At 40.0% G+C, this 474,930-nt stretch overlaps 5 protein-coding genes and 2 pseudogenes across 18 annotated transcripts; 5 read left to right on the top strand and 2 right to left on the bottom strand.

Moving 5' to 3' along the window:
- The first annotated feature begins 9,184 nt into the window (after nt 1–9,184).
- Nucleotides 9,185–189,964, top strand: LOC128596999 (SIN3-HDAC complex-associated factor-like; annotated as a pseudogene).
- Nucleotides 171,480–171,628, top strand: LOC128580315 (uncharacterized; annotated as a pseudogene).
- Nucleotides 189,965–192,952: 2,988 nt separating the features above from the next.
- Nucleotides 192,953–280,677, top strand: SLC1A1 (solute carrier family 1 member 1). Of its 2 annotated transcripts, XM_053573733.1 has the most exons (12): nt 192,954–193,260; nt 232,271–232,411; nt 259,006–259,098; nt 260,723–260,837; nt 262,049–262,091; nt 263,426–263,524; nt 266,258–266,442; nt 267,597–267,704; nt 269,929–270,051; nt 270,418–270,612; nt 276,907–277,041; nt 278,727–280,677. In XM_053573733.1, the coding sequence occupies exons 1-12, from the start codon at nt 193,170–193,172 to the stop codon at nt 278,971–278,973; spliced, it is 1,575 nt and encodes a 524-aa protein (XP_053429708.1). In that variant the 5' UTR covers nt 192,954–193,169; the 3' UTR covers nt 278,974–280,677. The 2 variants fall into 2 exon arrangements, with proteins under 2 accessions (XP_053429709.1, XP_053429708.1); XM_053573734.1 differs by lacking the exon at nt 232,271–232,411 and having other exon boundaries at nt 192,953–193,260.
- A 6,774-nt stretch (nt 280,678–287,451) lies between these two features.
- On the top strand, nt 287,452–289,081 carry LOC128573488 (tubulin beta chain-like). Its single transcript, XM_053573735.1, has one exon. The coding sequence runs from the start codon at nt 287,574–287,576 to the stop codon at nt 288,906–288,908; it is 1,335 nt and encodes a 444-aa protein (XP_053429710.1). The 5' UTR covers nt 287,452–287,573; the 3' UTR covers nt 288,909–289,081.
- Nucleotides 289,082–311,191: 22,110 nt separating this feature from the next.
- Nucleotides 311,192–377,309, bottom strand: SPATA6L (spermatogenesis associated 6 like). 13 transcript variants are annotated; one of them, XM_053573682.1, is made up of 16 exons: nt 377,257–377,281; nt 367,496–367,627; nt 361,014–365,447; nt 360,653–360,790; nt 356,283–356,331; nt 349,246–349,287; nt 337,858–337,982; nt 331,348–331,425; nt 328,049–328,285; nt 325,757–325,789; nt 325,201–325,303; nt 322,454–322,488; nt 321,538–321,725; nt 316,855–316,945; nt 315,346–315,452; nt 311,192–311,403 (listed from the first exon to the last, which is right to left on the bottom strand). In XM_053573682.1, the coding sequence occupies exons 3-15, from the start codon at nt 361,584–361,586 to the stop codon at nt 315,363–315,365; spliced, it is 1,782 nt and encodes a 593-aa protein (XP_053429657.1). In that variant the 5' UTR covers nt 361,587–365,447; nt 367,496–367,627; nt 377,257–377,281; the 3' UTR covers nt 311,192–311,403; nt 315,346–315,362. The 13 variants fall into 13 exon arrangements, 11 of the variants coding, with proteins under 11 accessions (XP_053429657.1, XP_053429648.1, XP_053429674.1 ...); XM_053573673.1 differs by lacking the exon at nt 367,496–367,627 and having other exon boundaries at nt 377,257–377,309; XM_053573699.1 differs by lacking the exons at nt 367,496–367,627; nt 377,257–377,281 and adding an exon at nt 366,064–366,276 and having other exon boundaries at nt 361,014–362,593.
- A 119-nt stretch (nt 377,310–377,428) lies between these two features.
- On the top strand, nt 377,429–408,215 carry CDC37L1 (cell division cycle 37 like 1, HSP90 cochaperone). Its single transcript, XM_053573655.1, has 7 exons — nt 377,429–377,733; nt 381,468–381,749; nt 385,229–385,322; nt 391,572–391,687; nt 392,212–392,334; nt 404,625–404,789; nt 407,627–408,215. Exons 1-7 carry the CDS (start codon nt 377,602–377,604, stop codon nt 407,726–407,728), a joined length of 1,014 nt encoding a protein of 337 aa, XP_053429630.1. The 5' UTR covers nt 377,429–377,601; the 3' UTR covers nt 407,729–408,215.
- Nucleotides 408,216–412,985: 4,770 nt separating this feature from the next.
- AK3 (adenylate kinase 3) lies at nt 412,986–437,472 on the bottom strand. Its single transcript, XM_053573641.1, has 5 exons — nt 437,089–437,472; nt 424,354–424,473; nt 420,708–420,880; nt 419,828–419,946; nt 412,986–415,035 (listed from the first exon to the last, which is right to left on the bottom strand). Exons 1-5 carry the CDS (start codon nt 437,237–437,239, stop codon nt 414,915–414,917), a joined length of 684 nt encoding a protein of 227 aa, XP_053429616.1. The 5' UTR covers nt 437,240–437,472; the 3' UTR covers nt 412,986–414,914.
- Nucleotides 437,473–474,930: the final 37,458 nt, after the last annotated feature.

Below are 474,930 nucleotides of genomic sequence, written 5' to 3'. Positions count from 1 at the left end.
TTGCCCATTGATATATGGGATTGTTGGCTTTTTTCATGTGGATTAATTTGAGTTCTCTATAGATCCTAGTTATCAAGCTTTTGTCTGATTGAAAATATACAAATATACTTTCCCATTGTGTAGGTTGTCTCTTTCCTTTGATTGTTGTCTCCTTAACTTCTTTACAGAAGCTTTTCAGTTTAATGAAGTCCCATTTGTTTATTTTTGTTGTAGTTGCAATTGCAATGGCAGTCTTCTTCATGAAGTCTTTCCCCAGGCCAATATCTTCCAGTGTTTTTCCTATGCTTTCTTGGAGGATTTTTATTGTTTCATGCCTTAAATTTAAGTCCTGTATCCATCTTGAATCAATTTTTGTGAGTGGGGAAAGGTGTGGGTCGAGTTTCAGTCTTTTACATGTAGACATCCAGTTCTCCCAACCCCATTTATTGAATAGGGAGTCTTTCCCCCCAGGTATGTTCTTGTTTGGTTTATCAAAGATTAGGTGGTTGTAAGATGTTAGTTTCATTTCTTGGTTTTCAATTCGATTCCAAGTGTCTATGTCTCTGTTTTTGTGCCAGTACCATGCTGTCTTGAGCACTGTGGCTTTGTAGTACAGACTAAAATCTGGTATGCTGATGACCCCAGCTTTATTTTTGTTGCAGAGAACTGCCTTAGCTATACAGGGTTTTTTCCGGTTCCATACAAAATGCAGAATCATTTTTTCCAAATCTTGAAAGTACGATGTTGGTATTTGGATAGGAATGGCATTGAATAGGTAGATTGCTTTGGGAAGTATAGACATTTTAACAATGTTGATTCTTCCCATCCATGAGCATGGTATGTTCTTCCATTTGTTAATATCCTCTGCTATTTCCTTTCTGAGAATTTCATAGTTTTCTTTATAGAGGTCCTTCACCTCCTTCGTTAGGTATATTCCTAGGTATTTCATTTTCTTTGAAACTATGGTGAAGGGAGTTGTGTCCTTAATTAGCTTCTCATCTTGACTGTTATTGGTGTACACAAAGGCTACTGACTTGTGGACATTGATTTTATATCCTGAAACATTACTGTATTTTTTGATGACTTGTATGAGTCTTTGGGGTTCTCTAAGTATAAGATCATGTCGTCAGCAAAGAGGGAGAGTTTGACCTCCTCTGCTCCCATTTGGATTCCCTTTATTTCCTTGTCTTGCCTAATTGTATTGGCTAGAACTTCCAGCACCATGTTGAATAGTAAAGGTGACAGAAGACAACCTTGTCTGGTTCCAGTTCTAAGAGGAAAAGCTTTCAGTTTTACTCCATTCAGTAAAATATTAGCTGTGGGTTTGTCATAGGTAGCTTCAATCAGTTTTAGAAATGTGCCACCTATGCCTATACTCTTCAGTGTTCTAATTAGGAAAGGATGCTAGATTTGATCAAATGCTTTTTCTGCATCTATTGAGAGGATCATGTGATCTTTATTTCTGCCTCTGTTAATATGGTGGATAACGTTTATGGACTTGCGTATGTTAAACCAGCCTTGCAACCCTGGGATGAAGCCTAATTGATCATGATAAATGACTTTTTTGATGATAAGCTATAATCTATTGGCTATGATTTTGTTGAGAATTTTTGCATCTATGTTCATGAGTGAGATTGGTCTGAAATTCTCCTTTTTGTTTGGGTCTTTTCCTGGTTTTGGTATCAGGGTGATGTTTGCTTCATAGAATGTGTTGGGGAAGATTCCTTCTTCCTCAATTTTTTGGAATAATTTCTGCAGTACAGGAATAAGCTCTTCCTTGAAGGTTTCTCTCTTCCAGAATTTGATAGAATTCTGGAGTGAAGCCATCTGGACCAGGGCATTTTTTTGGTTGGAAGATTTTTTATTGTTTCTTTGATCTCAGTGCTTGAAATTGGTCTGTTCAGGAGCTCTATTTCTTCCTGGCTGAATCTAGGGAGAGGGTGTGATTCCAAATATTGATCCATTTCTTTCACATTGTCAAATTTCTGGGCATAGAGTTTCTGGTAGTATTCAGAGATGATCTCTTGTATCTCTGTGGGATCAGTTGTTATTTCCCCTTTATCATTTCTGATTGAGGTTACTAGAGATTTTACTTTTCTATTCCTCGTTAGTCTGGCCAATGGTTTATCTATTTTATTTATTTTTTCAAAAAACCAACTCCTTGTTTCATTAATTTTCTGAATGATTCTTTTGTTTTCAATTTCATTGATCTCTGATTTGATTTTGGATATTTCTTTTCTTCTACTGAGTTTAGGCTTAAATTGTTCTTCTTTTTCCAATTCCATAAGATCTCTTGTGAGATTGTTGATGTGCTCTCTTTCTGTTTTTCGAATGTAGGCATCTAAAGCGATGAATTTTCCTCTCAAAACTGCTTTTGCAGTGTCCCACAGGTTTTGGTAGCTTGTGTCTTCATTGTTGTTATGCTCAAGGAAGTTAATGATTTCCTGTTTTATTTCTTCCTTCACCCATCTGTTATTCAACAGAAGATTGTTTAATTTCCATGCCTTTGGGTGGGGTCGAGCATTTTTGTTAGAGTTGAGTTCCACCTTTAGTGCCTTATGGTCTGAGAAGATACAAGGTAAAATTTCAATTCTTTTGATTCTGTTGATATTTGTTTTGTGTCCCAGGATATGATCAATTTTGGAGAATGTTCCATGGGGTGATGAGAAGAATGTATATTCTTTATCTTTGGGATGGAGTGTTCTATATGCATCTATCAAGCACAGTTGTTCTAGGGTCTCATTTAAATCTCTTATGTCCTTGTTTAATTTCTGTTTAGAGGATCTGTCCAGCTCTGTAAGAGGAGTGTTAAGGTCCCCTGTTATTATGGTATTAGCAGATATCATATTGCTCAGACTGAGTAAGGTCTGTTTCAAGAATCTGGGAGCATTTAAATTGGGTGCACAAATATTTAGAATTGAAATGTCTTCTTGTTGTATTTTTCCCTTGACCAATATAAAGTGACCATCTTTGTCTTTTTTGACTTTAGTTGCTTTAAATCCACATGTATCTGAAAATAAGATTGCAACTCCTCGTTTCTCCTGAATTCCATTTGCCTGAAAAATTGTCTTCCAACCCTTGACTCGGAGCTTGAATTTGTCTTTTGAAGCCAGGTGTGTTTCTTGCAGACAGCAAATGGATGGCTTGTGTTTTTTAATCCAGTCAGCCAATCTATGTCTCTTCAGTGGGGAATTCAAGCCATTAACAGTTATTGAGATAATTGATAAGTGTGGTAGTATTCTATTTGTCTTATTTGGTGAGAGTCCATTGTTTAGTTTTATCTTTTGCATCAGTGTGGAGGTTAGGTTCTGTCCTTTAATTTCTGAGTTCTTACTTTGCTGCTGATCCATTGTGGTGGTCAGTGTGCAGAACAGGTTGAAGTATTTCCTGTAGAGCTGGTCTTGTTGTGGCGAATTTCCACAATGTTTGTATATCCGTAAATGATTTGATTTCTCCGTCAATTTTGAAGCTTAGCTTAGCAGGGTACAGAATTCTGGGCTGAAAATCGTTCTGTTTAAGTAGATTAAAGGTAGATGACCATTGTCTTCTTGCTTGGAAAGTTTCATTAGAGAAGTCTGCCGTCACTCTGATGGATTTACCCCTGTAGGTCAACTGGCGCTTACTCCTGGCAGCTTGCAGAATCTTTTCTTTTGTCTTGACTTTGGACAGGTTTATCACAATGTGTCTTGGAGAAGTGCGGTTAGAGTTGAGGCGTCCTGGGTTCCGATAGCCCTCTGAAAGCAGTGTGTCAGAATCTTTGGTGATATTTGGGAAATTTTCTTTTATAATATTCTCTAGTATGGCTTCCATTCCTCTGGGGCATTCTTCTTCCCCTTCTGGAATTCCTATAACTTGTATGTTGGAACGCTTCATAAAGTCCCATAATTCTGACAGTGAACGTTCTGCTTTCTCTCTCTTCTTTTCTGCCTCTTTTACTATCTGAGTTATCTCAAGAACTTTGTCTTCTACCTCTGAAATTCTTTCTTGTGCATGGTCTAACCTGTTGCTGATACTTTCCATTGCATCTTTAAGTTCCCTAATTGACTGTTTCAGTTCCTTCAGCTCTGCTATATCCTTTTCATATTCTTCATATTGTTCATCTCTTATTTGATTCTGTTTTTGAATTTCCTTTTGGTTATTTTCCACTTTATTAGCAGTTTCCTTCATTGTTTCCATCATTTCTTTCATTGTTTTCAACATGTGTATTCTAAATTCCCTTTCTGTCATTCCTAACATGTCTTTATAGGTGGAATCCTCTGCAGTAGCTACCTCACGGTCCCTTGGCGGGGTTGTTCTGGACTGGTTCTTCAGGTTGCCTGGAGTTTTCTGCTGATTCTTCCTCATAAGTGATTTCTTTTATCTATTTCCTTGCCCTAATTTTCTTTCACTTCCTCTTGCTCTTTAAGTTCTCATGTCTGTGGACTAAGGGTTACAGGACCAGAAGGGTGAGAAGGTTGAAGAGCAAAAAAGGGATGAAAGAAAGGAGGACCGAGTGTTAAGAAAAAAAAAAGAAAAATAGAGAAAGGAGAGGGGGTGGGTAAAAGTAATATTGACAAAAAGAAGAGAGGCACAGAAGGAGGGAGACAGAGCAATATAGGTGTACAGTAGGCTACTTTGATACAACCTTAAAAAAAAACCACCGTCTTGGGGTGCCCAGTTGGGTGGTTCCCTTGAGGTCAGCAGCTCTTTGCTAACCTGATCAGACACAGTACCCCACCTCCACCAAGTAGAGAAGAAAGACAAAAATGCTATAAATCAAACCAAAACAAGCAAACAGAAAACTTTACAGGATAAAATTGGGTGGAAAACCAAATAATAGCGGTAGAAACACTAATAAAAATGAAGTTCTGATTATTGAAATAGGCAGCAATGGGAAATTATAATTAAACTAGAAAAATTGAGAAAGAAAAAGGATCTGTATGGAAAAGGTTGAACTTAAAAACAAAACAACGTAAACAACGTCAACAACATCAAAATAAACAAAAAAAAAACAACCAAACCAAAAAAAAAAAAAACAAAAAAACACAACCCAAAACAAAGCAGTATGTATATGTTATTGAATATTGTCTGGGCAACACGTGGTCTTCTGGGGTATGAGATGTTAATCACAGTTCTGATACGACTGGAGGCTGCTAGTTTCTCAAACCCCAGCAGGTAGACACCCTAAATCTCTCTTCAGCCCACTTAAAAGGCACTTTGAACTTGTTCACTTGCTGAGCAGAAGCTTTCCCAGGGAAGTGCTTGTCGCTGGAATCACTGCTGAAGTGGCTATCCACTTACCCTGTGTGCCAAAACTGGTCTCCCTCTGCCTTCGAGGGTTAGGGCTGCAAGGCGGCTCAGACCCCACCCTTAGGCTACTTGGTCGCTGGGTTACCAGCTCCCACCCAATTCTAGCTCTGCGACCCTGAGGGCGGAGCTTGCTGGGGCAGATCGCTCACAATGGCTGCCTGTGACCCAGAGCCAAACACTATTAGCTCCGTCTGGCTCAGCGGCTCAGACTGGGGCCCTAGACAAAGGCCAAAGTTCTCCACACTCCCGCTCAGGCTCTCCCCAAGGCAGTTCAGCTGAATGCCAAGTCCAAAGACACCAAAACAGTTCACAGGTAAGGCCTTTCTGGTTTGCAGTCTCACTGCTACTGAACTTACAGTTGCGGGCGGGTTTAGACGGATTGAACACACGCGATCACTTGCCGGTTTTGCACTGTTTTAGTCCTCCTCTTGGGGTCCAGAAGTCTCTCGCTGACTCCCTGTATCCTCTCAGGGGTGATGATAGGCAGATCCCACCAGCCAGAGATGCCTGGAGTCCTATCTCCCCAGACTCACGGTGCCCAGATGCAAGGAAGCTGTTACTCGGCTGCCATCTTGCTCCACCTCTGTTTGTATGTTCTTAGTAAATGACAAATTCTCTTGGAAACCACTTTAAAGGGTGGAAGACCCCTAATATGGTGACTTGAACTCTAAGAAATGTGCTAGAGCAAAACATTGGGGGAAACATGAAAGACACTAAAGGCTTAAGGAACAGCATTAAGTTCATCATTAAATCAACACTTGTGATGGACTTTCAGAGCCTACTAAAAATCTGTCCTGGCTACTTGAGAGGCTGAGGCAAGGGAATCACTTAAGTTTGAGGTTGCTGTGAGCTGTGACACCACAGCACTTTACCGATGGCAACATAATAAGACTCTGTCTCAAAAATAAATAAATAAATAAAATAAAAATTTCCCTAAGCCCACCTCCCTCAAAACCTATTTCTACTTAACCTTCTAATTGATCCCCATTCTCCTGAGGTTCTTCCTTTTCCTGAAAAAATCTATGTTTCTGCTAATCACCTCTAAGATGCCTCCTCTACTTTCTTTAACCCTCACCACTGCAGGAACCAGACAATAGCACACCTAAGATTCATTTTGACCCAGATTTTGAGCCAGAATCAGCTCCTTTTCTTTTTTGCTAAAATAAATACCATGTTTTGCTTTTATGTGTTTCAAGTATAGAAGTAATCTTGTTCATACTGTGAAGCCCAGGCACAAGGGCTGTATCTCAGTTATCTCTGTCCACAGAGTCTAGCGTAGAACCCAGCTCTTGCAGGGGCTCTGTAAGTGTTAATGAGGAGTAAATTTGTTATAGACCTACAGGAACTCATTGCTAATGTTCTCCATTGCTGCTATGTTTCCAGAGATCAGGGAGTTTCCCACTGGTCAAAACAGTGAACACTTGGGGGGAGGGGGGTGAGCAAATGGGGAAAGGGGAGGAGGAAGGGGAAGGGGGTTAAGGGATATGGCACAACTCTTGAGGGCAGGACACAAGTATAAGAGGGACTTTATCTAACAAATGCAATCAGTGTAAACTAATTCTTTGTCCCCTTGATGAATCCCAAACAATAAAATCAAAACAAAACAGTGAACACTTGCAGAATACAAGACACTAAGTAGATGCAATGAGAAGAGTCCAGGCTCACAGTGGGCCTTCAGCACATGTTTGTTGAATGCTAGTTGGGGGGCAGACTACACCGTGCACATCCTAATCCCTGGAACCTGTGGAATGTATCACCTTATGGTGAAAGGGATTTTGCAGATGTGACTAAATTAAGGATATTAACAGTGGAAGATTATCCTAGATTATCCAGAGTGGGCCTGATGTAATCACAGTCCTTACAGAAGGGAGGCAGGCAGGAGAGGTCACGTTCAGAGGTGAAGGCAATGAGATGATGCAAGCAGCAATTGTAAGATGCACATTGAAGATAGAGGAAGGGGCTGCAAGCCAAGGAATGCAGGAGGCCACTAGAAGCTGGAAAAGACAAGGAAACAAGGTTCTCCCCTAAACCTCCAGAAGGAACAAGCCTTGTTGACACCTTGACTTTATCCCCATGAAACCGATTTTAGACACCTGGCCTCTAGAACTACAAGAATAAATTTGTGTTTTATGTCACTAAGCTTGTATTAATTGTTACAGCAGTAATAGGAAACTAATTCACTTTCTTTGTCACCCAGGTCCACATTGATTTCCCCTTCTCCAAATTCTTTTTTTCTTTGTTCTTTTGTTTTCCTTTTTTTTTTTTTTTTATTGTTTCAGGTTCCTTGAGGGTACAAAGAATTAAGTTATACTGATTGCATTTATTAGATAAAGTCCCTCTTATAATTGTGTCCTGCCCCCAAGAGGTGTGTCATACACCGTGAGCCCCAATCCCCTCCCCCCACCCCTGTCCCTGCTCCCTCATTCCCCTGCACCCTTCTTTAAATTCTGATTATGTTTGAAGATACAATATAGCATGCAAACTCCATAGAATCTGTTCCCTCATCCAAGTATGAACCTCTTTAGTGTGTGGACAATTATTTTAATTTCTCAGAGGGGAAAATGTCTAATTTAAGGCCAGCTAGATAAATAGGTTTTTAGCAGATATTTGATGGGAAGAAATAAATACTTGGTTTAAAACTTGATTATAAATCAGCTCGGTGTCTGTATCACAGTGTTCAGGATGCCAGCCACATACACCAAGGCTGGTGAGTTCAAACCTGGCCCGGGCCAGCTAAACAACAATGACAACTGCAACAAAAAAATAGCCGGGCATTGAGTAGTCTCAACTACTTGGGAGGCTGAGGCAAGAAAATTGCTCAAGCCAAAAGTTTGAGGTTGCTGTGAGCTGTGAGCCATGACACACTACAGAGGGCAATGTAGTGAGACTCTGTCTCAAAAAAAAAAAAAAAAAAAAAGACTCGGTTATAAAGAAGAGAAAAATAGCCTTTCATCTCATCATTACTGCATGTCATTAAAAAGTCTGTCAAACAAATTATTTGTGCATCCATGCTAATAGCAACGTTATTCACAATAGTTAAAAGATGGAAACAACTCAAATGCCCACTGATGAATGAACAGATGAACAAAGTGTGGTGTATACATACAATGGAACAATATTCAGTCTTTAAAAAAGGAGGAAATTCTGACCCATGTTTCACTTTGGATGAACCCTGAAGATATTGAGTGAAACAATAGATTCACAAAAAGATACTTTATGATACTACTTACATAAAGTATCTAAAGTAACATAATTGAAAGAGATAGAAAGCAGAATAGTGGTGACTAGGGAGGAGGAGGAATGGGGAGTAATTATTTAACAGGTACAGAATTCCAGTTTGAGGTGCTAAAAAATGCTGGAGATGGATGGTGGTAATGCTACACAACAACGTGAATGGACTTAATGCTGCTGGACTATACATTCATCATTTTATACATTTAAAAATGGATAAAATGAGAAATTTTATGGTATGTATATTTTACCAAAATTAAAAATATAGAATCTATACCAACAGTGAGGACAAAGAACCAAAAGATCTGTAAATGTGCCCAGGCTGGAAGCGACAGCAACTGAGGGAGAGTTGAGGCCTGGTGTGGAGGGACACGTAGGCAAGGGCTGGCACTATTGTGAGCACATGTGCTACCGGCTGGCCTGTCCTCTGGTGGCAGCAAGGCTTCCCTTCTCCCAACCAAGGGAGAGCGAGTCCTTTAATAACAATTATTTATTGAGTTCCCTATGCAGACACTGAGGGCACAGCATGGAGCAAGAGATACGGCTTAGAGTCACCTGGGGAAACTCTAGGAGGCTAAACAACTTAGCTCATAAATGGAGGTGACCGGGTGACTTGAGTCAAAGGGGTCAGATGAGAAAGGGATGCAGGAACTGAAAGCAAGAAGGAGTAAAAGTTAATGCTGTGATGAGGGAGGGAGGAGGCGAGAAGGAAGAGCATCCAGTGTCCAAGGCAGAGGGAGCAGCAGCATCCGAGGACCTGAACGCAGCCCACATCAGTGAGAGGAGAGAGCGAAGGGGGCCAGGTGAGTCCAGGAGGGCAGCAGAGGACAGGTTCAAACCTGTGGCCTTTCTCTACAGAGTAAAGAGGCATCATTAGAGTGCTGTTTGCAGGGTAATTGGTGGGTAGAAGGAAAGAAGGAAGGGAGGATGTTGTGTTTTGGAAGGAAGTCTCAAAAGAGATGTGGGGAGAGCAGTCAGGAAGCTGCTGCAGCAGTGGAGGAGAGGGCGAGTGAAGGGCTCAGGAAGGAGGAGAGCAGGCAGAGTCAAGCGGATTGAGGAGGGAAAAGGATGACTTGAGATGAGTTGGACAAGAAGAGAAGAAGAGGGCTCACAAAACCACCCAGCTTTCTGCCATGTGGGACTGCCCGGTGGGGGCTCTACAGCTCACGGATACCACAGCTTCAGGGGGTGCCATCCACTCCGCAGTCAGCGGGAACAGTGCCCCGAGAGGTGTGCACAAGCAGGAGCTGTCCCCCTGACCGGGGCCTACTGTCCTCCACCGTGTCACTCTCCTGGAGTTGTACGTAAGGGTGCCTGGAACCGAGTAGAATCAAGCATTTCCCCTGGAGCTGTTCAAGCTGGTTCCGCTGAAACTGCACCGTGAACGAACCTGGGCCCCGGAGGCTCCTGGGCACAGGCAGGTGGGCAGACCGAAGCCTCAGCAAGCAGCGACCGTGTTGGAGGCACATCCCGGGGTTTGCCTTCTCTCCACTGACCACTTTCACCAGTGCGTGCAGAGCCCTGTGCACGTGGGCGTCCGGCCATGTGTTCCACCCATAGGAAAGCCTCAGATGCTGCTTCTCCAGGGACCCAGAGCCAGTAAGTCCTGCCCCATTACAGTCTGCCCCAAGACCTGAGGCTGGCTCGCCCCTTACTGCTTAAAAGGGGCAGAAGAAAGAGAACAAGGAGCTGTCCAGGCCTCCCCCACGGACTCCAAAGCAGCCTGGATGATCCTGGGGCCGCTCCGCCAGGAGGTCCAGCTTCAATAAAACCAGAGCCCGCTCTACACTAACCAGCAGCAGGTACAGATGCTGGCATCACAGCAGAACAGGGAACGGGGGGAACTAATGGATTCTCAGTCGCCACTTTGCCTCCCACCTTCTCACTCACGCAGACAGATAAACTGTGGCTCTGTCTCAACTACTGTGCTCTGACAGATCAGCCCCCATAAAAGGGGATCCTAGAGATGCTAAGCCCTGGGTCCCGAGAAGTTCCCGGGTCCTGAACCCAAGAATGATCAAATATATTAAGGTGTTCACAGGCACCTGGGTTATTGTCCTGACCTGCCTGTTTATGGCTTATAACCTTGGATGAGTTTCTTAAGCTTTCTGTGCCTCAGTTTTCTCCCTATAAAGTGGGGATAATAATAATCATCTCTACCACACAGAGTGCTGGGAGGGTTGAGAGTGTTAAGGCCCTTGATCAGTGCCTGGCACATGGTAAGCAGCCAGGGAAGGTTCACTGTCATTCCTCAGTTACAAAGGGGTCTAACACTCACAGCTCCCAGGCCAAGACAGAGGCTGACAGGCTGCAGTTCCCTGCCTGCTCCTGGTAAGCTCTAACAACTGCAGCTTGTGAGGTGTCAGGGGACACGAGCAAGGCACTGACAGCATTTGTCACAAGAGGCTTATGAAGATGAATAAGATTTTTTCAAACCTCACTTGCTTGCCAGCTAGAGTTTTAACACTTAAGGAAATAGCCTGAACCCAATATACTGCGCACACCTTGTGTATATGCTTGAACTCTTGTTTCCAGGTCCTTCATCTCTAACTCTGCAGGGTCCTATCACCAAGAATGACAGCATCCCAGGGTGGGAGAGGCCTTTAAAATTCGTGGGGTCTGACCAGCCCTCTGATACGGGGACTCCTTCCACAGTATCCCTGCCAGTAGCAGCTTGCCTGTGCTTCTAGTGATGGGCAACTCACAATCTTTATAATTGAATACTTTAGTTTCTCCAGTAAGTGACCAGGCCTGCATCTGGTGCTAGTAATACAATGGAGAATCCAAAATAATTCCTGCCCTCGGGGGTCCTCAAACTGCGGCCCCAGGGCCACATGAGGTGGTGTGATTGTATTTGTTCCCATTTTGGTTTTTTACTTCAAAATGAGATATGTGCAGTGTGCATAGGAATTTGTTCATAGTTGTTGTTTTTTTTTTTCTATAGTCCGGCCCTCCAGTGGTCTGAGGGACAATGAACTGGCCCCCTGTTTAAAAAGTTTGAGGACCCCTGACTCAGAGATACAGTTAAGTGAATGCAGCAAGACATTGTATTTATTTGAACGTATCAATTAATTTCAATTAATCTTTGCGCTGGTTTGTACACATCCTTGATAAAAATTTAAAAATTAAGTTCTTTTCCCAGCAGAAATGCAATGTACTTTTGTGCTATCCAACCTACATCAGAAATAATGATTTTGAGAGCCAAATCCTTTTTGATTTGTGATATCTTAACTTTGCCAAAAGAACTAAAGAAAAACCAAGAAGCAAGGCCCTTGAGACAGCAAGGTGTAGAACAAATGGTCCTCAAACTTCTGTGCACATTAGAATCTACTGGGGCACGTGGCAAAATGCAGATTGCTGGTCCCCAACCGGTTTCTAATCCAGCAGGTCTGGCACAGGCCTGAGGCACTGTGAAAACTTTCCCAGGCATTGCTGATACTGTTGGTCCAGGGACCACACTTTGAAAACTCATTGTATAGTTGAGGCCTTGACCATTGAGGGGAAAGAGAAAGAGCAGGTTCACTGAATGCCTTCACCTGGGCTGGTAAGTGAGGTGAGGATGAAGTGGGAGGCAGTATCCGGGAGGAGGTAGAGCTTGTGGAGGAGAGGGGCTGGACTCGGGGCATAACCTGGAAAAAGTGGGATCGCTGCTGAGAGACTTTTCAGAATCAGCCACCATGAGCACCAGGGCACCCAGGAGGAAGCTAAGCTGATGTCTGCAGGTTCCCTGTTGCCATTTGAGCAAGCATTGCGTGTCACTCATGCTGAGGGGTCATGTCAGCAGTTCCTCCCACTTCTGTGTGGTTAGGACTGTCTAGTGGTGGGCTACCTGCCTGCCACCCAGAGACTGCCTGGTAGCAAACAGCCCCACCTTACCTTGGGCCAGCTGTACTAGTTTCCTAGGGCTACTGTGTGTAACAAATGAGCATAAACTGAGAGACTTAAACAATAGAAATTCATTCTGTTACCATTTTGGAAGCTCTAAGTCTGAAATCAAGGTGTCAGCAGAGCCATGATCCCTCTAAACGCTTTGTCCTTCCAGCTTCTGGAGACCACAGTCATTCCCTGGCTTGTGCAGCATCATTCTAACCTGTGTGTCTCCATCCTCACGGGGCTTTCTTTTCTGTGTCTGTGTGTGTCTCTCTGTGTCCTCTCCTTATAAAGACATCAATCTTATAATGCTCACCTTTATCCAGTATGACCCATCTTAACTATACATCTACAAAGTCCATATTCCAAATAATATCACATTCTAAAGTTCCAGGTGCACATGAATTTTGGAGGATATCATTCAACCCACTATACAATCCAAAAAGTACCATCACTGAACTTCTCTTTCCCTTTCTAAGAGCTCAGGACATGTGTTAGTCCCTGAAACAGAGGGCAGGGTTCTTGACAACCGGAGAAATGATGGAGGTGCAGGGAAATCTACGGAAACTGTACCTGGGTGAGAGTGGTCAGCATCACTCCCTCCCTGTGGCGTAATTGTGATAGATTGTGATGCTTTATGGTGAGAAAATGTGGAGTGCCACGGGAATGTGGAAGACAGGTGCTGATCACAGACTTGGGTGTCAGGAAGTTTCCCAAAGTTTAGAACATCTAAGGTAAGACATGAAGGGCAAGCAGGAAATGGGCAGAGGAAGAGCGGGGTGGGGAGAGAGACTGGAGTGTTCCAAACACAGGAGCACATGGACAAAGGCCCGAGGTGAGAGGAAATGTGATTCATTACAGGAGCAAGTGAAATTCAGGATGGCTGGGCTGCCACGTGTGCAGGGGCGAGGGTGAGAGGGCGTCTGGAGCATGAGCCCCTGTCCTTGTCTACTGAAGCCACACAGAATAATCCCGGCCCTTCTTCAACTGGAGAATCCTATGTACTTAAAGACAAAGACCTTGTTATCCCTAAGTCTTCTCGTTTCTAGGTTATATAGTCTTAATGCCTCCCAGGATCTCTCATGCGCTTTGGATTCCCATCCCATCGCCTACTCTCTGGTTGGCGTGTCCTGCAAGCCCACTCCAGCTTATCTAAATCTCTTGAAGTAGGAGCTCCAAAATGAAGACAGTGCCTCAACCCAATGCTGTATCAACACTCTACCCTAATGGTCAATACTCAGTGACCGCATCTTTCCTTCCTGGCCCAGGTGGAGAACTGGGCCAGGTTTCTGAGGCAGAGGCTGTTAACTATCCCTCATTATCCACTATCGCCTTCTTTCTCTTTATGATATATAAGCCCCCTGAGTTTCAGCTGAGCACATAGCTGCCCAGCTAGAGACAAACATACCTTGGAGCTGAGCATGTCATACGACCAAGCTCTGGTTTACAGAATCTTTTGGGGTTTTTTGTTTTGTTTTTAGAGACTGAGTCTCACTCTGTTGCTCTGAATAGAGGGTCATCCGTTAGAGCTCACAGCAACCTCAAACTCGAGGCTTGAGCAATCCTCCTGCCTCAGCCTCCTGAGTAGCTGGACGATAGCACCCACCACTATTACCAGCTAATTTTTCTCACTCTTGCTCAGGCTGGTCTTAAATTCCTGAGCTCAAGCAATCCACCCACCTTAGCCTCCCAGAGTGCTAGGATTACAGGCGTGAGCCATAATGCCAAGTCTCACAGAATCTTTTTTTTTTGGCCAGGGCTGGGTTTGAACCCACCACCTCCGGCATATGGGGCCGGCACTCTACTACTTTGAGCCACAGGTGCCGCCCACCTCACAGAATCTTTTTAACAAAGCCATTCACTCTTGTCTTCTTTCTCCTCTTATCCTGCTGTAGAGAAACAGTGACAACTGTAACAGCCTTGCACCCAGAGATGGAAGCCCCAGGATGAGGACAGCAAGGCAGACCTGCCCACCAGGGTCTCTGGATAACCTCTTGGGGTAAGCAGCAGCATGACCTCTCTAGGCTATGACCCACCTCTGGACAGTTAAATGAGATGGAAAAAAGTTCTGTAACCTTTGAGCCATTGTAGCTAATGCGGAGTCAGCCTCATGTGCTCCATTCACATCAGTGAATTTGGTACAAATGTAGACTTAGGGGTTCATCTACCTGTAAAACCATCCAGTAAATTTTTCAAAATGCCTACTAGGTGCCAGACTATATACATGCTGAACCTTGCACATGGGGGTATCAATGTTTTTGAGATAGGCAGTATATTATATTTGTTTTTAATCTTTATCACTGTGACTGTCAGGAGACCCTTGGTTCAATGTTAATGATTTCGGCTCCTTAATTTTTTAAATATTGAGTGATGAGACTGCTTTACCGAAGCCGTCTTCTTCAATCTTCAGAACAACATTATGAGACAAGTATTATTATTCTTATCTTATAAATTAAAAAACTAAGCCTCAGCTGGGTTCTACAGTGTGCACTTGTGGTCCCTCCTCTTTGGAGGCTGGGGGGGAGGGTCGCTTTAGCCAAAGAGTTAGAGACTAGCCGGGGCAATACAGCTAGATCCCATAACTGGAAAAATAAATAAATAAAAAGAAACTAAGCCTTTAAAAAAAATTGACTTTAGGCTAGGCACAGTGGCTCACACCTGTAATCCTAGCACTCTGGGAAGACGAGGTGGGTGGATAGCTTGAGCTCACCTTTTCAAGACCAGTCTGAGCCAGAGCGAGACCTTGTCTCTAAAAACAGTTAGGTGTTGTGGCGGGTGCCTGTAGTCCCAGCTACTTGGTAGGCTGAGACAAGAAAATTGCTTGAGCCCAAGAGTTTGAGGTTGCTGCGAGCTGTGAGGCCACAACACTCTATTGAGGGAAACAGAGTGAGACTCTGTCTCAAAAAAAAAAAAAAAAAAAAATTATTTTTTTACTTTAATTTGCTTAAAAATTAGCAAATATCTTAAAAGATAAAGAGCGAGTTCTAGTCTTCTGAGCAAGAATGACATAAGATCTTTCTTGCCTTTTAACATGTTTCCGAAATTTGATCCATTGACTAACAGTCCAGAAGACAGACCTATTCAACTTGATTTAGCCTAATGTTTCCCTAACGTACCTGCCTATAAGCCCCTTTTTTCAAATAATGCTGTTAACTTCCCACTGAGAAGGGCTGCTCTAGACATAATGGCAAAGCATTGAGATGAGAGACCCTCCTGTGTCATGTGTTCATTCCTCATCACTTCCAGGTGTTACACCTGATTGAAAATATTCCTCCAAGAGAAATTATATTCTTAGAAACCTCCAAATAATGATTTTCAACAAGGCCAGGGAAAACCAGTTTCTTAGGGAATTTCTGGGATCCCTCAAATCCTACCTGAAATGTTGCCACCACATCTGCTCTGATGACATCGCCAGGGAAAGAACAGGACTAAGGTTCCAATTAAGCACTTTGAAACAAAAGTGACCTCTTCATAAGACAGACAATATCCTAGTCTCATAATTCAGGGTGTTTATAAGTATGACTGGGCAATGTGATCTCATATAAATCCACCCAAATTTGGGAAATAGAAATTGATTAATTTACAGGTGAAGAAACTGAGTCAAGGGGACAATGACAGATTATCTGATGGGGTAGTTCCAGGCAGGTTCTAAATATGCCTACCAAGGACCTTTCTGGATAGAAATTCAGTCCTTCTATAATTAAAAAGCACAGAACCTCTCAAAACAAGCAACAGTAAAAGCTAGTAACTCCAGGCTGTGTGGGTAGACAGAAAAGGCGGGTTATCAAGGAGCTGGTCGGCTGGAGGGCTGGGAAGCTGATGAGTGCCCTCTGTCCCCTCCAGCCTTCCTGAAATAATTGCAGTACGAATGCATGCTCAGTAAGCAGCCGGCCCACTCTAGGGCAGACTTTTCTGGCCCCATTTGCAATGCCAGGGACCTTGATCTGGTGTTGTCATGGGGAAGTTATTGTTGTCCTCTTGACAACAGGTTTCCTAGGTGAACACCAAGCAGCCTGACCCTGCCCAGTGAGCAATGGGCCTGGGCAGCTGCTGTCCCCACACTGCCTTGCCCGCCCTCTCCTTTTACTCTCACTTGCTCAATCCACACCATGGCCTTAACGAGAGGCAGCATTCATTCTTACACACAAAGGCACTACAGAAGGCAGCTTGCAAGAGGGGTGTTGTCCATGGCCCTTTTCTACTTTGACCTTCAAAAGCGTAGTCAGCCATGAGCAGCCATGCCCACTCCATTCAACCCATGACCAAAATGAGAACAGCTCTCAGAAGAGAAACCTTTTCTGTCCATTTTCACAGAGCATCTTAGTGCCATAACTAAAACAAATGAGAAGCATAAGAAATCCTCCAGTGATGATCAAAGTCTGTACCACAAAGTGAAATAAAGCCCTCAGCCAATTAACCTGTGAAATTGATCAGTTAATTGTAGAAAGCTAAACCAAACAGTTCAGTTAAAGGAAATCCTCAGTTGTTTGTAGGGTTTCCAGGTTTAGCAAATCGAAATATCCAGCAATGCTACTCAGAATGGGTTTCTGCTCAAATCTGAAATGTCACCTCTGCACTGGGTGCTTTCCTGTGTACACAAAGCCTTCAAGTGTGGAAAACAGGCAATTTGCTGGTTCTGCTGCTCATTGCCACCACAGCAGCCTGGGGTGAGGGTGATGTTAAACTAACTTACAACTAGCATCTCACCTGCAGGAACCCAGATAGCCCTGTGTTAAACACAGGCACTTTCAACATCACTTAGGGTTTCAGTTTAAGCCCAAAACATCAGGAACTATTCAGACCTGTCTTAGAGGGATCCAACTCTTCTAAGATGCTCAGAACCCACTGGGTCTTCCCTGGGCCCCTTGTTCTTCTCCAGAGTGTCCTAGGATCCCCTCCTTAACTGAACCAGATTTAAGAAGACAAGGTGATCCTTCCCTCATACCAGCCTTAGAGTTTGTATCCAGTTCCAGAAATTTGTGTAGTTAGTACAGATCTATGACCACCCAAGGCAAAAATTTGCTGACTTGGAGAAACTTACTTGGTAATGGGCAATAAAGAAGAAAGAGCAGGGAGCAAAGAGTCAGGAGACCTGAGCCCGGAGGGGATGGACTGGCCATCCTAAGTTTTGCACCTCTCTGAGCCTCCATTTCCCCAGCTGTGAACTATAAGCTGCATTGCAGGATGTTAAAGTGGGGTCACATCATAGCAGAAAGCAGGATTTCTCTGGCTCTAGCCCACTGCAGAACTTCTCTGTGCCTGAGTCTCCAAAGAGTATCTCATGTGGGTTCCAAATAAGTCCTTTCCATTGTCACGTAGGATCCATGGCTTTGCTCCTTTTTGACTAATACATCTGGAGCCTTTCAGATATCTCCATGGCCAAGACCTCTGCTATCACATAATTTGGGGGAGGTTATATTTAAATCTCAAGATTTAAACCCACAGTGCCAGACCACACCACCAGTACTGCGGGTGCCAGTTCTGGGCTGGGACCTTCAATACTTTAGTATCTCGTTATAGCTTCTGGTGCCTGACCCAAAGGGCAGGGATACATATAAGTTTAAGCCCATTTCTTGGAAGCCTCACACACTCACTCACTGCAAATTAGATATATAATTTTCATTTTATGGAAAAGGAAAATAAGTTTCTGAATTATTAAATAATGGATCTTTGTCACAAGATCGGTAAGTGACAAAACCAGGATTTTAATGCAGGTTCTACTAACTCTAAAATCTGCCATTATATCACTGCACCACTGTGGGAAAATGGGGTGTCAGCTCTGAGGAGCTAATGTCCCCAGTCCTACACAGTTTGTGTACTATTTTTTCTAAGTGAGAAAGCCTTTATGCTAATAGACATCTGCAAACCAATTGCATTCATACATTGGCTAAAGTATCTAGGAAGAGAGGTCTACAAAATTATCTGTCAATTGTGTGTGAATACTCGTATAATCTGAAAAGGAAGACACTAAATCACTAAATTCCAAGAGAAAAATAAGACAAGTAAATGGACAATTCCCAGGGGACAAAATATAAATAACTAATAACTACATAAAAATCAAATGTTATTAGTAAATGCTTTTGAATTCATTAAGATGAGATGCTACATTTTACCTATGAAATTAGAAAAATAAAATAGTCAGTAGTCTCATTGGCTTCTAGTGCTTAAACTGGTACAACTTTTGCAAAAGGTAATTTGGTAACATATAGCAAGAATCTTTAAAAGTACAAATTATTTAACCCCAAAATTCTCATCATGGAACACAATACTAAAGAAACAATGAGAAACTCAGAAAAAAGATTTATTTACAAAGACAGTCATCAAAGTACTAATTATGGTAACAAAGCTAAAAGTAATAAAAATGTCTAATAATAGCAAATAGCAATTAAATACAGCCTTGTGATTGAATATTAAGCTGTTATTAAAGGGAAATGGTCAAAAAGCAAATGACACAGGAAAGTGCCCCTAACAAGTGCCCCTATATGTCTATATGCTTTATTTGAAAATAAAGATACAAAACTATTTGGACAGTATTATCATACGTTGACTTAGCAGACCGAAGGTGATATTTTCCAGTGAACATTTCTAGTACTCTCTACAACAATGTGTATTTACAATCAGAAAAATATATCTAACAAAGAAACCTCAGCCTCCTGCAGGTCTTTTTTCCTGGCATGCTGAGTTGGCTGAGGGCCTCCAGCATCACTAAGCTAAAAGAATATTGTGGATCCCTTTGGGCCATCATTTTTTCTTTTTACAATATCACAAAAACGAGGCAAATTCTCATTCACGTAAGTGATAATCCTAATAGGAGAAATGGTAGCAACCAGCTTTGTTTACTCAGTTCCAGGTTCTACTGTTGATCCTTCCTATATGTTGTATCATTTAATGCTCACAAAACCCTAGGAGACAAGCCTCACCACATTTGAAACATAAAGAAACTGGGGTTCAGAGAGACAGAAATCTTTCCCCCAAACCATATAGCTATAATGTGTGGCCCAGCACAGGCCAGAACCCAGATCTGACATTCCAGGATGCTCTGCTCTTTCTTTACTGTCTGACAGGTAAGACTAGCAAGAAAAATCACTGGCTATGTGGTCTTTTTAAATTTTGAAATGCAAAATTTGTATTTGTCCACAGAATGATGTCTTTGCATAGCAGTCGGGACACCTGATTCTAATTCTATCCCTCCTGACTCACCTGGTTTCCTTGAACAAGTCACATTCCCTGGATGTTCTGTTGCTGCCACATGTTGGGCTAGATCAGTTTCCCCGCAAGTTTAGCCACCTTGTCTCGTGAAAATATAGTATACAGGTCTGTCTCAAGACCTACTGAATGGGAATTTCTGGGTTTGAGTACAAAATTTTCTTGCAAAACTCCTTGGGATATTCTTATTCAGGATAAGAATTTCCCGGGACTGGTATTTGGGGACCACTATACTGGACAACTTGGGAGGTGCTTACTGTTCATATTCCCCAGTCATTTACTGTGTAGGGTCCCAAACCTGAGGGCAAGATGCGGCCACCACTGGATTTTAGATGGGTATGAACAGAATCTTGAGGGGAAGTGACTTGTTCACAGGGTCAGTCTGCATAAACGTTGGGGGCAGACCCAAGGAGAAGGAGGCACTGGGGGAAAGCATTATGAGTACTGAAGAGTAGGCACTGTCCAGCCCCAGAGGACAGCTGCAGTAGAAAGTAAAGGAACTGACCTGTGCAGTGGTTCACACCTCTAATCCTAACACTCTGAAAGTCCAAGGTGGGAAAGTTGCTTCAGCTCAGGAATTCAAGGCCAGCCAAGAACAAGACTCAGTCTCTATTAAAAATAGAAAAGTTCACTGGGTGTCCTGGCTTGCACCTATAGTCCCAGCTATTTGGGAGGCTGAGGCAAGAGGATCACTGGAGCCCTGGTGTTGGAGGTTGCAGTGAGCTATGATGACACCACTGCACTCAGAGTGACAGAGGGAGACTGTCTCAAAAGAGAGAGAGAGAGAGAGAGACAGTACCAAAAAGACGGCCTCATATTATATCTCCTAAGGAGCTTAAAAAAAAATACCATTGTCTGTGTCCCACCAGAGATCCGTGCTTAATTGAGCCTTGGGATTTTTTTAAAGCTTCCCACTTGATTCCATTTTGAAGCTAGGATTGAGATTCTGCTTAGCAGACAGGGACAGAAAGCCCTCGTGTACATACCCTTAAAACTGTTGAAAATCGGTATTTAAAGACGCTACTGGTGAGTTCACGATGAAAAACAATTACGTTTACAACAATTGGATTCTCAATACAAAACTTCCTCAGTACGATTGGGGGATAAATTCAATACCTCAGTCGTGGTTTAGTGGCTTGCCTCATGTGGTTGGTGGCATAGAAAGAATTCCGTCTCCAGGTGTGAGTCACACGAAGCCTGTCCTCACTGATTGGATTTTTCTTCTTCACTGAAGTGAGTGAATTGATCTGTTGTTTTGTCACTGCGCAGCTAAAGCCAGTGAGATGGTGCCAGCTACCACTTAGAGAAAAGTTATCATTTTGAAGTACTAAAGACAGCGGATGAATTGTGTTCATGAAATAGATGCTTCACTCTACTTTTTAATTTGCTCCTGTTTGAGTTAACTGAGAGTTTCTTCTTTATCTTTAAAGAATAGCATTTATGCAGCCACTCGAACTGCCAATCCATTACGTAAACAGCGTTGTTTTCCAAAGGACTGGCGCCGCCTAGAGGCCAATATGTGCAGCGTTTTGAATTTTTAGGGTCCGGTGAAGCAAGGGAGACTTCACACAGCAAAGATTCCGAAGCATGGGTGAGGATGCCAGAGTGGTATTTCAAAGGCAGACAGCAATACAATGAAGCAACTTAGGGAAGCCTGGCACAAAAGAAGCTTCTCACTGTCATTAAAACTATGACTTGGAAGCAGACAGTGGAGGAAGAGGTTGGCCAGTGCCTTTTCATACCTGACCTGAGTTTGCTGTCTGTGCACTGGAAGAGGAGCCCAGAGGGTCTGAAAGCTGAAACGTGGCTGAAACCTGAAGGGCTTGCAAATTTTTCTCACAAAGCCTTGAGAAAAAAGCGTGTACACCAGTGGTTTTCAGAGTTTGGTTTATACACCATTTACTTTGCATGCCACACTCAGAGAACCTGAATCTGTTGGCATGAGGCTGGGGAAGATGCAGCTTACTAGGCCACAATCATGGCCAAACTTTAGTTCTCACCAAAGCCCTGGAACAGCTGCCAAAAGCCCTTGGTTGTCCTGAATGGAGGATGGATCAGGTTCTCTTTTTATAGAGCACAAGGTTCAACTGAGGAAGAGCCATGGTGTTCAGGGCAGAGATTACAGCTCTTCATTTGCCACACACACCCTGAGGCTGACCTCTGAACAAGTAGCATCATTCTGGGCACCCCTGATCCAGGAATGTGTCCTGCTAGCTGTCTCAACCCAAATTAACTGGGCTGACTCCCTTAACTCAAAGTGGTAACCAGCTAATCTGATCCATTTATCCCTGCTAACCAATTAATGTTAATTAGCAAGGTCCAGGCTCCTGGTTCTCAAAGCTTAGCGCACACTGGAATCACCTGGGGCCCTTGTTGAGCCACATTGGTGGGCTCCACCCCCAGAGTTTCTGATTCAGCAGGTCTGGCAGAAGCCTGAAAATGTGCACTTCTACAAGTTCTCAGAAGATAATGCTGATACCACCAGTTGAGCTCTCTCTGCTTCTCAAGCTTTGTTGGGTAGTAGAGAGCTTTTAAAAACATTGATGAGCAAGCCCACCTCACCCCGATTCATTTAGGATATCTGGAGGTGAGATCAGGTTACCAGAACTTTTATCCCAGTGCTTCCGATGTACAGCCAAGTTTGAGAATTGTTGGTCTAAAACTGTGGTTCTCAAAGCTTATTGTGCACATGAACCTGTGGACTTTACTAGAATGCAGATTCCTGGGTTTCTACCTAAAGAAGTCTGATTCAGAATGATATCAGCTGGGCCTGGGAATTGGCATTTTTGACAAGAACCTCAGATGATGATACAAACCAAAGAGTAGAACCTTTATGGCATCTTAGAATCCCATGGGAAGTTTTTTGAAGAGCAGCGTACCCATTCAGACATTCTAGTCCAGTTGGTCCGCAATGTGACCTTGTCCTCTGCAATTTTTGTAAGCTCCCCAGTTATTTTAATATTTAAATATGCAACCAGACTTAGAGCCAGCGGTTTGCACATCAGTATTACTGTGGAACTGATGCCCACGCCCTACCTCAAAGTTAGTGAATCAGAACACCTAGGACTGAGACCAGAATATATATTTTTAGTAAGTCTCATAAGATATTCTGATGCATAACCATATTTGAAAATCACTGGTCTGAATTACATTTCCCTTTTCAACCATGGACTTCTGAGAAAATCTTTGAAAAAATATAGTATAAACAATTGTTATTCTCATTTCTGTTAAAAGGAGCAAGCATTTCTTGAGCACTTAGTATAAGCCTGCTGTTTTTAGTACATTCTTTTTTAACAGAAACTTGGCAGGATTTCCTTTGGGGAGGAAAGTAGAGGTCATAGTATGAGTGCATGTCATAGTATGAGGGTAATAATCCCTACTTGAGGGTACTTGGGGGTGAGACTTAGAGGTGTTTAGGTCATGGGGGAAGAGCCCTCATAAATGGGATTAGTGCTCTTACAAGGTAGGACCTAGAGAGTCTTTGCCCCTTCTACCATGAGAGGACAAAGCAAGAAAGTGACTTCTATGAACTAGAAAGTGAGCCTTTACCAGACACCTTATCTGCTGTACCTTGGTCTGGACTTCCTAGCCTTTAGAACTGTAAAAAATAAATTTCTGTTGTTGTTGTGTCACCCTGTCTTGATATTTTGTTATCACAGACTGAATGGACTAAGACATCAGGAATAACAGCAAGTCTGTTCAAATCCATATGCAACCTTCATGAAACAGCTCCAGTTGTAAGGTAGCTCCTGGTTAAAATGGAGATGTGACTCAAGATTGTTCCAGAGGACCCACTTTCCGAAATGAAGCTTCCTTTTTTTACCATTGGTTTACTGGGTGAACACACAACTTTGAACTCTGCACAGAGTCCTTGGAAAAGCTCCTTTGCCTTCATTTCTCCTCCATTCTTGAGTATATGTGTTTCCCCTGAGTTTTGGTGGTCTTTGGCTTGGATTGAGTAAAGGCAAAATCTTCAAACCTTGATCTTGAGTGGCACCATCAACTCACAGGACACCACACATTCAGGACATGGTGCCATCTAGGATGCAGCCCAACACCTAATGAGTAGAGTAGTAGTGGTGGCATCACAATGCACCCTGGGGTCGTAGTATAAAACTAGAAATCTCCCTAATGCATGCGATACAAAAAAAACCATGGCGATTTTCATTAAGAAAGAAAAAAAAGGAAAGGGAAGGGAAGGGAATGGGAGGAGAAGGGATGAGAGGGGAGGAAAGGGAAGGGAAGGGGAAAAGAAAAGAAAAAGAAAGCATGTTTTTGGTGTCTACTTTTTCTCGAGTTAAGAGCAGATGTTCTTGTGCTGACATCAATGGAGACATAGAGACTGGGGAACAGGTAACATTTAATACCATTGTGACAAGTGGATTTTCTTCTTGCTCATCTGTAAATGTGTGACCTAGAATGAGATTGGTATTTCCTCAGAATGTCTGGATCTTTTCCCTTTTTCTACAGAGTTCATACTTGTAATATTTTCTTTTATGGCCAACATATAATTAACACGGAGAAATAAGAGTGATAATATGTCTGTTCTAAATTTCTGAACAATCTAAAATTTCCATACCCAGATAGAAGATTATGAATTACAAATCAAATAAGAAAAAAATGTCACTTTCCTTTATTTACCATGACTGATGTCATCTGACTTTTGAGCTGGGTAGAAACGAGCATGATAGGGGAAAGCTTCAACTTATATTCAATTAAAAGATAATTCAGTTAACTCCAGTATGAAACATTATTTTATTTTGTCTCACCCCAATGTCTTTGGGGTCAATTCCCCATCTTTCAGGATACATCCTCCTTCCCTGTTTTTTTTTCCCCGATGGCTCCTGAGTCTCAAGGTAAACTTCTGTGTACTTGTGGTGGCAGGACAGCAGGGGAAGAGGATGGTCCAGCTGCTGATATCCAAGTCCTTGCTATTGACCATGATGGACACCTGAACCTGGAAATCATTGCGGGGGGGGGGGGGGGGCGGGGCCCTCATTCCACCTCATTCTGGTGGAAACTGTGCCAACACCCACAGCTGGCATTTGTTATCCTTGAGGTAGGCTCTGGTTGCAAGTCTTCTCTCTAACCCAGATGATTGCTTATCTCCTCTGGCCCATTGGTTTCCTTAGCATTTCTGTGTTTCCCTTGAGAGTGTAGACTTTCCTCGTTGCCTTCTCTCACCTACAGGCATGTGCAACATTCTAGGAGACAAAGACTGTTCTCTGCCAACGACCTCCACCCTTCTTCAGCCATTTCCAACTGTCACTCTGGCAGCACTGAAGCATAAAGTTTCCCAAGGTAGTGAGGGATACACCCCATTACTCCAGGATTAGAAACTCATAGTTGTCTGGCAACATCTAGCCCTATTCAAATAGAACTCTCTATCTATTGCAGGTCAACATGTGCACAGCTCAGAATGGCTGGAGAAAAACTCACCATTGTGAAGATTGGTCTCATTTTATATTCAAGGTCATGATCTCAAGTCGGCCCTAATGCTGCCCTAGATCATTCTTCCCCCACTTTCTTATTTCCCTCCTTCTCTTCTCTCCTCCAACCCCTACCACTTCCTCACTCATACTTTTGTTCAGTTCATACAAAGCACTCAATGGAAGCTCAAGTCACTCATTGAGAATATGGACACCGACAATAAAGCTCCTCCAGGCTTGTCCCTCCCTCTACCCAGCAGCACTTATATTTGGGCCCACGTAGTCTGCCTTCCCTCCTGTTACTATGGACAAGCAACTCATTCTCCTAACTCCACCTCAGCAGTAGATCCCATTGCCAGCAACTCTCTCCGCCTGCATCATCATCTTTTTTTTTGTTTGTTTGTTTATTTGTTTGCAGAATCAATCCCACAGATTTAAACATACTGCAATTTTGTGTCCTACCTTGAACCTACATGCTCTTCCATCCCCTTCCATCATCACCCTGCTTTTCCGCTCCCCTTGTCACCAAAGCTCCAGACAAAGTTTGTTTGTGCTCAACCATTTCAATTTCCTCCTGGCTTCCCCTTCTTCCCTCCTGCCTCTGCCTTCATGCCACGGAAACTGGTCTTTTCTGAAGCTACCAGTGCTAAATCCTGTAGTCAATTCTCAGTCCTTGTCCTGTTTAATGTATCAGTAGCATCTGCCCAAGTTGGGTTTTCTCCTTGAAAGGCTTTTTTACTTGTCCTCCTGGACATCTGGTTCTCTTATGACTTCATGGTCGACTCCTGACTCCTCCTTAGACATCTAGGTGCAGAGTGACCCAGAGCTCAGGTCTTAGGACTCTTCTCCTCTTTTGTACTCACCCCTTGGGTGTTCTCATCCCCTCTCCTGGCTTTAATGCCATCTGCTTATAACTCCAAAAGTTCATTTTTAGTCTAAAGCTTTTAAGTGAACTCTGGATTCAAATATCCAACTATCTAGTCCACAGTTTCATTTGGGTGACCAAAAGGCATCTCAAACATGACATGCCTACAAGTGAATTTATACCCCTGTACTAGGTTCCTTCCACAATCTTCCCCACTGCAGGAAGTAGCAATCTTTCCAGTTCCTCCAGCCAAAATTCCTTGCCTGCTCTCTTCTTCTCAGATTGCCAAGGCCCATCCATCAGCAAATTGTATTGGCTCTGCTTTCAAAATACATCCAGAATTCACACTTCCCCTATCTTCACTGCTGCCTTGGTCCAGCTCATACTTATCATTCGCTTGAATTATGACATTAATTACCTGGCCTCCAGCTTCCACCTTTGTCAGCCTTCAGTTTATTCTTAATACAATGGCCAAAGTGATGCCTTTAAACTGAAGTTAAGTCAGGTCACTCCTCTGTTCATATGTCTCCAGAAGTTTCCATCCCAGAGAAAAAGCCAAAGTGTTTTCAAGACCCTACACATTATGACTCTCACCCCTTCTTGCCACTGGGCCCTGTGGTTCCCTTCCTGACCTCACTTCCTGCCTCTGCCCTCCCTTCATTCTGCTCTTCTTGAACACACTTAGCTGGTTCTTTCACCTACTTCATATTTCACTCCAATGTTGCCTGTTCAGTCAGGCCTTCTATATTGACCCTACTTAAAATTACAAGCCTTTTCCCAACCCCACCTTATCCACCTCCTTGCTTTGTTTATTTTCTCCATATCATTTTTTTATTTTTGCAAATTAAAACATGTATGTTCATTTGTTCATTGTCTGACTCTTCCATTAGAATATAGGCTCATGAGGGCATTTTCACTGGAATGGTAGGTGCTCATGAAATATTTTTAAATGTACCTTATATCAGGCACAATGGCTCAAGTGATTGTGTTTGGGTGGCTGAGGCAGGAGGATCTCTTAAGTCCAGGAGCTCAAGACCAGACTAGACAACACAGTGAGATGTTATCTCTACAAAAAAAAATTTAAAATATTAGCTTATCAGCCAGCTATGGTGGTGCCTGTAATCTCAGCTACTGGGGAGGCTGAGGCAGGAGGATTGCTTAAGCCAGGAAGTTTGAGGTGCAGGGAGCTATAATTAGATCACTAACTCCAGCCTAGGAGACAGAATAAGACTTTCTCTTTAGAGAGAGAGAGAGAAACATATCTTATAGTTTCTACTCATCACTCTCCAAGTAAGGTTTTGTCCTAGACAGGAGGAACCAGGGTTTGCAAATCTTACATCTTGCACTTTTTTCTCACTCATTAAAGACTTCAAATGTGGCAGATTGAATATAGCTATTTATCTCCATTTCTCCTCAAACTCATTTTCCAAATTAATAGATAATATTTAAAATTTAAAAACCAATGTTTCATGTAATTTTGAAATATGTAGGTAACCACAAGAAGATAAATCAAAAAGAGTTGAAAGTGGTTGCTTCTGGGGATTGAAAATTTGGGGAAGAGGAGGAATAAGGCAAGGGAATTTGTGGCTTTTTTTCTTGTTGTTTTAAGCATTAGAGTATAATTCGACTGCAAAAGAATATCACTTTGATAAAAATGAAACAAATTCAAAAAGAATATTCAACATTCAAAAAGAATGAATAAAATACCATTAGAGTGGGAGATTCTTTTTTTTTTTTTTTTTTTTGTAGAGACAGAGTCTCACTTTATGGCCCTCGGTAGAGTGCCGTGGCCTCACACAGCTCACAGCAACCTCCAACTCCAGGGCTTAAGCGATTCTCTTGCCTCAGCCTCCCGAGTAGCTGGGACTACAGGCGCCCGCCACAACGCCCGGCTATTTTTTGGTTGCAGTTTGGCTGGGGCCGGGTTTGAACCCGTCACCCTCAGTATATGGGGCCGGTGCCTTACCGACTGAGCCACAGGCGCCGCCCAGAGTGGGAGATTCTAATGCAATTCTTTCAAAGCAATGAGATCTAGGAGGCAAAAAATAAATACGGACACAGAGGAACTAAACATGATCAACTCACTTGTTTTAATAGTTAAAGGACTTGACACCCATTGAAGGAAATACATTACAAAAATCGATCATGAACTTGGCTGTTAAGAAAACCTCAAGAAAATATGAAAAGTAGAGATTTGCAGACCTCATTCTCTATTAAGAATCCAATAAGATTAGAAATAAATGATACATAAAGGGAGCTTTGGAAATTTAGAAATTCTTTTTCTTGCTTGACACAGGCTAGCTTTCAACAACACTTTCTCCCTGGGGATACGATACATAAAAAGCTTCATTTGACAGTCAAAGCTGAGAGATGACTTTGGTGTCTAGCCAGTGACTGCCCTGCCCCTGAAGCATTGAAACTCATTGATTAAAAGGATGGGGAGCCATATGGCATCTCAATTTAAGGGGAATAAAAAATACATTAAATAATTTTGAAAATATCATATCCATTATTCATAAGTATGGCCATTACTTTATATCCAGAGCCACAAATTGTCAATCAACTGATGGAAAAGAGTAAAACTGCCAATCTCAGTTGTACTTCTATGCCCGTTCTTGGTCAACTTCTCTGTTAAGAACTAATAAGCAGCGAGGCAACAAGATTTACTAGTGGATGGAATTTCAGGCACTAGCTGCGTCGCAGTGGTCCTCAAACTGCAGCCCGCGGGCCACATGAGGTGGTGTGATTGTATTTGTTCCCATTTTGTTTTTTTACTTCAAAATAAGATTATGTGCAGTGGGCATAGGAATTTGTTCATAGTTTTTTTTTTAAACTATAGTCCAGCCCTCCAATGGTCTGAGGGACAGTGAAATGGCCCCCCATTTGAGGGGGGGTGTGAATACGTATCCTCAAAAAGTTTGAGGACCCCTACAAAGAATACCTAGGGCTGGATAATTTATAAAGAAAAAAGTACTATTTGGCTCAAGGTTCTGCAGACTGTATAAGAAGCATGGTGCTGGCATTTGCTTGGCTCCTGGTGAGGGCCTCAGACTTTCCACTCATGGCAGAAGGCAAAGGGGAGCCAGTTTGTGCAGAAGTCAAAGAGAGAGAGACAAAAAGAAGGTGTCAGGCTCCTGGTTTTAACAACCAGCTCTCACAGGAATTAATAGCACAAGAACTCACTTCCCCCAAACAGGGAGGGCATTATTCCATTCAAGACCCAAACACCGTCTTTTTAGGTCCCCCTCTACAACTCTGAGATAAAATTTCAACATAAATTTTGGGGGACATACAAAAGTATTTAAAGTATCTGGATCAGTGCTTCTCAAGGTGGTGTGCCTGTTGAAACGCATATTCTTAGGGCCCTCTCCAGACCATTGAATCAGAATCTACATTTTCCCATAGGCGTTAGATGGACTTTTTTTTTTTTTTCTTAAGTCATAGTTGTGTACATTAATGCGATCATGGGGCACCATACACTGGTTTTATAGACCATTTGACATGTTTTCATCACTCTGGTTAACATAGCCTTCCTGGCATTTTCTTAGTTATTGTGTTAAGACATTTATATTCTACATTTACTAAGTTTTTAAGTGTGCTAAAATTTGAAAACTACTGATTCACCTAACTCCCTAACAATAACCATCTCTTAACCCAGAGTGAACTATCAGTAAAACCAAGGAAGGAAATGGACCCTACGTGGTAGCTTTTGGTTTTATTTCATTTTAGGATTTTATTTTTTTGTCTATTACTTTACAATTTAATTCAAATGAAAATCTTAAGAGTAACTACATGATGGGCCTGAAACACAACTATTTTATTGGGTTATTTTTCATCATTTTGACTGTGCTTCCTCAGCCAATCTAGTTAAGGGAACAGTGGAGTTTTAGCCACACATTGAAGATACATATTCACACCTCATTTGTTCATTGTCCAGGAGGATTCCCCACTAAGAATGCCTTCTCTAATTAGGCAGGTTATTAAAAAAAAAAAAAAAATTAAAAGTTTACAAATCTTTTAATTGATATTTCAACTTCTAGAAATACATATATCCTAAAAGTCTCAGACAAATGTGCAGATAGGTTTAAACAAGTATGTTAATTGCAGCATAGTTTTTAATAGCAAACAACTGGAATCAGCCTAAGTATCTGTATCAGTTAGAACTGGGTTTCTCTGCATGTAAGGGAACATTGAAACAAGATAGAAACATATTTCTTTCTCATGCAGCAGACATAGGCCATCCAGGGCTAACCTGATATCTGAGAGATTTAGGGATAGAGTCCTGCCAGAGTCTGCAAGGAGAGGCGGCCAGTCCAGGAATTAAGGATAGGTTTTATTTTAAAGGACCAAAAGTCAGCGCAGCTCACACAGTTTCAAGGCACTTTTATTAGTGTAGTTGGAATGTGGGAGGGGGTCATGAAAGGTGAGGGAAGTCATCTTCCCTGCAGAGCGACAAGTGCTGTATCCAAGACTGATTTCTGAATTACTGCCTTCCACAAAAGGCGTTAATCTTGCATGAAGCCCTTATCTCTAGTGCCAACCAGGATCAGGATAGGAGATCCTGATGCTTCCCAGGAACACCAGCCTTAAAACATTTCAGGAGAGGAGGGTGGGGGTTGCTGTGACCGTGCCATTTGGTGTCTGACCTGCTTTCTATCACTAGCTGTTCTTGCAGGATGGCTATACCCTTGTCAGGGTCATGAAGATTTACAGGAGTATGGAAAGGGGGTTGCTGTAATCATGCAATCTGGTTTCTGGCCTGTTTTCTTTTCTTTACCTGTCTCCCAAATAGCTATGCTTTTGTCAGAGTCCTGAGAATTTCTTCCCCACAGTAACTTCACAGTGTCATCAAGGACCAAGATTTCTGTCAGTTCAACATCCTCAAGAAGCAGCTTCCATTCTTCAAGGTCATCTCATGATCCAAGATGCCTGCTGGGTCTCCAGCTATCACCTCCTTCTTCCATGCAGTGGGAAGCTGATAGGAGGCAAAAGCAAAGGGGAACCACTCTCAACTGAATCAGCCCCCTTTGAAGAGTTTTCCTTCAAATTGCTAATAACTGTTCCATTACATCTTTTGGCCAAAACTTAGTCAGTGGCCACACCAGAATGGGAGGTATAACCTTTAACTGGACATAATATATTCCTAAATGAAATCAGCGTTCTCTTATTAGAAAGACAGTGAAAATGAATCTTGAGCATTCAAACACCTGATTTTCCTCCAGTAACTCATGATATGATATTGGTTAATCAAATATGCACACATGATACATATTATGCAGTCATTAAAAGTCATGATTTAGAGAAATCTTCTTTGAAAAGGAAAATGCTTATGAAAATAAGTGGGAAAAGACAGATTAAATAGTATATAAGTTCAATATGATTTCAACTTTTATTCTTATAAAACACAAATATGCATAGAAAAGACTGACATTATAGAGTCAAAATGCTATCTGTTGACTCTGTAAAGTAAAAATGTAAATAAAATAAAGTAAAATGGTACTGTTTCTTCTTCCTGTTTTCTACAGTAAGCGTGTATTACATCTGAAATCAGAAAATATCCAATAAACATTATTTCTAATTGGAAAATAAGCTGAAAAAGGAAAATACCCATGATATTCAGTACTAAAATAATATGAGAATGCAACACTCCTCCTTTACTAAGCTTTCTAAAGTCCAATTTATCCCTAAACTTTCAACACAAGACAAGCCTTTTCCATAAGTGCTTTACTAAACACCCCAGTCAACAGTAATCTCTTCTTTTCCAAATAGTTTATGACCAGTGGTTTTAGTGGCACTGGTATAGAACTCGCTAAACTGAAGACTTGCAATGTTATTTAAATGTTGCATGCAACCTTACTTCTCCAAGTAAATTATAGGATTCCTAAAGACAAGGCATTGGCCTCTTCTGGATGCTTTCTAGTAGTAAATGCTCCAAAAGTTACTTATTATACTTAGTGATTAACAGGAATAATTTTATTTGTATCGTAGTATGCACGTAGTATAATAGCCTCTGAGAGAATCTAATTGCTGTTGAGGATTTATATTGATACATAAATGAGGACAATGGAAAATGTCATTGCATTAAAAAAAAGTTCTTATATTCTAGATAACAAAAAAAAAGACAAACTGCACACCAAAACTTTTTTATTTCAGATTGTGCTTACTTAGAGTATAAATTGAAGTACTTACCCCAGAAAAGATGGTTTTAAAGGATATTACTAGCAAAAATAAGATTTTAAGACTTCCAGACAAGATGGCAGATTGAACATCTTTCTAAGCACATAGAAATGTTGAAGTAAATAAATAAAAAATTATTTCAAGCAGGGCTTGATAGCAAAAAAAAGAGGAATCTCCTGATGCCAGACATGAAGAAGGAACCTAAACTCACAGTGGCGGAGGAAATGTAGGCATGGAGCCTTCTTGGGGTCCTGAATTTGTCCAGATAAATTGAGTTTATCTGGAATGCACTTGGGCTGGGAGTCAGTGGGCCTTCCACTGAGCCTGTCCTAATAAGAATAAGACAATCTACTGTAGGGGCTGTGGGTGGACAATGCAGGCCAGACGGCTTAGAGAATGTGGAAGAGCCTCTCCCAGGATCATGATTACTAGAGCAAAACCAACTTTGATCAGACTGACAGAGTAAGATGGCAGTTTACACCAGCTTCAGAGATGTGCAGCTGATAGTGAGCAGGAGCCAGGCAAAGGAGGAATTCTGCCTGGTTCCTGCTTACTATCATCTGCGCATCTCTAAAGAAGAATTTCTGGGGACCAGGCACAGTGGCTCATGCCTGTAGTCCCAGCACTTTGGGAGGCCCAAGGCAGGTGGATTCCCTGAGCTCACAAGTTCAAGACCAGTCAGAGCCAGTGTGAGATCCCCATCTCTAAAAAATAGCCGGCATTGTGGTGCATGCCTGTAGTCCAGGCTACTTGGGAGGCTGAGACAAGAAGATCACTTAAGCCAAAGAGTGTGAAGTTCCTGTGAGCTATGACATCACAGTACTCTACAGAGACTGTCTCAAGAAAAAAAAGTTCTGTTGCTATAGAGGTGAGCAAAGACTCAAAGCCTACGCAGGGACCGGTAGAAATAGTACACTCCTTGCTTCCACCACCATATGACCATGTTTGCTACATCCATTCACCACCTCAGAGAGCAAACAGGGTACAGGTGGAAATCTGAGGAGCTGGACATGTTTAAATCAAAAGATTGAAAATTAAACTTAAAGGTACTATTTCATTGGACCACATTTACTGGATTTGAATTAAAATTTAGATTTTTTTTCCCCTACTATTTCTTTTTTTTTTTTTTTTAATTTTTTTATTAAATCATAACTGTATACAATGATATGATTATGGGGCATCATACACTCACTTCATAAACCATTTGACACATTTTTATCACAGTGGTTAACATAGCCTTTCCGGCGTTATCTCAGTTACTGTGCCAAAACATTTACATTCTACATTTACCAAGTTTCGCAAATACCCCTGTAATATGCACCACAGGTGTGATCCCACCGATTCCCCTCCCTCTACCCACCCCCCCCTTTCCCACTTCCCCCTATTGTTAAGTTGTAGCTGGGTTATAGCTTTCATGTGAGAGTCCCAAATTAGTTTCATAGTAGGGCTGTGTACATTGGGTATTTTTTCTTCCATTCTTGGGATACTTTACTAAGAAGAATATGTTCCAGCTCCATCCATGTAAACATGAAAGAGGTAAAGTCTCCATCTTTCTTTAAGGCTGCATAGTATTCCATGGTATACATATACCACAATTTATTAATCCATTCGTGGATCGATGGGCACTTGGGCTTTTTCCATGACTTAGCTATTATGAATTGGGCTGCAATAAACATTCTGGTACAAATATCTTTGTTATGTTGTGATTTTTGGTCTTCTGGGTATATGCCCAGCAGAGGAATTACAGGATTGAATGGCAGATCTATTTTTAGATCTCTGAGTGTTCTCCATATATCTTTCCAAAAGGAATGTATTAATTTGCATTCCCACCAGCAGTGCAGAAGTGTTCCCTTTTCTCCGCATCCACGCCAACATCTCTGGTCTTGAGATTTTGTGATATAGGCTAGTCTCATTGGAGTTAGATGATATCTCAAAGTAGTTTTGATTTGCATTTCTCTGATGATTAAAGATGATGAGCATTTTTTCATATGTCTGAAGGCCGTGCGCCTGTCTTCTGCAGAGAAGTTTCTCTTCAAATCCCTTGCCCAGCCTGCGATGGGATCCCTTGTTTTTTTCTTGCTGATGCGTTTGAGTTCTCTGTGGATTCTGGTTATTAAACCTTTGTCAGAGTTATACCCTGCAAATATCTTCTCCCATTCTGAGGGCTGTCTGCTTGCTCTGCTTACTGTGTTCTTAGCTGTGCAGAAGCTTTTTAGTTTGATCAAGTCCCAGTAGTGTATTTTTGAAGCTGCTTCAATTGCCCGGGGGGTTCTCCTCATGAAATACTCACCCAGACCAATTTCTTCAAGGGTTTTCCCTGCATTCTCCTCTAGTATTTTTATAGTTTCATGTCTTAAGTTTAAATCTTTAATCCAATGAGAGTCTATCTTAGTTAATGGTGAAAGGTGTGGGTCCAATTTCAGTCTTCTGCAGGTTGCCAGCCAGTTCACCCAGCACCATTTGTTAAATAGGGAATCTTTTCTCCACTGAATGTTTTTAATTGGCTTGTCAAAAATCAAATAGCGGTAAGTAGCTGGATTCATCTCTTGGTTCTCTATTCTATTCCAGATATCTACTTCTCTGTTTTTGTGCCAATACCATGCTGTTTTGATCACTATCGATTTGTAGTAAAGTCTGAGGTCTGGTAGTGTGATTCCTCCTGTTTTGTTTTTATTTCTGAGTAATATCTTGGCTATTCGAGGTTTTTTCTGATTCCATATAAAACGAAGTAATGTTTTTTCAAGATCTTTAAAATATGACAGTGGAGCTTTAATAGGGAGTGCGTTGAAATTATATATTGCTTTGGGTAGTATGGACATTTTGATAATGTTGATTCTTCCTAGCCATGAGCATGGTATGTTTTTCCATTTGTTAACATTTTCAGCTATTTCTTTTCTTAGAGTTTCATAGTTCTCTTTATAGAGATCTTTCACGTCTTTTGTTAGGTAAATTCCCAAATATTTCATCTTCTTTGGCACTACTGTGAATGGGATAGAGTCCTTAACTGCTTTTTTAATTTGACTGTTGTTGGTGTATATAAAGGCTACCGATTTATGAATGTTGATTTTGTAACCTGAGACGCTGCTGTATTCCTTGATCACTTCTAGGAGTTTTGTAGTAGAGTCCCTAGTGTTTTCCAGATACACAATCATATCATCTGCGAAGAGCGAGAGTTTGATCTCTTCTGACCCTATATGGATACCCTTGATCGCCTTTTCTTCCCTAATTGCGGTGGCTAAAACTTCCATTACAATGTTGAAAAGCAGTGGAGACAATGGGCAGCCTTGTCTGGTTCCTAATCTGAGTGGAAATGATTCCAATTTAACTCCATTCAATATGATATTGGCTGTGGGTTTGCTGTAGATAGCCTCTATCAGTTTAAGAAAAGTCCCTTCTAGACCAATTTTCTTGAGTGTTCTGATCATGAAGGGATGCTGGATATTATCAAAAGCTTTTTCTGCATCAATTGAGAGAATCATATGGTCTTTGTTTTTTAATTTGTTTATGTGCTGAATTACATTTATAGATTTACGTATATTGAACCAGCCTTGAGACCCTGGGATAAAACCAACTTGGTCATGATGTATAATTTGTTTGATGTGTTGTTGGATTCTGTTTGTTAGGATCTTGTTGAATATTTTTGCATCTATATTCATTAGTGATATTGGTCTATAATTTTCTTTTCTTGTTGGGTCTTTTCCTGGTTTGGGGATCAGGGTGATATTTGCTTCATAGAACGTGTTGGGTAGTCTTCCTTCTTTTTCTACCTTTTGGAACAGGTTGAGTAATATAGGTACTAATTCCTCTTTAAAGGTTTGGTAGAATTCTGACGTGAAACCATCTGGTCCCGGGCTTTTCTTTTTAGGGAGGTTTTGTATAGTTGATGCTATTTCTGAACTTGATATGGGTCTGTTCAACATTTCCACTTGATTCTGGTTAAGTCTTGGAAGGTGGCGTGCTTCCAAGTATCGGTCTATTTCCTTCAGATTTTCATATTTCTGAGAATAAAGTTTCTTGTAATATTCATTAAGGATTTTTTGGATTTCTGATGAGTCTGTGGTTATTTCGTCTTTGTTGTTTCTGATTGATGATATTAGAGATTTTACTCTTTTTTTCCTGATTAGGTTGGCCAGAGGTTTATCTATTTTATTGACCTTTTCAAAAAACCAGCTTTTTGATTTATTGATCTGTTGTATTATTCTTTTGTTTTCAATTTCATTTAATTCTGCTCTAATTTTGGTTATTTCTTTTCTTCTACTGGGTTTGGGGTTGGAATGTTCTTCCTTTTCCAGTTGCGTGAGATGTCCCATTAAGTTGTTAACTTCCTCTCTTTCCGTTCTCTTGAGGAAGGCTTGCAGTGCTATAAATTTCCCTCTTAGAACTGCCTTTGCAGTGTCCCAGAGGTTCTGATAGCTTGTGTCTTCATTGTCATTTTGTTCCAAAAAATTGGTGATTTCTTTCTTAATCTCATCTCTGACCCAGCTATCATTCAGCATAAGGTTATTTAACTTCCATGTTTTTGTATGGGTATGCAGATTCCTGTTGTTACTCAATTCAAGTTTTATTCCATGATGGTCCGAGAAGATGCATGGAATAATTTCTATTCCTTTAAATTTACTGAGGTTAGACTTGTGACCTAAAATGTGATCAATTTTGGAGTAAGTTCCGTGGGCTGATGAGAAGTATGTGTATTCAGTTTTGTTGGGATGAAATGTTCTGTAGATGTCTGCTAAATCTAAATATTGGATGGTTAGGTTTAAATCTAAGATTTCTTTGCTCAGCTTCTTTCTGGAGGATCGATCCAACACTGCCAAGGGAGTGTTGAAATCTCCAACGATTATGGAGCTGGAGGAAATCAAGTTACTCATGTCTGTTAGAGTTTCTTTTATAAATTGAGGTGCATTCTGGTTGGGTGCATAGATATTAATAATTGAGATCTCGTCATATTGAGTATTACCCTTAACAAATATGAAGTGACCATTCTTGTCCTTCCTTACTTTTGATGGTTTAAAGCCTACTGTATCTGCAAATAAAATTGCAACACCTGCTTTTTTCTGATTACCATTTGCCTGAAATATGGATGACCATCCTTTCACCCTGAGTCTGTATTTGTCTTTTAAGTTGAGATGTGACTCTTGTATGCAACAAATATCTGGCTTGAGTTTTTGTATCCAGTCAGCTAACCTATGCCTCTTTAGAGGACAGTTTAAGCCATTCACATTGATGGAGAGTATTGATAAGTCTGGTGGAATTTTGGGTATCGAGTTTTTCAAAAGTCCAGTGGACATTTTTAATCCTTTCGCCAGTGTGGAAGTTGGAGTTTGATCCGAAGTTTCTGAGTGAGTTTACTTTTGTGGTATAGGATTGGGTTGGTCATTGTGGAGGATAGGTCTGAGAACATCCTGAAGAGCTGGTTTACTTATGGCAAATTTTTTCAACATATGAATGTCATTGAAGTATTTAATTTCTCCATCATAGATGAAACTCAGTTTAGCTGGATACAAGATCCTGGGTTGAAAGTTTTTTTGCTTTAGGAGATTAAAAGTTGATGACCAGCCTCTTCTTGCTTGAAAAGTTTCAGCAGAGAGATCTGCAGTTATTCTAATCCCCTACTATTTCTTTATGTATATTCAGAACTGTTGTTTGAAAATGAGTTAAATAGAAAATTCTCTTAAATGGCATTTTCTCTATTCACCTGAGCACAATGTAAGTAAATTTATAACCCTACCCTCTTTAAATTTCAAAAACGTTTTTGTTTTAAAGTTCCTTTCAGATGGCTTTATTGTTTTGTTTTTCAGGTGGTATGGGGTGGAGATTGAATTCTCCTCCAAAATCCAAAATGTTAAATGGGACAAAAGGAACCCCTCCTTTGGTGTTTCTCTCAAATTAAGTAATACCCTCCTTCCTGGGCTGAGAAAATGCTGGAATCCATGTGCCGCTCTGACTTTTATGCCTCTTCTACCCCCAATTCCCTGGAGCCAGAAAGGTCAGTTTTTCTTTACTTCCTCTTCCTGTCTCCTTAGAACTTCCCCTACTAACTTTCCCCTGCATAATTTTCAGGGCCAAATGCAAAATGATCAAGGGATCTTTGTTCAAAATTATTAGGCATTTCAGGATAGTACTATAATAGCAGCAGATCATTAAAACCAGTGTGGGGCCCTTCTAAGTGTGGGGCCCTGTGTAACTGGGCAAGTTACATCCCCATGAAGCTGGTCCCACTTATCTGCAAGGCCTTGAAGTGATGGGCTTAGAGCTTCACTTTCCTACCTCTTTCTTTCTGATTCTACCTTCTTGGTTATACCTTAAAATGGTTGGGGTGGCTTCTCTACACTTACAGGAACCTGGACTTCAAGCCTATTTTCTTATCGTGTGGTCAAACAGAATCTACCTTGACGATAAAAAGAGATCAAGGCTGGGCACGGAGGCTCACACCTGTAATCTTAGCACTCTGGGAGGCTAAAGCAGGTGGATTGCCCGAAATCATAGGTTCAAGACCAGCCTGAGCCAGAGAGAGACCTCATCTCTAAAAATAGCCAGGCATTGTGGCACCTGCAGTCCCACCTACTCAGGAGGCTGAGGCAAGAGAATCGCTTGAGCCCAAGAGTTTGAGGTTGCTGTGAATTATGACGCCATAGCACTCTATCCAGGTCGACAAAGTGAGACTCCGTCTAAAAAAAAAAAAAAAAAAGGCAGATATAACTTAAAAAAAAACTAATAGATGTTTCCCACCTCTTTCTAGAATTCCTCCAGTCACACTGTAATGTGGGGATTCTGGATAGGGAAACAATATATCCAAAGGTATTTTTAAAACAGGATCCTAGTAACAAAGGAACAGAACCCAAATCCTAATCTAAGATTAGGACATTCTGAAATAAAAACAATTAGATTTGAAAAAGACCTGAGTAGAAATCCAAGAAATGAAAATATACTTACTGAAACAAGAAAAAATTGAAAAGAAAATTAATGAAACTGAAAATTAATGAACTGAAAGCTGAAAAATGACAACAAACATAGCACAGAAAAAATAAGAAAATTAAAGATAGGAGCAAGATGAGAGCCATGAGGACCATTCAGTATATTTCTAGTAGAAATTCTGGAAGAATAGGGCACCTGTGGCTCAAAGGAGTAAGGTGCTGGCCCCATATGCCGGAGGTGGTGGGTTCAAATCCAGCCCCAGCCAAAAACCACAAAGAAAAAAAAAATTCTAGAAGAATAGAATAGAGATATGAATGAGAATTTCTGAAAAGCAAAGAAATACTTAAGACTTAAAATAAATAAATACAAATCACATTGAGTCATGAGCAGGATCAAGAAAAAATTCCAACCACAGACACATTATAGTGAAACTACAGAATATTACAGAAAAAATCTTAAAAGTAATCAGAAAGAGAAGGCAAGCCATCTCCTAATGAAAAATCACATATCCAGAAAGACAACAAACCTTTCTTTGGAAGCAAAAAGTGCCAGAAGAGAATGAATTCTATCTTCAAAGTGTTCAGGGAGTCAGTTTTCCTCTCTGACTCTCTGATAGAATTCTATCCCCCGATAAGGGATCATTCAAGAGTGAAAGCAGTATATAATTTTTATACATCCAAAGCCTAGGAGAGTTAATTGATGCTCACCAAAAGAACTGCTGAAAGAGATTTTCACAAGAAAGAACAAGAAGCCAAATTGAAAGATGGAATTCAAAAACAATGGCAGGGAAGGGGAAAATACTTTAACTAATAATGATAACCAATCTTTAAAAACCAAGTAGAAATAAAACAAACAATAGTAATATGGGACTGAAGAGAATTGTGCGGAGTGAAATTCAAATGTGCTAAATTTCTCGCTTATTTAGGAGAATATAAATTAAATTTGATTTTTATTTTAAAATGGTGTGAATTGTGTATAACAAAGTTTTGAAGGTACCTGGTAAAGAACTAGAAATAGAATGTATAACTTTAAAACTAGAAGAGGAAATAAAGAAAAACAGACCAATTCAATAGAAGATAAGAAGAAAAGAAACAAGCAAAGAAAACCAACCAAACCAAAATGGTGTAAGTCATTTAAAATGTGTCAGATACTATAAATAATACCAATAAGACTCATCCACTAAAAGACATATTCATGATCAAATCAATTTGAATAAGAAAGGGACATCTGAGATAATATGTACATAAAAGTATGTAAATTGCCCTGTATATTTAAAACAGGTATACAAACATCTATTGTTTTTTGATATATAACAATGCATACAAAAAGTACTCAAAAATATTTTAAGAATACACCTCAAATTTGTAACATTAACTGCCTCTGGAAAGAGGATGAGACAGAATGGGGAAGAAAGAAGGCTTTAATCTGTAATGTTTTGGTTTTTTAATTAATCTTTTTAAGAGGCTGGGTCTTACTCTGTTGCCCAGGCTGGAGGGGTGGTATGATTACAGCTCACTGCAACCTTGAACTCCAGGGCTCAAGGAATCCCCCTGCCTCAGTCTCCTAAGTAACTGGGATTACAGATGCACACCACCACAAGTGGCTAGTTTTTCTTTTCTATTTTTTTTTTTTTTTTTTTTTTTTTTTAGAGATGGGGTCTCAGTATGTTGTCCTGGCCTCAAGCAATTCTCCTGCCTTCGCTTCCCAAACTGCTGGGATTATAGTATGAGCCACTGTGACCCAGCTCTTTTTTAATTTAAAAAGACTAAAAGCAAATATAATAAAATGTTAATGAATTGTGGGCTTATAGGCTGTTTTCGTTCTTTATATTGTTCTGTATTTTTTCAGTGTCTAAAATTAAAAAAAAATTTTTTTTAAAATCAAGATTTTGGAGGATAAGGACAAATCCTTTATGTATCTCACAAATGGTGAGTGCCTGAGCTTGTTACAAATACTTTTTTAAATAAATACTTTAAAAATACTTAAAAAAAATACCTTTCTCTAGGAGTTCTTTATTGCTCAGATTTCACATTAATTGAAAATGAATTTTTCATTTAATTGCTCAGAATTAGTGAAATTTTCATGAGTGAAAAGAAAAAAGTGTATACTTTAGATCGCCTAATGATGAACATCAAAAGACAAGGAAAGATTTCATTTTGAGAAAAAAGATCTGTTTCCTTGAACTAGGGGGCATAAAATGATACCCAAAGGACACTCTGTTACTTATGATGAGTCTTAGATTTTTTAAAATTAGTTTCTGAGCCTCTTCAAAGAATCCAATTTTATCTATAAACTAGAAAACTAGAGCACAAAGAAGTCATTTTCAGAGAAAATGAATGCACAGTTTTAAAAAAAAGTCATACAGGATTCTGAATCTGGAGGGAAAAAAACCCAACAAACTAGAATTGCTTCTATTTGAGTTGCATTTTGGATCTAAAGAGTTTGATTTAACCCCTAGAGGGTTAATAGCTGTTCTTGGTTTAAAGGTAAATAAGCAAGATCATTTTCTCAAATCTCTTCCTTTTCTTGAAATAAGTGTCAGCATAAACCTGTGCTATGTGTTCATGAAGTTTGACTCAAACTGGGATGGAAAAGGAGATTTTTGCCATTATAGAGGAAACTTGTTTCATTCCACTCTATTTCTCCTTTACTTAAAAAAAATATATGGTCATTATAATCAAGCTTTGCCAGCATCAGTAAAACTCAGGCAACACCCAGTGCCCTCCTTGGGTGGCTGATTTTCTCAAGGTCATGCAGGAATGTGGCTCAGGAACAAGGGGGGAGGTAGGTCTATGATTACCAAAATTACACTGGGCTCTTTGTGTAAAGTTCCTCAATCATCCATCTCCAAATTAAAAGACCTCACAATTCACCTCAGTTCCTTTCAGCCTGTGAGGACATAGGAAGATGGAAGATTAAGGTATTGTGGGACATCTTTTGCGTATAAACAAGAACTTTTCCTGATCCCCAGTGTTAGCTCAGAATGGAAATCAAACAGCCATGTCTCTTACAGAGGGCCCTTGAAGTGAACTCTGCTTTGGGTTAGGTGTCCTCTGTGTAGGGAGGTTTCTTCCTTTGGCCACCATGGGCTTTTGTTGGCGTAGAGCAGGCTACCAGAGAGATGATCCAGGATCAAAGCAGGTCTGAGAGACTAGGTGTGATGACGGGCAGTTCAGCTGGCCCTTAATCCCTGGTGTGCCACTGGCTCTAGGAAACAATACTGTGATGGAGAGATCAAAATACTGACTGGTCATAAGTGAATATTCTTAGACATTGATCGACAATGAATATTCTTAGGTGAATCATGGAAAGATTTTTGTGAACTTTAAAATAAAAATACATCCTATAGTGCAAAGAAAAGGTCCAGTTTTCAACACATTTAACAGGTATAAGCAGCCACTCTTTAGACTGAGATATGGGGTCATCTTCATCTTTTCAGAGAGCCCCCTAGTGGTTTTTGGCTCATTGGTTTGGTTAGGAGGTCAGTTAGCTTTGGAAAGTTAATTCAGCCTGGGGTATGGTGGCCACCTCCCAAGACTCAGCTTTGTCTTTTATTCTTTTTATTTAATTTTTTTTTTATTAAATCATACCTGTGTACATTAATGCGATCATGGGGCACCATACACTGGTTTTATAGACCGTTTGACGCATTTTCCTCACACTGGTTAACATAGCCTTCCTGGCATTTTCTTAGTTATTGTGTTAAGACATTTGCATTCTACATTTACTAAATTGCACATATACCCTTGTAAGATGCACCGCAGGTGTAATCCCACCAATCACCCTCCCTCCGCTCACTTTCCCCCTTTCCCCTATTCTTAGGTTATAACTGGGTTATAGCTTTCATGTGAAAGCCATAAATTAGTTTCATTCCAGCTCCATCCATGTAAACATGAAAGAGGTAAAGTCTCCATCTTTCTTTAAGGCTGCATAATATTCCATGGTGTACATATAACACAGTTTATTAATCCATTTGTGGATGGATGGGCACTTGGGCTTTTTCCATGACTTAGCAATTATGAATTGGGCTGCAATAAACATTCTGGTACAAATATCTTTGTTATAATGTGATTTTTGGTCCTCTAGGTGTATACCTAGTAGAGGAATTATAGGATTGAATGGCAGATCTATTTTTAGATCTCTAAGTGTTCTCCAAACATCTTTCCAAAAGGAATGTATTAATTTGCATTCCCACCAGCAGTGAAGAAGTGTTCCCTTTTCTCCACATCCACACCAACATCTCTGGTTTTGGAATTTTACGTTATGGGCTAATCTTACTGGAGTTAGATGATATCTCAAAGTAGTTTTGGTTTGCGTTTCTCTGATGATTAAAGATGATGAGCATTTTTTCATATGTCTGTAGGCCATGCACCTGTCTTCTTCAGAGAAGTTTCTCTTCAAGTCCCTTGCCCAGCCTGTGATGGGATCACTTGCTCTTTTCTTGCTTATATGTTTGAGCTCTCTGTTAGCTTGACTATTGTTGGTATATATAAAGGCTACCGATTTATGAATGTTGATTTTGTAACCTGAGATGCTGCTGTATTCCTTGATCACTTCTAAGAGTTTTGTAGTAAAATCCCTGGTGTTTTCCAGATATTCAATCATATCGTCTGTGAAGAGCGAAAGTTTGATCTCTTCTGATCCTATATGGATACCCTTGATCACCTTTTCTTCCCTAATTGCGGTGGCTAAAACTTCCATTACAATGTTAAAGAGCAGTGGAGACAATGGGCAGCCTTGTCTGGTTACTGATCTGAGTGGATCAGCTTTGTCTTTTAATCCCTGAGTGAACAACACAACTTAACCCAACATCTCTGTTTCTCTCAGTCTCTGAGAAACTCCCTCTCTTGATGTCCTGTGCCATTATAGGCTAAAACTGTGATGCAAAGGTGACTAGACCTCTGTGCCCCAGCAGCCAAGTGAAACCACAGGCCAGGAGTTCAATAGCAGCAAAACTAATCTCTATTGAGCCTCAGGATTTCCAAAGTTCAGGGAACAGGGTTTGTCTCTGGACTCAGCCTAGCTTTGAAGTGACTAAGGCATTTCCAGAACTGCCTCTGGGCACTGGGAGATGTAACAGAGTCTTGCCAACAAAACTAAGGACTACAGTCCAATTCCTCGCATAAGAGAACCTCTCCGCAGGTCTGGAGTCAAGAAAGTATCAGAAAATGGCCTTAATCTGGCATAGCCTCCAGTCTATGATCCTCTTGAGACATACCCAGACCCTTCCTGGAAACCACACTGCAGAATGTTCTCAGCTGTTTCTCCTGGGGCCTGCTCAGCCCCTGCACAGAGAAGTGTGTTCTGATTTATATGTGTGATACTTGATCTGGTGCCTGTATCTGGGGGTTGCTTTTGTTTCTCACAACCTCCTCCGTACCACTTCAGGGAAGCTGGTAATAGACAAGGAGACTTTTTATTTATCTATTTATTCGTTTTTGAGATGAAGTTTCACTACGTCTCCCTGGGTAGAGTGCCGTGGTGTCAACGTAGCTCACAACAACCTCAAACTCCTGGGCTTGAGCAATCCTTTTGCCTCACCCTCCTGACTACCTGGGGCTACAGGTACCTGCCACAATGCCTGGCTACTTTTTCTATTTTTAGTAGAGGCAAGGGTCTCGCTCTTGCTCTGGGCTCAACTCCTGAGTTCAACCCATCTAGCCTCTGCCTCCCAGAGTGCTAAGATGACTGGAATGAGCCACCAAGGCCTGCCCAGCCAGCGGGCTTTCTAAAAAAAGAGTTATGCTACAATTAAAAGTCAGAAAGACAATGGCAAGTATATAAAATCAGACATCCCAGCTGAATCTCTGAGAACCTTTTCAGGCCAAACTTCCTAAGGACATTTTTGTGAGTAAGATTTAGCTCACACTCTTAAAACAGGTCACCTTTCTTCATGCTTCCCTTTAGCAGGCCTGGGGTCTCTAGCAAAAGTCACTTCCTTGAGTGTGTGGGTGATGATTTCTTTCCTATTGCTATAACTAACCAAGATTTACATACTCCAGCCCAGAATCTTTCTGGAGGCCACATTGCCTATTATAACCACTTACCCACCAGAATCCATCTGCCTCATCTTATTCAGGTCAGAACCCCAGTGCACGGATTGTCCCAGACACAGTTCAGCACAGCCACGCTCATGTGAAACACCGCCCCAGGAGAGCAAACCCATTGGGGTCACTGGGGTGATGCAAAGTGTCTGTGAGCTCCCCGATCAGGTATATGTCTCCCTCTGGACAGACATGCTACATCAAATCCTTTGGGTTAAGCCACTGTCATAGGAGTTCCCCGAGACAGAGCGGCAGTGTTGAAAAGTGTCCTGGCTTTGGAGCTGAGCAGATCTGGCTCCCAGTGCAAACTCTGCCCCTTATCAGCTGGGTGACCACATGCAAACCATTTAAAATCCCTGAGCCTCAGACTGGCATTTTGTGAAACATAGCAAATTTACAGGGCTCCTATAGTCAGGATTTGTTTAGGCAATGTATATATGAAACTAAACACACGCCTGATACCTTGTAGGTACCCAGCAAACTATAGGTGTCACTTCAATTATTAAATACAAGCACTCGAGGAACAGTTATTACTACCCTGAAATGAAATGGACCACTCAGTTCACTTTGTGATAGTACCTAGCTAGCTCAAAACCAGGTGAAAAATGATGGAGGCATTAGATAGTCCCACAGACTTCGCAGCCCAGGAGCTGTAAGAAGGAACTTAGAAAAGAGGGGTAGGAGGAACCAAAGACAACTTTTCTCACCTTTGCAATCTGCCCCCTCACCCATACTCCATCCCATGACAGCTCGAGGCCCTAACTCAGCAAAACTACTTGCCTAATGTCATATAATTGAGCAAGAATTGGAATGGGAACCTATACAGACTATTTCCAGCCTTATACTCTTTTCATCAAATGTTGAATGTACTCATACGCTGGCGAAAGTGTCAGTGGTGGCAAAACCCTAGATCAGGAATCAAAGCCCTGATGTGTGAAATTCCTCTGGGCAATGAAATGTTCTATATCTTGATTGGCATGTGTTGGTTACAGTTACATAAATATAGACATTTATCAACATGTACCAACTGGTGCATAAGGTCTGTACATTCTCTGGTACACAAATTATACTTCAGTAAAATTAATCAAAAAATATGCTTTCTAGCCCCAGCTCTGAAATTCATGAGCTGGGTGGTCTTGGCCAACTCAATCCAACTCAAGTCTCTGGATTTCAATTTTCTTGTCCTTATAGTAAGGGTTTGACATAGTTTGACAACGTTCCTTCCCAGATTTGGTAAACAGAGGAGCCTCTTTCTTTCATGCCAACCTCTATTTTATACCCACTGCATCCAGCAGCAGGGTCAGAGATACTGGCACACAATTTAGGGGAGTGAGCAGTGACTTACTGGCATGTGCAAGGGATCCCATGCCTTTCTATTGCATTACTAACTTTGCAGACACACTTTAAAGAACATGACTGGCTTTCCACAGGGATCCAGCGATGCAATACAATTGAACTGTGGCATGAGAATCATCTGGTGTCAGGAAAGTTGTATCTGCCACCAGAGATAACAATTTTCACATGGAGAGCAGAGAAAATGTTTCCTGGACAATGGGAATGACTGACAGATATTAGATGGAAGGAAATTGATGGCTCTGCCAAGTTTCATGATAAAATGCTATTTCTCACGGTAAGGTCAAGCTGTCTCTATTGCCGCTATTGCTTTTAAAATACAAAGAGAACACAGCACATTCTACAGAATGCATTAGACTTTGCAAAGAGTATGTGATCAAAGGCCACTTGTTTCATTTATAAATGAAATTGGATGACTGTTAGAGCAATGAAAGTCATCAAGGATGAATTTGGAATTTGCTGATGAAACAAAAGCTGAAAAACATCAGTAAGGAAGTCTCTATAGGTTTGATCCCAAAGCCCTTTGGATGTAAAATGCTCACCAATGTTTGCAAGATTACACATTTAAAAGGAAGGTTAAATTGGACTTTCAGAGGAGGGCATCATGCCGAGAGCTGGGGTTGACATTATTATAATATATTAATGAGTATTTTAAAGGGGGAATATCTTCATTGGCACTGAACCTTATTCAATGGCTAAGAATCTAAAGTGAACCTAACACATACAAATCATTGAAAATTACTGAATTTACTTATGCAGAGAGGACTAAAAAAAGTCCTATTTTAGTTTTGAGTTGCATTAAAAAATAAGTGGAATTTGTTCTCCTTTAAAATTGTTAGTGGGGTGGCGAGGCACAATGGCTCCCAGCTATAATCCTAGCAATCTGGGAAACTGAGGCAGGTGGATCGCTTGAGCTCAGGAGTTGGAGATCATCCTGAGCAAGAGTGACGCTCCCCTATCTACTAAAAATAGAAAAATTGGCCAGACATTGGGGTATGTACCTATAGCCTCAGCTATTCAGGAGGCTAAGGCAAGAGGATCTCTTGAGCCCAAGAGTTTGAGGTTGCTGTGAGCTACTATCATGCTACGGCACTCTACCCAGGATAACAGAGTGAGAATCCATCTTAAAAAAAAAAATTCTTTAGGGAATAACCCTGTAATGGCTAATTTTGTGTCAACTTCACTGTGTTACAAGGTGCCCAGATGTTTGGTTATACATTACTCTGGGTGTGTCTGTGAACACGTTCTTGGATGAAATTAACATTTAATCAGTAGATTAAATAAAGCAGATTGCCCTCCCCAATGAAGGTGGCCTCATCCATTCCCTTGGAGGCCTTAAAACAACACAAGTGTGAGTATGGAAGAAGTCCCTCTCTCTGGCTGACTGTCACGCTGGCACTTTGATCTTCTCCTGCCTTCAGACTCAGACTCACATTTGGACTAGATTTTACATCAGGGCTTCTCAGGCCACTGGCCTCAGACTGGAACTATACCATAAGCTATTCTGGGTCTCCTGGTTGCTGACTGCAGGTCTTGGGACTTCCTAGCCTCCACAATCACATGAGCTAATTCCTTATTTTACATATATATGTATTTGAGTATATATATTATATGTACTTACAGTTCTTTCTCTAGAGAACCCCTCAAATAACTCATCACTCCATTCATGTTACCATCATTCAACTTTTGGAGGATTAGGTATCAAGATTTACATTGCACATAGCCTTTGTTGTTTCAGCAACTGGCCTTCTAGGAATTTATCCTGCAGAAATACTTGGACATAGTTGAAGAGCTAAGCGTAGGGATCAGGGCCATTGCATTGTGTGTCAGAGGCACTATCTCCTTTGAGTCTGTGTTTAATTGTTTCTCTGAGGTATGAAAAAGATGTTCACAATTAAACAGTTTGAAATGGCAAATGACTCAGAACAGTGCAAATTTTCACCATTGGAGGATGGTTAAATAAGTTATGTTATATCTAATTGATAGGATGCCTTAGTTTAAAAAAAAAAAAAATGAGATACAGGGTATCCCAAAGGTCACACCTAAAGTCACCATACAAGGGAAAATGAGAAATTGTAGGTAAATGTACCTTTACTTATAAAATATTAAAATATTTACAGGATATCCTCTACCTACTTTGGTAGGTATTTGTATATTTTGTAACAGAGCTCAGTGTGAACTAGCTGCTGTGCTGCTGCCTCCACTGCTCTGCCCCAAACCTTTCAGGGTGGCTGTGGTTCCAGAAGTGGCTGGGTCCTTAAATCCTTAACACTCTGACATTCCCAAGTGGTAAGAGCACAGCAGCTTGTAGAGACATAGGCTCGAACTATCACTCATGGGAAGTGACAAGAACCCCATTCTGGTGTGTTGTCTCAGTTTACAACTCTCCCAGGGTCGAAAGTGGCTCCTTTCAGTTAAATCAGAGGCTGTAGTTGTTCCAGTGTGTACCAAACCCCACATGGCCAGGAAGTCCACGACCGCACACATGGAGATGCACAGGTGTGGCTCTCCGGATACCTCCTGCTTCTCACCCCTCTCACTCCCCTGCATGAGGGGCTGGAACTGGCACAAGGCTCACCAGACCTTTTCTCTTTCCTTCACTCAAACTTTTAGAACCATTGGCCTTAGAAAGTCAGAAGCAGACACTTAACCTTCCTTCATGGCAAAGAGCAGGACAGGTATCTAATTAATATTTCTAATGTAATGCCACCCTGTCCTACATTCTTTCTGCTGACTCCTTTGAGTAGCTACTGCTCATTAACCTGCCTTGTAAGGATCCCCTCCCATCTGCAGAGGAAGAATAGCTCCTGACTGTTGACAAGAGCCACAGACCTGATAAATGATTTATTTAACATTTTGTAGAAAGAACTCGGGAATACACAGTACCCCTGAGACCCAAGACCCAGATTTTAATTTAATTTTAAAACTAAATTGTATTTAAAATGGTAGAGTTGCAGGCATTGGCTCTTGGGAGTACAGTAAGCAGACATTGATTTCCGCTGAAGTTAACATCAAGAATTATTGAACTGAGAGGTACACACTGCCCTGATCTCCACTTTAGTCAATATTTACCTTGAAAAATAATTAATCTTGATGTTAAATAAAAGCAGGCACCAATGTGTGAGTTCTTCCTTGTTCCATGCTGAGATGAATATTGAATATATATACATGCAATTTTATTTTTATATGTTTATATATAAATTTATTTTATGTATAATACATATGTTTATGTATATTTTACACATCTTAGTGCAATGTCAGGATATGTAAAATGCCTAAATTGCACACATCAAAGCCCACCAATAGGATTCCCCATCTCATAATGAAGTCATCATTTCCATCTGCTGTCTTTACTCAACAAGGGAACTTGCCTAATGCAAATGGTGCTATTTGCTACCAACACTGCAGCAGGCTGAGAACAATTGGAATCATCACCTAATCACTTGACCCACCTCTGGCTTTTTACTCCATTTAACATCAAAGCACTCTGTGGCTCACCATGTCCTCTGTGTGTGAAGAAGACCCACAAAAGGGCGTATGGCTGAGTCTGGTTGTTATGAGAGAAATATGATACATCTCAGAGATGGCCACACTCTGAGCCAAAGTCCATTTACACCCTGCACCCAGAAAATCATACCCACCGGCTAAGACAGATGTAGCTCATGGCTAATAATGCTAATACAAATATTATTAGTAATACTAAGTTACTGTCATTTGAATAGTAACTGCTATCATACATTAATCTCTTTGCATTTACCATGCCAGCTTTGGCCTTTTACAAGGCTTATCTCACTTATTCTTCATCTTAACCCTCTGAGGTCAAATTATTGTCCCCATTTTATAAAGGGGCTAAGAGATATGAAGTCTTTGCTTATGGCCAAAGTGTCAGAGTTGGCATTTGAATCGATGCTGTTTGATCCCAAAGCTGATGTTCTTAAAATCAGCTTGTTCTGCTTTTTTCTGATACAGCAAGAGCTGTGATAAGGTGCAGACCCCTTGAAGGGTGTTGTGAAAGGAGTAGTAACTCCTCACCGGCATCTACTCGTCCCCATGCTTCTGGGCAGGGGGGCTGGCCAGCTGCTAAGACAGGAGCCTCTGGGGGCTGTTTCCCCCATAGCTGTCTCCAGTTGCCTTGACCTTATTCCCAGTTGTTCAATGACTTAATCCTAGTCTTGACATGTCAAGAGGCTCCACTTTGCAACATAAATCAAAAGTCCATGTGAAACTCCAGGCAGGTGTCATTGAACGCTGTGGGACACCTTTGGTCCCTCTCTTAGGGCTCTTTCCCAGCAGTCCCTCTTCAGGAATCTATGCTAAAGGATGCAGTTTTGTCCTTTCTTCTGGGTAGCCTTCACAGGACAGTGGATGCAGTTAAATACTACCCTGTTTCCCCGAAAATAAGATATCGTCCGAAAATAAGACCTACTTACAGGAAAGATAAGATATCCCCTGAAAATAAGACCTAGCATATCTTTGGGAGCACACTTTAAAATAAGACACTGTCTTATTTTTGGGCAAACAGGGTAAAGACTGACACCTTTGTCTCCATAAGGGACTCCTCTGATGAGTCATTCCAGTTCCAAAGTTCCTGGTGGGATCCCTCAACTGCCTAAAGCCCCTGACTTACACCATGTCACTGTTCTTCTCCTTCTTCTTCACCCTGTTTCCCTCACTTCCTTAAAGTTATTGTCCCCTTTCCTAAGGAACCTAATCTAAGATAATAATTTTTATAAATAAATTGATTTTAGGGTTGGTCCCTTTCCCTTCCACTCCCTAGTATCAGTAGGTTCTGCCTGCAAGGAGATTTAGATTTACTAGGCTGTGGTGCGTGAACCACTCCTTCCTTGCTGACTCACCTCAGGTGCCAAGATCAATCCTGGGATACAACCTAAGTAGAAGCCCAACTTCCTGCTCCCCATGTTTCTACCTTAGCCACTGCATAAGCAGTCCTGATTTGACCTAGCTCTGACCTTGAGAACACAATGGGAAGATTTGGCATCAAAAGTTAGTGAAAGCTCTAAACATATTCTTGACCTTGGTGTAGCAGGATGGCTTCATTACATTTTAAAACCCTAAATCTGGTTGCAGATCTGTAGAAAATCTGCAGCCTAGTTTGAAGCTCCTTCCTTGATGGTGAAGGGAAAGCTCCTCTAATCTTTGAAGTTTTTGTTTTGTTTTTGCAAATTTGGAATGTTATTTCTCAGCTTCCTATCCAAAAAAAATAAAATGTGTGAGCTGTTTAATGAGAAAAATCTAACTGAAATTCCAATAATCAGTTGCTACCCTCTTTCTAGCATATAAAGCAGAAGTAAGAGATAAATGGCCAGTTAAGAAGGCTACATTTACTTATACCATATGGAATTACTAAGGGTGTTTTTATCAATCCCCTCCTAATAGCTGTCCAAGCCTGAAGAAACAACTGCCAAGACAAAACCTTAGACAGCCCATTGTGGGTCCAGCCAGTCTCATTCCCCTGAAACCCATGGTAGGGCATTGGGGAGTGGAGGGTGGGTGGGGTGTTCAATGTGTTTTAGCTTTGGATTTTTTTCCTTCCTTCTTTCCTTTTATCTTTTCCCCCCCTTACTTTTAAAAGAAGCTAGAGGGGAAAGGAAACTCTCATTTTTCTGCTGACTGGCTTGTGCACAACTGGAAATTATAAAAGAAATTGCTGTATCATTGATGTAGTAAGAAAACAGGAAGACAATTTTCATCCCCAAATGAGCCCTCTCAGCTGAAGCTCCCTTTGTACTTGATGACCACACACTTTCCATCTCGGCATGGGGCCAGTTTTATTAAAATCCTATAGCAACAGCTTATTTTTCAAATAGCATTCAAAAACAGGCATTTTAGGATGAATTTTTCTCAAAGTAGCTCATGGTCATGTGCTTGCCACCTTTAAGGGAAAGGAATGGGAGAGGTATTTTTCCTCATGAGGCAATGCCTGGATAGCATTATTGAGATCAAAAACATGTGCAGGTCCTCAGGTAACAATTAGAGGAGGATGGGCACAAAGGCACAGAGGGACCATGTTGCCAGTTGGTCACTTTATTCAACAGACAACAGAGAAGATGCTCAAGGACCTAGTGAGCTTGCTGGAAATCCCAGCTCTCTCCCGCTGGAGAATGATGGGGAAGCATTAAAAAAGATGCCCAACTTCAAGGCAACTAGATTAGAAAGAAGTAGTATTGGAGGAGTTAGAGGAAGGAAGGAAGGAAGGAAGGAGAGAGGTGGAAAAGGTGGCAAAGGAGAAGCACTGGTAAAGCACTGGCAAAGAGGAGATGGAGAGACAAACAAGAGAGAAAAGGGGAAGAGAGGAGAGAGGCGGACACTGTTCCATTGTTCCCTCTATAAATTGGAGAGCAGTTCCACTAGTCTCAAGACAGACCTGATCTAGGAAACCACCAAGAATAGACGTGATCTATGTCAATAATCAATAATAACCAAAGATGGTTATAAATCACTTGGTTGTTTTAACAACAAGACACTGAGAAATGTTAGGGCACAAATGATCAAAATTAGCTTTTTAATTTTTTTTAAAAAAGCACTTAAATTTCTTCAATTATATATGAAGTATTTATAAGTTAAACAGAAATTTTAGAGTAGAAATTCTATGTGTTGCAGCAGCAAGAGTCCTGTCCAAGATCTGTTTGCTAGAATCTGTGTGGTTAGCATTGGAAAGGACTTCAGTGATTTTTTTTTTTATTCCAGAACTGGATTCTCCCCACTTCTATCACATCCTCAACAAATAGGCACTCAGCAACATTTCTAAGGACTCCGGTTTTCCATTCATATCTTTTCTCTATTCATGAAATTTCTTCTGCCCTGAAAACACACACATACAAATATGTAACTATCGTTGATCAATCCTTAGTACCAGCTAAAATAATCCCACAAGAGCTGGATGGTTAGTACCAGCTAAAATGACCCCACAAGAGTTGAGGTCAATAGATTGGGTTATAACCTCTTGAGGCAATTCTTCATATTAGTCTCCAATAGTGTTTGCACTTATGAGGAAGCAGAGCAGGACTCAAGTGATTAACCTGCCTTTGGTAACCTTGGTTCAATAGTAGGCTGCATATAATACCTATAGAGACTTACCTATTAAGTATTAAAAATCATTAACACAAAATGAGTGGTCAAGTTATAAAATCTGCCCTTCCATGTTAAATCTCAACTGAAAATTGAAACATTCAAGAGTCTCATTCTAAGCTGTAAACACTTGGTAATTCTCATTTGATCTTCAGAGATCCCTGAGTCTACTCAAGAACTAACAAGAGACAGAAAAATTAATCCTTCCCTAAATTTCTATAACCCTTTGTGGTCCTCTCTTTTGAGTTAATTCTGAAAATATGGATAGAACCAAGGTATTTTTAGCTTACATTAAAAAATTTCTTCTTCAGAGAGCTGCGCCGGAACCCAGATCGGCACCCTCCAAGACCTCCGGAAGAGCTGCCTGGGACCAGGATCCACACCCTCCCACTTCCAGAAGAGCTGCTATGGGACCTGTGATCGGCACCCTCCCACCTCCAGAAGAGCTGCACCGGGACCCATGATCGGCACCCTCCCGGACCTCCAGAAAAGCTGTGCTGGGACCTGTGATTGGCACCCTCCCGGACCCCAGTAAGAGCTGCACGGGGACCCTCCAGGACCTCTGGAAGAGCTGTGCTGGGACACTCCCAGACTTCTGGAAGAGCTACGCCTGGACTCATGATCAGCACCTTTCAGGACCTCCATAAGAGCTGCCCCGCCCGGACCCTGGTAACAGCTGCACCAGGACCGCTACCCTGCCTGCCGGGCCTCCCCATTCTGTGACCAGGAACTCTGGGAGCCGGAAACCCTGCATCCTCCCTCCTGTACCCTCCCTGCCTCCATACCGCCCGCTCATCTGGCCAGGGACTCTGGTAGCCGTGTGCCCTCCGGAGCCCTCCCTGCCTCTGCGCAGAGCCCTTCTCTTGACCACAGACTGCAGGAGCCTTGGGCCCTCTGTGCCAAAGTCACTGGGCACCAGGAATTCCCAGAACCGTGTGCACCACCCCACGCCCTGTTGTTGGATCCGGAGCTGCTCCCACAACCAGAACTCCCTGGCTGGGGCAGCCCCAGAAGAGCTATACAGGGTCACTCCATACAAAGATCCAGCAACAATAGAGTGATCCCCCCAGGGTCTAATCTTGAAGAGACAACACCCCAACTCTGAGGATGGCCAGAGGCAATGGTGAAAAACAATCATGAGAGGAAATCAAAGGAAAAACTCTGGCAATATGAATAATCAGAGTAGATCAACTCCCCCAAGGAACAATGGGGCAGACACAGCACAAGATCTCATGCACAAACAAATAGCTGAGATGTCAGAAATCGAATTAAGAATCTGGATAGCAAATAAGATTGAATGAGAATTCCAAGCACTAACTCAAAAGATATCTCAAGAATTCAACAAATTCAAAGACCAAATGCCCAGAGATTTTGACAAATTGAGACAAGAAGTTGCAGCCCTCAAAGATCTGAGAAACACAGTAGAATCCCTCAGTAACAGAATGGACCAAGCAGAAGAAAGGATTTCTGACATTGAAGACAAAGCTTTTGAACGCTCTCAAACTCTCAAAGAGGAAGAGAAATGGAGGGCAAAAACAGGTCTCTCAGAGAGCTCTGGGATAATTCTAAGAAAACTAATATTCGTCTTATAGGGATCCCTGAAAGCGATGAAGTGGCTTCACAAGGCACAGAGTCTCTTCTCCATGAGATTATGAAAGAGAACTTTCCAGACATGACAAGAGATTCTGAATTTCAGCTGACAGTTTCAGAACTCCAGCACGACTCAACTCGAATAAGACATCCCCCAGACACATCATAATCAATTTCACTAAAGTTAATATGAAGGAGAAAATTCTGAAAGCAGCCAGATGAAAGAAAACCGTCACCTACAAGGGGAAGAATATTAGAATAACTGCAGATCTCTCTGCTGAAACCTTTCAACCTAGAAGAGGATGGTCATCGACTTTTAATCTCCTAAAATAAAATAACTTTCAACCCAGGATCCTGTACCCAGCTAAACTGAGTTTCATTTATGATGGAGAAATTAAATACATTAATGACATTCACATGTTGAAGAAATTTGTCACAACTAAACCAGCTCTCCAGGATATTCTCAGACCTATCCTCCATAAAGACCAGCATAATCCTCCACTGCAAAAGTAAACCCACCCAGAAAATTTTGATCAAATTCCAACTTCCGCAGTTGCAAAAGGATTAAAAATGTCCAGCAGACTCTCGAAAGGCTTATCAATGTTCTCAATTAATGTGAATGGTTTAAATTGTCCTCTAAAGAGGCACAGGTTGGCTGACTGGATACAAAAACTCAAGCCAGATATCTGCTGCATCCAAGAATCGCCTCTTACATTAAAAGACAAATATAGACTCAAGGTGAAGGGATGGTCATCTATACTCTAGGCAAATGGAAAGCAGAAAAAAGCAGGCATTGCAATCCTATTTGCAGCCACAATAGGCTTTAAATCAACCAAAATAAGAAAGGATAAGGATGGAGACTTCATATTTGTTAAAGGTAATACTCAATATGAAGAGATTTCAATTATTAATATTTATGCACCCAACCAGAATGCACCTCAATTTATAAGAGAAACTCTAACAGACATGAGCAACTTGATTTCCTCCAGTTCCATAGTAGTTAGAGATTTTAATACCCCTTTAGCAGTGCTGGATAGATCCTCCAAAAAGAAGCTAAGCAAAGAAATCTTAGATTCAAACTTAATCATTCAACATCTGGACATAACAGACATCTGCAGAATATTTCATCCCAACAAAACTGAATACACATTCTTCTCATCAGCCCACGGAACATACCCCAAAAGTGACCACATCCTGGGCCACAAATCTAACCTCAGCAAATTTAAAAAAAAATAAAAATTATTCCTTGCATCTTCTCAGACCATCATGGAATAAAAGTTGAACTCAATAACAACAGGAATCTGCATACCCATACAAGAACGTGGAAGCTAAATAACCTTATTCTGAAAGATAGATGGGTTATAGACGAGATTAAGAAGGAAATCACCAAATTTTTGGAACAAAACAACAACCAAGAAACGAATTATCAGAACCTCTGGGATACTGCAAAGGCAGTCCTAAGAGGGAAATTTATAGCACTGCAAGCCTTCCTCAAAAAAATTGAAAGAGAGGAAGTTAATAACTTAATGGGACATCTCAAGCAACTGGAGAAGGAAGAACATTCCAACCCCAAACACAGCAGAAGAAAAGAAATAACCAAAATCAGAGCAGAATTAAATGAAATTGAAAACAAAAGAATTATGCAACAGATCAATAAATCCAAACGTTGTTTTTCTGAAAAGATCAATAAAATAGATAAACCTTTGGCCAACCTAACCAGGAAAAAAAGGAGTAAAATCTCTAATTTCATCAATCAGAAATGGTAAAGATGAAACAACAACAGACCCCTCAGAAATTCAAAAAATCCTTAATGAATATTGCAAGTAACTTTACTCTCAGAAATATGAAAATCTGAAAGAAATCGACCAATACTTGGAAGTATGCCACCTACTGCAACTTAGCCAGAACAAAGTGCAAATATTGAACAGGCCTATATCAAGTTCTGAAATAGCATCAACTATACAAAATCTCCCCAAAAAGAAAAGCCCAGGACCAGATGGCTTTACGTCAGAATTCTACCAAACCTTTAAAGAAGAACTAGTACCTATATTACTAAACCTCTTCAAAAATATAGAAAAAGAAGGAATACTACCCAGCACAGTCTATGAAGCAAACATCACCTTGATCCCTAAACCAGGGAAAGACCCAACAAGAAAAGAAAATTATAGACCAATATCACTAATGAATATTAATGCAAAAATATTCAATAACATCATTTCCACTTAGATCAGGAACCAGGCAAGGTTGCCCATTGTCTCCATTGCTCTTTAACATTGTAATGAAAGTTTTAGCCATTGCAATTAGGGAAGAAAAGGCAATCAAGGGTATCCACATAGGGTCAGAAGAGATCAAACTTTCACTCTTTGCAGATGACATGATCGTATATCTGGAAAACACTAGGGATTGTACTACAAAACTTTTAGAAGTGATCAAGGAATACAGCAATGTCTCAGGCTATAAAATCAACACCCGTAAGTCTGTAGCCTTTATATATACGAACAATAGCCAAGCTGAAAAAACAGTCAAGGACTCTATTCCTTTCACAGTAGTGCCAAAGAAAATGAAATATTTGGGAGTTTATCTAACAAATGACTTGAAAGATCTCTATAAAGAGAACTATGAAACTTTAAGAAAAGAAATAGCTGAAGATGTCAACAAATGGAAAAACATACCATGCTCATCACTGGGAAGAATCAACATCATTAAAATGTCTATACTACCCAAAGCAATATATAATTTTAATGCAACTGCTATAAAAGCTCCATTGTCATATTTTAAAGATCTTGAAAAAATAATACTTCATTTTATATGGAATCAGAAAAAACCTCGAATAGCCAAAACATTATTCAGAAATAAAAACAAAGCAGGAGGAATCATGCTACCAGACCTCAGACTGTACTATAAATCGATAGTGATCAAAACAGCATGGTACTGGCACAAAAACAGAGAAGTAGATTTCTGGAACAGAATAGAGAACCAAGAGATGAATCCAGCTACTTACTGTTATTTGATCTTTGACAAGCCAATTAAAAACATTTAGTGGGGAAAAGATTCCCTATTTTACAAATGGTGCTGGGTGAACTGGCTGACAACCTATACGAGATTGAAACTGGACCCACACCTTTCACCATTAACTAAGATAGACTCTCACTGGATAAAAGATTTACACTTAAGACATGAAACTATAAAAATACTTGAAGAAAGTGCAGGGAAAACTCTTGAAGGAATCGGCCTGGGTGAATATTTTATGAGGAGGACTCCTCAGGCAATTGAAGCAGTATCAAAAATACACTACTGGGACCGTAGTGATCAAACTAAAAAGCTTCTGCACAGCCAAGAATATAGTAAGTATAGCAAGGAGACAGCCCTCAGAATGGGAGAAAATATTTGCAGGTTATACCTCCAATAAAGTTTTAATAACCAGAATCCACAGAGAACTCAAACGTATTAGCAAGAAAAGAAGTGATCCCATCTCAGGGTGGGCAAAGGACTTGAAGAGAAACTTCTCTAAAGAAGACAGACACATGATCTACAGACACATGAAAAAAAGCTCATCATCCTTAATCATCAGTGAAATGCAAATCAAAACTACTTTGAGATATCACCTAACCCCAGTAAGAGTAGCCCACATAACAAAATCCCAAAACCAGAGATGTTGGCATGGATGCGGAGAAAAGGGCACACTTCTACACTGCTGGTGGGAATGCACACTAATACATTCCTTTTGGAAGGATGTTTGGAGAATACTTAGAGACCTAAAAATAGACCTGCCATTTGATCCTATAATTCCTTTACTAGGTTTAAACCCAAAAGACCAAAAATCACAATATAACAAAGATATCTGTACCAGAATGTTTATTGCAGCCCAATTCATAATTGCTAAGTCATGGAAGAAGCCCAAGTGCCCATCGACCCACAAATGGACTAGCAAATTGTGGTACATGCATACCATGGAATATTATCCAGCCTTAAAGAAAGATGGAGACTTTACCACTTTCATGCTTACATGGATGGAGCTGGAACATATTCTTCTTAGCAAAGTATCTCAAGAATGGAAGAAAAAGTGTCCAATGTACTCAGCCCTACTATGAAGCTAAATTCTGGCTTTCACATGAAGGCTATAACCCAACTATAGCACAAGACTATGAGGAAAGGGCCAAGGAAGGGGAAGAGAGGGGGGAAGACAGGGTGAAGGGAGGGTAATAGGTGGGGCCACACCTACGGTGCATCTTAGAATGGGTACAGGTGAAACCTACTAAATGCAGAATACAAATGTCTACATACAATAACTAAGAAAATGCCATGAAGGTTACATTGAACAGTTTGATGAGAATATTTCAGATTGTATATGAAACCAGCACATTGTACCCCTTGATTGCACAAATGTACACAGCTATGATTTAACAATAAAAAAATAAAATTAAAATGGAATAATAAAAAAATAAAGATCATCACATCAGTATGAACCATTAAAAAATTCTTTTCTTCTTCGAAAATAGTGAGTGGTATACCTTGGGCAAGAGTAAGTCTTAAGGTATGGTATTTGGCCGTTCTTTAGTGTGAACTGTTCCATTAGTAGGGACTTGGTTAAATTGATCAAAGGAATTGTAGGCTACCAATTAAACTGATGACGTAAGTGATGCTACCAATAGTAATTAAATGAACAAAAGCAGCTTACAGAATAATATCCATAATACACATATAATATTGCTTATGTTCAAAATATGTAGATATGCACAGCAAACTATCCAAATGTCATGTTCTAAAATATTAATATTTTAACAGTGATTATTATCTAAAGATGGGATCATGTTTATCATTTTATTTTCTGCTTTATATTTTATTACATTTCATATATATTTTATGTCTTTATGCTGTCATCATCTATTGCTTTTCGTTTCAGAGACGGGGTGTCATTCCATCGTCCTGGCTGGAATGCAGTGGCCATTCACAGGTGTGGTCCTTGCCGATTACAGGTCTCCTGGGCTCAAGTGATTATCCTGCCTTAGCCTTGGAGGAGCTCAGACTACCAGAGTGTGCCACTGTACCCAGCATGGATTGCTTTTAAAATAATAAAAATATACAATGATTTCTATTTTGGAGTGAAGAGAAATAATGCTCTTTGAAGATGATTTCTTTATAAGAGAGGAATTTCCCCCTTTAGAGAATCCTGTCTTGTATAGGGCTTTCAAGATACTAACATCAAACAGTAGTTGCAGTTTCCATGGACATGCTGCTCTGGGTTATGTATGGGGAGAGGAATGCAGTCAGAATAGAGATGGCTTAAATATATGAGAAAGATCATATGCAAATTCAAAAGATCAAATCAAATGTAATAACAAACTTGTGTGCCAGGCACAGTGGTATGCACCTGTAATCCTAGCTATTCGGGGGGCTGAGGCCGAAGGATCACTGAGTCCAGAAGTTTAAGAACAGCCTGAGCAATAGTGACCATCTCCCATCAAAATAAAAACAAAAACCCAAATAAAAATCTGAATTACATCTTATCACCCTGACGTTTTCACATAGGTGGAGAAAAGTTGAGACTTTGCAAATACACCTTAACTACCTACTTACAGTGCTGAGAAGCAGTGCTTCAACTCACTCTGCTCCGCTGACCACCAAAGCATATTTTTACATAATACAGGGGGGAAATCACTTTATACTTCACATCTAAATGTCACCGCAAAGTCTTCATTTCGAGCATCAAAATCTTTTTTTAAAATGGAATGCCCTCTACCTTAAAGGTCAAAGAGCTAGAGAGAGTGTAATGAGTATTCTTGTATTCACATGTCAGAGTCCATCAAACTTCTTTGTTCCATACTCAGATCCTAAAGTTTCATGCAAAGGTATAAGAGAAAGAGCTGTCAGGGGAGGAAAGGTCATTAGAAATGCTTAGATGAGGAGGTGAGGTCTGATTTGTGGCATATGGGTATTGAGTGCCCAAAAGACAGCAAGAAAGGGGTCCAATGAGATAGCAAAGAGCATCAAAAAGGCAATAAGGATGGTTAAAAACCAACTCCACAGTTTTCCAAGGGTCTATCCTATCATTGTACTTGTCTTTAAACCAGCCAAAGCAAATCGGGCCACCTGAATCTTTTAACTGGATTTTTCTTTGATTATATACTCAGCCAAAATCATTGTCTTCAAATAATTTAAAATGGAAAAGAGAAATACTGAATTTCTTCAGCTGATTGCCTAAGCCTGTGAATCCAAGGCAACTAGTTAAAAACTGAAAAGAATGTACAACCTTTTCTTGAGATGGGAGAAAATGGGGGTCTATCTATGCCATGCCAAATAATTGGTTTGACTAGATTTTTCCTGCCTGAGATGACCCACAGCTTGGGTGTCATGAAGACACAGCCTCTCATTCTTTCCTGTACTCAGAGAAGGAACGTTCCATTCCACGCAGTTCATGAATTTTAAAAACCATGAACCTTCCTTCACATTCTAGAGGAACACAAGCGTTTTCCTGTAAGAGAGCTGTTTTGAGCATAAATGCTCGAGTGATTGCGATGGTGACAGGGAGAGGTCTTTTCAGACTAAGTCTTTGTTCTGAGCTGGCTGAAGGCTCTGGGCCTAGGACTGCCAGTAGGGTCTGGACATATGGTTGGGCACAGAGAGCAGGGACTGAATTTACCAACCACCAACTGCTATAACAGCCTTCTGGCTGGAAAATGGCCAAACTGTTGAACCAACTGCTACCGCCACCATGTTGGCAGTAGACAGTGGGTCAAAAGAAAATTATATGACCGTGGAAGACCACTGGCTCCCTCTTGTGGTGGAGCACACATGGCTAATTTTCTACCACTTTCTAGCAGAAAGACATCCCTGAATTCCATGAACAAAGGATTAATGCACTACCTAAAATAATCCCATTGGCCAATTGTAATAGCGACCTTTATCTATACTTTTCCAAAGAGATAATATTTATTCTACTTTCAATGGCAAAAATCATGTCACTCATCCTCATACAGCTCTCCAGTGATTCTCCATTGCCCTAAAAATTAACTTCCAAAATCATCCTCATGGCTTATAAACTGCTGATGGCATCATATCTTCAGCCTCCCTCTCTAGCTGCATCAATCAGCACTCTCCCTCCAACTCTGCATTTCTGGAACTCTCTCCCTTCAGCATTTTCACACTTGCTTGCCACCTCTGTTCAGGATGATTGTGACTTCCCTTCCCCACCTTCACCCTATTTAATCTGGCTAAGTCTTACCTTAGCACCATTACCTTCTGGAGTCCTTCCTTCAGCCCCTAGACTAGGGAATTTTCTTAACCTAAGCTCTCAGAACTCAGTCATAACTGTTTATTTAATGCTCATCTTCCCAGTTAAAAAATGTTCTCTATGAGAGCAGATACTGGGTCTCTATGAGCCTGTCATTCACTTCTTTATCCTCTGCACCTAACACAAGACCTATAGATACTTACTGGGGGAATACATTTGAAGAGGAGCAAATTTTAGAAGTGAAAAAAAGAAGTGACATTTATTGTGTGCCGATTATGGACCAGGTATGAGGGTAGGTTCTCTCACATCTATTATTTCATTTTATACAACTAGGAAAAATGTTATCATCTTCAATTTATAGTGAGAAAAGTGAAGTTCATAGAGGTTTGTGTAGCTTGGCCAAAACTACAAGAAAGAATATATCAAAGCTCAAATTCATAACCAAATGCAATTCCAAAGCCATGGACTTCCTATTGCATGATGTTTCCTCTTAGGTAGCCTGAGTTAATGACAGTCAAATCATGTTTCTTTTTCAATGAACACATTATACAGTGTGAGTATTCTTAAACAGCAAATAATCCTAAAATCATTCATATCAGGTTTTAAGTGATATTTTTGTTCTTATATTTTAAAGGGGATTTCTTTTGATGTTCTCAGGATCTCCAAAGGAAATAACTCAGTCACCCTGGGAAGGCCTTACTAGTGAGTTTTCTCAGCCAAAAGGCGACAGCACATCACGAGGCGGAGAACGGAAAGAACACTGGGTAGGAAGCCACGAAACCCCTATTTTTAAGCCACACACTGGCCCAAGCCTGATGTGTGACTCTGACTAAGCCACTTCATGTCTCAGAGGAAGGGAGCAGAGTGGATTTTAAAGGACCCTGTTGCTCTCAAATTCTATCACTCTAATTCAAAGTAGACCTGCTTTCCACAACCTTCCTGGTTTATACTTGAAACAAGGTGGTAATTTTGTTTGGTGTTGAAAGACCTCTTCAAAGCTCTTCAATGAGAATAGTCAAAAATCTTGATTTTTTTAGCTGGGAAGATAAGCATTAAAGAAGAAATTATGACTGTTATTAGTGCTCAGGTTAGGGAAATTCCAGTGGCTCTAAGGAGGATCAAGAAGGGCTCCAGAAGGTAATGGTGTTTAAGTTAAATCCTAAAATATACAAAAAGAATTTTCCTGAAAATCCTCTCCATTTCTCTAATTCTAAATGTAGAGAACTAGACTCAGAACTCTAATCAGATTCCATGCTTACATGCTTTCTTGTTATACATCTCTTTGGAAATCAGCTTCCTCTTGCATTTTTGCACTTCATTAAAAGACTCTCTAGTTTTTCACCAATCAGATCTTGAAGTCCATCCTTTTTAGTTATCCCTGATGGATTATCCAGCCTTCCTTCTAGGACTTCTAAAGAAGTAGTCCCCCCAGAATTTTTTAAGAATCCCAGAAAGGGCAGATAGCTTTCCTATGTAATTATTCTCTGGATATGTAGCACCCCATTTGCTCTCTGACTTGGAATAAAAAAATTTCCTTATCCTCTCATCTGTCAAATGAAAACAATAATACCAACTCCAGTGCTATTAGAAAAATTGACTACAAAAATGTTTGCTCAAAGGGCAAGTTTCTGTTATATTGTTTCTAGGACATTTACCTGTGAATTCTGCTATAAGTTCCAGATTGTCTTGAGAGAATATGGTGCTATGGTAAGAATATTAGTCTGATAATCAAAAGAGCCAGATGTTGTCCTGGCTCTGATAGACCCTGGCTGTAAGGCCTTGGGCAAGTAGTCATTCATCTTAGGCCCCCATTTCTTAACCTGTACGAGGAGAATCATGACGGAATAATGGCATGCTGATCAAATGTGCATATAACTGGGAGACTTGGCTTAGAGGCTCACTGACAAAATCAGAATCCTAAAGGAGCTTAGTAAGTTGGAATCATGAACCAGATCTAAAGAGAGTTTATCAAATAGTGATAAAGTCCTATGTTCCTAGCCAAAAAGCAGATGACGACTAAAAAGGAAATATGCAATCGCAGGAGAACACAAATGAAGAGACAGTGAGAAGAACTGGGGAATCACCAAAGGTCACGTTGTCAGGGCCTTCTGGATCGGTGGGGAGCCTCCTGTCCACATGACAGTCTCCGGATGAGGCTGCAGCCTCACTTCTTCAGACTCCCCCACAAGGAGCAGCGCTGTTCTCCCAGACTTCCCGTGAGCCGGGGTTTGTCACCTCGTCACCACACCAGTGTTTGAAACTTCTTCCATGGTTCTCATTACTTTTTTAGCTGTAAATATAGGACTTCATCTTTCTTACTGAAATCTTTTTAGATTTGGTTCATTCGGTTCATTATTCCAAATCATCAAGACCTCTAGGGATTTTGATTTAGTCACAGTCATTTTTCCCCTGGATCATGATGGATCTGATGGGAGCTCCTATGGAAGAACAGAGGAATAGGAGCTGATAATGTCAAGATTGTTAAATAATAAATATGCTGCATATAACATGTATTTAATATATAGAATAAAATGTTATATTTGATTATTTGACTATCATATATAAAGAAAATATATTTTTTTAATTAATGTATATTACTAAATTTAGTGTATTATTACATCATCTCTTTCTTTCTTTCTTTTTTTTTTTTTTTTTGCCGTTTTTGGCCAGGGCCAGGTTTGAACCCACCACCTCCAGTATATGGGGCCAGCACCCTACTCCTTTGAGCCACAGGTGCCACCCTACATCATCTCTTTCTTTCAACCAAGGTATGAAGTTCAACCACACTCCAAGTGCATTATTTCCTGAGGTAACTAGTCCTCTGGTCAACAAGGCTTATCACTTCATGATACTTTGGAGAGAGAATTACCATGCTCTGGGGAAGTCAAAAGAAAACAGACCTGGTCCTGCTTCCAAGGAGAGGGACTCCAGGTAAACACATATGAATATATAAGAACCACAAAATAGTGAAACCTCAAAAGGTCAACAATACCATAACTCCTCCAAACTAACATAAAAGACTGTGTGTTTGTAAATTAAAGGGAAAAATTACAAAGATAAAATACTGAGGGTGCATGCCTGCCAAACATTAGCAATGACCCAGGATGAGTAGAATTTTATTTTGGATTTTTCATTTAACTCACGTTGTCCAAAATTATGATTCTTTGTGTGTAATTGAAAAAAATAGAAACTTTTGGTTGAAAAGATGCATACATGAGCCTTTGGGTCAGGTCTGGTTCCCAGGCTTGACAGTGCCTCTGTTCCTCACAAAAGGAAATGATTTCCACATGCTGACATAGTGCAGCTTGGGGACAAACCCTGACTGACCAGGACAGGAGGCATTTAAGTGCCATGGTGCACAGCCTGGAATCTTTTATAGGCTGTCCCTGCGGCCCCACCCACTTCTACCAGTTACCCCCTCAGGCCTAAGCCCCAGGCTCCTCCGGCCCCTGTGTGCTCATTCTTTCCCTCAAGCTTCAGTGTATGGCCTGTGTTGCTCTGGACATACCCCCAGCTAAGGGATGAAGAGTCACCTTGCAACTGCCCTCTGCTTCTTGCCTTGTCTTTCTCACCACCCACTACTCCACTGTGGCCAGAGTCATCTTTCTGAAACATAGAAATCACGCCATGTTACCTCTCTTAGGCTTTCCAGTGGTTTCTCATTTCCTACAAAACGAATTTGAAGTCCATGGCCTGGCTCAAGTCCACGGGAAGAACATCTTAATCATTCTGTACGTCATGCAACAAATGTGTGGAGAAGTGAACTAGGTTCCCTCCCACCCACGAGCACTCCTGTGGAGGCTCAGCCTTGCCTGTCTGCTTACACCTTCTCCTGCCATCATGGCCCAGGGTCTTTTTCAGCCCCTTTCTGGGTCAGGCTCCAGGAGTAGGTTTGCTGCTGGGTCTTGCCCCCTCGTCTCCTATGGAGTGCCTTTATTTTGAAGATATGACTGCATCCCTTCTATTCAACCAACTCTGTGTACTCCGTGAGAGCAGCTGGAGTGTCCTGAGGCAGAAGGAATTTGTCTAGAAAGAATTCAAAAAGAAGAGCCAGTGCCAGCTGCATGTGTACCCCCTATTGCAGAGGTGTTTGGTTTCCTACTCTGAATGGGTTTTTATTTTCTGTATTTTATAGTGCTTTGACTTCTTGGGGCCTTGTGGACCTGGGGCAGGACTGTCCCTCCCGTGGTTAGCAAGAACAAACAACTTGCCCGTGAGCATGCTTTTGGCATGCAAACCCTCCACCCCAGACTCAATATTCTAAATCACCCTTCCAATCCAGCTTTTACAATCCAGGGTGCAGCATTCCTCTGCCCTATCAACCCAGCACTAGACCTCTATAACTAGGGGGCACCCCTCTAACCCTGATCCCATCACAGTTACGAAAACTAAATAATCTTCATCATACTCAGCTGCTTCCCCTGCCTCGCCCATTCCTCTCACAACAGACAAAGTAAAGGCCGAGGGCCATGTATTTTCCTCGCCCCTTTTGCCTCCTGATCAGCCTGGTGCTCCCCACATCCCTGCACAGTGCACCATGTCTCCCGTTTCTAGGAAACCATGTTAAAGTTCTTCCTTCATGACAGTCATGTCCATGTTTACGTGTCTTACCATATGTGATTAAAACACATCCCAAGAATGTGCTAAACCTAAGTGAAGCTTGACAGGGCAGTGAAGTGTGAATGTGAGCAAAGGAGAGGCACACAGCGTGCGTGTCTGCTCCGTTTCCTGCAGCCCAATTCCCATAGAGCACGTGCAGTGTGCCCTGAGCAGAATCCTGGTGAGCCTGCATGCACGGGGGTTCGGCAAGACTCAACTCGAGTGCAAGGGGAGCGTGTTGCACCCCAACTGAGTACGCTGACAGACAAGAGAGACCACTCTTCTCATTTGAAATCCCGAGTTTGCTTTGAATGCCATGGCAAAGAAGGCAGTGGCACTCTTAAAAACATCAGGACCGAGGGCCTTACATATTCTTTCGTATTCATGCTATTTTCCTGTATTATACAACAACTGCTTTTGCTAAAAATGATGACACAGAAGGAAATGGAAAGATAGGGCAACTCATAGTTCCTTTTCCTTCAAGTTCTTCTTTACTCATCAATAAGTTGAAGGTAAAGAGTGTTGGTGGTAGCACTTCCATTGCTGTGGTAAGAGTGAAACACGTGTGTATGTAGGAGCTACAAAGTACAAATTATATAATTACACTGATTTCACATATAAGTCAAATGCTTTTAAAACTTTTTTTGATTTAAAACTTTTCTTTTTTTGATGTAGAGGCTTACTTTGTCACCTTTACATTGCACAATGTAAAAAAGAATGGTAAAATTCATTCTAATAATTTTAAAGGTTAATTTTTATTACCCAGATGGTATTAAAGAGCAAACTTTAAACACCATGACAGAGAGAAAGAGACTATGGAAGAAAGGAAAATACTTTATAGTTTAATATCTTTAATGGAACTTTTTTGGTGCTTTTTGAACAAAGGTCTCTGCAGTTTTATTTTCCAACACACCTACCAAATACATGCTAACTCGAGGGAAAGAATACCACTTACCCAGGATGATTAAGACTCAGAGCCAGGTGGCGCCTGTAGCTCAGTGGGTAAGGTGCCAGCCCCATATACCAAGGGTGGTGAGTTCAAACCCAGCCCCGGCCAAATTGCAACAACAAAAAAAATAGCTGGGCGTCATGGTGGGTGCCTGTAATCCCAGCTACACGGGAGGCTGAGGCAAGAGAATCACCTAAGCCCAAGGATTTGGAGGTCTCTGTGAGCTGTGACAGACACCACGGCACTCTACCGAAGGTTAATAAGTGAAACTCTGTCTCAAAAAATAAAAAGTAAAAAAAAATAATAAGACTCAGACCCAAGGTATACTTACCATGGTGGATGTGAGGGAGGGGAGTCTTACTGAGTGCCTACGATGTGACCTGTTCTGGTTAATGGTGTTAAGAACAGGATCTAGGGCCAGGAGTGGTGTCTCACACCTGTAATCTTAGCACTTTAGGAGGCCAAGGCATGTGGATTGCCTGAGCTCGGGAGTTCAAGACCAGCCTGAGCAAGAGTGAGACCCAGTCTCTAAAAAAAACAACAGCGAGGCATTGTGGCAGGCGCCTGTAGTCCCAGCTATGCAGGAGGCTGAGGCAAGGGGATCTCTCCAGCCCAGGAGTTTTGGGTTGCTGTAAGCTATGACGCAACGGCACTCTACCAAAGGCGACAAAGTGAGGCTCCGCATTAAAAAAAAAAAAAAAAAAAGAACAGGATCTGATTAGAAAAGAAACAGCAAGCGTACCAAAGGCTTCCAGGAGGCACTTCACCACCTGCAAGAGCCAGTGAACTTGCCTTACTATGGCGGGCTGCCTCAGAGAGAGGCCAAAGGCCCCATAAGGAAGCTAATGGAGAGAAGCCAGGCTCTCGTGGGCTAGGCCACCTCATGCAGCAACCCTCCAGGAAAAAGTAACACAGCATTTGCACCAAAATTCGAACTATTACACTTACGGAAGTTACTTCAAATTTAAGACTTCCTAGATTCGACAATTTGGGGAACTGATGACCAAAAGGAGAAAATCTTGTTGCTTGGAAGGATTCAGATCTGTTCAAGTATATGATTTTCCTAATGACTCCAAAAAATGGTATCAGGAAGTGGGAAAGAGGTAACAGTTATAATAATTCATCTAACCCTTGAAGGAATCATGAGTGACTGCTCTTGTTTCACCCATGCTCTCCACACTTTCTACCGCTTTGGCAGGTGTCACCCCATGTAGTAGTGGTGGGAACTTCACTATCCTTGCCCTGCCTCTAATTGACAATGACTTCTCAGGGCCAGGGAGGATGGCTGATATTTCTACCCACCTCAATGCCCAGGGCAGTGGCTGGTACCAGTAGACACTACATAAATGCTTAAAAAAGGCAAAATGTGCCAGAAGAAAAAACGCAAGTTAGAATATCAAATGCCCACACCTCAGAATTAGACATCACCCCCAGGAAAGTGGCTTTCCAGTTTCCTAAGTTCCAAGCATATGAAAATATGGGGTTCTCTGAGTGACACATCTTTAGATGATGCTTACATAAAGCTAGACTTTCCTAGCACAGTGATGGGACCTGGGGAAGGCAGGATGTCTTTCCAGACGTCACTGATCCCATACTGCACTAGACACAGAGTATGAGCAGGGACAGCCCCCCGGACACTGCCTTCAGCAGTGTCTAGTCCTGACTGTCAAAGTCACCTGGGGAAGTTGGGGAGCCTCGGTACCCCCTTAAGAACTACTAATTCAGAATCTGAGAGTGCTGTGGGGGATTTTTGAAAAAATTTTCCACTTGATTCTGATATAGTTGATTCACAACTAACATTTGGGAACAACTTCTCTGGGATGACAAACTGTTGAAGACATATATATTTCTGGGACCACTCAATTTACAACAACAATCAATTTGAATTATATAAATGTTATGCAAAACTCCTGGCTAAATTCTCCTTTGGGGACCAAAGACTCAGTGTAAAATTAATTACTTTTTGTTGTCTGGGGGAAAACCATGAAATTTTCAAACTGTGACTACTGAAAAATTTACACCATATATGTACACCTTTTTGACAGATACAAGTATATTTCATACCTCGTAATGAGCAGAATGTGATGATTTCAGGTAATATAAGAAATCACTAGGGAGGCCTCATAGCACAACAGTGGTGCATGTGAGTATTCAAATCATGTCAAAGTCACTAGAAATGTCCATTATATGTATCCAAATAGGTTTATAGTGACAGTTTTGGAAAAAGAAAAAAAAAAGAAATCTCTGTCCACATGCATACCTCTGCTATTTAAGAATGCTACTGAAATACAGAGAAGAACTTGCCTCCTGAAATACAGAGAAGAACTTGCCTGTTGAAACTGCCTCCGCGATGTTGCCTTCTAATTGGATGTCACTGCCATCACGGCCAGGTGTTTCTGCTCCAAGGGAAGTTACAAAATGAGTTAGAGCAACTCCCGCTCTCTGAAGCCATGACTGTCATAGGCAAAGCCCTCTATGTTCCACTCCTTGGTCTACTCACCTCTGCCAAGCAAAAAGATGGAAAGGCTTGGTGGTCAATTTTGCTTGTTCTCTGGGTTTCTCGCTTACCTCATCGCCTATTTCAAAAGAACTAATTTTATTTTTTAATTTTTAGAAACAGAGTCTCCCTCTGTTGCCAGGGCTAACATGCGGTGGCATGACCACAATTCACTGAAACCTCAATCTCCTGGGCCCAAGCAATCCTCCTGCCTCAGCATCCCAAGTGGCTGGGACTACAGATGTGCTCCACCATGCCAGCTAATGTATTTATCTATTTATTTAGTTATCGTAGAGATGTGGGGGGGAGGGCGTCTTGCTATTGCCCAGGCTGATCTCGAACTCCTAGCCTTAATCAATCCTCTCACCTTAACTTCCCAAAGTGCTAAAATTACAGGTGTAAGCTACTTGCACTCAGCTAAAAGAACCAATTATTGGCCAGTCCCTAAACAAGCATCTCACATAGGCCCAACCTGAGGCTCTTAAGACCACTAGGCCTATTCAGGTAAAGCTCACACATGGCTGCTATTTCCCTTGCATTCCTTTCTTGGGTGATTTTTCTGATGAGGCTGTAAATCAAAGCATTTCATCTTCCCCACCAAAAAAGCATTAGCAGCAAAATCCTCTCATTTCCTAAATGAGTGATCAAATACACAAATCAGGGTTATAAAGATGTATATAACCCTCACAGTTCTAAGAAAGTAAATTAGCTAATCAGAGAGAATCGCTGTTACTCAGAATCACTGTTACAAACGCTCACACAACTGAGTAGTGGGTTGCAATCCATTTGTTTTCCAAGTTAACAATCCATCTTATCATTGTCCCACATAGTGAAATATTTTTCTGCTACTTGACATTTAGTATCTGCCAAGTATGCCCCCTCCTGTTGGACATTGGCGCTGTTTCTAACTTTTCACTGCTGTGAATGGTCCTCTGATTCCTCTGGATGCTTGATCTTAAAGGCAAATCCTGTCTTCTCCAGGCACAACACACTGTCCTTAGTCACTTACCATTTTGCAAAGCTGAATTTCAAATTCTTTCTGGAGAGCTGACCCGCTATAGTCAGCCCTGACCCAAAAGAGAAGGAACACTCCCAGGGTTGAAGGGAAAAGGGAGTTTCAATCAAGCCTAACCAACTCCCAACCTTAGAGTAAGAAATTTCTCCTCCAGTAGAAGTGAAGGAGATCATAGTATCCTGTAGAACAAACAGAAACTTGAAGTTTTTTAGGAGTGTGCTGTAGAGAAAGAGGGTAGATCACAAATTTCTGTTACCCCTTTAATGGAGAATGGAAACAATTCTTGGCTGTTTGATAATATACAGGGAAGATTTCTTCTGTGTTAGTGGTGCTACAGTTGGGATTAATCTCCTGTCTGCTGAGCTCTCTGCTGACTGGTGCTCCCTCTAGACTGTGCAATGGTACCATCTTGTGGCTGACACAAAAGATAATCAGAAGACACATGGCTTCCCAGTGTGCGAGGATGTGAAAAATACCAGCTTAAGGACAACTGCGAGGCCCTCTCGAAGAGAATGTTTGCTTCTACAGTAATAGAACGTGCTAATTATTGGTTTCTTTAAAAAATGTGTGCACACAGAACAAATGCTCAGAGTGTTTCCTGTTCCCAACTGATAATGATCCAAAGTGAGTGGAAGTTTTAGAACCTTCCAAAACATGGGTAGTTGACAGGAAAGGTGATCGTGTGAGCATTTACCTCTCCTGCCGTGACAGTAAGTCATTCCTAAGAAACTTCAGAATAGTGAAGTTAGCTGCCAGTGGCAGCTACGGGTTTCAATGGGTCCCTTCACGTCTCGATCTCTGATTGTGCATCTGTAAAAGGAAGAGAGCTCTTGAGCTGTGGGCTTTGCGGGGATGTGAGGTCACGTACTGGACATGTACTGAAGTCTGTTACAACACCAGACAAAATATAAAGACTTTTTATTATTGTTCATAACGGTTATATCATAAACAATCTGGATTTAAAAAAATATTTTAGTATATGTTTCTTAAATGTTCTCAGACATGACCCTAGTGGATGAAGAGATTGTCCCTGCAGGAGGAGCAAAGAGTTTATCCCATGGGAAGTGTTAGGAAGGAAATGGGGTGGTGGGGAAAGGTTCATTCAGGTGTCAAGCATGTAAGGTATTAGGAAAATCTGAGGAGAGCTTTCAGGGATGAAGACTGTTTTTCTAGGTAGAGCCTTTGAAAAAGCTATGGAGGGCAGTACCTAGCTTACAAAGCAGAACGTATATGCTCCCTTTCTAGAAGCAGGAGCAATGAAAGAAATCACAAAAGACTGACATATTTCTCTGTATTTACATTTAAACTCCACAAACCAAAGGTTCAAATACGAAACTAAAAGATAAGTAAACTTGACTCTTGCAAACCATTTACATACAAGAAATGAACACAGAAGTCATGTAGTTAATTTCTTTATTGCAAAGGGGACTGATGTAAATATATGCCTCATAAAAGAAGAAATACAATTTTAAGCCACATAAAAAAGAAAGTTCAACATATTGTTATCAAATAAAAACACCTTAAAAATTATTACCTACTACTTTTTACCTATCAAATATGGGGGTGAGGGGGAGTTGTCATGAGAATACCCAATACTGGAAAAACTACACTGAGACGCTCATGTGTTGTAGGAGCAACCTTTCCAAAAGTGATTTGGCAATAAGTATCAAGGCACATGTCCTTCGAGCCATCGGTTCCACTGCTGGCAGCTGAAGAGTGCAATGACAAAGAATGCAGACTCTGAGACAGATCACCTGACGTTGCCTCCCAGCTCCACCACTTACTAGCCAAATAACTGGGCAGGAAATTGCCTAACCTCTTTATGCCTCAGTGTCCTCATCTGTAAAATGGAGTAATAATGCATTCTATATCACCAAATAGTGCAAGGATTATATTAGTCAATATAGACAACCTAGAATGTGCCTGATACATCAGAAGACTGATGTACACTAACATTATGGTGATTATTTTCTTATTAAAAGACGCTGGCATAATTTAAAAGTTGTATTTGTTGGCTGAGTGTGGCAGTGACTCACAGCTACCATGCCGGTGCCTTAAGAAGCTGAGGCAGGAGGATGGCTTGAGGCCAGGAGTTTGACATCAGCCACAGCAATATAGAGAGATTCCTATCTTTACAAAAGATTAAATAAATAAATCATTTTAAAAATTAAATAAAAGTTGCATTTGTTTAGGCAATATTTATTAAACAATATTTTTAGTTGGGCAATGGAGAACAACACAGTCTTGATTTCTGACTTAAATGCTTATAAATTAGTTGTAAAACAAATTATGCTCATAGATGGTCATCTAAAAATATTTATACATGTAGTAGCAATCAATATTAAGCCAATATTCAAAAATTCAAGTCTGTAAAGTAAAAGATTGTAAAGTATGCTCTGAATTACTCTACAGTCAGTAAAGTATATGTGTACGAGGCTTAATTTCTTCATCTGGTAAATGGAGATACCACAGAATCATTAAGGGGATCAGAATAATCATGTATATGAGAGTGTTTTGAAAATATTAAAGTAGTGTACAAATGCTAATTATTACTATTTCTCAAGAGTCTGTAGAAGCTCAATTATGAAAATAATTGAACATTTACTATGTGGCAGATACTGTACACATATTACCTCATTTAATCCTCAGTCTAAATTGCCAGATTTAAAAAACAAAATTACAAAATTCCAGTTAAATCTGTCAAATGGTTTATGAAGCGAGTGTATGATGCCCCATGATCATATCAATGTATACAGTTACGATTTAATAAAAAAAACAAAACAAAATTCCAGTTAAATTTTAATTTCAGATAAACAATGAATAATTTTTACTGTAAATATATCTCAGATGCAATTATTCTATGCTTTTAAAAAATATTTGGAACATACTCATGCTAAAAATTTACTCATCGCTTATCTGAAACAATTGAAACATACCCAAAACTTATTTGTCATTCATCTGAAGTTAAAATTAAACTGAACATTCTGTATTTTATCTAACAACCTTGCATGAATCCTGTGAAATAGGGACAAAAATTATATAGGCATCATGGGGGATTCAATTTTGGCTGGTGCAATGTGAAATATCACCCACTATTTCTATAATCTATAGACTAGAGTATGTAAAAGAGGATCTCTCTCTCTCTTTTTTAAGAGACAGGGTCTCACTCGGTCACCCAGGCTGAAGTGCAGTGGTGTGATCAGAGCTCAACCTTGAACTCATGGGCTCAAGTGGTCCTCCTGGCACAGCCTTCTGAGTAGCTGAGACTGCAGGTCTCAGCTCACTGTGCTTGGCTAATTAAAAAAATTTCTTTCTAGAAATGGGGTGTTTCTGTGGTGCTCAAGCTAGTTTCCCACTCCTTGCCTCAAGTAATCTACCTGCCTCAGCCTCCCAAAATACTGGGATTACAGGTGTGAGCTAATGTGTCTGGTGAAGAGGAAATCATAAATCCAGAGATAGAATAAGAAAGCCAGATATGATTTCCTAGTTCTTACTACTGTTATTGTTATTTCAGATATTATAATTCCTCAAAATACATTAATCCCAAATTAAAATATTAAACATAAAAACACATTGCAAAACCAAATCTAAACGACTTTGGAATTTTCAGCCATGTTGACAGATTGGCAACATTAGTCCCTTCTTTTAGTGCAAATTTTCTAGAGACCAGAGAGTAAATGTGTAAATGCTTATAAGCTGTCTTGAGCTGATGAGATTTCAGGGTCTGGGAGCTAAACTAAGTTGCTTCATTTCCATGGATGGTGGCAGCTGACTTGTTTTCTGCTGTTTCAGTGGACCTTGAAATTATCATGACTATTTGCTTCACTTCAGCGTACTCTATCCTTGGCCACTTGCAATCAGCACCACTTAGGGAATAAAACTTATCAGCTCACAGTAGCCCTGGCCCTGGTGATGACAGAGGCATTTTCAAATAGCTTTTTGCCATTGGAGACAAAATGTCACTTTACTTTCATAAAAGGCACCTGCAAAAAAGAGATAAATACTATATTACAAAGGATCTGTGTGTGTGTGTTTTAGCACAGACACCAAATCAAATTAAAAGGTTTGAATTGGAGGCCCACAAAGTGAAAGTTCCCCAGAAGGACTGGGGTCCAATCTTGACTTTGCAATTATCTATTTGTGTGACCTTCCACAAGTCCCCTATGCTTTCTGAGCCTCATTTTCACCATCGGTAGCGCATCAATATCTGCTCTACTGCACTGGAATGTTTGGGGACAAAGTTTTAAACATGGAAGCCATCTTGGCTATACACTACTACAAGAAGAAAGAAAGACTATAATTGGTTCGTTGTTGTTGACTCTTTCTTAAAAAGTTCTAATGGAATAAATTTTGCCTTTTAGTTAAATAATTAGAAATTGTTTAACTGTTTCTTTTTTAATGACTCTCTGCTGCTGTTCGAAGATTTCTGCTATTGTATATAATAAACACTTCTGTTACACACACAAAGCACCAAAAGAGGTAAGGGATGAGATCTCACTCTGTCATTCAGACTGGATGTACAGTGGCACTATCACAGCTCACTGCAACCTCCAACTCCTGGGCTTAGGTGCTCCTCCTGGCTCAGCCTCCCAAGTAGCTGGGGCTATAGATACAAACCACCATGCCAAGCTACATTTAAAAGAATTATTTTTTAGAGATGGAGTCTTGCTATGCTTCCCAGGCTAGTCTCAAACTTTTGGCCTTGAGCAATTCTCCTGCCTTGGTCTCCCAAAGTATTGGTCCTACAGGTGTGAGCCACTGTGCCCAAGCTTGATTCATTTTACTTGGTATACCAGCTTTTTGTCCTTCAGCTCCACATCCACCACCTTCTTCCATCTATTCTGTTTTGCTATTCTGTACTTCCCAGACTCCCCTACAAGCTTGCTTTCTGTTAAGCTCTGGCAAGAGGAAAAGCCATTATTTCTTTCTCATACTCTTAATTCTGCTGTTGTTTCTGGAAGTAACTGTGTCTCTTCAGCCATCCAAGTTTCTGCTTTTGGTCCAAGAGCTTGCTGGGGAGACCATTCTTTGCAGTCCTAGCCCTAGCTGGGCTGGATCCCCAGAAGCCTGTTCCTAGGCTTTGATAGGAACAATTCCTCTTCCCTTTTGTCTCCCCAATTCCTAAGTCTGGTAGCTGCTTCCTACAGATACTAATCTCTTGGTGTCACCCTTTCCCCCTTTTGCTTCTCAAACTCCCTGCCCCCATCTCCTATCTGTTCCAATACCCCAAAGACCAAGATCTGTATTACAATCCCTTTGAAACTTCTAGAGTTGTTTCTGTTCTTCTGACTAAACTCTGAATGATACACTCAGCAAAACCAGGGTGAATATGACCACACAAGGTATTAAAAGCACAGGTTACAGAATATTTCATTTGTTCCAGAAGACTCCAGAATAAAAGTGAAATTAAATTAGAGAATTAGATCTTGGCACATAGGCCTTCCTCCATTCTGGAATATTTCTCTGCTTATATTACCTAATTAGCATCACTAATTTATTTAACCTCTCTGCTTTTTCACACAGATCTATGAGAATCTCTTCCTCATGGAAGCCCTTCTGATTACCCCACTCAACTTGATCTCGCTTATTCTGAATTCCTATGGTTCTTTGGTTCTCTGATTTCTTGAGTATTTCTTCAAGTATTTTACCATCCAGGGTCTTCCCCTGCATCATTCTAAGTGATCGTTAGAATTCTCAGAAAAATACCAGGACCTCTCACGACCTCTCCTAACATCCTGAATTAAAATTTCTAGAATGAGAAGTGGGTAGCATGGGGTAGAGAAGAAATATCTATGTTTTTTATTTTCTTCAGAGGATAAACCATTGAGGATCAGGGCCTTTTCATTTCTTATGTCACTTTCACTGTGCCTAACACAGTTTAAGCAGCCAACAAAATTCTGTCCGTTTTCCCTAGTGAAACGAATGGGGGAAGATTCTCAGGAAGACCAGGTGGGGTCACTACTGCCTAATTAATATTTCGGTCCCAGTTGAAAAGCACCTCAGAGAGCATAATTTGACCTTCCCTGGACTCATCGATTCTATATTTGAATCTACCTTCCCATCTGTCTTCTTTCTTAGGAGGGAACTGCATGAACTTCGCCAAGAAAATAGAGAGCAAAACCTAACCTGTGCAAACAACTTGGATTTTCTAAGAGGAAATGATGGCATGCCCTGAGGCTGCTAGGCCTCCTGTGCGAAAGCAGCAACTGAACTGCAGCACAGTTCCGTTGGCCTGAAATTCCGTTGCACTGGGTTCTTGCCATTAGCTTTCCAAAGAACACGCTACAGGAACACACTCTTAACAGACTTGCAAACAAAACTAAATGCCAGCCAGATTGCGTTTTTATTCACCTTTTGTAATTAGTTCTCAATAACATTTGGAGCTGTTGATTGGAAGTTTAATTTTCCTTTTATGTCTACTACTTTCTCTTTGTTGACTTAAATTATTCCTGATTCTTAGATGAGCAAACTAATGAGTTATTTATTATGTTACAATACACCTAAGGCGACACAGAACCCTTCACTTCTGCAGAAACTGTTTAATAATTACTTGTAATTACAAACAGGTTAAGAACAGCATGTGTTCCAAAAGCAGTTTCCATACAAGCCCAGGCCTGGCTATATTTTAATATCTCTGAGTTATAATTCTCTGGATGCATTAAAAATCTATCAAGATGATTGAAAGGAAATGAAATCTAGATTTATGGGTCCAAAACAGCCCTTCAAATATCTCCTATAACCTGTCTTAAATCTTTTCTATTTGAGCACCTGCTTCCAGAAAAATAGACTTCCTAGAAAATCAGCCCTTTCTTTGTGTTGATTGACCACAAAATTATTCTGTGTTCAGAGGTTTACATTTTAATTAAAAGGGAGGGAGGGGAGACAAGATGGCGGACTGAAGCCAGCTTTCAACAAAGGCTCCCGTCCAGAAGGAGAGTTAAGGGACAGGAATTTAGTAAGTATCCTGGTGGACTTGAGCCTCACCAAGAGAGAAGGCTGAAGAACGCACATCAACACCGCTGAGGCAAGTTGTGATCACAAGGACGCAAACAAAAGGTACAAAATCCACCACCAAGCGGACGGGAGTCCCCCTCCCCCATGAGACCGGCTCTGGAGCCCCACAATTGAACAAGCGGGCAGAAATTAAAGCCCCTCCCACTACACTCCACGGGAGAGACCTTCTAAAAACTGGACCTACCTCCCCTACTGGGGTGCCGTGGCGTTCTCCTGCCGGACATAGGGCTGAATAAAACTTTGGGAATCCTTTGCCGGCAACCCTGAATCCCCGGCGCTCCCCTCCCGCCCACTGAGGTCTGGAGTCCCCCAGGACTTCGGATCCTTGGGTGATTTCTCAAGGGGAGTGGACAGTCCCCGAGTTGCGACTGGTCAGCATTGACTCTGAGGCGCACCGAGTGAGGAGAGGGCACCGGGCTGAGGGGGAGTCACGCCTCGGCACTTCCCTGCGGTGCAGTGCAGCAACCCTCCCTGGGCACAAGACTGAATAAGACTCTAGCCTCCCCGCTGAGAGCTGAGAGCCCCTACTCTCACTCGGGGTCTGAGGGCCTATCCCCCAGGAGTTCAGCTCCTTGGGTGATTTCTCAAGGGGAGTGGACAGTCCCCGAGTTGCGACTGCTCAGCATTGACTCTGAGGCGCGCCGAGTGAGGAGAGGGCACCGGGCTGAGGGGGAGTCACGCCTCGCGGCACTTCCCTGCGGTGCAGTGCACAAACCTTCCCCAGGCATAGGGGGCCCAAGACTGAATCAGACTCTGGCCTCCCCGCTGAGAGCTGAGAACCCCTACTCTCACTCGGGGTCTGAGGGCCTATCCCCCAGGAGTTCGGCTCCTTGGGTGATTTCTCGAGGGGAGTGCACAGTGCCTGAGCTGCGTCAGGTCAGCGCTGACTCTGGGACACGTGAGCGAGGAGAGGGCACTCTGCTGAGGGGAAATCAAGCCTTGGCGGCACTTCCCTGCGGTGCAGTGCAGGAGCCCTCCCCGGACCGTAGTATTGCGTGAAACTGAATGAAACTCTAGCTTCCCCCCGCCCCACTCCCAATCCGGGTCTGGGGGCCCATCCCCCAAGAGTTCTGATTCTTGGGGGATCTCTTAAGGGGTGTGGACCCAGCACAAACTGCGGCCACTCAGTGCTGACTCTGGGGCGCGGGACAGAGGAGAAAAGGGTCGCCTGAGTGCCCACACCAGAGCAGCAGTTCCCTGGAGGTAGATCAACAGCCGTTTTTTCTTTAACGGCAGAACGCTCACTTCTGGATATTCTGAGGCCACACCCCCTGTCTCCCTGGGCAACCAGAGGAAGCCACCGGTGACACGGCTCACAAACCCAGAAGCCTCCAGGGCGGGGCCGACCCAGAGAGGTGTTCAGACGCAATTCTCCAGCAGCAAAGACGTTTGAACTCAAAACAGCCCGTCTTCTGTAGGCGACGACAGGAACAGAGACAGAACCTCACAAAGTTGTCTGTTCTGTTCTGTTCTGTTAGCAGCATCCATCAGGGACGGGGCTAAGCCTGAGTGAACACCTCCTTCCCATCACCTGCATCAAACACTCAAAGATGTCAGGCCCCATCTCCTCCTGCTAGATAGCGGCAGTCTGCGGGGGCCTGGCAGACTTCCTCGCGATTCAGGCAGGTGCAAACCCCTGGAGTGTCTGTTCACTGCAGGCAACTGGGTTAGCCATCTGCAGAGATACCAGTGACTGGGTCCAACGGAGGGGCAAAGTGGGGAAGGAGACGTCAACCTTCCCAGACTGCTCTGTTTGCAGGGTGGCTCCTCCTGACTCCATGCTGCACTGGGGTGAGCTGTCTCAGAGGAGTCACCAGGCCCCTGTGATCCAGTTCCCAGAGACCTCTTGAACCCTTCCACCTGAGACAAGTGCCGATTGAGACAGTTGATTTGGACCTTTTGAACTGGGCTAATAGACTGAGGACTTTTCAGGTGGTGCCCTGGGTGTGCGATTGTAGGAAGGTTTGATTCTCCTTTTCCAACTGGGGCCAGAGGTGGGCAGGCGGGGTGACTTAATTGCTGATTTTTCCACACAGCTGAGACTTCAAGCCAGAGTAGAAGTTGCAATAGGATCGAACAGAAACCAGCTGAAAACAAGACAGAACCACTTTGCTCCACCACACCAGACAGGGCCCCAGTTTCTCAGGCCACAACACTGTACGGGCCCTCGATAAAACCCCAGGGGAAAAACCAAAGGGAGTAAACCATGGGGCGGAATCAGCGGAAAAACTCTGGTAACAGGAATAACCAGAATAGATCAACCCCCCCAAGAAAAGATACGGCAGATGTGATTGAAGATCCCATTCATAAACAACTGGCTGAGATGTCAGAAGTCGAATTCAGAATTTGGTTTGCAGACAAGATTAATAAAATGGAATTAGGAATTCGAGGAGAAATTCAAAAACTGTCTCAAGAATTTAACGAATTTAAAGACAAAACCACCAAAGACTTAGACACACTGAAACAAGAACTTACAGCCCTCAAAGATATGAAAAATACAGTAGAATCCCTCAGTAACAGAATGGAGCAAGCAGAAGAAAGGATTTCTGACATTGAAGATAAAGTCTTCGAATGCTCCCAATCTCTCAAAGAGGAAGAGAAATGGAGAGCAAAAACGGATCACTCACTCAGAGAGCTCTCAGATAATTCGAAAAAAAATAACATAAGAGTTATAGGAATTTCGGAGACTGATGAAGTGGCAGCCAAGGGCACAGAGGCCCTTCTACATGAAATTATGAAAGAAAATTTTCCAGACATGCCTAGAGAATCTGAAATTCAGATAGCAGACAGCTTCAGAACCCCAGCACGATTCAACCCCAATAAGCCATCTCCCAGACATATCATAATTAGCTTCACTAAAGTTAACATGAAAGAGAAGATTCTCAAAGCAGCCCGGCGAAAGAAAACTATAACCTACAAAGGTAAGAATATTAGAATAACTGCAGATCTCTCTGCTGAAACTTTTCAAGCAAGAAGAGGCTGGTCATCAACTTTTAATCTCCTAAAGCAAAAAAACTTTCAACCCAGGATCTTGTATCCAGCTAAACTGAGTTTCATCTATGATGGAGAAATTAAATACTTCAATGACATTCATATGTTGAAAAAATTTGCCATAAGTAAACCAGCTCTTCAGGATGTTCTCAGACCTATCCTCCACAATGACCAACCCAATCCTATACCACAAAAGTAAACTCACTCAGAAACTTCGGATCAAACTCCAACTTCCACACTGGCGAAAGGATTAAAAATGTCCACTGGACCTTTGAAAAACTCGATACCCAAAATTCCACCAGACTTATCCTTACTCTCCATCAATGTGAATGGCTTAAACTGTCCTCTAAAGAGGCATAGGTTAGCTGACTGGATACAAAAACTTAAGCCAGATATTTGTTGCATACAAGAGTCACATCTCAACTTAAAAGACAAATACAGACTCAGGGTGAAAGGATGGTCATCCATATTTCAGGCAAATGGTAATCAGAAAAAAGCAGGTGTTGCAATTTTATTTGCAGATACAGTAGGCTTTAAACCATCAAAAGTAAGGAAGGACAAGAATGGTCACTTCATATTTGTTAAGGGTAATACTCAATATGACGAGATCTCAATTATTAATATCTATGCACCCAACCAGAATGCACCTCAATTTATAAGAGAAACTCTAACAGACATGAGTAACTTGATTTCCTCCAGCTCCATAATCGTTGGAGATTTCAACACTCCCTTGGCAGTGTTGGATCGATCCTCCAGAAAGAAGCTGAGCAAAGAAATCTTAGATTTAAACCTAACCATCCAATATTTAGATTTAGCAGACATCTACAGAACATTTCATCCCAACAAAACTGAATACACATACTTCTCATCAGCCCACGGAACTTACTCCAAAATTGATCACATTTTAGGTCACAAGTCTAACCTCAGTAAATTTAAAGGAATAGAAATTATTCCATGCATCTTCTCGGACCATCATGGAATAAAACTTGAATTGAGTAACAACAGGAATCTGCATACCAATACAAAAACATGGAAGTTAAATAACCTTATGCTGAATGATAGCTGGGTCAGAGATGAGATTAAGAAAGAAATCACCAATTTTTGGGAACAAAATGACAATGAAGACACAAGCTATCAGAACCTCTGGGACACTGCAAAGGCAGTTCTAAGAGGGAAATTTATAGCACTGCAAGCCTTCCTCAAGAGAACGGAAAGAGAGGAAGTTAACAACTTAATGGGACATCTCACGCAACTGGAAAAGGAAGAACATTCCAACCCCAAACCCAGTAGAAGAAAAGAAATAACCAAAATTAGAGCAGAATTAAATGAAATTGAAAACAAAAGAATAATACAACAGATCAATAAATCAAAAAGCTGGTTTTTTGAAAAGGTCAATAAAATAGATAAACCTCTGGCCAACCTAATCAGGAAAAAAAGAGTAAAATCTCTAATATCATCAATCAGAAACAACAAAGACAAAATAACCACAGACTCATCAGAAATCCAAAAAATCCTTAATGAATATTACAAGAAACTTTATTCTCAGAAATATGAAAATCTGAAGGAAATAGACCGATACTTGGAAGCACGCCACCTTCCAAGACTTAACCAGAATCAAGTGGAAATGTTGAACAGACCCATATCAAGTTCAGAAATAGCATCAACTATACAAAACCTCCCTAAAAAGAAAAGCCCGGGACCAGATGGTTTCATGTCAGAATTCTACCAAACCTTTAAAGAGGAATTAGTACCTATATTACTCAACCTGTTCCAAAATGTAGAAAAAGAAGGAAGACTACCCAACACGTTCTATGAAGCAACTATCACCCTGATCCCCAAACCAGGAAAAGACCCAACAAGAAAAGAAAATTATAGACCAATATCACTAATGAATATAGATGCAAAAATATTCAACAAGATCCTAACAAACAGAATCCAGCAACACATCAAACAAATTATACATCATGACCAAGTTGGTTTTATCCCAGGGTCTCAAGGCTGGTTCAATATACGTAAATCTATAAATGTAATTCAGCACATAAACAAATTAAAAAACAAAGACCATATGATTCTCTCAATTGATGCAGAAAAAGCTTTTGATAATATCCAGCATCCCTTCATGATCAGAACACTCAAGAAAATTGGTCTAGAAGGGACTTTTCTTAAACTGATAGAGGCTATCTACAGCAAACCCACAGCCAATATCATATTGAATGGAGTTAAATTGGAATCATTTCCACTCAGATCAGGAACCAGACAAGGCTGCCCATTGTCTCCATTGCTTTTCAACATTGTAATGGAAGTTTTAGCCACCGCAATTAGGGAAGAAAAGGCGATCAAGGGTATCCATATAGGGTCAGAAGAGATCAAACTCTCGCTCTTCGCAGATGATATGATTGTGTATCTGGAAAACACTAGGGACTCTACTACAAAACTCCTAGAAGTGATCAAGGAATACAGCAGCGTCTCAGGTTACAAAATCAACATTCATAAATCGGTAGCCTTTATATACACCAACAACAGTCAAATTGAAAAAGCAGTTAAGGACTCTATCCCATTCACAGTAGTGCCAAAGAAGATGAAATATTTGGGAATTTACCTAACAAAAGACGTGAAAGATCTCTATAAAGAGAACTATGAAACTCTAAGAAAAGAAATAGCCGAAAATGTTAACAAATGGAAAAACATACCATGCTCATGGCTAGGAAGAATCAACATTATCAAAATGTCCATACTACCCAAAGCAATATATAATTTCAACGCACTCCCTATTAAAGCTCCACTGTCATATTTTAAAGATCTTGAAAAAACATTACTTCGTTTTATATGGAATCAGAAAAAACCTCGAATAGCCAAGACATTACTCAGAAATAAAAACAAAACAGGAGGAATCACACTACCAGACCTCAGACTTTACTACAAATCGATAGTGATCAAAACAGCATGGTATTGGCACAAAAACAGAGAAGTAGATATCTGGAATAGAATAGAGAACCAAGAGATGAATCCAGCTACTTACCGCTATTTGATTTTTGACAAGCCAATTAAAAACATTCAGTGGGGAAAAGATTCCCTATTTAACAAATGGTGCTGGGTGAACTGGCTGGCAACCTGCAGAAGACTGAAATTGGACCCACACCTTTCACCATTAACTAAGATAGACTCTCATTGGATTAAAGATTTAAACTTAAGACATGAAACTATAAAAATACTAGAGGAGAATGCAGGGAAAACCCTTGAAGAAATTGGTCTGGGTGAGTATTTCATGAGGAGAACCCCCCGGGCAATTGAAGCAGCTTCAAAAATACACTACTGGGACTTGATCAAACTAAAAAGCTTCTGCACAGCTAAGAACACAGTAAGCAGAGCAAGCAGACAGCCCTCAGAATGGGAGAAGATATTTGCAGGGTATAACTCTGACAAAGGTTTAATAACCAGAATCCACAGAGAACTCAAACGCATCAGCAAGAAAAAAACAAGGGATCCCATCGCAGGCTGGGCAAGGGATTTGAAGAGAAACTTCTCTGCAGAAGACAGGCGCACGGCCTTCAGACATATGAAAAAATGCTCATCATCTTTAATCATCAGAGAAATGCAAATCAAAACTACTTTGAGATATCATCTAACTCCAATGAGACTAGCCTATATCACAAAATCTCTAGACCAGAGATGTTGGCGTGGATGCGGAGAAAAGGGAACACTTCTGCACTGCTGGTGGGAATGCAAATTAATACATTCCTTTTGGAAAGATATATGGAGAACACTCAGAGATCTAAAAATAGATCTGCCATTCAATCCTGTAATTCCTCTGCTGGGCATATACCCAGAAGACCAAAAATCACAACATAACAAAGATATTTGTACCAGAATGTTTATTGCAGCCCAATTCATAATTGCTAAGTCATGGAAAAAGCCGAAGTGCCCATCGATCCACGAATGGATTAATAAATTGTGGTATATGTATACCATGGAATACTATGCAGCCTTAAAGAAAGATGGAGACTTTACCTCTTTCATGTTTACATGGATGGAGCTGGAACATATTCTTCTTAGTAAAGTATCCCAAGAATGGAAGAAAAAATACCCAATGTACACAGCCCTACTATGAAACTAATTTGGGACTCTCACATGAAAGCTATAACCCAGCTACAACTTAACAACAGGGGGAAGTGGGAAAGGGGGGGGTGGGTAGAGGGAGGGGAATCGGTGGGATCACACCTGTGGTGCATATTACAGGGGTATTTGCGAAACTTGGTAAATGTAGAATATAAATGTTTTGGCACAGTAACTGAGATAACGCCGGAAAGGCTATGTTAACCACTGTGATAAAAAAGTGTCAAATGGTTTATGAAGTGAGTGTATGATGCCCCATAATCATATCATTGTATACAGTTATGATTTAATAAAAAAATTAAAAAAAAAATAAAATAAAAAAATAAAAGGGAGGTACTGAATGGCAAATGGATCTCCAGTAGTAGACATGGGCTCCTGCCTTGTCTAAAGGCCTCATTAGTTGGGTGGTACTAGAGAGAACTTTAATCCCTAGTTACCCGGAGATTCCCCTCTTTTAAGACTTACACTCCTACATATCCATTGAAGTGCCATCACATTCTAATAATTTGCTGGGGGCTGGGGTAGTTGTGTATCTTTGCTACACGTTGGTAATCTCACCCACAGGGCAGATGGATGGGATGAGTCTCCCCTGTCTCCCACTTGGTACTGAAGAGGTTATGACCTTTGGAGGTTGCCGTCCAAAACTGTTCAAAGACTATGCCGATTGCCAACGATGCTTATAAACTTTCCTCCTGCTCACTCTGTGGAGCCCATACTTGCAGTGAACCCAGGTTGCTGAACGTTGGTTATGTGGGTATTCATCATGGAGGGATCTTTTGAAACAATGCAATGCTGGGGGTGCAGAGAGAAATAAAATGGAGGCTACTTTTCAGATAAAACTCTTCATTTATTCAAGACTCACCGTCATTGAAAAAGAATTTTCTGGAAATTCTAAATGAAGATAAGGTTCATTTTGTAAGTTGTCAATGTTAACTCTGTACTCTTTAATAAGGACAGCAAATCATGGTCAAGTGTCTGCCAATTAAAATTTTCTCTCTCTCTCTTCTTTCTTTGTCTAAAAAAAAAAAAAAGACATTATCTCATTTCTTCCCTGAATAGCAAGATGCCACCCACTGCCTTATCCCTGGACCTAAATCACAGTCCCCCAGCTTATTTGAAGTTCTTGGGCTAGGAAATAAATTATCTTTGCTTTTGCAACATTTCTGACATCTAGTTAATATCCACAGAGTGGTGTGACTTCCTCTTACCACTCCCCCTTGTCCCCACTCCCACTCCAGCACCCTGAACACAGGATATCCAAACATACTGGATAAAAAGCTTTCCATCCCTTGAGATCTGAACTAGGATCCTGGCATCCCAGTCCAGATGCTTTTGCACAATATTGGTTTTATAACTATCATTGTCACTATTTCAACTCACCTGTCAACATTCAGCTACTCCAGCTTCATCGTGTTGCCCTGCAGAGGACCAGAAACCACGGACAGATGCTTCTCAGCCTTTTAGAAATTGCTTGTAAAACGATGATGGAAAAAGAGTGGTCAAAGGGTGTTTTGAATTTCTAAACAAAAGAACATCTATCTCCCGATGCACATCAAGAACAATTTGCTCTAGCTGGTGAACTGACCGCAGCAAGCATATCACTTGCTACAATCTGACTGCAGGACTGTTTCTACAATCCCTCATATTCCCACACCCACTTTCTCCATAGCTTCCCCTTTGCAAATAAAAATGTCAAGGATTTCCCCAACCCCAAAGATAGGAGTTGCTACTTGATACCTAATGGCTGTGTTTCCAAGCCACATAGATGTAGACTTCTTCATAGACCTCAGACCTAGCTTGAAATCTAGAAAACACAGTTCTTTTTCCTGGTCCACAAGGTTCACCCCATCCCTGAGCCCATCCAGAGATTCCTCTTATCTCCTGTAGCACTTACCATCTGTACCATCCAAGTGACACTTAGTATAAAATGTTTTAGGAACAAAGACACACCTTAAGATTATTCATCCCTGTCCCCAACTAATAGTGGCATATTCTCTGCTCACCACTTGTAGCCAAATAGTAATAACCCCACCCTGGGGATAAGGAACTGACTCTCTCTTTACATGCTTTGTTTTGATTATTCTCTTTATTATAATAACACATAAAAATTTAAAAGAGAAAAAAACAGAATTAAAAATAAAACTTCCTAGGCTCTGCATAGTGGCTCACATCTATAATCCCAGCACTTGGGAGGCCGAGGCAGGTGGATTGCCTGAGCTCACAAGTTCAAGACCAGCCTGAGCCAGAGCGAGACCCCGTCTCTAAAAAATAGCCAGGCATTGTGGTGGGTGCCTGTAGCCTCCGCTACTTGGGAAGCTGAGGCAAGAGGATGGCTTAAGCCCAAGAGTTTGAGGTGGCTGTGAACTAAGACTCCACGGCACTCTACCAAGGGTGACCAAGTAAGACTCTATCTCAAAACAATAAATAAATAAAAAATAAATAAAGCTTCCTCTAATTACCCATCTCAGTAACTTTCGTAACTAAGCTGCATTGCCATGTTATCTCATTATAATAATAAAAATTGTATGTATAAATATATCTTAATAATATAGGACTACAACAAACATTTTCATGGCCAAATCTTTGTGTGTATCCAGGAATATTTAAAAAAATAAATTGTTAGAACTGAGGGATCAGATTTGTAGTCTGTCTAACAGTAGTCATCACAACAACATGTACAAATGACAAGCAGCTGGTATTCATTGAGTACTCTGTGCACCAAGTACTCAGGTACTCTGTCAAGTACTTTATATTTACAACAATTCTAGGTGGGGGATATCATGGGGGTATCTTCATTTTAAAAATGAAGGAACTGAGGCTTGGAAACTTTCCTAAATTCTCTCAGGAAGTGTGCTAGAAAATTATAGATCAGAGTTCAAACCCAGGTCTGTTCCTAATAACCATGCTCTTTTCATCACACCCAAGAAGGAGGATTCCCTCACTGTGCTACAGGGAATACTGGACTAGTGTTTTTGCTAAAGGAACTTAAGTTCAATGGACCAAATGATGTCATATTTGGAGGAGCCACAGAAGTCCTTAAGTTTAAACTTCATCTGATATGTGACTCATCCTCTCAAAGTTCCCCACAAGGGTTATTTAACCTTTATTTAGTTACTGATAACAAACTCTTTCTCTCCCCCACCCTGGACATCTCACCTAAAATTTTTATTTCCATTTATTTTTTATTTTAGAGATGAGGTCTTGCTTTGTCACCCAAGCTGGACTTGAACTTGTGGGTTCAAGCCATCCTTCTACCTCACCTTCCCAAGTAGATGGCACTACTGGTAGGCATCACCATGTCTGGCTTACATTTCATCTTTGGACCATTCTACCAATTAGAAAATTCAATTTATTTTTAAGTAAAAAACATTTCCTTTTAGCCTCTGTCCGTAAGTGCTGAGTCTAGGGCACAGGGACACATCCCTCCTTCCTGTGATGCCACAGCTCTCCGGATGTGCAGTCCATCCCCCACTCCCTCCCTTCTCAGGTCTTTCTCAAAACCCCACACTTTTTTAACTATTCTTTCTGTCATGGATCATGGAATGTCCTCATCACTGGGGACACCTCTGACCATACTCTAGGCTGTCTCTTTTGACAAAGTTGGGAAGCAGGCGAAATACCCACATGACTATGCTGTGATAACAAGGAGCATGACCCAGACCCAGGCTTACTCGGGACCCACCCCAACAACATCCACAGCAAAGCCTGGCAAGGTCCTCAGAGAAGACAGAGTTTAGAAGCCCAGTCCTGCCAAGTTAGAGGGGCTTGGGAAATACCTTGAGCTCGCATAGATCTTCCCTGACAGAGCATAAGGCCAATGCGAAATGAAGAACACATCAGAAAGACTTAACAATCACATCAAGTGAAGCCAGAAAGCCCTGCCATAGAGATGCCTGTATTTGAGGACAGGCACAGACTGTCTGATGCCCAGTGCAGCAAATAAGCAGATGTCCAAGAGTGAACAAAGGCTGAAATCAATTCAACAAGATTTTATTGAGCATCTGCTATACCTCAGGCATGCTTCTGTTTATCCTGCCAGGCAATAGCGCCAGCCCCCTAGAATCTGTCAGCAGCAGAGATAGAAGATGCAACACTGTGACAAGTGGAATGAAAGACACATAGGAAAGGCTCTAAGAGAGCGGAGGAGGAGGTTATTAACTTGGCAGGAGAAGGAGGGAGTCATTCCCTTATTCGTTCATTCATTCCATACTCACTTCCTGAATAAATAATATGTGCTACTGGGGGCTAAAACTCAGACAAATAAAAAATTTCCAGCAGAGAAGAAAAGAAACATTCTAGGTGGAGGGAACCACAGTCATGAGTATGCCTGAGCAATCATGGTGTGTTGGAGGAACCCTAAGACATTCCAAATTGCTGAAGTATGCAGTCATTTGACAGTGTATCCAACACAGTGATCCCGTTGTGTGCAAGGAACAGTACAATCCCAGGTATTGTTTGTATAGCATCAGGTGCTTGATAAAAGTCTTAAACTGCCGGTAGGGTATGTTTGTTTATATCCACTGGAGTGCCAGACCTTTCTGTCCTCAGTCAGATATCTCCAGGGCCCCTCTAGAGAGGGTGAGATGGGCATCAGGGGAGTTAGGGAATCACCTTAGTCTCCCTCAGCCTGGAGGGTCTGCAGTCAGTGGTGGTTGGTTCCTCCTGACCCCATTGTCCACTATGGGACAGGACAAAGGCCCATCAGATACAACGTGGCTGCCTCTCCTTGGAATAACTTCTTACCTCCCTTGGACTCTATTAAGAGATGTTTAGGCTGTTCTCTTCCTGAAAGACTTAATTCCAATCCAAAACAGTGAAGAGTTGGAAGGAGAAACAGGCATTGTGCCCTTTAAAAAAAATTTAATTTTCTTCCTTGTACTTCAGAAGGAGAATAAGGTCTTTGAGATGTTATCTCCATAAATGCTTACTTGCTACCTACCTATTTCTCCCTCTCCTTGTCTTCCTATCTTCCTCCCCGCTGTTTGGGGACCACCTCTTTCTGTGTATCCGCCCCCTCCCTGGCTGTCACTCCCGGGGCCCAGGATGGAGACGCTGGGGCCCAATTACTTCTCGAGTCTGGAATATTCTGCTGCCTCTGGTTTCAGCTGGATGTCAGTGGATGCTTCCTCTGAGTCCCCTTCCATAGATGTACTCGTATCTCATGGACAGGACAGCTGGGGAAAGGGGAACACTTCATCTCCCAAAGAGTCATGTCTCAAGTTTGCTTTCAAAAGTTGCTTTAAGACAAACATCATGAGAACAGCAATTCTTTCCAAGATTGCCTAGACTAGTATACATAAGGGGTATGTTCTCTTGTTAATATAGCTTTAGCCCTACTCCTTTTCAATTAATAGCACTTCACCTCTTTCCTGACCCTGTTTTCTTTAAGGTTTTTCAAAATTACTGAAAAATTGCTCTGCCTGGGTCACCTGGCACCTGGCTCAAGTAGTTTCTTCTTCATTGTGGGTTTCTTCCATGCTAAGATGTGTGTGTGCATTTGTGTGTGTGTGTGTGTGTGTTGGGCATGGGTAAGGTGAGGTGTTCAATTTATTCTTTACATATTCTACCAGATATGTAAAGATTTCTTTGAAATTGAAAGACTACATTTTCCCATTTCCATTGTAGACAGGGAATCCAGAAGGAGGCTTGTACTCTCAAAAGGAATTTTCGAAAGCACTTAATACAATGAGACACACATCCAGCACCTGGAGACAGGTCTGATTCTTACAAATGTCATCTCCCTGGGGGGGTCTGTGGATGCACGGGTCTGTGTAGGACCTATCTCCTCCCCACCTGGCTGCTGTCTGTATCCCCTTCTAGGGAAGGCTGAAGTCAATTACGTCACGGTAGGGTCCCAGCCCTTAGATTCTACTGGGGGACAAAGTTCCACCTTTTCTTTCTAATCTGCTGCAGGACTTCAGTATGTTTTCTTCTCCCTGCCTGATCATCCTGCAAATGCGAGCTCCTTTAAGGGTTTGAAACCAAGGGAGGAAAGACACACTGCTCACGACATCTTGTTTCCTGAGAAGTGAATCATTTGCTTCTGTCGTCACTCGAGGGAGCACCTCAAAGTGCCCCTTCTCTGAATCAATCCTACAGATAAGTGCAAACACACAAGAACACTCATGGAAGCCACGGGCCAGAATGAAACGGCTGGGAAAAGTCCAGAACTACCTCTTGACGTCAGTGTTCTTCCTGAATCACTGCTTCTGATGTATAGGAGCTTAATTTGCTTTTTAAGGTATGGGAATTGTACCTGGTCCAGCAAATCCATGTTGGAAGATTTGAGAGAGAAAAAAAATCACTTTAGCAAAGCGGTGTGTATAGATATTGTGTATTGTCATCAGTAAACGATGGCCTTTTATGTTATAACTTAATTTTTTATTCTTCAATAACAGTACAGGGAGCTCCTTATACCCTTTACACAGATTTAGCCACTGCTGACATTTTCCACTTTTCTCCATGTGTTAGACATGCATGGCTGCTTCTCTCTCTCCACACACATTTCTGTTTCTATTTCTGGCTCTACCTATGACTTTTTCCTCTTCGGTCATTTCAAAGTAAGTTTGGAGGCACAATGCCACTTTACTAAGTAATTCAGTGGGTATTTCACAAGAAAAAGGAAATTCTCTTACATAACCACACTGCGATTTCCAAAACCAGGAAATTAAACATCGATACAATGTCGTCTAAACTACATTCTATATCTATTTTTCATCAATTGCCTCCTAATTAGTTTTCCTAATCATTTGGTTTTTCCCAGTCCAGGCTCCAATCCTGCCTTGCCTTACCTGTCATGTTTCATTAGTCTTCTTTATCCTGGAAGAGTCTCTCAATCTTTCTTTCTGTCTTTGGCCTTGATATTTGTAAAGACCACAAGCCAGTTATTTTGTAAAAATGTCCTCGAGGTTGGGTTTCTTTCTGATTAGAGTCAAATTATGCATTTTTGGAAGGAAAACTAAAGAAGTAATGCAGTGTCCTTTTCCGTAGATCCTATCAAGAGGCGCATGATGTTAGTTTGTCCATTTTTAGTGATTTTATCTTTGATCACTTAGTTAAGAGGAGGTGTTTTTGTTTGTTTTTACTGTTGTTGTTGAACAGGTAAGAGGGGCTCTATTTTAATCTGATTCTCTTTCTGATGTCAATAATATCATTACCTTTCCTGTGACCTTTATGGCTCAATGAGCCTGAATTTGAATTTTTCACCCAGAGCTGCCAAAATGGAAACAGAAACTGGTCCTTCTGTGTGAGCCAGTGTGGGGTAGAACATGGACTTGCTGGATCTAGTTCCAGTAAAGGCCCAATCCCAGGAAAATAGCATTCTAATATTTTAAAAAAGTTCACTCTGGCAGTGCCTGTGGCTCAATGAGTAGGGTGCTAGCCATATACCGAGGGTGGCAGGTTCGAACCCGGCCCCGGCCAAACTGCAACAACAACAACAACAAAAATAGCCGGGCGTTGTGGCAGACACCTGTAGTTCCAGCTATTTGGGAGGCTAAGGCAAGAGAATTGCCTAAGCCCAAGAGCTGGAGGTTGCTGTGAGCTTTGAAGCCACGGCACTCTATCGAGGATGACAAAGTGAGACTCTGTCTCTAACAACAACAAAAAAAGGTTCATGCTCTGAATTTATTTTTGACTGAATTTATTCCTGAAAAATTTATTCCATTTCCTCTTGGCTGCCAACACTGAGGACTCAGGATTCAGCTCAAGGAATGTATAAGGCACAGAATAAGTTGAGATCAAATTTGGGGCTTCCATATCTTTTTTCAGGAGACCATGATCCAATTAAAAACTCAATTTTTATCATTTCAGAGCCCCTAACTCAAGGACTAAAGGACTCATCTGGTCTGTTCTGAGCTTTCATTCTCTCAGTAAACATGGTGCCAGGCTTTGGGATCTGTGCATCAAACATGGAAGAATTCTTTATGGTTGCAGTTCTTGAACAACAAGCAAAGGAAAACCATAAACTTCCATCTTTAATTTGGTGGTGCTATGTATTGTTGAGTGGGTGGAAGGATGACTTAACCCTTAATTTAGAAGTGAAATGTGTCTGAGAGACAATTCATAAATGTTTTACAAGAAAGCAAGCTTCATAACTTATACCAAAGTTTTTCAGAAAAGGCAGCCCCCTGCATTCATTTGATTTTTCTATAGAAAACCTGATCTTGCACATTTGCCTCCACATTTGTTTTTACCAAGTACAGACTTATGCAAGCACACTTTTCATTCCTTTCACCACTAATGAGCAAGATTATAACCTCATATAGCTCTCCCTGTATTACACCAATAGCAAAACGCTGCCAAATATAGCCATGTCTAACTATTATGAATATTTGCAAGCTTGGAGACCATAGCTGCAATAGCTAGCACTATAATTAGCTACTTAATCAGACTGTCTTGGGAACATACACCGTGAGTGCTATTCTTGCACTAAACATCCAGTAGATGACTAATTGCTGATTTAAAAATTTGGAACCATGACTGTAGAATGTCTATAGCTGTGTAAAATACTTCCTAATTATTTATTAAGAATAAAATTGGCATTTATTGTGTCTCTCCAACATACTAAAGGTTAATGTTGAGGGTTTGATGCACACCATGTTCACAAATTTACCAACTGTGCCTATGAATTTTAAATCTTAGTAATTCAGCTTATTAAACTTCAGTCACATCTTCTCTCTTAAAAGGCACTATTTTACAAGTCGAATATAAATGTATTCATTGATTTGTAATTACTTATGTGACCTCCAAAGCAAGGTGAGCCTCACAGGTAGTCTGATTATTTTGTTGAGTTGCTGACATGATTTTCTATTTGCCCTTTCTCACTTACTACAATATTTGAGTGTGAATATGTGATTTTTCCAGAGACTGCAAGTCAGCTCCCTTATTATTCCAAAAGGCAGCTTGAGCTGTATGGTTGTGTCTGCTACCCAAGCCCAGCTCTGATGCTCTAGTCTAGTCAAAGGAAAAGAATCTCCCATAACCCCTGAGTCACTTTTGTACTGGTGCCTGGGAAGATGATAACTGGTTCTTGGAGGGGCTTATAGGAGGCTAACTTATCAAGGATTGCTGCTACTTCTTGGCAGGCTCTAGATGCCAGCCTGGCTAAATTCCAGACCAGGCTATTGTCTTCACATGTCCATTTCCCTACAATTTTAATTTAATAAAATATGATATATTCTTCCTATTGAGAAAGGAATTTGCCTCTAGCAGCAGCTATATTAGTGCAGATAATTTTATTAGGAAAATCTATAGAGAAATATTTGTTTATTCTGCAAACACTTATTAAGTGCCTACTGCATACTAGCAACTGTGAGGACATGAGGTTGAGCAAGCGCTAATCTTTTCTCCAGTCAGCTTCACCTCTGCAGATCGCATCCTCACCTCAGCAGAAAACTATGGTGTTTTGTGGGATAAGAATGAGGTTCTTAATGAGCAAACTCTGCATGGAAGGAAATTTTACAGTCCCTAGAATGCCTATTTCAGTTATTTGCACTCCTCACAGCCAAAACATTTTCACTTATTCTAACTCAGGGTTTCTCAGCTGCAGCACTATCAGCATTTTGGGCTGGAAAATTCAGTGTTGTAGGGGGACTGTCCAGTGCATTTGTATGATATTTAGCACCCTCCAAGGCCTCCATCACACAATGCCAGAAGTGCTATCAAAATTGCAAGGTCAAGTAATCAATCCAGGGAGAGGATTACAGAAATCATATAGGAGCTGAGATTTGTTCATGGAGCCCAGTTACAAGTGGGCTCTTTCTTTTTGATTCATTCCTCAATCTTGGGGACTCAAGATATGATCTGTCTGGCTGCTTCCTGCTGAAATACAGTGTAGTTGGGGTCTGAGGAAGAACTAAAATGTTGAACCTATAACTGAAACTTTTTAGTGCATGTTATTGAGTTGACACCCTCTCCCCACCAGGGTAGCAAAGTATATCAAAAGAAGTACCCATCACCCTCTGGCAACCATCCTGGAACATATTGGCCCTGTATCCTCCACAGGGAATTTTCTATCCAAAGTTCCCCTGGTCATTCATGAAAACAATTTTATGGAGGATTTCTGACAACCAAGTGTCTGCCATTGTCTACCTGTTTAGACAATGGTAGACCCAAGGAATTTTTTTCCATTGACCCCACAGGGGAAAATATACTCAGAGGGCATATTTGCTCCTGTTTACCTGTCCTTCTAGGAGCTGATGTGTTATCAGTTTCCCTAGACCTTGGGGAAACATCCTTTGCTGATGTACTATTGTACAAATAGGCCTCTCGTGACTATCCAGTTGGTGGGAGGGGATTAAGCCCAATTGATTGGATATTGTTGGATTGCTCAATTGTTGAGCCCTTCAGTCTACTATATACAGTTCTCTAATATCCCCAGAAGTGCATGATGGCTACCTCCCTGGGCAGTAAAACAGCTTTTAGTAACTCAAGAATTTCTGGTCCACATTTAGTTTTCTTATTTTCAAAGATAAAATGCCATTGTTTCTTCCAAATAATTTTATGAGCATGTATCACCATAAAGGCATAGTTAGAATCAGTCTAGTATGTGCAGTTAATTTATTCTTCTAGGCCGATGTCCTGGGAAGTAGGGCTTGTTGCTGAATTACTTACTGACTGGTAACCACAGCACTCCCAGCTTTGCATTGTTGTTGTTCCATGAGACTGCTTCTGTCCATAAAGAGCTCCTCATCTGGGTCTAACAGGGGCTGCTCAGTCAACTCCAGCAGACTAGAATACGCTTAGTCAGTAATCTGAATGTAATCATAGAATGGGGAACAAAAGTCTGTCAGCAGCAAAGTGGCTGGATTTACCATGAACATTGCATTCAGAGTTTCATTAGGATTAACTAACGGAGTATCCTGGTGTTTTATTTACACATCTGGCCACTGGCCCTTAACCAAAAGCCTCCCTTTTGTTCTAGTAGGGGTACTACACATAATTTGTGGTGTGAACAGTCACCAGGTGCCCAATGGTATACTTGTCAGCTCCCTATAAATTATCATGGGGAGTAGTCACCACTCTAAGACTCATTCAGTGCAAGTGTCCTTGTATGCAAGTTCCTAAACTCTGAATTTTCATAGTTAAACAGTAATGCCCAAAGTTGAAAACCCAAAAGAATCTTTGCATTTCTGCTTTAAGAAAGAACCACAGTTCTTTAAGATGAGAGTCTATCATCTTCCTCACTTACTAGAAAATTAATAAACTTCTCTTTCCTTTTCCTTAACTATTTGTCTTCATTCTTCATTCAGCCTCAGAAACAAAAAACAAACTTTCAGTAACATTTTCACAGACAATAAAGTCAATGGAGGAAAACTGCATCTGCATCTAGGATTAAGAAACCAACTCCAAATAATCTTCATAAACTTTTGACCATGAGTTTCTGGTTTTGTACTATCATTTACTTAAAGTTTTATTTATTCTAATATTAACACTTACTTTTGGTTTAGAAATGCCTACTTTTTGCTTAAGCAAGAACCTTAAAATTAAACACACAGGTGTTCCTTTGCTGTTTTTATTATTCTTAAAATATTAATCTAACTTCTTCAAAATCACAAAAACACAGATCATTTCATTTTGGCTCCGTTTATACTTTTGTAACTTTTGTCTCAAACTCTGACACCTTCAAGTATGAAAATAACCAGTAAACCTAGGCAAAAATGTATGCTGACAACTTAACATTTATATTTTTATTTTACCTACAATTTAAAAAAAAACAACAACTTACTTAGCAAAGATTACTAAATTCACAAGAACTTGAACAGCCTTTGGGATTGTTTACTTAATTTAGAAGAGCTTCTTTTAGTTATAACCCAATATTGGTACTATGTAGACATAACATATAATACATACATATATAAACAAAACACATCTACACACATACACACACACACTAAGTTTCAATAGCATTCATTTCAGAACTCTAACCATGAGATCTTTGAAGGGCCACATAAACCTGTATACAATATGCTTCTATTCCTCTCCTTCCCTTTCCAATAGCAGGCATTCCTGCATTTTGGCCAGGTTGCCTCCATGGACAGAAATGTCTTTCAGTTTTTGAGATCTTAGGACAGATACATTTTCTAATCTCCCAGACCTTAGGATGGAGGAGTTTTTTAACCTCTTAAACCTTAGAGCCTGTGGTAAGAAGAATAACCAAAGGGGAATTCTTTCAACCTCCCAGACATACAACTATGCTTGAAATACCATTAACAGAAAATTTGGAGTAGGCAGAAAAAATAATAAAGGAAGCTTAACAGACTCCATTTACATGCAACACACCAATATAAGTAAACACTCAATATAAAGAGAATTGAAGACATTCTACACAAACAAACTGCAGTTCAACTATTAAGCCTGGGGAGTGCCAAATCAAACCACGTAGGTCAATTCCACTGTCACAAATGGTTGAGGACTGATCCAACCCAAAACAAATGGGAATTCCCTCAAAATTTCCCAGATTGACAGGGGCATCCCCTGCTGTATAGTACTGTCAAACAGTCCTCAATTATCTGGAAACAAATGCCAAAATCCAGAGGTCTTTTCTTCTGAGGCAATTGGGGGCAATCATGAATGAAGTGGTGACAGCAGAGCTGGTGGGAGAGTCCAAAACTGGTCTGTAGCAAATATGGCCAGGCAGTTCCTAAGGGAGGTTTTTGGGGTCTCCCCATTCTACAACCATTGAATCATGAACCACGCTATTCCAGATGAACTTCTATAATTGTTATTGAAACCGCAAGGGGGCTTTAGCCTAGGTTTAGGTGCTCATTGCACAAAGATCCAATTATAGAGACAACAAAAATTACCAAAAAGGAAAGGAATTTTTGAACACTAAACACCATCTTCTCGGGAGAACAGGAGAAGCTTCCCCAACTAATCAGAGACCAGAGACCTTGGAGCAGGTCAAGGGGAAAGGTGAATCTTGGTGTCAGAAAGTCTTCCCTGGGCCCTTCAGAATCTCAACTCCTTTGTCTTGCAGAAAATCTATCATTTCTGGGAAACAATTCAAAATGTCAAGTAGTTAAAGGAGATAATTATAGAAATCACATAAGGGTTTTGTGGGGCCTAACACAGCCACAAACGAACTCTTTCCCCTCCTCCTCTTCCTCTTCTCCTCCTAAGACAAAGACAGAAAGGATCTGGCTATCACCACCCCCCTAAGAAGTTTGGACCAAAAGACCCTAACTTTCCACCCAAGCCCAACCCATATGGCCCCATATAAAAGGAGTCTGTAACTGCCTCTAGGGGCAGATGCCACCTTTGCACTGCCCAAGTGGGTCACTCTCCCCTTTCAATAAACCTGGCCTGAACATCTCCCTGGGGCCTTGTCCCTGTGTGCCACTGTTTACACCTTTCAGAAGTCACTGAAATTTGTTCATGGAACTGGTTACAGTAACATCAGGGAGTCAGTGACAATGAAAAATATCTCTGCCAAAAGCTCTCTAGGAGGCAAAACTATTGATCTAACTTGAGTTTGTTCTTTTACATTCCCGTGTGAAGTTTCTATTGCTATTTACTATGGACATTGAGAATAATTGGCCATGGTTTTCTTTTTATAATATCAAGGGAGACTATTTTTACTTTTCTAAATGGATATAAAAATTTCAACTTTCTCTGACCGACTTCACTACTTTTAAATGAATGGCAATATAACTCCGGGTTGGTTATTTTGACTTCTTTTTGGTGAACTTTATAGTTTCTTTTCCACTTTTTTTTTATTTTCATAGGCAAGATTATCAAAGACAGAGTTCTAGCTAGCTATCATTTTGAGGTCAGTGATTATTAAACATTTCTCCATCACCATCTGATGTTTGATTCAGTAAGAGCTAAATGGCCTCTTCCCCTAAAGCTTTGCATATGCACATATGTATAGATGTCACATATATTAGGAGATTCAATGATACCACCTCTTTTGCCCTTTTGTGAACCCCATATTAAAATTGCTTAAAACCAATGACAGTTCCTCGAGTTATAGTTTTGTGAGGTTATGAAATAAAGCCAGCCTAAATTCAGCTGGGGAAGTTTGACTTCAGAAGGTTTCTGGGGACTTCTTTTCTAGGTAACACCCCAGGCACTGGGGTGTCCATGGGGGTGTTTACCTAGAAAAGCCTTTTCACAAGCAACCTATTCTCTAATCTCTCTTGCCATCATGTTTCAGTTGTGTTTTTTCCAACCCATTGTTGATCTTTGCTTTAATTACTGATTTTAACAGCAGTAGAGTCACATGACTCAGAGGTGGATGGTATCCCACCCTCCCCTCCTGCCCACGCAGCCCTCTATCCAGTGCTTCAACTCATTCCCTCCTGAAAAGAAATGAAGACTGAAATCACATGTTCAAAAGAATTGGATTCCTTGAGAGGGATGAAGGAAAAATATGGTCAAGCAAATGTTAGCAAACCAAACTGGGTCCACTCACTGGGCTCAATAAAGCCAGACACCGACATGGAGAGCTGCAGTGGCAGAGAGAGGCTTCATTTGCAGGGTGCCAAGCAGCAGCCCAGGCAGCTGATGCTGAAAATCTGAACTCCCTGATGGCTTCCCCACAAGATATGTTCTTTTTTTTTTTTTTTAAATGTTTAATTTTTTTATTTCTAAGTTTAATTCTTAGTAATTGTGTGACATTCAGTATGATTGCTTCTTCTTTTTTTTTTTTTTTGGTGGTTTTTGGCCGGGGCTAGGTTTGAACCCGCCACTTCCGGCATATGGGACCAGTGCCCTACTCCTTGAGCCACAGGAGCTGCCCCCCCACAGGATATGTTAAGTCAAGGGTACACATTTCAGGCAGGCCTAGTCCCAAAAGGCAGGATATCCTGAAGTGGGGGTGGGGAAAAGCAGGTGGATTCAGAGATTCTTGGATTAGCAGAAAGGAATGTTAAAATGAGTGTGACAGGCCCCTCGGGGAAATTTAGAACAAAGAATGGCAGAAAGAATTCAATTCCTCAATTCCCCCCATCTGCATTCAGGTTTAGGTTTCTGAAAAATAACTGGTAGGCCTCTAACTAGGCGTGTACCGGGGGGTCACTGCTCATTCTCACAAATAACTTCCAAATATCTATACAGACATTTCTCCATAAGGGGTCCCTATTTTTCTAACTCCCCACTCAACTTCTGTTCGGAGCCATTCTGCTATGTCCTTAAACCAGAGGTCCTACCCTGACTGATAGTAAGTCAATGATACGCCCTCTGGGAAAGCAATTTAAAGCCATCACTTACTACTTCAGCAGGCTTTAGTGAGTCAACCTATCCCCACCTTAACCCCAATTATCAGAGTATTTTTTCCAAACAGATAGAGCATTCTTCCCAAAGGAATCCTCACACAGTTGCCACCTAAGAGGCTAATGGTTTTTCCATAACATTATATCAGTAAGAGGTAACCTATGTGGTTACTTTCTCTGTCCTTGCTACTCAAAGTATGCTCCCTGAGTCAGCAGCAATAGCATGACCTGGGAGCTTGTTTGAAATGCAAAATCTCTGGCTCCACCCCAGATCTACTGAATCAGAACCTGCGTTTTTTGACAATATTCCCAGGTGATTTGAGCGCACACTCAAGTGCCCTCCTCCACCATCCTCACTTACCACTCAGCTGGTGTTGCCTTGGGGGTCTGGAGAGCACCCTGAGTTCCAGCCTGCAGAGTGGTTCAGGTGAAGGGCTAGGTCAGTGGTGCTCCCATTAGCTAAAAGTGCCCCTTGCCCACCCACTACCCCACACCCATTACTGTCCTTGGGATCTTAAAGCTGTTGTTCAAGCTCTTTGATTTCTTTGATTATCTTTTGTTCCTCTTTCATATATTTCACACTTAGTGAGGGCAAAGGAAGGATCAGAATATTCTACAATAATAATCACCCCTTGTGAGTATTCTGATATGTGGCAAGCATTGTGCTAAATTCTTTAATAGGTATCATTTCATTGAACCTCTTATACCAGCCCTGAAGGTAGTTTTATCCCCATTTACAGATGAGGAAATCTAGGCTCAGGGAGATTAAAGAATTTGTCCAAGTTCTTGTAGTTGGTCAGGAGGAAGAGGCAAGACCACGCCTTGGTCTGCTATTTGGCCATTACCACGCTGCCTTTCTTTTGTCATCATGGTGCTCAGGATCCACATAGTTTACATCTATATTTGTGTCTATATCTATGTATCAAAGAGGGTATTTTTTCCCCTCAACACCTTGTCCCTGTCCTCAAGCAGTCCACATCTGGAGGCTGCTTCTGACCAGTAAAGTATGACAGGTGCTCCAGTAAGCACCACAGGAGACCATCTAACACAGCGCTGGGCATGACATTAAGTTCACTTTGAGGTGTGATGCTCTAGCTGACCACCAGGGAAGGAAGAGAAGAAGAATTTTTGAGCAGAGGAAACACAGTGTGAAAAGCAGAGATGAGAGACTAGTATGTTCAAAAAAACAGAGAGCAATACAGCAGGGCTGGAGCACAAGTGGGAGGCAGCATTGTGGGCAATGGGATGAGAGATGGCCCTGAGGTAAGCAGGAACCTTAGAAGCCACAGTTTGCTCCCACTCCTGAGGATCAGGAATATCACTGAAGTTTTCAATGTGTTTTACAAAGATCACTCTCACATGAAGAATGGATCGACAGGAGGGCCTGAAAAGAATGGTAGAGAAGAATTAGAAGGCAGTTGAGGTAATATGGACAAGAAATGATGGTGGCCTGAACTGGGATAATAGCAGGGAGGACAGAGAAGCAGAGGCCAGTGAGAATTCAATTCAACAGAGCTGTTTAGGGGGAGACCTTCATAGGGTTTGACTGATGATATGTGATAGGGAGCAATGGGGACATCAGAGTAGTGTTCTCCATTTTTGGCTTAGGCAAGGGCATGGATATCAATACCAAATATTTGAGTATGCTATCAAAAATATTTCTACCAATTATATCCAAATTAAGATATGAATCCTACTCTACTAATATACTTATGACTCAATTTGCTTTTGTCATGATTATAAAAAGTGTCCTAAGTCATTTCTTACCAGGTGAACACACTTATTTACATAATGACTATTATGGGACATACACAGTGATAATTATTGTCACAGTGTGATATCATAAAGAAGGATAATTTGACAGAGAAAATGTTGAAGATTCTAGTAATTTCAACCAAATTAAGCTTCTAGCTGAAAACAGCTATTTGGATGGGGGATTATTAAATATAGATTGAAGAAGCAATGAGAAATGACACACTATCAGTGTGAAAAAAGATCGGTCCCAGGAAAAACAAAGCTGGAAGGCTACTATAAAAACTTGCTTAATTATAACTGAAGATGTGGCTACTGGAAACACCCCTATCCCCAAAAGCTAATAAATGATTTTTATTATCTTTTTTGACAGTACACATAAACACGGAATAATTTCTTGAAAATCCCATGTATTTTAAATCTGAAAAACTAGAATCTATGTTAGGGTTCCAAACTGAGAAGAAGTTAGAATGATAGAGGAAAGTGCTTGTTTTTCCTCTTTAGATAGAGATATTAAGAAAATTTATCCTTATTTCTTCAGTTACAATTGTGGGCCAAAAAGGAAAAATAAACTATGAAAATGAAATATCAGGATTCTAAGTATGTATAAAGAATTTATGCATCTATTGAAGCTATGATAGAAAAAATTCATAAGGATTGCACATGAGTGAGTTATAATTTCATTCAATTTATTAAAAACTAAGAAAGGTTAGATAGTTACACATTTTCTTTGATTCACCATAAATTCATTTTAATTGCCATGTATCCTCCATTATCCTGTATCAAAGGATGCTATAGAAATAGTTGTGTTAAACTCAGTTTTAGTGATCATGGGATATTGTGAGGACAATGAACATTGCATTCATCAGCATCACTTTGATAGGTGCTTACTCCCTGGCAAAATTTAGCTCATATTTAACTGCTAGCCAAAATTCTCATCCTGAGCAAATGGGATATTTTAAGAATATAGAGCAGATAAATGTCTAGCTGATCAAATTTCTCTTTTAGTTTTAGCCGCCATTAAAGTTAATGCAGATTTTTGCACCCCAACTGTAGTCATTGTGTGTGACATAATTCCCACAGATCCTTGGGTTTTCCTCAAAATGCATATGAGTCTCAAAAGAGTTTTAATTCCTTATGTATACAGCCTTTGTATAATTGTAAGAGGGCCAGGAGCAAGGGTTCACACCTATAATCCCAGCACTTTGGGAGGCAAGGTGGGAGGATCACTTGAGGCTAGGAATTCAAGACCTAGTCAACACAGCAAGACTCCTTTCTCTATAAACAACACCACCACCAGCCAATCAGCCAGATAAGCTAGCTACTCAGGAGGCTGACACAGGAGGGTTGCTTGAGCCCAGGGGTTTGAGGCTGCAATGAGCTATGTTTGCTCCATTGTACTCTAGCCTGACAGAGTGAGATTCTGTCTCAAAATAATAATAATAATAATAATAATTAATAAAATTTTTAAAAATTACTAAGGACCAAAACAAGTACACAAAACTTAATGCAAACAGAATGATCCAACTAGTCCCATTCATTTTCCTAGATTCAGTAATCATGACAGATGAAGACACATTGTCAAAACTGATCACTATTCAAGGTGTCCTCTTAAATCTGCACCCAACCTTTACCGTGTGTGGAGTGATGACACACTTCTCATACCTTTTGTCCATTTAAATTGCTGTGAAAAATTCACTCATACAATGTGTTGTCATAACTTTTGTTCTTCGTTTGGCACAAACATTCCCTTTTGATTTAGATCTATACTTTTTTCATTAGTTTATACAACCACCTGACTGTGAACATAAACACAATCCCCAGAGACGAAAATTTCATTGCCGTTATCAGAGGGTCCTACAGATGACTCATGATGTTCTTATATCATTTGTTTTAATTGCCATGAAAATCAACATGGAAAGGAATTAAATATAGAAAATTAACATTGCCCGAGAAGTTATCTATATATTCCAGTTTGGGAACCACGGAATAGGGGTTAGTGACATCAGTTTTTTGCTTTGATCCTATCTTCCCATTCCACTGTTATTTTCCACTCAACCTTATTTTTAGAAAATCCATATTTTGGTTTGTGATACTGTGTGCTCTATGGTAAACTACCGTAATACTCCTTCTGAAACAGAGTAGTATAAAAACCCATAGCTAATGCTCCCAAAGAAATAACCTCTGGGAAATCGAGTTTAACAACAATTCACCACATTCTTATACTGAAATTTCTGCTTTTTTATCTGAAACTCTCCTCTCCCACAAGCTTTTGATATGTAGTCTCAATGGAAAGAGATAATCAAATAATTGATTAGAGACAGAAAGCTAATCAAATAAATTTTAAAGATATGCTCTGTTAAAAATGCCATTTAACATCTTGGGTCATGTATGGTCCTGACTAGTTTAGATAAAATAACTTAGCTTAATTCCAGATGAGCTTTAAACACAGAAAAATATTTATTTTAAGAGACAGCACACAGTCTTAATATGGGTTTCAAGAAAGAAGGTTGTCAAATTATCTGACAAAATTGTCCAAGTCTTTAAACAACACCCCTGTCCTCAGTGACTTTCTGAGAACATCTTGCTCATTCTACTACCTACCCAGCCACAAAAGCCAGCCACACCTCCAGGCCTATCAAGGGGATGTATTACCCCACTGCAATAGCTTAATATTATAATCTGAAAGCAATTCCTGGGAGGAGAACAATGTGAGTTTTATGTTGCATGGGGTAACTACAAATGGATTTCTTTAAGCAAAGTTTTTTTTTATTGGAGTAAAATCTACCCTACACTGGTGTGTAAGTTCTGATCTGTAGCAGACAATTTTAGGGCTCTAAAGGGGCTAAATCATTAATTCTGAACTACAGCATATCTCATTACATATAAATGTGACAAAAGAGACAAATGGCTTACAACAGTTCTCTATGTAAGACTCTGTCTGTATCACTCTTGTCTGTGTACCTCTGTCTGTCTATTCCCTTACTAGACTTGAAGACGTGGCTTCAGGCTTATTCATTTGTATATCCCCAGAACCTGAGGTGGTATCTAGCACATAGTGAGTGGCAACATTTATTTTTATTTTTATTTATTTATTTTTTGAGAAAGAGTCTCGCTCTTGTCCCCCTCGGTAGATTGCCATGTCATAGCTCACATCAACCTCCAACTCTTGGGTTGAAGCAATTCACCTGCCTCAGCCTCCCTAGTAGCTGGGACTAGGCACTGCCACAATGTCCAGCTAGTTTTGTTGCAGTTGCCACTGCTGTTTCAGCTGGCTGGGGCCAGGTTCAAACCCACCACCCTCAGTATATGGGGCCAGAGCCCTACCTACTGAGCCACAGCCACCACTCACAACATTTGTTTATTATACTTAAATTCTGGTAACTATGGAAAAACATAAACATGGTAGAGACCGGCTGTACCAAACCCTTCTTCCTTTCCTCCTGGGCCCATAACTAGTCTGCATTTCCTAGACTCCCTTGCAGTTAAGCATAACCATATGACTAAATCTGACCAGCAGGTCATGGGAAAAGAGGAATGTGCAATTTCTAGGTGTGGCCCATAAAAACTTATCTTACGACCAGCCTGTTTTCTCCCATATGCCTCCAGATTTTGGCATCCAGAGTGACTCTGGAAGCTGGTGTGGAAGATGGCAGAGCCTATGTCAGCTTGGATCCCTGAGTGGCTGTGTGGATGGAGCACAGCCTCCTTTGCCAGCCCCCTTTATAAATTAGACTTAATTTGAGTAAAATATAAACTTCTATCTCATTAAACTGCTGTAATTTAGAGTTTGCCTGCTCCAACAACCAGCATTCCCCTAATACAATGCATTAAATAACTGATATTGTATTGGCATTATTAAAGACAAGGTATCTCAATGCTAAGTTCACTGAGCTTGAGTTCAATGACTCAGTTACTTTGGATGTACATTTAACATCATGATCCCCAATCAGGGTTGTTGAGACAAGTAAATGAAATCACATACGGCTATATGACGTAGCATAGTGGCTTGGTCATTAAATCACACCATTAATGTGATAGCTATGGCTGTAAGAAGCACAATCTTCTATTACTCACAATTGGACTCTTCCAATCTCAAAGTCTCACTCTTTTTTCTGATCAAAAAAGATATTTCTGGGTGGTGCCTGTGGCTTAAAGGAGTAGGGCACCGGTCCCATATGCTGGAGGTGGCGGGTTCAAACCCAGCCCTGGCCAAAAACTGCAAAAAAAAAAAAAAAAAAAAGACATTTCTGTCAACTTACATCTTGGAGTTGGACTTACCTTCTAAACATGCACATTTTGAACTCTGATTATTTTTCATCTACATAGTATCCTAAAGTCTGTGCAAGCTCCACTTTCCACCTCTAAAGAATCATCCTCTTCACTATATCCTGTTTATAGGCAATCACGGAATTGCCAAACTCTTCAATGCTCTGACAAGAAAAGTTCTATAAAGGGCCCAGACCTGACTCCATTATTTAGGAAAGAACCTCAGTAGCATCCTGAACATTGCTATTTAGACCCCATATGACATTAAAAGTGGGATCTGGTTAAGACCCATGTACCCTGAGTCTTATACCTGGTGGGGAATGTCTTCCATGGCCCATCTTAACCACTAGTGGAAATATCCCCAAAAGATCAGTGCTTCTTCTTGACTGGTAAATTTAAAAAAAGAAAGAAAGAAAGAGGAAAGGAATGGAAGAGAAGGGAAAAGAAGGAAAAGGAGAGGAAGGAAAGAAGAGAAAAGAAAAGAAAAAGAAAAAAAAATCAGTGCTTCTTTCTAGTTAGGAAAAAAAAGGACAAAAACAAACAAAAAAAAATCCAAAAGAACACAATTTCATTTTCCAAATGATTAACCAAGACTATATAAAATTTAACCCAAATGAACACTTGGATTTTGCTAAATGAGCTATCCAAATATGGTTCAACCTTGCCAAATTATGGAATTTAACTCTACCCAATGTCATCATTATTTGCCTTTATAGATCTATAGTCTGATGTAAGTCAGATGTTTTTTATTTGCAGACAGAGAAGCCATGGCCAAGTCAATAAAAGCCAAAACCATGCTGTACTTCAATCAGAAACATGTAAAGCACATGTACACTTTCTCTGAACTCAGAGGAATGCGAAATTGTTAAAAGCAAAATGATCCCCAACCACAGAGGCCATGTGACAGAAATACATAAAGGAGAGAATCCGGGGGCAAAAGTCTCGAATGCTCACAAAGGCAAGCACCAGGTCAGCATGGTCCAGAACAATGTAGCAAGGCTGGGCACATTTCAAATTAGATCATCTGGAAATAGCAAAGTTTCTGGCAAATGGACTACACAGCCAAACATGTATACTCCAGAGGTGTTTCCAAGCCTTCAGGAGACGGGAGAGTTTAGGAATTCACCTTCAAGTCCCTGCCTACCACTTACCACCTCTGAGAGTGGGCAATTTACTTAGCTGCCTTGAAACTCTTTGCACCAAAGTTGTCTCAGTGATATTAGGATGATAAAACAATTACAGGATTTTTTAAGGGTTAAATAAGATGATGCATACATGATACCAATTGATGGTTTTTATCCTATACGCTTCAGGATTACCGAGTCACTCTTGGCCACTCACGAGTCCTTTAAGAACTTTTTCTGGTGATAAAGATTCCTTGTTTGACCCATCTTTAATAAGGCTCCTGGCCCTCCCCCTAGGCCTATCTGTGCACTTCCTTGAAAAATCTGATTTTAGCAAGAACACTGCTAAACTGATTCAGCCAGAATCCCCCTTCCTTCAAAACTGACCATCTTCAATATTTAATCAGGTTCCTCATTCTCCACCATCCCCCAGGTGGTGTCTGACCAACCTACCTTGGCCTATCTTCAGTAATAATCCTGTTGGGTCAGTTTAGCCAGAACCACTATTACTCCTGATACTTCCTTTTAGTAATTTTCCATCCACCTACCCTCATCCTGCTCCTTGGCTATAAATCCCCACTTGTTCTTGTTGTATTTGGAATTGAGCCCCATTCTATTCTGAGGTCTTTTTTCTCCTATTGAAATAATTTTGGATAAGATCTCTCTGTACTGTTTCAAACAACTGTCAGACTCTGGTTTTCTTTGACACTGATTAGAATAAACTTACATCTTCTGAAGGACCCCTTCATCTACCCAGAAAGCCCATGTTAGAAGGTAGAAGCCTACTGTCTAAGTGGACCTACTGTTAGAATCTTTCCACCCTGTAAACTCCCTCAAGCCAGATCCTGGTTGCCCATCCTACAACAGTGGTTAAATCCTGGCAGAGTAAATATACCAAAAACTTCAACATTATTTCTCCAAAAGCTCCTCACCATGTATCTGGCATTTTGTTTGCCAGCCATTAAACTTTCATCAAAGTATGCACAAGGTCATACTCGGCTTCAACTCTGCTCCCTTCTACACAGATGCATGTTAGTCACCAGACACTGAGGAGAAATTTTGTTTAGGGCATCTGTTTGCAAATTACATTTGAACATCACCATCAGCTGGCGTTGTTCTCAGGCTAATTCTCCCACAGATAAATGAAATCAACAACTCAGATCATATTCGTACCCAAAGAAATTGCATATTTTACAATCTTTCTGCTTGGGAACAATGTGAATGTGACAGTAATGGATTTTAACCTTTTTGGTGTCATGAATTCTTTTGAAATTCTTAATGAAAGCTTTGGATTTTATCCCCAGAAAAATAAAACACAATCATATACACAAAGATTGTCTTTATTAACTTATCTTCTTATTTTTTATTGACTAGGATTTATATTGAGAAGCAATGTATACTAAAGGAAAAAAGTCAAACTGTTCAGAAAGGTATAGAATGAAAACAAAATTTTCCCTTATCTTCACTCTCCCTCAGTCCCACTTCTCAGAAGTAACCACTATCAATAATTCCTTGAACATATACTGCCATTTAAAAATACCTATATAGGCTGGGCTCAGTGCCTCATTCCTGTAACCTCAGCAATTTAAGGGGCTGAGAGGGGAGGATTACTTGAGCTCAGGAGTTTGAGACCAGTCTGGACAATATAGTGAGTCTCTGAGTTTACAAAAACAAAAATAAAAATGAAATAGCAGGTCTGAGAGCACATGCCTGTAGTTCCAACTACTCCAGAGGCTGAGGCAAGAGGATCACCTGGGCCCAGGACTTAAGGCTACAGTTAGCTAGCATCCCAACAATGCACTCCAACCTGGATGATAAATGTAAACTTGTCTCAAAAACAAACAAACATATATACATGTATACAATATATTTGCATTTTATATGTACACTCAGTCCTCACTTTGTTCAGTAGATGGGACCAAATGAATACAAACTGAAATTGTGCAAAGTGATCTTAATATTAATGGGAAAATTTTTAACTGTTCTATCACCCTTACAGATATTCTGTCAAGGCTGAACACAGTGGTTGATGCTTGTATTCCTAGCACTTTGGGAGACAGAATTGAGGCCTGAGTTTGAGACAAGCCTGAGCAACATAGAAAGACCTTGTCTCTACAAAAAATATAAAAAATTAGCTGAGTGTGGTGGCCTCTGGAGACTGAAGCAGAAGGATCACTTGAGCCCAGGAGTTTGAGGTTGCTCTGAACTATGATGATATCACTGCATTGCTCTGAACTATGATGATGGCACTGTATTCCAGCCCTGGAGACAAAGTGAGACCTTATCTCAAAAAAAGAAAAGAAATCTTTTTTTTTTTTTTTTTTGTCAAAACACTAAAATTGGGCGGCACCTGTGGCTCAGTCGGTAGGGCGCCAGCCCCATATACCGAGGGTGGTGGGTTCAAACCTGGCCCCGGCCAAACTGCAACCAAAAAATAGCCGGGCGTTGTGGCGGGCGCCTGTAGTCCCAGCTACTCGGGAGGCTGAGGCAAGAGAATCGCTTAAGTCCAGGAGTTGGAGGTTGCTGTGAGCTGGGTGAGGCCACGGCACTCTACCAAGGGCCATAAAGTGAGACTCTGTCTCTACGAAAAAAAAAAAAAAAAAAAAAACACTAAAATTTCTCTTACTGTTGATTGTAAGTGTAGAGAAAAACAAAAAGTAGTTGACATTGTAATTTAATACACTGTTATTTAAAATATTAGAAACATTGAAAATTAAAAGTCTCTTGTAGAAACTTTACCAAGATTAATTTGAATAGTGCTTGCTTTCTTTTTTTCTCTCTTTTTTTAATTAATATTAAATCATAGCTGTGTACATTAATGCGATCATGGGGCACCATATATTGGTTTTATAAAAAATTTGACACATTTTTATCACACTGGTTAATATAGACTTCCTGGCATTTTCTTAGTTATTGTGTTAAGACAATTATATTCTACATTTACTAAGTTTCACATGTACCCTTGTAAGATGCACCACAGGTGTAATCCCACCTATCACCCTCCCTGCGTCCATCCTTACCCCTCTCTCCCCTCCCTCTCCCCATTCCCCATATTCTTAGGTTATAACTGGGTTATAGCTTTCATATGAAAGCCAAAAACTAGTTTCATAGTAGGGCTGAGTACATTGGATACTTTTTCTTCCATTCCTGAGATACTTTACTAAGAAGAATATGTTCCAGCTCCATCCATGTAAACATGAAAGAGGTGAAGTCTCCATCTTTCTTTAAGGCTGCATAATATTCCATGGTGTACATATACCACAGTTTATTAATCCATTCGTGGATCAATGGGCACTTGGGCTTTTTCCATGACTTGGCAATTGTGAATTGGGCTGCAATAAACATTCTGGTTCAAATATCTTTGTTGTAATGTGATTTTTGGTCTTCTGGGTATATAGCTAGTAGAAGAATTATAGGATTGAATGGTAGGTCTATTTTTAGATCTCTGAGTGTTCTCCAAACATCTTTCCAGAAGGAATGTATTAATTTGCATTCCCACCAGCAGTGTAGAAGTGTTCCCTTTTCTCCACATCCACGCCAACATCTCTGGTGTTGGGATTTTGTGATATGGGCTAATCTTATTTGCATTTCTCTGATGATTAAAGATGATGAGCATTTTTTCATATGTTTGTAGGCCGTGCACCTGTCTTCTTCAGAGAAGTTTCTCTTCAAGTCCCTTGCCCAGCCTGCGATGGGATCACTTGTTCTTCTCTTGCTTATACATTTGAGTTCTTTGTGGATTCTGGTTATTAAACCTTTGTCGGAGACATAACCTGCAAATATCTTCTTCCATTCTGAGGGCTGTCTGCTTGCTTTACTTACTGTGTTCTTGGCTGTGCAGAAGCTTTTTAGTTTGATCAGGTCCCAGTAGTGTATTTTTGAAGCTGCTTCAATTGTCCGGGTTAATTTATGAAGCTGCTTCATAAAATACTCGCCCAGACTGATTTCTTCAAGGGTTTTCCCTGCACTCTCTTCTAGTATTTTTATAGTTTCATGTCTTAAGTTTAAATCTTTAATCCAGTGAGAGTCTACCTTAGTTAATGGTGAAAGGTGTGGGTCCACTTTCAGTCTTCTACAGGTTGCCAGCCAGTTCACCCAGCACCATTTGTTAAATAGAAAATCTTTTCCCCACTGAATGTTTTTAATTGGCTTGTCGAAGATCAGATAATGGTAAGTAACTGGATTCATCTCTTGGTTCTCTATTCTGTTCCAGACATCTACTTCTCTGTTTTTGTGCCAGTACCCTGGATTTTTGATCACTATCAATTTATAATATGGTCTGAGGTCTGGTAGTGTAATTCCTCCTGCTTTGTTTTTATTTCTGAGTAATGTCTTGGCTATTCGAAGTTTTTTTTTATTCCATATAAAACTAAGTATTATTTTTTCAAGATCTTTAAAGTATGACAGTGGGGCTTTAATAGGGATTGCATTAAAATTGTATATTGCTTTGGATAGTATGGACATTTTAACAATGTTGATTCTTCCCAGCCATGAGCATGGTATGTTTTTTCATTTGTTAACATTTTCAGCTATTTCTTCTCTTAGAGTTTCATAGTTCTCTTTATAGAGATCTTTCACGTCCTTTGTTAGATAAACTCCCAAATATTTCATCTTCTTTGGCACTACTGTAAATGGAATAGAGTCCTTTACTGTTTTTTCAACTTGACTATTGTTGGTATATATAAAGGCTACCGATTTATGAATGTTGATTTTGTTACCTGAGATGCTGCTGTATTCCTTGGTCACTTCTAAAAGTTTTGTAGTAGAATCCCTGGTGTTTTCCAGATATACAATCATTACATACGCGAAGAGCAAAAGTCTGATCTCTTCTGGCCCTGTATGGATACCCTTGATCGCCTTTTCTTCCCTAACTACAATGGCTAAAACTTCCATTACAATGTTAAAGAGCAATGGAGACAATGGGCAGCCTTGTCTAGTTCCTGATCTGAGTGCAAATGATTTCAGGTTAACTCCATTCAATATGATATTGGCTGTGGGTTTGCTGTAGATGGCCTCTATTAGTTTAAGAAATGTCCCTTCTATACCTTCTGTCCCTTCTGTCTTCTTAATTTTCTTAAGTGTTCTGATCATGAAGGGATGCTGGATATTATCAAAAGCTTTTTCTGCATCAATTGAGAGAATCATATGGTCTTTGTTTTTTAATTTGCTTATGTGCTGAATTATTCTTATGGATTTACGTATATTAAACCAGCGTTGAGACCCTGGGATAAAAACAACTTGGTCATGATGTATAATTTGTTTGATATGTTGCTGAATTCTGTTTGTTAGGATCTTGTTGAATATTTTTGCATCTATATTCATTAGTGATATTGGTCTATAATTTTCCTTTCTTGTTGGGTTTTTTTTAGAAAATTAGAAAATTTTCTTTTCTAATCTTCTTTTCCTGGTTTGGAGATCAGGGTGATGTTTGCTTCATAGAATGTCTTGGGTAGTCTTCCTTCTTTTTCTGCGTTTTGGAACAGTTTGAGTAATATAGGTCATAGTTGCTCTTTAAAGGTTTGGTAGAATTCTGACGTGAAGCCATCTGGTCCCAGGTTTTTCTTTTTAGGGAGATCTCGTATGGTTGATGCTATTTCAGAACTTGATATAGGCCTGTTCAACATTTCCACTTGATTCTGGCTAAGTCTTAGAAGGTGACGTGCTTCCAAGTATTGGTCAATTTCCTTCAGATTTTCATATTTCTGAGAATAAAGTTTCTTGTAATGTTCATTAAGGGTTTTTTGAATTTCTGAGGGGTCTGTTGTTATTTCGTCTTTGTTGTTTCTGATTGATGAAATTAGAGATTTTACTCTTTTATTCCTGGTTAGGTTATCTATTTTATTGACCTTTTCAAAAACCCAACCTTTTGATTTATTGATCTGTTGTATAATTCTTTTGTTTTCAATTTCATTTAATTCTGCTCTAATTTTCGTTATGTCTTTTCTTCTACTGGGTTTGGGGTTGGAATGTTCTTCCTTTTCCAGTTGCTTGAGATGTCCCATTAAGTTGTTAACTTCCTCTCTTTCCGTTCTCTTGAGGAAGGCTTGCAGTGCTATAAATTTCCCTCTTAGAACTGCCTTTGTGGTATCCCAGAGGTTCTGATAATTTGTGTCTTCATTGTCATTTTGTTCCAAAAATTTGGTGATTTTCTTCTTAATCTCATCTCTGACCCAGCTATCATTCAGTATAAGGTTATTTGACGTCCATGTTCTTGCATGAGTATGCAGATTCCTGTTGTTACTGAGTTCAACTTTTATTCCATGGTGGTCTGAGAAGATGCAAGGAATAATTTCTATTCCTTTAAATTTACTGAGGTTAGACTTGGACCTAAGATGTGGTGGATTTTGGAGTATGTTCCCTGGGCTGAGGAGAAGTACGTGTATTCAGTTTTTTTGGATGAAATGTCCTGTAGATGTCTGCTAAATCCAAATGTTGGATGGTTAGGTTTAAATCTAAAATTTCTTTGCTCAGCTTCTTTTTGGAGGATCTATCCAACACAGCCAAAGGAGTGTTGAAATCTCCGACTATTATGGAGCTAGAGGAAATCAAGTTGCTCATGTCTGTTAGAGTTTCTCTTATAAATTGAGGTGCATTCTGGTTGGGTGCATAAATATTCACAATTGAAATCTCATCATATTGAGTATTACCCTTAACAAATATGTAGTGACTATTCTTATCTTTCTTTACTTTTGTTGGTTTAAAGCCTATTGTGTCAGCAAATAGAATTGCAACACCTGCTTTTTTCTGATTACCATTTGCCTGAAATATGGATGACCATCCTTTCACCCTGAGTCTATATTTATCTTTTAAGGTAAGATGTCACTCTTGTATGCAGAAAATATCTGGCCTGAGTTTTTGTATCCAGTGAGCTAACCTGTGCCTCTTTAGAGGACAGTTTAAGCCATTCACATTAATGGAGAATATTGATAGTTCTAGTAAAATTTTGGGTATCAAGTTTTTCGAAAGTCCAGTGGACAATTTTAATCCTTTCACCATTGTGGAAGTTGGAGTTTGATCAAAAGTTTCTGAGTGAGTTTATTTTTGTGGTAGAGGATTGGGGTGGTCATTATGGAGGATAGGTCTGAGAATATCCTGGAGAACTGGTTTGGTTATGGCAAATTTCTTCAACATATGAATGTCATTAAAGTATTTAATTTCTCCATCATAAATGAAACTCAGTTTAGCTGGATACAGGATCCAGGTTTGAAAGTTATTTTGCTTTAGGAGATTTAAAGTCAATGACCACCCTCTTCTGGCTTGAAAAGTTTCAGCAGAGAGATCTGCAGTCATTCAAATATTCTTCCCTTTGTAGGTAATGGCTTTCTTATGTCTGGCTGCTTTGAGAATTTTCTCCTTCATATTAACTTTAGTGAAGTTAATTATGATATGCCTGGGGGATGTCTTATTCGGATTGAGTCATGCTGGGATTCTGAAACTGTCTGCTATCTGGATTTCAGAATCTTTTGACATATCTGGAAAATTTTCTTTCATAATTTCATGGAGAAGGGCCTCTGTGCCTTGCGAGGCCACTTCACCACCTTCAGGGATTCCAATGAGGTGTATATTAGCCTTCTTCGAATTATCCCAGAGCTCTCAGAGAGAATGATCCATTTTTGCTCTCCATTTCTCTTCTTCTTTGAGAGTTTGGGAGCATTCAAATGCCTTGTCTTCAATGTCAGAAATCCTTTCTTCTGCCTGCTCTACTCTGTTACTGAGGGATTCTACTGTGTTTTTCAGATCTTTGAGGGCTGCAAATTCTTGCTTCAGTGCATCAAAATCTTTGGTGGTTTTGTCTTTAAATTCATTAAATTCTTGAGACAATTTTTGAATTTCTCCTCCAATTTCTAATTCTGACTTTTGAATTGCTCTTCGGATTTCTAATTCCAAATTTTCCTCCATTCTGTTAATCTTGTTTGCAATCCAAATTCTGAATTCAATTTCTGACATCTTGGCCAGCTGTTTATGAATGGGATCTTCAGTTACATCTGCCATATCTTTCCCTGGGGGGGTTGATCTATTCTGGTTATTCATGTTACCAGAGTTTTTCTGCCAATTGTGCCCCATGAATACTTACACCATTTGATTTTTCCCCTGGAGCCTTGTTGAGAACCTGTGCAGTGCTACGGCCTGAGATGTTGGGGACCTGTTTGATGTGGTGGGGCTAAGTGGTTTTGTTGTTTTCAGCTGGTCTATGGTCGCCCCTAGTGAAATAGTTACTCTGGGTTGAAGTATCAGGGTGCCTGTGTTTCAGTCCCAGATCTGTTCCAGGGTAGTTGCCATCTGAGAAGATGCCTGGCCTCCTCTGGTTGCCCAGGGAGATAGGGGGAGTGGCTTCAGTATATCCAGAGGTTGGCCTTGTTATTGCTAAAGATGGCTGCTGCTCTGCACCTCAGGGCACTGCTGCTTCGGCGTGATTCCCTCTCAGCTGACTGTCGTCTCCTCACTCCCATGCTGAAGAATCAGCACTGTCCAGCTAGAGTCCAGGTCCTGTCTACACCTCTCGAGAAATCACCCAAGAATCTGGACTCCTGGGGGATAGGCCTCCAGACCTCAAAGTGAGAGTGGAGGGGAGTGCTGGGAGCTCAGAATTGCAGGTTGTAACACCAAGCTCATTGAGACCAAATGAGCAAATAAACAGATACAAAAGCTACCAGACACACGAGCCCATAGACACACAAACAGACGGAGACACTGTTTATAGACATACAGACAATACCCATGACAACAACAAAAAACAACTACAATAAAAATAGTGATAATCTTGAATAATTGAAAAAAAAAGAAAAAAGTGGGGTTCATAAAAAAAGTTAAAAAAGAGGAAAGGAGAGATTAAAAATAGAAAAAATAGAAATAAAAAATATATCTATAAAAAAATAATACAAATTAACAATAGCTCCTCCAAGAAAATTGTGAGGAAAAAACAGAACAAAAAAAGAGAAAAGAAAAAAAGGCACCAACCACAAAAATATTATTCTTGTATATATGTAGAAATATACATCTATATGTATGATGTAGGGATCAACTTTCGTAGGAATATATTTATAATACAATATTTCTGGACACCAGGTGGTGCTGTGAGTGGTTCCCAGGCTTATACCTGATTCACAGTTTATACTGTTACCACGGTAACCACCCTACCTGGCCGATGGCCATTTTGGAGTTTCTGTAAAAGTTTGTCACCTAACTATTTTGCAACCTCAGCTGCTCTGTTCCAGACGGCACTCCTATCAGACCTCCCCACTCAGTGCAGGAGTCCACACTTCACAAATCTTTCCACTCTGCTCCCACGTTCTCCTGTAGACTGGTGACTGCAATCGGCTGTGGGGGAGGGTGTTGCTGCCAGCTCCCATGGCTGCTGAAGTGTCCCGCGGCTGCAGCCAGTTCCTGCGGCTGGAGCGCTCGGGGAACCTTATTCTCAGTTTTCTCATTCAGAGTTTCCCTTTTGAATCAGGACCCTCCAGTTCGCCACACAGCCTGAACTGCCAGCCCCCTCCAACATTCCACACCAGGAATGCTAGGGTCTATTTAATCACTCCTGTTGTTCTGGGAGAAGGCATCTGCCATTTCGGATAGTTCAAAATGTCTGATCCCTTCCCTTCAATTTTTCATCAGGTTGCCCAGCTCCCCATGGTTTTGAGTGGCTCTCCTTTCGGGTGCCACCCTTAGCTCAGGAATAAATTTTCATCAACTGGGTTTTGCCAGTATTGGCATGCTGCTGTCCTCTGTAAGGGAGGGGCCTGCCAGCCAGCATGGCCAAGCAGGGAAAAATCTCTACAACAGAGTCTGTGGTTTTAAATTACCCCTCATATACAGCAATCTGCTAATTAGCTGAGTGTCTCCAGCTGTCCGTCCACACCAATAATCCATGAGCGGGAAAGGTCCAGACCCCTCTTCCTCTCACCTGATGACTTGGGAAATGTGGGTTACACCTCCGACCTGTCTGGCATCATGCTCCACCTCCCTTGCTTTCTTTTTGTCATATAACTTAATAACATGAATGACCTTTGTATGCCTTAATAAATTGTCATATTTCTTTCTAAATTTGGTTCACCTTCTAAGATTTGGTTCTTTACACTTTCAATGTCATGCAATAACTCCAAGAGTTCTTTTAATGTGAAATCTTTTGCTGGCATCTTCATGGGACATCTTCATCCTTTTTATCACAACCACTTTCTTCATTTATGCTGACAGGTTCACCTCCAAGAAGTTCCTCTGATTGCATATGTGGAGTCTCTCAAATGGCAACAGGGTCCACATTCCCATAGACAGCTATTTCTTCTATAATTCCATTTATGTTCAATTTAAATTTATCTTCCAGTGTTATTGGTTGTCTTTTCTTTGCTGGGATTAATTCCCTCTTTTAATTATTCATTTTAATGTCACATGGGTTTATCACGGATGTCAGTGAAGCAACACAACTACACACTTTACTGTCTGCTTGTGTATTGAATAATAAATCCTCAGTGGCCAATCAGTCACAGACTTTGAAGATCATCTGTTATTTATGTAGTGATTTGTGGTCAGAAGAGCTAGCAGTAAAGTTTGTGATTTACAATTAGAGTTAATACACTATAGTAATTGAATTTGAACTCTGCTATTGGGGACTGATGTAATTTAGCTAAACCACAGTAACTGAAATTTGTTCATATCAGAACCATGCAAAGCAAGGACAGATTGTATATACACGTACATTCATGTACTTTGAAGATAAATGGATCGCATTATGTATACTATGTTTCACTTTTTCCTACTTACTTTATCTTGGTACTCTTTTCTCATGTTCCCATACCATTGTATAAATGTACCAACATTGGGGCGGCGCCTGTGGCTCAAGGAGTAGGGCGCCAGTCCCATATGCTGGAGGTGGTGGGTTCAAGCCCAGCCCCGGCCAAAAACCACAAAAAAAAAAAAAAAAGTACCAACATTGATTTAACCATTTTCCTATTGATGGATATACAGGTTGTTTTCACTTCTTGTGATGCCAATCCATGCTGTAATGAACATTCCTGCACATGCAACCTTGAGCCTTGGTGTAAATACATCTCTAAGATAAATGTCTGCCATTGAAATTGCTAGGCCAAAATGAACACACCTTTTAAATGTTGATAAGTATCATTGTCCTCAAAAAAGTTACATCACATTACATTCTTACTTATATAAGGTGAGAATTCCTGTTTCACCAGCTAGGTAACATCAAACTTTGTAATCTTTGCCTATCTGATAACATGCCAGGAGATTTTGCTTAGATTTTTTTAAATTATTATTATTTTTTTTTTTTTTTTTTGAGACAGAGCCTCAAGCTGTCACCCTGGGTAGACTGCTGTGGCATCACAGCTCACAGCAACCTCCAACTCTTGGGCTTAAGCGATTCTCTCACCTCAGCCTCCCAAGTAGCTTGGACTACAGGCATCCGCCACAATGCCCAGCTACTTTTTGGTTGCAGCCGTCATTGTTGTTTGGCAGGCCCGGGTGGTATTTGAACCCGCCAGCTCAAGTGTATGTGGCTGGCACCTTAGCTGCTTGAGCCACAGGCGCCAAGCCAATTTTTAAAATTATTTGTTGATTTATATGCTACTTAGTTCTTTATACAAGGTGGCCATAAAGTTCATGTGTGGAGAGGCACCCATAGCTCAGTTGGCAGGGCACCAGCTACATACACCGAGGGTGGTGAGTTCAAACCCAGCCCAGGCCTGCTAAACAATGACAACTGCAACCAAAATGTCACCTGTAGTCCCAGCTACTTGGGAGGCTGAGGCAAGAGAATTGCTTAAGCCCAAGAGTTTGAGGGTGCTGTGAGCTATGATGCCATTGCACTCTATCCAGGGCTACAGCTTGAGAGCCTGTCCCAATAAATAAATAAATAAGAAAAGTTCATGTGCAATTTAAGTAGTTACAACTATTTATTGTGGTATTTATTATTTTATTTTATTTTTATTCTTTTTATTGAGACAGAGTCTCACTTTGTCTCCCTCTATAGAGTAAGTGGCGTCATAGCTCACAGCAACTCAAACTCTTGGGCTCAAGTGATTCTCTTACCTCAGCCTCCCTAGTAGATGGAACTATGGGCACCCGCCACAATGCCCACTTTTTTTTTTTAAGCAGGCCCAAGATGGGTTCTAACCCACCAGCACCAGTGCATGTGGCCGGCGTCCTAACCATTGAGCTACAGGCGCCCAGCCTACTGTGGTATTTCTTGAGGAGACTGTTTCTGAAACAATGGACTCCCACTGTTTTACATGGTATTTCATTCTAAGTTTACCTGATGGCAACCTCAAGGAGCTTTTATGCAGAGAAGAAAGGAGTTCTCTTGTTTGTTCAGTAGTCTTATACTTTTTAGAATGGTCAAGAGAACTAAAGACTGGCCTTAAAGATTCTTGCTTAACATTTTAAAGTGAATTTTAGATGCCTCCTCCTTTTTCTTCATGGCAAGTTTTAAAAAAACATATTTACATATTTTGTGATACGGATTGATTAGAATCTGCCACGATGGGTGGAGAACATAGGTATTTTGAATGGGAAACTCTTTGTAAGGAGGCACATTGCAAAATACCTAGCATGCTTGGCTCATGCACACCAAATGCCAGTAACACCTCCAGTCTTTGTGATAACCGAAAACGTTCCACACACATCCATCTTAGGATCGGACCATCTCCTTGAGAGTCACTATGTTAAATTTCTCAATCTTCTTACCAACATTTAACAGCCATCCTGAACAAATGTACTGGATATAACCAGCTGTCGTCTGACGAAGCTACCCTGAAAGTTAAATTGTGCTAGAGACTACTGAGGCAATTTTTGGTTTTAAATTCCACAAATATTTATTGCAATAGAGAAACTGGACTTTAACTAGTGATGTTATTCATTGCCTTCGGGTGGGAAAGATAGACATGCAGATGGTAACCTTGTGCAAGTCACAGGTTACTGGGTTTGCTGTATCTGTAAAACCTTCCAAACTAAGTATTGGAAGTGAATATATAAGAATTTACAAAGACTAGAATAGAAATACAAAATGCTATAAACAGGACAGAGAAAGATGCTGATTCAGGGATCAGAGGGAGAAAGCCCTTCATGGGAAAAGTAGTATTAAGTTGAGTCTTTTAGGACAAGTAAGATTTCAAAGGGTGGAGATGAGGAGAAATGCATTACATGCAGGAGGTGCAGTGTGAGCAAGGATAGGAATGCTTGACCTCCTTCAGGGCACGGGTTGCTTCCCAGAGTTGGTAGAAATGCAGAGTGTGGAGCATAGTCAAGTCAAGATAAGGCTAGAGAGAAAGGTGGAGACCAAATTGCTGAATCATTTGGAAATATGACATAGACCTTGCAATCTACCATTAAGTAATTAGACTATCATGCAATAAATTACAAAATAACCTCATCAGTCTGAGCACTAGAATTTAAAATCTCTTAGAAGGGATTAATCCATGAGCATTGCTTTCCCACCTCAAATATGAGACTTAGGCTCCCTTTCTGATTACATCAGGGAGAAAGACTCCAGGAGGCACTTAGCTGGTTTGAACAGCTACTAATTTCTTTTAAAGGAGGAGTAAAGGCCCCAGGCTAGGAGCCATTTATAGAGATCTGAACAGAAAAAAGTCATCCGAGAGTAGTTGGTAGGATTTAGAACTGTGGTCCTGAATCCTGGCTGCTCAATGCAAAAACCTGGGAAGCATTTATAAACTCCAGGGCTGAAGTCCAGGCATGTGTAATTAAAAAAAAAAAAAAAAATCACTCCCAGGTGATTCTAATGAGTAATCAGGATGGAAAATCATAGATTCCCAAAGAATAGAAGGCCCCTGACTTCATGTGGAGAGAAGAAGCAGTTTGGGAATCCACAAGTCTGCTGAGTACCACATTTGTGAAAAGGCCAGAAGTTTTATGGAGTTCAAGAAGAGAGGGACATCATTTTCTTCCATCACTTAATCCGTATACTACTACCTTGAATATCTGTCTGAGAAAGTGCATACCCCACAAATCTAAAAAGAAGAAGGATAATTAGATAATTATATAACCAGACAAGCTTTCCTAGCCCCAAACCATTACTTGTAGGGTGTTGTGACCTGGGGAAGGTATAATTAGTCATCACTTAAGCAAGCCAGTCAACTTGGGGATAGGGTGGTGGGGCAGAGCGTGTTTCCTCTCTGATCTGCATGATATCATAGAAAGATGGATTCCACTGTGCAATTACAAAAAGGCAGGTCCACGAGTAACATCTGATTTTTACAGCTAACTTAAATTGCTGTTTATTTCCCCTATCAAAAAATAGAGTCTTCATTTTTATACCATTTGCATGAGTATTTATTTATCCTTGACTGTCTCAGAAAGCATTCCAGAAGCATGTCAGGAGTTGCATATCCACTTCTGCACTGTCAATATGTAAGGAAGTTTTTTGAAGTATTGAATAGTGAATTTTGTGTCTCCACTAACATTGAATTTTCATGTAGGTTCTCCGTGTGACTACTGACCTGTAAGTTACCAGGAGAGCAATAAGCCACATAGCACTGATCTTTCCAGTTGGTATTCATGAGCATCTGAAGTAATCTCAGTCAGATGACAGGGCCAGAGTCCTAGTAAGCCTGCTGTTCCACCAGGCCATCTCTGCCCACAGGACAGGAAAAGGGGTCCACCCAAGACTGATATAAGGTAGTAAAGGCAAAGCTGATTCCAACGGAGAGACGCTGTCAAGTAAAGGGCAGTGGCTGACAAAAGCTGCTGATCCTGCAGATGGGAAAGAGAACTCAAGGAAAAAGCTGATTGTTCTGAGGGAAGTCTCAGAACACTCATCCATCATTCCTGATGGATTACAGCTGGGTTTGTCTCTTTCGGCTAAAGAGGCATTCCATCATTCAAATACTTGTAAGCTATGACTGAGGTGTTCAACAGGTTCACCTAGAATACAAAGGATCTCACCCAAGATACAATCATTATTGGAAATGGTGGGGGAAGGACACATTCTTAGTTACTACTGACTAGTTTCTGCCCTGACTGCAGAATTCACTCATTCCTTCTGTAAACCTGTAGTGAGAACAGTATCAGTCACAGAAAATTTTCTCTTTCCTTCCTTCCTCCATTCCTTTTCTCCAAAAATATGGAAGAAGTGCCTACTATGTCTCAGGTTAAGATGGTGAACCAAAACTAAGTGAAATATTCTTGTGCAGGAATACTGAACCTGTGATCCGAGGACACCCCTAGAAATGCATAGGATTCACATGGATGGGGGAAAATTATAAATTTAGATTTTTAACCAAAATTTCATTCAGTTATGAATCTAGGCAATAAACCACAGTTAGTTAAAGGTGCCCAGCCCTGGCCAGGTACAGTGGCTCACTCTGGGAGGCTAAGGCAGGCGGATTGCTTGAGCTCAGGAGTTCAAGACCAGCCTGAGCAAGTATGAGACACTGTCTCTCCTAAAAATAGAAAAAAAAAACAAAAAACTTTCGTGGTGGCAGGCACCTGTAGCCCTAAATACCTGGGAGGGTGAGCCTAGAGGATTGCTTAAGCCCAAGAGTTTGAGGTAGCTGTGAGCTATGATGTCACAGCACTCTACCCAGGGAGACAGAATGAGACTCCATCTCAAAAAAAAAAAGTACCTGGTCCTCTGTCACCAAAGGAAATCACAGACATTTTCATATCAATTAATAGTTTTTACAGATATTTCAAAAATGATTGTAGGTTTAAATCCTCCACCAGAATTTATTTGTTAATGCATTGATGAAGAAGCACATATCACAAATTTGTATTTTAACATTTTGATTATTTTATTTCAACATAATTGGTTTCCTTTATAATCCTACATGTTTTATTTTATGCATTTAAAAACATTGTTCTGAGAAGGAATCCATAGCTTCTCCAGACACCAAAGGAAACCTTGACAGAATTGTTATGGATCCTCTTCCTATTAAGAGTGATAGGCCTGGAGGCGGAGCAAGATGGCGGCCAAGTAACAGCTTCCTTGCATCTGGGCACCGTGAGTCTGGGGAGATAGGACTCCAGGCATCTCTGGCTGGTGGGATCTGCCTATCATCACCCCTGTGAGGATACAGGGAGTCAGCAAGAGACTTCTGGACCCCAAGAGGAGGATTAAAACAGTGGAAAAACAGCAAGTGGTCGCGTGTGTTTAATCCGTCTAAACCCGCCCGCAACTGTAAGTTCAGTAGCAGCGCGACTACAAACCAGAAAGGCCTTACCTGTGAACTGTTTTGGTGTCTTTGGACTTGGCACTCAGTTGAACTGCCTTGGGGAGAGCCTGAGCAGGAGTGTGGAGAACTTTGGCCATTGTCTAGAGCCCCAGTCTGAGCCGCTGAGCCAGACGGAGCTAATAGTGTTTGGCTGTGGGTCACAGGGAGCCATTGTGAGCGATCTGCCCCAGCAAGCTCCGACCTCAGGGTTGCAGAGCTAGAATGGGGTGGGAGCTGGTAACCCAGCGACCAAGTAGCCTAAGGGTGGGGTCTGAGCTGCCTTGCAGCCCTAACCCACAGGGGCAGAGTGAGACCGGTTTTGGCACACTGGGTAAGTGGATAGCCACTTCAGCAGTGATTCCAGCGACAAGCACTTTCCTGGGAAAGCTTCCGCTCAGCAAGTTTACAAGTTCAAAGTGCCTTTTAAGTGGGCTGAAGAGAGATTTAGGGTGTCTACCTGCTGGGGTTTGAGAAATCAGCAGCCTCCAGTCGTATCAAAACTGTGATTAACATCTCATACCCCAGGAGACCATGTGTTGCCAAGACAATATTCAATAACATATACATACTGCTTTGTTTTTTTTTTTATTTTTTTTATTGGTTTGGTTGGGGTTTTTTTTGCTTATTTTGATGTTGTTTTGCTTTTCAATTTCAACCTTTTCCATACAGATCCTTTTTCTTTCTCAATTTTTCTAGTTTAATTATAATTTCCCATTGCTGCCTTTTTCAATAAATAGAACTTCATTTTTGCTAGTGTTTCTACTGCTATTATTTAGTTTTTCACCCAATTTTACCCCATAAAGTTTTCTGTTTGCATGTTTTGGTTTGATTTATAGCATTTTTGTCTTTCCTCTCTACTTGGTGGAGGCGGGATACTGTGTCTGATCAGGTTAGCAAAGAGCTGCTGACCTCAAGGGAACCACCCAACTGGGCACCCCCAGAAGGTGGGGTTTTCTTTAAGATTGTGTCAAAGTACCCTACTGTACACCTATATTGCTCTGTCTCCCTCTTTCTGTGCCTCACTTCTTTTTGTCAATATTCCTTTTACCCACCCCTCTCCTTTCTCTATTTTTCTTTTTTTTTCTTATCACTCGGTCCTCCTTTCTTTCATCCCTTTTTTGCTCTTCATCCTTTTCACCCTTCTGGTCCTGTAACCCTTAGTCCACAGGCACGAGAACTTAAGGAGCAAGAGGAAGTGAAAGGAAAATTAGGGCAAGGAAATAGATAAAAGAAATCACTCATGAGGAAGAATCAGCAGAAAACTCCAGGTAACATGAAGAACCAGTCCAGAACAACCCCATCAAGGAACCATGAGGTAGCTACTGCAGATGATTCCACCTATAAAGAAATGTTAGGAATGACAGAAAGGGAATTTAGAATATACATGTTGAAAACAATGAAGGAAACTGATAATAAGGTGGAAAATAACCAAATGGAAATCCAAAAACAGAATCAAATAAGAGACAAACAATATGAAGAATATAAAAAGGATATAGCAGAGCTGAAGGAACTGAAACAGTCAATTAGGGAACTTAAAGATGCAATGGAAAGTATCAGCAACAGGTTAGACCATGCAGAAGAAAGAATTTCAGAGGTAGAAGACAAAGTTTTTGAGATAACTCAGATAGTAAAAGAGGCAGAAAAGAAGAGAGAGAAAGCAGAACGTTCACTGTCAGAATTATGGAACTTTATGAAACGTTCCAACATACGAGTTATAGGAATCCCAGAAGGGGAAGAAGAATGCCCCAGAGGAAAGGAAGCCATACTAGAGAATATTATAAAAGAAAATTTCCCAAATATCACCAAAGATTCTGACACACTGCTTTCAGAGGGCTATAGGACCCCAGGTCGCCTCAACTCTAACCGAGCTTCTCCAAGACACATTGTGATGAACCTGTCCAAAGTCAAGACAAAAGAAAAGATTCTGCAAGCTGCCAGGAGTAAGCGCCAGTTGACCTACAAGGGCAAATCCATCAGAGTGACCGCAGACTTCTCTAATGAAACTTTCCAAGCAAGAAGACAATGGTCATCTACCTTTAATCTACTTAAACAGAACGATTTCCAGCCTAGGATTCTGTACCCTGCTAAGCTAAGCTTAAAAATTGACAAAGAAATCAAATCATTTATGGATATACAAACATTGAGGAAATTCGCCACAACAAGACCAGCTCTACAGGAAATAATTCAACCTGTTCTGCACACTGACCACCACAATGGATCAGCAGCAAAGTAAGAACTCAGAAATTAAAGGACAGAACCTAACCTCCACACTGATGCAAAAGATAAAACTAAGCAATGGACTCTCACAAAATAAGACGAATAGAATACTACCACATTATCAATTATCTCAATAAATGTTAATGGCTTGAATTCCCCACTGAAGAGACACAGATTGGCTGACTGGATTAAAAAACACAAGCCATCCATTTGCTGTCTGCAAGAAACACCTGGCTTCAAAAGACAAATTCAAGCTCCAAGTCAAGGGTTGGAAGACAATTTTTCAGGCAAATGGAATTCAGAAGAAAAGAGGAGTTGCAATCTTATTTTCAGATACATGTGAATTTAAAGCAACTGAAGTCAAAAAAGACAAAGATGGTCACTTTATATTGGTCAAGGGAAAAATACAAGAAGACATTTCAATTCTAAATATTTATGCACCCAATTTAAATGCTCCCAGATTCTTGAAACAGACCTTACTCAGTCTGAGCAAATGATATCTGCTAATATCATAATAACAGGGGACTTTAACACTCCTCTTACAGAGCTGGACAGATCCTCTAAACAGAAATTAAACAAAGATATAAGAGATTTAAATGAGACCTTAGAACAACTGTGCTTGATAGACGTATATAGAACACTCCACCCCAAAGATAAAGAATATACATTCTTCTCATCACCCCATGGAACATTCTCCAAAATTGATCATATCCTGGGACGCAAAACAAATATCAACAGAATCAAAAGAATTGAAATTTTACCTTGTATCTTCTCAGACCATAAGGCACGAAAGGTGGAACTCAACTCTAACAAAAATGCTCGACCTCACCCAAAGGCATGGAAATTAAACAATTTTCTGTTGAATAACAGATGGGTGAAGGAAGAAATAAAACAGGAAATCATTAACTTCCTTGAGCATAACAACAATGAAGACACAAGCTACCAAAACCTGTGGGATACTGCAAAAGCAGTTTTGAGAGGAAAATTCATCGCTTTAGATGCCTACATTCAAAAAACAGAAAGAGAGCACATCAACAATCTCACAAGAGATCTTATGGAATTGGAAAAAGAAGAACAATCTAAGCTTAAACTCAGTAGAAGAAAAGAAATATCCAAAATCAAATCAGAGATCAATGAAATTGAAAACAAAACAATCATTCAGAAAATTAATGAAACAAGGAGTTGGTTTTTTGAAAAAATAAATAAAATAGATAAACCATTGGCCAGACTAACGAGAATCAGAAAAGTAAAATCTCTAGTAACCTCAATCAGAAATGATAAAGGGAAAATAACAACTGATCCCACAGAGATACAAGAGATCATCTCTGAATACTACCAGAAACTCTATGCCCAGAAATTTGACAATGCCTGCTAATCTAGTTGGGGAAGTTCCAGCAACCCATACACAAAGAAATACAAAACCAAGCTAATACCAGGTAGAGATCAGAGTCCTGAAGAATGTGAACCAGGGTAGACAGAGACTGAGCAGATGCCAGGGGAGCTGTGGTCATCATTAGTTGGAAGAGGACTGGAAAGGTCTCTTGTGAGATCCAGAGGGAGAGATTTGAAGGGTGAATTTAATACCCAGTACAGGGACCTTGAGATGAAAACAGTAAGCTCTTGGTCCCCTTGAATTCTAGGAAATCAGACCTCTCAAATCATAGGAATTGTTGCCCTGCCATGACCTGCTTTTGGAGAAAGGAACAAATCATAGGAGTCAGAAGAAGAAACTGGGGCTGGTCTAAGGGTCTGTGAACATAAGAGATCAGAAGATCAGAAGTAGCACCAGGATGTGACTAAGGTCCCCGAGTCCACACCATGTTGGACCCTCCATAGGCAGGCCTTGAGGAAGGTTGAGAGGCACACCTCCCTACCTCTGGGCACCCTTGATCTTGCCTAGTCCAGTTTATCACTATCTGACTTTCAAACTACAAGTTCCTATTATCAGCGGGCCCCTTCAATTTCTTGGAAGTGACCCACAAATATTTACCACCTAACATCACAAAAACCAAGACCCCTGATTCTCAGGGAGCTAAAGCAGTTGAATAACCTCTCTACTATAAAAAAAGACAGCTATTTACCTCCAAGTGCATTTCAGGATTAACCTTCCAAGGCCTCAACCCATCTCTTCCCAGGTGGGTTCAAGGAAAGCTACTCATTTGTCCCCTTCCTTTGGTCTTTAGGAAAACCACTCTCACCTAATGAAAAAAGATGCCAAAGCTCCCATCTGACAGCTATCCATAAGATTCCACTTATAGCTTATCAAAATCTGCAAACATCCTACCCAGCAGCTATTAAACAAACTCAAATAAGGGATTTATTTTAAAAAAAACCAATAATTTCTGGGGTGGCTCCTGTGGCTCAAAGGAGAAGGGCGCTGGGCCCATATGCTGGAGGTGGCGGGTTCAAACCCAGCCCTGGCCAAAAACTGCAAAAAAAAAAAAACACACCAATAATTTCTAGGGGCTCCTCACAGAACATTCAGCCCTATGATAAATGTTGGCTAAGTTACAGCACAAATACCATAAGGGGTATGCAGAATCATTTTTATTAAAAAATGGGCCTGTCTTTCCTTCTATTTCTAAACTTTCAATTGGCTTACTCTTGTTTATAACATCCACACACATACTTCTAATGTCAGAAGAAAATCAGTGAAGGTTTTGCACCTCTTATTAAAACATTGCTAATCTTTTTCCTACACAGTCTGTGTATCTCCACTTAGTCCACAAAGAAATGTGAAATGTGAGTTTCTGGTCAAACAATACACCTTACATCCTGTAAGACAGTACAAAGTTAAAGGGGAAAAAAACCACCTATTGAACTCTACTTGAATGAAGACAGAAAGGTGAATTAGCAATGTTAGTCATACTTACTAAAACAATAGTTGAGGCAATAGAACTTTGGGCAGAAAGTTCAGTTATAAGAAAATTTCCAATATCCTTAAAAGTTTTAGTGAACCATCAGTGTAAAAGTATTATTTTCCTAAGTGATATTTACAAAGAAGCCTGGGTAGCAGGAAGACCTTTGAAATTGAAGTCAGTAGATGTATGTTCCAGATCTCCCTCTGCCACTGATATGAGTCTCTCTGGGTCTCTTGTTTTCCTTATCTATAAAATTATGAGCTCAGAAGTGGTGACTTTTAAGACCTCTTGCAGCTCTAAAATTCTATGAATCTCTGCCTCACTAATTGGAATAAGCCTGTAAGTATCAGGCATCAGATTCTAATCTACATTCCTGAGAGGAACATGATGCTAGAGAATAATCTCCAAACTTCCAATGGTCTATTAAGAGAGGCTTCGTCACTGCCACATTCATTGGCAAATTTCAGCAGTTGGTGAATATTTTTTTTAATCAGAGATTTACTGATTAAAAGGACATGTCAGGCTTTATATCTGTGGCCACTGTGTTCTGGACAATGGAATGTAAATGGAATTGTTGCTTGAGACTTCTAGGGAAGTATTCTTTAAAAGGAAAGGAGTTCTCATCTTCCTCTCTCCCTTCTTCCTCCAGGCTGCTATGAGAACATAGTGACTGGAAGATGAGGAGCCCTCTGGAACCATGAAATACTTCCCTAACTTTGGTAGAAGAGCAAACTAGATAGAGCCTGAGTCCCTGCTAATCATGGAGTTGCCAAACCAGTCCCAACTGCTCAACTTCAAGTTTGATTTATATGAGAGAGAGATGAATTTATATCATCTTTAAGCCATCATTTTCTTGAGTTTTCTGTCACATACGGATAAGCTTAATCCTAACTAACACAATAATCCTAACTAAACAAGACTCGGTTTCCTTTATCAAAGAGTATCCTTATGCAAAACATGCCACTAATGACCAAGCCAGCCTCTTCTACAACTATTTCCATGCATCAGAGGATTTGACTGGAAACCTTGTTTTCATCACTGGCATTTCTGCCTTCATCACCTCATCTAGTGTCAGGGATGGCAGGCCAGGCCAGGCCAGGAAAGTTTTGAAAGGCCATGACATGACAGGGAGGAGGAAATGAAAGATATTCTCATAGGCTTTGCTGCCTAGTTCTCAAGACTGTTTTAATGCTGAGTGATTCCAGTTGGGTTAAAAGTGCAATGAGTAGACATCCTTCCAGAGCACTGTCATCTACCTGGAAATTTCAACTTCCTATTACCCTTGTAAACCTCCTGGGACAGAAGCTCAAAGTGACCCAGTTCCTACTGATATTCCCACAATGAGATCGGCCTTTGCCTCATACCCACTCAGTTGGGAGTGCTAAACAAGCTAGCTTGCAATCCTGGGGTGGAGGCAACACAAGTCAGGTCTCTGCAGATGCACAGTGGTGATATTTCTGTGGAAAGTTTATACCTGGAACTTCAACTCTCAGTTTTGACTTCTGTAAAATCTAGAAGCTTCAGGATATTAAAGGATAGTTGGTTCCAAGGAAGACCTTTGGCTCCAAGGAAGGCCTCAGTGAGATGGTTCCTGACTCTTTCTCTCCTTATAACAGTGGTTTGCAATATTTATTGGGAGAAACCATTAAAGAAAGTGATGAATCTTATGGACCACTTCCTTAGACCAGAAGCACTTATATTCGTGAAACACAAGATTCTAAAGTTCCAAGCCCCCTGATGCCCATCCATGAGTCCAGAGCCCCCAAGTCAAGGAATCTTGACTTTGAACCCCAGAACACACTTCAAAACTTCTAAAGCCACCTAATTTCCTCCTTGATACAAATTCCCCACTACTGTTCCTGAACAAAGACTATACTAAGTTGATTTGAAAGGCTTCAACTGTTCACAACCTTTAATTACTGTTACTTATGAACAACAGTGAGATAAATGCCCTATGCCTCTTCCCCACTTCCTGCTCCAAAGTTCTTTACCCAAAATTTAAGTCCCTACTAACTTTCCTTTCCCACCTTACCTCACACAAACAACCCACACTCTGCCATGATGGACTCTTTATTTGCAGTTTCCCAAACATGTCATGTGTCCTCTCAGGCCTTCTGTTTTTGCTTAAGTAATTTTCTGCTCCATGGACATCTCTTTGCCCATCACCATCTGCAGAAAGGTTGCTCATTCTTTAAGACCCTGGAAAAATAGATTTCTCTGGAAAACTTTTCCTGAACAAAGGTACTTTGTGATCCTTTGTGTACTCAGCCTCACCTTGGACATATCACTTTCTATTATGGATTATTCGGGCAACCCGATCGCAGAAAATTTGAACCCTTGAGGTCTGGAATCAGTCCAGGCTCTGTTCCTCCTGCTGAGTGACCTTGCGTACGTTTCTTAACTGTTCTGTGTTTTGATTTTCTCATCAATGAAGTAGTGATAATAACACTCCACTTCATAGGGTTGTGTAAGAATTAAATGTAAAATTTAATCCATGTATGGGTGGCGCCTGTGGCTCAAAGGGATAGGGCGCCAGTTCCATGTGGTGGAGGTGGTGGGTTCAAACCCAGCCTCGGCCAAAAACCACAAAAAAAAGAAAAATTTAATCCATGTAAAATTTTTCACAAAGTTCCTGGCACATTGAAAGAATTTAATAAAGAATAGTTACTTTGGTTAATTGTATACTTTTGCTCACATCCACTACCATTAAAATATAAGGGAGTTGAGGGTAAGAGGGCAGAGGCTGGGCCTTAGTCATCCTTTTGGACCCAGCAAAAACAATTTTGCATATGGTAAATAATCAGAATATGATTTTTAAATAAAAGTGTAACAACCATGAACATTCTGAGAACTTTAGACAGAACTGTTGTCATTTATGTCGTATCAGTGATTGAGAGGCCACAAAGTAGTTAAGCTTCATGTTGTTTTGAGACCACAAATAATTCTGGATCTTGAAAAAAATCCTGATTGCCACTCTCTGTTCCGATCCCAGAATTTTTGTTCCAAAAATCACAAGCCAAGAATTCCCATATTTTCCAATTATAATTTTTTAATTTGGTGTCAGACACTGTGATAAAGGGTGAAAATCAGAGATGTCCTTCATGGGTTCTTGTAAACTAGCTGCCATCTGACATCAGACTTCAAGTTCAGGATCTACGATGTGCAAGGGCTGTCTGGAAAATCTCTAGCCATGTAATATGAAAAATAGAGACATACATGGCTGGACACTTTCCACACAGCTCCTGTATACACTTTCATATTTCATAAGTTTGATGCTGACACCAGGTCACAGCTGGTCTGTGTGATTTCCCTCCCTGAGACAAGAGGTGAATAATTCTGTCAAATGGCAAAATAATATGTCATCTTTCATTATAAAATAATTGTGCTGATAAATGTAGAAAATCTACTAGACCACCTTTGACTACCCAACTCAGTGAGCTGATTCAGATTGGGCCCTTGCCACATGGAAATGCCAAATGAAAGGTAAGAAAAATATTTCCTACACAACCAAGTTTGATCAGAAAAAAAGAAATTGTCAGTTTCCAAAAATAGTGTGGCATTAAATCAGAGCTGATGCCAGTACAGACGAGGCTATCAGAGTTTCAGATAGGGATATGGACCCGGGAGGATAAGGGGGCTAGGTTTCTAACACCTACCAAAAAACTCAAAAAATGTGAGTTTAGGCCTAAAGGATGGAAAGAATGGAATTGAGCTCCTTACATCAACAAGCCATTGCCTGGGGGTTTGGAGGAGTAAAAAAAAAAAAAGCCAAATCACCCATGAAAATCAAACTCTGGGTCTATACTATACACAGATTTGAAGCCTTGACTTCAGAAACTTGCATGGTGTAGAACCTTGAACTGATAATTTACCAGTACAAGATCATTCAAACCCCCGGGAATACAGTTAAAGCAGAGGCAAAGTATTTGTGTAGAGACATTGCATAGGCTATCTCTTCTTGGTTGTTGCAAAGACACTTTGAATTCAACTGGAAATCATCCCTGCTTACCAAACCTGGTCATTAGCCCATATAACCTACTCATGAATGACATCACTCCTCATTAAGGCACACAAATCTAGGCAGTATCTTGACATGTCATCATTAAGGGTCATTGATTTTTATCTTCTAAATATCTATCAAATACATCCATTTCCAATACCTCATCTCAGTCCAAACCCCTTTTCTCTTTTCCCAGTCTTCTAACTGGTCTACCCTGAATCCACTCTATCACATGGTACCATAAAAATTGCCATCATGTAGGTCAAAAACAGTCTGGGGGAGGCAATTTCATAAGGTTCAACCACTATTTCTTGCCATCTGATTTCCACATTGCACACAGAATTAGATGGTGTTCAACATGTTTTTGAATAAATTAAACATTTAAATCTATAGAATGGAGGACTGGAGAGACTAGATGCAGGGAGAGCAGGGTAGAAGCTGGTGAAGGAGAAAGCAAAGGCCTGAATCTAAGGCAGGTTTTTCATGCATTACTTTGGCCAATCTTCTGAACATTCTATCTTTTGCTTTCGGCATTTTATACACAAGGAAACTAGAGATACCAAATAATTTGTGCCAAGGGTCAAACAATGGTAGATCTAAGATGACAAACCACAACATCTAATCCAAATTCTGTCCTCTTTCTATTTGAAAAAAAATTATTTTTGAGATAAGGAAAGGAGACGGCAAGGAGCCCAGAAATGGAAGCCAGGCACTCTAACATCTACTGATGCCAGAAAGATAATGCAGAGACCGAGACAGGCAAAGGCAAGCTGGAAGGGGCATGCCCATCTAATTCTAGCTCTAACTTATTGTTGATGCATGGGAATGAGGGCTCAGTATTTTTAGATTGCCCTATTTTTTGAGAGCATTTCAACCCTGGATTTTTGGATGAAATCATTCTGATTTAAAACACCATTTGGAACACAGAGAACGTATCTACAGGGTGGAATGTGGGTCATGGGTGCCAATACAGAGCCCCATCTGTCTGAATGGGGAGTCAGCAGTAAAGATACACTGCTGTCAGTACCTACCTATGCTTGTATCTTGCATGGAAAATATTTGGGTGGAGCCCCCATAAATAACATTGCAAAAGTTATCCAACTTGAACTTTGATGACTCTATGGAACTGAGAAGATAGAATCAGTTAATCTATAACTGGCTTCATGATTCGAAGATCAGTATGTTCTGTTAAAGCAAATAAACAACAACTCACAGGAAGATAAGCATCTTCATTCCATGAAACCCAAGAAGGGAAGGAGGCTCACCGGCCACATTGGGGAATGTGTAGATTGCTGACCACACCTATTCTCCTTTCAAAGGACATACGATCTGAAGATAAACTGATAACAGCCTTTATTTTAATTTAAACTCCCATTAGGACATACATCACAGTCACTTTCAATATACCAGAGATCACAGGAAAGTTCATTTTTATCTCTGGGTTTCTTTCCCCAGCATTTCTCACTGAAGAAATAAGAGAAGATCACTAACTGCTCTTTCAAGACAGAAGCTGTAATAAAATGAAATCTGCTTTTCAGTTGCAGTTCCTCTGTGGAGGAACTTGGCCTGCCGAAGAGCTTCACACATTTTCTCAATTTGTCCTTCTTCACTTGAAATCTAACCAACTACACGTATCAGAAATTGTTGCAGTCTTTCTCCCCATGGTGTTTATTTGAGTGGAACTAAATCAGTTAAATCACTAGCAACTAAATCACTATGGCTTTTATGAAAATTATGTAGCATTTTGGGGAGCACATCCCTGATCTGAGGTCTTAGAATTTCTCCTATACTCATCAGTAATATTTTTTAGAGATAGTATCTTGCTCTGTCACTCAGGCTGGAGGACAGTGACATGACCATACTTCACTGCAGCCTCAAACTCCTGGGCTCAAGCAATCTTCTTGCCTCAGCCTCTTCAGTAACTGGGACTATAGGTGAGCACCACTATGCTCAGTTAATTTTTCAAAAATTTCTTTGTAGAGACAGGGTCTGGTTAAATTGCCCAGGCTGGTCTCAAACTCCTGGCCTCAAGGAATCCTCCTGACTCAGCCTACCAAACTACAGGAATTATAGTATAGGTGAGAGTCACTGCTCTTGGCCCTCATCTATAATTTAAAAAGGCATCATAAGGGGCGGTGTCTGTGGCTCAAAGGAGTAGGGCGCCAGCCCCACTTGCCGGAAGTGGCAGGTTCAAACCCAGCCCTGGCCAAGAACTGCAAAAAAAAAAAAAAAAAAAGGCATCATAAGCAAATAGAATTCAGCAATAACCTCACATATTCCTGGATGATGGAAAGAGGAATCATTTGATTGCTGTCCTAAATAGTTAGCATACTTAGATCAATTTTGTATTACTGAATTTAGGGTAATTAGTAAAACAAATAACTGGGTAGTTTTATGTATTAATAGTACACAAAGTTGTTACTTCTATTTCAGTTCAATGCAGATTGCTAGGATGAGAGGATGAGGTGTTCTGCTCCACTCAGAGACAGAGGAGTCAGTCAGAGACTCAAGATCCGCCCATCCTGTGGTTCCACCACCCTGTTAGTCGAGATGTCAGCAAACATTCTCCGTAAAGAGCCTTACAGTAAATATTTGAGGCTTTGTGAGCATATGATCTCTGTCACAACTGTTTAACTCTGCCAGGATAGCAGAGCAGCTGTAGATAATATGTAAATGAAGGCACATGGCTGTGTTTCAATAAAATTTTATTTACAAAAACAGGCAACAGGTAGGATTTGGCCTGTCGACCATATTTTGCCAACTTCTGTTCTTGGACTTTATCTTCCTCTGCATTTAGCCGGTGGATAAAGAGAGAAAACCAAGGAGGAGGCACAGGTAAAATTAATGCCTATCCCCATCCCCATCCCCAGGAAATTATTAAACGATGTTTGTAAATTGCTCCATGTGAAGGTCAATATGTAGCTCAGTAAATGACATCTGTCATCATTTTAAAATAATAAAATACCTTTGATATACAGGAGGAAGTAGACATGTTTTATTAAGGGGTTATCAGGAAAGAGTACAAATGATTCTCAATGCTAGGATAGGATTTTAGCAAACAGAAATGGGTGGACATCATAAAGAAATGTGTAGGAAAACACAGTAGGTTGAGTACATGCATGCTGCTCAGTTTGGCTGTAATACTGGGCTATGTGGAGGGCTCTGGAAGACAGGCCTGAAAATATAAGAAGACCTCAAATATCACGTTTAAAGTTGGGATGTTCAGCAACTATAGGGAGCCATTTAAAGTTGTTGAGAAGTATATACACCAGTTCTGTCTCTCAAAATTTTGTTTGTAAATTCATTGATTGAAACACAGACTGCGTAACACAGCGTAAGCGATGAGAGTTAGAATCCCAGGCTGGTCCACATCAGCCTGGTTTCAGGTGTTTATAACCCGTAAGTATATGCAAAGGAGAATTGCTTTACTCAACCAATATTTCAAACAACATGCCCAGAAAATTATTCAGCTTTATAATTACATAAATGCTACTCTGATTATCACTGTTTTCATCTGAAATGAGATTTCAGAGGACAAGTTTCTCAGTTAACACGTACAAAGATTTATTGCCAACTATTAAAATTCCTGGAAGGGTGTGCCGGGATAAAATATAGACTCAGTTTTTTGCCAACGTATCTGGATACTGAGAAGTGCTTTGCATAAGGTGGAACTATGACGTCAGAAGCATGTTTAGATAGGCCTGCATTTCTAGATCCCTAAAAAGAACTACTCATCTCTAACTGATGCAAACCTGCCGGGCTTCTTTGTCAGAGCCCATCTGTGTTGAAAGCTAGAAACACCCCCTTCCACCACCTGCTGGAGAAATCTCTTCTAATGTTCAAGAGTGGTCTACCTAAATTGCCATTGTGTGGAAAGCCTCAAAATTGGGGGGACCCAACGCCAGTGCCTCATGCTAACATTTAATGTGTATGGTCATTTAGTCACTCACTTATTCCACATATATATTCTGAAAACCTGTGCTGGTGCTAGAGGTAGTAAAAGCAGTCCAGGAGAGTCAGATGTGACCTAAGTTTTAATGCGGCAATATTATAATGTATTTCATGGGGGTACATCCATGTCAAAGTAGTATATAGGAAAAGAAGAATTTTTTTTTGTTGTTGTTGTTGCAGTTTGGCCAGAACTGGGTTTGAACCCACCACCCTCGGCATATGGGGCCGGCGCCCTACTCACTGAGCCACAGGCGCCGCCCAGGAAAAGAGGAATTTAAAACTGTCTATGGAGTTGGAAAAAACTTTTCCTAAGATATAGTATCTGAGCTGAGATACCAAAAGTAAATAGATGCTTTAGAGAGAATGAGGGGACAGCATCTGGAGCAAAGAAACCAGCAAATACCAAAAGCATGTGATTTACGGAGTGTTGTGTCTATTCAGTGAACGGTTGCTGAGGAGATGAATGGTAGGTGGAAGGAAGAATGGATGAAAAGATGTGAGGAAACCTACTTTTGAAGTTGTGCATTGTCCAACGTTCCCTTCTACCCAAAAATAAGCCAGCAGCTCCTTCCTCACAGATCTCTGACGTAGCTTAAAGTTTGGCTTAATTTAGCTTTTCTTACTCCATGAAGTTGAAAGTTAGAAGTCCTGACATTGAGGCGTTTTCATTCTAATGCCCATTTTAAGCAAATGGGTTGCTGACCGTAACCCATGTGAGCCCAGGGCTGGGCTGAGTGTCGGAGAGAGATTTCAAAAGAGACACGATCTGGGCCACTGATAAATTATCCTCTCATTGGAGAATCAACAGTTACACTCAAGAAATAAATCAGAACAAAGATAGCCGGCACTAAATTGCAGGATTTGGATTCAAAGTTATACGACAATTTGGGTTGTTCACAACCATCAATACGACGGAAGCTTCAAAGTTCTGTCGCTTCTCATAGATAATTCTCTGCAATGCTTTGTGAAGATAAGATTCTCTGCAATGCTTTGTGAAGATAAGATTCCTGGAGCTCACAAGGTTTGGATATGACCATCCTGAAGAACTCCAGGTTCCTCCTTCCCTGACTGCATGCTTGTTCTGGCAGACACTTTCTTTCTTTCTTTTTTTTTTTTTTTTTGCAGTTTTTGGCCGGGGTGGGTTTGAACCCACCACCTCCGGTATATGGGGCTGGCACCCTACTCCTTTGAGCCACAGGTGCTGCCCCTGGCGGACACTTTCTTTGCTTGCTTTTTTCCTTCTCCTTACCCCACCCCCATTACTCTTCCCTCTTCCCTCTCCCCGTTGCCCTTACATACCCAGAGTTAAAGCTGATAGTGTAAATTGAACCACACTATGAAACTCAGTAGTAAGAGACAGACACAAGGGAGGCTGGCTAAAACCCCAGAATGACAAGTCAGGAGGCAGAGTTCCCAGGAGTGGCGCAGACCCTCAGTTCTTCATGTGGGGTCGGGCCATATTCCTTGCTCTGCCACAAAATTTACCCTTTGTTTTTTCTGCATCTCTAACTCTTGTCACAGGATTATCAAAAGGCATCCTCTTACAAAGGTCCCTTGATATTCATCTGCCTTGTATTTAAAGACAGATTTACCACTCCACTGAAAAGACTCATCTTTAAATCTCTGCAGAGATAGCTAAGATAGTATCCTCTAACAAGATTCTTCCTCTCAATTATCTGTGGATTTCTAGCTAACTAAAGGATATTAGGTGTAGATATGAATGCTTGAAAAAGCTCATTTTTGACACACAATACTGGTACTGAAAAATTTTTACTATTTAAAAAAACCTTAAATATTTGGTATAAACTTGAACCCAACAAGGCTTCTGATAAGAATACAAGTATGAACATAGATATAGCTATGAGGGTGCTCATTAAGGCTTTGTGGATAGCAATAAAAAATTGGAAACAACCATAGGGAAATATTTAATTCATATTATGGGATACAATGCAAAGAAAATGGTGTTCTAGAAAAATATTATAGACAAGGGAAATATTCATAATGTATTAAGTTTAAAAAGTTGGTTTTAAATTAATATAAACAGTATGAGTTCATGTTACGAGGGAACAGGATTGAAAATTATAACATTGCAACATTAGCATTCTCCACTCTCCCTCCAAAGTGAATTTAATATGCCTGCTTTGGTTCTTCATGCTACTGCCACCAGGACCCCAAGCTGCTTTTACCGTCCCCATCAATGACATCTTTAAGGGAAGCTAAGAATTCACCTGTTTTTCTTCAGAAAAATGCTTTGAGTTTTGTGATGTGTCCTCAGAATAATGTATAGAGAGCTCAAACTAAAGAGGGAGAAAAAAGAAGGGCTTCCATCTAAAAGGCAGCTACGTCTACGTGTTGCAATACACAAAGGAGCTGTCTTTTTTTTTTTTTTTTTGGAGACAGAGTCTCACTTTGTGACCCTCAGTAGAGTTCTATGGCATCATAGCTCATAGCAGCTTCAAATTCTTGGACTCAAGTGATCCTCTCCTCTCAGCCTCCTGAGCAGCTGGGACTCCAGGTCCCACCAAAATGCCCCAAACTCCTGAGCTCAAGCCATCCACCCACTTCTGACTCCCAGAGTACAAGGATTACAGGCATCAGCCACCACTCTGGCTGGCAAAAGGAGGTTGTCTTGAGCTAGAGAAGAGGAAGTGTTTTGAAGGGGGTGTGGAAGAGCCTCAGGATGTGAGGAAACTATATAAAGAAGGAAGAGAGTCATGAAACCTTATTATGGAAATGTATGCAAATCTTTTCATGGTCTGGGAGAATTGGCAATCACGTATTTGAGTACTTTAATAATTAATTTTGGTTCAGGACCCCAAACGGCATAAGGGTCTTCAATTTATATCAGACTTATATGCACAACCACAACAAAAACTAAGGACAGCAGATTTAGGTCAGGCTTGGTGGCTCATATCTGTAATACCAGCACTCTGGGAGGCTGAGGCAGGTGGATAACCTGAGCTTAGGAGTTCGAGACCAACCTGAGCAAGAGTGAGGACCCCCCACCCCCCATCTCTAAAAAATAGCCAGGCATTGTGTCAGGCATCTGTAGTCCCAGCTACTTGGGAAGCTGAGACAAGAGGATCACTTGAGCCCAAGAGTTTGAGGTTACTGTGAACTATGACACCACGGCACTCTACCGAGGGCAACTGAGTGAGACTCTGTCTTAAAAAAAAAAAAAAAAGAAAGAAAAGAAAGACAAGATAGCAGATTTATTCACCAAGGTATTCATGTGGATAGGATGAAATTGTTTTATTCTTTTTACACATCTATATTTCCTAAATTTTCTATCTGTGGGTCTGTATGTATATGTATATATGTAATTTTTTTCTTTCAATTCTCAAGTAACTCCAAGAAGTGTGCACGGTGATGATGGCAATTTTACATACTAGGACACTGAGGCAGCAAAAGGGAGGTTTGGTAACTCGCCCAAAGTCACAGAAGATAGTACATTTGAGAAAAACCAGTAAATAAATAAATAAATAAATAAAACAAAAATAAGATAGTACATGTGGCACTTGGACAACATACATTTGAACTGTGTAGGTGCACTTACATGTAGATTTTTTCAATAAAATCTGCACATAAAAGTGCGTCTGCATCTCCTGCCTCCCCTTCCACATTCTCTACCCCTTCTGCCTCTGCCACCCCTGAACAGCAAGACCAGTCCCTCCACCTCCTCAGCCTACTCAAGGTGCAGACAATGACAGTGAAGACCTTCATGATGATCCCCTTCCACTTAATGAATAGTAAATATATTTTCTCTTTTTTATGATTTTTGTAACACCATTTTCTTTTGTATAGCTCTATAATTGTAAGGATACAGCATATAATGCATATGACATATAAATATGTGTTAATCATTTACGTAATCAGTAAGGCTTCTGGTTAATAGTCGGCTTTCAGTAAAGTTTTTGAGGCTTCAGAAGTCATACATGCACAGATTTTTTTACCATGTGTAAGATTGCCATCCAGATCCCTGCATTGTATGAAGGTCAACTGTAATTGAAGCATTAGGAAGTGACCCCAGCGACTTAAGTCCAAAACAAGTGCTCCAGCCACTTATGCTAAATACACAGCTTCTTATTCTTTATTTAGCACATTTATTTTCAAATGAAATGTTTCCATTCTACAAAGAAGTATAATAATAAGACTAAAATGATGAATGTTCAGGTACCGATGGCAGCATGCTATCCTAATAAATATTAATATATAAAGAAAAAAGTGCAGATATAGCTAAAATGTTTTAGTAATGAAGATTGTATTCATTAAAAGCAATGAAAGGTGAAATAACAAATAGACTACAGTTGTTCATGTCCCAGTGAAGCCTGCCCACCTGGTAATCATTTTCACAAGGAGGGTGGAAGGAGCCAGAGAGATTATAAGATGGCAGCAATGTGAAGTTGTTGTTTTTTTTACTGACCCCCACCCCCTGCCAAATTTCAGAAGAAACAGCTTCTCCTGAATTTGGTAATTATCATTTCCTTGAGTGTTTTGTATAATCCTACTACATATATAGATTTTCTTTAAATACAGCATTGCTTTGCCTGCTTTATGGATTATATGCATAGAATCATAACTACCATCAAAATGTGATGGTCAGTGTCAATCCCTGGCAACTTAATCTACTGTGTCTTCAACTTGCTTTAACATTTTTATCCCTTTGTCTTTCTGTGCTGGATTCTGAGTGAATTTTTCAGTACTGCCTGCCAATTCATTAATTATCCCTCTAAGCATGAAACTTTGTATTTCAAAAGCTATTCTTTTTCTATTTTCCAGGATTTCATCTTTCAACCGTTTTATTGAAATATAATTCACGTATCATACGATTCACTATTTAAAATGCACAATTTAGTTGTCTTTGCCATGTTCAAAGAACTGTGCAACCATCACTACCATCAATTTTAGAACATTTTCATCATCCAGTGGAGAAACCACCAGCCTTTGTAGTCCGTCCCCATTTCTCTCCTCCTACCTCCACCACTTTCCATCCTTTCCCCATACCCCCTGGCCACAGGCAGTCACTAGCATAGTTTCTGTTTCTCTAAGTTTGCCTACTCTGACTGTTACTGTTACTCCTCCCATATGACTGTGATTGTATAACCATGACCTCTCCATCTCCCCTCCTTACTTAATCACCCACACCTCTGCTAACCATCATTCTACTCTCTTCTTCTATGAGATCAGCTTTTTAGATTCCACACATGAATGAGATCATATGAGATTTGTCTTTCTGTGCCTGGTTTATTTCACTTACTTCCAGCTTTATCCAAATTGTCACAAATGACAGAGTTTTATTCTTTTTATGGTTGAATAGTATTCCATTTGTAATAGTAAGAGTCGCCATCTTAACGCTAGCTAATAACTCTTTCTTTTACACTGCTTAATTGTATGCTCACTTAAGAGTCCCCAGGAACTGGCCTTGAACAGCTAACCCTGAAACCAAGATTGCAGGACTCCTCCCTTGGAGGAAAATGCTGAACAATTAACTTTCAACTCTGTTGTGGTCTAGATGACGCAGGCCAGACTGTCAGATGGCCACTGCTGAAGATAACTGTCACAACAAGATATACTGACCTGTGTTAACCAGGTCCTGCATCTGTGTTCCCAGAACTCCTTTCCCTTTAAAATCCATAATGCAGACTAAGGAATTTGAGATGGTCTTTTTGACAGTAGTTCACCATCTCCTCAGGGTACCAGCTCTTAAATAAACCTGCTTTTCCTATCACCAACACTGGTTTCTCAAGTCTGGCGTCTTGAGCAGTGGGCAGCTGGTCTACCACTCAGTTACACACTGTGTCTATGTATGACATTTTCTTTGTTCTTTCATCCATTCATAGACACTTCGTTTGATTCCATGTCTCAGCTATGGTAAATAGTGCTACAGTAAATGTAAGAGTACAGATGTCTTTTTAACCCACTGAATTCAGGTCCTTAGGATATATACCCAGTAGTGGAATTACTGAATCCAATAGTAGTTCTATTTTTAATATTTTGAGAGTTTCCATACTGCTTTCCATAGTTCTTGCACTAATTTATATTTCCACCAACAGTGTGGAAAGGTTCCCTTTTTCCCATATCCCCACCAACCATTTTTATCTTTGTGCTTTTGATAATAGCCATTCTAACAGCTGTGGACCGATAAATCTCATTATTGTTTTGATTTGTATTTCTCTATTAGTGATTTTAAGCATTTTTTCATATAACTGTTGACCATTTATATGTCTTCTTTTTAGAAATGTCTATTCAGATCTCTTGCCCATTTTTCAATAGGGCTATTTGTTTTCTTGCTATCAAGTTGTTTGAATTCCTTACATATTTTACATACTAACCTCTTGTCAGATACATAGCTTGAAAATATTTTCTTCCATTCAGTAGGTTGTCTCTTCTTCTAATTGTTTCTTCTGCCACACAGAAGCTTTTCTAATTCCATTTGCCCAATTTTGTTTTTGTTGCCTTGCTTTTGAGGTCTTATCCAAAAAGGCTTTGCCCATACCCATGTCATGAAGCATTTCCCCTATGATTTCTTATAGTAGTTTCATAATACAGGGTTTTACATTTAAGTCTTTCAGTCTTCGATCCATTTTGAGTTCATTTTTGTACATGGTGAGAGATAGGGGACTAATCTCATTCTTCTGCATGTGGGTATTCAGTTTTTCCAGCAAAATTTATTGAAGAGGCTGTCCTTCCCTAACTTGTGTACTTGGCACCTTTGCCAAATATCAATTGCTATCAATACTTGGATTTATTTCTGGGCTCTCTATTCTGTCCCATTGGTTGTCTGTTTTTATACCAGTACTATGTAGTTTGATTATTTTAGCTTTATGGTATATTTTGAAGTCAGGTAGTACAATGCCTGTTCTTTTTGCTTAAGATTGTTTTAGCTATTCAGGGTCCTTATGGTTCCACATAAATTCTAAGATTGTTCCTATCTATGGGAATATTGTCATTAATGGAGATGTCACTGAATCTGTGGATTGCTTTGAGTACCATGGACATTTTAACAACACTAATTCTTCCACTCCATGCATACAGGATATCTTCCCATTTATCTGTGTCTTTTTCAATTTCCTTCATCAGTGCTTTATAGTTTTCATTGTAAAGATCTTTCACCTCCTTGGTTACATTTATTCCTGGGTATTTTTTTGTACCTATTGTGAATGGAATTGTTTTCTTAATTTCTTGTCAGATAGTTCACTATTCACATATAGAAATACTCTTAATTTTTGTGTGTTGATTTTGTACCCTGCAACTTTACTGAATTCGTTTATTCTAACAATTTTTTTGGGTAATCTTTAGAGTTTTCTCTATATAATACCATGTAGTCTGGAAACAGAAATAATTTAACTTCCTCCTTTCCAATGTAACTGTATTTCGTTTATTTCTCTTGCCTTGGTTAATTGCTCTGGCAAGGACTTTCAGTACATGTTGAATAGAAGTGATAAAAGTGGGCAACTTTGTCTTATTCCAGGTCTTGGAGTAAAAGCTTTCACCCTTTTCCCCATGCAGTATGATATTGGCTGTGGGTCTGTCATATATAGCAGTGGTTCTCAACCTGGGGGTCATGACTCCTTTTGTAACAATGAAAATACATCGCCGCGTTAGGAAGGTTGAGAACCACTGATATATAGGCTTTATTATGTTGAGGTACATTTCTTCCATACCTAATTTTTTAATGTTTTTTTTTTATCATGAAAGCATATTGACTTTTTTCAAGTGCTTTTTCTATATCTATTGAAATGATCAATTGTTTTTGTTCCTAATTTGTTGATGTGATATATTACATTTATTGATTTGTGTATGTTGAACCATCCTCGCATCCCTGGGAAGAAGAATTCTTGATCCCACTTGATCATGGCAATTGATCTTTTTAATGGGCTGCTGAATTTGACTTTGCATCTATGTTCATCAGAGATACTGGTGTAGTTTTCTTTTCTTCTTGTCCATGTTAGGTTTTGGTATCAGGATAATGCTGGTCCTGTAGAAGGAATTTAGAAAAATTCCCTCCTCTTCAGTTTTTCAGAACAGTTTGAGAAGAACTAGTATTAGCTCTTCTTCAAATATTTGGTAGAATTCAGCAGTCAAGCCACTGGGTCACAGGCTTTTCTTTCATGGGAAACTTTTTAATGTTGACTCAATCTCCTTTCTCATTATTAAAGTATTCAGACTTTCTATTTTTTTTTAATTTATTCTTGATAGGTTGGGTATGTTCTGGAATCTATCCATTTCTTAAAGATTTTCCAATTTGTACATAATATTTTCTTATGATCCTTTGTCTTTCTGCATTATCAATTGTAATGTCTCCTTTTTCATCTCTAATTTTATACATTGGGTCTTCTTTTTCTTTTTAGTCTAGCTGAAGGTTTATCAGTTTTGTTTATCTTCTCAAAAGTTCTCCGGTTCACCTCCCCACCCACAGAATTTTGACTAGTGACCATCCAGGGGCAGGTTTACCACCCTGCATGCACCAGAACTTCAGTGTGAAGCTGTGATGTCTCCGTGGAGCACAAAGCCAACAAAAACCTCCACCAGATTGTAAGGGAAACAATGCTCTATTTTCCAGGATTTCTAGCTAATTCCTTTTCATTTCAGATTTCATTTTTGTTATTTTATGTTTGATTACTTCTTATTTTTGATAAATTTTGTAAATTCCTTTTTGTGTTTAAATACATTAAGCATACATTAATAAATTTGTAAGTTAATCTTATCTGTAATTAATCTCTTTTTTACCATTAGATTCCTTTATATATTTCCAGTTATTAAAATGAACCCTTATTTTAAATTAAATAAATTTTGTTGTCATTTTCTTCCCTCCTCTTTGCTTTCCATCACTCTAGGAGTTTGGAAGTTGCTGTTATCTGGACTCCCAGACACCAGTCCAGAATAAAACCTCATAAACACAGTTTAGAGATGACCTAGTGTTGTAAGTAAAATGATGCAAATCAAATCACTGAGTTAAACAGGCAGCTTGATTCAGATATTGCTCAAATTCTTGAGTTTATGTCCTCTTGCCTCCCAAATCATGCATTTACCAGAAAGTAGGGGCTCCAAACATAGGTTGGTGGCAGCTTTTTTCCCTCTAGCCTTTCTTTATAAGACATTGATTCTTATTCCAGCATCTGGGACACAGGTTTGTTACTTGTTTGAGTGTCTCCAACTCTCATGAACATTCTGGAGTCTCTGTTTCCAGTAACAAGCTACTGTCTGGTTTGACACCTAGGACCCAACAAAACTATATATAATCCCAGCCCCACTCACTACTTACATTGTTCATTCACTTCTGGACATGTTGCTAACTTTTTCAGCCTGCTTGTATTTTAAGGTAACCCCTGTAAAATGTCTAAAATTTGACAGTTTTAACCTATGAAAACTGTTATTGCCAAAAGTTCAATTTAATACTTTTTGCTTCCTTTTTTCACATTTTATCTGTTATATCTGCATTTTAGAACAGACAGACTGTGTCAAAATATGAATTTTCTTTTCCAAGTTGACCAGGAATCTATTCTTACCCTTAAAAGAGATTCTCATTCATAATGAATTAGAAATTGGTTGGCAGAAAAAATAAATAACAAAGAGGCAGAGTTCTTAAATTCAAAGAGAAGGATCAAGGGAAAGAAGTGTCACCCAGCCAAGGAGACTAAATTAGGAGGGAGAAATGATGGAGAAGAAAATAACAAGAGTTGAAAAAGAGAGCAGGATGGGAGTAAGGATCCAAGACCATAGGGCTGGAGAAATCACTGTTTCCAGAGGCCAGTCCAAGATGTGGAAGGGGAACCAGGAGCTGACATGTCAAATGATCACTAAAAAACAAACCACCACCAACAATAAAACCCAACTTTTACCTAAATTCCAGATTGCCCCAGGAACTCAGAAAGGTCCTCAATTTTTCCAACTACAAAAGGAAATAGCTTAGCAGGCCTGAAAAAAGGTCAAAATGATGTTAAACAGTCTCAGGTTAATACTGTATATAATTCTGCTGTGTGTGACCCTATCCACTGTCTGATTGTAAAGAAATTATATCACAAGCTTTTCTACAACAGTCAAGGAGACCTGACTCCTTAGAGCTGGGTGATATTGGTGATTCACTAGAGGAGCACCACAAAGGATTAAAGGATGGGACCACAGTAAAAAAAAAAAATCTCTTGCTCTGTCAGGCGAACACTGGAGAGATGACAAGGAGAAAGTGATGGGAGCTATCTGTCTGAAATGTGATCCAAGTTTTCATTCAGTTCAGTGCCCCCTTCTACTAATCAGGATCTCAGATATAAAAAGGCTCTTCTACAAAATATCTTAATTCACAAGAACATCATAATAATTATGCTGCTTCTTGTACATAATAATAAAGATACCTAAGCAATGCCCTTCTGTCCCCACCTCAGACATATATATATAATATATAATCACATGCTAAACTTGCTTGTTGTCTAGCCTTTTCATCTGGGTTAGTTAGCATCATTATCTCAATTATCTTTCAGTTCACACACTTTTCCTGAATGAACAAAATGTGGAGCTCTGAGTTCTGGTCGGCATGTCACATGCGAATCTTTAAACCAGACTCTTGGTAATTCATTGCATATCCTGAACTCCTTTGCAGTCCAACAACTTCCTACTCACCTGTACATGAAGGAAAACATCTGGTTGCTGAACATGACTTTGCAGGTCTGGTATTCTGATTGCTTTGTTGTTTATCATGAAGAAAGCAAGCCATTCCACCACTAATTAGAAGTCTGGCTTCCCCTGACTTCAGATAAACCCACAAGAAGAGCTGAGGGCCCTGGGGTGTATGGAAATCAAGGCATTTACATTCCCTATCGACATTCTCTAACTACTCACTGCATCTCTACTTACTGCATCTGGGAATTGAACATTTGTTTTCAGTCTTGATTACAAAATTGCTTCAAAGATTTCATGCTTGGATAAATTATCTGAAAAGAGGTAAGTGAAAAACCTTCTAATAGGCTCAATTTAGCTCTTTCTTGCCCAGGATGCTAAAACGTCTTACAAGAAGCATGAGGGTTAAAAATATACATAAGACTATTTTTTTGTATTTCACATAGAATTTCCCCTGTTGCCTTGGAGTTACAGCTCATACCTTTTATCTCATACATGCTAGTTGGTTACATTTCATTATTCTAATCATTATGCATCAACCGTGGCAAATATTAGAAAGAGGAAAATTTGAGCACAGCATAGTGGTGCAGTGAGGTGTAGGAGAGAGGTGCAGGATTTGTTTCCTAGCTTCACTGGACCTAGGTTTATTCATCTGTTTGATCAGAAACATATTACTTATCTCACAGAGGCTGTAAGAAATGTATATAAAACCTTTGAAAACTGCAAAGTGCTATAGCATTTTTCATCAGAATTTTCACCATAATAGAATCATAGAGAGATGGAGCAGGAAGTGATATTAGAAATAAACCAGCCTGGATTTCAGAGATGAGGAAACTGAGGACCAGAAGGATCAAACCACCTACTCATGGACAGATCTCAGGTTGGGGGCAACTCACCCCAATTTCAAGGCAGGTGTCTGAGTCCTTCCCAGGTACTCTCTCTCCCATAAGGGCTGCACAGATAAGAGAGAAGCGGGCTGCCAGTGGGAATTAGTGGAGCATGGTGGGGACTGTGAGGAACTGGAAATGCACCTGTCCTACCCGGAGAGGACATCTAGTATTTGTCTCCAGGTAATTTTCACCAGAGTATAGGCCTAGGATGTCAGATCAGATCTCCTTTTATCTAGAAAGACCAGAAATCTAGCCTTTTTTGATATGTAAAAATATCCCTATTTTAAATGATATTTTAGTTTTTAAAACAGGTTGCCACACAAAATATCCAAGAGTCTAAATCAGCCCCTGGTTTACCAGTTCATGACCTCTGATCTATAGGTGCCCAGTCTGATTGTGTTCCTCCGAAGTTGAGGTGGAAACCTAATCTCTATTGTGGTGGTATTAAGAGCTGGGATCTCACAGGAAGTGACAAAGTCATGAATGGGATTGTTTCTCCTTTCAGAGGGGTTAAGGGGCGTGCCCATGCCCCTTCCACCACGTGAGGATACAGCCAGAGACAACAGTGCTGAAGCAGAAAGCAGACTGGTTCTTCTGATGCCTTGATCTTGTACTTCTCAGCCTCCAGAATTGTGAGGAATAAATTTCTATTATTTATAAATTACCCAGTGTAAGGCTGTTTGTTTTAGCATCCTGTTCACATTAAGACAACAGGGAAAAAATCCAAACTCTCTCATGGTGTCAAAGACCTCCTTCTGCTTCCTTGGCTCACTCCTAGCTCTCTTTGCCTATACTCAGGTTCCAACTGCACCGAATAGCTTGTGGTTCAACAAACACACCCCAACACTTGCAAACATGCCCAGTTCTTACGCTGCTCCCCTTGTTCCTTGTCCATAATGTACCTTATGCCTGCAGTGAACCTCTGTGCCATAACTCATTTTCTTTTATGATAGTTCAGATCTTCATTCGACCAGGGGACAGTCCCTGAATAGTATCTCCACCACAACACCACTACTTGACATGTTCATCCTATTCTCACAATATCTTGCACATCTTATTTCATTTACCTCATGGTACTGCAGGTACTTGGTTTATGCCTATTGTCTTAACTAGAATTTCAGCTAATGTTGCATTGAAATTAAGCTATTCATTCTTGCTCAGAAGTGACCACTGATCTCTTTTCCTAAACCTCAGTCTGTTTCTACAGTGTTCTTACTGTAAATTAAGTATTGCTGATATAAAAGTTCCATGGAGAACACTTTCCCCAGGGACTCAGGTAACTCTCTCTCTTCTTTTGACATGAGGTTATGGGAGCAGTCAGCTTCTGGAGCTGACCCCTCTGCTCAGCACCTAAACCCAGGCTGTTCCATGTTCTGGTTCCTCTTTTCCTAGCTCCTTTCCACATTACTTTCCACTGACTGCTTCTGTCCTATTTGTGCTTCAGTGGAGCGAGGCTTTCCCTGACTGTTGTTAATCACTAAAACCATCTCCTTAGAGCTCTCAATATGATTTCTGATTTCCTGTTCCAACCTAAGACTGATTGTCTTCCAAGACAATCTATTCAGCTTTGGATGTAATCTGATTCCCATGTAAGACCCCAAGCCCATTTGTCTATCCCTTGATCAGAGATCTTTTCATGTAGTGTGTGCCTAGGACTTGAGAATTCAGGGGCAAATCTATTCCTAATAAACACACATGAGAGCTTCCAACCTAGCTACACAGGAAGCCAAAACTCAACACCATGCCTGTGAACAGAGGCTGAAAGTGTCTCATCAGCTCCATCAGCTCCTGATGTCAGAGAAGTTGAGCCACTTCTCAAAGCTGAGCCAGTTACCAAACATAACGTATAGGCCATAACGTATAGTCTTTATGTGCCTGTCTTTAGAGACATTTACAGGTATTTCTAGTGTCTTCTGTGCATGTGGTGGGATGCATGTCCCCTCCTGCTACAATAAACTATGAGTCAAAGTAACGTAGATCACTTCTGGGCAGAAACTCTAAGAGCCTGTATAAGAATTATCACATCCTTTTGATTCCTGCCTCAACAATCATAGCATCACTCAAGCAACAAGCACTGAACTGAAGTCTCCAACAACCTGGATCCCTGAATGACCATGATAAATTTTACCAACCTTCTTTGGTTATATAGCTTGAAGTAGAAATAACCTTTTGTTATATAAAGACACAAATATTTTGGAATTGTTTGTTACTGCAGCCTAGCCCATCCTGATTATACACATGAAAGTGTTGATTATGAAATTATATAGCTTCTGTATAGGATCTCTCTGCAAAAGTTATTTTCCACATTCATTGAAGAATTATTTGGAAGACTGTTGTTTTTATTGTATTTTTAAAATCCCAAGTGGTTAGATTTTAAAATATTCTTTCTATTATTATATTTGTAATTTAATGAATGCAGCCTAAAGTTTTCTACATTTGAGTTTTTATTTATTTTATTTTATTTTATTTTATTTTATTTTTATAAGAGGAAGGGCTTTATTCACCAGCCAGGAGCTTACAGCATACAATAATTCCAAATGGCCATGCACCCCAACTGGCTTGGTCTTTCCCTTTTTATTGACAGTCAAAAAGTTCCACCCCACAGGTATCCTTCTCATTGGCCTGTTTGAATCAAGCAGGAGATGCTATTCCAGCCCCTACAAAACTATAGGATTTCACGAACTTGGACATTTCCAAGTTCCAGGAAGCTAAGTTTACAAATTCCCAAGAGCTGAGTCACCATGGACAGGACCCTGCAGGTGTATCCTTGTGGTCTCCTTGAGAAGACCTGTTCTTCTAGAGCTCACCTTTCTCGGGTATCTCCTATTATTCCCCCCTTTTGAGACTCCAAGATATTTTAAATTGGGGTCTCAATATCAGCTTGTTTCTGCAGGTGCTGTTATTAATTACTTTTTGGTACTGAGGTTTTAGGGACTGTGACTCTTCTTGGGTTCTCTACTCAGGCTTTAATAGTACCATGGTGGTGGGCCAATATACATGTGAGTTTTTACTTTTACCTGTGACATTTTCCCCAACTTTTCCCAAAGTCCACAGTCCAATTAAAACAATTCCCTCGAGGAGTTTCCTCAGGCTTCAGCCATGCGTTGACCAGCCAGCTCCCAGTGTGTGGCAGGAGCAGGGCATGTTGACTGTCTTAAAAGTTACCTTTACTTTCCAAGGAGCAGTGAAGCCCCATTCACCCAGCTGTGATGACTCCAGGTGAGGATTCCTTTCACCTTCACTGCTGAGCTTGTGGTCAGGATGATGGTGTAAAGTCCTTTCTACCGTGGTTTCAGGGGGACCAGGTTCTGATTCTGGACCTAGACTTGGTCCCCTTGATCCTCCAGAGAGAAAGGATGTACAGACACAAAAGACTAAACAGAACATGGTTAATTACTCCAATGGAGATTTTCCTTGTTACTTTTTATAGGGTTTTTGTCTATTCAGTTCAGTCTTTCCCAGTTCTTTTAGGAGTTCCTGCTAAATTGCAGTGGATTGACAGAGGCCTCTTTGAACAACACCAGTGGCAAGGCCTGTATCCAATTAAGCTTTGCTTCCTGGCAGAGTTCGCCAATTTCTGCTCTTACGGTCCTGTTCATGAACTTTACCCTGTCTAAGCTTTGAGGCCTATAAGTTATTCAAGGCTTCAGCTTATTATTTGCACTAGTTCTGTTATGAAGGCTAGCCCATTGTTAAATTTAAACCAGTCATGGGACAATTTCTCTCAGCAATACTTTTACTACTTCAGGAGTCCTTTTTATCCCAGTGGGGAAGACTTTTACCTATTTCAAGTCTGATAGACCATCACCAGCAAGTACTTGTTCCCTCTAAACATGGGCATTTCAGTAAAGTCTACCTGGAAGTCCTCGAAGGGCGTTGCTCCATATGACTGGATTCCTGGGGGTACTGTCAGTCCTTGGCATGTGTTGAACTGGCTGTAGGTGACACACGGTAGACTGACAGTTTTGGCCAGGGCTGCCAGGTGGGAGATATAGAGGTACTGGCCCAGCAACTTCATCAAATACTCCTGTCACCACGGTGGCTCCTAGAACCTGGGGGACTGCTACTTGTCCCTCTGACATCTTTATCCATTCTCCCTCCATTTCCTGGCTCCTCTCCACTGCCAACTGTTCCTTCTCTTCCTGGGAGTAGGTGGAGTGAGCTCCAGAACCCACAGGATGAGGGGAGCCACTTGCAACACCTGGTACAGTTTGGATGCATTACTTTTGCCTCAGTACCAACCCTAGTGTTCCCTTTAGTGATGGTGGAAGCATCTCCTTGATCCACAACAGTGTATCACTGCCACCTTCCAGGGTTTCCATACTGCCTCTAGCAACTGAAGTATATCCTGCTGATACTTAACCTCCTTTTCCCCAGAATTTAATAGTCCCTTCTCCTTGTACAATGCCCCCCATACTTGGAGAGTCAGAAAAGCATTCACATTTTTCCCTTGACTTAGTTCTAAGGCTTGAGTCAAGGCAATTAACTCAGCCTTCTGAGTCAATGTTCCTTGGGGTAGGGGCTTAGCCTCTACAGTCTTTGTTAAGGCAACCACTGCATACCCAGCCTGCCACTCACCTCATGCCATTATGTAACTGCTTCAGTCTATATACAAGTCCCAGCTTGCAAATGTCCAAGGCTGGTCATGCAAGTCAGGTCTGCTAGAATACACATTATCTATAACGACTGTACAGTCATGCTTAGTCTCTCTTCCACTGACTAGAAGGAGCGTGGCTGGGTTCAGGGTGTTCTTACATTAGAGACCCAAAAATGTCCCTTAGTGTCCATTAAAGTGACCACAGAGTTGGGTACTTTCACTCTGAGATCCTGCCCTAGAGTCAGCTTATCAGCTTCTTGCACAAAGAGAGCAGTAGTGGCTAGAGCCCATAAGCATGGTGGCCATCTTTTTGCCACTCCATCCAACTGCTTAGAGAGGTAAGCTACAGGCCTTGGCCAGGACCCAACAAGCTGGGTTAACACACCTATAGACATCTTTCCTCTCTCTGAGAAATACAGAGTGAAGGGCTTGGCCAAGTCTGGTAGCCCCAATGCAGGTCCATTTATCAGCCTTATCTGTAGCAGGAGAAGGCATGTTCCTGTTCTCTTCCCCATTCTAAGGTCTCTCCTTCCTCTCCTTTTGTTGCCTCATACAAGGGCTTGCCAAGACGGCAAAGTTGGGGATCCAAAGGCAACAAAAGCCGACCGTGACTAAGAATTCCCGAACCTGCTTTAGGCTCGTGGGGGTGGGGAGGCAATTAATGACCTGCCTCCATTACGTACCTAGATACCTCTACCCCTGCTGGATAGTAAATCCTAGATAACCTACTTGCCGCTGGCATATCTGGATCTTTGGCTTAACACTTTATAGCCACATACCTCTAGATGTCATAAAAGACAGTCCATGCCTCGGGCACAACCCTCCTGGGTAGGGTGTCCTAAAAGGAGGTCATCAACATATTGGAGGAATACACATTCTAATTCCTCAGCCAGGAATTTCTGGAGGTCACAAGCCAGTGCTTCTCCAAAAATCATGGGTGTTTTGGACTACTGTGGCAACCTGGTCCATGTGTACTGGAATGCAGTTTCCATGTCTGGTCTCTCCCCCTGGAAAGAAAACAGCCTCTGGCTTCCTGGAGCCAGCCTTATACCTAAAAGGCATCTTTTAAGATGCATCTTTTAAGTCCAGGCAAGTGGACCTCTTGGCTTCTGTTGGCAGCAGACTCAGCAGAATATACAGATTAGGCACGGTAGTATGCAGTGTTACAGTTACAACATTTACTGGGAAGTTCTCATTTTAAGTTTTAATTTTTCCTGAGGTATCTATATAGACACAGTAGATAACATTGAATACTGTGCAAAATTTTCCAGGGTAGCCAACAGTTGACTTTTGTTGAGTCTTAAGGCTTCAGAGCAAATATAACTACCATATATAATTCTATACTCTTTGGCCATTTTCTTAGTCCCATTTAACAGATCGGTTTAGTAAAACAGTTATGTTTCACCCTTTCCAACACACATCTCCTCTTATTTTGGTCAATGCATCTTCAGTTCTGTTTTGAAGAGCTACCTTTCTCCTACTGTGGGGAATATATTTTGCTCTCTTCTGGTTTGTGAGTGTTATGTGTTTCAGTTTGGGTTATGTTTTCTCTCTACAAGTTCAAAATTTATTGGGTTGCTTAAGAAAAGACATGCAGTTGAATACAATGCATGCTTTACTGGCACTCTTTACTAAAAATTTTGATGTCATATAACCCAGGATTTTACACACACACACATAGCATGCATGCATACTTATATATACACACACAAAATGCCTTTGTAAATTCTATATTTTCTTATTTTATTTTCCTTAATTTTTATTTTTAACTCATCCTTATTTCTTATTCTTATAACATTCACCTTCCAAAAACTATCAGGAATTAAGAAGTTCATAGTGTTTTTCCACTTCACTAAGTAATTTATACCTCTTTCCAGTGTCCTGGGCAGATGGGGCAAAATAGAGTTCAGCTCCAAAATAATAATCAATTTTTCATTATAAAATTGATATATAAAAAAGACTACTCATGATGTGCTTTAAACCTGCCTTTGTGGCATATTCTAAAGTTATTATTCTTTCACCCGAGTGAGCCCATAAATTGCTGAGTTTGGATTGATTTATATTTAATTCACAGCTAGTGTGGATTGCCTGCCACTCTCTGGTCTTTAGTTACTTAGCGTCTATTTAAAATGTGCCATCACCCTTTTTTGTAGACAACTAAATAGCATTTCCCACAAGTTATTGATGGAGAGATTACTAATGGATTTTATGTGGCTGCAACCTCAGAGAACAGGACAGGAGTAAAAGGATAAAAAAGAAAATAAAGAAATAGGCACCTTGCATAGTAAAAAGAGTCCCTATTAAGGGTCAAATTGACTTGGAATCTTCAGATTCTAGTTCTAGCATTGTCACAAAACAAGTTCTCCTGGATGGAGCATGTAATTTGTCTAGGTAGATGAAGCTTCCTCTGACATCCTTTCCAAGCCTACATTGTAGACTTTCTCTGGTCATTTATGAAATTAGTTTTAAAAACCTTTATTCTTAACATTTTGATGAAGTAATTAATAATGGGCCACTCAGAGATAATGTGTTGGTTGTTTCTTTCCAGATCCTGAAAGGCAAACCTCAGAAAAACCGTGGTTTCAGTTCCAGGCCACCACAATAAAGTAAATATGGCAATAAAGAAAGTTACACAAAATTTTTCATTTCCCAGTATGTATAAAAGTTATGTTTAAACTGGACTATAGTTTATTCAGTGTACAACAGCATTATATCCTTTAAAATGTATACTCACCTTAATTTTAAAATATCTCTTAAAAATTTTTAAAATTAATTTTTAATTAAAATCATAACTATATACATTTGTGGGATACAATGTGCTGATTTGATTTACACTTTAAAATATTTTATTGCTAAAAACTGCTAATGATTATCTGAGCCTAGAAAGTCTTGCATCAGTGTAAATGGCTGCTGGCTGATGAGGGTGGTAGTTGCTGAAGGGTGTGGTGGCTGTGGCAGTCACTTAAAATAAGACAATAACAATGCCTACTGCATCCATTGACTCCTTCTTTCACAAAAGATTTCTTTGTAGCATGTGATGCTGTTTTTAAGGGGTTTTTTTTTTTTCAAAGTACTAGGAAGGTACAAATGTTGTTTGTGTTACACAGATACCTTGTATAATGCTTAAGTATAGAGTTTTAATGTGCTCACCACCAGAACAACATTCATTGTATGTTAAGTTTTTACCACCACCCTCTCCTACCTTACCCTTCTTTGGTTTCCGATGTCCTTTACACTCTTGGTGCCTTTGTGTGCCTGTCATTTAGCTCCTAATTATTAGAGAGTACATGTGATGTTTGTTTTCTCATTCCTGAGTTACTTTACTTCAGATAATGACCACCAGTCCCAATCCAAGTTGCTGCAAAAGACATTTCATGCCTTTTTCTGGCTGAGTAGTACCCTATTTGACATATATACCACATTTTCTTTATCCACTCATGAGTTGAGGAGCACTTAGTTGATTCTACATCTTTACAACTTGGAATTGTGCTGCAATAAACATTCAAATACAAATGTCTTTTTGATGAAATGACTTCTTTCCTTTGAGGAGATATGCAGTAGACAGATTGCTATATCAAATAGTTGGGCTACATTTATTTCTTTGAAGAATCTCCATACTGTTTTCCATAGAGGTTGTACTAATTTGCAGTCCCACCAATGTATAAGCATTCCTTTTTTCTATATATGTGCCATCATCTACTGGTTTTTGTCTTTTTAACAATAGCCATTCTGACATGGGCAAGGTGAAATCTCATTGTGGTCTGAAAACTAGAAGAAATAATGCTATGCTTCATTTGGAACCAAAAAAGTCCAAATAGCCAAAGAAATCTCAAGCAAAAAGAACAAATCTGGAGCCATCACATTACCTTACTACAAGATCATAATAACCAAAATAGCATGGTGCTGGTATAAAAGTAGAGACATAGACCAGTAGAACAGAATAGAGAAACCAGAAATAAAACCATCTACTTACAATCAGTGGATCTTTGACAGACAACAACATACACTGGGGACAAGAAGCTCTATTCAACATATTAGGGAGGTACAAATGTTTGTGCTACGTGGTACCTTGTATAATGGTGGTGGGGAAACTACATAACCATATGCAGAAGAATGAAGTAGGACCCCTACCCTCACCATATACAGAAATTAATCCAAGATGAATAAGAGACTTAAATGTAAGGCATGAAAACATAAACATTCTAGAAGCAAATGTAGGAAAAACACTTTTAAACATCAGCCTAGGCAAAGAGTTTGTGACTAAGACCCTTATTGCTTCTTGGCCTTTTAGCTAAGACCAAGTGTAGTATGACTAAGACCCCAAAGGCAAATTGAGCAGTTACAAAAACAAATAAATGGGACTTAATTAAAAAGCTCTGAAATAATCAGCAGAATAAACAAACAACCTACAGGATGGGGGGAAATATTCACAGACTATACATCCAACAAAGGTCTAATATGGATAGTCTACAAAGAATTCAGACAAATAAGCAAGAAAAAAATTAAACAACCCCATTAAAAAATGATCAAAAGACAGGAACAAAGTTTTTCAAAAGAAGATAGACAAAATGGCCAGCAAACACATGAAAAAAATGCTCAACATCACTAATCATCAGGAAACGCAAATTAAATTCATAAAGCAAAATTGTCTGATAGTATTTTACCTACGGTACAACTTCTTTCAAAATTGGAGTCAATCCTCTCAAACTCTCCCACTGTGTTGTCAACTAAATGTATATAATATTCTATACGCTTTTTTGTCATTTCAGTGACATTCACTGCATCTTCACCAGGTATATATTCCATCTCAAAAAAAAAAAAAACACTTTGTCTCCCCTCCCCCTCCTCTTTCCCCTTCATCTTGGGCTGTAGTTGGGTTATAGCATTCATTTAAAAAACAAAACAAAACAAAACAACTTTCTTTATCCATCCATAAGAAGCATTTAGAATGTCCTAATTTTTCCAACTTTTCTTATTTCGAGACAGAGTCTCACTTTGTCATCCTTAGTAGAGTGCCATGGCATGATAGCTTACAACAACCTCAGTTTCTTGGGCTCAAGCAATCCTCTTGCCTCAGCCTCCCAAGTAGTTGGGACCACAGGCTCCTGCCACAATGCCCCGCTACTTTTAAAATTTTTTTTAGAGACTGGTTCTCACTGTTGACTCGGGCTGGTCTGAAACTCCTGAGTTCAGGCAATCCACCCACCTCAGCCTTCCAGAGTGCTAGGGTTACATGTATGAGCCACCATGCCTGGCCTAATTTGTCCAACTTTTATCATGATTTTGCAGTATTTGGCCAGGTCTTCAGGCTCCACTTATAATTCTAGGTCTTTTTATTTCCATCATATCTTCAATAGTTTCCTTCATTTAACTCCTCAGAGTCATCCATGAAGGTTGGAATGAACTTTCCTCAAATTCCTGTTAATGTTGATATTTTTACCTCCTTCCATGAATCACAAATGTTCTCAATGGCATCTAGAATGGTGAATCCTTTCCAGAAGGTTTTCAATTTACTTTGTCCAGGTCCATTAGAGGAATCACTATTTATGCCAGCTATAGCCTTATGAGATGTATTCTTAAACAATAAGATTTGAAAGTTAAAATTACTCTTTGATTCCTGGGCTGTAGAATGGATGTTATGATACCAGGCATGAAAATAATATAAATGTCCTTGTATATCTCCATCAGAGGTCTTGGGTGACCAGGTTCATTGTCAATTAGCAGTAATATTTTGAAAGGAATCTTTCTTTTCTGAGCAGTAAATCTCAACCTTAGGATTAAAATATCCAGTAAACAAGGTATAAACAGATGTGCTGTAATCCAGGCTTTGTTGTTCCATTTATAGAGCACAGGCAGAGGATATTTAGCATAATTCTTGAGAGCCTTAAGATTTTCAGAACAATAAATAAGCCCTGGCTTTAACTTAAAGTCATTAACTGTATTAGCCCCTAACAAGAAAGTCAGCTTATCCTTTGAAGCTTTGAAACCAGGCATTTCCCCCTCTAGCTCTGAAAGACCTAGATGGCTCCTCCTGTCATGCCAGCTTTGTGTTCTGTCATTGCAGAGTGGTTTCTCTACTTAGAAGAAAACATGACCTCCCCCAGCTCTAGATATTACATTTACTTATTCATTCAATTAGCTATTACTTATGAGCCATCTGCAAGGCAGGCACCGTTCTAGGCATTACGGACATAGTAGTGACAAGGAATAAGTCTGCTTTCAGGGAGTTCATGTTCTAGTGGAAGGGAGAGACTCATACAATAAAAAAGTGAACAAATAACGTGCCAGGTAATGGTAACTGCTATGGGGAAAAATAATCAACATAAAGAGCAAGGAAGCGCCACATGGAGGTGGTAAAGGCTGCAGAGCTATTGTGTATTGTTTTATAAAAAGTGGCCAGAGAGGGGAGGTGCCTGTGGCTCAAAGGAGTAGAGCACTGGCCCCATATGCCAGAGTTGGCGGGTTCAAACACAGCCCTGGCCAAAAACTGCAAAAAAAAAAAAAAAAAAAAAGAGAGAGAGAGAGAGAGAGATGGAGAAGGAATAGCCAGCTAGGTAAAGGGCAAACTAAAATGTCCTAGAAGCTGCCTGCAGAAGGTGGAGGAGGAAGAAGGGATCAACTGTGCTAAATGCTTCTGAATGAACTGTGTCGAAAACTGAGGCCTGAGAATTTATTATTGGATATAATCACAATATAATGTGATATAATCACAAAACTCCATAGGTGACCTTGACAAGAGCTAGTTCAGTAGAATTATAAAAACAAAACTCTAAAAGCTTATGCCACCAAAGTGGGGCTGAATTCTCCCTTCCACTTCAAAAAATCCTGAAGATAGACACTAATTAACCTGGTCAAGGTCAGGTACCCACCTATGCGACCGAGCAACTATGACCATTGGGAAGTGCAATTTAGTAGCTATTAGTAGTAGACCAGTCAATAGTGAGGGATCCCAGGCTGTCATGTAAAGTCATGGGCATTCCCGAGATATATTCAAGTGGAGAAAAGAAGCAGCTCCTAGGAAGAGGATGACAAGGTCTTCATGGATCTCCCCTACATTGGGTTTACCAGTTTTTATTTATTTTGAACTCCCCTACTTTGGGTTTATTTTATTTATTTATTTATTTATTTATTTATTTATTTATTTATTGAGACATGGTCTCTCTCTGTTACCCAGGTTAAAGTGTGCTGGCACAATCATAGCTCATTGTAGCCTTGAACTACCAGACTCAGATGACCCTCCCACCTCAGCCTCCCAAACAGCTAGGACTACAGGTGCATACCACTATGCTTAGCTATTTTTAAAAATTCTTTTGTAGAGACATGTCTCCCTATATTTCCCAGGCTGCTCTTGAACTCTAGGCCTCAAGCAATCCTCCTGCCTTGGCTGCCCAAAGTTCTGGGATTACAGATGTGAGCCACTATACCAAATCACTTAATCTTTAATAATAAATTGGGGTTGAAAGTTCTATTTTCCCAGAGCTAGTACCAAAGCCAGATCAAACAAGAGCGCATAGTGGGTTACCATGATGTTGCCACAAAGGAGGTCCACACCCATGTGGCCCTTCTCCAGCCACACAACGCCCTGGCTGCACTGTGTCCCAAGAAGCAGCCATGGATCTATATATTAATACTACAATAAGTGTAGGTGGATCTTCTGCTAGTGCTGGAGCACAACTTTCTTCCCTGAGTTTAAATACTGAGAGTTCTTAGAAAAACACACTGTTAACATTTCATTTTTTAAAAAAGTAGAAAAAGCCATTCCAGGAGGAGCTCAAAAGAATAACAATATCAGGATCAAGAGAAAAAATAAGAAATTGCTGGGAAGGAGGGAAAAGGAAAAAAAGGTAAATAAAGAAGTTTTCTTTCCTTTTTTTCTTCTACTTGTCTGCATGTGGTGGGGATTTGTCCTTGTTCTTTCTTTCTAGTTCTGACAAAGCATTTCAAATCTTAAGTGTTTTTAAAACAAAAAGAAATCTTGAAGCACTCTACCCCAAATGGGGCCAATTACTCCTTGGCTGTACGTTAGGTACTTAAGGAGGCTTATTAGTTCTTTGATACCAAAATAACCCCTATTTGAAGAAAGGTGTGAGGGAATTTTGTTCCCATCCTCAGAGAATTAAGAATTTTTAAGGACTACTAAGACCAGTTTGACTTCTCTGGGAGTTAGAGATGTCCTATCTTATTTTAGCAAATAAGGAATTCTCTGACAAATCTCAGAGCATGAATATATTACTCTTTTTCTAGGATAACCTCACCTTCTAAATGAGCCATGCAAATTGAGATAAAAGACATTAAAGTTTGAAACTTCAGGCACAAGTTGAGTTAGTATCAGATTGGTCTTCATTCTCACTTGTGTTGACTTTATAATCATGCTTATTTGTATGTCAACCTTACATACTCCAGAGAGATAGATAAATTCTCATAATGTTTCTCTTTTTAACATAAATCATCTGTAATTCTTACACAGAGAATACATTTTCCATTTATGACACTTAATCAATTCATCTCTCACAGAGCCTTAAAAACAGAGTAAAATGTTCTCAAATTGGTATTGAAATTAGTAAAAGTAATTTTATCTTTCTTGGTAATGAAATAGATTCCCTACATTTTCAAATGCCTCTCTATTCTTTTTGCATTTCTCACCCAAATGTGTACAATGAGAGTGCTCCCTGTCACTAGTGGTTGAATTCTTTGCTGCCCTCTCTCAGGCTCCTCCCTTAATAGGCTACATGTACCTGCCTCCTTAACTTTAGGCTTGGTCATGTGACTTGCTGTGGCCAATGAGACAGGAGGGAAAACAATAGCATGTGCATTTAGGGGCAGGCTTTAACAGTTACTTAGCTACCATCTTCTCCTTTCCCTCAGTGCAATACTAGCAGTGTCCCAACTAGGACTACTCTCTCACATGGGTCCTAAATAAAGACAACGTGGAGCTGAGCAGACCTGACCCCAATGAATATACAGCACGAATAAGAAATAAGTATTCGTTGTTGTAAAGCTGAGGTTCCAGGGGTCATTTGTTACTGCAGCGTAACTTACCCTGACAGTGAGAAAGTGCTTTGAAGATTCTTTCACATTTACATTTACGTAATATAATATAAACACGATAATTATTGATAACAACTATAAGATCTCCGCATTTTCTGGTACAATTCACAAAAATGAGAATAGCAGCAAGAGTAGCTAAGTGAGGAGGCAAATTGATGCTACAGATCAGTAATTCGCAGAAAATTTCTGACCGTGGACCAAAATTAAACCTAAGATTACATTAAACCTAAGCCAATAAAAAGAGTCCCCATGGTTATGAGGGTCTTGTCCTTTCTTAAGAGGAACACTCACAGCACACTTACTAGACCAATCTATTCAAAGTATGATCTACAAACTTGTTTCCACCAGTCTGCAATAAGGTAATCCGAGAAATTAGGAGTAAGGGTTCAGATACTTTTATAGACATTTGACATTTGCACAACATCTAAGCTCAAGATTGGTGGAATTGACTTGCCAACTGAGGTAAGAGATCAATTTGGGTATCGTCAGCCTGGGAGTGACATGTGGCACAAACTGCATCCTAGGATTCTACCATAGAGTAGAGATTGAAAGAAAAACAAATAGAACAAACCTGGTCCTTCACCAAAGATAGTTTAAAAAACACAGGCCTAGAAGCTGCTTGAAAGTCATTAGTAGAACTATTGTACTTGATGGGAAACCTAACATAGAACCTAAGGGGCACGGGGACACATTGTTTGAAGTTGAACCATTTTCTTGGGGAAATATATTTCGGTACTAACTATTTTCTTGGCATTTTTCTGTCTTACCAGAGATTTAGAAAGGCAGGGGGACAAAATAGCATTTCTTTTTTTTTTTTTTTATTGTTGGGGATTCATTGAGGGTACAATAAGCCAGTTACACTGATTGCAATTGTTAGGTAAAGTCCCTCTTGCAATCATGTCTTGCCCCCATAAAGTGTGACACACACCAAGGCCCCACCCCCCTCCCTCCATCCCTCTTTCTGCTTTCTGCCCCCCATAACCTTAATTGTCTTTAATTGTCCTCATATCAAAATTGAGTACATAGGATTCATGCTTCTCCATTCTTGTGATGCTTTACTAAGAATAATGTCTTCCACTTCCATCCAGGTTAATACAAAGAATGTAAAGTCTCCATTTTTTTTTAATGGCTCAATAGTATTCCATGGTATACATATACCACAGCTTGTTAATCCGTTCCTGGGTTGGTGGGCATTTAAGCTGTTTCCACATTTTGGCGATTGTAAATTGAGCTGCAATAAACAGTCTAGTACAAGTGTGCTTATGATAAAAGGATTTTTTTCCTTCTGGGTAGATGCCCAGTAATGGGATTGCAGGATCAAATGGGAGGTCTAGCTTGAGTGCTTTGAGGTTTCTCCATACTTCCTTCCAGAAAGGTTGTACTAGTTTGCAGTCCCACCAGCAGTGTAAAAGTGTTCCCTTCTCTCCACATCCACGCCAGCATCTGCAGTTTTGAAATTTTGTGATGTGGGCCATTCTCACTGGGGTTAGATGATATCTCAGGGTTGTTTTGATTTGCATTTCCCGAATATATAGAGATGATGAACATTTTTTTCATGTGTTTGTTAGCCATTTGTCTGTCATCTTTCAGAGAAAGTTCTATTCATGTCTCTTGCCCATTGATATATGGGATTGTTGGCTTTTTTCATGTGGATTAATTTGAGTTCTCTGTAGATCCTAGTTATCAAGCTTTTGTCTGATTGAAAATATGCAAATATCCTTTCCCATTCTGTAGGTTGTCTCTTTGCTTTGGTTATTGTCTCCTTAGCTGTACAGAAGCTTTTCAGTTTAATGAAGTCCCATTTGTTTATTTTTGTTGTTGTTGCAATTGCCATGGCAGTCTTCTTCGTGAAGTCTTTCCCGAGGCCAATATCTTCCAGTGTTTTTCCTATGCTTTCTTGGAGGATTTTTATTGTTTCATGCCTTAAATTTAAGTCCTTTATCCATCTTGAATCAATTTTTGTGAGTGGGGAAAGGTGTGGGTCCAGTTTCAGTCTTTTACGTGTAGACATCCAGTTCTCCCAACCCCATTTATTGAATAGGGAGTCTTTCCCCTAAGGTATGTTCTTGTTTGGTTTATCGAAGATTAGGTGGTTGTAAGATGTTAGTTTCATTTCTTGGTTTTCAATTCGATTCCAAGTGTCTATGTCTCTGTTTTTGTGCCAGTACCATGCTGTCTTGAGCACTATGGCTTTGTAGTACAGACTAAAATCTGGTATGCTGATGCCCCCTGCTTTACTTTTGTTACAGAGAACTGCCTTAGCTATACGGGTTTTTTTCCGGTTCCATACAAAACACAGAATCATTTTTTCCAAATCTTGAAAGTACGATGTTGGTACTTTGATAGGCATGGCGTTGAACTGGTAGATTGCTTTGGGAAGTATAGACATTTTAACAATGTTGATTCTTCCCATCCATGAGCATGGTATGTTCTTCCATTTGCTAATATCCTCTGCTATTTCCTTTCTGAGGATTTCATAGTTTTCTTTATAGAGGTCCTTCACCTCCTTCGTTAGGTATATTCCTAGGTATTTCATTTTCTTTGAAACTATGGTGAAGGGAGTTGTGTCCTTCATTAGCTTCTCATCTTGACTGTTATTGGTGTATACAAAGGCTACTGACTTGTGGACATTGATTTTATATCCTGAAACATTACTGTATTTTTTGATGACTTCTAGGAGTCTTGTTGTTGAGTCTTTGGGGTTCTCTAAGTATAAGATCATGTTGTCAGCAAAGAGGGAGAGTTTGACCTCCTCTGCTCCCATTTGGATTCCCTTTATTTCCTTGTCTTGCCTAATTGTATTGGCTAGAACTTCCAGCACTATGTTGAATAGTAAAGATGACAGAGGACAACCTTGTCTGGTTCCAGTTCTAAGAGGAAAAGCTTTCAGTTTTACTCCATTCAATAAAATATTGGCTGTGGGTTTGTCATAGATAGCTTCCATCAGTTTTAGAAATGTGCCACCTATGCCTATACTCTTCAGTGTTCTAATTAGAAAAGGATGCTGGATTTTATCATAATGCTTTTTCTGCATCTATTGAGAGGATCATGTGATCTTTATTTTTGCCTCTGTTAATATGGTGGATAACGTTTATGGACTTGCGTATGTTAAACCAGCCTTGCATCCCTGGGATGAAGCCTACTTGATCATGATGAATGACTTTTTTGATGATAAGCTGTAATCTATTGGCTAGGATTTTGTTGAGAATTTTTCCATCTATATTCTTGAGTGAGATTGGTCTGAAATTCTCCTTTTTGGTTGGGTCTTTTCCTGGTTTTCGTATCATGGTGATGTTTGCTTCATAGAATGTGTTGGGGAAGATTCCTTCTTCCTCAATTTTTTGGAATAATTTCTGCAGTACAGCAATAAGCTCTTCCTCGAAGGTTTGATAGAATTCTGGAGTGAAGCCATCTGGACCAGGGCGTTTTTTGGTTGGAAGATTTTTCATTGTTTCTTTGATCTCAGTACATGAAATTGGTCTGTTCAGGAGCTCTATTTCTTCCTGGCTGAGTCTAGGGAGAGGGTATGATTCCAAATATTTATCCATTTCCTTCACATTGTCAAATTTCTGGGCATAGAGTTTCTGGTAGTATTCAGAGATGATCTCTTGAATCTCTGTGAGATCAGTTGTTATTTCCCCTTTATCATTTCTGATTGAGGTTACTAGAGATTTTACTTTTCTATTCCTCATTAGTCTGGCCAATGGTTTATCTATTTTAATTATTTTTTCAAAAAACCAACTCCTTGTTTCATTAATTTTCTGAATGATTGTTTTGTTTTCAATTTCATTGATCTCTGATTTGATTTTGGATATTTCTTTTCTTCTACTGAGTTTAGGCTTAGATTGTTCTTCTTTTTCCAATTCCATAAGATCTCTTGTGAGATTGTTGATGCGCTCTCTTTCTGTTTTTCGTATGTAGGCATCTAAAGTGATGAATTTTCCTCTCAAAACTGCTTTTGCAGTATCCCACAGGTTTTGGTAGCTTGTGTCTTCATTGTTGTTATGCTCAAGGAAGTTAATGATTTCCTGTTTTATTTCTTCCTGCACCCATCTGTTATTCAACAGAAGATTGTTTAATTTCCATGCCTTTGGGTGGGGTCGAGCATTTTTGTTAGAGTTGAGTTCCACCTTTAGTGCCTTATGGTCTGAGAAGATACAAGGTAAAAGTTCAATTCTTTTGATTCTGTTGATATTTGTTTTGTGTCCCAGGATATGATCAATTTTGGAGAATGTTCCATGGGGTGAAGAGAAGAATGTATATTCTTTATCTTTGGGGTGGAGTGTTCTATATATGTCTATCAAGCACAGTTGTTCCAGGGTCTCATTTAAATCTCTTATATCTTTGTTTTATTTCTGTTTAGAGGATCTGTCCAGCTCTGTAAGAGGAGTGTTAAAGTCCCCTGTTATGATGGTATTATCAGATATCATATTGCTCAGACTGAGTAAGGTCTGTTTCAAGAATCTGGGATCATTTAAATTGGGTGCATAAATATTTAGAATTGAAATGTCTTCTTGTTGTATTTTTCCCTTGACCAATATAAAGTGACCATCTTTGTCTTTTTTGACTTTAGTTGCTTTAAATCCACATGTATCTGAAAATAAGATTGCAACTCCTCTTTTCTTCTGAATTCCATTTGCCTGAAAAATTGTCTTCCAACCCTTGACTCAGAGTTTTAATTTGTCTTTTGAAGCCAGGTGTGTTTCTTGCAGACAGCAAATGAATGGCTTGCGTTTTTTAATCCAGTCAGCCAATCTATGTCTCTTCAATGGGGAATTCAAGCCATTAACATTTATTGAGATAATTGATAAGTGTGGTAGTATTCTATTCATCTTATTTTGTGAGAGTCCATTGCTTAGTTTTATCTTTCGCATCAGTGTGGAGGTTTGGTTCTGTCCTTTAATTTCTGAGTTCTTACTTTGCTGCTGATCCATTGTGGTGGTCAGTGTGCAGAACAGGTTGAAGTATTTCCTGTAGAGCTGGTCTTGTTGTGGCGAATTTTCTCAATGTTTGTATATCCGTAAATGATTTGATTTCTCCATCAATTTTGAAGCTTAGCTTAGCAAGGTACAGAATTCTGGGCTGGAAATTGTCCTGTTTAAGTAGATTAAAGGTAGATGACCATTGTCTTCTTGCTTGGAATGTTTCATTAGAGAAGTCTGCGGTTACTCTGATGGATTTGCCCCTGTAGGTCAACTGGCGCTTATTCCTGGCAGCTTGCAGAATCTTTTCTTTTGTCTTGACTTTGGACAGGTTCATCACAATGTGTCTTGGAGAAGCTCAGTTAGAGTTGAGGCAACCTGGGGTCCGATATCCCTCTGAAAGCAGTGTGTCAGAATCTTTGGTGATATTTGGGAAATTTTCTTTTATAATATTCTCTAGATGCCTTCCATTCCTCTGGGGCATTCTTCTTCCCCTTCTGGAATTCCTATAACTCGTATGTTGGAACGCTTCATAAAGTCCCATAATTCTGACAGGGAACATTCTGCTTTCTCTCTTTTCTTTTCTGCCTCTTTTACTATCTGAGTTATCTCAAGAACTTTGTCTTCTACCTCTGAAATTCTTTCTTCTGCATGGTCTAACCTGTTGCTGATACTTTTCATTGCATCTTTAAGTTCCCTAATTGACTGTTTCAGTTCCTTCAGTTCTGCTATATCCTTTTTATATTCTTCATATCATTCATCTCTTATTTAATTCTGTTTTTGGATTTCCTTTTGGTTATTTTCCACTTTATTAGCAGTTTCCTTCATTGTTTCCATCATTTCTTTCATTGTTTTCAACATGTGTATTCTAAATTCCCTTTCTGTCATTCCTAACATTTCTGTATAGGTGGAATCCTCTGCAGTAGCTACCTCATGGTCCCTTGGCGGGGTTGTTCTGGACTGGTTCTTCATGTTGCCTGGAGTTTTCTGCTGATTCTTCCTCATGTGTGATTTCTTTTATCGATTTCCTTGCCCTAATTTTCCTTTCACTTCCTCTTGCTCTTTAAGTTCTCATGCCTGTGGACTAAGGGTTACAGCACCAGAAGGGTGAGAAGGTTGAAGAGCAAGAAAGGAATGAAAGAAAGGAGGACCGAGTGATAAGAAAAAAGAAAGAAAAATAGAGAAAGGAGGGGGGTGGGTAAAAGGAATATTGACAAAAAGAAGAGAGGCACAGAAAGAGGGAGACAGAGCAATATAGGTGTATAGTAGGGTACTTTGACACAACCTTAAAAAAACCCCACGTTCTGGGGGTGCCCAGTTGGGTGGTTCCCTTGAGGTCAGCAGCTCTTTGCTAATCTGATCAGACACAGTATCCCGCCTCCACCAAGTAGAGAGGAAAGACAAAAATGCTATAAATCAAACCAAAACAAGCAAACAGAAAACTTTATGGGGTAAAATTGGGTGAAAAACCAAATAATAGCAGTAGAAACACTAGCAAAAATGAAGTTCTATTTATTGAAAAAGGCAGCAATGGGAAATTATAATTAAACTAGAAAAATTGAGAAAGAAAAAGGATACTTATGGAAAAGGTTGAAATTAAAAAACAAAACAACATCAAAATAAACAAAAAAACAACCAACCCCCCCCCCAAAAAAAAAAAACACAACCAAAAACAAAGCAGTATGTATATGTTATTGAATATTGTCTGGGCAACACGTGGTCTTCTGGGGTATGAGATGTTAATCACAGTTCTGATACGACTGGAGGCTGCTGATTTCTCAAACCCCAGCAGGTAGACACCCTAAATCTCTCTTCAGCCCACTTAAAAGGCACTTTGAACTTGTAAAGTTGCTGAGCATAAGCTTTCCCAGGAAAGTGCTTATCGCTGGAATCACTGCTGACATGACTATCCACTTACCCAGTGTGCCAAAACCAGTCTCACTCTGCCCCTGAGGGTTAGGGATGCAAGGTGGCTCAGACCCCACCCTTAGGCTACTTGGTCGCTGGTTTCTCAGCTCCCACCCGATTCTAGCTCTGTGACCCTGAGGGCGGAGCTTGCTGGGGCAGATGGTTCACAATGGCTCCCTGTCACCCACAGCCAAACACTATTAGCTCCGTCTGGCTCAGTGGCTCAGACTGGGGCCCTAGACAACGGCCAAAGTTCTCTGCACTCCCGCTCAGGCTCTCCCCAAGGCAGTTCAACTGAGTGCCAAGTCCAAAGACACCAAAACAATTCACAGGTAAGGCCTTTCTGGTTTGCAGTCTCGCTGCTACTGAACTTACAGTTGCGGGCGGGTTTAGATGGATTGAACACACGCAACCACTTGCCGTTTTTCCACTGTTTTAGTCCTCCTCTTTGGGTCCAGAAGTCTCTCGCTGACTCCCTGTATCCTCACGGGGGTGATGATAGGCAGATCCCACCAGCCAGAGATGCCTGGATTCCTATCTCCCCAGACTCATGGTGCCCAGATGCAAGGAAGCTGTTACTTGTCCGCCATCTTGCTCCACCTCCCCAATATGTTGTTTTCTTAAAAGACATTTTAGTAATGGTGGAGAGAGTCCTAGCCTATAAAATTTGAACTAATCTAAAAATCAGAGGAACTGTATCATTTTCTGTACTAACCTGACATCTAGATCTCTAGAACAGGAATTAAGGTAATAGAATAAGAAGGAAGGGAAAGAAAAAATGTTAAACAATGTTAAATTTTTCTTTGGAACTCTCTCACCTTTCCACATTATTTCTCCTCTACTTCTCTATGACCTCCCAACCAACCGTCTCTCCTCTTATGTCCCCCAGTCCCCCCAAAATATACAACTCATCAAAATTATCTACTTTCCATTCTTTTTTTTTTTTTTTTTTTGCATTTATGAGACATTTTCTTTCTTTTTTTTTTTTAATTTATTGTTGGGGATTCCTTGAGGGTACAAGAAAACAGATTACACTGATTCCATTTGTTAGGTAAAGTCCCTCTTACAATTGTGTCATGCTCCCAAAAGGTGTAGCACACACCAAGACTCCACATCCCTCCCTCTTTCCCTCTCTCTGTTCTTCCTTTCCCCAACCTTCCCATTCTTTTAATACAGGCAATCTCAGGTATCAAAGAAATAGACAACCTGATTAAACTAATTTATACCTAAGGCATGAATAGTTGATGGTCACTTAATCCTCCTAGAGATATCTGCCCTTTTCAGGAAAATATACCTATTTTAACCCAAATAAACCTCAAAATAAACCCAAATTAACCCAAAATAAACCTTTTCACATCCTTGTACAATGACGTAAAAAGAAAATGGGATGAAAATGTTCTAGGTCAAGAATTCAGCATGCCTTTTGTCTGACTCACTGTACCCCAATCACTTTCTACTATTCATAATTTTCTCCATTTTTCTATTTCTTGCATACAATTCCCAAGTTTTTTCATAGAAAAGTTCAGCACTAAGAGTAGAGGTGCTCACTGGTAGAAAGGAGCTATTTGTGTATGAGATGTAAGTCCAGGACAGTTTGCATGAGAACTGAGGGAGGAAATACAAAAACACTTGGAAGGAAAAATATTTGTAACATCATAGACTCTGCAAGTTTAAAGAGGCCTTGGAGATGATCCAACCCAATGTGTCCTAAATTGTGGTGTATGAGATGCCTTCAGGTGATATGCTGGCAAATCATTAAATAAAATGGAATCATAATAATGAATTAATCACTCCCTTTTTTTTTCTCTTTCAGGTTTTTAAAATTGTATGCAGGATAATAGCTCATCTTATGTTGATTTTTAAATCTTCTCTAACTGTTGCTTATTTAACAAAGAGAGCAGACCTTCAACAGGCAATGGTCTTTTTGTAACATGTAATAGAATTACTTTATTTTCACTGTTTTTTTTTTTTTTTTGAGACAAAGCCTCAAGCTGTCACCCTGGGTAGAGTGCTGTGGCATCACAGCTCACAGCAACCTCCAACTCCTGTGCTTAAGCGATTCTCTTGCCTCAACCTCCCAAGTAGCTGGGATTACAGGCACGTGCCACAACACCTGACTATTTTTTTGGTTGCAGTTGTCATTGTTGTTTGCTGGGCCCAGGCTGGATTCAAACCCAGCAGCTCTGGTGTATGTGGCTGGCACCTTAGCCGCTTGAGCTATAAGCGTCGGACCCTATTTTCACTGTTTTTATTTTTACTATGGTTTTGACAAGTTGTAGTGATTTTCAATTAGTCATAGCGATGTTAGGTTTCTTTTAAAATGCACTCATTTTATGATTGCAAGAGGGACTTTGCCTAACAATTGCAATCAGTGTAACCTGGCTTATTGTACCCTCAATGAATCCCCAACAATAAAAAAAAAAAATAATAATAAAATAAAATAAAATGCACTCATTTGAAAAAAAGAAAATGAACTTAAAGAAAATCTTAGGTTAAAAGGGCTTCTGTTATAAGTGGCACACATAGGGCAATTCAATTGCTCTTTGTGCAAAATAGACATCAAGAGATTTTGGAAACTAATTTTTTTTGGTAGTTGAGGTTATGGTAGCTGGTGGTTATGGGTCTTGACATACATATTCATTGTCCAAATAAAAGAATGATGTTCTATGTCCCTTACAATGGGAATAGATCATCAAATGATTACACACAAGCCTAGATGCTATGTATAGTCTACAGCTCCCAGGCTGCAGACCTGTACAGCATGTTACTGTAATGGATGCTATGGGCAGCTGTGGCACAATGGTGCATAGGTGGGCATCTAAACATGGAAAAGGTGTAGTAAAAACAAAAAAGAAACTTTGTAAGTAATATTAATATGAATGGTAGATAGACATGGAAAAGAATTATGAAGGTTGTATATAGAATATTGAAGCCAGGAAAAACTGATCTATCCTGAAGGAACTGCACACCTGAGTTAAAACCTGATGCATGACATAAGTACAAATGTAGGAAGAAAACTCTCCAAATGGTCAGATAAAACACAAGTATGTTACTGGTAGCTAGTGTAGTTAGTTCTTCTGGACACATATATTTTCATAAGCTATAAAGGGGTATAGCCACAGGGTTAGAGATAATAAATTTCAGTGACATATCTCTTAGGAAACTGACTATATTTGTACATTCAGCCTATAGCATTACCAGAATCAGGGCATTTCCCCCTCTTTTCCTCCTATGAAATAGTCCTTGGGGATAGCCTACCAATCATAGATGTTTCCGTACATTTTTCTGTTCATGACCAAAAAGAGGATAGTCCTACAAGAATGCAGAAAATTTACACATAATAGTGTATGCATTTTGTCTAAATAATGGTAATAAATAATAATTCAGTATGATCCTGATTACTTTAGATGTTGTCAATAACTTGGGCATAAAATATATATTTACTATAGAGTCAGTATGTAAAAACTATAACCATTAATGCATAATAGCTTTGGTTGAGTTCAAGAAACACTTATTAAACACCAAAATATGTTCTCAGAACTATGCTAGGTGTTGTGGTATCAAAGATCAAAAAGACACAGTCCTTGCCTTTGAGGCATTGACAGTTGTAGAAATTAAATATAAGCCATGTTATATTTATAAAATTCATTGCAGTTCATAAAAAATTCACTTTGAATTACTTTACTTAATTCTTATATAAACCTTGTGATGTAAGATACTATTATTATCCTCATTTCACAGCAGAGGAAACTAAACCTTAGTCAAGTTATATGACTTGCCCAAGGTTATTAATAGCAATACTAGTAAGCAACAGAGAAAAAGTCTTAAACCCAGGAATCCGGCAATACCAGACACCCAAATTATACCTCTCAGATTTCTACTTCTGGCTCTAATAAAGTAACACATGGAAGATCAGTGTTCCTGTTGAGAACAATTTAAAAAGCCTGAAAACATACAATAATAAAACCTGTTTGAAGGCAGTTAAGTCTCTTTGAAGTTGATAGAAAATTGCCAGGATTTGAGAATACAAAATCACAGAGAAGAGGTAACTTCAAAAACAGAAAAACAATATAAAAAAAAAAAAATCAACGAACCCTGAAGCTAGTTCTTTGGAGGAGACAAATGATAAAATTCACAAACTCCGACCCAAACTGATCAAGAGAAAAATGAAGAAAAGATACAAAATACCAATATCAGGAGTGACGCAGACCTAAGAGACATTAAAGATATAAGGGTACATTATGAACAACTTTATGCCAATGTATTTGACAACTTAGATGAAATGGACAAATACATTGAGAGACACAAATGATCAAAACTGACCTGAAAAGAAATAAATAATTTAAACAGACAAATATCAGTTAAAGAAACTGAATTCATAGTTAACAACTTCCCACAAAGAACACCAGGCCCAGATGGCATCACTAGTGAATTTCACCCAACATTTAAGAAAATACCACAAGCCAAGGCAATTCCTAGTAATAAGAACAAAGCTGGAGGCATGCATCATCCTTCCAGACTTTAGGTCAGTGGTTCTCAACCTGTGGGTCGAGATCCCTTTTTAACAATGAAAATATATTGCAGCATTAGGAAGGTTGAGAACCACTGCTTTAGACTATATTATAAGTCCACAGTGATCAAAACAGCATGGTATTGACACAAAAATAGAGACATAGACATTTAGAACTGAATAGAAAACTAAGAGATAGAACCAATCTCTTGTAGCCATCAGTGTTTGATAAACCAAACAAAAGCATAAATTGGAAAAAGAATCCCTATTTAATAAATGGTACTGGAAGAACTGGATAACCACATGTAAAAGACTGAAACTGGACCTGCACCTTTTACCACTTATAAAAATTGATTCAAGACGGATAAAATATTTAAATATAAGTCATAAAATGATAAAATTCCTGGAAGATAGTGTGAGAGAAATTCTTGAAGATACTGGCCTAGGAAAAGATTTTATGAAGAAGGCTTCCATGGCAATTGCAACAATAACAAAAATTAACAAACAGCAGTTAATTAAATAGGAGTTAATTGAGTAATGAAAAGTATTCAATTCTAATATGAAGGCAGTAGATGATCTAATGCAAGATGCAGGTGTAGGGGAATGAGGGAGTAGGGAGAAGAGAGGAGGGAGAGGGATGGGGGTCACAGTGTATGGCATACCTCTTGGGGAAAGGACACAATTATAAGAGGGATGTTACCTAACATATGCAATTGATGTAACCTAATTCTTTTTACCCTCAGTGAATTCCAAACAATAAAAAAAGCTGAAAAGCTTCTGCACAACTCTAATACAAAAATCAAAGCAAATAGCCTTCAAAATGGGAAAAGATATATTCACATTATAAACCTGACAAAGGCTTAAATTAATAACTATGATCTACAGAGAACTCAAATTAATCAACAAAAAAGGAGCTAACAATCCTCCCATTTATCACTGGGCAAGAGACATGAACATGAACAGAACCTTCTCTGAGGCAGACAGATGAATGGCTAGTAAACATGAAAAAATGTTCATGGTTCCTAATCACCAGAGAAATGCAAATCAAACCCACCCTGAGATATCACCTAACCTGGGTAAGATTAGCCCACATCACAAAATCCCAAAGTTGCAGATGCTGGTGCAGATGTGGAGATACTGTTGGTAGGATTGCAAACTAATATAACCTCTTTAGAAAGAAGTATGGATAATCCTCAAAGAACTCAAATTAGATCTTCTATTTGACCCCATAATCCCACTACTAGGCATCTACCCAGAAGGAAAAAAAACATTTTTTTCTAGATTGTCTATTGCACCTCAATTTACAATCACCAAGATGTGGAAACAACCCAAATCCCCATCAACTCAGGAATGGATTAACAAACTGTGGTTTATGTATACTATGGAATATTATTCAGCCATAAAAGATGGTGACTTCACATCTTTTGTATTAACCTGGATGGAGTTGAAACACATTCTTCTCAGTAAAGTTCCATGAGAATGGAAAAGCAAATATCTAATGTACTCATTACTAATATGAAGCCAGTAGATGATCTACTTCATGCCCATATCAGAGAAAAACTCATTTCAATTCAAGTTGAGGGGAGGGGAAGCGAAGGAGAGGGAGGGGAGCTTGGGGTGTTCCAAGTGAATGGGCACAATGTTGGGGTGTGTGGCACACCTTTTGGATGCAGGACATAACTACAAGAGGAACTCTACTTAACAAATTCAAATATTGTAACTTAGTTGTTTGTACCCTCACATTAACCTGAAATTAAAAAAGAAAAGAAAATACTACCAATCCTATATGTACTTTTTCAGAAAATAGAGAAAGAGGAAACACCACATCATGTCACGAGGCCATTATTATCCTTATTCCAAAACCAGGTGAAGCCATTATAAGAAAATAGAATTACAAAAAATTATCTTTCATGACATAGATGTATATTTGTTCTAAAGTTAGAAAATTTAATCCAACAATATATATAAAGGATAATATATCGAGACCAATGGGATTTATCCTGGGAATGCAGGTTAGGATATTAGTCAGGATCCAATCGATAAAGAGAAATCACAAATTAATTTAAACAGGAAAAGTTTGACATAAATAATTGCTAATTCAAATAGGGAAGTAACCATAAAGTTATAAAGAGAAAGCTAAAGAATACACTAGCCCTGAGCAGAATACCCAAGGATGGATGAACTTAGAAGGGGGCTTTCTCCCCAATTTTGGGGCTCAGACCTAATTGGAGAAAATATGGTCATAACACACTGGATGATGAAAAAATTCACTGGGGTGCATAGCCAAGAATTGGTTCATAGTTAGCAGGCAAGCAAGAAATACCCCTCTGAGGTTCCGGTGGGCTGTAGCTGGTAGGTGGGCATGCAGAGTAAGTTAGCCATCAGGAATTAGGAGCCCCAGTCACTAAGGGTCAGGACAAAGCCTGAAGCCTGAACTGTTTTCTCTGGACCAGACCAGGGTCAAAGAGAGAGCAAAAGTGTTCTTCAAAAGTGGAGGTAAAACAAATATATTTCTGGACAAGGAAAGACAGAGGAAATTCATTGGCAGGAGACCTGTGCTACAAGAACTATTAAAGAGGATTCCTCAGGAAAAAAATAAAGTGATCCCAGGCAGAAATAAGGAATGTAGGAAGGAGTTAAGAGCACCATAAAAGACAAATATATGTGAAAATACTACTACTAATTCTGTCTTTTTTTAATTTTATTTTTTTAAGTCATATATACATAGGTCATGAATACATTAATGCCTTTGTGGGATTCAATGTGTTGATTATTTGTAAAAATTGGAGTGTTTACATCCTACTAATTAACATAGCTTTCACCTCATTTACTTAATCACAATGTTAAGACGTTTGTGTTCTATACTTGATAAATTTGACTTGTACCCTTGCAATATGTTCCATAGGTGTGGTCCCACCATTAACCCTCCCTCTATTGAACTACCCTCTCCCCTTCCCTCCTTCATCTTGGGCTATAGTTGTGATTCATCTTTCATATGAAAGTGTTAAGTGATTATCAATTGGTTTCATAGTAGTACTGAGTACATGGGATTTTTTTTTTCCATTCCTGAGATACTTTACTAAGAAGAATATTTCCAGCTCCATCCTTGTAAACATAAAAGAGGTAAAGTCTCCATATTTTTTATGCTGCATAGTATTCCATGGTATACATAGAACATAATTTATTAATCCATTCATGTAGCGATGGGCACTTGGGCTTCTTCCATGACTTGGCAATTATGAATTGAGCTGCAGTGAACAATCTGGTGCAAATATCTTTGTTGCCAAGTGAACTAATTCTGTCTTGTAGAGCATTGGAGTTGTGAGGTCTAACAATTAAGCTAAATTGCTCACTTTGGCAGCACTGTACAAACAACTCAGTAAGGTTTCATAACTTTGGTATGTCAGTATCTCACAGCTGTGTTCCTCTTGATGTGTGACTACATCTTGCTGAGCACCATTCATTATTGATGTAGAGTGTTTTTGTGTGTGTAACAAGAATGTTGGAGGTTGAATTAGAGCAACAAACAAACATTAAATTTCTTGTTAAACTTTGCAAGAGTGGAAGTGAAATCAGGAACATGAAAGTCTAAGTTTATGGGGATGATGCCAAAGAAAATGGCAGTGTACAAATGGATTAAATGTTTTTCTGAGGGGAGAGAAAGCATCACTAATGATGAGAGGTCAGGGTGGTCAATAATAAGCAGAACTGATGAAAACATTGCAAAAATTAATTGAATCGTACATCAAAATTGTAGAAAATTGTAAGTTGACTATAAGATGCATAGCAGACCAACATAGAGAAATAGTTAGGAAAATCTTAACTGAAAATTTTGGTATAAAAAAGGTGTGTACAAAAATGGTCTTGAAGGAGCTCACCAATGAACACTATCTATGAGGGAGTTTTTAGCCAATAAACAAATAATCATATTGTAACATCCCCCTTGCTCACTTGATCTGGCCCCCAATGACTTTTTTCTTTACCTAAAGATAAGGGAAATGTTGAAAGGAAGACATTTTGATGACATTCAGGGCATCAAGAGTAATGTGATGGTAGATCTGAAGGCCATTCAAGAAAAAGAATTCCAGCCAGGCGAGGTGGCTCACACCTGTAATACTAGCACACTGGGATGCTGATGTGGGTGGATTGTCTGCGCTCATGAGTTTGAGACCAGCCTGAGCAAAAGTGAGACTTTGTCTCTAAAAAAATAGCTGAGCATTGTGGTGGGTGCCTGTGGTCCCAGCTACTTGGGAGGCTGAGGCAAGAGTTTGAGGTTGCTGTAAGCTATGATGCCATGGCACTCTATGAAGGGTGACAAAGTGAGAGTCTATCTCAAAAAAATTGCAAAGTTGCTATGAAGGGTGGACTAAGTGCTGGCATCATTGCAATAGCTTCCCAAGGGGAGTACTTCAAAGGAGATAGTAGTGATATTTAGCAATAAGATATATAGTACCTTTTCTAGGATGAGTTTATAAACTTAATTGTCAGACCTTATATGTAAAATTTAAATGGTTGACAACATAAACACCAAAGATAAGTGGAATGCATATGTTCTAAGGTTCTATCACTATGTTAAATACTAGCTTATATTAGACATTAATAACTCAAAAATAAATATAATAATCTCAAGTGGATACACTAAAATTGTTAAGAAGTAAATAACCAATAAGTTATTTGGAATAATTATAATATACTTAATTAATCCAAAAGGATGAAAATGACAAAAAGGAGGAAAAGAAGCATAAAACAGGTAGAACAAATATTAAGTTGATGTAAACCCAAATATATTAGTAATTTCGTTAAACAGAAATGCGTTAAATACTCTAATGCAAAAACTACAATTTTCAGCATAAAAATAAAATCAAAAGCCAATTGTTTATCCTTTTTGAGACACACACTTTAAATAATGACATGGAAGTTTTTATTAAAAGTATGGAACATGATATATCTTGCAAACATGAATTAAAATAAAGATAGTATAACTATATTAATAGTAGACAAAGAAGGTTTTCAGATAGGCAGCATTACTAAAGATTGAGTGATATTTCATAAAGAGAAATAGGTCAATATATCACAAGATTATAACTATTCTAAAGTTGTATGCATTTAACAATACAGATTTGAAGTATATAAAGCAAATTTGACAGCACTAAAAAAGAGACAGACATTTCCAAACTACAATAGATTGTTAACATACATCTCTCAGTAACTTGAAGAAGAAGCTTGGAAAATCAGTAAAGAAATAGATCTGAAGGACCTGATTGACAAACTTGACATAATTATATAAAACACAACCAAACAATGAAAGAATATTCTTTTAAGGCCATAGGGAACATTTATTAAAACGAACTATATAGTGGACCATAAAATAAGTATCAATAGTTCAAATGTTATGATCATTTAGAATACGTTTTATGAATCTAGGGGAAATGAGTTAGAAAATAGTAACAGAACAGATTATCTAGTGAATTCTTCCAAGTATTTAAAGGAGGGGAAAACAAATCGTACACAAACTCTTCCAGAAGGCGGGGGGGAAAGCGTGTATACTTCTTAGCCCAGTGGTTCTCAACCTTCCTAGTGCCACAACCCTTTAATACAGTTCCTCATGTTGTGGTGACCCCCAGCCATAAAATTATTTTCATTGCTACTTTATAATTTTGCTACTGTTATGAATCATAATGTAAATATCTGATATGCAGGATGGTCTTAGGCAACCCCTGTGAAAAGGGTCATTCGACCGCCAAAGGGTCATGACCCACAGGTTGAGAACTGCTGTCTTAGCCTATTTTATGACACTTACACAACCTTTACATCAAAATCTAACAAAGGACTTCAAAAGAGTAACACAAGGCTGAACCTGGTGGCTTACACCTGTAAACCTAGCATTTTGGAGGTCAAGGTGGAAAGATTGCTTGAGACCAGCAGTTTGAGACCAGCCTGAGCATTATACTGAGACCACATCTCTACACGAAACAAACACAAAAGAAAATATATGATATTGCATATAAAACTATCATTGGAGAATAAATACTGTAGTTTAGAGATGAGGGTGTGGTCAGATGTAGCTTTATAAAAGGAGTGGCTTAGAAGATTTTAATTTGACAGTGGGTTATATTATGCTAAGCAGTTGCCTACCCAGTATTCATTTTCCATTTCTTACTAAGATAAAACAAACCAAAAAAATTCTGATTTTATCTGGGACAGAAATCTGCATAGTTGACTCCACTTCCCAGTCCCGCGTTACAGCTAGCTGTGTGATCAGGTAGCTAACTGCTGTCTAACAAGTTAAAAACAGAAATGCTCTATGGACTCTTCAAAAAACAGCCTAAAAGGTAGGAGACTCACCTGAGCAATGTAACTACTTTGCTTTTTCTCACTTCTTCTTGCCAGCTCTCTGACTTCTGGACATTTTTCCTGGTGCTGCATCAGCCACTTTGGACCATGAGGCTTCTTGCTAAGATGGCAGAGAAGAGATGAAGGAGGACGTGAGACATTGATGGTCATGGGGAGCTTCCACACAGATCCTAAGTGCATACCTTTGGATTTCTTTTCCTAAGAGAAGTCCTTATGCATATCATAATATGCATATGATCCTAGTGCTGGCTAGTTTAGGCAGACAGCAGAACTTTCTTTTCAGGCATTAAAACAAGATATAAATGTATTGATGTGTTGGCTCAAACCATCTCACAAGAGCCAACTATCGCATTTTCAGGAATTTCTGAAATGTTAGTTATTAAACACTTTTTATTAAAAAAATAAAATAAAATTATAAGATGGGCATGTTGGTTTGTGCCTATGGTCTCAGCTACTCTGGAGGCTGAGTAGCCTCCCTTGAGTTTAAGGCACGAACATCCTTTGAGTTTAAGGCAGGCTAGGCAACGCAAGGAGACCCTTGTTCCATAAAAAATATTATATAAATATAAAACTAAATAAGTTACATTTAAATCAAAGGTAATATACTCAGGGGACTAAGGTAGGAGGTTTTCTTGAGACCAGGAGTTCCAGACTAGCCTGGGCAACACAGCAAGACCCCATCTCAAAAAAAAAAAAAATAATGCAAACCACGATGAGATTAAACAAAGGTAATAAATAATCAAAACTCACAACTTTGTGATTATTTTCAGTATCTTTTATGGCCTTGAGATTATTTGCATTTTTCTGTCTGGTAGAAACATTACATAATAGTGTGTCACTATACATATCTTTCTAACTTCACAATTCAGTGAATTGATAATTTGAAATTGGCCACGGTGGGAGTATTTCACTATGGAATTTGTCACAAGTTACATATCAGAGTTGTGATTTGTATGTGTTTCCATAGAGTTTTTTGGTAAACATTTATCAGAGCATTGTTGTGTGAGGTCAATATTATTTCTTGTTGTATTGTTTATAATAGCAAAATACTGGAAATAAACCAGAAGTAGTCATGAGTGAGCTTGTTAAATAAACGGTGTATATAGCCATACAGTGTAGTGTTCTGTAGAAGAGCAAAGGAATAAGGAAGCTTTCTTTATAATAACACCTACCAGAGAAGTATTAAATAGAAAAAGGAATGAGGAAGATTTCTTTATAATAACATCTACACAGAGGAGTATTAAGTAGAAAAGGGAATGAGGAAGATTTCTATATTGAGTAAGCACCAGGATGTATTGTTCAATGAAAAAGGGAGGCACAGGACAGGGCTTGTAAACTGTCACTCTGTGTCCAAAGGAGGGGAATGTAGATATAAATATTTGTTTATGTTTTCTAAAATAAGCAATAGCAGGATATTTGAAACACTAATAATTGCTTAAATAATTATTACCTACAGTGGGAGGAAGGGTAGTAAAAGAGAGGGGATTGGGATGAAAGTAAGAATTCTCTATGCTTCTGTTTGAGAGTTTTGACTGAGCTATGGGTTTTACATAACTTAAAAATTGTTAAATTTAAGTTCTGAAATTTGAAAACAAATAGACAAATACAATACTAACAGTATATCAAATTGATGGAATAACCAACAGAGAAAATAATTATTTCAAGTGACTTAAACACAGTAATTTGATTTTATATGACTAGCAGTGTATATCCTATCCTACAAAAGAACCACAAAGAAATATAAAACTTCATTGAGTAATCTTATTATTGGAAGTAATATAGGTCTTGTATTTTTAGTTATTATATGTATATTATAGGATTAGGATATAAGCACTTAATGTCTTTAAGAATAAAGATTTTCAAGGTAAAGACAAGAGAAACAGAAGAATAAAATGGTAGAAGTTCATCTAAAATCCTGTTCATTCAAATTTTAAACTTGATTTGGTTCATCCCCCATTAGAACTGCTGTTATTTAAAAAAAAAAAAAAGTTTTAAAAACCAGAAAATAACAGGTATTGGTGAGTATGTAAAGAAATTGGAACTTCTGTGTGTTGCTCGTGGGAATGTCAAATTTCTGCTGCTGTGGAAAACAGCATAGTGGTTCCTCAAAAAATTAAATATGGAATTATCATATGCTCTAGTAATTAACTTCTTGGTATATGCCCAAAATAATTTAAAAGCAGGAATTAAAACAGATATTTTTATGCCATGTTCTCAGCATCATTATTCACAATAGCCACAGGTGGAAGTAACCTTAGTGTCCATCAACCAATGAATGGAGAAACAAAATGTGAAAAGTATATACAATGGAATATTATGCAGCCTTAAAAAGGAAGAAAATTCTGACACACAATTCAATGTGGATGAACCTAAAGGCATCATGCTAAGTGAAATAAGCCAGTAACAAAAAAATAAATATTCATATTTACAGAAAGTAAGATGGTGTCTGCTTAGAGTTGGAGTGATGGGTAGGAGGTGGGAAATAGAGAGTTAATGTTTAGGTACAGAGTTTTGGTCTAAGAAGATAAAAACATTCTGGGGATGAATGGTCTTATTGCGAAACAATATGCATGTACTCAGTGTCACTAAACTATATACCTAAAAATAGTTATAATAGCACAATTTATTATGCATATAATAGCACAATAAAAATTGGATTGGAAATAACAGTATAAAAACTTATTATTTATTTGTCTCTTAGTATTAAGTACATATTTCTGAGCTCAGTCCACTGAAAAGGCCTAGAAACAATGGCAACCTCTTAATGAAGAGCCCTCATCACCAAGATTATAGTTTCTAAATATTATTCCCCATGGGAGGAAAGACTATTCCCCTTTGGAAAATGGCTAATTCCAAATCCAGGGCAAGAAATACACAAGATGGTCTTGGGACATCATGTTGAGCCAGAAAACAAAGGTTCTATTGAAGACAAATGGTTGTCAAAAAAAAGCACAGGAGCCAAAATGAAAAGGTTCCGATTGGCCAAAGATGGGACAATTTAAACATGGAAAAGAATCGTGTCTGTCATGATTAGAACACATAAATATATCCACAACACATATAAATTCATGGTGTTCATAATACCTTTATGGAAAATGAAAACAAAATGAAACCCTGAGCAATCACCATGGGCAGTTGCTAGTGTACTAATTCATTATTGAGAAGACAAACGGAAAAAATTAAACATTCATCTAGCCTTTTCTGTATAAAATCTATTTCAGGATAACCAAAAGTTTGATTCCAGAAAATGTACTCAGAAGGAATGATAAAATTAGAAGATTTAAATACAATGATCTCAAACAACCATCACCAATAGATGCATAAACCATCTGAAAGTCTGACAATTAAGTTCACAAACTTGCCAACATGTGCTTACATTGGCAACACTGTACAAACAACTCGGTAAGGTTTCATAACCTTGGTATACTGTCTCACAGTTGTGTTCACATTGATACATGGCAGTATCTTCCTGAGTAACATTCATTATTTTTGCATGTTTTTGTGTGCAAGAATATTGGAGCTTGAATTATAGCAACAAACAAACATTAAATTTATTGTCAAACTTAGCAAGAGTGGAAGTGAAATCAGAGACATGTTAGTCAAAATTTATGGGAATAAGGCCATGAAGAAAACAGCAGTGTACAAATGGATTAAATGTTTTTCTGAGGGGAAAGAAAGCATCACTGATGAAGAGAGGTTAGGGCTGCGAGTAATGAGAAGAACTGATGTTTCTTTAAGGCTGCATAATATTCCATGATGTACATATACCACAATTAATTTATCCATTCATGGATCCATGGGCACTTGGGCTTTTTCCATGATTTAGCAACTATGAATAGGGCTGCAATAAACATTCTGGTACAAATATCTTTGTTATGATGTGATTTTTAGTCTTCTGGATATATGCCTAGTAGAGGAATTATTGGATTGAATGGCAGATCTATTTTTAGATCTCTAAGTGTTCTCCATGTATCTTTCCAAAAGGAATGTATTAATTTGCATTCCCACCAGCAGTGTAGAAGTGTTCCCTTTTCTCCACATCCACAACTCTTTCATGTTTATGTGGATGGAGCTAGAACATATTCTTCTTAGTAAACTATATCAAGAATGGAAGAAAAAGTATCCAATGTACTCACTCCTACTATGATACGAATTTAGGACCTTCACATGAAAGCTATAACCCAGTTACAACCTAAGAATAGGGGAAAGGGGAAAAGGGAGGGGAGGGAGGGGGGAGGTTGGCAGAGGGAGGGGGATTGGTGGGATTACACCTGCGGTGCATCTTACAAGGGTACATGTGAAACTTAGTAAATGTGGAATATAAATGTCTTAGCACAATAACTAAGAAAATGCCAGGAAGGCTATGTTAACCAGTGTGATGAAAATGTGTCAAATGGTCTATAAAATCAGTGTATGGTGCCCCATGATCACATCAATGTACACAGCTATGATTTAATAAAAAAAAAAAAAGAAGAAGAACTGATGAAAACATTACAAAATTTTATTGAATTGTGCATCACGGTCATCAGCTGACTATGAGAAGCATAGCAGACCAAGTAAACACCAAAAGAGATGCAGGAAAATCTTAACTAAAAATCTTGGCCAACGACTCATGGTTCTTCTATCACGACAATGCACCAGTTCACACACCTCTTTGTCTGTAAGGGAGTTTTTATCCAGGAAACAAATAACTGTACTGGAATGTCCTCCCTACTCACCTTATCTGGCCTCCAATGCCTTTTTACTTTACCCAAAGATAAAGGAAATATTGAAAGGAAGATGTTTTGATGATATTCAGTACATCAAGGGTAATACAACAGCTCTGATGGCCATTCCAGAAAAAGAGTTCCAAAATTGCTTTGAAGGGTGGCTTGGAGGCTGGCATTGATGCCTAGCTCCCCAAGGGCAGTACTTCAAATGTGACCATAGTGATATTCAGTAATGAGGTATGTAGCACTTTTTCTAGGATGAGTTCATGAACTCACTCGTCACTTTTATATGTGAAAGGTCCATGGTGAATATTCCCATGGTTGAATCAAGCTAACAACATCAGAATCCACTCTTTCTAGCATTAGCAAATATCAAACCAATGCAAACCTGCCACATTTGCATTGATGTGATTGCACCCCAGGTTAGTAAGTGGCAGCCTAGGTGGTAATCTCCCATATGAGGCATGGGGACAGAGCTGCCACCTTTTTTTATACATATATATCCTTTTTTAAATATACACCCCCTTCCTGGACAAAGCCTAGAGAGAGAAAGCAGGACCACAGTCTCTTCTCCTTTCTCCCTTTTTTCTCTCCACCATTCTCTTAACTAGTGGTGTTTTTCTTCTTCTTCCCTAGTCTTAACATCCTGCTATGGCAGAGTGATGGTTGTTATAGGTGGAGAGCTGTATTTCTTATACTACAGAAGAACTATGTAAGATGGGTCTTCCAGCCTGGGCTTTTGATCCTCTAATGGGGAAATGAAGGAAGATAGACTATTCTTTCTTGATAATAGTCTGTCCTGCTACATAATCCTATATATCAAGCAGAATGGAATGTTACCACATTCTTAAAATTCCTTCTTGTACCAAAGGCTAATCTCCCAAGCAAGTGAACACCTTTGCCTAGTAGGGCAAAGAGCATGAGCTCAGAAGAGCAATGGAAAAAAGCACATTGATGATTTTCATGTTACTACTCTTACACACACACACACACACACACACACACACACACACACACACACACACACACACACACACACACACACACACACATTTAATTGAAATTATAGAATGCTTATTTTATAGCCGGGCGATGTGGCAGGCGCCTGTAATCCCAGCTGCTCAGGAGGCTGAGGCAGGAGAATCACGGAAGCCCAAGAGCTAGAGGTTGCTGTGAGTCCTGTGACATCATGGCACTCTACTGAAGGCGGTAAAGTGAGACTCTATCTCTACAAAAAAAAAAAAAACAAGAATGCTTATTTTATGTTTTATATTTTCAAGTATACAAACAAAAAATTACTACATCCTCACTGTAAAAAAAACAAACAAACACCTACTGTTTTATAATTTTACTTTTGCAAAACATAGTTGTGTGTGTGTCTACCGTTTCCCAGTGTAATTCAGTTTCTCATGTAATTCCGTGTAAATCAGTTGAAAGCTAAAATATGCTTTTAATCCCTAAATGGTGTGTTCCATTGTCCAGTGTACTTTTACACATTTAATCTTTAGAAAATTCACCTGATTAGACAGTTAAGTTGCTTCCAATGAAGCTGAGATAAACAGCCATTGCACACATCTTTGGATATTTCTTTGTTATAAATTTCTAGAGGTAAAATGGTTGAATTAAAGAATACAAGCACTTTTAATGATGTTACTAATTGCCTAATTGTCCTCAGAAAAGTCATAGCATTTTCTAGGTCCGCCAGCAGTGTGTGACATTGCCCATTTCTCCAAACCTCCTCTAAATTAACAATTTATGTGGAAAGTATAAATTTTATAATTGTGGAATTTTAAATATTTCATATTAAAATATCTTTACCCAGCTAGTAAACAAATACCAGTTTAAACTTGTATTTCCTTTAGTTCTGATGAGATTGGATTTTTTTCATATGTTTCAAATATGTATTAACCATTTGCATTTATTACTGTAAACAGTGTCTTCAGATGAGAAAACTTTTCAGAGAGGCTAAATGACTTGCTTGAGGACACACAGCTTGTGTGATGCAGGTAGAGAATTTTTTTTCATATTCTAAAATAAAGTGGAATTGTTCTTCAGTTTGTCAGTGAGCACTAAAGCCCATGAGGCAAAGTTCAGTTGAAGCCAAGAGTTCAAGGACATCTGACTGATAGATAAGTTTCTTCTGGCCCAATCATTTTTATAAGATATTGCTTGGAGAATTATTGTGACCATTTAATAAGTTACAATTTTTTCCTCTTGGATTTGCAATTCCAAGGTAAGTTAGTTCCAGATCACAACTGGAAAATAAAGAAGAGATTTAAAAGAAGGTGTCTTGGAACATATCCTACTTAGTAAAGTATCTCAAGAATGGAAGAAAAAATATCCAATGTACTTAGTACTATTATGAAACCAATTTACAATCAATCACACTTTCATATGAAGAATAGATCATAACTATGGCCCAGGATGAAGGGGGGGTGAGAGGAAAGTGGGGAGGTCAGATCGAGGGAGGGTGAATGGTGGGATCACACCTATGGTGTTTATTGCAAGGGTACATGTCGGATCTACTAAGTATAGAGTATAAATGTCTTAACACAATAATTAAGTAAACGAGATGAGGTATATATTAACAAGTGCGATATAAGCATTCCTAATTCTATATGAAATTAGCACATTGTATCCCATCAATGCATTAATACATACGTGATCTATGTGTTTATGGTTTAATAAAAAAAAAATTTAAAAATTTAAAAAAATAAAAGAAGGGTGTCTGGATGTACCGACAGTGTCCTTCTCCCTAGCCATCAGTTGTGAAAGGCTGCACCGAGATGCTGAAGGAGTCCCTGGCATCCCATCTACTCATCTACTGCCACAGTGTGAGAACAAAGCAAACTATTGCTAGTAATGCTTAGGAGCTGATGCCTTACTTTTTATTTCTAAATGCCTTTTCCATTTATATCCCAATTGATATATAAATAGCCAGGCTGTCACCTGCTGGTTTAACCTTGTGTGGCAAAGTCAAAGTCCCCTTTCTTTAATAACTAACAGGAAAGTCCATGAGACAACATATTTTTTTTAAAAAGGAAACAGTAACAATAAAGGAAATAAAAAAGTTACATAAACGTAAAAGAAAGCAGCACACTAGCAAAATAAAATTAATAAAAATTAGCCTGTGAGTGGGGCACCGGACCCATATGCCGAGGGTGGCGGGTTCAAGCCCAGCCCCAGCCAACCAGCAAAAAAAAATAGCTGGGTGTTGTGGTGGGTGCTTGTAGTCCCTGCTGTTTGGGAGGCTGAGGCAAGAGAATCGCATAAGCCCAGAAGTTGGAGGTTGCTGTGAGCCCTGTGACCTCATGGTACTCTACCTGAGGGTGGTACAGTGAGACTCTGTCTCTACAAAAAAAAAAAAAAATTAGCCCGAGGCTTATTTGGATGAAGGAATTTAGAAAAGAAGAGAGATGCTAACATTTACTGCAGGAAAAAAAAAAAATCCTAACAATTCTTCCTACCTGACTTGGAGAATGAATTCTTTCTTCTAGGAACTGAGCATTCAAGTTCTCTGTAGGTAGACTTACAAGGCAAATGCCTCTTACCTCTTGTCCAATTGGAGATCATTTATGTCCATAACTGTCACAGGCAAAGGAAGTAAAATAGAACAGAAGTACTAGGGGTCTCCAGCCTCTCCTCTCCCCAGAGTGATTCTTCATATACCATTTCTTATCTTAGACAGAGATATCCCAGAGAATTAGATGCCAGAAGCTATGAACACAGAATTCAGGAGTTCAACAATTGCCCCATAAAATGTATCATGTCCTCTTGAGCAGTAAGACACCAAAGTGTCTGCTGGACTCTTACATACAGTAAAACATGTAACCTGAGTCATTTTCCCATAACATTTTCTACATATTCTTTTATAGGAGATATTGGTTAAGGGCACAAACTCCAGAGCCAGACCATCTAGTTCAACCCTTGATCCATCTCTTACCAACAGAGGGAGTTTAGACAAGTAGCTTACCCTGTTTGTGTATCAGTTTCCTCAGCTGTGAGACAAGGATAATAAGACAATACCTCATTTGATTCTTCCAACAGCCCTGTGAGGTAACGACAGTTCTACCTCACTGAGCTGCTGAGAGGACCAAATGAATTCATATTTGTAAAGTGCTTAGCACTGTGCCTGATACATAAGTGCTTTGGAAGTGTCACTGATTCTTTTTTGATTACCAGCTAAAATGGAACTGCCACATAATGACAGCACAGTTGACAATTCATTTGGCCCACCAGCTTTGAACTTTAAAGATTCTTCACTTTTTTTTTTTAATCTGGGAGATTTTTATTATTTCAAAATGTGTGTATATATGCAGACTTCACTAATCTTCCATATTTCACTATTTTAAACTTGCATAATTTAAATGAGCATCAAAATGAGTAAGCACTATATAAGCTTTAGGTATGACAGTGCAATGGGCAATAAAGGGCTCTTGTATTAATACAGGCAGGCTCAAGAGAGAGGGAGATAGAAGATGCCTGGCCAGGTAGACTCTATAAACTAGTGATAATATTTGTTGTATGCCATGTCCTGCTTTAAGCCTTTCACACAATATTATTATATTCAATTCTCTTTTTGATAGATAAGTCAGTTGAGGAAGAAAGAGTGCTTAGGGTGGGGTTGGGGGGTTGGCCTGGCCTACACTCCGCACCTTGGGGACACTATTACACAAAGAATAGCTGCTTTTGGAAGATTATTGCCCAGAAGAAAAGAATTTTGGTTTTCACAAGCCCAAAAAGTACAGAAGTATCGCGGGCTGCTGTATTTGCAGAGGCTAAGTCCTCTAGTTCTCAAATCACACTGACAGTAAATGCTACGAAAAGGACTTCAGAGCTGTTTGGGGTTGCATGAAACTTGCTCAGGAGACATCTGCAATGCCTGTGCCCTGCTTACGAAAAGGTAGAAGTTGCCAGCAGGATAAAAAAAAACAAAACAAACAAACAAACAAACAAACAAAAACCCTGGAATCATGTGATAGAGGCAACAGCAGGACCCAGCCTAAAGATGACATTGATACCAAAAAAAGAGAAAACTCAGTCTCAAAACAGGATAAAATGCAACCAGATCACACCAGCAGAAGGCATTTAAATGCCAGAATTCTGATCCTCACAGTACCACCTCAAGTACCTCCCCAGCTCAATCTCCAGAAATCAGATGGGGGCTCCAATACAGAGATGGCTTCTGCTTCTAACAGAACACCAGGTTTTTTCCTTGATCTCATATATTGGAAAAGACAGAAGATATGTTGTGGGATTATCTATAAAGGCTGTCTGGAGGACATCCTCATCAGCACACATCTATGCAAGCCTTGCTGCAGCAACAAGAAAGTGGGCAATGAGAAGCTGGAGGAGCAGGAGAAGCAGGGCCATGGCCTCTACCCATCTCCACTCAAGGGTGGTGACTGAGCTTTTTTGTAGAAAGGGAACCAAAAATGATTTAAATTTTGAAAAGACCACAAAGCAACAAACCAACCCTCCTATTTTTAACTTGGATACATGCTGTTCTGCCAAAAGACAACTTCTAGAATACTTCTGAATGGGTTCTTCCCCTCTCCAGTTCCACAAACTCTGAAGCCAGCATCTAGCTTATGAAAAAAAGAATTGTACATAATATTTAAGATGCTGAGTATTTCAGAGGAAAGCTGAATGCTGCTGTAAGCACTCTTCAAGTTTTCTTTTTTTTATTCTAATCCCCTCCTAATGAATAAAACTAAGAGGAATTTCAGGGGACATTGTTGGGATTTGTCATATGATAAACAGTATGTAGTTTTAGTCTTTCTGTATTGAGAAGCAGTGGTTGGGCATTTTTTAAGATGACTGGCTACACTTGTTTTCCCCCACGATAATAAATTTGTCTTAAATCCGTAACATGGACTTGCCCCTAGAGGTTATTGTTAATAATTTTCAGATATTAAGGTCATGCCAAAGTTCTGATGAAACAAACCTGTATTACTGATTTTTAAGCAGGACAGACTGAGCTTTCTGTTACAAATACCTTGAAGGAAAAAGTAATTATATTTTGCCTCCTGTGCTACCTCTCTTCATATTAACATTTAATAAAGATTTTAATTTATGTGAAATTTCTAAAGCAGAATGAAAGCTCCTCTTGGGGAAATGGAAAGTTTTAGGATAAGTAAGACCTGATATTGAGTACCAAAGCATTACCCCCTGGCAGACAGCACACTCCATGAAAAGGTTAAACTACCTGAAAAATAAAATATTCAAGCCTTCAGGATGACACAAAATAAAGGTTAATGCTTTGGGGGGCATATTTCTTACAGGGCTTTCCCAGTATATAAATAATTGACTTTTGTTTGTGTTACATGACTGGTCATGAAAAATCTGCATAATTCCGTTTTAGCTCTGTATTACTTCAGCTAACCTTTGTGAAAGTTTTATCTGTGTAGAATGGATGTTTGATTTGTTTCAACCTATTAGTTGTTTTTTTTTTCACTCTGTATTTAATATAAAATTTGCTAACAGAAAAAAAGTGTGTGTTAATGCTAAGTGGGTTGGTTTGGCTTTGGCTTCTTCTAGTCAGGCTTTCTGAACATTGGGATAGCCTGAACTTGGAGTTCTTCCATTTTTTTTTTTTTTTTTTTGGCTGGGGCCGGGTTTGAACCCACCACCACCACCTCCAGTATATGCGGCTGGCACCCTACTCCTTGAGCCGCAGGTGCCGCCCAAGTTCTTCCATTCTTAAAAGCCTCTCAGTTGAACCCAAACTAAAAAAACTCCTATTGCCTCTTTCCTAAAAGTTCAGGAGAAAAATATCACCAGCTCAGAGTGCTAGGATTACAGGAGTGAGCCACCCTACCCAGACTCTACTCATTTTTCTAAGCATGTGGTTTTATTTTATAGGTTAATTTTATATACATCTGATCAATTTCTATACACAATTTTGGTTTTTCTTTTTCCTTTCATAATACATGTGCTAGCCCAAGTTATTAAAAACTTCGTGAACTTCCTTTATATAGGCTGCATAATGTACTGTTGCATGGCAGTTCCATGATACACTTATCATTCCTCTCATGCTGTACATTTAAGATTTCCCAGCTTTTTTATTGTGGGATGAATCTATCTTTTCCTTCTTGATAGTTTCCCCACTGCGACTTTTCTCCATGTCTTCCTCACACACCCACTGACCTTTCTATCCTTCCATCTCTCAAAGTTTACTTTCTGGAAGGGAGCTGATAAACTCATTCATACTAAAATGTACATGGCTGATAAAGCTTAATCTTAATTAACTCTTCAAGGATACTTGTATCAATTTAAACCAAAGGAATGAAGCGCTAATTGCAGGGTTTGAGTTATCAGAAAATCTAGTTGAGGAAATTCTCCCTACCCCCAAATCAGAGAGTAGATGCCACGGTAGCAAAAAAGACAAAAACCATGCAGGGCTCACTTAATTTTAGGAAAGCTGATGAGAAGCCAGCTTAGAGCTGCCGGGGTGTTGATGAGATAGAAGGAAGAAGGAAAGAGTTTGTATAAGTAGGGGTGGGGAAACTGGGTAGAAGAAAGTTAGAAAGTTAGAAAATTCACTTAGCAACGCAGAGTCTACTTAGCACCACTAACCTAGTTTCTCCTGTGTGTGCCTTTCCCACGTGTCAGGTTCTCACTCCTAATTACTTTACAGAGTCTCATAGCTTTGGGGCCTGTGGTGGCCACACAGCTAGTCATAAGGAGAGGAGTGAAACTCTGAGAAGGATCATCATCTCCAAATGTAGGGAACATTCCAAGCCCAAAGTCCCACAAACAAGTCACCTCCCGAGACGTGGAGAGGAGAGTTAATCTCCGTGGGGAGACTAGAGGCTCTGTGTGAAACTTCCCTAAGTCCGGTCCTGTCTCCAGTACTCTTTCCTCTCTCCTCCCAGAGGTTTCAAGCTTTTGATCTTTGGGCAAATCTCAGCCTGCACAAGGGACCAAAAGGGATCCAAGGCAGATCCAGTTTTTTCCAACTCCAAAGGATACTGCGTTCTGAGGGTGCTGGCGCTGGGAATGGCTGGTGTGGACACAGAGGGATTGCTGCAGGATGAAGTCCACGCCAAGGGGATCAATGGCTCCGCCCCTCTGCATTAGGGGGAGAAGAAAACGCGAAATCCGAAGAGTTAACTCCGAGGAAGGGTTGCGGGAGGAAGCGAGGCAGACTCCAGCTGAAGGCTGTGGAGCGGGGCGCGAGGTTCCCACCACCCCTGCTCCAGCCGCAGCGCTCGGCGCCCTCCCATGCCTGCTCCACCGGGACTCCGGGCGCCCCGCGCACGCACCCACCCGCCTCCCTGGGCCTGCCGCTCCTCCCTCCTTCCTCGCTGGTTGGCCCGGGCGCCGCAGAGCGCCGCGCCGGCAGGAGGAGCCGGGCGCGCCCGCCACGCAAAGCCACCGGGCTGGCAGAGCAGCAGTAGCGGTGAACGATCTCAGGTGGCGGCAGCGGCTGTGACAGAGGCAGCGGCGGCAGCAAAGCTCATTCTCTCCCCTGTGCTCCTGAATCCCTCCTCGGCCGCGCCGCCGAGCAGCCAGCGGTCCCTCGGTGCCCCAGCCCACGAGCGCACTCCCGAGCCTCGCGCACAATAGCAGCGACCGCAGAGGAGGCTCCGAGCCCGGGCGCCTGCCATGGGGAAGCCGGCGAGGAAGGGATGCGACTGCAAGCGCTTTCTGAAGAACAACTGGCTGCTGCTTTGCACCGTGGCCGCGGTGGTGTTAGGTGAGCTGCGCGGCGGGTGGGCGTTGCGCGCACCCTCACGCGAGCCCAGCGCCCAGGCCGCGTGCGGGTCGCGCGGGGGCGAGGGTGGGCTTGCTGCTGGCGCACTTGATGCCGGGATCCCTCGGCGTCCCCTCGGCCTTGGCCTCCAACTTCACTCGGGGGTCTTCCCCCAAGCGTGCTAATTAATGCGTAAGAAGAACAAAGCTCCTCCAGGATTCCCATTTGGGTGCTCCTGGTTCCTGCTTTACCCCAAACGATCTTGGAAGGCGGAGATGGGCTTGGGCGGTGGAAAGAAAAGCAGGTAGCTCTGTCTGCCCATGTGGAAACAAACGGGGCTTAACGGGGTTTAATTTTGTTTTTAATCCTATCTGCTCCGGGTCCACTCCTCCCGCCTCCATGACGCTGCCCCTACAGAGATAGAGTGTGGATTTCAGTTCTCAGTAGGACTGGAAGAGGCACCTTGGTCTCCGGGATTACCATGCCCCGGAGGAGAAAGGCTGGAGCTGTGGCTGCCGTTCGCCCTGGGCAGTGCCTGGAAAGGTGCCTTTCCAAGAGGCGAGCGCCAACTGCCAGCACCCGGGTTCTGAAAAGCGGACAGATTCGTGCCTGAATTCAGGGGCGTGCCTTTGCGTCCCGCAGGAGGTTACAGGGAAAAAGCAAGAGAACTCATACCCGCCCACCACAGCTTCCTTGCTCTCCACGTTGCTTTTCTATTAGAAATAATTTTTAAGCCATCCTAGCCTGTTTTTAAACAAGAGTATATTTTTAAGTGATTCACCTCTGACAGATCTCTGGACTAGGTGAATGTCTGAGCCATTGCAGAGGTTTGAGTTATTCCTATTTAGATTCTGAATTTCTGCCAAGATTGTCTGCTTTCCCAATTGGGCCCTGGGATGCACTTCTTTGTGGTCTGAACTATGTCTGTCTCTTTCCCTATGAGCTCACACAGGTGGGGGTTCCCAGCAGGTGAGGGCTGATGCACACTCTGGGGAACAGTGGATTCTTGGCAGGCGCTCCCTCCCCTTCGAAAACTGCAGCTGGGTTTGCTGGAAAGCAGGTGGGGACAGCCTCTCACATCTTCCTCTACAGCTGCTGCTTCTGAAGCTCAGAATATTTAGTGTTACCTTCTCCCCCCCCCCCCCAGATTACTACCTCCTACCAACCATCTTTGAAAGTTAATGGGATCCTTGGGGTCAAACTATCTTCTCCAGAACCTTTGGTGCAAAGAGAAGTCAAGTTTCTAGTAAATAAATAACATCTGGAATTGCCTTAGCAGAGGCCATTTGTGGGAAGAAAGGAGAGAAGCAAGTGTTGACTATTACCCCTAAGAAGTGCCCAGGGGCTTTGGAAATATTTAGGAAAAGTTAATCCTATCCCACCACATGTAAATAGCAGACTCTACAAAGAGCAATTTTATTTAATTTTAGCCAAATAGAAGAGATGGCCTTGTTTGTTTTCCTAGTGATAAGTATCCAGAATTAATTGTTGAATGTCTTTTTATTTTATTTTATTTATTTTTATTTTTATTGTTAAGTCATAGCTGTGTACATTAGTGCAATCAAGGTGTACAATGTGCAGGTTTCATATACAATCTGAAATATTCTCAGGCGAAACTTACTAAATACAGAATACAAATGCCTACATACAGTGGGTGGCGCCTGTGGCTCAGTGAGTAGGGCGCCGGCCCCATATACGGAGGGTGGCGGGTTCAAACACAGCCCTGGGTGAACTGCAACAAAAAAATAGCTGGGCGTTGTGGTGGGCGCCTGTAGTCCCAGCTGCTCTGGAGGCTGAGGCAGGAGAATCACGGAAGCCCAAGAGCTAGAGGTTGCTGTGAGTCCTGTGACATCATGGCACTCTACTAAAGGCGGTATAGTGAGACTCTGTCTCTACAAAAAAAAAATAAATAAATAAATAAATAAAAGAAAATGCCTTGAAGGCTACATTGAACAGTTTGAATGTCTTTTTAAAGACTTTGGGTGTTGTACACACTGGCTTGTGTCTCCCTTCCAATTCCTCCTGGTAATGAAGTAAATCTGCCTTTTTGCCCTTGGGGCTCTTAATCAGCAACTGAGTATCTAAGGAGAGCCCCAAGGGCAAAAAGGGACACACCACCCTCAGCATACTCTCCAGAACAGGCATCCTCAAACTTTTTAAAGAGTGGGCCAGTTCACTGTCCCTCAGACCGTTGGAGGACCCGACTATAGTTTTTAAAAAAAAAAACTATGAACAAATTCCTATACACACTGCACATATCTTATTTTGAAGTAAAAAAAAAAACAAAACGGGAACAAATACAATCACACCACCTCCTGTGGCCCGCAGGCTGCAGTTTGAGGACCCCTGCAAAGCAGGTTTGGAAAAGATTTTGAGCAGTTGTACCCTGGCCTTTGGGATTAGCTATAGAAAGACCTCTTCAGGGTCAAAAATGATTACATGCCAATTTTGCTGGATGTCACCTTTGGTCTCAGATGGGCAGTTTCCTACAGTTTTAATGAGGGCGAGTCCCAAGAGCTTAATTTGGGTACTTTTCTCCAGAAAAGAAAACTACCATCCAAAAATTGTAAGGTGTCTCAGGCCTGTAATCCTAGCACTTTGGGAAGCCAAGGTGGGAAGGTTGTGTGAGACCAGGAGTTTGAGAGCAACCTGAGCAAGAGTCAGACCCTGTCTCTACAAAAAATAGAAAAATTAGCCGAGCATTGTGGAATGTGCCTGTAGTCCCAACTACTTGGGAGGCAGAGGCAAGAGATCATTTGCACTCAGGAGTTTGAGGTTGCAATGAGCTATGATGACACCGCTGCACTCTAGATTGGGCAATAGAGTGAGACACTGTCTCAAAAAAAAAACAAACAAAAGACCCAATAAAATATCAAAAAAATTGTAAGTGTCCAGCCAAAATCTTCCTGGACTTTTGCTCTTACTGATGACAACGTAGGGAAATCCCAACTCAGGGTAGTCGCAGTACACGGCAGTCCTGATTCTTCTGGTTCAAGCCTAGGCCACCCCAGTGTGCCCATCAACAGCCACTTCCTGGAGTCTTTCTACTTTACCTCTTTTTTCAGAGCCATGCTAGGCCTGAGTGGAAAGTCAGACCTCTGTGTAGTGCTGCAGGGGTTTGTTTTATTAATCAGATGTGAAATCCCAGTGGCTTAGGACAGTGGCAGTGAGTCTCTCCATAAGCTCCTATTAGGCCAGGATAGGGAGCATTTGTTTGATAATTGTCTTAACTGATCCACAAAAATCACAAGATCTCACATGCAGCTTCTTTTCTGGAGTTTTCAGCATGTGAACCTGTAAAGAAAAAACTGTCAGGTTTATTAACTACCCTCAAGAAATGTCATCTTCAGATTACAGCCATTGAAATGTTTGGTCTCTGCTATAATTCAGGAGCCTTGACCCTTTAAAATATTGTAGTTATTGAAATGAGGGGCAAAGATTTTTATGAGCCAGCTTAAAACCTCTGATTTTTCAAGATACAGCATGTTAGCAGAAATGTAGTTTTTCACAGGAGAATCCCTTACTAAAATACCATTAGGAACGTTATCAGTGCTTTCATTACAATTCCGGCAGGCTTTCCCCCTGCTTCTCTAGTGTGGAAGAAAGAGCACAGAGCCTGGAGTCAAGAGTCCTAGATTCTGGCACTTTCAGGCTCTACTGTTTAGACAAATTGCTTATTCTCTGCAATCCTCAGTTTCTTCATCTAGAAAGGTGATATTCATCATTATCTCATTGGTTATTAGAATTGATTAAGGTAATTAAAAATATCAAGTTGTGTGGCTGGCATGTAAGTACTCAATAGATTTTATTTTAAGGTAAATATGGATACCTTTATTATGAGAAAATTAGTATTTTCTTATGAAATAAAGTCTCTCCTGCTGTGTTTTTTTTCTGTTCTGCTTACTGTCCAGCCTATAATTTAGAGTCCAGGGTGACTCAAGTGTTTTGATGACGTGCTGTGTCCAAACCAATACCAGCCTGTGTAGTAGTTTTCATTGTTTGTAAAAGGAAAATGGAAAGAATTTATCATTTTGTTTTGTACCCTACAGTCTAATCCTCAACTCATTTATGTTTAATGTTTACATATAATTTATATACTTTAAATATTATATTTAAATTCCGAAGGAAGAATTTTTGTGCTCTAGGTGGGAATTCCATCTCAGCAGAATTACTAATGTGAGAATTCTGCCGGCATTCTGATTAAGAGTCATCTACTAATGATCGCATAATGATAATGTTGGTAAGGCACTGTGGTATCCTCCCCCTATTCACAACATAAACCCTGATCTTTTTCTCCAGACTGGTTAAGTGTTATTTCAGTCATTGGAAAAATCTATGATTTCAAGCTTAGAAATTCTTTGAAAAGGTAATATGTATTTGGTATTTACACAGAACTAGCAAGCTTATTCATTTTAAATCGTCTTTGGAGCACTAGGGAAGCAATCATTTATAGATTCCCATTCCATTTTCTTAAAAGTCTGAAAAGATTCTTTCACATTCTCAGTAATACCCCTGCCTAGCCTCCTGGCTCTTGCCTTGGAGCCCAGTAATGTATATCTGGCCATGCTAATTTGAGTCTGGGTATATACATTCTTGTTCTGTCTGTGAAACCCAAGGATGGGGCGGGTGATGGCTCCTGCTGGTCTCAGCCCAGCCTCTCCCATGGACAGAGCCTTGGCCCAGTGGTGTTTAGGAATGTCTGTGCAGAACTGAGGACTGTTCTAGAGCCAGGTCACGCAGAAGTGAACAAAACCACCTGTCCTCCTGGGACTCATGTGTAAGTGGAGAGAGGTAGGCAGTAACCGGTGAAGAGGTAAAACACAGCGGAGTATGCCCAGTGGCCGCAGTGCTGGTGGGAGGGGGCTGGGGAGTGGGAGACTGCAGCTTTAGAAAGGGTGACAGGGAAGGCCATACTGAGAAGGTGACAATTGCATCAAGACTGGAGGGAGGGAAAGGAACAAGTCACACAGATAGCAGGAGACCATCCTGGGTTGTTTGGGAGACATCAAGGAGTGGAGTGAGGGAGGGTGAGTAGAGGGAGTGGGATGAGTTAGGAGGGGGTCAGAGCAACAGGGTGGCTCAGGTCCAAGGTCCAGCAAAGGGAGGTGGGGCCTGAGCTGTGCAGCTGTCAGTAGAGTGGAAGGGGACAGACAGCTGCTTGGGGTGTTCAGCTGGTTAACCTGGCAGAGCTGGGCTGGATATGGTCTGATGGAGAAGGCGGTAGCTGTCTTTAGCAGGATAGGGAGTCCTGGCAGGGACACCATACTGTTCAATGAGGTTACATGGAGTCAAGGAGCCTGGAGGACCCTTAAGTAAAAGTGAGCAGCACACAGTTGGATGAGTGGGTGTGGTGCTCGGGAGACAAATGTGGGATGGAGTAGGAAGCGTGTTGGGCATGTAGTTATTAACACTTTGGGAATGAATATAGCCGTTTGCAGAGAACATGGAGAGGAAAAGAGTAATGAAAGAACCCCAGATAACCCCCAACCTTGGAGGTCTGGGAAGATGAGGCACACAGAGGAGAGAAGGGGTGTGATAGGAGTTAAGAACTGGAGCAAGTGGTGAGCGAGACTCAGTAGGGGAGGGTGTTCTACTATGTTGGGGTACAGGAAGGAGGGGACTGGCCTTCAGGTCTTTCTTTGGAGGTGCATGGGTATGAAAGAATTGTGAGAAAGTGGTAGTTATGTGTAAGATCCAGAGAGGCATTTTCTTTCTTTTTTTTATTTATTTTTGAGACAGAGCCTGAAGCTGTCACCCTGAGTAGAGTGCTATGGCATCACAGCTCACAGCAACCTCCAACTCCTGGGCTCAAGTGATTCTCCTGCCTCCACCTCCCAAGTAGCTGGGACTACAGGCCCCTACCACAATGCCTGGCTTTTTTTTGGTTGCAGCCGTCATTGTTGTTTGGTGGCCCAGGCTGGATTCGAACCCACCAGCTCAGGTGTATGCGGCTGGCGCCCTAGCTGCTTGAGCCACAGGCACCGAGCCAAAGAGGCATTTTCTATTTTGTTTTGTTTTGCTTTTAAGGAGACTTAAGTTTGATTGAACCAGAAGAGCAGCAATCAATGAAAGTAAAACTATAGAAGTGAGAGAACCATGAATGACAACAGCTGGACGGAGGCCCAGGTTGGTAGAAGACAGGGTGGGGTGGAGGGGCCTGGTCAGGGCTTTACCAGAACAGGTGACAGGACTTCAGCTCCTGAGATGGGAAGGGAGTTGTTACGGGTCAATGGTTGCATTCGTTTCCTGTAGCTGCTGTCACACATTACCACAAACTGGGTGACTTAACACAGCAGAAATTTGTTCTCACTCAATTCTGCAGGCTTAAAGTCCAAACTCCAGGAGGGCCATACTCCCTCTGGAAGCTCTGGCGGGGAAATCTGTTCCTGGAGTCTTCCAGCTCTGGCAGCGGCCCTGGCATTCCTATAACTAACCCCTTCCTCTGTCTTCATGTCCCTTTCTCCTGTGATGATGTCTGTCGTCTCCCTCTAGTTCCATCTTTTTGTGATGGCATTTAGAGCCTGCCCAGATAATTCTGTCAAGACCCTTGACAAAGCCACATCTTGCCATTTAAAGTAATATACCCTCACTTTGGGACCACCATTCAAACCGCTGCTAGGGGTAGCAGTTAAGAGTTCAGACTGCAATCAAAGTGACCTTTCTAAGATGAAGGTTAGACAACATCACTCTGGAGCTTAAAGCTATCCATGGTTCCCTGCTGCCCTCAGATGAGAGGAAGATGTTTCTTCAGCATGGTTTCTAAAACCTTTCATCACCTGCATCCAGCCTGCCTGCCTCATCCTTCAAGACCTGGCTAGACCACTCTTCTCTGGGTTATCCCCCCATCCCTGCTTCTCCCTGGTGATACAAAATGCCCCCTCTTCTTGTTTCATATATAATGAGATCTAAGACTTACATATCACTGACTATGTGTCAAATACTGTTCCAAGTGCAGTAGCCCATTTGACCTTTCCATCAAGAATATTTTCAGGAAACCGAAGCACAGAGAATTAAATTTGCCCAGGGGTCCCTGGTCAAGGGCAAGGCTGGGATTCAAACCCAGGTGGTCTGGCTCCAGAGGCTCTGCATGTGGCCATTACACTCCTCTGCTGCTGTGCAGTACAGTATCTCCTTGGGCTTTATTACCCTATATTCTGATTTTTCTGCCTCCTTCACCAGCCCATCGGCCTTTGTGGGGAGGAGTTTTGTGTTGCTCCTCTCTGTGCCCACAGCAGCCATCACATTACCTGCTAGGCTCAATACATTTGTTGAGTTTGGGGCCATTTGTGACTCAGAGAGTTAGTAAGAGATTATCTTATTTGTTGAGGGAATAAATAGCTGAAAACTTCAAAGAAATTCCATTTCCTCCATAAATTCTTCTCTGCCTACTTCAGTGCCCTCTGATCTATGTCAAGAATGAATCTACATAGATATCTCAAGCATCTTTTCTTCCTCAGCACTAGGTTATAGAATCTTTTAAGGGCCCTCCTATTATACCTAGCAGGCACTGGAAAATGAGATGAACCAAAGTCATGAGACTCACTCTTAAAAGCTGTGTTTGTTTTAAAAACAGTGTATCTGGTACTTATGATCTCTGGCCCGTTGTTTCTTATGAGAAAGGAAGAGGGTTTGGATTAGCTACAAGAGCAAAGAGGATTTTATTTATGTGCCAGTTCTCATTTATACGCAGTGGGCTATCTGGTATGATATGTCTGTTGAGAAAGTTGGAGGTAGTGGGCTATCTGGTATGATATGTTGTTGAGAAACAAATGCTCTAAAATGGATTACTGCTGTCTGCCAAGTTCTAAGGATCAGGAAATAGTGATATATATGCTGTGTAGTGATTGACTCTGGGTTAGAAAATTTCTGAGGTTCCTTCCAGCTTTAAGAACATTTAGCTGTATGACTATATAATTATTCCTCAGTTCATTGCTAGGATCCAGAGAAACTCTGCGATAGTGAGGAAAGGGAGGGTCAGTACATGAAAATGAAAATAATCTGGTTGTTGAGTCAACTATTCTGTTTGAACTGTCCAATCAGTAACTTGGGAATAATAACAATTTTATTTAGGGCATTTACCAGAATAATGTTCTATGTCAGTATTAGATTGTTCATTCTGATAGTAATAGAAAGTCTAATAAATGTATGTTTTTGGAATTTATGTCTCTAATTTAAAATATTTATGAAGCACAGAATACTTCAAAAACACAAAATAAAATAGTAGTTTCTTTAAAAACTTTTCTTTAAAATGATAGGGATAGACTAGTGCCTGTATCTTTAAAATCAATCATTTCCACACCATATGGTCTGTCAATTAAGTATGCAAACTTATTCAAGAAAAAATGCTACATACCTTATTGCTGAATATCACGATGGTCACTTTGAAGTACTCCCCGTAAGAAACTATGCACCTACACCAGCACCTAGTCCACCTTTCCAAAGAATTTTGGAACTCATTTTCTGGAATGGCCATCAGTGCTGTCATCATCAAATAAAGTCTGACAATTAAATTCACAAACTTGCCTCTATGTGTTTGTGTTGGCAGCACTATACAAACAACTCAGTAAGGTTTTATCACCTTCATATATCAGTGTCTCACAGTTGTGTTTGTGTCCACATGTGGTGTTGTCTTGCGGAATGATGTTCATAATTGTTGCATGTTTGTGTGTGCCATGTGAAAATGTCAGAGCTTGAATTAGAGCAACAAAAAAACATTCCTGAATTTCTTGTAAAACTTGGCAAGAGTGGAAGTGAAATCAGGGACATGTTAGTCCCAGTTTATGAAGATAATGCTGTGAAGAAAATGGCAGTGTACAAATGGATTCAATGTTTTTCCAAAGGGAGGGAAACCATCACTGATGAAGAGAGGTTAGGGCTGCCAGTAATGAAAAGAACTGATGAAAAAATTGCAAAATTTTATTGAATTGTGCATCACAGTCATCAGCTGACTATGAGAACCATAGCAGACCAAGTAAACATCAAAAGAGAAGCAGGAAAATCTTAACTGAAAATCTTGGCCAACAACTCATAGCTGTAGTATCATGACAATGCATCAGCTCACATGGCAATGTCTGTATTGAAATACTCTCTCTGCTCATCTGATCTGGCCCCAACTGACCCCTTTCTTTATCTAAAGATAAAGGAAATATTGAAAAGAAGACTTTTGATGACGTTCAGGACATCAAGGGTAATATGATGACAGTTTTGATGGCCATTTCAGAAAATGAATTTCAAAATCACATTGAAGGGTGGACTAGGTCCTGGGATTGGTGCATAGCTTCCCAAGGTGAGTACTTCAATGGTGACCATAGTGATATTCAGCAGTGAGGTAGGTAGCACTTTTTCTAGGATGAGTTCATGGACTTAGTTGTCAGGCCTTGTATGATTAGCAAATACTGATCACTACTATTGATTTTCGTGGTATTTTCTAGAAATTTGGGAGTTGATAGTATGTTACATTTGTCTAAGTCACTTTATGTGAGACTAAACATACACACATACACTTAAATATCGATCTATAAGGTATTATATACCTTCCCTAAGGTACTTAAATAGGTATGTGCTTTTTCTCCTTTTTCTCTCTCTCTCCATATACTTTAAATTTCACACTAATTTTATGTCTACCTTGTAGATGAGGTATTTATCTCTTTCTACCTACCTAACATATATGCTTAATTAAGCACCTTAGAGAAGACCAAGTTCCACGTATTGAAAAATTAGGAAAACAGATTGGGCTTTGAATTGTGCTTTCATTTTTGAGAACAAATAAGAACCAAATTTGGGGCATCACTGAAAATGTTCTTATTTTTGTTTTTTCTCTGTAAGGTATATACCTCAATCTGTCTAATCAAATCCCCAGACAAAATTATCAAAACAGAAAACTAAAAAACTAATCTTTACAAAATGATTATACTAGACTTTTGTATATCAGGCTTGGTATATACATTTGTAAAGTTACCTATTAGAAAGACTTTGGTTTTTTTGTTTTGTTTTGTTTTGAGACAGAGTCACAAGCTGTTGCCCTGGGTAGAGTGCTATGGCATCATAGCTCACTGCAACCAAAAACTCTTGGGCTTAGACAGTACTCTTGCCTCAGCCTCCCAAGTAGCTGGGATTATAGGCGCCTGCCACAACACCCAGCTATTTTTTTGTTGCAGTTGTCATTGTTGTTTTAGCTGGCCCAGGCAGGGCTTGAATGCACCAGCCTCAATGTACGTGGCCGGCGCCCTATCCACTGAGCTACAGGCGCCGCCCAAGACTTTGAATGTAAATTGCTAATGATGACAAATATTAAATCTCTTGTTAGATATTACATAATTTAAGGTATAGTCCTTTATTTAGCACTGTAAAACTACAGAATCGAAGTTACCCATCTGTCAAAAATGTCAGCACAGGCATAGGTAATAAAGAAGCTTTAAATGAAGACACTATGTAAAAAAAAATTTGTAGGTTAATTCAGGATGTAGTTGAACTCATATAGTAGATCAGGTGGGTAAAAACTCTGGGTTATACCAGACAAGGTGTAAACAGGTAAGATTTGGAATTAGCTTTCAGAAAGCATGTGCACTCATGTTTGAGCACTTGCTTATAAAGCAAAAGCTTTCCACATTAATTACTTGCAAGAAATTGTGATTACCTTTAACAGAGCCAAGCCTGAAAATAACTGTCCTAGGGAGTCAGCGACACACTGGCCTGAAGTCAAGCTAGCAGTGTCCACCTGAGGAACTGCACATCTCCCCTGTGTCACTGGAGATCTGGGGTCACATACCCTGTGGAGACTCAAGCATTCTTGAACCAAATACACTCATTTGAGATAAGGGGTGGCCTATTTAAACCCTTCTGCAGAAGTGTCCGTTAAAGTAGCAAATGTTTTAAAATGGCCTTTCCCATTTTGAATCTTAAACATGCATCTAATGGAAGAGAGTATTGGAGACAGTTATTATGAAGCCAATAATTCACTTGAGAGCTATAGTTCAGCTCAGCGCATAGATTTAGAAGGAGCTAATTCATTATACTTGGCAAGGGAACAGCCCCAAACTGCAACAAAGAGTGCTCTGTTGTAATTAGTACACTCCACAGTAACACCTCTGTTAATGGAAAGGAAGTGTTTCGGTGTGACTCACTCCTTGCCAGAAATGTTACTACCTTACTTTAAAAAATATCTGCTAACTGCCTGTTCCATTACCAGAGATAGAAGATTTCCTTTCTGGCAACTACTCCTGTACTTTTCAGGATGGATGGACCTTGTCCCAGCTCACAGATGCTTCACAGTGTGCCCTTTCAGAAAGCATGTGCACTCATGTTTGAGCACTTGCACTTGGGTTATTCCTCTCCTGGGCCCAGCCCCAGGTGTGTGAGCTCTGGGCAGGGGGTCCCTACTCACCCAAGACAGACAGGGAGAGACATTGTGCCTCATTCTCCACTAAGACCCAGAACCAGCACAGAGAAGATAAGACCCTCCACCAGTCCCTCTGCACTTGGGCTGAGGTCTTTGTTCTCAGGACCCTTCTTCGTCTCAGAGGCCCTAACTTGTCCAACATAGGAGAGTTGTCACAGAAGATCTTCACATGCTAGATATTGATACCAGCATCATGTGACTGTGTTTGGTCTGGACATTGAAGCAAAGTGGTGGCCTTTTGGACTGGAGTATTGATTCATACACACCCTCAGAGAGGGTCTGCATCACATGTTTATTCTTATAACCACTCTGAGACAACTATTTGGATTCAGCACTCTCAGGTGGTTAAACTACAGTAGCCAAGGCAGAAATCCTTATCGGAGAGAGCTTAAGTGAGATTGTACAATTAAATTATTTTTCTACCACTGTTTATTGTTCAAGAGTTATCTAATTACTTATAATCAGGAAATAATTAAATCAAACAAGGAAATACACCATCGGCAGAGATGCCTAAACTACAAAAAGCCTAATCTCTGAACCTCTCCCCATTACTGGAAAATAAAAAGACTTGGTTTAATTTCTATGGATATCTCATAGACTTCATTGTTTTCTAAGCCAGTTGTCCACTTTATAGGTTTCATATAAGATTCTTCAAATGATAAAACATTAAGACAGAGACACATTTTTCTCCTTTGAAAAGTTCTCTCATGTGGCTAACCAAGTCTAATACTGATATTTATTGAGGGCTTACTATTACTTTTATGCACATTTATTTCTCTTTTGATACTCAGCACAATTAGTGGAGAGGGGGGTGTTCTCATTTTACAGATGAGCAAACTGAAACTTAAAAGGCTTAGGATGTGTGCCTGAATCACAGTCAGAACTGGGGTTTGCACCCAGGACTGTCTGATTCCAAAGCTTAGGTTATTAACCATTAAGCAAGGCTTCTCCTTTTGTAACAAACCTTGATACACCTAATTGGTAGTTGAAATCATTCTTGCAGACAGACTTTGTTCTTGCAAAGTAGCTAAATAAAGCCCATTATCCTTCCTCTTGCTCCATCCCTTCTTAGTCTCTTAGTTCTTCTTTATTCTGGTCTTAGCTTGAGGCATTCCATAGTTAGTTAGGTCTTTCCTCTAGTCATCTAAGGAAACCTTCTGTTTGAGCTTGTATTCTAGTGGGATTTGTCTGGTAGTTGTTTTCCGAGCATGTGTTTCTCTGCCTTAATGCTTTTGCTCAAGTTTCACCCATAGTTATCCCACCCATCTTGGAAGGTGAATCTAATTCCCACCTTTATCATACAGGCTTCTCTGGCTGCTGAGTTAAAGATAATCTCCCTTCCTTGTGCTCTCACAACCCTTAATTTGTATTCACAAATTATTAGCATTTGCATCACCACACCTGCCCTGTGCCAGACATCACTAATTGGTTATAGCACTCTTTACTACTGTCCTGGCCTTAGAATCCTTGAAACTATGCTGTAGGCAACAACTGTTAGTCAAACAGAAATGCCATGTAAGATAAAAAGTATTGTGCCTTGCTGGGTAAATCTTTTCATTTGGCCATCAACAAGGAACATAATTTAAATTGAACCAGTACTGATGTTACTAGCAAAACATGCAGAGCTAAGTGTGTGTTTTGCCCTCTCTGTCTGTTGGAAGAAATGCATGCACAAATATCACTAACATAAGCCTGAGTGTGGTAAAGGCTACAAGAAAGCTGTGACATGCCCTGGGTCTTCAAAGAAGAGACGTGGAACTGGGAGAGTCCATGGAAGGCTGGAATTGGAACGGCCTTAAGTAGGAGTAGTAGGACTCTGTGCTTAAAGATTAGAAGGAACAAGTCCAGGTAGAGGTGATAATGGACACACAAAGAGGCCTCATCCTCTCTATGTCCAATGTCAGCATTAATGTACGTGTCTGTGCTTTCACACTCCTGTCTCACCTCGGTGTCCTGGGGATAAGGATGCTTTCTTACATGGGCCTGGCACATCGTGGCATCTAGCATTGCATTTGCTTCAGAAGAGATGCCCTAAGACCTATTCTGGCTGATGATAAAACCTTTTTCACTGAACGTTTTATTGGTGAGCCAATCCCATTGATCCCCTAATTACCCACTCAAATCATATGGGTTTTTGAATGGAGACCATGAGGAGCTCTTATCCCAGTCTAAGTCATCCCAAACATACTGTGTTCCCTGACTGGGGAGGAAAGCCTGGTTATTAACAGTTGTGAAGCCATTTTAGTGTGAACTCAGCATGGTCCTGAAGCTCCCAAATGGGTGAGTGTCTCTTTACCCTGAGGAAGATCTGACTTCTCAAGAAACCAGCACCAGAATGAGCCTGATCTCTACAGAATTCTTTGCACTAACTGGATAATATGAAAGGTCCATCTGGTTTCCCACAGTTGGGCTATGGCTTGGAGCCCAATTAGCATTGGGTGGTAGAGCCTTTCAGATGTGGCAGTTAGCAACTCCTACATCTTTTGGTGAATTTATTTGTAAGTTTTCCCCCTTGAATTATCCTTTCACATCCTTCTCCTAATGCTGCCCATTTCTTTCCATGTCTGGAGATTATTTCTCTGATAAGAAATTAATTAGCCTGTCTGTGCTATCTGTTCCAGGAGACCTTGAACAACTGCCTGGGTAAACACCAGACTTGGTCATTAAAGAATATGAAGATAGGTTTTTACTTTTTATTATTAACAAAAGTTAATTGTCAACCGGAAGATGTCATAGGCTCATTCCATTTCTGCTTCCTCTTCGTGGCTCTCTTCCTTGTGTCTGGTGAATATGCTGAGGTTTCAGCAAAAAAAGGGATTGTGAGTTTTATGGAGTGATAGAGTTCAAGATCTTGTTGCCAGTTCAGAAGCCACAGGCACTGTGAAACATGCCCAGGTTTCCTCTGTAACTGGTTTGACTGCATTGAATATTGCCATTTCCCAAGAATCTCCAACTAGTTTATGTATTTTGAAAAGAATTAGATGTTTACATCTACTTTTGTTTAAATGGAAATGATTACGTCAGGTGCGGTCGCTTTTTTAACCTCAAGTCAGTAACCATAAAAAACTGGATTTATTACATTTAAGACCCAGAATCCTGAAGTTATTTGTAGTAGTGCTCATCCCCCAGATGGTGAAGGCTTCGTGAATCTTGCCTAGGGCCCTGTGTACTAAGAAAAAGGGTGGGTGGATTACAATGGGCGGCAGAGGCAGATGTGGCTTTTTGCTCAGATTATCTCTTTCTCTCTCTGTCTCCCTTTTTAGAACCTCCCCTTGTGCCCCAGGGAACATCTGTTGTCCAAGAGTGAAATATTAAGAAAGGGGGATGAAGACCTCCACAAACATAAAAGATTCCAAGAGTAAACAAAATCCTCCAGTGAAAAGATTATCCTCACCATGCTTGAGTTGTTGGTCTCTGATGGTCATCATAGGTGCATTTACAGTCTTTTCTGGACCTGAGCCTAATCCGTTGCTGTTACCAAATGAGCTCATCCAGGTGGTACTTTATAAAATTGTAAAGAGCCTTATAAATGTTTGTTGCATTGTCCAGAAAGACAAACAAGAAGGAAGGGTGAAAGTAGTAAGATTTGCATTCTGGGTACAGTGCTATTACACGAAGGCATTGGTAGACGATGTCATCTTTGTGGTTTAGGGGGCTACCCTCATCTTGTATGAAGAGGCATTTGATCCCCTTTTAGTGTTGTGTGACATGTTCAATATTCCATATGTGAGTGTTCTTTCCTTGGACAGATGATAACCAAACAAGGTGGCCTGTCTTTATTCTTCCAGTGAGGATTAAGAGAAGCATTGAGGTATTCATAGACAGATTCCTCACCTAGCCTTTCAATATTGGGGGGCCACCTTCATTTTAATTTAACAACTATCACACAATTCTTAATATATGTCTTAACTCACCTGTAGATAAAAGTAAATATTTCTGGGGTCCTTCTGGAAGTAGGGAAAGAGAGGAGGGCAGAGAGTTGGCAGGCAGGCAGCACAGTTAGAAGTCCTGACAACCAGAGTTGAAGGGAACATGAGTTTTGTAAGCAGAGGTAAGAAACAGGCTGAGGAAAGTCCCAGTTACTTAGACTCTGCATTCAGGGCTCAGGGTTCATCAGACTGGGGATTCCAGGCTTGTGGCAGGTTTAAAAAATCCAGGATGACCTTCTGCCACGTTCGTTCTCCTGGAGGTCAGTCTGCTCTCAAGTTGCTCCTCACTATAACCAGCTGCAGGAGAGATGGTCAGATTTTATTTACACACAGAGAGAAGGCTTCCTAAGATTGTGTGGTAAACCAAGAAGGTGTTTGTAAGAGTTGTGAAACCAGCTACGGTGAAGAAGTAGTGCTCTGAGACCTGGCATTAAACTTGAGCAATAGGTTGTGTTGTTCAAGCAGAGAATTCCAGAGTGTCTCCAAACCATACAAGTCTGAGTGAAGAGACTTGTAATTCCCTCAGTGACTTGGAGGCAAAATATTTGCCCAGGTCATATATTTTGAAGAGGGGAGAGAGTGGACTGTGACCACAAGGTAGAGGAAAGTATCTCACAGAAATGCATAAAAAAAGTTGATTGATAGAATCATCCATGAAATTATCAGACACAGGCCATTTTAAGAGGAATAGACTAAAGAGAGTCAAGCACAGGTAGAAAATGGGAGATTTTAGAACCCACAAGTCAAGTCATAGATATGTATCTCAAGAAATAACTGTGCCACGCATGTGTGGGCCTGACATACCTATCATTTCAAACAAGACACCTGTGGAGGAGAGTAAACGTCTGGTTGTTCTAGGAGTGAAAGATTCACCCATCTGCTGGGGTTCCAAGTCAGTTGGATGCTTAAGATTACATTCCAGTGGGAATCTAACTGAATCGGTCCTAACTTCTAGCCATTCTCATCCTGGCTTGAACCTAAAGGGCTCCTTAGAATTGGGGGGCCCCAGAAGGCTGGGAAGTCCCCAGGCAGAGGAAGTGGGCACTCAATTTCTCATGAGTGTAGCACCTTAGCCACTGTCACAAGAGAGCACTCCCATGAATCAGGAGTTATTAGGAAGGTCACGTTTATGACACACTTCTGGATTGGATGGCCCTGGGACAATGTGGCAGCATTTATACTCACACTCCACTGGGCCAGTGTCCATCCTCTGCTTCAGCTACTTTCTCCTGCCTTTCATAATCAGGTTGGATGAGGATAGAAAACTCAGTGGCTTCCTGGGCACATGCATCAGAGAGCAATCATAATGCATCCCTGGTTCGGTTCAACTCAGCAGGTATCAATCAAACTGCCACAGTGCATCAAGCTCTGTGCCAGGGTGGTGGGGTACAGGAACAAGCAGATGGATCTTTCAGCCTCAGGAGCTCAAGGTAAAGAGGAAGAGGAACGAGACAGAGGCTTGTCAGAGGGGATAATAGAGACACCGATGACGCTTAGTGGGGTCCAGGGAAGAGACTCCTTACACTCGGGAGAGAGCCGAGGAAAGCTTCTGGAGGAGGTGGCAGGCCACGTAGGCTTTAGAGGTGGGTAGGGGTTTATTAGGCAGAGATTCCAAGAAAGGGGGATTTGTATGAACAAAGGCATGAAAACAAAAAGTGCGAAGCATCCTTGAGAAATGGTAGGGAGTTTGCTAGGACTGAGGGTGGTGAGGACATGCAGGCCTGTGTCAGTTAGGGACCTGGCAGGAAACAGATGGCGCACTTACTCAAAAGGGTTTCACCCAGCAGAATTTAATCAAGGGACTATTTATAGAGTTAGGCAGGATTGAGGGACTCAGAAAGGGATGGTGAGGCACCCAGGGACGAGTAGCCAGGGGAGGCTATTAATTCCCATAGGCCTGAGTGGGCAGGTGGAGGAAACAGTATTACATTAGCACAGTCCCGAGGCAGGGACCAAATAACAAGACCTAAATGGCCACAGAGGAACAGCTACTGCCAGAGCTTGGTGAGGCAGGGAAAGAACAGAGACCCCAACCTCCCTCTCTTTCCACCTTTAGGACCTGCAGCCAGTGTTTCTCCTTGGCTAAACCCAGCCAATGCCAGAGAGCAGGGAACCCTGAGTCAGCCCCCTGCACACAGAGCAGGACAAGGAAGGACAGAGGGAACCTGGGGGAAACTGGCCCAGACCAGTGCCATGCTGAAAGGTTTTCTCAGGACATGGATAAGAAGTATTGGAAAGATACAAAGTCTATGAACACAGCAGAGAAGTAATTTCGATGAGGCCTGGTGATCTGGTGGCTGCCACTTACGGGCACTATGGGAAGCGGGAGCTAACAATGGCTCCCATGAGCTCTGTGGCTGTCTCCTAACATGACTCCTCTCCTGCCCTTGCCCCTTCCCACAAGCCTGTCCCCTTGGTCACCACATCTAGAGGGCTTTGCCAGGTGGGCTGAGTGGTTGATAGCACCCAGAATACCCGTGACCCCTTCTCTGTCTCTGTACCTATCATTTAGGACTCTTCTAATTGTAATAGAAAACCTGGTTCAAATAGGCTTAAGCCAGTAAGGTTAGGGGTGACGTAGAGAATTTATGGCTTAAATAAGAGTCCAGCAATAAAAACTGGCTTCAGGCACAGCTGGACTCAGGGGTCCAGACAGTATCATCTGGACTGGTTCTTTCTTTACCCGAGTCTCTGCACTCCTGTGCTGTTTCCATTCCCAGGCAAGATGTCTCCCTTTTGGAGAGACAGCTGCCAGCACAGCTCCCAGTTCCACACCCAGCAGGAAAGAGAAAGGTTCTGATCCCTATCTGCTCAAACCAGATTCCTGGGCCTTAGCCCGAGGTTCACTCAGCCCTAATTGGGTCATAGCCCCATTCCTCAATATGGTCTTGCGATTAAAGGAATGTGATGATTGACTGGCCTGACCAAAGCCACTCCCTCATCCTACCCTGTCCCCCCAAACTTCTGAACTGGCTACAGGTTCGGCTCCACCTGAGGCAGACTGAGTGATGGGGATTGTGCCTTTCACAGCAGGGGTGACGATTATGGGTGGTAATGACAACAAAGTCTTTACCTTCTACCTGTTGTGCTCCTGTGCTGTTTCCTGAAAGCAGCTAATACACGCTCAGGTTAAGGTTAATAAAGGTTAATAAAGTTTAAACTTTATTTAGGTCATAGGGTTACACAAACCACTGAAGTTGTTTAGTTACTGCCACATAGTTTGAGATTAATTCAACTTAGACAGAAAAAATGTTAAAGTCTGAGAGAAGGTGTCTTAGTCTGTTTGAGCTGCTATAACAAAATGTCATAGACTGACAGCTTAATAAACAGCAGAAATTTTTCACAATCCTGGAGTCTGGGAAATCCAGGATCAAGGTGTGAGCAGAGTCAGTGTCTGATGAGAGCCCACTTTCTGGTTCATGGGTGATGTGTTCTAGCTATGTCTTCACCTGGTAAAAGGGATAGGCAGTTATTGATATGCACGAAACTTGAGTCACTCTCAAAGGCATTATACACAGTGAAAGAAGCCAGTCTCCAAGGTTATGTAGAATATGATTCCATCTAGATGATAGTCTCAAAAAGATAAAACTGTAGTGATGGAGAACAGATCCTCGGATGCTAGAGTTAGGAATAGGGAGAAGGTGTGATTATAAAGGTAGAGTTTTTTGGGGGGTGACGAAACTATTCTATATTCTAGTTTTGATGGTGGTTATAAGAATTTTAACACATATTAAAAAACATAGAACTGTACACTTAAAAAGGCAGTTTTACTGTTTGATAAATACACTTAAACACGCACCCCTTAAGAGTCAGTCCATACACATCCAGCATTTGCAAGAGGTGGTCTGTTCAATGATGAGGAATTCTTGTTTTCTGGTGTTTCCTTATACTTGCAAAGAACAAAGCTTCTAGTGGCCTGTTGCTATCCCTAGTTCCCACTGAGGATATCTGACTTAATTGTTTTGGTACTGTTGGGCATGGAAGGTACAGGAACTTCTTAACCGGACATCTGCTGGGCCAGCTAGGGCCTCCCTGGTTCTCTGGCTTGGGGACACATGTGCCACATGGGTTATAGAGAAGATTGGGAAGGCTTTCCAATGCCCTTGAGCTGAGTTTTGAAGTAGCCAAAATAGTAATAGGTAAATGGGAGAGAAGAGGGAGCAACAGCCAAAGCTCAAAGACAGGGGCATGGGCAGAGCTGATGCAGCGGGGCTGGGGTGGGCCCAGGAGCTGGCATGCCACCCTCTGTCAGTGAACCAGGGGAAGGGCTTTCAGCAATTGACTCAGCAGATTTGCATTTTGGAAAGATGGCTCTGGCTTTGGTTTTCAGAACAAATTGGCAGAGACCAAGATTGGAAGCAGGAAGAGCTTTACAAAGTTGATAAAATAGTCTTCATGAGAAACGAGGCAGCCCTGAACCAAGGCAATGTCAGTGAGGATGGAGGCGAGAGAGACAGATTTGAAAGTGATTTGGCCAGTAAAATCAGCAGAACTTGGTATGGGGCAGGAGACATAGGGTCATCTGGAATGTCTCCCCGGGGTACCACATTGGGCCCAAAGTGTTCCTGTGGGGTCTTAGGCACATCACATCACACACTTGTGCCTCTTCTGAAAATGGGATTACTTCGTAGAGTTGCTGTGAAGATCAGACAGAGTTCATTACACTTAGCCCAGTGCCTGGTACTTAGTAAGCCTTCAAAAAATGTTTTCAGATAACACAATTTAGGGATATATATATTTATTATTTGATAAGTCACCCCCAGATCTAGAGGCTTAATGTAACAACCATCATATCATTATTGCTCATGGTTCTGAAGACTGGCTGGGTTCACATAGACAATTCTCACACCTAGGGCTGAGGCTATCAAAAGGCCATGGTTGTCTGCTACCTGGGTTGGAATGATTCAAACAGCTGGGGCTCCTTGATCCCCTCTCTGTCTGTTTGTCTCCCCCCACTCTATTCCCCCACCCCACCCCACCTCGGTCACTGAATTTCCCATTTTGTCTCTCCAACATGGTGTATTCAGGGGAGCCGGATGTAGGATGACTCAGGGCTTCAGCATGAGCGTTCTAAGAAGAGAAACAAGCAGAAACCAGCGCTTTCTAGCTTAGCTTGGACTCCATGTAGCCTCAGTACTGCTGCCTCTGTCTATCAAGGTCGTCACAGAGGTCTACCCAGGTTCAGGAGGAGGGGACAGAGATCCATTTACTGATGGGAAGATTATCTAATATTCTGTGGAACTATTTTTAAACCACCAGGGGAGCCAGATGAAAAGACTGAGGGTATTTGGGGGTGGGGGTGGCACAGAAAAAAAAAAATTATTTTTCCCCGTTGGAGCCCATATTGAGGCATATATTCAGGTATAGATTTCCAGAACGTAAGTATATATTGAGTTTCTTTTTGGAAGACAGAATGAGGAAGGAGGTAGAGGTGGAAATTGAGTCTATAAGAGCAGATGGGGTTGCCCTGGGAGAGTGTGCAAGCCAAGAAGAGGGCAGAAGATGAAACCCTTGGTGGACATCAACATTGATGTGGAGAAAAATGTCAAAAGCTAGAGAGACGAGAGCTTACTCAGCCTGGCTCAGTTCCTCCAGATGGCCATCTGGGTCTCAGCATCCTTGTGGCCAAAAGAAGACTTAGCAAGACTGCACCTTTGGTTGCCCAGACTCAATGTCTTCTCCTTGCTCTCCCAGCAGACTGCTGACAGTCAGAATCACCTCCTTGGCCCCAAGGCAAGGCTGTGTCACACACGGGTGTGGGATCTGATTACTTCTACCCTGTGCATTTCTAGGGTGGGACAAGGAGTTAGATCCTTTGCCCTCCTCTGAGTCAGGCATTTTCCCTGCAGTGAAGGAGTCTCTGTGCAGGTCATTTGGAAAGTTCTTCCTCTCTAACCACTTCAGAATGTCCTTTGGAATTCAAGCCACATCCCAGTAGTTAGCCATAGTACCAGATCTTTTAGAGAACCACATTGGTGCCAAGACTAACCTGGTTCCCTTTTTTGTGAGTTGCCATAGGAAAAGAGGAAAGGAGCTGCAATCTGTGATAGAGCAGGTTCCCAAACAGATGTGTGTGACTTCAGAGTGGAGCTCCTCACCCATGGCATCCATCCAAAAGACACCAGTGGGAACTTACCAGGAACAGACTTGAACATTGACAGCTGAATACAATATATCCCAGCTGGCTCCTGACAGATTGCCCTAGAGTCTGGTTTGTTTTGAGCAAGCATTTGAAATAAAATGGGGCTTGCCGTGGGGACATGGCAGAGTCAGAATGGCTTCTCTCGACCTCCCTTTCTTTCTGGGAAACAAGTGAATTAATGAACTGACTCATACTCCCTGTCACCAGTCTCTGAAATAATCCCCCCTTTATCATCTCACCAAACCTTTTCCTGACCCAAATCATGGACCTGGATTCGCATTCATCTTTTGCCTTCAGTCTCTCCCACTCCTGGTGAAGTTCCTTTTCCATTTTCCAATCCCATGGACTTCACTGCTTGATTTTACAATTCTAATTGATCCTAAACACCTCAGCAGTGTTTATCTCCAGTCTAGGCCTGCCCTTACGCAAACCTGTTCAGTGGCTACTCGTTATCTGTACTAATAGCTAATCTTTGTATATTGTTTATAGTTTGATACTTCGTTCATCGTCATTTAATCCTCACAATGACCCTTTTCACACGGAAGGGAATTAAGGGTCAGAGATGTATAAATTCTCCTTGGAATTCATGGCCTTTCCTGGTATGAACCAAGTGATGTTTCTAGTCTTAGTTTCCTAAACCACCCTTCAGGCAAACTATTGACTGACACATGTCTTCCTGGAGGGAATAGAACTTTAAGGTCAGGGAGACCTGAGCTGGTTGCATCACCCTGGCTAAGTTTCCTAACCTCACTTCCATTATTTTTTTTTAATCTATAAATTACAGGCTAGATAAGATTTGACAATTAAATGCAACAATACATTATGAAGTGTTTGGGGCAGTGGACACTTGACACATGTTAGTTTCTTCTCCCCCAGTCCCCTGTGTCTTTGGGCCTTCTCCCCACGCTCTTCCTTCCCTCCTCTGTGGTCCCTGGTCAAGTCCTGCTTTCACAATAGAGGTACATCTGAAATTCTGCCTTTCTTAATCCTGACTAATGGGAATTTCAAGGATACCCTTGAACTCCAGAAATTTTAGGATAGTCATTCTTATAGATAAGCACGTTCTCTGTTATCGCCCGTATGTCCTGCCCTGCCCTGCCCTGCCCTGCCTACTAGAATATAAATTCTTAGTGGCGGGAGCAGCAACTTCTCTTTGACCTCACCACCTTGCTATGGTGCTGGCACAAATAAGTCTCCCAGATGACATTTGAAAGATTGAGTTGAGGGTGGCGCCTGTGGCTCAACGGAGTAGGGCACCAGCCCCATAAGCCAGAGGTGGTGGGTTCAAGCCTAGCCCTGGACAAAAACTGCAAAAAAAAAAAAAAATTAAAAAATTAAAAAAAAAAAAGAAAGAAAGAAAGATTGGGTTGAGACCACAGGAGGCTTGGTGTGTTCATCGTGCACACTTCCCGATGGCTGTGATACTTGCTTTCAAATTTGCTTTCAGCTGAAGCCTGGTTGTTTTCCCTGTTCTGTTATTCTGTACCAAAATGAAAGACAATATCCCAGGAAGAAATTGGCTAGTGGAGGGATTTGGGATGACCTCACAGAATGTAACAATTGTTTTTAAGCTTTTGTTTAACATTTTAAAAATTTGGTTAGTTACACACACAGACCCAGATTCCTAGTTTCTCTTAAGAAAGTGAGAAGACGAGGCCACTCTGGCCCCTCATTTCCATATGACAGTGCTCGGCTGGAGCTGTCAGGACCATCACAGACCCCACAGGCCTGCTTGCCTGACTACTACTGCCCTGACCCCTGTAGCCTTGAGTGTTTGCAATCTCTGATGTCAGTTGTGAAAATCATTGAAATGTATTTAAACTCTAAAAACAGAGTTGTTCCTCTTTTTGATTTTAGGACAGTTGACCAAGGGGTGTTATTTCCCAGAGTGGTGAAAACATTCTTCTATTACCTGTTTGTAAAATGTCTTTGTGCTCTCGGTCTGCAGACATCTTTCACTTGTTTGGAATCTGGAGTGGTGTAGACTTTATGCCCTGGTCCAGCTCCAGCCACCTGTCTATGTGCTATCTGTGGCTTCTTTCAGATGCAAGGGCTATCACTCCCATTCTGCCCATCTGGGTGGAGTGAAAAAGGCCAGGTCGAGTCACTTTGCTGTCTCTGTGGCCTTTCAGCACAAGTCCCTCCACTCACTGAGGGGAAAGGTAAAAGTGACAGGGAAGGAAGAAAGAAGAAGAGAATTTTCTCACTTTAAGATTTCTCACATTTAAGACCTTAAGTCTCCAAGTCAAGTATCACTCCTTCTTGGTGTATTACAAAATTAAGACACAAAGGGGCTTTTATTTATCCTGCATCCCAAAGCTAGAAAATACATGAAGAGTGGAGTTTGGGCCCAGTTGTATCTCACTTGCGACATGTTTTCCCAATATTCTGTCTGCCTTAGGATCTTCAAGCTTTCCTGTGGGTTTCAATGACTGATATTCACACAACTGTTCCTTAATTTCAAGACAATTACTAGCTGAACTGAAATAAAACTTTAGTTGCTACCTGCTCTAAATAGAAGATTCTGTTCAACCGCCCACTGGGAGTGTGTCTTTAGGCCTCCAAATTTTACACCATAAATAACGCTATAATTTGAATGATCTATAAGGAAATGAGAATGAATAAGAATAATAGATAAATACATTCTAAAGTAAGAATAACGCATGACATTGGTTTAGGTCGTAAAGTGCTTCTTACGTACTTTTTCTCGTTTGGTTCTCATGACAGTTTCAAGACACCGTCACTGAAGTTTTTAGATAATAAAAAAGCAAAAGGATGAAATGACATAGCTAAGTAGGTATGTAGAAGAAATGGAATTAGAATCCAGATTCTTGACTCTTCTTTCCATAATCTGATCCTGCTTAGTTTTTACCTACACCAGAGAATGAGTTAATTTTGAGAGCTCTATTCTCTCTACTTTTCCTGATGTTATTATCATCTGTCGTTATCATTCAGTTTTAACACTTACTGAGACTTCCTCCAGGCCAGAGGCAGGGCTGTATCCTCTGCATTCATTACTTCACTTACTGCTTTTGACACCTATGTGACATAGGTACTTTTTATAACCCCCCTTCAACTGATGAGGCTATTGATGCTTTGAGGGGTTAAGTAGCTTACTTAAGGTTGCACCACTAGTAATTGGTTGAGTAAGCTCAACTCCAAATCTGGGTGACTCATAGAAATTTCTGCTATGTCTTTTCCTTTACCTAGATTGTAAACCACATGGGAACCAGGACCATGTTTCCTCCACAGAGGTTAGCAAAATACTTGTATACAGCTACTCAAGTCTTTTATAACTGCTTTTTCTAGGCCAACAGTTTTTATTTTTTCTTTTCCTATAAGGATCATACTGTTCTTACAATAATCCTGGTTTTCCATTGGCCTTTTTGATTCATTTTTATACACAATAATTGAAAATTAAGCTCTCAAGCATCTCCTTTGTGGGCTATGAACCACAATCTGTAATCACAACTTTTCTTAAGTTGATCATCTTCTTTTGAGCTGCTAATAAACATGTCTGGCTTCATTTGGGTTTTCAAGTTGTTATCTCCAGATGGTGAGACTTTCAGATCTGATAAGCTCAAACACATCCTACTAAGTGGAAGTTTGAATGGAATGCCACATCCTTGGCAGTCTTTGTGCTGTTAGTACAATGAGGAAAAGAAAAAAGTTGCCTTATGTTCTTGTCATCTCTCCTACTTTATGAAAAAGACATCAGTTGTCAACCTATTGGATGGAAATGAATCACATTTATTATTATTATTATCTACTTTCTATATTCCCAATTTAGAATTGAGAATTGGGAATATAGAAAAAAAAAAATGGTTCATTTACTTTCTGCCTCCAGATTTGCCTGTTCTGGACATTTCATATAAATGGAATCATATAATATGTGGCCTTTGTGTGGGGTTTATTTTACTTAATGATAATGTGTTCAAGGCTTATCCATGCCATAACCTGTATTACTACTTTATTCCTTTTTGTAGCTGAGTAATATTCCATTGGATATACAACACTATCCAATAATAAGTTGATGGAGATTTAGATTGTTTGTACGTTGGGGCTATTATAAATAATGTTGCTATGAACATTTCCTAGAAAAGTTTTTCTGTGAGGACATGTTTTTATTTCTGTTGGGTATATATCTAGAATAGAATTGTTGGGTCATATGGTAACTCTATGTTTAGCTTTTTAAGGAGCTGCCAAATAATTTTCCACGGAGTTTGCACCATGTTACATTCCCACCAACAATCTGGATATATTCCAGTGTCTTCACATCTTCACCAATACATGTAATTTTCTGGGTCTTGTGGGCTTTTTTTTTAAGTAGCCATCTTAATGAGTAGGAAGTGGTGTCTCATTGTGGTTTTGATTTATGTTTTCCTAATGACTATATGATGTTGGACATCTTTTCATGTGCTCGTTGCCCATTTGCATGTCTTCTTTGAATGGCCATTCAAATCCTTTGCCTATTTTATTTATTTATTTTTTTTTTGTAGAGACAGAGTCTCACTGTACCACCCTCGGTAGAGTGCCGTGGCGTCACACAGCTCACAGCAACCTCTAACTCTCGGGCTTAGAGCGATTCTCTTGCCTCAGCTTCCCGAGTAGCTGGGACTACAGGCGCCCGCCACAACGCCCGGCTACTTTTTTTGTTGCAGTTTGGCCGGGGCTGGGTTTGAACCCGCCACCCTCGGCATATGGGGCCGGCGCCCTACTCACTGAGCCACAGGTGCCGCCCTGGCCTACTCTTGACACCATCCTAGTCCTGGTCACAGCTTCCTTTCATTACTTGGTAAAGAAAACTAATGCCTTGATTAATTGGAATTTCCCTGAAGTACTCTGGGGCTTATAAACAATTCCATGGAAATCCTAGGTAGGCACCTATTTGTGTTTACTCTGGAGCCTTCCCCAGCCATCTCTCCTTCGCCCTCCTCTCCCTCTCCTTCTCCTCCCGCAGCTTGCTACTTCTACCTTCCATTGTTCATTGTTGCCCCACTGATTCCTGCCTCTGCTGGGTTGGATCTCTGATCGGCCCTCATTTGAGGGAATGGGTCTTTTATTATCCATTTTTATATCTTCACTCCACTCCTGGACCCAACACAAACAGTAAATATTTGAAGAATTTAATTAGGTTATTGAATCACTTTGGAAATTGTTTCAGAAGACACCAAAAAAATTTTAAAGGCCTTTTCTTCTAGTATTACTTTTATTTCAGTGATATCAAGTGGTATCTGTATTCCACTTAACAAACAGAACATTTGTGGTTGTCTTGTGTATTATAATTTTAACTCTGACATTTATATATATATATATATATATATATATTTTTTTTTTTTTTTTTTTTCTTTTTTGGTAGAGACAGAGTCTTACTTTATCACCCTCGGTAGAGTGCCGTGGCGTTACAGAGCTCACAGCAACCTCCAGTTCCTGGGCTTAGGTGATTCTCTTGCCTCAGCCTCCCAAGTAGCTGGGATTACAGGCACCCACCACAATACCCGGCTATTTTTTTGTTGTTGCAGTTTGGCCAGGGCCGGGTTTGAACCCGCCACCCTCGGTATATGGGGCCAGTGCACTACTCACTGAGCCAGAGGCGCCGCCCAACTCTGACATTTTTAATTCATAATTTAAAGAATAAAAGTAAACATTTCTCTACCAAAATAAATGCAGCTGACTGAGGGAAGAATTTTGTAAATTTAGTGAGTTACACTGAAAATATTTTATATTAATTTCTCCCCTCAACTTCTAACCCTACTGCTTTTTACCTCTGTAACCATGGCTTACCTGCCAGACCCAAAACTGATTTAAGTGTTTCATGAAAAAAAAGAATTTGTAAACAGTATAGAGCCTATAACAATAGCAAACATTTATTAGCTGTACTTACTGTGTGAGCCAGGTTCTTTTTATTCTAAGCATTTTACATACTATCTCGTTGTTAAACGTCCTAATGCTTCCATGGGGTTGATAATTTATTATTCCTATTGTTATAAATAAGGAAACAAAGACACAGATTGAAGGCTAAGTATTTGCCCAAGATTACCCAGCTAATAAAGTCGTAAGGCCAGAATGTGAACAGTCTGCCCACAGAGCCTCACTCCTGAAGAGCTGCTGCTGAATGAGTTTCTTCCTTCAAAATGCCTTGTGATTTGACATGCCTTTGTTTCATCATGAATATTAAAGGCTCTTTGATTATTCACTACTCTCATCCATAGTTCCCCATTCATCAATAATCGTTAGCTAATTGATTCCATGATCTTACATGGGAGTGCTTAGAAAAGCAATGATTACTTTAATCTAAAATGTCCTTGATATAACAAGAGCTTTCCTACATATTGTGTAACTCGCACTGTTAACCTGCGTTAACTCGATTATCCATCTTAAAAGGGACATATTACAAAGGGTAAGGAATAAATAATTGATGATGGTGTCACATCTAGTAATACGGTAGTTGAGCAAATAAAGTTGAATTCTCCTACCATCTCTAATATGTAGAAATATAACACTCCCCTACAAAGTATTATAGGGTTGAGCCCAAACTAAAAAGAAGTGAAGGAACATCCCCATGTGCCAGATATAAAAAGGGAACTCAAAGCCAGAAATATAAACAAGAGCTGATGCTGGTCTAGACCTATCTCAGTCTGTATTGCATTGCTATAACAGAATACCTGAGACTGAGTAACTTATAAAGATAAGAGGTTTATTTAGCTCATAGTCTGTAGGCTAAGAAATTCAAGGGTCTCCAAAGAAAAGAGGTGGAACTGGGAGAGTCCATGGAAGGCTGGAGTTGGAACGGCCTTAAGGAGGTGTCCTCCTTTTAAGCCCTAGGACGCTGGGCTTAAAGATTAGAAGGAGCAAGTCCAAGTAGAGGTGATAATGGACATACAGAGGCCTTATCCTCTCTATGCCCAGTGTCGGCATTAATATATGTGTCTGTGCTTTCACACTCCTGTCTGGTGAAGAGTTCTGTGCTGTGTCATAACATGATAGAGATAGTCCAAGCTGAAGCAGACATCTGCAAAGAGGCAAAACCCAAGTGCCATCCAGGCTTTATCATATCAGTGAAAATTAATTTAATCTCACCAGAGTGAGAATTCACTACCCCAAGAAAGGCACCAAGCCCTACATGAGGGCTGCACCTTTGTAACCCAAGCACCTCCCTCTAGGCCCCACCTTCAATACCTCCTCCACAGTGGGGATCAGATTTCAAGGTGGATTTTGGTAGAGACAAACAAACCATTTCCAAACCACAGCAAAACCCAATTACAGGCCTGAATAACGAGAGAAAGAGATTTAAATATTCCTAAAGGAAAAAGAGATAGGCTGTTGGCCCATATGAGTGAAAGAAAGAATCAGACCTTCACATAAAGCCTAGAATCACAAAATTAGGCCCTGTCCTTAGAGAGAAGAGTAGAAAAATTCTACTCTATCCACTGACTCAGGAAAGCCTCAAGAAAGCTTACCATTTGTCCATGGATAAAAGTAAGGGGGAAAGAGGGTACCTATGAGAAAACTGAAACCCAGAGTTACACTTCCCTGAGTGCGTGGTCTAAACTTATATCACTATTTAATGCTGACTTCCAAAGCTGAAAAACTTATAGGAAAACTATTCCGGAGGCCTTAAAACTCCTAAGTGCCTAAAACAAAATCAAGTAACCTATAGAGACACTCTCACAACTCAAAAAAGCCAACCCCTCCCCCCAAAAACACCAGCCTAAAATGAAAAATTATAGACTACACAGAAAAGGACACAGCAGAAGAACAGATGTCTCCAAAACTGGAGATGATAACAACAATCTGAAAGAATGTATACTAAATATGTTTTAAATGATTACAGAAAAATGCACGGTCTAATGGGAAATGGAAAAATGATAATGTGACCAGGATACTATAATTCTAATGATGAAACTTGGAGTGGGTTTAAAACTCAGTGGATAAATTAAATATCCAGGAAATGTAGCTGATGTAAGGATTTGTAAACTGCAGGACAGAGCTGAGAAAATCAGTTGAAATGCATCACAGAGAGATAAGGAGAAACATAAAAAGCCCCCAGGTCCTCGTACATTTGGATTCTGAAAAGCATATTTTTTGAAGAGTTTATGTTCAAAGAAGAAATCACAAAAGAAGTTATAAGACATTTAAAATTGAACAACAGTGGAAATACTGTATAATAATTTGTGGGACACCTGGGCAGGATTTAGGAGGAAATGTCTTAAATGCATATATCAAATAAAGAAAACAAAGCTAATGGGCTAAGCAATCAACTCAAAAAGTTAGGAAAAGAACAGAATAAACCTAAAAAAAATTACAAAGAAAGAAATCATTAGAGAAGCAGAAAATAGGGAATGTGGCCTGGAATACTTAATAGCATGTTAAATGAGCTAGACCTACTTGTATTAAAATTAATAAATCTCAAAACATAATGAAAAAAACTCAACTGAATACATCCAAACTGATACCATATAAGTCAGATTTTCAAACACAAATAGCATAATATATTTTAATGAATAGAGACACATGCATAAAAACATGGACAAAAAAGAATGTTCAAAATAGTGATAATAGCTGTGAAGAGGGAAAAAAAAAGATTAGAAATGGGGGAGATAGGACAGACTCTGAACCATAATGATTTATTTGGGGCAAAAAAAGTCTGTAAGAAATTTGGTAAAATGCTAAAGCGGTGGTTCTCAACCTCCTATTCGGTGACCCTTTAAAACAGTTCCTCATGTTGTGGTGACCCCCCAACCATAAAATTATTTTTGTTGCTAGCAACGGCCAGGGTCGGGCGGCATTAGGAAGGTTGAGAACCACTGCGCTAAAGATTTACTCAGTCAGTGACTTTTCAACTGGTGAGCTGGTGCACGCTGATGTGCCATGGGAGATTTTAGGTGTGCCATGAAAATTTTTAAAGATCATTAATTAAATTATTTTTGAAAGAAGTTCAGAGTACAATGAATACATTCTTCTTTTTTACTCTTTTATTTTTTTGTGTGTGTGCTCAACATAATTTAAATGTGCCATGGAAGTTTAACTTACAGGTTCAAGTCAGCCATGATATAAAAAAAGGTTGAAAAACACTGGTCTAGATGGTGGGCTTTCTTTGAAATATTTCAGAGTAATACTATTTTAAAAAATCAACAATTCGGATTCGGTACCTGCAATAGAATTCCAACAAAATTGTCAAGAAATAAAGTTGATGCCAGTATTGCGGGAGGGTTTTACTCTGGGTGGCTAAGTTGTGGGGAGGGAAGTAAAGTAGGTGCGGTGGGCAGTTCTAAGATGATCCCTAAGATTCCCACCCCTTGGCATACATGCCAATAGGATCTCCCTTTAAGTGTGAATATAAAGGGATTTCACTTCTGTAATTAGGTTATGTTATGTGGCAAAGGTGATGGGATTTTGCAAATGTGGTTAGGGTCCCTACTCAGATGATTTTGAGGTTATCAACAAGGAGAGTATCCTGGTTAGGCCAGACTTGATCTGGTGAAGGCCCTTAAAAGAGAGCCTGGGCCCACCTGAGGACATTCTACTGCTGACTCTGGAGAGATGAGCCTCCCTGTGTGAGACAGCCACATGGCAAGGAACAGTGGGGGCCTGTAGGTGCTGAGAGAGCAGCCCCTGTTGATAGCCAGTAAGAAATCAGGGACTTCACTCCTGTAGCCCCAGGGCAGCGAGTCCTGGGAACAACCACAGGAGCTTGGAAGAGAGCCTAAGCTCCAGAAAGGGATGCAGCCTGGCTGACACCTGACTGTAGCCTTGTGAGACCCTGAGCAGAGGACCTAGTGAAGCTGTGCCCAGGTGCCTGACCCACAGAAGTTTTGAGATAATACATGTGTGTTTTTTGAAGCCACTACATTTATGATTTGTTACATAACAATAGAAAACAAATACAGTAGATACATCTACCCTGCTGTGTGAAAACAGTTTGTAAACTGAAGCACTCTACAAACAGTGCTGGTTTTGTTATGGTATTGATTAATCATATTTTATCTGAACCTCTATGATCAATAAACTAGAATCTTACGGTGTGTTACATTTACTATTGTTCAACCTTCTCTTGGAACACAATTTTGATTGAGATCATTAGGCTTTCATTTTAGATAAAATTCCTACAAAAGATCCACAGAAATTGTTTCTAAGCCTATATAACAAGTAAATATGACAGCACCCATCCAATGCTCATGTCTGTGCAAATGTCTCCCCCATTTGGAGTTTGAAATTTGAGACCATGATGTCATGTTGTTGTTTCAAAGGGGTACTGTGGGGTTTACCCCCTTGAAGGAGTAGATGTTCTGAGTATCTGTCATGGTGAAGTGGTGAGTCTTCTGAAAAGAAGTGGGAATTTGAACTTGACCTTTAGAGTATGTAGGAATTGAAGCTATTCCTGGAGAAGGACCAGAAGCACACCTGAAGGCTTTCCGATTGGGATCACCACCAAGAATGAATGAGTTCTGGCATCTTGTTACCTAGTTTACTCTAAGCATGTGACCCTTTATGTTTATTTCCCTCTTGTCATTCCCTAGGTTTTTTTTTTTCTTTTTTTTTTTTTTTTTGTGGTTTTTGGCCGGGACTGGGTTTGAAGCCGCCACCTCTGGCATATGGGACTGGCGCCCTACTCCTTGAGCCACAGGTGCCGCCCCATTCCCTAGGTTTTTCTAAAGTCTCTTTTACACTTTGTAGTCTGGTCTCTGCTGTGCTAGGTGTATTAAGAGAATGGACACTTTGATGCATTGGGTCATGATGTGGTCATAGTGCTAATTGGTGGGAGTTCCCTCAAGGAAAGGCATCTCTGGGAACAAGATGCTTAATAATCAAGATGTTTATTAAAAATACAAAGTAGATTTTCTTTTTTTTTTTTTTTTTTTTTGCAGTTTTTGGCCGGGGGGCTGGGTTTGAACCCACCACCTCCAGTATATGGGGCTGGTGCCCTACTCCTTTGAGCCACAGGCACTGCCCTAGATTTTCTTATTGTTCAAGAGTGTTATGGTTTAAGAAGGTGAGAAGAAGCAAAACCGGCTGATGTTCTGATTTACAGAGATAATGCCAGATCTTTGACCTGACTTTACCAGGTCATGTTTCTCCTTGTGCGCTCTGAGTTGGCTTCACTGCCGTCACCTCATCAGATGCCTTTGTGTCACTGCCACCTGTATCAGCATGCCTTGCCCACATCTCTTTCCTATGTTCTCTACTGATGTATCTTTGTTCATTAAGCATCTCCCCCTCAGTGTCCCATCTAAAAGTGAATTCATCATTCTTCTCCAGAACTACCCAAATCCCACATTGTGGTGGGTATCACCACTCACCATGTTGCCCAAGCTAGATTAGATAACCAGCAGGAATTCCTGGGTGCCGCTCTCTTCCTCATCTCTTACTTTCTCCACTCTTCAGCAGCAGCTCTCACCTGGAATCCCAGCAACGGCTTCCTAATTGGTGTCCCTGCCTGCAGAATTGACTCCTGCTTTTTTTTTTTTTGGTTTTGGGCCGGGGCTAGGTTTGAACACGCCACCTCTGGCATATGGGACCGGCACCCTACTCTTTGAGCCACAGGAGCCACCCTGACTCCTGCTTTCTAATTGACAACTCCTCAGTGGCTTCCCACTGCCTTCAGGGTCAACTTCTAATCCCTAGCTTGGGTAAGGGGTCCTTCACCATCTGCTGCTTCTTACTTGTTCATTTTCCCATCCTCCTACCTAATCACTGGTCATACTGAATTGCTTGAAGGCGTTCAAATGTGCCGCAATTTCCGAACTCCAAGTATTTGCAGTGTTCTTTCTGAAATGTCTTTTCTTTTCTCCTTTTCTTTTTTTTTTTTTTTCCAGTCTTACTAACTCTATCTCCCCTTTTCCCTGGGCCTCTCTACCCTCTTGAAGAGACTTTTACCTCCCTGCTAACTCTCTTACCCTTGTGTTAAAATGGTTTGTCTGTCTCTCAGAGGTGACTCCTTGAGGGCAGAGTGCGTGGTACAGTGTGCCACAATACCTGTTTGTGTAAGTGTTGGACGAACGTTGGATACTTACCAGTGAGTGGAATAATGAACCTACGTCTGCGCAAACAGATGACTCTGCAGATGAACAGGTTTAGGGAGAAATGAAGGATGAAGTAGATAAGCAGTAGCCTCTGCCATTGTCAGAATGGAGCTCTCATTTTTTAAATGTATATTTGGTTGGTTACTTCGCTGTAATAGGGTTGTTTTGCTCACAGTCTGTGCGCCTGGTCCCTTTTAGAGTTCTGAGTCGTTTGCAAGATGACTGCTTTGAGAAAGTAGAGTTGGACAATGAAGCACATTTTGTGCATGAATTTTCTTATTTATTTAGACCAAATAGGCTGAGAGAGTAACTTGAATATTTAATGCCTTCCTAAAAATGCACCATAAATAAGGGAAAGGGAATGACATGATTCCTTCCCTTATCTTGCTCTTGTTTTTATTTGGATTGACAGAAAGGAGGAGGTTTAGGGAGAAGGAAGTAGGAAGGGATGGAGAACATACCCAGAAGAGTGCCCAACCCTTCCTTTTAGATTCCATAATATAACAAGTTCTGATGTCTGACATGGTGGACAAGAGAATATTGTGGATACTCAGAATTCTGGATCATTAGACTGTCAAAACCCTCTAATAGGGACAACTAATTTTTCAAAGCATTGAAAGCACAACTAAGTGGTAATGATGCAGAATAAAAATGCACTCTCTGATTTAGGAGCCACTCCTGAGAGAAGCAACAGTCTCAATGGGCACATAGGTGCTGGCTTAGCCAGAGAGGAACTTGTACTTCCTGTGAACCCAAATCTTTTCCCTAGAGAAACCTGTTAGATCCTCATCAAATCGACTTTCTTCCTGAGTCAGACTAAATTCTTAACTGTGGGTGGTAGACAAAAAGGGAAAGATGACTCAGTGCAGACAATCAGTGCTATTGACAAAACAGTGCAAACCACATTTCCTATTGATAATGGACAGAGTCATCCATGTAGGAAAACATTTCTTATAGCAATAACAAAATTGTGATTTTTACCTCCTCCCTTTCAAATCCTCTAGCACTCTACGTAGTGCTTGGCATATAGTTGGATGTTAACAAATGGTGGTTAACTATTGATTTTATTCAATTTAGATACTACAAAGAATATGCTTAATGCACTTTCTTCCCATACACCTGAAAATGCATCATAGTTCATGCTTGCCTCCTTTAGTTGTTACGAAAAGTCAACAACATTCAACAAAATTGGCAAGAATTGAAGCGTTTAATGGTCAAGAAGCAAGTCCATCCACATGTAAAAAGATGGAGATGTTTAGTGTGGAGGAAATGCTCATGATATAATGGTAAATGAAAAATACTTGAAAAATAAGAAAATACTTGTATGCCACACCATAGATGAACCTTGAAACATTATATGGAGTAAAAGAAGCCAGATACAAAAGACCATGTGTTGTATGGTTCCGTTTATGTGAAATGCCAGATTAGGCAAATCAAAGAAGATGAAAAGTAGGTAAGTGGTGACCAGGAGCCCTTGCAAGGGGAAATGGGGTTTCTTTAGGGGGTGATGGAAATGTTCTGGCACATAGTTAAATTGCTTAAAATAGTGCCTAGCATAATAGTATGGCTAGATAACTACTAACATGATATTTAAAAATATTTTCCTTTTCCAATAATTCTTTATTTAATTAAGCCAAAATTTGTTGGTGTACTGGAGAACTATTCTAGAGCTTTGATTGAAAACACCACTGAAGATTTTAATCTCTTTTCTGCACATTTCCCTAAGCAGGAATAATACTGTTTTCATAAGTCTGAGTCACATGCAATTCAGCTACTCTTCCAGCTTTGTTTTATAACTGAAAAAGTGTGTGTGCATAAGAGTAAGGATCGGTTAAGACTTGGGAAAAAATGGGAGAGGGGAGATGAGATAAGCTGATGTAATGATACTATATGTGACTTTTTGTTTCTTTCTGATTTCTATTATTGCTGCTTTCTGAACAATACTTTTTAAATAAACTTAGAATAAAGAATGAGTCACCTCAGAAACTCTGAGACAAGGCTGTTGGACCGTCAGGTTTTTAAAACAACCAGAGCATGAAGAGATGACATTTTGTGCATCTTCTATTTTAAACTTGCATCTTTGAACTTGAATTTGAAGACTCTCTAGCTGAGGTCTTGGTTGTTCTCCACCTGTGTTTCTTTTCTTGCCTATTTTACCAACATACTTAGGTTTGGCGTGAAAGCTGGAGAAGACTTGTACACTTTCTTTGGAACTGAGAACATGTGATCTCATTTTAAAGTGGAGAAAACAAAGGCTCGGAGGTGATCATAGCATCTGGGGCATTAAAAGGACCTCAACTAACCCAGGGCAACTAATCCTGGACAGCCCTTTCCCCCCCACTTGCCAGTAGGAGAGGTTGAAGTCATGGCCCAGGTTACATACCTCACGAGTGATGGAACCACAAGATGAGCCTGCTTGTCTAACCACAGTGTTCTTCCCCAGCTACCCCTGTCCCTGCTTGGGATTATCTTGCTTGGCAGGAGAAGAAGGAGGCCCAAGAATAGTGTCCTAGGTCCACCGCTGGGGGATTTCAGGGTTCCAGGTGACTACTTTACCTTTGAAATCTTCTTGTTGGCCCTGTGGAAGTCCTATGTAGAATTATACCATTCGGGAAGGTTCTTGACCTTCACCTTCCCTAGTTCTAGGAGTGGCTCTACCAGGTGGGCTGGGCCTGCACATCCTCAGGAAGACGGGTCTTCCCAGAAGCCTTGGGCTTTGGGAACCTCTCCACAGTCCTTAATCCAGTCCAAAGTTCTGACTCTGTTAATGGGTAAGAATGGGTTGTGCCCTGTGAGATCCTGACCTCATCTGGGGACCTGAAATTTCTTCCAGTGATTTTCCTTGTCCTGAATCTGCTGTTTCCGTACTCGTTGGAGACCAAGATAAAGCGCCCCCATTTATAAAGTGTAACTCCTAGGTGAGGTCATTCACCAGCCACTTCTTGTTCTTGAGGGTCTCAGGATAACATTTCTGAATCCCCCAACTGCTTTTCCAGCACTAGGTTGGCATTTCTATTCTTCTTTTCATCAAAAAAAGAAAAGAGAGAAATACTAGAGAGCAATTTCTGGTACTCAGTTTTGAGAAGAGCCTTGATAGAGAGTGTTAATTGCCAAATACAGTAACCTGTTCATTGTGCATGTCACCTTTAATTCTTTCAAACTACCCCACCTGGCAATTCCCATAAAAACCCATGTCTGGCCAAAGGCTGAAAAATAGCAAGTACGTTTCTTTTCTAACTGCCCTGCATTCATTTGGGGGTGGAGATGATTAAAGGCACAGTTAATCATTAGTAATATAAACCCTAAGATCGGGACACATGGGGTTCTTTTGCTACTCAACAGAGTGCTTTTATGGCTGGTTTTTGAGCACAGACACATCTTTATTTTTACATACTGAGCTTCCTTTGACATAGGAGACAAAAATTTCTTAAAGCAATCTAAACAGTATGAGAGAAAATGTTTGTTTTTTAAATCCTTGAGCATTACAGAGTATCCTTACAGCATAATATAGGTATGTTCATATAGAACGGCTGAACACAGGCAGTTTATGCAGCAAGAAGTAAGTGCATCAAGCTTTCAGAATTTACTTAAAATATCTTGATGTTCTTAACCATGCAGGAGTCTCTAACACTAGCTTTTAAAATATGAACCAAATAGGAGATAATAGAGACATTTTGTTTGTCTTTGTCTTAGCTACATTTTGGGACATGTTTATGTGTATATGTTTGTTTCTAAAATGATTTCAGATTGTGCATTGATGATTCAGTAGTGTATCCTGAAATGCATTTAGTACTGTAGCACAAAATAAAGAGATCAAGGCAAAAGTCGAATATGTAGGAAAATAAAATTAAGCTAAGTATAAGGTTATTTTATTTATTTATTTTTTTTGTAGAGACAGAGTCTCACTGTACTGCCCTCGGGTAGAGTGCCGTGGTGTCACACGGTTCACAGCAACCTCTAACTCTTGGGCTTATGCGATTCTCTTGCCTCAGCCTCCCGAGCAGCTGGGACTACAGGCGCCCGCCACAACGCCCTGCTATTTTTCTGTTGCAGTTTGGCCAGGGCTGGGTCTGAACCCGCCACCCTCGGCATATGGGGCCGGCGCCCTACTCACTAAGCCACAGGCGCCGCCTAAGGATAAGGTTATTGTGAAAGACGTATCTTGGGAGGTTCATCTGTTTGGTCTACTAGTGGGCATCAGAAAGATATCTTAATTTAAATGAAATTCTTACTATTGATTATAATTCATATCTCTTGTCATTGCCCAAGAGTTGATAACTGTGCCCAAACAACTCTGGGTTTTCACAAACACGTTATTTTAGCCTGTGAATTTCCATATCTGGTGATATTCTCCTGGAATCTTCCTGACCTTTAGTCATTTCATTTCCAATTAGAGGGTCACCCATCAGGGGATGATGAAAGGAAAAAGATGTAGAAGGCATCCCAACTTATTTATTTCTTGGTTTTAAAAAGGGGCGTGTGTATTGAGGGGAAGGGTGGGTAAGGCCGTTAGATTAAAGAAGAGAATGTGTGATCTTCAGTTATCAAAAGTTCACACAGCTGAAGGATTTCATGTAGGCATCTTGTTAAGGGAAAGCACTCAGAGCATGTACGGCATTTCTTAAAAGTAAATGTGTCCCTACACTCATGTAATCATAAACCTTCTCATACAAGATACACAGGATCAGAAGCTTTGTAAAAAAAATCTCTTGATCAGATAAACTGAACAGGTCGTTATCTAAAAATCACTGAAAGGAATGCAAAGAATTAAAGAGCATTGTTGTTTGATAATGTGGTAAATATATCAAATCAGTAGAATGTTATGCTGCTGTTAAAATGTTATGCTGCATAAAGAGGGAAGAATATTTATCATAAAAATTACCATAACAGGAGCATTTAATATAAAAATATGAGAAAAATTAAAACAGTTATATAAACTATAAAATAAAATATTTCTGTAAGCTGACAAAAAATAAAGGTAATGCGTCAAAACAAAATAGTTATATTGGGGGCGGTGCCTGTGGCTCAAAGGAGTAGGGCGCTGGCCCCATTCAAACCCAGCCCCAGCCAAAAACTACAAAAAAAAAATTATATTGGGTTGACTAAGATGATGTTTTTTTCATACCATTCTTTGTTGTTAGTTGTTACATAATAAATATAATTGATAGGGAAGAAGTGACAACAAAGCTTCCATGTTAAGAGTACTTTTTATAGGGTTGGTGCCTGTGGCTCAAAGGAGTACAGTGCTGCCCCCATATGCCGGGGATGGCGGGTTCAAACCCAGCCCTGGCCAAAAACTACAAAAAAAAAAAAAAAGTACGTTTTACAGATTTACTGAATAATGTGGACTTTATGCTCCCTCTCTTTTAAAATACAACTTTTTTAAAGTCAAAATTTTATAGACTCATGGGAGATTATCTACCATTTTCATTGCATTTTTCTGGTATTATTCCATCAAAATGTGTACAGGAGAACTCAACAGTGTTCTTCTTTTCTTCTTTCCAACTCTCGGTTTTCTTAGGCATTACCATAGGAGTCTTGGTTCGAGAACACAGCAAGCTCTCAAATTTGGAGAAATTCTACTTTGCTTTTCCTGGAGAAATTCTAATGAGGATGCTGAAACTCATCATTTTGCCCTTAATTATATCCAGCATGATTACAGGTACCTTGCAAAATGGGTTTTCTCCATTATTACTTAAAAGCCTTTACCTACATTGTTCTTTTCTAATTATGAGAAAAATCAAAATACACTAGATACCTCCCTGTCCCCCACCCCACTCCTCAACTTGGGTGTGGAGATTTCATTATTCTCAAAGTAGCTTAGCGCTGTCATGCTGTGCCTACAGGACTGCCTGCCATAGCTCCAATCTTCATTCAACCAAGTACGTGATGACTTGGGAGGAAGATGCCATTGTCAGACATACACATAGAATGCTATCTAGGGCACAGAGGAACAAAAAGCACATTTATTTGGTCACAGCAGCATCAGCTAGTGTCCTCAAGAAAAATGTGGTTGTCAGTTTTGCTCAGTTCTCTGTAGGCACTCACTTGTTTCCCACTGCAGCTGTCCCACCCATAACCTCTCTGCAGCTGCCTGCAGGATCCCTCTCCCCTCTACTCCTTACCCACTTCTGCTGCCCCATAGACCTCAGGACTTGCTACATACCTGCCCTTGAAGGCTGGCTGCCATGGGGCCCAGCGGCCAAGTTCTGGGAGAAAAGTTTTAATACAGGTGTGTGCCGTATTTTAAAAGCCTGGTATTTTTTTTTTTTTTTTTTGTAGAGACGGAGTCTCACTTTATGGCCCTCGGTAGAGTGCCGTGGCCTCACACAGCTCACAGCAACCTCCAACTCCTGGGCTTAAGCGATTCTCTTGCCTCAGCCTCCCGAGTAGCTGGGACTACAGGCTCCGCCACAACGCCCAGCTATTTTTTGGTTGCAGTTCAGCCAGGGCCGGGTTCGAACCCGCCACCCTCGGTATATGGGGCCGGCACCTTACCGACTGAGCCACAGGCGCCGTCCCAAAAGCCTGGTATTTTTGTGTGTGTGTGTGTGTGTGTAGAGACAGAGTCTCACTGTACCACCCTCGGTAGCGTGGCGTCACACGGCTCACAGCAACCTCTAACTCTTGGGCTTACGCGATTCTCTTGCCTCAGCCTCCGGAGCAGCTGGGACTAGAGGCGCCCGCCACAACGCCCGGCTATTTTTTTGTTGTTGTTGTTGCAGTTTGGCCGGGGCTGGGTTTGAACCCGCCACGCTCGGCATATGGGGCCGGTGCCCTACTCACTGAGCCACAGGCGCCGCCCAAAGCCTGGTATTTTTAAATTTGAACATGCAATATAGTTAAATTTGAAAATGATATTTTCCTTATTGATCGCGATATTATAGGTTCTTATGAAAACAAGCTAGAGATAGAGATTAAGCTTGTTTACAAAAGTGTGATTCATCTGAGTACAAGTTTCTCTCTGCGTTTTTCATAGTTTCTTGTATTTATCTTGATTCTGACAATTGAAAAAATGTGGCATAACAATCGCTAGTGTTGGCAGTTTGAAATCAAGGTTATATGTAAACATACAGTTAGGGGTCTTCACATACCTTCTGCTAGGACATTTTTCTCTACTGGCACTGAAAGGCCTGGTACTGATCCTTACAGAGTATAGGGCATGAGCTAGGGAAAGGGAGGGTGGGTGTCAGGATCTGCTGCCTCCAGCAACTGCATTGCTTGAAGAGCTGTCACACTGGCCATTGAACTTCCCAAGTGCCAAAGGCCAAACTGAGTCCCTCAGTAGCTTTTTTCTTAAATTTTCTTGGTGTTCTAGCTTATAAGAAGTCTGAAGAAGGCATTTAATTTTTTTATGTCTGTATTTAATCACGTTTGCAAATGTTTGGTTTCCTTTAAGTCCAGTAGCTTGACGAGCAAAGCAGCAAACCAGTTGGTTGTCCCATATAATGTTTGTTTAGCTTTAAATTGTAGTAAGCATTTAAAATTTAGAAAATTATATATAATCTCCAGACTTTTGGCTCTCCCTGAAGAAAGAGATCTGACACTAGACCCATGTTTCTCTATACCAGCAGTGGTCTGGAGCCAAGACACAGTTACTGCATTTAGTTGGCGCTAATGCATTTGAGGATACCACAGTCCCCACTTCTCCCTATTGCCTAATGCCTTATCTACCTCACTCTTTTATATATCTGCATGGCCCCTGTAGACATTTCAGTTATAACCCCTTACAATTTTCTCCATACTTAAGATTCTTAATCTTTTCATGGGCTCCTTTGAGAACATTAAAGCTCTGGACTCCATCCCAAGAAAAATATTCACAATTTTACATATATACAATATTTTGCATGCAGCTACACAAGGTACATAAACCACCTGAAGAGTAATACTATTTAATTCTTGTGTCTACGGGGAAAAGTATAGAATATTGGTCCAAATTAGGCAGCAAATCTAAAGCTCATGTAGTAAACCAGGTTTTAGAAGAAAAGGTAAAAATACACGTATGAATTTACTAGTTCTATATTGGATGTTTGAAAACATGTGCCATTCTTGGCCATTAACAACTAGTGATGTTTTTGCAGTCTGGGTGTTTCATGTGCTGTCTCAGCCTCACAAATAATCTAGGAAAGTAATTTGCAACTCAGAGCATTCCACTGACTAGCCCAGCTGCTTTCAAAGCTATAGTACAACTTCCAGCAGCTAGACAGGAGCTAGCGAGAGCAAGCAAAATCACTACCCTTTCTTTTGATGTAGAGCAATGAAATAGTCAAGGATACAAAGATTCAAGAGATATGAACCAAGTGAGGTAGGGGGTGGGGAATGATGCCATATACATGCTTTAAATCGTCAGATTAAAAGGAAAAAATAGCAATACTAATGTTGGCACTGTTGTGGGGAAATGAGTTTATTTATACATTTTCAGTTACCATATAAATTGGAACTAGTTTTCTAGAGGACAATTGGAAACATGTTCAGATCTTTTCACCTAGTAATTCTACTTCTCCGAATTTATCATAAAGATATAATGAAAGATACATTCTAACAGGTATAAGGATATTAATGGTAGCATTTTTAATAATGGTAATAAAATATAAGTGATCTGAATGTATGGTATACCCATAAATTAGAATACTATGCAACCATAAAAAGTATTGTTTTGGAAACATATTTAATGACATGTGGAAATAGTCCTAATACAGTGTAAAGTGGGAAAATAAAATATATATCAAGATATTATGTACAATCCAAGTTTTATTTAAAACATATATCCATTTTTAATAGTTGGTATCAAAACAAAAAAGTTAACAGTGATCCAATCTGGGTAGTAAGAAAACACAATCCATTGGGCTTTCTTTACATTTATGTGTTATTTTTGTTATATATATTTTATGAAAGAGATGGCAGTAGATTCTGTTCTGTGATTTTCCAACTTTGCCTCTGGTAGTCTCTTTGCTCCCCATTTCCCATCTCCGCTCGCTGCTCCTGCTAGCTCAGTGCCAGCTTTCTCCTGGTATGTGGCTCCTCTCCACAAGCTTTGCAGTGGTCTTCAGCCTCCCCACCCAGAAGGTGGCCAAGGAAAATACACTGAAGGGTTATCTCACATTGCAAAAGCCTTCATAAGTCCAGCAGGTCAGTAGCTTAATTTATACATTTATTAGGCCAAGGGAGGATGTGGGAAGCTGGGGAGAGTTGAATGAGTCCCCTATACATAATTTAGAGGCAAAAAAAAAGAAAGCTAAGTTGAGACCCAACATTAATAATCTGTGCCCCTGCCTAAAGGAAACTCTCCTGCCAAAATAACAAGTAGGAAAAACATCTGCCATCCAAGCCTCTGGTGACATAAAAATACTTTATAGCTCAATGGGTAGGGTCCTGGCCACATACACCAAAGCTGGCGGGTTCAAACCTGGCCCGTGCCTGCTAAACAACAATAACAACAACAAAATAGCCAGGCCTTGTGGCAGGTGCCTGTAGTCCCAGATGCTTGGGAGGCTAAGGCAAGAGAATTGCTTAAGCCCAGGAGTTTGAGGTTGCTGTGAGCTATGACGCCATAGCACTCTAAGGAGGGCAACATAGTGAGACTCTGTTTCAAAAAAAACTTTCTAGCTATTTTTTTATAAATAAAAGGAAGAATTCTTTTTTATGTGAGGTTAAGAAGTCATAGTTATTAGAGAAATTTGTTGATAATTTTTTAGAGGTGATAATGGCACATAGTTGTATAAGAAAATGCCATTTTTAAAAATGTATAAGGAATTATGTAGAGATGAAAGACATGTTTCAAATCTGCTTTAAAACAGGAAAAAAAAAGAACGCAACATAGTTGGTATAACTTTTTCAGAGACAGATGGTGGGCATAACAGATAGAATCCTACATATGATTTATATCCTGAAGAACATACTCCTGCCATGCCCAGGAATATCTGTTTGGGACCTGGTAACATTACATTTGTGCACTGTATTTTTTTATTATTATTAAATCATAGCTATGTACATTAATGCAATCATGGGACAACATACAATGGTTTTATAGATCGTTTGACACATTTTCATCACACTGGTTAACATAGCCTTCCTGGCATTTTCTTAGTTATTGTGTTAAGACATTTATATTCTACATTTACTAAGTTTCACATGTACCCTTGTAAGATGCACCGCAGGTGTAATCCCACCAATCACCCTCCCTCCGCCTATCCTCCTACCTCCCTCCCCTCCCTCTCCCCTTTCCCCCACTCTTAGGTTATAACTGAGTTATAGCTTTCATATGAAAGCCATAAATTAGTTTCATAGTAGGGCTGAGTACATTAGATACTTTTCCTTCCATTCTTGAGATACTTTACTAAGAAGAATATGTTCCAGCTCCATCCATGTAAACATGGAAGAGGTAAAGTCTCCATCTTTCTTTAAGGCTGCATAATATTCCATGGAGTACATATACCACAATTTATTAATCCATTCGTGGATCGATGGGCACTTGGGCTTTTTCCATGACTTAGAAATTATGCACTGGGCTGCAATAAACATTCTGCTACAAATATCTTTGTTATAATGTGATTTTTGGTCTTCCGGGTATATACCTACCCCGTTTCCCCAAAAATAAGACATCCTCCAAAAATAAGACCTACTTACAGGAAAAATAAGATGTCCCCTGAAAATAAGACCTAGCGCATCTTTGGGAGCACACCTTAAAATAAGACACTGTCTTATTTTCGGGGAAACAGGGTAGTAGAGGAATTATAGGATTGAATGGCAGATCTACTTTTAGGTCTCTAAGTGTTCTCCAAACATCTTTCCAAAAGGAACATATTAATTTCCATTCCCACCAGCAGTGTAGAAGTGTTCCCTTTTCTCCACATCCACGCCAACATCTCTGGTCTTGGGATTTTGTGATATGGGCTAATCTTACTGGAGTTAGATGATACCTCAAAGTAGTTTTGATTTGCATTTCTCTAAGATTAAAGATGATGAGCATTTATTCATATGTCTGTAGGCCATGTGCCTGTCTTCTTCAGAGAAGTTTCTCTTCAAGTCCCTTGCCCAGCCTGCAATGGGATCACTCGTTCTTTTCTTGCTTATACGTTTGAGTTCTCTGTGGATTCTGGTTATTAAACCTTTGTCGGAGACATAACCAGCAAATATCTTCTCCCATTCTAAGGGCTGTTTGCTTGCTTTGCTTACTGTGTTCTTGGCTGTGCAGAAGCTTTTTAGTTTGATCAGGTTCCAGTAGTGTATTTTTGAAGGTGCTTCAATTGCCCGGGGGGTCCTCCTCATAAAATACTCGCCCAGACTGATTTCTTCAAGGGTTTTCCCTGCACTCTCTTCTAGTATTTTTATAGTTTCATGTCTTAAGTTTAAATCTTTAATCCAGTGAGAGTCTATCTTAGTTAATGGTGAAAGGTGTGGGTCCAGTTTCAGTCTTCTACAAGTTTCCAGCCAGTTCACCCAGCACCATTTGTTAAATAGGGAATCTTTTCCCCACTGAATGTTTTTAATTGGCTTGTCAAAGATCGGATAATAGTAAGTAGCTGGATTCATCTCTTGGTTCTCTATTCTGTTCCAGACATCTTCTTCTCTGTTTTTGTGCCAGTACCATGCTGGTTTGATCACTGTCAATTTATAGTATAGTCTAGGATCTGGTAGCGTGATTCCTCCTGCTTTATTTTTATTTCTGAGTAATGTCTTGGCTATTCGAGGTTTTTTCTGATTCCATATAAAACGAAGTATTTTTTTTTTAAGATCTTTAAAGTATGACAGTGAAGGTTAAATAGGGATTGCATTAAAATTGTATATTGCTTTGGGTAGTATGGACCTTTTAACAATGTTAATTCTTCCCAGCCATGAGCATGGTATGTTTTTCATTAGTTAACATTTTCAGCTATTTCTTTTCTTAGAATTTCATAGTTCTCTTTATAGAGATCTTTCACATCTTTTGTTAGATAAACTCCTGAATATTTCATCTTCTTTGGCACTACTGTGAATGGAATAAAGTCCTTAATTATTTTTTCAGCTTGACTATTGTTGGTATATATAAAGGCTACCGATTTATGAATGTTGATTTTGTAACCTGAGACACTGCTGTATTCCTTGATCACTTCTAAGAGTTTTGTAGTAGAATCCCTGGTGTTTTTGAGACATACAATCATATCATCTGTGAAGAGCGAAAGTTTGATCTTTTCTGACCCTATATGGATACCCTTGATCGCCTTTTCTTCCCTAATTGCAGTGACTAAAACTTCCATTACAATGTTAAAGAACAGTGGAGACGATGGGCAGCCTTGTCTGGTTCCTGATCTGAGTGGAAATGCTTTCAATTTAACTCCATTCAATACAATATTGGCTGTGGGTTTGCTGTATATGGCCTCTGTCAGTTTAAGAAATGTCCCTTCTATACCAATTTTCTTAAGTTTTCTGATCATGAAGGGATGCTGGATATTATCAAAAGCTTTTTCTGCATCAATTGAGAGAATCATTTGGTCTTTGTTTTTTAATTTGTTTATGTGCTGAATTATAGATTTACATATATTGAACCAGCTTTGAGACCCTAGGATAAAACCGACTTGGTCATCATGTATAGTTTGTTTGATGTGTTGCTGGATTCTGTTTTTTAAGATCTTGTTGAATATTTTTGCATCTATGTTCATTAGCAATATTGGTCTGTAATTTTCTTTTCTTGTTGGGTCTTTTCCTGGTTTGGGGATCAGGGTAATGTTTGCTTCATAGAACATGTTGGGTAGTCTTCCTTGTTTTTCTACATTTTGGAACAGGTTGAGTAATATAGGTATTAATTCCTCTTTAAAGGTTTGGTCGAATTCTGACATGAGACCATCTGGTCCTGGTCTTTTCTTTTAGGGACATTTTGTATAGTTGATGCTATTTCAGAACTTAATATAGGCATGTTCAACATGTCCACTTGATTCTGGCTAAGTCTTGGAAGGTGACATGTTTCCAAGTATTGGTCAATTTCCTTCAGATTTTCATATTTCTGAGAATAAAGTTTCTTGTAATATTAATTAAGGATTTTTTGAATTTCTGAGGAGTCTGTTGTTATTTTGTCTTTGTCATTTCTAATTGATGAAATTACAGATTTTACTCTTTTTTTCCTGGTTATGTTAGCCAAAGGTTTATCTATTTTATTGACCTTTTCAAGAAACCAACTTTTTGATTTATTGATCTGTTGCATAATTCTTTTGTTTTCAATTTCATTTAATTCTTCTCTAATTTTGGTTATTTCTTTTCTTCTACGGGGTTCGCGGTTGGAATGTTCTTCCTTTTCCAGTTACTTGAGATGTTCCATTAAGTTGTTGACTTCCTCTCTTTCCATTCTCTTGAGGAAGGCTTGCAGTGCTATAAATTTCCCTCTTAGACTGCCTTTGTGGTATCCCAGAGGTTCTGATATTTCGTGTCTTCATTGTCATTTTGTTCCAAAAATTTGGCAATTTCCTTCTTAATCTCATCTCTGACTCAGCTATCATTCCGCATAAGGTTATTTAATTTCCATGTTCTTGCATGAGTATGCAGATTCCTGTTGTTACTGAGTTCAACTTTTATTCCATGGTGGTCTGAGAAGATGCATGGAATAATTTCTATTCCTTTAAATTTACTGAAGTTAGACTTATGACCTAAGATGTGATTGATTTTGGAGTATGTTCCATGGGCTGACGAGAAGTATGTGTATTCAGTTTTGTTGGATGAAATGTTCTGTAGATGTCTGCTAAATCCAAATGTTGGATAGTTAGGTTTAAATCTAAAATTTCTTTGCTCAGCTTCTTGTTGGAGGATCGATCCAACACTGCCAAAGGAGTGTTGAAATTTCTGACTAGTATGGAGCTGGAGGAAATCAAGTTGCTCATGTCTGTTAGAGTTTCTCTTATAAATTGAGGTGCTTTCTGGTTGGGTGCATAGATATTAATAATTGAGATCTCATCATATTGAGTATTACCCTTAACAAATATGAAGTGACCATTATTATCCTTTCTTACTTTTGTTGGTTTAAAGCCGATTGTGTCTGCAAATAGAATTGCAACACCTGCTTTTTTCTGATTACCATTTGCCTGAAATATGGAGGACCATCCTTTCACCCTGAGTCTATATTTATCTTTTAAGGTAAGATGTGAGTCTTGTATGCCGCAAATATCTGGCCTGAGTTTTTGTATCCAGTTAGCTAACCTGTGCCTCTTTAGAGGACAGTTTAAGCTGTTCACATTTATGGAGAATATTGATAAGTCTGGTAAAATTTTGGGTATCGAGTTTTTCAAAAGTCTAGTGGACATTTTTAATCCTTTTGCCACTGTGAAAGTTGGAATTTGATCAAAAGTTTCTGAGTGAGTTTACTTTTGTGGTAGAGGATTGGGCTGGTGGAGCTGGTTTGGTTATGGCAAATTTCTTCAACATATGAAAGTCATAGAAGTATTTAATTTCTCTATCATAAATGAAACTCAGTTTAGCTGGATAAAAGATACGGGGTTGAAAATTGTTTTGTTTTAGGAGATTAAAAGTCGATGACCATCCTCTTCTGGCTTGAAAAGTTTCAGCAGAGAGATCTGCAGTCATTCTAATATTCTTCCCTTTGTAGGTATTGGATTTCTTATGTCTGGCTGCTTTCAGAATTTTCTCCTTCATATTAATTTTAGTGAAGTTAATTATGATATGACTGGGGGATGTCTTATTCGGATTGAGTTGTGCTGGGGTTCTGAAACTGTCTGCTATCTGAAATTCAGAATCTCTTGGCATGTCTGGAAAATTCTCTTTTATAATTTCATAGAGAAGGGCCTCTGTGCCTTGCAAGGCCACTTCATCACTTTCAGGGATTCCAATGAGGCGGATATTAACCTTCTTCGAATTATCCCAGAGCTCTCTGAGACAATGATCCGTTTTTGCTCTCCATTTCTCTTCCTCTTTGAGAGTTTGAGAGCGTTCAAAAGTTTTGTCTTCAATGTCGGAAATCCTTTCTTCTGCTTGCTCCACTCTGTTACTGAGGGATTGTACTGTATTTTTCAGATCTTTGAGGGCTGCAAATTCTTGCTTCAGTGCGTCAAAATCTTTGGTGGTTTTGTCTTAAAATTCATTAAATTCTTGAGACAACTTTTGAATTTCTCCTCGAATTTCTAATTCTGACTTTTGAATTTCTCTTCGAATTTCTAATTCCAAATTTTCCTCCATTCTATTAATCTTGTTTGTAATCCAAATTGTGAATTTGATTTCTGACATCTCGGCCAGCTGTTTATGAATAGGATCTTCAGTTACATCTGCCATATCTTTCCTTGGGGAGGTTGATCTATTCTGGTTATTCATGTTACCAGAGTTTTTCCGCTGATTCTACCCCATTATTATTTTACACCGTTTGACTTTTCCCCTGGTGCTTTGTCGAGGACCCATACAGTGCTACAGCCTGAAAACCTGGGGACCTGTTTGGTATGGTGGGGCTAAGTGGTTCTGTCTTGTTTTCAGTTGGTCTCTGTCTGACCCTAGTGAAACAGTTACTCTGGGTTGAAGTCTCAGCTTTTTTTTTTTTATCCTTGGTGTTGCAGTTCACCTCAGCGGGGTTGATGTGCGTTCTTCAACCTTCTCTCTTGGTGCAGCTCTAATCCACCAGGTTACTTGCTAAATTTCTGTCCTTTAACTCTCCTTCTGGATGGGAGCCTCTGTGCCTTGGCCAATTTCTTTTCCAGAAGGTCCCATTCCCGCCCTGTTTGCTGCAGCCGTTTGTTGAGCTCCACTATATCTCCCTTCAGTGATGCCAGGGCTGCCGAATGGAGGGGCTCTCCACCTGTTTGACTTTTAGGTTTTGAAGACTCAGCTTCAGTCAGCTCCGCACACACCTGCCCACACCTCCCAATGGATGGAACTGTCTGAGTTGTGCACTGTATTGATGTCAAACCACCAAAGGAATTGCAGAGGAAATGGCTGTGAACACACCTAAGAATTGCAGCTCTGGAATAATCCTGATTCGGGTCTCACCAGCCAGTGAGTTTAAATTCAGGTCACATTTTCCTTAATGCCCAAGTTATGCTGACTGCAGCCCCTATGGCCAGCACAGGAACAGAACAGCACCCAGAGTGCCTCCCAGAGGTGCCCTGAGCATCCTTCTTGGATTCTCTTAGCCAGGCTCAGGTCCTGGCTCTTTCACTCCAGCCTATCTGATGCCTCCACCCCAGCCAGAGCACTTCACTAGGCACAGCTGTGTCTTTGGTGTCTCCTGTGGCTACTGCCACCTGTTTTGACCTAAGGAGCTCCCTTACTTTCTTCCTCCATCTTAAGACTTTGATTCTCCATAGTGTGGCTGAAACCAGACTGTTACCTGGAACAAAGCCTTGCTAAAGGTATAGGAATAACAAAAACAAAAGGTGACATCCAGCTGCTCCCCAAAGGGGCTTCAAGGGTAATTTAGCAGGGCTATCCTCTGCCTAGCTGCCAGCCTGTCTCCGGGAGGCTGGGGCCAACTTCTCTCTCCACGTAAAGGTGTTCCAAGCACTGCTGCACCCCAAAGCCTAGAACCTGACACCACATTTTAAGAAGGAAATGTTTTACTGTGAGATAGGCCTTCCTGTCCTGACTGGGAGTGACATCTTCCTGGGATGCTTGCTGTTATGAAATATCCACATCAGAGAAACTCCTCGCAGCGACAAGGGAAGTCTTGCCCTGTGGACCGTATAACAAGACTTAAGTAGAATCCATACCCTGGTACCTTCTGGGTACCCTCCTAGCTTATAGAACTTGAATTCTGTCCAGGTTGGCCTAGGCCAAGTGCATGCCAAGTCCTGTGCACATTTATTTCCCCAGAGCAAGGAGAAGCTTGTTCCTAACTATTCCTTTGACACCTCAATCCTAGATCTTCTACAAATGCCTACTCAGACAAGAGCACACACAGCTCTTCAAGAAGCAACACCAGCTCACAGCTCAGTGAATTCCAAGTTTATACCAAGCCAAGAAGAAAACTCCCTCTTTTTCTTCCCCAGCCCTCAGCCTCTGGCCACAAGTGTGAGTCTTCATACCAATTCTGCTTTCTAAACAAAGTCCCATTATCAAGAAGGAGACATCTATACAAAACATTTGTGCTGGGTTTATCAATGACTTTGTTTCCTCAAGACCACTGGTTGGATGATTGGATTTACCATTGTGGGAATCTTCTCCAAAGATAAATTTAGAACTTTACCCTTGAAAGATTTAAAAAAAAAAAAAAAAATTGCTCCAGGCTTTTAAATGATTGTTACTTGAGCAACTATACAAGGATTTCACAATTTTTAGGGCTTGACCTCAACTGTAAGTGCAGAGGATTTTCACTACTTTCCAGCCAAGAAAAAAAAAATTAAAACTTTCTAAAGCTTAGCTATAAACAGTATTTATTAAACAACACCCAAATGTAGAATACATATGTGAGCCGGCGTCAACAAGAGTTGTCTGTAAAGGGTCAGATGGTGAATATTTCAGGGTTTGCAGGCCACGTGGTTTCTGCCCAACCACCCAATTCTGTCATGGGAAGACAGCCACAGACCATATGTAAATTATTGGGGGCGACTCTGTGCCAAAAAGCTTTATTTACAAAAACAGGAGATCAGCCAGCAGCTGACCCCTGCCACAGATGAAAGATGAGACTTGCCTCTGACTCTCCAGATAACAATCTAGTTGAGATTGAATCCAGGTGACAAAATAAGCAGCCACACCAAGCAGTGAATTATAAATGCCCCGAAGAGACTGAAGACTGGAAGAAGGAGCAGAATAAAATGAAGTCACTCAAAGTTTTTGGAGACCTTTATTATTAAATTTGGGCTTTACAGGAGATAACACACTGGGATCATTTGGGCTGGGGAAGGTATTTTTTAAGGCTATGTATTCATTTACTCATAGGCCTGTGTACCTGGAAATGATCCCACATCCTCTGATGGAAATAACCATGCTATGTGCCTCCCTGAGACAGGGTTCTGTTCAACTAATGTCTGTTAACCCCAAGTGCATGAAAGCAGACTAATAGAAAACCACCTCCAAGAGGTTAAGGTCCTGCCACCCACACCGTCTTCTCGTACCTGGGTCCAGGAGTCCCCCTAATGGCAAGAAGATGTATGGCTTGAAGATGCCCATACGTACTACTTTGCTATTAAATAAAAGCCACTGCCCATAAACAAACTTCAGTAGCTAAGAGCATTTAATGTCAACTTCAGCTGGGGGGAAGTGGGGTGGAGAAGTGTGCCTGCTTTCCCTGAAACATTGGTTGTTTGTTGTCCAGTTCGGTTTCCATGAAGTTGTCATTTCAGAGTTGTTTATACATGTGAAACAATGCTGGGGAAGACAAGGTTGTGCATTAAGACCACATACTCTGAAAATGAAGCTTCTCGCCTCATTTGCAACATCTGGAACCAGTGGGCTCTTCCTGAATTTTAAGTGCCTCCTCTCTCTTTTCCAAGCCTTGTTAGGGAACAAGGAAAATAAAATGGCCTAAGCAGTTTTACTCACATGAATTAAACATTTCCCTAGGATCATCAGGAAGTTTGTGTTGAGTTAGATCATAGCTATTGAAGCCAGAGAATGTATTATAATATTTTGATTTCTACACTGCCTGTCCTTCAAAGATGATAGGAGCACATGTTGTATAAGGAGTAGAGTTCCCGTATTGCACGTGCCACTTGCAAGCAGTAGAATGAAAAGTGACAGGAGACAGATATGCTCTGCTTCAGAATCAACCACGCTGAGCCTCCTTTCTGCCTAAAATGGTACTAGACTAGTTCACAGCTCTGCTAAGCATAACCTGATTTTGTTTCTTTAAAGGGGAGAGAGAAACCATGCGGGGATCCTAAAGACCCTCCTAGGTACTGCATGCATAGACTTGGGATCCCATTCATCCATTCATTCCATCTTCAATGAGCCAGGCAGTGTCGGGCACACAAGATAGAAAATTAATCCCCATCCCATCAAGAAAGAGTACATGACATGCTGTGTGACAAGTGCTTTATGGGTCTGAGGACAGTGGGGAGGACTTTGCGAGGGGATGTTTTAAAGGATGGAGGGAAATCGAGTGAAAGGGAAAGGATACTTTTTCTAGGGTAAAGAAAATAGCAGAAGGCCTAGCATCTTGGAAGGACAGTGTGATGCTAACTGGAATGCTGGAAACCTGAAGAGGAGGAATGAGATGGACAGGGCGAGCATGTGGCCCTGTTGACTTCATGTGCCTCAGTGAGGGGACTGGACTTGAGCCTCTGGGAAGCAAATTATAGCAGTCCTTAGCTGTAAAATAGAGATAGTAATAGTGTCATTACAGTGCTATATAATTTATTTTTTACTATTTTTTGTCTGATACTTTCAGAAGTTTCTAGAAAGTCCCTGAATTGGCATCAGAAGCCACAGAGCCAATTTTCAAACAGAGCTACCCACATATGATTCAAACTGTATTCGTACAAAACGACTTGCTCTGCCCCTAGTTTGTGACATTCACCAGCATATAAGAAGCTTCTACCCTGACGCCTGAGTTACCATATTTATAGGAGATGTCCTGTCTTCACAGAGCTTATAGTCTAGGGAGAAAGAATGACATTAAGTAATTAACCCATGATAAAACTGTGAGACATAATATATACAGGATGCCCAGAAAAGAAATCTGGCAGCCTCGCTTAGCCTGGATGCTCAGGGAAGGACTCGGGAAAGACTTAAAAGCCAATGAAGAGGGGGGAATAGCAGTGTAGGCAGAGGAAGAGCCTGTGTAAAGGCCATGAAGTGGGAAGGAGTGTGATGTGCTGCTCCACAAGAGGCCTGAAGGTGCTACAACCGGAGGGTAGCACAGGGTGGGGCTGGAAGGCAGGCAGGTGTCTCCTGCTGGTCTTATTTGCTGGGGTAAGGGTTTTCTATTTTATCTTCAGGGTCAATAGAGGGTTATCCCAGAAGGTAAAATGACCTCATTTGTGTTTGTAAAAGATCTCTTTAGTGACCACATAATAAAGGGATGAGTGGGGGCGGGAAAGAATGAGTTAATGCCTGTCAAGGGCCTTCCATTGCTCACTGACACACATCATGTTTATCATTCATTCAGTAATATTGGAGGCCTGAGCACAGTGAAGTTGCTGGCATTGTACGGGGCACACTATACACATTATTTCTAATCCCCACAACTGCTATGCAAGCTGAGCTTGTTCTCTTTGCTCCCCCAGTTACCTTAAAGGAGAATTGGCATTAAAACCCTGCATGTTACAGATAGGGAAACTGAGCCTGGGATTAGAGCCCAATCTGTCCCACCAAAGCCTACCTACTTCTTTTTCTGTGCAAATGGCCTCTCTGCTGATGACAGAGAGACAGGATTCACCCACACTGGGGGGTTTAACTCCCAGGCAATAGTGAGTTTCTTGACGGTTATGTCCACTCTCAATGGTGAAGCACCATCAATGCCAGACCCAAAAGAACTTCCAATAAAGGATTGAATTTTGATACCTAAGCAGCAAGGTGGAGAGAGGTTGTCAGGAAAATGTTGTTCTCAGTGGGTGGTAGCTTCATCAGAGAGTTCTAGGAGTCGTCTTTTGCCCTTGGATGTTTATTTTTAAAACATGCTATTGTTTAGCCAAGCAATGGCTTCCTTTGTAGTGTTTTTATAAAAAGTTCAGATGATTACTTCTTTGGCTGGGAGCCAACACCCCAGCTTGTCAGAGCCTTCTCCTGAAGTGAAAAAAGCAAATGCTTTTTTCTAAAATAAAGAGCTAGCAGGTGCCTATATCTTCCAAGCATGACCTTGGATTTTATTCCTGTTTCTGGGCCATATCCCAGCCCCAAACTGTCCCTGGTTCTAAAGAATCCTGCATATCTTTTTCTGCCCAATTCGGGTGCCACCTACTCTAGCAAGTCCCTGGTCATCTCAGTCTGCGACACTTCAGGGTCCTCTGAAACCCCACAGTACCTGTTTTCTGCTCTAGGCCTTCACAAGGCAGGTTGTTTTAAACTGCTCCAGTTGTTAAAATTTCTAATCTGTCGCAGATTAATCACTTTTTAAAATGTAATAAAAGGGAATTACTAAGCTCAGAATGTTAGTATGTGCCTATAGTCCCAGCTAACTGGGGGCTGAGGCGGGAGGACTGCAGTGAGCCATGCGCCTGCGACTGTACTCTGGCCTGGGCAACAGAGGGAGGCCCTGACTCTTAAAAAAAAAAAAAAAAAAAGTGAAGTGCCAGAGAAATGATACAAAAAAGAGACATACAAAATACTGGCCCTATTTTTTATTATTACATTCAACAGAAATAACATTACTGTCCAATTTTTAAACAGTGTTGATTTCTGCGCAGACCCTGTCGCACCTGCTCAGTAATGTATGAATGCACGGTTCCCTCTCGTTTGTCACCTCTCATAGGACAGCTTCCAGCTCCCAGGAGAAAGTGGACTAGATGGGGTCCTCTAGAATTCACCAGCCTCCAGGGATTGGTGTGAGAGCAAGAAACTCAAGGTGGTTTTGAGCATAAAAACCCAACGTGAGGTTATGGAGGATGGAGAGGTGCCGTCCTCAGATAGATGACTGGATAGTATGGCCTCCAGGGAGCAAAATATGTTTTTATTTGGAGTTAGGGAGACAATCCTACTCTTATTAGAAAAAAACAAACAAAAAAAAAAAAAACACGAAAACCACATGTACTCATCTAGTATATAAAGAGATACTCAATTTGTGGTCTTAAAATGTTGCAATGGCAATTAGGAAAAAATGTTTAAAAGGCTTAGGACGGTGGTTCTCAACCTTTCTAAGGCTGTGATCCTTTAATACAGTTCCTCATGTTGTGATGACCCCCAACCATAAAATTATTTTCGTTGCTACTTTCATGAAGTAGCACTTAATAAATATTAAACACTCTCGTAGGGTCCAGAGATTACACTTTTTGCTATCAAGCCATCAGTCACCTGTATCTATTTAAATTGAGATTAATTAAAATTAAATAACATTAAAATTCAGTTCCTCAGTGACACTGGCCATGTTTCAAGTGCTCACTAGCCATATGTAGTTTGTAGCTACTGTATAGGACAGCACAGATACAGAACATGCCCACCACCAGGAAGCTCTGTGGGGTGGTGCTGGTCTAGAATGCTGCAGCTCATGGACAGAGTCAGCAGGGAAAAGTGGTTGAGAGTGTGGCCTGTGGGGTCACCAGGGGGGATTGCAGTTCCACCATGCATCTTACCAGCATTAGGATCAGGTATGTGGCTTAGTCCTCAGGAGCTACAGCTTTCTCCTCTATAAAATTGGGATAATAATGCCTGCCTCCTGGGGTTATAGTGAGAATAAAGGATAAGGAATTAACATGCAGTCATTGCTCAATATAGTGTCTTTTGTCATCATTATCATTTTTATTATAATTGTCACCATCATCATTATGATATAATTGGCAGGTGGGGTGTTTACACTATCTGACAGACATTTCATAGCCTTTAAGTTTTGTAATGTTCCTATAATAGAGGTTTTTAAAGATTAGACTGTTTCCCTGCCTGGATTTGGGGACTAGCTCTGCCCTTGGTTGAGAGAGGTAGAGGGGTAACTATAGAGTGTAGAGAAATATGATTGGTGATGTGAGTAAATTTCCAAGATATCCAGGAACACTGTGGGACAAAGGTGGATTAGACAAAAGGGAAATAAAGCCCTTCCTTAAAGTGACTCTGAGATAGTTGCTGTGCTGCAGCAGAGGAGCAGGCCATATTTGTTTAAGACATTTCCACCACACATCTCATTGTTATAAAGCCTTTTATTGCCACCTGAGCCCTGGAGCACCAGGCTGTGGCCAAAACATTAAGAGAAATTAAGACATATTAACACATGCTGGAAACAATTACTCACATACATTTAATTGGTTTCACAGCTGGAAGAAAATCCTGAGAGGGCACCAGACACACCAGGCACACATGAGAACGTTTTTGTAGCCATCCTGTCTCTTGTCACTTGTGAGCACATCAGGGGCTAAAATCTACTTAAATTGGATAGGAAAATACATCTGAAAATAAATCCTGTATTAGATGAGGGTTTTAAGTGCTTGTAACACGTTACTTCGTGTCTGTTAATGTGGCGACTTCCTAGTTTATTTTTAACCTATCATTATTGTAAAGAATTGTAGCTATTTTATCAAAATAATGTACTGAGCTTTACAATGAAATGGGCACGTTTTATAATCATATAATGTACTTCACAAACTTGTATATTTGCATTATGGTTTGCTCTTTTTTATGTATTAAATAGATATATCTTTATTTTGATACATATGTACATATCCAAATTCTATTAAAATATCATTTTTAATTCAATTAATTCCAGTGTGAAACATTTGTCTCCTTTGCATTTGTAATTATTTGAGAATGCTTATGTCTCTTTTCTTTTTTTTTTTCTCCTTGAATATTTCATGGTGTATTTCTTTTTTGTTTTGGTTTGTTTTGTTTTTTTTGTGTGTGTTTTTTCTTTTTTTCTTTTTTTTTTTATTGTTGGGGATTCATTGAGGGTACAATAAGCCAGGTTACACTGATTGCAATTGTTAGGTAAAGTCCCTCTTGCAATCATGTCTTGCCCCCATAAAGTGTGACACACACCAAGACCCAACAGCACTCCCTCCGTCCCTCTTTCTGCTGCCCCCCCATAACCTTAATTGTCATTAATTGTCTCATATCAAAATTGAGTACATAGGATTCATGCTTCCCTATTCTTGTGATGCTTTACTAAGAATAATGTCTTCCACTTCCATCCAGGTTAATACGAAGGATGTAAAGTCTCCATTTTTTTAAATGGCTGAATAGTATTCCATGGTATACATATACCACAGCTTGTTAATCCATTCCTGGGTTGGTGGGCATTTAGGCTGTTTCCACATTTTGGCGATTGTAAATTGAGCTGCAAGAAACAGTCTAGTACAAGTGTCCTTATGATAAAAGGATTTTTTTCCTTCTGGGTAGATGCCCAGTAATGGGATTGCAGGATCAAATGGGAGGTCTAGCTTGAGTGCTCTGAGGTTTCTCCATACTTCCTTCCAGAAAGGTTGTACTAGTTTGCAGTCCCACCAGCAGTGTAAAAGTGTTCCCTTCTCTCCACATCCACGCCAACATCTGCAGTTTTGAGATTTTGTGATGTGGGCCATTCTTACTGGGGTTAGATGATATCTCAGGGTTGTTTTGATTTGCATTTCTCTAATATATAGAGATGATGAACATTTTTTCATGTGTTTGTTAGCCATTCGTCTGTCATCTTTAGAGAAAGTTCTATTCATGTCTCTTGCCCATTGATATAAGGGATTGTTGGCTTTTTTCATGTGGATTAATTTGAGTTCTCTATAGATCCTAGTTATCAAGCTTTTGTCTGATTGAAAATATGCAAATGTCCTTTCCCATTGTGTAGGTTCTCTCTTTGCTTTGGTTATTGTCTCCTTAGCTGTACAGAAGCTTTTCAGTTTAATGAAGTCCCATTTGTTTCTTTTTGTTGTTGTTGCAATTGCCATGGCAGTCTTCTTCATGAAGTCTTTCCCCAGGCCAATATCTTCCAGTGTTTTTCCTATGCTTTCTTTGAGGATTTTTATTGTTTCATGCCTTAAATTTAAGTCCTTTATCCATTTTGAATCAATTTTTGTGATTGGGGAAAGGTGTGGGTCCAGTTTCAGTCTTTTACATGTAGACATCCAGTTCTCCCAACACCATTTATTGAATAGGGAGTCTTTCCTCCAAGGTAGGTTCTTGTTTGGTTTATCGAAGATGAGGTGGTTGTAAAATGTTAGTTTCATTTCTTGGTTTTCGATTCAATTCCAAGTATCTATGTCTCTGTTTTTGTGCCAGTACCATGCTGTCTTGACCACTATGGCTTTGTAGTACAGACTAAAATCTGGTATGCTGATGCCCCAGCTTTATTTTTATTACTAAGAACTGCCTTAGCTATACAGGGTTTTTTCCGGTTCCATACAAAACGCAGAATCATTTTTTCCAAATCTTGAAAGTACGATGTTGGTATTTTGATAGGAATGGCATTGAATAGGTAGATTGCTTTGGGAAGTATAGACATTTTAACAATGTTGATTCTTCCGATCCATGAGCATGGTATGTTCTTCCATTTGTTAATATCCTCTGCTATTTCCTTTCTGAGGAGTTCATAGTTTTCTTTATAGAGGTCCTTCACCTCCTTCGTTAGGTATATTCCTAGGTATTTCATTTTCTTTGAAACTATGGTGAAGGGAGTTGTGTCCTTAATTAGCTTCTCATCTTGACTGTTATTGGTGTATACAAAGGCTACTGACTTGTGGACATTGATTTTATATCCTGAAACATTACTGTATTTTTTGATGACTTCTAGGAGTCTTGTGGTTGAGTCTTTGGGGTTCTCTAAGTATAAGATCATGTCGTCAGCAAAGAGGGAGAGTTTGACCTCCTCTGCTCCCATTTGGATTCCCTTTATTTCCTTGTCTTGCCTAATTGTATTGGCTAGAACTTCCACACTATGTTGAACAGTAAAGATGACAGAGGACAACCTTGTCTGGTTCCAGTTCTAAGAGGAAAAGCTTTCAGTTTTACCCCATTCAGTAAAATATTGGCTGTGGGTTTGTCATAGATAGCTTCAATCAGTTTTAGAAATGTGCCACCTATGCCTATACTCTTCAGTGTTCTAATTAGAAAAGGATGCTGGATTTTATCAAATGCTTTTTCTGCATCTATTGAGAGGATCATGTGATCTTCATTTTTGCCTCTGTTAAAATGGTGGATAACATTTATGGACTTCCGTATGTTGAACCAGCCTTGCATCCCTGGGACAAAGCCTCCTTGATCATGATGAATGACTTTTTTGATGAGAAGCTGTAATCTATTGGCTAGGATTTTGTTGAGAATTTTTGCATCTATATTCATGAGTGAAATTGGTCTGAAATTCTCCTTTTTGGTTGGGTCTTTTCCTGGTTTTGGTATCAGGTTGATGTTTGGTTCATAGAATGTGTTTGGGAAGATTCCTTCTTCCTCAATTTTTTGGAATAATTTCTGCAGTACAGGAATAAGCTCTTCCTTGAAGGTTTCATAGAATTCTGGAGTGAAGCCATCTGGACCAGGGCATTTTTTCGTTGGAATACTTTTTATTGTTTCTTTGATCTCAGTGCTTGAAATTAGTCTGTTCAGGAGCTCTGTTTCTTCCTGGCTGAGTCTAGGAAGAGGGTGTGATTCCAAATATTGATCCATTTCCTTCACATTGTCAAATTTCTGGGCATAGAGTTTCTGGTACTATTCAGAGATGATCTCTTGTATCTGTGGGATCAGTTGTTATTTCCCCTTTATCATTTCTGATTGAGGTTACTAGAGATTTCAGTTTTCTATTCCTCGTTAGTCTGGCCAATGGTTTATCTATTTTATTTATTTTTTCAAAAAACCAACTCCTCGTTTCATTAATTTTCTGAACGATTCTTTTGTTTTCAATTTCATTGATCTCTGATTTGATTTTGGATATTTCTTTTCTTCTACTGAGTTTAGGCTTAGATTGTTCTTCTTTTCCAATTCCATAAGATCTCTTGTGAGATTGTTGATGCACTCTCTTTCTGTTTTTTGAATGTAGGCATCTAAAGCGATGAATTTTCCTCTCAAAACTGCTTTTGCAGTATCCCACAGGTTTTGGTAGCTTGTGTCTTCATTGTTGTTATGCTCGAGGAAGTTAATGATTTCCTGTTTTATTTCTTCCTTCACCCATCTGTTATTCAACAGAAGATTGTTTAATTTCCATGCCTTTGGGTGGGGTTGAGCATTTTTGTTAGAGTTGAGTTCCACTTTTCGTGCCTTATGGTCTGAGATGATACAAGGTAAAATTTCAATTCTTTTGATTCTGTTGATATTTGTTTTGTGTCCCAGGATATGATCAATTTTGGAGAATGTTCCATGGGGTGATGAGAAGAATGTATATTCTTTATCTTTGGGGTGGAGTGTTCTATATGCGTCTATCAAGCACAGTTGTTCTAGGGTCTCATTTAAATCTCTTATATCTTTGTTTAATTTCTGTTTAGAGGATCTGTCCATCTCTGTAAGAGGAGTGTTAAAGTCCCCTGTTGTGATGGTATTAGTAGATATCATATTGCTCAGACTGAGTAAGGTCTGTTTCAAGAATCTGGGAGCATTTAAATTGGGTGCATAAATATTTAGAATTGAAATGTCTTCTTGTTGTATTTTTCCCTTGACCAATATAAAGTGACCATCTTTGTCTTTTTTGACTTTAGTTGCTTTAAATCCACATGTATCTGAAAATAAGATTGCAACTCCTCTTTTCTTCTGAAATCCATTTGCCTGAAAAATTGTCTTCCAACCCTTGACTCGGAGCTTGAATTTGTCTTTTGAAGCCAGGTGTGTTTCTTGCAGACAGCAAATGGATGGCTTGTGCTTTTTAATCCAGTCAGCCAATCTGTGTCTCTTCAGTGGGGAATTCAAGCCATTAACATTTATTGAGATAATTGATAAGTGTGGTAGTATTCTATTCGTCTTATTTTGTGAGAGTCCATTGCTTAGTTTTATCTTTTGCATCAGTGTGGAGGTTTGGTTCTGTCCTTTAATTTCTGAGTTCTTACTTTGCTGCTGATCCATTGTGGTGGTCAGTGCGCAGAACAGGTTGAAATATTTCCTGTAGAGCTGGTCTTGTTGTGGCGAATTTCCTCCATGTTTGTATATCCGTAAATGATTTGATTTCTCCGTCAATTTTGAAGCTTAGCTTAGCAGGGTACAGAATTCTGGGCTGGAAATTGTTCTGTTTAAGTAGATTAAAGGTAGATGACCATTGTCTTCTTGCTTGGAAAGTTTCATTAGAGAAGTCTGCGGTCACTCTGATGGATTTGCCCCTGTAGGTCAACTGGCGCTTACTCCTGGCAGCTTGCAGAATCTTTTCTTTTGTCTTGACTTTGGACAGGTTCATCACAATGTGTCTTGGAGAAGCTCGGTTAGAGTTGAGGCGACCTGGGGTCTGATATCCCTCTGAAAGCAGTGTGTCAGAATCTTTGGTGATATTTGGGAAATTTTCTTTTATAATATTCTCTAGTATGGCTTCCATTCCTCTGGGGCATTCTTCTTCCCCTTCTGGGATTCCTATAACTCGTATGTTGGAACGCTTCATAAAGTCCCATAATTCTGACAGTGAACGTTCTGCTTTCTCTCTCTTATTTTCTGCAACTTTTACTATCTGAGTTATCTCAAGAATTTTGTCTTCTACCTCTGAAATTCCTTCTTCTGCATGGTCTAACCTGTTGCTGATACTTTCCATTGCATCTTTAAGTTCTCTAATTGACTGTTTCAGTTTCTTCAGCTCTGCTATATCCTTTTTATATTCTTCATATCATTCATCTCTTATTTGATTCTGTTTTTGGATTTCCATTTGGTTATTTTCCACTTTATTATCAGTTTCCTTCATTGTTTTCAACATGTATATTCTAAATTCCCTTTCTGTCATTCCTAACATTTCTTTATAGGTGGAATCATCTGCAGTAGCTACCTCATCGTCCCTTGGCGGGGTTGTTCTGGACTGGTTCTTCATGTCGCCTGGAGTTTTCTACTGATTCTTCCTCATGAGTGATTTCTTTTATCTATTTCCTTACCCTAATTTTCCTTTCACTTCCTCTTGCTCTTTAAGTTCTCGTGCCTGTGGACTAAGGGTTACAGGACCAGAAGGGTGAGAAGGCTGAAGAGCAAAAAAGGGATGAAAGAAAGGAGGACCGAGTGATAAGAAAAAAAAAGAAAAATAGAGAAAGGAGAAGGGATGGGTAAAAGGAATATTGACATAAAGAAGAGAGGCACAGAAAGAGGGAGACAGAGCAATATAGGTGTACAGTAGGGTACTTTGATACAACCTTAAAAAATAAACCACGTTCTGGGTGTGCCCAGTTGGGTGGTTCCCTTGAGGTCAGCAGCTCTTTGCAAACCTGATCAGACACAGTACCCCACCTCCACCAAGTAGAGAGGAAAGACAAAAATGCTATAAATCAAACCAAAACAAGCAAACAGAAAACTTTACAGGATAAAATTGGGTGAAAAAACAAATAATAGCGGTAGAAACAGTAGCAAAAATGAAGTTCTAGTTATTGAAAAAGGCAGCAATGGGAAATTATAATCAAACTAGAAAAATTGAGAAAGAAAAAGGATCTGTATGGAAAAGGTTGAAATTAAAAAACAAAACAACATCAACAACATCAAACTAAACAAAAAAAAAACAACCAAACCAAAAAGAAACAAACAAACAAAAAAAACACAACCAAAAACAAAGCAGTTTGTATATGTTATTGAATATTGTCTGGGCAACACGTGGTCTTCTGGGGTATGAGATGTTAATCACAGTTCTGATACGACTGGAGGCTGCTGATTTCTCAAACCCCAGCAGGTAGACACCCTAAATCTCTCTTCAGCCCACTTAAAAGGCACTTTGAACTTGTAAACTTGCTGAGTAGATGCTTTCCCAGGAAAGTGCTTGTCTCTGGAATCACTGCTGACGTGGCTATCCACTTACCCAGTGTGCCAAAAAGCGGTCTCACTCTGCCCCTGAGGGTTAGGGCTGCAAGGCTGCTCAGATCCCACCCTTAGGCTACTGGGTCACTGGGTTACCATCTCCCACCCAATTCTAGCTCTGCGACCCTGAGGTCGGAGCTTGCTGGGGAAGATCGCTCACAATGGCTCCCTGTGACCCACAGCCAAACACTATTAGCTCCGTCTGGCTCAGCGACTCAGACTGGGGCCCTAGACAACGGCCAAAATTCTCCGCACTCCTGCTCGGGCTTGCCCCAAGGCCGTTCAACTGAGTGCCAAGTCCAAAGACAACAAAACAGTTCACAGGTAAGGCCTTTCTGGTTTGCAGTCTCGCTGCTACTGAACTTACAGTTGTGGGTGGGTTTAGACGGATTGAACACACGCAACCACTTGCCGTTTTTCCACTGTTTTATTCCTCCTCTTGGGGTCCAGATGTCTCTCCTGACTCCCTGTATCCTCACAGGGGTGATGATAGGCAGATCCCACCAGCCAGAGATGCCTGGAGTCCTATCTCCCCAGACTCACAGTGCCCAGATGCAAGGAAGCTGTTACTCGGCCGCCATCTTGCTCCGCCTCCCGGTTTGCTCTTTCTTTAAGAGACCTAAAGTGAACAGGAGATAGTTCATTTGCTTCTGAATTTTAGCCTTTGATTCTTGTTGACGTTTTTGTTGCTGCTGCCATTGTTTCTTCTATAATTATTTTTAATTGTCTTGCTGTCAGGAAAAGAAAGTCTCACTGCATCAAATTGAATTTTTCCCAAAGAAAGAATATCAAATCTATCCTCAAGGTTATTCTAGGATGTGAGTGTTGCAATGTGTGCACCATATGGTCATTGTACATGCGTGTTCCAGAGGTTGGCGAATGGCCCTTAACAACATCCTGTGGTGGTTGCCACAGAGGTCAGAGATTCCAAAAACAGACTCCCAAAGAAGCAATCAACAACCACAGCAATGGTGTGTTTTGAGTGAGAATTGACTTGTTCTGTTTGTCATAATGGTGATAGCTTCCTCGTAGAGTTTTCCTGCACATCAAATATGTACAATTATACGTGAGAAGTATAATCCCCCAGTCACTTTAAAAAATGGACAGGCCTTTTATGGCGTGAGAAGAGAATATCAAGGCTACCTGTGCCTGCTGGTGGCCACACAGCTTTACCACCTTTCCCTTGGGCTTGCCTTGCAATAGCTTCTTCCTTTTTCCCTATGACCCTGTGCTTTAGGCTTTGTGAACAGTTATGGGACAACTCACACATAGTGAAGATACAAAATATTTTTCAGTGATGATCATATTATTTGAGTCAACATGTGGCCTTCATTTTGGAAATAAGGCAGGGTAATGTCTGAAACCTCCAAATGACAGCTTGCCCCCTCTCCCATTTAGAAGTCCAGTTAGAGAGCAGCATTTCACTCCCTTTATGCGAGCATCTTTAATGGAAAGCACGAGATTTTAGCAAGGAAAGATGCATGCCTTCCTTCTTGAATATAGCTGTCCTTGGCATTCCAGACAAACAGTGTTTTTTAACCTTTTTTTATCTCACAGCACACTTGAACCTACAGTTAAACTTCCATAGCACACTTAAATTATGTTGATCAAAAAATAAACAGTGAAAAGAAGACTATACTTACTGTGCTTTGAACTTCTTTCGGAAGTAATTTCACTAATGATCTTTAAAAATATTCTTTGGCACGCTGGTTGAAAATCACTGCTGAGATAACCCCTTCATGTCCAGGCAACACTCAGTTATTTTATTGGTAGCCAAAGACCATTTGAAACTAGATGTATGTGACTGTAAGTTTGAAATTACCTGTGCCTTAAGAGAGTATTTATTTATATTCTTCCTCTTTCAAGGAGAGATTTTAAGTTGTCCCACAAAAGAAGCCACACACTGTCAGGTTGTTCACGTAGAAGCAATTTGAAAATCATGAAAAGAGGAAGGAAATATGCTAGCATGAATGGATAATGACATTACCGTGACATTTATTATTGAATTTGGCATTGAGACAATCTAAAGATCCAGCAATAAGTGGATGATTAAACACATTCATGCATAGCCACATGACAGGAATATGTAGCCGTTAAAATTATCCTCACAGTCTGTAATGATGAGGAAAAATGCTTATCATAGAATATTTAAAAAAGAGAGGGTTAAAAACTATAACATTCTCTCATCTATGTTTACAAAAAATTGAGAAAAGAATAATGGAAGAAAATTCATCAGAATATTAGCTACGGGAAATGAGAGAAAGTGACTTTTGTTTTCATCTTTATGTTTTTCTCTTTTTTCAGATAGTGAATACATACAGTTTTATAACATGCATAAATATTATTTTCAGTTGACTGTAAAAAACTTTCTGACAGAAAAGGTTATGTGAGTTAGATGATTTTGATTATGTGATAAAAGAACTATCTCAGTTCTTCAAGATAAATTTTTCTGAGTACTGAAGTCCAAAGGGAGTTTACCATAAGGGACACCCAATGATATAATAATGTCCAAGTCTTAGTGAAGTTCTTAATGCACCTGCAAGAATGGGCTCCTCGTGACTGTTCATGACCACCCCCAAGGAGAGCCAAAGGCCCAGCAGCATAGGCTGACATGGTGGGGAGTTTGCTCCTTACTGGGCTCCCGGCTCTTAATTCTTTCTTTGGAGTTTTTGAGTGCTTCTTTTTCTCCTTGACTCTTATTCAAACCAACTTTGAGAGATGGCCCTAGTAGATGGAGAGAACAGCTTTCAGCGGCTTTTTTTCACACTTTTAGGATAGAATCACCAGACCTGGAAATCTGTTTATTAAAATTAATGTAATTCAACTTCTTCCCCTCAGGTGTTGCTGCGCTGGATTCCAATGTATCCGGAAAAATCGGTCTGCGTGCTGTCGTGTATTATTTTTGTACCACGGCCATTGCTGTAATTCTAGGTAACATGTATTTCTGAATCATATTCCTCTATGTAATTGTAATTTTCATTCAAAAAGTAGTTGGGCTTTAATAAATGCACATATTTTTTGAAAATCATTAAGTACTATTCTCAAACCACCATCAGGCTTTTTCTTTTGAGGTCTATATAGCACCTTTTAAGTGAAGAAAACATAATACTGATGGAATTTAAGCCATGGTACTGCCTATTATAGTCTTAAGTGTCACTCAAGGGTGACAGTTCTATGCCTTGTCAGAATCATTGGATAGAAGGAAGTGAAACCAAGAGCTTATATAATTCTTAAACTGGATAATTAGTCTATTAATAATAATGGAGTTGAGTATAGTTATACAATGTTTTCTGCAAGATGGCATTTCACATAGTACCAAGAGCTAGTGGTGAACAAAACCTTGCCAAGTATAAATCCCACTTGTAAGAGGGAGAAAGTTCTAATAAGGGAATAGCAGCTTTTGTACTTTGGCATGGTTTTGTATAGAATGCTTGGTCTACCTTGTGTAACCTAGTGTGGGTTTTTAAAGGGGCACTCATAGTGGGAAGAAAGGAAGGGAATGTACTCAGATGTTGTAGTCAGCGTGACCCTTGCAGCCCTGCTTTAATGAACTGATAAGACTGGTGGGATAGGGTGAGGTTTTAGTGGTGTTGGGCCAGGGGGCATGGGGGGCGCTGAACTCTGCCCTAAACCAAAGGCCCATCTTCTCATGAGGTACTTGAGGGAGACAGACACAAAGGAAAAATAGCAGTGAGAAGGCAAAGCGCTGCTTTCTTTTTAGTTGGTGTATACCCCTGCTGCAGCCCCAAAAGGACAGAGTGGACCAGGCTCACTGTGACGCTCTTACTGCCTAGTGACTGCCCCACTAGCAAACTGGCCCATTCAGCATCCCACAGCCCTAACCTTGGATTAGCATGACCTCCTCTTGGAGCAATGGAGAGGGTAAGAACCCTCTTCTGCCTCACTCCCCTCCAGTCAAACAACCTCCCACCTCTACTTGGACACTCAAGTGACAGGAGCTCATTACTCCAAAGGCCACAGCAGCACATTCAGATGCTCTACCACGTAGACAACCTTCCTTATGGCGAGATGAACCATCTACCCTTAACTCCTATCTATTTGTGCTCACTCCACCCCTGAACATCATTTTTTCCACAGGATAACTTTCCAGATATTCAAAGGCCTATAGTATGGAAGGAAGGCTGGTTCTGTATGATCCTTAAGAGGATAACCAGAATCTGTGGGTAGAATTTACAGAAAGATAATGATGAGTTCCCTGGACTGGAAAATGAATAATCTACACCCTTACACCTGCCTAGGCTGATCTCATAGGTTAAAAAAAAAAAAGGAAAAAGAATATTCTCTTCAGCAGGTGTTTTCAGAAGCAATTCTGGGGTGCAGCCTCTTCAATTAAAAAAAGGGGGTGAAGTTGTTTCTGCTTATTCACTTAAATGGAAAAGTATATGCTAAGGTCCCAGTGGCTTGGCACTTGGCTGGACCTCAGAGTCCTCATCACAGTGTTGCCTGATACCACCATGTCTGCTGGTCCTAAGAAGGACACGCCAGGTGCCCTGGAAGGTTCCTAATGCTCTGTGGGTGCTGTTCTTGGTCACAGGAATTGTGCTGGTGATGAGTATCAAGCCTGGTGTCACCCAGAAGGTGACTGAAATTGATAGGACTGGCAGCACGCCTGAAGTCAGCACTGTAGATGCCATGTTAGACCTCATCCGGTGAGTGTCTTGCCAGCACGTGGCTGTGTGGGCAAGGGACCTGTATAGGTGCACAAGGCCCCATGAGTGGTTTAATGCTCTGCTGTTGCTATCTGAAAATTTTTAACAAGTATTGAACTGTGAATTGTCATTTCACTCTGGACCCAGCAAACTACATAGCCAGTCCTAATTTCCAGGTCATAATTCCCAGAAGGAATGGAAGGAACCAAGATGCGGAAAGTATACTTGTTGCATAGGGATGCTTGGCTGGATTGAGTGGTCAGCTCCAAAGTGCACTTAGAGAAATACATCTTTTAATTGCATAGAAGAAAACTCTCTATCTGAAGCAGTAAATTAGTAAACTAATTTAAATTGCACACAAACTTTCTGTCCACCCTGTATGTCAATCAATAAAAATAGCAATTAAACCACAGACTCATAAAAAAGATGTAAGATACGTATTACATATTTTGTTTCCACTTAAAACTTACATGCATTTATTCACTGATATTTTGATGTAGGGCCAAGATCTTGTCTTAGAGTTTGTCGGTTTGTAATTTCGTATGGTTTCTGTTACATATGCAGACCTTATAAATGCATCATTTGCAATTCCCAGATTAAATTTCCATAGATGAGAGCAGCAAACCCTTAGAAATTGCGAAGAAAGCCAAATGCCAAAAAAGAAAATCTTTTCATTTCAATTGTCTTCCCATACCTAATTTAACCATAAGAAGTTTAGTCATTTGCCTTTATTGAATTTCCAGGCATTAAGCTTAGTTTTTATAGAAACCATATATTCCTTTTCATACTCATATTACATAATATTTAATTCATAATTCTGATATTTGCAACTGGGATAAAAAATTGGGAATACGATGGATCCTCAGTATGCACACATTCTCATTGATGAAAACAGAAATATGCAGAATACTAAAGAATAAATAGCCTTTTGACAATGGGTGTTCACCTGCCAACTCCTTTCACCAGAGATAGCAGGCATGTCAGTTACTCAGTATCATTTAAGTGACAGTTCATTCGGAGAGCTTTCTGGACTTGAAGCTCAACAGGAAAAAAGAAGTCTTAAGAAAAGGAAGTATTATGCAAAGGAAAGGCCAAAAAAGGAACCAGAGTACTCACTCAGCCTATGTTATACTCATTTCCACTAAAGTTATTATGATAAAAAACTACTTTTTTTTGTACTAACATAATTCTGCTTTTCATGTGTCCAACAGGAATATGTTCCCTGAGAACCTTGTCCAAGCTTGTTTTCAGCAGGTAATTTTAATGACTTTTGCCTGTAAGTTGCTACCCTCTTCCCATTACCAGTTAAGAATTTTTTTTTGTTTGTTTTACTATAACCCATCAAAACCAGCAGCAGGAAGCATGTTCCTGGGAAGGGCAGGGTTTCAGGTGACTCCTCTGTTCTGCACCTGGCTGTCACAGCCCTTGGTGAAGTGCATTCATAATGTACCCTGCTCTGTTTCTTTATGCTTTTTCCCCCAAAGGGGCTCAAATGGTGCAAGTCAGGAATCTTTCGAACAATAAATGTTTTAAAATGTGACCTCTAGTACCTATTTTTGGAGAACTGTGTTATATTTGTGCCAAAACTTAATCTCTCTATGGAAAATAAAAATTATCTCTCTACCTCCTCTTTTCCTTTTCCCTCTCATGTTGGAGCCCAAGATCTAACCCACATGATGGGGTTCACATTCTGGATTCCATCTTTTACTTAATCATTACGTCTGGCACTCTACGGAGCTGTGTAACAAAGCCAAGATTATTTTCTCCAGGGAAATTTAACAGTCTCTTCACTCCATTGACTTTGAGCCTTTTTCTCTTACTTATCTGTTTGCTTTAAGACAGCTGAGTATATCACAAACTGCTGTATTCATTTACATGAATTATATGAATAGACACTTCTGTGCATGCTAACAAATTCAGTGATTATATTGCTCCCTGCTGGCCTCCGTGAGGCACAGAACCATGTCTGTGGTTCAGCCACAGTGGTCATTTGTTGGTGTTGGTAGAGCCTTGTCAGGGGGACATTTATGCCTGGTGTAATAGCATACTAGCTCTTTCTTAAACCTCCATATTGAAGTTCCACAAAACCAAACAGGGCTGAAGAAAGAGAATTCAGCAGAAATCTCGCTCATCATATAGCTCCTAAAGGGACTATTGTTTTTGGAGCAATCGTATAGTCAAACCTTTCTCGATGTTTATGTGTTTATAAAATCATGATGATTTTATCAAAGTGATGAAGTATTTTCTCCCACTAGAAACATAAATGGACAGGAATCCTTATAGAGCTTAGGAAAGCACCTGTCAATAAAACTTACACTTCCCTTTGCATCATTGCTCCATTAATTTGTCCCTTATTGTGAAAGTGAGAGAACATTTTGATATTACTGAATGGTGGTATGGAAGTCAAGAGTTTGGATCTCTCAGCTCCCCTTTTAGTTATAAAACCTCATGGGAGGAACCATCAACAACCAAGGGGGGGTAGAACCCTTCAGTGGTTCTTGATCAGTGAAAATAATGTGTTCACAGAAGCTTAAAGAACTCTCTTTTATTTGTTTGTTTGTTCACTCATCTCTTTCTCCACCACGCAGTACAAAACCAAACGTGAAGAAGTGACTCCTCCCAGTGATCCAGAGATGAACGTGACGGAGGAGTCCTTCACAGCCATGATGACAACTGCTCTTCCTAAGGTACTGTCCTTCTGGCCCCTTCCCCGGCAGGCAGCACCTGAGCCAGAAGTGAGCAGGAGACAAACATACAGTCATAACTTACCCTGCTGTTTCTTTATGCTTTTTCCCCCAAAGGGGCTCAAATGGTGCAAGTCAGGAATCTCACAGAATCTGCACTTGTGAATCCATCTACCTGCTAAACTTTATTTTTAACCCTGAAAGTCAATACTTGCAGGGCTAATGGAGTCATCTGCAGCACTCCAGAGTGGCAGAATATTGGAGTCACATGAAGTACCTGTTCCCAGCTGAGGCTGAAAAAGGCTCTGCTCTGCCTTCTTGTTTTGGTTCTTGTATTGTAGATGACTGTTCATTTTGCAGTGTGTAACACCACAAGTTTTTGCATTTTTGTGGGGTTTTTTCTTGATTTCACTGTTTAAAATGGACCAAAGAATAGTTCTAAAGTGCTCTCTCGTGTTCCAAGCATGTAAAAGACCATGCTGTGCCTTATGGAGGAAAGATGGCATTAGATAAGCTTCATACAGGCATGAGTTATGATACTGTTGGCTAGTGGTCTGTGAACTTAATGCATCAACAATATAGATTAAATAAGGTATCTTTTTTTTTTAACCGTGATAACTTTTATTAAATGTTGCGACTAAATAAGGTGTCTTTAAATGGAAACAAACAAAACAATGTTACATATTGATGATTCAATGAAAATGATGTGATCAGCATTCCCAGGTACCTAGCTTTCCCTGTATTTCCTCTAGGAGCAATAATTCAGTATTTGCTCATAGTGTTCAGGACGACTGTATAGACCACAACTGTTGGGAATAAAGAGAATCAGCTGTACCACAGAGAGAAAAGAATGAGCCTTGCTGCTTCTGTATTTCTGCCATGGCTTACAGCGGAGTTGGGCACTCCAGGGGAAAGCTGCAGATTGGCAAGGCTACATAAACATAGAATGCAGACCCACAGCTCCTTGTCTGAATGTCTCTGCCCAGATGTAATTCAGAGTTCAGAATTTCTCAGACTTCGGAAGGACTGTGTGGTGTATGTACAACATATTATGTAATCTCCATAAGTGAGATTGGAAGCCACACTCCACAATCAAGCATATCAGTACTTCTGCAAAAAACTCGTGAATATTCTGCCAAGTGAAAGAAATAGACTATTAGGAGTCTATCTCAGTTCAGGATAGGTTTTGCCACGTATCCTATCACCAACATAGATGGCCGTAAATGCATAGATTAAGTCATCAGGCTTTGAGAGCTGTGACGATTTCATAATTGGGGATTAGAATGTGTGGTCCTGAAGAGGTACCTTTGTACACCTGTCATAAATTTCTCCCAAATGTTCTCTGCTTCACACAGGAAGGAAAGATTTAAGGAAAAAGAAGTATCAGTAGCCTTAAGAATTCAAATTAAGTGGATCAAAGATGGCTCCTGCTTACTGTGCAGAAAGCATTATCACCTCCAGCTGGGGTCAGAGGCTCTCTATGACCTGGATTCTCTTTAGTTTTCCCCACTTACATCGTAGTGGGCAATCCTCTATTCAGATTGCCTCCTCCATTAATCCCCATTCCTGCATTTTCTTGTGGTTCCACAAATATTTTCTGAGCACCCTTCACATGCCAGGCCCTGCTGAGCACCCTTCACTGGGATTGTAAGAGAGAAAAGACAGGTGTGGCATCTGTCCTCACATGAAGAAGGATGAGTATTACCATCAGGAAGAACGGAGTGCTTCAGGGCATTCAACAGGGGTTAGTTTGGGGGCCATGAAGAATGAATAAGAATTATTCAAGCATGAGCACAAAGGCCCAACACATGATAACTTCTGCCTTGGCTTACCATTTCTCCCGAACAGGCTTTGTCTACTGGTGGCCAACTCCTCAGGCCTCGCTTTCCCTAACCCTGAAACCCTCATTCAGGTCCAGCCTCCATATGACGCTTGTAACTCACAGCTTGGCTGTGCGGTTAATTACATACCATCTTGCTATTATTGGCTCATGTTTCTCACAGTTAGTCTTGTCTCTCCAGCTGAATTTTAAGACCTCATGCTGTTGCGAGTGCAATTAGAATACTCTGACTGTAGCTGCTCCCTAAATGTTTGCTTGATCATAAGTAAGAAATGACTGGTAGCCCACTAGCTCCTTGACATAATTCTTCATAAATTTGGTTTGCACCACTCAGATTACGTTATCACTTGGTAAGTCTCATGCTACTTTTACCCAGGATAAAGTGAATACAGGGCTTAGTAGTAAGTATCTACTGATTAATTTTTATTTCTCTAAAATCTTACTGGGCATCTAAGACCAGAAACAGTATAGTAAAATGTCCTAAAAATGTTCACACTGGTAAATATTTTGTACTTCCTGCATTATTAATTCCTATCTTTTTAAAAGCAGACTCCAGATGTAGCTAGTAGTTAAAATAACTCTGAAAGGTGCCTTGGTTCTAAAATTTGTAATAAAAATGTAAAACATTCCTGAATAAGAAATCTTCATAAGAAATATTCAAATATGGATTTATTGAGAAAAGGATAAAAAACTTTAAATTTCAGGGTGGAGTAAAATTTGTTATGTGTATAAGTTTTATTATTACTATTATTATTATTATTTTTCCTAAAGTATTATTGATTCTGGTAGGTCACTAGTTTATTATGTTCGACTATCATATCTTTCATTTCAAGGTCTGTCTATTCTAACAAGATAGTAATCATGCATCAATGTATTTTCTTGGTTTCAATCCACAGAACAAAACAAAGGACTACAAAGTTGTAGGCATGTACTTAGACGGCATTAATGTCCTGGGCTTGATTGTCTTTTGCCTTGTGTTTGGACTTGTCATTGGGAAAATGGGAGAAAAGGGACAGATTCTGGTGGATTTCTTCAATGCTCTGAGTGATGCAACCATGAAAATCGTTCAGATCATTATGTGGTGAGCGGACACTGTTTAATGTCACTTTGCTTCCCCGGACAATTCTGTCTTCTCAAAATTAGAAAGTAGAGGCTTATGTTTCTCCACTGACCTCATCCTAGAGAATGTATACATTTAATATAATAATAAGCCACTAGAGTATTAAATATTTCCACATCCTATTCAGGAGTTAGTTCATTATCAAAAGCCATTGATTTTTTAAACCAGTTTTCCCTCAAAGCCCTGAGAGATCATCTTGTTCCCAACTAGCATTCACATAAGAAGTAATTCTTAAAGGAATGATTTGAAGGAGTTCCTTGCACATGAGAACAAAAGTGCTTTCCTCATTAGGCTCCATGCAGAATGAGATTCCAAATATTTACCAACTGTTACGGCGTAGGCACTAACACATCTGAATGGAAGCTGCCATCTGTAAGTGCACCGACGACACCACCAGGGTATCTACCCTGTCCCTGGTGATACTAAAAAGTCTTCCTATCCTAGGAAGCATCTGCCTCACTTATCTCATATTGAATTAGCTCAACATTATTTAATCCTAGGTGTTGACATCGACAGGGATGTAAAGGGCTCAGTCAAAATAGCCACGCAAGTCATTTAATCCTGCAGAAACCTCAGCTTCATGGCCTGTAAAAAAGGATAATAAAACCTACCCCCAGGGTCAGGAGAAGTACATTACATGAAATGATGCATGTAAGATATTTTCCTCAACAGAAGATGTAATGAGAGTTCCACAAATAGAGCTTTCATGACCACTTCCTCTACTAATACTGTTGCTTCTAATGCTGATACCTGGGAAGCAGGATGACCATGGCTCACATCCACATTTGGCAGTGAGGGTCAAGCTCAAGGGGGATAAGCAGATATGACAGTCATCAGGATACATGTGCACTGGGGAACGCACCAGTCTAACCACATGTCCTTGTGAAGTTTGCAAAGCACCCTTATGGTAGTTTAGGTAGGTAGAATTGCAGGTACTAAAATCTAGAGCCAACATAGCCCACCCAAAACTTGAGAAAGTCCTTAGCTGCATTATGTCCCCTGTGCCCCCACCAGCTGAGTGAACATGCCAAACCAAGATTACATGCCTGGGCTTGTTTCTTCCCCAACAACCTCATCCTAAGAAAACACGTGACCTTGTTGTGCTTACTTTCTAGTTACATGCCTCTTGGTATTTTGTTCCTGATTGCTGGGAAGATCATAGAAGTTGAAGACTGGGAAATTTTCCGCAAGCTGGGCCTTTACATGGCCACAGTCCTGAGTGGGTATGTCAGACTCGAGAGGAAGAACAGAAACATCTCTGATGCAATGGGATGTCTGCTGAGAGGCTAGATTTCAGTGGGCCAAAATCAGCTTCTCTCCCTCATCAGGGGAAGATAGGGTTCAGAGATAAGTGAGCGAGGGAGGAGGACTGCCCTTTAACAGCTGTGCTGTAGGTGGATCACGCCATGCTAATTGCCAGCTCTTGGCAGAACATCCTGGACCAGGCTTTGTCACTGCCTTTATTGGTTGTGTTAAAATCATTTTTTAAAACAAAAGAGAAACCCACTCGTAGCCTTTCTTGGCTCTCTCCTGGCCTTTACTTCCTCAAGAATTAAACTAGCCATGCAAATAAGAATAGCCTTGATGTATTCTGCGCCTGAAAGGAATTAGAAGCAGCCTAAATGAAATCAAGCTCCAGCAACTAAGAGTGGGATGGCTGGCTAGCTCCCTTGCCAGTGCTGGGCTGCTGACCACTGAGTACCCTGCACCATCAGGATGCCAGCGAGGGTGCCAGGAAAATCCTGAGGCCATAAGACTTTTAGGCATCAGGGGATTGGTCATTTGCATATTTATTACAGCCCAGGTATTGATTCCTTGAAAGACATGTGATGGAACAGGTTATGAATGTGCCCTTGGACACCTAGCCAGCAGAAGGCTGTGTCACATATACTAAGAAATATGGACCAAGGGATGAGTACATATCATTGATTTGACCCACAGGTCAATACCCCTGGTCAACTCACCTATTGGAACTTGATTGCATTGGGTGCGGGATGGAGGACATTTCCATCACACAGCATTTGGTTCTTAATCTGTGTTTGGCAAAAGCACAGCCCTGCTAACAAGCGCAGGAGCGGCCTGGGTTCCTATGGTGCAAGAGCTAGAGACAAATCCGGGGAGGTGGGGCCTCTGCCTCTCTAGAGGCTGTCATGCTCTGGGGCTAGTCATGTGGCCAAGGCGTACCTAGCCATTTCATAATGGAGTCCTACTGGTTTCTGTTCTCTCATCCTTTCTAGGTGGGTAAAATTGACAGTAAGGGCAGTCCCATCCATGGGATTAAATTGTCCATGGGTAAAATTGACAGTGACTTTGTATGGGTTTCAAAAGAAAACTAGAAGTCAGTTCCAGCCCAGGTATGCTAGCTCATGCCTGTAATTCTAGCACTCTGTGAGGCCAAGGTGGGAGGATAGCTTGAGCTCAGGGGTTCAAGACCAGCCTGAGCAAGAGCAAGACCCCTGTCTCTACTAAAAATAGAAAAAAATTAGCCATGTTCCTATAGTCCCCACTACTTAGGAGGCTGAGGCAGGAGGATCACTTAAGCCCAGGAGTTTGAGGTTGCTGTGAGCTAGGCTGACACCATAGCACTCTAGCCTGGGCAACAGAGCAAGACTCTGTCTCAATTATTAAAAATAAACAAAACTCCTCATAGTTCTTGCCCATAAGCTATCTTTCAAGGAGACCCTCTTCAAACCTTCAGGATCTATATTGTCAATGACCATTTCCTATTATTTCAAACTCACATGACTGATATGTAAACTCTAGGTTGTCATCATGCCATCTCCCAAATGAGTCTCATTTCTTAAACCCCCCTTAAATATATAAATTTAGGTAATCTATATATTTCCATGTGAAACAAGAAACAGTTTTGGAAGGCAGGAATAATAGAGAAAAGAGGGTCAGTCTTAAAGTATGCAGGGACTATGTCCTTCTTGCAATTCTGGCTTCCCTCTTAGACAGTGGACGCTGTCCAGGCAGTGGCATGGTGCAGGAGACGGAGGGAATGGGGCTGTGGTGAGGGCTGTAATGAGATACAATGTATGAGGGACCCAGAGGGTGCTAAGGAAGGAAGGACCAGCTCTACCCGGGACAGTGAGAGCAGCTTCCTGGAGCAGGGGATAGCTAAGCCATGGAGGAGGAGTGAGAATTCAGCAGTGCGTGTAGCAGGAACAGCATGCACAGGGCATGGTAGCCTGATGCAGACCTGTTCTGTGAGCTCTGAAGTCTGGATTCAGCTCCTGGCTTTGCCATTAACTCTGACAAGATGTTTCATTTACAGAGTGACCCTCTGCATCCTTGTACATGGAATGGGGACATATATTCCCTGGCTCCTTTTCATTGGGTCATTATGAAAGTTGAACAACAGGATGAATTTAAAAGCTGTTGGATAAAAGGATTAAACATGAAGAGGTGGCATTATCTTTGAAACTGTTTCTCTCTGTGTTACAGGCTGGTAATCCACTCCGTTGTAATTCTCCCACTGATATATTTCATAGTTGTAAGGAAGAACCCCTTCCGGTTTGCCCTGGGAATGGCCCAGGCTCTCTTGACGGCTCTAATGATCTCTTCCAGGTAAGCAGAAGAGGGGTTCTTGGAAGAAGCCTCAGGCCACACTTTATCAACTCTCTCCTCACTTGACCAAATGGTTTTTGTGGTCACCTTTGAGAAATGACCTGCATATTCTCTGTGCCCCCCTTGAGCATGTTTCTTCACCCTGTTGAATTCATATTCTTTGCCTTCTTGGCATGGCCTTCACCCAGAAAGAGGTCATCGGATAACTGGGAACAGTGGTAGGCACAGCACCTTCTGATTCCTGGACCTGCCAAAAGGGCCAGCATGCTTTGGGCCTTTACTTTCTGGAAAAGAGGTGTCTCTTCAGGTAGGAACTGAGGACCAGCATTCCTAGACCGTAAGTTCTTTACTCTTTTTATTGCACAGTTCGGCAACACTGCCTATCACTTTTCGTTGTGCTGAAGAAAACAACCATGTGGACAAGAGGATCACAAGATTTGTGCTGCCTGTCGGTGCTACGATCAACATGGATGGGACTGCACTCTACGAAGCTGTGGCGGCTGTGTTTATTGCGCAGCTGAACGACTTGGACTTGGGCATTGGGCAGATCATCACCATCAGGTGAGGTGGTGTCAGACTCATTTTTCATCACTGTCCCTGGGATTGCCAAATAAAATGGTCTGTAAAGGGACACTAAGAATCGCCCAATAATCAATCATTTTTCTTGGTTTGCAACTACATTATAATGTAGTGGACTCATGATATGCAAGATTTCTGTTTCAGGGTCCAGGTAACCAAAGGCATCACTCTGTGTTCAGTCAGTATACCCAGGTGCTAGGCACAGAGTAGGCACAAAGATTCAAGGTTGAATAATGACCAGTCCCTGCTTTTAAAAGGCTCCTGATAGAAAGGGATACAGATATCCAAGTGAATGCTGAGGGATTGGTGAGGGCTATAACAGAGCCTTGTGTGAGAGTCAAAAGGAGGAGGCAGGGCTAGCTCTACCTGCGAAGGTGAGGGAAAGCTTCCCAGAGGAGGGGAAAATTTAGCCGAATCTTAGAAGAGGAATAAGAATTTAGCAGGCAAAGAAGGAAACTTATGAGTATTTTGGATAATGGAAGTAGCTTGTGAGGTATCCATAGCCTAGCTACAGAGTGTGGATTATTTATTATGCCTGGCACAAAAGAAACGATGTGGAGAACATAAAGGAATGAAGAGGTGAAGGTCATATCATAAAAGACTTTGTATGGGAAGTTCATGGAAGGGTTTTTGTCATATTATGGACAAATGTGCATTTTAGAGAGGGTAACTGGCAATATAGTGGATGGATTGGATGGGGGCTGAAACCATAAGCTAGAAGACTGGTTAGGAGGCTTATAGAAGTCCAAATAAGGTATTTCAAAAGGCCCACGCCAAGGGACTGACACTGGAGATTGAGAAGAGCTAATGGGTAGAAGGGGCCTCGGTTGGAGTCAGGCTAAGGGACAGGGAAAAACCAGGATTACTCTTAGGATTGATAGATGATTCTGGATTGATGGATGGGTCTCACCAGAACAGGGACTGGCACAGAGAAGCAAGTATAGGTGGAAAAGGCAAAGAGTTATACTTTTTGATATACTGAACTTGCCTTTAAGACCTCCAGGTGGAGATATGCAGTTAGAAATGTAGATCTGGACTGCACATACAGAAGTCAGGGAGGTCAGTTTAATGGTAGTCTTCAAATGTGTGTGTCTGTTTGAATTTCAGCTATACAGTGATTAGCCGTGAACTTGGGCAAGTAAAAAAAATTGAATACTCTAAGCTTCTGTTATTTCACCATTAAAGTGAGGCTAATAATAGTACCTACAATTTATTCAAGTAGTGGTGATTAAGTAAGGTGCCACACATAAAATGCTTAGGACAATGCCTACATGGTGAGCACTCAGTGAGTGTTGGGAATGCATGCAGGACACAGGGAGAGTATGTGGAGAAGAAAAGGAGACTAGGACTAAGCCTTGGAAAATCCTAATGTTAGAGGCAAGTGGAGAAAAGGGAACCCTAGAGGGAGGGTCTTGAGGACAGAGAGGTGGGAGGGGAGTCAGGAAACCATGGTGTCATGGAAATCCAGAGAAGAGAGATTTTTCAAGGATTAAGTTGTCCACAGAGTCAGATACGGCAGAGAATTCTGGTCCAGTGAGGACAGAAATTGCTCAAGTACATGGTAGAAGTATCATTAGTGAATTTTGCCAGAAGTGTTTCCCTAGTTGTTTCTTGATATAGTAGCCACTAGCCACATGCAGCAAATAGCTAACTGAAGTGGATGACACAGATACAGAACATTTCCATCATTGCAGAAAGTTCTACTGGACAAGTTCTGCATTGGAGTGATAAGCTGGGATCAGAGTTTACCTGGAGACTTTAGTTTAGTATAGCGTAGAAGTTTAAGACAAACCTGGGTCCCTAGGCCTACTGCAGGTTGAATCTGAACCTTTTGGAGTTAATTCACTGATGTGTCTTAGACATAAATTCTAAGCCTAAAGTAAGTTTGTTAACAAAAGATGTTCTAATACAGTACATTTTTTAAATCCTCCCAACCCTAATCATGAAGTATTTATTGTTGTTTGTTTAAAACTGAAGACAAGTGTAAAATATACCAATTGGCACAATAGCTGGGACACTATCCAGATACTCTATCATCTATAAAAAGTATTAGTGGCTAAAGAAGCCCGAGCCAAGGAGCTCGAGTAAAGTCCTATCAACAGCAGAGAGTATGTTAAAATGAAGAACTTGAATCATGCCTGAGATGGTTTCTGCCACACAGCCTCCTATGTGGGTGTTACTTTTACACTTCTAAGGATTTCTGCGCACCTTTGTTTACTGTGGCCTCCGGAACCCAGTCTGCATGGAACTGATTTCCAAAGAGTGGCGGTTCCTTCATGTATTTGCTACTTTATGATGAATTTCTTTCCTCTTCCTTTGTTGTAAGTTTTCCCAGTCTTTCTAGCCATTTTTTAATTTTACCTGACTACTAGAAGAATCAACTTTGGGCCTAGAGGCTAAATAGTCGATTCACCTTAAAACCTCTCTCCCTACTCTCTGGTGTATTCTTAAATTAGACTTGCTTATAACTAACTGGCCCAGAAGCAAAAACAACAGTGAGGCTGAAAGCAATCAGTGACTTACAGTCAAAAATCCTCTCTGGCTCTACCTGGAAAATAACAAAAGTTGTTTTAACTTTACAAGTTGTAGGTATAGCTCATGTGACTGATGGTCAAAGAAGATTTTTAGACCCATAGTGGACATCAAAGAAATGTGGGGTACCATCTACCCAAAATAGAACCTTTTGTGATTTTATCATGATATTCACTTATCAGAGGTTACAACTGATTTAAAATTGGATAAATTATCCTATAAATAAACATAATTATAGGATTTGGGGCCTAGAAAGAGCTTAGAGGAGAAAAGTAGCAGTAGTAATAGTGGGAGTTGTCATTTTGGTAGTTGCTACAGAATTAGCGGGAGTAGCCATGCCCACAGCTGGAGCAATAGAAGCCATAGAAAAAGTAGCAGCAGCTGCAGGTGTTGAGGAAGTAGAGAAAAATGACATGGGGCTTTTGGCTTTTTGATCAAGGTAATAATATGCATATATAATTTTCCATCTTTAGCATCTTTAAGTGTACAGGTCAGTGGTGATAAATATATGCATATTCTCTTTATTCCCATCATCCCGCCACCTTTTCTTCCTGGCCTCTGGTAGCAACCAATCTACTCTCTATTTTCATGAGATCCACTTTTTTAGCTCCCACGTATGAGTGAGAACATGTTATATTTGTCCTTCTGTGCCTGGTTTATTTCACTTACCCCAAGGGCCTCCAGCTCCTTCCACATTGTGCAGATGATAGGATTCCATTCTTTTTATGGCTGAATGGTATTCCAGTGTGTATGTGTAGCACATTCTCTTTGTCCATTCATCTGTTGATGGGCATTTAGGTTGATTCTGTATCTTGGCTATTGTGAACAGTGCTTCAGTGAACACGCAAGTGCAGGTATCTCTTTGATTAGTAGTTTCTTTTCTTTTGGATCTATACCCGGCAGTGGGATCGCTGGGTCATATGGTAATTGCATTTTCACTTTTTAAAAAGCATGACTTAATGCTTTTTAAAAGCGTGCGTGTTCCCCTGTCTCCACATCCTTACTAGCATCTTTTATTGCCTTTCTTTTTAATACAAACAATTTTAACTTGGGTGAGATGCCATTGCATTGTGGTTTTGATTTGCATATTTCTGATGATTAGTGATGTTGGACATTTTTTAATACACCTCTTGACCATTTGTGTCTTCTTTTGAGAATGTCTATTCAGATCTTTTGCCCATGTTTCCATTTTTAATCAGATTATTTATATTTTGGTATTGAGTTGTTTGAGCTCCTTATATATTGTGGTTATTAATTCCTTGTCCGATGGGTAGTTTACAGATATTTTCTTCCATTCTGTGGGCTGTCCCTTCACTTGGTTGATTGTTTCCTTTGCTGTGTAGAGCTTTTTAGCTTGATGTGATCCCAGTTGTCTATTTTTGCTTTGATTCCTTTTATTATCTTTTTTTTTTTTTTTTTTGAGACAAAGGCTCACTCTGTTACCCAGAGTAGACTGTTATGGCATTATCATAGCTTGCAGCAACCTCAGGCAATCCTCTTGCCTCAGCCTCCGAAGTAGCTGGGACTATAGGCACCTAGCATGACACCCAGATAGTTTTTCTATTTTTTAATTTCTTTTAGTAGAGATGGGATCAGGAAGGTCTTGAACTCTTGAGCTCAAGCAGTCCTCCCACCTCGGTCTCCCAGAGTGCTAGGATTATAGACGTAAACCACTGTGCCTGGCAAGATTCCCTGTGCTTTTAAGGTCTTACACAAAAAATCTTTACCCAGGCCAATGTCCCGGAGCATTAGAATGGCATATTTTTAAGAATATACTATACAGGTGCTATACCAGATGCCTTGCATATGTTACCTCATTAAATCTTCACAGCAGCCTACAAAGTAGACATACTGTCATCATCTCACAGGCAAGAAATTGAGCTTCAGAAAAGTAACCTGCTTAAGGAAATGCTGACAGTAAAACGGCAAAGCCCAAGTGTAACTCAGATGAGTCTGACTCTAAAAACCTATGTTCACTCCAGTTCACAACACAGCCTTCAACCCACTGAGAACGTAATTCAATAGCCTGGCCTAAAACTAGGACTCAGTACAAGCAAAGAACTTTGTCCCAATAATTATTATGTTGTCTTTTGTGAAAACCCTCAAGTCAAAGTAGGATATGTTCAAGCAGCAAGAATAGGTTTTCATATTGTTTTCCCCAGTCTAAAGATTTATAGTTCCAAGCATCAGACCAAAGCCAAACTGGCAAAGACTAGCAAGGTCAAGGCTCAAAGGCAGCTTTTTCTTTGACTAAATGGATTTTGAGTTTCAAGGCCAGTCTCAGGCTATAGGGACATGGTTAACTGTGACATGTCAGGGCTTCCAAGGGGAATCAATGGGCATGGGCATAAATCACTTCTGACAAAGAAAACTCATTGATGCATTCAGTCTAAGTTTTTTGTTTTTTTTCAACCAGCATTAAAATAAACTTGGGGATTTTCCAAAGAGTAACTTATGTCAGAACAGATCTAAAGGGTTATGCAGGGGCCTGAAACCTTTAAAGAAATTGGTACAGCCCCAGCAATCTCTAATTTACTATAAATTAGTGGCCACAGCCACTCAATGAAAGCTCTGGCCACGTTTGACTGTACCCTCAAATGCCCTTGGCAACACATCAGTAGGCAGATGAATAGGCCGTAGATTCAGCTTCCTAAGAACTCAGACTTTTGAGTCCAAAGGAATATGAACTTGTGGATAGAATCAGGGATTCTTTCAGTTTAAATTGACAGTTTCTAGATTTTCACCTTTTAACCCAATGGCATGAAGGGTAAAGACATACCTCCAGTAAGTATCATGGGTGTCCCCTCAAGCTCATCCAAATTGAGAGACTTTTTAGGGCATGCTGAACCCTTGCTTCCTCCAGAATGATCCAATTAAACTAAGGGATATTTTACTGATGAAAACCTGTACATTCTGAAGAGAAAAATCTCTAGTGTCACATCATATCTACCCAAGAAAGATCTTTTTAAATACATGGTAATAAAGTTTATCTGGCTGCTTCCTCCTGGATTCCAAGAGAAGAATCCTTTTGTGCAAAGCGCACCCACTGGCAAAAAGCAGCAGTCAGGAGTAAAGGCTTGTACCTTGGACAGGAGTCATAGCTGTTTCTCAATTCAGTGTCCTAAAGGGCAGCTCCCAAAGAGGTAGAATCTTGTGATGTCAAGGGAGTGCATAAATCCTGCTTACTCATTGCCTCATTCCTTTGCCTTCACCTGAAATGCCCTTGCCTATCCACTCCCACTTAGTACTATCCCTCTACCCATCCTTCAAGGCAACTTAAGTTGCTGGCACATATATGCATTGGTGCCTAGTGAATGACTGGGTGAGTGGGTAGATGAAAGAAGGGAGAAGGCAGGCAGGTGGAGAGGTACTTGGCACATATTCAGGATGGATGCATGCATGGATGGGTTAATAAAGCCTTCTGTAAACTCCCCAGTTGGTAAACTTTTGCCTCCCCCTTGAGTATTTCTCTTGCTCATTTTTGGTACCACTCATGTAGTTCTTCCTTACATTAGAGCAATGTGCCATATCTGCCTCCTGCAAGGAGACAGCATCATACTCTTCCCAGCGCCCCAACACCTTTCATCCTACAGGGAGGCAGACCTGGTACTCGGCAGATAATAGATTCTACCTACTCAATTTGGGGACACAGCAGGAACAATAGGGATAGATGATTTCAGGCTGGAGGCCGTAAAGGGAGAGATGGATGTCTAACTTCTTTCTTGTTCGTGTATTTGGCTATAGTATCACAGCCACAGCTGCGAGCATTGGGGCTGCCGGTGTGCCCCAGGCTGGGCTGGTGACCATGGTGATCGTGCTGAGTGCTGTGGGCCTGCCTGCTGAGGATGTCACCCTAATCATCGCTGTTGACTGGCTCCTGTGAGTTGCAATAAATTTACTGCCTCAGCCGGTGGGCAAGCAGGCTGCCAGCTGTGCGGACTCTGCAGTGTGTCATCATTCTCTGCTCAGATTGCCTAATGAGCCACCTGTTGCTGCTTTAATTTCCCTCTGATCAGGCCATCTGATAATGTTTTTAAAAATTAACTCCTCATAACTTGGGACAGTGATTTTAAAAAGCCAGTAAGCTTCATTAGCTCATTATATCTAGTAATGCTCAAGGTTTGGAGCTGGGTGTGGGATGGAAATAGAATAATCGGGTGAAGAAAGAAGCTGGGCAAGGTCCTAGGCCATCCTGTTCTATCCCAGCCTCGGTCCAACATCATAGGCTCAGAACCACTTGTTTCAAAACCAGTCCATTTTCCTAAGCATCTTCAGAGCCATCGGGGGCAGTGGCCTAGGCAGAGGCTTTGGGGTAGAATGGCCTGGGTTCGGGTCCCCACGTTGTGCCTTACTAGCCAACTCAGGCTTACTGGGGAGCCCATGGCTACATACTGGAGTTTGCAGGTGGCAGCTGAGATGGAGAAAAGGGAAGCAGAGATACAGATTCATGTTCCAGAGGCAAAAAGCCCCTGTACCTGGCTTAGAAGCTGTGCATGTGGCGGTGCTGCCTCCACAGCTAGGACCCTCCAGGTGGCACCCTTCTTGCAAAGATACCCTACCGTTGAGGCAAGATCTGGTTTTTCATTCTAGTGGTGTTGGTAGATTTGCAATTCTCCCTTTTCCCCGGTTCTTCCTGGAACCGGTGCCCTTCGCTGCCATGATACCCAGATGAGTCAAAGGTCCAGTCTGAGGTCATGGGATAGAAAGACATGAGGCAATTTCAATGCTGGGCCTTGTTCTGGATAACAGAAGAGCATCCAGACTGTGTGTGTAAGCTCTGCTGGCCTTTTCTGTCCTACAGGCATAGTTTTCACAAGATTACCCATACACACAGTTCATATCACAAAGCCAGCATCAAAATATTAATAAATATCCCCCCCACCCCCTGCAGTGTGCCTTCTCTGCAGATCTGCCTGCCACCCCACTCTTCTCTAGGCTGTTTAGGATTCGAGATGAGCTGAGGGTGTCTCAGGGGGCAAATCCTTTCCTGGGCTGACCTGTGTTTTCTGACCTTTGTTGTGGCATCCCTGCTGCTTGTTAATAAATAGTGTTATCTAGTTTGATAAAGGAATAAATACATCAGGGATATGAACGAATACACACCACTCTCTTTCTCACACACTCACACAGCACATACACCAGCAACAAAACATCCCAAGTTCTCTCACCTTCACTGAAAAAGAAACCACAATGTCATTTGCAATGAATCTGGAAGACCCCCAAGACAGAGGTTAGGACTAAAAGACTTACTGAATTCTGAACCTCTTTTAGTCTCCCCCAAATCTAGAAGACTCTATTCACACTTCTTTGGAAGGAAAGGAGGGACTTGAGAGAGATTTAGGAGAATTGTTGGTACTCACTGGAAGCACAGACCAAGAGTGACAAGTGCTCATCCTGTGCTTTAAAAATGACCTTTTCTGGCCGAGGCCTGTGGGGGGAACTCTGGTCAGTCGGTCATGAGGACAGCATTGTCTGTATTTACTTAAATCTGAAGTGAACATGTCACTTCCTTTGTCTCTCAAAGGCAAAGGAAAATGAAATCTGGTCCTCTGTCTCTTCCTCAGGGACCGGTTTAGGACCATGGTCAATGTGCTCGGTGATGCTTTTGGGACAGGCATCGTGGAAAAGCTCTCTAAGAAGGAACTGGAACAGATGGATGTTTCATCTGAAGTCAACATTATGAACCCCTTTGCCCTGGAGTCAACAGTTCTCGATAACGAAGACCCAGACACCAAGAAGTCCTATGTCAACGGAGGCTTTGCCGTGGACAAATCTGACACCATCTCGTTCACCCAGACTTCACAGTTCTAGAGCCCCTGGCTTCAGGTGACTGGGAAGGATGAAGGACTTCTCCATGAGGGTCATCTCGTAGCAAATTCAAACATTAATTAAGGAAGAGAAAAGCACTAATGACCAGTTGTACATTTGATTCAATAGACCTCCAGGTTATTTTCTATACTTGGATTCACAGCCTTTGCTCTCCTGGTTTTGAGATTTCAGGGTGGAGTAAGATGAAAAGAAACTGATTAGAAGGAAAATTGTATTATCTGGGTTTTGAAAATTCTATGAGACAAAGTTTGGAAGTATGTAAAATGGTTAACTGTTGGAATTACATAATGGATATGGGAAAAATTGCTTTCTCATGCACGGACCGGTGTTTTGGGTTTTTAAAAAAATATTCTGTCATTAGTTACAAATTTCTACTCAGGCTTTCTATTGGCATGGATTTCCTTGGCCCTCTCACTTTTTTACAGATTATAATGCCTCTAAAAAACCCCTCCCCAGATAATGTGCCAAATTGTTCATTTTGAACTCATCTTCAGCCAATCTCTAAGAAACTTCTTAAAAGAAAACAGACCAGCACAGTTCTGCAATAACAATTTCAAGATGGGTATAGGGTTTGGGGGGAAGGAAAAGGGTTCTTTTTTTAATGTACTGTATGGGACACTGGTAACTGTTCACCCAGTGTTCAGTATAGACCTATCTATATATGTGTGTGTGTGTGTGTGTGTGTGTGTGTATTTATTATTTTCATATAATTTGCCAGACAGAGATCAGAGTTGAACTGTCAATGTGAAATAAAGAGCTCTTATGTACTTGAATAATAACTACAATTCCAATCTGCTTCAGGGTTTCTCAGGAGCACTAGGATGAGAAATCACATTGTTTGATCCTTTCACTTCTGTGTATCAGCCCTAAATCAGAGGTGTATTATGGTGATACTCCAAGGTGGCATAGCCATTCATTCACAATTTCCAGATTCAAGCTGCCTGGAGGGAATCCATGTCAGCTGTATATAAGATTATATACAAAGACTAGAATGTTCTTTTATCCAATTAGAAGGCTTCGTTCTTCCAAGTTCATTTATATCCGCTTAAAGAGGCGGGTACTTTGCCACCCTTGCACTTTTGTATCCACTGGGGCCCAAACAATAGTGGCAAGCTACCAACTAAGTTGTATTTTAATACAGATTCTGTGGATTGAACGAGACATATTACAGAAAAAAGCTGTCTCTACCCTGGATTCTTGCAAAGTAAATCCCATGACATCAGATGTTGGTATCAGTGGTTCAGGGGAAATTCTTCCATTCTACCATACTTGTCTCCTCCTCCAGAAAGGACCGTTCTAACTAGCAGTCTTGGCCCTACCCATTAAAACCCTCTGCTTGTCATTTTCCTGCTAATTTATGAAGATAGCTTATCAAAGTCTGTGCTTCAGTTTTCATCTTGTAAATAATGCTTAACATACTCCTGTATTTACACTGAGATCTAAAATAATTATGTTTCTGCAGTATTGTGTAGCCAACTTAAGCCTGTGCTTTTCTATTTAAGAAACCAGAAATTGTGCCAAAGATAGCAGAAGAGTAAATAAATGCTCAGTATTGACCACCTGCACCTGAAATCTTCAACAGAATGATACTGAATTGTCATGTAAACATTATAAATAGTGAGCAGTGATTCAATGTGAATTTTAACATGCAAATATTGCTATTATTTATAGGAAATAAATATAAATGAAGTCGAATCAGTAATTTCTCTTGTGCTGAATGATTTTACCCCTGTATCAGGTTGCTCCAGTTAGTGAAACTGGACTTGGCAGAGAACTGCCCATCGTCCTTGCTTTGGAGTTGGTCTGTCACCAGCCTCTTAACACTGTGTGCTGTTAACTCATAAAAGAGAACAATGTTCCATATCAGTCTCAATAAACATTTCCCTCATTCTTTCCTCCCTGCCTTTTTCTTCCTCTTACCTGTTCTTTTATCCCACTTAATTGGATGGGTGTGGGAAGGCACAGACATGCTCAATCAAATCAGATTGTGCACAGATTATTGTTTTTAAAACTTTATAACCCATGACTGCAAAATTGAGGCTTGAGGAAAAAAAATCTGATTCTTCATGTTAACCAGTAGTGATTACAAGGTAGAAATATAGTGCCATTATGAAGTTATGCCCATATTTTGTTACCGTAACAAAAGTAGAATTTTGTTAGAAATTGCTATAGTAGGAGACAGTCTTGTCTCAATATGACGATGGCTTGGTTTCATTGAAGAATCAATCCCACCCTCTGGAACATGGCTACCAACTACAAATGGCTGTATTTAGAGTGCTCAGTACAGGGATGGCACAGTCCTGCCTGAAATACTTCAGTCATAAGGGCATTCCACAGGGCATGGTGGACTCAACAAAGGAATAATGGACAGTTCCCCATTCCCCACTGAGAGAGGATAACATATCTTAAAAAAAAAAAAATGCTTATCACTACCTGGCAAAGGCATACAGGGTAGTTTCCTTTGTTTACAGCATGGGAGAAAAGCCCAACAACACAGCTCCTTAGAAAAAGATTAGTTTTGAATAATTGGTGCCTCTGATTTTGATTTTGGCCAGAGTATACTTGTAGACAGAGGAATGATATAATCAGCTCTGGTGAAAATGAAGGGCTCATCTTCATGAGCCCACTGGGTTCAAGGCCTTTATTAAAACACATACCCCCATTCCTAGAACAGCCATGGCAAATGTGTTTGACTTATAATCGGGTAGTGGGACAGCAGCAACACTGGCTTTGCAAAGATTTAAGACTCTCCCCCCTCCCCTCCAGAGTGGGAGAGAAGAAATGGTCTTGCACAACCTTGGCAAGATGCTAGAAGATTCTACGCAACAGGATTAATATTCTTTATTCTCTATCTGCCCAACAAGGTACTGTGGATCACACTGAATGGGCAAAAAGCTGATTGCTTACCAGATTTGTTACCCTTGCCAATAATCTAAGCCTTGTTTTCTTATTCTATGAAACAGAGATAATAATTCTTGCCTCATAAGAGACTGCTTTAAATATTAAATGAGAAAATGCATAGTATGCATTTAACAGAGACCCTGTCAAATATGTTTAAGAAATACTAGTGCTTCAGGCGGCATCTGTGGCTCAAAGAGTAGGGCGCCGGTCCCATATGCCGGAGGTGGTGGGTTCAAACCTAGCCCTGACCAAAAAAAAAAAAAAAAAATACTAGTGCTTCTCCCCCCCTCCAAAAAAACCCCTACAATCTCTTCTATCTCTATGGGTAATTCACAGAGATGCAATTGCTATTCCAGTGTTTTAGGACTTACGTGATTAAGGCACGTAGCTCCTACCACTTGATGTTAGCTAGGTTATCAGAACAAACAGCATGTCCAACTGAATGGGAGTTCATGAAAAACCCTCATTGTTCATGATCTCTAAAGGGGAAACATCTCTCCTGAAATGGGACATTTTAATCTCCAAAATATAAGGCTTAGAATTTCTCCTGTAAAGTATCACGTGGGAAGTACAGAATAAGTGTTCACAAGTGTTCGCAATCTTTCTTATTCTGATGTAGAGAAGGGTTTGAGATGCTCAGATTGTGTGTATGAGGCCAAGATGTACATTCATGTAACACCACTTCAAACATCCTTAAAATTAGAATATGGCGTGAAATTCATTCTTACCATCTTGGCCTATAAATATTGTGTAACTCCTCAAAAACTGTCTTCCCTGGTAGGGGGAGGGGGACTAATGGTCCCAACTAGGGCTTTTTAATACACCCTGTGATTGGAAACGTGCCTCCCTCCCCTGGAATCTTAGGCTTTTTAAGTAAAAGCTGCATAATACAAACAAGTAGGCTTTGTCAAATTAGCTTTGACAACAATACATACATATATATATATGGAACTAAGTGTATGAAGTATTGAGCAGAGATGGAAGTAACAGGGGCATTTCTCAATGGCTGAGGCCACATAGTGCCCCAAAAGTCCTAAGCCAGCAGTGAAATCTAACCACACAATTGCCCATTTCGTCTCTCACTAGAAACAACCACTGCCATATATGATTTGGAAGGCATCTCCACAGAATTAGGGAGTGACTCCTGGTTACATCTACAATCTCCTCTTGGTCTGCCACTTTTAAAGTATCACAGTGATCAGAACAGTTATGAGTGAACCCTCAAAGAAAAGTTAAAAATCCATAGTTGTTTTCTGGCTGGAGAAAATGGGAAAGGACACTTGTAGAACGTCTCTGCAGCCTGGAGCTGGGAAGCTCTGGCCCCTGTCAGGACAGCACTAGTATGTTATCTAGACAGAAGCTTGCCTGGAAAAAGTACTATCTTTCCAAAAAAAGGAGACAGATCTCTGGAACAGCAACACAGAATCAACCAAACTCCCCAACAGTAGTTTGGATGCCTCCAAGAAGCTGCCTTTTCCTGACAGACTGCAGGCTCGGGTAGCTGTCTTCCTCTGTGACCCAGGAAAGCCATTAGCAAGTGATAAAAGAATGTCACATTCTTCCACTTCAGTGCATTTGAGGGAAGCAAGGCAATTGCATCATTTGGGCACTTCAGAGTCAAGGGTCTGGCTGCCAGGGGAAGGCACAAAGAGTCTGAAGATCTGACACCAGCCAGGAATTACTTTATCTTGTCTGCACTCTGTGGGAAGGTACATTTTCTAAGGAGAAGGTAAGACAGATTGAAATGAACTGAGTCATCCCAGGAGGGCAGTCGCTGGAAAAAAGGTACTATTTGGTCCATTTTATGGGCAAAGTTTCACGAAGTACTGAAGATGTACACATTTAAAGATGACTTTGATCCTTCTCCAAGCATGCAAATGTAACTTTCATCTAAGAAGCCCTTATGATGTGTTTCCAAGGTTATAAGCTTAGCTTGGCAATAATAATAAAAGGCCATCCAAAAGGTGTGTCTAAGCTAAGGACCTAAAAAGACATAAAAAAATGTTCTCCAGGGTGGCGCCTGTGGCTCAAAGGAGTAGGGCGCCGGCCCCATATACCAGAGGTGGCAGATTCAAACCCAGTCCTGGCCAAAAACTGAAAAAAAAAAAAAAAAATTAATCTGAAAATAACAAAAAGTCCAGGTCTTTAGGAAACTGGGTGGGGCTGGCAGGTGTCAGAGTAGTGCTCATGTGTAAACTCACGTGGTGAATAAAAGCTATACAGTCAGCAATAGAGGATCTCTGGTTGATCTTTCCTAAGCACCTGCATTGTCTTCCCAGCATGCCAAATAGGCTTGAACTCCCAGGGCTTCAGAGCTAACCTGCCATTTCCTAATTCAGCCAGAAAGGTTATGGTAGACATGAGCATGTCAACTTCATGTTAATCACACACAAACCCACTATGCTTTGCTCCATCAGGTGGGGCCAGTTAAATTAGAAAAATATGCCACCTGCAGTTAATGAAAAGATTAGACATGCAATAACAAAGCAGACTCAGGCTGCAAAGATATTTAGTCTGCTTCTCTTGCCACTGAGGATAAGTTTGCTCCTGTATCATTCCAGGCAGATAATCACCTACCCTCTGCTGGGGCATCATTACCATTCATACAGATGACACTCTAAGGGAAATGAAGATCCAGTTTCTTTTAAGATGTTGACCTAACAACTACAGGCATCAAGTTCTCTTCCAGGATGAATACAAGAGAGGATGTCCTGATTCCAGAAGGAAAAACAGCAACAAATAACAAAGAGGAAAATCACTTTTATTTATTTGGCAAATGCTGATATTGTAATTACTATGTGGCAAACAATGTTCATGCTTATTATTAAATCATTTAATCTCATAACAGCATCATGAAATGGGTACTTTTATTATCCCCTTTCTACAAAAGAGAAAACTGGCTTAAAAAGTTAAGCAACTTGCCTAAAGATCACACAACAAATAGGTGGCACAACAATCTGCCTCCAGTGTCAATATTGTTCACCAGGCATGGTAAGGCAGAAAGAGCCAGAAGTGCTAGGATATTAACTAACTCGAGTCTGGGGTGGCCTAAAATTTTCATGTCAGACATCATTGTAGAGATCTACTGTAGGGCATAGTGCCTATGGTTAATATTGTATTAAAGGATGGCTTTTACGTTAAGTGTTCTTATCACACCCAAAAATAATAAATAAATAATGTGAAAAGAAACTTTTCACATTAAAAATTGCCTTAAAGGATGGCTTTTACGTTAAGTGTTCTTATCACACCCAAAAATAATAAATAAATAATGTGAAAAGAAACTTTTAAAGATGATGAATGGGTTTGTAGGATAGACTTTGTGATTGTTTCACATGCGTATACTTACCTCTAACTCACCAAGTTGTTCACATTAAATATGTAGAGCTTTTTGTATGCCAATCATACCTCAATAAAGTGGTTTAAGGAAAAAAGAATCAATTGTTAACACCAAGTCCTAACTGTGCTGGCACTGTTCTAAATATTTTATATGCATAATCTTGTGTATTCTTCTCAACACTATTAAGCAGGTAGTATTACCCTTTGTTTTCCAGAGGAGGAAATTATGACTTAGCAAGGTTAAGTAACTTGCCAAGTTCACACAGCTGGGATTCAAATATGATTTCCAAGTCCTCTCCTAGCTATTGAGATATTGTGTTTCCAGATGCCTAAAAAATAAAAGGCAATGAATGGATGACAGAATCCAACTATCACTTCTTTAAAGGTTCTTGATCTTTCCTAATCATGTAATTTCATTGGCTACAATCAAATTTACTTCCTCCAATTCCTCCTCCCTGTTTTCCTATTTGAGCAAAGATTAATTTAAAAGGAATATCTATTACCTCCTACTTCATCTGGCTGCCCAACCCCTCCTCTTTCATGGTTGATATGATATTATCAATCACTTTTAAATCTTTCATTCAAAACCCAATTATTCCAAGATGTCCTCTCTGTTCCAAAATCAAGGATGAAAAGGTGTCAGAATAAAAACTGGAACCCTATTTTGCCTTTCCCCCTTCTCAAATTTTTGGGGCTGCTCGTTGCTCTTCGTGCTCTGCCTGCATTTCCCTCCACTCACTAATACCTTAGTCACCTGCAGTCTGGCTTCCACCCCCACACTTCTCATGATGCTCCAAGGCAATTGATGCCTGCTTGTAAAATCCAAAAGGCATTTTCTCAGTCATCAATTTTTACTTCTCTGCATCTGTTGGTTAGCTTGTGTCCTGCTAAGTTCTCTTCCCTTGGCTTCCCAGACATTAATTATCTGGTTCTGCCCTGGTCCTTCCCACCTCTCTTCCATCACCTTTGCGACCTCCTCCTCCTGCTCCTTTACTGTGGGCCTCAAATCTGCCTGTGCCAAACACAGAAGGGCCCCTCAAATATTTTTGGAGTAAATGAACAAATTCTACAGCCTTCTGGTGTCTTTCTCTACTTTCTTTACCAGAAACTCATCCATTATGGTTTTAACTATCATCTCTATTCAGATAATTACCAAATATGTGCATCTAAAAAATCTATAGCTGCCCTTGGTTTCTCCTGCCTGATCCCCAAGCCAAATCACAGGTCCCCATTTCCAATTTCTACTGGGCATTTCCAGATGGCCATTCCACCATCTTTTTAAACAGAACTTATCCAAATTCAACATCATCTATTTTTCTATAGTCTCTCCTTCCTAAATTTGGTATTGTGTTTTCAAAGTCATGATTATTTCCCCTGCAAACTAGCTTCATAAAAATTTCTTCTTGCTTTTGATCCCATGAGGTTTGAGATTGCCAGGCAGGTCTACTTGAAACCTGCTCTGGGCTTCAGTGGGGATCCCCTGAGTGAACAGTGCTGCCTTTTTTGTGAAGTGAGTGACCCAAGATTTTTTAGCCTCTGTTCAGGCATGAATAAGGGGACACAGTGCATGCCTGCATTTTCTCCTCTTGTGTAATTCTTGAATAAGCAACATTTATTGAAATAATCCTCTAAATTCTCATAAGAATGAGACCTTCACAATAAGAGTAAGATTCAGAGGGATAAAAAAAACACCTCACTAAACTAAATCCAACACAAGGTCTCCATTGCCTCTGACAGTCACCTGCCTAACAGCACCCCAATCTCTAGTGATTCTCCGTGCACCCTACTCTATCTCCCCTGCCATCTTGCCTCATGTCATGAAGAATATTAGTCTACAAAATGAAGGACACTGTGTCCTTATCTCTGCAGGGCAATTATTCTCTCAATCAATACTTCATGCCTAATGGATTAAGTAGTTCACATTCATTTTGCAACTCAGCTGAAGCCACCTGACTTAGTGGCTTCTTCCTTAAGGGAGCCAGATGCACCCTCCCACCCCCCACCTGTCTCCATATACACCCATAGATTTTAAAGTATTAAAGTAAGTTGCCTCATTTCTTCCCACTCCTGATATTTAATCACCCTTTTCTTTCCTATGACTCTTAGTTCAGGATCTATTACCCTAATTTCCAGACTTTTTCAATGACTTTGTCAGCAATCCCTGCCAACAGCTTCTTCCTAGTCCCAAATTGTCCTGAACAAGATCATCAGATGGAGACCTCGCTGTTCCATCTTTTGGGGCACGTTCCATTCTATTAGCCTGCGACCAGCAGAAAGAAAAAAAACATTTAAAAAAATCTGCCCCGTAAACACCTCGAGGTGAGCAAAAACAATAAATTTTAACTATGAGGGAAATCGTGCACATTCAGGCCGGTCAGTGTGGCAACCAAATCGGTGCTAAGTTCTGGGAGGTGATCAGCGATGAACATGGCATCGACCCCACCGGTACCTACCACGGGGACAGCGATCTGCAGCTAGACCGAATCTCTGTGTACTACAATGAAGCCACAGGTGGCAAATATGTTCCTCGTGCTATCCTGGTGGATCTAGAACCAGGGACCATGGACTCTGTTCGCTCAGGTCCTTTTGGCCAAATCTTCAGACCAGACAACTTTGTTTTTGGTCAGTCTGGGGCAGGCAACAACTGGGCCAAGGGCCACTATACAGAAGGGGCTGAGCTGGTTGATTCAGTCCTGGATGTGGTACGGAAGGAGGCAGAGAGCTGTGACTGCCTGCAGGGCTTCCAGCTGATCCACTCGCTGGGTGGGGGCACAGGTTCTGGAATGGGCACACTCCTTATCAGCAAGATCCGAGAAGAGTATCCTGACCGCATCATGAATACCTTCAGTGTGGTGCCTTCACCCAAAGTGTCTGATACCGTGGTTGAGCCCTATAATGCCACCCTTTCTGTCCATCAGTTGGTAGAGAACACTGATGAGACATACTGCATTGACAATGAGGCCCTTTACGATATCTGCTTCCGTACCCTAAAGCTGACCACGCCAACTTATGGGGACCTGAACCACCTTGTCTCAGCCACCATGAGTGGTGTCACCACCTGCCTCCGTTTCCCTGGCCAGCTCAACGCTGACCTCCGCAAGCTGGCAGTCAACATGGTGCCCTTCCCACGTCTCCACTTCTTCATGCCTGGCTTTGCCCCTCTCACCAGCCGTGGAAGCCAGCAGTATCGGGCTCTCACAGTGCCAGAACTCACCCAGCAGGTCTTTGATGCCAAGAACATGATGGCTGCCTGTGACCCCCGCCATGGCCGATACCTCACTGTGGCTGCTGTCTTCTGTGGACGGATGTCCATGAAGGAGGTAGATGAGCAGATGCTCAATGTACAGAACAAGAATAGCAGCTACTTCGTCAAATGGATCCCCAACAATGTCAATACAGCTGTCTGTGACATCCCACCTCGTGGCCTCAAGATGGCAGTCACCTTCATTGGCAACAGCACAGCCATCCAGGAGCTCTTCAAGCGCATCTCAGAGCAGTTCACAGCCATGTTCTGCCGGAAGGCCTTCCTCCACTGGTATACAGGCGAGGGCATGGACGAGATGGAATTCACTGAGGCTGAGAGCAACATGAATGACCTCGTCTCTGAGTATCAGCAGTACCAGGATGCCACCGCAGAAGAGGAGGAGGATTTTGGTGAAGAGGCTGAAGAGGAGGCCTAAGTCACAGCCCCTATCACCTCAAGCTTCTCAGTCCCCTTAACCTTCTTCCTCAACTACCCCTTTCCTCTCCCTCAGAATTCGTGTTTGCTGCCTCTTATCTTTTTTTCCTTTGGGGGGGGGTCTAGAACAGTGCCTGGCACATGTAGGCACTTAATAAATACTTGTTTGTTGAATGTCTCCTCTCTCCTTCCACTTCGGGAAACCTAGATTTCTGCATTCTAGGTAACCCTGTATTTCCTTCTGGTGCCCATTCCTCCCATCTGTCCAGTTAATATTTCCTTCTGTTTGTAAAATAATTCCCTAAGAAGTTGGGTCTCATCTAAATGCCATTTATTTTAGAACCAACTGAATGCTGAAAATGCAGATGATGACCATCATCCTATGCCCAGGTAGTTTTTTTGGGGGGGAGGGGTAGAAAGTAAGAGTAGAAGTAACTCCGAGGAACGGGTTGGGATTTTTCCAATCTAGAATTGGAGAGGAAAATCCAGAATATTTAGTGATAACTTCCAGGTATTTACAGGTTCCATCTCAGCTTCAAGGGAGGTATTAACAGTATTATCTTCATTTTCAATCTCCTTCCAAGCTCTGTCCTTGGGAGCAATTTTTTCCCCAAATGGGATCCTCCCCTCTTACACTTCACCTTACTGATATGTTGGATTCCTTCCTTTCCCCTGATAGGAGAAGGGGATCAGGAGGGGACAGAGACCAGCTCTGGTCCCTAAACTTCCAGAAATGCCCTTCCCATACCTTTTCTTACCCACAAAAACATAATATCCCTGACTTATGTGGGAAGGTATGTATTGCCACCTAAATGGGTCATATCATTCATTCCCCAGAGAGGGGACAGGACACCCTCTTGTTTTTTGCAACATCTCATTTCTTCCTTTTGCTGTTGCTTTTTTCTCCTTACGTTTGGTTTTGTCCTCTCCTATACTTCAGATTTCTATTTTGTGTTGAACTTGCTGCTTTTTTTCATATTGAAAAGATGACATTGCCCCAATAGCCAAAAATAAATGGGAGTTGGAAAAAAAAAAAAAGATCATCAGATGAATGCTTTGCTTTCTTGCTCCAAAACACTAATGGCTTCATATTGTCACACAGTCTAAAATACCAGGCCTAGTATTGAAGACACTTCAGAAAATATCCCCAGAGGACATTTCCTCCTCCTCTGTATACAGATCCTTCATTACACCCTCCTCAATTGCCTCACTCCTCCCAAACCTCTTCTCCAACTTGTCTTCCTATTTTTCAATGTCAAAAAAAATTCTTGGCCTCCAGCCGCAAGACCCCATTGCTTCTTACCTCCTAGAACTTAGAGAAGTAACAGCACCTTGGTACACAGTCAGATATTGCCTTAAATTATTAAGTTAATCAATATGAGACTTGATTACAAAGTAATAAAATTGAGTTCCACAAACGTCACTGTAAATCACTATCATTATTTCATGTTACTAAACAGGGGTCTAAATCAGTGGCTGTAGGCAAGACCCAACTTCAGACCAACTTTAAGTGGCCACAGAGCCTTTTGTTGTTTCAGATTTGAATTTGTATAAGATAAATGCCTTGTAGGAGGGTTATACTCTCCATTTTGCTCCAATTCCAATTATTCACCTTATTTTAGACTCCAATGCTTGTAAGTGTCACAAATCTTGTCTGGTGCTGAAGACATCTGAATTTGCAACACATTTTGAGACTCACATTTGAAATGTCTCATTGCTGTGGGAAGTCTGGAAACTCTGGGAGAGCACAGATTGTATTTCAGACCCTTTGGCGTGGCCCCTCCCTACCCCACAGGGTCCAACACAATACTGAGCATGTTAGAGGAACTTAATTAATACAAGTTGAGTGGATCCATGCAATCTGTGGAATCAATTTGGTTAATTGTAGGTCTGGAAGACCATGTGACCCAATGAACAAAGAATGCCATCACATACCTGAGCTGAACTTCCTTTCTGCAATGCCAAACGGCCATTCATGACACAGAGTTCCTACCACTAACCCAGCACTTCCAACAATAACACCTACTGCCTACAGTCTGTTCCTGGAAGTCATCCCACTAAAACAGGTGTGATGTTTATCTCAGTTCAAAATTCCAATCTGAGTGTCAGTTCCTGGAGGAAAAGGAACAGGGAGGTTTATTTGGGGGTAGGAGCTAGAGCTGGCTTCCTAATAATTCTATTTACAAACATTACATTCCAGTGACAGGAAATAAAAACTGAAAGCATCCTTGCTGACCTAAATAAGAAGTGGTTAACCTTGTTCCAACTTCTGTCAAGAAACTTGAGCTGCTCTGTCACTCTGCAATGCTCTGAGTTCATGTTTCTCAAACTTTTTAGGCCAAATTATCCAGGATAATATCTTCTGAGATAACTAACATCAAGGGATGGCAGAAAGTGATAGAAAAAACATGAGGTTTGGTAACGAGACAAACCATGGTTTGCCAATTGGCTCTGACACTTGCCTTTCTGAGCCTCAGTGTCCCAATCAAGGGACTAGAGGAAATAATGCTTTCTTCAAAGGGCGAAATGAGATAAGAATAGCAAATGTTTACCAAGTGCTCATTTTGTGCCAGGCACTGATTTCACGTGTTACCTACTTACAATAACAACATTATGAAGTCACTACTATTATCTATTTAACACAAAAGGACACTGATGCACAAAGAGGTTAAACTACCTGCTCAAGGCACTCAGCCTAAACATGGCAGAATTAGGATTTAAATCCAGGCATCTGTAGTCCCAGCTACTCAGGAGACTGAAGCAAGGGGATACTTGAGCAGAAGAGTTTGAGGTTGCTGTGAGCTAGGTTGCCAGGGCACAAAGTGAGACCCTGTCTCAAAAAATAAAATAAAATAATAAAATAAAGAAAAGTAAATCTAGGTGCCCTTGCTCCAGAATCCCTCGTCTTAACTCCTTCATGCTTATGTGAAGGAAGCACTTGATACAGCACATGGCAAATGGGGACCTTAAACATTAAATGAACAAATGAGGGCAGGGGTGTAGGGAGAGAAAGAAAGAACGAACCTTTACCCCATCTCTTTCCTAGCATTCTAGGTCCCCCAAAGGTGAATGGTGAGGTCTGTAAAAGACTTACAGTTCTCCCAAGCCCCAAAGTTGCCCTTGTCACAGCCTCCTCTATGGAAGGAGGAATGTAGGAAAATTACCCTCCACACCCACCCAACCTTAGAGGACTTGCAAAGACATATTTTGGCAGTTCAAAAGCAACCTTCAGTGACAAACCAAAGGCCCACATGCCCACCATGTGTATTTCAACTCTCTTACCTTAGAATAAACTCTCTGCCTTGCTAGGGATCTCCTTTCCCTCTCTTCATTTGCGAATCTTAATCCTAGCATCCTGACCTAAAAGCTACAAATTCCTTTCACTGTTTCTGGAGCAGCCCACAGTACCCTTAGGGCTGCCATCCCAGAGTTCCTGGTGTTGAACGAAGATAAGCCCCTTATTCCTCATGTGACCATCACACACAGAGAAAGCAAACTCTGTCCATCCTGTCAGCTGGTACTGTCTTGGAGAGAAAACAAAGCTGCACGGCCACCACAGAGCCACAAAAGAGCAAATGAGCCCCAGAAGGTGATTTTTATGGTGGATGAGGAGGGTTGATATTATACTATAGGCTACAGCAGTAAGTTTTCAACTAGTGTGCCATGAAAAGTTTTAAAGATCATTAATTAAATTATTTTCAAAAGAAGTTCAAAGCACAGTAAGTATATTCTTCTTTTTACTCTTTTTTTGAATCAACGTAATTTAAGTGTGCTTCCAAAGTCTAACTATAGGTCCAAGTGTGCTGTGAGATAAAAAAAGGCTAAAACAATGGGCTACAGGATACTTTAAATAAGGAAAGAAAAAGTTTATCTATATTTATGGGGATGCTAATGAATCCCTCTAAGAGATACAGAATCCTGAGGAGAATACTTTGGACTGGGAACTTTTTGCTCCACTGAAGAAGCTCCATCAATCCATCCATCATGGAGAGGACACATTTACACCAAGGAAAAATTCCTGTCCTAGATATGACTATGTTTTGGCCAAATCCTCTATCACTGAAGGAAAACTAAGGATAGGTTCTTTCCTCTGATAAACAAAGTAACTTTGCCATAAAATGTGGGCCCCTTGACCCCATGTAGAGGATGGAAGGGTCCCAGCCCAAGGGAGCAGAGAGTTGCAGCTCTTATCACTATCAGCAGGGTTCCCAGTACAAGGGGAGAAAGAAGAGGGAGGTCTCTCCAAGGCCCGCAGGCCCCTGCTGGGATGTCCCTAATCAGGGAAGGATAGCAGTCTCATCTGGAGCTAGCAGATTTGTTGATCACAACATGGACTAACGGCCATGTCCTACTCCTCAGGCTGCCCTTCAGAGAGGCCAGTGGGTTCCTTTAATGGAACTAACTGAGTGGAGTTATGGGCTCTATGGAAAGTGGCAAGGCATTTGGGGGCTAGGCTGAACTCATACACAGACCCATCAATCTTCTCAAATTACACACCTAAAACCAACCACCTCATTTTGGCAAACATATCATCCACACTTTAATTTTTTTAAATCTCTTTTATCATTCATGGAGGGCCCATGTCCCACAAAGGAGATTTTCCTAGGAGTCTCTGCAAGCCAAGACCCCATGAAACATTCTCATGAAGTATGGTTTATACTTTGACAGCTCTGAAGTTGTGAACATCAAGAAATGAATTATAGATGGAAGCAAAACAGTTAGGAATTCTTTTTTTATTATGTTCAATGACACAGATTTTCCCAAAGTAATCCAAACCAAATATATTACAAAATTGTTCATGCTATTATCTACTCCAAAAGCAAAATACCTCTACAGCAATCCTTACCCCGGTATGATTTCTCAAACTAAAATAAGAAATAAAAGTTAATTTATAAAAAGTTCAAATAGGAGTAATTTAAACAAAAGAGCAGATCAGAAAGAGAAAAACCATAATTGAGAAAAACAAAATGATTTTAAATAAATCAAAACCATTTTGAGATACCATCTAACTCTAGGAAGAGTAGCCCACATAACAAAATCCCAAAACTACAGATGTTGGCATGGATGTGGAGAAAAGGGAACACTTCTCCACTGCTGGTGGAAATACAAACTAATATGTTCCTTTTGGAAAGAAGTTGGAGAACACTCAGGGATCTAAAACTTGACCTGCCATTGGATCCTGCAATTCCTCTACTAGGAGTATATCCAAAAGACCGAAATCACTTTGCAAAAAAGATATTTGCACCAGATTATTCATTGCAGCTCAATTCATAATAGCCAAGTCATTGAAGAAGCCCAAGTGCCCATCGACCCATGAATGGATTAAAAAATTGTAGTATGTGTATACCATGGAATACTATGCAGCCTTTAAAAATATGGAGCCTTTACTCTTTTATGTTTACATGGAGGGACCTGGAACATATTCTCCTGAGTAAAGTATCTCAAGAATGGAGGAAAAAGTATCCAAAGTACTCAGTACTTCTATGAAACCAACTTATATTTACTTACACTTTCTTATGAAAGATAGAACACAACTATAGCCCAGGATGAAGGAGAGAAAAGGAGTGGGAAGGGAGGGGAGAGGGGAAGTTTGATAGAGGGAGGGTAAAAGGTGGGACCACACCTATAGAGCATATTGCAAGGGTACAAGTCAAATCTGTCAAGTGTACAACATAAATGTCTTAACACAATAATCAAGTAAATGAGGCAAAAGCTATGTTGATTGGTTTGATGTAAGCATGTCAGATTGTTTAAAAAATCAACACATTGTAACCCACATATGCCTAAATGTATTCATGATCTATGTGTATATGACTTAATTTAAAAAATAAATAAATAAATAATGGGCATTTAAAATCTTATTAAATTAAATGAAAGAGTTATACTCCAACCAGTTTTGACTATATTTTAACAGGCTGCTACAACAGTGTATATTTTAACAATAACTGAAATGAGATACCAAATTATTAGGTTTGATTTCCTGGAGTTGCTTATGTAAGTGGCCTTCTTGAATTGTACCATAATAATAATGTAACACAATATTTTCTAATTTTTAATGACTACTTAGATGTGACATCAAAATAATAAATTGACAACTATAATTTTAAAGACACTGAGAACATACATGCACATGTAATTAGGCTTGTCTTCTGCCTTTTAAAGGTGGAATGCTTGTTGTACTACAGGCTGAGTAGACCTTATCCAAAATGCTTGGGACCAGAAGTGTTTGGAGATTTAGCAGATTTTGGAATATCTGCATGTACCTAATGAGATATCTTGGGGATAGGACCCAAGTCTAAACAAAAATTCAGAAGAGAACAATCCAAGATGGCGGCCGAGTAACAGCTTCCCTGCAACAGGGCACAGTGAGTCCGGGGAGATAAGACTCCAGGCATCTCTGGCTGGTGGGATCTGCCTATAATCATCCCTTTGAGGATACCGGGAGTCAGCAAGGGACTTCTGGACCCCAAGAGGAGGACAAAAACAGTGGAAAACTGGCAAGTGGTTGCGTGTGTTCGATCGACCTATCCCTTGCAGCCATAAGTAAAAGCAGCAGTGAGACTGCAACCAGAAAGGCCTTACCTGTGAAGTGTTTTGGTGTTTTTGGCTTGGCACTCAGTTGAATTGCCTTGGGGAGAGCTTGAGCAGGAGTGCGGAGAACTTTGGGCATTGTCTAGGGCCCCAGACTGAGCCACTGAGCCGGACGGAGCTAATAGTGTTTGGCTCCGGGCTGCAGGGAGCCACTGTGAGAGAACTGCCCCAGCAAGCTCCACCCTCAGGGTCACAGAGCAAGGATCGGGCGGGAGCTAGTAACCTAGTGACTGAGCAGCCTAAAGGTGGGGACTGAGCTGCCTTGCAGCCTTAACCCTCAGGGGCAGAGTGAGACCAGTTTTGGTACACTGGAGCCTCAGGCTGTTGCCCTGGGTAGAGTGCCGTGGTATCACAGCTCATAGCAACCTCAAACTCCTGGGCTTGGCGCCACCCGGACCTCCATAAGAGCTGTGCCACAACCCACGCCTGCTGGGCCTCCGCATGCCCTAACCAGGAACTGCAGGAGCCACACAACCCTGCGTCCTCCCTCCTGTACCCTATCTGTCTCCACACCGGACTACTCGTCTGGCCGGGGACTCTGGTAGCCATGTGCCCTCCAGAGCCCTCCCTGAATCTGCACAGAGCCCTTCTCCCAGCTAGAGACTGCTGGAGCTTTGGGCACTCTGTGCCAAAGTCACTGGGTGTCAGGCACTCCCAGAACTGTGTGCACCACCTCCCACCCTGTTGCTGGATCCGGGTGTGTGACACTCCAGAGCTGTTTCCACAAACAGAACTCTCTGGCTGGGGCAGTCCCAGAGGAACTACACGGGGTCACTCCCTACAAAAATCCAGCAACAATAGAGTGATCCCGCTGGGGTCTAATCTTGGAGAGACACCTGCCCAACTCTGAGGACAGCCAGAGACAACGGTGAAAAACAATCATGAGGCAAAATCAACAGAAAAACTCTGGCAATATGAATAATCAGAGTAGATCAACTCCCCCAAGGATAAATGGGGAAGACACAGCACAAGATCCCATGCACAAATAAATAGCTGAGATGTCAGAAATCGAATTCAGAATCTGGATAGCAAATAAGATTGAACTAGAATTCCAAGCAATAACCTAAAAGATATCTCAAGAATTCAACGAATTCGAAGACCAAATGACCAAAGATTCTGACACACTGCGACAAGAAGTCGCAGCCTTCAAAGATCTGAGAAACACAGTAGAATCCCTCAGTAACAAAATGGAGCAAGCAGAAGAAAGGATTTCTGACATTGAAGACAAAGCTTTTGAATGCTCCTAAACTCTCAAAGAGGAAGAGAAATGGAGGGCAAAAACAGATGACTCTCTCAGAGAATTCTGGGATAATTAGAAGAAAACCAATATTCATCTTAGAGGGATCCCCGAAAGTGATGAAGTGGCTTCACAAGGCACAGTCTCTTCTCCATGAGATTATGAAGGAGAACTTTCTAGAGATGCCAAGAAATTCTGAAATTCAGATAGCAGACAGTTTCAGAACTCCAGCACAACTCAACCCATATAAGACATCCCCCAGACACATCATAATCAATTTCACTAAAGTTAATATAAAGGAGAAAATTCTGCAAGCAGCCAGATGAAAGAATACCATCACCTACAAGTACAAGAATATTAGAATAACTGCAGATTTCTCTGCTGAAACCTTTCAGCCTAGAAGAGGATGGTCATCGACTTTTAATCTCCTAAAACAAAATAACTTTCAACTCAGGATCATGTACCCAGCTAAACTGAGTTTCATTTATGACGGAGAAATTAAATGCTTCAATGACATTCACATGTTGAAGAAATTTGCCATAACTAAATCAGTTCTCCAGGATATTCTCAGACCTATCCTCCATAAAGACTAGCGTAATCCTCCACCACAAAAGTAAGCCCACCCAGAAAATTTTGATCAAATTCCAACTTCCACAGTCGCAAAAGGATTAAAAATGTCCACCGGACTCTCGAAAGGCTTATCAATACTCTCAATTAATGTGAACAGTTTAAATTGTTCTCTAAAGAGGCACAGGTTGGCTGACTGGATACAAAACCTCAAGCCAGATATCTGCTGCATACAAGAATCGCATCTTACATTAAAAGACAAATATAGACTCAAGGTGAAGGGATGGTGATCTATATTCCAAGCAAATGGAAAGCAGAAAAAAGCAGGCATTGCAATCCTATTCGCAGACACAATAGGCTTAAAACCAACTGAAATAAGGAAGGATAAGGATGGAGACTTCATATTTGTTAAAGGTAATACTCAATATGATGAGATTTCAATTATTAATATTTATGCACCCAACCAGAATGGACCTCAATTTATAAGAGAAACTCTAACAGACATGAGCAACTTGATTTCCTCCACTTCCATAGTAGTTGGAGATTTTAACATCCCTTTAGCAGTGCTGGATAGATCCTCCAAAAAGAAGCTAAGCAAAGAAATTTTACATTTAAACTTAACCATTCAACATCTGGCCGTAACAGACATCTACAGAACATGTCATCCCAACAGAACTGAATACACATTCTTCTCATCAGCCCACGGAACATACTCCAAAATCGACCATATCGTAGGCCACAAATCTAACCTCAGCAAATTTAAAAAAATAGAAATTATTCCTTGCATCTTCTCAGACCATCATGGAATAAAAGTTGAACTCATAGCCAGGTATTGTGGCGGGCGCCTGTAGTCCCAGCTGCTCGGGAGGCTGAGGCAAGAGAATCACGTAAGCCCAAGAGTTAGAGGTTGCTGTGAGCTGTGTGACGCCACGGCACTCTACCCGCGGGCGGTACAGTGAGACTCTGTTTCTACAAAAAAAAAAAAAAAGTTGAACTCAATAACAACAGGAACCTGCATACCTATACAAAAACATGGAAGCTAAACAACCTTATGCTGAAGGATAGATGGGTTATAGATGAGATTAAGAAGGAAATCACCAAATTTTTGGAACAAAACAACAATCAAGACACGAATTACCAGAACCATTGGGATACTGCAAAGGCAGTCCTAAGAGGGAAATTTATAGCACTGCAAGCCTTCCTCAAGAAAATGGAAAGAGAGGAAATTAATAACTTAATGGGACATCTCAAGCAACTGGAGAAGGAAGAACACTCCAACCCCAAACCCAGCAGAAGAAAAGAAATAACCAAATCAGAGCAGAATTAAATAAAATTGAAAACAAAAGAATTATTATACAACAGATCAATAAATCCAAAAGTTGGTTTTTTGAAAAGATAAACATAATAGATAAACCTCTGGCCAACCTCACCAGGAAAAAAAGAGTAAAATCTCTAATTTCATCAATCAGAAATGGTAACGATGAAATAACAACAGACCCCTCAGAAATTCAAAAGATCCTTAATGAATACTACAAGGAACTCTACTCTCAGAAACATGAAAACCTGAAAGAAATTGACCAATACCTGGAAATATGCGACCTACCAAGACTTAGCCAGAATGAAGTGGAAATGTTGAATAGGCCTATATCAAGTTCTGAAATAGCATCAACTATGCAAAATCTCCCTAAAAAGAAAAGCCCAGGACCAGATGGCTTTACATCACAATTCTACCAAACCTTTAAAGAAGAACTAGTACCGGAGAGGGGAGACAAGATGGCGGACTGAAGCCAGCTTTCAACAAAGGCTCCCGTCCAGAAGGAGAGTTAAGGGATAGGAATTTAGTAAGTATCCTGGTTGGACTTGAGCCTCACCAAGAGAGAAGGCTGAAGAACGCACATCAACACCACTGAGGCAAGTTGTGATCACAAGGACGCAAACAAAAGGTACAAAATCCACCACCAAGCGGACGGGAGTCCCCCTCCCCCATGAGACCGGCTCAAGAGCCCCACAATTAAACAAGCGGGCAGAAATTAAAGGCCCTCCCACTACACTCCACGGGAGAGACCTTCTAAAAACTGGACCTACCTCCCCTACTGGGGTGCCGTGGCATTCTCCTGCCGGACATAGGGCTGAATAAAACTTTGGGAATCCTTTGCCGGCAACCCTGAATCCCCGGCGCTCCCCTCCCGCCCACTGAGGTCTGGAGGCCTGTCCCCCAGGACTTCGGATCCTTGGGTGATTTCTCAAGGGGAGTGGACAGTCCCCGAGTTGCGACTGGTCAGCATTGACTCTGAGGCGCGCAAGTGAGGAGAGGGCACCGGGCTGAGGGAGAGTCACGCCTCGCGGCACTTCCCTGTGGTGCAGTCAGCAACCCTCCCCGGGCATACGGGGCCCAAGACTGAATAAGACTCTAGCCTCCCCGCTGAGAGCTGAGAACCCCTACTCTCACTCGGGGTCTGAGGGCCTATCCCCCAGGAGTTCGGCTCCTTGGGTGATTTCTCGAGGGGAGTGCACAGTGCCTGAGCTGCGTCAGGTCAGCGCTGACTCTGGGATACATGCGCGAGGAGAGGGCACTCTGCTGAGGGGAAATCAAGCCTTGGCGGCACTTCCCTGCAGTGCAGTGCAGGAGCCCTCCCCGGACCGTAGTATTGCGTAAAACTGAATGAAACTCTAGCTTCCCCCCCCCCACTCCCAATCGGGATCTGGGGGCCCATCCCCCAAGAGTTCTGATTCTTGGGGGATCTCTTAAGGGGTGTGGACCCAGCACAAACTGCAGCCACTCAGTGCTAACTCTGGGGCGCGGGACAGAGGAGAAAAGGGTCGCCTGAGTGCCCACAACAGAGCAGCAGTTCCCTGGAGGTAGATCAACAGCCGTTTTTTCTTTAACGGCAGAACGCTCACTTCTGGATATTCTGAGGCCACACCCCCTGTCTCCCTGGGCAACCAGAGGAGGCCACCGGTGACGGCTCACAAACCTGGGAAGCTTCCAGGGCGGGGCCGAACCAGAGAGGTGTTCAGACGCAATTCTCCAGCAGCAAAGACGTTTGAACTCAAAACAGCCCGTCTTTTGTAGGCGACGACAGGAACAGAGACAGAACCTCACAAAGTTGTCTGTTCTGTTCTGTTCTGTTAGCAGCATCCATCAGGGACGGGGCTAAGCCTGAGTGAACACCTCCTTCCCATCACCTGCATCAAACACTCAAAGATGTCAGGCCCCATCTCCTCCTGCTAGATAGCGGCAGTCTGCGGGGGCCTGGCAGACTTCCTTGCGATTCAGGCAGGTGCAAACCCCTGGAGTGTCTGTTCACTGCAGGCAACTGGGTTAGCCATCTGCAGAGATACCAGTGACTGGGTCCGACAGAGGGGCAAAGTGGGGAAGGAGACGTCAACCTTCCTAGACTGCTCTGTTTGCTGGGTGGCTCCTCCTGACTCCACGCTGCACTGGGGTGAGCCGTGTCAGAGGAGTCACCAGGCCCCTGTGATACAGTTCCCAGAGACCTCTTGAACTCTCCCACCCGAGACAAGTGCCGATTGAGACAGTTGATTTGGACCTTCTGAACTGGGCTAATAGACTGAGGACTTTTCAGGCGGTGCCCTGGATGTGCGATTGTAGGAAGGTTTGATTCTCCTTTTCCAACTGGGGCCAGAGGTGGGCAGGCGGGGTGACTTAATTGCTGATTTTTCCACACAGCTGAGACTTCAAGCCAGAGTAGAAGTTGCAATAGGATCGAACAGAAACCAGCTGAAAACAAGACAGACCACTTTGCTCCACCACACCAGACAGGGCCCCAGTTTCTCAGGCCACAACACTGTACGGGCCCTTGATAAAACCCCAGGGGAAAAACCAAAGGGAGTAAACCATGGGGCGGAATCAGCGGAAAAACTCTGGTAACATGAATAACCAGAATAGATCAACCCCCCCAAGAAAAGATACGGCAGATGTGATTGAAGATCCCATTCATAAACAACTGGCTGAGATGTCAGAAGTCGAATTCAGAATTTGGTTTGCAGACAAGATTAATAAAATGGAATTAGGAATTCGAGGAGAAATTCAAAAATTGTCTCAAGAATTTAACGAATTTAAAGACAAAACCACCAAAGACTTAGACACACTGAAACAAGAACTTACAGCCCTCAAAGATATGAAAAATACAGTAGAATCCCTCAGTAACAGAATGGAGCAAGCAGAAGAAAGGATTTCTGACATTGAAGATAAAGTCTTCGAATGCTCCCAATCTCTCAAAGAGGAAGAGAAATGGAGAGCAAAAACAGATCACTCACTCAGAGAACTCTCAGATAATTCGAAAAAAAAACAACATAAGGGTTATAGGAATTTCGGAGAACGATGAAGTGGCTGCCAAGGGCACAGAGGCCCTTCTACATGAAATTATGAAAGAAAATTTTCCAGACATGCCTAGAGAATCTGAAATTCAGATAGCAGACAGCTTCAGAACCCCAGCACGATTCAACCCCAATAAGCCATCTCCCAGACATATCATAATTAGCTTCACTAAAGTTAACATGAAAGAGAAGATTCTCAAAGCAGCCCGGCGAAAGAAAACTATAACCTACAAAGGTAAGAATATTAGAATAACTGCAGATCTCTCTGCTGAAACTTTTCAAGCCAGAAGAGGCTGGTCATCAACTTTTAATCTCCTAAAGCAAAAAAACTTTCAACCCAGGATCTTGTATCCAGCTAAACTGAGTTTCATCTATGATGGAGAAATTACATACTTCAATGACATTCATATGTTGAAAAAATTTGCCATAAGTAAACCAGCTCTTCAGGATGTTCTCAGACCTATCCTCCACAATGACCAACCCAATCCTATACCACAAAAGTAAACTCACTCAGAAACTTCGGATCAAACTCCAACTTCCACACTGGCGAAAGGATTAAAAATGTCCACTGGACCTTTGAAAAACTCGATACCCAAAATTCCACCAGACTTATCAATACTCTCCATCAATGTGAATGGCTTAAACTGTCCTCTAAAGAGGCATAGGTTAGCTGACTGGATACAAAAACTCAAGCCAGATATTTGTTGCATACAAGAGTCACATCTCAACTTAAAAGACAAATACAGACTCAGGGTGAAAGGATGGTCATCCATATTTCAGGCAAATGGTAATCAGAAAAAAGCAGGTGTTGCAATTTTATTTGCAGATACAGTAGGCTTTAAACCATCAAAAGTAAGGAAGGACAAGAATGGTCACTTCATATTTGTTAAGGGTAATACTCAATATGACGAGATCTCAATTATTAATATCTATGCACCCAACCAGAATGCACCTCAATTTATAAGAGAAACTCTAACAGACATGAGTAACTTGATTTCCTCCAGCTCCATAATCGTTGGAGATTTCAACACTCCCTTGGAAGTGTTGGATCGATCCTCCAGAAAGAAGCTGAGCAAAGAAATCTTAGATTTAAACCTAACCATCCAATATTTAGATTTAGCAGACATCTATAGAACATTTCATCCCAACAAAACTGAATACACATACTTCTCATCAGCCCACGGAACTTACTCCAAAATTGATCACATTTTAGGTCACAAGTCTAACCTCAGTAAATTTAAAGGAATAGAAATTATTCCATGCATCTTCTCGGACCATCATGGAATAAAACTTGAATTGAGTAACAACAGGAATCTGCATACCCATACAAAAACATGGAAGTTAAATAACCTTATGCTGAATGATAGCTGGGTCAGAGATGAGATTAAGAAAGAAATCACCAATTTTTTGGAACAAAACGACAATGAAGACACAAACTATCAGAACCTCTGGGACACTGCAAAGGCAGTTCTAAGAGGGAAATTTATAGCACTGCAAGCCTTCCTCAAGAGAACGGAAAGAGAGGAAGTTAACAACTTAATGGGACATCTCACGCAACTGGAAAAGGAAGAACATTCCAACCCCAAACCCAGTAGAAGAAAAGAAATAACCAAAATTAGAGCAGAATTAAATGAAATTGAAAACAAAAGAATAATACAACAGATCAATAAATCAAAAAGCTGGTTTTTTGAAAAGGTCAATAAAATAGATAAACCTCTGGCCAACCTAATCAGGAAGAAAAGAGTAAAATCTCTAATATCATCAATCAGAAACAACAAAGACGAAATAACCACAGACTCATCAGAAATCCAAAAAATCCTTAATGAATATTACAAGAAACTTTATTCTCAGAAATATGAAAATCTGAAGGAAATAGACAGATACTTGGAAGCACGCCACCTTCCAAGACTTAACCAGAATCAAGTGGAAATGTTGAACAGACCCATATCAAGTTCAGAAATAGCATCAACTATACAAAACCTCCCTAAAAGAAAAGCCCAGGACCAGATGGTTTCACGTCAGAATTCTACCAAACCTTTAAAAAGGAATTAGTACCTATATTACTCAACCTGTTCCAAAATGTAGAAAAAGAAGGAAGACTACCCAACACGTTCTATGAAGCAAACATCACCCTGATCCCCAAACCAGGAAAAGACCCAACAAGAAAAGAAAATTATAGACCAATATCACTAATGAATATAGATGCAAAAATATTCAACAAGATCCTAACAAACAGAATCCAGCAACACATCAAACAAATTATACATCATGACCAAGTTGGTTTTATCCCAGGGTCTCAAGGCTGGTTCAATATACGTAAATCTATAAATGTAATTCAGCACATAAACAAATTAAAAAACAAAGGCCATATGATTCTCTCAATTGATGCAGAAAAAGCTTTTGATAATATCCAGCATCCCTTCATGATCAGAACACTCAAGAAAATTGGTCTAGAAGGGACTTTTCTTAAACCGATAGAGGCTATCTACAGCAAACCCACAGCCAATATCATATTGAATGGAGTTAAATTGGAATCATTTCCACTCAGATCAGGAACCAGACAAGGCTGACCATTGTCTCCATTGCTTTTCAACATTGTAATGGAAGTTTTAGCCACCGCAATTAGGGAAGAAAAGGCGATCAAGGGTATCCATATAGGGTCAGAAGAGATCAAACTCTCGCTCTTCGCAGATGATATGATTGTGTATCTGGAAAACACTAGGGACTCTACTACAAAACTCCTAGAAGTGATCAAGGAATACAGCAGCGTCTCAGGTTACAAAATCAACATTCATAAATCGGTAGCCTTTATATACACCAACAACAGTCAAATTGAAAAAGCAGTTAAGGACTCTATCCCATTCACAGTAGTGCCAAAGAAGATGAAATATTTGGGAATTTACCTAACAAAAGACGTGAAAGATCTCTATAAAGAGAACTATGAAACTCTAAGAAAAGAAATAGCTGAAAATGTTAACAAATGGAAAAACATACCATGCTCATGGCTAGGAAGAATCAACATTATCAAAATGTCCATACTACCCAAAGCAATATATAATTTCAACGCACTCCCTATTAAAGCTCCACTGTCATATTTTAAAGATCTTGAAAAAACATTACTTCGTTTTATATGGAATCAGAAAAAAACCTCGAATAGCCAAGACATTACTCAGAAATAAAAACAAAACAGGAGGAATCACACTACCAGACCTCAGACTTTACTACAAATCGATAGTGATCAAAACAGCATGGTATTGGCACAAAAACAGAGAAGTAGATATCTGGAACAGAATAGAGAACCAAGAGATGAATCCAGCTACTTACTGCTATTTAATTTTTGACAAGCCAATTAAAAACATTCAGTGGGGAAAAGATTCCCTATTTAACAAATGGTGCTGGGTGAACTGGCTGGCAACCTGCAGAAGACTGAAATTGGACCCACACCTTTCACCATTAACTAAGATAGACTCTCATTGGATTAAAGATTTAAACTTAAGACATGAAACTATAAAAATACTAGAGGAGAATGCAGGGAAAACCCTTGAAGAAATTGGTCTGGGTGAGTATTTCATGAGGAGAACCCCCCGGGCAATTGAAGCAGCTTCAAAAATACACTACTGGGACTTGATCAAACTAAAAAGCTTCTGCACAGCTAAGAACACAGTAAGCAGAGCAAGCAGACAGCCCTCAGAATGGGAGAAGATATTTGCAGGGTATATCTCTGACAAAGGTTTAATAACCAGAATCCACAGAGAACTCAAACGCATCAGCAAGAAAAAAACAAGGGATCCCATCGCAGGCTGGGCAAGGGATTTGAAGAGAAACTTCTCTGAAGAAGACAGGCGCACGGCCTTCAGACATATGAAAAAATGCTCATCATCTTTAATCATCAGAGAAATGCAAATCAAAACTACTTTGAGATATCATCTAACTCCAATGAGACTAGCCTATATCACAAAATCTCAAGACCAGAGATGTTGGCATGGATGCGGAGAAAAGGGAACACTTCTGCACTGCTGGTGGGAATGCAAATTAATACATTCCTTTTGGAAAGATATATGGAGAACACTCAGAGATCTAAAAATAGATCTGCCATTCAATCCTGTAATTCCTCTGCTGGGCATATACCCAGAAGACCAAAAATCACAACATAACAAAGATATTTGTACCAGAATGTTTATTGCAGCCCAATTCATAATAGCTAAGTCATGAAAAAGCCCAAGTGCCCATCGATCCACGAATGGATTAATAAATTGTGGTATATGTATACCATGGAATACTATGCAGCCTTAAAGAAAGATGGAGACTTTACCTCTTTCATGTTTACATGGATGGAGCTGGAACATATTCTTCTTAGTAAAGTATCCCAAGAATGGAAGAAAAAATACCCAATGTACACAGCCCTACTATGAAACTAATTTGGGACTCTCACATGAAAGCTAGAACCCAGCTACAACTTAACAATAGGGGGAAGTGGGAAAGGGGTGGGTGGGTAGAGGGAGGGGAATCGGTGGGATCACACCTGTGGTGCATATTACAGGGGTATTTGCGAAACTTGGTAAATGTAGAATGTAAATGTTTTGGCACAGTAACTGAGATAACGCCGGAAAGGCTATGTTAACCACTGTGATAAAAATGTGTCAAATGGTTTATGAAGTGAGTGTATGATGCCCCATAATCATATCATTGTATACAGTTATGATTTAATAAAAAAAAAAAAGAAGAAGAACTAGTACCTATATTACTAAATCTCTTCCAAAATATAGAAAAAGAAGGAATATTACCCAACACGTTCTATGAAGCAAACATCACCTTGATCCCCAAACCAGGGAAAGACCCAACAATAATAGAAAATTATAGACCAAATTATCACTAATGAATATTGATGCTAAAATACTCAATAAAATCCTAACAAACGGAATCCAACAACACATCAAAAAAATTATACACCATGACCAAGTGGGATTTATCCCAGGCTCTCAAGGCTGGTTCAATATATGTAAATCTATAAATGTAATTCAGCACATAAACAAACTAAAAAATAAGGACCATATGATTCTTTCAATTGATGCAGAAAAAGCTTTTGATAATATCCAGCATCCCTTCATGATCAGAACACTTAAGAAAATTGGTATAGAAGGGACATTTCTTAAACTAATAAAGGCCATCTACAGCAAACCCACAGCCAATATCGTATTGAATGGAGTTAAATTGAAATCATTTCCACTTAGATCAGGAACCAGGCAAGGCTGCCCATTGTCTCCATTGCTCTTTAACATTGTAATGGAAGTTTTAACCATTGCAATTAGGGAAGAAAAGGCGATCAAGAGTAGCCACATAGGGTCAGAAGAGATCAAACTTTCACTCTTCGCAGATGATATGATCGTATATCTGGAAAACACTAGGGATTCTACTACAAAACTTTTAGAAGTGGTCAAGGAATACAGCAATGTCTCAGGCTATAAAATCAACACCCATAAATCTGTATCATTTATATATACCAACAATAACCACGCTGAAAAAACAGTCAAGGACTCTATTCCTTTCACAGTAGTGCCAAAGAAGATGAAATATGTGGGAGTATAACAAAGGATGTGAAAGATCTCTACAAAGAGAACTATGAAACTTTAAGAAAAGAAATAGCTGAAGATGTCAACAAATGGAAAAACATACCATGCTCATGGCTGGGAAGAAGCAACATTGTTAAAATGTCTATACTACCCAAAGCAATATATAATTTTAATGCAATTCCAATTAAAGCTCCATTGTCATATTTTAAAGATCTTGAAAAAATACTTTGTTTTATATGGAATCAGAAAAAACCTCTAATAGCCAAAACATTACTCAGCAATAAAAACACAGCAGGAGGAATCACGTTACCAGACCTGAGACTGTACTATAAATCGATAGTGATCAAAACAGCATGGTTTTGGCACAAAAACAGAGAAGTAGATCTCTGGAATAGAATAGAGAACCAAGAGATGAATCCAGCTACTTACCATTATTTGATCTTTGGCAAGCCAATTACAAACATTCAGTGGGGAAAAGACTCCCTATTTAACAAATGGTGCTGGGTGAACTGGCTGGCAACCTGTAGAAGACTGAAACTGAACCCACACCTTTCACCATTAACTAAGAATCTCACTGGATAAAAGATTTAAACTTAAGACATGAAACTATAAAAATACTAGAAGAGAGTGCAGGGAAAACTCTTGAAGGAATCGGCCTGGGTGAATACTTTATGAGGAGGACTCCCCAGGCAATTGAAGCAGTATCAAAAATACACTACTGGGACCTGATCAAACTAAAAAGCTTCTGCACAGCCAAGAACATAGTAAGTAAAGCAAGCAGACAGCCCTCGGAATGGGAGAAAATATTTGCAGGTTATACCTCCGATAAAGGTCTAATAACCAGAATCCACAGAGAACTCAAACGTATTAACAAGAAAAGAACACGTGATCCCATTTCAGGGTGGGCAAGGGACTTGAAGAGAAACTTCTCTAAAGAAGACAGAGGCATTATCTACAAACACATGAAAAAAAGCTCATCATCCTTAATCATCAGAGAAATGCAAATCAAAACTACTTTGAGATATCACCTAACCCCAGTAAGAGTAGCCCACATAACAAAATCCCCAAACCAGAGAGGTTGGCATGAATGTGGACAAAAGGGCACACTTCTACACTGCTGGTGGGAATGCACACTAATACATTCCTTCTGTAAGGATGTTTGGAGAATACTAAGAGACCTAAAAATAGACCTGCCATTCAATCCTATAATTCCTTTACTAGGTTTATACCCAGAAGACCAAAAATCACAATATAACAAAGACATCTGTACCAGAATGTTTATTGCAGCCCAATTCATAATTGCTAAGTCATGGAAGAAGCCCAAGTGCCCATCGACCCACGAATGGACTACCAAATTGTGGTACATGTATACCATGGAGTATTATGCAGCCTTAAAGAAAGATGGAGACTTTACCTCTTTCATGTTTACATGGATGGAGCTGGAACATACTCTTCTTAGCAAAGTATCTCAGGAATAGAAGAAAAAGTATCCAATGTACTCAGCCCTACTATGAAGCTAAATTATAGCTTTCACATGAAGGCTATAACCCAACTCTATCACAAGAATATGAGAAAGGGCCAAGGAAGAGGAAGGGAGGGGGCTGGTTAGGATGGAGGAAGGGTAATGGGTGGGGCCACAGCTATGGTTCATCTTAGAATGGGTACAGGAGAAACTTACTAAAGGCAGAATACAAATGTCTCCATACAATAACTAAGAAAATGCCATGAAGGCTACGTTGAACAATTTGATGAGAATATTTCAGATTGTATATGAAACGAGCACATTGTACTCCTTGATTGCACTAATGTACACAGGTATGATTTAACAATAAAATAAATAAACACAAAATTCACTTATGTTTCACGTATACCTCATACACATAGCCTGAAGGTACTTCTATACAATATTTTTGTGCATGATCAGCCAGGTGTGACAGTGTGTCCAAATTGCCAGCTACTCAGGACACTGAGGCAAGACGATTGCTTGAACCTGGAGTTGGAGGTTTCAGTGAGCTGTGATGATGCCATTGCACTCTACCCAGGGCAACAGAGGGAGACTCTATCAATCTCTAGAAAAATTAAAAATAATGGCTGGGTGCCTGTTGCTCAGTGGTTAGGGAGCCGGCCACATGTTCCAGGGCTGGTGGGTTCGAAACTGGCCCGGGCCTGCTAAATTAAAAAAAAAAAAAAAAAGCTGGGTGTTGTGGCAGTGCCTATAGTCCCAGCTACTGGGAAGGCTGAGGCAAGAGATTCGCTTGAGCCCAAGAGTTTGAGGTTGTTGTGAGCTATGACGCCATGGTACTCTACCAAGGGTGACAAAGTGAGACTGTCTCAATTAAAAAACAAAAAATTAAAAATAATATAAAAACAATTTTGTGCATGAAACAAAGTTTTTGACTGTGTTTTGCCTAGATCCATCACAGAGGGTCACTGGCCATTCTGTAATTCTCCACAGTGTGGAATTTCCTCTCTTGTGGCATTATGTAGATGCTCAAAAGGTTTTGGATTCTGGAGCATTTCAAATTTCATATTTTCAGGTTAGGCATGCTCAACCTGCACATACCTTTATTTGGCTGAAATTCTGAGAAGATGATAAATAACTTTTGTTATATTTGGTTTTGGAGTTTCTTTTCTGCTTTAATTTTCAATTTTGTTTTCCTAATTTACCTAATGAATCTATTCCTATGATTATAATGAGAAAAGAAAACTTCGCTTTCACTGAATCTTGTAAAAAGTAAAAGTGGTTTAGAATATTAGCTTAGTCTATGAGGCTGCTATAACAAAATATCTTAGATTCTGCAATTTGAAAGGAACAGAAATTTATTTTTCACAGGCCCAGAGGCTGGGAAGTCCAAGGTCAAGGCACCAGTAAATTCAGTGTGTGGTGAGGGCTTGCTTCCTGGTTCCGAACAGCTGTCTTTTTGCTGTGTCTTCACATGGCAGAAGGGCTAAGGGAGCTCTGTGGAGCCTGTTTTATAAGGGCATTCATCCCATCCATGCATGAGACATCCACCCCCATGACCTAACCCCTCCCCAAAGCCTCTACCTCATAATGCCACCACCTTGGGGGTTAGGATTTCAATATATAAATTTTAAAAGCACACAAACATTCAGACCATAGCAGGTATGATATAGGGAAATGCAAATGAAAGAAGGACAATGTTTCTATTTTCAGGCTCCCTCTTCTGTGCGTCTGTGCAGGTGAAGACAAATGTGCGTCTAATGCCCCTTCATCCCATCCCCTTCCTCTTCCTGCTCCCTTGATCTGTAGAAGGATTTCATAAGGCACCCTCCTAATTTAAAATCTGGTAGTCATATTTGTAGAACCTATTACTTAAAGTAGTTCTTTTAGAGAAATATTTGAGGAAGGTTTTTTTCCTGACAAATTTATTAAGATTGCTGGGGAGGAAAGGAAAGGTAGGGAACAGAAGGAGTAGTTTACACTGCAGTCCAAAGACACTAGCCCCCTCTTCCAAATTTACCATAAAATTTTAACCTTTAGAACAAGATCTGAATTCTCCAAATATAATGCTCTTTTCCTAGGTTTTCAGTGGACTACATATAAATCACAAATAATAATAATAATAATAAAGCAACAAATTTATCAAAAAGAGAAAGTCAGGTTGACAATATTTCCTGGAGGATTTACAAGGTTATTCCTCTAAATCACAACTTCTTCTATCTGGTATAGAATTTGAGAGAGAGAAGACGAAAAAAAAAGGAGAAAGATAGGGAAGGAGAGGATGAAGGGAGAGTGGAAAGAAGGGAGAAAAAAAGAACTTTTCAAGAACATATCCATTGCCAAAAATGAAGAATGCCTGGAAAGACATCTTGACATTTTAGCTAGAATTCTAAGGAGTGCTTTCTGAATGGAAAAGCATCTGCCAGCTAACTATTGTGATTGTCTATGTCCTGATTGTAACAAAGACACAAACTAAAATATGCCTTTTCCAGTCTGAGAAGAAAATGTGAGCCTCATACAGCAAACTCTTTAATCAACAACTCTTACCTGAGTGAGCACAAAAGACTAAGTATAAGGGTTGACACTGGTGGGGATTAGATTAAAGGGGATTAGACACTGGTGACTCGATACACACAACTGAAACTGCTGTTCACTTCTCTAAGGACGTGCCGGCTGCGCGGATGAGAGAGCTCTTCATGATCCTCCTTTGGCTTTCGTCCATTTTCCCCTGCAGAATGGAAACATCACATACCAGCAGTGATACTGAGAAAAAAAAGCAAACAACACAACCAAAAAGAAAAAGATGATTTCATACTCCCCTGGCCTGGGGTCACCTACTCTCTGGCCCTTTCCCCTGGGTTCCCAGGGTGGAATAAGGCAGAGAGCACCTGTGTGACTTTGGACAAGTTACCTCTTTGTATAACATGGGGACAATGATCCTCAGAGTATCTGCTGTCTAGTATTATTGTGAAGAGTTATTATGGTCCTTGGCATATAATAAATGTGCCCAAAACTGCTAGGTGATAATAAGTTGAACTGGTACGCATGCTTCAATCAACTGTATCCTATACAACAGTTTGGGTTTTTTTTTTTTTTTTTTTTTTGAGCACAGAAGGGATCAGTATGGGATTAGGGGTGTTTTGAATTCCCCATCCTCAAGAACCTCAGAGCCTACTGCAGAGATTCTCAATCTTACATGTGCGTCAGACTCTCCTGAAGAACTTTTATAAAAATGCCCATGCTGAGCACCACCTGTAGAGATTGGTCTGGAGTGGGGCCTGAGCATTAGTACTCTTCAAAGCTCCCACTACTGTGTAATTCTAATGCTACTGAGGACTGCTGACTCAGGGGTCTGCCCTCGCACGGGGTGCATGGTCACTGCCTGTGCGGTCTGCTGGAGCTCCTGGGATGAAGGGAGGCGTACCATTACCCATCACATCAACCCTCACAGGCCACCTCATCACAAATCCGTCACATGCCGTAGACCAAGCAAAGAGTTCGGGCCCCAAATGGTGGGGCTTGGAATCTATAAGCAGATTTGCTTTCAACTTTGGTTGTAACAGAAGGGAAGGGGCCCCTATGACAGGAAGTAAAACAGCTTCTATCCAGAAAAGAGGGGTGAAGCTAGGAGCCATCTTGTCCCATCTTAGGAGCTGGCTCCCTCCCGAGCCATGCTGGACCAGAAACCAGCACTTCAATTAGTTTTTGTTCTTTTATTTTTGTTAATTTCCTTGGTTTCTTTTTTGCTGTTTGTTAATTTTAGAAATGATTGGAGCTCCAATTTTTTTCTGAGGAAATTCAGTCTGAATTATTTGCTGGCACTCTGGTGGGGAGTATTATGAGGGGCCCAGCTCCCACTCAAGGCCAGGCATTCGTGGAACCTGAGATTCCAGGAAGATGCTCACAGGCTGGAGAACTTAATGGGGTGGAGTTGGTACAGTCTGTCCAGAGGTCTTCAAACTTTTTAAATAGAGGGCCAGTTCACTGTCCCTCAGACCACTGGAGGGCTGGACTATAGTTTAAAAAAAAGCTATGAATAAATTCCTGTGCACACTGCACATATCTTATTTTGAAGTAAAAAAACAAAACAGGAACAAATACAATCAGACCGCCTCATGTGGCCCACGGGCCGTAGTTTGAGGACCCCTGGAGTCAGTCTCCCTCCCTTGACAGAGGCCTGATTCTACCTGAGGGACTCAAAGTTTCAGAGACGGGCCTTTAAGCCCAGCCTTCAAAGCGACTCTCAGTTGTGTGTATTCCAGACATGGGCAGTCAGCTCACATGCTTGGTAAGAGCCAAAAGGTAGCGGCAATCATGCCTTCCAAGATTAATTCTGGATAATCCAAGGGGTTTTTGGTTTGGAATAATTTTTGTTTGTTTTTTTAGGTGTGTTTTTTTTTTTTTTTTTGTGGCAAAATATTCACCATTTTAAGGTGTAGAAGGAATCCTCTGCTTTAGACCAGAACTACCAAGAAGTCATCCAGAATAAGGAGAAGCAGATGTGTTCTAACAACTTTTATTCATTTCTGACCTTTTTGCTTAAGACTAGCCAGAGTCACCTGGGTTTTTGAGGACCACGAGAGCCTTCACTAACCAGCACAGAGGGGGTCAGTATGGGATTAGAAAGTGTTGTAAATCCCCCGTCCTCAAGAAACTCACAGCCTACTGCAGAGATTGAGAATCTCGATCTCAATCTCTGCAATAGGAATCCATGGACTCAAGAATCTAGGAATCCATGACTCAAGAAGAGGGGGTTAGGGGAGGGTGGTATGAAGAGATACTAGGGAAGGCCTAGAAGCATATTCCAAATTACTGCATGGGAACTCCTATTATGTAGGAAACCTGTTTTCCAAGGTAGCATTTTTGTCCTTACTTTCCCTCTGTCCCTTCACATCAGTGTCCACATATCAGGTGGTTCAGGGCTTTATGTAACTTGATATTCCACATGTTGAAATTGAGTGCAATTTGGCATTTGGTAATTACATGGGCTATGTTCTGTATGAGCATCTAATAAATGCCTAGATGACTGTTTTGGCAACCAGAGATTGAGTGGCCCAGAATCCATCCTTTAATCTCCCAGGCAGAACATTCTAAGGTGGAAGCCTGCAGAATGGGCAATTACTAAGTTTTCTCCACATTCCTGTGTGCTGAAAGCGGGGAGCCCTGGGACAAGACGACTTGTACCCTAAAGCATGAGTGATGTCAAACCAGACTTTCAGGAGCCTGACTACAGTGAAAACCTAGCTGGTCATTCTACAGTCCTTTAATTGTTTAAAAACACTTGTAATTATTTTAATGTTGCTGGTATAAGGACTAAACAATACACTACTGGATCCTGTTGGGAAACATCCAGGGAAACGTTCAAACTCTGCTTGGTTCCAAAGTGCTTTCTTTATATACCTGCCATTTACTAACCATGCTACCTTAAGCAAGGTACCTAAATTCTTGGTGCCTCAGTTTCCCTATCTGTAAAATGGACTGGATGTTAGTACTTTATCTTATAGAGCTATTGTGAGAATTAAATATTAACTCATTTACTACATGTGAAGCATTTGGATCAGATCTTAGAGCTTAGGAGCCATGTAATGAGGAAGAACTGTTATTATTCTGGGCCTGGGGTAGAAAAGAAAAAGATGAAAATACTAAGAGATTACATCCCACAATATGGCCAATATGCCACAGGTCTGAATTCTAGAGTTGCCTCATTACTCCTCATTCAACATTCACTTATAAAAAATATTTACCAGTGGCTCACACCTGTATCCTGGCACTCTGGGAGGCTGAGGTGGGTGGATTGCTGGAGCTCACAAGTTCAAGATCAGCCTGAGCAAGAGCAAGACCCCATCTCTACTAAAAACAGAAAAACTGAGGCAAAAGGATCACTTGAGCACAGGAGTTTGAGGTTGCTGTGAGCTATGATGCCACAGTACTTTACCCAGGGCAACAACTTGAGACTCTGCCTCACAAAAAAAAAAAAAAAAAAAAAAAAAATTACTGACTGACGACCTTGGTGGAGTATCGATGATGCAGGGACAGCAGCAGATGGGGGTGGGAAGGGAGCAGGTTCTTGTTCAGGACACATGCCTAGTATGTATGTCTAAAAAGCCAAGTGGAATTCCACTTAGTGCACTGAATGCTGCTTATGAAGTAGAGAGCAATGGAGACAGAGTCCCTGATCTCATGAATGTTCTCACAGAAGACAGATTTTAAATGACGGACCCCACTAAAAAACATAACAATAAGTTGTATCATACTTTCTGAAGGAAAAGTGCAGGGTGCTAAAGGGTATATGGGGGGGAGGGGAGTATCATGGGAAGTCATGAGAACTGAAGGAAACAGAAGTTACCTAGGCAGAGTCAGGAGGAAGCATCCCAGATGAAGAAAACATATGCAAAGACCTCAAGGCAGGAAAGAGCTTGTGTCCAAGGAGCTGAAAGAAGGCCAGAGGGTCCCTTAGATAAGGAGTGGAGTGAGACCGGCTGGGGGGCAGAAAAGGTGGTAAGAGAGCTGGCAGACACACATCCTGTCACTATCATACCAAGTGGAAGGGCTCACAGTTCCTGGGTCCCTCCACGTCTCCTGTCCATCACACTTTCTAGTGCATATTGATCTCAGGAAACTGAAATTCTTTTGGCAAATCAAGATAAGAAAAAGCATTTAAGCTGCTTACTTCCAAAAGACAGCAGCTTAAAAATATCTCTCCCCATGCAGTGGATATTTCTTCAGAGGGTAGCGTGGCTTGTCAAGCATATAATTTGCTTCAGCAGTAGAATCTTTCTATAACAAAACAAATCCAGCAATTACATTATCCATAATGTAAAAGAGATCAAAGATACTTGGATGTGTGGTTTTGCCTCTAAGAGGTCCGTGCATCCCATTTTGCTGTGCATGGAGTTCGCCTAGGTACGAACATGCATATATAGATCTTTTCTTTCTTTCCTTTCTTCTTCTTTTTTCTAAGAATTTCCTTACTTGAAAAGATTTGGAATTAAAGCAAAGCCAAGGTCTTTGCAGAAAGGAAATAAAGTAATCCCCATGGTCAGGATAATCAATATTCATTTATGAGTGTCATTCAATAAATATACCATACGTCAGTATGTAATAAGTCAAGATGTAGGCCAGGCATGCTAGCTCACACTTGTAATACCAGCACTTTGGGAGACTGAGGTGAAAGGATAGCTTGAGGCCAGGAGTTCAAGACCAGCCTGGGGAACACAGTGAGACTCTATCACCATAAAAAATTTTAAAGTTAGCCAAGTGTGCCACTAATGGCGGCTCATGTCTATAATCACTCTAGGAGGCCAAGGCAGGAGGAGTGCTATGGTCAGGGGTTTAAAATAAGCCTGAGCAAGAGCAAGACTCTATCTCTTTAAAAAATAGAAAAAATTGGGCATCATGGCACATGCCTAAAGTCCCAGCTACTGGGAAGGCTGACATGGGAGGATCATTTCATCCCAGGAGTTCAAGTTTGCAGTAAGTGACGACTGCACCATTGCACTCCAGCTTGGGCAACAGAGTAAGATGTCAATCTTTAAAAAACAAAACAAAACATAAACCCGTAAATAAATAAGTCAGTAAGGATGACCAGTTCAACTAAATGTCATGGCTAAATTCAGCCACCGGGGGCACTCTTAACCTTTCATTTGAAATCTTCTGAACTGATGAAAGGTCTCTTAGCTGTACACCTGCAGCAGACACAAAGTATCAGGTATATCTACTAGTGGATCAGAAATACTCCCCACACCTTCATAAAAGCCAAACATATAAAACCATCTTATTAAATTTTAGAAAAACTTTCTTCCATGCCATGGCTTTACACAGCTCACACAACCTCTCTTCTTCCCTGGACTGGGATTCACATGCCCAGGGAAAAGAATGAGCTGAAAGCCAGTTAGACTGTCTTCTCCTTGTCCTTTGAAAGGACCTCCACTTGATGAATGCTGTGCCCCAAATTAACTGCTGCTCATCATCTCGGACCTAAGCTCCTTGGGGAGCCTGCCCTGCCTAACTCCCAACCAAGTTGAATTCCCTCTACCATACACTCTTGGGATACCAGGTACTCTCCTTGGTAAGCATCACAATTTTACGATTATTTCTGTGATTACTTGATTAAGGTCTGCCTCCCTCACTGGACTGTAATTCCCAGTTCCCATATTGTTTTGCCAGGAGAAACCCTGACCTTTAGGTGCTGCTGAGCTCTGTGGGATGTCAGAAGACTGCATACCCGCTCGTGGATCTTCTTCCACGTGGACTGAGAAATAGGATAGAACCTGTGTAAACGATTAAACAGGGTAGAACCCTTACAGGAAGTATGTAACAGTCTCGATTGATATTTAAAACTTAATGATAAGAAAAAACAGCAACATGCAAAATGAAATACACAGTGTGATTTCAATGCCTTTATTAAATCTACATATAGGAAAAGCCCTGGCAAATAAAAACAATCAAGACGTTAAGAATGGTTTGTGTTTAGGTGTGGCTCTGAGTGATTCTTTCCTTCTTTATATCTTCCTGGGGTTTTAAGATATTTGTCTCATGAGTAAAACTTACTTTTACATTTAAACATTTAATCCAAAAGTTTTTAATATAAAATTTAAACCCAGTTGTTTGCTGACATTTATTTTATATCTCACTTAATATAGGCTACCGAGACTCCAAATTTAACCACAGATCGGAAAGTCTTTTTCAGTTCCTCAAACATGGGGCATTTTCTCTTCCATAGACATCTGCCATAGCTCTTCTCCTCTTTCCAACCCCCATCCCTCCCCTCTTATTAACTCCTATCCACCCTTCAGAGCTTGGCTCAATTCTGACTTCTCAGGAGAGTCCTTCCCAAGCCCCTCTTTTGAAGACAGCCTTCCGCTTGAAGAATAAAACACACTTGAAGTTTCATTCACCTATGCCTCATTCATACCACTTCTGCTAATGGACATTCTATCATTCTTTGGTTAATGTCTGCTTTATTCCTAGACTAAAATTGGGGCTGAGACTCTTTGATTAATAGCTCATCCCAGGACATAGTAGATACTGAATATCAAAGTAAGTATTTAATAAATATTTCTTCAACAATTTAATTCATTCATTCACTCATTAATTTATTCATTCATGTTTGGGAGGAGGATGGACACCAAATCCCAAAGCCTGAGGTATAACCAAGCTAAAACTATCTATCAGGAAAGATTTTTAAAATGCCACAGGGAAAAAAAGCCAAAAGTGTATATAGTAATTTGACAATGGAGAGCACAGATACTGTTTTCTAAAAACAACTAAAGAATTTTAGCCATTTGGATGAAATCATTGTCATCAATTAATGTATATAAACACTGGAAAGGACAGGAACATGTGAAAATCCAGTTGCTTCTGTGCCCCTTTGCTTGGTTCCAGACCGAGTCTGGCCCCCTCATCACAGCTCTCTGCGGCAGGTCTGCCCCACTCATTTCCAGGGAGACAAGAAGAAAAGTGTGAACGGGCCTACACAAATCCACTACCAACCCGGGAAAACACCTCGAGCAAAGGAAAGCACTGCCTGAAGCACTCTGAATGTTTAAGAAAAGTCCATGTACATCATTTCTATACTTCCTGAAGACTTTTTTTTTTAAAGAAATTTTATTTTAAGAAGTAAATACATTTCTTCAGAAAGTGTTTTCCTTTTAAATGACCAGGAAGTGGGTCCCTTTTTTTTTTTTTTTTTGCAGTTTTTGGCTGGGGCTGGGTATGAACTCACCACCTCCAGCGTATGGGGCCAGCGCCCTACTCCGTTAAGCCATAGGCGCCGCCCACTTCCTGAACAATTTCTAAGAGAAAGGAATAGAAATATTTTCAAGCTATAAATAAAGCTAGCATTTACAAATAGCCACAAGCTGGACATTGTAAATGCTTTTTCACAGGTCTTATGTAACTAGTCCCGAAGGGATTCCAACACTTATTACCCTTGCTGCTACATCAATCTGTCCTACATTTGAAGGTCTCTGAGGATGAGGGGTCAACAGACAGGAGCAGTGTTGCACCTTTGTTTCAGCTTTCTCTGCTGGACCATCTTCCCTTCATGCAGTGGGAAAAGGACACGTGTGTTGAAGGACATAGGGAAAAGGCTTGAGAGGGTTCCTCCCTCCTTTGGGACTGCTATTTTTCACCCTGATAGTTAAAGAGATTCCACTTCTTCCAATAAAATCTTGGGCTGAAAAATTTCTTTCCAAAATTTGTCTCCCAACTCATCCCCTTACTGACTTCAGTATTAATCATTAAGCAAGGAGAAACTCAAGAGGTGTTATTCATGTGCCCTCCTGGTACAGGCACAGAGACTGGTCCTGATGGTGCTGAAGTGAAAAGGACAGTGAGTGAGGTGGCCTTCAGCTCTCTGGAGTGCCTTTGTGATCACTCAAGTCAATGAGGGAATGGATTCTTCTCTAACGATATGAAGTACATATCCTTCATTCAAAACTGCTGTCTTAAGCTTAGGGGCCACTTTTCTGGAATTAAGGTGAGTGACTATCTTGGTTTACTTGGAACGTTAAGTGTTTCCCGGGATGCAGGACTTCAAGGACTAAAACAAGTACATCCATGGGCAAAGTGGATGGCCTCTCTGGGGCTGTGCTGCTCTGTGTCACTGTTAATCATAGCCCTTTTTACAGACTCATAGGGCAATTGAGTCCAAAGTTATCAGTTCAGGGTGACACTGGGCACATGGAATTTGCTGTCTCATCAGAGATGGCTAAAACTCTGTTCTGCAGTCAGACTCATATTCCTAAAGTCACTTGTGCCAACTCCTGTGACTAAGTTGCAAAGCTCCCCACTCCTTTCCAAGCAAAGCTCAAACTCTTTAGCTTAGCTGGTTTCCACATCTCTCTCAAATCCTTAAGCCCTGGCACCCACTATTCTCCCAAACTCATCTAACTGCTGGAGCCCTGCAGTGCCCTGCCTCCCACTTCCCACCCTAAATACCTATGACTCTGTCATGAACCAATGCCCTCCCCTTAGGGCCACGTAAAAAGGGCATCTCCTCTATAAAACATTCCAGAAGTACCATCCTCCTTCTTTATCCTCCAGTAGCATTGGGTCTGCACTATTCTACTGCCTTGTAGAAAGTTCTACATGTACCTTTTCTTTTTAACGTTCTCTGGTAGGTTGCAAGTTTTCATAGATCAGGAAAAATGTCTTCAATGTTAGCCTTTCCATGATGAGTATCAAACCTGTTTCTGACACATTCTTGTAACTAGACCAAGTATTAATCGTTTCTGGCACACTCTTATAACTACAAATATTCCGTATTTCTCGCACATACAAACACACACACACTTGATTCCATTCTCAATTGATTTCCACTCAGTAAGCATGAGGCAATTCTTATGTTGGCCAGAGTTGAGAAGCCCTATACTGTTGCATAAAGGTGCTCAGGAAAGGCTGGCTGACTGAATGCATAACCATCCTACAAACTTACTGAAAGAGACAAAGCCTTCCCAGATCTCCATTCTCACAGAATTAATCTCTTACTGCTCTCTTTTCCTCCACATTGGGATTGCATATCTGCTAAGTACATAGCACAACCTATTGCATATTTACTGACACGGAAGTAGGCCTGCCTTCCCATCTAGTGTGTGAGCCACTGGAATGCAGAGATGTGCTGTGATCGTGTACATTGCACATGATACTTGCCAATAACTGTACACTCAACTCGGTCTCTCAGGAAAGCTTGCTGCACTGATTATAAGGAGCTGAGGAAATGTGTATAAGCAAAGCACATGGACAAAATCCATTGACCTTCCCCACTTTTGGCATCAGAGGAGCACTTAGTGGCTGTAAGAAGATGGATCTTTGATCATCACACTCATTTCAAAGATCAGGAAATTGAAGTATGAGAGATCAAGTATTTGTGTGAGATCACACAGCACTTAGGGACAGATGAATAATAGAGCACATGTCACCTGACCACCGCCAGCTGATTTTAACTCTCTTTAAAACCAATTCCCTGTAAGCCTTGAATCCAGGGTAACTTCCCCTTCTATGAGTCCCTCTGTAAGCACTCATGTTATTTTGGCATGGAAATTTCTTATTCTCACCACAAATAACAGTGACAAAAAAGCAGGTTGGTATATACTTCATTCAAATGCGACTGTCCTAAATCTGGTATATTATTATCAGTGCCACTTTCTGGAGTTAAGGTAATCAATTGTCCTGGTTTGCCTGAGACTCAGCCCACAAAGTAGGACTTTCAGGGTTAAAACTGGCAAAACTCAGGTCAACTGAATGATTACTAATTAGAGAGTACAGGCAAATAAAGTTTTCTGCTCTCACTCTCCCGCCCTGCCTCCAGACACGTGCAAATGTATAGTTATTATTTGTCACAATAATGTAAACAAGTCAAGAAACTAAGTTTAGAAAAAGACACAAAGAAAATAAAACTACATGTTAACAACATTTATCTTTGGGGGGGTGTAGGACCATGGGTGATTTTTTTCCACCCCTTTTTTGTAATTTCCAAACTTTCTATAGTGAAAACTTTAATATTGGTAAAATCAAAAGCTTTAGTTTTTAAATTTATGACACAAAAAATGGGTAGATAAACAGTATCCATGCCAAAGTTGTCTATCTCATTTATAACAAGCATCCTGATATGCTTTCTAAAGGCAAGAGAAAAGCCTTAAACTCCTTGAGCCCAGGAGTTTTAGGCTGCACTGAGCCATGATGATGCCCCCACATAGAGTGAGACCTTGTCACAAAAACAAACAAACAAACCCAAACACAAAAATTGTGCCACTGGCTAAATATTCCTAAGAAAGCAAACTGATGAAATAAATGACCAGGCTTTACTTCTGCCAGGCCACAACGCACCCCTCAAGCAAAGAACTGGGTACTTACTACTGACCTTTCTTGGAGAAGCAGCTGATCTGGAGGGCTGGGAGATCTGGAATGCCGGGAGGTGGCAAAGGAAGTTTCCCGGTGGAAACTGACATCCCCTTGGTTACTGGGTGAGAGCTTTCCAAACTTACTTGAATCTAAAGGTGATGGTGATGGATTCCTTAAAACAATCCGTTCATCTGGCTCTTTGATAACCTGGTGACAAGGCACATTATTCTTTAGCTGTAGTTTTGTTTTTTATTTGCAGAGTTTAGAGCTAGGGGTGGGGGAACAAAGAAGAGAACTGGGGGTAAAATGATAAGACTATCCACTCCAAGGACCCCTGCAAATACAAGAGGGACTGGAGTAGGGAAGACTAGTGACAAAATGCTCAGGAGTCAAGGTCAGGAAAAATAACCAGAAGTCTGTATGTTTGGCATATATTAATAGGCCAAAGTAAACTCATGCCCTGACCTTTGATTTCTGGGAACTAGGAATTATTTGGTCTAGGAAAAATAGAGTTTTTAAATAAAAATCCTTAAACACTATGGCATAATAGTATACTCAATTTTCTTTGCAGACATGAAAGTTTGAGTTTCTCTTTGACAAACCAATTAAACTTCAAGAAAAAAGGATTTACCACCTCTATGTACAAAGGCATTTGATTAGAGAAATCACTATGGATCGTTATTGGGCCTAGATGCACTCTCCTTGGTGACTACTCCTACAAATTAACAGAGCTTACATGAGGGACACAAACCACCCCCAAAACAAAGTACACAGTGAAGCCCGGGTACCTCTTTACATAAATGCTAGTTACTCTATAGAAATTCCACATAAACAGCAATAGCTAGAAATAGACTTTCCACCACTGACTGGAGAAAGCACAATAACTGACATAAGATAGTTGAAAATCATTTTACAAATTCTACTTCTAAAATTACCTTTACGTTAGCTGCAAGGCTGTCAAGAGAAGAAGCTAGAAGAAAGAAGAATAGGTATTTCAATGACTCATCACTACCAGTTAGCCCTGAAACTGCTGTTCATTTATTCTACAGCAGTACAAAAATTTGACAATGAATAAATTATTAAAGAGCTTATATGCTCCCTTGTAAATTACACTATTAACTTTTAAGTCTCCCTTGAGTCACAACTATTCCTATCTGTGAGGTTTTTTGTCCTTTTGAGGTCAACAATGAAGTCATATTTTTAATAACTGCACATGTGGAAAGGGGAAGGGTAAAAGCAAGTCTAAAATGTGAATAAGTAAATTCAATAACCCCCAAGAAGCCTAAAAACTCATATTTGCCCAGGTGCCTAGAGCCTAAAAGAAAGTAATGGGGGGTCTAAATTAAATTTATAAACTCTGCCTTTCTGCCACTGTCCTTGGTTTTCATGGAATTCTATTTATGCAGAATCTCTTGAGTACATTTGTCCAAAGTAGACATAAATATTAAATTGATACAACAAATACATAAAAGCTTGGAGAAACATAATGGAACAAAAACGGAAATCCTTATGATTATCCTAGGGAATCATGGTAAGTAAATTGACCTAATGCTAGAGAATGATAAGGATGACTAGGAAATTAAATAATAAATATGTATACACAGAGAAAACAGACTAGATTGGGTTTTTCCAGGTTGAAAAACAAATGTTTTTGAAATAAGTCTTGTAAGGCAATGCTAAGGCCATGATGGTTTTCCCCAGGACTGGAGTTTAAACAGTTACAAAGGACTTTTCTCTCATGACTTCAATAGTAAGAAGGAAGCTATATATACATATAAAAAAGGCATTTTTAAGTCTACTCATTTTCGTATCCTTTGGGCATACACATATGTGAGTGCCCTCTTGTCCCAGCTCAGTAGGCAGTCAGCAATACTAAAGCCCTTAGCAGCCAGAGCCACAAACCTGCCCTGTGGCCTAGTAACCTCCCGGCTACTGGTTCTGAGCACTCCTTTTCACGGAGACTTGCCTTCATTCCCTCACTTCTCAAAGTACAGTCTATGGACCAGCAGCTTCGGTATCACCTGGAAGCTTGTTAGAAAAGGAGGATCCCAGATCCCACCCCAGTCTTACTGAATCAGAATCTGCAATTTAACAAGATCCCCAGGTGATTCAAATGCACATTCAAGTTTGAGAAGCACTGCTGTATTCTACCTTAGGCCTGGATGAATGAGCTGACAGGTGACCTAAGCAAAGGTCTGGCTTGAAAGCTACAGGGATTCCAGGCTCTGAGCTCAGAGGTCTGAACGTCTTCTCTAAATGTAGGGATGCCAAAGACTTGATGTATGACCTCTACACACACTGTAACCTCTCGGGAACCTTAGTTCTCCACCTGCCAGGATTAAGAAAAGACAAAGGCCAAGACTAATGTGATGTATGAGTCCCATCATAATAGAACCAACATTAAGCCCAACTTGTCCTCCCTGGAAAAGCACATTTGCTGCTGCTTGATTTCACCATAATGGGAAATTCTAGGCTGGATTTTCAATTCAAAGAATTTAAATTAAATGTCAGAGGTAATGAAGAACTTTCTGCTTCAAACCTGGTACTTTGTCCTTGGTCCACTGCTATCAGACAGTCACCACAACCTAAGAACACTGACTTGAGTCACCATAAGAGATTTTGTAGCCCCTAAAAGTATAAACCTTAAAATCTAAAATAAGGAACTCTTATGTCAGGGACAGCACAAATCCTATTCTACCAGGAGACCAAAGAGTAGGCGATCACCATCTCTTCTAGCTTAAGAATTTTGATGAAATTCAGAAATGATTGGCCTTCACTGCCATGACCTTCACTACTGCCATGATTCATGTATTTCAATTATTAAGGTAAAAGCCTCAAAGGATTCCTTAACCCAGTGACTTTCAATGTGTAGCCCAGAGATCTTGCCAGAGGTCCCTAAGACCTTTCAGAAGATCTGCAAGGTCAAAACTGTTTTCATAATAATACCAAGACATGATATGCCATTTTCACTCTCATTCTCTAACAACTTTACAAAGTAATTTTCTAAAAGTTACCGTGACATGTCATGATGTCAGCCATTCTGGATGGCTAAATGTATGCTAGTATATTCTTATATTTTAAAAATTTCTTAGTTTTAATTTCTAACACACTAAATATTGATAAATACTATCCACATCAACAAAAGTTCCTTGGGGTCCTCAATTATATTAAAGAAGGCAAAAGAGTCCTGAAATCTAGAAGTTTGAGACCCCCTGGCTTAACCCAACTGCTTTAGAGTTGGCTCCATTCCTCACTGACATAGAATTTTGTCAAACCAATATAATGTCCTCTGATCATCATCAATCCTGTTCTTTCCCATCCAGAGAAATGAAAAGTCTTCTTTGTTAGCTATTAATGGCACCTTTGCAAGGAATTCACACCAGGATAAGCTGCTCTCTGCTTTTCCAGCCTAGCTAAGGAGCAACAACCACCACAACACATTGTCAGCAGTACTGCTGACAACTGTCTCCTCCAATAGCTATAGGAAATCACACATGGACCACTTCTTAGCTGGGTCTGCTTCATGAGAACACCTCTCTGGAAATTCCACAGCCGGAGAGTGCTTGAAAATTAGGCCCACAGTTTCCAAAGTAACTTGTGATTACTCAGAATGAAAGATGATAAATAGGAAATATTTGTTCCCATAGGGAAATGGACAAGAGTTAACAAGGAACTCAAGTACCTCTTCTCAATGGAAATGGAAAGCTTGAAAACTTAGATTTTCTTCTAGACTTCCGCAAATAAGAATCTGAAATGTTCTCACCAAAGGGCTTTGCACTGTCCACCTGAAAGTAAAGAAACAAGACTGAAGTCCACATAGCTTATACTACCCTCCCTCATGGGGGGCAGGGAGGGAGCACCCGAGGCTACAAGGACACTTGAGGCCTTCCAGATCCCTGAGTGCAGCCTAGACCAAATCCAAATTCGGATTCAATCAAATGGCTGCAGAACGCAATTCAAAGATGCAGAAGGCCACATGCAGCCCCCAAACCACAGGCTCCCCACCCCTGGAAGGCTCAAGCACAGAAAGAGAGCAAGTGTAGCTTTATTTCACAATCTTTACAAACAGGTCAGAGTTTCATGTTCCTTAAAGCAGTGATCCCTAGATGGGACCTTCCTGATAGCAGGGATTGCCACAAGGTGAAATTTTAGTCTTTCATATTCTCTTTTGATATGACTATCTATGTTCTTGAGAAAAGAATAATGGTATCTGTGTTATTTTATTTAAGGTGACTGACCTTATTTTCCAAAGAAAAATTGGGCAACATGATCTGCAAACAGGTCAAAGTATTTGAATTAGGGAATTTTCCAGAATATGTACAACATATAGTTCCTGAATTGTTTTTACCTTATTTCTTTTTTTATATTTTTTTCTATTTTTTTATTTCAGTAAGGCAGGTTACAACATTACTTTTCATTCTACTTCAAGAAATACATTCACTTGAATTTACAGTCTTGTAAATATTGTAAATATCAGGTGCCCTAAATTTTAATGCTTCTATTTAAGGAAACATCACATACTATTGGGAAATCTGGCTAACTAAATGAACTAAATATGTAAAATCACTTACAAAAAAGCTTGGCTTTCTTCTCCATAGTCTAGTAAAAAAAAAAAAAAAAAAAAAAAAAACAACCAAAGCCTTTGCATATAGTAAAAGCCATATATAAATTTGTTAAGTAAAATATGTATCAAGAATTTTTAATTCCTTAAGAAATCTGCCAAGATTTTAAGGTTATTTAATTAATAATGCATGGACAAAAATGTATATTGAATAAAATAAATCACAGTTTTTTCAATACAATGAAATAAACTGATTTCAACAATATTTTTATGAAGCCATGTTTAAAGATTGTGGGGAGGGGATCTATTTTTTTCCAGATTATCTTTGCCCAAGCTACAAAGGAAACAACAGTTGTTCTGTAATTTTGTATCTGCAGATAGATAGTATCTATAGATAGCCTTATGTAGTTTCTAACCAACAGCTCTATTCTACCTACAAACCAACTCTTCATATACAGTCTTCCTAACAACACCTGGACTTTGAGGTTTACTATACTCCATCACCTGTGAAGTCACCTTAATGACTTCAAGTCAAAATATCAACTTAATAATACTATCAATAGTTAAATGTTTGGAAGAATAAGTCATCAATTATAACATGAAAGGGTATTGATACAGAGTATGAAATAATCCAAAAAAATGCTTGTATGTAATGTTAACTGGATATACAGGGAAATATGTAGGGAATATATAGGGAAATTAATCTGTATATGGAGTATAATTACAACTTTGTGGAAAAAATAAAGCCTATAAATGTGAAAAAGGAAGAGAAAATATATCAAATTAAGCAATGATTTCATTATTCTAGTGAGCCAATAGGCAATTTTTTTCTTGAACTTGGCTGTATCTTTCATTACTTTCATAGTAGTGAACTAGTATGATTAAATTTGTCCACTACTTCCGGAGGGCTAAATTTAAGATGACTTTAAGGGATTAGAATATGGCACATCATTGCTTCTTCCTACAAACACACTTTGCCTGTTCTTCAAAGTATGACCACAAAGCAGCAATCTCATTAAGAACACTCAAGTAATTTTCTTTAAAACTGAAGAAGTTTTACTTTTGGATCGATACAGAGCACATGTTCGCCTTTGTTATGTGTCTTCAACCCTTGTCAGTTCACTGACTTTTCTGGATAATGGTGAGTTATCATGTGCAGACGTCATACTATATTAATAATTTTTAAAATTAAAAATAGGGAATTCTAGGGTGGCGCCTGTGGCTCAGTCAGTAAGGCGCCGGCCCCATATACCGAGGGTGACGGGTTCAAACCTGGCCCCGGCCAAACTGCAACCAAAAAATAGCCGGGTGTTGTGGCGGGCGCCTGTAGTCCCAGCTACTTGGGAGGCTGAGGCAGGAGAATCGCTTAAGCCCAGGAGTTGGAGGTTGCTGTGAGCTGTGTGAGGACACGGCAGTCTACCAAGGGCCATAAAGTGAGACTCTGTCTCTACAAAAAAAAAAAAAAATAGGGAATTCTAGCACTCTGAGAGACTAAGGTGGGAGAATTGCTTGAGCTGAGGGGTTTGAGACCAGCCAGAGTGAGACCCAGCCTCTACTAAAAACAGAAAAATTCGCTGGCATGATGGCAGGTACCTGTAGCCCCAGCTGCTCAGGAGTCTGAGGCGGAAGGATTGCTTGAGCCCAGGAGTTTGAGGTTGCTGTGAGCCAGGCCGATGCCACAACACTCCAGCGTTAGCAACAGAGTTAAGACTCCGTGTCTCAAAAAATAAATGAATAAATAGGGATTGTTCACATTTACTGAGAAGGTCCTCTGTATGCAAATCTTTATAAGAGTTTCCTGACGGTGACTCTAGGAAATGAACATAATCTAATCACAGTTATTATCCAATTTGAATTCCCTCTTCATTTAATATAACCCATTCACTTTTATAGCCCAACCTTCCTTTATTCCACTCTTATCCATGCCCTTATCATTCCAAAGTACTCCAAAAAATAATTTTAGGCTCACATGTCTAACTACAAATGGAGGCTTGCTTCCTATAGGGATTTTGAAACTACTGCCAAGGTTTGAGTAAGCTGGGGGCTCTTGGAAATGTCTGGGGGAACATGGAGAGGATGCCCGGGGGTGTATGCTTTTTGGACGTCTGTTGAGATTATTCTCCTTTGGCTTCATCTTCATGTTATTTAGGGGTAATATTGGTCCACGTGATGTAGATGAAGGCCTTTGTGACTCATCTGTTTCTTCCTAAAACCAAAAAAAGAAGGAATATTTTAAAAAAAATTAAAAGTGGGTGGCGCCTTGTGGCTCAAAGGAGTAAGGCACCGGCCCCATATGCTAGAGATGGCGGGTTCAAACCCAGCCCCGGCCAGAAACTGCAAAAAATAAATAAATAAATAAAGAGATAAAAGAAAGGGGAAAAAGTTCAATCAAAACCTAACTGTATTTAATTGAACTTTTAAAAATGATGGTAGAAGACTGAACATCTCAGATGTATAAAAACAAACTTAGGAAAGGACATTCCTCTCCTGAGTTTTTTCTAGTTCAGCTAAACATCAATAGTATGGTTAGTATATGTCAACTAATGACAGTTGAAATCTATTTGTATTAGGGGAAATTTAGGAAGTGCCAGATAATCCCTAGGCATAGATAAGTGATATATTAAGAGATAGAGGATTTGTCATATACTTGGGTCCAGCAATTTCACCTCAAGGAATTTATAAAAAAGAAAGGACTATGGCTATGTGTATAGCTACCGAAATGCTTACAATAGTTTAAAAATTAGAAACTAACTGTATTGGTGAGTGAGCAATTGTCTCCCAGCTGCAAACCCACCTCAGCTATATGATACTGGGCCAGGGACTCTGCAAACCCTCTTTTTGCTTTTCTAGCTGGTCTGTTAGGCTCTGCCACTAGACGATGCTAAAAAGACTGTAAGGCTAGAGCAGATGAGACTGGCCACTTCCAGTTTTGCACTCTTTTTTTTTCTTTTTTTTTTGTAGAGACAGAGTCTCACTTTATGGCCCTTGGTAGAGCGCCGTGGCCTCACACAGCTCACAGCAACCTCCAACTCCTGGGCTTAAGCGATTCTCTTGCCTCAGCCTCCTGAGTAGCTGGGACTACAGGCACCCGCCACAATGCCCAGCTGTTTTTTGGTTGCAGTTTGGCCGGGGCCGGGTTTGAACCCGCCACCCTCGGTATATGGGGCCGGTGCCTTACCGACTGAGCCACAGGCGCCGCCCTGCATTCTTTTTTTTAACATTAGCATCATCCCAACAACTCTTCACCTTGGTAGATTCAAATAATTCCAGCTTATAGTTTTTCCCTCCTAATGCCAGAACTAGCTTTACTGCACTCCTTCACACATATCAGTACCAGCTGGACAGAGCCCCCTGCTCAGAGATTTGAGTCTAGCCCCAGGGAAAGATCTGAGGTTCCTACAAACCTCTGTAGTACCTAAAGTGAGCAGCACAACCTCCTTAGAGGTCGAAGCCCCACTTCATCAGAGTTCCACCTCTGAACACCTGAGGAAGCACCCTGGAAAGTAGCCCCTCTCCAAGGGTCTGGGCCCCATTCTGTGTGGTCTCTTTGGCTTTCTATGTTCTTGATGACCCAGCCAGAGAGGCAGAAAATAACTGTCTTCTGCAATTACTCTGTCACTTCAGTTTTCTCCTTTAGTCTTTCAGTCCTTCAACTCCTGTTTAGCTGTATTTTTTTTTCCACATTAAATCTTTCTGTTAAAACAAGTCTGGTTTGATTTCCTAACTGGACTCTGACTGGTATATCAGTTAAGTGCTCAACAAAAGGAAACTTGCCAAATTCTAGTATTTCCATACAATGGAATACTCGGAAGCCATGAAAAATTGGCTTCATACTACTTAAGGACATAAGGCAATGCTCACAACATATTAAGTGAAAAAAAAGGTACAAAATCACATATAGTGCAGTATGATCCTAATGTTTTTAAGAAGTATATGTGTGTGTGTACAGAATATACTCAAAAAATTAGTCATGCTTATTCCCTAAATGGTAAGAATAACAGATGATTTTTATTTTTATTTTGTTCTCTTTATTTTCTAATTTTCTAAAATAAAGTGATGCTTTTGCTATAATAAAAAAACAACAAAAGTTATTCGTTTAAAAAGTTAATACTTAGGCGGTGCCCGCAGCTCAGTGGGTAGGGAGGGCACTGGCCACATACACTGAGGCTGGCAGGTTCGAACCTGGCCTGGGCCAGCTAAAACAACAATGACAACTGCAACAATAACAACAACAACAAAATAGCCAGCATTGTAGTGGGTGCCTGTAGTCCCAGCTACTTGGGAGGCTGAGGCAAGAGAATCGCTTAAGCCCAAGAGTTTGAGGTTGCTGGGGGCTGTGATGCCACGGCACTCTACCCAGGACAACACCTTGAGACTCTGTCTCAAAAATTATAAAATAATAATAATAATAATTTTTAAAAAGTTAACACTTAAAGAAAGACCTAAAATAGGATTAAAAGGGAAGAGTGTGGCTCATTTGATGGTGTGAGATACCTCACATAATTGTTCGCCTTCAGTAACAGATTGAACTCCTTGTTCTACTCTTTCCCCCCATCACTACTGCACTTGACTAATCTTTAAAAGGAAAAAGGTAGAGTGGAAGAGAAAGAAAGACTTAAAAAGTCACCACAAACATATCACAAATAAATTCTCTGGAGAGAACAGAGGAGAAAGTAGGAGAAACTAAAAGGCAGCTAAGGCCTTTCTTAAAATTAATCACTGATCTCCCATTATATGAGTTATTATGCACATGAATGCATAGATTTGTTCAGATTAGTGGCCTTTCTCAATCAGTACCCCAAAACCCACAGCTCACATTTTCAAGGTATTTTCTAGAACCACAGGTGAGATTTTGGATAAACCCTTGGTATGACCTTTCATATTTACCAAAGACAAACCACAAATACAACTGTTAGCCTCAGCAAAAGAAAGAAGGAAAATTATTGTTCCTAAGATCCATAAAAGTCACAGAACAGCAACAACCAAAAAGCTAATGAGGCTACTAATTATACCTCAAATTTGTGATTTTAGCTTCTGAATCACCCTACTCTAGCAATATACTGTGCTGCTGAACATGTGCGCAAACATACTGACACTAATGTGATGGGCTGAGCAAACAATTTGAATGCAAAAATTCTAGCCTAGCAAAAACTTGCCAGGTTTCTATTAGTTTAGTTGCATCTAAACTTGGTAAATCTGGGCTAAAATTCTTTAAACTTGGGAGAAAATTTCTGACATTTCTATCACTAGCCTTTTTATTATACTTACAGGAAATCTGTTTCTAGACAGAAACACACGTTCTCTGATGGCTGTCCTTGTAGAAAACTCAATTTTGGGAGCAATGCCCTAAAAGTAAAACAGCATAAAAGAAGCAAATAAAATTACTGGAAATAGTTATTTGTCCATCGATCTCATCCTAACTTGAAATCATGCAAGAATCTATCTGCTCTTCTATGTAGTTGACATAGTCCCTACACATTCTACTTGAGGCTGAGGCAAGAGGATTGCTTGACATCAGGATTTCAAAACCACCTGGGGAAATACAGAAAAAGCTCATCTTGAAAAAAATTCACCAGACATGGTGGTACATGCCTATCATCCCCGCTACTTGGGAGGCTGAGACAGGAGGATCACTTAAGCCCAGGAGTTTGAAGCTGCAAGTAAGGTATGATGATGCCACTGTACTCCATCCTGGGTGACATAGCAAGAGTCCATCTCTATTTAAAAAGACACACACACATTATCTAAAATATAGATAATTTAGGTGGATTTGCACCACCTAAAGCCCTAGAAAGAATGTTGACCGCATACTGCATGCTTACTCCATGTGCCAATAAGAATAGCTATACACTTTCATAATATATGTTATATTAAGTACCAGATCCAGGTCTTATTTTGTATATATTAACTTATCTAATCCTAGCACACCCCTATAAAGGAGGTCATAATAGTATCTCCAATTTGTAGATGACTAAATTAAGACACAGTCTAAGTATCTTGTCCATCTAGCAATGGCAGAGCTGGTAACTGTGATTCTGGATCCAGTGTCCATGCTGTTAGCTACTCTATTTAAAACACTGCATCGTGGAATTAAATGAGATTACCTAGGGAGAGGAATAGAGGTTCTCATTCCTTACCTACCTGCTTTGAAAAACTTGCTTTATATTTTAATCAAATATTTATGTTTATTAAATCTAATTCCAAACTCAATTTGTTTTATTGATCAATACTTCTATCTTTTGCTCAGTACCAGATTGTCTAAAATACTGTGTTTAATACACACACACACACACACACATATCTTATCCTATTTGGTTATTTTAATCCTATGAGACAGGTGCAATTATCATCACCATCCTGTTTTGTAGATGATAAAACTGGGAAATGAACAAAAACTGGAAACAGCCCAAATGTTCTTCACGGGTGAAAAAACTATCATACATCTATATAATGGAATCCACTCAGCAATAACAAAGAAAAAACCCCTGACACACATAACCACATGGATAGATCTCAAAGGCATTCCTCCTAGTATGAGAAGCCAGTCTCAAAAGGTTATGATGTATGATTCCAAGACTATGGTTGGCTCACGGGAAGGGTGTACCTGTAAAGGCGTAACATGAGAGATACTGGGGGGTGGGGGGCAATGAAACTATTCTACATCCTGATCATGACAGTGGTTTCACAAATCTATATATATGTTAAAATTCATAGAACTGTATACCAAAAAAACATTAATTTTATTGTATGGTGATTTTAAGAATACACTTTTTTTCTTAAGCAACTGAAGCTTAGCAATACATAAAGCAATTTTCTCCAGGAAGGTCACATGGCTTATAAATGGAACAAGGACAGGAACTAGATCCGAGTTCCGCTGTCTCCTCTGAGCATGACGCATCAGCTCTACTCTCCCGCAGATAACAACCCTTCGCCAAGTTATTCCTTGTCCCAAGGATGTCTTCCCTTTCTTCTTTCCCCTCCAAACCTTGGGCATTTCTCAAAGCTTGGCCTCACCCAAACTCCTCCAGGTAAGCTCACAGTTCCATAGATGTCTCCTTCCAGTCTGTGATATTTCATTTTCATGTTTATAACTTGCACTCAAAGTGCTTCCAAAAAGGATTTGCACCACCTAAAACCCTAGAAAGAATGTCGACTGCATACTGCATGCTTACTCCATGTGCCATGTGCCATTAGTGGCTTTCCCAGGCGGGCTCTCATTTGGTCCTCACACAACATGTGTAGCCTGTTCCCCCTGCGTCCTCACACACAGAAGGAACAGGCTCAGAGATGTCTGATAGATTGCCCAGTGTCACACAGTTGGGCCAGTAGAGCCACGAATTGAAACTAAGCCAGACCGCAAAGCTCATTCTGCCCCTCCACGGGCCTAATGGATCAACTGGTCAGCTTGTTTCCTTCATTCCTATGCACCCATCTTGTCTATGCAGCCAGTCCTTAGAGGCACAACTAACATCCTTAGTGTTTTGGGGTGTTTTGTTTTGTTTGACCCTATAATGCACAGTATTTCCACTAGAGTGCAGGGCCTAGACTCCCAGCTCAAGAAAATGATTCTGGGGCTTATAAACAAAGGGGCTCAGTTGTTATATAGAGCCAGACAATCCAGGGGGACTATAATGAAGAATGTACGATAATGCACTAGCACAGCCTCATCTACTGTTAACAAGATGACCCGCGTGAAGAAGAGGGTGGAGACAGTCCCAGGGTTCACAGTGCTACTGGTGGATACCACTGGAATCACAAGACTCTCACATGTGTGCTAAACCCCATATCCTCCAAGGGGACACAGTAAACACACAGTGGCCTGAGTCTAAATAAGTCATTTCTTGAGCCACAGTTTTCTCAATGCCTCATAGGGAGGCAATACCAACCCTCAGATGACAGTATAATAAATAATAACAGCCCACATTCGTTGTGCCCTTAACTATATACCAGATATTACTGTAAACACTATACATATATTACCTCATTTAATGTTTACAATAATCCTATAAGGTATGACTACAGTCTCATTTTACAGATGAGGAAACTAAGGTACATAGAGATTAAAGAATTTACCCAAAGTCACACAGCCATTAATGACAAAACAGGACACAGGCAATCTGATTCCATTACTATCCACAGTACATGCAGCTGCCTAATAGGTTTTCAAGATCCTGACTTCTTAGCCTAAAGAGGAAGAGGGAGGTCTCCTATCAGTAAGGAATCCATACCCCAAAAGCCATTCTTGTGTGCCTTAATGACCTCCATTCCTTGCAATGGTTTACAGACCATAAAGAGGAATGTGTTTTCCTTTTCGGACAGTGCTGTTTTTAGCATAGCATTATTTAGTTTATAGAAATGAAATTTAAAGACTATATCTAGTCTAATTTCCTTAGCAATGGGATGATAGTGATAATGGTTATGTCAGCAAAAGGACTAAACAGTGCAATTTTCTAAAATTATTACACTAAAGAAAAATAATAAATTATCGACTAAAAATAATTTTTTAAAAGTACTCTTTCTGCTTGCTTTACAAATTCAATCTTAACATGAGCACGGATACTATTTCTCCCCAAAAGAAAATTCTTGACCTCACCAGAAGGGAAAACAAAAAAAGACTGTTATGGTATCAAGAGAAATAAAGCTATAAAATATTAAGATACAAAGAAAAAGTTACATTTTAGTGGAGGAAATAAATCTAATTATTAATGAAGTAATAACCTAAGAGAAAATAAATGGTTTGCCTCACCTGTACACGCAATTCATTTTCACTTCCTATAATATTAATGAAAAGAAATAGGATAATGGGCTGAACTAACTATGAGAAAATTAGCATCATACAGTAGGTAAGAGCGCAAACCCTCAGGGCCGCATGAGAACTCCTGTTCCATTACTTACTACCTCTGTGACACTGAGTACATTTCTGAAACCCCTTAGCATCCCCATCCGTAAAAGGAAGGGGCAGCGCCTGTGGCTCAGTCGGTAAGGCGCCGGCCCCATATACCCAGGGTGACGGGTTCAAACCTGCCCCGGTCAAACTGCAACTAAAAAATAGCCGGGCATTGTGGCGGGCGCCTGTAGTCCCAGCTACTCGGGAGGCTGAGGCAGGAGAATCGTTTAAGCCCAGGAGTTGGAGGCTGCTGTGAGCTGTGTGAGGCCATGGCACTCTACCGAGGGCAATAAAGTGAAACTCTGTCTCTACAAAAAGAAAAAAAAAAAAGGAAGAAAAAACAGTAGCCACTTCACAAGATGAAGGAGGACTGCAGATCATCCTTGTAATGAAATTCACACAGTGTCTGGTATACAGTGAGCACACAGTAAACATCAGCTATTATTAAAACTATAGTGATTGTTTTATTTTTATTTATAGAACATTTGATCTCAACCTCCTGAGCTCAAGTGATCCTCCCACTTCAGCCTTCCAAAGTGCTAGGATTACATTATTTTAGAACATCTCAGAGAAAAGCCCCTCTTTTTTTTGTTTTATTAAATCATAGCTGCGTACATTAATGCAATCATGGGGTACAATGTGCTGGTTTCATGTACAATTTGAAGTATAGCCTTCATGGCATCTTCTTAGTTATTAAGACATTTATATTCTACATTTAGTAAATTTTACATGTACCCTTGTAAGATGCACCATAGGTGTGGTCCCACCAATTATCCTCCCTGCACCCATCCCCCCTCCCCTCCTCTCCCTCTCCCTTTCCCCCCAAAGCCCCTCTTTTTATAAATTGTTTAAAAATCTAGTTCAATCAATTTAATTATAAGAATCAATACTTTAATATATGGGGATGTTTCCACATATTTTTAAATCCTTTTATCTGATAATTATCCACATTTATAAGTAAATATAAATACAACTTCCTACAAGTTCTTCATCCCATTTATGCCTATAAAGTTAAACCGAGATAGATAGCACTTGAGAAAATACAAAAAAGTATGCTGCTCCTTGCCTTTTTGTTTTTTGGAGTCAGAGTCCCAAGCTGTAGCCCTGGGTAGAGTCCTGTTGCATCAGAGCTCACAGCAACCTCCAACTCTTGGGCCCAAGCAATTCTCTTGCCTCAGTTTTTCTATTTTTTAGTAGAGATCAGGTCTCACTTTTGCTCAGGCTGGTCTCAAACTCATGAACTCAAGCTATCCACCCACCTCAGCCTCCCAAAGTGCTAGGATTACAGGCATGAGCCACCGTGCCCATGTTCCCGGCCTTGATTCTTAGCTGGATATCAGCTTAGCGTTTGTACACAACTTTTATTTGACAAAAAATTCAGGCAAACCAAAATTAATAGAGTATTCTCCACTTGATCCTCATCAGTTTTTAATACCTTTTAGCTTCTGAAAAGCAATATCCCAGTAACTCAAAACAATAAAACAAGCATCTCTCTTGTACCATAGATACAAGTGATACACAAAGGAAATCTTAGAGAAACAAAATGGTTTCAGCGACATTCACCAAATCCTCAAAGACAATGAAGGACTTAAAGTTACAGTTATTAGGAATTCTGGTGAGGACAACATTTGGTTGCTGTTTGAAATCTTAGAATTAGAAACTCATAAGCATCACAGAAAACAGAGGTCCTGTGTATTATACACCCTGCACAGCACTCTCAAACAAAAGGGAGACAATAATATTTCATCACATAACAATAATTACAATTCATGAGGCAATGAGTGCTTTGGTTTGGCTGTTTGGACCCTCCAAATCTCATGTCAAAATCTGATCCCCGGGGATGGATTTGGGGCCTGGTGAGAAGTGTTTAGGTCATGAGGGCGGATCCCTCATGAATGGCTTGGAACCCTCCCTGTAATAATGAGTGAGTTCTTGCCTTATGTAATAGATCACAGGAGAGCTGGTTGTTTGAAAAAGACTGGCACTTCCTGCCCCATCTCTTGCTCCTGCTCTCACCAAGTAACACACCTGCTCTCCCTTCGCCTTTCACCTGGAATGGAAGCCCCATAAAACCCTCACCAGAGGCAGATGCTGATGCCACGCTTCTTGTACAGTCTGCAGAACTGTGAGCCAAATAAACCCCTTTTCTTTATAAACTACCCAGCCTCAGATATTTTCTTTATCTTAACACAAACGAACTAACACAAAGAGAAAATTAAATATGGATTTTATAATTCGCAAAGGTATGCCCCTTAAAATGCAGGTCATCCAAGCAACATAAAAGTCAAGAATACTGTTCAAATTGCTACAGAAATAGAAATCATCACAGATAACATCAGAATGAATGAATCTTGGTTCAGGCAATACCCTTCAAATAGATTATCAACTGACTATCTGCTGTGTCATTTATGATTCTTCAGTAACATCAATCCACAAGCCTCTGTCAGTTTCCCCTCTGTTAAATGGGGACCATAATCCCTGCCTTGGCTAACTTGAGAATTGTTAGGAGGAAAATCATATGTAAAAAACTGAAAGCACAAAATTAATAAGAGATAAGATTACTACCATTGCTACTTTATTTAATCACAATTGCTATGATTAAACAAACTAGTCTTTTTGTTAATGTGAGTAAGAGGAGGTTGAACAAACCTTTTTATAACTATGTGACCAGGGGAATATGGTAATTATTTAGCCTGATTAGATAATGAGACTTCCCTCTATCAGATCAATAATAGAAATCAGCATAATTTGGTATTTTGAGTTGGGCAGCTAACCATAACAAGGACACCAACAAGACTAAGCGAGCTACCCAAGATTAAACCTTGTCAGGAAGATGTGGCCAGGGCCCAAGGTCTCTCTCAACAGAGGCCAGATGGGCACAGATCACTTACTGGAAAACCTATAGCCGTCTTCATGAGCACCTCCCTACACATCCTAGGGTGTGAACGTGTCAGCTTGGGCTCAGGGAAAAGAAAACCCCGTGTGTTTTCTTCATAATAGGCCAACTCTTCCCAGGCTAGAAAGAAAGGAAAAAAGCATAAGTATCTACACCTCCAAGTTTAATAAAATAAAAGTTCTAACAGGATGACAGAGGTAACACTCAAATAAAAATAGACAGTTTTATCCCAGCACCTGTTATCCAAGAGGAGAATAATTTCTACTACTTTTTATCTTGTGGATAAATTTTTTTTTAAGTAGGAAGAGCCTGGATAATTTTTTAAAGCGTTCCCAAGTTGTAACAGATAAAAGACTAAAGCGTTGCTCCACAAAACAGAATAAAGAAGAAAATAAACTATCTTTTCATTATTTCCTTTAACAAATACTTAGTAAAGACAAACTTTAAGCCAGGACCTGGGGAAAGAAGAGAAACAAGACGCACAAAGGTTTCAGCTTAGACTGGGTGCAATGCTTTTGTGATGCAGGGATGTGAATGGCCAGGGAATACCTACAGCTGTAGTTCTCGGCAGGTGTGGAGACATTGGGATATTTGTGGGGACATTTCATGGGCAGAAGCCTTAAGTACCAGGGTATCCTGCAGTGCTCAAGACACTTCTGCACATCCAACAATTCTCCCCATCCCCAGTGACTTTCTAATGTCTTATGAGACATTCTTGTGGACTAAAAACCATTTTAGAATTATCAGAGCCTAGAACCTATGTTACACATGAATACAAAGTATTTTTGCATGATTTTAAAAAACACTGAATTTCTCAGGAATGCAGGTACTGTGTAAATCAGGGAACGATTATATTCCGTTTTGTTTGGATCTTTACCCAGACCTGTGCAGCATTTTGAAAATCATGTTACATGTAAATACAATAGTTCATTTTGTTTAACATTTGCATATAGATATACACACTTTATTATGCAAATAAATCCCTTTCCTTTTGTTACCATTTTATATTATAGTTGATATATTATACTGACATTTTGGAGGGATTTGTATAAGTTGATTATATTAACTATAAATAGTATTTTCAATATGGTAAAAAGGATGCTACAAAATACTCATTACCAAAAGATCTTGAGTCTAACGGGATTGACAACTACTGAGCTGAAGGACAGAGAAGCTGCCATATGGGCCATCCTCCACCACATAGCAGGTGCCACACAAGCTATTTAGAGACAGTAGATCCTGCACAGAGCACCAACAAAAAACTAACTATAGTCAATGAGGTAGATTTACTGTTTGGTGATGCCGTTTTACTTGTGAAAAGAACTCTGATGAGGGCCAGGTGCAGTGGCCCACCCCTATAATCCCAGCACTTTGGAGGCCAAGGCAGGTAGATTGCTTGAGCTCTTGAGTTCAAGACCAGCCTGAGCAAGAGCAAGACCCCATCTCTTAAAGTAGCCAGGCATTGTGGCGGGCACCAATAGTCCCAGTTACTTAGGAGTCTGAGGCAAGAGGATCACTTGAACCAAAGAGTTTTAGGTTTCTGTAAACTAAGATACTGCAGCACTCTACTGAGGGTGACCAAGTGAGACTCTGTATCAAAAAAAAAAAAAAAAGAATTTTGATGAGGCTTTTTTTTTTTTTTTTTTTGGTATATCAACTACAGAAAATAATTGAAATTACATGAAATAATATGATGGATTAATTTCTTCTTCCTACTTATTCCATTTAATATAAATATTTGGGTTCTAATGAGGAAAGCATCAAAGTACAAAATGAAAGTATTGGGCGGTGCCCATAGCTCAGTGGGTAGGGCACTGACCATATACACCCAGGCTAGAGGGCTTGAACCCAGCGCGGGCCAGCTAAAACAACAATGACAACTGCAACAAAACAAATAGCTGGATGTTGTGGTGGGCACCTGTAGTCCCAGCTAACTTGGGAGGCTGAGGCAAGAGAATCACTTGAGCCCAAGAGTTGAGGGTGCTGTGAGCTGTGACGCCACAGCACTCTACCGGGGGTGACAGATTGAGATTCCGTCTCAAAAAAAAAAAAAAAAAAAAAAGAAAGTGTTCTATATTTTTTGCTACGATAGCATTTCTTTATTTCTTTCCACTCTTCCCTTCTAGAGACACTCTAGCCACAAAGGACTGGTGATTGAATCTTCCCTCCTCTATAATGCACTTCCCTCCTCTGTAGTGCTATTCCCTCCTCTCATCCTGCTAAGATCTTGTTCATCTTTCAAGTTTACCCTAAATGTCTTATATATCTTCAAACTTGTGACATGTTCCTACACATCAGTTCTAAGCCTTCTCATCAGAGGAACCGGCACCAGTCACTCAAGCCAAAAATCTAAGATCCATTCGCTATTTCTCTTTCTCTACTCTTTCTCTCACTGCTAATATCAATCCATCAGCAAGTTCTGTTAACTCTATTTCCAAAATAATATAAAGCAGGACAGGGCATACCTTCTCTCCATCTTCACAGTTACCACCCTAGCCCTACCCAACACCACCTACCTCTCTTTCCTAGATTATTGCCATGGCCTCCTAGGGGCTTCCTGCTTCCTTTTTCCTGCACTCAAATCCATTCTCCACACACTGGAGAATATGTATGAGACTGTGCCTTTCTCCTGCTTAAAACCTTAAAATAGGCTTCCCTATTTGAGAATAAAATGTAAGCCCTTTACCCTAGCTCACCTCTTCTACTTCACCTAAACACACTAAATTTGCCTCTACATTGGGGATTTTGCCCTATTGTTTACCTTGTAACATTCCTCCATAAATCTGTTCATGGCTGGCTCCCTTCTACCAAATACACCTTTGGGTAAAATGTTATCTTATCAGAAAGGTGGCAACCCAACCCAAAAGCACATTCTTTCCCTGCCACTCCCTATCATATCACCCTGTTTTACTTTCAACATCGTATTTATCACTAACTGGTATCTTTGTTCACGAATTTATTTATGATCTGCTTCCATGATGGAAGCAGTAACTCTGTCTCTTCTATTATTTTATTTCTGACAGGGCTCTCCCTAGTAAATGGTTCAACTAGTGTAGTCCCCAGCCATGACAATTGCACCTGAAAAGGGGCCACACTGTTACGATCATTCATATGCTGCTTGAAATATCATTACAGAATGCTGAAGATCTTGGATGCTGCTGCCAAGCCTGTGGACTAGTGCCTGGAATGCAGTGGGTCCTTGACACATGCTTCTGGAAATAATTAATGTGATGATTAAAGTGAGATAAATTAAGTGCCTGCTTTCATTAGCCACTCAATAAGCATTAATTACCTTCTTTGAGACTCCATTTCCACAACTATAAAAAAGAGAAAATACCAACTATAAAAATAGAAAGGATAAATGATCTCTAAATTTTATTCTGACTCTTACTCTTCATTAATTTTTCAATATATTTTTCATTTATACATTTAACAAATACCGTATTCAATACTGCACCTACTGTGTGCCCAGAGTTGTAGACACAGGACCCTGGTAAACAAGCCAGATATGATTCCTGCCCTCCTGGAACTTATAGTCTATAAGTGTTAAGCAGGTATACAAATAAATGTATAATTAAAAACTACGAGTGCCATGAATGAAACGAAGCAGGTTACATGAGAGTGGAATTCTGGGAGCAAAGAGATAAACAAGGATGGAGAAGCAGGCGGGAAGGTGACTGTGATTCTAACATCTGCTTCATTTACTAGGCTTGGCCTGGCTTCCTTTTCCATCAATGCTCCCTTTATAGTGCTCCCTGTGATGGAAATAACCCCCCTACCTTTTGGGGCCAAAGAAAAACTCTTCCTCCATCGGGAGTCTCTGAAGTGCAACCTGAAAATGGAATGTAATGCACCAATTTCCTCACCTACAAGCAAAATACAACTTTCCCCTGAAACCTGTAGTACAGAGGTTAAGAACTCAGGTTCTGGGGTCAGACAGGACTGGTTTCAAATCTCTGGCCTACCAGTTAGTTACCAGCTGTGCGACCCCGGGCAAATTATGTAAACTCCTTAACATCAGTCTCCTCTTCAAAAAAATATAAACGTCATCATAGCACCTGCCCCTTAGGACTATTGTGAGGACTAATAACCAAAGTGTGCAAAGTGCCAAGCACAGCACCTGACATTACCTGCCACTGTCAAGACTGCTCCCTGACACCTGCCCAGCAGTGTCAGGACTCCTCTGGTTCCTGTGAACACCTTCATGTTCCCACTGGGAACAAACATCCGGATGTGTGGTTTGATGCTCTACACAGTAGGCTGTTCCTTTTTCCTCTGTCCTTTCATGTAGTTTTGGCTAGCTCTTATTACTGCATGTAAAATGATAGCTACTAAATTATTATTCCTACATTGAGCAAGAATTTAGATAAAAATAAGAGGTAAAAAAATTGGAAGCAAGCTCATACCTTACCTTTGGAGTCACAGTGATAACAACAGACTGAAACAGGGCTAAACAAGTAAATAGAAAGCCGTAAATTTCTCAATACAATCTCTCTAGTTTTGGTCATTTTCTAGAGCTCTAAACTGCCACACAGTATGAAAATGTCAGCATACTAAGGGGATATTACCACAAGAGCCTGGGTTATAAGTAGTAAATATATTCACAAGCTGAGCAAATCTCACAGGCCAAGTGAAATATCTGAAAGATCTTAATAGGCCAATGACATAGATAGTGACATCATCAAGGCCATCAAGGAACAACTTCTCCCCCAAAAAGGAAACAAATGAGACTTTAGGAGAAATATGCTTCTAATAACAACACTGGCTTGAGAAATATCTAAGATTTATACAGCATATGAGAATTGACGATGTGCTTCTAGATACAGGATCCCATTTGGTTCCCTCTCCACAGATGAGGAAACTGAGGCTCTGAGAGTTTGACACTTGTCATGATGCCAAATGGCTGGTGATGCCACAAGGTAAGTGGGAATTTAAAATCAGATGACTGAGGCAACATTTCTTTCCTTGCTGAGGCCTGGTCTGCATCACTATTGATGCTTTGATTAAGTGAATGAGTGCTCACTAAAATAGGCTTCTATCACTGGGCTGAACACACACATGCCTTACCCAAAGTGAAGGTATTTATTTAAGAGGTTAATAAAAAGTAAGCACCAATCTCACTGACGGAAAGGATTGCGCTGCCCCCCTGTGTCCATTCACTTTTTCCCGTCTCTGAAAGCAAAATCATTAGACCTCTTCATTCTTTAACAATAAAGCCATATGCAAAGCTGGGTATAACTAATATTATTAACTTACTTATATTAATGTGCATAATAACTTAATGGTAATAAAATGTATGTTGACTTCAATAAGTGTGTTTGAAAGTAATCTGAAAAAAATATCAATATACAGGCAGTCCCCAGGCTGCAAACATCCAAGTTACATACAACTTACACTTAGGAAATAGAGGCTATTACAGTAATTCCGCAAGCTATAAACATCTGACTGACACATGACTCAAAGTTACAAACAGAGGCTATTATAAGTAATTGTGTCTGTTCCAACTTGCATACAAATTCAACTTAATAATGAATCTACCTTGTTCCTAACCTGGGGACTGCCTATAGTAATATCTACAGTAAAATGAAAATGTAACAGTTTCAGCCAACAAAAAGCCTGGTCCCTCCTTGGGCTCATGTACAGTTCAGAGCAATACGCATGAAGCATTAATCAACTCATTTTTATCCAGTTAGTATCAAGGACCAGCAGATCACGAGGGCTCACTGACACTGCTGCATGCCTGGTGCCAGCAGCATCAAACTAGGAAGACTGGCACAGTGTAGGCCACGTGGAAGGTATGCCCACAATAATGTGTGTTGAAGAAATTAATAGATCCTCAGTGCATCTTAAGCCGAGCAAAACTTACTTTGAGGCATTCCAATTTAATTCCACTAAAATTACAATCTGAAATCAAAGGAATGTGAATAAAAAGAAAAGCTTAATAAGGCTCCCATTCTGCATCTGATTAACTTTCGAGTTATAACCAGCGTGCATGCACACAGCTCGAATATTCTCCAACCATCGTTTTAAAACAACTATTTTTATAATCTTCTCCCATAAATAAATGGCAGTCCAAGTCATGTTACATTTTAAAAAGCAAGTTACAAAATATGTATATTTAACATATACTTAGGTATATGTTGCAAATACAAATTCTGCAACTTTTAAAAATATAATTATTTCTTGGACTGCCATGTTTTACATGTGACCACGAAACCAGGATTTAGTATATTCAACCTACTCTAAAATATATATACACTCATGCCTACAAACTCTACACACTAAATATATTTGTATTTATATTTATATTTACATACATTGTATTTAATATGCAGCCAGGCCCTTAGTATTCCCAGGGGGTATGTTTAAGGACTCCCTACAGATATCAAAATCCTCAGATGCTCAATTCCCTTATATAAAATGGCACAGTATTTGCACATAACCCATGTACATCCTCCCACATACTTCATCTCTAAATTATCTATAATACCTAATATAATGTAAATGTTACATAATAGTTGTGATCTAGTATTATTTATAGAATAATGACAAGAAAAAAATCAGTACATGCTTGGTACGGATGCAACCATCACAGGCTCAGCTACATTTTTGATCCACAGTTGGTGGATTTCATAGCTAGGGATACTCTAGAGAGCCAACTTTATATAGGGTATATGTGCATGCATTTTAGGGTTCATTAAGTATAAGAAATGCATTACAGAAAGTCTAAAAAAGATACACATCAAATTGTTAATAATTATTAGCTACTGTTAGGGGTTGTTGAATGGATTTATTTTATATATTTTTGTGTTAAAATTTTTATAATGATATTAGTTAGGTATAAGGTGACTTTTTTTTAATTCATGGAAAATTAAATAAGACCAGAATGGACATGCTGATTCTATATTAGCATACTAAAATATAATTTGCCAGTAAGCAGGGATATACATTTTAACATAAAATTAGGTCAAATAAGATTTTAAAAAAAACTTATGGAAAAGAACTCAGTGCCCTAATTTCAGCCTGTCTCTTTTAGTCTGAATACCATTCAGTGAGAATTTTTGAAAAGCAGGAAGGAAGCAGATACTTTGTTCTATGTACCTAACAAAGTAATGACATCTTCAAGAGTACCCCTAAATTCACAGGGACTAGGCTTCTTGTCTGCAGCCTTTGCCAAAGAACCAAGAAACAGAAGAAAAAACTACAGATGCTGCGTCTACTCTACTTCACTGGGCCCCAACCTGCTCCAGTGACATCCCTACCAGGCAGGACAATGGCCCTCTACTTTTGTGGAGGCATCAGTCCAGCTCACCTTCCTTCTATGTTCTCTTAAGAAATGAAAAAGTTGGCTCAGTGCCTGTGGCTCAAGTGGCTAAGGCACCAGCCACATACACATGAGCTGGTGGGTTCGAATCCAGCCTGGGCCCGCCAAACAACAATGATGGTTGCAACCCAAAAAAAAAAAATAGCAGGCGCCTGTAGTCCCAGCTACTTGGGAGGCAGAGGCAAGAAACTCACTTGAACCCAGGATTTGGAGGTTTCTGTGAGCTGTGATGCCATGGCACTCTACCCAGGGCAACACCATGAGGCTCCGTCTCAAAAAAAAAAAAAGAAATGAAAAAGTTTACAGAATAAAATATCAAAATAATGCTGCAAAATATGGGAAATATACATGTATTCAGCATAACTTATTAAAAACTTTGGTAATAAAGGCAGGTGGTGGCATGTGCCTATAATCCTAGCTACTCAGGAGGCTGAGAAGGGAGGATCACTTGAGCCCAGGAGTCAAGACCAGCCTGGACAACATAGAGAGATGCCATCTTTTTTTTTTTTGAGACAGAGTCTCACTTTGTCACCCTTGGTAGAGTGCCGTGGTGTCACAGCTCACAGCACCTCAAACTCTTGGGCTCAGCAATACTCTTGACTCAGCCTCCCAAGTAACTGAGACTACAGGTGACTGCCACAATGCCCAGCTACTTTAGAGGCAAGGTCTTGCTCTGGCTGAGGCTGGTCTTGAACTTGTGAGCTCAGGCAATCCACCCACCTAAGCCTCCCAAGTGCTAGGATTACATGTGAGCCACCCGTGCCCAGCCTAGAGAGATGCCATCTTATAAGAAAAATATACCACAAACTTTGGTAAAAATATCAAGAATTTATACCAAAATACAGTCTTTACATCCAGACATCACTCCACAAGTAATCAAAGGACAGTGACAATCACTTTATACAGAAGGAAAGAAAGAAAAAAATCATAATATGGAAAAATGGAAATTTTTAAGAAGTAAATTTCAAATTTAAGGTTGTCACAAATCTTAATTTAAAAAGGAAGAGGGCCATAAAATATATTTTAGGGAAGTTATTGCATACTTGGTAAATACAACAAATCCAAATGATAATATCCAGCATTAGACAGGATGCAGGAAGGGGCACACCACACATTGCCGGATGCAATAAAAACAGTGAACCTAACAAGGGATCAGTTTGCCCCAATTTATAAGATGCAGTTCAATCTAGTAGTTCTAGTCTTTGTAAATATACAAAGAAAAGAATAATTTTTACAAGATGTCAAAGATAAAGAAAACCCAAATATTCATCAATATTAATTTAAAGATAATAACACTATGAAAAAAATACACAGCTATAAAAAATGGCAAGTAAACCACAGGTAACAGAGTAAGAAAAGCACAACTCAAAATATATATACTATTTATAGACCTATAAAAAAGGTAGATTAGCGAAATTCATTATAGCTATCGAAAGTAATGATGCTTATGTTTTAGAAATGGTAACATAATAGTGACATATAACAGAGGAAAGCTAATAACAGAAGAAAATATACCTGACCCTATGTAAAAATTCCTTATCTACAAGTTCTTTTGTACACAGAAATCTCGAGAAACGCATTCACCAAAATAGAAATAAAAGGTCTTTCAGAAAGATGTGATTCGGGGATGCTTTTTACAAGTAAACATTATTTTCATTTTAAGAAAGGAAAAAAGTAGAAATGTGTAATAGTGAAGATCGGAAGAGAATTTTCTGAGATTTCACACACACACAGCCCTACACAGACAACCCTAAAATCACCAAACCACCACACTGAGAGTCTATTTATGAGAATTTGGTGCCGCCAATGGCAGGTCCTACTTACCCTTCCTCATCTCAGGTTTTACGTCACTCAGGTTTTACGCCACTCAAGACATACCAAAAATCAAAGACCACACAAAACAGGTTCCTCCCATGATTTTAGCAGAGGGTTGCAAACTTTTTCTGTACAGGGTCAGGTAATAAATATTTTAGGCTTTATAGATCATCTGCTCACTACTACTCAACTCTTGTCATTGCACCTCAAAAATAGCTATGAACAATACTTGAACAAATGAGTGTTGCTATGTTCCAGTAAAAATTTATGATGAAACTGAATTTCATATTTGTCACATCACTAAATGTTCTTTGAAAAAAATTTTCCAACCATTTAAAAATGTAAAAGCCAAAAACAGTTTGTTAGTTCCTTAAAAAGTTAGAGTTATCATATGCCCCATTCCTAGGTTTCAAGAGTACTGAAAGCAAATACTCACACAACAATTTATACATGAATGTTCACAACAGCATTGTTCATACTACCCCCAAAGTGAAAATGACTTCATCTATTTTCTGTTGCTTATAACAGAATACCCCAAACTGACTAACTGATACAGAAAAGTATTTATTTCTTATAGTTATGGAGGCTGAGAAGTTCGAGGTTGAGGGGCTGCATCTTGTGAGGGCCTTTATGCAGGTAGGGATTCTGGGCAGAGTCCCAAGCAGCACAGAGCACCACACAGCAAAGGTAGCTGAGCATGCTAGTCAGTCTCCCTCTTCTTATAAAGCCACTAGCCCCACTCCGATGATAACTCATTAATTCATGAAAGGGTTATTCAATTCATGAAGGCAGAAGCCCCATGACCCAATCACCTCTTAAAGGCCCCACCTCTCAATACTGCCACATTGGGGACTGAATTTCACCATGAGTTTTGGAGGGGACAAATTTTTAAACCATATCAGGAAACAACCCAATGTCCATCAACTGATAAATGGATAAACAAAATGTCATATGTCCATATAAAAGAACATTATTCTGGAATAAAAAGGAATTAAGAGCTAATACATGCTACAACATGGTTGAATTTTGAAAAAATTAAGTGAAAGAAGCCAGACATAGAAGGCCACACACATTGTGTAGGCTTCCATTTATATGTCATGTCCAGAATAAGCAAATCAATAGAGACAGAAGCAGATTGGTGATGGCCAAAGTCAGGGGGAGAAGAAAGGGGAGTGACTGCTAATGAGTAATGATTTCTTTCTGGGATAATGAAAATGTTCTGCAATTAGACAATGGTGATGGTTGTACAGTCTTGAAAACACACTAACAACAACAAATTGTACATTTAAAAGTGATGATTTATAGTATATAAATAGAACTCAAATCATAATAAAAAATGTAGAAACCACTTTTAGTTCACAGGCCATGCAAAACAGACTACAGGATGGATTTGTCTGGGAGCTGGAGTTTACCAATCCTATTCTAGCTTCTAACAGATAAGAAGGGTTGGAGTTTTATACACAGACACACACCCCACAAATTAGAACACAGCCAAAGGCTATATTGTTAATATTACACAATATTATTTACTTGTAAATAATATTACAAGTAAAAACATTTAAAAGTAGACAATACAAGTAAAATTATTACTTTGTAAATTTATAAAATTATATTGAGGAACTGCCAAACTGTTTTGGGGTTTTACAAGCTGAGCCAGGACTGAAAAAATTATTTGATGATACTTAGATAATGGTATTAAAAATGGAAAGACAAAGAGTTTTTTTTTTTGTTTTTGTATGTGGGTTTTTTTTGTCTTGTTTTGTTTTGTTTTATTTTTGAGAGTCTCATTATGTCGCCCTTGGTAGAGTGCCTTGGCATCATAGCTCACAGCAACCTCAAACTCTTGGGCTCAAGCGATTCTCTTGCTTCAGCATCCCAAGTACCTGGGACTACAGGCCTGCCACAACGCCCAGCTATTTTTTTGTTGCTGTCGTTGTTTAGCAGGCCCCGGCCGTGTTTGACACACTAGCCCCAGTGTATGTGGCTGGCGGCCTAACCACTGAGCTACAGGCACTGAGCCAGACATAGAGCTTTAATTTATACTCACTGCCTCTAAACTCCATGAAGTTACTCTTCTGAATTTGGTTTCAGAAAAAAGTGCATGGTTTCTATAAACTTACAAACATATAAACTTATATGTTATTCAAAAGTACAACTTTTAAGTTCCAGTCCCCATTGTGTCATGCCAAAATGCTTTTAAAATTATATTAAGCTAATTTAGAAATGTATTTAATGACACATTACCTGGAGGCACTAGCTGTACTAATTCAAACCTAGTTAGGAAGCCTAAAAAGAAAAAAAAAAAAAAAAAATGAAATTTAACACTTAAAAACATTGCCACAGCTTTTCAGTAATTGCTAAGTTTAAAACACTCATAAAATGCATTTATATTCATATTAATAATGAAAAATAAGTGCCATGCTAACAAATCAGGTATTTCTAGAATCAGTCAACTGAGAATGGAGTAACTGAGCTACAAAAATAGCATTTCACCTCCTGTAAAGTATTGGCAAAACAATATTTTTATGTCTTAAAAATGTAGTCATAAAGCACTAAAATAATGATGCACTTTTCATCTTAAAAATTCAAAATCCAATTGTTTTCCATGAACATATAAAAGTTTATCTTGCTTAAAACAGTGTGTTACAAGACTATACAAATTAGACCTAAAATATAACTTCTTAAATGTTTCTTGTGTTCAGAATATACTTAGAAATAGTGAGCCCATGCACAAGGTAGAATAAGAAGAAAATTTAAATCTTAAAGATAACTTAAAACAATTGATACAAATAAAATATCAATAGAGATAATTCCCACAAAATATTTCAAGTAAAAACATTATAAAGTAGACAATAAAAGTAAAATTCTCACTTTGTAAATTTATTTAAAAAAATATATGAATGTAGAGGACAAAACTTTAAAGGCTGAAAAACTTAAAAGCCAAAAAATGCCTAAAATTTTAGGTTTTCAAAGTGGTAAAGGGAAATACATTTGCCAACCATCATGCCATGGTAATACTAAGCACATAATTTGTTTCAGGCTTTAAATTCCTTACATTCAAGTAATTCTCACAACCCTGTGAGTCCAGTATGATGCCTATCCTAATTTTTATGAATGAGGCAACTAAATCTAAAGAAGAAATATACACACGGTTTAACAGTGACATGGAAGGAGCCTGCTACCAGGGCCTGTGCTCTTGTGCACAAGATACTTCATTGAAAAAAATCACATTCTTCCACAGAACAAGTTAATTAGGATGCTTCACAAAACACCTACAGCTTTTAATTGCCTGCTAGAATGGCATTACACACTCCATACTTGCTTTAAATATCAAGGACAGAGCAAATCACCAATAAGGGACCCAGAGAATTATTCTTGTGTTCTTTTATTCTTCAGACCACCAACCAGGTCTTGATATTTTGGAATTGAAATGAAAGATCCTAATTCTTGTACAGTCATTTAAAATGCTGAATTTTTCTTTGGTATTTTTTTTAAATTTAGACAGGGTCTCTATAAGGCTGGAGTGTAGTGGTATTAATGTAGTTCTCTGCAGCTTCAACCTCTGAGGCTCAAATGATCCTCTTGCTTCAGTTTCTAAAGTAGCTAGGACTACAAGTGCACACCACAACATCCCACCATTTTTAAAATTATTTTTTTTTAGAGACAAGAGTAGGGAGGTTTCACTAACTCTTCGCCTCAAGCAATCCTCCTGCCTTGGTCTCCCAAAGTGCTGAGATTACAGGCATGAGCCACCATGCAGAGCCTCTTTCACATTTAAAGAAGATTGAGGGATTCAGTGTTCTTACAAATGTGACCCATTTCAGAGAAATGTTATACCTTCCTGCTTCTTAACATTCAGGTAGAAATGTTAAGTACAATAAATCAATTTGGGCATAACATCCACTTTTTAAAAGGCCTAGTTCCAAAGATATTACTTTTCATATCCTATTGCTTTGATGTCTTCCTAAGACACAAAAGATTAGTACTTCAAACATTCTTCTTAGTAAAGTATCTCAAGAATGGAAGAAAAAGTATCCAATGTACTCAGCCCTACTATGAAACTAATTTATGGCTTTCATATGAAAGCTATAACCCAGTTACAACCTAAGTATAGGGGGAAGGGGGAAAGGGAGGGGAGGGAGGGGGGAGGATGGGCGGAGGGAGGGTGATTAGTGGGATTACACCTGCGGTGCATCTTACAAGGGTATATGTGAAACTTAGTAAATGTAGAATATAAATGTCTTAACACAATAACTAAGAAAATGCCTGGAAGGCTATGTTAACCCTATGTGATGAAAATATGTCAAATGGTCTATAAAACCAGTGTATGGTGCCCCATGATCACATTAATGTACACAGCTATGATTTAATAATAAAATAAAATTTAAAAAAAATTTAGGAAACGGCTCATGTTGGAGACAGTTTAAAGCTGTTCCTTCTCAGACTCTTTCCTCAGTCTTCCCCCTTGTGTTGCTCAGAGTTGTCTCTGGGCCTTTTCTGTTCACACTCCCTGGACCATTTCAGTTCATTAAAATCTACAGGTAAAAGACTATCCAATCTCTATCGACAGACCACATCTATATTTTTCCTGATTTTCAAAAATCTTACGTTCCTTGCTACTGGACATTTCCACTTGCATGTCCCAGTAACACCCTAAACCTGTCCAAAGTTAAAGTCCTCCCACACCAACCCCTATTCCTGGCTTTCTAGTCTTTGAATGGCATGAGCTGGAACTAGGGTCTTCTCCAGATGCTGTGAGTTATAAGTAGGCCCACATCTAGCCAAGTCCTTCAAAGTCCCACTCACTGTTTCTGACTCTTCCATTTTACCTTAACCTTTAATTACTATAGATTTTCTAGTTCCTTATTATCTATCTGGCTTTCTGAGTCACTGCCTTCCTGCTCTGCCCTTGTGTTCCAGAATACATGGTCAGTGACTGCCCTTACCTGCATGACTTCTATAGGCACCGATTCATTCTTTGCCTAATTTCAAACTCCTCAATGCACCTGGCATGGCAGCCTGATGCCTAGGATGCTCCTCTATCCTCTACCTAGCACTGTCGCAGCTCACCTGGTACCTGCTTCTGATGCTATCTCTATATTCTGCCATCATCTGTGATCTTGGTCCTAATTCTTTCAACAGAGTAAAATCTCAGTTGAAAATTTCATAAAGCTTAAGAATATGACTAAAAGTCATATCAAAAACAAAAAGAATCCACTAACCTTTTGCCTCAAGACCCTGAAGAAAAAAAGCAAACCAAACCTAAAGCAAATAGAAGAAAACAATAAAGATTAAGCAGAAATTGGCCAGCTGAGATGGCTCACACCTGGAATCCTAACACTCTGGGAGGCCAAGGGGGGTGGATTGATTGAACTCAGGAGTTCCAGACCAGCCTGAACAAGAGCTGTCTCTACTGCATATAGAAAAGTACCCAAGGCTCAGAGCCTGTAGCTCAAGCCGTAAAGGCACCAGCCACATACACCAGAGGTAGCAGGTTTGATTCCAGCCCTGGCCTGCCAAACAACAATGACAACTACAACCAAAAAGTATCTGGGAGTTGTGGCGAGCGCCTGTCGTCCCAGTTACTCAGGAGGCTGAGGCAAGAGAATCACTTAAGCCCAGGAGTTGGAGGTTGCTGGGAGCTGTGATGCCATGGCACTCTATCCAGGGTGACAGCTTGAGGCTCTGTCTCAAAAAAAAGAAAGAAAGAAAAGTACCCAAGCATCGTGGCAGGTGCCTGTAATCCCAGCTACTCAGGAAGCTGAGGCATGAGGGTCACTTCAGCCGAATAATTTGATGTTTCTGTGATGTATGATGATGCCACAGCACTCAACCCCAAGGTGACAGAGTGAGATTCTTCTCATAAGCAGAAATTAATGAAATAGACAATAGAAAAGCAATAGAGAAAATTGGCCAGATGTGGTGGCTCACACCTGAAAACCTCTGGGAGGCCAAAGTGGGAGGATCCCTTGAGCTCAGGAGTCTGAGAGCAGGTTGAGAAAGAGTAAGACACCCATCCCTACTAAAAATAGAAAAAATCAGCAGGGTGTCATCATGGATGCCTATAGTCCCAGCTACTCTGGAGGCTGAGGCAGGAAGATGTGTTGAACCCAGGAGTTGGAGGTTGCTGTGAGCTAGGCTGACATGATGGCTCTAGCCTGGGAATCAGAGTGAAGCTCTGTTTAAAAAAGAAAAACAATAGAGAAGAATCAATGAATCCAAAAATTTGGTTCTTCCAAAAGATAAACGAAACTGATAGACTTAGAGAAAAGATGCAAATGACTAAAATCAGAAATGAAAGAGGGGACATTACCACTAATTTTATAGAAATAAAAAGGAAATACTAAGAATGACTTTATGTCAACAAATTATATAACTTAAATGAAATGGAAAAATTCCTAGAAAGACACAAACTACCAAACTGACTACAGAAAAAATAGAAAATCTGAAAAGATCTATGACAAACAGAAAGATTAAATGAGCAATCAAAAAACAACCCAAAGACAAGCCCAGGTCCAGGTGACTTTAACATCTGGATTCTATCAAATGTTTAAAGAATTATTACCAAATATTCACAAACTCTTCCAAAAAACAGAAGAGGAGAGAACACTTCCCAACTCATTCAATGGGGCCAGTATTACCGAAGCCAAAGATGTCAGAATATCTTTGATAACAATATCTCTCATAACTATAGACTCAAAAAACGTCTGCCCAATACAGACAAACCAAATCCAGCAGCATACAGAAAGGATTATACTCCATAATCAACTGAGAATTACGCAAGTAATGTATGGTTGGTTTAGTTAAAACCAATTAGTATATCAATAAAATAAAGGAAAAACCTACATAATCGCCTTAACAGATACAGAAAAAGTATGTGATAAACTTCAACATTTTTTCATGATAAAAACTCAACAATTAAAAATAGAAGGAAATTTCTTCAACCTGATATAGGACATTTATGTAAAACTAATAAGCGGCATCACAATTAATGGGAAAAATGTTTTTCTCCCTAGCATCAGGAACAAGACAAGGATGCTCATTTTCATAGCTTCTACTCAATACTCTGCTGTAGATTCTAGCCAGGGCATGGAAATGAAATAAAATGCATCCAAACTGTAAAGGAAGAAGCTTCTTCTATTCACAGATGACATGAATTTATAAACAGAAAATGCTATGGAATCAACAAAAATCCTAAAACTAATAAACAAGTTCAGCAGGTTTGTAGGATAAAATATCAGTATACTTATATACAAAATCAACTGGATTTCTATACACTGAAAATTATCAATCTGAAAATGAAAGTTTTTTAAAATTCCACTTACGACAACATCAAACAGAATAAAATACAATAAAATAAATACAAGACTTGTATACTGAAAATTAAAAAACATCATTTAAAATAATCTACATAAATGGAAAAATCCCTCATTAATGAAAGACTTAATATTATTAAGATAGCAATACTACCGCAATATATCTACAGAGTCAATGCAATCCCTATCAACAACCCAGCTGGCTTCTTTGTAGAAACCGACAAGCTGATTTTAACATTCATTTGGAAAATCAAGCGGCCCCAAATAGCAAACATATAGTTTTGAAAAATAAGAACTAAGTTGGAAGACTCACACTTCCTGATTTCAAAATTTTCTATGAAGCTATAGTAATCAAGATTGTGTGTTGGCAGAAAAGTAGAAATATGGCTCAACAGAATAGAATTGAGAGTCTAAAAATAAACCCTCATGTCAGCTGTAAGTTGATTTCAAAAGAATGTCAAAACAATTCAATGGGGAAAAAAATAGTCTTTTTACCAAATGGTGCTAAGACAATTGGATATCTATATGCAAAAGAATGAAATTGATCCCCCACCTCCTACCATCTATAAAAATTAATACAAGTCATAGACCTAGATGTGAGGGCCAAAACTATAAAACTCTAAGAAGAAAACATAAATGTAAGCCTTCACAATCTTTAATTAGGCAATGGTTTCTTAGATATGACACCAAAAACACAAGAATCAACAACAACAACAAAAATAGATAAACTGGAACTTATCAAAATTAAAAGGCTCTGTGTTTCAAAAAATACCACCAAGAAAGTAAAAGACAATTTTAGAATAGGAGAAAATATTTGTATATCTGACTATTTACTTATACCTAGAATATATAAAGAACATTTACAACTCAACAAGAAGTGACAAATAACTCAAAAAGTAAGCAAAAGATCTTTAATAAACATTCCTCAAAAAAAATACGAATGGCCAATAATCTCATGAAAAAGGGCTCAACTCCATTAGTCATCAGAGAAATGCAAATCAAAACAATGAAGAGACATTACTTCCCACCCACAGGGATGGCTACCAATCAAAAAGATAGGTAATAACAAGTGTTGGCCAGGATTAGAAAAATGGAACCCACACACATTGCTGGTGAGATATAAAATGATTCGGTTCCTTTGCAAAATAGTGTGAAAGTTACTTAAGAGGTTAAATACATAGTTTCCATATGAACTACAATTTCACTCCCAGGTATACAGCCAAGAGAAATTAAAACATATCTCCACATGAAAACTTGTGAATAGATATTCACAATATCATTATTCTTCATAGCCTAAAAGTAGAAACACCCCAAATATCCACCACAACTAATGAATGAAAAACCAAAATATGGTCTATTCATACATTGGAATATTATTTGACCATAAAAAGAAAATAAGTACTGGCACATACTGTAATATGGGTAAACCTTGAAAATATGCTAAGTGAAAAAAATCCCATCACAAAGGATGACAAGTTGTATAATCTCATTCATATGAAATATCCAGAATAAGTAAATTTATAGGGACAGAAAGATTAGTGGTTGCCTGTGGCAGCGGAAATTGGTGGAGAACAAGCAGTAACTGCTAATGAATTGCTAATGGTTTCTCTACGCAGCCATGAAAATATTAATTGATTAAATGACTTCATTGATTGTGGCGATAGTTGTACAACCCTGTGAATATATAAAAAACACTTAATTTTTACAAATAAATAATGAAAGAGAATTATGCCATCTAGCAAATCCTTCTATATTTAGAAAAGAGTTTTTAAGAGAATAAAAAACATTATTAAAATTTTACATACACTCTAAAAATAAACATGGATCAAACATGGAAGTAACACAGTTCAGAAAATAGCAGAATTTTCTATGTATGATTTAACACACAATAGTCTTGTATTTTTGTTCTGCATTAGTTTGGTGTTGGTTGATTTTGATTTGGTTTGGTTTTTTGAGAACACCTACCTTCTAAACGGTCTACTACAGCTCCAGGATCTATTGCATTTTCAAATACCTGCACAGAAAAATAGGAATAATAAATTTTCAAGTTGTAGTAGTTAAGTATTAATACTTACAGAAACTATAGACCAGCACGGTGGTTCATGCCTGTAATCCTAGCACTCTGCGAGGCCAAGGCTGGTGGATTGCTTGACCTCAGGAGTTCCAGACCAGCCTGAGCAAAATGAGAATCCATCTTTTAAAAACAGAAAAACTAGCTGAGATTTGTGGTGCATGCCTATAGTCCCATTTACTTAGAAGGCTAAAGCAAGAGGATTGCTTGAGTATAAGAGTTTGAGGTTGCTGTGAGCTATGATGATGCCACAGCACTCTACTGAGGATGACATAGTGAGACTCTGTCTCAAAAACATCATAAAAACTATAGATGCCATATTTCCAAATAATTAACATATGTAAAATCCAGTCATATAATATTTTAGAATTCAACCAAAGCCCCTTTAACAGATTGCGTGTCTGTGTTTTGTTTTTTGAAACAAAGTCTCACTTTGTCCCCTTTGGTAGACTGCCATGTCATCATAGTGCACAGCAACCTAAAACTTTTGGGCTCAGGTGATCCTCCTGCTTCAGCCTCAGAGTAGCTGGGATACAGGCAACCACCACAGTGTCCAGCTAGTATTTTTTTTTTTTTTTTTTAGAGACAACGGGAAAGTGGGGGTTGTCTGTTTTTCTTGCTCAGGCTAGTCTCCAACTCAGAATATGCGAGCTTAATCTATACATGCCTCAGCCTCCCAGAGTGCTAAGATTACACGTGTAAGCCACCACCACACCTGGCCAATGTGTATGGTTAAACAGAGTTCAATAAATGATTATAAAATAAATGAATGAGAATTAATACAACAATAACAAGTGCAATAAAATCTCAATTAGCTAAATTTACCATGTGTCAAAAATGTCATCAATTTGACAGAGTTCCACAGTATTGCTAAAAGTACACCCTGCATTATCCACAAGGAATCTTGTGTGAGTGCCTAGAAAAATACTGTACACAACTGTACACAAAGCTAAGTACTAGGAGCTATACTCCCACAAAGATTCAGAGAGACAGAGAGTCATAAGTTTTAAATGTATCATGAAACACAAGAAAAATACCATGATATCTGTCCAGCCATTGCCAAATTGCCATAGTTTGTCCTGAGAAAAAAAGGCCTGGGTGAGGACTGAAATTAAAAGCATAGTAAGCCCCTCCTCTGAACTCTAGAATTCTGTAAGAAACAAAAAGTTTTCAGCAGTTTGATTGCAAGCTTTAAAGTTCTGATCTAATTAATGTTAAAACTTAAGCAAGATTAAAATATGCTCTTGGGTCCAAAGCCAGGTTTGCTTTAAAGAAAAAAATAATTGGGGCTATACCCTGTAATCTATTTTTGTTTTACTAACTTGGAATTATCAAGTAAATATGGGTAACTTCTTTTTCCTCAAATTACTTCAATAATTGTATTTTTTTTTTTTTTTAAAGAGAGAGTCTCACTCTGTCACCCTGGGGAGAGTACCATAATGTCATCATAGGTCACAGCAAGGTCAGTCTATTGGGCTCAAGGGATCCTCCTGCCCCAGCCTCCCAAGTGTCTGGGACTACAGGCACTGACCACAATGCCCAGGCAGTTTTTCTATTTTTAGTAGAAATGGGGAATCACTCCTGCTCAGGCTGGTCTGGAACTCTTTTTTTTTTTTTTTTTGTAGAGACAGAGTTTCACTTTATGGACCTGGTAGAGTGCTGTAGCATCATACAGCTCACAGCAACCTCCAACTCCTGGGTTTAAGCAATTCTCTTGCCTCAGCCTCCCGAGCAGCTGGGACTACAGGCGCCCACCACGCTGGTCTGGAACTCTTAAACTCAAGCAATCTATCTGCCTGGGCCTCCTGGAATGCTAGGATTACCAAGGCACTAATTGCATTCTTTCATTCCACCCATTGTTATAGGTTGAATTATATCCCCTCTCCCTGCAAAAAATCACAGCTTGAAGTCCTAACCCAGTATCTCAGAATGTGACTTAAATTTGCAAATAAGGTCATTGCAGATGCAATTATGTAAATTATAATGAGGTCATGCTGGAGTAAGGCAAGCCCCTAATCTAATATGACTGGTGTCCTCATAAAAGTGGGGATTTGAGCACAGAAACTGTTAGACAAATAACTTTGGGCAAAATAAATTTAATAGGGTTTATTTGAGAAAAAACAATTCATGAACCAGGCATCATTCGGAATCAAAAGAGGTTCAAAGAGTTCCATTACTACACCATCAGTAACAGCTTTTACAGGGTGAGGTAGGATCAAAGAAAATATATTTGATTGGTGAGGATGGAAAGACCCTACTTAGAGGCCAGTTGGCAATTTCTAATTGGTAAAGTCTCTAGTTAGAGATTAGTTGGCAGTATCTGGTAAAGTTTCATTTTGCTGTGTACACTGTCAGTTCGTTTACATAGGAACTTAACCAACTGGAACCACTACAGCCTAATGTCTTCCCCTCCAAAATAAAATTTTAATATACACACAGAGTGAATGCCATGTAATACTGAAATTCTGCTGCCACAAGTCAAGGAATATTAGAAGCTAGGAGAGAGGCCTGGAACAGACCCCTAATTCCTTTAGAGGAAGGATAACCCTGTCAACACTTCTATTTCAGACCTCCATAGTCTTCAGAACTAAGGTAATAAGTGTCTATTGTTTAAGCCACACCATTTGTGGTACTTTTTGTATTATATAGCTCTAGGAGACCAATATACTCACATCTAAGGATTTTCTCACGCGCGATCTTGGGGCGTAAATGATTGACATGAACTACCCAAACACATATATTTTTATGAGTAATTGGTTTATGTACATAATTTAGGACTTCCAATTCCGAATTACACAGAAGATCCAAGGAAAAGAAAATGTTTTCACTACTTGTTACAAGTATTTGCAGCTATAGAACAGAAAAGATACAAGGAAGCAAAATCTACTGGAGGAAAGCTGGAATGTGAACCCAAACAAGTCATGCAAGAGACCAATTATTTCATTGTATTTCATAAAATGAAAAATGGTTCCATGATATGTGTGAATAGTAATCTTAAATGTACAGGTTTGCAACAGATCAACAGTGGCCTCTAAAATGGAACTCAGACCCCCTCTTTTATAAATCAAGGATAAACTAAATAATTCTCCATAGTCATTTACAGATTTACCATTTTGTGCTTCTATGATTTTGTATCCTTGGGCTTCTTATAAAAAAAGATTTTAAAACACTTCCACAGAGCAAATCCAAAATTGATAAAAACTAGTAATAAAATTCTTGGGGGGAAAAATACTGCATTTTACCACCTACTTTTCACCACTTCCAACATCTAAATGAAAGAAGCAGGTCCCGTTAGATTCTGACTGTATGTTCCATGACTACAGCCATTTGTTTCTCTCTTATTTGACCACTTTGGTATAGTATTTGTGTAAATTAACAAGCTGTAATCTATAATCCTAGCCCTAGGATTCACCCTAGCCCTTCAGAAAATTGATCTTCTTATCCTCTCCCAACCTCAAGTCAAATCAGGTCATTTTCTGGGCACCCTCTTCCAGACTATTAAAAGTGATATATGCTCTACCGAGAAGCCTTCTCTTTCACCAAAAGATCTACTTCTGTGACATGGTTTGGGGCAAAAATCATTAGACTTTGTTAAGGCTAAAACCGATTTCATCTCCAAATTCCAAAACAAAGACTGTAAGGGACTGTCAGTGACTACAAAGTAATGATATTAATATTCCATTAAATAGTGGGAAGAAGGTTAGTTATATTTTGGCTATTTATATCGCTATGGTATTCACTGGAATGGAATCTAGCCTTTATCACTGTAGCTAAAGAAACCCAAGTAAGACACAAGGGAAGTCAATACATCTGAAAGCCCTCTTGTTTTGTTACAGGATATCAATTAAAGGATTTAACTACTTTGGTTATAGATTTTCATAATTTTTCTGGATCTAAAGAAATCATTTTAATAATCTGCAGTTTATTAGTAATCCTTTTCGTAAATGTAATGCAATTGCCTGTAACACCTCTAAGAACATTCAGAAATGCTCTCTGTGCTCCAGTTAGAAAATACCATGGGAGTTCCAAGAATAGGAAACATCGACCAGGGTATTTAGCACTAGATAGAACTTGGCTCAGATCTGCGAAGCAAAATCAACCGCGATTTTGCTTCAAGGCCGACCGTGGTTTTGCACTCTGCTCAAGTGCAATCGGGTAGTATTTTTAAAGAAATTCACAAAATAATTTAATACGAATCATGTTCTTTATGAGAACTATTAGATTATCTTCAGGCAACAAAACGCAAAGAGAAAGTCAAAAGCACCTTTTCAAATCTCATGTTCTGATGAATCATAATGGGAAACACAGAAGGAAAGCAGTGTGTCTCCACGTACTGATTCAGGAGGTAGACCCCAAGGTACACTTCTTGCTTGCCAGGCAGGAACACCCCTGGGCAAGAGATCTTTGAAAAAGAAAGAAGAAAAAGAGAGAAAGCAGGGTTTGATTTGGTTCGTTAAATGGGACTCTGTTTCTCCTAAACTCCCACTGGACACTGAAATTCTCCACTCCCCCTACCCACCCCCCCCGTCATCTCACTCCCGCTCCGGTACCTCCCAACCCAACGTGCCCGCTACTCCTCTTCCCTCCTCCCCACCCGCACAGTAGAAATTCCAATTCCCTCCCACCTCTCCGCCAGGTGTCACAATCGCGCCGGCGCCCGCCTGCTTCTCTCCCCGCCCCTCCAGGATGGCAGTGCGGAAGCGGAAGAGGCTGCAGGGCCCCGGAGCCTCTTTGGAGTCCGGCCGGGTCCCGGGGTCGGGGCCGCCCGCCGCGATGCCGAGCCCTCGTAGGAGCGCCGAGGGAAGGCCGCTGGGCGCCTCGGCCTCGAGCAGCAGCAGCAGCCCCGGGAGCCCAGCCCATGGCGGCGGCGGTGGCAGGTTCGAGTTCCAGTCCCTGCTCAGCAGCCGTGCTCCGGGCGCAGACCTCACCTGTGGCCGGCTGCGCGCGTCCGAGAGCCCCGTGCACCGCCGCGGCTCCTTCCCCCTGGCCGCCGCCGGCCCCTTGCCGGCGCCCCCGCCCCCACTGCCCGAGGAGGACCGCATGGACCTGAACCCGTCCTTCCTGGGCATCGCCCTGCGCTCCCTGCTAGCCATCGACCTGTGGCTGTCCAAGAAGCTGGGGGTGTGCGCTGGGGAGAGCTCGTCCTGGGGTAGCGTGCGGCCCCTTATGAAGCTGCTGGAGATCTCGGGACACGGCATCCCCTGGCTACTGGGCACCTTCTACTGTCTGTCCCGGAGCGACAGCTGGGCCGGGCGCGAGGTACTGATGAACCTGCTCTTCTCCCTGATGTTGGACCTGCTGCTCGTGGCCCTGATTAAAGGGCTGGTCCGCAGGCGCCGCCCGGCGCATAATCAGATGGATATGTTTTTCACTCTGTCTGTGGACAAGTACTCCTTCCCTTCCGGCCATGCCACAAGAGCCGCCCTGGTGTCAAGGTTCATCCTGAACCACCTGGTGCTGGCCATTCCGCTGAGGGTGCTGGTGGTGCTGTGGGCCTTCGTCTTGGGCCTCTCCAGGGTCATGCTGGGGCGACACAATGTCACCGATGTGGCTTTTGGCTTTTTTCTGGGCTACATGCAGTACAGCATCGTGGACTATTGCTGGCTCTCACCCCACAATGCACCCATCCTATTTGTACTGTGGAATCAGCAATGACCCCATCTCACTGATTATGGCACCAGGAAGTCTGACGATTTTGATGATGCCAACCTAAATCAGCAGCCATCCTGCTTGCCCCCCTTAAACATTTCAGGCTTCTTTTGGGATTTCAGGTGTCCTACCGCCTTGATGTGTTGCTAGGCTGGAGCACGTGCTGGCCAGTACTGAACACAGCCATATTAGGGAAAGAAAAAAAAAATCCCTCTATTGTATATTTATTCAGCAACTGCTTATATCTCCAGGACAACTGCAAAGAAACCAAACTGAGGTGGTTATACTGTTGCTGTTTTTCAAAAGTTGACATTAATAAGATTTGTGTTTTATAGGAATCCCCTAAATCAACATATCATTTGTAATTTGAACTTTGAGAAAGCAACATATCTTCATTCTGTAAATACACATGCAGAGAAACCATGTACCAACCTAGTCCTTTTCCTGAGATAGATTTAAAAACAGTATTTTAAAAGCCTAAGATGTAGGTTTTTGTAGTTTATTCCCTGAAGATCTGTTGCCACAGTTGGGGAGATTTCTTCTTAATGCTGATTTTCTTGGTAAGCTTTTTTACTTTATTATCTCTTCCATTTTTGTGGATCGGGTAGTGACAAAGAGGTGATAGTACTGTCTTTCTCTCCTCTCCCTCTACTCCTCAAAAGGTCTTTAAATAGCTGTTTATTTCCCTCTACTCCCTAATACTATTTTTAGCATTCAGAGAATAAGCCAAGAACTTAAAGAAGAAACACTTTTAAAGTGGGTGTATCTAAGGGCCTGGAAAAAAGGAAAAATGGGACTATAGGCTCATGAGTAATTCTGTTAACTAATTATATAGTATGATGGGACAAAGAAGTTAGGTCACTGGGGAGAAGTTAGAGAAACTAAACTTTTGGGAATAGACTGACCACATCTTATATCAATGACCCACATGGCAGGAGAGAAGGCCCTACTACCCGTCATCCCTACTGAATAGAGAATAATGGGTAATTTATTACCTCTATAAGGGTAATAAATGGGAAAATAACATGTCTTCTCAATGCAAAAGCATAGGCTTTCTCATATATACCACAAGAATGACCCTGTTTACTATAATTTTTCACATGAAATTCCATTTTCCTGTATACAGCACATCTTAGGTGACCGTATTTAACTTGAAATTCACCAGGGAGCCTGTCACAGTATCAGGCACAAGGCATAAGTCCTAAATTTTGTTTACATTGACTTTTTAATTTAAAGCTGTTCATTCATGGTGCCTCCAAAATCATAAGACCAAAGACCCCAGTCACAAGGTGGACTCTGCTCATTATTCTTGGGCCCAGAAAGACTGAAGAGGGTATGTATCTGTTTAAATGCTGCTCTATCTGACTAGAAAACCTTTAAGTTACCTATGGAAGTAATGTTTTCAGAAAATCTTAATGGCTGATTATTTTGGCATTTATAATTAGAAAAATTATATACTTTGACATTCAGAGGTGCAGGTAGGAACCTAGACAATAGGCTGTGATAAGTAGATTCTGATTGGGTGGAAACAGGAACTTTCTGAGAGTGAGGGGCACACTAAAAAGGGAACAGCTACTCCTCAAAATAAAATGATGTATTCCCACAACATCCTGAATACTTACTACCTCTTCACTTGCTAACTCAGCCAAACTGTATAACTCTAAGTGGTTTGGGTCTATTGTTTAACCTTAGAGAGATCCTTTATTTTAACTGCAGCAGTATTCAGGCCAGATACTCGGAAGCAATAATATTTCCTCTTGGAGTGTCCACAAGTCCAAATATCGGTGGCTTGACATTCGGCTTACCTTCTGGTTTGTAGTTATACTTAGGGAATTCCCTATTTTACTTGCTGGGGCCTGAGTTTGCTGGCTTTTGAAGATCAATTCACCTGATGATTTTGGAGCTTCCAAAGTCCTGTAGAGTAGAAAACTGATTTCTTTGTTCATGAAATGTACGCTGAAGAATGCCTTTTAAAAATCATAATAAAATTAACCAGTAATGTTAAATGAAGTGAGAAGAAAACTTGTTTCATTTTTGCCTTGAGCAGGACTACTGATTGATTACTTAGCTTCTCCAAGTTTCTTTCATCTTCCTGCACAGTTTTGAAAGCTTGAAAGTGACATAGCACAATTGATATGTCTGGCCCTGCTTGCTGTCAGCAAAGTGAGACAAAGCCAGGAACTGTTGATCAGCTTTGTTTCACAGCCACGTATATGTTGCAATCACATTTGCCAACTGTATGGAGGCTAACAAGATTCCCTGGTGGTGTCCTTTTAGCATTGTGCCTATAATCATGACCAGAAGAGAAGCCTCTGGTAGCTTGGAGGCAAAGCTACATCTGTCACTACAGATGGAAGGACTGGAAAGTGGTAGCTAAAATAAAGCAATGATTGACCCCCCCAAATAGAAACAATGGAGTCACCCTTTTACCTTAGTACCTTAGCTAGGACGGATTTGATGGATAATTACAAAACATTTGTTAATTGACTTCCCACTTGGATTTAGCAAGCTAGAGCCATCACTAGGAGAAATATAATAGCTTGGAAAATATTTGATTGGTTTATAGAGGTGGCAATTATCAGGAAGTGATGGGGCATTATAGAATTCAATTATTCCCTTGTTAGTTAAAGGCAAAGTTTTAAAAATCCTTTTACAAATCTTAATCCAGGAAAAGAAAAGCCCATTTGGACTTAATGTAGGGTTTTAAAAGAAAGGAAAAAGTCAGGATAAAACTAAGAAATTAGCTTTAGAAGAAAAAAACAAATCTTAGGGACAGAAGTACGATTTGTCCCAAAAGATGATGTGTGTGCGGTAAGTAGGGGAGGAGTGGTAAAAATCACCCCAGAGTCTGACTTGGGATTAAGGAGCAGGATCGTAGATCTCTTACCGCCCGGATCTGCAGCTCCACCACCACCTCCAGAGGCATCGTTCCCTGTGGGCGAAACGACTGGAATGAAAAGATCCGTTTGTGCCGAGCTTTGGACCAATTTTTCTTAGTTTAGCTCAATCCCTGGGGCAAATGTTCCCAGAAGCTGCCCCAGCCCCCCACCCTATCGCTCCCCCATCCGTCCCCCGCCCAGCCCCGGTCCCTCCCGCGGGGACAAGTCTCTCACAACCCGAGCTGCAGTATAGGCTTCTAGAAGGCGGAAGCGTGGAGTTGCCATGGACACTCAAAGCGCAACCTTCCACCCTGGAACGCATGCGAGGCCCTGCGCAGGCGCGCGTCCCCTGTACTGCTCTAGGGGCGCGCGGCAGGTATCCGCTACCTCACGAGGTGTCCTGGCCAGACACGCTGACCTGGTACTTACTCGGTGTAGTAGCCGGATCTGGAGATGCTAGGGATACTAGTTTTCTTTCCATTGGGTTTCTTTATCCACAGTCACTGTGTTAAAATGTTTATAGTTTCCATTCTAGAAGTGGAATGAAACCAGAGCTGTTATAATTTAAGCCCTCTGCATTTTTAGTAGCTACACGACTCCCAAGCCCTAGAATTTCTGTAACAATTCTAATCTGATATAGTTGCCTGTCCCTAAAGGTACCTTTTTGCTTATTAAATATGTTCTCAAGTTTGGTTTGGAAATGGCAGTTACTGTTCTCAAGTTACGTTTTGGAAATGTGTTTGCCAAAGCCACAGTTAACTCTGTAAAAAACAATCAGAGGTGGTAAGCACAGCAGTTCTCAGCCAATAGGGGAAATGGCATTTTTTCCATTCACTATATTTGACAGACAAAAATGAAGGAAAGCAGCAGGGAGTGGCTGCTTCTAGCAATCCAAAAAATCTGAGAGGGCCAATGCTATCTTCCAAAAAAAAGAAATCCTAAATTATCTTCATTTATTACTAGTATTTTGCATTAGAGATTGTGCATTGGAAATAGTGCAGAAAGATGGCTGCAGTCAACATTATGTATTGATTTTAGTAACTGGAGCTCCTTTTCCTGGAAGGACAAAAGCTCAGTATGATGTAGAAGCAGATTAAATAAGAAGGGTATACTGTGTCTAATTCTTATTGCTCTGTCTCTCTGAAACCCAAGAGACAGAGAAGTGGGCACTTGGCTCCCTGTTGTGTCCAAATCACTGATTTGTCACCTCACAACAACTCATTAGCAACCCAAATGATGTAGGATGGGACCTGTGAAGATTCTCATAGGTAAGTCACAGCACAAGTGCTAAGACATCAAAGAGAGTGACAACCAAAGCTAGTTAAATAGGTAGCCAAGGGTACAGTAGAAGGGAGGAATTAATCTTTATGAGCATCTGCAAGGTATTAGGCATGTAGCATATGTTAATTCATTTCATCCCCACAGTAACTCTTTGAGGGAGACATTACTATCCCTATTTTACAGGTGCAGAATTTGAAATTGGACAGAATTTGAAGCCAGACAAAGGCTGTGCAAATAATAAGGGGGCAGCCATGTTTGAATCCAGGAACACTCTGTCCCATCACTGGGCCTACAACACGGACATCTGGTTGATCCCTTGCCAGTCTTAACTCTTGCTATAACTGGACTTTCCTTGCTTAGCTTCTAGGGCACAGCCCTCTTCTGATTTCTCTCCAACTTTCTGGCCATTCTTTCTCTGTTACTATCCCCCTAAATCTGCTAAGCAATATTTCTAGTCCTTTTCCTTTCCTAACTCTATACACCCTTTACTTAAAGTGTCATCCAGTATAGGTATTAACATATGTACACAGATTTACATATCCCACCGAGCTCTCTCTTCTGGTCCCCAAAAAGATGGAATCTTACTATTATAAATACATGTATCTTCTCTTTGTAGCAGCTACCACAATAGCAGCTTTACATTTGATCCTGTAATTCAGGATTATTGTCTATTATCTATGCATGGCTAAGTGTTTGTATCCTAAATACCTAATATAGAAGATACTCCGTAAACATCTTTGAATAGATACTAAATGCAGAAATTGTCAAACCAGTCTGTAGGAGTTAATATACAAAGGTAATGGGAGTTCCCACCACATCAGGACAAACTAAATATGCAGAATAAGAAAGGACCAAGCACAGCAATTAATACTCCTGCTACTCTGCCATGGGGATATTAAATTAAATAAATTGATAAGGAAGAATCACACTCTGTTAATTTCTCACTGCATGGTCATCTGAGGCTGCCAGCTGCCACAGAGATGTGGAAGTTGCTACATACACAGTATCTCACCCATCTGGCAAAGTAATAAATCACTGAGGCTGCCACCTCTGCAGGAGGCCAAGGAAGATGAGGGTTGGCATCTCCATTTGGAAATACTGGCATGGCTGAGAGGGGAGTGGATGATGAGAGGTTGTTTCATGGGTACAATGTGCGCTACTCCAGTGATGGAGGCATGGAAGGCTCCAATTTCACCATAATGCAACGTATCAATATAGCAAAACTGCACTTCTACTCCATGAATATATGCCGAAAAACTTTTTTTATAAAGAGAATGGCTTTATTTGCTGGGTAGTACCTGCTGGTGGCAGCAAGCAGATTCCAAAGAACGACCTCTATTTCCAGAGTGTTTCTGCAGTGCAGCTTGGTCAGCAGTGGCATCAGCACTGCAGGAATGACACATCAGCACAGGCTATTTACCTCCTGGTCCCTGACAAGGAAGTGAAACACAGCCCAAATGGGAATTTTCCAAAGAATAAATTAGCAAAACACAAGACTATCTCAATCAGATAATTATAGCTGAGATTTTTCTTCCTCTTAGCTAAAAAAACTAATTATTGTTAAGACACAAAATTAGAGCTGGGCATGGTGGCACACCTGAAGTACCAGCTACCCAGAAGGCTGAGGAGAGAGGATCTCCTCAGCCCAGGAGTTACCAGGTTGGCTTATGTAGCAAATGCCTGTCTCAAAAAAAAAAAAAAAAAGGACAATATCATAAACATTTCTTTTTTTTTTTTTCATAAACATTTCTTAACAAATAATAGGAGTATTCATTCGTATGAAGAGAAGAAACATTTTTTATTTATTTATTATTTATTTATTTATTTTTGAGACAGAATTTCACTTTGTCATTCTTGGTAGACTGCTGTGGCATCATAGCTCACAGCAACCTCAAACTCCTCTGCTCAAGTGATTCTCTTGCCTCAACCTCCGGATTAGCTGAAACAACAGGCACCCTCCACAGCACTGGGAGAGAGTTTTAGAGATGGAGTCTCGCTCTTGCTCAGGGTGGTCTTGCACTTCTGAACTCAGGCAATCCACCTGCCTCGGCCTCCCAGAGTGCTGGGATTACAGGCATGAGCCACCGCACCCCAGCCCAAAGAAACATTTTTAAACAGGCATTAATGGGGGGAGTATGGAGCAACACATACATTGTTGGTGGGCATGTAAATACATATAACATATTAGTTTTTGATGGCAAATGTAACAAATTAGCACAAATTTAAGGGCTTAAAACCAGAAAAATTTATCTGACAATTTTGTGGCTCAGAAACCAACACAGAGCTCACTGGGCTGAAATCAAGGTGCCAGCAAGGCTGCATTCCTTGCCTTTTCCATTTCCTGGCATTTCCAGAGGCTGTCTGCACTCCTTGGCTCAAACTCCCTTCTTCTTTCTTCAAAGCCAGCAAGGTAGAGCCAAGAGTTTCTCATACTGCCATCTCTCCAGTTCTCTCTTCCACTGGTAAGGACCTTTGTGATTACACTGAGACCACCCAGGTAATCTAGGATAATTTCCCTATTTTAAGATCAGCTGATTAGAAACTTCAATTCCACCTGCAACCTTATATTTTCCTTTACTATGTAAGTAACATATTTACAGGTTCCAGGGATTAGGAGGTGAACTTCGTTGGGGGTCATTATTCTGCCTACCACATATAACTTCTTTGGAAAGCAATTTGATAATGTCTATCAAAATTTTTAATTTGGGGGGTGGCGCCTATGGCTCAAAGGAGTAGGACGCTGGCCCCATATGCCAGAGGTGGTGGGTTCAAACCCAGCCCCAGCCAAAACTGCAAAAAACAAATAAAATCATAATTCTTTAAAAAACAAAATTTTAATTTGGCTCAGCAATTCCACTGTCAGGAATTTATCCCATGGGTATGCTTTCACAAAATCACATTATGCACCATTATTTGTATTTTAAAATATAGAGAAAGCTGGGTCAGCGCCTGTAGCTCAAGCAGCTAGGGCCCCAGCCACATACACCAGAGCTGGCAGGTTCAAATCCAGCCTGGGCCTGCCAAACAACAATGACAACTGCAACCAAAAAATATGCAGGCATTGTGGTAGGCACCTGTAGTCCCAGCTACATGGGAGGCTGAAGCAAGAGAATTGCTTAAGCCCAGGAGTTGGAGGTTGATGTGTGCTGTGATGCCACAGCACCCTACCCAGGGTGACAGCTGAAGGCTCTGTCTCAAAAAAAAAAAAAAAATTTGGGAAAGCCTATTAAATCTTCATTAAATACAGGTGAGCATGGTGGTTTATACCCATAATCCCAGCACTTGGGAGAAGCCAAGGTGGGAAGATCACTTGAGGCCAGCAGTTCAAGGTCAGCCTGGGCAAAATAGTGAGACCCTGTCTCTTCAAAAAAATAAAAAAACAATTAGCTAGGCATGGTGGAATGTGCCTGTTGTCCTAGCTATTCAGGAGGCAGAGGCAAGAGGATCACTTGAGCCTAGGAGTTTGAGGTTACCCTGAGCTATAATATATGATCACACCATTGCATTCCTGCCTGGCGACAGAGTAAGACCTCATCTCTTTAAAAAAAGTTCAATCCATAGGGTCAGATTAAATCAATTATGGTTTAGCCATACAATGGGATATTATGAAGCATGGGAAGAGAATGAGGCAGAGCTATAAGTCCTAATAGTAAATAATTTCTAAAATACAGAGCTAAGAAACAAAAAGCCTGGTGCAAAAAATGTGTAAAGTATGCTGCCATTTGGGACAGAAGGAGAATATTACATGTATACATATACTTAGAATATTACTGAAGGGATACACTAGGAACTGCTAATGATTGGGTAGAGAAGGAGAGAGGAAGGAAACTTACTTTTCATTGAATGTCTTTAGGTATCTTAAAAATGTATACTCTTGCCAAGTACTTGCATTATCTAGTCCAAAAAGGAAAACAAAACAAGTAGAAAACATAAAACAATAGAAAGAAGAAATTTGAGAACATAGGAAGGAGCAGCTTTGGATGCTATATCCTATGTACTGCAAACCATAAAAATATCCATGCAAGTGTTTCAGCCATTTCTGCTTCTACTGCGGTGTTGCTTATCCTGTAATCCCTGGTTATCTCGGTCCTGAACACCCTGAAATGATAGGCAACCTTTCCTGCATGTGCATATGTGCATTTTTAGGGGAAGAAAGCCTGTAGCTTTTATCAGAGTCTGGAAGGGGAAAAGTAGTCAAACCAGGTTTTAGAGTACTGTTCAGCATGCTGAGCTTTCTATCCTGCTTTCCATTGTCTGCCTACAGTAAAAAGAAGGGCCACTTAGGTAATCTGACAAGGTGGTAGGTAAGAAAAGAAGACCTTTTCTCTCCATCACATTCATGCCCTCCTATTAGAGCCAGTTGACTCTCTAAGGGCAACTGTATTCCTTAATATGTGATAAGAAAACCGTCAAAATCCATTCTAGGCCATTTGTTTATGTCTGAACTCAACAGACTCTCTTGTTAGGCCCTACAATTTTTTGAGCCAGTGAATTATTCATTAGCAAGTGTGAATAACACCAGCAGATTGAGTTTCCAAAGTGAGTTATTCATTAACATTTGAAAGAAATGCTTAAAAAGAGAAAAGGAAACACCAAAGTACATGAAACAATCTGAGTTATTTCAGTAGTAATGCATTTCCCGATCATCAACTTTTTTCAGTACAGATCCAGCCTCAAGACCCGAGAAATAATTGTCCTTTATATTGAGCTTTCTCCAAAGTCTTTCTCTAAAATTTTCTTTAACAGTTTAGTTTTCTCCTACTCTAATATACAGAGAAGAAAAATTTACCTTCCTAACTTCTGCTCTGAATGTGTAAAAAAGCTCAATGAACTACACTGGGCTCTTTTGTTGGTTCTAAAAAAATGTATAATGATGAAGTTTATATTTTTAAAAAAATGTTAATGTTAAAGTCACATCCTTTGGAGGAACTTTACATTTGAGGGATCAGGTTGTCACCACATGAACTCATTGATCAAGCTTAGCACCACTATACATTACAATAGTTAATATCATATGCCTCCCTGTGTAATTTATAGGAAGCACCTATGAAGCATTTTTGCCAAGAAAGTTGAACTTGAATCTAATCAAGCCACTAGAGCTGACTATCCAATATGATAGCCGCCTATAGCTATTTGAATTAACTACAACTAAATACACTCATATAATTTTATTTATTTATTTTTGAGACAAGGTGTCACTGTTGTTCAGGATGGAGTGCAGTAACATGATTATAGCTCACACAGCCTTGAACTCCAGAGCTTAAGCAATCTTCCTACCTTAGCCTCTCAGGTAGCTATGACTATAGGTGTGTGCCACCACACTTGGTTATTTTTTTTTAATTTTGTAGACATAGAGTCTCATTGTGTTGCATAGACTGGCCTTAATTTCCTGGCTTCAGGTGATCTTCCTGCCTTAGCCTTCTGAAGCACTGGGATTATAGGCATGAGCCACTATTTAGTTCACCCTAAAACTAAATAAATTTAAAATTCAGTTTCTCACTTGCATTACTCACATTTCAATTGCTCAATAGTGGCTACTACATTAGTGCAGGCACACTGTTTCATCATCACAAAGAGTTCTAATGGGCATCATTGCTCTAGAGCTAATTTCACTTAAAAGGCAATATGGGTAGTGAAACATGTTAATGAAGCAGGCAGGCATATCTAGAATATGGGACATTAACTGAACAAGTTAGTCTGCAACAAGTCGATGGCATTAATTAAAAAAAAAAAAAAAGGAGTGAGGGGTGCTGATCTAGCATAAAAGATACTTGAGACTTAACAACTAAATCTAATATGTGGACTTTGTTGGGACCTAATTCAAACAAACCAACTTAAATATAATATTTGAGACTATCAAGGGAAATTTAATTATAGTTTGGGCATCAGATAACACCATACTACTAACTTTGATAGGTATGATAATACCCTTGTGTTTATGTAAAGCAAACACTAACATTGTTTAGAGGTGCGAGATGCATATTGTATAAGGATTTGCTTTTATTTTCTTTTACTTTTTTTTTTTTTGAGAAAGTTCTCACTCTATCACTCAGACTGGAGTGCAGTTGCACGATCATAGCTCGTTGTAACCTAGAACTCCTGGGCTCAAGTGATCCTCCTGCTTTAGCCTCCCAAAGTTCTGATTACACAAGTTCTGAGCCACCACGCTAGGCCAGATTTTGTTTTTCAGTACTCCAGAAAATGAGTAAAAGGATTAGACAAAGCAAATGTAACAAAATCATGATAATTATTGAAATCTGGGTCATGGATATATGGGGTTTCTGTAATTCCATACTTTTATTTAAAAGTATTCATAATAACAATTTAAAATTTTAAACATATACTTAAACAAGAGCTATGATTTCTTTATATGGATCTCTTTCTATCCTAAAACAGCCCATTAAGAGAATTCTTGGTGACATCACTATAAAATTCTCTTCGACAGGTATCTTACATACATTAAAGAGAAAATACGGTGGATCTATTCACCACAGCACAGATAAAATTATTTTGATGTACAGTACCTTACAAGCAATTCTCAGGGAAATCCATTTAAAGGAAAAAAGCAGCACTATGTAAGAAGAACGATCTGCATGAACTTGCAAAGTGGGAAGATGACAATTTAAGTATTTCTTTATAAGTATATACACTTCTCAAGAATTTTCCTCAAGTATCAGAAATACTTCCAAAGAAGGAATGAAATTGCAGTCGAGCAGCTTTTAACAATCTTGAAGTCATTTGGGATCTGGATCCACACATGGGATATATTTCACAAAACTTTATTAGGGTTCATGAGTCAGACTCATATGTTACTCTTTGGCTTATACTTCGATTGACTGGCATTTGTAGGCTCAGCACTTACATAATGATGCCACATTATCTTTCCACAAGGACTGCCCTTGGGTATATTGGACTATATAGTCCTTCCATTTTAAAGTAATTTCTAATTCAGAAAAAAACTAATTTTCTCCTTTCAGTTTTAGCTGGCTAGCTCTATGTCTACAGGAGTAGTAGGCAATTATGACCCAGGGCAATTTCCAAGGAATTTTATTAATTACTCAACTTAAGAAAGTAGAAAAGTATATTTAAGTTCCAAGACTTATTAAAAAAAAAACAAAAAAAAACGTCTACTGTGCCTGGGCCCCAAAGTCAGCAATGGCTGAAGAGGAGGCTATTTCTGACGTCATTATTCCCACCCCTTATCTCCTACCAAAATATAACCTTTTGCTCCCTTTTCATCCTCTTCTGCCCTTATTTAATCCTGCATCTTTTCTTTTATCCTTGTTTCCATTCATTCATTCCCTATTTATTTATTCAGCACACATTTATTCAGTACATAGTATGTGCCAATTACTATTCTGAGCAATACATGTAGAAGGATGAGTAAGAATAAGAATTACTGGCTTGGCGCCCGTAGCACACTGGTTATGGCGGTGACCACAAGCACCAAGGCTGGAGGGTTCGTACCAGGGCCCCGGCCTGCTAACCAACGACAACTGCAACAAAAAAATAGCCGGGTGTTGTGGCGGGTACCTTTAGTCCCAGCTACTTGGGAGGCTGAGGCAAGAGAATCGCTTAAGCCCAAGAGTTGGAGGTTGCTGTGAGTTGTGACGCCACAGCACTCTACCGCGGGCAACCTAGTAAAACTATGTCTCAAAAAAAAAAAAAAATTACTGTTCTGAGCAATATACATATAAGGATGAATAAGAATAAGAAACAATCTGTACTCCCATGGAGCTTACCTGCTAGTGGGGGAAGAAACATAACTAAGCAAACATAAATAAGATAGCGGTATGATGAATAGTAGGAATTAAATTTCCATAATAGTGGGATAAAAAGAAATAAGAACCGGGCAGCGCCTGTGGCTCAGTGAGTAGGGCGCCGGCCCCATATGCCGAGGGTGGCAGGTTCAAGCCCAGCCCCGGCCAAACTGCAACCAAAAATAGCCGGGCGTTGTGGCGGGCGCCTGTAGTCCCAGCTGCTTGGGAGGCTGAGGCAAGAGAATCGCGTAAGCCCAAGAGTTAGAGGTTGCTGTGAGCTGTGTCACGCCACGGCACTCTACCGAGGGCGGTACAGTGAAACTCTGTCTCTACAAAAAAAAAAAAAAAAAAAAAGAAATAAGAACCTAATTTAGACTCAGTGGTTAGGCTGGCCTCTCTAAAGGTTCAACAACATTTAATCTAAGATTTAAGAAGAGAAAGCAAGACCGAAGTCATGCCCACTAGCAAGACTGTCAAAGAAGCAAGAAAAAAAAAATTCAGGCAAAGGAAACATCAAATACAAAGGATCATGAGTCAGGAAAGAAATGGATAATGGTGTTTGAGGAACTGAAAGGAATCCAATGAACACACTAGGAGAGACACAGGGTGCCACAGGAGGCGAAAGGAGTGTGTTAAGAGATGATACTCAAAAGTTAAGATGACACTAGATTGCACAAGAACTTAAAATAGTTATGGTGGTGGTTGTCTACCTTATAGCCATAAACTTTTCCTCCTTACCAACAGAACCTGAGATTTGTTTGGGTGGCAATGTACCCAGCTCCCAGCAACAAATTATGTTTAATAATTTATTTAAGCCTGTTCTGGCCAATGAAATATAAAAGGAAATCACTAGATGCTTTTGGGACTTTTACTCTGATATGAGAACCACAAGGGAATACAATTATTTTGCCTCCTTTTCTCCCTTTCTGCGTTAGCTGCTGTAATGTTTGATGCAGTGTCCATGAATGTGGCAGTCATCCTGCAACCATGATGTAATGAGCCCAAAGATGAAAGTCAGCCGACTTAGGACAGTGAAGAGGAAGAATAGAAAGAACCTGAGTCATTGATGACATCAGTAAACTGCTAAGCCTATTCTGGGACCACCTATCTTCATCCTTTTCATTAAATAGATAATAAATATTCTTATGGTTAGGTTTCTTTTAGCTGGGGTTTCATTTTTTTGCACTGAAAACATACAGTTTATAAAGCAGGGCTGTGATATAATTTATATGTGTTTTTAAAAAAATCTCTCAGGCAACTGTATAAAGAGATTATAAGGAGCAAGAATAGAACAGAAGCACGGAAGACTACTACAGTTGAGGAGGGATCATAGTGTCCTGGCCTAGGGAGGAAGCAGTAAAGCTAGAAATAAGTAGATAGCTTCAGGATGTACTGGAGGGTTAAAAACAATAGGACTTGCTGTTGGTATGAGAGAGAAAGGACAGGGAGAAATTAAAGCTGGCCTCTAGACATTGGACTTGATGGTGGTGCCTTTTATTGACTTGGAGGAGACAGGGAGAAGAGGTTTGAGGGTGAGAGCAAATGCTCTTTTTTGCATGCATTACATTTAAGATTTGTATAAGCCATTCAAAAAGAGATGTTAAATCAGTAGGTAGAATTATGAGTCTGAAGCACTGGGGTAAGGTCAGGGCTTGGATTTCAATTTGGGAATTGTCGATACACAGACATTATTTAAAGCCACAGGAATACACAAGATTTTCCCCACTGGCCAAAATATGAGGAACTTTAAAATTAGAAGTCTGCTGGAAGGGAAGAAGACTGAGAAAAAGTAGTGAGAAAGGCAGGAAAAAACAACACTTAGCATTTATATACAGCTTACTTTATGCCAGGCACTGTTAAAAGCAATGTGCAAGCTTCATGGAAGCAAAAAGAAAAGTATTTTCCTTTTATTTCTCCCTTTCCATTTTCTGCCATAGCTTTCACCCCTAAACCCAAAAAGTGTAGGTGAAAAAGTGCTTCTTAACTGTTATTTATAATTACTTACTAATTATTATTATATTATATAACATTAATATGTAACTAAATATAAGTATGTTTACATTTAGTTGTATATATTTGTATTTAGTCATATCAAAATTATTCTCAAAGTATGTATCATTGGTAAATATTCAAAAAGCACAATATAGAAAAGCTAAATGTGGAAAGTACAGATTCTCAGAAAGTTTCCTCCCCCGCCCCAGCCTTCGCCTCCAGAGATAATCATTAACAGTTCCTCATATACCTTTCAGGAATGTTTTACACAGAGACTAGTTTTTACACAAATAGGGTATCTCTCTCCCCTTTCTATGCATTACACATATATGCATATATCTAATTATGCAAGTTGCTTTTTTTTAAAGCTCGACATTTGGAGATATTTCTGTATTAGCATATTTAGGTTTACTTTACTCATTCTAAATAATAATATCCTATTTTATTAAATGCCATAACTTATTTAAGTTACTCTATTGATGGGCAATTTTTTTTTCTTACCATAAAAAAAATTCTGCTAAAAGACCTTTGTAGGTAAATCTTGGAATACTGGTGCAACAATAATCGTTGCATAATTTCCTGGTAGTTAAATTATTGTATCAAAGCACTTAAACCTCTCATATTGTCAAATTACTTCTCCCAAAAGGTTACAGAAATGACATTCTTGCATCATTTTCTCACATGTTGTTCCAAGTTTGGTTATTAACCCATTTCGCAAGTTTGCCAATCTAATACACGGGAAAAAAATGGCGTCTCGTCGTTTTTATTTGGGTATCTTTAATGACTAGGGAGCAAAGCCTGATTGTTAAACGGGTACGTTTAGAGGTTAGACTTCCTGGGCTGGATCCTAGCCTCTGAACATGTGTGACCTCGGGCGCAGTGGGTCTATTTTTCCTCTTATCAAAAAGGGGGATAAAAACAAAATCTTGGGGATTAAACTAAAGTAGGAAAGTAGGAAGCCCTCTCTACACGTTCGCTATTAGCGGTTACTGATCTTAATTTTTTTAAGCCATGCTCGCCCCAGTACTTTTATTCTTTGGTGTACTCCTCCAACCAAGTAAAGCAAATTTGTGTTGCTTGTAATCGTAAATGAGAGAAAAACTGGCTCCCGCTTTTTAAAATTCTGCTTCCCCTGTCCCAACCCCGCTTTAGAACTACAGTGTATTGCTGGTTTATGTGTCAATGCACAGGAATGAGTTGCCGTTTCAAAACAAAATGCAAAGTAGACTTGGTCCGGGCACCTCCCAGCGCCCAGGACCCACTGTTTACAGCGTAAGGAACACTAGATAGCAAATATTTAACATTACCTAGCAAACATTTCACCACCCGCCGCGCGATTTGCTTTAAGCACCCAATGCCGACAGGCTTCAGAGAATAGACTTTAAACTAGAAAACAGTTCCAGACCCACCCCCTACATGGAGGCCCAAAACCCGCCTCACGGCCCCGCCTCAACCGGAAGTGACACTAAAGTCGACCGCTCCTTCCGCCGTCAGCCGGAGGCGCGGCCCAGACTAGCGCCGGGTGTGCGTCGCTGACTGGGGGTTTCTGGGTAACGGCCCCGGCCGGCTGGAGCTGCTGGCTCCGCGCAGCGGGTTCCACTCAACGCCAAGTCCGTTGGCAGTGGCGGTTGTAGGTCTGGGGGCAGCTGGACATGGAGCAACCGTGGCCGCCGCCGGGACCCTGGAGCCTGCCTCGGGCCGAGGGTGAAGCTGAGGAAGAGAGTGACTTGGACGTGTCCCCCGGTTCTCCCCGCTGCCCGCAGTTGCCGGACGGCGGCGTCCAGGTGAAAGGGGGGCCGGGTTCTGCTGGGGCGGGTGCGGAGGATGGAGAGGTGCTGTCGCCAAGCTCCCTGGAGTGCCACGTCGCCCCGACCCTTTTCTGCGTCCATCTCCTCCCTGGGAGTCGGGCGACTGATGCCATCACTTGCTATTATATATAGCACTTTCAGAGGAGAAACAGGGTGAACATGTATTACCCACTTCTACGCACACCTTTTCTTTTACTTGGCTGATTCTTTCTCACCCTTAGAAGACATTCCTCCGCCTCCCCGCCTCTTGACAGCACCTAGATTTGGGGCAGCTCACGCTATAACAGTGACCCTTTGTGTCCTCTTGTGCGTGCTTTGCTCTCAGCACTTTTTTCTGTTAAAAGCTTTAACAGACTTGTGCACAGTTGGTAGTTAGATTAGAGACAGTAAATGATTGTAGCTTAAGATCTCTCTGAGTCCAGACGTAAGGATGATTTCACTTGCTATTTTACCCAAATCACATATGAGCAAATTCTGTAAACCTTGCATTTAATGCTAGCGCACACCTCTCCCATTTGCGTGACCGTCTTTGCTTTACTGTTTTGTTTTTAGTTTGCTTCACGTCATTCCCCAGGCACTCAGTTGCGTTTTCCTACAGAATTCTTCCTCGGGTTCCTGATACTACTTGTGATTTTCAAAGCAGCTTTCTTGCCTCTGAAACTTACCCAAATGTGATACAACATTTAGGATTTTTCTGAGTTCTGTGTTAGGGAGTGCTTATATATTCATTTTATCATGTCCTGGTTTATCTCATAACTTGAGTGTGTTTTGGAAGTATATTTCAGTATCACAGACAAAGCACTAATATGGTCAGTGGATTATAACTGTCTGCCTTCTTGGAAAATGGGGTTCCAATAGTGTAATAGAATGAATAGTTTTTCTCTAAACTCATTTAGCTAGATCTTAATGAAGATGAGTGATTTAAATCGTTTGTCAGTAAGTGTGGAATCATCGATCTTATGCCCAGCTAATGGGGTTAGTTGGCATCATACAGAGAAAAATGCTGTTTCATAACCACAGAGTGTACTTCGGCCAGCTAGTCACTGGGAGAGTGCAAGACATTTTTTAGGAGGGCAGAATGAGAGTTGATGGGTCAGTAGTCACCCACTAATTGTAGATCACTGGTGTCATATTTATATACAAAATGTGTAATACACACACAATGTGTTATACAGAGAGAAAATAATGAACAGCAGCTGCTGTTGTCAATTTTGAAGGCAGATGGAGAGAAAAAAAGGTCTCAAGAATTTCACTGCATTATGATCGAATCACAAAAGCCAAGAAAAGCATGAAATTTTTAAAGTAACTGTGAATTAATTTCTTTTGTGGACTTAACAAACTTGTTCAGCTGAAAGAGATTTTAGAAGTGGATAGGCTTAATCTTTATTAAAAGTAATTTCCCTGAGGCCATATAACTAGTTAGTGGCAAAGTTAAAATTAAAAACCACTAATGACCCCCGGACCAGTATTTTCTCACCTACTGCACTGCCCCTCCTGTAAAATACTGCGAAACTGTGTTTGGATGCAACTACCTTTAATTGGTTTTAAAATTTGCAAAGTGATTACTAATTTATTATAAACTTATTTGTCTTTCTGGCTTTAAGATTTTTTTAGATTGGAATATTTGGAAAGAATACAGTGTGTAGTGAAGTTGGAGAAACATTTACCATCTTTAAAAACCAGCTTTGGTTTAATTTTAGCAATATGGAGAATCCAGATATCTTAATAAAATAAATGATGTGTAGTTCTAAGGTCTAGTTTTAGAAGATCTTAAATATAGATCTTAAATATAGATCTTCTAAAAGGCAGATCAGAATATAGGGATGCTTTTTGAAAAGTTTTGATGTAAAGTTACATTGGTACACTTTAATGCTAACAGTTACTTTGTAGAATTTAGTTCATTAAAATATGACCTAATATTTTATTTAATTATCTGAATACATGTTGGATAGTTTGCTCAAGTGGCCAAATGTTATCTGGATAGTCTAGGGAGAATTTAAACGTAAATAACTTTCAGAATTTGTTTGATTTGGGAAATGAATATTTTCTCCCACATAATTTAAAAAATGCAAGGTATTTCCAGTTATCCATATTGACTTTCTTGGTAGCTTTGTCTTTTCTTACAAAATAAGTTTTATAGCTTCATTTTTCTCCTTTTCCTGGTCCCATTTTAAGCATAGCAGGTCTACAGTTATTTTTGATCCTATTCTAAGATAGCAAAAAGTAAAACATAAATGTTTTACTTGGTTTGTTAGGGACATAGTATATAGTACCTGGCTCCAAACCTGCTGAATGAGTAAATGAAAAATCTGAATAGCAAAAACCCTAGTAGAAACTTGAGTTTTCCTGAAGAATCAGCCAGGAGGTAGGGGCCTTGTTTGCTAATTGCCTCAGCACTCTTTACCACCACCAGTCTGTTCAAAGAAGTGGAGATTAATTTATTCATCTAACATTTGTTGAATTCTAGCCCTTTAAGAAGTTAGCAGTTGAGTAAATAGAGAAACATAATAATGTATGGAAAACATTGCCTTAGAAATATGCATAAGTAGTGTGGGGAGAAAATGGATAAGAAAAGCTTAGACGATTGCAGAAGATTGCAGAATCTGTATACAGATAGGAGTTACCTAGAGGAAGAAGTATTACCAAATTCAAAGCGGGGTAGGGAGGCGCCATTGGGGATGGGAGGAATAAATAAACAAGTAGAAAAGTAACGAACTGAGTCTAGAGAGATCATTGGAAATGATACGAAGGGCCGTATCACAGAGTTTGCACTTTATCCTGAGACCTCAGAATGAATAAAATGATTAGATTTGTTTTTTGGAATTATCAGTCTAGTGAAATGGAGAATGGCTTGGGATAAACAGGCTGTATTTGTATAATTCACATGTGGAATTATAAGGGTTTGAATAGTGGTGCACATATAGGAACAGATTGGGGAGAAATTATTCTGATTAAGTACTTTGAAGTTGATCTGTATTTGGTTAAGAAATCATAAAGAATGTACCTTTAGCTTTTGTTTTATAGAGCTAAGAATAGAAGGAATTGAAGACCTATCACATGCTTTTCATGTAGTAGTTAAGTAAATATTAATACTACTGCTGGTTCCACAGAGTCACCAGGGTGGACCATCTGGCACTTGAAAAAAAATCTTTGCCTATTTTGATTAGGAATAAGTTAAAAGATATCTGATATTGTCACTTATAAAGAGGAATTTTCAGTAAGAACTTGTCAGATCACCAAAGGAGTGGGAAAATACAGAAAATAAATAGAAACCAGGAAATGATTACTTCTAAATAAAAGGTTTTTGCAGTGAAGAACTAGTAGAACAAAACTAAAGGTCTGACTTTTCAGCATGTTGAATGTTGAGGTGATGAACTAGATTTAAGCTTTGTTCTCATTATTCTGCTGGCTCAAGATTATAAAGACTATAAATCTCATGTTTGTTGAGCACAAGCTTTGTACACTGTGATTGTTGCCAGACTTTTGTTACTGTTAGTTGTCAGGGGAGGGGCATAGATTAACAAAGAAGCTTAGAGTTTAGTTGATGAAACAAGGCCTATAATACAGGCCCAGAACACAGGATACATTATGCACCAGAAAATATTGTACAGAAATCTTTCAAATGAAAACAAAAATTGAACTATGCTACACAGCATATCCATTGCCTTCAGTATCTTACAAATACTGTTTTGTTTTGTTTTTTAATCCAGATGTATAGCCATGGGATTGAACTAGCTTGCCAAAAGCAGAAAGAGTTTGTGAAGAGCTCTGTGGCGTGCAAATGGAATCTTGCTGAAGCTCAGCAGAAACTTGGTAGCTTAGCACTGCATAACTCTGAGTCTTTGGACCAGGAACACGCCAAAGCACAAACAGCAATATCAGAACTGCGGCAACGGGAAGAGGAATGGCGACAGAAAGAAGAGGCTCTAGTACAAAGAGAAAGGATGTGTCTATGGAGTATGGATGCCATTAGCAAGGATGTTTTTAATAAGGTAGGACTTTTTATTGGGCCATAATTAAAGAAGAAAAAAATGAAATGTTTGTACATACCACTTGTGCATATTTCCTAGCAATGCAACAGAATCCTGTAAACACCGTTCATTTTGACAGTTTATGAAAAGTATTTGAAAAAATTAGGAAAGTCAGAAAGTTTAAAAGCTCTTGCCCTTGAGCTGTAGATTTCAGGAAGCTGATTAACCAGTCTCACTTACCTGTTTATATACATGTACTGCTGATCAAACATTATGTATATTAGAAAACATTCACAAAGGTTTGATATTTACATGGATAAGAAAATATATTTCCCCCACATCTCGTGTTTTGTACTTCCTACATTGGTGGTCACTAATGCTTTAGAGTTTGTTTAATTCAGTCATCTTATTTTATAGATGAAGAAACTGAAAAGTAAGTAGAGTGACTTGATAACAGTGGTTTAAATGTAAGGAAGAGACTTTCTGACCGTGTAATTGAGAGACTAGTTGAATATCCTTTATTAAGAGGCCTTTAAAATGAAAATGATATCCATATAATGTCCTTTACTAATGGAGATAATATTATCTCCATTGGCCTAGTTAGCCTTTTAAAATCTCATGTTTCTCAAACTTTAGGGTTTTCTACCTTTGTTTCCATTTAAAAATTAGAATGTCTAGAGATTAATTTCCAATGTATGAAAAGGAGGAAAAGGCAAAGCCTAATAAATAACTTTATTAGCTAATATTTTTAATATGGAATAAATGATACATATTGAAGAATAATAGTCTGTTTTTAGCCTTATTTTGGTAAAACATTTATAAATCTGTGAACATGCTGGCAGGTGCTGATATTTTGGTTTTGTGTTTTTTTCACTATGCTAAAATATCTAAAGGAGACAGTTACCAGAAGCTAAAACAAAGATAGATTTTGTATATTACCTATTATTACCATTCTTTAGGCCTGAAACATGCAGAAAATAGGGAAGGATAAGAAAATGTCATTATTTACCTTACTCAACCCATGAATATATCATCTGGGTGTGAATTTTGACTTGGTTTTAGCCTTTTATTATGGAAAATTTTAGCATACACAAAGTAAACTCATGAATCCCATATTCAACATCAACAAAAGTCATCATGGAGCTGTTTCATTTATAACTTCATCTATTCCCTATCTTTGCATGATTACTAATTTTTTGCTTAATTTTTGGATAAGATTTATATACTTTGAGATGCATAAATCTTAAGTGTACAATTTTAGCAAATAGATGTACTTGTGTAATCTACATTCATGTTGAGATAGTAATGTGGAACTGCAGTCTGTAACATCTAGAGCAATGAAATTCAAGTCATTTTCTACTAATTTGTAATGTACTTGTACTAAACTTAACTCTCAAGCTTGGGAGGTAGACTGCTCATTCTTGTCAAAGTCCCATCGACCTTATCTTTAACCATTATTGTTTAGACTTCTCAGCCTGTAATCCACTTGTTTTCTGTCCTCCTGCCGTCCATTCTCACCTACCCGCTTGAGCGTTGTTTTTCCCTGGACTAGCTCAACTTCTGCTACAGCAATCAGTAACACATGGAAATAAATGTACATTACCACTAGCCCTATCAGTACTTTCTTCTTTAATTAAGAAAAATTAAAGAGTACAACATGCTTATTGTAAAATAAATAAGTACATACATTTTTAAAAATACTTAAGTATGTAAAATACAAATTGAAAGAGCCCCTTGACTTTCATTTCCATTTCTAAGAGAACCTCTGTTAACAGTGAGTCATATCTTTCTAGATTTACTCTGTGCCAGTACTAATGTACGTACATTTTTCTTTTTCCCACCACCATTGTTATCTGAATAATTAGCTACCTCTGCATATATTATTTTGAGGGGTGTGTCTTGAGTGTTATTTTCTGACTTGTACTTATACCCCAAAACTATTTAAAAATAAATTTTTTCTTCCTGAGGGAATGATCAAAGCAATGTTTGTTTTGTTATGTAAATGTATCTTCTTTTAACATAGTAGTCACTAAGAAAATATTTTCATGTTGTCTCTGCTTTTATTTCTTTAAACTTAGGTTCTAACATAGCCTACATTTATACCACAAATTAATTAGGACTATCTTTATGTTCCAGTCATTTGCTCAAAATCGTACATTGATTTTGTCTGGGAGCTTGAGACTTGAGAGGACTGGTCTAGATCTGCTCTGTCCAACTGGATAGCAACTAGCCACATGTGCAATTGAGCGCTTGAAATGTGGCTAGTCCGAATTGAGATGTGCTGTAAGTGTAAACTACAATACACACCAGATTCCAATGACTTAGTACTCCCCCCAAAGTAAAATATTTATTAATTTTTTTTTATTGCTTACATGTTAAAATGATATGTTGCATATGTTAGGTTAAATAAAGTAAGTTATTGTCATCTGTTTCTTTTTACTTTTTAATGCGGCTAATATAAAACTTTAAATTACATTTATGACTTGGATTATATTTCTATTGGACAGTGCTGGTCTAGATGGCAGACTATGTAAAGGGAAAAAAACATTTATTCTGAAATATATAAATTTTTGTGTGCTTCCTCATTGTAAACTGGTTGTGAGCTGGTCTGCAATTTACATTTTTGGAAGTGATAACAGGGCATAAATGCAATCACAGAATGTTCTGAGAAACTGTTCTGCCAGTTTTTCTGGCTAGGTAAAAACTTCATTCTTGATCTGTTTTATTACTTATTTAACTGAAAAGCATTTCCTTAAAAAAAAGTTGTATTTGATTTTAAGAATCAGATTGTTTTGGCTCTCCTCAGAAAAGTTTATTAGAAATGCAGCAAAATCTATTCTGGGTTTATATCCTAACAAAGAATTTATAGTCAACATACAGCAGAATCTCTGTAAGTTGACCACCCAAGAGACGGTAACAAACTGGTCAATATACGGAGGTGGTCAACATAAGAAACTAGGCCTGCTGTACTGATGTGTACATGTGGTACATATCTGATCTATGAAAACTAGGTCAACTTGAGGTGGTCAGTGTAGGGACGTGGTTAATGACAGAGGTTCTACTGTACTTTATATGCTCTGAATTTCTGTGTTTCCTTATGGCAAGACCTTCAAAGATTAGGTCAGAGTTGTAAATATTTGTAGGAAATGAATAATGCAAACAATTATACATATAAAGGATCTTTCTATATCTTTAACAGGGAAAATCACTTTAACAAAAAGGTTAAATCAGTTGTTTTTCTGTATGATTTCTAAGATAAATCTATAATTTCCCACATGTATATCATTTTAAACAAAACTAATGAAATACCTATACAAGAAAATTTTGATTTTTTTAAAATAAAGAGCATAACAGGTGAATTTAATGATGCAATATCAGTATGATATCATAGTACATTTTTATATTGCCTATAGAAAGACTTGCTAGGCATTCAGTAGCTGAGAAAGAAGACTAAATTAGAATATACAATCTGATTTTAATTTCTAAAATTTTTCCTTAAGAGTTTTATTAATCAAGATAAAAGAAATGAAACAGAAGATGAAGATAAGTCAAAATCATTTATGCAGAAATATGAGCAAAAAATCAGACATTTTGGTAAGTCTGCTACTTGAGTTTCCTTCTTTGTAATAGTGGTGTCATTATTGTATGTATACAAAATGTGGATTTATAAAATGGGACCCAAAAAGAAAAGTGGGAAACTTTAGTTGTATAGCTACTTCTGGCATAGCTATATAGATCTTGTTATAGACTTTTTTTTTTTTTTGGTCATAAATAAAATAGATTGACAAAGTAAACCAAGTTGTGAAGAGGAGCAGAATTCAATCTATTATTATATAGTACTACCCTATAAGATAATCATGTTTATTACATAGTCATTTTTCCATTTCCCAACAAGTCTTTGCTTTTTCCTTTTTGCTTCTTGCTTGGTATCTGATTATCTTAGGTTTAACAAGCTAGCATACATTTTTTTTTCCAGTTTTGGATACAATAGTGTATAATTCAGATAGATACTTGAATTGTTATTCAGATAAATACAGTAATATAAATGTATATAGAGAGAACTAAGAATAGTTTTTTCTGTTGGAGAAAAGGGGCAGGATGGGGGTTGACGTAAGTGAAGGCTTCCCAAAGGAGGTAGCATCTGAGCTGAACTAGGAGGAACAGACAGGTTCCATGTAGGTAAGAGGGGCAAGGCAACAGCAATAGCATGTAGAAAGGCAAAGTCAGGAAACAGCATAGTGTGTTCTGAGAATCATAAGCAGTATGGTATTACTGGAGTGAAAATGCTACTGGGATGTTAGGAGTTAAGGTTTAAAGCATTTTTTTTTGATACCAAGTCATATGTTAATTTTGTAAATATGGTTTTTATTTGTAGTATGTTCATGAACTAATTGACATTTTGAAATTTTTTCCTATTGGTGTTTTTCCCCCAAAGATTTTTGAGTTTCATTTATGCTTCAATTATGTCAAGACAATGGATACTACTTTAATTTTTTATGTAATTTACTTATACTCATTTTTTTCATACTTTACATTTTAAAAAAAGAAAATAGATTGTGTATTTAACTCAAGAACAGTACTCAAAGAAATAAACATGGACAGAGTTTTTCTACATATTGTCATTGTGGTGTTATTTACAATAGAAAAAATAAATAAGCAGTTCTCCCTTGGACAGATAGTAAAATCTTTAAACAAGCAGAGACTTGAGTTGTAAAGCTAAATGAATCTTAGTTGTGATACTTGAGTTGCCACTCCCACCTATAGTCCTTGCTTTCTAGTCTCCTATTTTTCTTTTCTTTTCTTTTTTTTTTTTTTTTTGGTGTAGAGACAGAGTCTCACTGTACCCCCCTCAGGTAGAGTGCCATGATGTCACGGGACTCACAGCAACCTCCAGCTCTTGGGCTTCTGCGATTCTCCTGCCTGAGCCTCCCGAGTATTTGGGACTACGGGCACCCGCCACAGCGCCCAGCTATTTTTTGGTTGCAGTTTGGCCGGGGTTGGGTTCAAACCCGCCACCCTCGGCATATGGGGCCAGCGCCCTACTCACTGAGCCACAGGTGCTGCCCTCTAGCCCCCTATTTTTCTGCTGTAGGAAAAGTAGTACCATATACTGGTTGCTATTTCAGAACGTGTATTACATCTGGTAAAACAACATCCCTCAAGGTGTTTTCATCTAGCTAACACTTTACAGGGTGGTTGTGTTGTAGCCATGAGAAACCTTGTAGGTGAGAAACAGTTCCTTTACTTACATTGTAAACTGATTGCCTTGGTCAAAAGCAATTTTGCATAGGAAAATTATCTGAATCTCAAAAAGGTGTTTTAACCCATGTGACACTGTGACTAAGTCTTCAATAAATCATTTCATCATTTTGTAAAACCTGCTGTTTCCAGATAATGATGTTCATGATAGGACTAGTGAATTTCATGATCCTATGTTCTTCATTTCTTTGGTTATAAAATGTGTTTGTGGGTCAAAAAATAATGTGGCACAAATGTATTAGTGATAGAATCAGAGCAAGGAGAGAGGGCAATTGCAGATCTAGAATGATTTGTTCAGTGAGTAATTACTGGTCCCTCCAAGATGAAATGGAACCAAGATGAACCACCAGCTACTCAACAGCTGGATGGCCTCTTGAATGTCTGGTACCATATTGAGGTTTCAGCATTGGTTTCTGCAACAGGCCTCTATTAGGAGTTCAGTGGTTAACCAAGATTGGGATAGCAGAACATCCTTGATGAGTAGAGTCTATGCTGTTGAATGTATGTGTAATCTCAAACTTGTGCCACCATGACCCTTAGTTTATGAAACTGGTGCAAGTAATGATATGGGTGAGGGAAAAGGCTGACGTGACATCCACGGGTAATTAATAAGCAATTGTTTTTCCATTGTATGTTGTGAGCTTGCAGTATACTATCTTGTAAAACTAACCAGAGCCTTGCTGTCTTCAAACCCAACCAGACCCGATAGCCACTCTCAGATTCACATTGTGTCCGTTTCTTAGTGGAAATGCACAACTTTTCATTTTGGAGGAGATACCTTACTTGCCACAGCACATTGGATCCCCTGAAATGTTACTAAGGTAGTAGGCTCTTAAAATTTTCATGTGTTTTCCCCACTTTCTGGCATGCATGTATCTTACTTAACAAGGCATCTGGGGTACCTGCAACTTCCTGTTCACCAAGTACCATCAGTGTAGAGTGGACCAACTTGCAGTCATGTGGGATGATGAGATAATCAAAATCTCTGTTGCCTAATTATGGCACAAAATTGAGAGAGGCCTGAGGCAAGACAGTGGAATTTGATGTTGTCCCTCCTTAGTGGAAACAGTTGTTTCTGATATTGTATGCTTACTGTGATAAAGGAAGAAAGCATTGCCAGAGTGATAATAATTACGTAATACTCCTTTAAGCATGTCTGGAATAGAAACTGTAATTAAAGCTTTCAACTTGAAGCTTTCCAAACTTGGACTGCATTCTAGACTTTTAGAAGACAGAGAATAATGTGAGGGGCTACGTGGGGTTGTAGGAGTTTCACAACAGGACTTCTCTGTGGTCTCATGTATATTATATTCTTAAGAGTTCTTCCTGAGTTTCGCTGTGCTATCTACTGACTACCTTTCTTGTGTTGCTTTTACCCTTACAATTAGATGGAATTTACCGTGCAATGATCAATGGTACAGTATGTTATGGAATATTACGAAGCATTGAAATCTGATGTTTTTCCCTACACTTGGACTTAATTTTTATTTAGTTAATTCATATTTTATAAATATAAAATATCAATTTAGAAGCAAAGCCTATTAAATTCAACAGGCTTAAGTTTCACAACAGTTATATTCAAGTTATATACCTCGCGGACATCACTGTCTTTGTGTTCATCAGAGCTACTTTTTGAATCATCTTACACAGTTTTTCAGAACACATCATCTTTAATTCCAGCCAAAGTTAGCTGTGATTCAGCATTTTATGAATCTGTATAGGATGTTGTTGCTGGCAGTTTTATCAAAACCGTAAACATTTGTGCAAATACTATGATAGGTTATTTTTCATTTGTATTCAAGATGAGTATTTACAGACACTTCAGTGTAATAACTTTTGTATTGCTTTTTAAAAATATATCAGTGTCCTATTGAGGAATATATTTAATACAAACGAATATGAGGTGAAATAGGTAATGTATACTATGATTTTAATGTTGTTTCTTTGAAAGTCATTAAAAATACACTTTAAAAGAAATATACCAAAATGTTAATAATTATCATTTATCATTTATCTTGTGATAGAATTGCAGATTTTTATTCTCTGGATTTTTCAGATTCTTCACAATAAATATACTTTGCAATCTGAAAAAAATATTTTTAAAGGGTTTATCCTAAGAATTCAAGGATGGCTTAGCATTAGAAAATTTATTACTGTGATTCATCATATTAGCAGATTGTAGTAGTTAACCACAGACTTAGTGATCAATTTGATGTCAGAGAAATGGTAAGTAAGGTCAGAGAAATATCTGGAAAGCTTGATTGTTAACATGCAGCCTAGGAAGGATGGCAGAAAGAGAAAGAAGGATGGATTTGGTTTCAAATAAGATGTTTAAATATAGGAATATAGGTAGAAATGGTTGTATGCTGATAGATGATTGGGCTAGAGATCTCTGGAGCTCAGGAATTCTAGGGAAATTTTTTGGTCATCTATCTTTCCTCAAGGAATTCACAACCTAGCTGGAAGATTTTTAGCACATAAATAAATTAAAATGAATAATGTAAGGTGTTAAAATGTATCATTCTCCAAGTATAAAGCAGAGAGGAGAGGGAAACTATTAAGACATGTGTATTTATTTGTTTATAAAATCCAAAATAATATCAGTAATTTTAGGTATGTTCTGTTTTACTCATCTGTTATCTTTTATGTATTTTCATAAAATTTCATACTCTTTCCACAAAGATTTGTATGGACTACCTAACTTCTTAATTTCATACTAATTCAATGTGCTTTGTGTTTTTTTGTTTTATATTTGAGACAGGGTCTTGCTTTGTTCCCTAGCCTAGAGTATATCATAGCTCACTGCAATCTCAAATTCCTAGGCTCATGCTATCCTCCTGCCTGAGCCTTCTGAATCGCTGGAACTACAGGTGCACACCACACACCCAGCTATTTTTCTATTTTTTGTAGAGAAGGAGGTCTTGTCGTATTGGCCAGGCTGGTGTCAAACTTAGGACCTCAAATGATCCTCCCACCTTGGCCTGCCAAAGTACTAAGAATACAAGTGTGAGCCATTATGCCTGGCCTTTGATGTCCATTTTTGAAATCAAGTGATGATGACAAGTATTTCTTAGATAAAGAAAACCTATGTTCCATCTCAAGTGTCAGATTTGTCTCAGGTATTAAATAGGTAGTTAAAAACTTTAATATTTAATGATAACCTTCTTCATGGCCCCTACAGGTGTCACTAGCCTTTTTATATTATCTTTCCTGCAGAAGAAACTAAAACAGACAGGATCTGGTAAACAAGCGAGTCACAATGCTACTGTAGAGAAGTAAATAGGAAAAGTAGTTCTATGTGGTTGGTAGATAGGAATTGTAGGAAAGCTAAAACAAAACTGCTTCATAGGATTTATTTTGTGTTTTCAAGTATAAGAAATAAGGATTATTTCTTTAGATCTAATCCCTAGGAGTCATTAGATTCTTTATACCTTGAGGAGTAGTTTTAAGTAATTTCCATAATATGTTATTTCTCAGAATTTTAAGTGACCTTGTCTCCCAAGTGTTAGGGTGGTAACTTCATAAAGCTTACATATCTCTGTGACAAAAATGTTACAGTCTTTATTCCCCTTTTTTTAAATGAAGAATCATCATTTATTTTCAGCTGACTCCCATGTGTTGCTGTGTATTCTCAGTAAGAATTTGTCTTCAGTTTTGTTCTTTCTTGTGTTCTAATGTGGAATTTAATGTTTAAGAGTTCATTTTGTACCTAGTGGAAAGGCTTATTGCCAAACTATTGAGATAGCCCTATAAAATTTCCATGAACAACCTTCTTCCTTGGGTGAGTCTAAGGAGTTTAAACCTTACACTGTTACATTCAATTTATTCAGTAATAAAGTTGACTAGACAAACAACCCTTTTCTGGTTTCATGATTACTTGGTGGTATTGATTTTGACCAAATTTCTAATTTAGATAAAGATGTGGATACACCTTAAATAGTATTTATATTCTTTTGATTTCTTTAAACAAAATGACAGCCATTTTCAAATGTGCTTAACTAACTTTTAAAAGATTGTGTTTACTCTATCATGTATATGTAAACATACATGATGAGTAGTTAAATGAATGACTAACCTTTTGACTTTGACCAAGACTGCTCACATTCTTAGATGCAGGGCTTTGTAACTTTAAACCAGCCATGTTACTTTAGACTGACTAATCTGAAATAAAATTTTCTGTGAATTTTAGAAGCTGTTTCTAGTCTACTGGAAATCATAGTAGAACCTCTTTAAGTTGATCACTCAAGGGACTGTAGCAAACTGGTCAACACATAGAGATGGTCAACATAATGAACTAGCCCTGCTGTCGTGATACATACATGTGGTGCATGTCTGGTCTATGAAAATTGGGTCAATTTAAGGAGGTGGTCAATGTAGAGAGGCAGTCAACTATGGAGGTTCTACTGTATTTGGAAGTATTCTTGCTCTTTCTTTGCTTTTTCACTGCAACGTATCTCTCTGGTAATATGAATTGTCTTTAAAGAGAACCATTTTAAAATACCATTAAGAGATTAATTAAGAATGGTATTTTTTCCCTTACAGGAAGAAATATTTGACATTTATGGTTTAATTCCTTTTTTATAGGTATGTTGAGTCGATGGGATGATAGTCAGAGATTTTTGTCAGACCATCCCTACCTTGTATGTGAAGAAACTGCTAAATATCTTATTTTATGGTGTTTTCACCTAGAAGCTGAGCAGGTACTGTGAGTTTCTGGGAACCTTAGTGGAATTCTGATTTCTTACTGTATTGGTGTTTTGTATTGTTTTTTATTTCTTTAAATGAAAGAAGGAGGGTTATTAGATTTGTTTATGAATCTACTTGAGTTTTGTGTGGGAATTTCTTCTTTTAGTTGTTTCAGTTAGCATGGGAAAACTTTTCCAGTTTGCTTGCTCTGCTGCCACACCCCATTCCACTCCATCTCTCTTAACTCTCTTATACTGTAATCCTTGTTCCTTTTTGACTAATTAGAAAGTCATGTTTTAAAAATCCAAACAGTTATCACAATATTAAATCAAATCCATAGCATGGTCTTCCTTTCCTTATTCTGGTCCATATATGAATCAAGAACTAAGTTATACTCTTTATGTATCTGTATAGTATTTAATTTATAGCTAAGGAGAATAAAATCAAAAGTATTTTAAAAATTCAAAGTTAGAATCAGTAGATCAATTAAATGTAACTCTAGAGGTGTTTCTTACAATTTTAATCTATTTATTTTCAGAAAGGGGCTCTAATGGAACAAATAGCACATCAAGCTGTTGTAATGCAGTTTATTATGGAAATGGCCAAAAATTGTAATGTGGATCCAAGAGGGTGTTTTCGTTTATTTTTCCAGAAAGCCAAAGTAAGTAGTTATTTGATATTGATAACTGGGAAGGTTAGGCCTTAGCCAAGACCTCTTTGTTCTATATACATAAAAAGAAACCATCCACCTAGAACAGGACAGGCTAACTTTACTATAGATTGTTTAGGGCAAAGAAAATTTATTACTAATTTCACGCTAATTTGGACTTAAGGGAGCAATGTAAGAAACTGTACTATAGCATGTATATAAAATTGAGACCCATTCAAATGAATATGTGTATACAGAAAACTTGTAGTGTTCCATCATTTATTCTTTTAATAAATATTGAGTGCCTACTGAGGCAAAGCACACCTGTTTCAGATACTCCCAATAAAGTGTCAAATAATATACAGAATCCTCCTTGTATAGAACTCACAGTTGAATGAGAAATCAGACTTATGTTATGAAAAATTAGGAAACCTAAAAATTTAATAGAGGAGTCGTTAAAAATACCTGTGGTACACAGAATATTGTGCAGCCATTAAATTGTATTTATGGAGCATTTTTGATATCTGAGAAAATGCATGTGCTAAATTCAAAAGAAATGATATATACAAGATGATGTTGGCCATACTAAAGAAAAATAGATATGTCTGGAAAGATTATTACTTCACACTCACTAGGTTAGTAATTATTTAAAAATTGCCCAAAAAGTAGAGCAAGAAGAACTCACATTCATGGCTAGTAGGAGTATAAATTGGAGCAACCACTTTGCAGAATTTCCTAGTAAAGTTGAAAAAGTGCATACTTTAACATCCAGAAATTTCCTAGATATATAGAGTTGGTTCTCAACATGTGGTCTAGGGATTCTCAAGACCCTTTTGAGAGACCCTCAGTCAAAACTATTTTTATAATAATACTAAGATGTTATTTGCTTTTTCATTCTTATTCTCTCATGAGCACATGTGAGAATCTTCCATTAAGCCAGACATTAGAAAGAATTGGAAAAATGAAAAACAATAAAAGGTCTTCTTTTCACTCAATTTTTTTGTTTTGGAAAACAGTGTGTTTTTTTTTTTTTTTTTTTTTTTTTGAGTCTTTTTTTTTTTTTTTTTTTACTTCTTTTTTTTTTTTTTTTTTTGTAGAGACAGAGTCTCACTTTATGGCCCTCGGTAGGGTGCCATGGCATCACACAGCTCACAGCAACCTCCAACTCCTGGGCTTAAGGGATTCTCCTGCCTCAGCCTCCCGAGTAGCTGGGACTACAGGCGCCCGCCACAACGCCCAGCTATTTTTTGGTTGCAGTTCAGCCTGGTCCGGGTTTGAACCCGCCACCCTCGGTATATGGGGCTGGCGCCTTACCGACTGAGCCACAGGCGCCGCCCGGAAAACAGTGTTTTTAAAATAAAAATATGTTATTAATGGTAGCATGTAATGAGTATACTGTTATTTTTAATATTAAAATATTTTAGTAAAATTCATCAAATAATATTTACTAAAATATTAGTTAACTAATATTAATATTAACTAATATTAATTTAACTAATATTAATATTAGTTAAAATATTAGTTAACTATTATCAACTAATATTAATATTCACTAAAAGTTAACTAACATTTTTAAATTCCTCAGTTTTAATTTCTAACACAACAAACACTGACAGATGTAACCTACATAAAAAGAAGCTCTTTAGGTTCCTCAGTAATTTTCAGCCATATAAATGAGTCCGGAGAAATGCTGACCTAGAGGAACTCTTACACATGTGCAAGAGCTTGCTATAATATTTATAGTATAATTGTTCCTAACAGCAGAAAGCCTAGTAATAGTCCAAATGCACGTCAACAGTAGAATGAATAAATTGTGGTACAGGTTGAGTATTTGAAACCCAAAATGCTCCAACGTCCAAGTTTTTGAATACCAATATGACAATCAAAGGAAACGTTCATTGGCACATTTCAGATTTTTGTTTTTCAAATTAGGGGTAATCAAATGGTAAGTATAATGCAAATATTCCAAAATCTAAAATAATCTTCTGTCCGAAACTTCTGGTCACAAGCATTTCGGATAAGGTAGTACTCTACCTGTGTATTTACTTGGTAATATAATAACCAGCATCAGCATGGATTTAAAAAAACAGAAGAGCAAATTAAACAAGCCACAGAGTGATAGTATGTTCAGTGTTTTTTAACACATTTTATATTTTCATAAAGTTTCTATTTTTAATGTTTTATTGTTTATAATAGGTAAAACTAAAAACTATATTGTTGAACGATACATATATAAGTGTTTAAAGAAGTAAAGGAGTTGTTAATGCAAAAATTATAATGGTACCCTCAGAAGAGGAGGAGGAATGCTCTTGGGAACTGGTTTCTACAATACCAGTAATGATCTGTTTCCTAATTTCTGTGGGTACATAATGGGGGCTTTGCTGAATATGCTAATATATTTTATATACTCTTTCACATATAGGATATATTTTAATATATATAATTAAGAGTTAAGAACTATCTCTCTAGATGAAAAAAGGGACTACTGGCCATTGTCTGCCCTCCCCAGAGCCTGATTGACTAGTAGAAATCGTATCTCCATGGGAACAGGTTACACTGATTGCATTTGTTAGGTAAATTTCAAAAAAATTTTAACTTGACTCACTAAAAGAAATATATTTTGGACCGAGTAACAGCTTCCCTGCAACTGGGAACAGCGAGTCTGGGGAGACAAGACTCCAGGCATCTCTGGTTATGGGGTCTGCCTATAATCATCCCTTTGAGGATACAGGGAGCCAGCAAGGGACCTCTGGACCCAAGAGGAGGACAAAAACAGTGGAAAACAGGCGAGTGGTTGCGTGTGTGGTTGCGTGTGTTCGATCGACCTAATCACACCGGCAACCATAAGTACAAGCAGCAGTGAGACTGCAAACCGGAAAGGCCTCACCTGTGAACTGTTTCGGTGTTCTTGGACTTGGCACTCAGTTGAACTGCCTTGGAGAGAGCTTGAGCAGGAGTGTGGAGAACTTTGGGCATTGTCTGGGGCCCCAGACTGAGCCACTGAGCTGGGCGCAGGAAGCCATTGTGAAAGAACTGCCCTGGCAAGCTCCGCCCTCAGGGTCTCAGAGCAAGGATTAGGCGGGTCAAAGTAACCTACTGACTGAGCAGCCTAAAGGCAGGGACTGAGCTGCCTTACAGCCTTAATCCTTAGAGGCAGAGTGAGACAGTTTTGGCACACTGGAGCCTTGGGCTATTGCCCTGGGTAGAGTGCCGTGACATCACAGCTCATAACAACCTCAAACTCCTGGGCTTGGCGCCGCCCAGACCTCCATAAGAGCTGTGCAGCGACCCCCGACCAGTGACCCGCACCCACCGGGCCTCCGCATTCCCTGACCCGGAACTGCAGGAGCCACGCAACCCTGCGTCCTCCCTCCTGTGTCCTCCCAGCTTCCACACTAGCCCGTTCATCTGGACAGGGACTCTGGTAGCTACATGTCCTTTGGAGCCCTCCCTGCCTCCGTGCAGCGCTCTTCTCCTGGCCAGAGACTGCTGGAGCCTTGGGCTCTCTGTGCCAAAGTCACTAGGCGCCTGGCACTCCCAGAACCGTGCGCACCACCCCCAGCCCTGTTGCTGGATCCGGGTGTGTCACAAACCAGAGCTGCTTCCACAACCAGAACTCCCTAGCTAGAGCAGCCCCAGAGGAACTACACAGGGTCACTCCCTACAAAGATCCTGCTGGGGTCTGATCTTAGAGAGACACCTCCCCAACTCTGAGGACAGCCAGAGGCAACGGTGAAAAACAATCATGATGTGAAATCAACAGAAAAACTCTGGCAATATGAATAATCAGAGTAGATCAACTCCCCCAAGGATCAATGGGGCAGACACAAGACCCCATGCACAAACAAATAGCTGAGATGTCAGAAATTGAATTCAGGATCTGGATAGCAAATAAGATCGAATTAGAATTCCAAAAGTTGTCTCAAGAATTCAATGGATTCAAAGACCAAATGACCAAAGATTTCGACACTTTGAGACAAGAAGTTGCATTCCTCAAAGATCTGAGAAACACAGTAGAATCCCTCAGCAACAGAATGGAGCAAGCAAAAGAAAGGATTTCTGACATTGAAGACAAAGCTTTCAAATGCTCCCAAACCCTCAAAGAAGAAGAGAAATGGAGAGCAAAAACAGACCACTCTCTCAGAGAGCTCTCGGATAATTTGAAGAAAACCAATAATCGTCTTATAGGGATCCCCGAAAGTGACGAAGTGGCTTCACAAGGCACAGAGTCTCTTCTCCATGAGATTATGAAGGAGAACTTTCCAGACGTGCCAAGAGATTCTGAAATTCAGATAGCAGACAGTTTCAAAACTCCAGCACGACTCAACCCAAATAAGACATCCCCCAGACACATCATAATCAATTTCACTAAAGTTAATATGAAGGAGAAAATTCTGAAAGCAGCCAGACGAAAGAAAACCATCACCTACAAGGGGAAGAATATCAGAATAACTGCAGATCTCTCTGCTGAAACCTTTCAAGCTAGAAGAGGATGGTCATCGATTTTTAATCTCCTAAAACAAAATAACTTTCGACCCAGGATCCTGTACCCAGCTAAACTGAGCTTCATTTATGATGGAGAAATTAAATACTTCAACGACATTCACATGTTGAAGAAATTTGCCACAACTAAACCAGCTCTCCAGGACATTCTTAGACCTATCCTCCATAAAGACCAGCGTAATTCTCCACCACAAAAGTAAACCCACCCAAAAAATTTTTGATCAAATTCCAACTTCCACAGTCGCAAAAGGATTAAAAATGTCCACCGGTCTCTCAAAAGGCTTATCAATACTCTCAATTAATGTGAATGGTTTAAATTGTCCTCTAAAGAGGCATAGGTTGGCGGACTGGATACAAAAACTCAAGCCAGATATCTGCTGCATCCAAGAATTGCATCTTACATTAAAAGACAGATATAGACTCAAGGTGAAGGCATGGTCATCTATATTCCAGGCAAATGGAAAGCAGAAAAAAGCAGGCGTTGCAATCCTGTTCGCAGACGCAATAGGCTTTAAACCAACCAAAATAACTCAGGATAAGGATGGACACTTCATAGTTGTTAAGGGTAATAATATGATGAGATCTCAATTATTAATATTTATGCATCCAACCACAACGCACCTCAATTTATAAGAGAAACTCTAACAGACATGAGAACTCAGTTTCCTCCACTTCCATAGTAGTTGGAGATTTTAACACCCCTTTAGCAGTGCTGGATAGATCCTCCAAAAAGAAGCTAAGCAAAGAAATTTTAGATTTAAACTCAACCATTCAAAATCTGGACTTAACAGACATCTACAGAACATTTCACCCCCCAAAAACTGAATACACATTCTTCTCATCAGCCCATGGAACATACTCCAAAATCGACCACATCCTAGGCCACAAATCTAACCTCAGCAAATTTAAAAAAATAGAAATTATTCCTTGCATCTTCTCAGACCATCATGGAATAAAAGTTGAACTAAATAACAACAGGAACCTGCATACCCATACAAAAACATGGAAGCTAAACAATCTTATGCTGAAGGATACATGGGTTATAGACGAGATTAAGAAGGAAAGCACCATATTTTTGGTGTTGTTTTGGAACAAAACAACAATCAAGACACGAATTACCAGAACCTCTGGGATACTGCAACGGCAGTCCTAAGAGGGAAATTTATAGCACTGCAAGCCTTCCTCAAGAAAACGGAAAGAGAGGAAGTCAATAACTTAATGGAACATCTCAAGCAACTGGAGAAAGAAGAACACTTCAACCCCAAACGCAGCAGAAGAAAAGAAATAACCAAAATCAGAGCAGAATTAAATGAAATTGAAAACAAAAGAATTATACAACAGATCAATAAATCCAAAAGCTGGTTTTTTGAAAAGATCAATAAAGTAGATAAACCTTTGGCCAACCTAACCAGGAAAAAAAGAGTAAAATCTCTAATTTCATCAATCAGAAATGATAATGATGAAATAACAACAGACCCCTCAGAAATTCAAAAAATCCTTAATTAATACTACAAGAAACTGTACTCTCACAAATATGAAAATCTGAAAGAAATCGACCAATACCTAGAAGCACGCCACCTACCAAGACTTAGACAGAACGAAGTGCAAATGTTGAACAGGCCTATATCAAGTTCTGAAATAGCATCAACTATACAAAATCTCCCTAAAAAGAAAAGCCCAGGACCAGATGGCTTTACGTCAGAATTCTACCAAACATTTAAAGAAGAACTAGTACCTATACTACTAAACCTCTTCCAAAATATAGAAAAAGAAGAAATATTACCCAGCACATTCTACGAAGCAAACATCACCTTGATCCCCAAACCAGGGAAAGACCCAACAAGAATAGAAAATTATGGACCAATATCACTAATGAATATAGATCCTAAAATACTCAATAACATCCTAACAAAACAGGGCGGCACCTGTGACTCAGTGAGCAGGGTGCCGGCCCCATATACCAAGGGTGGCGGGTTCAAACCCGGCCCCCGCCAAACTGCAACAAAAAAAAAAATAGCCGGGCGTTGTGGCGGGCGCCTGTAGTCCTAGCTACTCAGGAGGCTGAGGCAGGAGAATCACCTAAGCCCAGGAGTTGGAGGTTGCCGTGAGCTGTGTGACACCACGGCACTCTACCGAGGGCAACAAAGTGAAACTCTGTCTCTACCAAAAAAATAAATAAATAAAGATCCTAACAAACAGAATCCAACAACACATCAAAAAAATTAAACACCATGACCAAGTCGGATTTATCCCAGGGTCTCAAGGCTGGTTCAATATACGTAAATCTATAAATGTAATTCAACACATAAACAAACTTAAAAATAAAGACCATATGATTCTTCCAATTGATGCAGAAAAAGCTTTTGATAATATCCAGCATCCCTTCATGATCAGAGCACTTCAGAAAATTGGTATAGAAGGGACATTTCTCAAACTAATAGAGGCCATCTACAGCAAACCCACAGCCAATATCGTATTGAATGGAGTTAAATTGAAAACATTTCCACTTAGATCAGGAACCAGGCAAGGTTGCCCATTGTCTCCGTTGCTCTTTAAATTGTAATGGAAGTTTTAGCCATTGCAATTAGGGAAGAAAAGGCAATCAAGGGTATCCACATGGGGTCAGAAGAGATCAAACTTTCACTCTTCGCAGACGATATGATCATATATCTGGAAAACACTAGGGATTCTACTATAAAACTTTTTAGAAGTGATCAAGGAATATAGCAATGTCTCAGGCTACAAAATCAACACCCATAAATCTGTAGCCTTTATATATACCAACAATAACCACGCTGAAAAAACAGTGAAGGACTCTATTCCTTTCACAGTAGTGCCAAAGAAGATGAAATATTTGGGAGTATACCTAACAAAGGACGTGAAAAATCTCTACAAAGAGAACTATGAAACTCTAAGAAAAGAAATAGCCAAAGATGTTAACAGATGGAAAAACATACCATGCTGATGGCTGGGAAGAATCAACATTGTTAAAATGTCCATACTGCCCAAAGCAATATATAATTTTAATGTAATTCCTATTAAAGCTCCATTGTCATACTTTAAAGATCTTGAAAAAATAATACTTCGTTTTATATGGAATCAGAAAAAACCTTGAATAGCCAACATTACTGAGCAATAAAAACAAAGCAGGAGGAATCACGCTACCAGACCTGAGACTGTACTATAAATCCATAGTGATCAAAACAGCATGGTACTGGCACAAAAGCAGAGAAGTAGATGTCTGGAACAGAATAGAGTAGAAGTAGGTGTCTGGAACAGAATAGAGAACCAAGAGATGGATCCAGCTACTTACCGTTATTTGATCTTTGACAAGCCAATTAAAAACATTCAGTGGGGAAAAGATTCCCTATTTAACAAATGGTGCTGGGTAAACTGGCTGGCAACATGTAGAAGATTGAAACTGGACCCATACCTTTCACCATTAACTAAGAAGACTCTCACTGGATAAAAGATTTAAACTTAAGACATGAAACTATAAAAATACTTGAAGAAAGTGCAGGGTAAACTCTTGAAGGAATCGGCGTGGGTGAATATTTTATGAGGAGGACTCCCCAGGCAATTGAAGCAGTATCAAAAATACACTACTGGGACCTGATCAAACTGAAAAGCTACTGCACAGCCAAGAACATACTAAGTAAAGCAAGCAGACAGCCCTCAGAATGGGAGAAAATATTTGCAGGTTATACCTCCAATAAAGGTTTAATAACCAGAATCCGCAGAGAACTCAAATCTATTAGCAAGAAAAGAACACATGGGCAAGGGACTTGAAGAGAAACTTCTCTAAAGAAGACCGACGCAAAATCTACAAACACATGAAAAAAAGCTCATGATCCTTAATCATCAGAGAAATGCAAATCAAAACTACTCTGAGATATCACCTAACCCCAGAAAGAGTAGCCCACATAACAAAATCCCAAAACCAGAAATGTTGGCGTGGATGTGGAGGAAAGGGCACACTTCTACACTGCTGGTGGGAATGCCCACTAATACGTTCCTTCTGGAAGGATGTTTGGAGAATACTTAGAGACCTAAAAATAGACCTGCCATTCGATCCTATAATTCCCTTACTAGGTTTATACCCAGAAGACCAAAAATCACAATATAACAAAGACATCTGTACCAGAATGTTTATTGCAGCCCAATTCATAATTGCTAAGTTATGGAAGAAGCCCAAGTGCCCATCGACCCACGAATGGACTAGCAAATTGTGGTACATGTATACCATGGAATACTATGTGGCCTTAAAGATTGAGACTTTACCTCTTTCATGTTTACATGGATGGAGCTGGAACATATTCTTGTTAGCAGAGTATCTCAGGAATGGAAGAAAAAGTATCTAATGTACTCAGGCCTACTATGAAGCTAAATTTTAGCTTTCACATGAAGACTATAACCCAACTATAGCACAAGACTATGGGGAAAGGGCCAAGGAAGGGGAAGGGAGGGGGGCGGTTTTGGTGGAGGGAGGGTAATGGGTGTGCCACATCTATGGTGCATCTTAGAATAGGTACAGGCGATTGCACTAATGTACACAGCTATGATTTAACAATAAAAAAAAAAAGGGAAAAAAAAAGTTAAAATACACCAGAAGTTTAACATTGGTTGTATTTGTGTGATAGAATTATAAATAATTTCCATTTTCTTTTTCATGTACTACAATGAACATTTCTTTTTTATAAACAGAGAAAATATATTTTTAAAATTTTAAGATAACTATCGATGATGCAGTAGTATTAACTTAAATGCCATAAGCTCTCCCAAAGTATAACCTAAATAGGAAATTTTCTTGAAACATCTGAGTTTTAAATAGTAAATGATTGACTTGGTATTTTAGCTAGGCTTCTAGTGACTACAAAGTATCCCAAAAGTCATCTCTAAAGTCACTGCACTTAGGGAAAATCGGAAATTGTAACTAAAGGTATGTTTATTTATAAAATACTCACAAAATATCCACTACATGTAGGCCACTTCTTTGTAAAATTTTGTAATGAATATTTTGTAAATAAAGGTACCTTATTTAGACTGGGCACAGTGGCTATAATCCTAGCACTCTGGGAAGCTGAAGTAGGAGGATCCCTTGAGCTTAGGAGTTTGAGACCAGCCTGAGCCAAGAGCAAGAGCCCATTTCTACTACAAACTGAAAAATTAACTGGATGTTGTCGCAAGTGCCTGTGGTCACAGCTACTTGGGAGGCTGAGGTAGGAGGATTGCTTAAAGCCAGCCAGGATTTTGGGGTTGCTGTGAGCTAGGCTAACGCATGGCACTCTGGCCTGAGCAATGCTTTCTCAAAAAAGGAAAAAAAGTACATTTAACTACAATTTCCCATTTTCCCTATGTATGGCAATTTTAGGAGCAACTTTTGGACTACCCTATAGTTTAAATTTTTGCTTGACACTCATAGGAATAATAACTCCTTTGAGCCACAGGCACCACACAGAATTATGCTTTTTTAATGCTTTTTTAAAATTAAGAAATACTAACTTTTATAGAGTGCTTACTTTGTGGCAAGTACTATTCTAGTGGATTAACTCATTAAATCCCAATAACATTTTATGAGGATTACTATACTTATTCTCTAGATGAGGAAATCAGCATAAAGAAGTTAAGCAAGTGGCCCATAGGTTACTTAGTAATACAAAATCAATCAAGCCACTCTATATCTAAATCTCTTGTCCTTAGGCATGTGGTAGGTCAGTGGTTGTGCCACTTCTTATTTCACTTTCAGAAAGATTACTTTTTTTTTTTTTTTGGGGGGGGACAGAGTCTCAGTTTGTCGCTCTTGGTAGAGTGCTGTGGCATCACAGCTCAAAGCAACATCTAACTCTTGGGCTTAAGAGATCCATCATCTTGCCTCAGTCTCCCCAGTAGCTGGGACTAATGTCCACCACAACACGGGGCTATTTTTTTGTTGCAGTTGTCATTGTTGTTTAGCAGGCCGGGCCAGGTTTGAACCCACCTGCCTTGGTGTATGTGGCCGGCACCCTACCCACTGAGCAACAGGCACCACCCTACTTTCTGAAATCTTGATAAGAGAATGTGAAGACTGACATTTTGTATGTCCACATGAGTACCATATATTGACTAAAGCTAAAATGTAATTAAGGAAATTATTTCTAAATTCATAAGATAGGATGATAGCACAGAACATGGTCTAATGCAAGGTTAATGCTAATAACTAGTACATATGTTTTAACCTGATTATGCAGCCAAAACTCCATTTGACAATATCTCTTCCACCACTTGCACTTAAAAGAATATACTCTGTGTCATTTCTTTATCTATGGAGGCAAGTACCAATAGAGAATATCAAGAATTTTGCTTAGCTGGGCGCAGTGGCTCACCCCTGTGATTCTAGTACCCTGGGAGGCTGAGGCGGGTAAATCGCTTGAGTTTAGGAATTTGAGACCATCCTAAGCAAGAGGGAGACCGTCTCTACTAAAAATAGAAAAACTAGCTGGTGTTCTGTTGGTCACCTGTAGTCCTAGCTACTTGGGAGGCTGAAGCAAGAGGATTGCTTGAGCCCAAGTGTTTGAGGTTGCTGTGAGCCGTGACGCCACAACAGTCTACCCAGGGCAAAAGTGAGACTCAAAAAAAAAAAAAAGAATTTTGCTTATATCATGTAAGTTATACTTTGTTCTTTCTATGATGTTGAAAAGGTTATTTGCTTAATTAGAATACTAATTAAGATATTCCCATAATGAGACTGAATGCTGAGTTTTATTTGGTTTTCATAGCTTTTACAAATAGGGAATATAGGGCCAAAGAATTACTAGAAACAAGTAATAGTGCCCCCTCATTAATTGGTGGAGAATTGAGAGGTAGGTGTTGGGGGGCACTGGCCCCATATATGGGAGGTGGCGGGTTCAAACCAGGCCGTGGCTGAAAAGTGCAAAAAAAAAAAGTAGGTGTTGGGGATTTTTTGTTTGTTTTGTTTTTATTTTTATTTTGAAAGAGGCTCACTGTGGCCCAGGTTAGAGGGCAGTTGTAGTGATTTGATCAGCCTCAAACTCCTGGGCTCAAGCTTTTCTCTTGCTTCAGCCTCCTGAATAGCCGGCAACCGCCACAACTCCTGACTAGTTTTTCTATTTTAAGTAGAGACTGGGTCTCGCTCTTGCTCAGGATGGTCTCAACCTCCTGAATTCAAGTGATCCACCTGCCTTGGCCTCCCAGAGTGCTAGGATTACAGGTGTGAGCCACACCCAGCCCCCAGCTAATTTTTAAATTCTTTGTAGAGATGGGGGGAGGGTGTCTCACAGTGTTGCCTAGGCTGGTCTCAAGGGATTCTCCTACATGAGCCTCCCAAAGTGGATTACAGGTGTGAGGCACTGTCCTGGCCAAATTGAAAAGTTTTAAAAATATCTCTTGTTGATTGTTTGGCCGTGGGGAGAGGAGAGAATGATTATGAGAGGTTAAATGAGGACTATTTTGGATCCCATCAAAAATCCAGATAAATCAAGAGAAATACAGAGAAAGCCTTTTTTTCTTCTGTTACAATTGTGTGTGTGTATGTATGTATGTGTGTATATATATGTATATAAATTATATATATGGAGGGGTTATTTCTTATTAGTTTATTTTGCTGAAGCAGAAAGAAATGGAACAGATCAATTAACATTCCTATAAAACAGGTAGTTTTCACATGTGACAGGTTTTGTGGTGGTTTCTACATTTAAACTATTCACTTTACTTCCTTCACTTCAGACCTGTCAAATGCTTTTTATAACTCTGTGTAGTCTAGAAGTGTTGAAAAGCATAGTCTTTGTTTTACTGTTTTCTAGGCAGAGGAAGAAGGTTATTTTGAAGCATTCAAAAATGAACTTGAAGCTTTCAAGTCAAGAGTAAGACTTTATTCTCAATCACAAAGTTTTCAGCCTATGACAGTTCAGAATCATGTTCCCCATTCTGGTGTTGGATCTATAGGTATATTAGAATCCTTACCACAGGTAAGTTGGAAACGAAAATATTTCTTCAGAAGCTTATTCACATAATTTTTATTCATTTGGCCTTTTCGTTCTTTTGTATGTGTGATCATATAAGGTTAGATTCCTTAGTTTGACATGTTTTCTACAGATTATCTCTTAATGTTATTTAAATGGAATGATGATTTTTCTCTTTAGTTTCTGAGAAATAGCCCACAGGGAAGTAGTTTTTCCAGAACAATTCTAGGACTAAGTCACTGTCAGGTCCAAATTACTATGTATAACTTTCTAAAATTTAAAATGTCACATATACTTGCAATGGGACAAAAGAGACTTGAATGATGTCATTGATTCTAAACATAAGAGGGAAAAGATACATATCACGGTGTCTTAAAAGGTCTGTGTTACCAAGAAGTTGCCTCCAGACTGGGGGTGGTGGCTCACGCCTGTAATCCTAGTACTCTGGAAGGCCAAGGCAGGTGGATTGCTTGAGCTCAGGAGTTTGAGACCAACCTGAGCAAGAGTGATACCCTGTATCTACTAAAAATAGAAAAACTAGCCAGGCGTCATGGTGAGCACCTGTAGTCTAAGCTACTCAGGAGGCTGATGGAAGAGGATTGCTCAAGCCCAAGAGTTTGAGATTGCTGTGAGCTATGATGCCATAGCACTCTACTCAGGGTAACAGAGTGAGACTCTGTCTCAAAAGAAAAAAAAGGTACCTCTGGTTTGAGAGAAATAAATTCTTGTTACACATATCAGATAGCAACTGATGTCAGCTGCTAGGCATCCCTGTGGCTATTGGGTGGGGAGGCTGGGCTTATACAATTCAAATTCCATTTGAATTGCAGACATTATCAGGGTTGTTCAGATTTACCACCCTGGGTAGAGTGCTGCGGCATCATAGCCTCAACAACCTCAAACTCTTAGGCTCAAGTGACCTTCTTACCTCATCCATCCAAGTAGCTGGGACTACAGGTGCCTGCCAAGATGCCTAGCTAGTGTCAATTTAGAGGTTTGGAAGAAAAATCTTAGGATAATAATACAATCCCATTTTTATTTATACCATTTAATAGGTTACAAACCCCTTCACATGTTGTATCATTTAATCTTCTCTAAAATCCTGTAATTCATTTTCATTCATGTTTATAGATGAATGAAATGAAGCTTATAGAGGTAAATTGTCTGAAGTCAACACAATAAATGATGGAGCTAAGATTCTAATCCTAGATTTCTAGAATACTTCACTCATTTTCCTGTACCACAAATAGGAATAACAATTATGTGCTCTTGGGAAGAACTGGTCACTGAGCTAAGAAATGTGTTGAGAACGTTACTAGATGAGAATTTGGGGCAATCAGTGGAATTTAAGTTTAGGGTAGGTTAGAGGTAGTGATTTCTTTTTGTGTTTCTAAGTCTATGACAGTATCTTAAGTTTTTTGGGAGATGGGGGTATGAGTTCTGGAGAATTTACTCAGCCAATTATATTATTCAAAATTCTGTCATGGAAAACTGGAGCCAAGTCTTAACAGAGTAATTACAAACTCTGTTCCAAGGCTTTTAGAATTTAACCTGGATTATCAGAAAAGGCTTTAATACTGTTTTTTGGAGAAAGGAATAATGTAATAAAAGTTGATCATTTTTTATGAAGCCTAAATTTGGGTAACACTTTAGCTATTAATTTCTCTTTTGTAATTAGCAAAAATCTTGTGAAATAAGCGGGTTACTTTATCCTTAGTTTTGAGAGGGCTAAACAAAGGCCTTTTGGATATAGATACAAGTAACAGTTACTTTCGATCTATCCTATAGGCTAGCTTTTAATTTTATTAACTTGTCCAAACTCTAGCTAGCTTTTTGGCTTTTAAAATAAAGGAACCTCACAAAGTATTGTACTTTGTCAGGATCTTTAGAAAACCCTGCCTGTCTGTGGTGGGGAGTTTTAAGACATCTGTCCCATTTGGAGTATTTTCCTCTGGGGTGTTTGTGCAGTAAACTAGAGGATACAGTATTAAAAGTCTTAAGTACAAGCAGATAATCTGATCAACTGAGTAGACAAAATTGAATTCTTTGAGAATAATTCCCTTAAGTTCTGGATCTTAAGGGCCTATGTCTTCCTTTGTGGTGCTTTAACAAATAATAGTTTTACTTTTGGCCGCCCCCCACCCCGAATCTGGCTAAAAAATTTTGCATTTATTAAGATTTTATATTTTCTGTTCCTAGTTTTGGAAATGGACAAATATAATATTTATGAATTCTCTTTCTGTTAAAAAAATAAATAAAACATAAACTGTTGCTTTATTCCCAATTTAAAAAATAAGAGTCTAAGTACCACTCAAAAGATTAAAGATTTCTCACTAAGGTCATTTTAATATTCGTAAAACCAATATAGACCCTGAAGATAACTATAATTTTTACTCAGTAAGTGGATTTTTTTCTTTATTCGAATGTTTTTCTTTTGGTCAACTTCAAAGTACATTGCTGGCATAAAGCCATATTTATCATATAAATTATCAGTAGCCGTGTACATGTAAGTCACATGGATGATGACATATAAGTATATATAAGCCTTGCATGATTAAGTAATTTATAGTTTTGTTAAAAGAAAGGGAGGCATTTATTACATTCATTTTTCACATGAATCTTTCTGTCTTTTATCACATTTTGGGGGGGTTAAGAAATAACAATGTATTTTTTCTTTATTTTCTTGGGTTTCAGTCCAAGTCTGACTGCAAAGTCCATCTTCTTTCCTACGCTATTACACTGCAGAGAAATAGAAAATGTGAAACTGACTATGTAGTTGCATGTACTGTCATAAAACTGGTTATCGTGTGTTCTTTTTCTTCTACCTTTTCTTTTCCCTCCAGAATCCAGATTATCTTCAGTATTCTATCAGTACAGCTCTCTGCAGTTTAAACTCAGTGGTATATAAAGAAGATGATGAACCCAAAATGATGGACACTGTATAATTTGGTTAAGACTGCTGAGGCCAAGTGTTATTTTGTTATAAGAAAGGAAGAACTTGGCTATTCTCTTGACACTTTTATGGGTGCTGCACTTTATTTTTGTTTGGTTTTTGATGGGAGGGAAAAGAGTACTGAAATGTTTTGTAACTTTTTTTTAATGTGCTGCTAGGTTTTTTGTTTTATTGTTTTTTTCTGAAGAGGAGTGGTACCATATGTTGCAGGAAGTCAAACTGGACTCTTTTGGGGGCTACTAAATTTGCCTTTAATCTTACTGTTCTCAATTTTGGAATCAAAGTATGAAAGTCTGCACAAATGCAATGTTTACAAGAACTGCTTGATTCTAGGAGGCATCTGCTACAGTCTCTTTTTATATAGATATGTACATGTCCTACTCTACAAAAATGATTAAAGATAAAAATGTACTTGTATCCCACTGCTAATTTAGCTGTCAAATCTGGTGTTTCATTATATTAAAAGCAATAAATCAGTAGTTGGTAATCTACTTTTCTAAATAAGCTGAATGGTACAAATTTTAAAAATTCTTTCCACTTAAAATATTAACATTTGTATTTCCGGCACCATCAGTTAATCCTTGACTATAATACAAATTTGATATAAAGCATTACATATACCCCCAAAATATTCTAAAAACTATATTCCTGAGCAGTTTATTTTATCCTGTTGACTTTTTAGTATTAAGGGTTATAATATCAAAAGTGATAAGCTAATAAAGATTTTCTTTTTAAATAAGATTAATTCCAAACTCACTTTTAATTTCTTTACTTGACATTGTCTGGGATCTCTCAGGGGATAAGTTTTAAAAGAATATGAATGGCCTGTAAGAACAAACAAGAATAATAATCTGATTTTTAAAATCATGGTTATTGTTTGTTTCACTTTGATGTAGCCTTTAAGAAAGGACTCTTAAAAAAGGACTTTTTAAAGGGCAAGAGGAATTTTGCAGTGCTGCCCTGAGCTGCCATTACTTATTAAGAATTTGAGGCTAGGCACAGTGGCTCACACCTGTAATCTCAGCACTTTGGGAGTCTGAGTCAGAAGGATCATTTAAGGCCAGGAGTTAGAGATCAGCCTAGGCAACACAGCAAGACTGTCTCTACCAAAAAAATTAAAAAAAAAAAAATTGGCCAAAAAATGCCCCAAAACCATGTCATCTGCCTCTTTACAGGAAAAAAAAATTTTTTTTGATGATCCTTACAAGTAATGATAGCATTTACTGGTCTGTCGTTCCTCTCTTTAGCTTATTTACCATAGAATGGTTCTCAGCTTTACTACTTCCTATATAATTGACTTCAAATACATCAGGATTTTTGATCATTCATTTTATTTAGGTAACAATGCTAATTATGCTATCCTTATTATTCAAGGATTAATCTTCTGACTTTCACAAACATGAGTTTTGAGTGTAGACTTTGGCTCATTACCCATTGAGAACAGTGGCAAACATTTGGAAGACAACTAACAAGGATTGGGAATATATGTCTCAACTTAAGAAACCAAATACTAAGGGACCCTTATGATGATCAGACCTGTGACCTCTTGTAATTTGTTTTAACTGAGGTGATCAGGCACTTCCATAGAAGTGGACTGGAATTATTAAATCATGCTTATGTAATATCACAATCTTACTGGTTTTCAGAATATTTTGTGCTTTTGATATAAATAATATATTCTCTACATAATAAAATGTTTAATTTATATGGTAGTATTCATCAGCCTGTTTTGTTTTTTTCTTTGCAGTTTTTGGCCGCGGCTGGATTTGAACCTGCCACCTCTGGCATATGGGGCTGGCGCCCTACCCCTTTGAGCCACAGGAGCCGCCAGCCTGTATTTTTTTAAACCAATGACCTAGTCATATAAGTTTTTTTCTGTTTCTTTTCTGTTCTGAAGCAAACTCTTTGTTTTCCCCTTCCTACCAAATCAAGAGACAAGCAAAATCCCTGCTTTCACAGAAATGTTACACAAATCATTATTTTCCATTCCTTCCTGTGATTTGCCTGTAAGCATCCAAATTGTTTTGTATTTCATTTTGATTTAAGGTATTAATGACTGAAGACTAGTGGGACAGAACAAACTGAGTGAACTATGCCTGAAGACTTTGTTTTCTAAAACAGGAAATATTGAGCTGTTCTTTGAAATTTGAATGTGTGTATACATATACACATGTATATATATATATAATCTATATATATATAGATTTTTTTTTTTTTCAAAGGGAAGTGTTCTGAGTTTTGAGTGTAAAAGTGTGACTGGATGTATTTTGGGAACTATTGACTCCATAATTATCAAAGTCTGCTTTTACAGAGTAGTACACTAGTCCTAGAAACAGTAAATTGACATCTTTATTTTTATTTTGCTTTAGTACAAAGAACTTTCAAATTGAAATGTCCTGTTTTCTGTTTCTTAAGAAATAATAAGGAAGAATATACTAAGCAGGATAATATTTCAGTCTGGACAATTTTCTCTAAACAAGATAAACCATGGAAGGTCCAAATAGATGAAACATCTTTGACCTCACAATATCCATCAGAGATTCTTGTTTCATTTGATAAAATTAATATTCTTTTTTTTTTTTTTGGTTTTTTTTGGCCGGGGCTGGGTTTGAACCCGCCACCTCCGGCATATGGGACCGGCGCCCTGCTCACTGAGCCACAGGCGCCACCGATAAAATTAATATTCTAATAAAAGTTTTTAAAAAATCAAATATCATTACTTCATTTATTCTCTGTTACTTCGATGTCTTTACATCAATGTTAGGGGAGATAATACTGATTTAAAATTATTACTCTGAGATAACAGTCTCTTCTAATTATACTATTACTGGGCTCTTTCAAATTTTGCCTAATGAGTTCAGAATCTCCTATCTATAACTTCTCTTTAGGAAAATGATGCCCTCTTCTTTCAGACTAGCATTCATAGCAACCTTTTTAAAATGAATTAACATGCTGCCCAGAGAACATGAATCTGTTTTAGTAAGTGGATTTTCTTACAGGATGAAAAAATTGATTGTAGGTACAGGGAAGGCAACACTAAAGTTAACCTCGGGGTACTTTTAGAGAATAAAAATGTCAATTTACTGTTCTCACAGTCGTGTATGTAAGTTCTTAGATTGAGTGTGGGACAGAAATGATATTTGTTTGGGTTAAGGTTAGGCTTTCCATTTCAATTTTGCCACTATATCATACATACTTTTATAATAAGACCCTTAAATACTTTGCATCTGTTTCCCATTTATGATGGACATGTATGTACTATATCATAGGTCTGAGAAGCTGATTCATCTAAGAAGTCTTTGCTTGCTTACTACATAAGCTAATGGAGTAGGAGGCACAAAGGTGAATATAATTTGATTATGGATGGCTTACAATTTCATAAGCCTTGAATAATTAGACTTGAATTTTGTCCTTTTCTAAATATAGAAAATGTTTTTTGAAATTCCCACATCTTTCACTTTGTGTCTTTAAACAGCATGATTCTTCATGCTATTTACATTTAAATTCCTTTGGAAAAATATGACAACACTAGACTGATTTACGTTTTGGCATGACAACTTACCTTTACTCAGTGTTAGATATGGAAAAACACATCATTAGTGAACTAAAAAAATGCAGAACAGGGTAAAGACTCTATAGAGCACACTGGGTTTTACCAGAAGCTTAAGCACAGCTAGACCATTTTACCCATGTTTTTAAAGCTTTAAACCATAACTTCCAAGATGAAAATTGTTAATTGCAAAGACAAGAAAGCTATTTCCATAGTTCATCAGTGTCTGAGGATATTTTATGAGTGAGAAAACAACTTTTAAAGACAAGGTCTTGCTCTGTTTCTTAGACTGGGTTGTAGTGGTGTGATCATAGCTCAATGCAGCCTCAAACGCCTTGGCTCTAATAAAGCAATCTTCTGCCTCAGCCTCCCAAGTAGCTGGGACTACAGGTGTAGGCCACAATCACAGGGTTTTTTTTTTTTTTTTTTTTTTTTTTTTTTTTCAAAGAACTGGGGTCTCACCCAGTTGCCCAGGTTGGTACTTGAACTGGGCTCAGGTGATTCTCCTATCTTAGCCTCCCAAAGTGTTCAGATTACAGGTATCAGCCACCATGCCTGGCTGTGTAAACATGTTTTAAAATACAAATTTATTCTTGGTGTGGGTTGCAAGTCTTACAACAGTTTAGTAAAATTTGAAGGCTATATTTACAATCATGTGTTGTTAGTACAGGGCAGCTTTGTCACAACTATGAGGGTCCAAAATGTTTTGCTAGAATGCCATTATATATAGCAGGGTGGTGGCGGGGAGTTAGCTGTAGGCTGAGGTTTAGAAATTTAACCTATTTCAAACGGAATTGAGAGCTGAAATAAAATTTCTGGATGGTGCTAACAATTGCCAATTTCCATTTCCCATAGTACCCACTGCTCACAAAGAGTATACCAAAATAACCATTCCTCCAGAAAATAAGGGTAATGGGGTGATGTACTGTTCTCATCTCTATGTTTTAGTTAAAGCACTACTATGCATAAACTAAAGCATAGTAGCTTTTCTTAGCTATGACATTCAGCTCCAGACATATTTCCATGTGGCCCATTAAATCATCATGTTGGTCATTATAGCATTATGGGTTTTTGTTTTGGGGATTTGTTTGTTTGTTTGTTTGAGATAAGAGTCTCTGTCACCCAGGGTAGAGTGCCATGTAGTTAGCCTAGCTCATAGCAACCTAAAACTCCTGGGCTCAAGCAATCCTCCTGCCTCAGCCTCCCAGGTAGCTGGGACTACAGGTGCCCACCACACTACCTGGCTAATTTTTCTACTTTCAGTACAGATAGGGTCTCTGCTCTTGCTCAGGCTGTTCTCGAATTCCTGAGCACAAGCAATCCTTCTGACTCAGTCTCCCAGAGTGGTAGGATTACAGGCATAAGCCACTGTGCCTGGCCTATGAGTTTTTATTTTTAGCAAGATGCACACCTCAGCAGTGATATTCCTCAACAATACCAAGCATGACATTGCCACATTCAGCAGAGAAAAAGTCCTATTATAGGCATTTCCCAAAGTAATACATGCATGTGCAAAACCTTGGGTTGTTTTAGGGGTGATGAGATAACAGTCACAGGTAAGAAAAGTCTTAATTTCCATAGCCATGTTCTTCTACCTCTCTTTGATTTCTAGATCTGCTAAGGGTAACTATGAAGGCCAGTAAGGCTTACAATACTGTAGCAGGAGATAAAGTATTGTGTAAAATGAAACCAGCCTATGTAACGTTTTAAGACCATTTATTAGAACATAGTCCCTCATTCAGAAGCCAATGAAACGTTAAGAGAGCAGAAAGAAAGGTGGGATGAATAGGCCCGGTGAGGGACCAAAGAGAAAGTAATAGCCTCAGTTATGAAATTTCATTTTATTGTAATAAAGACTAACATAAGCCTGGTAGTCTAGTGATAATTCGTAAGTTAACTATTCACAATAATTTTAGAAACACATATTAACATTCAAATAAGGCATTATAGAACAACAAAATGTTTACTGTAATCCTTTTTAAAAACCCTTGGTCCATTTTGAAAGATGAACAATGAATTTTGGAAAATCAAAAGAAAAGGAAAATAAGCTTCCCCCCACCCCCAGGATAATTAAGAATTACTTGCTGGCATTTGTGTGTGCCTGGAATAAAATGGGCCAATATTTCAAAGGCAGTTAATAACAGCATGTACAAGGGCTTGTTTCATTTGATTTAGCACCAAACGAGTAAATATGCCGTGGAAGACAGGTGTTTCTTCCATCTCTCATAGTGCCCCACTTCTCTAGGTCAAGCATGCATCCTTGTTGCCCCACTAAGGAATAAAACATGATTCAGATTGCTAAATGGCTGGTCAGGTAACACTTGCCAGCAGAGTTCTTTCCATTAGACAGGGTGACAGTAAAAGCTAGCAGATACCAATTTCTCTGGGAATAAAAAATTCCTTCAGGAAACTCATTTACTCTCCTGGTCCTTGTTAACCTATCATGTAAATTTTTTTCTACTACTACACTTGTTTACTAATTATGATTGCTATTTATGCCAAAGGACTATTTTCACCAAGCATGCTTGACATCTTTCTATTTCCTAATGAAAAATAAGCTTAGTTTACATACTGCCGTGGGTTTTCTCTTCTTTCTTTCCTTCCCTTCCTTTCTTCTTTTTTGGTATTATAACTTGTTTTTATCAAGGCGAACATATCTTGTATCAAAAAGAGAAACTGACAGGTAGATCATGAAACACATTTCTTAACGTAAGTAACATCTAAAAACAAGACTTTCATTACATTTTCTTTTTTTTTTTTTTTTTTTTTTGGCCAGGGCTGGATTTGAACCCGCCACCTCTGGCATATGGGGCTGGCGCCTACTCCTCTGAGCCACAGGCGGCGCCCCTCATTACATTTTCTATTGAAGATTCATTCAACTTTGGTGCTTACCCAGCAATTTGTAATGTCAATTTCTGACATAACATCACATCCCTCAATACATAAGTATTTCTAAAAGGAAACAAGTCATCTTAAATAGTTTCCTGTAGGTTAATTTATACATTTTTTATAGCAAATTGAAATTCTGAGTTAACTGAAGGTATGTTTAACAACAAAATACAGCATGGCTAGCTTATACATTTCTTAGTGTAAAGGCAGCTGTGAATTTGTATCTGAGACAGAGCTGTAAAGCCAGTTGCTTTTTCTTCTGAATTTTATAGGTATGGTATCTCATGAAACCATGTTCCACCATGCTAGAAATGTCTATTTTTGCACCAATCTATGCAAAAACTTTTGAAGAAGTATTTTCCCAAATGACAAATAATTTTAACTTCTCCAGAAAAATATGAAAATTTTATCAACCATTTATTCTTACTGAACAAAAGGTTATGTTACTACCAATTGCTCTTTTAATTTTGTTCTAACAGATTGTTATAAAAGTTTAGACACCTGTGATATTTTTGAATTGCACACTCATAGAGGGTAATTGGATAAAAAACACTAGATGATTTTTAAAAATTTAGTATCTATTTCACTTGGCACATTATTAGTATCCAGAATAAAATCAGTAGAAATCAAAGTAATATAATTTTCAAAGAATTCAGACAAGCTGGAGTTGTAAGAAAGGAACTTCTAAATGCAAGGACGAAGAGATTTTGCCCATCTTACTAGTTACATGCATTTTTCCTCATGGAGTAACTGAGGCTTTATGGTTTGTTTGTGGAACTTTAGTTTGTAGGAAAGCATATACATGGGGCCAAATCTTGTCAGTTTCTGTTCCGGAGAATGTTTCCAACACCCCTTTTTTCCTAAAGATGAAAAACAAACAAAATACATGTCTGAGTCTTCCTAATGAGATTTTTAAAGCTTTTCTGTAAATAATAATAATATAGATTTAGGAGTCTTGCTAAGTATAGAACTGTGTGATAAGATAGAAAGGCACTTGGCCAGGTATTAGAAAACCTAGATTTTGGTTTCATTTGTGCCCTCTGATTTACAGGATTGGGCTTTTAAAAAAAATAGCACCTATCATTTATTGAGCTTTAGTACATATAAAGCTAAAGGTTACATATACTAGTTCATTTAATCCTTTCCAAAGCTCAAAGTTTCTTATTTTAACTAATAAAATTGTCTCTTTTGTAAAATAACTGAGCTCTAAATCACCACGTTGGTATTTGGTTTCCAGACAGAGCCTGTCAGGTACAGAACATCCCTTGGCTTTCTTTCTCTACTTAATGCCTTTGCAGAAATGTCTTTCTAAAACATGGTTATCCTTCCTTTTTCTCTAGGTTTATTTTTTTCCTCTATTCTTCCCTTCTGAATTTTAATAGAAAGGGGAACAGGGCGGCACCTGTGGTCAAGTGGGTAGGGCGCCGGCCCCATATGCCAGAGGTGGCAGGTTCAAACCCAGCCCCAGCAAAAAAAGAGAAGAAAGGGGAATAAAAAGTATTCGTTTTGTTTTTCCTACTGAGGTTTACCATTTCTTCCCAGGCAGATTTGTCTGTCTTGTCACCAGACCAGCAGCCAAAGTCTATTTTATTTACTCCAGTTTCCCGTGGGTTATATGGTTGAGGATCAGAATCCTGGGATGGCTTTTCAAACCACACAATCTTTCCGGCAATTCTGGCATTCCTACTCTTAACCGCCCTCCTCCAACCCATGCACACACCTACACGTGTACACACTGGTTAAAGGTTATATAAGAGCAAATGAAGAATTCTAGTTTATTACTTTCCCAAAACAGGATCAGTCACACCTCTGTAACCTTACTTTCTGGGTTTCAGAGGTTACATCCCCTTCTTGATGCCTCATAAAATTTGCCACAATTAAATAACACCTACTGTTGGTTTAAAAAAAAAAAAAGCATCTGCTAAGGAGAGAAATTAGGCAAATACATTATTATTTGGATATTAGAAGCCCTCTTGCTTCTAGATCCACAGGCATTCGGTCACGCTTTCAAGCAAACAAGCTTTTTTTTTTTTTGAGTCAGAGTCTCACTTTGTTGTTTTAAGTAGAGTGTTGTGGCATCATAGCTCACAGCAACCTCAAACACTTGGGCTCAAGTTATCCTCTTGTCTCAGCCTCCTGAGTAGCTGGGACTATAGGCACCTGCCACAATACCTGCCTAGTTTTTCTATTTTTAGTAGGTACAGGGTTTCACTCTGGCTCAAGCTGGTCTGGAACTCCTGAGTTAAAGCAATCCACCAGCTTTGGCCTCCCAGAGTAGCTAGAATTATAGGTGTGAGCCACCATGCCTGGCCAGCATTTGTCATTTTAATTTCCGTGTAATAAAATGGGACCACTTCAACAAGTGGTCCTCCAAAGAGTAAGAGTATCATGTTGTTTGTAAACAGGTATGTGTAAATGGCCCCCAGCTGAGATGAGTTACAACCACTGGCATTTTTAAATAATGCTGACTACTACTAAAGTTCTTACAAATACCACTTTAAAGTTTCAGTTATGTCCAGCCCCAGTTCTATGTGTGAGAACTTACAAGGAAAACTCCAATTAGCAAAAGCCAGAGCAGCCTTAAAAGACTTCTCCTAAAGAGGAACCCAAGTCATTCACTCCATCTCTGTGGCCTTCTCCATCTTCCCTTCCGATATTGTGACAGAATCCCATATTGTGACAGAACTAATCCCTATAACCCTGGTACTTCCACTGCCTTCAGAGATTATCTCTTGCAGTGGCCTTATGTGCCCAGTTACAATGTGTTCTCCCTTCTGGTTACTTTCACGAAACACCCTTTCTGTCAAACTCAGTCCGTTTTGTTCTGGTAAGATTTCCCCATTCTCCCTCTTCAATAGACGCGATCAGAGCTAATCCGTGCCAAACCCAGGACTTCTCCTGACAAAAGAGGCTCTTTTCTGCTGAGATGTCTGAACTGGCAGAAGGTGAGCTGGAGTTTTCAGGAGCTGCCACAGAGGGAGAGCCCCCAAGACTGAAGCCAACATCTGACAATGCAGCTGAGTGATTGAGTCTTGATAACACCTTTCAAATACCTGCACCTAGTCCTCAACCTGTGTACTTTTTAGTTACAGGACCAATAAATTCCCTTTTTGCTTAAATTAGTGTGAATTAGGTTCCCAATTTTTTTTATTTTTTTGAGACAGTCTCACTATGTCCCCCTCAGTAGAGTGCTGTAGCATCATAGCTCACAGCAACCTCAAACTCTTGGGCTAAAGTGATTCTCTTGCCTCAGCCTCCCTAGTAGCTAGGACTACAGGCGCCCACCACAATGCCAGGCTATTTTTTTGTCATTGTTGTCACTGTTGTTTAGCAGGCCCTGGCTGGGTTCGAACCCACCAGCCCCAGTGCAATTAGCTGGCACCCTAACCACTGAGCTACAAGTGCCAAGCCTAGGCTCCGGATTACATAAGCACGTATCACATTGTAAGATAAATACTGTTTACGTAGCTCTCTGCCTGACCCACATACAGAAGGTGAGTTTCTTGGGGCCTGACAGGGACTGAATCTAATTTTGTGAACCAAGCAAGGGACTAGTACAGTGTCAGCGAGTAAATTATAATCACTGTAATGGATGCCAGGGCTATTTTAAGTCTTTCCATGGATCCTCTCACATTATTAGTTCTCTTAACAACACTATAAAGTAGGTACTATTTAATGTGGCCTGATTTTACAAATAAGGAATTTGTGCCATAGAGGTTAAATACCTTGCCCAGGGTCACAGAACTGGAAATCTGAAGAGCCAGGGTTATTATACAATTCATGAAATTACAATTACAGCGACTATAAAAAGCGAATTGCTAACTCCCTTGTAATTTCACCATCCTGAAATAACTATTAAAACAGTTCGGAGACTATTGCTTCAGATTTTTATTGCATACTTACTCTATTACAACAACAATAATAGCTAAGATTTATGTAGTGCTGAGTATGTGTCAGGCACAATTCTAAGAGCACGATTTTGCTAATTGAAGCTTTTCCTTCGAAGTTCCCACACATAGAACTACAGCTGGACTTAAAAAATTGTCAGTGGTATTTGCAAGGACCTTAGTAGTAATCGGCATTGTTATTTAAAAATGCCAACTGTTGTAATTGGTTTTTAAAACTCTTCTCAGCTGTGGGACATTTATATGTCTGTGTGTACAAACAACATATATTAACTCAATCTTTCAACCCTCTATTCTCACCCCCAATTTATAGAGGAGAAAACAGGTAGAGGTTAACCAAGAGAGGAAGACAAAGTTAATTAAATGGCAAGCTAAGACTTGAACTTTGGCATTCTCACTCCAATGAATCATGCAGTAAGCGAATCAATGAAAGGGCAAGTGATCAACCTCTTTGTAAGGAGAGGGAAAGGCTAAGTAAGAAAACTGGACTATTCCTTAGCCTGAGTCAAATATTAACTCACTATAGTTCCCATATTTCTTGTGTAGTATGAACTCCCTGAAGAGCAGAGAAGACAATGTTAGAATGTAAGCTTTTAAAGCCTACCAGTAAATGATCTGAGGGATTAGTTGCCCTTTGAGAGTCTTCTGTGCTATAGCACAGTCCTTTTCTGCTGGCAGAGGTAGTGGGCATTATCAGGTTTGCCTCACCAGCATTTGCTCCAGCCCTCCCTGTACTACAGATGATCCCTAATTTATGATGATTCAACTTAGGATTTTTTCACTTGGTGTGAAAACAATATGCATTCAATAGAAATTGTACTTTGAGTAGTTGTACAAGCATTGTTCTTTTCACTTTCAGTACAGTATTCAATAAATTTCATGATATTTTCAACACTATATCATAAAACAGGCTTTGTGTTAGATGATTCTGCCCAAGTTAATGTTAATGTATGTGTTCCAAGCACATTTAAGGTAGGTTAGGCTAAGCTATGACGTTTGGCACTCTCACAATAGGTTTATCAGGATGTATTCAGTTGTAAACTGAGGAGCTTCTGTGCATAGCGGAGTGTGGGTGAGACTGACCCACCCCCAGTGCTAGGTGTGGACTAGTGAGTATAATCAGTGTAAATCCTTCCCACCTGAGCAACTGGTTCAGGAATGGGCAGTAGCCCAAGCCTAGAACAGTGCCAGGCATTCTCTGACTACAGTGACTGTTCAAACTGAATCTGAGTGCTGCGCAAGGCTTGTATTCATTGGAGGAGAACCTCAGCTCTTCATGAAGGAGGGTTTGGCTGTTCCTGCTGATGTCTGTGACCATGCAGCAGAGGACAAGGCCAAAACTCAAAGCCAACAGAATGACAATAAAGCTTGGAAGAAGTGACAGAAGCCCAGCCTACCCTGTGGACTTATGTTACACAGCTAATAAATTTCCTTTATTTCTTTTTTTCTTTTTTTTTTTTTTTTTTGTAGAGACAGAGTCTCACTTTATGGCCCTTGGTAGAGTGCCGTGGCCTCACACAGCTCACAGCAACCTCCAACTCCTGGGCTTAAGCGATTCTCTTGCCTCAGCCTCCCGAGCAGCTGGGACTACAGGCGCCCGCCACAACGCCTGGCTAAAATTTCCTTTATTTCTTAAGCCAATTTGAATTGGGTCTTCTTTTATGTTAGCATTTCAGCTGTAAAGTATGGAAAACAACAAGTGATCTAGTACTTCATGCAAGAGAAGTTCTGAAAAGCAGAAACTCACTGGTAATATTCCAGGACTGGCTTCGTTTGGGCTTCATAAGCCTTCAATCTCTTGATGACCGTCTCTGGTCGATCATCCTCACGCTGAATGAGAGGTTCCCCCGTCACATCATCAATACCCTACATAGGAATTAGAAGAGACTGGTATCAAGTACACTGTTACTGAAGGATATTTTTGTAAGCAGTTCTATTATTTTTAAACAGACATTTCTGTGCAAGTGACAAGCAACAACAAAAATGTGCTAACTTTTAAGTAAATGGAATCCAACCTAAAGACAGATCAGTGCAGCATAGAGCCAGGAGACCCCAGGTCATTTCCACCGTTATCAGTCACCTTCTTACATTAGAAAGTTTTTTAAATAGCTGCTAAGTAATTGCATATACGGGGGATGCCTTTAAAAAAGGAAAAAACGGTATTAAAATTGTAATAATATATACCAATGACAAAAGATGAATATGTCACGTTGAGCACCTCTTATAATTGCAGAAGTCAAATGTGACTTGAATTTTACAAATTTAACACAGTTTTTTCCTTTCTTAAAATGTGTCTACATTTTGGGCACCATCCGTATATACAAAAAGATTCAGCTACGGACTGGGAATCTCAACCGCAGGGCCTAAATAAACCAAATTGGGGTGAACGTCTGTCACCCCAATTTTTGGCACAGAGCAGGAAATCACTGAATGCTTCTGAACGAATAACAATCTCCTGCTGCTTCTGGGGCACCTATACCAGCAAACTGAGTCACTATACCAAGTAATCTGAGAATATACCCCAAGGAGTTTTGGTCAGGCAGAGGATTTCCGAATTCACAAAACTTATTGCGAGAGCAAGAGGATGCCAGGGTAATCTTCTACATGTCAGTTCCATAACTACTCACCACAGTTTTAGGAGGGTTGAATTCAATGTTGTAGACTCGGCCACTAGCTGGATGAATCCAGCGAGCAGTGAGACGCTGTTTGATGACGTCAAAGGGCACGTCCAGGTTAATCACCGTGTCTATCCGATAAGCTCTATCTAGGGCTTCTGCCTGTGGAAGTGTCCTTGGAAAACCTTTAGAAAGTAAACAAAAAAAAAAAAAAGGAAAGGAGGGAAGGAAGAGAGAGAGGACAAAGAAAATTAATGTGCAACCTGAACAAAAGGATTAACACCGGGCAGGCTGATCACAGGTACTGTGCGACGGTGGTTACGTGTCAATTTGGGCCATGAGGTGCCCAGTTACTTGTTCAAACATTACTCTGAGTGTATCTGTCAGGCTGTTTTTGTGATAAATTAACATTTAAATAGATAGACCTGAGTAAAGCATTTTGCCTTCCCTAATGTGCGTAGGCCTCATCTAATTACTTTTAAGGCCCCAGACAAGGGTGAATTTCTCCTGACTACCTTCTACCTAGGATATTGGCTTTTTCCCTGACTTTAGACTCAAACTGAACTCATCAACTTCACTCAAACTTAAGAGACTATTTTTGGAATATGAGAAAATGATATTAAACCTAAAAGAAAATTATTAATGCAAACAAATAAACCCTAACAAGTAAACAAATGTATTATATAGCTTAAAAATATGGTTCAAAAATTAAGAAACAGGCAAATGTAACTGATGAGTGAATACAGAAATAGACCCATATATAAGGGAATTTAAAATTATAATATTTTGATCCTCAATTTTTGACTTTACAATATCGCTATTGAGGACATTTTCTCCAGAACACCAGAAAAAATTGGTAGAAATAATACATTTTTCAAAAGTGACAAGTAAGGCCAGGCATGGTGTCTCGCACCTGTAATCCTAGAACTCTGGAAGGCTGAGGAGGGAGGATTACTTGAGCTCAGGAGTTCAAGAACAGCCTGAGCAAAAGTGAGATGCCATCTCTACTAAAAATAGAAAAACTAGCCAGGCGTTGTGGCGGGTGCCTGTAGTCCCAGCTACTTGAGAGACTTGAGCCCAGTAGTTTTGAGGTTGCTGTGAGTTAGGATGCTGCTGCATTGTAGCCTGGGCAACAGAGTGAGACTCCGTCTCAAAGGAAAAAACAGCAATTACTTTAGAGTTTTTCCCTTCCTTCCTTTCTTTCCTTCTTTCCTTTCCTCCTTCCCTTCTTCTTTCTCTCTTATACTGTATTCATTAGGGATTGATGACAAGAAAAAACAAGTCTGTACATGTTTAGTACAGATGCAACTATCCATTTTTTTCCCCAAATATTTTCTATCCAAAGTTGGCTGAATACACAGATGTGGAATCCACCAATGCAGAATTCGTGGATCTAGCAGGCCAACTACAATAGAAGCTCCATAGTTGATCAGGTCCCTGTGTTGACCACCTCCTTAAATTACCTATTTTCATAGGCCTGACATGCACCACAGGTATGTATCAGTACAGTAGGCTTAGTTCTGTATGTTGACCAGTTTGTTACAGTCCCTCAGGTGGTCAACTTACAGAGGTTCTACTGTATATAAGCATATTCCTTGTAGTAACATTTAGAACGGTGAAAATCTGGATATAACTCATATGCTCCTCAGCAGAAGATTAAATTGTGATACAGACAATATGTGTGCTTGCTTCAGCAGTACATATTCAGACATACTATGCAAGCCTTTGCATCTTTTATTTCAGTGAGGCAAATCTGTTAAATATAGATGTATACAATGAAGATACAAAATGCAAAAAGTGGTATATGCGTGTATGTGTGCATGTGTATGTTATATAAAGAAAAAAGATAATATTGGATTCTAGCGGAGCCATAACCTTAACTCACATCTTATACAAAATACAGTTGGTCCTCCATATTGCCAAGTTTTGCATCCATGAATCTAAGCAAACTTGGATGGAAAAAGTTCAGAAAAATATACATAACAATACAACAATAAAAAATTATTCAAATTTTAAATTACAGTATAATAGCTATTTATCTGTAGGTTTTGGTATCTGAGGGAGGAGAGGTCCTAGAATCAATCCCCCCAAGGATACTAAGGACAATTGTACATTTATGGTTACATATATATACTGACATATTTTTTACCACTGTTACAAAAAGGCTGCTTGAATTACATATCAAGCAATTAAAAGTAATTGTTCCTGAGAGATATGACCATTGAGGACTTTGAATCTCTGTGATATGTTTACATTCTTTTTAATTTTTAAAAGAGCAATAGAACAATGACAAAAAACTCAAAAACAATAAACGTTAATGACAATTAAGGTCACAGTGGGGGTGGGGGAAGAGGAGAGCAGAGAGAGGGAAGGAGGGAGGGGGTGGGGCCTTGGTGCATGCCACACCTTCTAGGGGCAAGACAGGATTGCAAGAGGGACTTCACCTAACAAATGCAATCAGTGTAACCTGGTTTATTGTACCCTCAATGAATCCCCAACAATAAAAAAAAAAGTTCAAAGCAAAAAAAAAAAACAATAAACGTTCCACATTCCAGGCTCTTCTGATCCAGACCTTTGGCCTATTTCTCCTCTGCCTCCAGGTTGGTCTCATGGGTGGCTTTCCACCATATTCCTGTGTGAGCAGCATCTCACTCTGCCTTTGATAACTGGGTGCCCTGCAGCCTAAAATGATTGGTTTCTCCACCCACACAATTCTATTCATTCCTCAAGACCTCCCACAAATGGGAGTGTTTCTCACCCCCTTCTCCCATGTAAAAACAATATTTTTCATTTAACTTTTTCAAATAAAGTTTTGAATTCTGAACCATGCAACTATATTTTCTATAAAAATGAAGAGAGAATAAAAAAAAATAGCTACTTCACCACATTGCTCTGTATTCACACCAACCTTTAACTTACTTCATAGCACTCATTAGTATCTATACTTATCCAAGTTTTTGTTCGTTTACTACTTGTCTCCCAGTAGAATGTACACTCCATGAGAGCAAGGACTTTAGAACCTTCTTCTTGGATAAAGGACGTGACAAGGCTGCAGGGTTTGGTGAGGGCATCACAGAGAGAATGCACGTGTGAGAAGGGGGTATGGGGTTGAGTAAGAGAAGATGTGTAACTAGCAATCTATACCCACTTCTCTATGCACAGCTTCTCAAAAAGGATATTATGACTCACATCTTCTTGAAGGAAAGGCTTATAAATTTTCTAAAACAAATCTCTTTTGTGTCCTTTCTATTTTAAAATTAAAATCACTGTGTCCTCAAGGATTCTGCCACACCTCTGGCTAGGGAAACTTTATAATTTACTGCCAGTTACTCTGGGCCTTCCTTCTTTTCAGGTCATCCGCCCTCATTGTAAAATATTCTCAAAGGAGGCCAGAGGGAAGAAGAAACTACTAAAGTTACATCTGAAGGGAGCAGAGAAATCACACCGTCCACTGTTCACTTCCCTTTTTCCTTTCAGATAAAGAACCAGAGGTAGAGAAGAGGACTGGCCCAAGGCCTCAGGGTAGTGAGGGGCAGAATTCTGGGCCTCCCCACCCCAGCACCCATCCCTCATGTCTGTGTGAAGCCCATGAAACACTCACTGTCCTGCCAGCACTCATAATTTTAGGCAGCTGAAATGATCACGACACTTCACTTACCATCCAACAGCCAGCTACACTGGGTGAGATTTTTCAGTTCATGAAGAGCCAGCCGAGTCATGACATCATCTGGGATGAGTTTTCCTTGGTCAATGAAAGCCTTGGCTAACACACCAATTTCTGCAGCAGAGAGGGGAGAAATCAGTAGGTGCCTTTGATTTATCCCACTCTTGGCCCCTAAGAACTGGCTTCCTAAAGGAGACCTCTGTATGACATCCCATATCAAAGGGCACAGCCAACTTTTCTGACAACAATAGAGGTTTCAAAACAATCTAAGCCTACTTCAAATTCTTCAATATGAAAAAATGTACAAATGTACAGTATAGAGAAAAAAATAATTTGAAGCAGCAGACCAATATATTAACAGTAGTCATCTCTGTATGATAGAATTGTGATTTTTTTTACAAATTTGCATTTTTCTGTATTTTCTAAATTTTCTATCTGAAAAAATATATGAAATAACTGAAATTATTTTTTAAAATAAGAATTTGAAATTATTTTTTAAAATAAGAATTCATTATTTTGAAGAGGTTCCGTTTAAGTACCTCTTCTTATATGTTACTATACAAATTTTCCAATCCTGTAAAACAGGTGCTGCTGCAGTCATAATACAATTCAATTTTTGACCAGATTATATTACATTTTTATGAAGAAGACACCCTGTAAAAAGATTTATGAACAATTTAAAAATATCACGTACAACTATATATCATTCTTATGTAAGAATATTTTAATTTCTTCCTGTTCCCTTACAAAACTATATATATTCAGAATTTTTATGCTATTGAAATCTGTGCACATCAAATTGTAAGTTCTTTTTTCCTTTTTTAAGCATTATTTTTTAAATACTTTTCAATGATTTTATACAGTATATTTTGGTTACCATATTATACTCTATCAAAAATAAAATAAATATATAAAATAAAATATATACTATCATAGCAGTACTGTTGGACATTTAAATTACGTAAATTAGTCTTGGCTTTTTCTTACTAATATTGATGATTTTTAAAGATCTTAACACCATTTCTTTTTTTCTTTCTTTCTTTTTTGCTTTTCTGAATTATTTCCAATGGATAAATTCCCAGGAACCAGATCAAAGGGTCATGGAATGTGTAAACACTTTCATAACTTTTGGTGTGAACGTTTACCTCAAAGCAGAATCTAAATTGTCAAATTCATGCAACTTTAGATTTTAACCAAGAACATTACCCACATGAAGCTTCTGCCATTTGACAGGTATAATGCTGGATTTACAAACTGCATTTGGAAAAGGGCCTGGGTTCTGAGAGAGAGCTTTCGGGGAACACTAAACTAGACTGTTGGAAAGGTCCATCTACTTATTGTGTGACCTCTCTGTCCCTAGGCTTTTGACTACTCTTCTGAGGAGGCAGAGTTCCAGCCTCAATAGCATTTGGAGAAAACTGTAAAAACTTGCAATTCTCCAGGGCTGAGTCCTGAAAAAACTGGTATTGATCCCTTCCCTCAACTCTCACCCTTCAAGCCAAGTCTTCTTCTAAACCTCCAACCAATTGCATGCAACAAATGAATTCAGATGATGGGATTACTTAATAAAGTACCCAATTTCATCTGTATATAAACAGATTTAAGAAAAGATGATCTGCTCTTGCCACTTTTCTTCAATATTGTATTAGAGATACTAGCCAGGGCAATTAATCCAGAAAAATAAATAACTAGCATCTAGAAAAGAAGTAAAGCTATCTCAATTTGCAGATGACATGCTCTTGTACACAGAAAATACTAAAGACATTGCCTAACAATTGCAATCAATGTAACCTGGCTTATTGTACCCTCAATGAATCCCCAACAATAAAAAAAAAAAAAAAGAAAATCCTAAAGAATCCACTAAAAAACTATTGGAACTAATAAACGAGTCCATAAAGTTACAGGGTACAGGATCAATATACAAAAGTCTATCAATGAACAATCTAAAAATAAAACTCAGAAAACAATTCCATTTATAATTGCATAAAAATAAGAAAATTAGCAATACATTTTTTTAAAGAAGTACAAAACTTTTCATCTGAAAACTATGATATTGTTAAAAGAAATTAATGAAGACCTAACTAAATGGAAAGGCATCTCATATTTATGGCTTTTAAGAGTTAATATTGTTAGAACGGCAGTACTCTCCAAAAATTATCTACAGAGTCAATGAGATTCTATGACAATTCTAGCTGTTATCTTTGCAGAAAATTGACAAGCAGATCCTAAAATTTATATGGAAATTAAAGGGAGCCAAAATAGTCAAAACGACCTTTAAAAAGAAGAACAAAGATGTTAAGAGACACACACTTCCAATTTCAAAATAGCAATCAAGACTGTGTGGTACCAGCATAGTAGACATAAAGATCAGTGGATTAGAATTGGAGTCCAGAAATAATCTCCCAAATTTCCTCTCAACTGATTTTCAACAAGGATGCCAAGATAAATCAATGAGAGAAAACAGTCTTTTCAACAAACACTGCTAGGACAAATGAATATCCAGATGCAAAAGAATGAAGTTGGACCTCTTTCATTCTATATAAAAATTAACTCAATTATAGGCCTAAATGTAAGAGCTAAAACTCTAAAACTCATAAAAAAAACATAGGTGTAAATGTTCATGATTTTGCATTAAGCAATGGCTTCATAGATACAAAACCAAGAACATAGCCAAGAAAGGAAAAAAATATATCAATTAGATTTCATTAAAATTAAAAACCTCTGTGCTTCAAGGAATACCATAAAGAAAGTGAAAAGACAATCCACGGGATGGGAGAAAATTTATGTAAGTCATGTATCTGATAAGCAACTTGTATCTAGAATATCTAAAGAACTCTTAAAAATCAACAATTAAAAAATAAATGAAAACGTGCATGGGCTTTGAACACACATTTCTCCAAAGAAAATATACAAATGGTCAAAAAGCATATGAAAAAAATGCTTAACACCATTAACCATAAGGGAAATGCAAATTAAAATCACACTGAGGAATCATTTCACACTTAATCAAAAAGACAGATAAATGCATACCTCAGAAATAGTGTGGGGTTGGTTCCAGACCACCTAAATAAAGTGAATATGGCAATAAATTAAGTCACACAAATGTTTGGGTTTCCCAGTGTGTATAAAAGTTATCTTTACATTATAGTGTAATCTATTAAGTGTGCAATAGCATTGTTTAAAAAAACAATGTGCATACCTAAATTTCAAAATATTTTATTCCTAAAAAATGCTAATGATCATCTGAGCCATAAGCAAGTTGTTATCTTTTTGCTGGTAGAGTGTTTTGTCTGGATGTTCACTGCAGCTGTCTGATCAGAGTGGTGGTTGCTGAAGTCTGGGTTGGCTGTGGCAATTTCTTAAAACAAGTCAATGGTGAAGTCTGCTGCATTGATGGACTCTTCTTTCACAAAAAGACTTCTCTGTAGCATGTGATGCTGTTTGAAAGCATTTTACCCATGGTAGAACTTTTGAAATTAGAGTCCATCCTCTCAGTCTCTGCCACTGCTTCATCAACTAAGCTTATGTCATACTCTAAATCAGTGGTTCTCAACCTTCCTAATGCCGCGACCCTTTAATACAGGTTCCTTATGTTGAGGTGACCCCCAACCATAAAATTATTTTCATTGCTACTTCATAACTGTAATTTTGCTACTGTTATGAACTGTAATGTACATATCTGATATGCAGGATGTATTTAGGCGACCCCTGTGAAAGGGTTGTTCGACCCCCAAAGGGGTCGTGACCCACAGGTTGAGAACCACTGTTCTAAATCCTTTGTTGTCATTTCAAGGATGTTCACAGCATCTTCAGTCCATCTCAAGAAACCAATTTCTCTGTTCATTTATAAAAGCAACTCCTCATTCATTATACTTTTATCACAAAATTATGGCAATTCAGGCAGATCCTCAAGCTCCACTCCTAATTCTAACTTGCTATTTTTACCACATCTGCAGTGACTTCCTCCAATGAAGTCTTGAACCTCTCGAAGTCATCAATGAGGGTTGGAATCAACTTCTTCCAAACTCCTGTTAATATTGATAGCTCACTCTCCTCCCATGAATTGCAAATGTTTTTAATGGTATCAAGAATAGTGAATCCTTTCCAGAAGGTTTTTTTTTTTTTTTTTTTTTTTTGGTAGAGACAGAGTCTCACTTTATGGCCCTTGGTAGAGTGCCGTGGCCTCACACAGCTCACAGCAACCTCCAACTCCTGGGCTTAAGCGATTCTCTTGCCTCAGCCTCCCGAGTAGCTGGGACTACAGGCGCCTGCCACAACGCCCGGCTATTTTTTGGTTGCAGTTCGGCCGGGGCTGGGCTTGAACCCGCCACCCTCGGTATATGGGGCCGGCGCCTTGCCGACTGAGCCACAGGTGCCGCCCAATTTCCAGAAGGTTTTCAATTGACTCTGCCCTGACACAACAGTGCAATTACTATCTATGGTAATCTATCTATACCCTCATGAAATATATTTCTTAAATAATATGACTTGAACACTGAAATTATCCTTGCATGGGATCAGAATGGATGCTGTGTTAGCAGACATGAAAACAACATTCATCTCCTTCTGCGTCCCTAGCAGAGCTCTTTAGGTGACCACATGCACTGTCAATGAGCAGTAATATTTTTTTCTCTCTCTTTTTTAGAAGACATGAGAAGATGTAGTAATATTTTGAAAGGAATCTTTCTGAGAAGTTGGTTTCAACAGTGGACTTGAAATATTCAGTAAGCCAGGCTGTAAACAGTCTGTCATCCAGGCTTTGTTGCTCCACTTATAGAACAAAGACAGAGTAGATCTAGTGTAAGTCATAAGGACCCTAAGATTTTCAGAATGGTAAATGAGCATGACTTCAACTTAAAGTCATGAGCTGCATTAGCCCCTAACAACAGTCAGCCTGTCCTTTGAAGCTTTGAAGGAAGGCACTGACTTCTCTCCAGCTACCAAAGGCCTAAATGGCATCATCTTCCAATAGAAGGCTGTTTCATCTACGTTGAGAATTTGTTGTTTAGTGTAACTACCTCCATCAATGATCTTAGCTAGATCTTCTGGATAACTTACTGCAGCTTCTACATTGCACTTGCTTGCACTTTTATGTTATGGAGATGGTTTCTTTCTTTAAACCTCATGAACTGACCTCTGTTGACTTTAGACTTTTCTTCTGCAGCTTCCTCACCTCTCTCAGCCTTTATATCATTGAAGAGAGTTAGGGACTCCCTCTGGATTAGGCTTCTGTTCAAGGGAATGTTGACTAAAACTTTCCCTGTTATGAGCAGTTTCACTTTCTTGTCATTTCCTGTGTTCACTGGAGTTGCACTTTTATTTCCTTCAAGGACTTTTTCTTTGCTCAAGAAGCCTTGTTTGGCACAAGAAGCCTAGCTTAAGCTTTCAATGTGCCTTCCTCTAAGCTTTATCATTTCTAGCTTTTTCTTTCTTTCTTTTTTTTTTTTTTTGAGATGGAGTCTCACTCTGTCGCCCTGGGTAGAGTGCCATGGCATCATCAGAGCTCATAGCAATCTCAAACTCTTGGGCACAAGTGATCCTCTTGCCTCAGTTTTTTTATTTTTAGTAGAGATGGGGGTCTCACTCTTGCTCAGGCTGGTCTCGAACCCCTAAGTTCAAGCCATCCACCTGCTTCGGCCTCCCAGAGTGCTAGGATTACAAGCATGAGCCACTGCTCCTGGCCACTTCTAGCTTTTGATTTAAAGTGAGAGATGTACCACTCCCTGCTTTCATTTGAACACTTAGAGGCCATTTTTGGGTTATTAATTGGCCTAATTTCACAATTGTTGTATTTCAGGGAAAAGCGAGGCCCAAGGAGGGAGAGGGACTGAGGAATGGCTGTCTAGTTGGTAGAGCAGTCAGAACCCACACATTTATCACTTTAGTTTGCCTTCTTACACGGGCTTGGTTTGTGGCAGCCCACAAGACCTACAATAATAACATCAATCATTACTGACCACAAATCACCAGAACAAATACAGTAATAATGAAAACATTTTAAATATTTCAAGAATTACCAAAATATGATACAGAAACACAAGGTGATCACAGGTTGGAAAAATGGCACCAGTAGAGTTGCTGGATGCAGGGTTGCCACGAGTAAAAAATACAGTATTTGGGAAGCACAGCAAAATCAAATAAAATATCCTCTAATAAATGCCAACAAGAATGTGGAGAAACTGTAAGCCTCATATATTGCTGGTAGTATTATGAAATGTTATAATGTAAAACTATGACAGTTTTTCAAAAGATTAGAGAGTTGCCATGTGACCTAGCAATTCTTCTCCTAGGTATATACCCAAGAGAAGTAAAAATAGGTACATGAATGTTCACAGTGGCATTATTCAAAATAGCCAGGAATAGAAAAAGCGCAGATGTTCATCAGTGATGAATAAATAAAATATGGTGTATCCAAACAGTGGGATATTACTCAGCAATAAATGAAACAAAGTACTTGATAACTGTTATAACATAGATGAACTTTGAAAACATGGTCAGCAAAAAAAGGCAAACACAAAAGACCACATACTGTATGATTCCATTTATACAAAATGTCCAGAGTAGAAAAAATGTCAAATCTATAGAGACAGAAGGAAGATTATAGTTGCCTAGAGCTGGAGGATTGGGGAGAAATGGGTAGTGACTACTTACGGGTATAGGGTTTCTTTGGGGGGTGATAAAAATGTTCTAAAACCAATCAAGGCAATGGTTGCACAACTCTGGATATACTAAAAACCACTGAATCATTCACTTTACAAGTGTTGATTTTATGGGATATAAATTAAATCTCAATATACACTTTTTAAAAAAAGAACAGATGAAAAATGGCTGATAAGCAAAAATGAAAAAAGGAAATAAGAAGCCAATCATAATCCCATCACTAGTCGGAGGTAATTATTGTGAAAACTGATAATATAAAAACTTCCAGATGTTTGAGTTGTGTGTATATACAGATAATCCCTATGTAGAACTTAATAATCTGTCTTTCATTTATCATGAACTTTATCAATAAACATTTATCCACAATATTTATTAAAACCTGAAGCCTGAAATACTTCAGTTGGAGTTTATTTAAAAGAAAAAAAAATGGGCCAGGCTCGGTGGTTCACGCCTGTAACCCTAGCACTCTGGGAAGTGGAGGCAGAAAGATCCCTTGAGCTCAGAAGTTCAAGACCAGCATGAGCAAAAGTGGGACCTTACCCAGACATTGTAGGTGCCCATAGTCTAGTTACTCAGGAGGTTGAGGCAGGAGGATTGCTTCAGCTCAGGAGTTTGAGGTTACTGTAAGAGCTAGGCTGATGCCATGGCACTCTAGCCTGGGCAATAAAGACTCTGTCTACAAATAAACAGGAAAGGAAAAGGAAGGGAAGACTTTTTTTTTTTCATTCTTTTTTATTTCAGATTATTATGAGGAGACAAACCATTAGGTTATATGATTTACATATAGCAGATAGAAATCAAAGTCTAAGCAGTTCATTACATGTGAAATGTTCCCCCTCCCAAAATTATATGCAAAGATTCCCACCCAGCGTGTTCTTTGGTTATTTGATAATACCTTATTTGTGTAATTACCTATAATTTAAAATTATATCTTAATAGGCTCCTCACAAAAATATTACAGTTGATCCTTGAATAACTCAGGTTGGAACTGGGAGGGTCTACTTATACACTATACTTGGTTCTTCTGTTTCTGCCACCTTTGAGGCAGCAAAACCAACCCTTCCTTTTCCTGCTTCTCCTCAGCCTACTCAACCTGAAAATGAGGAAGGCCTTTATGAGAATCTATTTCCACTTAATGAATACAGTACATATATTTTCTCTTCCTTATGGGTTTCTTAATATTTTCTTTTTTCTAGTTTATTGTAAGAATACAGTATATAATAATTATTACACATGAAATATGTTAATTGCCTATTTATGTTATCAGTAAGGCTCTGGTTAACAAGTAGGCTATTAGTAGTTGAGTTACTTAAAAACACAAAAGCTAGTTTAGAAGTAAATTCTTCTGGCCAGGTGTGGTGGCTCAGGCCTGTAATCCAGCAGTCTGGAAGGGTGAGGTAGGAGGATTGTTTGATCTCAGGAGTTTGAAACCAGTCTGAGCAAGAGTGAGGCTCTTTCTCTACCAAAAATAGAAAAATTAGCTGGGCGTGGTGGCAGGTATCTACTGTGTCAGTTACTCGAGAGCCTGAAGCAAGAGAATCACTTGAGCCCAGGAGTTTAAGGTTGCAGCAGGCTATCATGATGCCACTGCACTCTAATTTTCTATAAAGTTATACACAAATAAAAATAGGAAAGGAGGGTTAGAGAAAAATAAGGAAAGTCAAACTAATTTTTTAAGGATAACCAGAAATCCTAAAACATGTAGACATTAGTATGAAACAAAAGCTATTTTTAACTCTGCTTTTGAATAGTGGTCCTTCTCACAATATCTCACATCACAACTCAAACCAACCTCTCACATCTAATGAGCGTATTTAAACTTACTGTTTGAGCAGCTACAGAGTACAAGAGATGTGACCTACTACCTGCATGTAACAGTTCTCTTTTACTTGCAATAACAGAAAGGGCTACAGAGACTTAATCTAGTTCCTGCCCAAATCACCTCTGGCATCATTATATAATAAACTACATAAAATTTTATTTTTAAAAAGGTATCAAAACAAAACTAGGAGAATGTTATGGAATGAGTTAAATGATAGCTTTATACCCAATCAAAGGCTTTTTCTTTTGTTTTGAGACAGAGTCTCACTCTGTTGCCCAGGTTAGAATGCTGCTGTGCAATCAGCCTGGCTCACAGCAACCTCAAACTCTTGGGTTCCAGCAATCCTCCTGCCTCAGCCTCCTAAGTAGCCAGGACTACAGGCGCCCACCACAAGGCCTGGCTACTTTCCTTTTTTTTTTTTTTTTTTAGTAGAGATAGAGTCTCACTCTCACTTAGGCTGGTCTTGACCTCCTGAGTTCAAGGGATCCTCCCTCCTTGGCCTCCCAGAGTGCTAGAGCTTTATTTAAAAAAAGCTTTCTCAAATAATAAACACTTGTGTCAACACAGTAGTTACCTTTGGGGGGAAGGAAGATGTGCGTGTGTGGGGAGTCCTGCTTTTCTCTCCGGTCTTGGGTAAACGGTGCTCATTTCATTATTCTTCTAATAATACATAGATATGATAATGCTTTGATACATGAAATATTTCACAAGAATCATACTAACCATTGGTCCTCCCGCTAACCATTGGCTAATCTCTGTCCTCTTCAGTGAAGCATCTAGGAAGACTTCCCTTTCCTTTTTTTTTTTTTTCTTTTGAGACAGCTGTCGCCCTGGGTAGAGTGCCATGGCTTCACAGCTCACAGCAACCTCCAACTCCTGGGCTTGAGTGATCCTCTTACCTCAGCCTCCCAAGTAGCTGGGACTACAGGCGCCTGCCACAACACCTGGCTATTTTTTGGTTGTAGTTGTCATTTTTGTTTGGTACGCCCAGGCTGGATTCGAACTCGCCAGCTCTGGTCTACGTGGCTGGCGCCTTAGCCACTTGAGCTACAGGTGCCAAGCCAAGACTTCCCTTTCCAAGTCTATACTCCTCCCTTCCTCATTCTGCTTCAGCATAAATTCTGTGTGATATAAAGACCCACCTGGGTCCAACCTCATCTGACTTCTTCCCCTCTTTTTCCCCATTTGTACTGAGCTCAAAAATCACACCCCTCAGCAAGGGGCTCTGCATTCTCTGATCTTCCCAGCCTCTGTACAAGTCCCATGCTCCTTTTTACCTGAGAAACTCGTATTCATCTTTCCACATACATCTTAAAGGGTCCCTCACAGTAAGGTGTCTCTCAACCTCCTAGGCAAATAGAAATTCCTCCTCTGGACTTCTGGCATGTCACAGACTTATCTCTATTAGAACAGGTATCACACTGCTGAAACTACGTGTTTACATGTTTTATGGACTGAATTTTGCCTCCCCCCATGAATCCACATGTTGAAACCTAAAGTCTCCTGTAACTGTTTTTCTGAGACACAGTCCTTTAAGGAGACAAGATTAAAAGTGGTCATAAGGGTGGGGCATTAATCCAATAAGACTGGTGTCTTTATAGGAAGAGAATGAATGGAAAGGGTATTTAATTGGCACACTAGGTTTGCACCCTAGTTCTCCAGGAAATATTTTTTACTAGTGAACAAGTTCTTTAACCTCTCCTAAACTCAAGTTTCCTCATCTTTAAAATATTGGACTAAATGTCTACAGATCAGATTTAAGCTTCTTGACTTCTGCTGCAGTCATGGGTTCCCTAGTGTCCTTAAGTCTTCTGAAGTCATTTTAAAGTTCAGTTATAGGCCAGGCACAGCGGCTCACACCTGTAATCGTAGCACCCTGGGAGGTTGAGGCAGTGGACTGCCTGAGCTCACAAAGTTGGAGACCAGCCTGAGCAAGAGCTAGACCCTGTTTCTAAAAAATAACTGGGCATTGTGGCAGGTGCCTATACTCCCAACTACTTGGGAGGATGAGGCAAGAAGATCTCTTGAGCCCAAGAGTTTGAAATTGCTGTGAGCTATGGCACCATGGCACTCTTATCAAGGGTGACAAAGTGAAACACTGTCAAAAAAAAAAAAAGTTCAAGTATAAAATGCAACCATGCGTTATAAAATACAGCACCTTCATGAACTGGTGATCAGAAAGTAAATTGGCATAATCTTTCTGTAGCTTTATGTGATGGTGCTATATTTCTAGGCATTCTACGCTAGGAGTTTATTGAAGTAAATAAGCAAAGATGCAGCCAAATGTTCATTTACAGGGGTAGTCATAGCAGCACTTATTATAGCAAAGAATGGTTAACAATGTCAACAGCTAACAATAGGAAAATGTTTAAATTAATAATTATGCAATCTTGATGAATTTAAATATCACTTTTAAGACTACTTAATAATGTGGGAACATGCATGATTTTGCAAATACATAGGCAAGAAGGAGAAAAAAGGGAAAAGAAAAAAGTCCTGTGGGTTTGTGACTCACTGGTTGGGAACTGCTGCTCTAGTGCCTTGAATAGAGTGCAGTGGCATCGTCATAGCTCACTGCAACCTCAAACACCTGGGCTCAAGTGACTCTCCTGTCTCAGCGTCCAGAGTAGCTGGGACTTCAGGCACTAGCCACCTGCCCAGCTAATTTTTGTACTTTTTGTGGAGACAGGGGTTTCACCAGGCTGCTCAGGCTGGTCTGGAATTCTTAGTCTCAAGCAATCTTGCCTTGGCCTCCCAAAGTGCAAGGATCACAGGCATGATCCACCATTAAGGATTCTTTACTCCCTTGCACTTGGGATGTTATTCCAACCAGTAAGCAGTAGGGGGGACTGTTTACTGTTAACTAACTACTTGACTATGCTGCATCAAGAACATTTAGCAAGCCAAGTGAATTTAATCCTTTGAAGAAATTTCATTACTACAAGACACTATTATTTTTTAATATGAATAATATGAATATTAGAAGAGAAAGAAATAAAAGTAGTAATGCATCAGAATGCTAGGTACTGAACTGAAGAGTTCCAAGAGACAAACCAAAACCACAGAGCTGATACTTTTTTATTTTTCATTTAAATGTCAGTATTCTTTAAACAAAGAAACAAACCCAACCTGAAAATAATCTAAATACCTATTAAGAATCCATCATAATAGATTCAGAGAATAGATAGATACTATACATACAGAATGAAATGGAGTTCTATGTCTTCATGTAGAAAATTATCCCAGGTATAAAGTGATAACACACTGGGCTTAGTGTGTATACGGTTACTTAGTACATAAAATAAAGCGCATATATATATGGGCTTGTACAAAAGCAAACATTTCTAGAAGTAAACACTGTTCCCTATGAAGAACGGAAATGAGGCAGGAATGAAAGAGGACTTTACTCTTTATTTTATGCACTTTTATCCTGTTTCTAATTCTTTTATTTTTTTAACACTGTGTAACTATTATTTCTATGTAAATAGATTTCAAAATGAGTTTCAAATGGGTTCTGTTTTGGAAAGTAAAGGTCAATACTTCTGAGAAAAAAAAAATTTATCCTGCTGCTGTTTAAAAACAACCTTCTTAAAATAGAATTTACATACCAGAGAGTCACCCATTGTCAAGTGTACGGATTGTTGACTGGATTTTATGCTGAGTTACGAGCATTTATTTGGCATGAGAAATAAACTATCTTTTATGTAACCACGCACAAGAATAGCCTTCGTGTCTAAGCAATCCCTGGGGATATCAAAATCTAAGCCAATTTTATGACTGCAACGGGGGTAAATAATACTCGGCATTCAGATTACCGGGGAAAGGTCAAAACCACGAGGTCCCACTCAGCGTGACATTAAATACAAAAAGTAAGAAAGAGCGAACCCCAGCAGGGAGTTCACCTGTTTTATACGTGCGAAGGCACATGGAGAACAACCCACAGCCTAGCTGCAGGGACCCTCAAGAGCAGCGGCGACCCGGGACAGACCTGCCTCTCAAACAAGGCCAAGGGGTTTCCTTTCTCTTTTGAACTTAAACCTTTCCTAACTTCCTAGTTGCTCCGCCCCCGTAACTTGCCCGAAGCTGCCCGCGGAGTCCAGAGGTTTCGGGGCGCAGTCTCCCCCCAGGCGGCAGAAGGGAAATGCTGCACCCGCACGCTGGGACCTGCTCCCCGCACCTTGGCCCTCGGTCCGCAGACCCTGACACGGGCGACCGCGCACGGCCAGCCCTCCGCGCGGGGCTCTCACCTGTGCCCCGCAGCATGTTGTCTCTGAGCAGGTCCCCACTGGAGAGGTGCTTCAGCTGGAAGTGTTTGGTGATGCGCGAAGAAACAGTGCCCTTGCCCGAGCCCGGAGCCCCCATGATCACTGCGCGCAAGAGCCGCACGGACGCCCCCATGGCCGCTGACAGAGGTCCACGCCGCGCAGACACTGGGGCTTTGGCCTGGGCCGCGCGCTCAGCTGCTTCCCGGTCCCGGGCCGGCCGGCTGGCAGCGTTGCTAGCAAGCGGCGGCCGCGGTCCCCAGGCGTTCCCGGAAGTGATGCGATGGCCAGTGACTGGGGCTGCTCCGCCCGCGCCCGGCCCAGGGCCTGCTCCCGCCCGCGCTGACCTCGGCGCGCCCGGTTCCCGGCGCCCTGGATAGCCCGGCCCGCGCAAGCCGCCCGCTCGGCGCTGCTGCGGCTACACCGCGAGCCCTGGGCCGCCAGCGTCCACCTGCGTCCCCCGCACTCCTCCTTTGGGCCGCACCTCTGCACCCCCACCCTTTCCCCTCCGCCGCCATGGATTCCCCGAGACCTCCTTAGCGACCCCTGCATGCCCTTCACTCCCCTTCACTTCTCTGGGTTCACCCTTGGTGACTCCTGACCGCCTCTCCGTACATGTGGTCCCTCCTTGTTTACAGGACTCCACTCGCGCCCCGACACCATTTTCGCACCCCATGCCCCTAGTTCCCGCCAGGCCGTGTCCTACCCAGCCCCAGTCAGATATACCGCGCCCCCTTCCGTGCCCCTTTAGCAACCCCAGCGCCCACTTGGGTCCCCTCGGTCCCCTCTCTCCACCCAGCCCTTCCTTGCTCTCCCTCCTTCCTGTTGCTGTGCTGCCGAGCGCCCTCTCTTCCCGCTTGGTCTCAGTATAGGATCTCGGAGAATGACAATGAGTACAGGGGCCTCGCTGCCCTTTCGCAGGGAGAAAACCCGTTTTCACTGAGTAAAATCCGTTAAGGCACACGTCTAGTGAGGTGTGTCTTACCTCCTGGGGTCACGCTTTCAAACTCAAAAGTAGCTGCTACTTTGACTTTGCAGAACCCCAAAGTACTGGCTCCTCAGCTTTCATTATTTACCTTCAGATATGCATTCACACCATAAATATTTATTCAGTGCCAGATCATCTTCGTAGGGGGTCTGAGAATTCTGTGGTAAACAAGACAAAGTTTCTGCTCCTTGAAGTTTAAAGTCTTGTGGTAGTGGAAAGATCACAAGGAAACAAATGAGCAAGACAATTTGAGATAGAATGTGTGAAAATGTAAGGAGGCAGCTTGGCGCCCGTGGCTCAAGCGGCTTAGGCGCCAGCCACATACACCTGAGCTGGCGGGTTCGAATCCAGCCCTGGCCCGCCAGACTACAATAACGGCTGCAACCAAAAAATAGCCGGGCGTTGTGGCGGGCGCCTGTAATCCCAGCTACTCAGGAGGCGGAGGCAGGAGAATCCCTTGAGCCCAGGAGTTGGAGGTTGCTGTGAGCTGTGATGCTACAGCACTCTACTCAGGGTGACAGGTTGAGGCTCTGTCTCAAAAAAAAAAAAAGATAAAAAGAAAAGAAAAAGAAAAAAAAATGTAAGGAGGCTATTATAGAGCCGCTGGACAGTAAAGCTTTGCAGAGATGGCATTTTCTCTGAGCGCTGAATTAGAATAGGGAGGGGGAGACAAGGGGTAGGGGGGAAAGAAGGCCCTGAAACGGAATGTTCCCCATGTTAAGAATAGAAACAGAAGACAAACACTTGAGTACCATTTTATCTGGAAAATGAGCGTAGGAAGTTAGTGGGGAGAGATTACAACAACGTTTGTAAAGTTACTTACTGCAACGTCAGCTACAGGGTAAGTATTCAGAGAAGTTGTCCATTTATTATCATTTCTTTGCGCTGGGACATACTGCTAAAGCAGAAAGAAGACTCTGGGAAAATAAACATCCTTCTCAGAGGTTGCCAAATGAGTGGTCCAAAATGATTTAAAAGAAGATAGAAATTATTTCAGGGAGGGATGGTAAGAATTTACTCAGCAAATTTGAGCTCAATGAATGGTGGGAGGGATTTTAATAGGTAGACAACCCTGTACTTAGAAAATACACAGCCAGGTGTGGTGGCTCATGCCTCTAATCCCAGAAGATTGGGAAGCCAAGAGCTTGAGATCAACCTGGGGCAACCTAACAAGACTGTGCAAAAGAATGAAAATAACTAAATTAAGCATTAAATTTATGAAGTTAGAAAAAAGACATCAAAATAACCTAAGGGAAGCAGAGGAAGGGATTAAGTAAACAGTATAAATAGAAGGATGAGAAAATTTAAACAGAAGTAATAATGAAAACGTCTAGACAAGTACAAGTTATGCAGTACTTGAAAACCTGAAGGTATGGAGAAAGTACTTCTTTCTTTCCAGACAGCTGGGGACTTTGAAGCTGCAGTTCCAAAAGAGATCTGAAAGGAAAAACTTCAAACAAGCAAACAAAAGTGGCTGAAGAATCATTCTGTCATTGCAGAGGGAAAAGCTGAGTGTCAAGGTCACAGTAACAGGCCCATAAAATGCCAGCTAACTTTGGCTTAGCTAAAGGTTGTTGATTACACATAAGTAAGTGACTGCCAATCTGGCAAATCTCCGGACAAAAGTGCCTAGCACAGGCCTTTCCCCATACACAGGCATTGGTATGGGACTGTTCTTCAGTGCTTAGCGTGCTATAAAAGAGGAGAGACATTGAGCTCAAGTTAAAACAAACCCTAATCTAATACAAATCCTCATCTAATTTGTATTTATACAAATTAGTTTGGATCAAATAAAGCCAAAATGGGTGCTTTGCATGTAGTAGGCATTTTATAAATGTTTGTCAATTAAATATTAAGAATTACTCGTTTGTCACATTGAAGATGAAAATACAGGCATCCCAAAGTTTTTGCCTAAAGTTATCATATGTGGAGAAAATGGAAAATTGTAGCTAAATGCACCTTTATTTACCAAATATTCATTACAAAATTTTATAAAGAAGTAGCCAACACCTAGAGCAGTGGTTTTCAAGTGGTGAGTGGCAGCACACTGATGTGCTGTGAGAGGATCTTAGGTATGCTGTGAAAATTTGTAAAGATCATTCACTAAATTATTTCAAAAGAAGTTCAAAGCACAGTAAGTATATTCCTTTTTTTCACTCTGTTTTTTTATCAATGTAGTTGAAGTGTGCCACAGAAGTTTAACTATAGGGTCAAGTGTGTGGTCAGATAAAAAAGGTTGAAAACCCTAACCTAGAGAGTATTTTGTAAATATTCTGTAAAATTTTTATAATGAATATTTTGTAAGTAATGGTACATTTAGCTACAATTTCCCATTTTTCCCCATGTATGGTGAGGTTAGGCATCACTTTTGGGGCACCCTTTATTTAAGGGTTCTAGAATATAGAACGGAGGGGGGAAGCTATAGGCATGTGTAATGGGTTGAGTTGTATTTTCCCAAAGATACGTTGAAGTCCTAATCCCCAGTATCTCGGAACATAACCTTATTAGGAAATAGGGCCTTTCCAGACTTATTCCGATTAGTTAAAACGAGGTCGCACTGGAGTACAGTCAGCCCTTCATCCGATACGATGTGAAGACACAGGCAGAGGATCCACGTGCTAATAGAGGCACAGATTGAAGTTATACAGCTGCAACCCCAAACACCCAAGATTGCTAGCAACACCAGAAGCCAAGGGAAAGACAAAATTGTGTCTCCCCTAGAGCCCTTGAGAACGCATAACTTTGCCAACGCCTAATTTTAAACCTGTGGCCTCCAGAATTTGGGAGAATAACTTTCTATGGTTTTAAGCTCCCTCATCTTATATAATTTGTCACAGCACTCCTCAGAAACTAATACAGAGTGTGTGTGTGTGTGTGTGTGTGTGTGTGTGTGTGTGTGTGTGTTCCTTCATGCAATGAGGTAGATGAGAACAAAGGAACAGAAGTGTTTGAGGAGCCCTGACTAGGATTGTAGTGGAGTAAAGAGAAAAAAGAGGCCTCAGATATCCATTGCCATAAAAACTCACTTTTAATTTTAATGGTTTAATGCAGCATGATTTATTATTTATCCCACTTGTTTAATTCTTCTGCTAGTCTCCCCTGGGCTCACTCATGGGTCTACAATTGGCAGGTCAGTCAGAATGCCTGGAACAGTGTGGACAGCTGGGCCTCCCTCCACATGGCCTTTTGTCTGTGACTTCTTCAGACACTGGTAGTATCGGGATTCCCAGATGGCAGGCATTAGAGTGTAAGCATTGTACTTCCCAAACCTCTTCTTGCCTCATACATTCTGACAAAGTAAGTCACTTGGCCAGTCAGTGGGTGAGGAGGCTGAGAGGTACAATTAATTAGGAACTGTTATTGCAACAATCTATCACAAAAGGGCCGTGTATTAGTTATCTGTCTATTGCTACATGACAAACCACCACAAAATTTAGCAGCTTAAAATAGCAATGTTTATTATCTTGCATTTTCTATGGGTCAGAAATCTGGGCTCAGCTTAACCAGTTGCCTCTGGCTCAGGGTCTCATACAAAGCTGCAATCAAGGTGTGGGCTGGGGCTACAGTCACCACAAGCCACAACTTGGGGAGGAGCCACTTCCAAGCTCACTCAGGCCAGGTGTGGTGGTACACATCGGTAATCTCAGCACCTTGGGAGCTTGAGACTAGAGAATCACTTGAAGCCAGGAGTTCAAGACCAGCCTGGGCAATATAGCAAGATCATGTCTCTACAAAAAATTAAAAGAACTAGCCAGGTATTGTGGTATGCACATGCCTATAGTCCCAGATTCTTGGGAGGGTAAGCCAGGAAGTCTACTGGAGAGTGAAAGTTGTTGCAGTGAACTGTGATCATGCCGCTGCACTCAGCCTGGGTGATAGAGCAAGACTGTGTCTCTAAAACAAAACAAAACAAAACAAAACTAAGCTCATTTATGTCACTGTTGACAGGTCTTAGGTTCTCTGCAACTATTGGCTGAAACCGTCAGTTCTACTACTGAACAATTAGGTCTTGCTCTCAGACCCTAATTTCCAGTGGGGAGAGAGAAAAGATGCAAACCCATAAATAAATGTATAAAATGGCAGATATTTACAGGTGCCATAAGGAGAAATATAGCAGAGTGAGGGTAAGGCTGTCACTACCTTCTACAGAGTAAAGTAATGGAGAAGCTGCCAACTCGAGGTCTAAAGGAAATCCGAGAGAAAGGTATTTAGTTATCTGGGGTGAAGCATGTCTATAGAGAGAAAAAAGAGCAAGTGCAAAGGCCCTGAAGAAGCTATATGCTTGGGTTTTCAAAGAACAGTAAAAAAAGGCCTGTGCTTGGAGCAGAAAGAGCAAGAAGGAGAGCAACAGGAAAGCTCAGGAAGGTGTGAGGGTGCAGATCTCAGAGGGCCTAACACGCACTTTGGTTTTGTCCGAAGATGACCACAACACCACCTCCCAGTCCACATGTTTATCTTACATGTGACATTGACACTTCGCCAATCAAAAGGTAGGGTCTGTGTTCCCTTCATCTTTAAACTGAGTGAGCTTTTGTGATTGTTTTGACCAAATGAATATGGTGAAAATGAAGTTTCATGACTTCCAACCTGGGTCATGAAAAACAATGTAGCTTCTGATTTGCTCACAATAATGGTTATTCTGAAAACCTGCAGGTGCCACATGGGGGAATCTGATTGCCTGGAGGCCACCATGCTATAAGGAAGCTCAAATTAGCCCACATGAACAAACCCCACTTAGGGAGGCCCTGAGACGAGGTGGAGAGAGCAGTACTTCATCCTCTCGGTGTTCCAACTACAGCCATCTGATTGCACCTGTATGAGACACCTGAAGCTAAAACCATCCAGTTGAATCTTTTCCAAATTCCTAACCCACAGAGGCCACAAGAGGAAATAAAATGATTGTTGTGATTTTAAGCAATAATGAAAGCAAGAGACGATGGCTTGGGCTTGTGTGGTGATAATACAGGTAATGAGAGCTAGTTGGATTCTGAACATATGTATTCATTTTCTAGAAATAATTTCAAACTTACAGAGAAGTTGCAAGTCTGGGACAAAGGTTCTTTTTTCTTGAATCATTTGACATGCTCCTTTAATCTTGAATACTTATCTTTTCTACAAAGACATTTTTGCATAACCACAATGCAACTTTCTTTTTTTAAGGTGAGGTTTGGTACCTTGAACATTTTATTTTATTTTTATTTACTTTTTTTTTTTTTTAGAGATGCAGAGAATCGCCTAAGCCCAGGAGTTGGAGGTTGCTGTGAGCTGTGACGCCACAGCACTCTTACTGAGGGTGACAAAGTGACATAATACAACTTTTAAAATTAGAAAAATAACATCACTACCATCTAATCTCAGACCCCATTCAAATTTCTCCCCAAGTGTTTAGTTAATGTACTTTATGATAAAAGTTAAGAAATCACACAGTGCATTTAGTTGCATGACTTTCAAAACCACACATTGCATTTAGTTGTCATGTCTTTATATCTTTCAATCTAGAATATTTCCCTAGTATTTCTTTGCCTTTTATTACTTTGACACTCTTAAAGATTACAGGGAAGTTATTTTGTAGAACACCCTCTATTTGAGTTTATCTGATGTTTGCTCATGATTATGTTCAGCTTATACATTTTTGGCAGAAAATGTCACAGAATAGGGGCTGTGTTCTTGTTGCATTCTGTCTGGCGGCATATGATTTTAGTATGTTGCATTATTGATGATGTTAACTTTGAGGATATTTCTCCACTGTAAAGTTACTCTTTTTCCATTTGTAATTAAAAGTACTCTGTGAGAAGGTAAATTGAGACTTTGTAAATACTGCATCCTTCATCAAACTTTTAATTTATTCATGTATACTTAGTTATACAGCTTCTTATTTTATTAAATTAGTTATAATCTGTTGTCATTATTTATTTTGATGCTCAAATCATTTCTGATTGGCCAATGGCTAAATGTGCTCATTACTACCCCGTTTTCCCGAAAATAAGACATCCTCCGAAAATAAGACCTACTTACAGGAAAGATAAGACGTCCCCTGAAAATAAGACCTAGCACATATTTGGGAGCACACCTTAAAATAAGACACTGTCTTATTTTCGGGGAAACAGGGTATTAATATGTCACTGTTGTAAAGCCCTCTCAGAGGACAGATAAGGAATATGTATATATGTTTATATATTTATTTACACACACGTTTACATCTATATGTATTTCTGTTTCTATCTATATTTTATTGAAAACCATGCATTCATACTGGCGTCTTCAATTCTGATCTAATAGGCCAGAATTTGTTTTCATTTTCTCCCTTCTAGCCTTCTTTTTTGATCTCCTAACCCCACTACAGTCCTAGTCATGACTTCTCCTCATTCACTGAACCTGCCTATTCTGTTCTCACCTGCCTAACACATCGTAACACATTGCCTCTGTATTTTGAGTTAGGTCCTCTAACAGAGAAACAATGACTCTCAAGTTCATGTAGTCACTTACATTCTTCATGTATTATTCTTACAGCACCACTTCTGTGATATTTCCTACCAAAGTTTCATAAGCTGAATACAATAATGAGCAAACATCAGATAAATACAAATATAGTCCATTCTAAAAATAACTTTCTTGTAATCTTTAAGAGTGTCTAGGCGATAAAAGTCAAGGAAAGACTAAGGAGCTAATCCAGATTGAAAGAGAATAAGGACATGACAATAAATGTAATGTGTGGCTTTGAAACTCACAACTAAATGCATGGGGTGATTTCATAACTTTCATTATAAAGGTCACTAATGGAACATTTGGACAAAATTGAATGGGGTCTGAGATTAGATGGTAGTAATATTACTCTTTTCTTATTTTAAATGTTGTGTTGTGGTTATGCAGAAATGTTTTATCACCCTGTGTATAATCAATCTTCCATCACCACTGCCTATCTTTTCTCCATGTAGATGCCATCCTTTCCTAACTTGAATTCCAGGATTCCATCTGGATGGTATTCACCATCCTCAGTATGTGAACCATCTTCTCATCTTGCTGGGGCTCTAACAATCTATGCTGGACCACTCCCTGCACAGACATCCTTCTCACCACTTTTGGGCGCTGACATCACATTTCAGGCTGCTTACCCAGGTGACCTCACTGGCACAGGCTCATGCTATACTGCCCGCTATATGGGAACATCTCCCTCATCCTACTCAGACTCAGCACCCTACTACCCAGAGGATCTCTTCCTGAATATATTTTAAATGTAGATCCAATAGGAGTCCTTAATGAATTGGATGGATTCCAGTGAAAAGAGTTTCACTGTGCTATAGGAAGAATTAAAGGGAAAGCTATAAGACAAACAAGTTCTCAGGAAAATATTGGAGTTGTTTTTGGGTAAATTAAATTCGATATGTCCATTGGACATCTGGGGAGATGATAAGAAAGCAGGTAGACATGCAAATTTTGAGCACTTGGTAGAGCTGGTGATATAAATTTGGTAGTTGTCAGCATATTTAAAATCATGAGATGGTAATAATCCCACTAGGAAGTGAGTTTCGACATAGAAGAGAAAAGCTCTGAAATCTGAGTTCTAAGGTTCTCTAACCTTTAGAGGTTGAGAAATGAGGAAGAAACATTGAAGAAGCCTGAGAGAAAGAGAGCCCAATTAGTTAGGAGGAACATTTGGTGAATGTAGTGTCATGGAAGTCAAATTGAAGAATGTATTTTGAAAAGGGTGTGATTAAATGAGTTAATTTCTATTAATAGCAGGGACTGAGAACTGGTTGAAAATTATTTCTAACTATCTAAAACCCCTATAAGATAGATTATGTTTTATGTACAGTTTACACATGAAAAATATGGATCCAGCCCTACCAATTATTAAGACATTATAAAACCTGATAGTTTTGCCCAGATACCTTAGCTATTCAGCAATTGAATTATTGATTTCAAAAAGTGCTGGATGAAACATGGAAAATGCTTCACTGATGAGAAACTTCTGGGAATAAAATTCACATTGTCCAAAACAAAGATATTAGGGGAAAAAAAGAAAGATAAGGTCTAGACAAAAGTGGGGGAACAGAGCAAAGTAGGCAGAACTCAGAAATTAAAGGATCATATATATCTATTCACACACACACACACACATATATGTGTATACTTTTTTTTTTTTTTTTTTGAGACATAGTCTCACTCAGTTACTCTGGGGTTGAGTGCCATGGCATCATCATAGCTCACAACAACCTCAAACTCTTGGGCTCAACTAATCCTCTTGTGTAAGCCTCCTGAGTAGCTGGGATTACAGGTGCCCACCACAATGCCTGGCTAGTTTTTCTATTTTTAAGTAAAGACGGGGTCTCACTTTGCTCAGGCTGGTCTCAAACTCCTGAGCTCAGGCAATCCAACTGCCTTGGCCTCCCAGAGTGCTTGGATTACAGGTGTGAGCCCCATATGTATTTTTAATACTTTACAAAAGCAACAGAAGAGGGAGCCTTAGAGCTAAGACAAGTTTATTACAATAGTCATTTGGAAGGATAGATAAGCAAGAATATCTGGGAAAACCCTAAAAAAAGAACAATGAGGAGGAGCCAGCCCTACCAATTATTAATACGTTATAAAGCCTGTATAATAAGAATATCATGTAGCACATATTTTAGTCCACTTTGTGCTGCTATTTCAGAATATCTGAGGTGGGGGTAATTTATGATGAAAAGAAATTTATTGGCTCACAATCCTGGATGTTGGGAAGTCCAAGATCAAGAGGCTGGCATCTGCAACATCATGCAGTGAAAGGTGGGAAGGCAAAGAGACAGTGAGGGGGCTCGTGCCTGAAATTCCTGTTAGTAAGGTCCAAAAGGGTGGAGTCCCCATGGTCTAACCACCTCCTAACACCATCTCAATTTCAACAAATCTTTAACATGAACTTTGAGCGAGAAAACATTCAAGTCATAGTGGCACATGAGTAAAGCAGAATGGAAAATCCAAAAATAAACTAAATTGCATCTGGAAATTTAATAAGGGACGGGTGGCATCTCAAATCAACAGAAAAAAAGGACTAGTCTTGGAGTAAATGGGTAAACAGTTGAGGACGATACAATCTGTCTTAGCCCATTTTTGTTGCTGTAAGAGAATACCACTCTGAGTAATTTATAAATAAAAGTTTATTTAGCTTATGGTTCTACAGGCTCGGAAGTCTAAGAGTATGGTGTTGGCATCTGGTAAGGGCCTTCTTGCTGCATCATAATATGGTAGAGGGCACTACATGCGGAGAGGGCAAAAGTGTGTCAGCTCAGGTCTCTCTTCCTTTTCTTAAAAAGCCACCAGTCCTATCATAAGTAACTCATCTTGATGACTTCCTCTAATTCCTATTACCTCCTCAACACACCACCTCTAAATGCCATCAACGTATAAATTTGAGGATTAATTTTCCAATACATGAAATTTGGGGAGCATGTTCAAACCATGGCACAATCATATCTGTTTTTTCAGTGTAAGATGAATTCCAGTAGATCAAAGGTCTAAAATTTTTAAAGAAATAAAATTATATAAATACTAGAAAAAAGTATGATGAAATTTCTCCATAGTCAGGGAAATTGGGAAGACTTTTCTAATTCACAGCTCAGATACAATAAAGGAAAAGCCCAAAATCAGGATGATAAAAAACAACAACAGAATTATTACATAGCACATGATTAGCAAAATTTAAAAAAAAATGACAAACTGAGAATATTATTTCCAATTTCTGTTACAGACAAAGGGTTAATGTCCAATGGTGTGCTATTGGGAGGGTGTGTTATAGCATTTGCTAATTTCCATAGTGTAAATACTCCCATCATAGCCAATTTTAACTTGCCACAACAATATCAGCTGCACTGATGTTACATTGACTGGATTGCAAAACTTTTGAAAATTTAACAATCAACACTTCTAAGCTGGCACTAGCCAGTTCCAACACACTGCTGAATGTGTGTTGAAACAGTGAAATATATGAAAGTTTTTTAAAGATGGAGATGAAAAGGAAAACCACCCTGCAAAAAACAGGAAAGAGATATAAACAGACAGTTCGTAGTTCACAAAAAAGAAATGGACATAAAGAATCCTTACATGAAAATATGTTGAATCATATTCATTATAAAATAAATGCAAGTTAAAGCTACAGTGACATATTATGTCTCAATGAACAGGTTGGCAAAAATCTGAAAGTTGGACAACATAAAGTGTTTATAAGACAAGGAGGTAAAAGGCACTTATATTTTACTGGTAGAGATGCAAAAATATTATAATCCATGGGCAAGATATCAACCTAAAGAAAGAAACAGAGGCAAAATTAATATAAGTAGAGAGTTTATTAGGGGCTCATTTGAGGACTGCAACTGGGAGACACACATTCAAGTAGCCCAGAATATATGCTCCAATTAGCAGCAGTTACAAACGGGTTTTCAAAGGAAAAAATAAGGAGCAATCCCTAAATTGAACATAAGGTATTGGTTGGCTTGCATTGTTCTCTGCATCACAAATTCCAAGAACATAAAGAAAATGGTTGACAGTCACATCCTGCAACTTGTGATGATATTTTAGGTAATTTTTCAGCTAGTCTGGAAATTATAGAGAAGGGAAGAAAGAACAAGATGCCTTTAAACAATCATCGCTGGGTGCTGGTGCCTGGTTGGGGGGACTGGGGAGGGTCACGACTTAGGACTCATTCTCAGGGCTCTGTGGGCCCATTCGATTTTGTATACCTCAACGTTTTCTTACTACTCTCAGCTGTTTTTCTTTCTTAAAGGAAATTTGGTAATATCTAGCAAAATTTTATATACATGATCTATCAATTCAGATACTCTACTTCTAGGAATCTATCTCAGATACACTGGAAAAAATATAAAAAAGACATATATCTAAGATTATTCAGTGAACACTATTTTAATAGCAAGAGACTAAAACAACTCCAAAGTCCATTTAACGTGGAATAATTGAATAAACTAAGAGCTGTTTACTGAGAGAAATATCTCTATAAACTTCTGTGGCATGATCTCCCAGGCAAAAAATAAGGTGGCAAAAACTGATAGTAATATACTACCATTTAACTAAAGTGGGAAGAGGATCTGAATATATCTTTATACTTATATTTATATAAATAAAGGATAAAATGAAAATAAACAAAAAGAAGCCCTGATTCCCTCTAGAGGAGGAGAGAATAGGGCCGAGGCACAGAAGTGGAAGCCACATGGCTCTGATTGTACTTTGGTTCGAAGATCTGACTTTATTAATTATGCAACTGCATTTCATTTTTTAAAATGTGTTAAAAGCAACCCCTAAAAGTCAAAGGTAAAATGAAACCAATAAACCTGATTGTGCAATGACCTGGTTCTGTCAAGATTTAGAAATTGCCATTGCTCTTTTATATGTGAAAATAAATAATTTAAAATATAAGCTGTTGGAACTTGGTTTGATCCTTAAAGGAATATGATTATGGGGCCTCTTCATATGACAGGCAGCTGTAATCTAAGCAGCTGTAACTGTTGTTTCTCTGATCATAGATCAGCCCTTCTTTACCATTTTTATTTGTTTGTTGTTTTTTTTTAAGACAGTGAAACTCTGTTACCTTGGGTAGAGTGCAGAGGTGTTATCATAATCGTAGCTCACGGCAACCTCAAACTCCTAGGTTCAAGGGATCCTCCTTCCTCAGCCTCCAAAGTAGCTGGCACTACAGATGCCCACTACAACACATGGCTAGTTTTCCTATTTTTAGTAGAGACGGGGTCTCCCTCTTACTTGGGCTGGTCTTGAACTCATGAACTCAAGTGATCCACCCTCTTTAGCCTCCTAGAGTGCTAGGATTACAGGTGTGAGCCACCTGCTCAGCCTACCTATATTGTTTTGTAAAATGTTGTAGATGACTAAGGGGCCAAAGAGACACCCTTCCCTCTTCACTGTTTATCTTCAGTATAAATTAACTTCCCTCTTTCTTCCTTCATACAAAGGCTTCATGACTATCACACTAAGATGGAATGTTGAATACACTTTTAAATTGGAAAGGAAAAATTAAAAATAAACTGTAACTGAATTGTAACTCACAAACCAGCCTTATATAGAAAAAATCCTACTAAATTTCTTTGTTACTGCCTATAAGCAAGATCTTAATTTTTAACTTTGAAGAACTGACCTCATTTTCTCTGGAATCCATGATCTGGTATGGTGATTCTCAGCTTTTTGTTTAAAAAAGCTCTTTACTGAGCTCTGATCCTTTCAATTATTTCAGGTTACTAGACTAGTTTATAGAAATCTAAGTATAGGTAGTGACTCCCTTAGAACTGAAGTAACCCATGTTCTGAAGTTTTCTTTTAGAATTTTCCGTAAATCTCATTCATCTGTCTTTGTTATTCCTGACAGATAGCAAATACTATAACCTTGGCCATACTTCTTTGCCTGTTTTCTCCTATCCTGGGGAATTTGCTTGTCCTGGGAGATGGAACATCCCCCACCAAGCACTGGCTTGCCTCCTGAGGCACTGTGCTATTCTAATAATGTCCTTTTGGTTCTGAGGCTGTGGTATGTCCAGAGTACTTCTGCCCAGAGTACTTCTGTCTCTAGACCCAGGTATAAGGTAATCACATACTCCCCTAATGATAATCTTCCTCTTTGAATTCAAAGGATTCCTAGATCACAGGATTTTCAGATGCGCACAACTGAGTTTGACTTTCTCAAGCTCAGTGACCTTGAGCAAAATAATGAACCTTTCTCATTTTCACTAGGCTGCAGTTTAGAGGGGAAGGGTAATACCTACCTTATGGAGCTATTGTAAGATTTAAATAAGACTATGTACGTGCCAAAGGACAAAATTACAATAAATTTAAAATGTCAGTTGACTTTACTTGTGATTCTAGATGGGCAACTTCATTCCATGAAATAGAGTAAGTGTTCTGATGAGGTGAGCAGATGGCATTGGCTTTATAAGACAGTGAAGGGCCCAAGAGAGCAGAAGCAAATCAGTAACTTTATTTGCAAAGCAGAGACAGAGAGAGAGAACAATAGGAAAATAACTGATTAGTTAACATCTAGTTACTTCAGGCTGTGTGTAAGGATTAAAGCAGAGGAAATTTATTTATCCAGAGACTGAAGATTTAAACTAGCCTGTTGGAGAAATTGGCTGTTATCTCTTTCTCCTCATACCTCAGAAGATCAAATTGCAACTTAATTTGGGTTTGGTGACATGGATGTGGAATTTTAGCATGGGTGACTCCATCTGGGTTTTTAGTCTGGCCTGTTGGGGCCTGTTGCAGAAACTTAGTCCAAAAATAATTTTTAACCTGTGTTAAATGTCAGGCCAATTGTGGGTGCTCCCCTCTCCCTTTCCTTCTTTCCTTTCTCCCCATCTTCTTTTCATTCAATGTGGTGATAAATGCTGTGAACAAAGAAAGCAAATGAAAATTGTAAATCTGCCAACAATTTTTAAAAATATCAATATCTCCTTTCAGTCAATATTTGCAACCTCCACCTCATCAAATACTCCCTCACAGCAGAATGAACTGGCAAAGAAGTGAAGTGTAAATCAGTCCTGCTTCAGTCACTAATTAGCTGTGTAATCTGGACAAGCACTTGACGTTTTTGATCTGCACTTGTCTCAACAGTAAAATGGCAATCACACCTGTCTCAGAGGGAGCAGTGAGATTGTGGGTTATTTCATTTGTTTTTTGAGACAGAGTCTCACTTTCTTGCTCCCAAAAGAGTGCGGTGGCATCATAGGTCACAGCAATCTCAAACTCTTGGGCTCAAGTGATTCTCTTGCCTCAGGCTCAGGAGTAGCTGAGACAACAGGCACCTACCACAATGCCCGGCTCTTTTTAGAGACGGGTCTTGCTCTTGCTCAGACTGGTCTTGAACTCCTGAGCTCAAGCAATCTACCTGCCTCAGCCTCCAGGAGTGCTAGGATTGCAAGCGTGAGCCACCACACCCAGCCTGGCTGTGGGGTTCTTGATAGTCACATGATTTATTGTGGGGATGATAAGGACTTGTCTGCAAATAATCCCTTTAGGAAAATTGTATAACATGACATTGGAATCTCCTTTTTAACCCCCACCCCTCTCCATTTTTGGCTCAAGATTTTCACGATTGCTATTAAAAGACACACGTTGGTTAGGCATGGTGGCTCACACCTGTAATCCTAGCACTCTGGGAAGCTAAAGCAGGCAGTTTACTTGAGCTCAGCAGTTCCATACTAGCCTGAGCAAGACCAAGACCCATCTCTACTAAAAATAGAAAAACTAATGGGGTGTTGTGGTGGGCACATGTAGTCCCAGCTACTTGGGAGGCTAAGGCAAGAGAATCACTTGAGCCTCAGAGTTTGAGGTTGCTGTGAGCAATGATGCCACAGCACTCTACCCAGGGTGACAGAGTGAGACTCTGTCTCAAAAAAAAAGGACAAATGTGTTAGCATATTAAGATCCTAATATCTAGTGATAACTGCTAAGGAGTTAATTAATCAAATTAGTCCTGGCAGAAGCAGGACCGTGAGGTCAGCAGGGAGATGGGGATTTGAATGGGATAGGCAGGGCATCCACAATCATATATTTAGTGGCTCATGAATCTCCTAAAGAAAACCCCTGTGCAGAACGGCATGTGGAGGGACCCTCCACACAGACCTGGACCTCTTTGAGTTTTTGCCTTGGTCTTGTATTCACATGTACTGAAAATGACACCAAATTTTTGGAAAAGAGGGTGAAAAAATCAAAATCATTCTTATCAAGCACTAATTGGTGAGGGGAAAACAGAGGTTTACTCTTGCAAGAAAGGTCCACCATGACTAACAGGGCACTGTCATGGGGAGCGCAGGTCATAGTTGAAAATTCTAAACTGCCGTGATGATGTCATAACCTGACGCACATCACAGTGAGAGAAGGGAGAATGGCGCAGAAAGTCATAAACAACTGACGGGTAGGGGACCTAAAATAAGATAGCTGGTGACATGTGGGGCTCCACTCCCCACCCTGGATAAAGGCCACCTTCAGTGGTGTGCACAGAAAGAGGCGCCATTCCCCAATTATTCCTCCTGTTCCAACTCCCCGGTAACGAAGTTATGGGACCTATCACTTACATTCATTTTATAGTTGTAAGAGTGCTATTTCGCCGGGTGTGGTGGTGTGTGACTGTAGTCCCAGCTACTTGGGAGGCTGAGGCAGGAGGATTGCTTGAGGCCAGAAGTGTGCGGTTGCTGTGAGATATGATGGTGCCCTGTACTCTAGCCCAGGTGACAGAGTGAGACCTTGTACCAAAAATAAGACAAAAATCCCCAAACACACCCCAGAAACTGTTTTCTCGAAAGCCAGCGGTAAAACCTAAAATCATTCTGTGTAAAAACTGGCCATGAAAAGTTATCTGTGTTATTATTTTTTTTTTTTGTAGAGACAGAGTCTCACTTTATGGCCCTTGGTAGAGTGCCGTGGCCTCACACAGCTCACAGCAACCTCCAACTCCTGGGCTTAAGCGATTCTCTTGCCTCAGCCTCCCAAGCAGCTGGGACTACAGGCGCCCGCTACAATGCCCGGCTATTTTTTGGTTGCAGTTTGGCCGGGGCCGGGTTTGAACCCGCCACCCTCGGCATATGGGGCTGGCGCCTCACCGACTGAGCCACAGGCGCCACCCCCGTTATCTGTGTTATTTGACCATAGGTCATAAAGACCCCCATTCCAGTGGAGGCCCTGCCCCACATTAAGAAGGAAGTACCATTGCTCAGAGAGGCCAAGAAGAATCTAGATAGAAAGGCCTTGCTGTGTTTCCCTTATTAGCCTTAGGTTGTGCCCTGTTGTCCAATTATATTTCTGCAAGGCTGTCCATACTTTGTTGAACCTCAGCATAAAAATGGACAATCTCTCCTGTGTCTCTGGGTCTTCTGAAGGTTCCTATGTATACATGTTAACTGAATTTGTATGCCTTTTCTCCTATTAATCAATCTGCCTCATGTCAATGATTTTTCAGTGAACTTTAGGTCCTTTAGCAAGGACCTTGCTTTCTATAGTGCTCTGTCATTTGATCCTTAGAACAACCAAGTAATGATTAGGGCCAGGCCCTATTATTCCCATTTTTCAGGCAGAAAAGGGAGCAGCAGCCAGCTTAAGTATCAGTTAATTTGATAGCAGAGCCACTCTTTGGGCTCCTGGCCCAGTAGTGTCTGCTCTGCTGTCCAGAATAGAACAGAGTCATCAAGCTCAACTGAGCAATGAACACAGACCCCCAAACTCTCTGAAAAAGGGAAAGAAGACACTCTCCTGTAAACACTACACACAGCAAATGTCCCTGGGAATAATGCTACTCTTAGGAAGTTTGGAGGTCAAGTCGACCTTGCCCCTAGATTTTAAACACATAATTAAATTTAGCTTTGTTAGGTCATTCTGTGGTCAGGGCTGTGGGTTGAGGTTGGTCAAGGGCAAGGAAGGACATAAACAGATGATGTGGGTTGGGCACCTGCCACTCTTCCTGCTCAGCGACTCTCCTCCCTTGGACATAAAGACACCTAAAGTAAGCCCTTTGTGGCTACAAATTGGAAGAACTCTAAAGTAATTGCCTTTTTTTTCTTTGAGACACAGTCTCATTCTGTTGCCGAGGCTACAGTGCAGCAGTGTCCTAGGTCTCAGCAACCTCAAACTCCTGAGCTTAAATGATATTCTTGCCTCAGTCTTCCAAGTAGCTGGGACTATAGGCGCCCACTACAGTACCTCGCTAGGTTTTCTATTTTTAGTAGAGACAGGGTCTTGCTTTTGCTCAGGCTGGTATTAAATTCCTGGGCTCAAGCAATCCACCTGCCTCAGCCTGCCAGAGTGCTAGGATTACAAGCGTGAGCCACCCATGCTCAGCCTTTAAAATAATTGCTTTAAAAAATGTTTTTAATTGAAAAATAAAAATTACATATATTTATGGCATGCAACATGATAGTTTGATATACACACATTGTGGAATGATCAAATCAAAATAATTAACATATGCATTATCTAAAATAGTTTTCATTTATGTGTGTGGTGAGAACACTGAAAATCTACTCTCTTAGCAATTTTCAAGTATACAATACATTGTTATTAACTATAGTCTTCAAGTTGTACAATGAATGTCTTGAATTTATTCCCCCCACAGCCCCTGGCATCCACCATTCCATTCTCTACTTCCATGAGTTTTCTTTTTCTTTCTCTCTTTCTTCCTTCCTCTCTCTCTCTTTCTCTCCTTCCTGCCTCCCTCCCTCCCTTCCTTCCTTCCTTTTCTTTCTTTCAGACAGAGTCTCACTATGTTGCCCTTGGTTGAATGCCGTGGCAACATAGTTCACAGCAACCTCCAACTCTTTGGCTTAAGCGATTCTCTTGCCTCAGCCCCTCCCAAGTAGCTGGGACTACAAATACCCCACCACAATGCCCCAGCTATTCTGTTGCAGTTGCCATTGTTGTTTAGCTGGACTGGGCTGGGTTCCAACCTGCCAGCCTCATGTGGCTGGCGCGGTAACCACTGTGCTACTGGTGCCGAGCTGAGTTCTAACTTTCTTTTTTTTTTTTTTTTTGTAGAATCAGGATCACTGTACCGCCCTCGGGTAGAGTGCCGTGGCGTCACACGGCTCACAGCAACCTCTAACTCTTGGGCTTACGCGGTTCTCTTGCCTCAGCCTCCCGAGCAGCTGGGACTACAGGCGCCCGCCACAACGCCCGGCTATTTTTTTGTTGCAGTTTGGCCGGGGCTGGGTTTGAACCTGCCACCCTCGGCATATGGGGCCTGCGCCCTATTCACTGAGCCACAGGCGCCGCCCGGAGTTCTAACTTTCTAAGAGCCCACATATGAGCAAGACATACAGTATTTATCTTTCTGTGCCTGGCTTATTTCTTTTTTTTTTTTTTTTGTAGAGACAGAGTCTCACTGTACTGCCCTCGGGTAGAGTGCCGTGGCGTCACACGGCTCACAGCAACCTCTAACTCTTGGGCTTACGCGATTCTCTTGCCTCAGCCTCCCGAGCAGCTGGGACTACAGGCGCCCGCCACAACGCCCGGCTATTTTTTTTTTTGTTGCAGTTTGGCCGGGGCTGGGTTTGAACCCACCACCCTCGGCATATGGGGCCGGAGCCCTACTCACTGAGCCACAGGCGCCGCCCAGTGCCTGGCTTATTTCACTTAACATAATGTCCTCTGGTTCATCCACGTTGTCACTAATAACAGGATTTCCTTCTCCTTTGAGGCTCAATTATATTCTATTGTGGATACATAGGATGCCAAAAATGTATACACATTGTATATTGCAATAGTTATGTTTGACTTCTGCAATTACAAGGGAAACAAGATACAATATACAAGATAACAAGTGTTATCAGTGTATATTATTACAATTTTGATATAATGTTTTCCTTTCTTAAAATGCATATACTTTTTTTTCACCCCTGTATATACTGCATTTTCTTTAACCACTCATCCACCAATGGACACTTAGTCTGATTCCATATCTTGGCTGTTTTGAGTAATGTTGCATGATATAATTGCTCATAAGAAAAGCGGAGAAGGCCTGTGCATTGTCAAAGATCCAGAATGTGTAAGCAGGTGATGCTTGCAAGGAGCTTAGTGAAGAGACAGAAAAGTGTCTGATCACCACAACAAATTAGATATAGAAGAAAAAAGAGGAATAAAGGTCTTTGATTAGTGTAAACATTTGGCCAGAGAATTTCCCCCTGTATCAGTGTTGTGATAGCACTGTGTAACACCACCACCCCACCAATGGCACACAACTAAAAAAGTTCATTTTCTTGTTCCCAGGTCTGTGAGCTGGTTTGGCCCTCTCTGGCTTAAATCTGCAGGTCCAATCCAGGTCTACTCCATGACATTTTCCATTCCAAGACAGTAGCTATAAGGGCACGGCTGGTGAATGGCATAAGCACAAGAGAGTAAGCCAACTTTCACAAGTACATTTACAGTCTCAGCCAACACTGCTTTGGCCAAAGCCAGTCATGGATGCCTAACAGGAAAATGTGCTCTAGTGGGAGGTACTGTTAAAGTCAGTTGGCGAAGGACGTGGATGTAACATTCCACAACAATGAGGGAGTGAAGCTTTGGGAACAATAGTCCAATGTACCATAAATAGCTAGTAAGATGGCAATAAACATTATCACAATATATAAAAGTCATAAAACAATAGCTAACATTTACTGAATCTTACTCACTTTTTAAAAGTATCTTTCATGAATCAACTCATTTAATCCTCACAACAAGCCTATGAGGCAGATTCAAAGGGCATCCCAAAGGTGACCAGACATACCTACAGAAAATGGGAAATTCTAGCAACACGTACCTTTATTTACAAAATATTCATTTAGGTGTTGATATATAAATATGAAAGAATTAAAAATATAAAATATAGGAATGGATTAACAAGCTGTGTATATGTATACCATGGAATACTATTCAGCCATTAAAAAAAATGGAGACTTTACATCCTTCGTATTAACCTGGATGGAAGTGGAAGACATTATTCTTAGTAAAGCATCCCAAGAATGGAGAAGCATGAATCCTATGTACTCAATCTTGATATGAGGACAATTAATGACAATTAAGGTTATGGGGGGGGGAAGCAGAAAGAGGGAGGGAGGGAGGGGGATGGGGCTTTAGTGTGTGTCACACGTTATGGGGGCAAGACATGATTGCAAGAGGGACTTTACCTAACAATTGCAATCAGTGTAACTGGCTTATTGTACCCTCAATGAATCCCCAACAATAAAAAAAAAAAATATATATATATAAAATATAATTGGCACATTGCCTTAGCTCAGCGGCTAGGGCGCCAGCCACATACACCAGAGCTGGTGGGTTCGAATCCAGCCCGGGCCTGCCAAACAGCAATGACAAGAGCAGCCAAAAAATAGCTGCGCATTGTGGCAGGCACCTGTAGTCCCAGCTATTTGGCAGTCTGAGGCAAGAGAATCACTTAAGCCTAAGAGTTTGAGGTTGCTGTGAGCTGTGACACCACGGCACTCGGCTGAGAGCTACGTAGTGAGACTCTGTCTCCAAAAATACATACATACATACATACATAAATAAATAAAATAAACATAATATAATTTAAAATATGAGTTAGTCAATTTTCTTATGCATGGTGACTTTTGGGACACCCTGTGTCCCAAAATTATGATTCATCTCTTACAGATGAGACAACCAAGACACAGCAACGTTAAAGAAGAATTAAGATCACACAGTGAGTGATGGGGCAGTGACAATCATGTTAGAAAGGAACACTGTCCATTCCCTCTTTTCCTTTTGTGTCTCTCCTACTTTTCCCTGACTCCTTCCTCCAACCCTGTTGCTTCATCTTAGAAAATGACACCAGATCACCCAAACCACAATGCTTTTAGGCATCTGTGAGATCACTTGAACTAGCCCCCTGACTATGTGTGGGTCATTAATTTCTGCTATCAGTAATTCCCTAACCCTCTTATGTCTGCCCCTCCTCTTTATTTTCTGTGTTAGCCTCTACTCAGGATTTTTATTTTTATATGTTTTTTGGAGACAGAGTTTCACTCAGCCACCTATGCTGGAGTGCCATGGCCTTATCCTAGCTCATAGCAACCTTAAACTCCTGGGCTCAAGCAATCCCTCTGCCTCATCCTCCCTGTTAGCTGGGACTACAGGTGTGAGCCACCACATCCAGGTAATTTTTCTATTTTAATAGAGACAAGGTCTCACTCTTGCTCAGGCTGGTCTTGAACTCCTAAGGTCCAGCAATGCTCCGGCCTCAGCCTCCCAGTGTGTTAGGATGAACAGACTTGAGCCATTGTCTCTGGCCCTACTCAGGATCTTTAGTCTTGTACCCTCAGTGTTACTGCCAGAGAGGTCTTCCTGAAATGCAGATCAGGAAAAATCATTCTGCTTAAAAAGCTTCGCCATTCCTTGGACCTTTGAGGATAAAGTTAGCTTGGTTACCAAGGTCTTTCATTTTCTGACACCCTGCCACATTCTCCGTCCTTCCTGCTCCACACACTGCTTTCAGGTCCCTGGAGATCCATACCCTTTTGCCTCTGTATATCCTATACTCTGTGTATGCTTCCCCTGCTCCCTTCTTTGTCTCACCAATTCTTATTTGTTCAGAGTCTTACCTCCTGGGATGCCTTCTCCATTTTATTTTTTAGTCTGGGGAATATCCCTTCTCTGTGTCCCTAGCAGACCTGTTCATAGTCTGTGGCATTTACCAGACTACATTGCAATAATGGATTCCATTGTCTGCTTCTCCGTTTTCAGTTTTTCTTAAAGTATGAGTTGTGGATTCCCTGTTTCAGAATCGTCTAGGGAGTTTGTTTAAAACACAAGCTCGTAGGACTCCTAGGCCCTACCCCAGATCTACCTACTCACAACCTTTGCAGCGCAGTGCCTAGGAACCAGAATTTTAATACCTTCTTGAGGTAGTTCTGACTTGTGCCAAGTTTAAGAACCTCCATGGGCTGGGCCGGGTGGCTCACCCCTGTAATCTAGTATTTTGGGAGGCTGAGGTGAGAGGATCACTTGAGGCCAGGAGTTGGAGATCTGTTTGAGCAAGACTGAGATTTCCTCTCTACAAAAATCAGAAAAGCTGGTCAGGGCCAGGTGTGGTGGCTCACGCCTATAATCTTAGCAACCCTGGGAGGTTGGGGCAGGTGAATCACTTGAGCTCACAAGTTTGAGACCAGCCTGAGCAAGAGGTGAGACCCCCGTCTCTTAAAAAAAAAACGAAAATAGCCAGCGGTTGCAGGTGCTCGTAGTCCCAGCTACTCTGGAGGCTGAGGCAAGAGAATCACTCATTTGAGCCCAAAAGTATGAGCTATGATGCCACAGCACTCTACCCAAGACAACAAAGTGAGACTCTGTCTTGAAAAAAAAAAGGCAAGAAAAACTAGCTGGGCAAGGAGTGTGTAGTCCCAGCCTCAAGAGGCTGAGGCAGGTGGGATGCTTGAACCCAGGAGTTTGAGGTTGCTGTGAGCTGTGATGATGCCATTGCACCCTAGCCCAGGCAACAGCGTGACACCCAGTCTTCTAGACAAGGAAATGATCATGTTTTGTTGTTACTTTAGCACACAAGGAAACTCAGGATAAGCACACAAGGAACTCAGTCTGAAAGAAAGCCTGAAATAAGTAGCAGCTGTCAAGCACATTGCAATATCAGGCCAACACCGGCTGAGATCACAGCCACCACTAGATGGCGCGATGGCAATATAAATGCTTTTGTGGGGGCGGGAGGAAGACGGGAAGTTTTTGTTGTTTTACTGGAATTCAAGCCTCGAATGCTGCATAATCAAATTTATTATTTTTTTTCCTGCACTGTTCGTCTATAGTTATCCCACTTGCATGAATAAATTGATTTCTTAAGGCACGGAGCCTTACCCAAGTAAAGCCAGTGTGAAAGAGGCTGGGTAGGTAGGTAATAAGGAGATAGGAGGGAAATTCGTAATTACCCCTGTTTGCGTGCTCGATGATGGAAAGCTGCTCCCAGGAAGCACTGCCTGTTGTGAAATTACCCAACACATTCAAATGAATAAGTCATTTCAGCGAGAGGGTGGAGCCGTCCTGTAATTTGTTAGTCATCCACTGTTTCCTTTACTGCTGTCAAATGTCTACGTGACTAACCTTTTGAAATGTTTCCTTCACAAACCAAAGTCTGAAAGCCTGAGGCTCTCTCCTAGGTTGTTGGAAGCGAGTGTCACAGTAAAGACCCAGGGCCCCATGGCCCACTCCTTCTCCCCTTCTTGCTTCCCTGGCCCCCAAGGGCATCCGTGTGCAAATGACTGATAAGGCTGGCCTGACCACTAGCTCCCTATCAGCTTCGCCAGAGCCAGGGCCTGGGTCTTTGTCCTCCAGACACCCAGCCTGCAGCGGGAGGCCTGTGAGAACGAACCAGGAGAAGGGCTTGCGGCCCTCCCACCTTCCACAGGTTGGCAGGAAGAAGTGGGAGGTGGAAAAACCTCTGCTTTTACCATGGATCCAATCTCACTGGGTAGGTGCAGTTTAAAGGCACCAGGAGTTCAAGGACAGTGCATGGTGGAAAGAACTATCAAGTTCTGAATGACTGAGTAGAATGAAATGGAAATGCTTAAAAATAACAAGAAGATCCAGTTCCTCTTTCCCTTCCATTTCTGCCCATGAATAATCAAGAGCAAAAGTCATTAGGTGGGAGCCAAGCTAGGTGGGCAGCTATGATAGGGTGGGAGAGGACATTGGGGTGTCAAGTGGTGAATGTAGCTCAGAACCATGACTAGGATAGGAAGTGGCTCATGAGGGGTCCAGCCTGGGGTGTCAGAGCCAAAGTGGGGCCAGCGGGTGTCCCTTCAGAGGGCAATCTGCCATGGTGTGTTGGAGTCCAGGTGGGGAGAGAAGAGTATCTCTAAGGACATGGATGTAAATGGATGTAAATGTATTAAGGATAATGAGAACATAGAATCTTGCTTTTTTTTTTGTAGAGACAGAGTCTCACTTTACCGCCCTCGGTAGAGTGCCATGGTGTCACACGAGAAGCTTGCTTTTATAATAATTCAATAATGGACAGAGAGAAAACTAGAATAAAACCTGTGTTGGGTCAGTCAGTGGGTGCTGAGGCAGTTGGTCTGCATCCTCAGTTTGATGGTTTATTTTATGTATTAATTTGACTAGGTCATGGGGTACTCAGATATTTGGTCAAATATTACACTGGGTGTTCCTGTGCGGGTATTTTTGGACAATATCAACATTTAAATTGGTTGACTGAATAAAACAGATTGTTCTCCCTAACGTAGATGGACCTAATTCAATAAGGTGAGGCCTGAGGGAATTCTGGGGAGATGGCCGACTAGTAGCAACCCTCGGCAGAGGCTCCTGAGCAAAGGAAGAAAAACTGGACAGAATTGGACTCTGTGAAGCCAAAGACAGGGAGCTGAGCCAAGAAAGAAGTTCAGCAAGCTGTAACTCCAAGGAAGAGCATCCAAGAAAACAAATTACAGGTACAAAGCCTATCAACTAGAGGATGGGAGACCCCTCCTCCAAGCAGGGCCTGCCGCAGGCTATCTGTGAACCAGCAGGGAACAAAAGACCTTTCATTTTAACTCACTGGAGAGACCCACTAAACTCCAGGTCTCTTTCTCCAGGGAGGTCCCACTTATGAACCTAGATACCACCCTGCCAGGCATAAAATTGAACAGATATTCTCCCTACCCAAATCCAAACTCCCAGTCCACCTTTTCCCACCTCGCATGGCAGTCTGAAGTTCTGCCCACTGCAGAGCAGTAATGTTTGGTCTTGTCCTGAGAGAACTGGGCATAGTGTGCACTGGCAACCATTAGGACGGAATCTGTGATTAACGAGAAAGAAAGGGTGTGGGAAGAAAGGGACACTCAGCGGGAGGAGGAGCAGTCCCCTGGTTATGACTATGCCCTGCCAATGGTAGTGTAAACTTTCAGTTCAGGCTGGACGGGGTGTCTGGCGGACGGGGTGCAGAACCCCCAGCTCTGACGGCACCCACAGTGGGAGAGTGGTTGCCCCTTGTTGACTGAGGCCCCTGCTGGGCCTGTGAGCAGAGGCTTGATAGGCATCAACTGTGACCTGAGAGCAAGGGCGTGTTCCCCTGATTCTAACATAACCCTTGAGCAGTGGCTTACTGGGTGTGAACCAAGACCTGAGGGCTAGGGTGTGGTCCACTGTCTCCATCGGGGCTGGTGCGCAGAGGCTTACCAGGTGAGGACTGAGACCTACTGGCGGAGTGTGATGCCCTGACTCTAGCAGAGCCTGCAAACACAGGCTTGCCAGGCAGTGGACTGAGACTGGCAGGCAGGGGTGTGGTCCCCTGACTCCAACTGGTCTGGCAAGAGAGGCTAGCTGTGAGTGGACTGAGACCACAGGACGGGGACTGGTGCCCTGACTCCAACAGAGCCTGCAAACAGAGGTTTGCCAGACAGTGGACTGAGACTGGCATGGTCTCCTGACTTCAACTGGTCTGGCAAGCAGAGGCTAACTGAAGTGGACTGAGACTGGTGGGTGGGGGCATGGCCCCTGGCTCCAGCTGGGCCTGTGAGCAGAGAGCAGACAACAGTGTGGACTGAGTCTGATGGCTGGGAGTGTGGATCTCTGGCTCCAGTTGTTTTGTTGGAGACCCTTGAATCCCTCCCTGATGGGCAGGGTTTGCACTGCCTGAGACAATTTGGTTGGAACCCGTGTCTGGGGCTATCCACTTGGGGACATTCTGAGGTAGACCATCAAAGTTCTGTAGGGGAAAAAAACTAAAGGGTAGGGACTGGGTGCTGCAGCTGTTTGTATCTCTTCACAATGAGATTTAAACCTAATACTGTGGTTTCTTAGAATAGGGTAGAGGTTGGCTGACATCAAAACAGAGCTAGCTTGCGCTGTCTCACCAAGTAGGTCCTCAGAGTCTCTGTCCAAAACTCTGAAAGGGGACTTTGTAAGGTTGTAGGAGGTAAGCCACAATTACAAAGTCTAGTGCTTTGGTAAGGGGCTATCTCTACTACCTGGGAACCCCAATTCAATCTCACCCTACCAGTTCTAATAGTCAAATAGTCGAAAATAAACATGGTGCAGACCCAACAGAAGAACTCTGGCAACATGAATAACCAGAGTATATCAACCCCCCCAAGAAATGACAAAGGAGATACAACTGAAGAAGCCATGCATAGAAAAATGGCAGCGATGTCGGAAATCAAATTCAGAATATGGTTTGCAAATAAGATAAATAGAATGGAAGAAAAGATAGAAATTGAATTCCAAAGAGTAGTGCTATTAAGTTGTCTCAAGAAATTAATGAATTTAAAACCCAAGTCACCAATGATATAAACATAATGAGAAAAGAGATAGCAGAGCTCAAGGAAACAAAAAAGTTAGTTGAGGAGCTCCAAAATACAGTGGAATCCTTCAGTAACAGAGTTGACCAGGCAGAAGAAAGGATCTCTGAAACTGAAGACAAAGCTTTTGAACGTTCCCAAACACTCAAAGAGGCAGACAAATTGAGAGCAAAAACTGATCATTCCCTGAGAGAGTTGTGGGATCACTCCAAAAGATCAAACATTCATTTTATAAGAATTCCCGAAGGAGAAGAGAATGGTTCTAAAGGTACAGATGCTCTACTACAACAGACTGTGGAGGAGAATTTCCCAAGCATTGCAAGAGATACAGAACTTCAGATGGCAGACAGTTTCAGAACCCCAGCAAGACTCAATACAAATAAAGCATCTCCTACACACATTGTGATTAACTTTGCCAAAGTTAAGAGGAAGGAGAAAATTCTACAAGCAACCAGACATAAGAAAAGCATCACCTACAAAGGGAGAAATACCAGAATGATTGCAGATCTCTCAGCCAAAACATTTCAAGCCAGAAGAAGATGGTCATCACACTTCAGTCTCTAAAAACAAAACAACTTCCAACCCAGGATCCTCTATCCAGCTAAACTGAGTTTCATTTGTGATGGAGAAATGAAATACTTTAATGACATGGACATGTTGAAGAAATTTGCCATAACTAAACCAACTCTCCAGGATATTCTCATACCCATCCTCCACAACAACCAGCGCAATGCTCCACCTCCAAGGTAAACTCACCCCCCAGAAATTTTTGAACAAAACCCAACTTCCACAGTGGTGAAAGGATTAAAAATGTCCACTGGAGGGTGGCGCCTGTGGCTCAAAGGAGTAGGGCACCAGCCCCATATATCAGAGGTGGTGGGTTCAAACCTGGCCCTGGCCAAAAACTGCAAAAAAAAAAAAAAAAAAAAAAATGTCCACTGGACATCTGAAAATCATGACACCCAAAACACAACCAGGCTTATTAATTCTCTCAATTAATGTGAATGGTTTAAATTGCCCTTTAAAGAAGCACAGGCTGGCTGACTGGATACATAAACTCAGACTGGATAGCTGCTATTTACAAGAATTTCACCTTACCTTAAAGGATAAAAATAGACTCCAGGTGAAGGGATGGACTTGCATAATACAGGCAAATGGAAACTAGAAAAAAGCAGGAGTTGCAATTTTAGTAGCAGATACAATTGGCTTTAAACCAACAAAGATAAAGAAAGATAAGGAAGGTCACCAGAATGTTTATTGCAGCCCAGTTCATAAAATAGCCAAGACATGGAAACAGCCCAAGTGACCATTGACCCATGAATGGATTAACAAATTGTGGTATATGTACACCAGGGAATACTATGCAGCCATAAAAAGAAGGAAACTTCACATCTTTTATGTTTACCTGGATGGAGCTGGAATATATTCTTCTTAGTAAAGTATCTCAAGAATGGGGAAAAAAGTATCCAATGTACTCAATACTACCATGAAATCAATATATAATCAGATACACACTCATATGAATCTCAAAACATAACTATAGTCCAGAAAGCAGAAGAGAAGAGGAGAGAGACAGGAGGGGAGAGGGGATATAGGAGAGAGATGGGCATTTGGGGGGACCTTGCCTAATGTGCATAATGCAATGGTACATTTCAAACTATTAAGAAATGAGTATAATTGTGATGGATGTGTTAGTTCAATGTAAGCATTTCACATTGTATATCAAAGCAGTACCCTGAACCCCATAAATGCATCAATGTACAAAGTTATGATTTAATAAAAAATAATTTAAAAAATAAGGTGAGGCCTGAATATAACAAAAGTCTGACCCTTCCCCGAGTAAGGGGGAATTCTTCTTGCAAATTACCTTCGAACTAGAATATTAGCCTTTTCCTACCTTTGGACTCAAAACAAAGCATTAGTTATTCCTGGGAAATAAGCCTGCCAGCCTTTAGGCAGGAAGTACACCATAGACTCTCCTGGTTCTCAGACTGGAATTAAATCATTTGCTCTGCTGGGTCTCCAGTACAGTTTGAGTCAAAGTTATAAGTGTGCCTATCACTTGGATAGGGTTCATTGTACGCATAAGGTGTGAATTTACCCTTCCCCCCCACTCCCTCTCACCTCCCTGCTATCTATTGAGTTTTACTAACAAGTGTACACATGGTGCTGACTGATTAGTTCCAGTTTAATAAGTGAGCACATGTGGTGTTCGTTTTTCCATTATTGGGATACTTTACTTAGAACAGCGGTTCTCAACTTGTGGGTCAGGACCCACAGGAACTGTATTAAAGAGTTGCAGCATTAGGAAGGTTGAGAACCTCTGACTTGGAAGAATGGTCTCCAGTTTCACCCTGGTTGTTACAAAAGGTACTAGCTTTAATTTAAAATCTGAGACAAGGCTCTGCGCCTGTAGCTCAATCACTTAAGGCGCCAGCCACATACACCAGAGCTGGTGGGTTTAAATCCAACCCGGGCCTGCCAATCAACAATAACAACCGGAACCAAAAAATAGCTGGACATTCTGGCAGGCTGTAGTCCCAGCTACTTGAGAGGCTGAAGCAAGAGAATTGCTTAAGCCCAGGAGTTGGAGGTTGCTGTGAGCTGTGAGCTGTGATGCCACAGCACTCTACCCAGGTGACAGCTTGAGGCTCTGTCTCAAAAAAAAAATAAATAAAATCTGAGACAAATAAATAAATAATCAAAAGATATTAGTTCACTATTTTTTTTAACTGAGTAGTACACATATACCAGATTTTATTGATCCCTTCATCTATTGATGGGCACTTGGGTTGATTCTATAGCTTTGTGATTGTGAGCTGTGCTGCCATAAACATTTGAATTCACATATCTTTTTGATAAAATGACCTTTTGTTCCTTTGGGTAAAATCCCAACAGTGGGATTCCTGTTTCAAATGGTAGATCTACTTTTAGTGCCTTGAGGTATCTCCATTTGACTTTCCATACAGGTTGTACTAGTTTGCAGTCCCACCAAAAGAGTATAAGAGTACAAGATAAACAAGGCCAGGTGTGGTGGCTCATGCCTGTAATCCTGTCACTCTTGGAGGCCAAGGTAGGTGGATTGCTTGAGCTCAGGAGTTTGAGACCAGCCTGCACAAGAGCAAGACCTCTTGCTACTACAAATAGACAAACTCACTGGGCATTGTAGTAAGTGCATGTAGTTCCAGCTACTCAGGAGGCTAAGGCAGGAGGATCTTTTGAGCCCAAGAGTTTGAGATTGCACTGAGCTACAATGATGCCACAGCATTCTACCCAGCACGACAGGGTGAGACTCTTGTCTAAAAAAAAAAAAAATGGAAGAAAGACAAGGAAAGAAAGAAAGAAAGAAAGAAGAAACTGGTCATTACATAGTAGTAAAGGGAATAAGACAACAAGAAGACATAATAATTCTAAATATTGATGGATCTAACACAGATGCACCCAGGTTTATAAAGCAAACCCTACTAAATCTAAATGAAGTGTTAAATAGCAACATCGTAATAGCCTGTCAACACCCCACTAACAGAACTGGACAGATACTCCAAGCAGAAAATAAATAAAGAAACATGGAACTTAAATGAGGACTCCAGAGCAAATGGGCCTAACAGATATTTACAGAACATTCTACCCAGAAAATACTGAATATACATTTTCCTCATTGTTACACATAACATTCTCCAAGGCTGATCACATATTAGGCCAAAAAACATGTCTCAACAAACTCAAAGAAATAGAAATTATGCCATCTATTTTCTCAGACCACTGTGGAATAAAATTAGAAATCAACTCCAACAGACACACTCAGTTCTATACAAAGTCATGGAAACTAAACAACCTACTGCTGAATGATTATTAGGTCAAGGAGGAAATTAAGATGAAAATCATAAGTTTCTTTAAATTAAATGAGAAAGGGGATACAAATGATCAAAATTGTTGGAATTCATCCAAAAGCAGTCCTAAGGGGAAAATTCATAGCCCACTTGGTTGTGGTGAATTAATTGTGTTTTTGATATGCCTCTGAATTTGGTTTGCTAAAATTTTATTGAGAACTTTTGCATCTGTATTCATTAGGGATAATTGTCTGTAGTTTTCTTTCTTGTTGTTATGTTCTTTCCTGGGGGTATCAAGGATATTGGCTTCATAGTACAGGTTGGGCAGGATTTTTCCTTCTCAATGTTATAAATAACCAATTCTTCCTTGTGTGTCTGGTAAAATTTGGCTGTGAAATCATCTGGTCTGGGAACTTTTTTTTCATTGGAAGGTTTTTTTTGTTTTGTTTTTTTTTTTCATTGTTGCTTCAATTTCTTTGCTTGATATTGGTCTGCTTAGGAGTTCTATTTCTTCCCGATTAAGCCTAGGGAGGTTGTGTATTTCTAATAATTTGTTCATTTTCTTACTGTTTTTCAGTTTATGCAGTTTATGCACATAGAGATTTTCACAGAATTCAGATATGATAATTTGTATTTCTACGATATCAGTTGTAATATGTGTATCTCCTTTCTTTCTTTCTTTCTTTCTTTCTTTCTTTCTTTCTTTCTTTCTTTCTTTCTTTCTTTCTTTCTTTCTTTCTTTTTCTTTCTTTCTTTCTTTCTTTCCTTTTCTTTTTTTAGACAGAATCTCACGGTGTTACCCTTGGTAGAATGCCATGGTGTCATAGCTCATAGCAACCTCAAACTCTAGGGCTCAAGCTATTCTTTTGCCTCAGCCTCCTGAGAAGCTGGGACTACAGGTGCCTGCCATAACCTCTGGTTATTTTTAGAGATGAGGTCTTGCTCTGTCTCTGGCTGGTCTTGAACCTGTGAGCTCAGGCAATACACCCGCTGTGGCCTCCTAGAGTACTAGGATTACAGAACTGGGATTACCAGTTCCACCAGGCTCAGCCTTCCTTTTTAATTTTTGATGGAGCTTATTAAGGTTCTTTCTTTTCTGTTTTGGTTAACCTAGCAAGAAGTCTGTCAATTTTATCTTTTCAAATAACCAATTTTTTGTTGCATTAATCTTCTGTATGATTCTTTTGTTATCAATTTCATTTAGTTCTGCTCTGACCTTAGTTATTACTTTTCTTTTGGGATTGATTTGCTCTTTTTTTTCTAATTCCTTGAGATAATTCATTAGACTGTTGATTTACAGTCTTTCTATTTATGTCTTTCAGAACATCTGTGACAAGTTATATGTTTATGTTGTTATTGTTGTTCATTTTATTGTCTGTCTCCCCCCATCAGACTGTAGCACCATGGAGCAGGGAATCTCGTCTATTATGTTCCCCATTGAGCCCTTCCTGCCAAGCACAGTGCTTAGCATAGAGGAGATAAGTGAATAGTTTTTAGATGAATGGCATTAGACTAAAGAGTTTAGATTTGCGTCAATAAGCAATGAGGAGCTATCACATACTGCAGAAAAATGAATGATAAAATATAGGATGTTTTAAGGAGGTAATGGAGGCAGCCGAATAGCCATTAATTCAGATCTTCTTTTATCAACAGCTTCCCAGATGATAAGGCCTGAGGTAGAAGCACAACATTTTAGAGGAAGGGCTGGAATCCTAAGAATGTCTATCTTCTTGAACACGTTGATAAGAAAAAGAGAGAGGCATTGATGTTTTAAGTCTGGTGGACCACAGAAATAACATTATTGGTCTCTTCCAAAAAAAAAATGATATGACTAGGAAGAACCTCAAATTTGAGTGGAAGATGAACTCAGTTTTTAGACAGGCTGAGTTTGAAATGACAATAAATATTTTCACTAAATAAAGCTCAATTAGGAACCTTCTTTGACCTTTTTGGTCAGGTCCAAAATAATTATGAAGTTTATTATTCTTGATTTCCTTTTCTGTGAGTTAAAGAAATTGAAATAAATTCTATTATTCTAGCAGAAAGGAGAAAGTTAAAGCTCTAAAAATTCTAAATCTTATTAAACAAATTTTAAGGATACAGCCAAAGTAATTTTTAAATATATATATATATATACACACATAACACTTATGTGTAGTGTTTGTGTGTGTTTCATTGTTTACTGAAACAGGGTCTCATTCTGTTGCAAAGGCTGGAGTGAAGTGGCTGTTTACAAGGACTATTATAGTATGTTACAGACTCCTAAGCTTAAGTGAGTCTCCTGTCCCTGCCTCCCAGATAACTAGGACTATAGACAGACACATGCCACTGCACCTGGCTCCATAATTGTTTTTTAAACATTACACATGACCATTAACTGGTAAGCTGTTCGTAAATAATGCAAATATTTTATCGAAAGACCATCTGCGATAACTGATTTAATTTCCATTTCTGTGTATTTTTCTTTTTTCTGAATATTCTATGACAGTATTTGTTATTTTTATAAATCAAGAAAAAAGTAGTATACTTTTAAAAAAGTATAATTGTTTAATAGTATAATTGTTTAAAAGTATAATAATCCATAATTGTTTTTTAAACATTACACATGACCATTAACTGGTAAGCTGTTCGTAAATAATGCAAATATTTTATCGAAAGACCATCTGCCATAACTGATTTAATTTCCATTCTGTGTATTTTTCTTTTTTCTGAATATTCTATGACAGTATTTGTTATTTTTATAAATCAAGAAAAAAGTAGTATACTTTTAAAAAAATAAAAACTCACTGTGTAAATTTCTGAATGAATATCTTTGATGAAAGCTCTTCCTTATACACACTAAACATACGTAAGCATAAAAGTTATGAAATGTTCCCAGAAATCCCTGGAAATTTCCCTCCAAGTAGCGCACACATGTTGATATTTCTTAGAATTCACTGCAACTGGTTTCCCTTTTCTGGTTTCAGACGGCCTTGGTCCAAAAAAATCGTTCAGCCAAAATTATACAATGAGCCAATTGTTCTAATATTTCTCCTTGAAGGCAAATTCAGGGATTTGTCATTTTTTTGTTATTACAGTTCCAGACCTAACTATTAGCCAGTCTTTTGATGTGGTTTTGAGTTTTTAGAGAACTGTCACATCAAAAGTGTCTTTCAAGGGTTTGCTTAACTGTGGTAGGGTTTCCATTCTACTAGTAACCAGCATGGGAGATGGTGGAGTTGGTAAGGTGGTGGGGGGTAGGGGTAGAAAATAGTGCATACCAAATACAGAGTCTTCTTGATTATTAGACTACAGAATAACCTTCCAGACTTGGAAATGGGCTTCAAATAAAATGACTGGGAAAAACAATGGCTTGGAAAGACAATGAGGAAAGGTGCAAACAACTGGGTATATTTCACCAGGAGAAGAAGGTAACATGTTAGGGTTTTGTACCATGAGGGGTTAAATTTACTCCCATAATCAATGCATTAAAATAAAATGAAGAAAAAAGCCAATATGATATGTAAAGAAGCACTTTTAACAATTAGCATTATCAAGAAATGAAGCACATTACCTCATGTAATATAAAGCTGTTTGCCCGTGGTGGTTAAGAAGACGACCCTGGAGGGCGGTGTCTGTGGCTCAAAGGAGTAGAGCGCTGGCCCCATCTGCCAGAGGTGGTGAGTTCAAACCCAGCCCCAGCCAAAAAAAAAAAAAAAAGACGACCCTGGAAGATTTCTCTCTGGGGATTATGCTTAGGATAGATGTGCATTGGATAGATTATTGGACGGGGCCATCTCTAGAATCCTTCAGGATCTGAAAACATATGATTCTATGAATAATTAATAACTTAATTGACTTTGTAAGCTAATATTAATTCCACATACTATATAAATTCTTTCAGTTACAGAGTAATCATTTAGCACCTCTATGCTGTTTCAAAGCTGACACCTTTGCAATGTCTTCAACTGCACTGAAACCTCAGGTCTCCATAATATAGAGCTACCTTAAATAAATACTCTGTGCTTTATTAGTCAGGGTAGGCTAGGTTAGGCCTGTTCCTACTGTTGAAATACTCACGTTCTAGAGCTTATCATGGCTGGCTTTTACTCATTACTCAGCTCAAATGTTAACCTCTTTCATGTAGTCCTCTCTGACCCACCTACCCATCATCCAACATTCTCTTAGAACTTACCTGTATGAAAAAAAAAATACAAAAACAAACTTTTTTCTACTCTATACAGAAAATGTTTTTTGATACCAGATGTGTGTGAGCAAATCTGCAAATCTGCAATTCTCTGTGAACAACAACTGGGTGTCTTAGTTCTGACACTATCTAACTACCCTGTTTCCCTGAAAATAAGACAGTGTCTTATTTTAAGGTGTGCTCCCAAAGATGTGCTAGGTCTTATTTTCAGGGGACATCTTATCTTTCCTGTGAGTAGGTCTTATTTTCAGAGGATGTCCTATTTTTGGGAAAACAGGGTAGCAGGAGTTTATGTAGAGTCCAGAAGTCAAGAGCTCAGTCCCACAAGAATGACCTCCCACTTCAGACACCAATCGCAAATGATGGGTTCCTAAGTTACTTATAACTTCTGTGTGACTTGGCAACAAATCAGAGGTTCCCACGACTTCCTCCCTTGGCTCAATCATTTATTAGAATAGTTCACACAACTTAGGGTGACAAGTACTTAACATTTACTGGTTCATTATAAAGGATATTACAAAGGATATAGATAAACATCCTGATGAAGAGAGACACAGAGTAAGGTCCAGCAGTGTTCCAAGCACAAAGACTTCTGTTCCCTATCACTGGCTTTGTCACCGTCCCAGTACATGAATGTGTTCACCAATTGGGGAATTCTCCAAACCCTACAGTTTAGGTTTTTGTTTTTTTGTTTTTATTAAATCTTAGCTGTGTACAAAAATGCAATCATGATTTAGGTGTTTTTTTTTTTTTTTTTTTTTTGCAGTTTTTGGCCGGGGCTGGGTTTGAACCCACCACCTCCAGCATATAGTGCCAGTGCCCTACCCCTTTGAGCCACAGGCACCACCCATTTAGGGTTTTTTTAATGGAAGCTTCATCATGTAGGTATGATTGTTTATTAACTCCATCTCCACCTCATCTTCTCTTCCTGGGGAATGGACAATGGGGCTGAAATTTCCAGGCTTCTAATCATGGTTTTGTCTTTGTGGCAACAGCTTCTATCCCGAAGCCTAACAAAAGTTGCTTCATTAGAACAAAAGATCCTCCTAGCACCTAGGAAATTTCAAGGTATTTAGGAGCTCTGTTTCAGCCACCAGGATCAAAGACTACATATTAGAACCTAAGATACCCCTATTACTCCTATTGCTTAGAAAATTACAAAGTATTTCAGGGCTGTGTCAGGAATGAAGTCAGAGAACGAAATACATATTTCTCTTTATGTCACCTCATCACACTCTGAAAATATCTTATTGTTTGAATACTTGTTTATTGTCTGCCTCCCCTAACTGGAATGTAAGCCCTGTGAGGATAGAGACCTTGTCAGCTGACTGTTGTCCTCCCAGCACTCAAAAATATTAGTAAGTGTTTGTAGGAGTTCAGTACATTTTAGTTTCTCACCTTCTCAGAATCCCACAATGAATATCTTCTTTCTTATTACTGTGTTTCTTTCTTTCTACTACAATAACTTAAGTTTATATAACAGGCAAGGTATGGGACCATAGTGAACTGGGTATGGAAGAAAAATGGAACATCCAGTTTTAACTGGGCACATGACTGACCGGCTAAAAACTACATTTCCTAAATCCCTGCACAGCTGGGTATGCTTATATGACTAGTTCTAGCCTATGGAGGTAATTTTGGGGTAGTGACTTTAAGAAAATAATTTATGTGCCATTTACTTCCCATTTTGCCTCCCTACTGTGCAGAATGTGATCCTATGGTAGAAGCTAGAGCTGCTGTGTCAGACCACAAGGTGGAAGTTGCATTATGAGGATTGCAGAGTTAGAAGAGAGATGGATGGAGTCACCTGTATTAGGCAGCTTTGCTGCAGTAACAAACAATCCCAGATTTTCAGAGGACTATCATAACAAAAGTTTTTCATTTATGGAATATTAGCCGAGTGTTACTGTGGGTTAGCTATGAATTTTTTCTATGTATCTTCTTCATTTTAGAATGCAAACTGAAGAAATATTCCCTAATCTGAATGTAGTGTCATAGTCAATGGAAAAAGAACAAGAGAGCTGACAGAAATACGCAAAGCTCTTAAAACCTGTGCCCAGAAGTGGCAAACATTATGTCAGCTTACATGTAATTCATGTAGCAAAACAAAATATTAATAAAATGGAGATGTACATGTTTTGTAGGTTTGGGGATACTAATTGGGAAAAATAATGCAGTATATTGTATCAGCATATCAACTTTAGATGGTTTATGCTTGAGCCACTGTTATTTTCACCTCATTACAATAGTCAAATCTGCATTCTAACCAATATTAAAATAATGCCTTTAGTCTTTGTGGCAACAGCTTCCATCCAGAAGCCTAACAAAAGTTGCTTCATTAGAGCAAAAGACCCTATATGTCTATATGGCTTTCATTAAATAGAGAAATATACTTCAGGACCAGAATGTACTCAGAAGGGTCTTGAAATCTGAAAAAAGAAAAGATAAAGACATATCTTCCAAATTACCATGAACATATCTGACAATGTCAGGGAAAATTTTATTTTTAAGGTTGCCAGCTGTACAGAGAAACTAACTACCCAGATAATTCTTATAGCCAACCCCTCTCCTTCCTTAGAAATGGACTGGAACCTCTTGACTTAAAGTATGTCTAGAATTTGTTATGTTTTTTCCATTATTGTCATAATAAAATACATAATGCCACACAACTATAAGTCAAATCTGGGATTTCTGTGGTAGTATTCAACATAGCAACTATTAAATAGAGAAATCTGCCCGATGGTAATACTTATTTTTTTTTTTTTTGAGACAGAGTCTCACTATATCACTCTGAGTAGAGTGCTGTGGCATCACAGCTCACAGCAACCTTAAATACTTGGGCTCAGCAATTCTTTTGCCTCAGCCTCCCAAGTAGCTGGGACTACAGGTGCCCACAACAATGCCCAGCTATTTTTTGGTTGCAGTTGTCATTGTTTGGCAGGCCCGGGCTGGTTTTGAACCTACCAGCTCTGGTGTATGTGGCTGGTGCCATGGCTGCTGAGCTACCCAGGCGCCAAGTTGCTAATGTTTATTCTTTTACAATTTCATTTGTTTAGCC

This window comes from Nycticebus coucang, chromosome 2 (genome assembly GCF_027406575.1).
Source record: "Nycticebus coucang isolate mNycCou1 chromosome 2, mNycCou1.pri, whole genome shotgun sequence".
NCBI classification, from domain to species: domain Eukaryota; kingdom Metazoa; phylum Chordata; class Mammalia; order Primates; family Lorisidae; genus Nycticebus; species Nycticebus coucang.
This window is presented reverse-complemented; position numbering and strand designations above follow the sequence as displayed.

Coding starts and splice junctions, on each gene's coding strand:
- SLC1A1 (XM_053573733.1), top strand. CDS start 193,170: ATGGGGAAGCCGGCGAGGAAGGGATGCGACTGCAAGCGCTTTCTGAAG. Junction 260,838..262,048: donor GCCATGTTAGACCTCATCCG/GTGAGTGTCTTG, acceptor TGTGTCCAACAG/GAATATGTTCCCTGAGAACC. Junction 263,525..266,257: donor TGACAACTGCTCTTCCTAAG/GTACTGTCCTTC, acceptor TTCAATCCACAG/AACAAAACAAAGGACTACAA.
- LOC128573488 (XM_053573735.1), top strand. CDS start 287,574: ATGAGGGAAATCGTGCACATTCAGGCCGGTCAGTGTGGCAACCAAATC.
- SPATA6L (XM_053573673.1), bottom strand. CDS start 361,586: ATGCCGTGTCCCGAGATCTCCAGCAGCTTCATAAGGGGCCGCACGCTA. Junction 349,288..356,282: donor TGTAGTAGACCGTTTAGAAG/GTAGGTGTTCTC, acceptor TTTTCTTTTTAG/GCTTCCTAACTAGGTTTGAA. Junction 321,726..322,453: donor GCCTTGCAGCTAACGTAAAG/GTAATTTTAGAA, acceptor CCTTGTCACCAG/GTTATCAAAGAGCCAGATGA.
- CDC37L1 (XM_053573655.1), top strand. CDS start 377,602: ATGGAGCAACCGTGGCCGCCGCCGGGACCCTGGAGCCTGCCTCGGGCC. Junction 391,688..392,211: donor TTCACCTAGAAGCTGAGCAG/GTACTGTGAGTT, acceptor ATTTATTTTCAG/AAAGGGGCTCTAATGGAACA. Junction 404,790..407,626: donor TATTAGAATCCTTACCACAG/GTAAGTTGGAAA, acceptor TTTTCCCTCCAG/AATCCAGATTATCTTCAGTA.
- AK3 (XM_053573641.1), bottom strand. CDS start 437,239: ATGGGGGCGTCCGTGCGGCTCTTGCGCGCAGTGATCATGGGGGCTCCG. Junction 424,474..437,088: donor CAACATGCTGCGGGGCACAG/GTGAGAGCCCCG, acceptor TCTCTGCTGCAG/AAATTGGTGTGTTAGCCAAG. Junction 420,881..424,353: donor GTGTAGCTGGCTGTTGGATG/GTAAGTGAAGTG, acceptor TACTTTCTAAAG/GTTTTCCAAGGACACTTCCA.